Here is a 576,716-nt window from a genome sequence, read left to right on the forward strand (position 1 = left end):
GACAGTGACACGTGATATACCCTAACCTTACAGGGAGAAAAGGAATCCAACTGGTCACCGAGATTAACCCTTACCTTGCTGGGCGAACTGGAAACCTACAGAGACAGAGCGATTAATCCTCCTGTTGCAGGGAGAATGGGAATCCTATAGGGAAACTGTGATTAACACCTACTTACTGGGAAACGGGAACCCGACAGGGCCACAGTGATTAACCGTTAACCTACTGAGAAAACGGGAACCAAAAGGGACACAGTGATTAACCCTTACCTTGCAGAGAGATTGAGAATCCTACAGTGACACAGTGATTAACCCTTACCTTGCAGATAAATGGGAAACCTACAGTGACTCAGTAATTAACCCTTACCTTTGCAGTGAGAATGGGAATCCAACAAGGACACAGTGATTAACTCCTAACTTGCAGTGAGAATGGAAAACCAAAGTGGGCAGAGTGATTAACCCTTACCTGACAGGGCAATTGGAATCCTACAATAAGCAGAGATTAACAGTTAACCTTCAGAGAGAATGGGAATCCTACAGGGACACAGTGATTAAAATTACCTTGCAGGGAGAACTCGAATCTTACAGGGACAAAGTGATTAACCCTTACCTTGCAAGGAGAATGGGAATCCTACAGTGATACATTGATTAACCTGTACCTTGCAGAGAGAACTGGGATGCTACACTGACACAGTAGTTAACCCTTAACTTGGTGGGACAATGGCCCACCGACCGTGACATCGTAATTAACTCTTACCTTGCAGGGACAATGGGAATCCTCCTGGGACAGTAGTTACCTCTTACCTTGCAGGGAGCAGGGGAATATTAGAGTAACACAGTTAATAACCATACGTCACAGGGAGAAAGGAAACCCTGCAGTGACACAATGATTAACCCTTAACTTGCAGGGAGAACAGCAATCCCACAATGATACAGTGATTAACCCTTACCTTGCAGGGAGAACGGGAATCCCACACTAGACACTGTGATTAACTCTTACCTTGCAGGAGAATGGAAATCCCACTGGGACACAGTGATTAATGCTTACCTTGCACAGAGAATGGGAATGCTACAGTGACTCTGGGATTAAACGTTCCTTGCAGCTAGAAGAGAAATCCTACAGTGAGACAATGGTTAAGTTACCTTGCAGGGAGAACTGGAATCCAAGAGGGACTCAGTGATCAGCCCTTACCTTCCAGGGAGAATGGGAGTTCTGCAGGGACACAGTGATTAACCCCTACCTTGCAGTGAGAATGGGATACCTGCAGTCTCACAGTGACTAACCCTTGCAGGGAGAATGAGAATATTAAAGGGACACAGTGGTTAACGGTAACCTTGCAGAGAGAACGGGAATCCCGTAGGGACACAGCGATTAACCCTTATCTTGCAGGAAGAACGGGATTGCTGCCTGGAAACAGATCTTAGCACTTACCTTGCAGGGAGAATGGACATCCAAATGTGATTAACCCTTAACTTATTGGTAGAATGAGAATCCTACAGTGACACAGTGATTAACCCTTACATTGCATGGTGAATGGGAATCCTGGAGGGATATTGGGACTAACACTTACTTGGCAGGGAAAAGGGGGAACTTACAGCGACACAGAGAATAACCCTTCCCTTGAAAGGAAAACGGGAATCCTACAAGGACACCATGATTAACACTTACATTGCAGGGAGAGCGGGAATCCTACAGGGACACAGTAAATCACCCTTAACTTGTTGGAGAATGGGACTTCTACAGTGCCAAAGTGATTAACCCTTATCTTGCAGGGAGAAGGTCAATACTAGAGTGACACAGTGATTAACCGTTACCTTGCTGGGAGAACGGAAATCCAACAGTGGCACATTGATTAAACTTTACCTTGCAAGGAAAATGGGAATCCATCAGTGACACAATTGTTAACTCTTAACTAGCAGGAAGAACAGGAAACCTACAGTGTCACAATAATTAACCCTTATGTTGTGGCGAGAACGGGAATCCGACAGTGATACTGTAATATGCCCTTAATTTGCAGGGAGAACGGGAATCCTACAGTGACATAGAGATTAACTCTTACCTTGCCAGGAGAACAGGAATCCTACAGTGACATAGAGATTAACTCTTACCTTGCCAGGAGAACGGGAATCCTACAGTGACATAGAGATTAACTCTTACCTTGCCAGGAGAACGGGAATCCTACAGTGACATAGAGATTAACCCTTATCTTGCCAGGAGAACGGGAATCCTACAGTGACATAGAGATTAACTCTTACCTTGCCAGGAGAACGGGAATCCTACAGTGACATAGAGATTAACCCTTACCTTGCCAGGAGAACAGGAATCCTACAGTGACATAGAGATTAACCCTTACCTTGCCAGGAGAACAGGAATCCTACAGTGACACAGTGATTAACGTTCCCCTTGCAGGGAGAACGGGAATCCGACACTGTCACAGTGATTAACCCTTACCTTGCAGCAAGAATTGGAATCTTACAGGGGCACAGTGATTAACCCATACCTTGCAGTGAGAATGGAAAATCAATGTGGACACAATCATTAAACACAACCTTAGAGGGAAATTGGAATCCTACAATGACACAGTGGTTAGCAGTTACCTTACAGGGAGAACGGGGGTCCGACAGTGATTCTGTGATAAAACCCAACCTTGCAGTGAGAACGTGATCAGTCCTCAGCAGGGGCCTCACCTTCATTCCCCTACGCCCTCGGATTAATGAGTTCAACACGCGGCGAGATATTGAACAATTCTTCCGCCGCCTTCGCCTCCGTGCCTACTTTCACAACCAAGACTCCCGCCCACCCTCTGACGACCCCTTCTCCCGCCTCCAACACACCCCATCCACCTGGACACCCCGTGCTGGCCTCTTACCCGCCCTCGACCTCTTTATAGCCAACTGCCGCCGTGACATCAACCGACTCAACCTGTCCACCCCTCTCACCCACTCCAACCTCTCACCCTCAGAACGTGCAGCCCTCCACTCCCTCCGCTCCAATCCCAACCTCACCATCAAACCCGCAGACAAGGGAGGCGCGGTGGTAGTTTGGCGCACTGACCTGTACACCGCTGAAGCCAAACGCCAGCTCGCGGACGCCTCCTCTTATCGCTCCCTTGACCACGACCCACCTCCCACCACCAAACCATCATCTCCCAGACCATCCAGGACCTCATCACCTCAGGGGATCTCCCATCCACCGCCTCCAACCTCATAGTCCCACAACCCCGCACCGCCCGTTTCTACCTCCTGCCCAAAATCCACAAACCTGCCTGCCCCGGCCGACCCATTGTCTCAGCCTGCTCCTGCCCCACCGAACTCATCTCCCAATACCTCGACACGGTCCTGTCCCCTTTAGTCCAAGAACTCCCCACCTACGTTCGGGACACCACCCACGCCCTCCACCTCCTCCAGGATTTTCGCTTCCCCGGTCCCCAACGCCTTATTTTCACTATGGACATCCAGTCCCTGTACACCTCCATCCCCCATCACGAAGGACTCAAAGCCCTCCGCTTCTTCCTTTCCCGCCGCTCCAACCAGTACCCTTCCACTGACACCCTCCTTCGACTGACTGAACTGGTCCTCACCCTGAATAACTTCTCTTTTCAATCCTCCCACTTCCTCCAAACTAAAGGAGTTGCCATGGGCACCCGCATGGGCCCCAGCTATGCCTGCCTCTTCGTAGGATATGTGGAACAGTCCATCTTCCGCAACTACACTGGCACCACCCCCCACCTTTTCCTCCGCTACATCGATGACTGTATCGGCGCTGCCTCGTGCTCCCACGAGGAGGTTGAACAGTTCATCAACTTTACTAACACCTTCCATCCCGACCTCAAATTCACCTGGACTGTCTCAGACTCCTCCCTCCCCTTCCTAGACCTTTCCATTTCTATCTCGGGCGACCGACTCAACACAGACATCTATTATAAACCGACTGACTCCCACAGCTACCTGGACTACACCTCCTCCCACCCTGCCCCCTGTAAAAACGCCATCCCATATTCCCAATTCCTTCGTCTCCGCCGCATCTGCTCCCAGGAGGACCAGTTCCAACACCGCACAGCCCAGATGGCCTCCTTCTTCAAGGACCGCAGATTCCCCCCAGACGTGATCGACGATGCCCTCCACCGCATCTCCTCCACTTCCCGCTCCTCCGCCCTTGAGCCCCGCTCCTCCAACCGCCACCAAGACAGAACCCCACTGGTTCTCACCTACCACCCCACCAACCTGCGCATACAACGTATTATCCGCCGCCATTTCCGCCACCTCCAAACGGACCCCACCACCAAGGATATATTTCCCTCCCCTCCCCTATCAGCGTTCCGCAAGGACCACTCCCTTCGTGACTCCCTTGTCAGATCCACACCCCCCACCAACCCAACCTCCACCCCCGGCACCTTCCCCTGCAACCGCAGGAAATGTAAAACTTGCGCCCACACCTCCACACTCACTTCCCTCCAAGGCCCCAAGGGATCCTTCCATATCCGCCACAAGTTCACCTGTACCTCCACACACATCATCTATTGCATCCGCTGCACCCGATGTGGCCTCCTCTATATTGGTGAGACAGGCCGCTTACTTGCGGAACGCTTCAGAGAACACCTCTGGGCCGCCCGAACCAACCAACCCAATCACCCCGTGGCTCAACACTTTAACTCCCCCTCCCACTCCACCGAGGACATGCAGGTCCTTGGACTCCTCCACCGGCAGAACACAACTACACGACGGCTGGAGGAGGAGCGCCTCATCTTCCGCCTGGGAACCCTCCAACCACAAGGTATGAATTCAGATTTCTCCAGTTTCCTCATTTCCCCTCCCCCCACCTTGTCTCAGTCGGTTCCCTCAACTCAGCACCGCCCTCCTAACCTGCAATCCTCTTCCTGACCTCTCCGCCCCCACCCCACTCCGGCCTATCACCCTCACCTTGACCTCCTTCCACCTATCCCACCTCCATCGCCCCTCCCCCTAGTCCCTCCTCCCTACCTTTTATCTCAGCCTGCTTGGCTCTCTCTCTCTTATTCCTGATGAAGGGCTTATGCTCGAAACGTCGAATTCTCTATTCCTGAGATGCTGCCTGGCCTGCTGTGCTTTGACCAGCAACACATTTGCAGCAGTGAGAACGTGATACCTACAATGACACAGTGATTAACCCTTACCGTGCAGGGAGATCTGGAATCCTACAGGGTCACAGTGATTAACCCTTACCCTGCAGATAGAATGGGAATCCTGCAGGGCCACAGCGATTAACCCTTAACTTGCAGAGGGAACGGGAATCCTGCAGGGACACAGCGAGTAACCCTTAATTTGCAGAGGGAACGGGAATTCTGCAGTGACAGTGATTCTCCCTTATCTTGCAGAGAGAACGGGCACCAAAACATGACAGAGTGATTAACTGTTAATTTGCTGGTAGAATGAGAATCCGGCAACCATGCAGTGATTAACCCTTACCTTGCAGGGAGACCAGGAATCCTTCCGGTACACGGTGATTAACGCTTACCTTGCAGGGAGAATGGGCATCCTGTAGCGTCACAGTGTTAAACCCTGACCTTGCAGGGAGAACGAGCAATCCCACAGGGATACAGTGATTACCTTTAATTTGCTTGGAGATTGGGAATCCTCCACGGACACAATGATTAGCCTTTTCATTGCAGGGAGAACGGGAATCCTACAGGGACACAGTAATTAGCCCTTACATTGCAGGGAGAACAGGAATCCTCCAGGGACACAATGATTAATCCTTACCTTGCTGTGAGAACGGGAATCTGACAGTGAGACAGTGATTAACACTTACCTTGCAGGGACAACGGGAATTCTACAGCAAAACAACAATTCACCCTTACCTTGTTCGAGAATGGGAATTCTACTGCGACGCAGTGATTAACCCTTACCTTGCAGGGAGAATGAGAAACCATCGACAGTTTCACAGATGTTAACCCTTACCTAGCAGGGAGAACAGGAGTCCTTCAGTGAAACCGTGATTAACTCTCACCTTGAAGGGGGAATGGGAATCCTAAAGGGTCACAATGATTAACCCTTACCTTGCAGAGAGAACATGAATCGTACAGGGACACAATGATTAATCTGTACTTTGTAGGGAGAAGGGAAATTCTACGGGGACACTGAGATTTCATGGAGAATGGGAATCCTACAGGGACATTGGGATAAACCCTCACTTTGCAGGGAAAAGGGGAATCCTACAGCAACCAAGTGAATTACCCTTCCCTTGCAGGGAAAATGGGATTCCTGCAATGTCACAGTGATTAATCCTTACCTTTCAGTAACACGCTGAATCCAAAAGTGACACAATGATTAACCCTTACCTTGCAGTGAGAACTGGAACCCAACATGGACACAGTGATTAACCCTTACCTTAGAAGGAAATTAGAATCCTACAGTGATTCAGTGATTAATCCTTACCTTCAGGGAGAATGGGAATCCGAAAGGGACACAGCAATTAACCCTTACACTGCAGAGAGAACGGGAATCCTGCAGGGACACAGCGATTAATCCTTACCTTGCAGGGAGAGCGGGAATACTATTGGGACACAGTGATTATCCCTTATCTTGCATGGAGAATGGAAATCCTACAGCGACATAATGATTAACCCTTACCTTGCAGGGAGAATGGGAATCCTACAATGACACTGTGATTAACCTTTACCTTGAAGGGAGGACAAAAATTTTACAGTCACTCACTGATTAACCCTTACCTTCCAGGGAGAACGGGAGTTCTGCAGGGACTCAGTGATTAACCCTTATCTTCCAGGGAGAACGGGAGTTCTGCAGGGACTCAGTGATTAACCCCTACCTTGCAGGGAGAATGGGATACCTACAGTAACACAGTGACTAATCTGGACCTTGCAGGGAGAACGAGAATACTAAAAGGAACAGTGGTTAACGGTAACCTTGCAGGGCAAACGGGAATCCTACAGGGTTAATACTCGGACCAATAAAAGAAAGCATCCCAAACGCGCTCTTCACTATCCTATCTACCTGTGACTCAACTTTCAAGGAGCTATGAACCTGCACTCCAAGGTCTCTTTGTTCAGCAACACTCCCTAGGACCTTTCCATTAAGTGTATAAGTCCTGCTAAGATTTGCTTTCCCAAAGTGCAGCACTTCACATTTATCTGAATTAAACTCCATCTGCCACTTCTCAGCCCATTGGCCCATCTGGTCCAGATCCTGTTGTAATCTGAGGTAACTCTCTTCGCTGTCTACTACACCTCCAATTTTGGTGTCATCTGCAAACTTACTAACTGTACCTCTTATGCTCGCATCCAAATCATTTATATAAATGACAAAAAGTAGAGGACCCAGCACCGATCCTTGTGGCACTCCACAGGTCACAGGCCTTCAGTCTGAAAAACAACCCTCCACCACCACCCTCTGTCTTCTATCTTTGAGGCAGTTCTGTATCCAAATGGCTAATTCTCCCTGTATTCCGTGCTAACCAGTCTCCCATGGGACCCTTGTCGAACGCCTCACTGAGGTCCTTACTGAAGTTTCAGTCACACTGCACACTGTTTCCAGTTCCTCTCACACTGACACCATGTCCAGTTCCTCTCATACTGGGCACTGTGTCCAGGTCGGTCACACTGGGCACTGCGTCCAGTTCTGATTACACTGGGCATCATGCCCAGCTCCTCTAACACTGAGTATAGTGTCCATTTCTGGTCACACTGAGCACTGTGTCCAGTTCCGATTACAGTTGGCACCGCATCGGATTCCAGTCACACTGGGCACCATGTCATGTTCCAGTTACACAGGGCATCATGTAGAGTTCCAGTCACATTGGACACTGTATCCAGTTCCAGTCACACTGGGAACTGGGTCCAGCTTTAGTGACACTGGGCACTATGTCCTTTTCCAGTCACAGTGGGCACCATGTCCATTTCTGGTCACACTGAGTGTTGTGTCCAGTCCCAGTTACAGTGGTCACAGTTACAGTTCCCCTCCAGTTTCAGTCACACTGGGCAGTGAGTCTAGTCCCAATCATTCTTGGCACCATGTCCAGTTCCTGTCACACTGGGCACTGTGTCCAGTTCCAGTCACACTGGGCACCGTGTCCAGTTCCCTTCACACTGGGCACTATGTCCAGTTCTAGTCACACTGGGCAATGTGTCAACTTCCAGTCACCCTGGGTACTGTGTCCAGTTCTCCTCATACTGGAGCACTATGTCTATTTCAAGTCACACTGGGCAGCAAGTCTAGTCCCAATCATGCTGGGCACCATATCCAGTACCCTTACACTGCACACCATGTCCAGTTTTTCTCATACTGGGCACCGTGTCGAGTTCCGGTCACACTGAGCACTGCGTCCAGTTCTTGTCACACTGGGCACTGTGTTCAGTTCTGATTACACTGGGCATCATGCCCAGTTCCTCTAACACTGAGTATTGTGTCCATTTCCTGTGACATTGGACACTGTGTCCAGTTCTGATTATAGTTGACACCGCATAGAATTCCAGTCACATTGGGCACCATGTCATATTCCAGTCACACTGGGCACTGTATCCAGTTCCTCTCACAGTGGGCAATGTGTCCAGTTCCAGTCACACTGGGCACTGTGTCCCGTTCCAGTTACACAGGGCATCATGTAGAGTTCCAGTCCCATTGGACACTGTATCCAGTTCCATTCACACTGGGAACTGGGTCCAGCTTTAGTGACACCGGGCACTATGTCTTTTTCCAGTCACAGTGAGCACCATGTCCATTTCTGGTCACACTGAGTGTTGTGTCTAGTCCCAGTTACAGTGGTCACTGTGTCCAGTTCCCCTCTAGTTTCAGTCACACTGGGCAGCGAGTCTAGTCCCAATCATGCTGGGCACTCTGTCCAGTCCCAGTCACACTGGGCACCATGTCCAGTTTCCCTCACACTGGTCACTGTGTCGATTTCCAGTCACACTGGGCACTGTTTCCAGTTCCCCTCACACTGGGTACTGTGTCAAGTTCCAGTCACACTGGGCACTGTGTCAAGCTCCAGTCACACTGGGCACTGTTTCCAGTTCCCCTCACATTGGGTACTCTGTCCAGTTCCAGTCACACCTGGCACCATGTCCAGTTCCTTTAACACTGAGTATTGTGTCAGTTTGCGGTCACACTGGGCGCTGTGTCCAGTTCTGATCACAGTTGGCACCGCATTGGGTTCTAGTCACATTGGGCACCGTGCCATGTTCCAGTCACACTGGACACTGTGTCCAGTTTCAGTGACACTGGGCACTGCGTCTAATTCCTCTCACACTCTGCACCACGTCCATGTCTGGTCAAACTAGGCACCCTGTCTGGTTTCTCTCATACTGGGCACCATGTCCAGTTGCAGTCACACTGGGAACTGTGTCCAGTTCCAGTCACACTGGGCACCATGTCATGTTCCAGTTACACTGGGCATCATGGAGAGTTCCAGTCCCATTGGACACTGTATCCAGTTCCAGTCAAACTGGGAACTGGGACCAGCTTGAGTGACACCGGGCACTATGTCCTTTTCCAGTCACAGTGGGCACCACGTCCATTTCTGGTCACACTGAGTGTTGTGTCCAGTCCCAGTTACAGTGGACACTGTGTCCAGTTCCCCTCGAGTTTCAGTCACACTGGGCAGCTAGTCTAGTCCCAATCATGCTGGGTACCATGTCCAGTTCCTGTCTCACTGGGCACTGTGTCCAATTCCCCTCACTTTGAGCACTGTGTCGAATTCCAGTCACATTGTGCACCGTGTCCACTTCTGGTTACACTTGGCACCGTGTCCAGTTTCAGTTCCACTGGGCACTGTTTCCAGTTCTGGCCATACTGGGGACTGTGTCCAGTTCCATTCACACTGGGCACAGTGTCCAGTTCCTGTCACACCAAGCACCATGTCCAGTTCCCCTAACACTGAGTATTGTATCAATATCCGGTCACACTGGGCTCGATGTCCAGTTCCGATCACAGTTGGCACCACATCAGGTTCCAGTCACATTGGGCACCATGCCATGTTCCAGTCACACTGGACAATGTGTCCAGTTTCAGTGACACTGGGCACTACATCCAATTCCTCTCAGACTGCACCATGTCCATTCTGGTCAAACCGGGCCCCTTCTCTCATACTGGGCACCGTGTCCAGTTCCAGACACACTGGGCACTGTGTCCCGTTCATCTCACACTGAGCACCGTGTCCAGTTCCATCACACTGTGCACTGGGTCCAGTTCTGGTTACACTGGGCAATGTGTCCAGTTCCTCTCATACTGGGCACCGTGTTGAATTCTAGTCACACTGGGCACTGTGTTCAGTTCAGATTAAACAGGGTACTGTGTCCAGTTCCTCGCACACTGAGTATTGTGTCAATTTCCGGTCACACTGGGCACTGTATCCAGTTCCAATTACAGTTGGCACCACATCAGGTTCCAGCCACATTGGGCACCATGCCATGTTCCAGAGACACTGGGCACTGTGTGCAGTTCCTCTCACAGTGGGCAATGTGCCAGTTCCAAACACGTGGACACCATATCTAGTTCTGGTCGCACTGGGCACTGTGTCCTGTTTCTCTCACACTGGGCACTATGTCCAGGTCGGACACGCTGGGCACAGAGTCCAGTTCCTCTCACTGTGGCACTGTGTCCTGTTCTTGTCACACTGGGCACTGTTTTCAGTTCTGATTATACTGGGCATCATGCCCAGTTCCTCTAACATTGAGTATTTTGTCCATTTCCGGTCACACTGGGCACTGTATCCAGTTCTGCTTACAGTTGGCACTGCATTGGATTCCAGTCACACTGGGCACTGTGTCCAGTTCCTCTCACAGTGGACAATGTGTCCAGTTCCAGTCACACTGGGCACTGTGTCCAGTTCCAAACACACTGGGCAGTATGTCTATTTCTAGTCATACTGGGCACTGTGTCCTGTCCCCCTCACACGGGGCACTCTGTCCAGTTCCGGTCACACTGGGCACTGTGTCCAGTTCCTGTCACACCAGGCACCATGTCCAGTTCCTCTAACACTGAGTATTGTATCAATATCCGGTCAATTTCCGGTCACACTTGGCACTTTAACCAGTTCCGATCACAGTTGGCACCACATCAGGTTCCAGTCACATTGGGCACTGTGTACAGTTTCTCTCACAGTGGGCAATGTATCCAGTTCCAGTCACAGGGACACCATATCCAGTTCTGGTCGCACTGGGCACTGTGTCCTGTTTCTCTCACACTGGGCACTATGTCCAGGTCGGACACACTGGGCACAGAGCACTTTCCTCATTCCTGATGAAGGGCTTATGCCCAAAATGTCAAATCTCCTGTTCCTTGGATGCTGCCTGACCTGCTGCGCTTTTCCAGCAACACATTTTCAGCTCTGCATCCAGTTCCTGTCACACCGGGTATTGTGTCCAGTTCCTCTAACACTGAGTATTCTGTCAATTTCTGGTCAAACTGGGCGCGGTGTCCCGTTCCGATCACAGTTGGCACCACATCGGGTTCCAGACACATTGAAACATGACACATGCCGTGTTCATGTCACACTGGACACTGTATTCAGTTCTGATTACACTGGGCATCATGCCCAGTTCCTCTAACACTGAGTATTGTGTTCATTTCCCGTCACACTGGGCACTGTGTCCAGTTCTGATTACAGTTGGCATCGCATTGGATTCCAGTCACAATGGACACCATGTAGAGTTCCAGTCACACTGGGAACTGGGTCCAGCTTTGTGACACTGGGCACTATGTCGTTTTCCAGTCACAGTGGGCACCATGTCCATTTCTGGTCACACTGAGTGTTGTATCCAGTCCCAGTTACAGTGGTCACTGTGTCCAGTTCCCCTCCAGTTTCAGTCAGACTGTCAGCGAATCTAGTCCAAATCATGCTGGGCATCATGTCTAGTTCCTGTCAGACTGGGCACTGTGCCCAGTTCTAGTCACACTGGGCACCATGTCCAGTTCCCCTCACACTGGGAACTACGTCCAGTTCTAGTCACACTGGCCACTGTGTCCAGTTCCCCTCACATTGGGCACTGTGTCATTTCCAGTCACACTGTGCACTGTGTCCGCTTCTGGCTACACTGGGCACCGTGTCCAGTTCCAGTTACACTGGGCACTGTTTCCAGTTCTGGTCATACTGGGCACTGTGTCCATTCCAACTCCCACTAGGTACTGTGTCCAGATCCGGTCACACTGGCCATGTGTCCAGTTCCTGTCACACCGGGCACCATGTCCAGATCCTCTAACACTTAGTATTGTGTCAATTTCCGGTCACACTGGACGTGTGTCCAGTTCCGATCACAGTTGGCACCACATCAGGTTCCAGTCATATTGGACACCATGCCATGTTCCAGTCACACTGGACACTATCCAGTTTCAGTGACACTGGGTACTGCATTCAATTCCTCTCACACTCTGCACCACATCTATTCCGGTCAAACTGGGCACCCTGTCTGGTTTCTCTCATACTGGGCACCGTGTCCAGTTCCAGACACACTGGGCACTGTGTCCCGTTCGTCTCACACTTAGCACCGTGTCCAGTTCCATCATACTGGGCACTGGATCCAGTTCTGGTTACACTGGGAAATGTGTCCAGTTCCTCTCATACTGGGCAGTGTTGAATTCCGGTCACACTGGGCACTGTGTTCAGTTCAGATTAAACTGGGTACTGTGTGCAGTTCCTATAACACTGAGTTTGTGTGCAGATCTGGTCACACTGGGCACTGCGTCCTGTTCCAATTACAGTTGGCAGAGCATTGGATTCCGGTATCACTGGGCACTGTGTCACGTTTTGTCACACTGGACACTGTGTTCTGTTACGGTCGCACTGGGCACTATGTCCAGTTCCTCTCACAGTGGGCAATGTGTCCAGTTCCAGTCACAGTGGACACCATATCCAGTTCCGGTCACACTGGGCACTGTGCCCTGTTTCTCTCACACTGGGCACTGTATCCAGTTCCAGTCACACTGGACACCATGTCCAGGTCAGACACACTGGGCACTGTGTCCAGTTCCTCTCACTGTGGGCACTGTGGCCTGTTCTTGTCACACTGGGCACTGTATTCAGTTCTGATTACACTGGGCATTGAGTATTGTGTCCATTTCCGGTCACACTGGGCACTGTGACCAGTTCTGATTACAGTTGGCACTGCATTGGATTCCAGTCACACTGGGCACTGTGTCCAGTTCCTCTCACAGTGGATAATGTGTCCAGTTCCAGTCACACTGGGAACTGGGTCCAGTTCCTCTCACAGTGGATAATGTGTCCAGTTCCAGTCACACTGGGAACTGGGTCCAGCTTTAGTGACACCGGGCACTATGTCCTTTTCCAGTCACAGTGGGACCATGTCCATTTCTGGTCACACTGAGTGTTGTGCCTAGTCCCAGTTACAGTGGTCACTGTGTCCAGTTCCCCTCCAGTTTCAGTCACACTGGGCAGCAAGTCTAGTCCCAATCATGCTTGGCACCATGTCCAGTTCCTGTCACACTGGGCACTGTATCCAGTTCCAGTCATTCTGGGTACTGGGTCCAGCTTTAGTGACATCGGGCACTATGTCCTTTTCCAGTCACAGTGGGCACCATGTCCATTTCTGGTCACACTGAATGTGGTGTCCAGTCCCAGTTACAGTGGTCACTGTGTTCAGTTCCCCTCCAGTTTCAGACACACTGGGCAGTGAGTCTAGTCCCAATCATGCTGGGCACCATGTCCAGTTCCAGTTACACTGGGCACTGATTCCAGTTCTGGTCATACTGGGCACTTTGTCCAGTTCCCCTCACACTGGGCACTGCGTCCAGTTCCTGTCACACCGGGTATTGTGTCCAGTTCTAATTACAGTTGGCATCGCATAGGATTCCAGTCACATTGGGCACCATGTAGAGTTCAAGTCACACTGGGAACTGGGTCCAGCTTTAGTGACACTGGGCACTATGTCCTTTTCCAGTCACAGTGGGCACCATGCCCATTTCTGGTCAAACTGAGTGTTGTGTCCAGTCCCAGTTACAGTGGTCACTGTGTCCAGTTCCCCTCCAGTTTCAGACACACTGGGCAGTGAGTCTAGTCCCAATCATGCTGGGCACCATGTCCAGTTCCAGTTACACTGGGCACTGATTCCAGTTCTGGTCATACTGGGCACTTTGTCCAGTTCCCCTCACACTGGGCACTGCGTCCAGTTCCTGTCACACCGGGTATTGTGTCCAGTTCTAATTACAGTTGGCATCGCATAGGATTCCAGTCACATTGGGCACCATGTAGAGTTCAAGTCACACTGGGAACTGGGTCCAGCTTTAGTGACACTGGGCACTATGTCCTTTTCCAGTCACAGTGGGCACCATGCCCATTTCTGGTCAAACTGAGTGTTGTGTCCAGTCCCAGTTACAGTGGTCACTGTGTCCAGTTCCCCTCCAGTTTCAGTCACACTGGCCAACGAGTCTAGTCCCAATCATGCTGGGCACCATGTCCAGTTCCTGCCTCATTGGGCACTGTGTCCAGTTCCCTTCACACTGGGCACTACGTCCAGTTCTAGTCACACTGGGCACTGTGTCCAGTTCCCCTCACACTTGGCACTGTGTCGTGTTCCAGTCATAGTGTGCACTGTGTCCACTTCTGCTTACACTTGACACCATGTCCAGATCCTCTAACACTGAGTATTGTATCAATTTCCGGTCACACTGGGCGCGGAGTCCCGTTCCGATCACAGTTGGCACCACATCAATTTCCAGTCACATTGGGCACCATGCCATGTTCCAGTCACACTGGACACTGTGTCCAGATTCAGTGACACAGGGCACTGCATCCAATTCCTCTCACACTCTGCACCACGTCCATGTCCAGTCAAACTGGGCACCCTACCTGGTTTCTCTCATACTGAGCACCATGTCCAGTTCCAGACACACTGGGCACTGTGTCCCGTTCATCTCACACTGAGCACCATCTCCAGTTCCATCACACTGGGCACTGGGTCCAGATCTGGATACTCTGGACAAGGTGTCCACTTCCTCTCATACTGGGTACCGTGTTGAATTCCGGTCACACTAGGCATTGTGCTCAGTTCAGATTAAACAGAGTACTGCGTGCAGTTCCTCCAACACTGAGTATTGTGTCCAGCTCTGGTCACACTGGGCACTGTGTCCTGTTCCAATTACAGTTGGCAGTGCATTGTATTCCGGAAGCACTGGGCACTGTGTCATGTTTTGTCGCACTGGACACTGTGTCCTGTTACGGTCGCACTGGGTACTATGTCCACTTCCTCTCACAGTGAGCAATGCGTCCAGTTCCAGTCACAGTGGACACCATATCCAGTTCCGGTCACACTGGGCACTGTGTTCTGTTTCTCTCACACTGGGCACTGTATCCAGTTCTGGTCACATTGGTCACCATGTCCTGGTCGGTTACACTGGGCACTGTGTTCAGTTCCTGTCATTAATGGCACTGTGTTCAGTTCTGATTACACTGGGCATCATGCTTGGTTCCTCTAACATTGAGTATTGTGCCCATTTCTGGTCACACTGGGCACTGTGTCCAGTTCTGATTACAGTTGGCACCGCATTGGATTCCAGTCATACTGGGCACTATGTCCAGTTCCTCTCACAGTGGTCCCTGTGTCCAGTTCCAGTCACACTGGGCACTGTGTCTAGTTCCAGTCACACTGGGAACTGGGTCCAGTTTTAGTGACACCAGGCATTATGTCCTTTTCCAGTCACAGTGGGCACCATATCCATTTCTGGTCACACTGAGTGTTATGCCCAGTCCCAGTTATAGTGGTCACTGTGTCCAGTTCCCCTCCAGTTTCAGTCACACTAGGCAGCGAGTAAAGTCCCAATCATGCTTGGCACCATGTCCAGTTCCCCTCACATTGGGCACTGTGTCGAGTTCCAGTCAAACCGGGCACCGTGTCCAGTTCCCCTCACACTGGGCACTGTGTCTAGTTCTTGTCACACTGGCACTGTGTCCAGTTCTCCTCATGGTGGGCACTGTGTCTAGTTGCAGACACACTGCACCGTGTCCAGTTCTGGTCACACTGGGCACTGGGTCCTGTTCTGGTCACACTGGACACTGGGTCCTGTCCTGGTCATACTGGGCACAGTGTCCAGTTTCAATTACAGTTGGCACCGCATCGGATTCCAGTCACATTGGGGACCATGTAGAGTTCCAGTCACACTGGATACTCTGTCCTGTTCCAGTCACACTGGGAACTGGGTCCATTTTCAGTGACACTGGGCACTTTTCCAGTCACAGTGGGCACCATGTCCATTTCTGGTCACACTGAGTGTTGTGTCCAGTTCTAGTCACAGTGGTCACTGTGTCCAGTTCCCCTCCAGTTTCGGCCACACTGGCCAGCGAGTTTCATCCCAATCATGCTGGGCACCATGTCCAGTTCCTGTCACACTGGACATTGTGTCCAGTTCCGGTCACACTGGGCACTGTGTCCATTTTCAGTCACCCTGGGTACTGTGTCCAGTTCCCCTCACACGAGGCACCATGTTGAGTTCTAGTCACAGTGGGCATGTGTCCACTTTGTCGCACACTAAGCACCGTGTCCAGTTCTGGTTACACTTGGCACTGTGTCCAGTTCCTCTCATAATGGTCACCGTGTCCAGTTCCTCTAACACTGAGTATTGTGTCCATTTCCAGTCACAGTGGGCACGGTGTCCCGTTCCGGTCACAGTTGGCACCACATCAGGTTCCAGTCACATTGGGCACCATGTTATGTTCCAGTCACACTGGGAATTGTGCCCAGTTTCAGTGACACTGGGTACTGCGTCCAATTCCTCTCACACTCTGTACTATGTCCATTTCCGGTCTCACTGGGCATTCTCTCTGGTTTCTCTCTCACTGCACATTTCCAGTTCCAGTCACACTGGGCACTGTGTCTAGTTCTGGTCACACTGGGCACTGTGTCCTGTTTCTCAGACTGGGCACTGTGTCTAGTTCTTGTCACACTGGGCACTGTGTCCAGTTCCTTTCACACTGGGCACTGTGTCCACTTTCTCCCACACTATGCACCATGTCCAGTCCCATTCATACTGGATACCAATGTCCAGCGCCACTCACACTGGGCATCATGCCCAGTTCCTCGGACACTGAGGAATTGTGTTCAGTTCCGATCACACTGGAAACTGTGTCTATTTCCAGTCACACTGGGCACCATGTCCAGTTCCCCTCACACTGGGCACACTATCTAGTCCTCTCACCCTGGGTACTGTGTTGAGTTGCAGTAACACTGGTCACTGTGTCCATTTCCCCACACACTGGGCACCATGTCCAGTTCTGGTCACGATGGAAACTGTGTCCAGTTCCAGCAACACTGGACACCGTGTCTAGTTCTGGTCAAACTGCACACTGTGTCTAGTTTCAGTTGTCCTGGTTACCATGTCCAGTTCCTCTAACACTGGGCACTGTGTTCACTTTCAGTGACACTGGGCACTGCATCCAATTCCTCTCACACTCTGCACCATGTCCATTTCTGGTCAAACTGAGCATGGTGTCTGGCTTCTCTCACACTGTGCACCGTTTCCAGTTCCAGTTACACTGGGCACTGCATTCAATTCTGGTCAGACTGGGCACCATGTCCCGTTCCCCTCACACTGGGCACTAGGCCCAATTCCTCTCACACTGGACCACGGTAGCCGGTTCCTCTCATACTGGGCACTATTTCCAATTCCGGTCAGGCTGGGTGCTGTGTCCAGTTCCGGTCATACTGGACCTGTATTCAGTTCTGATTACACTGGGCATCATGCCCAGTTCCTCTAACACTGAGTCTTGTGTCCATTTCTGGTCACACTGGACACTGTGTCCAATTCTGATTACAGTTGGCACCACATAGGATTCCAGTCACACTGGGCACCATGTAGAGTTCCAGTCACACGGGGAACTGGGTCCAGCTTTAGTGACACCGGGCACTATGTCCTTTTCCAGTCACAGTGGGCACCATGTCCATTTCTGGTCACACTGAATGTTGTGTCCAGTCCCAGTTACAGTTTCGGTGACACTGGGCAGCGAGTCTAGTCCCAATCATGCTGGGCACTCTGTCCAGTTCCGGTCACACTTGGCACCGTGTCCAGTTCTGGTCACCCTGGGTACTGTGTACAGTTCCCCTCAAACTGGGCACCATGTCTAGTACCCTCACACTAGGCACTATGTCCAGTTCCCCTCACACTGAGCACTATGTCCAGTTCCCCTCACACTGAAAGCTGTGTCCAGTTCCTCTCACACTGAGCACAGTGTCCAGTTCCAATCACACTGGGCACTGTGTCCAGTTCTGGCCACACTGGGCACTGTATCCTGTTTCTCCCACACTGGGCACTGTGTCCAGTTCCCCTCACACTGAGCACTGTGTCCAGTTCCAATCACACTGAGCACTGTGTCCAGTTCTGGCCACACTGGGCACTGTGTTCTGTTTCTCTCACACTGGGCACTGTGTCTAGTTCTTGTCACACTGGGCACTGTATGCAGTTCCAGTCACACTGGAAACGATGTATGGTTCCTCTCATATTGGGTACCGTGTCGAGTTCCGTTCACACTGGGCACTGTGTCCACTTTCTCGCACACTATGCACCATGTCCAGTCCCAGTCATACTGGAGATTGTGTCCAGTTCCTCTCACAATGGGCACGGTGTCGAGTTCCTCTCACAGTGTGCACCGTGTCCAATTCCTCTCACACTGGGCAGTGTGTCGAGTTCCTCTCACCGTGGGAACCATGACCAGTTCCAGTCACATTGGACACTCTGTCCAGTTCCTCCCACACTGAACGTTGTGTCCATTTCTGGTCACACTGGGCACTGCGTCCTGTTTCGATTACAGTTGGCAGTGCATTGGATTCTGGTTGCACTGGGCACCGTGTTGTATTCCTGTCACACTGGACACTGTGTCCTGTTCTGGTCACACTGGGCACTGTGTCCATTGCCTCTCACATTGGGCACTGTATCCAGTTCCAGTCACCTTGGGCACTGTATCCAATTCCAATCAACCTGGGAACTGGGTCCAGTTTAAGTGACACTGGGCACTATGTCCAGTTCCAGTCACAGTGGGCACCATATCCATTTCTGGTCACACTGAGTGCTGTGTCCAGTTCCCGTCACAGTGTTCACTGTGCCCAGTTCTTCTCCAGTTTCGGTCACAGTCTCCGTCATGCTGGGCACCATGTCCAGATCCCCCCACACTGGGCACTGTGTCCAGTTCTGGTCACATCGGGCATCGTGTCCAGTTCCTCTCACACTGGGCACCGTGTCCAGTTCCAGTCACATTGGGCACTGTGACCAGTTCCTCTCACACTGGGTACTATGTCCAATTCCCCTCACACTGGGCACCGTGTCCAGTTCCGGTCACACTGGGCACTATGCCCAGTTCCAGTCACACTGGGCACTGTGTCCAGTTCCCCTCACACTGGGCACTGTGTCCTGTTCCTCTCACACAGGGCATGATGTCCAGTTCCCCTCACACTGGGCACTGTGTCCAGTTCCGGTCACATCGGGCATCATGTCCAGTTCTGTTCATGCTGGGTGCTGTGTACAGTTCTCCTCACACCGAGCACTATGTCCAGTTCCACTCACACTGGTCACTGTGTCCAGTTCCCCTCACCCCGGGGCACTGTGTGCTGTTCCGGTCACAGTGGGTACCATGCCCAGTTCTTTTCACACTGGGCACCATGTCCAGTTCTAATTACAGTTGGCACCACATAGGATTCCAGTCACATTGGCACCATGTAGAGTTCCAGTCAAACTGGGAACTGGGTCCAGTTCTGGTCACATCGGGCATCGTGTCCAGTTCTTCTCACGCTGGGCACCATGTCCCGTTCCCCTCACACTGCACTACACTGCACGGTGTCCTGTTCCGCTCACACTGAGCACTGTATCGTGTTCTTGGCAAACTGGGCACTGTGTTCAGTTCTGATTATGCTGGGCATCATGCCCAGTTCCTCGAACACTGAGTATTGTGTTTAGTTCCGATCACACTGGGCACTGTGTCTATTTCCAGTCACACTGGGCACCGTGTCCAGATCCGGTCACACTGGGCACCGTGTCCAGTTCCGGTCATACTGGGTACCATGTCCAGTTCTTGTACCACTGAGCATTGTGTCCAGTTCTTGTCACACAGGGCACCATGTCTAGCTCTTGTCCCACTGGGCACCGTGTCCAGTTCCGGTCACAATGGGCACCATGTCTAGTTCTTGTCCCACTGGGCACTCTGTCCAGTTTCTCTCGTAATGGGGACTGTGTCCAGTTCTTGTCCCACTGTGCAAAGTGTCCAGATTCGCTTACTCTAGTCTCCTTGTCTAGTTCTGGCCATGCTGTGCACCATGTCCACTGCCTTTCATACTACACCATGTCCAGTTCTTCTCACACTGGACACCATGTCCTCTTCCCTCACACTGAGCACTATGTCCAGTTCTGATCACATTGGGCACCATGTCCTGTTCCGGTCACACTGAGCACTGCATTCTGTTCTTGGCACACTGGGCACTTTGTTCAGTTCTGATTACACTGGACATCATGCCCAGTTCCTCGAACACTGAGTATTGTGTTCAGTTCCGATCACGCCTGGGCACTGTGTCTATTTCCAGTCACACTGGGCACCATGTTCAGCTCCCCTCACACTGGGCACACTGTCTAGTTCCTCTCACCCTGGATACTATGTCGAGTTCCAGTAACACTGGTCACCGTGTCCATTTCACCGCAAACTGGGCACCATGTCCAGTTTTGCCACGATGGAAACTGTGTCCAGTTCCAGCAACACTGGCCCACTTTCAGTGACACTGGGAACAGCATCCAATTCCTCTCACACTCTGCACCATGTCCATTTCTGGTCACACTGGGGACTCTGCACAGTTTCTCTCACACTGGACACGATGTCTGGTTCCTCTCATACTGGGCACTATTTCAAGTTCCTGTCAGACTGGGCGCTGTGTCCAGTTTTGGTCACACTGGACTCTGTGTCCAGTTTCCCTCACACTGGGCACTGTATTCAGTTCTGATTACACTGGGCATCATGCCCAGTTCCTCTAACACTGAGTATTGTGTCCATATCCGGTGACACTGGGCACTGTGTCCAGTTCTGATTACATTTGGCACCACATAGGATTCTAGTCACATTGGGCACGATGTAGAGTTCCAGTCACACTGAGTACTGTGTCCAGTTCTGATCACATTGGGCACCATGTCCTGTTCCTCTCATACTTGGCACCATGTCCTGTTCCTTTCACACTGGGCACTATGTCCAGTGCCTCTCACACTGAGCACTGTGTCCAGTTCTGATCACATTGGGCGCCAAGTCCAGTTCTGGTCAAACTGGGCATTGTGTCCTGTTCTTCTAACACTGGGCACCATATCCCGTTCCCCTCACACTGCACTGTACTGCACTGTGTCCTGTTCCCCTCACACTGAGCACTGTATCGTATTCTTGTCACACTGGGCACTGTGTTCAGTTCTGATTACAATGGGCATCATGCCCAGTTCCTCGAACACTGAGCACTGTGTCCAGTTCCAATCACACTGGGCACTGTGTCCTGTTTCTCTCACACTGGGCACTGTGTCCAGTTCCAGTCACATTGGAAACGATGTACGGTTCCTCTCATATTGGGTACCGTGTCGAGTTCCGTTCACACTGGGCACTGTGTCCACTTTCTCGCACACTATGCACCATGTCCAGTCCCAGTCATACTGGAGACTGTGTCCAGTTCCTCTCACAATGGGCACGGTGTCGAGTTCCTCTCACAGTGTGCACCGTGTCCAATTCCTCTCACACTGGGCACGGTGTCGAGTTCCTCTCACCGTGGGAACCATGTCCAGTTCCAGTCACATTGGACACTCTGTCCAGTTCCTCCCACACTGAACATTGTGTCCATTTCTGGTCACACTGGGCACTGCGTCCTGTTTCGATTACAGTTGGCAGTGCATTGGATTCTGGTTGCACTGGGCACCGTGTTGTATTCCTGTCACACTGGACACTGTGTCCTGTTCTGGTCACACTGGGCACTGTGTCCATTGCCTCTCACATTGGGCACTGTATCCAGTTCCAGTCACCTTGGGCACTGTATCCAATTCCAATCAACCTGGGAACTGGTCCAGTTTAAGTGACACTGGGCACTATGTCCAGTTCCAGTCACAGTGGGCACCATATCCATTTCTGGTCACACTGAGTGCTGTGTCCAGTTCCCGTCACAGTGTTCACTGTGTCCAGTTCTTCTCCAGTTTCGGTCACAGTCTCCGTCATGCTGGGTACCATGTCCAGGTCCCCCTACACTGGGCACTGTGTCCAGTTCTGGTCACATCGGGCATCGTGTCCAGTTCTTCTCACACTGGGCACCATGTCCCGTTCCCCTCACACTGCACTACACTGCACTGTGTCCTGTTCCGCTCACACTGAGCACTGTATCGTGTTCTTGGCAAACTGGGCACTGTGTTCAGTTCTGATTACGCTGGGTATCATGCCCAGTTCCTCGAACACTGAGTATTGTGTTTAGGTCACAGTCTCCGTCACAGTTTCGGTCACAGTCTCCATCATGCTGGGCACCATGTCCAGTTCCCCCCACACTGGACACTGTGTCCTGTTCCTCTCAAACAGGGCATGATGTCCAGTTCCCCTCACACTGGGCACTGTGTCCAGTTCTGGTCACATCGGGCATCGTGTCCAGTTCCTCTCACACTGGGCACCATGTCCAGTTCCAGTCACATTGGGCACTGTGACCAGTTCCTCTCACACTGGGTACTATGTCCAAGTCCCCTCACACTGGGCACCGTGTCCAGTTCCGGTCACACTGGGCACTATGTACAGTTCCCTTCACACTGGGCACTGTGCCCAGTTCCAGTCACACTGGGCGCTGTGTCCAGTTCCCCTCACACTGGGCACTGTGTCCTGTTCCTCTCAAACAGGGCATGATGTCCAGTTCCCCTCACACTGGGCACTGTGTCCAGTTCCGGTCACATCGGGCATCGTGTCCAGTTCTGGTCATACTGGTTGCTGTGTACAGTTCCCCTCACACCGAGCACTATGCCTAGTTCCACTCACACTGGTCACTGTGTCCAGTTCCCCTCACCGCAGGGCACTGTGTGCAGTTCCGGTCACAGTGGGTACCATGTCCAGTTCTTGTTCTACTGGGCACTGTGTCCAGTTTCTCTCGTAATGTGGACTGTGTCCAGATCCTCTCACTCCAGTCTCCTTGTCTAGTTCTGGCCATGCTGCACACCATGTCCAGCGCATCTCATACTGGGCACTGTGTCCTGTTCCTCTCACACTGGGCACCATGTCCAATGCCTCTCACACTGAGCACTGTGTCCAGTTCTAATCAAATTGGGCACCATGTCCTGTTCTGGTCAAACTGGGCACTGTGTCCTGTTCTTCTAACACTGGGCACCAAGTCCAGTTCCCCTCACACACTGCACTGCACTGCACTGTGCCCTGTTCTGCTCACACTGAGCACTGTATCGTGTTCTTGTCACACTGGGCACTGTGTTCAGTTCTGATTACAATGGGCATCACATGCCCAGTTCCTTGGACACTGAGTATTGTGCTCAGTTCCGATCACACTGGAAACTGTGTTTATATCCAGTCACACTGGGTACCATGTCCAGTTCCCCTCACACTGGACACACTGTCTAGTTTGTCGCACCCTGGCTACTGTGTTGCATTCCATCAACACTGGTCACTGTGTCCACTCCCCCGCACACTAGGCACCATGTCCAGTTCTGGTCACGATGGAAACTATGTCCCGTTCCAGCAACACTGGGCACCGTGTCCAGTTCTGGTCAAACTGCACACTGTGTCCAGTTCCAGTTGTACTGGTCACCGTGTCCAGTTCCTCTAACACTGGGCACTGTGTCCACTTTCAGTGACACTGGGCACTGCATGTAATTCCTCTCACACTTTGCACCATGTCCATTTTTGTTCACACTGGGCACTATGTCCAGTTCCTCTCACACTGGACACGATTTTCAGTTCCTGTCACACTGGGCACCATGTCCAGTTCCCCTCACAGTGGGCACCATGTCCAGTTCCCCTCACACTGCACATCATGTCCTGTTCGGGTCACACTGAGCACTGCATCCTATTCTTGGCACACTGGGCACTGTGTTCAGTTCTGATCACATTGGGCACCAAGTCCTGTTCTGGTCAAACTGGGGACTGTGTCCTGTTCTTCTCACACTGGGCACCATGTCTAGTTCCCCTCAGACTGCACTGCACTGCACTGTGTCTTGTTCCGGTCACACTGAGCACTGCATCCTGTTCTTATGTCACTGGGCACTTTGTTCAGTTCTGATTACGCTGGGTATCATGCCCAGTTCCTCGAACATTGAGTATTGTGTTTAGTTCTGATCACACTGGGCACTGTGTCTATTTCCAGTCACACTGGGCACCGTGTCCGGATCCGGTCACACTGGGCACCGTGTCCAGTTCCGGTCACACTGGGCACCATGTCCAGTTCCGGTCATACTGGGTACCTTGTCCAGTTCTTGTCCCACTGAGCATTGTGTCCAGTTCTGATCACATTGGGCACCATGTCCTGTTCCTCTCATACTGGGCACCATGTCTTGTTCCTCTCACACTGAGCACTGTGTCCAGTTCTGATCACATTGGGCACCAAGTCCTGTTCTGGTCAAACTGGGCACTGTGTCCTGTTCCTCTCACACTGGGCACTATGTCCAGTTCCCCTCACACTGCACACCATGTCCTGTTCCGGTCACACTGAGCACTGCATCCTGTTCTTGGCACTCTGGGCACTTTGTTCAGTTCTGATTACACTGGACATCATGCACAGTTCCTCGAACACTGAGTATTGTGTTCAGTTCCGATCACACTGGGCACACTGTCTAGTTCCTCTCACCCTGGGTACTGTGTCGAGTTCCAGTAACACTGGTCACTGTGTCCATTTCACCGCACACTGGGCACCATGTCCAGTTTTGCCATGATGGAAACTGTGTCCAGTTCCAGCAACACTGGGCACTGTGTCCAGTTCTGGTCAAACTGCACACTGTGTCCAGTTCCAGTTGTACTGGTCACCGTGTCCAGTTCCTCTAACCCTGGGCACTGCGTCCACTTTCAGTGACACTGGGAACAGCATCCAATTTCTCTCACACTCTGCACCATGTCCATTTCTGGTCACACTGGGCACTATGCACAGTTCCTCTCACACTGGACACGATGTCCGGTTCCTCTCATATTGGGCACTATTTCGAGTTCCTGTCAGACTGGGTGCTGTGTCCAGTTCCAGTCACACTGGACACTGTGTCCAGTTTCCCTCACACTGGACACTGTATTCAGTTCTGATTACACTGGGCATCATGCCCAGTTCCTCTAACACTGAGTATTGTGTCCATATCCGGTGACACTGGGCACTGTGTCCAGTTCTGATTACATTTGGCACCACATAGGATTCCAGTCACATTGGGCACGATGTAGAGTTCCAGTCACACTGAGTACTGTGTCCAGTTCTGATCACATTGGGCACCATGTCCTGTTCCTCTCACACTGGGCACCATGTCCAGTGCCTCTCACACTGAGCACTGTGTCCAGTTCTGATCACATTGGGCGCCATGTCCTGTTCTGGTCAAACTGGGGACTGTGTCCTGTTCTTCTAACACTCGGCACTATGTCCCGTTCCCCTCACACTGCACTGCACTGCACTGCACTGTGTCGTGTTCTTGTCACACGGAGCACTGTATCGTGTTCTTGTCACACTGGGCACTGTGTTCAGTTCTGATTACACTGGGCACCAAGTCCAGTTCTGGTCAAACTGCACACTGTGTCCAGTTCCAGTTGTACTGGTCACCGTGTCCAGTTCCCCTCACACTGGTCACTGTGTTCACTTTCAGTGACACTGGGAACAGCATCCAATTCCTCTCACACTCTGCATTATGTCCATTCCTGGTTACACTGGGCACTGTGTCCAGTTCTGATTACATTTGGAACCGCATAGGATTCCAGTCACATTGGGCACGATGTAGAGTTTCAGTCACACTGAGTACTGTGTCCAGTTCTGATCACATTGGGCACCATGTCCTGTTCTGGTTAAAATTAGGCACTGTGTCCTGTTCCTCTCACACTGGGCACCATGTCCAGTTCCCCTCACACTGGTCACTGTGTTCACTTTCAGTGACACTGGGAACAGCATCCAATTCCTCTCACACTCTGCATCATGTCCATTCCTGGTTACACTGGGCACTGTGTCCAGTTCTGATTACATTTGGAACCGCATAGGATTCCAGTCACATTGGGCACGATGTAGAGCTCCAGTCACACTGAGTACTGTGTCCAGTTCTGATCACATTGGGCACCATGTCCTGTTCTGGTTAAAATTAGGCACTGTGTCCTGTTCCTCTCACACTGGGCACCATGTCCAGTTCTCCTCACACTGCACACCATGTCCTCTTCCGATCAAACTGAGCACTGCATCCTGTTCTTGGCACACTGGGCACTTTGTTCAGTTCTGATTACACTGGACATCATGCCCAGTTCCTCGAACACTGAGTATTGTGTTCAGTTCCAATCATGCTGGGCACTGTGTCTATTTCCAGTCACACTGGGCACCATGTTCAGCTCCCCTCACACTGGGCACACTGTCTAGTTCCTCTCACCCTGGATACTGTGTCGAGTTCCAGTAACACTGGTCACCGTGTCCATTTCACCGCACACTGGGCACCATGTCCAGTTTTGCCACGATGGAAACTGTGTCCAGTTCCAGCAACACTGGCCCACTTTCAGTGACACTGGGAACAGCACCCAATTCCTCTCACACTCTGCACCATGTCCATTTCTGGTCACACTGGGCACTATGCACAGTTCCTCTCACACTGGACACAATGTCCGGTTCCTCTCATACTGGGCACTATTTCGAGTTCCTGTCAGACTGGGTGCTGTGTCCAGTTCCGGTCACACTGGACACTGTGTCCAGTTTCCCTCACACTGGGCACTGTATTCAGTTTTGATTACACTGGGCATCATGCCCAGTTCCTCTAACACTGAGTATTGTGTCCATATCCGGTGACACTGGGCACTGTGTCCAGTTCTGATTACATTTGGCACCACATAGGATTCCAGTCACATTGGGCACGATGTAGAGTTCCAGTCACACTGAGCATTGTGTCCAGTTCTGATCACATTGGGCACCATGCCCTGTTCCTCTCACACTGGGCACCATGTCCAGTGCCTCTCACACTGAGCACTGTGTCCAGTTCTGATCACATTGGGCACTACATTCTGTTCCCCTCACACTGCACTGCACTGCACTGCACTGTGTCCTGTTCTGCTCACACTGGGCACTGTGTCATGTTCTTGTCACACTGAGCACTGTATCGTGTTCTTGTCACACTGGGCACTGTGTTCAGTTCTGATTACAATGGGCATCATGCCCAGTTCCTCGAACACTGAGTATTGTGCTCAGTTCTGATTACACTGGGCACTGTTTCTATTTCCAGTCACACTGGGTACCATGTCCAGTTCCCCTCACACTGGGCACACTGTCTAGTTTGTCTCACCCTGGCTACTGTGTTGCATTCCATAAACACTGGTCACTGTGTCCATTTCACCGCACACTAGGCACCATGTCCAGTTCTGGTCACGATGGAAACTATGTCCTGTTCCAGGAACACTGGGCACCGTGTCCAGTTCCGGTCACACTCGACACTGTGTCCAGTTCCCCTCACACTGGGCACTGTATTCAGTTCTGATTACACTGAGCATCATGCCTAGTTCCTCTAACACTGAGTATTGTGTCCATTTCCGGTCACACTGGGCACTGTGTCGAGTTCTGATTACATTTGGAACCGCATAGGATTCCAGTCACATTGGGCACGATGTAGAGTTCCAGTCACACTGAGCATTGTGTCCAGTTCTGATCACACTGGACACCATGTCCTGTTCCTCTCACACTGAGCACTGTGTCCAGTTCTGATCACATTGGGCACCAAGTCCTGTTCTGGTCAAACTGGGCACTGTGTCCTGTTCTTCTCACACTGGGCACCATGTCCAGTTCCCCTCACACTGCACACCATGTCCTGTTTTGGTTACACTGAGCACTGTATCCTGTTCTTGGCACACTGGGCACTTTGTTCAGTTCTGATTACACTGGACATCATGCCCAGTTCCTCGAACACTGAGTATTGTGTTCAGTTCCGATCACACTGGGCACTGTGTCTATTTCCAGTCACACTGGGCACCATGTTCAGCTCCCCTCACACTGCGCACACTGTCTAGTTCCTCTCACCCTGGGTATTGTGTCGAGTTCCAGCAACACTGGTCACTGTGTCCATTTCACCGCACACTGGGCACCATGTCCAGTTTTGCCACGATGGAAACTGTGTCCAGTTCCAGCAACACTGGGCACTATGTCCAGTTCTGGTCAAACTGCACACTGTGTCCAGTTCCAGTTGTACTGGTCACCGTGTCCAGTTCCTCTAACCCTGGGCACTGTGTCCACTTTCAGTGACACTGGGAACAGCATCCAATTCCTCTCACACTCTGCACCATGTCCATTTCTGGTCACACTGGGCACTATGCACAGTTCCTCTCACACTGGGCACGATGTCCGGTTCCTCTCATACTGGGCACTATTTCGAGTTCCTGTCAGACTGGGCGCTGTTTCCAGTTCCGGTCACACTGGACACTGTGTCCAGTTTCCCTCACACTGGACACTGTATTCAGTTCTGATTACACTGGGCATCATGCCCAGTTCCTCTAACACTGAGTATTGTGTCCATATCCGGTGACACTGGGCACTGTGTCCAGTTCTGATTACATTTGGCACCACATAGGATTCCAGTCACATTGGGCACGATGTAGAGTTCCAGTCACACTGAGTACTGTGTCCAGTTCTGATCACCTTGTACACCATGTCCTGTTCCTCTCACACTGGGCACCATGTCCTGTTCCTCTCACACTGGGCACGATGTCCAGTGCCTCTCACACTGAGCACTGTGTGCAGTTCTGATCACATTGGGCGCCATGTCCTGTTCTGGTCAAACTGGGCACTGTGTCCTGTTCTTCTAACACTCGGCACCATGTCCCGTTCCCCTCACACTGCACTGCACTGCACTGTGCCCTGTTCTGCTCACACTGAGCACTGTATCGTGTTCTTGTCACACTGGGCACTGTGTTCAGTTCTGATTACAACGGGCATCACATGCCCAGTTCCTCGAACACTGAGTATTGTGCTCAGTTCCGATTACACTGGGCACTGTTTCTATTTCCAGTCACACTGTACCATGTCCAGTTCCCCTCACACTGGGCACACTGTCTAGTTTGTCTCACCCTGGCTACTGTGTTGCATTCCATAAACACTGGTCACTGTGTCCATTTCACCGCACACTAGGCACCATGTCCAGTTCTGGTCACGATGGAAACTATGTCCTGTTCCAGGAACACTGGGCACCGTGTCCAGTTCTGGTCAAACTGCACGCTGTGTCCAGTTCCAGTTGTACTGGTCACTGTGTCCAGTTCCTCTAACACTGGGCACTGTGTCCACTTTCAGTCTCACTGGGCACTGCATCTAAGTCCTCTCACACTCTGCAACATGTCCATTTCTGGTCACACTGGGCACTATGTCCAATTCCTCTCACACTGGACACGATGTCCAGTTCCTCTCATACTGGGAACTATTTCGAGTTCCTGTCAGACTGGGCGCTGTGTCCAGTTCCAGTCACACTGGGCACTGCATCCAATTCCTCTCACATTCTGCACCATGTCCATTTCTGTTCACACTGGGCACTATGTCCAGTTCCTCTCACACTGGACACGATGTCCGGTTCCTCTCATACTGGGCACTATTTCCAGTTCCTGTCAGACTGGGCACTGTGTCCAGTTCCAGTCACACTGAGCACTGTGTCCAGTTCTGATCACATTGGGCGTCATGTCCTGTTCTGGTCAAACTGGGGACTGTGTACTGTTCTTCTCACACTGCGCACCATGTCCAGTTCACCTCACACTGGGCACACTGTCTAGTCCTCTCACCCTGGGTACAGTGTCGAGTTCCAGTAACACTGTGCACTGCGTCCACTCCCCCGCACACTGGGCACCATGTCCAGTTCTGGTCACAATGGAAACTGTGTCCAGTTCCAGCAACACTGGGCACCGTGTCCAGTTCTGGTCAAAGTGCACACTGTGTCCAGTTCCAGTTGTACTGGTCACCGTGTCCAGTTCCTCTAACACTGATCACTGTGTCCAATTTCAGTGACATTGGGTACTGCATCTAATTCTGCTCACACTCTGCACCATGTCCATTTGATGATTAGACTTACAGTGTGGAAACAGGCCCTTCGGCCCAACAAGTCCACACCGACCCGCCGAAGCGCAACCCACCCATACCCCTACATTTTACCCCTTACCTAACACTACGGGCAATTTTAGCTTGGCCAATTCACCTGACCCGCACATCTTTGTGACTGTGGGAGGAAACCGGAGCACCCGGAGGAAACCCACGCAGACACAGGGAGAACGTGCAAACTCCACACAGTCAGTCGCCTGAGTCGGGAATTGAACCCGGGTCTACAGGCGCTGTGAGGCAGCAGTGCTAACCACTGCGCCACCGTGCCGCCCATTTCTGTGCCCAGTTCCAATTATACTGGGCACTATGCACAGTTCCTCTCACACTGGACACGATGTCCGGTTTCTCTCATACTGGGCACTATTTCCAGTTCCTGTCAGACTGGACGCTGTGTCCAGTTCCGGTCACACTGAACACTGTGTCCAGTTCCCCTCACACTGGGCACTGTATTCAGTTCTGATTACACTGGGCATTACGCCCACTTCCTCTAACACTGAGTATTGCGTCCATTTCCGGTCACACTGGGCACTGTGTCCAGTTCTGATTACATTTGGCACCGCATTGGATTCCAGTCACACTGGGCATGATGTAGAGTTCCAGTCACACTGGGAACTGGATCCAGTTCTGATCACATTGGGCACCATGTCCTGTTCCTCTCATACTGGGCACCATGTCTTGTTCCTCTCACACTGGGCACCATGTCCAGTTCTGATCATATTGGTCACCAAGTCCTGTTCTGGTCAAACTGGGCACTGTGTCCTGTTCCTCTCACACTGGGCACCATGTCCCGTTCCCCTCACACTGCACACCATGTCCTGTTCTGGTCACACTGAGCACTGCATCCTGTTCTTGGCACACTGGGCACTTTGTTCAGTTTTGATTACACTGGACATCATGCCCAGTTCCTCGAACACTGAGTATTGTATTCAGTTCCGATCACACTAGGCACTGTGTCTATTTCCAGTCACACTGGGCACCATGTCCAGTTCCAGTCACGCTGGGCACTGTATCCAGTTTCTCTCACATTGGACACCATGTCCAGTTCTGGTCACACTGGGCACCATGTCCAGTTTCGGTCACACTGGGCACCGTGTCCAGTTCCACTTACACTGGGCACCGTGTCCAGTTCCACTGACACTGGGCACAGTCAGGAGCAAATTACTGCACAAGCTGGAATCTGAACTGGAGACAGACTGTGCCACAATAAGGTTAGCCTCGTGGTGACCATTAAACCACTGTCGATTCAGAGAAAAACCCATCTGGTTCATCAATGTCCTTTAAGGAAAGAAGTCTGCCAGCCTTACCTGGTCTGGCGTGCATGTGCCTTCAGAGCCACAGCAATGTCAGTGAGTTTTAACTGCTCCCTGGATAATTAGAGATACTGGCATAGCCAGGGACGACCACACCACATGAGCAAAGACCAAAAGAAATGGCAGCATTAGGTTCCCAATCCTCTCGGGCTGGCTGGAGGCCCCAGCAATTCAAGATGAATCTGTACGGCCTGAGTAAAAGAAGCAGATTGGAGGGAAGTCCTGGGGAATGGTTAACAAAAACCACCTGCCGTTTTCTCTCTTACTTTCTTCCTGCACTATACATGGGACCATTCCATACCGGAGAGTCAACCTTCACTCGCTGGCCTTACAGAGTGTCTTCCTGCCCCTGGACAGTGAGGCTAGAGAGGGGGCATTAACAAGGGGGAAATGCTCAGACACAGGAGGACATTGTGATGAAAGCTCTCAGGCAGTGTACTGTGCAACTGGTAATCAGTGTGATCTACAGTTCCCCAGAGAGTTACCTTCACGTTTACAAGCACAAAGGCAACTCTTTGGTTTTAATCATTGTAAGAACCTCCAGTGCGGGAGAAGGCCATTCAGGTTGTTGTGAGTGGGCTAGCCCTTTAACAGAGCAGTTACATCCCATCACTGTTTGACCATAAAATCATCAACTACTGATCCTCAGGCAACTCCCTTCTGAAATTATTCATGGAATCAGCTTCATGTTGACTGTACTGAGGGATTTGTTGAAGTGTTCATATCGATGTTATTGAACAGGAAGCTAGGTAACCATACATGGAAGGCAGGCAGGAATGGTTTAAACACACGTACCAACAGATTCCAACAGCTTCTTCCTTGTATAGACCGTTAATGTTGATCTTGCTGTCTGTACACCTTCTCTGCAGTTGGAACATTGTATTGCTCACTCTGTTCTATTGCCTAATGCACTTTGTAATGGTACTGCATGAGAAACAAAATTTTTTACTATACCAGGTATAAATGACAATAATGAATCAAATTCAAACATTGGTAATATTAGCTGGGGAAGGTTGAGAGGAGGCTCAAGTGCATTGTAAATATTAGCATGGACTGGTTGGGCCGAACGACCTCGTTCTGTTTTTGTGTACTCTGTGCAATCTCAACAACTTTCCCCCAGATCTTACATTAACAGTACGAAGTCTGCTTGTTGGTTCACCCACCAGAGGGAATGTGGTCTCTCTATCTACACACTATCACACTTGTCTTGAACACTTCTAACATTGCTGCTGAAGCTCCCCTGTTCCAATTGCGGGGTAGAGTCCTGACGTTCCCAAACATTGCACATGACTGAAGTGCCTCTTCCCTCATAACATTCTGACTAATTGCCAGAAGTGAGCTGGGTAGCCAGGGGTGTTTGTTGAACTATGTATGCATCTTTTCCTAACCATCATGGAGGAAATCCTTCCACTCAAAGACATGTGATTTGATGCCACTTCCTGCAATGTGATGTCACTTCCTGTGACACCCTGCACCACATAAACCATTCTGTTCTTTCACTGAGGGCTTTCTAAACAATGAGGGGTGTGACTAATCTTTCACTGTGTGGTTTGGTACCATGCCAAGTATTTGGGCTCTTTACAGATTGGGCAAGGAAGGCAAGGCCAACAACTGATTTCCAGCTTAAACTTCAATTCAACATTATTGATTGTAAATTATTATTAAATATTGCTTGACATGGTAATCGGAGATCCACCAGGCTCTGAATTTTCACAGGGATTTCCCAACAAAACTTACAAATGACACGTATTTGTCTTGTATACCTCAAAATGGAGCTCCAGTGTAGGTAGTGCGTTCAATTCCAAGCAGTATGGAGAGGTATATTGGATAGGAAAGGGTCAAATGGGACTAGTTTAGATTTAGAAACTTGGTCTCCGTGAATGAGTTGGACCAAAGGGTCTGTTTTCATATTGTATGACTCTATTACTGTTATTTTTTAAGAAGTGATTTTATCCCATTGTGCTATAATGACACTTGGTGAGGACTAAACTATATTCTTCAAGTCCGTGTCTCTCAAGATTTTCCCTCTGGTTCTGTTATGTTCAGTCTTCTTCCAGAGTCCTAACTTCACCCACTGTTTATACTTAAAGATGTGCAACTAAGCGATATCATCGCAAGATGGTTCCAGAGTCCTGAGGCCCTTTGACAAAATCTGTCCCCTAACCTGTGGTTTATACTTTTTCCTTGATTTTTACACCCAGGTTCTTTATTAACCACCTGTAACACTGACATCAGCATGCTATGGAAACTCTGAGTAGAGAGAATGGAACACGTTGTGCTTTGGAGCTTCATTTCGGAGGTCAGTGCTGTGTGTAATAGTGCATGTGCTGGAAGAGTTTTGAGAACTAGGCAACAGTGGTCACTCATCGGTAAGGCATTGGAGATGCAGCAGAGTCTGTGTGCAGAGGCTACAGGCAAAGGGAGCAGTTTCTCAGCACTACATGATGGATCCTCCCAAGACTCAAACCTCATGATAACCTGAATCTTGAATGCTGACCAACAAATGAATGAAGACGGATCAAACCAAGCTTTCAGGGTGTGTGTAAATGGGTCTCAAGGGCTCTCTGCTCACCCCCATCTTTTGAAATCCTGACAATGCCTGCTAAAGCTGTGTCATCTTATTACGGGAACAGGAGTAGGCCATTCAGTCCCTCGAATCTGTCCTGCCTCTTAATGTTGATCAGATTACAACCTCTAATGCCGACTCCCAATAACTTTTGACCCCATTGCCAGAGGAAGTGGTGGATGCTGGTGCAATTACAACATGTAAAATGCAGCTGGATGGGGACATGAATAAGAAGGTTTTAGAGGGATATGGGCCAAATAAGACGAGATGAGGTTAGGATATCTGGTCGGCATAGATGGGTTGGACCAAAGGGTCTGTTTCCATGCTGTACACCTTTATGACTTTAAGTGTACAGATGTTTTCTAAGTATTCTTTACAGAGATCACACAGTTCTGGAGCAGGTGGGATGTGAAGCTGGCTCTCCTAGCTCAAAGGTAATGACATTACTGTTGCACAAGACCTTCTACTACGCCTGGTATATCCAAATTGTCTCTCATCCAGCTATCCGTCTACTTCTGCATTTAGAACATCCAAGGTCTTTGCCTTTGCCACCTTCTTAGGAAGACAGTTCCAAAGACTCTCTAATAATGCTATTGGTTTTCTTAATGACTAGCAGGGAAATCTATCAGCCTCATCACCATTCAGTCAGTGTCGGCCATTTCTCTCCTCACCACTATCTTTGCCATTGTCTGCAGCTTTGCATTGTGGCTCACTTCACCTCAGTCCAAGTTGTTTGTATTAATCCACAATGGCCATAATAAACATACTCCCCATCTGAAAAATATCCATCCACGCACATCCTCAGTCGTTACTTCCTGTTACAGACCCAGTTCCCATACCCGTTTTCATTACTGCCCCATTAATTCCACACATTTCCATCTCATCACTCACAGTGAATATCTTCTGAAAGTCCCAAGGGCGATGAAGAAATCTTTTACAAAACTCCAGTCTTTTGTTTTGTTGCATGTTGGAAATCTTAACCAGTTAACAATGCTATTTACAATCAATACTGTTACCAACATAAATAATTAAATATAGTTAGCACAGCAATGGGACAACCGTGTCTTCCAAGTGTTTCTAGACAACGATGGGTCCAGTTCAGAAAAGGGGCTGCTATGTCTCACAGTTGGGGGCTTCACGTTAGACCCATATTCAGTGGAAATATCCTGCAGGATGTCCATTAGATTGTGTAGTGTTGGACAAGGTGTACCTTTAGCTTCCAGGGTCTTCAGTAATCCTTAGTTATGGGTTACAGTCAGGAATGCTGCTTCCTTTGAAAAGCTATCAACCTTGGTGTAACCAAATTAAATCTTTTTCAGGATTCATTGACCAGCTGACTCGAAGTGTTCAGGTATCAGGGTCCTCACATTAAAAGTTAAGCTAGAAACCTTACAAAAGTGCTTCGTTTTGGACTGAGTTGAGGAGGAACTTCTTCACCCAGAGAGTTGTGAATCTGGGGAATTCCCTGCCTTGTGAAACAGTTCAGGCAGCTGAAACTGTGTTGCTGGTTAAAGCACAGCAGGTTAGGTAGCATTCAAGGAATGGGAAATTCGACGTTTTGGGCATAAGCCCTTCATCCGAAACGTCGAATTTCCCATTCCTTGGATGCTGCCTAACCTGCTGTGCTTTAACCAGCAACACATTTTCAGCTGTGATCTCCAGCATCTGCAGACCTCATTTTTTACCCTTAAGCAGTTCAGGCAACCTCATTGAATGTTTTTAAGGCAAACATTTTTGAACAGTGAAAGAATTAAGGAATATGGTGAGAGGGCGGGTAGGTTGAGCTGAGGGCATGAAAAAATCAGCCATGAGCTTATTGAATGGTGGAGCAGGCTCAATGGGTCAGACAGCCTACTCCTGCTCCTGGTTCTTATGTTGTTATTTTTGGCTTCTTTCTTCCTGGATACATCCGGAGTTAAATGATTTCAGTTATAGAAATTCTGTTTGAGACACAGTGGTGTGTTGGGAACATAGTCCTAGTTATTCTGAGGCATGCAATCTCAGTTGGGTTGCACTCTGCTCATTTCTATCAACATTAATCTTTGTTTGACAGATCGATATTCATTTATTGAACCGAGCAATGAGAGACTTTTCGAATTTGATAGTGGGTTTAATGTAAATTTGTAGTTTAGCACCAACAGCAGTTTCCACCTTGCTCTTCCAACCCAGTCCAGGAGCCAATGGGGAAGAACCCAGCTCTTTTTAACAAAAATAAAACTCACCACTAAACTAAGTAGTCCTCCAATTAACCCCTTACATAGACAGGGCAAAAGTGAGGACTGCAGATGCTGGAGGTCAGAGTCAAGATTGGAGTGGTGCTGGAAAAGCATATTACGAAGACAGCCCACCTGGAGTGGTGTAAATCTAATAAAAATTGGAAAGGGAAGAAATAAGGTGGGGTCTAAATCAGAATAGAGTTGGAGGGGAGATGATGAACCCAGATGTCTAAATGCTTTGAGGATACCAGTGCGGGCACCATCTCTAAGGGAAACTGGGCACAGACATCACTGAAGAACAGGGGGATGCAACAACCCAGTCTCATCTTCTATTTTGGAGGAACTTCTGCCAACTCAACCATTTTGCCAATTGTTATAAATAAAGTTATTGAACACACAGTCCATGAGGAACAGTAAAATAGAGATGTGAAAATCAAGGGGAAGAGGGAGTTAAATCAAGTCAGTGTTGAAGTTGCACACCTTGTCCACCTGTCTTGCCAAAATCTTCAGGAACTCAGCTCTGATTTTTGTTATTGTAAACCATCACCAAATCACCCAATTACATTCCAAAGATGTGCAGGTCAGGTGAATTGGCCTGAGACCTGGGTTCAATTCCTGACTCAGGCGACTGACTGTGTGGAGTTTGCACATTCTCCCAGTGTCTGCGTGGGTTTCCTCCGGGTGCTCCGGTTTCCTCCCACAGTCCAAAGATGTGTAGGTCAGGTGAATTGGCCATGCTAAATTGCCCGTAGTGTTAGGCAAGGGGTAAATGTAGGGGTATGGGTGGGTTGCGCTTCGGCGGGCCGGTATGGACTTGTTGGGCCGAAGGGCCTGTTTCCACACTGTAAGTAATCTAATCTAAATAAACCCACTTCCCAACAGGGTCAGTGTAACAGCAGAAAAGGTGGGACTGTCCCTATCTCTGAGGCAGAAGGCCTAGGTTCACACCCCTTTGTTGCTGTTACACTGACCCTGGTGAGCTACACTTGGTAATTGTTAACTATTTAGGTGTTTAATTGGGTTTATGCTTTTCCACCTATTTCTCCCATCACTGTTCCTTAAAGAAATGCAATGAACATCTCCTGCCCGCAATGAGTTCTGGATCTGTTCCCTTTGACTTGTGAGGAGGGGTTGGATTTATAACACAGACGGGACTGAGCTGTACATTCCAGCTGGGAATTCCAATCCTGGTTCCTGTGGAAAGAACGGCATGAAATCCATGGTGCAGAATAGTTGTGGGAAAACAAGCCACATCCCTCTTTTGTAGCGGTCTGCTGCCATGATCTGAGATATCAATGTCCAGGAACACAGCCAGTCATATTGACATCCACTGTGGGAAGGGTAAGTGCAATAAGGTTATTGAGGGGTTAGCGTGCCAGGTAAATGATGCTAAGGGTGAGTGGGTGTGACTGGGCTGGTGGGTGAGGGGAGTGACTGGCAACATGTGGGTGGGGGGGTGTGTTAATGGAGTCTTGGCTTTCAGTGCATTGGAGGTTGGAGTAGCGGTCCAATGGCCTTAAGCACTGGGTTTACGTGAGATAAATTTGAAAGGGCAGCTTAAAGGTTATGCAGGACTTATCCCAAGTTTTTAACTGTCTAATGTTTACTTTGCAACTGTCAACTTAACAGAAGTAGAGCTCTCTGAATTCTCTACCATGAGGGAGATCTTTCAGAGACTTTCAGACACAGAGGAATTGTCCCTCAGATTCGGAGGTTTCTGGGCAATTCCACAGTGATTCTGCAGCATCCAGTCTCTGTTGTTCCAGGGACTATCTGGTCATCAGAATGTCCGTGTCCCGAGCTGATTCAGCGATTTTCACCAGTGATGGACATACGCAAGATAGAACATTGGGTGGCTCAGTGGTTAGCACTGCTGCCTCACAGCATCAGAGACCCGGGTTCAATTCCTGTCTCAGGCGACTGACTGTGTGGAGTTTGCACATTCTCCCCGTGTCTGCGTGGGTTTCCTCCGGGTGCTTCGGTTTCCTTCCACAGTCCAAAAATGTGCAGGTTAGGTGAATTGGCCATGCTAAATTGTCCATAGTGTTAGGTGTAGGGGAATGGGTCTGGGTGGGTTGCTCTTCAGAGGGTCAGTGTGGACTTGTTGGGCCGAAGGGCCTGTTTCCACACTGTAAGTAATCTAATCTAAATTAAAACAAAGCTGATACATCTCGAGTGTTTCTGGTGTGTTTGATTTAAATAGAAGTCTAAATGTCTAATTTGAGTTTGAGGATAGTTAAAAATTTCTTGTCCCAGAAACAACTTGGATGTTCATCTTAGGCTGTATGTTACAATTGACTAATCATTGGCAAGCTATCAGAGAGAGAGAGAGGGATGGGTCAGAGAATAAGAGGAAAGTAGCATTGCTAGGCTTTATTTAGAATCATCCGTAAATCTCCAGGAGGCTGCTGGGAGCAAATGTAAGAGAAAAAGCACAGAAGTATTTGAAAGAAGTGCTGCCTGACCTGCTGGGCATTCTCAGCACCTTCTGCTTTTTATTTCAAATTTCCAAACATCCACATTACTCTGTTTTAAATATTAAAATAAATAAATGCTTTTTACTTCATTTGAGCGTTTTTTGAAAAGCAAGCAGTTGTGAAACCTATTTGAGAGATGTATTTAAGATTTCAGAATCAAGACGTGGGGAGGATGGGAGGAGAGACTTTGTTTTTACACAGTGAGTGGTAATGACATGAAATCTGCTGTCTGTGAGGGTGAGGAAAGGCAGGAATACTGATGCCTCTGAACAAGGGATTGGATCGGCTCTCACCGAAAGTGAACTTGCAGGTTGATGGGGGTAGAGCAGAGGGAATGGGATTGCTCCACAGTGAGCCAGTATGAACCTGATGAGCCAAATGGCCTGCGTCTGTAATGTAAATAACTCTGTGACTGCTGAAATGACACTCAACCTTTAATAACCACGTGCAAGTTAATATTTTGGGAATGTTTGTTGCTTTAACTCTGAAGTTTAGATTAACATAATTGCAGGGGGGTCTTGTGATGCAGTGTCCTTACCTATGGGTTAGATGTTCTAGGTTCTGTATTATGCTGTGATCAAACAGATTACTTGTCAACCTCTGATGGTACGTCATGGCAGTATATGTTAGGAGGGTTTCCCAGACTGAAACACTTCAGTCTCTACATAATAACAGCCTGACATATTCGATATTACACATGGAAGTCCTTGCCATCAGCATGAGCCATCTTTGTTCCCAGGAAGCATAAAACCAGGGTGGCACAGTGGCTCAGTGGTTCGCACTGCTGCCTCACAGCGCTTCAGACCCTAGTTTGATTCCCGTCCCGAGCAATTGTCTGTGTGGAGTTTGCACATTCTCCCCGTGTCTGTGTGGGTTTCCTCTGGGTGCTCCAGTTTCCTCCCAGAATCTAAAGATGTGCAGGTCAGGGTGAATTGGCCATGCTAAATTACTCATAGTGTTCAGGGATATGTAGGCTAGGTGCATTAGTAGGGGGACGTTTGGAGTAATTGGTGTAGGGGATATGGGTCTGGGTGAGTTACTCTTTGGAGGGTCGGTGTGGACTTGTTGGGCCAAATGGCCTGTCGAACCACTGTAGGGATTCTAATTCTAACCATATTCCTCCCAACTTCCTGTTTCTTCCCTTTGATGACAATTCAGTCTAATACTGTACCAACTGCTACCCGCTGCAACTGCCCTGGGACTAGGGGCTGTTCTGATTTAGGATTTCCCTTCTCACCCCTCAGTCAGCAGAAGAGGCTACTTGTTCCACAGAGCTGTTTAACATTTGAAGGAGTCATTGGTTAGCTCAAGGCTTACACCCCCACCCTCCCCATTTAGAGATTTGCTAACCAATAGGATTGGTCATCTGCTCTGCCCTCCCAGCACTGCCAGGTAAGGCTGGTGGGCGCTGCCAGGACTATAGGCGGTATCTAAAGAGAGGAACTTATGGAACCAGAGTGGGAGGTCAGGGTGAGGTATTGGCAGAGACGAACTGACAGCTGAGAGCATTGGAGGCCCAGGTTTGAGGGACCTGAGGGATTATTAAAAGCAGGGCATAATGTTGCTGAGTGCTGTATACCTGGCCTTTGAGAGAGTCCATGAGTGTACACAATGTTGTGACTCTGCTCGGCAGTTGCCCTGCTGTGGGTCTGCAGGCCACCAACATGGAAATCAGTTGATGGGAGTACACATACCCTCCCCCACCAGGAGAATCCCCATGACATGTCTCATATCCAACTGGGGTCCACATTCATTGCCTCTCGCTCCCAGGACCACCCGACTTTTTCAGTGGGTATCGAGCAGGCCTGCGATAGAGTTAGGGTTACAGTTAAAATTAGGGTTAGGGCTCAACAGTCTGAGAGAGGTTGGCCAAGCTAGGACTTTTTTCATGAGGTCAATTCCTGGAATGGTGGGACTATCTTATGTTGAAAGATTGGAGCGACTGGGATTGTATACACTTGAGTTCAGGAGGATGAGAGGGGATCTGGTTGAGACGTATAAGATTATTAAAGGATTGGACACTCTGGAGGCAGGAAGCATGTTTCCATTGATGGGTGCATCCAGAACCAGATGACACAGTTTAAAAATAAGGGGTAGGCCATTTAGAACAGAGTTGAGGAGAAACTTCTTCACCCAGTGAGTAGTGGATATATAGAAAGCTCTGCCCCAGAAGGCAGTGGAGGCCAAGTCTCTGGATACTTTCAAGAAAGAGATGGATAGAGCTCTTAGAGAGAGTGAAATCAAGGGTTATGGGGATAAGGCAGGAACAGGATACTGATTGTGGGTGATCAGCCATGATCAGAATGAATAGTGGTGCTGGCTCAAAGGGCCAAATGGCCTACTCCTGCATCTATTGTCTATTAAAATAGACACAATTTAATTCCTTGCTCCCTGTTGTGTTTCAGCCTGACCTCTCTCTTCTTTTTACTATTTCTGATTACTATATTTCCTTCCAGCCTTGTACTTGCCCTCCTGCTGCCGAAGATTCCATCCCCCTGCCAATCTAGTTTATACCCTCCCTCGTAGCACTAGCAAACCTGGCCACCAAGATATTGGCACCCCTCCAGTTCAGATGCAACCCATCTCTCTCAAACAGGTCACCTCTGCCCCAAAAAGATCACAATGATCTAAGAATCTCAATCCCTGCCCCCTGCAGCAATTCTTTAGCCACACATTCATCTGCCATCTCCTCCTGTTCCTAACCTCACTAGCACATGGCATTGGAAGTAATCTGGAATTCACCACAAAGGTCCTGGTTTTTAACTATTTTCCTTGCTCTTTATAATCACTCTGTAGGACCTTATCACTGTCCCTACCTATGTCATTTGTGCCAACGTGCACAATGACTTCTGGCTGCTCACTCTTCCCCTTGAGAATGTTCTGAGACATCCTGGGCCCTGGCACCTAGGAGCGAACACACCATCCTGGATTCCCGTTTGCAGCTACAGAATCTCCTGTCTGTCTCTCTAACCACTGAGTCTCCTATCACAAAAATACAGTTTAACTTTACCCTTTCCTGTTGTGCTCCAGGGCCAGTCATAACGCTACTGCTGCTTTCCCCATAATGGTAATCCTCTGCCCAACAGTATGCAAAATGGTATATTTGTTTTTGAGGGGATTGAACACAGGGGATTCCTGCACACTCTGTCTTTCCTGGTGGTCACCCAGCTAATCTTTGCCTGCACCTTAAGTGTGACCACCTCACTAAAACTCATATCTATGAAGTGCTCAGCATCTCCTGGCTCTGTGCTCCAGTCTCACTCTAGGATTAGATTAGACTTACAGTGTGGAAACAGGCCCTTCGGCCCAACAAGTCCACACCGACCCGCCGAAGCGCAACCCACACATACCCCTACATTTACCCCTTACCTAACACTATGGGCAATTTAGCATGGCCAATTCACCTGACCCGCACATCTTTGTGACTGTGGGAGGAAACCGGAGCACCCGGAGGAAACCCACGCAGACACGGGGAGAACGTGCAAACTCCACACAGTCAGTCGCCTGAGTCGGGAATTGAACCCGGGTCTACAGGCGCTGTGAGGCAGCAGTGCTAACCACTGTGCCACCGTACCGCCCCAGGATGTGATGGTCAAGGAAGGTGTGTTCGTAATGTGGCCAACTAGGTTCAGGATTAGCTCGTAAATCCTCTAACACAGGCCAATGGCAGGCAGTAAGAGTGGGAGAGACTTCTGGTCTGCCATGTTGGAGCCTCCAGCATCACTACCCACAGCCCCATAAAGAATAGAAGCAGGATTAGGCCATTCAGTCCCTCAAGCCTGCCCTATCATTCAATACGATCATTGCTGATCTGACTCAGCCCTCTGCTTTCATTGCCAGCTCTCCATATTTAACCGTCCAGGTTACAGCTTCAGGGGAGAGAATGACACGGACATCACAATCTAGGAGACAGGCAGCAGAGTTCGGAATGGAGGGAGAAAGACTGGACACCAGCTGGCAGTACATCGGAATTTTCAGGTCCAGAGGTAATAAGGCAACCGCACAGCCAGAACCCGACTGGTAATGCATCTCAGACCTAGGATCAACTGGTCCATGCTGTTTTTGATGTTTCCCAGGCCCCATCTCTCACACCATCTCAGTAGAACTCTCTGCCCCAACATCCGCCTCTGGCTTCTCTTAGACAATGTCAGGAGACACTGTGAGACCCTGAGAACTTGGCCAGTGATGGGCCAATCGCTCACAGTGAAAGAACGTTCATCACCTTTTGTTGCATTGCCCCTCAGGTCTGTACACCCAGACTGTGTGATCTTTCACGAGAGGCTCATTTATTTTATGTTGGTCGGTTACATTACCTCAACTTCATAACTGCTGTCAAACACGTGGAGGAGAACAGGAAATAATGTACAATGAGCATAACCTTTGATCTTAAACCTCTGAACTTTTCACACCATTTCTTGACATTATCCATCTCCTGTTGTCCTGGAAAGACATGCTGATAAACTCATCACTGCGATTGGGTACATTTCCTTTAGATCTAACCTATAAAGACAGCTTTATTGCCAGCACCTTTTCGGAACCTGCACAATGTAGTGATGTTGCAGCTGTACAGGACTTTGGTAAGGCCACATTTGGAGTACTGTGTGCAGTTCTGGTCGCCTCACTTTAGGAAAGATGTGGAAGCTTTGGAGTGGGTGCAGAGAAGATTTACCAGGATGTTGCCTGGAATGGAGAATAGGTCGTACAAGGATAGGTTGAGAGTTCTCGGCCTTTTCTCGTTGGAACGGCGAAGGATGAGGGGTGACTTGATAGAGGTTTATAAGATGATCAGGGGAATAGATAGAGTAGACAGTCAGAAACTTTTTCCCCAGGTACAACAGAGTGTTACAAGGGGACATAAATTTAAGGTGAAGGGTGGAAGGTATAGGGGAGATGTCAGGGGTGGGTTCTTTATCCAGAGAGTGGTGGGGGCATGGAATGCGCTGCCTGTGGGAGTGGTAGAGTCAGAATCATTGGCGACCTTTAAGCGGCAATTGGATAGGTACATGGATGGGTGCTTAATCTAGGATAGATGTTCGGCACAACATCGTGGGCCGAAGGGCCTGTTCTGTGCTGTATTGTTCTATGTTCTGTGTTCTATGTACCATTGCTCCTTCCCTCTCCTTTTAGAAGGTGTTACACATCAGAAAGCAGAGGGTAGGACTTCATGGCTATGTCAGGGACTAATGACCAGGGCCTGAAGGATGCCCCCCCCCCACCCACCCACCCCAGGCTGAGGGCCTGGAGCAACACTGGGGCCTATGCTTTCTGACCCGGCCCCTGCCAGTCAAGGCCAGTCTTCTTCAGAGAAACTCAACTCGAGGCAGAAGGATCACCATCCATTGGCTGCACACCAACACTTTCCCCTTGACTGAGACCCCAGGCTGTGGAGACTCCTATCTCCACAGCCAATTGTAGGCCAAGTGCTGAGTCTATCAATTCTCCAGCAGTTGAATACTGTATAGCATTCACAAATCTACACATCATACGATCCCTACAGTGTGGAAACAGGCCATTTGAGACCATTGAGTCCCCACCAACGCTCCATAGAGTATCCCACCCAGACCCATCCTATCCCTGCAACTCTGCACTTCCTACAGCTAGTCCACCTAGCCTATACATCCCTGGATACTACAGGTAATTTAGCATGGCCAATTCACCTTTGGACTGTGGGAGGAAACTCACACAGACACAGGGAGAATGCGCAACCTTGACATGCCTGAGGCTAGAATCAAACCCGGGTCCCTGGCACTGAGAGGCAGCAGTGCTAACCACTGAGCCACTGTGCAACCACATCTACATGTAAATTCGAGGGAAGTTTTTAAACTGTGTGCAGTGCTCACATATACACAAGTTGCATTTTGCCTTATGGTATACTTTTCAAACAGTTGTGATTAAAAAAGGATCCAACAACATGATAAATACATTCCAGGTACAGTTGCTAAAAAGTCCTTCTCCACCACAAGTTGATCAGTCGTGTGTTAAATGTTCGTGTATGTGGTGCACAAGTAGTGATTCAGTTGTAGTAGCTACTGTGACTGAGAGAGGTATTTAAATCAATGAAAGAGCACTCTTTCTGTACATTTTTTTCCAGGCTATAAGTGTCAATGCTGCTCCCAGAAGAGAATGGACAGCCCAATTTAAATAAAGAGGCAGAAAAACCGAGGCATTGTCAGAGTGTGAGACTAAAACATAGCTTTTCAATGTGTCCCAAGCCTTGTGTTGTTTGTAGCCAGAATTCTGGTGAGGGGAGACCAATAATTTATTGAATATGGACATCATATGAGTTAACAATACACATTGACCGGATAGAAGCTGTCTTCAAGCCAGCCGTTCTCTTCAGCTTCCTCAAATAAATAAAACAAAATGACCCCAGTTCCCATGGCGACTAATATACTCAAGAGTTGGTCACCCAGGATTTCAGTGGAGGAAGAAGGAGGACTGCAGTTCCACAGCTCAGTCTCTGTGAATTTAGAAGATCTGCAGAACAACACAGGAACATCAAAATCCACACTCTGTGAGATCTGAATTCTGATTGTTTTCAGAAGGTCCTGGTATTCACTGTTGCAGATGACATGGATTGGAAACTGAGGAACATCCAACGTTCCAATGGCCTGGAGTAGGAATCACAGCAGATCCCTCCCAGAAGCGTGGTGTCAAAGTCAGGACATCGTAGGTGTGGGACAGTGAAGCAGCATGGGGAGGATATGAATAAAGTATTATTCCGTAATTGCTGGAAAAACACAGTTGGTCAGTCAGCATCCGAAGAGGAGAAGAGTTAACGTTTCGAGCATAAGCTCTTCATCAGGAGTGAGGCTCAACAGGAATGCCTCATTCCTGAGGAAGAGTTTATGCTTGAAACATTGATTCCCCTGCTCCTTGGATGCTGCCTGACCTGAAGCGTTTTTCCAGTGCCACACTTTTCAACTCTGATCCCCAGCATCTGCAGTCCTCACTTCTTCATTACGTCTGTAATTGCACTGTAGGCTGTGATATTGTGCTCTTGGGAATGGGGAGTGTTGGGGTAAAAATTTCATGGATATCGGTGGGGATGTTGTGGTAGTGCATCTGCCAGGATGAATATCAGAGCGGGCGGGCAATGACTCACCTTCACCACCAATGCCCCCAGTGCTAACTGAGGCTTTTCGTGGGCTTGGCTTAGGGCCATTTAAGGCCCTCCTCCTGCCAGCAGTGGCATTGACCCTTCAGTAGTTGGGCAAGTCACCATGTAGCTTGGCTGGCAGCTGAAACCACATGGGCCAAATTGGCACCCCAGGAAACTTGTGGGCCCATTGATCAGAAGTTGCCGGTGTGAGGGCCTGGGTTTCAGGAACGGGGGATGAAGTGGTGTTGTCCCACAGAGAGTCATTCTTCCAACTGCCCTGCCTTCATTTCCCACTCAGCTCCCACCCAGTGGAGATCCCCACCCATCCCTACCCCAACTAGAGGCATTGAGTGGGTAAGATGCTGAGTGGTGACCTTATAGGGGTTTATAAAATCATGAGGGGCATGGGAAGGGTGAAGAGCCAAAGTCTTGTTCCCAGGGTAGAGAAGTCCCAAAACTAGAGGGCATAGGTTTAAGGTGAGAGAGGAAAGATTTAAAAAGAACCTGAAGGGAAATATTTTCACACAGAGGGTGGTACATGTATGGAATGAGCTGCCAGAGGAAGTGGTGGAGGCTGGTACAATCACAGCATTTAAAAAGCATCTGGATGAGTATATGAATAGGAAGGGTATAGACCAAGTGCTGGCAAACAGGACTGGGTCAGATTGGGATATCTGATTAGCACGGAAGAGTTGGTTCTGTTTCTGTGCTGTATGTCTCTCAGACACTACAACAGCAGCAATGAGTCAATGAGTGGGGCAAGAATGGGCATTGAGTGGATTAGATTGCTTAATTGGTACTATATGTACAGGCATGTCCTCCACCACTGATGCTCAGTAACAACAGTGTGCACCATCTACTAGATGCACGGCAGCAACTCACCAAGGCTGTTTAGAAATTTGGCAGCTTCCAAATCCACAATCTCTACCATCTAGAAGGACAAGGGCAGCAGATACGTGGGAACACCAACCACCTGCAAGTTCCCCTCCAAACCCCTCACCATCCTAACTTGGAAACATAATGCCATTCCTTCACTATCACTGGGTCAAGATCCTGGAACACCCTCACTAAGGGCATTGTGGGTCTACCTACAGCACATGGACTACAGTGGTTCAAGAAGGCAGCTCACCCCCACTTTCTTAAGGGCCACCTAGGGACAGGCAATAATTATTAGGCCCAGCCAGTGACACACACATCCTCTTGGTTTTGAACAGTTGGGGCTGGGAGCAGGAAGTTCCTTTGTCAGGCCCAGATTATCCAGTGAGGTAGTGGATCACTGTTGCTTCCTCATTGATCTGGGAAGGTGACACGCTCTGAGGCAGGATGGAGCAAAGGGGCCAGGATGCTTAGCTACAAGAGTCATGTGTCCAAACCTCCAGGAATACGCCCACCTGCATTAGGTCGCCCCATGTGAGATCCAGGGAATCATCCTGATTTCATCAGATTCTCCGTAACCTGTTTAAGAAGCTCCTCACAGCTTCACGGAGTTATCCCTTTCATCTCTGCCGGACAACATTTCAACTTTTGCTGGTTGCCACGGGGAACAGGATTCAGCATTGCTTTCCTCATGGAATAAAAGTCTAGAAAATGGAAAAGAATGAGATCCGCCTTGTTGTAAATGTATCTCCTCACACTGTGTAAGCAGACAGGAATATTGCAATCTTCCTGGGGCTGTGCTGAGTCCAGGTGACCACTTCCTGCTTCTAACAGCTTCATATCCACAATCACATTGAAACCTAGTTCCACTTCATTACCTTGGAACTCTTCAAATAGCAATTGAATTGATCCATCCTGAAGATCATGACCAATCAATACTGAAGACCATCCAACTCATCAGTAATGAGATATTTAATGTAGAGACCATCTCTATTTAGTTGAAGTCCAATTGCTTGGTATTGGATATTCTTGGCCAGCAGTGATGGCTACTTTATGCCAACCACCACCTAACTAAAACATTGTCAGTGGCAAATTCCCCCATTGGCCGATTGGGAGTTAACTTCAAAATAAACACTCGGCTATTCACCAGTCGTTCATTAAATCCTGCCGTCACGAGTGAATTTTTAAATGAGATTTTCTGACTCTCTTTTAGTGACTCAACTTGCTGCAAAACCTCAATCACAAATACCTTTGCTGGGTTATTGCAGGGAGCCACATGTATGCTGAAGCTTTCTGTCTGCAGCAACTGGGATAACGTACACGAGACAAAATCTGCCTCCTGATGGAAGGGATTTCCAAACTGGCTCACGTTAGCGTTCTGTGGTTCGATCCGCCAGTTGTCGGTCCACTTCAGGTATGAATGTAGGGGCTGGAGGTCAGAAGATTCAAACTGAAGAGTGGCCTGATGGGAGAGGGTGTGGATACTCACAGGGTTCACAGTGCCTGGCTCCTGCCTCAGTCTGGTTACCCCTCAGCTTGGAGGAGAATGAGTCCTGACTGCAACAGTATCGCACTAGGGCAGCCTGACCCCTTTCTTGAAAAGGTCTTCTCCCCAGCACTGGTCATATCTAATTCTATTGTAGCAGCATGTGAAAACCAGGTAAATGTTCAACAGGGCGATGTTGGTGTTCCGACTAGCAATAAGGTTTGAACCATTGCTGCCCATTCATTGTAACATCTCAAACAAAGTGGAGATCTGGATAGACAGATTATTCCTAACCTATGTTTAATCAGGCACATGAGAAACAGATGAGACACTGGGTAAAACCATGACCGAGGAGAGCTAACTTCTAGAGTGGGGAGTTGCTTCTCTCTGAACTCTACACTTGGATATGATCTAGTCAGTGCTGCTGGCAGCATTGCAATGTGCAGATGCTGGAGTTTTTGTTTGCGTATTTCCGACAATACTCAGTCCTAGTGGAAAAATCTGTGTTGGTCAAGCCGAGGAGAACGGTGATGTGCCCCTCATGGCTCAGGGCAAGGTCTAAAGGCCAAAGAGAAGCAACAGCGATGACAGGAAATCTAGTGCTGAGGCCTTGGAATGAAGCCAGATGGGGTTTTTTTTTGCTGTAGATCAGGAGGTGAAGTAGGAATCCTGCATGGAGTACAGCCTGTCGATGGGGTTCCCAACTCGGGCTGGGAGGTGGTTCGACTCTGCTGGACCCAGGAGACAATCTCCCAGGTGACTGAGGGAGCCATCTTGATCCATATTGTGGAACACTCCATCAGAATCTAAGTCACACAAAGAGAATCATATATTTTAGGGTAGAATTTTTCTAATCTCCTTCCTTCTTGATTTATACAAATTATCTTATTAAGCACAACTGACCCAAAGACACAGAATCTCTCTGCTCTTTACAATCAATAAATATAATGCCAAAGAATATGAATCACAGAATCAGCCCAACATGTCATTGCTAATATTGATTCTCCAAACAAACTCTTTCCCCACTCTGCTTCATCTAACTCCATCAATCTCATCCTCCCTCTCGAATGTATTGGTGCTTTCCGGATCTTTCTCTCACCTACTCTCTGCAATCAGAGTTCCACCTGCCACGTTGGACTAACCATCTCTTTTCAATATCTGTTGGATGTGAAATCTGAGCAAGCTTGAGTGAGCCATGGAACTGTGGAAGGTATCGCAGGTTTGCAAAGTCCTGTTTGCTGCTGCAGTCCAGACACTTTCACATGGGTGGGGTGTCGATGAGGGGCCCTGTTAGATTTGTGTTCCCCTTCCCAATATCCCTCCCCCATTTTCAAAACACTATTTCTGACAGACAGAAGGGACTTCAGCACAGAATTGGACTCAGGAGCTTCTTGTTGAAATCGAGGTAAACCGAATCTCTTCAGAAGAAAAGACAGACTTGCATTGTGAGCAGTTCAACTGCCTGATTCCTGGGATGAGGGGTTGGATTGTGGGGCAAATTTGAGAAGACTAGGCCTCTACCTGGTGAGATTTTGAATATTGAGATGTGACGCAGGATTCAGAAGGTTGATGCTGCGAGAATATTTATGGGGGAGACTAGAACAAGTGGTCACTGTCCATAAAATCAGAGGTGTCAGATTTAAATTAGAGTTGAGGAAAATTGCCTTCCCCAAGAGACTCATTAGCCTGTGGAACACTCTTCCTCTGACAACTTGGTCACTGAATACACCTAAGGCTGAGTGAGCGAGATATTTCTTCACCAGGCAGGGAGTCAAAGGTTATGGGAGATGGGCAGGAATGTGGATTTAAGATCCATGATCAGGAGCGGCACGATGGCACAGTGGTTAGCACTGCTGCCTCACTGCACCAGTCTATGTGGAGTTTGCATATTCTCCCTGTGTCTGTGTGGGTTTCCTCCTACAGTACAAAAATGTGCAGGTTAGGTGAATTGGCCATGCTAAATTGCCCATAGTGTTAGATGAAGAGGTAAATGTAGGGGAATGGGTTTGGGTGGGTTACGCTTTGGCGGGTCGGTGTGGACTTGTTGGGCCAAAGGGCCTGTTTCCACACTGTAAGTAATCTAATCTAAGTAATCTAACTAATCTAGTCTAATTAACCATGATCTTATTAACTCCATTAGTCAGGAACAGTCCATTCCTGCTCCAAATTCTTTTGTTTCATATGGATTAGTTTAGTTTAACTTCACAGAATCCCTAGTGTCAAAACAGGCCCTTCGGTCCCACCAGCCCTCCGAAAAGTAACCCACCCAGACCCATCCCCCTACCCTATTACTCTACATTTACCCCCTGACTAATGCACCTAACCTACACATCCCTGAACAATATGGGCAATTTATAACATGGCCAGTTCACCTGACCTGCACATATTTGGACTGTGGGAAGAAACCAGAGTACCCAGAGGAAACCCACCCAGAAATGGAGAGAATGTACAAACTCCACACTGACAGTCACCCGAGGCTGGAATCGAACCCAGGTCCCTGGCACTGTAAGGCAGCAGTGCTAACCACTGAGACACCGTGCTGCCCCCTCGCTGTGGTAAGAAGGGGATAAGAGATGGGTGAAAGGTAGATGAATTGTTTTCCAAGTTTACTTTGCAAGACCTACTGATCTGAAAGGCAGATGCTAATCAGAGCCTGTTGATCATATTCCATCTTCACCCTCTTCCTGATGGATTGGCTATTCTAGTGTTCTGTTGCCCTTTCTCCTTCCAGCACCCACCTCACGAGCCTCCCCCACCCCTTACTCCTCAGGTTTGGTGCTATGGGCTTGGCATCACCCCACTGATCCTGTCTATTATCATTGAGAAAAACCAACTGCTTCTTGAGTTCCTGACCTCAGGGGAAGGTCAAGCTTCAATGGAACTGTCAACACAGGCTAATAGTTCCAACCATCAGTCATAAATCACCGTCAGGCCCTACTCTTAGCCTAATCCTTCACTGCTGGTTTCTGAAGGGGATGTATGGGAATATGGCATTGAGATGAAGGGTCGCCCATGTCCATATTGAACAGCAGAGCAGGATTGATGGGTTGAATGGCCTCTTACCTGCTGTGTTTATACATCCATCCAGGCCTTTCCATCTCCCTCTACCTGTAACCTCCAGCTCAGCTGCCTGCTCCCACCCATACCCCCTGACATTCCCACCCCAGTGCTCCCAGAAACCCCCATACTTCCTCCAGACTGCTCCCACACTCCAAAAATTGCATTCGAGACCTCTTCTTCTCCAATTCCCACCCACAAGCTCCGCGCCCCCTTTCCTACTGTCTCATCCTGATATTGTTGCTCCCCTCCACCTCTTCGAAGAACCAAGAGGCATTACTTCAAGGCAAAGAGTGCTACGTGAGTGCAGGTTGTTGTTGCTGCTGCCCTGCAATGGGTTTCTGCTGAAGCTGCCTGTGTTGGCGATGAGATTCCCATGGCCTGCCCCCTAATCATGCTGTAGACTCACCGTAAGGATGCATGTGATCACCGGGTAGCCGGGGGGGTGTCAGGCCCTGGGCAAACGGCTCCGTGCTGTAACTCCCCGGATCCACCAATGGCTGGCGAGGCACAGGTGGGTAGGCCAGCACCATCGTGTCCATCCCAGGGGCACTTCCTGCATCTATACAACCTCCGGGGATGGGGCGGAACAGAGAGGGAGGGATAAAGGGAAATGGAGGGACAAAGAAGGAGACAGGAGACAGAGGAAGGGGCGTGAGATGGAGGGGGCGAGGGAGGGAGGGAGGGGAAAGGACCAGGAAGGAGAGGGAGTGAGAACAGAAGGAAGGGAGAGAGGGGGAGACAGGGCAAGGAGAGGAGAAGGTGGAGGGAGAGAGTGAGAGGGAGAGAGAGGGAGAGAGAGGGAGAGGCAAGCAATGGGGAAGGAGGGGTGGAGAGGGAAGAAGGGAAGAAGGAGGAAGAGAGGGGTGAGAGATGGGTGTGAAGAGAGAGGAAGGGAGGGGGTAGCACAGCAGGAGGGAGGGATGAGAGTGGGAGGGGTGAAGAGAGAGAGCAAGAAATGGGGAGGAGAGAGGGAGGGAGTGTGAGAGAAGGAGAAGGGGAGAAGGAGAGGAGGAGGGAAAGAGAGGGAGTGAGAGGGAGAAATGGAGAAGGAGAGGATGAGAGGGAGAGGGAGGGAGACAGAGAGAGAGGGGGTGAAAGGGAGGGGATGGGAGGGAGAAAGAGAGGGAGGTAGCAGGAAGGAGAGAGAGAGATGCAGATTGGGAAATAGTTTCAGATATTCAGTCAGTCAGCATCTGGTGATATTAGTATTTGTTACACTCAAGTTAGGCCTGGGGTTAGTATCAGAGACAAACAAAAATTGCAGAGGCTGGAATCCAAAGTAGCCAGGCAGGTGGCTGGAAGAACACGGCAAGCCAGGCAGCGTCAGGAGGTGGAGAAGTCAACGTTTCGGGCGTAACCATTCTTCAGGCCTGGGGGTGAGTGTAAGGAGAGCTGCAGATAAAATGAGGGGAGGTTTGGGTGGGGAGAGGGGCCAAGTGGTGAGGTAGGGCTAGGTGAGTACAGGGAGAGGGTACAATCTGGTTGGTCGATGGGAGGCCAAACGTAAACTCAGGGCACATTTCACCGAACATGTCAGCTGGGCCCCACAGAGGCCACCCTGAGCTCCCAGTCACCGCCCATTTTAATTCCCCATCCCACTCCCTTTCCGACATAACCATCCTTGGCATCCTCCATTACCACAATGAATCAAATTGGAAGAAAAACACCCCATCTTCCACCTGTGCAGCCTGCAGCCCAGAGGACTCAACGCTGAGTTCTCCAACTTCAAATAATGCTCCCACCTATCCTGCAGATCCCTTCCCATCCCCTGCCCATCCCCCTCCCTTCCATTTCAGCTACCAAAGGATTTAGTTCTCCCACTGACCAACCAGATTGAGCCCTCAACCCATGGTCACCTATCCCTACCTCACTATCCCACCCAGCCCCAATACCCCCAATCTTGATCTGTGGCTCCCCTTACTCCCAGCCCCAATCCTGAAGCAAGGTTATACTCTAAACATTGACTTCTCCACCTCCTGCTGCTGCCTGGCTTGCTGTGTTCTTCCAGCCTCCTGTCTGCCTGCCTGGAGTTAGTGACAGCAGCAAGGCCTCCAGCTGGCCAGGCCCTAAACTCTGGCATCCCCCTCTCTCTCCACCATTGAGGAACTTTTCAAAACTTCTCTTCCCGACCCACTGTCTGCGCACTACATCCCATGTCTAATTTTGTGTCTAATTACACTCCTGTGTACTGCCTTAATACACTCCCAGAGAGAAAGTCCAATGTTAAAAGCTTACTGTTGGTAAAATGATATAACAATGAAGGGTATGTAGGCTAGTTTGATCTTAGAGTAGGATAAAAGGTCGACACAACATAAGGGCTGAAGGGCCCGTACTGTGCTGGACTGTTCTATTTCTATATACTTGTAAGCGAACCGAGTGGATGCATTGGAGCTCTGTTTGCAAACAGACAAGATCAGGAAGTGTCATGCACAATTTGACTGTCACTTTTCTGCTGGATAAACTTGTCAAGCCTGCCAGATAAATGCAAGTCGTTGTTGTTGTTCTCTCAATGTCCCACCGTGAAATGGAATGCCTCCAAACAATTGCTTCATTTGCATAGCTGCAACGTTTTGCCAACGGGAAGCGCTCGGTGAATTTGTGGGGAAGTGAGTGTGGCTGACAGGCACAATCTGTTGATTGATTGCCCCCACCCTCTGCAGCCTCCATGCTGTCGGTAGACCCACAGTGCCATGACGGAGGCGATCCCAGGATTATTCATTGCTTGAGGGATGTGGGGAACACTTATCCGATTTTCCACACAGCTTTGGGAAGGCGTGGTGGAGACAGAGCCTCTAAGCTGCATAGCCTCCTGATCGCTCAGAGGGAGTGTTGTGGATGGATGTTTATCCCTCAGCCCTGAGTCAAGTTGCAGAGTCAAACTGAAATACTGGACATGGCTCTGCCAGTCTGATAACCGTGCTGTGAACTGAAATCCTGCTCCTGCTATTGCTCTCATGGAAGGTACCTTGGGAATCTTCTGCATCACCTAGATGACACACACACTGGTGCTACTTAATTCATTTATGGTATATGGGTGTGGCTGGCTAGGTCAGCACTTACTGCCCATCCCTGAATGGCCAGAGGACAGTTAAGAGTGAACCATGATGCCACCTGCCTGTGTCACCACCTCCTTGCTCCTTCAGCCACTGGGAACAGTTCTCTACATCGCGCTCCATCCCTTCCCGATGTTGAATACCTCAATCTGATCTCACTCCAAACCTTCCCTGGAAAAGATCTCACCCCAAACTGGAAACCAGCCCCAGGCCCACCGAACAATTTGCACAACGGGACAGTTTTGGTCTCTGTACAGAGAGGGAGTTCAGTACAGGTCGATTGCTGGGGAGAAGAGGTTGGCTTATGAGGAAAGGACTGAGGAAGCAGGACCCTTTAAAATCGGATTGCTATCCAAGGCTCATCCGTCTTGCAATGTGTGGTCCTTTAAATTTCTTGGTGTGCATGGGTTGCTGTGTTTGCTGGGCCAGCACCACTGCAACAGTGCCCATACCCACCTGTGCAGCACTGCCCCCCACCCCCTGCACTACTGCAGCTATGCCCATACCCACCTGTGCAGCACTGCCCCTCTATCCCTGCACTACTGCAGCTGTGCCCATACCCACCTGTGCAGCACTGCCCCCAACTCCTTGCACTACTGCAGCAGTGCCCATAACCACCTGTGCAGCACTGCACCCCACCCCTGGGACTACTGCAGCTGTGCCCATACCCACCTGTGCAGCACTGCACCCCCAACCCCCTGCACTACTACAGCAGTGCCCATACCCACCTGTGCAGCACTGCCCCCCCACACCCTGCACTACTGCAGCAATGCCCATACCCATATGTGCAGCACTGCCCCCACCCCCTGCACTACTGCAGCTGTGCCCATACTCACCTGTGCAGCACTGCCCCCTACCCCCTGCACTACTGCAGCAGTGACCATACCCACTTGTGCAGCACTGCACCCCACTACATGCGCTTCTGCAGCAGTGCCCATATCCAACTTAGCAGTACTGCACCCCACTCCATGCACAACTGCAGCAGTACCCATACCCACCTGTGCAGCACTGCCACCCACCCCTTGCACTGCCCATACCCACCTGTGCAGCACTGCCCGCCCACCCACTGCACTACTGCAGCATTGCCCATACCCACCTGTGCAGCACTGCCCCCCACCACCTGCACTACTGCAGCAGTGCCCATATCCACCACTGCAGCACTGCACCCTCACCCCTGCACAACTGCAGTAGTGCGCATACCCACCTGTGCAGCACTGTACCCCACCCCCTGCACTACTGCAGCAGTGCCCATGCCCACATGGGCAGCACTGCCCCCCTACCCTTGCACTAGTGCAGCAGTGCCCATACCCACCTGTGCAGCACTGCACTCCACTCCCAGCACCACTGCAACAGTGCCCATACCCACCTGTGCAGCACTGCCCCCCACCCCCTGCACTACTGCAGCTATGCCCATACCCACCTGTGCAGCACTGCCCCCCACCCCCTGCACTACTGCAGCTATGCCCATACCCACCTGTGCAGCACTGCCCCTCTATCCCTGCACTACTGCAGCTGTGTGCATACCCACCTGTGCAGCACTGCCCCTCTATCCCTGCACTACTGCAGCTGTGCCCATACCCACCTGTGCAGCACTGCCCCCCACCACCTGCACTACTGCAGCAGTGCCCATATCCACCACTGCAGCACTGCACCCTCACCCCTGCACAACTGCAGTAGTGCGCATACCCACCTGTGCAGCACTGTACCCCACCCCCTGCACTACTGCAGCAGTGCCCATGCCCACATGGGCAGCACTGCCCCCCTATCCTTGCACTAGTGCAGCAGTGCCCATACCCACCTGTGCAGCACTGCACCCCACTCCCTGCACTATTGCAGCAGTGCCCATACCCACCTTAGCAGTATTGGAACCCACTCCCTGCACAACTGGAGCAGTGGCCATACCCACCTGTGCAGCACTGCCCCAACCCCTGTACTACTACAGCAGTGCCCATACCCACCTGTGCAGCACTGCCCACCCCCATCCTATGCACTACTGCAGCAGTGCCCATACCCACCTGTGCAGCACTGCCCACCTCCATCCTCTGCACTACTGCAGCAGTGTCCAACTGTGCAGCACTGCACCCCCACCCCCTGCACTACTGCAGTTGTGCCCATACCCACCTGTGCAGCACTGCACCCCCAATCCCTGCATTACTGAAGCAGTGCCCATACACAGATGTGCAGCACTGCACCCACCACATGCACACCTGTATCAGTGCCCAGACCTGCCTGTGCAGCACTGCACCCCACCACGTGCACTACTGCAACACTGCCCCCCACGCTTGCACTACTGGAGCAGTGCCTCCCATCCCCTGCACTACTGCAACTGAGCCCCTACCCACCTGTGCAGCACAGCCCCCCACACCCTGCACTATTGCAGCAGTGCTCATACCCACCTGTGCAGCACTCCCCTCCACCGCCTGCACTACTACAGCAGTGCCCATACCCACCTGTGCCGCACTGCCCACCTCCGTCCTCTGCACTACTGCAGCAGTGCCCATACCTAGCTCTACAGCACTGCCCCCCCACCCCCTACACTACTGCAGTTGTGCCAATATCCACCTGTGCGGAACTGCACCCTCATCCCTGCCCTACTGCAGTAGTGCGCATACCCACCTGTGCAGCATGCCCCCCACCCCCTGCACTACTGCAGCAGTGCCCTTGCCCACCTAGGCAGCACTTCCCCCCTACCCTTGCACTACTGCAGCAGTGCCCATACCCACCTGTGCAGCACTGCTCCCCCACCCCGCACTTCTGCAGCAGTGCCCATACCCACCTTAGGAGCACTGCAACCCACTCCCTGCACTACTGCAGCAGTGCCCATACCCACCTGTGCACCACTGCAAACCCACCACCTGAACCAGGGCAGCAGCACCCATACCCACCTGGGCAGCACTGCCCGCCCACCTCCTGCATAACTGCAGCAGTGCCCATACTCACCTGTGTAGCACTCCTCCACACCCCTGCACTACTGCAGCAGTACCCACACCCACCTGTGCAGCACTGCACCCCCAACCCCTGCATTACTGAAGCAGTGCCCATACACAGATGCGCAGCACTCCTCCCACCACATGCACACCTGCATCAGTGCCCAGACCTACCTGTGCAGCACTGCACCCCACCACGTGCACTACTGCAACACTACCCCCCACCCTTGCACTACTGGAGCAGTGCCTCCCATCCCCTGCACTACTGCAGCTGAGCCCCTACCCACCTGTGCAGCACAGCCCCCCACACCCTGCACTATTGCAGCAGTGCTCATACCCACCTGTGCAGCACTCCCCTCCACCGCCTGCACTACTACAGCAGTGCCCATACCCACCTGTGCAGCACTGCCCCCCCTGCACTACTGCAGCAGTGCTCATACCCACCTGTGCAGCACTGCCCCCCTGCACTACTGCAGCAGTGCCCATGCCCACCTGTGCAGCACTGCCCCCCAGCACTACTGCAGCAGTGCCCATACCCACCTGTGCAGCACTGCCCCGTCCCTGCACTTCTGCAGCAGTGCTCATACCCACCTGAGCAGCACTGCCTCCCACCCACAGCACTACAACAGCAGTGCCCATATCCACCTGTGCAGCACTGCCACCCCCATCCTCTGCACTACTGCAGCAGTGCCCATACCCACCTCTACAGCACTGCCCCCCACACCCTGCACTAGTGCAGCAGTGCCCATATCCACCTGTGCAGCACTGCACCCCACCCCTTGCACTACTACAGTTGTGCCCATATCCACCTGTGCGGAACTGCACCCTCACCCCTGCCGTACTGCAGTAGTGCGCATACCCACCTGTGCAGCTCTGGCCCCCACCCCCTGCACTACTGCAGCAGTGCCCTTGCCCACCTAGGCAGCACTTCCTCCCTACCCTTGCACTACTGCAGCAGTGCCCATACCTACCTTAGCAGCACTGCACCCCACTCCCTGCACTACTGCAGCAGTGTCCATACCCACCTTAGCAGCATTGCACCCTGCTCCCTGCATTACTGCAACAGTGCCCATACCCCCCTGTGCAGCACTGCACCCCACCCTATGTACTATTGTAGCAGTGCCCATACCCACCTGTGCAGCACTGCTCCCCAACCCCGCACTTCTGCAGCCGTGCCCATACCCATCTTAGCAGCGCTGCACTGCACTCCCTGCACTACTGCAGCAGTGTCCATATCTATCTGTGCACCACTGCAACCCACCCCCTGAACCACAGCAGCAGTACCCATACCCACCTGTGCACCACTGCAACCCACTCCCTGCACTACTGCAACAGTGCCCATACCCACCTGTGCAGCACTGCACGCCCACCTCCTGCATAACTGCAGCAGTGCCCATACTCACCTGTGCAGCACTGCCCCACACCCCCTGCACTACTGCAGCAGTACCCATACCCACCTGTGCAGCACTGCCCCACACCCCCTGCACTACTGCAGCAGTACCCATACCCACCTGTGCAGCACTGCCCCACACCCCCTGTACTACTGCAGCAGTACCCAAAGCCATCTGTGCAGTACTGCCCTCCTGTCCCTGCACTACTGCAACACTGCCCCCCACTCTTGCACTACTGGAGCAGTGCCTCCCATCCCCTGCACTACTGCAGCTGAGCCCCTACCCACCTATGCTGCACTGCCCCCCACCCCCTGCACTACTGCAGCAGTGCTCATACCCACCTGTGCAGCATTGCCCCCCACCCCCTGCACTATTACATCAGTGCCCATACTCACCTGTGCAGCACTGCCCCCCACCCCCTGCACTATTACATCAGTGCCCATACTCACCTGTGCAGCACTGTCCCCCCCACCCCCGGAACTACTGCAGCAGTGCTCATACCCACCTGTGCAGCACTGCCCAGTCACTGCACTACTGCAGCAATGCCCATACCCACCTGTGCAGCACTGCTCCGTCACTGCACTACTGCAGCAATGCCCATACCCACCTGTGCACCACTGCCTCCCACCCACAGCACTACTGCAGCAGTGGTCATACCCACCTGTGCAGCACTGCCCCCCACCTCATGCACTACTGCAGCAATGCCCATACCCACCTGTGCAGCACTGCCCCCCACCACCTGCACTATTGCAGCAGTGCCCATATCCACCACTGCAGCACTGCACCCTCACTCCTGCACAACTGCAGTAGTGCGCATACCCACCTGTGCAGCACTGTACCCCACCCCCTGCACTACTGCAGCAGTGTCCATGCCCATCTGGGCAGCACTTCCCCCCTACCCTCGCACTAGTGCAGCAGTGCCCATGCCCACCTGTGCAGCACTGCACCCCCACCCCGCACCTCTGCAGTAATGTCCATATCAACCTTAGCAGCACTGCACCCCACTCCCTGCACTACTGGAGCAGTGCCCATACCCACCTGTGCAGCACTGCCCCCAACCGCTGCACCACTGCAACAGTGACCATACGCACCTGTGCAGCACTGCACCTCACCCCCTGCACTACTGCAGCAGTGCCCATAACCACCTGTGCAGCACTGCACCTTGGCCCCCTGGACTACTGCAGCAGTGCCCATACCCACCTGTACAGCACTGCACCCTGGCCACCTGCACTACTGCAGCAGTGCCAATACATCCATGCACCACTACTCTCTGGCACCACCAAACCAGAGCCTATGCACTTACGCAGCACTACCCTCGGGTACTGTTGAAGTGCTGCCCTGCACCCGTGCAACTGAGCAGTGACCTTGCTGGCAAAGCTGTGAAGTTTGGCCCTTTTTCAAAGTCCAATACTTCCTGTCTGTGGTATTTCAGGCTAAAAGGTACCAGTTTCAATCCTTACTTCACATGATGCAAACAGAATCACTCAGCCAATGTAGAACGATTGTTCTGAATGTGTGATTCAGGAGACAGAGCTAAGGACCCTCTCAGGATGAGGTTCGCTGTCCTGTGTAAGCCCCTAAAGCTCAGGCCGTGAATCTTGCTTTAGTGACTTCGCTCCAGCAGGACCTGGCCCTGTTTATCACTGCCCCAACTGGAGCTGCTCTGTTTCCAACTGGGTCGACATTTTCCAGTACAAAGGGTAGATGGTCTGTCAATGGGTGATCCCACGGTGCAGCGAGTAGTGTCCCTGCCTCTAAGCTGGAGGGTCTGACTATATGATGGTCCTGATGGTTAAAGAAGGTGCATTCATAATGCAGCCAAACAGGTACAGAGGCAACTGACAAATCTGTCTAACATACAGCAACAGCAAAGGCAACGGAAGGAGTGGGAGAGACCTCCTGGTCAGCCATGTGATGGGGGGAATATTGGAGTCTGTACCATCACTATCCATAACTCCAGGCTGCAACACTTTGTAAGGTGCTCTGAAAGGAAAACTGCACATGGCTTTCAGTATATGAGAGTAGGCTCACGTTCACGTTTCTGAGAGTGCATACAATGTGTCTGTGTGTGTGTGTGTGTGTGTGTGTGTGTGTGTGTGTGTGTGTGTGTGTGTGTGTGTGTGTCTGTATCTGTGTGTGTGCATGTATGTGTGTGTGTGTGTGTGTCTGTGTCTGTTTGTGTATAATGACTGAGAGTGAGTGTGTGTGTATGGTGAGTGAGTGTATGTGTCTGTGTGTGCATGATGACTGAGAGTGAGAGTACGGTATGTGTGTGTGTGCATGTGCGTGTGTGTGAGAGTGTGAGTGTGTGTGTGTGTGTGTGAGTGTATGAGTGTGTGAGTGTGTGAGTGTGTGTTAGTGTGTGTGAGTGTGTGTGCGGTGAGTGCGTGTGTGTGTGTCTGTGTCTGTGTGTGTAGGATGACTGAGAGTGTGTGTATGTGTGTGTTAGTGTGTGTGTGTGTATGTGTGTGTGTATATATAGGCAGCGGGTTCCTGAGTGAAACAGGTTGGTGCATAACAAACCAAATTATCCCTCTCGCCCCTCAGGTTCACTGGCAAAATCTGTGCCACCTGAATGTTGACCAGTGGCTGATGACACCAGTCCCTCCATATCGAGAATGAGAAGGCACAGATTTCAAAACAATCGGCAAAAGGATGGCAAACCTAAATGTGCAGAGACTTCTCTCTCTCAGCGACAGGTTGGGGTCCAGACTGTGCAGCACGAGAGTGTGGTGGACACTGACCGAGTGTGCTGTCTGAGAGTGGGGTGGATACTGACTGAGTGTGCTGTCTGAGAGTGGGGTGGATAATGAACGAGTGTGCTGTCTGAGAGTGGGGTGAATACTGACCCAGTGTGCTGTCTGAGAGTGGGGTGGACACTGATCCAGTGTGCTGCCTGAGAGTGGGGTAGATACTGATCCAGTGTGCTGTCTGAGAGTGGGGTGGACACTGATCCAGTGTGCTGTCTGAGAGTGGGGTGGACACTGACCGAGTGTGCTGCCTGAGAGTGGGGTGGATACTGATCCAGAGTGCTGTCTGAGAGTGGGGTGAATACTGATCCAGTGTGCTGTCTGAGAGTGGGGTGGACACTGACCGAGTGTGCTATCTGAGAGTGGGGTGGATACTGATCCAGAGTGCTGTCTGAGAGTGGGGTGAATACTGATCCAGTGTGCTGTCTGAGAGTGGAGTGGACACTGACCGAGTGTGCTATCTGAGAGTGGGGTGGATACTGATCCAGAGTGCTGTCTGAGAGTGGGGTGAATACTGATCCCGTGTGTTGTCAGAGATTGGGGTGGACACTGGTCCAATGTGCTACCTGAGAGTGGGCTGTACACTGATACAGTTTGCTGCCTGAGAGTGAGGTGGACACTGATCCAATGTGTTGCCTGAGAGTGGGGTGAACACTGATCCTGTTGCGTGCCTCAGAGTGAGGTGGGCACTGATCCAGTGTGCTGCCCGGGAGTGAGGTGAACATTGATCCAGTGTGCAGCCTGAGAGAGGGCTGGATACTGATCCAATGTGCTGCCTGAGAGTGGGGTGGACGCTGATCCAGTGTGCTATCAGAGCGTGGGGTGGATACTGATCCAGTGTACTATCTAAGCGTGGATTTGGACACGGATCCAGTGTGATGCCTTAGAGAGGGGTGAACACTGATTCTGTTGGCTGCCTCAGAGTGGGGTGGGCACTGATCCAGTGTGCTACCTGAGAGTGGGGTGGGCACTGATCCAGTGTGCTATCAAAGCGTGGGATTGGACAGTGATCCAGTGTGTGGCCTGAGAGTGAGATGGATACTGAGCCAGTTTGCTGCCAGAGAGTGGAGTGGATACTGATCCAGTGTGGTGTCTGAGAATGGAGTGGACACTGATCCAGCGTGCTAACTGGGAGTGGGGTGTACAATGATCCATTTTGCTACCTGAGAGTGAGGTGGACACTGATCCAGTGTGCTACCTGTGAGTGGGAGGATACTGATCCAGGGTGCTCTCTGAGAGTGGGGTGGATACTGATCCAGTGTGCTGTCTGAGAGTGGGGTGGATACTGATCCAGAGAGCTGTCTGAGAGTGGGGTGAATACTGATCCAGAGTGCTGTCTGAGAGTGGGGTGGATACTGATCCAGGGTGCTGTCTGAGATTGGGGTGGATACTGATCCAGAGTGCTGTATGAGAGTTGGGTGGATTCTGATCCAGGGTGCTGTCTGAGATTGGGGTGGATACTGACCCAATGTGCTACCTGAGAGTGGGCTGGACACGATACAGTTTGCTGCCTGAGAGTGAGGTGGACACTGATCCAGTGTGCTGCCTGAGAGTGAGGTTTATACTGATCCAGTGTACTATCTAAGCGTGGGTTTGGACACTGATCCAGTGTGTTGCCTTAGAGTGGGGTGAACACTGATTCTGTTGGCTGCCTCAGAGCGGGGTGGGCACTGATCCAGCGTGCTACCCGCGAGTGGGGTGAACGTTGATCCAGTGCGCTACCTGAGAGTACGGTGGACATTCATCCAGTGTGCTGTCTGAGAGTGGGGTGGACACTGATCCAGTGTGCTACCTGAGTGTGGGGTGGACACCGATCCAGTGTGCTATCAGAGGGTGGGATGGATACTGATCCAGTATGCTGCGTGAGAGAGGCTTCGACACTGATTTTGTGTGCTCTTAGAGCGTGGGGTGCACACTGATCCAGTGTGTTGCCTGAGAGTTGAGTGGAAACTGACCCAGTGTGATGCCTGAGAGTGGGGTGGACACTGATCCAGTGTGCTACCTGAGAGTCGGATGGACACTAATCCAGTGTGCTCCCTGAGATTGGGGTGGATACTGATCCAGTGTGCTGTCTGAGAGTGGGGTGGACATTGATCCAGTGTGCTATCAGAGCGTGGGGTGGATACTGATCCAGTGTGCTGCGTGAGAGAGGCTTCGACACTGATTTTGTGTGCTCTTAGAGCGTGGGGTGCACACTGATCCCGTGTGTTGCCTGAGAGTGGGGTGGACACTGATTCAGTGTGCAACCTGAGAGTGGTGTGGTTACAGATCCAGTGTGCTGCCTGAGACTGGGGAAGATACTGATCCAGTGTGCTGCCTGAGACTGGGGAAGATACTGATCCAGTGTGCTGTCTGAGATTGCAGCTGCAAATGTGTTGCTGGTCAAAGCACAGCAGGTTAGGCAGCATCTCAGGAATAGAGAATTCGACGTTTCGAGCATAAGCCCTTCATCAGGAATAAGAGAGAGAGAGCCAAGCCGGCTGAGATAAAAGGTAGGGAGGAGGGACTAGGGGAGGGGCGATGGAGATTGGGGTGGTTACTGATCTAGAGTTCTACCTGAGAGTAGGGTGGACACTGACAGTTTGCTACCTGAGAGTCGGATGGACACTGATCCAGTGTGATCCCTGAGAGTGTGGTGGATACTGATCTAGTGTGCTACCTGAGAGTGGAGTGGTTACTGATCCAGTGTGCTGTCTGAGAGTTGAGTGGGCACTGATCCAGTGTGCTATCAAAGCGTGGGATTGGACAGTGATCCTGTGTTGACTGGGAGTGAGGTGGATACTGAGCCAGTTTGCTGCCTGAGAGTGGGGTGGACGCTGATCCAGTGTGCTGTCTGAGAGTGGGGTGGACACTGATCCAGTGTGCTAACTGGGAGTGGGGTGGACACTGATCCAGTGTGCTAACTGGGAGTGGGGTGGACACTGATCCAGTGTGCTAACTGGGAGTGGGGTGGATACTGATCCAGTGTGCTGTCTGAGAGTTGGGTGGTTAATGATCCAGTGCGCTGTCTGATAGTGGAGAGGACACTGATCCAGTGTGCTATCAAAGTGTGGGTTTGTACAGTGATCCTGTGTGTTGACTTAGAGTGGGGAGGACACTGATCCAGTGTGCGATCAAAGCATGGAGTGGACAGTGAGCCAATGTGTCGCCTGAAATTGGGGTCGACACTGATCAATGTGTTGCCTGAGAGTTGGGTGGACACTGATCCAGTGTGCTGCCTGAGAGTAGGATGGACACTAATCCAGTGTGCTGTCTGAGAGTGGGGTGGACACTGATCCAGTGGTCCACCTGAGAGTTGGGTGGACACTGATCCAGTGTGCTGCCTGAGAGTGGGGTGGATACTGACCCAATGTACTGCGAGAGAGTGAGGTGGACACTGATCCAATATGTTGCCAGAGGGTGAGATGGATATTGTTGCAGTGTGTTGCCAGAGGGTGAGATGGACACAGATCCAGTGTGCTGCGTGAGAGTGTGGTGGACACTGATCCAGTGTGCTACCTGACAGTGGGATGGACACTGATCCAATGTGCTGCCTGAGAGTTGGGTGGACACTGATCCAGTGTGCTATCAGAGCGTGGAGTGGATACTGTTCCAGTGTGCTGTCTGAGAGTTGTGTGGTTATTGATCCAGTGTGCTATCTGAGAGTGGGATGGTTACTGATCCAGTATACTGTCTGAGAGTGGGGTGGTTACTGATCTAGAGTTCTACCTGAGAGTGGGGTAGACACTGATACAGTGTGCTACCTGAGAGTTGGGTGGACTCTGATCCAGTGTGCTTCCTGAGAGTGAGGTGAAGACTGATCCAGTGTGCTATCAGAGCGTGGGGTGGATACTGTTCCAGTGTGCTGTCTGAGAGTGGGATGGTTACTGATCCAGTTTACTGTCTGAGAGTGGGGTGGTTACTGATCTAGAGTATACTTGAGAGTGGGGTGGACACTGATACAGTGTGCTCCCTGAGAGTCAGATGGACACTGATCCAGTGTGCTCCCTGAGAGTGAGGTGGATACTGATCCAGTGTGCAGCCTGAGAGTGGAGTGGACACTGATCCAGTGTGCTACCTGAGAGTGAGGTGAAGACTGATCGAGTGTGCTGCCTGAGAGTGGGGAGCTGACTGATCCAGTGTGCTGTCTGAGAGTGGGGAGGATACTGATCCAGTGTGCTGCCTGAGAGTGGGGTGGACACTGATCAGTGTTCTGCCTGAGAGTAGGATGGACACTAATCCAGTGTGCTATGTGAGAGTGGGGTGGACACTCATCCAGTTGCCACCTGAGAGTGGGGTGGACACTGATCCAGTGTGCTGCCTGAGAGTGGGGTGGATACTGACCCAATGTGCTGCGAGACAGTGGGATGGACACTGATCCAGCGTGCTACCTGACAGTGGGATGGACACTAATCCATTGTGCTACCCGAGAGTATGGTGGACACAGGTCCAATGTGTTGCCTGAGAGTGGGCTGGACACTGATCCAGGGTGCTGTTTGAGAGTGGGGTGGATCCTGATCCAGTGTGCTGTCTGACAGTAGGGTGGACAATGATCCAGTGTGCTACCTGAGAGTGGGGTGGACACTGATCCAATGTGCTGCCTGAGAGTGACGTTTATACTGATCACGTTTGCTGCCTGAGAGTGGGGTGGACACTGATCCAGTGTGCTGCCTGAGAGTAGGATGGACACTAATCCAGTGTGCTGTCTGAGAGTGGGGTGGTTACTGATCCAGTGTGCTGTCTGATAGTGGCGTGGACACTGATCCAGTGTGCTTTCAAAATGTGGGTTTGTACAGTGATCCTGTGTGTTGCCTTAGAGTGGGGAGGGCACTGATCCAGTGTGCTATCAAAGCATGGAGTGGACAGTGAGCCAATGTGTCGCCTGAATTTGGGGTCGACACTGATCCAGTGTGTTGCCAGAGAGTTGGGTGAACACTGATCCAGTGTGCTGCCTGAGAGTGAGGTGGGCACTGATCCAGTGTGCTGCCTGAGAGTGAGGTTTATGCTGATGCAGTTTGCTTCCTGAGAGTGAGGTAGGCACTGATCCAGTGTGCTGCCTGAGAGTGAGGTTTATACTGATCCAGTTTGCTTCCTGAGAGTGAGGTAGGCACTGATCCAGTGTGCTGCCTGAGAGTGAGGTGGACACTGATCCAGTGTGCTGCCTGAGAGTGGGGTGGACACTGATCCAGTGTGCTGCCTGAGAGTGGGGTGGATACTGATCCAGAGTGCTGTCTGAGAGTGGGGTGGATACTGATCCAGAGTGCTGTATGAGAGTTGGGTGGATTCTGATCCAGGGTGCTGTCTGAGATTGGGGTGGATACTGATCCAATGTGCTACCTGAGATTGGGCTGGACTCTGATACAGTTTGCTGCCTGAAAGTGAGGTGGACACTGATCCAATGTGTTGCCTGAGAATCAGGTGAACACTGATCCTGTTGGCTGCCTCAGAGTGGAGTGGGCACTGATCCAGTGTGCTACCCGCGAGTGAGGTGAACATTGATCCAGTGTGCTGCCTGAGAGAGGGCTGGATACTGATCCAGTGTGCTGCCTGAGAGTGGGGTGGACACTGATCCAGTGTGCTGCCTGAGAGTGGGGTGGATACTGACCCAATGTGCTGCGAGAGAGTGGGGTGGACACTGATTGAATGTGTTGCCTGAGGGTGAGATGGATATTGATCCAGTGTGTTGCCTGAGATTGAGATGGACACAGATCCAGTGTGCTGCCTGAGAGTATGATGGACACTAATCCAGTGTGCTGTCTGCAATTGGGGTGGACACTGATCCATTGTGCTACCCGAGAGTATGGTGGACACAGCTCCAATGTGTTGCCTGTGAGTGGCTTGGGCTCTGATCCAGTGTGTTGCCTGAGAGTGGGCTGGACACCGATCCAGGGTGCTGTCTGAGTGTGGTGTGGATACTGATCCAGAGTGCTGTCTGAGAGTGGGATGGATACTGATGCAGTGTGCTGCCTGAGAGTGGGGTGGATACTGACCCAGTGTGCTGTTGTAGAGTCAGGTGGACACTGATCCAATGTGTTGCCAAAGGGTGAGATGGACACAGATCCAGTGTGCTGCGTGAGAGTGGGGTGGACACTGATCCAGTGTGCTACCTGACAGTGGGATGGACACTGATCCAGTGTGCTGCCTGAGAGTTGGTGGACTCTGATCCCGTGTGCTACCTGAGAGTGGGATGGACACTGATCGAGTGTGCTGCCTGAGAGTGGGGTGGACACTGATCCAGTGTGCTATCAGAGTGTGGGGTGGACACTGATCCAGTGTGCTGTCTGAGAGTGGTGTGGTTACTGATCCAGTGTGCTGTCTGAGAGTGGGATGGTTACTGATGCAGTGTACTGTCTGAGAGTGGGGTGGTTACTGATCTAGAATTCTACCTCAGAGTAGGGTGGACACTGATCCAATGTGCTCCCTGAGAGTGTGGTGGATACTGATCCAGTGTGCTGCCTGAGAGTGAGGTGGAGACTGATCCAGTGTGCTGTCTGAGAGTGGGGTGGATACTGATCCAGAGTGCTGTATGAGAGTTGGGTGGACTCTGATACAGTTTGCTGCCTGAGAGTGAGGTGGACACTGATCCAATGTGTTGCCTGAGAATCAAGTGAACACTGATCCTGTTGGCTGCCTCAGAGTGGAGTGGGCACTGATCCATTGTGCTACCCGCGAGTGAGGTGAACATTGATCCAGAGTGCTACCTGAGAGTGGGGTGGACACTGATCCAGTGTGCTGCCTGAGAGTAGGATGGACACTAATCCAGTGTGCTGTCTGAGAGTGGGGTGGACACTGATCCAGTGTACTGCCTGAGAGTGGGGTGGATACTGACCCAATGTGCTGCGAGAGAGTGGGGTGGACACTGATCGAATGTGTTGTCTGAGGGTGAGATGGATATTGATCCAGTGTGTTGCCTGAGGGTGAGATGGACACTGATCCAGTGTGCTGCCTGAGAGGGGGGTGGACACTGATCCAGTGTGCTGCCTGAGAGTGAGGTTTATACTGATCCAGTTTGCTTCCTGAGAGTGAGGTAGGCACTGATCCAGTGTGCTGCCTGAGAGTGAGGTGGACACTGATCCAGTGTGCTGCCTGAGAGGGGGGTGGACACTGATCCAGTGTGCTGCCTGAGAGTGAGGTTTATACTGATCCAGTTTGCTTCCTGAGAGTGAGGTAGGCACTGATCCAGTGTGCTGCCTGAGAGTGGGATGGACACTGATCCAGTGTGCTACCTGAGAGTTGGGTGGACTCTGATCCAGCGTGCTACCTGACAGTGGGATGGACACTAATCCATTGTGCTACCCGAGAGTATGGTGGACACAGGTCCAATGAGTTGCCTGAGAGTGGGCTGGACACTGATCCAGAGTGCTGTCTGAGAGTGGGGTGGATACTGATACAGAGTGCTGTCTGAGAGTGGGGCGAATAATGATCCCGTGTGCTGCCTGAGGGTGGGGTGGATACTGACCCAGTGTGCTGTTGTAGAGTGGGGTGGACATTGATCCACTGTGTTGACAGAGGGTGAGATGGACACAGATCCAGTGTGCTGCGTGAGAGTGGGGTGGACACTGATCCAGTGTGCTACCTGACAGTGGGATGGACACTGATCCAATGTGCTGCCTGAGAGTTGGGTGGACTCTGATCCAGTGTGTTGCCTGAGAGTTGGGTGTACTCTGATCCAGTGTGCTACCTGAGAGTGGGATGGACACTGATCGAGTGTGCTGCCTGAGAGTTGGGTGGACTCTGATCCAGCGTGCTACCTGAGAGTGGGGTGGACACTGATCCAGTGTGCTATCAGAGCGTGGGGTGGATACTGTTCCAGTGTGCTGTCTGAGAGTGGTGTGGTTACTGATCCAGTGTGCTGTCTGAGAGTGGGATGGTTACTGATGCAGTGTACTGTCTGAGAGTGGGGTGGTTACTGATCTAGAATTCTACCTCAGAGTAGGGTGGACACTGATCCAATGTGCTCCCTGAGAGTGGGGTGGATACTGATCCAGTGTGCTCCCTGAGAGTGGGTTGGATACTGATCCAGTGTGCTGTCTGAGAGTGGGGTGGATACTGATCCAGAGTGCTGTATGAGAGTTGGGTGGATTCTGATCCAGGGTGCTGTCTGAGATTGGGGTGGATACTGATCCAATGTGCTACCTGAGATTGGGCTGGACTCTGATACAGTTTGCTGCCTCAGAATCAGGTGAACACTGATCCTGTTGGCTGCCTCAGAGTTGAGTGGGCACTGATCCATTGTGCTACCCGCGAGTGAGGTGAACATTGATCCAGTGTGCTACCTGAGAGTAGGATGGACACTAATCCAGTGTGCTGTCTGAGAGTGGGGTGGACACTGATCCAGTGTGCTGCCTGAGAGTGGGGTGGACACTGACCCAATGTGCTGCGAGAGAGTGGGGTGGACACTGATCGAATGTGTTGCCTGAGGGTGAGATGGATATTGATCCAGCGTGTTGCCTGAGGGTGAGATGGACGCAGATCCAGTGTGCTGCCTGAGAGTATGATGGACACTAATCCAGTGTGCTGTCTGCAATTGGGGTGGACACTGATCCATTGTGCTACCCGAGAGTATGGTGGACACAGCTCCAATGTGTTGCCTGTGAGTGGCTTGGGCTCTGATCCAGTGTGTTGCCTGAGAGTGGGCTGGACACCGATCCAGGGTGCTGTCTGAGTGTAGTGTGGATACTGATCCAGTGTGCTGTCTGAGAGTGGGGTGGATACTGATCCAGAGTGCTGTCTGAGAGTGGGGTGAATACTGATCCAGTGTGCTGTCTGAGAGTGGGATGGATACTGATGCAGTGTGCTGCCTGAGAGTGGGGTGGATACTGACCCAGTGTGCTGTTGTAGAGTGGGGTGGACACTGATCCAATGTGTTGCCAGAGGGTGAGATGGACACAGATCCAGTGTGCTGCATGAGAGTGGGGTGGACACTCTTCCAGTGTGCTATCTGACAGTGGGATGGACACTGATCCAGTGTGCTGCCTGAGAGTTGGGTGGACTCTGATCCAGCGTGCTACCTGAGAGTGGGGTGGACACCGATCCAGTGTGCTACCTGAGAGTGGGATGGACACTGATCGAGTGTGCTGCCTGAGAGTTGGGTGGACTCTGATCCAGCGTGCTACCTGAGAGTGGGGTGGACACTGATCCAGTGTGCTATCAGAGCGTGGGGTGGATACTGTTCCAGTGTGCTGTCTGAGAGTGGTGTGGTTACTGATCCAGTGTGCTGTCTGAGAGTGGGATGGTTACTGATACAGTGTACTGTCTGAGAGTGGGGTGGTTATTGATCTAGAAATCTACCTCAGAGTAGGGTGGACACTGATCCAATGTGCTCCCTGAGAGTGTGGTGGATACTGATCCAGTGTGCTGCCTGAGAGTGAGGTGGAGACTGATCCAGTGTGCTGTCTGAGAGTGGGGTGGTTACTGATCAAGTGTGCTGTCTGAGAGTGGGGTGGTTACTGATCTAGAGTTCAACCTGAGAGTGGGGTGGATACTGATCCAGTGTGCTGTCTGAGAGTGGAGTGGTTACTGATCCAGTGTGCTGTCTGAGAGTGAGGTGGGCACTGATCCAGTGTGCTATCAAAGCGTGGGATTGGACAGTGATCCAGTGTGTTGCCTTAGAGTGGGGGGGGAACACTGATCCAGTGTGCTATCAAAGCATGGGGTGGACAGTGACCCAATGTGTCGCCTGAAATTGGGGTGGATACTGATCCAGTGTGCTACCTCAGAGTGAGGTGGAGACTGATCCAGTGCGCTGTCTGAGTGTGGGGTGGATACTGATCCAGTGTGCTGTCGGAGAGTGGGGTGGTTACCGATCCAGTGTGCTGTCTGATAGTGGGGTGACACTGATCCAGTGTGCTATCAAAGCATGGAGTGGACAGTGAGAGAATGTGTCGCCTGAAATTGGGGTCGACACTGATCCAGTGTGTTGCCTGAGAGTGGGATGGACACTAATCCATTGTGCTATGGTGGACACAGGTCCAATGTGTTGCCTGAGAGTGGGCTGGACACTGATCCAGGGTGCTGTTTGAGAGTGGGGTGGATCCTGATCCAGTGTGCTGTCTGACAGTGGGGTGGACACTGATCCAGTGTGCTACCTGAGAGTGGGGTGGACACTGATCCAATGTGCTGCCTGACAGTGGGCGTACACTGATCCAATGTGCTGCCTGAGAGTGACGTTTATACTCATCAAGTTTGCTGCCTGAGAGTGGGGTGGACACTGATCCAGTGTGCTGCCTGAGAGTAGGATGGACACTAATCCAGTGTGCTGTCTGAGAGTGGGGTGGACACTGATCCAGTGTGCTGTCTGAGAGTGTGGTGGTTACTGATCCAGTGTGCTGTCTGATAGTGGGGTGGACACTGATCCAGTGTGCTTTCAAAGTGTGGGTTTGTACAGTGATCCTGTGTGTTGCCTGAGAGATGGGTGGACTCTGATCCAGCGTGCTACCTGAGAGTGGGGTGGACACTGATCCAGTGTGCTATCAGAGCGTGGGGTGGATACTGTTCCAGTGTGCTGTCTGAGAGTGGTGTGGTTACTGATGCAGTGTACTGTCTGAGATTGGGGTGGTTACTGATCTAGAATTCTACCTCAGAGTAGGGTGGACACTGATCCAATGTGCTCCCTGAGAGTGTGGTGAATACTGATCCAGTGTGCTCCCTGAGAGTGTGGTGGATACTGATCCAGTGTGCTGCCTGAGAGTGAGGTGGAGATGATCCAGTGTGCTGCCTGAGAGTGAGGTGGAGACTGATCCAGTGTGCTGTCTGAGAGTGTGGTGGATACTGATCCAGTGTGCTGCCTGAGAGTGGGGTGGTTACTGATCCAGTGTGCTGTCTGAGAATGGGGTGGTTACTGATCTAGAGTTCTACCTGAGAGTGGGGTGGACACTGATCCAGTGTGCTACCTGAGAGTTGGATGGACACTGATCCAGTGTGCTCCCTGAGAGTGTGGTGGATACTGATCCAGTGTGCTGTCTGAGAGTGGAGTGGTTACTGATCCAGTGTGCTGTCTGAGAGTGGGGTGGGCACTGATCCAGTGTGCTATCAAAGCGTGGGATTGGACAGTGATCCAGTGTGTTGCCTTAGAGTGGGGGGGACACTGATCCAGTGTGCTATCAAAGCATGGGGTGGACAGTGACCCAATGTGTCGCCTGAAATTGGGGTGGATACTGATCCAGTGAGCTGCCTGAGAGTGGAGTGGACACTGATCCAGTATGCTACCTGAGAGTGAGGTGGAGACTGATCCAGTGTGCTGTCGGAGAGTGAGGTGGGCACTGATCCAGTGTACTATCAAAGCGTGGGATTGGACAGTGATCCAGTGTGTTGCCTGAGAGTGAGGTGGATAATGATCCACTGTGCTGCCTGAGAGTGGGGTGGATACTGCTCCAGTGTGTTGCCTGAGAGTGAGGTGGATACTGAGCCAGTTTGCTGCCTGAGAGTGGGGTGGATACTGATCCAGTGTGTTGTCTGAGAGTGGGGTGGACACTGATTCAGTGTGCAAACTGGGAGGGGGGTGTACAATGATCCATTGTGCTACCTGAGAGTGGGGAGAATACTAATCCAGTATGCTGTCTGAGAGTGGGGTGGATACTGATCCAGTGTGCTGTCCGAGAGTGGGGTGGTTACCGATCCAGTGCGCTGTCTGATAGTGGGGTGGACACTGATCCAGTGTGCTATCAAAGCATGGAGTGGACAGTGAGAGAATGTGTCGCCTGAAATTGGGGTCGACACTGATCCAGTGTGTTGCTTGACAGTTGGGTGGACACTGATCCAGTGTGCTGCCTGAGAGTGAGGTTTATGCCGATCCATTGTGCTACCTGAGAGTGGAGTGGACACTCATCCAGTGTGCTGTCTGAGAGTGGGGTGGTTACTGATCCAGTGTGCTGTCTGATAGTGGCGTGGACACTGATCCAGTGTGCTTTCAAAGTGTGGGTTTGTACAGTGATCCTGTGTGTTGCCTTAGAGTGGGGAGGCCACTGATCCAGTGTGCTATCAAAGCATGGAGTGGACAGTGAGCCAATGTGTCGCCTGAATTTGGGGTTGACACTGATCCAGTGTGTTGCCAGAGAGTTGGGTGAACACTGATCCAGTGTGCTGCCTGAGAGTGAGGTGGGCACTGATCCAGTGTGCTGCCTGAGAGTGAGGTTTATGCTGATGCAGTTTGCTTCCTGAGAGTGAGGTAGGCACTGATCCAGTGTGCTGCCTGAGAGTGGGGTGGACACTGATCCAGTGTGCAGTCTGAGAGTGGTGTGGTTACTGATCCAGTGTGCTGTCTGAGAGTGGGATGGTTACTGATGCAGTGTACTGTCTGAGAGTGGGGTGGTTATTGATCTAGAATTCTACCTCAGAGAAGGATGGACACTGATCCAATGTGCTCCCTGAGAGTGTGGTGGATACTGATCCAGTGTGCTGCCTGAGAGTGAGGTGGAGACTGATCCAGTGTGCTGTCTGAGAGTGGGATGGTTACTGATGCAGTGTGCTGTCTGACAGTGGGATGGTTACTGATCTAGAGTTCTACCTGAGAGTGGGGTGGGCACTGATACAGTGTGCTGTCTGAGAGTGTGGTGGATACTGATCCAGTGTGCTGTCTGAGAGTGGAGTGGTTACTGATCCAGTGTGCTCTCTGAGAGTGGGGTGGGCACTGATCCAGTGTGCTGTCAAAGCGTGGGATTGGACAGTGATCCAGTGTGTTGCCTTAGAGTGGGGGGGACACTGATCCAGTGTGCTATCAAAGCATGGGGTGGACAGTGACCCAATGTGTCGCCTGAAATTGGGATCGACACTGATCCAGTGTGTTGCCTGACAGTTGGGTGGACACTGATCCAGTGTGCTGCCTGAGAGTGAGGTTTATGCCGATCCAGTGTGCTACCTGAGAGTGGGGTGGACACTCATCCAGTGTGCTGCCTGAGAGTGGAGTGGACACTGACCCAATGTGCTGCGAGAGAATGGGATGGACACTGATCCTGTGTGCTACCTGAGAGTTGGGTGGACTCTGATTTAGCGTGCTACCTGACAGTGGGATGGACACTAATCCATTGTGCTACCCGAGAGTGGTGTGGTTACTGATGCAGTGTACTGTCTGAGATTGGGGTGGTTACTGATCTAGAATTCTACCTCAGAGTAGGGTGGACACTGATCCAATGTGCTCCCTGAGAGTGTGGTGAATACTGATCCAGTGTGCTGCCTGAGAGTGAGGTGGAGACTGATCCAGTGTGCTGTCTGAGAGTGGGGTGGTTACTGATCAAGTGTGCTGTCTGAGAATGGGGTGGTTACTGATCTAGAGTTCTACCTGAGAGTGGGGTGGACACTGATACAGTGTGCTGTCTGAGAGTGTGGTGGATACTGATCCAGTGTGCTGTCTGAGAGTGGAGTGGTTACTGATCCAGTGTGCTGTCTGAGAGTGGGGTGGGCACTGATCCAGTGTGCTATCAAAACATGGAGTGGACAGTGACCCAATGTGTCGCCTGAAATTGGGGTGGATACTGATCCAGTGTGCTGCCTGAGAGTGGAGTGGACACTGATCCAGTATGCTACCTGAGAGTGAGGTGGAGACTGATCCAGTGTGCTGTCTGAGAGTGGGGTGGTTACTGATTCAGTGTGCTGTCGGAGAGTGAGGTGGGCACTGATCCAGTGTACTATCAAAGCGTGGGATTGGACAGTGATCCAGTGTGTTGCCTGAGAGTGAGGTGGATAATGATCCACTGTGCTGCCTGAGAGTGGGGTGGATACTGATCCAGTGTGTTGCCTGAGAGTGAGGTGGATACTGAGCCAGTTTGCTGCCTGAGAGTGGGGTGGATACTAATCCAGTATGCTGTCTGAGAGTGGGGTGGATACTGATCCAGTGTGCTGCCTGAGAGTGGGATGGTTACCAATCCAGTGCGCTGTTTGATAGTGGGGTGGACACTGATCCAGTGTGCTGCCTGAGAGTGGGGTGGACACTGACCCAATGTGCTGCGAGAGAATGGGATGGACACTGATCCTGTGTGCTACCTGAGAGTTGGGTGGACTCTGATCCAGCGTGCTACCTGACAGTGGGATGGACACTAATCCATTGTGCTACCCGAGAGTATGGTGGACACAGGTCCAATGTGTTGCCTGAGAGTGGGCTGGACACTGATCCAGGGTGCTGTTTGAGAGTGGGGTGGATCCTGATCCAGTGTGCTGTCTGACAGTGGGGTGGACACTGATCCAGTGTGCTACCTGAGAGTGGGGTGGACACTGATCCAATGTGCTGCCTGAGAGTGACGTTTATACTGATCAAGTTTGCTGCCTGAGAGTGGTGTGGACACTAATCCAGTGTGCTGCCTGAGAGTAGGATGGACACTAATCCAGTGTGCTGTCTGAGAGTGGGGTGGACACTGATCCAGTGTGCTGTCTGAGAGTGGGGTGGTTACCGATCCAGTGTGCTGTCTGATAGTGGGGTGGACACTGATCCAGTGTGCTTTCAAAGTGTGGGTTTGTACAGTGATCCTGTGTGTTGCCTTAGAGTGGGGAGGACACTGATCCAGCGTGCTATCAAAGCATGGAGTGGACAGTGAGCCAATGTGTCACCTGAAATTGGGGTCGACACTGATCAATGTGTTGCCAGAGAGTTGGGTGAACACTGATCCAGTGTGCTGCCTGAGAGTGAGGTGGGCACTGATCCAGTGTGCTGCCTGAGAGTGAGGTTTATACTGATCCAGTTTGCTTCCTGAGAGTGAGGTAGGCACTGATCCAGTGTGCTGCCTGAGAGTGAGGTGGAGACTGATCCAGTGTGCTGCCTGAGAGGGGGGTGGACACAGATCCAGTGTGCTGCCTGAGAGTGAGGTTTATACTGATCCAGTTTGCTTCCTGAGAGTGAGGTAGGCACTGATCCAGTGTGCTGCCTGAGAGTGAGGTGGACACTGATCCAGTGTGTTGCCTAAGAGTGGGTGGATACTGACCCAATGTGCTGCGAGAGAGTGGGATGGACACCGATCCAATGTGTTGCCTGAGGGTGAGATGGACACAGATCCAGTGTGCTGCCTGAGAGTTAGATGGACACTGATCCAGTGTGCTGCCTGCAATTGGGGTGGACACTGATCCATTGTGCTACCCGAGAGTATGGTAGACACAGCTCCAATGTGTTGCCTGTGAGTGGCTTGGGCTCTGATCTAGTGTGTTGCCTGAGAGTGGGCTGGACACCGATCCAGAGTGCTGTCTGAGTGTGGGGTGGATACTGATCCAGAGTGCTGTCTGAGAGTGGGGTGGATACTGATCCAGTGTGCTGTCTGAGAGTGGGGTGGATACTGATCCAATGTGTTGCCTGAAATTGGGGTGGATACTGATCCAGTGTGCTGTCTGAGAGTGGGGTGGACACTGATCCAGTGTGCTGCCTGAGAGTGGGGTGGATACTGACCCAATGTGCCGCGAGAGAGTGGGGTGGACACTGATCGAATGTGTTGCCTGAGGGTGAGATGGATATTGATCCAGTATGTTGCCTGAGGGTGAGATGGACACAGATCCTGTGTGCTGCCTGAGAGTATGATGGACACTAATCCAGTGTGCTGTCTGCAATTGGGGTGGACACTGATCCATTGTGCTACCCGAGAGTATGGTGGACACAGCTCCAATGTGTTGCCTGTGAGTGGCTTGGGCTCTGATCCAGTGTGTTGCCTGAGAGTGGGCTGGACACCGATCCAGGGTGCTGTCTGAGAGTGGGGTGGATACTGATCCAGAGTGCTGTCTGAGAGTGGGATGGATACTGATGCAGTGTGCTGCCTGAGAGTGTTGTGGATACTGACCCAGTGTGCTGTTGTAGAGTGGGGTGGACACTGATCCACTGTGTTGACAGAGGGTGAGATGGACACAGATCCAGTGTGCTGCGTGAGAGTGGGGTGGACACTGATCCAGTGTGCTACCTGACAGTGGGATGGACACTGATCCAGTGTGCTGCCTGAGAGTTGGGTGGACTCTGATCCAGTGTGTTGCCTGAGAGTTGGGTGTACTCTGATCCAGTGTGCTACCTGAGAGTGGGATGGACACTGATCGAGTGTGCTGCCTGAGAGTTGGGTGGACTCTGATCCAGCGTGCTGCCTGAGAGTGGGGTGGACACTGATCCAGTGTGCTATCAGAGCGTGGGGTGGATACTGTTCCAGTGTGCTGTCTGAGAGTGGTGTGGTTACTGATCCAGTGTGCTGTCTGAGAGTGGGATGGTTACTGATGCAGTGTACTGTCTGAGAGTGGGGTGGTTACTGATCTAGAATTCTACCTCAGAGTAGGGTGGACACTGATCCAATGTGCTCCCTGAGAGTGTGGTGGATACTGATCCAGTGTGCTGCCTGAGAGTGAGGTGGAGACTGATCCAGTGTGCTGCCTGAGAGTATGGTGGATACTGATCCAGTGTGCTGTCTGAGAGTGGAGTGGTTACTGATCCAGTGTGCTGTCTGATAGTGAGGTGGGCACTGATCCAGTGTGCTGCCTGAGAGTTAGATGGACACTGATCCAGTGTGCTGCCTGCAATTGGGGTGGACACTGATCCATTGTGCTACCCGAGAGTATGGTGGACACAGCTCCAATGTGTTGCCTGTGAGTGGCTTGGGCTCTGATCTAGTGTGTTGCCTGAGAGTGGGCTGGACACTGATCCAGGGTGCTGTCTGAGTGTGGGGTGGATACTGATCCAGTGTGCTATCTGAGAGTGGGGTGGATACTGATCCAGTGTGCTGTCTGAGAGTGGGGTGGATACTGATCCAGAGTGCTGTATGAGAGTTGGGTGGATTCTGATCCAGGGTGCTGTCTGAGATTGGGGTGGATACTGATCCAATGTGCTACCTGAGATTGGGCTGGACTCTGATACAGTTTGCTGCCTGAGAGTGAGGTGGACACTGATCCAATGTGTTGCCTGAGAGTTGGCTGAACACTGATCCTGTTGGCTGCCTCAGAGTGGAGTGGGCACTGATCCATTGTACTACCCGCGAGTGAGGTGAACATTGATCCAGTGTGCTACCTGAGAGTGGGGTGGACACTGATCCAGTGTGCTGCCTGAGAGTAGGATGGACACTAATCCAGTGTGCTGTCTGAGAGTAGGATGGACACTAATCCAGTGTGCTGCCTGAGAGTGGGGTGGATACTGACCCAATGTGCTGCGAGAGAGTGAGGTGGACACTGATCCAGTGTGCTGCCCGAGAGTGAGGTTTATACTGATCCAGTTTGGTTCCTGAGAGTGAGGTGGGCACTGATCCAGTGTGCTGCCTGAGAGTGAGGTGGACACTGATCCAGTGTGTTGCCTGAGAGTGGGTGGATACTGACCCAATGTGCTGCGAGAGAGTGGGGTGGACACCGATCCAATGTGTTGCCTGAGGGTGAGATGGACACTGATCCAGTGTGCTGCCTGCAATTGGGGTGGACACTGATCCATTGTGCTACCTGAGAGTATGGTGGACACAGCTCCAATGTGTTGCCTGTGGGTGGCTTGGGCTCTGATCTAGTGTGTTGCCTGAGAGTGGGCTGGACACTGATCCAGGGTGCTGTCTGAGTGTGGGGTGGATACTGATCCAGTGTGCTGTCTGAGAGTGGGGTGGATACTGATCCAGTGTGCTGTCTGAGAGTGGGGTGGATACTGATCCAGAGTGCTGTATGAGAGTTGGGTGGATTCTGATCCAGGGTGCTGCCTGAGATTGGGGTGGATACTGATCCAATGTGCTACCTGAGATTGGGCTGGACTCTGATACAGTTTGCTGCCTGAGAGTGAGGTGGACACTGATCCAATGTGTTGCCTGAGAGTTGGCTGAACACTGATCCTGTTGGCTGCCTCAGAGTGGAGTGGGCACTGATCCATTGTGCTACCTGCGAGTGAGGTGAACATTGATCCAGTGTGCTACCTGAGAGTGGGGTGGACACTGATCCAGTGTGCTGCCTGAGAGTAGGATGGACACTAATCCAGTGTGCTGTCTGAGGGTAGGATGGACACTAATCCAGTGTGCTGCCTGAGAGTGGGGTGGATACTGACCCAATGTGCTGCGAGAGAGTGAGGTGGACACTGATCCAGTGTGCTGCCCGAGAGTGAGGTTTATACTGATCCAGTTTGGTTCCTGAGAGTGAGGTGGGCACTGATCCAGTGTGCTGCCTGAGAGTGAGGTGGACACTGATCCAGTGTGTTGCCTGAGAGTGGGTGGATACTGACCCAATGTGCTGCGAGAGAGTGGGGTGGACACCGATCCAATGTGTTGCCTGAGGGTGAGATGGACACTGATCCATTGTGCTACCCGAGAGTATGGTGGACACAGCTCCAATGTGTTGCCTGTGAGTGGCTTGGGCTCTGATCTAGTGTGTTGCCTGAGAGTGGGCTGGACACTGATCCAGGGTGCTGCCTGAGTGTGGGGTGGATACTGATCCAGTGTTCTGTCTGAGAGTGGGGTGGATACTGATCCAGTGTGCTGTCTGAGAGTGGGGTGGATACTGATCCAGAGTGCTGTATGAGAGTTGGGTGGATTCTGATCCAGGGTGCTGTCTGAGATTGGGGTGGATACTGATCCAATGTGCTACCTGAGATTGGGCTGGACTCTGATACAGTTTGCTGCCTGAGAGTGAGGTGGACACTGATCCAATGTGTTTCCTGAGAATCAGGTGAACACTGATCCTGTTGGCTGCCTCAGAGTGGAGTGGGCACTGATCCATTGTGCTACCCGCGAGTGAGGTGAACATTGATCCAGTGTGCTACCTGAGAGTGGGGTGGACACTGATCCAGTGTGCTGCCTGAGAGTAGGATGGACACTCATCCAGTGTGCTGTCTGAGAGTGGGGTGGATACTGACCCAATGTGCTGCGAGAGAGTGAGGTGGACACTGATCGAATGTGTTGCCTGAGGGTGAGATGGATATTGATCCAGTGTGTTGCCTGAGGGTGAGATGGACACAGATCCTGTGTGCTGCCTGAGAGTATGATGGACACTAATCCAGTGTGCTGCCTGAGAGTGAGGTGGATACTGATCCAGTGTGCTGTCTGAGAGTAGGTTGGTTACTGATCCAGTGTGCTGTCTGAGAGTGGGGTGGATACTGATCCAGTGTGCTGTCTGAGAGTGGGGTGGTTACTGATCCAGTGTGCTGTCTGATAGTGGGTGGACACTGATCCAGTGTGTTTTCAAAGTGTGGGTTTGTACAGTGATCCTGTGTGTTGCCTTAGAGTGGGGAGGACACTGATCCAGTGTGCTATCAAAGCATGGAGTGGACAGTGAGCCAATGTGTCACCTGAAATTGGGGTCGACACTGATCCAGTGTGTTGCCAGAGAGTTGGGTGAACACTGATCCAGTGTGCTGCCTGAGAGTGAGGTGGGCACTGATCCAGTGTGCTGCCTGAGAGGGGGGTGGACTCTGATCCAGTGTGCTGCCTGAGAGTGAGGTTTATACTGATCCAGTTTGCTTCCTGAGAGTGAGGTGGGCACTGATCCAGTGTGCTGCCTGAGAGTGAGGTGGACACTGATCCAGTGTGTTGCCTGAGAGTGGGTGGATACTGACCCAATGTGCTGCGAGAGAGTGGGATGGACACCGATCCAATGTGTTGCCTGAGGGTGAGATGGACACAGATCCAGTGTGCTGCCTGAGAGTTAGATGGACACTGATCCAGTGTGCTGCCTGCAATTGGGGTGGACACTGATCCATTGTGCTACCCGAGAGTTTGGTGGACACAGCTCCAATGTGTTGCCTGTGAGTGGCTTGGGCTCTGATCTAGTGTGTTGCCTGAGAGTGGGCTGGACACAGATCCAGGGTGCTGTCTGAGAGTGGGGTGGATACTGATCCAGTATGCTGTCTGAGAGTGGGGTGGATACTGATCCAGAGTGCTGTCTGAGAGTGGGGTGGATACTGATCCAGTGTGCTGTCTGAGAGTGGGGTGGAAACTGATCCAGAGTGCTGTATGAGAGTTGGGTGGATTCTGATCCAGGGTGCTGTCTGAGAGTGGGGTGGATACTGATCCAATGTGCTACCTGAGATTGGGCTGGACTCTGATACAGTTTGCTGTCTGAGAGTGGGGTGGATACTGATCCAGAGTGCTGTCTGAGAGTGGAGTGGACACTGATCCAGTATGCTACCTGAGAGTGGGGTGGATACTGATCCAGAGTGCTGTAAGAGAGTTGGGTGGATTCTGATCCAGTGTGCTGTCTGAGATTGGGGTGGATACTGATCCAATGTGCTACCTGAGATTGGGCTGGACTCTGATACAGTTTGCTGCCTCAGAATCAGGTGAACACTGATCCTGTTGGCTGCCTCAGAGTGGAGTGGGCACTGATCCATTGTGCTACCCGCGAGTGAGGTGAACATTGATCCAGTGTGCTACCTGAGAGTGGGGTGGACACTGATCCAGTGTGCTGCCTGAGAGTAGGATGGACACTAATCCAGTGTGCTGTCTGAGAGTGGGGTGGACACTGATCCAGTGTGCTGCCTGAGAGTGGGGTGGATACTGACCCAATGTGCTGCGAGAGAGTGGGGTGGACACTGATCGAATGTGTTGGCTGAGGGTGAGATGGATATTGATCCAGTGTGTTGCCTTAGGGTGAGATGGACACAGATCCTGTGTGCTGCGTGAGATTATGATGGACACTAATCCAGCGTGCTGTCTGCAATTGGGGTGGACACTGATCCATTGTGCTACCCGAGAGTATGGTGGACACAGCTCCAATGTGTTGCCTGTGAGTGGCTTGGGCTCTGATCCAGTGTGTTGCCTGAGAGTGGGCTGGACACCGATCCAGGGTGCTGTCTGAGTGTGGTGTGGATACTAATCCAGTGTGCTGTCTGAGAGTGGGGTGGATACTGATCCAGGGTGCTGTCTGAGTGTGGGGTGGATACTGATCCAGTGTGCTGTCTGAGAGTGAGGTGGAGACTGATCCAGTATGCTACCTGAGAGTGAGGTGGAGACTGATCCAGTGTGCTGTCTGAGAGTGGGGTGGTTACTGATTCAGTGTGCTGTCGGAGAGTGAGGTGGGCACTGATCCAGTGTACTATCAAAGCGTGGGATTGGACAGTGATCCAGTGTGTTGCCTGAGAGTGAGGTGGATACTGATCCAGTGTGTTGTCTGAGAGTGGCGTGGAAACTGATTCAGTGTGCTAACTGGGAGGGGGGTGTACAATAATCCATTGTGCTACCTGAGAGTGGGGAGGATACTGATCCAGTATGCTGTCTGAGAGTGGGGTGGATACTGATCCAGTGTGCTGTCTGAGTGTGGGGTGGTTACCGATCCAGTGCGCTGTCTGATAGTGGGGTGGACACTGATCCAGTGTGCTATCAAAGCGTGGGATTGGACAGTGATCCTGTGTGTTGCCTTAGAGTGGGGAGGACACTGATCCAGTTTGCTATCAAAGCATGGAGTGGACAGTGAGAGAATGTGTCGCCTGAAATTGGGGTCGACACTGATCCAGTGTGTTGCCTGACAGTTGGGTGGACACTGATCCAGTGTGCTGCCTGAGAGTGAGGTTTATGCCGATCCAGTTTGCTGCCTGAGAGTAGGATGGACACTAATCCAGTGTGTTGCCTGAGAGTGGGGTCGATACGGACCCAATGTGTTGCCTGAGGGTGAGATGGATATTGATCCAGTGTGCTGCCTGAGGGTGAGATGGACACAGATCCAGTGTGCTGCCTGAGAGTGGGGTGGGTACTGATCCAGTGTGCAGTCTGAGAGTGAGGTGGATACTGATCCAGTGCGCTGTCTGTTAGTGGGGTGGACACTGATCCAGTGTGCTATCAAAGCATGGAGTGGACAGTGAGCCAATGTGTCGCCTGAAATTGAGTTCGACACTGATCCAGTGTGTTGCCTGAGATTTGGGTGGACACTAATCCAGTGTGCTGTCTGAGAGTGGGGTGGACACTGGTCCAGTGTGCCACCTGAGAGTGGGGTGGACACTGATCCAGTGTGTTCCCTCAGAGTGAAGTGGATACTGACCCAATGTGCTGCGAGAGAGTGGGGTGGACACTGATCCAGTGTGTTGCCTGTGGGTGAGATGGACACAGATCCAGTGTGCTGCCTGAGGGTGAGATGGACACAGATCCAGTGTGCTGTCTGAAAGTATGATGGACACTAATCCAGTGTGCTGTCTGCAATTGGGGTGGACACTGATCCATTGTGCTACCCGAGAGTATGGTGGACACAGCTCCAATGTGTTGCCTGTGAGTGGCTTGGGCTCTGATCTAGTGTGTTGCCTGAGAGTGGGCTGGACACCGATCCAGGGTGCTGTCTGAGAGTGGGGTGGACACTGATCCAGTGTGCTGTCTGAGTGTGGGTTTGGATACTGATCCAGTGTGCTATCTGAGAGTGGGGTGGACACTGATCCAGTGTGCTACCTGACAGCGGGGTGGACACTGATCCAGTGTGCTGCCTGAGAGTAGGATGGACACTAATCCAGTGTGCTGTTTGAGAGTGGGGTGGACACTGATCCATTCTGCTACCCGAGAGTATGATGGACACAGCTCCAATGTGTTGCCTGTGAGTGGCTTGGGCTCTGATCCAGCGTGTTGCCTGAGAGTGGGCTGGACACTGATCCAGGGTGCTGTCTGAGTGTGGGGTGGACATGGATCCAGTGTGCTGTCTGAGAGTTGGGTGGATACTGTTCCAGAGTGCTGGCTGAGAGTGGGGTGTATACTGATCCCGTGTGCTGTCTGAGTGTGGGGTGGACATGGATCCAGAGTGCTGCCTGAGAGTGGGGTGGACACTGATCCAGTGTGCTGCCTGAGAGTGAGGTGGATACTGACCAGTGTGTTGTTGTAGAGTTGGGTAGACACTGATCCAATGTGCTGCCAGAGGGTGAGATGGATATTGTTGCAGTGTGTTGCCTGAGGGTGAGATGGACACAGATCCAGTGTGCTACCTGAGTGTGGGGTGGACACTGATCCAGTGTGCTACCTGACAGTGGGATGGACACTGATCCAGTGTGCTGCCTGAGAGTGAAGTTTATACTGATCCAGCTTGCTGACTGAGAGTGGGGTGGACACTGATCCAGTGTGCTGCCTGAGAGTAGGATGGACACTAACCCAGTGTGCTGTCTGAACGTGGGGTGGATACTGATCCAGTATGATGCATGAGAGAGACTTCGACACTGATTTTTTTTGTTCTTAGAGCGTGGGGTGCACACTGATCCCGTGTGCTGCCTGAGAGTGGGGTGAACACTGATCCAGTGTGCTACCTGGGAGTCTGGTGGACAATGATCCATTGTGCTACGTGAGACTGGGGAGGATACTGATCCAGTGTGCTACCTGAGAGTCGGATGGACACTGATCCAGTGTGCTCCCTGAGATTGGGGTGGATACTGATCCAGTGTGCTGTCTGAGAGTGGGGTGGACACTGATCCAGTGTGCTACCTGAGAGTCGGATGGACACTGATCCAGTGTGCTCCCTGAGATTGGGGTGGACACTGATCCAGTGTGTGTCCTGAGAGTGTGGTGGACACTGATTCAGTGTGCTACCTGAGAGTGGTGTGAACACTGATTCTGTGTTCTACCTCAGATTGAGGTGGGCACTGATCCACTGTGTTGCCTGAGAGTGAGGAGGATTCTGAGCCAGTATGCTGCTTGAGAGTGGGGTGGTTACTCATCCAGTGTGCTGTCTGAGAGTGAGGTTGATACTGATCTAGTGTGCTGTCTGACAGTGGAGTGGATGCTCATCCAGTGTGCTGTCTGAGAGTGGAGTGGACACTGATCCAGTGTGCTATCTGTGAGGAGGGTGAACACTGATCCAGTGTGCTGTCGGAGAGTGTGGTGGACACTGCTCCAATGTGTTGCCTGAGAGTGGGGTGGACACTGATCCAGTTTGCTGCCTGAGTGTGGGGTGGACGCTGATCCAGTGTGCTGCCTGTGGGTGAGATGGACACAGATCCAGTGTGCTGCCTGAGGGTGAGATGGACACAGATCCAGTGTGCTGTCTGAGAGTATGATGGACACTAATCCAGTGTGCTGTCTGCAATTGGGGTGGACACTGATCCATTGTGCTACCCGAGAGTATGGTGGACACAGCTCCAATGTGTTGCCTGTGAGTGGCTTGGGCTCTGATCTAGTGTGTTGCCTGAGAGTGGGCTGGACACCGATCCAGGGTGCTGTCTGAGAGTGGGGTGGACACTGATCCAGTGTGCTGCCTGAGAGTGAAGTTTATACTGATCCAGCTTGCTGACTGAGAGTGGGGTGGACACTGATCCAGTGTGCTGCCTGAGAGTAGGATGGACACTAACCCAGTGTGCTGTCTGAACGTGGGGTGGATACTGATCCAGTATGATGCATGAGAGAGACTTCGACACTGATTTTTTTTGTTCTTAGAGCGTGGGGTGCACACTGATCCCGTGTGCTGCCTGAGAGTGGGGTGAACACTGATCCAGTGTGCTACCTGGGAGTCTGGTGGACAATGATCCATTGTGCTACGTGAGACTGGGGAGGATACTGATCCAGTGTGCTACCTGAGAGTCGGATGGACACTGATCCAGTGTGCTCCCTGAGATTGGGGTGGATACTGATCCAGTGTGCTGTCTGAGAGTGGGGTGGACACTGATCCAGTGTGCTACCTGAGAGTCGGATGGACACTGATCCAGTGTGCTCCCTGAGATTGGGGTGGACACTGATCCAGTGTGTGTCCTGAGAGTGTGGTGGACACTGATTCAGTGTGCTACCTGAGAGTGGTGTGAACACTGATTCTGTGTTCTACCTCAGATTGAGGTGGGCACTGATCCACTGTGTTGCCTGAGAGTGAGGAGGATTCTGAGCCAGTATGCTGCTTGAGAGTGGGGTGGTTACTCATCCAGTGTGCTGTCTGAGAGTGAGGTTGATACTGATCTAGTGTGCTGTCTGACAGTGGAGTGGATGCTCATCCAGTGTGCTGTCTGAGAGTGGAGTGGACACTGATCCAGTGTGCTATCTGTGAGGAGGGTGAACACTGATCCAGTGTGCTGTCGGAGAGTGTGGTGGACACTGCTCCAATGTGTTGCCTGAGAGTGGGGTGGACACTGATCCAGTTTGCTGCCTGAGTGTGGGGTGGACGCTGATCCAGTGTGCTGCCTGTGGGTGAGATGGACACAGATCCAGTGTGCTGCCTGAGGGTGAGATGGACACAGATCCAGTGTGCTGTCTGAGAGTATGATGGACACTAATCCAGTGTGCTGTCTGCAATTGGGGTGGACACTGATCCATTGTGCTACCCGAGAGTATGGTGGACACAGCTCCAATGTGTTGCCTGTGAGTGGCTTGGGCTCTGATCTAGTGTGTTGCCTGAGAGTGGGCTGGACACCGATCCAGGGTGCTGTCTGAGAGTGGGGTGGACACTGATCCAGTGTGCTGTCTGAGTGTGGGTTTGGATACTGATCCAGTGTGCTATCTGAGAGTGGGGTGGACACTGATCCAGTGTGCTACCTGACAGCGGGGTGGACACTGATCCAGTGTGCTGCCTGAGAGTATGATGGACACTAATCCAGTGTGCTGTTTGAGAGTGGGGTGGACACTGATCCATTCTGCTACCCGAGAGTATGATGGACACAGCTCCAATGTGTTGCCTGTGAGTGGCTTGGGCTCTGATCCAGCGTGTTGCCTGAGAGTGGGCTGGACACTGATCCAGGGTGCTGTCTGAGTGTGGGGTGGACATGGATCCAGGGTGCTGTCTGAGAGTTGGGTGGATACTGTTCCAGAGTGTTGGCTGAGAGTGGGGTGTATACTGATCCCGTGTGCTGTCTGAGAGTGGGGTGGATACTGATCCCGTGTGCTGTCTGAGAGTGGGGTGGATACTGATCCAGAGTGCTGCCTGAGAGTGGGGTGAATACTGATCCAGTGTGCTGCCTGAGAGTGAGGTGGATACTGACCAGTGTGTTGTTGTAGAGTTGGGTAGACACTGATCCAATGTGCTGCCAGAGGGTGAGATGGATATTGTTGCAGTGTGTTGCCTGAGGGTGAGATGGACACAGATCCAGTGTGCTACCTGAGTGTGGGGTGGACACTGATCCAGTGTGCTACCTGACAGTGGGATGGACACTGATCCAGTGTGCTGCCTGAGAGTGAAGTTTATACTGATCCAGCTTGCTGACTGAGAGTGGGGTGGACACTGATCCAGTGTGCTGCCTGAGAGTAGGATGGACACTAACCCAGTGTGCTGTCTGAACGTGGGGTGGATACTGATCCAGTATGATGCATGAGAGAGACTTCGACACTGATTTTTTTTGTTCTTAGAGCGTGGGGTGCACACTGATCCCGTGTGCTGCCTGAGAGTGGGGTGAACACTGATCCAGTGTGCTACCTGGGAGTCTGGTGGACAATGATCCATTGTGCTACGTGAGACTGGGGAGGATACTGATCCAGTGTGCTACCTGAGAGTCGGATGGACACTGATCCAGTGTGCTCCCTGAGATTGGGGTGGATACTGATCCAGTGTGCTGTCTGAGAGTGGGGTGGACACTGATCCAGTGTGCTACCTGAGAGTCGGATGGACACTGATCCAGTGTGCTCCCTGAGATTGGGGTGGACACTGATCCAGTGTGTGTCCTGAGAGTGTGGTGGACACTGATTCAGTGTGCTACCTGAGAGTGGTGTGAACACTGATTCTGTGTTCTACCTCAGATTGAGGTGGGCACTGATCCACTGTGTTGCCTGAGAGTGAGGAGGATTCTGAGCCAGTATGCTGCTTGAGAGTGGGGTGGTTACTCATCCAGTGTGCTGTCTGAGAGTGAGGTTGATACTGATCTAGTGTGCTGTCTGACAGTGGAGTGGATGCTCATCCAGTGTGCTGTCTGAGAGTGGAGTGGACACTGATCCAGTGTGCTATCTGTGAGGAGGGTGAACACTGATCCAGTGTGCTGTCGGAGAGTGTGGTGGACACTGCTCCAATGTGTTGCCTGAGAGTGGGGTGGACACTGATCCAGTTTGCTGCCTGAGTGTGGGGTGGACGCTGATCCAGTGTGCTGCCTGAGTGTGGGGTGGTTACTGATACAGTGTGCTATCAAAGTGTGGGTTTGCACAGTGATCCAGTGTGTGGTGCCTTAGAGTGGGGAGGACACTGATCTAGTATGCTATCAAAGCATGGGGTGGACAGTGAGCCAATGTGTCGCCTGAAATTGGGGATGACACTAATCCAGTGTGCTGCCTGAGAGTGGGGTGGGCACTGATCCAGTGTGTTTCTCGCGAGTTGGGTAAATATTGATCCAGTGTGCTGCCTGAGCGTTGAATGGACACTAATCCAGTGTGCCACCTGAGAGTGGGGTGGACACTGTTCCAGTGTGCTGCCTGAGGGTGAGATGGACACTGATCCAGTGTGCTATCAAAGCATGCGGTGGACAGTGACCCAATGTGTCGCCTGAAATTGGGGTGGACACTGATCCAGTGTGCTATCAAAGCATGCAGTGGACAGTGACCCAATGTGTCGCCTGAAATTGGGGTGGACACTGATCCAGTGTGTGTCCTGAGAGTGTGGTGGACACTGATTCAGTGTGCTACCTGAGAGTGGTGTGAACACTGATTCCGTGTTCTACCTCAGTTTGAGGTGGGCACTGATCCAGTGTGTTGCCTGAGACTGCGGTTTATACTGATCCAGTGTGCTGCCTGAGAGTGAGGTGGACACTGTTCCAGTGTGTTGTCTGAGTGTGGGGAGGACACTGATCCAGTGTGCTGCCTGAGAGTGGGGTGGGCACTGATCCAGTGTGCTATCAAAGTGTGGGTTTGCACAGTGATCCAGTGTGTGGCGCCTTAGAGTGGGGAGGACACTGATCCAGTGTGCTATCAAAGCATGGGGTGGACAGTGAGCCAATGTGTCGCCTGAAATTGGGGAAGACACTGATCCAGTGTGCTGCCTGAGAGTTGGGTGGACACTGATCCAGTGTGCTGTTGGAAAGTGTGGTGGATACTGATCCAATGTGTTGCCTGTGAGTGGGGTGGGCACTGATCCAGTGTGCTGCCTGACAGTGATGTGAATACTGATCCAATGTGTTGCCTGACAGTGGGGTGGACACTGATCCAGTTTGCTGCCCGAGTGTGGGGTGGACACTGATCTAGTGTGGGGTGGACACTGATCTAGTGTGCTGTCTGAGAGTGGGTTGGATACTGATCCAGTGTGTTGCCTGAGAGTGAGGTGGACACTGATCCAGTGTGTTGCCTGAGAGTGAGGTGGACTCTGATCCAGTGTGTTGCCTGAGAGTGGGGTGGACACTGATCCAGTGTGCTGCCCAAGAGTGGGGTGGACACTGATCCAGTGTGCTGCCGAAGAGTAGGGTGGACACTGATCCAGTGTGCTGCCCAAGAGTGGGGTTGACACTGATCCAGTGTGCTATCTGAGAGTAGGGTGGACAATGATCCAGTGTGCTGTCTGAGAGTGGGTTGGACACTGATCCAATGTGCTTTCAAAGCGTAGGTTTGGACAGTGATCCAGTGTGTTGCCTTAGAGTGGGGAGGACACTGATCCAGTGTGCTACCTGCGAGTGGGGTGGACACTGATCCAGTGTGCTATCTGAGAGTGGGGTGGACACTGTTCCAGTGTGCTGTCAGAGTGTGTGGTGGATACTGATCCAATGTGCTGCGAGAGAGAGTGTTGGACACTGATTATATGCGCTCTTAGGGCTTGGGGTGCACACTGATCCCGTGCGTTGCCTGAGAGTGGGGTGGACACTGATCCAGTGTGCTATCAAAGTGTGGGATTGGACAGTGATCTAGTGTATTGCCTTAGAGTGGGGTGGACACTGATCCAGTGTGCTATCAAAGCATGGGGTGGACAGTGAGCCAATGTGTCGCCTGAAATTGGGGAAGACACTGATCCAGTGTGCTGCCTGAGAGTGGGGTGGACACTGATCCAGTGTGCTGTTGGAAAGTGTGGTGGATACTGATCCAATGTGTTGCCTGTGAGTGGGGTGGGCACTGATCCAGTGTGCTGCCTGACAGTGATGTGAATACTGATCCAATGTGTTGCCTGACAGTGGGGTGAACACTGATCGTGTTGGCTGCATCAGAGTGGGGTGGGCACAGATCCAGTGTGCTTTCCGCGAGTTGGGTAAACCTTGATCCAGTGTGCTGCCTGAGCGTTGGATGGACACTAATCCAGTGTGCAACCTGAGAGTGGGGTGGACACTGATCCAGTGTGGTGCCTGAGAGTGGGGTGGATACTGACCCAATGTGTTGCCTGAGGGTGAGATGGATATCGATCCAGTGTGTTGCCTGACGGTGAGATGGACACAGATCCAGCGTGCTGCCCGAGGGTAGGGTGGTTACTGATCCAGAATGCTGTCTGAGAGTGGGGTGGACTCAGATCCAGTGTGCTATCAAAGCATGGCGTGGACAGTGATCCAATGTGTCGCCTGAAATTGGGGTGTACATTGAATCAGTGTGCTACCTGAGAGTGGTGTGAACACTGATCCAGTGTTCTACCTCATATTGAGGTGGGCACTGATCCAGTGTGTGGACTGAGAGTAGGGTGGACACTGATCCAGTGTGCAGCCTGAGAGTGGGGTCAACAATAATCCAGTGTGCGTCTGGGATTGGGGTGTGCAGTGATCCAGTGTGCAATTTGAGAGTATGGTGGACACTGATCCAGTGTGTTGTCTGAGTGTGGGGTGGACACTGACCCAGTGTGGTGCGTGAGGGAGGGGTGGACAATGATCCATTGTGCTACCTGTGAGTGGGGTGGATACTAATCCAGTGCGGTGCCTGAGAGTGGGGTGAACACTGATCCAGTGTGCTGCCTGAGAGTGAGGTTGATACTGATCCAGTGTGCTGTCTGAGAGTGGAGTGGACACTGATCCAGTGTGCTATGTGTGAGGAGGGTGAACACTGATCCAGTGTGCTGTCAGAGCGTGGGGTGGACACTGATCCAGTGCGCTACCCGAGAGAATGGTGGACTCTGATTCAGTGTGCTGCCTGAGAGTCGGGTGGACACTGATCCAGTGTGCTGTTGGAAAGTGTGGTGGACACGGCTCCAATGTGCTGCCCGAGTGTGGGGTGGACACTGATCTAGTGTGGGGTGGACACTGATCTAGTGTGCTGTCTGAGAGTGGGTTGGATACTGATCCAGTGTGTTGCCTGAGAGTGGGGTGGACACTGATCCAGTGTGCTGCCTGAGAGTGGGGTGGACACTGATCCAGTGTGCTATCTGAGAGTGGGGTGGACACTGTTCCAGTGTGCTGTCAGAGTGTGTGGTGGATACTGATCCAATGTGCTGCGAGAGAGAGTGTTGGACACTGATTATATGCGCTCTTAGGGCTTGGGGTGCACACTGATCCCGTGCGTTGCCTGAGAGTGGGGTGGACACTGATCCAGTGTGCTATCAAAGTGTGGGATTGGACAGTGATCTAGTGTATTGCCTTAGAGTGGGGTGGACACTGATCCAGTGTGCTATCAAAGCATGGGGTGGACAGTGAGCCAATGTGTCGCCTGAAATTGGGGAAGACACTGATCCAGTGTGCTGCCTGAGAGTGGGGTGGACACTGATCCAGTGTGCTGTTGGAAAGTGTGGTGGATACTGATCCAATGTGTTGCCTGTGAGTGGGGTGGGCACTGATCCAGTGTGCTGCCTGACAGTGATGTGAATACTGATCCAATGTGTTGCCTGACAGTGGGGTGAACACTGATCGTGTTGGCTGCATCAGAGTGGGGTGGGCACAGATCCAGTGTGCTTTCCGCGAGTTGGGTAAACCTTGATCCAGTGTGCTGCCTGAGCGTTGGATGGACACTAATCCAGTGTGCAACCTGAGAGTGGGGTGGACACTGATCCAGTGTGGTGCCTGAGAGTGGGGTGGATACTGACCCAATGTGTTGCCTGAGGGTGAGATGGATATCGATCCAGTGTGTTGCCTGACGGTGAGATGGACACAGATCCAGCGTGCTGCCCGAGGGTAGGGTGGTTACTGATCCAGAATGCTGTCTGAGAGTGGGGTGGACTCAGATCCAGTGTGCTATCAAAGCATGGCGTGGACAGTGATCCAATGTGTCGCCTGAAATTGGGGTGTACATTGAATCAGTGTGCTACCTGAGAGTGGTGTGAACACTGATCCAGTGTTCTACCTCATATTGAGGTGGGCACTGATCCAGTGTGTGGACTGAGAGTAGGGTGGACACTGATCCAGTGTGCAGCCTGAGAGTGGGGTCAACAATAATCCAGTGTGCGTCTGGGATTGGGGTGTGCAGTGATCCAGTGTGCAATTTGAGAGTATGGTGGACACTGATCCAGTGTGTTGTCTGAGTGTGGGGTGGACACTGACCCAGTGTGGTGCGTGAGGGAGGGGTGGACAATGATCCATTGTGCTACCTGTGAGTGGGGTGGATACTAATCCAGTGCGGTGCCTGAGAGTGGGGTGAACACTGATCCAGTGTGCTGCCTGAGAGTGAGGTTGATACTGATCCAGTGTGCTGTCTGAGAGTGGAGTGGACACTGATCCAGTGTGCTATGTGTGAGGAGGGTGAACACTGATCCAGTGTGCTGTCAGAGCGTGGGGTGGACACTGATCCAGTGCGCTACCCGAGAGAATGGTGGACTCTGATTCAGTGTGCTGCCTGAGAGTCGGGTGGACACTGATCCAGTGTGCTGTTGGAAAGTGTGGTGGACACGGCTCCAATGTGCTGCCCGAGTGTGGGGTGGACACTGATCTAGTGTGGGGTGGACACTGATCTAGTGTGCTGTCTGAGAGTGGGTTGGATACTGATCCAGTGTGTTGCCTGAGAGTGGGGTGGACACTGATCCAGTGTGCTGCCTGAGAGTGGGGTGGACACTGATCCAGTGTGCTGCCGAAGAGTAGGGTGGACACTGATCCAGTGTGCTATCTCAAAGCGTGGGTTTGGACAGTGATCCCGTGTGTTGCCTTAGAGTGGGGAGGACAATGATCCAGTGTGCTATCTGAGAGTGGGGTGGACACTGATCCAGTGTGATATCTGAGAGTGGGGTGGACACTGTTCCAGTGTGCTTTCAGAGCGTGTGGTGGATACTGATCCAATGTGCTGCGTGAGAGAGGCTTGGACACTGATTTTGTGCGCTCTTAGAGCTTGGGGTGCACACTGATACCGTGCGTTGCCTGAGAGTTTGGTAACACTGATCCAGTGTGTTGACTGAGAGTGGGGTGGACACTGATCCAGTGTGCTGCCTGAGAGTGCGGTGGAAACTGACCCAGCATGCTGTTTTAGAGTGGAGTGGACACTGATCCAACGTGTTGCCTGAGGGTGAGGTGGATACTGATCCAGTGTGCTGCCAGAGAGTGAGATGGACCCTGATCCAGTGTGCTCTCTGAGAGTGGGGTAGTTACTGATCCAGTGTGCTGTCTGAGAGTCGGGTGGTTACTGATCCATTGTGCTGTCTGAGAGTGGAGTGGGCACTGATCCAGTGTGCTATCAAAGCGTGGGTTGGACAGTGATCCAGTGTGTTGCCTTAGAGTGGGGTGGACACTGATCCAGTGTGCTGTCTGAGAGTGAGGTGGACACTGATCCAGTGTGCTGTCTGAGAGTGGGGTGAATACTGATCCCGTGTGCTGTCTGAGAGTGGGATGGATACTGATGCAGTGTGCTGCCTGAGAGTGGGGTGGGCACTGATCCAGTGTGCTATCAAAGCGTGGGATTGGACAGTGATCCAGTGTGTTGCCTGAGAGTGTGGTGGATACTGAGCCAGTTTGCTGCCTGAGAGTGGGGTGGTTACTGATCCAGTGTGCTGTCTGAGAGTGGGTGGTTACTGATCCAGTGTGCTATCAAAGCGTGGGTTTGCACAGTGATCCAGTGTGTGGCGCCTTAGAGTGGGGAGGACACTGATCCAGTGTGCTATCAAAGCATGGGGTGGACAGTGAGCCAATGTGTCGCCTCAAATTGGGGAAGACACTGATCCAGTGTGCTGCCTGAGAGAATGGTGGACACTGATCCAGTGTGCTGTTGGAAAGTGTGGTGGATACTGATCCAATGTGTTGCCTGTGAGTGGGGTGGGCACTGATCCAGTGTGCTGCCTGACAGTGATGTGAATACTGATCCAATGTGTTGCCTGACAGTGGGTTGAACACTGATTGTGTTGGCTGCCTGAGAGTGGGGTGGACACTGATCCAATGTGTTGCCTGAGGGTGAGATGGATATCGATCCAGTGTGTTGCCTGATGGTGAGATGGACACAGATCCAGTGTGCTGCCCGAGGGTGGGGTGGTTACTGATCCAGAATGCTGTCTGAGAGTGGGGTGGACTCAGATCCAGTGTGCTATCAAAGCATGGCGTGGACAGTGATCCAATGTGTCGCCTGAAATTGGGGTGTACATTGAATCAGTGTGCTACCTGAGAGTGGTGTGAACACTGATCCAGTGTTCTACCTCATATTGAGGTGGGCACTGATCCAGTGTGTGGACTGAGAGTAGGGTGGACACTGATCCAGTGTGCGGCCTGAGAGTGGGGTCAACAATAATTCAGTGTGCGTCTGGGATTGGGGTGTGCAGTGATCCAGTGTGCAATTTGAGAGTATGGTGGACACTGATCCAGTGTGTTGTCTGAGTGTGGGGTGGACACTGACCCAGTGTGGTGCGTGAGGGAGGGGTGGACAATGATCCATTGTGCTACCTGTGAGTGGGGTGGATACTAATCCAGTGCAGTGCCTGAGAGTGGGGTGAACACTGATCCAGTGTGCTGCTTGAGAGTGAGGTTGATACTGATCCAGTGTGCTGTCTGAGAGTGGAGTGGACACTGATCCAGTGTGCTATGTGTGAGGAGGGTGAACACTGATCCAGTGTGCTGTCAGAGCGTGGGGTGGACACTGATCCAGTGCGCTACCCGAGAGAATGGTGGACTCTGATTCAGTGTGCTGCCTGAGAGTCGGGTGGACACTGATCCAGTGTGCTGTTGGAAAGTGTGGTGGACACGGCTCCAATGTGTTGCCTGTGAGTGGGGTGGACACTGATCCAGTTTGCTGCCCGAGTGTGGGGTGGACACTGATCTAGTGTGGGGTGGACACTGATCTAGTGTGCTGTCTGAGAGTGGGTTGGATACTGATCCAGTGTGTTGCCTGAGAGTGAGGTGGACACTGATCCAGTGTGCTGCCTGAGAGTGGGGTGGACACTGATCCAGTGTGCTGCCTGAGAGTGGGGTGGACACTGATCCAGTGTGCTGCCGAAGAGTAGGGTGGACACTGATCCAGTGTGCTGCCCAAGAGTGGGGTTGACACTGATCCAGTGTGCTATCTGAGAGTAGGGTGGACAATGATCCAGTGTGCTGTCTGAGAGTGGGTTGGACACTGATCCAATGTGCTTTCAAAGCGTAGGTTTGGACAGTGATCCAGTGTGTTGCCTTAGAGTGGGGAGGACACTGATCCAGTGTGCTACCTGCGAGTGGGGTGGACACTGATCCAGTGTGCTATCTGAGAGTGGGGTGGACACTGTTCCAGTGTGCTGTCAGAGTGTGTGGTGGATACTGATCCAATGTGCTGCGAGAGAGAGTGTTGGACACTGATTATATGCGCTCTTAGGGCTTGGGGTGCACACTGATCCCTTGCGTTGCCTGAGAGTGGGGTGGATACTGATCCAGTGTGTTGACTGAGAGTGGGGTGGACACTGATCCAGTGTGCTGTCTGAGAGTGGGGTGGGCACTGATCCAGTGTGCTATCAAAGTGTGGGATTGGACAGTGATCTAGTGTATTGCCTTAGAGTGGGGTGGACACTGATCCAGTGTGCTATCAAAGCATGGGGTGGACAGTGACCCAATGTGTTGCCTGAAATTGGGGTGGACACTGATCCAGTGTGTGTCCTAAGAGTGTGGTGGACACTGATTCAGTGTGCTACCTGAGAGTGGTGTGAACACTGATTCCGTGTTCTACCTCAGATTGAGGTGGGCACTGATCCACTGTGTTGCCTGAGAGTGAGGAGGATACTGAGCCAGTTTACTGCCTGAGAGTGGGGTGGTTACTCATCCAGTGTGCTGTCTGAGAGTAGGGTGTACACTGATCCAGTGTGCAATCTGAGAGTATCGTGGACACTGATCCATTGTGCTGCCTGAGAGTGGGGTGCACACTGATCCAGTGTGCTGCCTGAGTGTGGGGTGGACACTGATCCAGTGTGTTGTCTGAATGTGGGGTGGACACTGACCCAGTGTGCTGTGTGAGAGAGGGGTGGACAATGATCCATTGTGCTGCCTGAGAGTGGGGTGCACACTGATCCAGTGTGCTGCCTGAGTGTGGGGTGGACACTGATCCAGTGTGTTGTCTGAATGTGGGGTGGACACTGACCCAGTGTGCTGTGTGAGAGAGGGGTGGACAATGATCCATTGTGCTGCCTGAGAGTGGGGTGCACACTGATCCAGTGTGTTGCCTGAGTGTGAGATGGACACTGATCCAGTGTGCTACCTGACAGTGGGGTGGACACTGATCCAGTGTGTTGTCTGATCGTGGGGTGGACACTGATCCAGTGTGCTGCGTGAGAGAGGTGTGGGCAATGATCCATTGTGCTGCCTGAGAGTGGGGTGGATACAAATCCAGTGCGGTGCCTGAGAGTGGGGTGGACACTGATCCAACGTGCTGCCAGAGAGTGCGGTGGACTCTGATCCAGTGTGTTACCTGAGAGTAGTGCAGACACTGATTCAGTGTTCTACCTCAGATTTAGGTGGACACTGACCAAGTGTGCTGCCTGAGAGTGGGGTGGACACTGATCTAGTGTGCTATCAGAGAGAATGGTGGACACTGATCCAGTGTGCTGCCTGAGAGTCGGGAGGACACTGATCCAGTGTGCTGTTGGAAAGTGGGGTGGACACTGATCCAGTGTGTTGCCTGTGAGTGGGGTGGACACTGATCCAGTTTGTTGCCCGAGTGTGGGGTGGACACTGATCCATTGTGCTGCCTGAGAGTGAGTTGGACACTGATCCAGTGTGTTGCCTGAGAGTGGGGTGGACACTGATCCAGTGTGCTGCCTGAGAGTGGGGTGGACACTGATCCAGTGTGCTGCCCAAGAGTGGGGTGGACACTGATCCAGTGTGCTATCTCAAAGCGTGGGTTTGGACAGTGATCCCGTGTGTTGCCTTAGAGTGGGGAGGACAATGATCCAGTGTGCTATCTGAGAGTGGGGTGGACACTGATCCAGTGTGATATCTGAGAGTGGGGTGGACACTGTTCCAGTGTGCTTTCAGAGCGTGTGGTGGATACTGATCCAATGTGCTGCGTGAGAGAGGCTTGGACACTGATTTTGTGCGCTCTTAGAGCTTGGGGTGCACACTGATACCGTGCGTTGCCTGAGAGTTTGGTAACACTGATCCAGTGTGTTGACTGAGAGTGGGGTGGACACTGATCCAGTGTGCTGCCTGAGAGTGCGGTGGAAACTGACCCAGCATGCTGTTTTAGAGTGGAGTGGACACTGATCCAACGTGTTGCCTGAGGGTGAGGTGGATACTGATCCAGTGTGCTGCCAGAGAGTGAGATGGACCCTGATCCAGTGTGCTCTCTGAGAGTGGGGTAGTTACTGATCCAGTGTGCTGTCTGAGAGTCGGGTGGTTACTGATCCATTGTGCTGTCTGAGAGTGGAGTGGGCACTGATCCAGTGTGCTATCAAAGCGTGGGTTGGACAGTGATTCAGTGTGTTGCCTTAGAGTGGGGTGGACACTGATCCAGTGTGCTGTCTGAGAGTGGGGTGGTTACTGATCCAGTGTGCTGTCTGAGAGTGGAGTGGACACTGATCCAGTGTGCTATCAAAGCGTGGGTTGGACAGTGATCCAGTGTGTTGCCTTAGAGTGGGGTGGACACTGATCCAGTGTGCTGTCTGAGAGTGGGGTGGTTACTGATCCAGTGTGCTGTCTGAGAGTGGAGTGGGCACTGATCCAGTGTGCTATCAAAGCGTGGGTTGGACAGTGATCCAGTGTGTTGCCTTAGAGTGGGGTGGACACTGATCCAGTGTGCTGTCTGAGAGTGGGGTGGTTACTGATCCAGTGTGCTGTCTGAGAGTGGAGTGGGCACTGATCCAGTGTGCTATCAAAGCGTGGGTTGGACAGTGATCCAGTGTGTTGCCTTAGAGTGGGGTGGACACTGATCCAATGTGCTGTCTGAGAGTGGGGAGGACACTGATCCAGTGTGTTGCCTGAGAGTGAGGTTTATACTGATCCAGTGTGCTGCCTGAGAGTGGGGTGGATATTGATCCAGTGTGCTGCCTGAGAGTGGGGTGGACACTGATCCAGTGTGTTGTCTGAGTGTGGGGAGGACACTGATCCAGTGTGCTGCCTGAGAGTGGGGTGGGCACTGATCCAGTGTGCTACCCGAGAGTGGGGTGGGCACTGATCCAGTGTGCTGTCTGAGAGTACGGTGGAGACTGATCCAGGGTGCTGCCTGAGGGTGGGGTCGATACTGATCCAGTGTGCGGCCTGACAGTGGGGTCGACAATAATCCAGTGTGCGTCTGAGATTGGGGTGGACACTGATCCAGCGTGCTGCCTGAGATGAGGTGGACTCTGATCCAGTATGCTGCCCATTAGTCGGGTGGACACTGATGCAGTGTTCTCCCTGAGAGTGGGGTGGGCACTGATCCAGTCAGGGCATTCCCAGGGATTTAGAGTGTTACTCTTTAAGGAATGATCTACAAGGTTACAAGAAGAATGTACGGGAATGGCACTTCGAGAATTGCTCCTTCATTGAACCAGCAACATCGACACCATGGGCTGAATGACCCCCTTTATATTTTGCTACAAATGTGATTTTTAGTACTCTTTCAAAAGTCCTTTGTTCACCTCCTGTGTGTTGAGAGGGACTCCAGCTGCTCTCGCACCCCAACATCCCCCCAAACACGTGATGGTCGGGTCACTCATTCCTGATCCAGTAAACCTCTCGTGCACAGCCTTAGCAGCGGCTCGCTGCCCCGCGCTGCTTTGCCCACCCGGTGCTCGGTTTGGTTGCTGAGCCCCCCCGTCACAGTTGCTCACCTTCTCTGTTTTGGGGAAGCTGCCTCATTCCTCGATTGGCATTCCGCCGACTGCCCATCCTCTGGCAGCTCAGCTCTTCGTGTTCCTGCTGCTGCTGCCTCCGGGCTAGCTTCTTCATCTGGACAGGGTCAAAACACCAAGCAAAGGTAAACCCAACTGGAACGCTTTACATTTGCCTTGTGAACCTGTTCTGGGATGGTATTTATTCTTCTGGAGCTAGTGGGATTTGAACTTGGGCCTCCTGGCTCCCCACTCTGCAACTGGAACTATTCTGTTTTGCTGGCCTAGCCAATGGATTACTGGTCCAGGAAGACAGGCTGATATTCTAGGGACAGGGGTTTATATCCCATCAAGGGAGCGCCCCACATTTGTGTCCCCAGGCTCCATTTTCTACATTAAAAGGTACATTTGTGCCTTTTTTTAAAACAGGCAGCTGCTCTGGACACCTGGCAGTAGAGGCCCCTATCAAAATTGACATTGATTTTAACAGGGTAGAGGGTCTGCAAACCTCCACTTTGAAATGCTAAATGCCAGGGCCCTGGGGAGTGTTGTTGTACAGAGAGACCTAGAGGTGCGTGTACATAGCTCCTTGGAAGGGCGTTGGCAGGTAGGATGGTGAAGAAGGTATTTGGCACGCTTGCCTTCATTTGTCAGAACGTTGAGTAAAGAGGTCGGGACTTCAAATTACAGCTGTACAAGACATTGGTAACGCCACATTGTGAGTACCTCTCGGTACTTGATATAGACCTCCACTGCCCAGTCGCCTTGCTACAGATTGGATGGTATTAAATTGGAAAGCGGGTGCAGAAAAGATTTACAAGGATATTCCAAGACTGGAGGGTTTCAGTTATCAGGAGAGGCTGGATAGGCCGAGACAGTTGTACCTGGAGCATCGAGGGCTGAGGAGCGACCTTATGGTGGTTTATAAAACCATGAGGGGCATGGATAGAGTAAATAGATAAGGTCTTTCCCTGATGTAGGGGAGTCCAAAACTAAAGGGCACAGGTTCAAGGTGAGAGGGGAAAGATTTGAAAGGGACCTGAAGGGTAACTTTTGGTGTGTGTGTGGAATGAACTGCCAGAGGAAGTGGTAGATGCAGATCTGGTTACAACGTTGGACAGTCACATGGATGGGAAAGGTTTGGAGGGATATGTGCCAAAGCGGGCAAATAGGACTAGATTAATTTGGGAAACCTGGTTGGCATGGACTGGTTGGACCGAAAGGTCTGTTGCTGTGCTGTATGATTGGATGACTAATACCAAGTTTTCATTTATGTGGCTCCATTCAGGAAGACCAAAGTTGCTTGGCAACCAGTGAGGTGACCCTCGGCGGTGTAGTCACTGCTGGGATATCAGAAAACAGCACATGGTGGCTTGGTGGTTAGCACTGCTGCCTCATAACGCCAGGGACCTGGGTTTGATTCTAGCCTCAGGCAACTGCACATTCTCCCCGTGTCTGTGTGGGTTTCCTCCCACATTCCAAAGTTGTGCAGGTTAGATGAATTGACCATGCTAAATTGCCCACAATGTTCAGGGATGTGTAGGTTAGATACGTTTGTATTGGGTAAATAGTAATAGGGTAGGGGAATGGGTCTGGGTGGGTTACTCTTTGGAGGGTTGGTGTGGACTTGTTGGGCTGAATGGCCTGTTTCCACACTGTAGGGATTCTATGAATACATGAATAGCAAGACGCCACAAACAGCAGAGGGATAAATGAGAAGATTATTTTGATTTCTAGTTTTGTTGTTTGGGTAATAACGATGGACTCAGACACCAACGTGCACTGCCCTTTTATCTCCAATAAAACCTTCATGGAATTTCTTTTCTCATTTGCCTGAAGATCTCACATAACCTCCCAACCCAAAGACAGCGCCTCCTGCAGTCCAGCCCTCTCTCTGCCCTAACACGCAATTTGAATTCACAACCTTCTGACCCAAACGGAAGATTAATCAAATCAGAGGATCCCTACAGTGTATAAGCAGGCCCATTTGGCTGTTTCACAGAGACCTTCTGAACAGAATCCCAACCAGACCTTACCCTACCCCTGCAATGCTGCATTTCTCATGGCTAACCAACCTACCCTGCACATCCCTGAACACGATGGGTAATTTCCCATGGTCAATTCACCTGGCCTGCACATCTTTGGACTGGAGCACCTGCGGGAAACCCACGCAGACACAGGGAAAATGTGCAAATTCCACACAGACAGTCGCCCGAGGCTGGAATCGAACCAGCGTCCCTGGCATCGTGCTGCCACAATTGCTACATGATGCCTGTTTTCACCCTCTGTGGGGCAAAAGATTGCTTTGATATTGCTGGCAGGTCGGCCCATCACAGATTCAACAAATCGCAGGATAGTGGGGGTACGGGTGAAAGGAAATTGCGAGAAAAGGGCTCTCACCTTGGCTCTTTGGTTTTGAAACCAAACTTGTACAACTCGAACAGTGAGACCAGTCTCTGCAGCAAGTGTCTCTCTCACCTGGGACAAAACCAAACCATTTACACTCAGGGGTATACAGTTATAATTGTCCACAGAATTTCTCCATCATGTGAACTCTTACATTCCTACTGGCTTAGCTGTTTGAATGCAACAAGATCTGAACAATATCCAGGCTTGGGCTGACAAGTGGCAAGTTACATTCGCACCACAAATGCCAGGCTACGACCATCACCAATAAGAGGCAATCTAACCACTGCACATTTACATTCAATTGCATAAATATCACTGAATCTCCCAATATCAACGCCTAGGGGTTACCAGTGACCAGAAACTCAACTGGATTCGCTACATAAACACAGTGGCTACAACAGCAAGTCAGAGGTTCAGAATACTGCGGTGAGTAACTCACCTCCTGACTCTCCTGAACCCTGCCCACCATTGAAAAGGCACAAGTCCGCAGTGTGATGGAATACTCCCCACTGGCCTGGATGGGTGCAGCTCCAACAACACTCAAAAACCTTGACACCATCCAGGAGAAAGCAGCCCACTTGATTGACACTACATCCACAGACATCCAATCTCTCCACAACAGATGTTCAGTAGCAGCAGTGTGTACTATCTACAAGACGCACTGCAGACAGGGTCTTTAGACAGACCTTTCAAACTGATGACCCCTGTCTTGAAGGATAATGGCAGCAGATACTCAACTGTACAGTGTCAGATTGATCTCTTTCCTCTATCCTCTATCTGCTCTACCCTCCCATTCCTACCCTCACTAGCTCATAGCACCAGGAGTAATCCAGATATAATACCCTCGAGGACCTCCTTTTTAAATTCTTGCCTAACTCTCCACATTCTCCCTACAGAATCTCATCTTTTTCCCTTCTTACAAAACAATACAGCGCAGAACAGGCCCTTCGGCCCTCGATGTTGCGCCGACCTGTGGACTTTTCTCAGTCCCCCTACACTATCCCAAAATCATCCATGAGCTCATCTAAGGATTGTTGAAATCTCCCTAATGTAGCTACGTTGACTACCTTAGCAGGTCAGGCATTTCACGCCCCTACCACTCTCATCATAAAGAACCTGCCTCTGACATCAGTCTTAAATCTATCACCCCTCAATTTGTAGTTATGCCCTCTCGTACAAGCTGACGTCATCATCCTAGGAAAAAGCCTTTCTCTGTCTACCCTATCTAATCGTCTGATCATCTTGTATGTCTCAATCAAATCCCCCCTTAGCCTTCTTCTTTCCAATGAGAAAAGACCCAAGTATCTCAGCCTTTCTTCATAAGACCTTCCCTCCAGAACAGGCAACATGTTGTTGGTTCCAATGTGTACAGTGACCTCCTGCAGAAACATGGCTTTGTGTGTGGGAAATCATGTCTCACAAACTTGATTGAGTTTTTTTGAAAAAGTAACAAAGACGATTGATGAGGGCAGAGCGATGGACATGATCTATATGGACTTCAGTAAGGCTTTCAACATGGGAGACTGGTTAGCAAGGTTAGATCTCATCGAACACAGGGAGAACTAGTCATTTGGATACAGAACTAGCTTTAAGGTAGAAGACAGAGGGTGGTGCTGGAAAGTTGTTTTTCAGACTGGAGGCCTGTGACCAGTGGAGTGCCACAAGGATCAATGCTGGGTCCACTATTTTTTGTCGTTTATATAAATGAGTTGGATGTGAACATAGAAGGTATAGTTAGTAAGTTTGCAGATGACACCAAAATTGGAGGTGTAGTGGACAGCAAAGAAGGTTACCTCAGAAAACAATGGAATCTTGATCACATGAGGGTTGGGAGGTGGCTGTTGGAGTTTAATTCAGATAAATGTGAGGTGCTGCATTTTGGTAAAGCTAATCAGAGCAGGATTTCTACACTTAATGGTAAAGTCCTAGGGAGTGTTGCTGAACAAAGAGACCTTGGAATGCAGATTCATAGTTCCTTGAGAGTAGAGTCACAGGTAAATAGGATAGTGAAGAAGGTGTTTGGTATACTTTCCTTTGTCAGTCAGAGTATTGAGTACAGGAGTTGGGAGGTCATGTTGCAGCTGTACAGGACATTAGTTAGGCCACTGTTGGAATATTGCATGCAATTCTGGTCTCGTTCCTATTGGAAGGATGTTGTGAAACTTGAAAGGGTTCAGAAAAGATTTGCAAGGATGCTGCCAGGGTTGGAGGATTTGAGCTATAGGGAAAGGCTGAACAGGCTGGGGCTGTTTTCTCTGGAGTGTCGGAGGCTGAGGGGTGACCTCATAGAGGTTTATAAAATTATGAGAGGCATGGATAGGGTAAATAGACAAGGTATTTTCTCTGGGGTGGGGCAATCCAGATCTAGAGGGTGGTTTGGAGTGAGGTGGGAAAGATATAAAAGAGACTTAAGGGACAACGTTTTCATGCAGAGAGTGGTACGTGTATGGAATGAGCTACCAGAGGCTGGTACAACTGCAATACTTAAAAAGGCATCTGGATGGATATATGAATAGGGAAGGGTTTGGAGGGATATGGGCCAAGTGCTGGAAAATGGGACTAGTTTAGGTTAGGATATTTGATTGGCATGGACGAGTTGGACTGAAGGGTCTGTTTCCATGCTGTACATCTCAATGACTCTATTACTCTGTAACTTGGAATAACTTAACTCTGTTGGAAAACTTATTTTGAAAACGTATTAAATGCAGTTCCTATTACTAATTAACTATTCCAACACAGTAACATCCCATAAGTGTCCCTTAGTAAAAGACAAATTTAGACACAGATTGTCTCACATGCAATTCCAGCAGCCCAGGAGGGGAAAAAAATCAAGAGAAAATTCAGAGAGAGTGTGGTCGTCGGGAGAGATTTACTGCAGCTTCTAACCCTGCTGAGCTCCTAGCAACAACTGCTATTGAAACCAATAAAACTAAACTGAAAATCCCAGTTTTATGAGAGCTGGATCACACCCATCTAGGCTGCTTCTATTGTTCCAACTTTAAAAAATGAATTCCAAGGCCTTACAAGCTGTTTGTTCTACTGGCTCCAGTAGACTGTTGGTTACTGCTGCCTTAAAACCTCTCCTTAAAAAAAGGGCAAAATACACACATCTTAAAGTATCTTCACAAGTTGCATCACCAATCTCTGTCATAAAGAGTCTATCTTGGGGGAAAGAAGATTCTCCCAGGATGTAAGGGTAGAGCTGCTATAGTCTGCCACTCTGAGAGAGAGAGAGGTACATGATCAAGAGACACTTAGCACTGAGGGCTATGCAATGGCATTGCACCCACCTCAGAGTGACCCAGAGCTCTGCTAATGACTCACTCTTCTCAACAGGACAGGTGACAGGAGACAGGAGGCCTCTCACTTCCATTAACCCTTTGAGAAAAATGGCCTGTTGTATAGTGTGTTCCTGGCTGGACAAAGTGGCTCTTAAAATCGCTGATTTGCTTAATCCGGTCAATTTCCAACTCTTGTCTCCAGAATACACAGAGGTGGGGCAGAGGGGAGAAATCCCAACCTTTCCATATAACATTGCACCTGTTTGACTAAGCTTTTGTCTGATCATGGATCCTTGTACAATGCTTGATTGTTCATAGACAGAAAATTCCCTGGAGGTCGGCTGGACATGCCGTGGTAGTGATCAATACATTACATTGAAAAATTCTGCAAATTTCTCAAATATTTTCAATTCTGTAAATAAACTGCTTGAATTTGAATTATCTCTACATTCCTCTGTGAAAAGCAAGGTATACAACACCATAAAACAAACACCTTAGCTCCTAATAACTCAGGGTATTGTTGTGGGGAAAGACCTTGCCTCTACCAGGAAAGGCTCCAGGCTGCAACTTTATAGGAGGTGGTTTAACAGCTCTGGGCAAATCTGCACCAACAGGCAAAGTGATGCCCTCAATGAGGGCCGTAGTGACCTCATGGAAAGGAAACAGTCAATGCCTTGTCCTCCTCTCACCATCCAAATAGGACCACTTCACTGAAAATGCTCTAATGCAAGCACCCGCATTGGAAAATGAAAATAACATTTAACAATGTTAAGTTACAACAGAAAAAGTAAAGGACAAGTTAATTAGACCAATAGGTATTATGGACCAGAGCAAATCCCCTCAAAATATATTGAGAGGATAGCCTAGACCCTAACACCTTCTTATGTTAAAGATGAGCATCAGGCATTACATTCCAGATGCAATTTGATTGGTCAGATTGCTCAACTTCAAGCAAAACATGCTTTATTTTTACATGACAGCTAAAATGCAGATAAAATAAAAATAAGATAAAAGAACTGGCTTAACTGTAACTGTGTTAAAATGTTTTATAAAATGATATATATGTTAACAACTATTAATTAACTAATCCAATATTGTAAAATCCCATAAAAATACCCTTGGCAGAGGTAAATGCAATAAAATAGATAGCCTCAATTGTAATTTTAACAACAGGAAGAGAACGCCCAGCTTTTATCTGTAACAGAGAGAGGGATAGAGTTTCCACATCCAGCTTCAAGACCCCAGCAGCTGTAGAACGCTAAAACGAAAGGCTTTGTGGGAGCTTGACCACACCCATTCAGGCTGCTTTCATTGTTCCAATGTTAAGTAAAAACCCAAGGCCTCACAAGCTGTTTACTTTACTAGCTTTGTGCAGACCACCCATCACCTCTGTCTCAATCTGTCTCCATTAAATAACAGTTCAAAATACACTTCTTAAAGCCAAAGTAGCATCTCAAAGGTCACACCGATCTGTTTGAGATTCTGGTGTCAGATAGCAATACAGGTTTGCAAAACAGGCCTGCAGCACCACTGCACCCTCTTACCCCCCTCCCGCCAACCCCCCTCCAATCCTCCCGAGTTTGCCGATGTGTTGTTATTCCTTGTCAATCACCACCGTGCCAGTTTTGGAAGGTCCTGGTCTTTGAAAGGTTCTGTGGAGAATCTCTGGTGTCTGTGCCTTGACATAGCACTACACCGGCAGCTTGGGCACTGGACAACTGGTGCTTCCTGCTGTTGAGCACAGACCCAGGGAAATCTAACACCGGCCTCACAAAAGGGTAATGCCACTGGGCTAGTAATCCAGAATAACGAGCCTAAGACCTGAAAAACAAGGTTTGAATCCCACTAGGGTAGATGGTGAAATTTGAATTCAGTTAAAAACAAATGAAAACATTAGTTGTTTGTCATAGAACCATCCTGATTCATTACTTTGCTGTCTTTACCTGGTCTGCCTGACGTGACTCCAGACCCATAGCAATGGGGTTGGCTCTTAACTGCAGTTAGGGATGGGCAATAAATACTGGCCTAGCCAGTGACGCCAATGAACAAATATCTTTAAAAACAACTAAATGTGCCTCAGCACGCTTCACATCTTGGTTCATACCTTCCTGCAAGGTTTGGACGACACCTCAAAGGATGCCTTGAAAGCTCGTCTCTGCTGGGTAGTGAGTATTGTCCGTGGGCGTTTACATCTCTTGTGGTCCTTACCCTCAGACCGTCCCTTGCCCTGGGTCTGCCCGAGTTGTTCAGCTTCTTCACCTTCACTCTTCACTGGAAAGGAACGCACACAGAGACAGAGAGGACAATGAGACAGCACAATCTTCTTGGACATGGGTTGTTAAGAAGGTGTATGGTGTGTTGGCTTTCATTAGCAGCGGACTGAGTTTAAGAGCCGCGAGGTTACGCTGCAGCTCTGTAAAGCTCTGGTTAGACCACACATAGAGTACTGTGTTCAGTTCTGGTCGCCGCATTATAGAAAGGATGTGGAAGCTTTAGAGAAGGTGCAGAGGAGATTTCCAGGACTAGAGGGCATGTCGTATGAAGAAAGGTTGAGGGAGCTTAGGCTTTTCTCACTGGAGTGAAGAAGGATGAGAGGTGACTTGATAGAGATATACAAGATGATGAGAGGCATAGATAGAGTGGATAATCAGAGACGTTTTCCCTGGGCGGATATGGCTATCACGGGGGGACACAATTTTAAGGTGATTGGAGGAAAGTTCTGGGGAGATGTCAGAGGTAGGTGCTTTATACAGAGAGTGGTGGGTGTGTGGAATGCACTGCCAGCAGTGGTAGTAGAGTCAGATACATCAGCGACATTTAAACGACTCTTGGGTAGGCACATCATATGTAGGTTAGTTTGATCTTAGAGTGGGATAAAAGCCAGTATTGTACTCCACAGTTCTATGTTCTGTGTTCTATGTTCTCCATAAAATGTAATTCTATTGATAAAATTGTCACCATTTTCTCAGGATTGGTACCAAAGCACTTTTAGCGAAGACTTGCATCCTTAACACAGGAAAACACTGAAGGTACTTTCCAGGGGGTGCAGCACTGTGGCTCAGTGGTTAGCACTGCTGTCTCACAGCATCAGGGACCCGGGTTCCATTCCTGCCTCGGGTAACTGTCTGTGTGAAGTTTGCACATTCTCCCCGTGTCTGCATGGGTTTCCTCCCACAGTCCAAAGATGTGCGGGTCAGATGGATTGGCCCTGGGAAATGGGTCTGGGTGGGATGCATTTCAGTGGGTTGGTGTGAACTCGATGGGCTGAATAGCCAGCTTATAAGCTGTACGGCTCTGGAGAGAAACATGACTTGTTGCTGTTATTTAGGCAGTACCCTCACAGACTAATAGCGCACAGCAAGATCCCGTAGCCTGAAAGACAATTAGTTACAGAGCTCGGGGCCCTCCCCTTCATTCCACCTCAAGCGTGGGGGCCAGGGAGGAGGCAGGTTCCAAGGAAAATTAAAACCATGTTGCTGACATTATTCTGCACTCCATGCTATCCATCTGGTGGAGTGAACCAACAGGTCTCCTAACGCAGGGCATTGTGTTACAGCCAAGCCTCTCAGTAGCCAGGGCAAAGAGGAACAGATGACAAATGCTAGTCCAGCCAGCAACGCCTGCATTTCAGGAGCTAAGACACAAAATGACACACACTGCTGATCCTAAAGGCTTGGTAATAATGGACAGGTGAAAATGTGTTGCTGGTTAAAGCACAGCAGGTTAGGCAGCATCCAAGGAACAGGAAATTCAACGTTTCGGGCATAAGCCCTTCATCAGCCTTTATGCCTGAAACGTCGGATTTCCTATTCCTTGGATGCTGCCTAACCTGCTGTGCTTTAACCAGCAACACATTTTCAGCTGGGATCTCCAGCATCTGCAGACCTCATTTTTTACCCCAATAATGGACAGGTGGCAACATTTGAGGGGGGGGCGGGGGGGGGGGGGGGGGAGGGGGAGGATGCAGAGAGCTGAGGAACCTGGAAGCTCTGATTTATCTTTAAGACAAGTTCTCCATTTTCCAACATGGTGGCCAGGTCAAAGGAAGTCACAGATGAATCTGACCGCAGCTTGAGACCATGTGGTGATGACAGTTAGTCACAGGCTAGTAGGTGTTGAAGAGATCACGACGGGATTGATAGGTCGGGCTGTGGGACCGAAGAGATAGACTGCTGTTGCCCTTGGCCGTGCTGCAAAAGTATCGATCTGATCGATTTGGTCTTTCACATCTTCAACCATATTGGGGCAGACCTTCCCATGGTCAGTGAAAGCTGGCCTATCACCCGAGAGGCAAGGAGTCTCCTCGTGGGTCTGGTTGGGGAGTGGGTTTCATCCTAGTGGAAATGGCTAACATTGAAGTAGGTTTTGTTTTTTAACTGTTAACCGCTCTATCTCAATAGTAACATTTCCTCAACAGTATTTTGTCACGTTATGGGAAGAAATATAAAGGACAATGTAAAAAGTGGGTACAATTCTGTAGAGGGTATAGAAGCAGAGGGAGCTGGGTGTATGTGTGCATGGATCATTGAAGGTGGCAGGACAGGAGGAGAGGGCACTCAATATAACACACAGTGTTCTCAGCTTTATTAGTAGGAACATAGAGGACAAGAGCAAGGAGATGATGTTGAACTCGTACAAGACACTTGTGATGCCCATAACAGTACAGCATACCCCAACTGAGGTCTAATGTTGCAGGGAAAATGTGAGTTCATTCGAGAGAGCACAGATGTGATTTACAAGAATGGTACCAGGGATGAGAAATTTCAGTGATGAGGGACTTTAATGTAAAAGTTGGGACTGTTCTCCACAGACCGAAGATGGCTGAGAGGAATTTTGATAGAGGTTTCCTAAATCATGTGTGGGCTGGACGGAGGAGATAAGGAGAAACTGTTTCTGCTGATGGAAGCAATGGGAAAAGACAAGAGCCAGCCTACTCACAGTCTACTACACAGCGCCTCCTTCTGCACTGGAATGATGCTGTGATTCTTTCATCTCACGGCTCCAAGAAACCCAGTTCTAAAACATTAGCTTGACACTATTTCTACGAATGTCTGTGTTAGTTGTTTGAAGAATTCAGGTTACAGGTTTGTGTTTGTATGCAGAATCCTCGCCTGAGATCTGAGGGTACTTTTCCTCAATTGAGGGGGCGATCCCATTTGAGTCCTGAAGAAATGCTGTGCTGTCAGAGCAGTCACCTTTCTGATGGGATGAGAAAGGATCCCTCTGCACAGCGACAAATGAAAAACAAGCAAATTCCGCTGGGCTCCTCAGCCAACGTCATGGAAAACAAATCACTTGAGCCTTCAAAAAAGATCGGGGCCAGAAATCATAGTCATCAGGCCTCAGGCCTGGTCCCAGGCCCAGTGCCTGTACCAAGTTCACACTGCACACCCCACAATCATCCCCATCCAATCAGGCACCAGGCCCTGCCTAAACCACATCACTTGTCATGAAATCTTGCTCTGCAGAGGTTGACTGCTGGTCTTTCTACCTAACTGCACTTCCAAAGAGAAAGAAGATTGATGAAGCTTCCTTACACTCCCTCTATGATGAAAGAGCCCTTCCAGAGATGAGGAGACCAAGGCTGTACAGAATCCTCCAGGTGTGGTCTAATCAAGCTCCTGTATAATTCACTTCTGCTCTTGGTGGTTAGTCACTGCAATGTATTCACATGATACTGTCAATGTTCATTAACAGCTCAACATTCGTGTAATAAATTTAAGAAGAAAAAATATCGAGGAGGTATTTGGAAAGATCTTGAAACAAAGCAATTTCAACCTGTTTCCAAAATTCAATCCCAGAGAAATATCACTCCTATCTCATTTTCTTTAGATTTTTCCCTAACAGCCTCCCTTCCTCTTTGACTATCAAGACCATTTTCTTGAGATTCCTTTCCAAATCTGTTATATGAATCTCTGTCAAAAAGCGAAGCACTGGAAAAGCACAGCGGGTCAGGCAGCATCCAAGGAGCAGGAGAGTCGATGTTTTGGGCATAAGCTCTTCATCAGGAATGCGGGGGTGAGGGGTGGGTGGGGCAGAAGGCATGGGGGCTGAGAGATAAATGGGAGGGGTGGGGTTGGGGGGAAGGTAGCTGGGAATGTGATAGGTAGATGAAGGTGGGGGGGTGGTGGGGGGTGATGGTGATGCCGGAGGGTGGAGAGGATAGATGGGAAGGAAGATGGACAGGTAGGACAGGGTCGATTTGGAGAGTTGGAACTGGGATAAGGTGGGGGATGGGGAGATGAGGAAACTGGTGCTGTGTGGCTGGAGGGTCCCAAGGCGGAAGATGAGGCGTTCTTCCTCCAGGCATCGGTGGCTTGGGTTTGTCGGTGGAGGAGGCCCAGGACCTGCATGTCCTTGGTGAAGTGGGAGGGGGAGTTGAAATGGTCGGCCAGGGGGTGGTGGGGTAGTTTAGAGTGTGTGTCCCGGAGATGTTCTCTGAAATGTTCTGCGAGTTGGCGTCCTGTCTCCCTGATGGGGAGGCGACCCCATCGAGAGCAACAGATCCAGCAAAGGATGTGTAAGAAAATCTCTGCCGGATGTGGAAGGATCCTTTGGAGCATTGGATGGAGGTGAGGAGGGTGGAAGGTGCTGGGAGTGAGGTGGGGAAGGTTGGGATGTGGATCTAATGAGGGAGTCATGGAGGGAATGGTCTCTGCAGAACACAGATAGGGGTGGGGAGGGAAATAAGTTTCTGGTAGTGGGGATCTGATGCCTGGGATCTCTCACCAGTCTAATGGCCAAGCCTTCTCTGTTTTAACAAGTTGAATGACTCTATCTGACCTTCCTTTGGGTTCGAAGCTTCGCAGACTAGAAATTACTTCCATGCAATGGTTGGTTTCTCTGAACTGAACTGGTAACAATTCGATTCTCCTGCTGGGGGAGAAGAAATGTTCACTTCTGAACTGAACTCTGAGTTTATAGAACCATAGAATCAAACAATCCAGAAGAGGCCATTCAGCCCATTGAGTCTATACTGCCAAAAATATGCTACTCCCTCCACTGGTTCGAATCTCCTAGTCTCGAGTGCTTCAGAACGGAAGGTGCAAAGTTTGAGTTTGGTAGCTGGAAAGAGACGAGTTTCCTCAATGTGTTGGCTCTGCCTTTCAGAAAGCCAGCAGAGTAAACATTCTGGGTACCTGACTCTGTCGGGGCCGGGCTGATAGCACTCAGCATCTCCCTCTCCTTCTCGTAATCGCTGCGGCACAGGAGCTGACCCTCCTTCAGCACAAACTCGTCACCCGGCTGTAGGGGCCGCTCACACTCACAGCAGCTGAAGCACTCGATGTGGTACACGCTCCCCAACACCCGCATGATTAACTGCGATGGGCTGATGCTCTCACTACACCCATTGCACTTTGTCAGAAAAAGCCTGCAAGACAGAACCAAGGGAACATGGTCAGAGATGAAAGGTGGGGGAAGGGGGGTATGGGAGAGAGGCTGAGGAGGGGCAGAGAGGGGGCAGAAGGGGAGGAGGGTGGAGGGAGAGAGGGGAGTGGTGGGGAGAGGGGAGGAGGAGAGTGGGAGGGGGTGGAGGAGGAGAGGGTGAGGGGAGGGGATGGAGGAGGAGAGGGTGAGGGGATGAGGGGGTGAGGGGGTGGAGAGGAAGAGAGGGCTGGAGGGCATAGAGGGGCTTGGGGGAGAGGGGGAGAGAGGGGGTGGAGGGGGGAGGGGAGAGGGGGTGGAGGGGGTAGGGTTAGGGGGAGAGGGGCTGGAGGGGGAGAGACAGGGCAGGGGAGTGTGAGGGTGACTGGGGAGAGAGGGGAGAGAGGCTAGATGGGGGAAGAGGGGGGGAGAGGGGCTGAAAGGAATGAGAGGGGTTGATGGGAAAAGAGCAGGAGGGGGATGGAAGGGGGGTGAGGGGGTGGATGGAGAGGAAGAGAGAAGGATGGGAGTAGAGGGGGAGGGGGAGAGAGGGGGAAGGGGAGAATAGGGGTGGGGGGGTGAGAGAGGACAGAGAATGAATGGGGGAGAGGGGCTGGATGGGGGGAGAGGGGGTGAGGGTGGAGAGGAAGAGAGAGGGATGGGGGGAGTGGAGGGGAAGAGATGGGAGAGGGGTTGGAGGGGAGGGAGGGAGGGAGGAGGTGGATGGGAAGAGAAGGTCTAGAGGGGGGAGAGAGGAGGAGTGAGGGGCTGGAGTGAGAGTAGGGAGGTTGGAGAGAGGGGGTGGAGGGAGAGGGAGGGAGACGGTGTGGGGGTGGTGAGAGAGGGGCTGATGTGGGACTCTTGGGTAGAGTGGGGTTGGAGGGGGGAGAGAGGCTGGAGGGGGAGGGGTAGGGTGAGAGAGGGAATGGTGGAGGAGAGAGGGACTGGGGGGGAGAGAGGGACTGGGGGGGAGAGAGGGACTGGGGGCGAGAGAAGGCAGAGATGGAGACACTAGAAGGAACTGTAGCTGAAGGACCAACACACAGCTGTCATCATCATCATAGCAATTGCTAACAATGAACAAGATACTAAAACAGGTGAAGTACAGCTCAGACAAGCTAAACAGTGACGTTCACTCCACTCATTAGAAATTCCATTCTCACTCATTTCAATTTGTCAGTCACTGAGTTTTCTACCAACAGACAGACACTAGGAGCAGGAGTAGGCCACTCCATCCTTCCAGCCTGTACTGGCCATTCTGTTATGTCATGACACTTTGTGACCCAGTCCCCACATTCTCACTCTCCCAACTCCTTCCCACCACCATCATGCACCAAACCAAACTTCTTTACCTCCATTGTTAGTCAGAGACATGGAAACACAGAAAATAGGAGCGAGGGTACGCCATTCAGCCATTCAAGCCTATTTCCCCCTTTCAATATGATCGTGGCTGATAATCCAACTCAGTCCCTCGTTCCACCTTTCTCCCCCAGGCCCTATGATACCTTGAGCCTGAAGAACAGTGCCTATCTCACCTCAAAAACATTCCATGTTTTGGCCTCACCCACTTTCTGTGGCAGAGAATCCCACAGACTCCCCACTCTCTGTGTGATGACATTGGTGCAAACTCAATGGGCTGAATGACCTCACAGATGATTCTAAGATGTGTGCCCACACTGGAGTAGATAGAACTGAAAGGGCTGATAGGTGACTTGGGACGTTGTTGACTGTTGAGCAACGTCCATTGTGTCTGGATCATGGAGGTATTCCTGGTTTCCTTTACCTGTCAAAGCAATGATGCAGATTCCTCCTGGTCCAGTGGATGGGATATGCTCAGTGTGAGCACAAACAAAACCCCAGCTGTTACTCAGCCTGAAGGGGGGTTTTGGATTGTTGGGTTGGGTCCATACTTTGTAGCAAACTTTGAGAGCAATTTGCAAATCTCAGGTTCACTCGAAGGTGGATTACTTCTGTCCAACCAGTCCATTCCTACCATAATCCCAAACTAAACTAATCCCACCTGCCTGCACTTGGCCCATATTCCCTCCAAACCTTTCCTATTCATGTATTATCTAAATGTCTTTTAAACATTGTAACCGTACCTGCATCCACCACTTCCTCAGAAAGTTCATTCCACACACAAACTATACTCTGTAAAAAAAAATTGCTCCTCATATCCTTTTAAAATCTCTCTCCTCTCACCTTCTATTATTGAAACACCCCACCCTAGGGAAAACACTCCTGCCATTCAGTTTATCTAAACCCCTCATGATTTTATAAACCTTTATAAGGCCACCTCTCAACCTCCAATACACCAGTGAAAAATGTCCCAGCCTATCCAACCTCTTCTAAACCATCCATTCCCAGCAACATCCTGGTTATCTTTTCCAAACCCTCTCCAGTTTAATAGTATCCTACCTCTAATAGGGAGAGCAGAATTCTGATTGAAGGTTACAGACATTTAATCTGACTCTGAACTGGTCTCGAATGTGATCTATAGATTTGGAGAACTTTCAGCTACTCAGTTGTTGACCCTCGTGAGGTAAGTGCATAAACCTGTGTTCCCAATCGCGAAGAAACTCTGTATCAGACACACACAAATCTAGAAAACATAACGTGAGTGCTGTTTAAGTCTTTTAAATTCTGTTAGGAACTTTAACTGCATCCCAGTTAAACTCTGAAATGTTATGGACATTCTGACAAGATGCTGTGGATGTTCCTTTGCATTTGTTGATCTGGCACATTCATTTACTTTTCTCAAGTGTGTTAAATGTAGATTTATTAACAAACAATATTTTCAACCCTCAGATGCTCTCACAAACATAGATTGTGAGGGTGGTCTTATGCATTTAGCATGATTTAAGACTATTTATGATTTAAGACTGTTTAAGACTATTTATGATTTAAGACTGTTGCCCGTGTGCTTCAGTTGGAGATGAACTTGCTTGCTGAATGTTAGAGCATGGTAGGCAGCATCTACTGCTATTCAGGATGGCATAGTCCCACTAACCTGGATTAGAGTGGTGCTGGAAGAGCACAGCAGTTCAGGCAGCATCCGAGGAGCAGTAAAATCGACGTTTCGGGCAAAAGCCCTTCATCAGGAATACAGGCCTGGTCCCACTAATCACTTCCTCATCATTGATAAACTCCATGGGTTGGTTTATTTTTAAACATGATGAGTTAGGCAACATACAAATGCGGGATGGGTACACCTTGTACACCCACAGCAGAATAGCATGCAGGCAGAGCTGCAACATTGCATGGTGGATGGTCATAAAGGCAAGGTGCTCAGACAACAGCAAGGGAAGCTGAGCGGTCATGGGCTTATGTCAGTGAAACAAAGACCCTGAAAGCTGCTGAACTGAGATGATAACACAGTGAAGAGAAGGGAGTTGGCGACTTGTCAACCCAGACTGGATTACACATGACCCCATCCCCAAATTTACCAGCTTGATTCATTATGCCCCCGAAGGGATCCTGCATCATTCTGAGCATCTGGACATCACTGACCAGGCTGGTCTTGTTCATTCTTAAGGCCAAGGGTGAGTTAACATGAACCACAATAATGAGGGAATGGACTCACATATGGGCCAAGAACAGTTAAAGAAGATTCCCTTCTTTGAAGGGTTAGGAATGAACCAACTGGGTTTTTAATGACTATCTAGCAGCTTGGTGGCAAGTCTTATTAACCCTGGCTTTTTATTTCCAGGACTTTCTTAAGAAACTGCCTTGGGAGGATCACGTTTTCCTGATGGATGGGATGTATCTGAGGATTCTCTGGGAAGCCTGCAGAGCCTTGATCTTTATGTCAGCATTATCTACAGGAATAGAGGCAGAAGACTGGAGGGGCAATGAGCTGGATGCTCACTGATGTAGGAACTTCACTGCAGAATTGGAAATATCCACTCAGTTCCCCAATGGGAACCTTTGCGTGAACCTACATTATCCTGATTCAGAGACAAGAGAGCAAGTGTTGAATATTATAGAGAAAGGGACTGGGCTGTACTGATGGCAGTGATAGAGATAGGGAGGGGTTGGAGCAGGTTACAGAGATAGGGAGGAGGTATGGGTTGGAGGAGGTTACAGAGATAGCGAGGGATGTAAGGGCTGGAGGGGCTTACAGAGATAGGGAGGGGGTGTAGGGGCTGGAGGAGGTTACAGAGATAGGGAGAGATGTAAGGGCTGCAGGAGTCTATTGAACTAGAGAAGGGTGTGGGGGTTGATGAGGTTACAGAGATAAAGAGGGGGTGTTTGGTCTGGAGGAAGTTACAGAGGTAGGAAGGGGTTTAGGAACTGGAGGAGGTTACTGAGATTGGAGGGCTTTAGGGGCTGGAGGAGGTGACAGAGATTGGAGGGGTGTAGAGCATGGAGGAAGATATGGAAATGGGGGTGGAGGGGCTTACAGAGATTACAGAGACAAGGAGGTGGGGTAGTGGCTGGAGGAGGCTACAGACATCGGGAGGGGGAATAGTGGCTGGAGGAAGTTACAGAGATAGGGAAGGGGTATAGGTACTGGAGGAGGTTACAGAGATAGGGAGGGGAGTAGGGGCTGGAGGAGGTTACAGAGATAGGGAAGGGGTGTAGGGGCTGGAGGCGGTTTCAGAGATAGGGAGGGGGTGTAGGGTCTGGAGGAGGTTACAGAGATGGGGAGGGGTGTAGGGGCTGGAGGAGGTTACAGAGATAGGGAGGGGGTGTAGCAGCTGGAGGGGGTTACAGAGATTGGGAGGGGGTATAGGGGTTGGAGGAGGTTACAGAGATAGGGAAGGGGTGTAGGGGCTCGAAGAGGTTACAGAGATAGGGAGGGGTGCAGGGTCTAGAGGAGGTTACAGAGATAGGGAGGGGAGCAGGGGCTGTAGCGGACACAGACACACATACTGCATCTTACTGTCCAGAACATGCAAGACCCAGTGAAGTCAGCAGCAGGCGAATGGAGGTGAAAAGACTTTCTCAGGTTTGGCCACTGACAGCAGACAGCTCAGATCATTGGTGCCTATCACCCATGGGAGCTTGGTATGATCCTCCAAATGCTGTGGGAACCAGAGCCAGCCAACAGCAATGTCCTGTCTGATAGCCACCCGTACAGCATCGAGGTGGGAATCACTCAATCCCAACTCCACACAGACACCCAGCTCACCCGGAACACTGTACCAGGTGGACACTTCCAGGAGAACATTCCTAGGAGAACATTCCCAGGAGGATGTTCCCAGGATCACCCTCCTAATAGGATACTCCCAGGAGGACATTTCAAGTAGGATAATCCCAGGGGGACTTTTCCAGTAGGACATTCCTTGTTGGATAGTCCTAGGGGAACATTCCCATTAGGTCATTCCAAATAGGACATTCCAGGGGGGACAATCCCAGCCGGATACTGTCTGGGTGATTTACCAGTAGGACATTGCCAGTAGGACATTCCCAGGATTGCACTCCCAGTACGGTATTCCCAATGGGACCTTTCTGGGGGACATTTGTGGTAGGACATTCTGAGTAGGACATTCCCAGGGGACACTCCTGTCAGGACTTTCCTAATAGAACATTCCCAGGAGAACCTTCCTGAGTGGACATTACTGGAGGGATCCTCCTGGGGGAATATTCCCAGCAAGACATTCCCAGGAGGACATTCCTGGGGGGATTTTACTGGAGGGGCCCTCCCGACCCTCCAGCTGGACCCTTCCTAAATCACCTTCCCAGGGGGACACTGGAGGGACATTCCCAGTAAGACATTCTCAGTGGAACCCTCTGAGGGGGCATTCCCAGCTGGACATTTCCAGGATCACATTCCCAGTAGGACATTCCCAGGGGACATTCCTGGGGCAGTATTCCCAGTAGGACATTCTCAGGGGGACATTCCCAGAGGGAGACTCCTGAGGGAACTTTCCCAATGGGAGATTCCCAGGGAGACATTGCTGGGGTACATTCTTGGGGGGGGAATATTCCCAATAGGACATTCTCAGTGGGACACTCCTGTGGGAACATTCCCATTGGGACATTCCTGGAGAGGACATTCCTGGTAGGGACCTTTCTGGGGGGGTACATTCCCAGCAGGACATTCTCAGTGGGAACATTCCCCGTGGGACATTCCCATGGAGACATTCCTGGGAGGACATCCCAGTAATACTTTCTCAGTGGGACATTCCTGGGGGGATATTCCCAGGGAAGCACTCATGGGGTGAAATTCCCAGGAGGACATTCCTAGTGGGACATTCTCAGTAGGACATTCCCAGGGGAAATTTCCAGTAGAACACTCACAACAGGATATTCCCAGTCAGATATTCTCAGTCAGATATTTTCAGTCAGATATTCTCAGTAGGATTTTGCCAGGCGAATAACAGTCACACTTTTGGGATGCCCTGAAAATCTCCCCGAAGAGTCAAAGATTCCAATGACTCATGGAGGATCCTGACTTGTGACTGAGGGTTAATTCAAACCCATCGAGAGGGACTTTATTGGGAATGTGTGAGTGAGCTGTTGAGGTGTCAGAGGGAGTATATAGACTTCCACACCTACATAAACCCTACTCAACATGAGGCAGAGTCTGCAGCTTACACACTGGGTTTCTCAGTCACCTCTGACAAACCTCAAGCTACAGAAGAAACAAGTCATCGTCAACCTCCGGTGACTGTCTTACCAGCCTCTCCTGACAGACAGCGGTGTCGAGGGGCCCTGAAGGCAGGAAGACAGTACCATTGACTCTGTGCCTTCCTTCATTTCTCTTGAATTCTGACTTCATAATATTCTTGAATCCAACACAATGTGGAGGGAGTTTAGATTAGAGTGGTGTGGAAAAGCACAGCAGGTCAGGCAGCATGCAAGGAGCAGGAAAATCAACGTTTCGGGCAAAAGCCCTTCATCAGGAATGAGGCAGGGAGGGAGGGAGGCTACAGATTGGAAGACAGAGAGGAGTTCGCAATTTGCAGAGTTAGCTTGGGGCAGATTCCTATAGAGTGTAATAACTAGTCGAGAAAACAACATTATGAATGGAATTGGTTAGCACTGAAGGAGCAGACAGGGAAAGACTGAGAGATGCAGGGTCACAGGTTAACTGTCATTAAGGAGCTGGGTGAAATGATCAAGTCAGAGCAATAGAGAGGAATTGTAGAATCATAGAATCATAGTGTGGAAGCAGGCCGTTCAGCCCATCAATTCCACTTGCCCCTCCAATTAACATCCCACCCAGAGCCCCTCTCCCACCCTATTCCTGTAGTCCCATGGCCAACGCCCCCTAGCCTGGACATTACTGGAAACGATGAGTAATTTAGCATGGCCATACCAGCTAACCTGCACATCTCTGGATTAGTCTGAGATATGTTTAAATATCCTGTGGGCATCAGAGATGAGGCAAAGATCACAAACGGGGATTAGAGTTGAGCCAGATTTAAAGGTATAGCCAACTGCCCTGGGTGACCATTCAGTCCAGATTCGATCTGATCCCTTCCTGCCTAAATTACAAACAGCAACTTGAAATGAGGGAGCATTTTTTAAAGAAAACGATCATCCCAAGTTATTTCACAAAGGAATTCCCAGTTTAAGTGTGACATTGAGCTGCACACAGAGATATTGGGATAGATGGGGAAAAACCTAGCCATAATGGAGGGATATAAAGAGTCTCAGAAAGGAGGATGGAGATGTGGAGAAGGGGAGAGGTTTGTAGGGAATGTAGTCCAGAGCTCGGGACTCAATCTGTTGAAGAGTGGCCCCCAGTGGTGGGGCAATTAAAATCAGATGTCAGGGGATTGTTACAGCATACCATTCAGACCATTGTGTCTGCCTTGGTCCTTGCTGGCCAGCTGACACAGACCCATCCCTCTGCTTTCTCCCTGTTACCTGCTTTCTGTCTCTTCAGATGGAACCTGCTTTTCACCGGCTGCTATGAGAGAAAGTACTGTTTTTGCTTCTTTTGATAATCCCTTCCGACTTGTGCCCTCTTCCTCCTGATTCCTTCATGAGTGCGAACAGTTTCCTCCTACCCAATCTAGCCAGATCCCCTTGTCATTTTGAAAACTCCTATTGAAAAACCTTCCTAGCCATCTCTCTGAAGACACCAGCCCCGACTTCTCCAATCCATCTTCATGAGTGAAGTTGCTCATTCCTTGAGTCACTCTCGTTGGAATGTTGAAGACAGCAAAACTGGAGCAGTGGACATTGTGCAGCTGGAGCAGGTGGTAGAGATATGGAGGGGCAGAGGAGCTGGAAGGAGTAGATCTTTAAGATTACTGGATCGGTGTAGTTTAGGGAGTACGGGGGTGATAGGGGAATGGGCTTTGGCACTAGTTCAGTCTGTGTACAAGGAGCTGTTACAGCTGTAATTATCCCTTCCCGCACAGCTTCAACCCTGGCTTCATGGCTGTCCATTTGCACACACAGGTAGGGTCGAGAGAAAAGGCTCCTGAATTATCGAGTGGAATGCAGGCCATTCAGCCCATCAACTCTACATCACTCCTTCAAAGAGCACCCTACCCAGACCTTACTCCTGTAACCCTGCAGTTCCCAGGCTAACCCATCTATCCTGCACATTCTTGAATATTACACGCAATTTAACACGGCCAATCCACCTGACCTGCACATCTTTGGACTGTGGGAGGAAACCGGAGCACCCGGAGGAAACCCACACAGACACGGGGAGAATGTGCACTCCCCACAGACAGCCTGAGGGTGAGTGAGATCACTCCTCTCTCACCTCGTCCTCAAACCCATTCTTAAGAAACTCTTAGGAAAGAGGAAAATGAAGAAAAAAGGGTAAATTTGGAAACTGAAAATAATTCTCAGCAGTGGTGATTAATCAGAATGTTTGTTATTATTACCAGCTTGTTAGAGACAGAGTAATTAAGTGAGGATTAAGTCGGGATCTGTTTAAATATCGAGCAGGCTGAACTGTCAAGATGAGGGTCTTAAACCTGGATTGGAATCAAAGTCACCACATTACATTGACTCCTACTTCCTTCAAGGGCATCATTGGCAAGAACATATCTTACCCCAACGCTAATTGCCCTTGAATGGAATATCTTACAGAAGCAACCCCATTGGCTGTGGAGTCACATCCTTATAGTATGGAAGCAGGCCATTCAGCCTATCAAGTCCATTCTGACCCTCCAATGAACATCCCACCCAGAGCCACACCTTCTCTAAAGGACATTAGTGAATAACATTGTTTTATGCAATTATTACTGAGACTAGCTTGATATCCCACATTTTTATTAATTAATTGAATTCAATTTGTTGCAGCTCCCATGGTGAGATTTGAACCCATAACTTTTCATCCAAAGCCAAAGTGATAACATTGACCAGTGAGATCAGGTACAGAGACCATCTTGAATTCCCTTTGTTGTCAAAATTATGGTGAAATGTAAAGTTTGCTTCAATAAGGTACCAAATCTTTCCGACTTTATCCTTGTGGTTAGTGTGTGCCTTGGAACGGGATAGTTTTCTGTGGTAAGGTTTAGTTACATGATAATTCACATTCTCACTCTGACTTTTCTCATCACCGACTTGACCCTCATACTCTAGATCCGATCACCTCCCTCAGTTGGCCTCCCTCTCCTATCCTCACATCAACAAAGAAAGGATGGAATCCAGACTCATAACAATTCTGTCACTTTCTATTAGGTGAAATTAAAATTATCCACTGCTCCAGTTTCTGAAGAAACCCCCTTTTCTGATATTTCCTGAATCAGTTTAAAACTCAGTAACGACATTTGTGTTGTCATGGGAATGCAGTGGAGCAAGTTACTGGGTCTTGTGCATTTTAAAGAATAGGAAAAGATTCATAAGTTTTTGATATTGGTTTGATCTGTTTTCCAATGACGCATGGAGAGGAAGCAGTGGAAGGAGGTCAGCCGGCTGCTCTGCCGGCTTTTAAAGTGAGCCGTCAAAAACTTACAACTACACCTAACAGAAATAGGCCATTCATACCATCTGGATAAGGCCTACCTCATTCAAAGTATCTAATTGCAGGATTAAATGAGACACATAGACTTTCTCTATCACTGAGGCTTTAGGCTTGTGTGATTACAAGCAGCTCATTTCAGATTCAACCACAAATAAGAACAATTCTTCCAGATTCCAATAAACCTAGAACTCCATTCACTCTATAATGGCTTTGTTATTATACAGGCCTCGATTCACTCAATAATGGCTTTGACATTATACAGGCCTCAATTCACTCTACAATGGATTTGATATTATACAGGCCTCAATTTACTCGACAATGGCTTTGATATTATACAGGCCTTGATCCACTCTGCAATGGCTTTGATAATATATAGGCCTCAACTTCAGGGAATTCAAGGAGAACCAGCGGTTGGTTGTAAGAGGCCGAGCATTTCAGGAGCTGGTCCTGGAACTTGGAGTGAGTGGGCTGGAGGGAAAGAGAGAGGCTGTTCTAGGAGTGTATGTGGGCCTGCTGAGGGAAACAGAGTGGGAAGAAGCTGCTGTGGATCATTCTTGTGGTTAGTAATCCTCTGAATACTGATGGAAATTCATTGTTTGCCTTCTGTTTCACACTGTTTTTTGTGAATAGACATTGAATTATGGGGAAGTAAAGGGCAGTGTATCTAAATGTGGTAATAGTGCCCATTGTTTTTCTTTTAACAGTTAGTGTTTTGGAGGTGAATATTGAAAGGTGTAATCATTCCATTTATGGAGCTGGCGGCACGGTGGCACAGAGTGATGGCATGGTGACTCAGTGGGGTGGCACGGTGACTCAGTGTGGTGGCACAGTGACTCAGTGGGGTAGCACGGTGACTCAGTGTGGTGGCACAGTGACTCAGTGGGACATCATGGTGACTCAGTGTGGTGGCACGGTGATTCAGTGGGGCATCACGGTGGCTCAGTGTGGTGGCACGGTGATTCAGTGGGGTGGTACGGTGACTCAGTGGGTTAGCACAGTGACTCAGTGGGGTGGCACAGTGACTCAGTGGGGCATCACGGTGGCTCAGTGTGATGGCATGGTGACTAAGCGGGACATCACGATGGCTCAGTGGGATGGCATGGTGACTCAGTGGGGCAGCACAGTAATTCAGTACGGTATCACAGTGACTCAGTGTGGTGGCACAGTGGTTCAGTGGGGTAGCACGGTGACTCAGTGGGGTAGCACAGTGACTCAGTGGGACATCGCAGTGGCTCAGTGTGGTGGCACGGTGGAACAGTGACTCAGTGGAGCATCACGATGGCTCAGTGTGGTGGCACGGTGACTCAGTGGGGCGGCACGGTGACTCAGTGGGGCGGCATGGTGACACAGTGGGGCGGCACGGTGACTCAGTGTGGTGGCATGGTGACTCAGTGTGGTGGCACAGTGACTCAGTGGGGTGGCATGGTGACTCAGTGGGGTGGCACAGTGACTCAGTGTGGTGGCACGGTGACTCCGTGGGGTGGCACGGTGACTCAGTGTGGTGGCATGGTGACTCAGTGGGGCATTACAGTGACTCAGTGAGACACCGCAGTGACTCAGTGTGGTGGCACGGTGACTCAGTGGGGTGGCACGGTGGCACAGTGACTCAGTGGGACATCACGGTGACTCAGTGTGGTGGCACGGTGACTCAGTGGGGCATCACAGTGACTCAGTGTGGTGACACGGTGACTCAGTGTGGTGGCACGGTGACTCAGTGGGTTGGCATGGGGACTCAGTGGGGCATCACAGTGACTCAGTGGGGAGGCACAATAACTCAGTGTGGTGGCATGGTGACTCAGTGGGGCATCACAGTGACTCAGTGGGTTGACACGGTGACTCAGTGGGGTGGCACAGTGACTCAGTGGGGTGGCATGGCAACTCAGTGGGGTGGCACGGTGACTCAGTGGGGCATCACAGTGACTCAGTGGGGCATCACCGTGGCTCAGTGGGATGGCACGGTGGCTCAGTGGGGTCGCTCGGTGACTGAATGGGGTGGCACAGGTACTCAGTGGGGCATCAGGGTGGCTCAGTGGGGCAGCACGGTGGCTCAATGGGATGGCACGTTGATTCATTATGGTGGTATGGTGACTCAGTGGAGCATCACAATGGCTCAGTGGGTTGGCACTATTTCCTCACAGTGCCAGGGACCCAGGTTCAATTCCAGCCTCAGGCAACTGTCTGTATGGGTTTCCTCCGGGTGCTCCAGTTTCCTCCCACAGTCCAAAGAAGTGCGGGTTTAGGTGAATTGGCCATGCTAAATTGCTCATAGTGTTCAGGGATGTGTAGGTTAGGCACATTAGTCAGGGATAAATATAGGGTAGGGGAATGTGTCTAGGTGGTTACTCTTTGGTGGGTCGGTGTGGACTTGTTGGAACAATTGGGCCTATTTCCACACTGGGGATTCTATAAAATTACTCTTCAATGACTTTGATATTACGCAGGTCTCGATCCACTTTACAATGACTTTCTCATTACACAGGCCTCAAATCACTCTATAATTATCTTGACATTAAACAGGCCTCAAATCACTCAACAATGACTTTTACATTACATAGACCTCGACTTACTCTACAATGGCTTTGACATTATACAGGCCTCGATTCACTCTACAATGGATTTGATATTATACAGGGCTCGATTCACTCTATAATGGCTTTGATATTATACAGGCCTTAATTCACTCTACAATGGATTTGATATTATACAGGCCTCAATTTACTCTGCAATGGCTTTGATAATATATAGGTCTCAACTTCAGGGAATTCAAGGAGAACCAGGGGCTGGTTGTAAGAGGCCGAGCATTTCAGGAGCTGGTCCTGGAACTTGGAGTGAGTGGGCTGGAGGGAAAGAGAGAGGCTGTTCTAGGAGTGTATGTGGGCCTGCTGAGGGAAACAGAGTGGGAAGAAGCTGCTGTGGATCATTCTTGTGGTTAGTAATCCTCTGAATACTGATGGAAATTCATTGTTTGCCTTCTGTTTCACACTGTTTTTTGTGAATAGACATTGAATTATGGGGAAGTAAAGGGCAGTGTATCTAAATGTGGTAATAGTGCCCATTGTTTTTCTTTTAACAGTTAGTGTTTTGGAGGTGAATATTGAAAGGTGTAATCATTCCATTTATGGAGCTGGCGGCACGGTGGCACAGAGTGATGGCACAGTGACTCAGTGGGGCGGCATGGTGACTAAGTGGGGTGGCATGGTGACTCAGTGGGGTGGCACAGTGACTCAGTGGGGTGGCACAGTGACTCAGTGGGGTAGCACGGTGACTCAGTGTAGTGGCATGGTGACTCAGTGGAGTGGTATGGTGGCTCAGTGTGGTGGCACAGTGACTCAGTGGGACATCATGGTGACTTAGTGTGGTGGCACGGTGATTCAGTGGGACATCACGGTGGCTCAGTGTGGTGGCACGGTGATTCAGTGGGACATCACGGTGGCTCAGTGGGGTGGCACAGTGACTCAGTGGGACACACAGTGACTCAGTGGGTTGGCATGGGGACTCAGTGGGGCATCACGGTGGCTCAGTGTGGTGGCACGGTGATTCAGTGGGACATCATGGTGACTCAGTGGGGTGGCACAGTGACTCAGTGGGACATCATGGTGACTCAGTGGGGTGGCGCAGTGACTCAGTGGGACACACAGTGACTCAGTGGGGTGGCACAGTGACTCAGTGGGACACACAGTGACTCAATGGGGTGGCACAGTGACTCAGTGGGGCATCACGGTGGCTCAGTGTGGTGGCACGGTGATTCAGTGGGACATCATGGTGACTCAGTGGGGTGGCACAGTGACTCAGTGGGACATCATGGTGACTCAGTGGGGTGGCACGGTGACTCAGTGGGACACACAGTGACTCAGTGGAGTGGCACAGTGACTCAGTGGGACACACAGTGACTCAGTGGGGCATCACGGTGGCTCAGTGTGATGGCATGGTAACTCAGTGGGACATCACGATGGCTCAGTGGGATGGCATGGTGGCTCAGTGGGATGGCACGGTGACTCAGTGGGGTGGCACAGTGACTCAGTGGGGCAGCACAGTAACTCAGTACGGTATCACAGTGGCTCAGTGGGGTGGCACAGTGATTTAGTGGGGTGGCATGCGGCTCAGTGGGGTAGCACGGTGACTCAGTGGGACATCGCAGTGGCTCAGTGTGGTGGCACGGTGACTCAGTGGGGTGGCATGGTGACTCAGTGGGGTGGCATGGTGACTCAGTGGGGCGGCATGGTGACTCAGTGGGGTGGCACGGTGACTCTGTGGTGGCATGGTGACTCAGTGGGGCGGCATGGTGACTCAGTGGGGTGGCACGGTGACTCAGTGGGGCGGCATGGTGACTCAGTGGGTTGGCACGGTGACTCAGTGGGGAGGCACGGTGACTTAGTGTGGTGGCATGGTGACTCAGTGTGGTGGCACAGTGGCTCAGTGGGGTGGCATGGTGACTCAGTGGGGTGGCACGGTGGCACAGTGACTCAGTGGGACATCATGGTGACTCAGTGTGGTGGCACGGTGACTCAGTGGGGTGGCACAGTGACTCAGTGTGGTGGCACAGTGACTCAGTGGGGTGGCACAGTGACTCAGTGGGGCGGCATGGTGACTCAGTAGGACATCACGGTGACTCAGTGTGGTGGCATGGTGGCTCAGTGAGGCATCACAGTGACTCAGTGTGGTGGCATGGTGGCTCAGTGTGGTGGCACGGTGACTCAGTAGGGCGGCACGGTGACTCAGTGTGGTGGCATGGTGGCTCAGTGGGGCATCACAGTGACTCAGTGTGGTGGCATGGTGGCTCAGTGTGGTGGCATGGTGACTCAGTGGGGTGGCACAGTGACTCAGTGGGTTGTCACGGTGACTCAGTGGGTTGGCACGGTGACTCAGTGGGGCGGCATGGTGACTCAGTGGGGCATCACCATGGCTCGGTGGGATGGCACGGTGGCTCAGTGGGCTTGCACGGTGACTGAATGGGGCATCACGGTGACTTAATGTGGTGGCATGGTGACTCAGTGTGGTGGCACAGTGGCTCAGTGGGGTGGCATGGTGACTCAGTGGGGTGGCACGGTGGCACAGTGACTCAGTGGGACATCACGGTGACTCAGTGTGGTGGCACGGTGACTCAGTGGGGTGGCATGGTGGCACAGTGACTCAGTGGGACATCATGGTGACTCAGTGTGGTGGCATGGTGGCTCAGTGGGGCATCACAGTAACTCAGTGTGGTGGCATGGTGGCTCAGTGTGGTGGCATGGTGACTCAGTGGGGTAGCACAATGACTCAGTGGGTTGGCACAGTGACTCAGTGGGGTGGCATGGTGACTCAGTGGGTTGGCACGGTGACTCAGTGGGGCAGCACAGTGGCTCAGTGGGGCATCACCATGGCTCGGTGGGATGGCACGGTGGCTCAGTGGGCTTGCACGGTGACTGAATGGGGCATCACGGTGGCTCAGTGGAGCATCACAGTGGCTCAGTGGGTTGGCACTATTTCCTCACAGTGCCAGGGACCCAGGTTCAATTCCAGCCTCAGGCAACTGTCTGTGTGGGTTTCCTCCGGGTGCTCCAGTTTTCTCCCACAGTCCAAAGATGTGCAGGTTTAGGTGGTTTGGCCATGCTAAATTGCTCATAGTGTTCAGGGATGTGTAGGTTAGGCGCATTAGTCAGGGATAAATATAGGGTAGGGGAATGTGTCTAGGTAGGTTACTCTTTGGTGGGTTGGTGTGGACTTGTTGGAACAATTGGGCCTGTTTCCACACTGTAGGGATTCTATAAAATTATGAAGGGCTTATGCTCGAAACGTCGAATTCCCTATTCCTGAGATGCTGCCTGGCCTGCTGTGCTTTGACCAGCAGCACGTTTTTGGCTATTCTATAAAATTACTCTACAATGACTTTGATATTACACAGGCCTCGATCCACTTTACAATGACTTTCTCATTACACAGGCCTCAAATCACTCTACAATTACCTTGACATTATACAGGCCTCAAATTACTCTACAATGGCTTTGACATCACACAGGCCTCAATTTACTCAATGATGGCTTTGACATTACACAGGCCTCGATTTACTTCTCAATTACTTTGACATTATACAGTCCTTAAATCACTCTACAACGGCTTCGAAATTACAAACGTCTTGAGTTACTCGACAATGGCTTTGAAATTACACACACCTCGATCTAATCTACAATGGGTTTCACATTATACAGGCCTCGATCCACTCTATAATGGGTGATTTTGGGGTAGATTTGAACTTGTTTGTCCGGGGAATTGGAGCCTGAGGGCTACCCTGATTTGGAAAGGGGTTTACCTGGTAAGAGGAAGAGAAAAAGCAGCAAAGGTGACAGGAAGACAAGAGAACCTGAGCGTTGAGTATACCTTGAATGTGGACTGATGTCCAAGAGGCAATATTAGGGATTCGCCACCTTAGTGCAGACCACCATTCACATTCAGTTAGGTCAATGATCTAAATGCATAAATACAGGTAGTTCTCCTATCACACTGTAGTTGCATGCCGGTGAAAGCTTGCTTAATTGTGGGCGGCACGGTGGCACAGTGGTTAGCACTGCTGCCTCACAGCGCCTGTAGACCCGGGTTCAATTCCCGACTCAGGCGACTGACTGTGTGGAGTTTGCACGTTCTCCCCGTGTCTGCGTGGGTTTCCTCCGGGTGCTCCGGTTTCCTCCCACAGTCACAAAGATGTGCGGGTCAGATGAATTGGCCATGCTAAATTGCCCGTAGTGTTAGGTAAGGGGTAAATGTAGGGGTATGGGTGGGTTGCGCTTCGGCGGGTCGGAGTGGACTTGTTGGGCCGAAGGGCTTGTTTCCACACTGTAAGTCTAATCTAAAAGATTGCTTAATAGAAATAACAGAGCCTATGGGAAAAGTGGGGTTGGGGCAAACCTGCAACAAATATGACTCACAATCACTCAAACATCACCCAAACATCTAACACAAAGTACAGCCCAGCCTGAATGAAGGTTGAAATATTATGTATTAACAAAACAAAAACATATTTAACACAGTACATTTAAAAACTATAAGAAAGTTGCTCTCTGTGCAGTACCTCTCACAGAAAACTGCTGTGTCAGCAGGTGACATCGCGCATGAGCAGAACAAAACGCACAATATGATTCCCACTGGAATCACTCCATTGTGAACAGAGGTAAGTCTGGTGTGAAAACTGCCGTTCCCCCTTTCTTCAGCGGCTTCACAGCCAAATCACACTGCAGGAACACGCGTTAGCCAAGACCTACCTATGGAGGGAAGTGTTTGTAATATAACTGCCTTTATAACAATATAGTTGCATGGCGACCTGGACTGGGAACTGAATATTGAACTTTATTCAATGATTAGAAAGGATAGATAAAATGGAAAAGGAGGCCGTGTTGTGTCAATAATGAGGGATGGGAGAAGCAGTTATTAAAGAAAGCCGTGGTTGCTGGAAATCAGAAATTACTAAAACCTCAGCAGATCTGGCAGCAAGTGTGGAACTGAATCATGAACCCTGCTTTCTCTTCGCAGGTGCTGCCAGGCGTAGAGTCCTACAGCCCTTTGGCCCATCCACTCTAACCCCATTTCCCTGCACTTGGCCCATATCCTTCTAATCCTTCCCTATCCATGTATTTGTCCAAATGCCTTTTAAATGTTGTTAACGTACCCACCTCAACCACTTCCACTGGCAGCTCATTCCATACCCGTACCACCCTCTGTGTAAAAACATTGTCCCTCAGGTTCCCTTTTATTCTTTCCCCTTTAACCTTAAACTGATGCCCTCTAGTCATCGATTCCCCAACCCTAGGAATAAGACTGAGTGCATTCACCCTATCCATGCCTCTCATGATCTTTTACACTTTGATAAGATCCCTTGTCAGTCTCCCATGCTCAAAAGAAAAACTCCTAGCTTGTCCAACCTCTCTGTATAACTCAGTCCCTGTGCAAAGGCAGATAAGATATGGTGCAGCATGATCAAAATGAATGGCAGAATAAGCTCAGAGGGCTGAATGGCCTCATCCTATTCCTATACGTCTTGGCAAGTCATTGCTTTCCCTCTCACCCTCTGTTGGACATCCCTAATTGCTCTTGATAAGGGTGAAGATAAAAATGAGGATGAAAATCATCCTAGATTAAACATTAGCTCAATTTTTCAAACATTTCTATCCTCAGTTTGAGACTTGTGAGCATTGACTCTGCCCAAGTTACTTTTAATCATGTGTCCATGGCAACAGACCATACCTCCAGCCAGCTGAGGCAGAAAGAGGTAAAGGCCCAGAGATTTATGGACTGCACCACATGCAAACAAATGCCAGTGAGCAACAAGTAGTGAACTGGTCCAAGTCAATATCCCATGGGTTGTGTTTTACTAGATACACATCATTGGGTATCAGATTAAATTTGTTGTGAAGCTCTCCCACTTCTCTGTATTGAAATGTGAAAGCTCCCGATACACATCGAGGTCTGCGTCTAGCCCTGTCTGTCTTTGGCCCACGTCTGGATTGTTCTGTCACTGGAACCTCAGGTTTAAAATCTCTCAGCATCCTCCAGCAGCTCAGCGCATCCTCTCTCTCCACCCGCTAACCATTCTTTGCTCCTAACTGTGGTCAACAACAATTGGAGCTTACTCCTGGGTCATTGGGGGTGGGGGGCTGGTGGGACGCAAGGGGTGGAGTTTATATTTTTAGCCGTTTAACCTGGAAACTGGGTACAAACCCTAGTTCAGATCGAAGATGGCGACAGAGTGAGACTCATCAGCTGGAGCTCATCCATTCCATCTGTTACTCTTCTTTTTTTCTCTCTTTTGTGGTTTTTTTTGTTCTTTCTTTCTTCTCAGCAATGTCCTGACCTCCCAGCCTCGGTGGGGTCTTGGACTCCCGGCCTCAGCCGAGACCTGGAATGGTGATCTCTTGTCTTGACGTGGTGGCCTCTTGGCCTGGTGTGGCCACATGGACGCTTGGCTTCAAGATCCTCAAGGTGAAGTCTGGTACAGTCTGCAGTCAAGGCCTAGCAGGACTAGAGGACAGGTGCTGAAGTAGACTTGGTTGAAAAGATTATTATCTGAACTTTTTATTTCTTTATTTTTCTGATATTTTTCCCTAAGACTTTGTTCTTAAGAAGCTGTACTTAGGTACCTTTATCATAAGTGGCAATTGATAAAATTTTCATTGCACTCATGAGTACATGTGACAGCGGAGCTAATTTTAATTCTAAAATATAGTCAACCTTACCGAAATGAAGGCGTATATCAAATTTCAAATCAAGATTATAGGCACAATCACAAATGTCACGTTTTCTGTGAGCCAGTATGGATTGTTCCTGCTACTTATTATAGAGAAACAGCTCCTCATTGTTAATAGGCATGGGAGAGCCTTGACACAGTGTTATTAATTTATGGGTGACACTGTGGCTCAGTGGTTAACACTGCTGCCTCACAGTGCCAGGGGTTCAGGTTCAATTCCAGCCTCAGGCAATGCTCTGTGTGGATTTTGCACATTCTCCCTGTGTCTGCGTGGGATTCCTCTGGGTGCTCCGCTTTCCTCCCACAGTCCAAAGATGTGCAGGTTAAGTGAATTGGCCATGCTAAATTGTCCCACAGTGTTCAGGGATGTGTAGGTTAGGGGCAATAGACAGGGGATATGAAGGGTTGTTGGGTAGGGGAATGGGCCTTGGTGGGATACACTTCGGAGTGTCGGTGTGGCCTAGTTGGGCCAAATGGACCTGTTTCCACACCGTAGGGATTCAATGGTAAGGTAATCAAACTGGAAATGGAAAGGGAAGCATTTCCAATCAGTCATCTCATTTTTACTGTTCATCCATAGGATGTAGCTGTCTCTCTTGCCTGTCCTTACTTGCCCTTGAGAAGGTGTTGCTGAGCTGTTGTCTTGAATCACTTTGTCCATGTGTTGTAGATACATCCACAATGTTCACGAGGAAGAGAATTCCAGGATTTTGACCCATTGATACTAATGGAATGGCAATACATTTCTAGGTTAGATTAGATTAGATTAGATTACTTACAGTGTGGAAACAGGCCCTTCGGCCCAACAAGCGCAACCCACCCATACCCCATTACCTAACACTACGGGCAATTTAGCATGGCCAATTCACCTGACCGCACATCTTTGGACTGTGGGAGGAAACCGGAGCACCCGGAGGAAACCCACGCAGACACGGGAAGAACGTGCAAACTCCACACAGTCTGTCGCCTGAGTCGGGAATTGAACCTGGGTCTCAGGCGCTGTGAGGCAGCAGTGCTAATCACTGTGCCACCGTGCCGCCCATAAATAGCTGGTTCTGGTAAATAGCTGGATTTTTGGAACTTCTTGCAATCATTCATAAAATTGAGCATCACTGGCTATACCAAAACTTACTGCTCCCTAATTGCCCAGAATGCATTGAAGAGGCAACCCCATTCAGCTGGCTCTGGATTCAGATGCATGTCAGTCGTTACCTGCCCTAAAGTAAACCAGATTGTTTTCACCCAGTAGTTGAAACAATTCTATTATTCGGATTATTTTCTGAGTTTTCTTGATGAATTTAACCATCTACCATGGCAGGATTTGAACCCTGATCTCTGGAACATTATCTGGTCTCGGGATTGACAGTCCAGTAGTTAGGCCATCTCATTTAATGCAGTTAAATAAAGTCTATAGAACTAAACAAAAGCACCGGGAATTTGATTGTTCCAGATTAGTCCATTTTTATACACTTAAAAGTTTCCATAAGACCATAAGAAATAAGAAGAGGAGTTGGCTGTTCAGCCCCTCAAACTTGGTCTGTCACTCAGTAGGATCATGGGCAGATCTGACATTCCTCATGTCCACTTTCATGCCTTTTCTCCATAACCCTTGATTTTCCGACTGATCAAGAATCTATCTGTCTTAGCCTTTAATATACCCAAGAATTGTATATTACAATGAATGAAGGTGGATAAATCTCCTGTTCTTGAGCAGATGTGTCCAAGACGACTGGAAGATGCTGGAGAAGAAATTGCAGGGGCCCTGGCTGATATTTTTGCCTCATTGTTAGCAACGGGTGAGGTCCCGGAAGAATGTTGTGCCTTTATTCAAGGAGGACTACAAAGAAGAGCCTGGGAACTGTAGACCAGTAAGGTTGACATCTGTGGTAGGTATGCTACTTGAGAAGATTCTGAGAGATAAGATCTACATACATTTGGAAAGACAGGGTTTGATTAGGAGCAATCAGCATGGCTTTGTGGGTGGGAGACCATGTGTCACAAATTTGTCAGAGTTCTTTGATGAAGTGACCAGGAAGTTTGACGAGGGTAGGGCAGTGGACATAGTCTATATGGATTTTAGTAAAGCATTTTATAATGTTCCAGATGGTAAGCTGCTCTGGAAGGTTAGATCACATGGAATTCAGGGGGAACTGGCAAATTGGATACACAATTGGCTTGATCATAGAAAGCAGAGGGTAGTGGAAGGATGCTTGTTGGACTGGAGGCCTGTGACTAATGGAATGCCTCAGGGGGCAGTGCTGGGCCCATTACTGTTTGTTATCGATATCAATGATTTGGATGAGAATGTACAAGGTAGTCAGTTTACAAATGTCACTAAAACTACCAAGATGAGAGTGGTCCTAAAGAAAGAGTGCTAAACTGGGGGAAGGCCACCAATACCAAAATTCGGCAGGAGCTGGGGAATGTAGATTGGGAGCAGCTGTTTGAAGGGAAATCGACATTTGATATGTGGGAGGCTTTTAAAGAGAGGTTGACTAGAGTTCAGGAGAGAGATATAGAAATGTACAGTACAGAACAGGGCCTTCGGCCCACAATGCTGTGCCGAGGATTATTCCTAATCTAAAATAAAATAACCTAACCTATGTATTCCTCAACTCACTGCTATCCATGTGCATGTCCAGCTGTCGCTTAAATGTCCCCAATGACTCTGCTTCCACCACCAGAGCTGGCAATGCATTCCATGCATTCACAACTCTCTGCATAAAGAACCTACCTCTGACGTCCCCTCAATACCTTCCTCCTAATATCTTAAAACAATGAACCTTTTTACCAGTCAATCCTGCCCTGGGGAAAGGTCTTTGGCTATTGACTCTATCTATTCCTGTCATTATTTTGTACATTTCGATCAGGTCTCCTCTCTTCCTCCTTCTCTCCAGAGAGAAAAGCCCAAGCTTAGTCAACCCCTTTTCCTAACACAAGCCCTCCAGTCCAGGCAACATCCTGGTAAATCTTCTTTGCACCCTCTCCAAAGCCTTTGTATCTTTCCTATAGTAGGGCAACCAGAACTGGACACAATATTCCAAGTGTGGTCTCACCAGGACTTGTAGAGCTGTAGCAAAACCTCGCAGCTCTTAAACTCGATCTCCCTGTTAATGAAAGCCAAAACATTATATGCTTTCTTAACAACCCTATTCACTTGGGTGGCAACTTTGAAGGATCTATGTACTTGAACACCAAGATCCCTCTGTTCCTCCACACTGCCAGGAATCCTGTCTTTAATCCTATATTCAGCATTAAAGTCGAACCTTCCAAAATGCATAACTTCGCATTTATCCAGGTTGAATTCCATCTGCCATTTCTCAGCCCAGCTCTGTATCCTGTCTATGTTACACTGCAGCCTGCACTAGCCCTCGATACTATCGACAATGTCTCCAACCTTTGTGTGATCTGCAAATTTACTAGCCCACCCCTCAAACACATCATCCAAGTCATTGACAAAAACTACAAAGGGCAGAGGCCCAAGGACAGAGCCCTGCGGAACCCACTCAACACTGACCTCCAGGCAGAATACTTTCCATCTACAACCACTCTCTGCCTTCTGTCAGTCAGCCAGTTCTGAATCCAGATAGCCAAATCTCCCTGTATCTCATACTTCCTGACTTTATGAATGAGCCTACCATGGGGAACCTTATCAAATGCCTTGCTGAAGTCCATTTACACCATATCCACTGCTCAACTGTCGTCGACCTGTCTTGACACTTGCTCAAAGAACTCAATAAGATTTGTGAGACATGTTCTATAAGGAGCAGCTACTGCGTGTCCTCGATAGGTATGTACCAGTCAGGCATGGTGTAAAGGGCCTTGTGAGGCAGCCGTGGTTTAGTAAGGAATTGGAGTCCCTTGTGAAAGGGAAGAAGGCGGCATATGTAAAGATGAGGCGTGAAGGTTCAGTTGGGGCGATTGAGAGTTATAAGGTAGCCAGGAAGGAGCTAAAGAGGGAGCTAAGAGAAGCGAGAAGGGGACATGAAAAGTCTTTAGCTGGTAGGATTAGGGAAAACCCAAAGGCTTTCTATAGGTATGTCAAGAATAAAAGGATGACTAGGGTAGGTATCGGTCCAGTCAAGGATAGTAGTGGGAAGTTGTGTGTGGAGGCGGAGGAGATTGGAGAGACATTAAATCAGTACTTTTCATCAGTATTCACTCAGGAACAGGACACTGTTGCTGATGTGAATATGGAATCACAAATAATTAGAATGGATGCCCTGGAAATATGCAGGGAGGAGGTTTTGGGAATATTGGAAAGGATGAATATAGATAAGTCTCCTGGGCCTGATGGCATTTACCCCAGGATCCTATGGGAAGCTAGGGAGGAGATAGCAGAGCCATTGGCCTGGATTTTTATGTCGTCATTGTCTACGGGAATAGTACCAGAGGACTGGAGGATAGCGAATGTGGTCCCATTGTTCAAGAAAGGGAGTAGGGATAGCCCTAGTAACTATAGGCCAGTGAGTCTGACTTCAGTGGTGGGCAAAGTCTTAGAGAGAATGGTAAGGGATAAGATTTATGAACATCTGGGTAGGAATAATGTGATCAGGGATAGCCAGCATGGTTTTGTGAAGGGCAGGTCGTGCCTCACAAACCTTATTGAGTTCTTTGAGAAGGTGACTAAGGAAGTGGATGAGGGTAAAGCAGTAGATGTTGTGTATATGGATTTTAGTAAGGCGTTCGATAAGGTTCCCCATGGTAGGCTAATGCTAAAACTTCGGAGGTATGGCATTGAGGATACATTAGAGGTTTGGATTAGGAATTGGCTGGCTGGAAGGAGACAGAGGGTAGTAGTTGATGGATTATGTTCATCTTGGAGCGCAGTTACTAGCGGTGTACCACAAGGATCTGTTTTGGGACCATTGCTTTTTGTTATCTTTATAAATGATCTAGAGGAAGGACTTGAAAGCTGGGTAAGCAAGTTTGCGGATGACACAAAAGTCGGTGGAGTTGTGGATAGTGAGGAAGGAAGTGGTAGGTTACAGCGGGATATAGATAAGTTGCAGAGCTGGGCGGAAATGTGGCAAATGGAATTCAATGTAGCTAAGTGCGAAGTCGTTCACTTTGGTAGGAATAACAAGATGATGGATTACTGGGCTAATGGTAGGCTACTTGGTAGTGTGGATGAGCAGAGGGATCTTGGTGTCTATGTACACAGATCTCTGAAAGTTGCCACCCAGGTAAATAGTGCTGTGAGGAAGGCATATGGTGTACTGGGCTTTATTGGCAGAGGAATTGAGTTCCGGAGTCCTGAGGTCATGTTGCAGTTGTATAAGACTCTGGTGAGGCCTCATCTGGAGTATTGTGTGCAGTTTTGGTCGCCATACTATAGGAAGGATGTGGAAGCCTTAGAACGAGTGCAGAGGAGGTTTACCAGGATGTTGCCTGGAATGGTAGGAAAATCTTATGAGGAAAGGCTGAGGCGCTTGGGGCTGTTCTCATTGGAGAAGAGAAGGTTTAGGGGAGATCTGATAGAAGTGTATAAGATGATTAGGGGTTTAGATAGGGTAGATACTAAGAACCTTTTACCGCTAATGGAGTCAGGTGTTACTAGGGGACATAGCTTTAAATTAAGGGGTGGTAGGTATAGGACAGATGTTAGGGGTAGATTCTTCACACAGCGGGTTGTGAGTTCATGGAATGCCCTGCCCGTATCAGTGGTGAACTCTCCTTCTTTATGGTCATTTAAGCGGGCATTGGATAGGCATTTGGAAGTTATTGGGCTAGTATAGGTTAGGTAGGATTCGGTCGGCGCAACATCGAGGGCCGAAGGGCCTGTACTGCGCTGTATCCTTCTATGTTCTATGTTCTATGACCTGCCCCTCACAAAGCCAGGCTGACTGCCTTTAATCACACTATGTTTTGCCAAATAGTCATAAATCCTATCCCTTAGAATTCTTTCCAAAACTTTGTGATCACAGACATCAGACTGTAATTGCCAGGAATTTCCCTATTACCTTTCTTGAAAAGAGGAACAATATTCACCTCCTTCCAACCCTCTGGTACGATTCCCATAGAGAGTGAGGAGGTAAAGATCCTCGCCAATGGCTTAACAACCTCCTTTCTCGCTTCCTGGAGCAGCCCAGGATAAACCTGGTCTGGCCCTGGGGACATATCAATCTTAATGTTTTCCAAAATTTCCAGTGCATCAACTTCATCAATCTTGACCTGGTCAAGACTGTATCCCAGCTCCTCAAAGTTTTCATTCACAACAAGGTCCCTTTCCTTGGTGAAAACTGAAGCAAAAACCGCAGTTTGGGCTTCCCCTATCTGCTCAGACTCCATGCACAAGTTCCCTCCACTATCCCTGACCGGCCCTACCTTCTCCCTGATCATTCTCTTATTCCTCACGTAGGAGTAAAATGCTTTTGGGCTCTATCTAATCCTTCTTGCCAAGCCTTTTTCATGTCCCCTCCTGGCTCTCCTCAGTCCATTCTGAGCTCCTCTCTAGCAAGCCTGTAATCATCTAAAATTGTGCTAGATCCTTGCTTCCTCCACCTTACGTAAGCTGCCTTCTTCCTTTTGACGAGAAGCTCCTCTGTTCTCATTATCCAAGGCTCCTTAATCTTACTCCTTCTTACCTGTCTCAGAGGAACAGATTCGTGTATTACTTGCAACAACTGCACCTTAACCAGTCCCTCCATGTCTGCTGTGCCCTTTCTGTGGAACAATTTCTCCCAATTTAGGTGAGCACTTCGGGGACAGTGACCACAACTCGGTGACTTTTACTTTAGTGATGGAGAGGGATAAGTGTGCGCCGCAGGGGAAGAGTTATAGCTGGGGGCAGGGAAATTATGATGCAGTGAGGCATGACTTAGGATGTGTGGATTGGAAAAACAGGCTTCAAGAGAAGAACACTAATGAGATGTGGGGATTGTTCAAGGAGCAGCTACTACGTGTCCTCGATAAGTATGTACCAGTCAGGCATGGTGCAAAGGGCCTTGTGAGGCAGCCGTGGTTTAGTAAGGAATTGGAATCCCTTGTGAAAGGGAAGAAGGCGGCATATGTAAAGATGAGGCGTGAAGGTTCAGTTGGGTCGATAGAGAGTTATAAGGTAGCCAGGAAGGATCTAAAGAGAGAGCTAAGAGAAGCGAGAAGGGGACATGAAAAGTCTTTAGCTGGTAGGATTAGGGAAAACCCAAAGGCTTTCTATAGGTATGTCAGGAATAAAAGGATGACTAGGGTAGGTATCGGTCCAGTCAAGGATAGTAGTGGAAAGTTGTGTGTGGAGGCGGAGGAGATTGGAGAGACACTAAATCAATACTTTTCATCAGTATTCACTCAGGAACAGGACACTGTTGCTGATGTGAATATGGAGTCACAAATGATTAGAATGGATGGCCTGGAAATATGCAGGGAAGAGGTTCTGGGAATATTGGAGAGGATGAAAATAGATAAGTCTCCTGGGCCTGATGGCATTTACCCTAGGATCCTATGGGAAGCTAGGGAGGAGATAGCAGAGCCATTGGCCTGGATTTTTATGTCGTCATTGTCAACAGGAATAGTACCAGAGGACTGGAGGATAGCGAATGTGGTCCCCTTGTTCAAGAAAGGGAGTAGGGATAGCCCTAGTAACTATAGGCCAGTGAGTCTGACTTCAGTGGTGGGCAAAATCTTAGAGAGAATGGTAAGGGATAAGATTTATGAACATCTGGATAGGAATAACGTGATCAAGGATAACCAGCATGGTTTTGTGAAGGGCAGGTCGTGCCTCACAAACCTTATTGAGTTCTTTGAGAAGGTGACTAAGGAAGTGGACGAGGGTAAAGCAGTAGATGTTGTGTATATGGATTTTAGTAAGGCGTTCGATAAGGTTCCCCATGGTAGGCTAATGCTAAAACTACGGAGGTATGGCATTGAGGATACATTAGAGGTTTGGATTAGGAATTGGCTGGCTGGAAGGAGACAGAGGGTAGTAGTTGATGGACTATGTTCATCTTGGAGTGCAGTTACTAGCGGTGTACCACAAGGATCTGTTTTGGGACCATTGCTTTTTGTTATCTTTATAAATGATCTAGAGGAAGGGCTTGAAAGCTGGGTAAGCAAGTTTGCGGATGACACAAAAGTCGGTGGAGTTGTGGATAGTGAGGAAGGAAGTGGTAGGTTACAGCGGGATATAGATAAGTTGCAGAGCTGGGCAGAAATGTGGCAAATGGAATTCAATGTATCTAAGTGTGAAGTCATTCACTTTGGTAGGAGTAACAAGAAGATGGATTACTGGGCTAATGGTAGGCTACTTGGTAGTGTGGATGAGCAGAGGGATCTTGGTGTCCATGTACACAGATCTCTGAAAGTTGCCACCCAGGTAAATAGTGCTGTGAGGAAGGCATATGGTGTACTGGGCTTTATTGGTAGAGGAATTGAGTTCCGGAGTCCTGAGGTCATGTTGCAACTATATAAGACTCTGGTGCGGCCTCATCTGGAGTATTGTGTGCAGTTTTGGTCGCCATACTATAGGAAGGTTGTAGAGGCATTGGAACGAGTGCAGAGGAGGTTTACCAGGATGTTGCCTGGAATGGTAGGAAAATCTTATGAGGAAAGGCTGAGGCACTTGGGGCTGTTCTCATTGGAGAAGAGAAGGTTTAGGGGAGATTTGATAGAGGTGTATAAGATGATTAGGGGTTTAGATAGGGTCGACACTGAGAACCTTTTACCGCTAATGGAGTCAGGTGTTACTAGGGGACACAGCTTTAAATTAAGGGGTGGTAGGTATAGGACAGATGTTAGGGGTAGATTCTTTACACAGCGGGTTGTGAGTTCATGGAATGCCCTGCCAGTAGCAGTGGTGAACTCTCCTTCTTTATGGTCATTTAAGCGGGCATTGGATAGGCATTTGGAAGTTATTGGGCTAGTGTAGGTTAGGTAGGATTCGGTCGGCGCAACATCGAGGGCCGAAGGGCCTGTACTGTGCTGTATCTTTCTATGTTCTATGTTCTATGTTCTATGTTCAATCTGTACTTCCCAACTCCTGTCTGATAGCATCATAATTTTCTTTTCCCCAATTAAATATCTTCCTTTGGTAAATACTCCTTTCCCTCTCCAAGGTTATGGTAAATGTGAGGCAGTTGTGGTCACTATCACCAAAGTGTTCTGCCACCACAAAATCTGACTCCTGTCCTGGCTCATTGCTGAGCACCAAATCCAAAAGGGCATCTCCCCTCATTGGCCTGTCTACATACTGAGTAAGGAAACCCTCCTGAACACACCTGACAAAAACGATGCCATCCAAAATGGCTCCACAGGTTCCTGTGAAAGTGAGGGATAGAAATGGCAAGATTAGGGAACTATGGATGACAGATGAAATTGTGTGACTTGTTAAGAGGAAAAAGGTTGCGTACATAAAGTCTAAGTGACTGAAGACAGATGAAACTTTGGAAGAATATCGGGAATATACGACCAATCTGAAACAAGGAATTAAGAGGGCTAAAAACCTTTTATTCATATGCAAGGAGCAAGACTGTAACGAGAGAAAGGATTGACCCATTCAAGGACAAAGGAGGAAAGATATGTGTGGAGTCAGAGAAAATGGGTGAGATTCTTAATGAGTACTTTGCATCAGTATTCACAGAGGAGAGGGACATGACAGATTTTGAGGCTAGGGATAGATGTTTGTTGACTGTAGCTCAAGGCAGCATAAGTAGGGAGGAAGTGTTATGTATTCTAAAAGGCATTAAGGTGGACAAGTCCCCAGATATGGGATCTATCCAGGTTACTGAGGGAAGTGAGAGAGGAAATAGCTGGGGCTTTAACAGATAACTTTGCAGCATCCTCAACATGGGGGAGGTCACAGAGGACTGGAGAATTGCTAATGTTGTTCCCTTGTTTAAGAAGGATAACAGGGATAATCCAGGTAATTACAGGGCTGTGAGCCTGATGTCAGTGGTAGGGAAGCTACTGGAGAAGACACTAGGGGATAGGATATATACCCATTTGGAGGAAAATGGGCTTATCAGTGCTAGGCAGCATGGTTTTTAGCAGAGAAGGTCATGGCTAACAAACATAACAGAATTCTTTGACGAGGTAATAAAGTTGATTGATAAGGTTGTGAGTTCATGGAATGCCCTGCCAGTAGCAGTGGTGGACTCTCCCTCTTTATGGTCATTTAAGCGGGCATTGGATAAGCATATGGAGGTTATTGGGCTAGTGTAGGTTAGGTAGGCTTCGGTCGACGCAACATCGAGGGCCGAAGGGCCTGTACTGCGCTGTATTTTTCTATGTTCTATGTTCTATGTTCTATGTAAGGACTGTAGATATCATATACATGGACTTCAGTAAGGTGTTTGTTAAGGTTTCCCCATGGTAGGGTGATGATGAAGGTGAAGTCGCATGGGGTCCAGGGTGTAACTAGCTAGATGGATAGAGAATTGGCTGGGTAGCAGGAGACAGACAGGAGTAGTGGAAGGGAGCTCCTCAAAATGGATAACTGTGACCAGTGGTGTCCCACAGGGATCCATGTTGGGACCTCTATTATTTGTGATATATATAAATGATTTGGAGGAAGGTATAGGTTGCTTCATTAGCAAATTGCAGATGACACTAAGATTGGTGGAGTAGTAGATAGTGAAGGGGACTGTCAGTGAATACAGCAGAACATAGATAGATTGGAGAGTTGGGTAAAGAAATGGCAAATGGAGTTCAATCCAGATAAATGTGCAGTAATGCATTTTGGAAGATGCAGTTGCAGAGCGAACTGTCCAATAAATGAAAAACAAAAGGGAAAATTGATGTACAGAGAGATCTGGGTGTTCAGGTCCATTGTTCCCTGAAGATCAGTAGAACAGTCAAGAAGGCATACGGCATAGTTGCACCAAGACACTGTTCAAAAGGGCCACAACACACTGCAGTACACCAGAACCGGAAAAAGAGGAAGAAGAACACCTCTACAATGTATTCGCCAAAAACGGATACCCCGCAATTTCATCAACAGATGCCTAAAGGAAAGACAACAGAATGAGGACATGCCACAACCCAAAGGACTAGCCACATTAACATACATCAAGAACATTTCTGAACTGACAACCAGACTACTACGACCACTAGGAATCATAACAGCATACAAACCAACAGCCATTCTCAGACAACAACTCACCAGGACAAAGGACCCGATACCCAGCATGAGCAAAACCAACGTAGTGTACAAAATCTCATGCAAGGACTGCACAAAACACTACATAGGACAAACAGGAAGACAGCTAATGATCCATATGCATGAACACCAACTCGCCACGAAATGACACGACCAGCTATCCTTAGTACCCCCACATGCAGATGACAAGCAACATGAGTTTGACTGGGTCAACACTACTTTTATAGGACAAGAGCTGAAAATGTGTTGCTGAAAAAGCACAGCAGGTCAGGCAACATCCAAGGAGCAGGAGAATCGACGTTCCTGCTCCTTGGATGCTGCCTGACCCGCTGCGCTTTTCCAGCAACACATTTTCAGCTCTGATCTCCAGCATCTGCAGTCCTCACTTTCTCTCCTATTATAGGACAAGCCAAACAGAGATCAGCCAGGGAATTCCTAGAGGCATGGCACTCATCCACAGATTCTATCAACAAGCACACCGACCTGAACCCAATATATCGGCCACTGCAGAAGAAAGCTGGAACTGACAACCGGAAGTGGCAGAAACAAACCACTATAAATGCCGGAGGAAACATCACAGAAGCGCTTCACAGGAGGCTCCCAAGCACTGAGGATGTCACCTAGACAGGGGATGAAATGTCTGCAACACAAATTCCCAGCTCGGCGAACAGAACCACAACAACGAGCACCCGAGCTACAAATCTTCCCCCAAACTTTGGATATGCTTTCCTTCATCAGATGGGGTATGGAGTACAAGAGTTGGCAGGTCATGTTACAGTTGTGTAAGACTTTGGTTCAGCCACATTTGGAATATTACATACAGTTCTGGTCACTCCATTACCTAAATGATGTGGATGCTTAGGAGAGGGTGCAGAGGAGGTTCACCAGGATGTTGCCTGGTACGAAATGTGTTAGCTATGGGGAGAGGTTGAGTAGATTAGGATTATTTCATTGGAAAGAAGAAGGTTGAGAGGGGACCTGATTGAGGCCTACAAGATCATGACAGACAAAGGCAGGGTGGATAGCAAGAAATGTTTTCCCAGAGTGGAGGACTCAATTACTAGGAGTCCTGAGTTCATTGTGAGAGGGAAAAGGTTTAGGGGAGATATATGTGGAAAATTCTTCACACAGAGGGTGGTGGGTGCCTGGAATGTGTTGCCAGCGGAGGTGGTAGGGGTGGGAACGATAGCATCATTTAGGATGTATCTAGACAGATACCTGAATGGGCAGGGAGCACAGGGATACAAATCCTTAGAAAACAGGCGGCAGGTTTAGATAGAGGACCTGGATTAGTGCAGGCTTGGAGGACCGAAAGCCCTGTTCCTGTGCTGCAATTTTCTTCGTTGTTTTTAGATGGTATTGTGGACAGTGAGGAAGGTGATCAGAAATTGCAGTGGGACCTTGATCAGCTGGGGAAGTGGGCCAAGAAATGGCAAATAGAGTTTAAAATAGATAAGTGTGAGGTGTTGCATTTTGGCAAGTCAAATCAAGGTTAAAGTTTCATGGTGGATGCTAAGGCCTTAAGGAGTGTAGTGGAACAGAGGGACCTTGGAGTTCAGGTGTATGTTTTTCTGAAAGTGGAGTCACAGGTAAGACAAGGCAGTGAAGAAGGCTTCTGGCACACTGGCCTTCATCAGTCAGGGCAGTGAGTAGAGAAATTGGGAAATTATGCTACAGTTATACAGGGTATTGGTGAGGCCGCACCTGGAGTGTTGTGTTCAGTTTTGGTCACCTTGCTATAGGAAGGATGTTATTAAACTGGAAAGAGTGCAGAAGATATTTACAAGGATGTTGCCAGGACTTAATGGTCTGAGTTGCAGGGACAAATTGAACAAGGTAGGACTTCTTTCTTTGCAGCATGGTAGACTGAGCGGGATCTTTTGAAGTGTAGAAGATCAGGAGAGGCATGGATAGGGTGAATGCACTCAGTCTTTTTCCCAGGATTGGGGAATTGAGGACTAGATGGCATCAGTTTAAGGTTAGAGGGGAAAGAATAAAAGGGAGCCTGAGGGGCAACTTTTTTACACAGAGGGTGGTACGGGTATGGAATGAGCTGCCAGTGGAAGTGGTTGTTGTGGATTAATTAACAACATTTAAAAGGCATTTGGACAAATACATGGACAGGCAAGGTTAGAAGGATATGGGCCAAGTGCAGGGAAATGGGGTAAGCATAGATGGACAGTTTGGTTGGCGTGGACCAGTATGAGTCAATGACAAGAACTCTGACCCCCACAGGTCTCTGTGGCAGGGAGTTCAAAATTTACACAACTCTCTGAGAGAAGAAATTCCTCTTCATCTGTCTCAGAATTAAAGAGAGCAATTTAAGTCTCTGACTCTTAACTCTCCCATGAAGGGAAATATCCTCCCAGCATTGACCCTGTCAAGCCCCCTAAAAATCCTGTATCTCTCAATGTGATCACCCTTCATTCTTCTAAACTCCAGTGAGTAGAGTCCCAGCCTGTTTAGCCTTTGCTCCTAAGACAGTCCCTCCACATGGGGGATCATCCTAATGAACCTTCCCTGGATTACCTCCAGTGAAATTATATCTTTCCTTCAATAATGGGGTCAAAGCTGCTCACTGTATTCCAGAAGTGGTCCCACCAGCACCTTGTACAGTTTCAGTACGATCTCCCCACTCTGTGACTCCAACCCCTTTGAAATAAGGGCCAATATTCCCTTAGCCTTCCTGATTCTCTGCTGCACCTGGGCGCTAGCTTTCTCTGTTTCACAAAGTCCCTTTGTGTTCAGCTTTCTGCAGTTTTTCTCCATTTAATTAATATTCTGTTCTTTTTTCTTCCTTCCAAAATGAACAGCTTCACATTTTCCCACGTTACACTCCATGTGCCATATTTTTGCCACTTACTCAACCTATCAATATCTCTTCATAAACCGGTTGTATCCCTCTCACAAAGAGCTTTTCCACTCGTTTTTACATCTTCTGCAAATTTGGTTGCTGCTCATTCACTGCCTTCCTCCAAGTTATTAATATATATTGTAAACAGTTGTGGTCCCAGCACTGATCCCAGAGGAAACCCAGTGGTCACCTATCTGAAAAAGAAGCCCTTATCCTTATTCATTCATTGGCCAAATCTCAATCCATGCCATAACTAAAAGTGTAAATGTTTTTAAAAGATGCCTATTAGTGTCTTGGTCTCTAAAACCTAGAAACCTCTTTGTATGTTTGTTAACTATTGGACATTATTCTTATTGATTTAGTGATGAGGTGTGGCTGGGCCCAGTATTTATTGGCCGTCTCTAGTTGCCCCTTGAGGAGGTGGGGGTGAGCTCCCTTCTTGAATCAATGCAATATGTGCTATAGTTAGACTCACAATGCTGTTAGAGGGATAATTTCAGGATGTCTACTCAATGACAGTGAAGGAAAGGAGATATATTTCCAAGTCAGGATGGTGAGTGGCTTGGAGGGGAAATTGCAGGGGGTGGTGTTCCCATGTATCTGCTGCCCTAGTCCTTCCAGAAGGTAAGTGGTCGAAGATTTGGAAGGTGCTGCCTGAAGATCTTTGGTGGAAGTCTGCTGGGCAGATGTTCTCAATCTGGAGGTGGTTCTCATGTCTCAGGCCATGTGCTGAATTTGATGGCCTCCAGACAAGCACTGGAGTGCTGCTGCAGGGAAGGTACATGCCTAGTAGGACCATCATCCAAAAAAGAGGCTAAGTTAGGGGAGGTGGTGACATTATGGTAGTTCACTGTACTAGTCAGCCAGAATTCTCAGGCTAACATACCGGGGAAGTAAATTTGAATCCCATCATGGCTAATGGCTAACATTTGGATTCACTGAAAAGCTAGTCCAATAATGGTCATTGTCAATTGTTCAAAAGTACATCTGGTTCACTAATATCCCAACAGGGAAGGAAATCTGCCATCCTTACCTGATCTGGCCTACATGTGACTCCAGACCCACAGCAATGTAGTTGATTCGTTACTCTCCACTGAAATGGCACTTACAAGCCATTCAGCTCTAGGGCAATTAGGAATGGATAATAAATGCTGGCCTAGTCAGTGTGGTTCACATCCCAGGAACTGAATTAAAAAATAGCCTCCCCTTACATCTCTGTGGAAGCCTTCCTAACAGTGGAATGGGAGCAGTCATGGAGTTACCTTGAGGTACCTGGATTTAGATTTAGATTAGATTACTTACAGTGTGGAAACAGGCCCTTTGGCCCAACAAGTCCACACCAACCCGCCGAAGTGCAACCCACCCATACCCCTACATTTACCCCCTACCTAACACTACGGGCAATTTAGCATGGCCAATTCACCTGACCCGCAGATCTTTGGACTGTGGGAGGAAACCGGAGCATCCGGAGGAAACCCACGCAGCCACGGGGAGAACGTGCAAACTCCACACAGTCAGTCGCCTGAGGAGGGAATTGAACCCGGGTCTCAGGCGCTGTGAGGCAGCAGTGCTAACCACTGTGCCACCGTGCCGCCCATAAATGTCAAGTTGTGTCATTTCTTCAGTTTCCACCTTCCCGCTCTATCAGTTTAAACTCATTCCATTTCAGGACTCCTTCCCCTGAATCTTCACATTCTCCCACTGTCTGCAGAACTTTCAAATGCAAGATTAAGTTTGAAAAATTCCCAATCAATCCACGCCTGGCTCATCCCTCGGTTCTCCCTGCGTGGCGGCATTCTGTTGCTGTTGGCCTTTGATCTTTACCTCAGTGTAAAAAGAACACATCAAACCAGCTGTTTCTCAGCCCCCCCCCACTCCCCAAGCTCGGGCTATTTGACAATCTGACCATAATGTTCAGACGTTATGATGTGGAACGTCAAGTCAGCTGCATCTGTTCCTGATTATGTTTATTCTTGTGTTGGAGAGGATGCAAGAAGCTTTTACTTTCAACTATCCAGCTTATTTCATAGACAGCTAGATAGTGGGAGAGATAAAAGGAGAGAGAGGGAGAGATCAAAGAACAGGAATAGGCCCTTCAGCCCCACCAAGACCATACTGGCACATGACATTTTCCAAAGGTTTTGCCTCAATGTTGTCTACATACCCCTATTGCTAGCACCACACTCTCAAAACTGATCTCCCGCATCTGCAGTCCTTATTTTCTCCTGTTCATGTATCGGACAAGATGCCTCTTCAACACTGCTATTATACCTGCCGCTCCCATCTCCTCTAGCAGTGCATTCCAGGCACTTACCACCCTCTGTGTATAAAAAAAGCCTCCCACGACTTCTTTCAACTTTCCTCCTTCAACCTTAAACCTCTGATCCCCTCGTAAATAATATTTCTACCCTGGGAAAAAGCCTCTGATTATTTATTCCATCGTTCAGTCTCCAACGTTCAAGTGAAAAACCAAGTTTGTCCATTCTCTCCTCATAGTTAATACTCTCCAAAGCAGGCAACATCCTTGATAAACCATTTCTGTACCCTCTCCATAATCTCCACATCCTTCTGGTAGTGTGGTGACCAGAACTGTACGCAATATTTCAAATGCGGCCTAACTAAAGTTCTATACAGCTGTAACATGACTTGCCAGTTCTTATACTCGATGACCCAACTAATGAAGGCAAATAGGCGATGTGCCTTCCTGACCACCTCATCCACTTGTGTTGTCAGGGGCCTGTGGACCTGTACTCCTAGATCCCTCTGCATGTTGATGCTACTAAGGATTCTGCCATTCACTGTATAAAAGAGAGAGGGGAAACAGAAAGGGAGAAAGACAGAGAAATGGACAGACAGATACATAGATAAATAGAACAAAAAACTGCAGGTGATAGAGTCATAGAGATGTACAGCACAGAAACAGATCTTGGTCCAACTCGTCCATGCTGATCAGATATCCTAACCTAATCTAGTGCCATTTGTCAGCACTTGGCCCATATCCCTCTAAACCCTTCCCATTCATACACCCATCCAGATGCCTTTTAAATGTTGTAATTGTACCAGCTTCCACCACATCCTCTGGCAGCTCATTCCATACACGCACCACCCTCTACATGAAAAGGTTGTCCCTTAGGTCCCTTTTAAAGCTTTCCCCTCTCATCCCTAAACCTATGCCCTCAAGTTCTGGACTTGCCCAACCCAGGGAAAAGATTTTGTTCATTTACCCTATGCCCCTCATGATGTTATAAACTTGTCACCCCATAGCCTCGGACACTCCAGGGAAAACAGCCCCAGCCTGTTCAACCTCTCCCTATAGCTCAAATCCTCCAACCCTTGCAACATCAAGTTTCACAACATCTTTCCAGGTGCTGAAGATCTGAAGCAAAAACAAAAATTGCTGGAGAAAATCAACAGGTCTGATTCTCAGAAAAGGATAGCCGTTCTCAAGAATGGCCATTACCCTGGAAACATTCATAGTTTTGCTTTTCTCTCCACAGATGCTGCCAGATTTGTTGAGTTTCTCCAAAAAATTCTGGTTGTGACACAGATAGATAGACAGACACAGCTCTGGACAGACAGACACACACTGATAGATCGGTTGATACAAATAGACAAGAGAGAGATAGTAATAAGTAGATAGATGTTGATATAATTAAACGTCCTAATTGCTCATGCTTGCAAAGTAGTGCACTCAAGCTAACTACAACCTATTGTTAGATTTAATGGTCAAAGCACCTTCACAGATTACAGCTGTTTACTGAGTAATGTCTCAGCCTCTTCTCTAGACGGCACTGCGCAACAACTCAAAATGCAATCCCAGTGTCTTATTGTCTAGTTTTTTTTTTAACCTACTGTTCTAACACACCTCTGGAGCAAGTGGGACTTGAACTTGCATTTCCAGGGGTAGGGACACACCACTGTGTCACGACCCTCCATAAAACTGTTACCAACAGACACTACACTTGATCTGAGCCAAAAAGGCTAATGTATTCATGTACATTCCAGATGCCCACTGGGCTGTCTACACATGCTCTGCAGTTTTACATCCTGTTTCAGGCCCTTTGCCTGGCAGAGAGACTGGTCCCTGATCCCATGCTGAGGTACTCAATGGCAGTTCTTAATATTGGAGTGAGGTGGGGGAAACAGGAGGGTGAGTGCAGTCTGGAGGTGATACTGCCTCCCTGTGGCTGGGAGTGAGGGTTCTTGAGCAGCAGTCAGACTCAAGCATTTGAGTTATCCAAGGCCTGATAGGATCATGGAGGTCTGGAGTCCCCTTATCCTCACACTGGACGTGTCATAGCCATACAGTCATCGAGTTACAGAGTTTTAGGAAGAGGACCTTTATCCTGCTCACACAATAGCTCAGCGGTTAGTGCTGCTGCCTCACTGCACCAGAGACCTAGGTTCAATTCCAGCCTCAGGTGACTGTGTGAAGCTTGCATGTTCTTCCTGTGTTTGTGTGGGTTTCCTCCCACAGTCCAAAGATGTGCAGGTCAGGTAGATTGCCCATGATAAGTTGCTCATAGTGTTCAGGAATGTGCAGGCTGGGTGGGTTAGCCATGGGAAATATGATATGGCAGGGATGGCATCTGGATAGAATATTCTTTGGAGGGTTGGTATGGATTTGATGGGCTGAATAGCCTGCTTTCCACACTGTAAGGATTCCATGATTCTTTGGTCATTAAGCTCCCAACTACTCTAGTCCCACTTCCCTGCACTTGACCTGTTGTGTTGTCTGCTGTGGTGCTTCAAGTGATCATCCATGTCCTTTGTAAATGTTGTGATAATTCTTGCATTTACCACCCTTTCAGCCAGTCAGCTCCAGAAACACCCCACTGTCTGGGTGAATAAATTCATCATTAAAACCCCTCTAAGCTTTCTTTTATATCTGCTGGTGATCAAACGCTCTCTGAAAGGAAAACATTTCTCCCTATCTACTCTTCCCATGTGCCTCATAATTTTGTACACCTTGATCTGGCATCCCCTTCAGTCTTCTCTGCTCTGAGGAAAATAATCCCAGCCTATCTCACCTCTCTTCATCGCTGAATCGGTCCAAGCAACATCCTGGTGAATCTCCTCTGCAGCCCCTCCAGTGCAATTACATCCTTCCTATAATGTGGTGACCAGAACCACACACACATTACTCTATCTGTGGTTGAAGTAATCCTATCTTCAGTACCATCCTAACCTCCTTGGTCTTGCCTTTATTAGTTGAGACATTGAATCCAAGTATCCCATTTGCCTTCTGAACACCTTTGCCACCTATCCTGCTACATTTCAGGAACTATGGTCATGCACACCAAGCTCCCTCTGATCTTCTCTATTTCCTCAGGTCCTATCATTCAATGGGTACTCACTTGCCTCGTTAGACTTCCCAAAATGCAACACTTCACACTTATCAGGATTAAAATTTCTTTGCCACTGTTCAGCTCATTTAGCTAGCCCATCCTCATCGCCCTGTAATCAAACACAGGAAATGAGTCTACTTTATCTGGAATTATCTGGGCGTTGGTCCCCTGCTATAAATGGGTAGCACCTTCAGAGTCTGAGGATTGTGATGTTCAAGTCTGGATGCAGAGGTTCAAAACCAAATCGAGGAGCTGAGGGAGTGCCGCACTGTCAGAGGTGCCAGTCTGTCGGGGAAACATCACACCAAGGCCCTGCCTGCTCTCTCAGTTTGTAAATGGACTGTGTTCTTTCTTGCAAAGAACAAAGCGAAAAGAAACTTACAGCACAGGAACAGGCCCTTCAGCCCTGCAAGCTGGTGCTGATCCAGATTCTCTATGTAAACCCATCGCCTATTTTTTAAGGGTCTCTATCCCTTTGCTCCCTGCCCATTCATGTAAATACAATACACCCGTCTAAATACATCTTAAATGACGCTATCATGCCCACCTCTACCAGGTTCACTGGCAACGTGTTCCAGGCACCTATCACCCTCTGCATAAAGATCTTTCCATGCATATCTCCCTTAAACCTTTCACCTCTCACCTTGAACTCGTGACCTCTGGTCATCAAGTCCCCACTCTGGGAAAAAGCTTCTTGCTATCCACCCTGCCTATACCTTTCATGATTTTGTAGACCTCAATCAGGTCCCTTCTCAACCTCCTTCTTTCCAAAGAAAATAATCCTAATCTACTCAATGTCTCTTCATAGCTAACACCCTCCGTACCAGGCAACATCCTTGTGAACCTCCTCTGCACCCTCTCCAAAACATCCACATCCTTTTGGTAATGTGATGACCAGAACTGTACACTGTATTCTAAATGTGGCCAAATCAAAGTCTTATACAACTGTAATATGACCTGCCAACTCTTGTACTCAATGCCCGTCTGATGACGGGAAGTATGCCGTATGCCTTCTTGACCACTCTATCAACCTGCATTGTCACTTTCAGGGTACAATGGACCTGAACACCCAGTTCTCTCTGGACATCAATTTTCCCCAGGGCTTTTCCATTTACTATATAGTTCGCTCTTGAATTGGATTGTCCAAAATGCATCACCAGACATTTGTCTGGATTGAACTCCATCTACCATTTTGCTGCCCAACTCTCCAATCTATCTATATTCTGCTGTATTGTCTGACAGTCCCCTTCACTATCTGGTACTCCACCAATCTTAATATCGTCTGCAAACTTGCTAATCAGACCACCTATACATTCCTCCAGATCATTTAAATACATCACAAGCAACAGTGTTCCCAACACGGATCCCTGTGGAACACCACTGGTCACAGTTCTCCGTTTCTAGAAACTCCCTTCCACTACCACACTCTGTCTCCTGCTGTCCAACCAGTTCTCAATCCATCTAGCTAGTACACCCTAGACCGCATCTGACTTCACTTTTTCCATTAACCTATCATGGGGAACCTTATTAAATGCTCTCCTGACCCATTTGGCTGGGTGAGGGGACGGTGAAGGAGCCCCTCACTGTTTGGGGTCACATCTAGGTGGACCCGTCTGACTGGCAAAGACAGGAGCCAGGCTATGATGCCCACTGCCAATCTTCATCAAGCACTGTCAATGATGGATCAGTGGGGAGCCGGGTACTGATGGGGATATGGGTCTGCGATCAGTCCGTCTAAGGGAAGAGGACATTGATGAAAAGATAGAGGACCCTACAATGGATTAGCATCAGGCAATGAAGTGCATTGCAGGATTGGTCGCATTTGTGACAAGACAGATGGAGCACTCTGAGTAACGTGGGTGCTGTGTGCATGGAGAATGTGCAATCTCCACATAGACAGACAGTCTGCCGAGGCTTGAATTGAACCCACGTCCCTGGTGCTGTGAAGCAGTAGTGCTAACCACTGAGCCACTGTGCTGCCTCCTCTATAGCAAAGTCACCCTTCCTCAGATAAAGGGACCAAAACTACACTCAAGGTGTGGCCTTACCTATATTCTGGAATTGCAGCAGGATATCCTTGTTCCTGATCTTGAATCGTCTCGCTGTGAGAGCCAAAATACAGTCTGTCTTCTTTCCTGCCTGCATGCTTACTATTCACAAGGACACCCAGGCCTCACTGAACATTTACCCCTCTCAATTTACAGCCATCCAAATAATAACTGATCTTTTCATTTTTGCTATCAAGGTGTAAGTCCACCTGAAATGGCATTTGCCATACATTTGTCCACTCATTCAGCCTGTCTGAATCACACCGTATTGTCTCTACATCATCCTCACTGCTCTCCCATCCACCCAGCTTTGTGCAATCTGCCCAGTTTGACAGATTACATTGTGTTCCCTCATCAAAATCATTGACATTTATGACAAATATCTGGCCTCCGAGCACTGGTCCCTGCTGTGCTTCCAATAATTCCGAAAATGTTCTGAAAAGTTCAGAAAACTGCTGCTGTTCAGAAATCATCTCATTTATTCCCAATCTTTGTTTGCTGCCTACTAACTAATTTTCTCTCCATTTCAATACACTGTCCTCAATCCCATCCACATTCAGCTCTCCTGTGTGATCAGTTCAGGCCTCTGCCACGCTCACTGACTGAGTTACTGGGTACACTGTCAACTGGTCACCCTGACAATGAAGATAAACGAGCTGTTGCCTTGCAAGGGTTAACACAAGCCTCTGTCTCAGCAAGCACTGAGACCCCTCTTCATGTCACCCTAACACCATGCTACCTGTATCTCCCCTGGGTGGGTAAGGACAAAGAAGCTACACTGAACCTGGGATCTAACAGGGAAGGAGCTCCTACAGATGGGAAACAGTCAGTTCTCAATTAGAGAATCCCTACAGTGTGGAAGCAGGCCATTCATCCCATCTAGTTTACACTGCCTTTCTCAAGGGCATCTCACCAGACCCACCCCATTCCCATGGCTGGCCCACCTCTCCCGACAGACAATTTAGCATGACCAATCCACCTCAACATGCACATCTTTGGACTGTGGGAGGAAATCCACCCAGACACGGGGAGAATGTGCAAACTCCATGCAGACAATCGCCCAAGGCTGGAATCGAACCTGGGTTCCTGGCGCTGTGAGGTAGTAGTGCTAACTACTGAGTCACCATGTGACCCTTATACTCTGGGCTCCAAGAACTTATAGAAAAAAAACACATTTGCCATTTTACAGACACCGCCATGATCTTGGAATAGTCCACAGTGCTTTGCAGTGGGTGAAGACTTTTGAGATTGTAGTCCCTGGTATAATGTGACAGACATGCCAGCCCATTTGTACACAGTACAAATAACCATTTTAATGATGCTGCTGGCCAGGCCCCCAGGGAGAGGTACTCTGTCACTTTCCTTCAATATAGTTGTTGAGCAAGTTTGTTGGAGAGACTGTAAGATGCTGGAAGGGATCCTGGAAAGTTAATGCCCGTGACACTACAGCACCCTCTCAGTGTCACAACCAAGCAGTCGTCTCTGGCTGCTGTGACAAATCTCGAGAATGGAACAGGAGCTGATGTCCTTTTGACTGGAAGTGTTGACAGTGCTCCCCTCTGTTTGGGTTCAGTCCTGTTTCTCCTGTGATATGGCTTTACCTGTGTAAGAAGAGGTCACTGTGAGGAGCTGAGCTGTGTTACAATGGCAGATCCCAGCCCTGCAGCAGGGAATATGGAACAAAGGGTTAAACCACCCTTTGCCGGGAAGATATTGTACTGTGGCAACCATGGCAACTAGTCATCCCAGCTTAATCTGCTGATGGGTTTTCTTTATTAAATCCTCAGCATTACACCTTTATTAAAATTCCCAGGATCCTCAGCTCTCCTGCTTCATGTGGCCTAGGATTGACACTGATATAGTCGTCAGTCACAGCAGCAGTTACTGTGAAAATAACAGCATGGTGAATCGTGGTCCTAGGTCACACTGCACACAGCACACACTGTCCTCATCCTGAACTGTGGGAACACATCACAGAGTTTATGCAATAACGCAAAATCACAATTACCCCAGAGTGCTCGACTTACCACAGGCAACATCACTCACACTCGACACACACACACACGATAGAGCTAACCTTCAACTCCACACACACGCAAATACATACACACCCTGACACACACACACACACACACACACACACACACACACACACACACACTCGATAGAGCTCACCTTCAACTCCACACACACAAATGGACACACACACACACACACACACACACAAAACACACCCACAAACACCCCGACACACACACGGACACACACACAGATACATGGACACATACAGCCACACACACACATAGACACATACCCACACAGACAGACAGACACACACACACACTCAATAGAGCTCACACTCAACTCCGCACACACCAAAAATATCATCTCAAGTTCCCTCTAAATCACCTGCATTTCACTTTAAAATTATGTCCCCTCAGCTTAAGGGCAACAGACACTTTCTATACACCCTGTCCATGCCCCTCATAATACTATACACCTCTATCAGGTCCACTCCCTGACTCAGCCCCCTCAACTTTATCTGACCTTGGAGGAACCTGTTTGGGAGAGCTCACAACACAAAGACAGACAAGTGAATAGTTTTAAGTGGGCCTTGGGGCCTTGCTCTAAATCTGCAGTAGTGAATAGAGTGGGTTCTTTCTTGATTATATACTTTGTTGAGATATGTCTCTTGATTAAACTTAAAAATATAAGCCATAAGTATTAAGTTAGCCTGGAGCGGTGCTTTGTAGAGGAATAAGACGGGGCTATTTTCTGAGTCTGTAGATTGAAAGAAGCAAAAATGGCCTGTAGGAGAGTGATATGCTCTTCTTGTCGGAGGTGGGAATTTATATCTGCAATAAACGCCATCAGTTGTGAATCCTATCAGATCAAATGGATCGGTTGGAGAGGCAGTTAGAGGCAATGAGGAATTTACAAGAGCAGGGGGATGTGATGGATGGCAGATGTAGGAAGGGAGGGGGGATGTCTCAGATACAGTCACATAGATGGGTTAACTCCGGGAAAAGTAAGAGAGGTAGGCAGGTAGTTCAGGAGTCTTCTGTGGCTATCCACACTTCAAACAAGTTTTGGAAAGTTGTTTTGGAAAATGTAAGGAGCGATGGACACTTAGAGGAATGTAACCTGAACAGCCAAGTTTCTGGTATTGAGACTGGCTCTAATGCAAAAAGGGTTATATCGGGTTCCGAGAGATTGATTGTGTTAGGGGATTGTGTTAAGGTAATCCATCCCAGGCAATATTCAATTCCATTTGATTTGATTTATTGTTGTCACGTGTGCTTAAATACAGTGAGAAGTTTTGTTTTATGAGCAGTACAGACAGATTGTACTATATAGGGACATACAGATCATAGGGTGATAGAATAGAGTGAGGAATACAAAGTTACAGCTGCATAGGAGGTGCACAGAGAGTGAGATCAGCATGAAATTTGAAATTTGAGAGGTCCATTCATCAGCTTAATAACAGCAGGGAAGAAGCTGCTCTTGAACCTGTTAGTATGTGTGTTTCAGAGAGATAATAACCAGGGTAGGAGGGATCTTTGATGACATTGGCTGCCTTTCCACAGGCTGCACCCCTCCAGTCACGTCTTTCTGATGGCGTTGTGACCAGAACTGCACACAGTACTCCAGCTGTGGCCTGACCAAACTTCTGTACAACTCAACATGATCTCCTGGCTCTTACAAGCTATGCCATGACTAACAAAGCCAAGTGTCCTGAATACCTTCTTAACCATCCTATTAACCTGTCCTACTACCTGAAGGGTATGTCGTGACTCACAAACGTTATTGAGTTCTTTGAGAAGGTGACCAAACAGGTGGATGAAGGTAAAGCAGATGATGTGGTGTATATGGATTTTAGTAAGGGGTTTGATAACATTCCCCACGGTAGGCTATTGCACAAAATAGGGAGGCATAGGATTGAGGGTAGTTTAGCAGTTTGGATCAGAAATTGGCTACCTGAAAGAAGATAGAGGGTGGTGGTTGATGGGAAATATTCATCCTGGAGTTCAGTTACTAGTGGTGTACTGCAAGGATCTGTTTTGGGGCCACTGCTGTTTGTCATTTATATAGATGACCTGAATGAGGGCTTAGAAGGATGGGCTAGTAAATTTGCGGATGACACTAATGTCGGTGGAGTTGTGGATAGTGCTGAAGGATGTTGCAGGTTACAGGCAACATAGATAAGCTGCAGAGCTGGGCTGAGAGGTGGCCAATGGAGTTTAACGTGGAAAAGTATGAGGTGATTCACTTTGGAAGGAGCAACAAAAATGCAGAGTACTGGGCTAATGGTGAGGTTCTTGGTAATGTAGATGAGCAGAGAGATAGTGGTGTTCATGTACACAGATCCCTGAAAGTTGCCACCAGGTTGATAGGGTTGTTAAGAAGGCATACGGTGTGTTAGCTTTTATTATTAGAGAGATTGAGGTTTGGAACCACGAGATCATGCTGCCGCTGTACAAACTCTAGTGCAGCCGCACTTGGAGTATTGTGTACAGTTCTGGTCACTGCATTATAGGAGGGATGTGGAAGTTTTGGAAAGGGATCATAGGCAATTTTGTAGGATGTTGTCTGGTATAGAGGGAAGATCTTATAAGGAAAGGCTGAGGGACTTGAGGCTGTTTTCATTAGAGAGAAGAAAGTTGAGAGGTGACTTATTAGAGACATGCAAGATGATCAGAGGGTTAGATAGGATGGACAGTGAGAGCCTTTTTCCTCAGATGGTGATGGCTAGCATGAGGGGGCATTACTTTAAACTGAGGGGTGTTAGATATAGGACAGATGTGGTTTCTTTACTTAGAGAGCAGTAAGGGTGTTGAATGCACTACCTGCAACACTAGTAGTCTCACCAGTTTTAAGGACACTTAAATGATCATTGGATAAATATATGGATGAAGATGGAATAACGTGGGTTTGATGGACTTCAGATTGGTTTCACGGGTTGTCACAACATCAAGGGCCAAAGGGCCTGTACTGCACTGTAATGCTCTATGATCTACCTTCAGGGATCTGTGGATAAGTGACCCAAGATCCCTCTCTTTTACTGAGCTTTCTGATGTCCTGTTATTCTCCCTTCTTCCAAAATTCATTACCTCACATTTCTCAGTGGTAGCTCAGTGGTGAGCACTGCTGCCTCACAGCACCAGGGACCAGAGTCCAATTCCTGCCTCGGGCAACTGTCTGTGTGGAGTTTGCACATTCTCCCCGTGTCTGCGTGGGTTTTCTCCAGGTTCTCCGGTTTCCTCCCATAAACCAAAGATGTGCAGGTTAGGTGAATTGGCCGTGCTAAATTGCCCACAGTGTTATGTGTATTAGTCAGAGAGAAATATGGGGAATGGGTCTGAGTGGGGTACTCTTCTGAGGGTCAGTGTGGATATTGGGCCGAATGCCCTGTTTCCATACTGTAGGGAATCTAACAGCTCTATTCCTGATGAAGGGCTTTTGCCCAAAACGTCGATTTTCCTGCTCCTCGGATGCTGCCTGAATTGCTGTGCTTTTCCAGCACCACTCTAATCCAGAATCCGGTTTCCAGCATCCGCAGTCATTGTTTTTACCATCTGTCCATCTGACCAAACCATTTATACCGTCTTGTAACCAGCACCAACCTCCACATTACCAACTACTTAGCCAATCATTGCATCACCTGCAAATTTACATATCATTCCCTCCCCCTTTCTTCCTTGTGGAGGAATATAAATAAAGCTTTTCACATTGTTGTTCTTCACTGTATCCAACACCTGCACACACACGTCACGAGTGCTGGGGAAAAATAAGCACTACATTGTTCAGCAGTAGTGTGGGGGAAAATATAAAAAAGAACAAAGAAAGAAAAGAACAGGAATGTCAGACATCCTGTTCACTCTAAAAATAAATCCCTACAACAGCATGCAAACAGCCCATATGGCCCAACAAGTCACACTGACACTCCAAAGAGTATCCCACCCAGACCCATTCCCCTACATTTACCCCTGACTAATGCACCTAACCGACACATCCCTGAACACTATGGGCAATTTAGCATAGCTAACTCACCTAACCTGCACATCTTTGGACTGTGGGAGGAAACCCCACACAGACACGGGGAGAATGTGCAAACTCCACACAGACAGTCACCCACGATTGGAATCAAACCTAGGTCCCTGGCACTGTGAGATAGCAGTGCTAACCACTGAGCCACCATGCTGCTCTACATCATTGACGTACAATGTGGGACCCAGCTCTGATCCCTGTGACACATCACTGCACACTGGGCTGCAGCCACACAAACAGCCTTTGACCACCATCCTGTCTCCTGTCAATAAGCCAATTCTGGTTCTAACTTGCCAGGTTTCCCTGGATCCCATGTGCATTCAGCTTTTTAATCAATTTCCCAAGTGGGACCTTGTCAAATGCCTGACTAAAATCCAAAAAGCTACATCAACTGCACTACTCTCATCCACACTGCTGGTCACCTTCTCGAAAAACTCAATAAAATCTGCTAGGCCTTCCTCTGTCAAAGCCATGCTGACGTTCCCTGATCTAACCTTACCTCTTGAAATGGAGATTAAGTCTCTTTTTCAGAATTTTCTCCAACAGTTTCCCTAGTACTGCCATCCTGAACTAGTGCAGTCCATGTGCAGTAAGTAGACCTTACGTCGGGAGTTTCAGGATTTTGACACAGCGACAGTGAAGGAATGGTGATATATTTCCAAGTCAGGATGGTGAGTGACTTGGAGGGGAACTTGCAGAGAGTGGTATTCTCATGTAGCTGCTGCTCTTGTCCTTGTGGTTGTGGGCTTGGAATCTATTGGGTTCGGAGATGTTTTAAAAGCCGATTATAGAACCTTCGCTATATTGTTTTCTGTGATGGTATGTGTGGTCGAGAAGGAGGAAGCATAACAGCCTTTACTGTGGGAGCTGTTGTCAAGCAGGAGGCAGGTTGCCTTCTTTGGTGAGTTGGGTCATTGGCAACACTCAGAGATACTTTCCCAAGACCGTCACTCTACAGCTTCAAAAACCCACCCTCCTCCCTCTCTTCTCTCCCTAGCTGGTGTCTGCCAGGTAGGCCTTGCCAAAATCACTACTGTTCAGTGTCCGTCAGGCTCCTTCAGCATGACTAGCCTGTGGCCATTACACAGTCCTGGCACTGTCGGGGCCAGATAGCCATCCATCAACCCAGTTCCAGAGGGCAGGACTTCCTCCTGATGTGCAACATGAGGGGTGGGGGTTGCAGAAGTCCCACTGTCATTGAACACTGTGTGGAGAGCCTGATTTGAAATATACTCCCTGCGACAGTGCTGAGACATTCAAGAGGACATTGGATAATTAAATGTGCAAGGGCATGGGGAATATGGAGAACATTTGATGCTAGGTAAATCGAGTCATAGAGATGTACAGCACAGAAACAGACTCTTTGGTTCAACTCGTCCATGCTGATCAGATATTCCAAATTAATTGAATCCCATTTGCCATCACTTGATCCATATTCCTCTAAACCTTCCTATTTATCTACCCACTCAGGTGTTTTTTAAATGTTGTAATTGTACCGGCCTCCACCACTTCCTCTGGCAGCTCATTCCATACATGCACCAACCTCTACGTGAAAATGTTGCCCCTTAGGTCCCTTTTAAATTTTCCCCCTCTCACCCGAAACCTATGCCCTCTAGTTTTGGACTCTCCAAACGAGGAATGAGACTTTGGTTATTCACCTTATCCATGCCCCTCATGATTTGATAAACCTCTATAAGGTCACCCCTCAGCCTCCGACATTCCAGGGAAAACAGCCCCTGTCTATTCAACCTTTCCCTATAGCTCAACCCTCCAACCCTGGCAACATCCTCGTAAATCTATTCTGAAACCTTTCACGTTTCACAACATCCTTCCGATAGGAAGGAGACCAGAGTTGAACACAATATTCCAAAAATGGCCTAACCATCGTCCTGTATAGCTGCAACATGACCTCCCAGCTCCCATACTCAATGCTCATTTGGAGACCCTGATGGGTCAAATGGACTCTTTCTCTGCCATGGATCTTGTGTGGTTTTGGGTGTACACGCAGGCTGACCACGGATATTTCGGTCTGGATGGGGGGAGGGGGAGTGATATTATTGTCCCACCTTAAAATCGACCCCATTGAGACCAGCAGAGAATATCCATAAAACTCTTGAAGTGGGACAAAGAAAATATGAGAGTGAATGATGAAGTGATATGAAAATAGATTCTGAGGGATTGCATCCAAAATGAGAAATATGTGTGGGCCCCTTAGAGGCCACAGCATCAGCAATAATAATGGGGATTCAGGAAATGGGTGAGATGTTGCACCAACATTTTGTCTCTTTCTTCACTGTTAAATGATAAAAAAAAAACCTCAGGGAACATTGCTCTGCCATTTAATGAAGTTATGGCTGATCTGATCATCTTCAACTCCACTTTCCTGCCTTTCCCCCTTGATTCCTTTTCCGATTAAAAATCTATCGAACTCAACCTTGAATATACTAAATGACCCAGCCTCAACAGCCCTCTGTGGTAAAGAATTGCACAGATGTCCAATCCTCTGAGAGAGGAAATTCCTCCTTGTGTCTATGTTAACTGTATGACCCTTTATTCTGAGATGATGCCCTCTCATCCTAGACTCTCCCACACGGGGAAAACGTCCTTTCTGCATCCACCCTGTCAAGTCCTCTCAGAATCTTGTGTGTTTCAATAAGGTCAGCTCTCATTCTTCTATATTCCAATGAGTACAGGCCCAACCTACTCAATGTCTCCTCATAAGAGAATCCCTCCATACCCGGGATCAGCCTGAAGAACCTTCTCTGGACTGCCTCCAGTGCCAGTCTGTCTTCCCTTAGATATGGGGCTTTCACAGTATTCCAGCTGTGATCTGACTATTGCCTTGTGCGGTTTTAACATTATGTCCCTATTTTTATACTCCACTCCCTTTGAAATAAAGGCCAATATTCCATTTGCCTTCCTTATGCCCTTGATGACCTTGTGTGCTAGTGATTTATGCCTGAAGATTCCCAAACCCCTGTGTGCTGCAGCTTTATCTCAATAATAACACTCAGCTCCTCTGTTCTTCCTGTCAAAGTGTGTAACTTCACATTTGCCCACAGTGTGTCATCACATTGCTGTGGGTCTGGAGTTGCATATACACCAGATCGGGTAGGACAGCAGATTTGCCTCCCTATTATGAACTGGATGGGGCTTTATAACAATCAATGATAGGTGTCATTTTCACCCTTACTATGTGTAGTTTCACATTTATCCACATTATTCCCAGCTTACCCTGGGGGAATTCATGCTACTTAGAGACACACTGAGGAGAGGTAAAGTTACCATCAGCTAGCAGCAGCTTTGAGGCCCAGGATTGGTGATTACTGACACAGAGCAAACCTCTGCAGCATCACCTTGTCTCCACATAATTCTTTGAAGTTTATGTCACATATAGGCAGGGTGGTTAAGAGGGCATTTAGCATTCATTCCATCATTGCTCAGACCTTTGAGTATGGGAGTTGGAACGTTATGTTGAGGTTACACAGGACATTGGTGAGGCCTCTTCTGGAGTACTGTGTCCAGTTCTGGTCACCCTGCTATAGGGAGGGTGTTATTAAACTGGAGAGAGTTCAGAAGAGATTTACCAGGGCATTGCTGGGAATGGAGAGTTTGAATTATAAGGAAGCCAGGACATTTTTCACTGGAGTGTAAGAGGTTGAGGGGTGACCTTATAGAATTTAAAAAATCATGGGGGGGGTGTATTGATAAGGCAGGTGCCTTTTTCTGAGGGGGTGATTTCAAGACTAGGGGGCATATTTTTAAGGTGAGGGGAGAAAGATTTAGAACAGACATGAGGGGCAAATCATTTACACAGAGTGGGGTTCATGTGAGGAATGAACTTCCAGAGGAAGTGATGGATGTGGGTACATGTTACAACATTTAAAAGAAATTTGGATAAGTACGTGAATAAGAAATGTTTGGAGGGATTTGGGCCAAACGCAAGTGGGCGGGACTAGTTTGGGATTATGGTCAGCATGGATTAGATGGACCAAAGGATCTGGTTCTGTGCTGTATGACTTGATGACCAAAAATATATATGAATTGCTACAGCACAGGGAGAGTTGATGACGACTCCTTGGAAACATTATCTTTGTTTAACATCCATTCTTGGGGTATGAGCATTTATTGCCCATCCATAATTCCCTTGGGAAGGTGATGGCTGTAACCTAGGGTAATGGTTCTGAAGGAGTTCAATTGAAGCTGTACTAAATCTAACCAATCTAATGATGCCTGTCAGTGTTCAGGCGGAGAATTGGGCAGTCTAACACAGGATCCTGATTGAAACACATGTATTATCTCTGGCTAATCATTACGGCCTTAAGTAGTTATTATGGACAGCTTTTCATTGTAATATGCCCAGAATTTACAAGCATTAATTTAATGCAAGAATACAAACTTTCAAACAGCAGATTACAATTAACATTGAAATGCTGCAGATTCAAAATAACTTTGAAAATAGTAAGAATGTATTAATAATACCTCCAAAAGATTCAATGTCAGGGAAAGGCCAAAGAAACACAGAATTGGACATCTTGGAGAAAACAATTCTTGAGGTACACTTCTGCTTCAAAATTAGCCACAAAATACGAAACATGGACAGATTAACACCTCAGTAAATTTAGTGGATTGGATTGTTGGCCTTTATTTCAATGGGGGTGGAGTATAAAAATAGGAGGGATGATTAAAACTGCACAAGGCATCAGGAGGTCCTGTAATGTTATAAATCACCAAGATATCAAAGAAGATGCAGAAGTTTGCAGAAGGTTTATGACCTTTTGATTGTTACCTCAATGTGAGACTAAATAAAATTCTTGAAACAGCAAAACTTAACAGAAGATTACAGCATCCGTGAAAAACCAAAGTGTAGAAGTTTGGTGAAATTAAGTTTAAATTAAATTGAATGAAATGAGGAGGAATATTGTGAAGCCTAGTGATGACCTAATGATTAGGAAGGTCACTGGTTTCGATGTGTCTCTGTGTTTTGCTGAGGGTGTGTGTACATGTTGAATATTGTATCTCAGCAGTAGCTCTGGAAAAGGTGAAGTTTTGTTTAAAATAGGCACAGTGAATAACATGTGATAACGTTATTATCTAATGGACTAGTTATCAGCTGGTTTTGTGAATGTCATAGAATTCTGATATGCAAATATCACTTGGTTTATCAGTTGATATGAAGTGGGGGTAAGCTAAAGCTGAGGTCAAAGTTCATTAAAGGCAAGAGTTAAGTCTCTTTCTGAGGAAATTCAAGCAAGTCGTAATGAATCGTTTGAGGTGATCTGATCAACAGCTGGCAGTTGGGAGACAGCAGGCTGGCCATATGCTTTGGTTTGATCTTCGAACAAGTCCACATAAATGGGTTCAATTGTGATGGAAGGATTGTACCCGTCAGATTATTTCCTGTATTTTTCGTAGTGTTAATAAAGAACATTAGGTATATTTCATTGTTAGAACTGTCCTGGGTTATTGATATCCAGGATGAACCCAACAAACGAACAAGGGAACCCAACAAACAAACGACTCAGGTGACTGACTGTGTGGAGTTTGCACGTTCTCCCCGTGTCTGCGTGGGTTTCCTCCGGGTGCTCCGGTTTCCTCCCACAGTCCAAAGATGTGCGGGTCAGGTGAATTGGCCATGCTAAATTGCCCGTAGTGTTAGGTAAGGGGTAAATGTAGGGGTATGGGTGGGTTTCGCTTCGGCGGGTCGGTGTGGACTTGTTGGGCCGAAGGGCCTGTTTCCACACTGTAAGTCTAATCTAATCTAATCTAAGGGAAATTGGAAAGAATAGCGACATGCAAGAGGCTTGACACCATCCAGGACAAAGCAGCCTGCTTGGTTGGCTCCACATCCATAGATACCCATACCCTCCAGCTCAGTAGCAGCAGTGTGTATCATCTCCAAGATGCATTGCAGAAATTCACCAAGGCGATTTACACAGCACTTTCCAAACCTACAACCATTTCCATCGAGAGATGCAAGGCCATCAGATACATGGGAATATCAACACCTGCAAGTTTCCCTCTGAGTCACTCAGCATCCTGACTTGGAAACATACCACCTTTCTTCAGTGTCACTGGGTCAAATTCCTGGAACTCCCTCTCTAAGTACATTGTGGGTTTACCTGCACCATGTGGACTGCAGTGGTTCAAGAAGGCAACTCATCACCTCCACCATCAAGGGCAACACAGGATGGGCAATAAATACTGGGCCCAGCCAGTGACACCAACATCCCTCAAGTGAATTTAAAAATAAAAGCTACAGATGAATTTCAACACAGATGTATCTTGAAGATTGAGAGGAAAGGTTAGCGTGATCAAAATGGAGAAGAACTGAGTGGCACCAATGTCCACAGATTCAGGACCTGGTCAAACAGAAGAGTGGTCCTGAAAATCCAGGGTACTATACTCTAGAATGTAATCGTTGCATCTTTCATGTTGGAAGTCCATGAACTTTGAGATTTTCCAACCAAAATTATGAGATAACATGATTCAATAGGGAAGAGTACAAAGGCAACTTGGGAGATTAAGGGTGCTACAGTAAGTCACAGAATTGTTACTATTCTGAAGGAGGCCATTTGGCCATCATGTTTGTTCCAATTCTATTCCCTAGTGTCTTTCCCCAATATCCCTGTGCACCATTACTATCAAAATAACCATCCAAGGCTGCTCTCGAATGTTTCAATTGAACTTGCCTCCACCCTATTTCCAGGCAGTGTATTCCAGACCTAAGTCCACACCCTGCGAAAACATTGTTCCTTACTGCACCTTGGCCTCATTTGCATATCAGTTTAAATATATCCTCTCTCATTCTTTTTTTTTCCCTTTTAAGAGCAGCAACAGCTTCTCCCTAGTCTGTCCAGCCCACTCAAGACTTTGAAAATTTCTGTCAAATCTCCTTCCTGGAGAGAAAGCGGCTGAAAGTATAGACCCAACTCTTTTCAATCTGTCCTCATGACCGAAGTTTCTAATCCCTCGAGCCATTCTTGTGAATCACATCTGTAAACTCCCCAATGCATTAGTACTCCAGCTGAGGTGTAAAAAGGAGTCTTGTGATAGAGCACGCGGATGGAATAAAAGACTATTGTAGGAATTTTAAGTGTACAAGTATTCACCGTGGGGATAAACACTTGTGGTGGGATGGCGTATAAGAAAACGTATTTACAAGAGACAATTTCAAAGTCGCATTGAGTTTGACATAATCTGGTAATGTCACAACAAATCAGGATACCTTGCTGATAATATTAAATAATTATGTCTAACTAGTCCAACAAGGGGCAAAGCCACATTAGATTTGGTACTGGGTAATGAGCCCAGCCAGGTGTTAGACTTGGAAGGAGATGAACACTTTGGTGATAGCGGTCACAATTCTGTTATGTTTACTTTAGTGATAGAAAGGGTGTATACCACTAGGCAACAGATACAGCTGGGGGGAAAGGCAATTACGATGTGATTAGACAAGATTTAGGAAACATAGGAGGGGGAAGGAAACTGCAGGGGATGGGCACGTTTGAAATGTGGAGCTTAATCAAGGAAAAGCTGCTATGTTTCCTAGATAAGTATGTACCTGTCAGGCAGGGAGGAAGCTGTAGAGCGTGGGAGCCGCGGTTTACGAGTGAAGTGGAGTGTCTGGTCAAGAGGAAGAAGAAGGCTAATGTTAAGAAGGGATGTGAAGGCTCAGTTAGGGTGCTTGAGAGTTACAAGGTAGCCAGGAAAGACCTAAAGAGAGAGCTCAGCAGAGCCAGGAGGAGATATGAGAAGTTGTTGGTGGACAGGATCAGGGAAAACCCTAAGGCTTTCTATAGGTATTTAAGGAATAAAAGAATGATGAGAGTAAGATTAGGGCCAATCAAGGATAGTAGTGGGAAGTTGTGTGTGGAGTCAGAAGAGATAGGGGAAGCATTTAATGAATATTTTTCGACAGTATTCACTCTAGAAAATGACAATGTTGTCGAGGAGAATACTGAGATACAGGCTACTAGACAAGGTGTGATTGAGGTTCACAAGGAAGAGGTATTAGAAATCCTGCAGAGTGTGAAAATAGATAAGTACCCTGGGCCGGATGGGATTTATCCTAGGATCCTCTGGGAAGCGAGGGAGGAGATTGCTGAACCTTTGGCATTGATCTTTAAATCGTCATTGCCTACAGGAATAGTGCCAGAAGACTGGAGGATAGCAAATGTGGTTCCCCTGTTCAAGAAGGGGAGTAGAGACAACCCAGGTAATTATAGACCAGTGAGCCTTACTTCAGTTGTTGGTAAAGTGTTGGAAAAGGTTATAAGAGATAGGATTTATAATCATCTAAAAAAGAATAAATCGATTAGGGATAGTCAGCACAGTTTTGTGAAGGGTAGGTCGTGCCTCACAAACCTTATTGAGTTCTTTGAGAAGGTGACCAAACAGGTAGATGAGAGTAAACAGGTTGATGTTGTGTATATGGATTTCAGCAAGGCGTTTGATAAGGTTCCCCACAGTAGGCTATTGTACAAAATGTGGAAGAATGGGATTGTGGGACATACAGCAGTTTGGATCAGTAATTGGCTTACTGAAAGAAGACAGAGGGCGGTGGTTGATGGGAAATGTTCATCCTGGAGTCCAGTTATCAGTGGTGTACTGCAAGGGTCAGTGTTGGGTCCACTGCTGTTTGTCATTTTTATAAACGATCTGGATGAGGGCGTAGAAGGGTGGGTTAGTAAATTTGCAGTTGACACTCAGGTCAGTGGAGTTGTGGATAGTGACGAAGGATGTTGTAGGTTACAGAGAGACATAGATAAGCTGCAGAGCTGGGCTGAGAGGTGGCAAATGGAGTTTTATGTGGACAAGTGTGAGGTGATTCACTTTGGTCAGAGTAACTGGAATGCAAAGTACTGGTTTAATGGTAAGATTCTTGGCAGTGTAGATGAGCAGAGAGATCTCAGTGTCCAGGTACACAGACCCTTGAAAGTTACCACCCAGGTTGACAGGGTTGTTAAGAATGCATACAGTTTTATCTTTTATTAATAGAGGGATCGAGTTCCAGAACCATGAGGTTATGCTATAGCTGTACAAAACTCTGGTGCGGCCGTTGCATTATTAGAAGGATTGGAAGCTTTGGAAAGGGTGCAGAGGAGGAATAGAGGGAAAATCTTACGAGGAAAGGCTGAGGGACTTGAGGCTGTTTTCGTTGGAGAGAAGAAGGTTGAGAGGTGACTTAATAGAGACATATAAAATAATCAAAGGTTAGATAGGGTGGACAGCGAGAGCCTTTTTCCAAGTATGGTGATGGTGAGCAGGAGGGGGCAATGCTTTAAATTGAGAGGTGATAGATATAGGACAGATGTCAGAGGTAGTTTCTTTACTCAGAGAGTAGTAGTTGCTTTGCCTGCAACGGTAGTAGATTCGCCAACTTTAACTGCATTTAAGTCGTCATTGGACAAGCATATGGACGTACATGGCATAGTGTAGGTTAGATGGGCTTCAGATTGGTATGACAGGTCGGCGCAACATCGAGGGCTGAAGGGCTGCGCTGTAATGTTCTACGTTCTATGTAGTCTATGTAATCTGTATCTATTACCACCGTGCAATTAACTATTTCTTGAAATGGAAGAGAAGTGTACCTTCTTGTTAGGACTCACCAGTAATCTATACTGTATCACTGATAATTAGACAGGCCATCACCCAGAGAAAGGCAAATTGGGGGGCTCTTGTGATACAAAGTGTCCCTTCCTCGGAGCCAGGAGACCCGCTGCAACTCCCACCTGCTCCAAAGGTGTGTCGTACATTTCTGAGCAGGTTGATTCAAAAGGTGAATTGGTGACAGCACTGTAACTCAACCACCCAGAGCTCAGAAAACAATGGTGTACTGCTTCCTTTCCCAGCTGCTGCAGTCCATGTGCTATAGAGTGACTCAGAACGCCCCGAGGGATTTTGACCCAGCAATATAGAAGGAACGGTGATACATTTCTAAGGATGGTGAGTGACTGGGAGGGGACCTTGCAGATGGTGGTAATCCTATGTATCTGCTGCCCTTGTCCTCTCAGACGGAAGTGGTCGTGGGTTTGGAAGGTGCCAGGAAGAGTTGGAAGTGACTTACAGCTCACTGCAGCCATACTGGGGATGGCATGTTTCCATCCTTCCAGGTGCATCCTTCCCATATCTCTGGCTCAAAAGTGGTATGGTGGCTCAGTGGTTAGCACTGCTACCTCACAGCACCAGGGACATGGATTCGATTCCAGCCTCGGGCAACTGTCTGTGCAGAGCTTGCACATTCTCCCTGGGTGCTGTGGTTTCCTTCCAAAGATGTGCAGGTTAGGGTGAACTGGTCATTCTAAATTGTCTCATAGTGTCTAGGGCTAGGTGGGTTGGCCACATAGGGTTATGAGAATGAGATGGGTTTGGGTGGGATGATCCTCAGAGGTTTGTTATGGACTTGATGGACTAAATAGCCTGCTTCCACACTGCAGGAATTCTATGAAGTGCTCATAGTTGGAGGGAGGAGCTGACAAGGGGTCATATTTGGTGGGTTTTGCATTTTTGGTCTTTGGAATCCATGTGTTCAATGGGAAGCTCTTGACTGATCTCAAAAGGAACCATGAGAGGAAAAGATCCAAAGCCAGCAAGGCAGACTGAAGTGACCAGACCCGGATGATGGCCAAGTCTTCGGGAACTGAGTGTCCCTGGCCTGTTTAATAACATTGGTGTAATTCCTTATTTTGATCTGATTTGCACCATGAATGGGAACTGGGGGTGAAGGGGAAGAGCAAGGATCTGCTCCAATATTATTCACTGCCAGAAGTCCGTCCCAGACTCGCCTGAATGCAATTTCCTCTTGCTGTGCTTCTAATTTCCTGTTGCTACAGTTGTCACCATGGAAACTGGCGATGGTGTGGGGGAGAAGCAGTATGAACTGTTGTTTTATTGCAAAGCTAATTCGCTGGCAAAGGCAATGAGATTAGAAGCAAAACACGGCATTTCAAAAACTTATTAGATGCTCTAATTGAATTTGGTGGAGACAAAATGGAAAGATTATCGAATAGTATTATGCAAATCAGCAAGATCGTTCTGAGGGTTTAATAACATCTTTAAACAAGGACAGGCAAAGAACAGAGTGGGTGGGGGAGCGAGCCTCAGCTTGAATATTATTGGAAATGGTTCACTATTATTAACTCCTTCAGATTGTCACCCACCAACAAGGAGATATCATTAATCTTCACCTCCCTCATCCTACATCTGTGAACTGTTGCAGAGCTGCTTATAATCCACTGCTGTCTGCAAGATGTTATACAGCCAGTTTTCCCACTTTATGCCTCTTCCCAAATCCCTCATGGCGGGCTAAGATCCCTCTTTTTCTCGACTAATTGGTGAGTGAGAAATACTGAGGGGTTGACTCTCACTCCAGAGTGTAAAGAACAGAATCCTCTCGCAATGATGCTAACCAGGAGCTGCAGCGCTGGGAGATGCCATCTTTCCAACAAGGCGTTAAACCTTGGCTCCATCCGGCCGCTCTGGTCATTGTGGGAGATCCGGGGCATTATTCCCAGAACAAACAACAGAGTTGTAGGTTATTACAGCGCAGAAAGAGGCCCCTCGGCCCATCATCACTGCAGTGGTCATTGACCATTCATGGATTGCATGCTATTCGGCCCATTGAGTCCACACCGACCATCCTACGAACATCCCACCCAGACCCACATGCCCTACTCTATCCCTGTAAACTTGCATTTTCCATGGCTAACTCACCTAGCTTACACATCCCAGAACACTATGGACAATTTAGCATAGCCATTCCACCCTAGCCTGCACATCTTTGGATTGTGGGAGGAAACCAGAGCACCCGGAGGAAACCCACACCGACACAGGGAGAATGTGCAAACTCCACACAGACAGTTTCCCAGGGCTGGAATCGAACCGGGTCCCTGGTGCTGTGAGGCAGCAGTGCTAACCATGGGATAAGCAATGGGCTCATGGCTAAATTTTACTCTGAGGTATGCTCAAACCGACGTGCCCCATTTCCTTTGACTGTTCCCAGCTCACTTGGATGGGTGATTAAATGCCCCAATACATAACAGGATGATCTGGATCAATGGGATTCCTGACTGGAAGATCAATGACTGGGTAAGAGAGGTCATTGTGCAATCAGAATGGTGAGTTCAGGAAGGAACAGACCCTCCAGAATTCCTCAATAGCAAAGTGTTTGTCTACTCTGGAGCTGAACAGGCTGAGTAAAATTTTCACAAATTAGTTTAAAGCCACAAATTTTCAACTGATGCATGATATATTAGAAGGCTAGAAACTAGGAGCAGGAGTAGACCATTCAGTCCTTTGAGCCTGCCCCACCGTTCAGTATGATCATCCAGGCAGCATCCAAGGAGCAGGAGAATCAACGTTTCGGGCATCAGCCCTTTATCCTGAAACATCGATTCTCCTGCTCCTCCGATGCTGCCTGACCTGCTGTGCTTTTCCAGCACCACACTCACGACTCTAATCTCCAGCATCTGCGGTCCTCACTTTCTCCTAGTATGATCAACTAATCCTGTTCCCATTTCGTTTCCATATCCTTTAGCCCAAACTCCTTCTCGAAAATATTCAATCTTTCAGCCACATTCACTTTCTGTGGTAGAGAGTTCCACAAACTCCCCACTCTCGGGGTGAAAAGATTTCACTATCTGCCAAGCGTTCAGGTATTAAATCTTCCTTATACTGATCGCACCCCTGTTTTCTCTCTACCTCCTTTTATAAATAGAGCAGTTACATTAGCTGCTCTCCAATCTGTATGAACTATTCCAGCATCTGTAAAATCCTGAAGGATGACCACCAACACATATTTGTGCAGACATTTCCTTAAGTACTCTTGGATGTAGATTATCAGGCCATGGGAACTTATTGGCCTTCAATCCCATCAATTTCTCCAACTCCATTTTTCTACGAATACTGATTTCTTTAAGCTCCTCGGCCTCATTAAACTCTGTGTTCCTCAGCATTTTTGGGACATTAATTGTGTCATTCTTTGTGAAGACAGAACCAAAATATGTACTGAATTGGTCTGCCATCTGTTTGTTTCCCAATATAACATCACCTGTTTCTGTTCTTCATCTTCACTGATTATTTTCACTTCATGTACCGACTGAAACTTTTACAAACAATGTGTATGTTTCCTGCAAGCTTACTCATGTTTCTCTCCTCTCAATTAATTTGTCCTCCTCTGCTGAAATATAAATAGCTTCCAATCCTTAGTACCGTTACTTTCCTTGGCTAATTTGTATGCCCCCATATTTCTTTGTTGTCCATGGTCAGGCCATTTTAGTTTTGAGTCAGACAGGAATGAACTATTGTTGCTTTTTTTCCATGTGATCTTCAAATGTTTGCCATATCCACCATTGTACCTTAAAGAAACGTTTGTCAATTTATCATTGCCAGCTCATGCCTCATACCACCATAGTTTCCTTTATTTAGATTCAGGAGCCTAGTCTCAGAGTCAACTATGGCACTTTCCATCTTAATGAAGAATCCTATCATGTTATGGTCACTCTTCCCCAAGAGGAATAACTAGATTGCCAATTATTTCTTTCTCATTACACAATATCTAGTCTAGGATGGTCTGTTCTATTAAATGTTTATCGGTAATAGGCATGTTGGTGGGGACCCAGTTCAATTCCAGCCTCAGGCGACTGTCTGTGTAGAGATTGCACATTCTCCCTGTGTCTGCGTGGGTTTCCTCCCACAGTCCAAAGATGTGGAGGTCGGGTGAATTGGTCATGCTAAATTGTCCATAGTGTTAGGCGCATTAGTCAGAGGGAAATAAGTCTGGGTGGGTTACTCTTTGGAGGGTTGGTGTGGACTTGTTGGGCTGAAGGGCCTGTTTCCACACTGTAGGGAATCGAATCAAATAATGTGTAAAAATTAATAAATTTAATGTTGAATATTATTATCTCGCTGCCTTTGTTAATATTTGCCTCACATCAAGTTCTAAGTGTCAAAATTAGGTCACTTTGGAAAAGGTTGGCAAATGTTGTCATTGGATCTTTTCCAACAATCCAAAGGTTTTACTGAGGCCAGTTTTAGGATTTCAGTTCGAGCTCACTATCTAAATTCTCATTTTCAAACACTGATAGTAGAATTTGGACTTGTGTTCTAGAATATGAATGAACAAAGTAACAAACTTGTATTTCTCTAGCACCTTTCTCAACCTCTGCATGTCCCAAAGAGCTTTACAATGAAATGACTTTGATGTAGAGTTACAGGTGTCAGGAATTCAGCTGATAGTAACTGACCTTCTGACTCCCAAAGCCTGTCCATCATTTACAAGGCACAGGTCAGGAGTGGGATGGAGTACTCCCCACTTGCCTGGATGGGTGCAGCTCCAACAACACTCAAGAAGCTCAACACCATCCAGGACAAAGCAGCACAACCCATCCACCACCTTCAATACTCTCCCTCCACCACCAACACAAAGTAACAGCAGTGTGTACCATTTACAACTCACTAAAGCTCCTTAGACAACACCTTCAAAACTTATAACCATTTCCATCTGGAAGGACAATGGCAGCAGATATATAAAGCACCTAACACAAGGAAAAATGATCCAGAATATTTTATAAATTTATATATATCCAACTTATACTCAAAAACCAGAATTAACATGAGATAAATAGGATTACTGGACAAATTATGTTTAAATGCCACAAACAGCACATCAAATTCTAGATGCAATTAAAATCGTGTAGATCTTTCAACAAATTCTGAGATGAGAATTAAAAACTAAATTTCATTATAACTTTGTTTTCTTTACATAGGAGTCTAATTCTTCACTTTCAAAGATCTGGCTTTGAAATTCCCTCAAGTATCTCTCCATCATGGCCTATCAGAATGACTTCTCATGTCCAGGTAGTTCAATCTCTTCCCCCAAGACTGTATGCCACTGTATTTCTGAGACTGCAGTTTACCATCTACTCGAGGGCACAATTCCAGCTCTTTCATGAACTATGGATTCACTAAGCTGACACTATCCCTGCATTTTAAAGAGCTGCAAGATTCCTTATCTACAGCAAGCAAATACAACTTGTGGGCTTCTCTCATAGCTTTGATTTCCGCTCCACTGAACCATCATAATTGACATGGCTTCCTATAAGCACTAAACACTCTCAAGTGGTCTTCAGGTTTTTTTGAACTCTAACCTCAATCTTAGTGGCATCCAAAATCCCCCAGGGTTTTTCCTAAGCTCTAACTCTCTGGAGCTAGCTGCAGCGCACCCATTACAGCATGAAGTCTCTTGCCTTGCTGCTAAATACATAACTGCACCCCTTTCACACTATTCCTGTTCTTATCGTCTTTGTTCACACACTCCACCACCCTGCAAGCACACCCCAGTCTGCAAATGCCTAACAATCCTGGAATACAGAGCTGAGCACACATGACATGTCCCACTTTGTACATGCGCCAAATCCCCCCAGGGCATGCTGGGAATTGTACTCCTTGGCCTCCAGATAAGAAATCCACGCAATTCTGAAGATCTGTTGAGTTAGCTTCACATCAATTTTGAAGGTAATTGCAAGTGACACACAGAGTTAAGAGGAGAAAGTGAGGTCTGCAGATGCTGGAGATCAGAGCTGAAAATGTATTGCTGGAAAAGCGCAGCAGGTCAGGCAGCATCCAAGGAGCAGGAGAATCGACGTTTCGGGCATAAGCCCTTCATCAGGAATCATTCCTGATGAAGGGCTTATGCCCGAAACATCGAATTTCCTGTTCCTTGGATGCTGCCTGACCTGCTGTGCTTTTCCAGCAACACATTTTCAACACAGAGTTAAGAGCCCAACTCATCACAGCTTGTGATCTTAGCAAACCCGCCAAAAAACCAAGGTGCTGGAAAAACTCAACAAGGAAACTGGAGTGGCTACCTGCCAATTTGATCTTGGTGCTTGCTGTGAGCCATCTCCATGTTGGACACCATGCACCAACTTTACAATGCACTGACAACGTACATCTCATACCCAGAGACATTGGTATCCAACATGTGCCAGCCTCTAAGAACCCTCATAGCACATCTCCGATCCACTTGCAGAATACTTCTGCCCTTCAGAGCTGCCCCTCGGGCTGCCCCAGTAACTCACATTGTAACACTGCAGCAAGGTCACAGTGTGCTGAGGGACATGCGCCCTCCCAGCTCAGGGACTGTATCAGGTTGTAACTCCGGGTTCCTGACTCACTGTCAGAGCACTCACTCTCTCACTCCAATCCTTTCTGAGTGTTCATATCATCCCTGCACTGCCTCGCCTCGCCTTTCTGTGCATTGCTCTCTCAGCCAGAGAGTGAGCGGGTTTATATTGCTGCTGTCTTGCCATGTTGTTTACTGCAGTTACAAAGCCAGAAAGCTTGCCATGATTTGCTCAGAGGCTGCTGGAACCGTAAATTGAGGGCAGCCTCTGATACGAGTAGAGGCCTGCTCAGGGAGAGAGAACTGGCTACAGACAGGAAACAAACAGTCGCAATGAATGGGTCTTTTTCCACGTGGCAATGACAAATCAGTGCTTGGACATTCACTAATATCTTAATGATCTGAGTGAGGGAACTAAATGTAATACCTCCAAGTTTTCACATGTGGGAGGGGAAACTGTGAGGAGATACTATAGTGTGATTGGAAGAGGCTGAGTGAGTGGGCAAATGCATGGAATATACAGCATATTGTGCATTAATCTGAGGTTATCCACTTTGGTAGCAAAAACGAGAAGGCAGAGTCCTATCTGGATGGCGATACACTGGGAAAGGGAGAAGAGCCTTGGTCAGACCACACCTGGAGTGCTCTGTGCAGTTTTAGTCTCCTTATCCTAGGAAAGAGGGGGTGCAGTGAAGGTTTACTTGACTGATTCCTGCGATTGCAGGACTGATGGATGAAGGTGCAGCATGGTGGCTCAGTGGTTAGCACTGCTGCCTCACAACACTCATGTTCAATTCCCATCTCAGGCAACTGTCTGTGTGGAGTTTGCACATTCTCCCAGTGTCTATGTGGGTTTCCTCCGGGTGCCCCAGTTTCCGCCTGCAGTCCAAAAATGTGCAGGTGAGGGGAATTGGCCACGCCAAATTGCCTGTAGTATTAGGTGTAGGGGAATGGGTCTGGGTGGTTGCTCTTCGGAGGGTCGGTGTGGACTTGTTGGGCCGAATGGCCTGTTTCCTCATCGTAGGGAATCTAATCTGAGAGAGATTGGATTGGTTAGGACTATATTCACCGGAGGTTAGAAGAATGAGGGGCTAGTCTCAGAAACCTACAAAGTTCTAACAGGGCTGGACAGAGCAAGGAATTTCCTGATGACCAGGGAGTCCAGAACCAGGGCTCACAGTTTAAGGATACTGGATCGGCCATTTAACGATGAGGAGAAATGGCTTCACCCAGAGAGTGGGGAGCCTGTGGAATTGTCTGTCATGGAAAATGGCTGAGGCCAAAACATTAAATGTTTTCAAGAAGGAGTTAGGTACAATTCTTAGGACTGAAGGGAAGCAAAGGCTAATGGGAGGTTGCAGGAACAGGGGACCGAGTTGGATGATCAGCCATGATCATATTAAATGGCAGGGCAGGCTCAAAGGGCTGGATAGTGTCAGAGTCATAGAAGTCTACAACATGGAAATAGACCCTTCAGCTCAACTTGTCCATGCTGCTCAGTTTTCACAATTAAACTGGTCTCATTTGCCTGTGCTTAGTCTATATCCCTCCATACTTATCACATCCATGCAAGTGGCCAAATGTTTCTTCAATGATAAAATTGTATTCACTTCCCACTCCCTCTAACAGCGCAATCTAGACACTCACCACCCTCCGCGTCAAAACTAATTGCCCCTCTGGACCTTTTTGTATCTCTCACCTCTCGCCTCAAACCTCTGTCTTCCAGTTTTAGACTCCCCCACCCTGGGGAAAAGCTGTTCACTATCTACCTTATCCATACCTCTCATGATTTTATAAACATCTATAAAGGTCACCCTTCAGCCTCCTATGCTCCAGTGAAAAACATCCCAGCCCATCCAACCTCTCCTTATAACTCAAACCTCCAGTCCAGGTACCATCCTAGTAAATCTGTTCTGCACTCTCTCTAGATTAATAACATTCCTTCTAGAGTAGGTGACCAGAACTGCATGCAGTACTTCAAATGTGGTCTCACTATAGTTTTGTGCAGCTGCAATAAGACATCCCAACTCCACTACTCAGTGCAGTAACCCTTGAAAGCAAGTATGCCAAAAGCCATCATCACCATGTCTACCTGTGATTCCACTTTCAAGAAACTATGAATACCAATACCCCTAGATCTCTTTGTTCTAACACACTCCCTACCATTGATTGTGTAAATCCTGCCCTGGTTTGACCTATCACACTGCAGCACCTCACATCTATCTAAACAAAATGCCATCTGCTATTGCTCAGCCTACTGCCTCATTGATCAAGATCTCACTGTATTCACAAATAACCACCTTCACTATCCACTATATCCCACCAACCTTGGTGCAATCCATAAACTTACTAATCATACCTCCTAAATTCTCATCCAAATCATTTATATAAATAGCAAGTAACAATGGACCTAGCACCAATCTCTGTGACACTCTGCTGGCCTCAGGTTTCCAGTCTGAAAAACAACCCTTTACCACCACCCTCTGTCTTCTACCATCACAACAGTTTTGTATCCAATTGGCTATCTCTCCCTGGATCTCGTGAGATTTAACCTTACTCAACCTACCACAGGATACCTTGTCAAAGAGCTTGCTAAAATCCATGTAGACATCATCTACCACACAGCCCTCATCTACTTACTTGGTCGCCCCTTTGGAAATCTCAAATTCATGAGACACAATTTCCCACACATGCTGACTATCCCAAATGAATCTTTGTCTCTCCAAATGCCTGGAGACCCTATATCTCAGAATTGCCTCGAACAACTTACCCACCACCGACCTTTAGTGCTCAGACATTTTGCTGCAGCCTTTCTTAAATAATGGCACAACATTAGCCACCCTCCAATCTTTGGGCACTTCACCCATGGATATCGATGATGCAGATATCTCTGCTCGGGGCCCTACAGTTTCCTCCCTAGCCTCCTACAAAGTGCTAGGATACACTTCATCAGCTCCCGGAGATTTATCCAGCCTAAAACGTTTTAAGACTACTAGCATCTCCTCTTCTGTAGTGTGGACTCTCTTTAAGACATTACCATTTATTTCCTCAAGTTCCCCACCATCCATGCCTTTCTTGACAGTAAATACAGTCAGGAAATATTCATTTAGGATCTCACCCATCTCTTGTGGCTCTGCACATAGACAGCTTTATTGATGTTAAAGAGACCCTATTTTCTTCCTAGTTACCTGATGAAGGGCTTTTGCCCGAAGAGTTGATTTTACTGCTCCTCCAATGCTGCCTGAACTGCTGTGCTTTTCCAGCACCACTCTAATCTAGACTCTCCCTAGTTACTCTTGCACTTGAATAATCTCTTTGGACTTTCCTTTATCTTATCTACCAAAGCCATCTCCTGCCCTCCTTTAGTCCTCCTGATCTCTCTTTTAATGTACTCTAACACTCTCTCTAGCTCCTCAAGGAATGCCCTTGATCCCATCTGCATATACATGTTATATGCATCCTTTCTTTTCTTGACTACAACCTTAATAACTCTAGTCATCCAGTGTTCCCTACTCCTGCCAGCCTTACCCTTCACTCTAACAGCAGGATGCTAACCATAAACCCTTCTGAAAGCCTCCCTCTTACCTCCTTTGCCTGCAAACAGACTCCCCTAATCAACTTTTCAAATTCCCTAAGACCAGCGAAATTTGCATTGCCCCATTCTTGAATTTTAACTGAAAACATAAAATGCTGGAAATCACATGCACTGAAGAAGAGTCATTTAGATTTGAAACATTAGCTTGCTTTCTCTCCATGGATGCTGCCTGACCTGCTGTGATTTCTAGCATTTGTTGCTTTTCATACAGATTGCAGCATCAACAGTAGTTTGTTGCAAGACCTTTAACTTATGGATCAGGCCTCAATGGGCCTAATCCTGCTCCTATTTTCTATGTTTCTATGTCAGAGTCATGATCTTCTGCTCAAACATCGAATGATAGGAGTATCTAGACTCTTTCTACTTGATTGTGGGCTAATTTACTCCCTGGAACGTTTGAGGTGCAGGTATTATGGAAGATGGATGAGGAGGCTTTAAAGAGCCAGAGAGGAGGCAGGAGATAGAGCATGGAGAAACAGATGAAGGGAACAGAGAATGAGATAAGAAGACAGGGATAGAGGAAAAAAGAGAGATGGTGAGAAACAAGGGCAGATCGGGATAAAACAAGAGTTAGACTATGAGAGAGGGGGACATCAGCGTCGTAAAGTGAGTCCTGACAATTTTAGACAGTCTCCCACAATGTCAGCTTTAAGTCTTGTGAAATATTAAAAATCTCACAACACCAGGTTATAGTCCAACAGGTTTAATTGGAAGTACATTAGCTTTTGAAGCGCCACTCCATCAGGTGGTTATGAAAACATCCTCCACTATCACCTGATGAAGGGGCAGCGCTCCGAAAGCTAGTGTGCTTCCAATTAAACCTGTTGGACTATAACCTGGCGTTGTGAGATTTTTAACTTTGTACACCCCAGTCCAACACCAACATCTCCAAATCAGGACTATGATTTGTTGAGAGCTTGATTCCAGTTGTCGTTAAAGAACCTGCAACGTCTCACCTTATCACATCCATAGCGTGCACAGAACAATAAGTTTCACTCAGTGCAGTCAATGTCGAAATGTTGGCAAATTGAACACAACAAATCCGATGAATAGTGATATGTTAAACCAAACTTTAAGGAGCTGGGATTCATGGTGAAGTATTTCGGGTGCATCAAACTTGTGAACAATCAGCATGAAGAAAGCTATCTCCCCTATGAAAGACCACAGTCTGGTCAGAGTCCTATACAGATTCAATGCATTATGCAAGTATCCTTGGCATCATTATATTGAGGCTGATTAAAACCATTTACACTCAGAGCTAATAAACGTTATTTGGTTCTAAGTTTTTTATTCACTAAAGATATACAAAGATGGATTATAATTCAACATGTACCAAATAGTTATAGAATCTGCTGACAGTCTGATCACATTCTTATATCCTTCATGCTGTTATATACAGTCTGATTATAATTCTATATATAAAATAGAATCAAAATAGAGATGTACAGCACAGAAACAGATCCTTTTGTCCAACTTCTCCATGCTAACCAGATATCCTAAATTAATCTAGTCCCATTTGCCAGCATTTGGTCCATATTCCTCTCAACCCTTCCGATTCATGTACCCATGCAGATGCCTTTAAAATGGTGTAACTGTACCCACCTCAACCACTTGCTCTGGCAGCTCATTCCATAGACACACCACCCGCTGTGTGAAAAAGTGGTCCCTTTGATCCCTTTTAAATCTTACCCCTTTCACCCTAATCCTTTGCCCAATAGTTTTGAACTTACCGACCCGGGGAAAAGACTTGGTCTACTTACTCTATCCGTGTCCCTCATAATTTTGTAAACCTCTATAAAGGTCACCCCTCAGCCCCCGACGCTTCAGGAAAAATAGCCCCAGCCTACTCAAACCCTGTAGTTCAAATCCTCCAACCCTGGCAACATCCTTGTAGTAAATCTTTTCTGAAACCTGTCAAGTTTCATAACAAGTTTCCAGAATTGCACGCAATATTCCAACAGTGGTCTAACCAATGTCCTGTACAGCCGCAGCATGACCTCCCAACTCCTGTACTCAATACTCTGACCAATTAAGGAAAGGAAAGCATACCAAATGTCTTGTTCATGATCCTATCCACATGAAACTCCACTTTCAAGGAGCTATGAACCTGTACTCCAGGGTCTCTGTTCAGCAACACTCCCTAGGACCTTACCATTAAGTGTATAAGTTCTGCCTTGATTTGCTTTCCCAAAATGAAGCACCTCACATTTATCTGAATTAAACTCCATCTGCCAATTCTCAGCCTATTGGCCCATCTGATCAATATCCTGTTGTAATCTGAGGTAGCCTTCTTTGCTGTCCACTACACCTCCAATTTTGGTGTCATCTGCAAATGTACTAACTGTACCTCTCATGCTCACATCCAAATCCTTTATATAAATGATAAAAAGTAGAGGATCCAGCACTGATTCTTGTGGCACTCCACTGGTCACAGGCCTCCAGTCTGAAAAATAACCCACAACACCACCCTCTGTCTTCTACCTTTGAGCCAGTTCTGTATCCAAATGGCTAGTTCTCCCTTTATTCTATGAGATCTAACCTTGCTAATCAGTCTCCCACGGAGAGGCTTGTCGAACGCCTTACTGAAGTCCATATAGGTCACATCTACCACTCTGCCCTCATCAATCCTCTTTGTTACTTCCTCAAAAAATTCAATCAAGTTTGTGAGACATGAGTTCCCACGCACTAAACCATGTTGACTGTCCCTAATCAGTCCTTGCCTTTCCAAATACTTGTACATCCTGTCCCTCAGGATTCCCTCCAACAACTTGCCGACCACCGACGTCAGGCTCACTGGTCTATAATTCCCTGGCTTGTCCTTGCTATCCTTGAAGATAGCAAATGTGGTTCCCTTGTTCAAGAAGGGGAGTAGGGATAACCCTAGTAACTATAGGCCGGTGAGTCTCACTTCTGTTGTGGGCAAAGCCTTAGAGAGAATTGTAAGGGATAGGATTTATGAACATCTGGATAGGAATAATGTGATCAAGGATAGTCAGCATGGTTTTGTGAAGGGCAGGTCGTGCCTCACAAACCTTATTGAATTCTTTGAGAAGGTGACTAAGGAGGTGGACGAGGGTAAAGCGGTAGATGTGGTGTATATGGATTTTAATAAGGCGTTCGATAAGGTAGGCTACTGCAAAAAATATGGAGGTATGGCATTGAGGGTGCATTAGAGGTTTGGATTAGGAATTGGCTGGCTGGAAGAAGACAGAGGGTAGTAGTTGATGGTAAAGGTTCATCTTGGAGAGCAGATCGTGGAAAAACATCTGGAAATAAAAATCTTCTGATAACCACGAAACCATTATTGATTGTCGGAAAAGCCCATCTGGTTCACTAATGTCCATCAGGGAAGGAATTCTGCCATCCACACCTGGTCTGACCCACATGTGACTCCAGACTCTCAGAAATATGGTTGATTCTTAACTGCCCTCCGAAATGGCCTAGTGTGTCACTCAGTTGTGTCGATCACTACAAAGTGTCAACAAAGAAATGAAATTGGATGGAACATCTGGCATTGACATAGGTTTGGAAAATGACAGCAGAAACAGCTGTGTTGTTCCTGCAAGGTTCTCCTCACTACCATCTGGGGTTAGTGCCAACACTGGGAGAGCTGTCTCACAGACTAGCCAAACAACAGCCTAACTCAGTCATACTCACGGAATCCTCCCGTCCAGACAATGTCCCAGACCCCACCATCACCATCCCTGGATATGCCCTGTCCCACCGACAGGACACACCCAGCAGAGGGGGTGGCACAGTGGGAAGGAGTTGCCCTGGGAGTCCTCAACATTGAATCCAGATTCCATGAAGTTTCATGTTTTCAGGTTCAACATGGTCAAGGAAACCTCCTGCTGATTACCATGCACCATCCTCCTTCGGCTGATGAATCAGTACTCCTCCATGTTGAACAACACTTGGAGGAAGCATTGAGGGTGGCAAGGGCGCAAAATGTACTCTGGGTGAGGAATTTCAACATCAACCACCAAGAGTGGTTCAGCAGCAGCAGCACTGATTGAGCTGGTCGGGGTCCTCAAGGACATTGCTCCTAGACTGGGTCTGTGGCAGGTGGTGAGGGGACCAATAAGAGGGAAAAACATACCTGACCTCATTCTTACCAATCTGCCAGCTGCAAATATATCTGTCCATGACATTATTAGTAAGAGTGACCACCGCACAGTCCTTGGGGAAACAAAGTCCCGCCTTCACATTGAGAACAATCTCCATCGTGTTGTGTAGCACTATCACTGTGCTAAATGGGACAGACTCTGAACTAATCTAGCAGCTCAAGACATGGCATCCATGAGGCACTGTGGGCCATCAACAGCAGCAGAACTGTACTCCACCACTATCTGCAATCTCATGGCCTGGCATATCCCCCACTCAACCATTACCATCACGCCAGAGGTTCAACCCTGGTTCAATGGAGACCGCAGGAGGGCACGCCAGGAGATGCATCAGGCATACCTGAAGGTGAGGTGTCTACCTGGTGAAGCCACCAAACAGGATCAATTTAATGCCAACCAGCATAAGCAGCAAGTGATAGAATCAAGTAATCCCAAAACTATAGAGGAAGTGGTTAATGCAGGTACAGTTACATTTGGATATGTACATGAGCATGACTTGGAGGGATATGGGCCAAACACAGGCCAGTGGGACTAGGTTAGTTTGGGACTATAGTCCGTGTGAACTAGTGGGACCAAAGGCTGAAGGGTCTGTTTCCAAGCTATATGACTCTATGAATCTAACAGGTCAGACTTAAGATTTTACAGTCCTGCCACATCCAGTCGGGAATGGCGTTGGGTAATTAAACAACTCACTAGAGGAACCTCCACACATATCACAGCAATCTTCAGTCAGAAGTGCCAAGTGAATGATCCATCTCGGCCTCCTCCAGTTGATCCCAGCATTACAGATACCAGCCTTCAGCCATTTTGAATCATTCCACATGATATCAAGAAACGGGTTGGAAACATTGGATAGTGCAATGACTACCGGCCCGGATAACATTCCGGCAATAGTACAGAAGACTTGTGTTCCAGAACTTGCTGGTCCCTTAGCTACACTGTTCCAGTACAGTTACAACACTGGCTTCTACCCGACAATGTGGAAAATTGACCAGGTACACAAAATCATCCAGCACAGAAATCCAACCCGGCCAATTACCGCCCCATCAGTCTACTCTCGATCATCAGTAAAGTGATGGAAGGTGTCATGAACAGTGCTATCAAGCAGCACCTGCTCAGCAATAATCTGCTCAATGATGCCCAGCTTGGGTTCTGCCAGGCCCACTCAGCTCCTGACCTCATTATAGCCTTGGTTCAAACATGAACAAAAGAGCCAAATTCCAGAGGGAAGGGGAGAATGATAACACTTGACATCAAGGCCACATGCACTGAGTGTGGCTTTAAGGAGCCCTAGATAGACTGGAATCAATGGGTATTGTAGGCAGACTCTCCGCTGGTTAGAGTCATACCTGGCTCGTAGGAAAATGGTTGTGGTTGTTGAAGGTCAGTGATCTCAGTTCCAGGACATCTCTGCAGGAGTTCCTCAGGATAATGTCCTGGGCCCAACCATCTTCAGCTGCTTCATCAATGACCATCCTCCCCATCATAAGGTTCGACGTGGGGATGTTCACCGATGATTGCACAGTGCTCAGCACTATTTGTGATTACTCAGGTACTGAAACTGTCCATATTCAAATGCAACAAAATCTGGGAAATATCCAGGCTTGGGCTGACAAGTAACATTTGTACCACATAAATGTCAGGCAATAAGATGTCTAACAAGAGATGATTTAACCACTGCCCTTTGACAGTCAACTGTGTTACCATTACTGAATCCCCACTATCAACAACATTAGGATTGTCATTGACCAGAAACTTACCTAGACTCACCACATAAACACAATAGCTCAAAAACTAGCTTGGAGGCTTGGAAACTCACCGCCTGACTCCCCAAAACCTGTCCACCATCTCCAAGGCACAAGTCAGGAGCAGGATGGGATACTCCCCCACTTGCCTGGATGCATGCAACCCCAACAACACTCAAAAAGATCAGCACTATGTAAGGCAAAGCAGCCCGCTTGATGGGCACCACATCCACATCCCTCAACCACCAAAGCGCAGTAGCAGCAACGTGTACTAGATACACTGCAGAAATCCACTAAAGACCCTCATACAGCACCTTCCACACACCAGATACAGGGAACACCACCACCTACAAATTCCTTCCAAGCCACTGACGATCCTGACTAAGAAACATATTGCCATTCCTTCAATGTTACTGGGTCAAAATCCTGGAATTCTCTCCCTCGTGGCATTGAGAGTCTACTGCAACAGTTCAAGAAGACAGCTCACTACCGAAGGCAACTCAGGATGTGCAAGAAATACTGGATCACGAGTGAATGAAAAATAATAATCTTATCACAATCTATATACCCAATGCTGTTATACATAGGCTTTTTACAATCCTACATGATCACTGCAACTTTCTCTTCTACTTATTTTCCTATGTACCCAATGCTGTGAAAAGTTGTATTACATCCTATATTTTAGTGCTACTGCACATAGCCTGAATACAAATTTATATAACCATTACTGTAATACAGTCAGATTACAGACTGATTACAATACATATATTCAGATATGTTCCACAGTCTTATTACAATCATATACCCAGTGCTGTTAAATATAGTCATATTATAAACTCTGCTGGTAGAAACAGTCTGATTACAATCTGAAATCCCCAATGCTGTTTAATATAATCCTAAATACACTCCCTCACACCCAATGCTGTTTAATACTATTCTAATTACACTCCCATTCACCAAATGCTGTTTTATACAATCCTAATTACGCACCTAATGCTGTTTAAACAATCTAATTACACTCCCAAGCACCCAATACTGTTTAACCAATCTAATTACATTCCCACACAATCATTGCTGTTTATATAATCAAATTGCACTCCCACGCACTCAATGCTGTTTAATCAATCTAATTACGCTCCCTCACACCCAGTGTTGTTTTATACAATCTAATTACATTCCCACGGACCTAATACTATTTATACAATCTAATTACACTCCCACAGAGTCAATGTTGTTTATACAATCTAATTATGCTCTCACACACCCAATGCACTTGATACAACCTAATTACAGACCCACAGTCAATGCTGTTTTATACAATCTAATTACGCACCCACACAGTCAATACTGTTTGTACAATCTAATTGTACTCCCACACACCCAATACTGGTTAGACAATCAAATTACACTCCCACACAGTCAATGCAGTTTTATACAATCTAATTACACTCCCCTGCACCCAATGCTCTTTAACCAATCTAATTACATTCCCATGCAACCATTGCTGTTTAACCAATCTAATTACACTCCCTCGCACCCAATGCTGTTTTATACAATCAAATTACACTCTCACACAACCAATGCATGAATTGCAAGGGATAGGATTTATGATCATCTGGATAGGAATAATGTGATCAAGGATAGTCAGCATGGTTTTGTGAAGGGCAGGTCATGCCTCACAAACCTTATTGAGTTCTTTGAAAAGGTGACCAAGGAAGTGGACGAGGGTAAAGCAGTAGATGTAGTGTATATGGATTTTAGCAAGGCGTTTGATAAGGTTCCCCATGGTAGGTACTGCAAAAATTACGGAGATATGGCATTGAGGGTGCATTAGAGGTTTGGATTAGGAATTGGCTGGCTGGAAGGAGACAAAGGGTAGTAGTTGATGGTAAAGGTTCATCTTGGAGTGCAGTTACTAGCGGTGTTCCACAAGGATCTGTTTTGGGACCATTGCTGTTTGTCATTTTTATAAATAACCTGGAGGAGGGGCTTGAAAGCTGGGTGAACAAGTTTGCGGATGATACGAAAGTCTGTGGAGTTGTTGACAGTGAGGAAGAATGTGGCAGGTTACAGCGGGATATAGATAAGTTGCAGAGCTGGGCTGAAAGGTGGCAAATGGAGTTCAATGCAGCTAAGTGTAAAGTCATTCACTTTGGTAGGAGTAACAAGAAGATGGATTACTGGGCTAATGGTAGGCTACTTGGTAGTGTGGAAGAGCAGAGGGATCTTGGTGTCCATGTACACAGATCTCTGAAAGTTGCCACCCAGGTAAATAGTGCTATGACGAAGGCATATGGCATACTGGGCTTTATTGGTAGAGGAATTGAGTTCCGGAGTCCTGAGGTCATGTTGCAGTTGTATAAGACTCTGGTGCGGCCTCATCTGGAGTATTGTGTGCAGTTTTGGTCGACATACTATAGGAAGGATGTGGAGGCACTGGAACGGGTGCAGAGGAGGTTTATCAGGATGTTACCTGGCATGGTAGGAGGATCGTATGAGGAAAGGCTGAGTCACTTGGGGCTGTTCTCATTGGAGAAAAGAAGGTTTGGGGTGACTTGATAGAGGTGTACAAGATGATTAGGGGTTTAAATAGGGTTGACAGTGTATGGAGTCAGCTGTTACTAGGGGACACGGATTTAAATTAAGGGGAGGTTGGTATAGGACAGATGTTAGGGGTAGATTCTTTACTCAGTGGGTTGTGAGTTCATGGAATGCCCTGCCAGTATCAGTGGTGGACTCTCCCTCTTTATGGTCATTCAAGCGGGCATTGGATAAGCATATGGAGGTTATTGGGCTAGTGTAGGTTAGGTAGGCTTCGGTCGGCGCAACATCGAGGGCCGAAGGGCCTGTACTGTGCTGTATTTTTCTATGTTCTATGTTCTATGCTCTTTAACCAATCTAATTACACTCCCACAGAGTCAATGCTGTTTTATACAATCTAATTACACTCCCTCGCACGCAATGCTATTTAAACAATCAAATTACACCCTCACCTACCCAATGCTGTTTATATAATTTAATTACACACCCACGCACCCAATGCTGTTTATACAGTCTAATTACACTCCCACACAGTGAATGGTGTTTAAACAATCAAATTACACTCCCATACACCCAATGTGAGTTCACCAATCTAATTACACTCCCTCACAACCAGTACTGTTTAATACAATCTAATTGCATTCCCACACAACCATTGCTGTTTAACCGATCTAATTACCTTCCCACGCACCCAATACTGTTTAATACAATCTAAGTACACTCCCACACAATCAATGCTGTTTTATACAATCTAATTACACACCCACGCAACCAATACTGTTTAATACAATCTAATTACACTCCCTCACACCCAATACTGTTTAATACAATCTAAGTACACTTCCACACAATCAATGCTGTTTTATACAATCTAATTACACACCCATGCAACCAATACTGTTTAATACAATCTAATTACACTCCCTCACACCCAATGTTGTTTATACAATCTAAGTACACTCCCACACAATCAATGCTGTTTTATACAGTCTAACTGGACCACCCCCTCCCATCCAGTATCCTGCAAGAACTGCATCCCAGTCTCCCAATTCTGCCTCCACTGCATCTGCTTGGACAAGGAGACATTTCACTCGCTAGTACCACAAACGTTCACCTATTTTGAGCAAAGTGCTTTTCCTCCCTCTGTCATCCAGACAGCCCTCTGCCACTCCACCTCCATTCCCCGTTCCACTGCTCTAAACCTCCCCCTACCAACACAATAAGGACAGAGTACCCCTTGTCCTCACATACCACTCCAACAGTCTCCCCATCCAACACATCATCCTTTAACACTTTCACCAACTCCAACTAGACCCCACCATCAAGAACATCTTCCCCTCCCCACCCCTCTGTGCATTCTGCAAGGACCGTTCCCTTCGACAGTCCTTGGTTTGCCCCACTCTCCAACCTGATCCCCCTCGAACCCCCAGGTATGTTTCCCTGCAATTGGGAAAGATGCAAACCCTACCGTCACATCACTCCCCTCACCTCCACCCAGGGCCCCAAACAGTCCTTCCAAGTGGTGACTCAATGGGTAGCAATGCTGCCTCACAGTGGCAGGGACCCGGGTTTGATTCCGCCACACTGTCTGTGTGAAGTTTGCACATTCTCGCTGTCTGTTTGGGTTTTCTTTGGGTGCTCCGGTTTCCTCCCATAATTCGAAGATGTCCAGATTCGGTGAATTGGCCATGCTAAATTGCTCGTAGTGTTCAAGGATGTGTAGGTTGGGTGCATTAGTCAGGGGGAAATGTAGGGGAATAACTTCTAGGTGGGTTACTCTTCAGAGTGTGGATGTGTTGGGCTGAAGGGCTTGTGTCCACACTGCAGGGATTTTTAAAAAATGAGACAGAGGTTCACCTGCCACTTTTCAACCTTGTTTACCACATCAGGTGCTCCCGATGTGGTCTCTACATTGGGAAGGCCAAATGTAAACTTAGGGAACAGTTGACTGAGCATCAAAGCTGTATCCACAGGGGCTGACCGGACCTCCCAGTCACTGCCCATTTCAATACCCCCAATCACCCCCTTTCCAATATGACCATCTTTGGCCTCCTCCGTTGCCAAAACAAACCACAGCTCCTATTGGAGGAACAACACTTTATCTTCTGCCTGGGCACCCGACAGCCCTAAGTTCTCCCATTTCAAATGGCCTCCCTTCTCATCCCCGACTCCCTTCCCAGCCCCTCCCCCTCCCTTCCACTGCTCACTGCCACCAACCAGATTCATTCCTCCCATTGTCCAACCAGGTCATACCCTCTACCTGTCTTCACCTATGCAGAAGTGGGTACTGCAGATGCTGGAGATTAGAGTCAAGACTGGAGTGTGCTGAAAAAGCACAGCAGGTCAGGCAGCATCCGAGGAGCAGGAACATTGACGTTTCAGGCAAAATTCCTGATGAAAGGCTTTTGCCTAAAATGTCGACTTCCCTGCTCCTCAATGCTGCCTGACCTGCTGTGCTTTTCCAGCACCACGCTAATCTTGACTGTCTTCACCTATTCCCACATCACCACCCTCTCCCTGCCATCCCCTTTATCTGCAGCTCTCCCCATACCCACCCCCTTCCTGAAGGTTACACCCAAAACATCGTCTTCTCCACCTCCTGATGCTGCCTGGTTTGCTGTGTTCCTCTCACCTCCTGCTTGTCTTCAATAAATGTGGAGGGAGCATCCAGTGCCTGGGTGGAGTACTGTGGGAGAAAGGGTGTTGGTAGTTCAGTGATCAGAATGTGAGAATGGCAGAACAATGGTGTGTGTCCGGCCAGACCTGAAAGGACAGTAGGTGGGATGTGGGGAGGGGAGGACATGGGAACAAGCTAAAAGAAAGGGAAGCAATGGGAGTTGGTTCACAATGTAAAGGTGCTGAGCTCAATATTAAGTCCAGAAAGCTGTGAAGTGCCTGATCTGAAGATGAGATGTTTTTCTCTAGTTTGTGCTGTGATTCACTGGAACACTGCAGCACACTGAGGGTAGGCATGTGAGCAGGACTCTGTGTTAAAATGGCCGGCCATAGGAAGGTCAGCGTCCTGCTTGTGCACAGACCGGAGATGTTCTGCAAAGTGGTCGCCCAATCTGCTTATGGTTTCTCCAATGTAGAGTAGGCCCTACTGGGTGCAGCGAATACAATAAACAAGATTGGAAGAGGTACAGGGGATATGCTGCTTCACCTGGAAGGACTGTTTAGCCCCTAGGATGGTGAGCAAGGAGGAGGGGAAGGGGCAGGTGTTGTGCCTTCTGTGGTACATGGGGAAGGTCCTGTGGGAAGGGGGGAGTGGCAGTGGTGGTCACCGATGGATGGACTCGGGTGTCCGGAGGGAACGATGCCTGTGAAACGCAGACAGGGGAGTGAGCCGGAAGATGGGTTTGGTTGGGGCATTCTGCTGGAATTGTCCAAGATGGTAGAGGATGATCCTTTGAATGCGAAGGCTGATGGGATGCAAAGAGAGGACCCTATCCCACTGCTGTGAGAGATGGGAATGGGGCAGGGATGGATGTATTGTGAGAGGGTGGGGGTGTGGTCGAAGGCTCTGTCAACTCCAGTGAGAGAGACACCACGGTTATGGAAGAAGGCACCTTCTATCCCCCAGCACTCCATTCTCCGCGCCCCCACCCCCATTATAGCATAAATGCTGTCATTCCACACTTCACTTCAGCTCTGATGAAGAGTCATCTAGATTGGAAACATTAGCTTGCTGTCTCTCCATGGATGCTGCCTGACTTGTTGTGATCTCTAGCATTTGTTGTTTTCAGTACAGATTCCAGTATCTGAGGTAATTTGCTTCTGAAGGTAGTTGGGCCTCGGACACTACATTGAGGAAGTTCCTGCAGATTACAGCCTATATACCCATTGTTGAAATACAGTCTGATTACAATCCTATATACCCAATACTGTTATATACAGTTTGATCACAATCTATATATCCATAACTGCTGTACACATTCTTATTCCATTCAATGTATCTAATGCTGTCATACAGTCTGATTACAGCCTTCTGTGCCCAAACTATTTTATACAATCATATTATAACCTTATAAACTCAATGCTGTCATACACAATCTTATTACAATGCTTATTACAATACATATAGGATGGTAATGTGCAGTCTGTTTGCCATCTTTATCCATAGCGCTGTCATACAGTCTGATTACAATCCCATATACCCAATGCTATACACAGTCCTATTACAATCCCATATACAGAATGGTCTGCAATAGCCACATACCGAATCCATCGCACCTAATGCTGTAACACCCAGTCTGTTTACATTCACATGTATGCATGCTGTTTTACACAGGCTGATTACAATCTATATATCCAATTTTGTAGTATATATTCTGACTACAACCCGATACAATAAATACTGCAATACACTGTTAAATTATAATTTGTAAACCCACTCCTGTTTTGCACAGTCTTATTACATTCCATTATACCTAATATTATTCTGTAGTCTGGTTGCAATCCAGTATACCCAATGCAGTTATATACATTCTTATTACAATCTTGTGCACCCAATGATGCTATACACAGCCTTGTTTCAATCTAAATCCAATGCTGTTATATAGTTTATACTCATTGCTGTTATCAATTCTGATGACAATCTTACGTACACAATGTTATTATACAATTTGATTAAAATGCTGAACAACCAATGCTGTTTTACACAGATTTATTACAATCCTATACACTTAATGCTGTAATGCATAGCCTGATTACAATCACACATACCGAATGATGTGCAATTCTGTATACTGAATCTATTGTACCTATTGCTGCACCACACAGTCTGATTACAATCCTACATATCCAAACCTGTTATACACTGTCTGATTACAATGTAAATACCCAATGTTCTTATAAAGTTTGATTCCAATTCTGTATGCCTAGTGATGTTTTACAATGAAGAGTCACCTAGACTTGAAACATTAACTTGCTCTCTCTCCATGGATGTTGCCTGGCCTGCTGTGATTTCCAGCATTTTTATTTTCAGTACAGATTCCAACAACTGCAGTAATTTGCTCCTGATTATAATCCACATACCACATGCTGTTTTCCACACTCTGATTACAATCTATATACCCAATGCTGCAATACAATCCGAATGCAATCCAATATCCTTATTGTTGATATTCATGGTCTGATCACAATTTTGTATAGAACATAGAACAGTACAGCACAGGTACAGGCCCTTTGGTTCATGATGTGTAACAAGCATTTATCTTAATCTCAGATCAACCTAATCTACACACCCTTCAATCTACCACCGTGCATGTGCTTGTCCAGCAGTCATTTAAATGTCCCTATATTCTCTGACTCTACAACCACCACTGGCAGTGCATTTGACCCACCTACCACTCTCTCTGTGTAAAGAACCTATCTCCGACATCTTCCCTATACCTTCCTCCAATCACCTTAAAATTATTATGATCCCTCGTGACAGGCATTTTTGCCCTGGGGAAAAGTCTCTCGCTATCTTCTCTATCTATGCTTGTACGCCTCTATCAAGTCACCTCTCTTCCATCCATGATCACTCGCTGTCTTCTTGCAGCCAGCCAATTCTGTATCCAGACAGCCAGGTTTGCCTGTATACCATACCTCCTAACTTTCTGAATAAGCCTACCATGGCGAACCTTATCAAATGTTTTACTGAAATCCATATAAACCACATCCACTGCTCGACCTTCCTCAACTTGTTTCGTCACATCCTCAAAGACCTGCCCTTCACAGCCATGCTGACTATCTTTAATCAAACCATGTTTTTCCAAATCGTCATAAATTCTATTTAGTCTGATTATAACCCTCTATATCTGTTGCCATTATGGAGGAGGCCAGGAATGTAATGTGTTACTCAAGGTTACCTCCTATTGATGGATCTTACAGTTTCTCCTCTGTTTTTCTTTCACGCACTGCCCCAGTCAGTGACATTGATCAACGCTCTTGAAATTGGTGAATTGTAAGCCCTGAGGACTCACACAAGTGGCTGGATCTCCTCTGCTTCAGAACGAGACCAAACCAAGCCAGCGGTGGTAATTAGGAACTGGATCTAAAGCACAGTTGCTGAGTCATGTAACCACAGTGGCTCAGTGGTTAACATGGCTGCCTCACAGCACCAGGGACCTGGGTTCGATTCCGGCCTCAGGTGACTGTCTTTGCATAATTTACACATTCTCCCAGTGTCTGCGTGGGTTTCCGCTGGGTGTTCAGGTATCTGTCCCAAAGATGGTGGATTGGCCATGCTCAGTTGCTCACAGTGTCCGGGGGTGTGCAGACTAGATGGGTTAGCCATGCAGTCACTTGAGGTGACTGTGGGTGGGATGAGCTTCAGAGGGTCAGTGTGGACTCAATGGGCTGAATTGCCTGCTCCCACACTGTAGGAATTGTATGAAACTGATATCGGTCCTTTGTCGAGCTGAAAATGTGGTCCTGTCTCCTTTCCCCATTCTTACATCGCACTGTAGCCTTCAGCTTGTTTCTGTTTCCTTTTTTGTTGCAGGGTGTGTTCACCCTGAGGTTAGATCATTCACCTCCTTTGTGTGTGGGCCTTCCAATTCTGGAATACAACCTCACCCTGTGATTGTACAAGCTTCCTCCTTCTGCCCTTACTTCTCTTGCCCCTCCAAGGAACACCCGTCCAGGTAATGAAATCAAATGGTCCCCTTACCATTGGGCTTACAGCATGTACAGCATGGAAACAGGCCCTTCAGCCCACTTGTGCATGCTGTCCAGTTTTCACCTGGTCCCACTTACCTGCATTTGGTCCATATCGAACTAAAAGCAAAGTATTGAGGCGGCTGCAATAAAAAGAGAGAACATTGGAAATCCCAGGAAACGGAGGCAATATCTGACAGTGGTAGAAGCAGGAAGTAAACTGCCCATTAGATTAAAGGCAATGACCAGAGAGTATTGGTCACATTATTGGGTGTATACTGTCCAAGAGGCAGCAGTAAATAAACATGCTAAATGAGTTAAAGACAGAGATCAATAATCATGGGAGATTTTAACCAGAATCGCATAAGAGGTACAGTTAGTAAGTTTGCAGATGACACCAAAATTGGAGGTGTAATGGTCAGCAAAGAGGGCTACCTCAGATTACAACAGGATCTGGACCAGATGGGCCAATGGGCTGAGAAGTGGCAGATGGAGTTTAATTCAGATAAATGCGAGGTGCTACATTTTGGGAAAGCAAATCTTAGCAGGACTTATACACTTAATGGTAAGGTCCGAGGGAGTGTTGCTGAACAAAGAGACCTTGGAGTGCAGGTTCAAAGCTCCTTGAAAGTGGAGTCGCAGGTAGATAGGATAGTGAAGAAGGCGTTTGGTATGCTTTTCCTTTATTGGTCAGAGTATTGAGTACAGGAGTTGGGAGGTCATGTTGCAGCTGTACAGTACATTGGTTAGGCCACTGTTGGAATATTGCGTACAATTCTGGTCTCCTTCCTATCGGAAAGATGTTGTGAAAAGTGAAAGGGTTCAGAAAAGATTTACAAGGATGTTGCCAGGGTTGGAGGATCTGAGCTACAGGGAGAGGCTGAACAGGCTGGGGCTGTTTTCCCTGGAGCGTCGGAGGTTGAGGGCAACCTTATAGAGGTTTACAAAATATTGAGGGGCATGGATAGGATAAATAGACAAAGTCTTTTCTCTGGGTTCGTGGAGTTCAGAACTAGAGGGCATAGATTTAGGGTGAGAGGGGAAAGATATAAAAGAGAACTAAGGGGTAACTTTTTCATGCAGAGGGTGGTACATGTATGGAATGAGCTGCCAGTGGATGTAGTGGAGGCTGGTACAATTGCAACATTTAAGAGGCATTTGGATGGGTATATGAATAGGAAGGGGTTTGGAGGGGTATGGGCCAGGTGCTGGCAGGTGGGACTAGATTGGGTTGGGATATCTGGTCGGCATGGAAGGGTTGGACCGAAGGGCCTGTTTCCATGCTGTACATCGCTATGACTCTATGACTCCTGGAGTGGTTCCAGTGCAACAGGTAATTCAACCTATTTTTCCAAGTGGACCTCTGGAAGAGAAACACATGTAGTCTTACTGTATTAGAAATAGGAACCGAAATAGGCCATTCAGTCTTCGACTGATGAACCTGCTCTGGCAGTCAATAGCATCGTAACTGAACTGACAGTCTTCATGTCCACTTTCAAACCCTTACTCTGTAACCTTTGATACTCTGCCTGATCAACAAATGACCGATCTATTCCTGCGTCTGCCTTTTCCCCATATCCCCGATCACCATTTTTATTTCGGATCATTTGTCTAATCTCTCTCAGCAGCCTCATTTCTATCTTCACTCGATGATCCAAGCAACTCTCACCATGAAGACGTTTCTCCTCATGTTCTGGTTGCTTCCATTGCCAATCGCTATACACCTTTCACCTTTCACCTTTCACCCATAGGGGTGGCCCCTGTTCCTGTTGACTCAGTCTGCACTCCAGGGGATTCTGACTGCCTCGTTCGAATCTCCTCTCCAAGGAGATCAACCCTCCATACGATCCATGTGGAGAAATCCCTTAATCCTGGACCCATCCTCAGGAATCTTTTCTCATGCTTTCACCTCCTTTATAAAGGCTGGAGAACAGAACTGGACAGGATGGTCCAGTTGGGGCTGTAACAATGTTTTGTACAGTGTAGGGGTATGGGTGGGTTGCGCTTCGGTAGGTCAGTGTGGACTTGTTGGGCCGAAGGGCCTGTTTCTCCACTGTAAGTAATCTAATCTAATATCACATACTTGCTTTTGTTCTCTTCACCCTAAAGCTAAAACATTCAGGATTCCCTGTAATTTATCTTCAATCTTCTCAATCTGTTCTGCCACCTCCAATGATTTGTGCATGTAGACCTGCTTCAGAATTGTTTCCATTGATTTTATATCACTTCTCCCCATTCTTCCAAATAAAATGAAACATTTCAGGGTCTTCTGTATTCAGCCTCAGATACCATCCATTCATCCATTCCACCAATCTGTCTTAAATATCTCACGGTCCTCCTTACAGGTCACAGTGTCACACAGCCACTAAAGTTTACGGCATGAAAACAGGCCCTTCAGCCCACTTGTCCATGCCATCCAGTTTTCACAATTCAAACTAGTCCCATGTGCCTGCATTTGGTCTATCTCCCTCTATATCTATCCCATCCATGCACCTGTATAAATGCTTCTTCAATGACAAAATTGTATTCTCTTCCATCACTGCCTCTGGCAGCCCATTCCAGACACTCACCATTTTGTGTGTGAAATGAAACCATCCCTCTGGACCTTTAGTATTTCTCCCGTCTCCCCTTAAGCCTGTACCCTCTTCCAAGTGCTTCCACGTTTGTTATCATCCAACACTTAAATCTGAAGCAGACGCAGAGAATACTGCAGAAACTCTGCAGGTCTGTCAGTATCTGAGGAGATAGAAATGGAGTTAACGTTTGTGTCAGGTATGACTCTTCTTCACAACTGAAGGGCGAGGCCCCTACGGTGCGAGGTAATTATTGCCCAGAAATAATAAAGTCAGGAGAGGGATGGGACCATAAACAGGTGCGTATATTAAACTCTCAGGAAAGTACATCAAAACAACAGGATTACATAAGAACATAAGCACTAGCAGAGGAGGCCGTCTGGCCATCGAGCTTGCTCTGCCATTCAATAAGATCATGGACTCAGCTCCACTTACCCACCCGCTGACCATGATTCTTAATTCCTTTACTGTTCAAAAATCTTTGCCTTAAAAACATTTAATGAGGTTAGCCTGCACTGCTTCACTTGGCTGGGAATTCCACAGATTCTCAACCCTTTGGGTGAAGAATGTTTCTGTTCAACTCAGTCTTAAATCCTTTCATTTTGAGTCTATGCCCGCCAGTGGAAACAACGTCCCTGCTTCTACCTTATCTATTTCCTTCATAATTTTAAATATTTCTATAAGACCTCCCTCACCACCCCCTCCCCCCCACATCGTTCTTTCTGGATTAGAGTGAGTATAGTCCCAGTCTACTCAGCTCTCCTCCTAAGGCAATCCTCTCAACTCTGGATTCAACCAAATATTTTGCATTGATGTTTATCAGAGAGATTAACACGGTGGACGTGTCATAAGGAAAAGGGATTGAATATGTATTAGGACAGAAAGATGTGTAAAATAATTAAAAATCAAAACCAGAAAGGAAGAAACCCTCCTCAGCTCATATTGTTGGGAAGACACAGCTTCTTTTTAGTAAAAATAACAAATTTAAGGAAGTTAGAAAATGGAGCCATTTGAACAATTTCTGAGTTGAAGAGAGTTTACCATTTCATATCATGGCACTGAGAAGCCTAAGGGCCTTAAAGTGTATGGGGGTTCATCCACAATTGACAAAATGTATGGACTGTGTGGAAATCAGAGAGCCAAAGCTTTTCAGAGAGAAAGGAAATTAGTTTTGTGGCTTTATTTGTTTGACCTATGTGATTGGAAGAGCCTGTCAGATGAAAGCTGCCTGGCAACAGCCACTGAGCTGAAGTTGCAATTTCTTCAGTACTGGGGTGTCAGTCGAAAGTACCAATCTCCATGAAACTAGCAGCAAAAAGATGTCTCTCCTGAAAATGAAGAAACCATGCAGCAGATCAACATGTACAAGATCACCTTCAGTGATGTATCTTCTGGGAACCTGAGAACGATTACTTTGCATCAGTGTTCACTGGGGAGAGAGACATGATGAGTGTTGAGATTAGAGATAGAAGTTTCATTACTCTGGATCGTGTTGACATAAGTAGGGAAGATGTGTTGGGTCGGCTAGAAGTTATTCAGGTGGACAAATCCCCAGGACCAGATGGGATCTATCCATGGTTGCTGGGGGAGGTGAGAGAGGAAATAGCTGGGGCCCTGACAGATATCTTTGTGGCCCCCTTAAACACAGGTGAGGTGCTGGAGGACTGGAGGGTTGCTCTTGTTGTCCCCCTGTAGAAGAAGGGTAGTAGCGACATTCCAGGTAACTACAGACCAGTGAGCCTGACATCAGTGGTGGGTAAGTTGCTGGAGAAATACTGAGGGATAAAATCTATTTATATTTGGAAAAGAATGGGCTTATCAGTAATAGGCAACATGGTTTTGTGCAGGGGAGATCGGGCCGTACCAACTTAATAGAGTTCTTTGAGGAAATGACCAAGTTGACAGATGAAGGAAGGGCTGTAGATGACATATACATGGACTTTAGCAAGGGTTTTGACAGGGTTCCCCATGGTAAATTAATGTAGAAAGTGAAGTCACATGGTGTGCAGGGTGTTCTAGCTAGGCGGATAAAGAACTGGTTGAGCAAAAGGAGACAGAGAGTAGTAGTTGAAGAGAGTTTTTCCAAATGGAGAAAGGTGACCAGTGGTGTTCCACAGGGATCAGTGTTAGGGTCACTGTTGTTTGTGATATACACAAATGATCTGGAAGAGGGCACTGTTGGTATGATCAGCAAGTTTGCAGATGACACGAAGATTGGTGGAGTAGCAGAAAGCATAGGGGACTGTCAAAGAATACAGGAGACTATAGATGGACTGGAGAGTTGGGCGGAGAAGTGGCAGATGGAGTTCAATCTGGGCAAATGTGAGGTGATGCATTTTGGGACGTCTAAGTCTAGAGCGAATTATACAGTAAACAGAAGATCCTTGGGAAAAGGTGATGAGCAGAGAGAGCTGGGAGTTCAGGTCCATTGTACCCTGAAGGTTGCTGCACAGGTGGATAGAGTGGTCAAGAAGGCTTGCCTTCATTGGACGGAGTATTGAGTATAAGAGCTGGCAAGTCATGTTAAAATTGTACCAGACTTTGGTTCGGCCGCATTTAGAATACTATGTACAGTTCTGGTCACCACATTACCAAAAGGATGTGGACACTTTGGAGAGGGTACAGAAAAGGTTTACGAGATGTTGCCTGATATTGAAGATGCTAGCTATGAAGAGAGGTTGACTAGGTTAGGATTGTTTTCATTCGAAAAAGGGAGACTGAGAGGAGACCTGATTGAGGTCTATAAAAACATGAAGGGTATAGACAGGATAGATAGAGATAAGCTTTCTCCCAAGGTGAAGGATTCAATAACGAGAGGTGGATGCTTTCAAGGTGAGAAGTGAAAGGTTTAAGTGGGATACACACAGCAAGTACTTTACACAGAGGGTGGTAGGTGCCTGGAACGCGTTGCCAGCAGAGGTAGTAGAGGCAGGCACGTAGATTAATTTAACATGCATCTGGACAGCTGCATGAGTAGGTGGGGAGCAGAGGGATACAGATGCTTAGGAATTGGGCGACAGGTTTAGACAATGGATTTAGATCAGCTCAGGCTTGGAGGGCTGAAGGACTGTTCCTGGGCTGTAAATTTTCCTTGTTCTCTTCTCTTCCCTTCTCTTAGTGAGAAGATCTGCCTTTTTTCAGGCTTTGAATTCAGACCCTTGACCACCAGTGTGGATTTTTTTTAACAAAAATACATCATCTCTACAGAGTTGTGTCATCCTTTCTGTTATGTGATTGCATGTTTGACATTAAGGAGTTAGGGTTTAATTCTGTATATGTTGGGAACCAGTTTTTCCATTTATTGCAAGAATGTTTGTTTATAATAAATGAGTTTTTTTTGAGTTAATTGAAGGAATTTGATGGAAGTTTCTTGTTTTGGTATATAGTAATAAAGAAACAATCTGACCATTGTGGCAATTATGTAAAACATTTACAACTTTGCTGCAGAATGTGATGTAATGGGACTTCATTGCCAGTACACTCTCTCCTTCAGAGTCAGACAAAGGTTAATATTTAAGAATGGCAATAGATCCTGTGTAGAGAAATATTGGGCCAAATAGCTAAATGGTGGAATTCATTCTCAAAGGCTTTAAAGATAAGGGTCTAGATGGGCTGAGCACAGATGGCTTGGTGGCTCAGTGCTGCCTCACACTGCCAGGGACCCGGGTTCAATTCCATCTTTGGGCGACTGTCTGTCTGGAGTTTGCACATTCTCCCCATGTCTGTACAGGTGCTCCACTTTCCTCCCACAATCCAAGGACGTGCAGGTTAGGTGAATTAGCTGTGCTAAATTGTCACTCGGTTAGATGCATTGTCAGGGGTAAATGTTGGGGAATAGGTCTGTGGGTGGGTTACTCTTCAGAGGGTCAGTGTTGGGTTGAAGGGTCAGTTTCCACACATTAGGGATTCTAATTCTAATTCACAGTTGACCAACTTGATTGAGAATTTTGAAGCTGCACATAAAAGAGTAGATGAGGGTGATGGAGTAGATGTAATGTATCTGAATTTCCAAAATGTAAACTTATATAAGGACCCAGATATGAAACCCATGACTGAGGTGAGAGTATATGGAGCCTAAAGAGAATCAGAATGAACAGTTAGGGAGAGCCTTGTGAGCAACACTCACATCCTACAAACAAGGTTAAAAAGAAATAAACAAGCTATACCACAGAGACAGAGAGGAAGAGGTTGATAGTAACTGTTTTAGGATGGCACAAACAGGGGTCAGACAAGTGTGGCAATGCTATAGCTGTATGAGATTATTTTGCCTTTTTCTTTTGAAAGAGGTTTTAAGTCAGAAGTGCTGAGCCATCTAGTTAGAAAACCAGTAAGGTAAACAGCATCGTGAGGTCTTGGATTTGTTTTTGAAAAGTTGGAACAATAGAAGCAGCCTGAATGGGTGTGGCAAGCTCTCCCAGACCAGGATCTCTGTTTTTTTTTACTTTTAAGTTCAGCAGAAGCTGCTGGAGTTTTGAGGAAGTAAAAGTTATCTTTTCCCCTCCTCTCTCAGTTACAGCTAGGAGCTAGGGTTTCTCTCTGCTGCTGGGTTACCTGAGAGACAAATGTATTTTTCTGAATTTGACTTTTTACCAAGGGGTGTGCTGATGGGATGTTGCTATTTTGCAATAGTTAATTAGTAGTAATTACTGAATCTATTTTTCTGTTAAGTTTTCAAAAATTGTTGTTACTCTCAATTCTTTCCTTTGTCACATTTTAACTGGAGTGTTGAAAGAAATTGTATTATTTAACATCAAGTAGTTTGATCAATCAAATTGCATCTGGAACACAGCATATTACATTTACCTTTAAAATAAGAAAAAGTAGGATCTTTGCTCCCTTCTTAAAATATTTTGAGAAGGTTTGATCTGCTCCATAACACAAGAGTCTGTTTTATTGTTGCTAATACAAATTATTTCTATGTTTCTGTGACTCTTTCTCAGTTATGGGGAAAAGGCAGGAAATTGAAGTTGAGGATTATCAGATCAGACATGGTCTCATTGAATGGTGAGGTGGGTTTGAAAGGCTGTATAGCCTACAGTTCATGGACTTGTGTTCGCTATTTACATGAACAGCTCAGTTCTGCAGTGGTCTCTCAGAATGAGGATGCCTCTTACTTACGATAAGAGCCTGTGTGTGGGCTCTGTTAACACAAGTAGGCCGCTGGACTGCAGCTCCTGGAGTAAAACCCCCCAGCCATTGACAGACGGAAGGATTGACTGATCGACAATCAACTCATAGTGACACAATTTCAGATTGCTGTCAAGACCTGAGCATGGAGTTGAAGGTAGAGTTTCTGCTTCTGACTAGCTACTGTGCCTAACTACCTCAAACATTACATTTGGTAAGCACATTTACAAAACGTGTGGATGACAACAAATTGAAAGAGAACACCGTAAGGGGAATATGCAGGTCAACAGGTGACATCAAAATAGATGGGAAGGCAATTGGTAAGAATGACACAAAGAATTGGCAGGGGGTTATGGACAGGTTAAAGGAGGGGGCAAACACTTGGCAGGTGGAACATAACACAGGAAAATGTAAAGCTAACAAAGCTACAGAAAGCAAGCAAAAATGTTTGGATTTATTTGTAGAGGAATTGGATTAAAATACAGAAGCAGTTATGTTAGCCTTATATGTAACTTTGGTTGGATCACCTTTGGAGCTACTGTGTATAGTTCTGGTCTCCATAATGTTATGGAACAGACCAAACTCCCTCAAAATATATGAAGAAGATAACCTAGACCCTAACGTCTTCTTATGTTAAAGGCAAGTGCCAGGTGTTGTGTTCCGGATGCAATTTGATTGGTCAAACTACCAGCCTTAAAGCATAACATACTTTCTTCTTACACTTAGTTAAAATACAGATAAAAGAAAGAAGAAATTGGAATAACAACTTGATTAGAATACTTCAAAGAATAATGGATTATTTAACCACTAAACAGTAACAGGTCAAAGATAGTAACATCCCATAAATACACCCTTGGCAATGGCTCGTTTAGTAAAGAGATTATCTCACAGGCAAGTCTAGGAGGAAAATCATCAAGAAAAAACTTAGAGAGAGAGACAGGGAGAGAAAAAGAGAGAGAGAGCGAGACAGAGACAGAGAGAGATGGAGAGAGAGTATAAGGGACAGATGCACTGCAGCTTCAAGATCACAGCAATTGCTTTGAAAAACTATAGTGAAAAATCTTGATTTTGTGGGAGCTGACCCCACCCATTCAGGCTGCTTCTATTGTTCCAACCTTAGGAAAATAAAAATCCAAGGCCTCACGGGCTATTTACTTACTTTAGCTTTGAGCAGACTGCTTTCCACCTCTCTCTCAACTTTTCTTCACAAAAACAGGACAAAATACATCTTTTAGATTATAATCACAATAATCTAAGAAGGATAGAGGGACAGTGTAATAAAGGTTTCAAAAATGATATATCAGCCCAGAGTTTGTTTTGAGCAGGAAGGATTGCATAGGCTGGAGTTACATATTTAAAAAAAACCTGAGAGGTGAACTGATACAGGAATGAAAGAGTTCAAGGTGTTGGGCACAGAAGAGATGTTTGCAGCAGTCTTGATGTGTGTAAGGGGAAGCTTGATAAAGACAGGTGAAATGAATAGAAGGATTTGATGATGTGTAAGGTAGAGGAGGCAGGTATAGAGCATAAACACCCAGTATAGACAAGTTGGGCTGAATGGCCTGTTTTTGTGGTACAAACGCAATGCATTATTTGAATTCATTTCACTTTAGTCAGGTCTAAAAGCAGAAGGATTTACTCATGTTGTTACAATACATAGATAAAATGATTTAATATCAGCCCATGTTTATTATTCACAAATAAATTAGTCTTATCTTTCCTTATGCTGTTTCTTCTATTGATGTTTCAAAAGATTAGAAATAAACAGACTATAACTGAAGAAAGAGTTGGGTTCTAATCAAACGGAATGGTCATAATATCTGGGCACAGAGGGAGTTAACACTAATCAACATGGACAGCCCATGACATAACCAACTCATCCCAGCAAAACACTCCCAACAGCCTCTTAAAGAGACAGGCCACCAAGCTCCCAGACTGTCACCACTAACTGCAACTCTCCCGAAGCCATTTCAGGTCTGGTTTATACCGATTTACACCCATTCAGGGACTAATCTGTCTTCTTGGTTTTGGTTCCAAAGTGAATAACCTGACATTTATCCAAATGATAGTGCATCTGCCATTGCTTTGCCCACTCACCCAACCTGTCCAGATCATACTGAAGGACCTCTGCATCCCTGTCACCTTCCCACCCAACTTATATCGATTCACAAAATCACACATGAAATCTCTTTGTTTTTCCATCCAAACCTGGATAGTTAATTTCTTCCTGAACCTCATCCTGAGTTCTCACATTCCTGCTGACTTGACTGACGGTGAGAATTCGCAGCCTCTCTGAGCTGGGACTGGACTGTGACTTAGTCCTGCACAATTATACCCACTCTCATTCCTACTGTCACACAGAGAGGGCTGGGGATTCTGTTGGGAAGTTTGGTCCATATTTTGGATGTATTGGCCTCTCTCCCTGTTGGTTCCCTCACTCCCCCATTGCCCTTTATATCATGTTTCCTGTTTCTCCTTCAGTCCATTTCATTGTATGGCTTACCAGCTTTCATTCATTTACAGGGTCTGGGTGTGGCTGGCTGGGCCCAGAATGTATTGCCCGTCCCTAGTTGCCCTTGAGAAGGTCGTGGTGAGCTGCCCTAGTGAGCCGTTGTAGTACGTTTGGTGGAGAGACACCCACAATGCCCCTTAGGGAGGGAATTGACCCAGTTGTATCCAGTCACAGCTATTCACAAGATGTATTCATGATTTGGATGAGGGAACAAGATGCAACATCTCAATGTTTGCAGATGATACCAAGTTTGATGGGAAGGTGACGGGGATGCAGAGGTCCTTCAGCATGATCTAGACAGGCTGGGTGAGTGGGCAAATCAATGGCAGATGCACTATCATTTGGATAAATGTCAGATTATTCACTTTGGAAATAAAACCAAGAAGGCAGATTACTCCCTGAATGGGTGTAAATGGGGAAGAGGGGAGTGTGCAGTGGGACCTGGGTGTCCTTGTACATCAGTCACTGAAGGTAAGCGTGCAGCTGTAGCAGGAGGTAAAGAAGGTAATTAGTATGTTGGCCTTCACTGTGAGTTAGTAGTCATGATTTGGAGATGCCGGTGTTGGGCTGGGATGTACAAAGTTACAAATCACAGGTTATAGTCCAACTGGTTTAATTGGAAGCACTAGCTATCGGAGCGCCGCTCCTTCACAACCGCCTGATGAAGGAGGGCGCTCCGAAAGCTACTGCTTCCAATTAAATCTGTTGGACTATAACCCGGATGTTGTGTGATTTGTAACCTCACTGAGACAGATTTCGAGTACAGGAGCAGGGATGTGTTGCTGCAATTATGCAGGGCCTTGGTGAGGCCACACGTGCAGTATGGTGGCTCAGTAGTTAGCACTGCTGCCTCACAGCACCTGGGTTCGATTCCTGCCTGTCTGTGTGGAGTTTGCACGTTCTCCCTGTGTCTGTGCTGGTTTCCTCCCACAGTCCAAAGATGTGCAGGTTAGGTGAATTGGCCATGCTAAATTGCCCATAGTGTTAGTCAGGGGTAAATATAGGGTAGGGGAATGGGTTTGGGTGAGTTGCTGTTTGTCAGAATCATCGCTTACCTTTAAGCGGCAATTGGATAGGTGCTTAAGTTGGACAAATGTTTGGCACAACATCGTGGGCCGAAGGGCCTGTTCTGTGCTGTATTGTTCTATGTTTTAGAGTATTGTGTCCTTTTCTGAAGAAGGATGCTCTTGCTCTCAAGGGAATACAGAGAGGGTTTACCAGGCTGATTCCCAGGATGGTGGGATTGACATATGAGGAGAGATTGACTAGATTAGGATTGTTTTCACTAGAATTCAGACGAGTGAGGGGGGATCTCGTAGAGACTTATAATAATCTAACAGGACTAGACAGGGTAGGTGCAGGGAGGATGCTCCCGATGGTGGGTGTGTCCAGAACCAGGGGTCACAGTCTGAGGATTCGGGTTGGACCATTTCAGACCGAGATGAGGAGAGATTTCTTCACCCAAAGAGAGGGGAGCCTGTGAGATTCATTATCACAGGAAGGAGTTGATGCCAAAACATCGAATATACTCAAGAGGTGGCTAGATATAGCAGTTGGGGTGAATGGGATCAAAGGTGATGGGGAGAAAGCGGGATGAAGCTGTTGAGTTGGATGATCAGCCATGATTGTGATGAATGGTGGGGCAGGCTTGAAGGCCGAATGGCCTACTCCTGCTCCTATCTTCCATGTTTCTATGGCAATTCATCAGATTCATGGATGACTTCACAGAATCCCTAAAGGTAAGAAGTGTCTGCACCCACCCTCCTTCCAGCCCTCCAGCCAGACCCACACCCCATCTTATCCCTGTAACCCTGCATTTCCCATGGCTTACTCAACTCACCTACACATCCCTAGACACTACGGGCAATTTAGCATGGCCAATCCACCCTAACCTGCACATCTTTGGACTGTGGGAGGAAACCAGAACACCCAGAGGAAACCCACGCAGACACGGGGAGAATGTGCAAACTCCACACAGACAGTCGCCCGAGGCTGGAATCGAACCTGTGTCCCTGGCTGTGAGGCAGCACTGCTGGTCACTGAGCCACCATGCTATCCAGACTTGCTGCTGAACCAGGGTGGAGTGGACTCTGCAGTGCTTGAATAGTCCCATCACTGGAGCTGCTGACACTCCCATTTGCAAGGGTGGTGTGGTGGTGTTTGAGGAGGTGAATGGCAGGGACATGCTGGATTCTGCACACTGTTTCCACTGCTCATGCCTGAGTGCTCCACTTGGTGATGTTTGAAGTGGCTGGTGCGTTCGCAGATGCTCCTCCAGTTTGTGCACTCCAGGACAAACAATTCCCACGTGTGGGTGAGGATATTACATTTGTCCCTCATATTACAGGGATATGCATCGAATACTGGCAAGTGGGACTAGATCAATTTAGGATATCTGGTCAGCATAGACCAGTTGGACCATAGACAACTCTATGTCTCTGTGACTCCATGACATTAGCTTTCGTTCCAGTTTCTGTACAAGGACTTGCCATGACCTTAACACTTAAGCCTTTTGTCACTCTCAATTTCTGTCAGTAAGGATGGTGCGTTTATCTCAACTTAACAATACAACATTCTAGTGTATACAACATCTAAGTGTATGGGAAATATGTGTTCCTATTCACTAATAGTGATTCAAGTCAGCAACAGCCTCCCCACAGTATTCACATCTTCCATCACCTCTTCCCCTAATGGCTGTGCACCCCCCTCTCCCCATAGTATTCACATCTTCCATCACCTCTTCCACCAATGGCTGTGCACTCCCCCTCCCCACATTATTCACATCTTCCATCATTTCTTCCCCTAATGGCTGTGCACTCCCCCTCCCCACATTATTCACATCTTCCATCACCTCTTCCACCAATGGCTGTGCACTCCCCCTCCCCACATTATTCACATCTTCCATCACCTCTTCCACCAATGGCTGTGCACCCCCCTCCCCACATTATTCACATCTTCCATCACCTCTTCCACCAATGGCTGTGCACTCCCCCTCCCCACATTATTCACATCTTCCATCATTTCTTCCCCTAATGGCTGTGCACTCCCCCTCCCCACATTATTCACATCTTCCATCACCTCTTCCACCAATGGCTGTGCACTCCCCCTCCCCACATTATTCACATCTTCCATCACCTCTTCCACCAATGGCTGTGCACTCCCCCTCCCCACAGTATTCACATCTTGAATCACCTCTTCCCCCAATGGCTGTGCACTCCCCCTCCCCACTTTAGGGAGGGGGTGTGCACAGGCAGGTTTAGATCTTTGTTAGGTTGACACTGAAGAGCCAAGAGAGAGAAAAGGTGGCAGGAAAATTCTTGGAAGCATCTGGCAAAGTGGACAGAATGATTAGATTTCAGTGCAAAGGCTGTGCAAAGGCAGTTGCCTCTGCCATTAGCTCAGGTTTGACTTTCAGTTCTGACCCTGTTCTGAACTCTATGTTAGTTATGATCTTTTGCCACGTTTGGGAGCCCACTTCTACTATTGGGTAAGACATAGTGAGCCATTTTCACGTCAATCCTTTTTCTGTCTTTCTCAGTAAATTCACTTCAAAGCCTTAGAATGATCACAGCACAAACTCCAACCAATCGATTGTATCAGCACTTTCCCAGCTCTGTTCAACTGAAGGCTGATCATACTGATTCTTAAAGTCATGACCCTTTCCTAATTGTGGGAACGCTGAATCCATACGTATCCAGAAACCTAATGATTTAAAATCTGATTGAGGCGAAATACTGTGGACACTGGAACTCTGAAGCAAGCACAGCGAATGCTGGAGAAACCTGGCTTGTCGTTAACTAAGAGTTAGCGTTTTGATTTCTAAAGAAGAGTCATGTTGGACCTGAAGAGTTAATTTCATTTCTTTTTCCACAGACCTGCTGAGATTCTCCTGCATTTTCTGCGTATTGGCTATGATTTTGGCTATCATTTAATCACTGCTTTTTGACTTACTTCTTGAGATGCTGTTGCGAAGTTGGGAAGAATAATCGTAGATTGGGAAGCAGGAAGTTAGAAATCGCTGTGTGTAAATTTGTAAAATGCTCAGGGGGGAAGGCATTACATAGTCCCTTTAAAAGATGGTGCTTTTTCTGTGCTTAGAGATTTTAGATGGATGTCTGTGAGCAGCAGCTTGAGTTTGTCAGTGCGCAGAGAGCTGGAACCGAAACATTTATATTGAATTCTTTGAGGAGGTGACCAAGCATGTGGATGAGGGTAGAGCAGTGGATGTAGTGTACGTGGATTTTAGTAAGGCATTTGATAAGGTTCCCCATGGTAGGCTTATGCGGAAAGTCAGGAGGCATGGAATAGTGGGAAGTTTGGCCAGTTGGATAGAAAACTGGCTAACCGGTCGAAGACAGAGAGTGGTGGTAGATGGTAAATATTCAGCCTGGAGCCCAGTTACAAGTGGAGTTCCGCAGGGATCAGTTCTGGGTCCTCTGCTATTTGTAATTTTTATTAATGACTTGGAAGAGGGAGTCGAAGGGTGGGTCAGTAAATTTGCAGACGATATGAATATAGGTGGAGTTGTGGATAGTGAGGAGGGCTGTTGTCGGCTGCAAAGGGACTGAGGTATGATGCAGAGCTGGGCTGAGGAGTGGCAGATGGAATTCAACCCTGTCAAGTGTGAGGTTGTCCATTTTGGAAGGACAAATAAGAATGCGGAATACAGAGTTAACGGTAGGGTTCTTAGTAAGGTGGAGGAGCAGAGGGATCTTGGGGTCTATGTTCATAGCTCTTTGAAAGTTGCCACTCAGGTGGATAGAGCTTGTAAGAAGGCCTACGGTGTATTAGCGTTCATGAGAAGAGGGGTTGAATTCAAGAGCCGTGATAGAGGTTTATAAGATGATCAGGGGAATAGATAGAGTAGACAGTCAGAGACTTTTTCCCAGGTACAACTGAGTGTTAAAAGGGGGTATAAATTTAAAGTGAAGGGTGGAAGGTATAGGGGGGATGTCAGGGGTAGGTTCTTTACCCAGAGAGTGGTGGGGGCATGGAATGCACTGCCTGTGGGAGTGGCAGAGTCAGAATCATTGGTGACCTTTAAGCAGCAATTGGATAGGTACATGGATAGGTGCTTAAACTAGGACAAATGTTCAGCACAACATCGTGGGCCGAAGGGCCTATGTTCTATTGAAAGGTTGTACAGTTAATGGCCAAACAGCAGTTTTTATCAAGACAACAGGTTTTTGAATTTAGCTAATCAATTTGAACTAGGCACTTAGCAAAAATTTACTCAATTTCAATCGGCTGGTTTTGACAACGTGGGACCAATCCTACTGTAAGAAATATTGATATGTTATCATGGGTATAAATGAAAGGGGCAGTTGGACAAAGACCCCAGAGCAAGCTGCCATCCACCAGAGCTAACAGCCCTCGAGAGAGAGTTGCTGGATCCCACAGTCATCTATGCCTTAGAGAAACCACCATCTAAATAACAACAGTACCAACACCGGGGATGGAGTTTCTGGCAGAAGAAAAGATGGAGAAGGCACAGAACATTCTGGAAGACACTTTCCCTGGCTGTAATTTTGAGAGACTAAATTCTGTTTTTCTGTATATGAGTGAGACTTGTATTTATTGAGACAACATACAATTAGAATCTTGTTTTATTCAGGAATTGTTAGTAGTTAGAAGGGATTTTTGATTAGATTAGATTAGATTCCCTACAGTGTGGAAACAATCCCTTTGGCCCAACCAGTCCACATCGATCCTCCGAAGAGTTACCCAACCGGACCCATTTCCCTCTGACTAATGCACCTAACACTATGGGCAATTTAGCATGGCCGATTCACCTGACCTGCACATCTTTGGACTGTGGGAGGAAACCGGAGCACTCAGAGGAAACCCCACTCAGACACGGGGAGAATGTGCAAACTCCACACAGACAGTCACCTGGGTCCCTGGTGCTGTGAGGCTAATCACTGAGCCACCGTGCCTTATTAGGTTTGTTAATAGTTTAGATAACTTGTCAGAGTAAGATAAATAAGTTGTTGTTCATTGATTTGAAGTGAGTACCAGGAGTTTATTTTATTCAACCACCAGACGTTGTTGAGAAGTAGGTTACACCACCTTGCACCCTTCTTTTTACAGATTATAGAGTGAGGCACTCCTCTACAGATATTTCAGTTTTAGTTCTGATGTGGGGTTCAACCCCTGCTTTATAACAATGTCCTTCCAACCTTTATCCTCAAGATGAAGCCTTTCATAATAAATGGATGGAAGACAAATTGACATCTTTAATTGGTGATGTCTCCTGAAGGAGTTGCTGTTGTAGTCAAAGTTCTGATCTTCATGGTACACCAGGGAAGCAGGTTTCCTTTAATACAATTGTCTTTCAGGACCGGCAAGGAATTTGAATCATGGCCATTCTTGATCAGAATAATCTCCAAAATGTCAAATCATTTAACTTTGGGAATCATAGGTATTCAGATTATGAAATATTCTCTGCTTTTGGGAGAAGTCACATTGTCTCATCACACGGCTTGCTTCCCTCCAGTTTGATTAAAGCTGGGCTCTATTTCATTGACTCAGTTGGGATCTTGCTGAGTTTAGTTGGACTGCATTTGATTTGGCTAATGTCTTCCTGACTTGTAGCATGATGTGGAGGAGCTGGTGTTGGACTGGGGTATACAAAGTTAAAAGTCACACAACACTAGGTTACAGTCCAACAGGTTTATTTGGAAGCACGAGCTTTCAGAGCACCGCTCCTTCATTCTAACCTTAACACAACCACCTTATGAAGGAGCAGCCGTCCAAAAGCTAGTGTTTCCAAATAAAGCTGTTGCACTATAACCTGGTGTTGCGTGATTTTTAACTTTGACATGTGGTAACCAGAGTCAAATTAATGATGAGTTTCAACAACTTTTTGAAATACAAGGTGGGAATTCCTGTAACCAAGTAAGCAGCTTGGAGACAAACCTTCAATTCCCTGATGAACTGAGCTGTGTGTCATAGAAACAGAAATTAGCACAGGTGTAGGCCATTCAGCCCTTCCAACCTGCTCCCTCATTCAATATGATCATGGCTGATCATCCAACTGAGTCTCCTGTTCTGGCTTTCTCTTCATATTTTTTGATTCCTTGACTCTTAAGAATTATATCTAATTCCTTCTTGAAAATGTTTTATCTCAACTGTGGCAGAGAATTCCCCATCTGCCCCTCACGGGGGGATGAAATTTATCCTCATCTCAGACCTAAATAGCCGACGTGGTATTATTAGACCATGATCTGTGGTTCTGGACTCCCCAGTAATTAGGAACATCCTTTCTGCCTAGTCTAGTGTGAAGCATGAATTGATGGAGTTAAATATTCCGAGTTCACTGCACCATGAAATAAATTGGCCCAAGATTCCCTATGAGGAGGAGGAACAGGGGTGTGATACAGAATCCAAGGATCTGACAACAGTACACTGAGTGATGTCTGTGGCTTTGCCCCTTTGACATGCTGTTGTAATAGTGACTGAACCATAATGTTCAAATCTGTTCAGAGAAAATAGCAAAGTTCCAATTTCTAGAAAAGAAACAGGCACCATTTGACGACCCCCTCAGTGGAATTCTTGAACTTAAATCACCCAAAGCATTGGGGATGAGATTTCTAATGGCTGGCTCCCACACTAGGCTTCAGGTTGAGCGGAGCTGGGGAGCTGTGGGGGATTTGGAGAATGGAAGGCTGACTTTGGGCTGAAGACTGAGCCATTACGTAGAAGACATAGGAATGCTACATCACAGGAAGAGATCATTCAGCCCGTCGTCTCCTGGCCAGCCAGAAAGTGAAAACAATGAAGCAGCCCATTCCAATCCCATTTCCCCGATCTGCAGGAACGTCAGGAGCAGATTCAGGATCCCGTTAAATGAGACGAGGGATTCTACCTCAACCATCAATAGTGGGCAGTGAATTCTGGATGCCCACCAGTCTTCAGGTGAAAATGCTTGTTTTTCCTTCATGCTGTCTCAAAACCCTTCTCGGAATCACACTTCCCAATGCAGTTGTTTGAAATCTGAGTTGCTGACAGAGCATCTCTGAGGGACGTTGTTGCTAAATGTTATAGCTCAAGTCATGATTTGCCTACGTCTGTTTACCACTGGGGAACGTCCAGGGCGGGTGTTTGGAAATGATCTTGTTTAATGTTTAAACATAGTCAAAGGAGGAGCAAAGGTCAATGCAAAAGGCAAAGGGGTTGTTAATGCAGGGGAAGAGAGAAAGAGATTTGAAATGAGTATAAAGTGAAGTGTGAAAGAGAGAGAATGGGTTCGCTCGACAAACAATACAATGCTGGGTGAGGAAAATTTGAGACAAATGGCGAACAGACAAAATGCAGTCAGTTTCTGAAGTTTAATCATGTAACGAATGCCCATCTGGTCCTTCAGGGAAGTGAGTCTGCCATCCTTATCTGGTCTGGCTTCAGTTTGATTCCAGACTGACTGCAACAGACTTGACTTCAGAAACATTCCCAGCAAGGTACTCAGTTCAAGGACAATTAGGGAGGGTTAGGAAATGCTGGACCGAACAGCAATGCCCAGATACTGCCAACGGTTTATCAGAAAGGAGGACTGGTTCATTTCTGAATTGCACACTGTCCCAAAATATATTGCTGTTACTCCATCTCCACTGGGTAGGAATGTGAACAGCCAACTGAAGCAGGACAAGACAGTACCTTGATTAACCAATAGAGATCCACTGTCCACCTCAATTAACCTGCTTGGAAAGATCAATGAGAAAAAATAAATACCAGAGGAGCACAGGAGGCTGCGGGCGATCTTATGGAGGTATATAAAACCATGAGGGGCATTAACAAGATGATTGACATGGAGAGTGATTCATGTGTGGAATGAACTTCCTGAGGAAGTGGTGGCTGCAGGTACAGTTGCAATGTTTAAAACACATTTAGATAAGTACATGAATAGGAAATGTTTGCAGCGATATGGGTCAAGTGCAGGAAGGTGGGATACGTTTAGAACAGAGAACATAGAACAATACAGCGCAGAACAGGGATTATGGGGAGCATGGACTGGTTGGACTTCAGGGTGTGTTTTCGTGCTCTATGTCAGTACAACTCTGTAAAAACTAGAGAAAGGATGAAGCTGCTGCTCTGCCATTTAATACAATCTTGGCTGACCTCATCTCAGCCTCAACTCCATGTTCCTGCCTGTTCTCCATCACCCTTCATTCCGTTATTGATTAAAAATAGAGTGATCACCTCCTTACTGTTACACATCTGTTACCCCTTATCTCCGTAATGCACCTGTTACCCCCATCTCTGTTACGATACAGTTACCCGCATCTCTGTTACACACCTGTTACCCCCATCTCTGTTACTCGCCTGTTACCCCCAACTCTGTTACACACTTGTTACCCCTTATCTCTGTTCAACACTTGTTACCCCATCTCTGTTACACATCTGTTACCCCATCTCTGTTACACACCCGTTATCCCTTATCTCTGTTACGCACCTGTTACCCCTTATCTCTATTACACACCTGTTTATCCCTTATCTCTGTTGCACACCTGTTATCCTTATGTCTGTTACACATCTGTTACCCCCTATTTCTGTTACACACCTATTATCCCTTATCTCTGTTACTCACCTGTTACCACCATCTCTGTTACACACCTGTGACTACCATCTCTGCTATACACCTATAAACCCCATCTCTGTTACATATCTGTTACCCCTTATCTCTGTTATTCACCTGTTACCCCCATCTCTGTCACACATTTGTTACTCCCATGTCTGTTACACAACTGTTCTCTCTTATCTCTGTTACACACTTGTTATCCACATCTTGTTACACACCTGCTCCTCTATCTCCATTACACACCTGTTACCCCCTATCTCTGTTACACATATGTTGCCTCCATCTCTGTTACACACCTGTGACCACCATCTCTGCTATACACCTGTTACCCCCATCTCAGTTACACATCTGTTACCCCAATCTCTGTTTCACACCGGTTACCCCTTTCTTGGTTACATAACTGTTATCCCTCATCTCTGTTCCTCATCCGTTACCCCCATCTCAGTTACACATCTGTTACCCCTTATCTCTGTTACACACCAGTTACCTCTTATCTCTGTTACACACTTGTTACCCACATCTGCGTTACACATCTGTTACCCCTTATCTCTGTTACACATCTGTTATCCATCATTTCTGTTACACATCTGCTACCCCCATCTCTGTTACACACCTGTTACCCCTATCTCTGTTACACATCTGTTACCCTTTATCTGATTACACACCTGTTATCTCCTATCTCTGCTACACATCTATTATCCCTTATTTCTGTAACACATCTGCTATCCCATATCTCTGTTACACATCTGTTGCCCCTTATCTCTGTTACACACCTGTTACCCCATATCTGTTACACAACTGTAATCTTTTATCTCTGTTACACATCTGTTACCCCCATCTCTGTAATAAATCTGTTATCCCTTATCTCTGTTACACAACTGTTACCACTTTTCTCTATTACACACCTGTTATCTCTATTAACCCCATTTTGTTACACATCTTTTACCCTCTGTTATCTCTTATCTCTGTTACACATCTGTTACCACCACCTCTGTTATAGACCTGTTACCCCTTAACTGTGTTACACACCCGATACCCACTATCTCTGTTACACACCTGTTTTCTCTTATCTCTGATACACATCTGTAATTCCCATCTCTGTTACACACCTGTAGCCCTTAAACTCTTTTACTCACCTGTTAATCCCAATCTCTGTTTCACATCTGTTATCTCCTATCTCTGTTACACACCTGTTATCCCTTATCTCGGTTAGATATCTGTTATCCCCATCTCTTTTACAAACCTATTCCCCCTTAACTCTGTTACACATCTGTTACCCCTTTTCTCTGTTACACACCTGTTACCCCTATCTCTGTTACACATCTGTTACTCTCTATCTCTGTTACACCACTGTTATACCCTATCTCTGTTATGCACCGGAAACCCCTTATCTCAGTTACACATCTGTTACCCCTATGTCTGTTACACACCTGTTATCCATTATCTCTGTTACACATCTGTTACCCAATATCTCTATTACACACCTGTTATCCCAGATCTCTGTTACACATCTGTTACCCCTATTTCTGTTACACACCTGTTATCCCTTATCTCTGTTACACATATGTTGCACCCTATCTCTGTTACACACCTGTTATTCCTTATTTCTGTTACACATCTGTTACCCCCATCTCTGTTACACAGCTGTTACTCCCATCTCTGTTGTACACTTGTTAATCATTATGTGTGTTACACATCGGTCGTGCTCTATCTCCATTACACACCTGTTAACCCATATCTCTGTTACACATCTGTTACCACCATCACTGTTATACATCTGTTATCCCTTATCTCTGTTACACAACTGTTGCCCCCATCTCTGTTAAAAAGCTGCAACCCCCTATCTCCATTACACACCTGTAACCCCTTACCTCTGTTACACACCTGTTACCTTCTTCTCGGTTACATAACTGTTACCCCTTATCTCTGTAACACATCTGTTACCCCTTATCTCTGTTATACAACTGTTGCCCCATATCTCTATTACACACCTGTTATCACTTATCTCTGTTACACACCTGTTATAACTTATCTCTGTTACACAACTGTTTCCCCATCTCTGTTACACACCTGTTACCCCTTATCCCTTACACACCACTTACCCTATAACTGTTACACACCTGTTACCCCTTATCTCTGTTACACACCTGTTACCCTGTCTCGGTTACATAACTGTTACCCCTTATTTCTACTACACATCTGTGACGCGTTATCTCCATTACACACCTGTTAACCCTTATCTCTTTTTCAAATCTGTTACCCCCATCTCTAATACACACCTGTTATACCTTATCTCTGTAACCCTCATTTTTGTAACACATCTGTTACCCCCTAAATCTGTTACACACCTGTTATCTCTGTTACATATCTGTTACACCCATTTCTGTTACACACATGCTACCCCTTAAATCTGTTACACACCTGTTAACCCATCTGTGTTACACATCTGTGTCCCCTACCTCTGTTACACAATTGTTATCCCTTATCTCTGTTACACGTCTGTACCCCCTATCTCTGTTACAAACTTGTTATCCCTTGTCTCTGTTACACACCATGTACCCCTTAACTCTGTTACAAACCTGTTACCCCATCTCTGTTGCAAACCTGTTACTCCATTTCTGCTACGCACCTGTTATCCATTATTTCTGTTACACATCTGTTTCCCCTTATCTCTGTTACACACCTGTTATCACTTACCTCTGTTACACATCTGTTAAATATTATCTCTGTTACACAACTGTTATCTCTTATCTCTGTTCCACATGTGTTACCCCCATTCCTGTTACATACCTGTTACCCCTTATCTCGGTTACACAACTGATACTCCTTATCTCTGTTCCACAACTGTTACCCAATTTTTGTTACACGCCTGTTATCCATTATTTCTGTTACACACCTGTTACCCCATCTCTGATACACATCTGTTACCCCTTATCTCTGTTACACACCAGTTGCACCCCATATCAGTTACACAACTGTTATCCCTTATCTCTGTTACACACCTGTTACCCCCATCTCTGTTATAAATCTGTTACACCTTATCTCTGTTACACAACTCTTACCCCTTGTCTCTATTACACACCTGTTATCCCTTATCTGTGTTAACCCCATTTTGTTATACATCTCTTACCCTCTATATCTGTTGCACATTCGTTATTTCTTAACACTGTTACACATCTGCTACACCCATCTCTGTTACACACCTGTTACCCCTTAACTCTGTTACGCACCTGTTACCCCTATCTCTGTTACACATCTGTCAGCCCCATCTCAGTTGTACACCTGTTACCCCTTAACTCTTTTACTCACCTGTTATTCTGAATTGCTGTTGCACACCTTTTATCCCTTATTCGGTTACACACCTGTTTTTCCTTGTCTCTGTTACACATCTGCTACCCCTTATCTCTATTACACATCTGTTATCCCAGATCTCTATTACACATCTGTTTCCCCATTTCTGCTTCACATCTGTTACTCCTAATCTCTGTACACACCTGTTACCCCCCATATCCGTTACACAACTGTTATCGCTTATCTCTGTTCCACACTTGTTACCCCATCTATGTTACACAGGAGTTATCCCTTATCTCTGTTACATGTCTGTTACCCCATCTCTGTTATAAATCTGTTACACCTTATCTCTGTTACACAACTCTTACCCCTTGTCTCTATTACACACCTGTTATCTCTTATCTGTGTTAACCCCATTTTGTTACACATCACTTACCCTCTATATCTGTTGCACATTCATTATCTCTTAACACTGTTACACATCAGCTATCCCATCTCTGTTACACATCTGCTACCCCATCTCTGTTACACACCTGTTACCCCTTAACTCTGTTACACATCTGTTACCCCCATCTCTGTTACACACCTGTTATCTCTTATCTAAAGGTAAACATGCAGGTTGAGTCCGTGATTAAGAAAGCGAATGCAATGTTGTCATTTATCTCAAGAGGGTTGGAATATAAAAGCACCGTTGTGCTACTGAGACTTTATAAAGGTCTGGTTAGGCCCCATTTGGAGTACTGTGTCCAGTTTTGGAACCCACACCTCAGGAAGGACATACTGGCACTGGAACGTGTCCAGCAGAGATTCACACGGATGATCCCTGGAATAGTAGGTCTAACATATGAGGAACGGCTGAGGATCCTGGGATTGTATTCATTGGAGTTTAGAAGATTAACGGGAGACTTAATAGAGACGTACAAGATAATACATGGCTTGGAAAGGGTGGATGCTAGGAAATTGTCTCCATTAGACGAGGACACTAGGACCCGTGGACACAGCCTTAGAATTAGAGGGGGTCAATTCAGAACAGAAATGCGGAGACATTTCTTCAGCCAGATGGTGGTGGGCCTGTGGAATTCATTGCCACAGGGTGCAGTGGAGGCCGGGACACTAAATGTCTTCAAGGCAGAGATTGATAGATTCTTGTTGTCTCGAAGAATTAAGGGCTACGGGGAGAACGCTGGTAAGTGGAGTTGAAATGCCCATCAGCCATGATTAAATTGTGGAGTGGACTCGATGGACCGAATGGCCTTACTTCCACTCCTATGTTTTATGGTCTTATGGTCTTATGGTGTTATGATCTCTGTTACACATCTGTCAGCCCCATCTCTGTTGCACACCTGTTACCCCTTAACTCTCTCACTCACCTGTTACCCCGTATCGCTGTTGCACACCTGTTATCCCTTATCTCGGTTACACATCTGTTACCCCTTATCTCTATTACAAATCTGTTATCCCAGATCTCTGTTACACATCTGTTACCCCATTTCTGTTTCACATCTGTTACCCCTAATCTCTGTTGCACACCTGTTACACCCTATATCCATTACACAACTATTATCTCTTATCTCTGTTACACATCTGTTTCCCCCATCACTGTTAAACAGCTGTTACCCACTATCTCTGTTACACATCTGTTACACCCTATGTCCAATTACACACCAGTTACCCCCATCTCAGTTGCACATCTGTTACCCCTTACCTCTCTTACTCAACTATTATCCCTTATCTCTATTACACACCTGTTATCCCTCATCTCTGTTACACATCTGTTACCCTATCTCTGTTCCACATCTGTTACCCTGCATCTCGGTTACACATCTGTTATATCTTATCTCTGTTAAACATATGTTACCCCATCTCTGTTACACGCCTGTTACCCCATATCTCCGTTTCACACCTGTTACTCCTTATCTCTGTTACACACCTGTTACCACCTTCTCGGTTACATAACTGTTACCCCTTATCTCTGTTACAAATCTGTTACCACCAACTCTGTTACATAGCTGTTACTCCTTATCCCTGTTATACATCTGTTCCCCCTTAACTCTCTTATACACCTGTTACCCCCATCTCTGTTACACATCTGTTACTCCTTATCTCTATTACACACCTGTTATCATATACCTCTGTTACACCTCTGTTACCTATTATCTTTGTTACACAACTGTTATCTCTTATCTCTGTTCCACATCTGTTAGCCCCATTTCCGTTAAACATCTGTTACCCCTTTTCTCTGTTACACAACTATTACCTCATTTCTGTTACACACCTGTTATCCCTTATCTCTGTTACACATCTGTTACCCCATCTCTGATACACATCTGTTTACCTTTATCTCTGTTACACACCTGTTACTCCCATATCAGTTACACAACTGTTATCCCTTATCTCTGTTACACACCTGTTACCCCCATCTCTGTTATAAATCTGTTACAACTTATCTCTGTTACACAACTCTTACCCCTTGTCTTTATTACACACCTGTTATCCCTTATCTTTGTTACGTCCATTTTGTTATACATCCCTTACTCTCTATACCTTTGCACATTCGTTATCTCTTATCACTGTTACAAATCTGCTACCCCATATCACAGTTGCACCCTGTTTTCCCTTATCTTGATTACACATCTGTTACCTCCATCTCTGTTACACACCTATTTTCCCTTATCTCTGTTACACATCTGTTACCCCTATTTCTGTTACACACCTGTTATCCCTTATCTCTGTTACACATGTGTTTCCCTCATCTCGGTTACACATTTGTTGCACCCTCTCTCTGTTACTCACCTGTTATTCCTTATCTCTGTTACATATCCGTTACCTCCATCTCTGTTACACAGCTGTTACTCCCATCTCTGTTGTACACTTGTTATTCATTATGTCTGTTACACATCGGTCGTGCTCTATCTCCATTACACACCTGTTAACCCTTATCTCTGTTACATACCTGTTACCCCCTTCTTGGTTTCATAACTGTTACCCCTTATCTCTATTACACATCTGTTACCCCTTATCTCTGTTACACACCTGTTACCCTGTCTCGGTTACATAACTGTTACCCTTTATTTCTGCTACACATCTGTGACACTTTATCTCCATTACACACCTGTTAACCCTCATCTCTTTTTCAAATCTGTTACCCCTTATCTCTGTTACACACCTGATATCCCTTAACTCTGTTACACATCTGTTACCCCCATCTCTATTACACACCTGTTATACCTTATCTCTGTAACCCTCATTTTTGTAACACATCTGTTACCCCCTAAATCTGTTACACACCTGTTATCTCTGTTGCATATCTGTTACACCCATTTCTGTTACACACATGCTACCCCTTAAATCTGTTACACACCTGTTAACCCATCTGTGTTACACATCTGTGTCCCCTACCTCTGTTACACAATTGTTATGCCTTATCTCTGTTACACATCTGTTACCCCATCTCTGTTACACATCTGTTACCCCATCACTGTTACACACCTGATATTCCTGATCTCTGTTACACATCTGTACCCCCTACCTCTGTTACAAACCTGTTATCCCTTGTCTCTGTTATACACCATGTACCCCATAACTCTGTTACAAACCTGTTACCACATTTCTGCTACGCATCTGTAATCCATTATTTCTGTTACACATCTGTTACCCCTTATCTCTGATGCACATCTAATAAACCTTATCTCTGTTACACAACTGCTATCCCTTATCTCTGTTACACATCTGTGACCCCCATATCTGTTACACAGCTGTTACCCCTTATCTCTGTTACACATCTGTTCCCCCTTAGCTCTGTTAAACACCTGTTACCCCCATCTCTGTTACACATCTGTTACACCTTATCTCTGTTACACAACTGTTACCCCTTATCTCTGTTGCACACCTGTTATCACTTACCTCTGTTACACCTCTGTTAAATATTATCTCTGTTTCACAACTGTTATCTCTTATCTCTGTTCCACATGTGTTACCCCCATTTCTGTTACATACCTGTTACCCCTTATCTCGGTTACACAACTGATACTCCTTATCTCTGTTACACAACAGTTACCCCATCACTGTTAAACAGCTGTTACCCCCATCTCTGTTACACATCTGTTACACCCTATGTCCAATTACACACCTGCTATCCCTCATCTCTGTTCCACATCTGTTACCCCGTATCTCGGTTACACATCTGTTGCATCTTATGTCTGTTAAACAACTGTTACCCCATCTCTGTTACACATCTGTTACCCCCATCTCTATTACACACCTGTTATACCTTATCTCTGTAACCCTCATTTTTGTAACACATCTGTTACCCACTAAATCTGTTACACACCTGTTACCTCTGTTACATATCTGTTACACCCATTTCTGTTACACACATGCTACCCCTTAAATCTGTTACACACCTGTTACCCCATCTGTGTTACATATCTGTTACTCCATCACTGTTACACACCTGATATTCCTGATCTCTGTTACACATCTGTATCCCCTACCTCTGTTACAAACCTGTTATCCCTTGTCTCTGTTATACACCATGTACCCCTTAACTCTGTTACAAACCTGTTACCACATTTCTGCTACGCATCTGTAATCCATTATTTCTGTTACACATCTGTTACCCCTTATCTTTGAAGCACATCTGATAAACCTTATCTCTGTTACACAACTGTTATCCCTTATCTGTGTTACACATCTGTGACCCCCATATCTGTTACACAGCTGTTACCCCTTATCTCTGTTACACATCTGTTCCCCCTTAACTCTGTTAAACACCTGTTACCCCCATCTCTGTTACACATCTGTTACACCTTATCTCTGTTACACAACTGTTACCCCTTATCTCTATTACACACCTGTTATCACTTACCTCTGTTACACCTCTGTTAAATATTATCTCTGTTACACAACTGTTGTCTCTTATCTCTGTTCCACATGTGTTACCCCCATTTCTGTTACATACTTGTTACCCCTTATCTCTGTTACACAACTGTTACCCCATTTCTGTTACACACCTGTTCTCCATTATTTCTGTTACACATCTGTTACCTCATCTCTGATACATATCTGTTACCCCTTATCTCTGTTACACACCACTTGCCCCCATATCAGTTACACAACTGTTATCTCTTATCTATGTTACCCATCTGTTACCCACTGACTCTGTGACATATCTGTTATCCCTTATCTCTGTTACACACCTGTTACCTCCGTCTGTTATAAATCTGTTACACCTTATCTCTGTTACACAACTCTTACCCCTTGTCTCTATTGCACACCTGTTATCTCTTATATGTGTTAACCCCATTTTGTTACACATCTCTTACCCTCTATACCTGTTGCACATACATTATCTCTTAACACTGTTACACGTCTGCTACCCCATCTTTGTTACACATCTGTGACCCCTTAATTCTGTTACGCACCTGTTACCCCGTATCGCTGTTGCACACCTGTTATCCCTTATCTCGGTTACACATCTGTTACCCAATTCTCTGTTACACACCTGTTTCCCTTATCTCTGTTACACATCTACTACCCCTTATCTCTGTTGCAGAACTGTTACCCCTTATCTCTATTACACATCTGTTATCCCAGATCTCTGTTACACATCTGTTACCCCAATCTCTGTTGCACACCTGTTACCCCCATATCCATTACACAACTGTTATCTCTTATCTCTGTTACACATCTGTTCCCTCCATCTCTGTTACACAAAAGTTATCCCTTATCTCTGTTACACATCTGTTAACCCCTAACTCTGTGACATACCTGTTATCCCTTATCTCTGTTACACACCTGTTACCCCCATCTCTGTTATAAATCTGTTACACCTTATCTCTGTTACACAACTCTTACCCCTTGTCTCTATTACACACCTGTTATCCCTTATCTGTGTTAACTCCATTTTGTTACACATCCCTTACCCTCTATACCTGTTGCACATTCGTTATCTCTTATCAGTGTTACACATCTGCTACCCCATCTCTGTTACACACTAGTTACCCCTATCTCTGTTACACATCTGTTACTCCATATCGCTGTTGCACAACAGTTTTCCCTTATCTTGGTTACACATCTGTTACCTCCATCTCTGTTACACACCTGTTTTCCCTTATCTCTGTTACACATCTATTACCCCCATCTCTGTTACACATCTGTCATCCCTTATCTCTATTACACGTCTGTTACCCCCATCTCTGTTACACATCTGTTACCCCTTCACTGTTACAAACCTGTTATCCCATGTCTCCGTTACACACCTGTTACCCCAGCTCTGTTACACATCTGTTATCCCATTTCTGTTACATATTTGTTACCCCTTATCTCTGATGCACATCTATGAAACCTTATCTCTGTTACAAAACTGTTACCCCTTATCTCTGTTACACACCTATTACCACTTATCTATGTTAAACAACTGTTACTCCTTATCTCTGTTATACATCTGTTATGCCCTATCTCTGTTATATACCTGTTATTCCTTATCTCTGTTCCACATCTGTTCCCCCATCACTGTTAAACAGCTGTTACCCCCATCTCTGTTACACATCTGTTACACCCTATGTCCAATTACACACCTGTTACCCCGATCTCAGTTACACATATGTTGCCCCTTATCCCACTTACACAACTATTACCCCTTATCTCTATTAAACACCTGTTATCCCTCATCTCTGTTCCCCATCTGTTACCCCATATCTCCGTTTCACACCTGTTACCCCCTTCTCGGTTACATAACTGTTACCCCTTATCTCTGTTACACACCTGTTACCTCCATTTCTGTTACATACCTGTTACCCCTTATCTCTGTTACACAAATGATACTCCTTATCTCTGTTCCACAACTGTTACCCCTTTTCTGTTACACACCTGTTATCCATTATTTCTGATACACATCTGTTACCCCTTATCTCTGTTACACACCAGTTGCACCCCATATCAGTTACACAACTGTTATCCCTTATCTCTGTTACACACCTGTTACCCCCATCTCTGTTATAAATCTGTTACACCTTATCTCTGTTACACAACTCTTACCCCTTGTCTCTATTACACACCTGTTATCTCTTATCCCATTTTGTTACACATCTCTTACCCTCTATACCTGTTGCACATTCGTTATCTCTTAACACTGTTACACATCTGCTACCCCATCTCTGTTACACACCTGTTACCCTTATCTCTGTTACACATCTGTCAGCCCCATCCCAGTTGTACACCTGTTACCCCCCATCTCTGTTACACACCTGTTACCCCTATCTCTGTTACACATCCGTTATCCCAGATCTCTGTTACACATCTGTTTCCCCATTTCTGCTTCACATCTGTTACCCCTAATCTCTGTACACACCTGTTACCCCCAATATCCGTTACACAACGGTTATCGCTTATCTCTATTCCACATTTTGTTACCCCATCTATGTTACACAGGAGTTATCCCTTATCTCTGTTACACATCTGTTACCCCCATCTCTGTGACATACCTGTTATCCCTTATCTCTGTTACATGTCTGTTACCCCATCTCTGTTATAAATCTATTACACCTTATCTCTGTTACACAACCCTTACCCCTTGTCTCTATTACACACCTGTTATCTCTTATCTGTGTTAACCCCATTTTGTTACACATCACTTACCCTCTATATCTGTTGCACATACGTTATCTCTTAACAGTGTTACACATCTGCTACACCCATCTCTGTTACATACCTGTTATCCCTTAATTCTGTTACGCACCTGTTACCCCTACCTCTATTACACATGTGTTATCCCCATCTCTGTTACACACCTGTTATCTCTTACCTGCGTTACACATCTGTCAGCCCCATCTCTGTTGCACACCTGTTACCCCTTAACTCTTTCACTCACCTGTTACCCCGTATCGCTGTTGCACACCTGAAATCCCTTATCTCGGTTAAACATCTGTTACCCAATTCTCTGTTACACACCTGTTTTCCCTTATCTCTGTTACACGTCTGCTACCCCTTATCTCTGTTATACATCTCTTTTCCTCATTCCTGTTACATATCTGTTACAGTCTCTCTCTGTTACACACCTGTTATCCCTTACCTCTGTTACACATCTGTTACCCCCATCTCTGTTACCCACAACTCTGTTGTACACCTGTTAACCATTATGTCTGTTACACATCTGTTACCCCATTTCTGTTCAGCACTTGCAATCCATTATCTCTGTTACACACCTGTTACCCCCATCACTGTTACACACCTATTATCCCTTATCTCTGTTACACACCTGTTACCCCCATCACTGTTACACACCTATTATCCCTTATCTCTGTTACACACCTGTTACCCCCATCACTGTTACACACCTATTATCCCTTATCTCTGTTACACACCTGTTACCCCCATCACTGTTACACACCTATTATCCCTTATCTCTGTTACACACCTGTTAACCACATCTCGATTATAAATCTGATACCCCTTATCTTTGTCACATAACTGTTACACCTTAACTCTGCTACACATCTATTATCTCTTATCTCTGTTACACATCTGTTACCCCTTATCTCTGTTACAAACCTGTTCCCCCTTAACTCTGTTACACACCCTGTTATCCCATATCTCTGTTACACACCTGTTATCTCTCATCTCTGTTACTCATCTGTTATCCTTTATCTCTGTTACGTATCTGTTCCCCCCCATCTTTGTTACACACCTGTTACCCCTTATCTCTGTTAGATATCTGTTTTCCCCATCTCTGTTACACAACAGATATCCCTTACCTCTGTTACACACCTGTTACCCCCATCTCTGTTATAAATCTATTACTCCTTATCTCTATTACACACCTGTTATCCCTTACCTCTGATACCCCTTATCTTTGTCACATAATTGTTACACCTTATCTCTGTTCCACACCTGTTACCCCTTATCTCTGATACACACCCGTTATCCCTTATCTCTGTTACACACCTGTTACCCCTTATCTCTGATACACACCCGTTATCCCTTATCTCTTTTACACACCTGTTACCCCGTTCTTGGTTACATAACTGTTTCCCCTTATCTATGTTATACAACTGTTATAACTTGCATCTATTATACACCTGTTATCTCTTATCTCTGTTACACATCTGTTGCCCCAATTCTGTTACACACCTGCTATCCCTTATCTCTGTTACACATCTGTTACCCCCATCTCTGTTACCCACAACTCTGTTGTACGCCTGTTAACCATTATGTCTGTTACACATCAGTCACGCTCTATCTCCATTACACACCTGTTAACCCTTATCTCTGTTACACATCTGTTACCCCTTATCTCTGTTACACATCTGTTAGCCCATATCTCTATTACACACCTGTTACCCCTTACCTGTATCACACACCTGTTATCTCTTATCTCTGTTTCACACCTGTTATCCCTTATCTGTGTTACACCTCTGTTATTCCCATCTCTGTTACTCACCTGTTATCCCCCATCTCAGTCACACATGTGTTACCCCCATTTCTGTTACACACCTGTTATCCCTTATTTCTGGTACACATGTGTTTCCCTCATCTCTGTTACACATCAGTTGCACCCTCTCTCTGTTACACACCTGTTATCCCTTATCTCTGTTACACAGCTGTTAGCCCCATCTCTGTTGTACACCTGTTACACATTATGTCTGTTACACATTGGTCACGCCCTATCATCATTACACACCCGTTAACCCTTATCTCTGTTACACATCTGTTACCCCCATCTCTGTTACACACCTTTTACCCCCATCTCTGTTACACACCTTTTACCCCTCATCTCGGTTACACATCTGTTCCCCCATCACTGTTAAACATCTCTTTACTCAGCGCGTTGTGAGTTCATGGAATGCCCTGCCAGTATCAGTGGTGGACTCTCCCTCTTTATGGTCATTCAAGTGGGCATTGGATAAGCATATGGAGGTTATTGGGCTAGTGTAGGTTAGGTAGGCTTCGGTCGGCGCAACATCGAGGGCCGAAGGGCCTGTACTGCGCTGTATTTTTCTATGTTCTATATTCTATCTGTTACCCCATCTCAGTTACACATCGGTTACCCTTACCTCTCTTACACAACTATTACCCCTTATCTCTATTACACACCTGTTCCCCCTTATCTCTGTTACACACCTGTTACACGCTTCTCTGTTGCACATCTGTTACCCCCATCACTGTTACACACCTATTATCCCTTATCTCTGTTACACATCTGTTAACCACATCTCGATTATAAATCTGATACCCCTTATCTTTGTCACATAACTGTTACCCCTTGACTCTGCTACACATCTATTATCTCTTATCTCTGTTACAAACCTGTACCCCTTAACTCTGTTACACACCTGTTATCCCATATCTCTGTTACACACCTGTTATCTCTCATCTCTGTTACTCATCTGTTACCCCTTACCTCTGTTACGTATCTGTTCCCCCCCATCTTTGTTACACACCTGTTACCCCTTATCTCTGTTAGATATCTGTTTTCCCCATCTCTGGTACACAACAGATATCCCTTATCTCTGTTACAAACCTGTTACCCCCATCTCTGTTATAAATCTATTACTCCTTATCTCTATTACACACCTGTTATCCCTTACCTCGGTTAAATATCTGTTACCCCCTATCTCTGTTCCACACCTGTTACCCCTTATCTCTATTACACACCTGTAATCCCTTATCTCTGTTCCACACCTGTTACCCCGTTCCTGGTTACATAACTGTTTCCCCTTATGTATGTTATACAACTGTTATAACTTGCATCTATTATACACCTGTTATCTCTTATCTCTGTTACACATCTCTTTCCCTCATTCCTGTTACATATCTGTTACAGTCTCTCTCTGTTACACACCTGTTATCCCTTATCTCTGTTACACATCTGTTACCCCCATCTCTGTTACCCACAACTCTGTTGTACGCCTGTTAACCATTATGTCTGTTACACATCAGTCACGCTCTATCTCCATTACACACCTGTTAACCCTTATCTCTGTTACACATCTGTTACCCCTTATCTCTGTTACACAACTGTTAGCCCATATCTCTATTACACACCTGTTACCCCTTACCTGTATCACACACCTGTTATCTCTTATCTCTGTTTCACACCTGTTATCCCTTATCTGTGTTACACCTCTGTTATTCCCATCTCTGTTACTCACCTGTTATCCCCCATCTCAGTCACACATCTGTTACCCCCATTTCTGTTACACACCTGTTATCCCTTATCTCTGGTACACATGTGTTTCCCTCATCTCCGTTGCACATCAGTTGCACCCTCTCTCTGTTACACACCTGTTATCCCTTATCTCTGTTACACAGCTGTTACCCCCATCTCTGTTGTACCCCTGTTACACATTATGTCTGTTACACATTGGTCACGCCCTATCATCATTACACACCCATTAACCCTTATCTCTGTTACACACCTGTTACCTCCATTGTGGTTACATAACTGTTACCCATTATCTCTGTTACACATCTGTTACCCCCATCTCTGTTACACACCTTTTACCCCCATCTCTGTTACACACCTTTTACCCCTCATCTCGGTTACACATCTGTTCCCCCATCACTGTTAAACATCTCTTTACTCAGCGCGTTGTGAGTTCATGGAATGCCCTGCCAGTATCAGTGGTGGACTCTCCCTCTTTATGGTCATTCAAGTGGGCATTGGATAAGCATATGGAGGTTATTGGGCTAGTGTAGGTTAGGTAGGCTTCGGTCGGCGCAACATCGAGGGCCGAAGGGCCTGTACTGCGCTGTATTTTTCTATGTTCTATATTCTATCTGTTACCCCAGCTCAGTTACATATCTGTTACCCTTACCTCTCTTACACAACTATTACCCCTTATCTCTATTACCCACCTGTTACCCCTTATCTCTGTTACACACCTGTTACCCCCATCACTGTTACACACCTATTATCCCTTATCTCTGTTACACATCTGTTAACCACATCTCGATTATAAATCTGATACCCCTTATCTTTGTCACATAACTGTTACCCCTTATCTCTGTTACACATCTGTTATCCCTTATCTCTGTTAGATATCTGTTACCCCCATCTTTGTTACACACCTGTTACCCCTTATCTCTGTTAGATATCTGTTTTCCCCATCTCTGGTACACAACAGATATCCCTTATCTCCGTTACATACCTGTTACCCCCATCTCTGTTATAAATCTATTACTCCTTATCTCTATTACACACCTGTTATCCCTTACCTCGGTTATATATCTGTTACCCCCTATCTCTGTTACACACCTGTAATCCCCTATCTCTATTATACACCTGTTATCCCGCATCACTGTTACACATCCGTTAATCCCATCTCGGCTATAAATCTGATCCCCCTTATCTCTGTTACATAACTGTTACCCCTTAGCTCTGCTACACACCTGTTATCTCTTATCTCTGTTACACATCTGTTACCCCTTATCTCTGTTACAAACCTGTTCCCCCTTAACCCTGTTACACAGCTGTTATGCCATATCTCTGTTACACACCCGTTATCCCTCATCTCTGTTACACAACAGATATCCCTTATCTCTGTTACACATCTGTTACCCCCATCTCTGTTATAAATCTGTTACTCCTTATTTCTATTACAGACCTGTTATCCCTTACCTCGGGTACATATCTGTTACCCCCTATCTGTGTTACACACCTATTATCTCTTATTCCTGGTACACAACTGTTACCCCCTTCTTGATTACATAACTGTTACCCCTTATCTCTGTTAAACACCTGTTATCCCTTATCTCTGTTACACATTGGTTACTCCCGTTTCTGTTACAGACCTGTTATCCCTTATCTTACACATGTGTTTTCTCATCTCTGTTACACATCTGTTACCCCTTATCTCTTACACACCTGTTACCCCTATTTCGGTTACACAACTGTTACCCCTTATCTCTGTTACACACCTGTTACCCCCTTCTCAGTTACATACCTATTACCCCTTATCTCTATTGCACGCCTGTTATCCCTCATCTCTGTTACACATCTGATAACCGGTATCTCGGTTACACAACTGTTACATCTTCTATCTGTTACACACCTGTTATCACTTATCTCTGTTACACATCTGTTTCCCCATCTCTGTTACACATCAGTTACCCCTTATCTCCGTTTCACACCTGTTATCCCTTATCTCTGTTACACACCTGTTACCCGCTTCTCGGTTACATAATTGTTACCCCCTATCTCTGTTAAACAGCTGCAACCCCCTCTCTCCATTACACACCTGTAACCCCTTACTCCGTTACACGCCTGTTTCCCCATCTCTGTTACACATCAGTTACCCCTTATCTCTTACACACCTGTTACCCCTATATCTGTTACACAACTGTTACTCCTTATCTCTGTTACACACCTGTTACCCCCTTCTCGGTTCCATAACTGTTACTCCTTATCTCTGTTACACATGTGTGATACCCTATCTCCATTACACCTGTTAACCCTTATCTCTTTTTCAAATCTGTTACCCCCATCTCTGTTACACAGATGTTACCCCTTATCTCTGTTACACATCTATTACCCCTTATCTGTGTTAGACAACTGTTATCCCTTATCTCTGTTACACATCTTTTACCCCCATCTCTGTTACACATTTGTTACTCCCATCTCTGTTACAAACCTGTTACCCCTTATCTCTGTTACAGATCTGTTATCCCCATCTCAGTTGCACACCTTTTACCCCTTATCTCGGTTACACATCTGTTACACCCTATCTCTGTTATATACCTGTTATTCCTTATCTCTGTTACACATCTGTTCCCCCATCACTGTTAAACAGCTGTTACCCCCTATCTCTGGTACACATCTGTTACACCCTGTGTCCAATTATACACTGGTTACCCCCATCTCAGTTACACAACTGTTACCCCTTACCTCTCTTACATACCTATTACCCCTTATCTCTATTACACACCTGTTATCCCTCATCTCTGTTACACATGTGTTTCCCTCATCTCGGTTACACATCTATTACTCCCATCTCTGTTACAAACCTGTTCCCCATTATCTCTGTTACAGATCTGTTATCCCCATCTCTGTTACACACTTGTTCCCCCTTATCTCTGTTACACATCTGTTCCCCCATCACTGTTAAACAGCTGTTACCCCCATCTCTGTTACACATCTGTTACACCCTATGTCCAATTACACACCTGTTACCTCGATGTCAGTTACACATATGTTACCCCTTACCCCACTTACACAACTATTACCCCTTATCTCTATTACACACCTGTTATCCATCATCTCTGCTCCACATCTGTTACACCCTATCCCTGTTATATACCTGTTATTCCCTATCTCTGTTACACATCTGTTCCCCATCACTGTTAAACAGCTGTTACCCCCATCTCAGTTACACATCAGTTACCCCTTACCTCTCTTACATACCTATTACCCCTTATCTCTATTACACACCTGTTATCCCTCATCTCTGTTACCCATCTCTTACCCCATATCTCCGTTTCACACCCGTTACCCCTTATCTCTGTTACACACCTGTTAGTCCCTTCTCGGTTACATAACTGTTACCCCTTAACTCTGTTACAAATATGTTAACCTCTATCTCTGTTACACAACTGTTACCCCTTATCTCTGTTACACAACTGTTACCCCTTATCTCTGTTACACATCTGCTTCCCCTTGACTCTATTATACACCTGTTACCCCCATCTCTATTACACATCTTTTACCCATTATCTCTGTTACACATCTATTAAACCTTATCCCTGTAACACAACTGTTATCCCTTCTCTCTGTTAAACATCTTTTACCCCCATCTCCATTACACATCTGTTACCCCTTATCTCTGTTACACATGCATTTCCCCTTATCCCTGTTACACACCTATTATCACTTATCTCTGTTATACAACTGCTATCCTTTATCTCTGTTACACATCTGTTACCCCGTATCTCTGTTACACATCTCTTACCCCTTATCTCTGTTACACAGCTGGTATCCCTTATTTCTGTTACACATCTGTTACCCCATCTCTGTTACACACCTGTTACTCCCATCACTGTTAAACACCTGCTACCCCCTATCTCTGTTACACACTATTATTCCCTATCTCTGTTACATAGCTGTCACCCCATCTCCATTGCACACCTGTTACCCCTTATCTCTGTTACACACCTGTTACCCCATTCTCAGTTACATAACTGTCACCCTCTATCTCTGTTACATATCTGATACCCCCATCTCTGTTAAACATCTGTTACCCCTTATCTCTGTTACACATCTGTTTCCCTCTATCTCTGTTATACATCTGTTACCCCCATCTCTGTTACGCACCTGTTACCCCTATCCCTGTTACACATCTGTTACCCCATCTCTGTTACACATCTGTTATCTCTTATCTCTGTTACACATCTGTTATCTCTTATCTCTGTTACACATCTGTTTCCCTCTATATCTGTTATACATCTGTTACCCCCATCTCTGTTACGCACCTGTTACCCCTATCCCTGTTACACATCTGTTACCCCATCTCTGTTACACATCTGTTATCTCTTATCTCTGTTATACATCTGTTAGCCCCATCTCTGTTGCACACCTGTTACCCCTTATCTTTGCTATAAATCTGTTACCCCTTATCTCTGTTATACATCTGTTACCCCCTTCTCAGTTATACATCTGTTACCCCTGATCTCTGTTACACAACTGTTACCCCATCTGTGTAACATTTCTGTGACACATCTGTTATCCCTTATCTCTGTTACACATCTGTTATCCCTTATCACTGTTAACCCCCTTTTGTTACACACCTGTTATCTCATATCTCTGTTACACATTTGTTATCCCCAAATCTGTTCCACATCTGTTACCCCCAATCTCTGTTACACATCTGTTACCCCTTATCTCTGTCCCACATCTGTTACCTCCATCTCTGTTACACATCTGTTACCTCCATCTCTGTTACACATGTGTTACCCCTTATCCCTGTTACAGATCAGTTATCCCTTATGTCTGTTACACATCTGTTATCCCTTATCTTTGTTACATATCTGTTACCCCTTATCTCGGTTACACATCGGTTACCCCCATCTCTGTTACATATCTGTTACACTCTCTCTCTCTGTTACACATCCATTATCCCTTATCTCTGTTACACATCTATTACCCCTTATCTGTTTTACACAACTGTTACCTTTATCTCTGTTACACATTGTTTCCCCCTATCTCTGTGGCACAACTGTTACCCCTTATCTCTGTTACACATCTATTATCCCTTATCTGTGTTACAAAACTGTTACCTTTATCTCTGTTACACACCTATTAACCCTTATCTCTGTTAAACATCTGTTACCACCATGTCTGTTACACATCTGTTACCCCTTATCTCTGTTACACATCTGTTACCCCCTTCTCTGTTACACATCTGTTACCCCCTTCTCTGTTACACATCTGTTACCCCTTATCTCTGTTACACATCTGTTCCCCCATCACTGTTAGATACCTGTTAATCCCTATCTCCATTACACATCTGTTACCCCCTTCTCGGATACATAACTGTTACCCCTTATCTCTGTTACTCAAATATTAACCCCCATCACTGTTACGCACCTGTTAACCCTTATCTCTGTTACACAACTGTTATGCACATCTCTGTGCCACACCTGCTACCCCCTAACTCTGTTACACGCCTGTTACCCCCATCACTGTTACACACTTGTTACCCCATCAGTGTTACACATCTGTTACAACATCTCTGTTAAATACCTGTTACCCCCAACTCTGTTACACACCTGTTACCCCCATCACTGTTACACACCTGTTACCCCCTAACTCTGTTACACACCTGTTACCCCCATCACTGTTACACACCCGTTACTCCTTATCCTAAATCTACAGCCTCATGTTCCAGATTGCCCAATGTGGACAAACATCCTCCCTACCTCTGTCTTGCTGCATGCTGGTCTGTGGTTAGCACTGCTGCTTCACAGCGCCAGGGACCTGGGTACGATTCCAGCCTCGGGTAACTATCTGTGTGGTGTTTGTACATTCTCCCCGTGTCTGCGTGGGTTTCCTCCAGGTGCTCCGGTTTCCTCCCACAGTCCAAAGATGTACAGGTTAGGTAAATTGGCCATGCTAAATTGTCCCGTAGTAATCAGGGATATGTGAATTAGCCAAGCTAAATTGCCCATAGTGTTTAGGGATGTGCAGGTTCGGTGATTTGGCTATGCCAACTTCCCCATAGTGTTCAGGGAATGTGCACATTGGGGTGAATTGGCCAAGCTAAATTACACATAGTGTTCAGGGATGTGCAGGTCAGGGTGAATTGCCCATGGTAAATTGCTTACAGTGTTCAGAGATGTATAGGTTAAGTAAATTGGCCAGAGTAAATTACCCATCGTGGTTAGCGACATGTAGATTAGGGTGGATTGGTTAAATTACCCATAGTATTCATGGATGTGCAGGTCAGGGTGAATTGGCCAAGCTAAATTACCCATAGTGTTCAGAGATGTACATATTAGGTGAATTGTCCATGCTAAATTGCACATCGTGTTTAGGGATGTGCAGATTAGGTGATTTGGCTATGATAACTTCCCCATAGTGTTCAGGGATGTGCAAGTTAGGGTGTATTGGCCAAACTAAGTTATGCATAGTGTTCAGGGATGTGCAGGTCAGGATGGATTGGCCATGGTAAATTACCCATAGTGTTCAGGGATGTGTAGGCTAGGGTGGATTGGCCATGGTAAATTACCCATAGTATTCTGGGATGTGTAGGCTAGGGGAGTTGGCCATGGTAAATTACCCATAGTGTTCAGGGATGTGTAGGCTCGGGTGGATTGACAATGGTAAATTATCCATAGTATTCAGGGTTGTGTAGGCTAGGGTGGGTTGGCCATGGTAAATTACCCATAGTGTTCAGGGACGTGTAGGCTAGGGTGGATTGACAATGGTAAATTATCCATAGTGTTCAGGGTTGTGTAGGCTAGGGTGGATTGACAATGGTAAATTATCCATAGTGTTCAGGGTTGTGTAGGCTAGGGTGGGTTGGCCATGGTAAATTACCCATCGTGTTCAGGGATGTGTAGGCTAGGGTGGGTTGGCCATGGTAAATTATCCATAGTATTCAGGGTTGTGTAGGCTAGGGTGGGTTGGCCATACTAGATTACTTATGGTTTGCAGGCCAGATGGGTGAGCCATGGGAAATTTGGGGTGATAGGGCTGAATGGGATGCTCTTCAGAAAGTTGGCGTACACTTGATGGGCTGAATGGCCTACTTCCACACTGTTGGGATTCGATGCCCTCTACCTTCCCAAATCCCTTTAACATCTTGTACAGCTGGATAGGAGCTGATAGAAGATTTTGACTCCTGTCCTGAACTCTCATTGGTTACCAGAGATGGGCTATGGCCTGAACTAGGGGCCTGAGCAGGCAATTCGGCCCCTTGAGCCTGTTCCACCATTTGATAAGAACGTGGCTGATCTAATCGTGGCCTCCTGTCTGTCCCCTTCAAGTCCTTTCACAACTCGGTCCACGGCGCTTTGTTAATATTGAGCGATCCCTTCCCTGCTGCTGTCCAGGTTATCCCGGGAATCGATACAAGGATTATGCTCCTCACGGTGTAGAACTGGAAGCATATTTCTGGCAGCTCGTTTCACAGGCTCTAACAATGTTTGCCAGAGGCAATGGACCCAGCCAACAGCCTGAGAGCCATGTGACCGCTGAGGCAAGCTCAGGGAAAGTTCATCATTCTACATGGCCATTTGGATTACACATTGATGGAAAAGGAACCATCAATAAAACTCCACAACAATAAGATTGAGGCCACAGGGAGGTGCACAGCCACAACGCGATCCAAGAGGGTGAGGTCACATCATAAACTCTGATAATACAAGAATGATTCAGAAGCATGCTGGAACCTCCCCAAACAGGCACATTTCGTACACGGTCAGCAACACCAATTCAAACCGGGGGGTCCCCCAGTCAAGGGCCGTGAGGGTGTCACATCATGGAGCGACTGAGAGACGGAGGGAGGTGGGCGGAGAGAGAGGACAGAGGAGAAAGAGAGAGAGATGGGATGGGGGTGTGTGTAGGGGGGAGAGAGAGTGGGAGAGGGGGAGTGAAGAGAGAGAAAGGGAGAAGTAGAGAGGGAGAGAGATGGGGTGAGAAAAAGAGAGTAAGAGAGAGCAGGGGGCAGAACATAAGAGGGAGGGAGAGAGAGGGAGACAGAGGGAGGATGATAAAAAGAGAAGTGGGAAGAGGGAATTGGGGTGATAGGTGATAGCGGGAGAGCATGACGGAGATAAAGAGGTAGAGTGAAAAGGGAAGATAAAGAGAGAGAAAGAAAAAGAGAGAAAGGGTAAGAGAGAGAGAGAGAGAGAGAAAGGGGAGAGGCAGACTTTGTCACACAGAGCCCATCAGAATTCTGGGAAGAGAATGGAAGGGTGACACAAACACAGAGAGATTAATATTTTACTGAGCAGATGGGATGCTGGTGGAGGAGGAGGGGATGTGACCAGGAGAAATGAGGAAGTAGGACTGTTGGTATTAAAGTGACAGGTACAAAACAGTGTCTCAATCCACACACCCTCACTGATACAGAACATAGAACATAGAACAGCACAGCATAGTACAGGCCCTCGACATTGTGTTGACCTTTTATCCTACTTTAAGATCAGAATAACCTACATACCCTTCATTGTACTACCATCCATGTGCCTATCCAAGAGTCGTTTAAATGTCTCTAATGCATCTGACTCTACCACCACCGCTGGCAGTGCATTCCACACACCCACCACTCTCTGTGTAAAGAAACAACTTCTGACATCTCTCTGAAACCTTCCTCCAATCACCATAAAATTATGCACCTTCATTGATAACCATTTCCACCCTGGGAAAAAATCTCTGGCTATCCACCCTATCTATGCCTCTCAACACCTTGTACACCTTTATCAAGTCACCCCTCATCCTTCTTCACTCCAATGAGAAAAGCCCTAGCATCCTCAACCTTTCTTCATAAGACATGCCCTCCAGTCCAGGCAGCATTATGGTAAATCTCCTCTGCACCCTCTCTAAAGCTTCCGCGTCCTTCCTATAATGAGGCGACCAGAACTGAATGTGATCTATGTGGACTTCAGTAAGGTGTTCGACAAGGTTCCCTATGGGAGACTGATTAGCAAGGTTAGATCTCATGGAATACAGGGAGAACTAGCCATTTGGATACAGAACTGGCTCAAAGGTAGAAGACAGAGGGTGGTGGTGGAGGGTTGTTTTTCAGACTGGAGGCCTGTGACCAGTGGAGTGCCACAAGTATCGGTGCTGGGTCAGTTACTTTTTGTCATTTACATAAATGATTTGGATGCGAGCATAAGAGGTAAAATTAGTAAGTTTGCAGATGATACCAAAATTGGAGGTGTAGTGGACAGCGAAGAGGGTGACCTCAGATTACAACAGGATCTAGATCAGATGGGCCAATGGGCTGAAAAGTGGCAGATGGAGTTCAATTCAGATAAATGCGAGGTGCTGCATTTTGGGAAAGCAAATCTTAGCAGGATGTATACACGTAATGGTAAGGTCCTCGGGAGTGTTGCTAAACAAAGAGACCTTGGATTGCAGGTTCATAGCTCCTTGAAAGTAGAGTCACAGGTAGATAGGATAGTGAAAGAGGAGTTTGGTATGCTTTCCTTTATTGGTCAGAGTATTGAGTACAGGAGTTGGAAGGTCATGTTGCGGCTGTATAGAACATTGGTTAGGCCACTGTTGGAATATTGCATGCAATTCTGGTCTCCTTCCTATCGGAAAGATGTTGTGAAACTTGAAAGGGTTCAGAAAAGATTTACAAGGAAGTTGCCAGGGTTGGAGGATTTGAGCTACAGGAAGAGGCTGAACAGGCTGGAGCTGTTTTCTCTGGAGCATCGGAGGCTGAGGGGTGACCTTATAAAGGTTTACAAAATTAGGAGGGGCATGGATAGGATAAATAGACAAAGTCTTTTCCCTGGGGTCGGGGAGTCCAGAACTAAAGGGCATAGTTCAGAGTGAGAGGGGAAAGATATAAAAGAGACCTAAGGGACAATTTTTTCACACAGAGGGTGATACATGCATGGAATGAGCTGCCTGAGGATGTGGTGGAGGCTGGTACAATTGCAACATTTAAGAGGCATTTGGATGGATATATGAATAGGAAGGGTTTGGAGGGATATGAGCTGGGTGCTGGAAGGTGGAACTAGATTGGGTAGGGATATCTGGTCGAAGGGTTGGACCGAAGGGTCTGTTTCTATGCTGTCCATCTCTGTGACTCTATGACTCTATGTGTGGTCTAACCAGAGCTTTCTAGAGCTGCCGCATATCCTCACAGCTCTTAAACTCAATCTTCCGATTAATGAAAACTAACACACTATATACCTTCTTAACAACCCTATCAATTTGGGTGGCAATTTTGATGGATCTATGGACGTGGACTCCGAGATCCCTCTGTTCGTTCACACTACTAAGAATCCTGCCTTTAACCCTGTAATCGCTGTTCAAATTTGAACTTCTGAAATGAATCACTTCACCTGTTTCCAGGTTGAACTCCCTCCGCCACTTCTCAGTCCAGCTCTGCATCCTGTCAATGTCCCATTGCAACTTATAACAGCCCTCCACACTATCCACAATTGCACCAACATACGTATCATCTGCAGACTTACTAATCCACCCTTCCAATTCATCATCCAAGTCATTTACAAAAATCACAAAGAACAGGGGTCCAGAACAGATCCCTGTGCAACACCTCTGGTCACCAAGCTCCAGGCTGAATACTTTCCCATCTACCACCACTCTCTGGCTTCTGTGTGCCAGTCAATTCTGTATCCAGACAGCCAAGTTTCCCTGTATACCATGCCTCCTTATTTTCTGGTTGAGCCTACCATTGGGAACCTTATCAAACACCTTGTTAAAATCCACATACACCAAATCCACTGCTCTACCTTTATAAGTATGTTTGTCACATCCTCAATGAATTCAGTAAGGCTTGTGAGGCATGACATAACCTTCACAAAGCCATGCTGACTATCTCTCAGCAAACTATGGTTATCCAAATAATCATAAATCCTGTCTCTCAGAATCCTCTCCAGTACTTTGCCCATGATTAACGTAAGACTGACAGGTCTGTAATTCCCAGGATTATCCCTATTCCCTTTCTTAAACAGGGGAATAACTTTTGCCACCCCCTAATCGTCTGGCACTACTACAGTGGACAGTGAGGTTGCAAAGATCATTGCCAAAGGTGCAGCAATCTTTTCTCTCCCTTCCCATAGGAACCTTGGGTATATCCCGTCTGGCCCAGGGGACTTACCTATTCTCATGTTCCTCAAAATTTCCAGCACACTCTCTTTCCTAACATCAACCTGTTCAAGCATATCAGCCTGTTTCACACTGTCATCACAAACACCAAGATCCCTCTTGCTAGTGAATACTGAAGCAAAGTATTCATTCAGAATCTCCCCTACCTCCTTTGACTCCAGGCACAAGTTCCCTCCATTATCCCTGATTGGCCCTACCCTGACTCTGACCATCTTCTTGTTCCTCACATCTGTGTAGAACACCTTGGGGTTTTCCTTAATCCTACCTGCCAAGGCTTTTTCATGCCCCCTTCTAGTTCTCCTAAGTCCATTCTTCAGTTCCTTCCTGGCTACCTTGTAACCCTCTAGAGCCCTGTCTGATCCTTACTCCCTCAACCTTCAGTAAGTTTCCTTCTTCCTCTTGACTAGATGTTCCACACCCTCATCACCCAAGGTTCCTTCACCCTGCCATCCCTTCTTTGCCTCAGTGGGACAAACTTATCCAGCCCTATCAGCAAGTGCTCACTAAACAATCTCCACATTTCTGTTCTGCATTTCCCTAAGAATATCTGCTCCCAATGTATGCTCCACAGTTCCTGGCTAATTGCATTGTAATTCCCCTCTCCGCCATGTAATACTTTCCCATACCATCTGCTCCTATCCCTCTCCATGACTATAGTAAAGGTCAGGCATTTGTGATCACTATCACTTAAATGTTCTCTCACCAAGAGATCTGACACTTGACCTGGTTCATTGCCAAGCACCAAATCCAATATCGTCTCCCATACAGTCGGCCTATCTACATATTGAATCAGGAATCTTTCCTGGACACACCTGATAAAATCTGCTCCATCCAAACTATGTGCACTAAGGAGGTTCCAATCAACATTAGGGAAGTTGAAGTCACCCATGACAAAAACCCTGTTAGAACAAAGAAAAAGGAACAAAGAAAATTTACAGCCTAAGAACAAGCCCTTCGGCCCTCCGAGCCTGAGCTGATCCAAATCTATTGTCTAAACCTGTCGCCCAATTCCTAATCACCTGTATCCCTCTGCTCCCCATCTACTCATGTATCTGCCCAGACTCATCTTAAATGAATACTTCTGCGCCCTTCCAAAACCTACCTCCCAATTTGCTCCTCCCTGTCTCTGTTGCACTGGAGGGGGGGGGGGGGGGGGGGAGAGGGGGTGTTCTGTAGAAAACTCCCAATAAAGTGACTGCTCCTTTCCTGTTTTTGACTTCCATCCATTACTAACTCTGTAGACAAGCCCTCCTCAATGATCTCCCTTTCTGTAGCTGTGATTTTATCGCTGATTAGCAATGCCACTCCCCCACCTCTTTTACCTCACTCCCTATTCTTTTTGAAAATCTGAATCCCACAACATTCAACAACCATTCCTGCCCCTGTGATATCCAAGTCTCCATAATGGCCATAACATCATAGTTCCAAGTACTAATCTATCACCTTTATTCCTGAGACTTCTTGCATTAAAATAAGCACACCGATCCATCACACTGACTGCACCTTTGTCTATCCCTCCTTACAGGCTCTCTGAACACTGGATCTGCCTGTTCACCAGCTACTCCACCCTCTGATCCAGAGCTCCAGTTCCCATTCCCCTACCAAACTCATTTAAACCCTCTCGCAGTAATTAGACAGATATACAATATATCCAAGAATGAGCAAATACAACTTAACACATCGTCACAGATGCCAAAATAGTGAGATACAGAAAATATTTTCTCTCAGGTGAAAGATGTTTTGGGGATTACCAAACAATACAGTTTCATTCTAGGCCCAAGTCAGTTGTACAGAGAGAAACATCTGGTGTCCCATGTCCCGAATCTCTGACAGCATCCCAATGTCTCTCTCTGGGCATTGAAGACAGGAATATTTATCACCCAATGTTTGCAGTGAAAGGGGTATTTATCCCTCAGTTTTTTAGTTAGGGGTGTATTCATCCCAAAGTTATTAAAGTGAGTGGGTATTTGTCCATCAGTGTTTACACTGAGTGGAGGACTTATCCCTCAGGGTTTAAACTTCAGGAACATTTATCCCTCAGTGTTTACAGACTGAGGGGTATTTATCCTTCAGTATTTACAGACTGAGGGGTATTTATCCTTCAGTATTTACAGTTTGAGGGGTATTTATCCTTCAGTGTTTACAGACTGAGGGGTATTTATCCTTCAGTGTTTACAGACTGAGGGGTATTTATCCCCCTGTGTTTATAGACTGAGGGGTATTTATCCTTCAGTGTTTACAGACTGAGGGGTATTTATCACCCTGTGTTTACAGACTGAGGGGTATTTATCCTTCGGTGTTTACAGACTGAGGGGTATTTATCCCTCTGTGTTTACAGAGTGAGGGGTATTTATCCTTCAGTATTTACAGAGTGAGGGATATTTATCCCTCTGTGTTTACAGAGTGAGGGGTATTTATCCTTCAGTTTTTACAGACTGAGGGGTATTTATCTTTCAGTATTTACAGTGAGGGATATTTATCCCTCTGTGTTTACAGAGTGAGGGGTATTTATCCTTCAGTGTTTACAGACTGAGGGGTATTTATCCCTCTGTGTTTACAGAGTGAGGGGTATTTATCCCTCTGTGTTTACAGCCTGTGGGGTATGTATCCCTCTGTGTTTACAGAGTGAGGGGTATTTATCCCTCTGTGTTTACAGCGTGAGGGGTATTTATCCTTCAGTTTTTACAGACTGAGGAGCACTTAAGCCACGGAGTGAGAGGTATATTTATACATTAATTCTTACAGCAAGAGGAATATTTATCCTCAGTGTGAGAGCAGCATTCTCCCCTCAGTGCAAGGTGAGTATTTATCCCCCATTATTTACAGCGAGTGATTGATTTATCCCTCAGTGTAACAGGAGTATTTATCCTTCATTGTAAGTGAAATATTTATACCCGTGTATACAGTGAGAGGAGTCTTTAACACTCAGTGTGGGACGAGTATTTATTCCTCAGTGTTTATAGTGAGAGGAGTATTTCTGTCCTCATTGGGAGACGATTATTTATCCCTAAGTGCAAGGGGTCCACATATTTGTCAGCGTGGGAGGAGTATTTATCTCTCAGAGTTTACAACAAGAGGAGTATCTATCCCTCAGTTTGGGAGCAGTATTTGTCCCTCAGTATTTATCACAAGAGGAGTACTTATCCTTCAGTGTAAGAGGAGTATTTATTCCGCAGTGTGAGCAGAGCACTTACCTCTCATTGTTTATAACAAGAGGAGTATAAGGATTGGTTGGTGCAGGTTCCTGGGTTTAGATGCTGCAGTAAGAACAGAGAAGATGGTAAAAGAGGGGGAGGTGTAGTATTGTTAATCAAGGACAGAATTATGGAGGCAGAAAGGATGTTTGAGGACTTGTCTACTGAGGTAGTATGGAAAGGTTAGAAACAGGAAAGGAGATGTCACCCTGTTTTGCAGATGATACCAAAATTGGAGGTGTAGTGGACAGTGAAGAGGGTTACCTCAGATTACAACAGGATCTGGACCAGATGGGCCAATGGGCTGAGAAGTGGCAGATGGAGTTTAATTCAGATAAATGCGAGGTGCTTCATTTTGGGAAAACAAATCTTAGCAGGACTTATACACTCAATGGTAAGGTCGTAGGGCGTGTTGCTGAACAAAGAGACCTTGGAGTGCAGATTCATAGCTCCTTGCAAGTGGAGTTGCAGGTAGATAGGATTGTGAAGAAGACGTTTGGTATGCATTTCCTTTATTGGTCAGAGTATTGAGTACAGGAGTTGGGAGGTCATGTTGCGGCTGTACAGGACATTGGTTAGGCCACTATTGGAATATTGTGTACAATTCTAGTCTCCTTCCTATCGGAAAGATGTTGTGAAACTTGAAAGGGTTCAGAAAAGATTTACAAGGATGTTGCCAGGGTTGGAGGATTTGAGCTACAGGGAGAGGCTGAACAGGCTGGGGCCGTTTTCCCTGGAGGGTCGGAGGCTGAGGGGTGAACTTATAGAGGTTTACAAAATTATGAGGGGCATGGATAGGATAAATAGACAAAGTATTTTCCCCAGAAGCAGAGGGCATAGGTTTAGGGCGAGAGGGGAAAGATATGAAAGAGACCTAAGGGGCATCTTTTTCACACAGAGGGTGGTACATGTATGGAATGAGCTGCCAGAGGATGTTGTGGAGGCTGTTACAATTGCAACATTTAAGAGGCATTTGGATGGGTATATGAATAGGAAGGGTTTGGAGGGATATGGGCCGGGTGCTGGCATGAGAGATTAGATTGGGTTGGTATATCTGGTCAGCATAGATGGGTTGGACTGAAGGGTCTGTTTCCATGCTGTACATCTCTATGACTCTATGACTCTGTTGGGAGTTTTCTATAAGCCTCCAAATAGTTCCAGTGATGTAGAGGAAAGGATAGCAACAATAATTCTGGATAGGAGTGAGAGTGACAGGGTAGTTGTTATGTGGTCTTTAACTTTTCAAATATTGACTGAAAATACTATAGTTCAAATAATTTAGATGGATCAGTTTTTGTCCAATGTGTGCAGGAGGGTTTCCTGATACAGTTATGACAGGCCAACAAGGGGCGAGGCCACATTGGATTTGGTACTGTGTAATGAACCCGACCAGGTGTTAGATTTGGAGGTAGGTGAGCACTTTGGTGATAGTGACCACAATTTGGTTATGTTTACTTCAGCAATGGAAAGGGATAGATATATAACTGCAGGACAAGTTTTATTGCTGGGGGAATGGCAATTGTGATGTGATTAGGCAAGATTTAGGATGCATTGGATGGGGAAGGAAACTGCAGGGGATGGGCACAATTGAAATGTGGAGCTTATTCAAGAAACAGCTGCTCCATGTCCTTGTCAGGCAGGGAGGAAGTGTTCCAGCGAGGGAGCCATGGTTTACTAAGGAAGTTGAATCTCTTGTCAAGAGGAAGAAGGCGGCTTATGTTAGGATGAGATGTGATGGCTCAGTTAAGGCGCTTGAGAGTTACAAGTTAGCCAGGAAAGAATTAAAGAGAGATCTAAGAAGAGCCAGGAGGGGACATGAGATGTCATTGGCAGATAGAATCAAGGAAAACCCGAAGGCTTTCTATACATATATCAGGAATAGAGGAATGACAAGAGTAAGTTTAGTGGCAATCAAGGATAGTAGTGGGAAGTTGTGCATGGAGTCCGAGGAGATAGGGGAAGTGCTAAATGAATATTTTTCATCAGTGTTCATACTGGAAAAAGACAATGTTGTTGAGGAGAATACTGAGATACAGGCTACTAGACTAGACGGGATTGAGGTTCACAAGGAGGAGATGTTAGCAATTCTGGAAAGTGTGAAGATAGATATTTCCCCTGGGCTGGATGAAATTTATCTTGGGATTCTCTGGGAAGCCAGGGAGGAGACTGCAGAGCCTTTTGCTTTGATCTTTATGTCGTCATTGTCTACAGGAATAGTGCCAGAAGACTGGAGGATAACAAATGAGGTTCCCTTGTTCAAGAAGGGGAGTAGAGACAACCCAGGTAATTATAGACCAGTGAGCCTTACTTTGGTTGTGGGTAAAGTGTTGGAAAGGGTTATAACAGATAGGATTAATAATCATCTAGAAAGGAATAAGTTGATTAGGGATAGTCAACACGGTTTTGTGAAAGGTAGGTTGTGTCTCACAACCTTTTGAGTTCTTTGAGAAGGTGACAAACAGGTGAATGAGGATAAAGCAGTTGATGTGGTGTATATGAATTTCAGTAAGGCGTTTGATAACGTTCCCCATGGTAGGCTGTTGCACAAAATACAGAGGCAAGGGATTGAGGGTGATTTACTGGTTTGGGTCAGTAATTGGCTAGCTGAAAGAAGACAGAGGGTGGTGGTTGATTGGAAATATTCATCCTGGAGTTCAGTTACTAGTCGGGTACTGCAAGGATCTGTTTTGGGTCCTCTGCTGTTTGTCATTTTTATGAATGACCTGGATGTGGGTGTAGAAGGATGGATTAGTAAACTTGCAGATGACACTGTCAGTAGAGTTGTGGATAGTACCGAAGGATGTTGCAGGTTACAGAGAGACATAGGTAAGCTGCAGAGCTGGGCTGAGAGGTGGCAAATGGCGTTTAATGTGAAAAGTGTGAGGTGATTCACTTTGGAAGGAGTAACAGGAATGCAGAGTACTGGACTGACAGTAAGATTCTTGGTAGCATAGATGAGCAGAGAGATCCCGGTGTCCATATACATAGATCCTTGAAAGTTGCCACCCAGGTTGATAGAGTTGTTAAGAAGGCATACAGTGTGTTAGCTTTCATTATTAGAGGGATTGAGTTTCAGAGCCATGAGGTCATACTGCAGCTATACAAACCTCTGGTGCAGCCACACTTGGAGTATTGCGTATAATTCTGGTCACCGCATTATAGGAAGGATGTGAAAGCTTTTGAAAATGTTCATAGGCAATTTTGTAGGATGTTGCCTGGAATGGAGGGAACATCTAATGAGGAAAGGCTGAGGGACTTGGGGCTGTTTTCATTAGAGAGAAAAAGTTTGAGAGGTGACTTAATTGAGACACATAAGATAATCAGTGGGCTTGATAGAGTGGGCAGTGAGAGCCTTTTTCCTCGGATGGTGATGGCTAGCATGAGGGGACATAGCTTCAAATTGAGGGGTGATAGATATAGGACAGATGTCAGAGGTAGTTTATTTACTCTGAGAGTAGTAGAGGCATGGGATGCACTGCCTGCAGCAGTAGTGGACTCACCAATTTTAAGGATATTTAAGTTGTTATTGGATAAACATATCGATGAAAATGGAGTAGTGTAGGTGAGATGGGCTTCAGAATGGTTCCACAGATCGGCACAACATCGGGGGTTGAAGAGCCTGCACTGTAATGTTCGATGTGCTATGTTCAAGTTTACAGTGGGAGGAGTATTCATCCCTCAGTGTTTACAATCAGAGGAGTATTTATCCCTCCATGTGAGAGGAATATTTATCCCTTTGTGTTTACCCTGAGAGGAGTATTACTTCTGCCATGTGACAGGACTATTAACACCTCAATGTTTACAGCGAGATGAATAATTAAACCTTAGTGTTTACATTTAGAGGAGAATTTATCCCTCAGTGCTTACACTGAGAGGAGTAGTTGTCCCTTTTTGAGACATGATTATTAATCCTTCGGTGCAAGTGTATTCATCAGTGTAGGAGTATTTATCTCTCAGCATTTACAGCAAAAGAACTATATACCCCCCAGTGTTTGCAGTGAGGGAATGATTTATCCTTTAGTACGAGAGGAGTATTTATCCCTCAATGTGAGAGGAATATTTATCCCTTAGTCTTTACAGTGAGAGGAGTACTTATTGCTCAGAGCAAGAGGAGTATTTATTCCTCAGTGTTCACAGTGAGAGGACTATTGATCCCTCACAGTGAGAAAAGTATTTATCCCTCAGTGTTTACAGAAGCAGGAGTATCCATCCCTCAGTGTTTATACTGAGAGGGGTATTTAACCCTTGGCATGAGGAAGGTTATTTCTCCCTCAATGCAAGAAGTGTATTTATCTCTCAGTGTGAGAGGAGTATTTAACCCTCATGGTGTTTTCAATGACAGCTGTATGTATTCATCAGTGTGAGAGGAATATTTATCCCTCAGTGTGAGAGGTGAATTTATCCTTCAGTGTTTACAGCAAAGTAGTATTTATGCATTAGTTTGAGAGCAATATTTAACCCTTTGTGCGAGAGGAGTATTTATCCCTCAGTGTTTTTAGCGAGAGAGGAATAGTTATCCCTTAGTGTTCACTGCGGAAGACATATTTCTCCTTCAGTGTGAGAGGAAAATTAATCCCTCAGTGTTTACAGCGAAAGGAGTATTTGTCCCTCCGTGTGAGAGGAGTATTTCTCTCTGTGTTTACAACAAGAGGAACATGTGTCTGTCAGTCAGAGGTGTATTTATTTCTTGCTGTTTACAGTGAAAGAATTATTTACCTCGCAGAGTAAAAGAAGTATTTATCCATCAGAATTTAACACGAGGATTAGTTATGCCTCAGTGTGAGAGAGTATTTATCCCTCAGTGTTTACAGCGAGAGCAGTATTTCTCCCTTAATGTTTGAGAGATGTATTTATCCCTCAGACGAGAGGTGGATTTACCCCTCTGAGTGTATGGCGAGAGGTGTATGTACCGATCAGAGGAGAATTTATCTGTCAGTGTGCAAATGTGTATCCCTCAGTGCTTACAGTGAGAGAAGTATTTCTCCCTCAGTGGGAGAAGAGTATTTATCCCTCAGTGATTGCAGTGAGAGGAGTATCTATCCCTCAGTGTGGGAGGAGTACTTCTCCCTCAGTGATTACAGTGAGAGGAGTATTTATCCCTCAGGGTGAGAGGAGTATTTATCCCTCAGTGATTACAGTGAGAGGAGTATCTATCCCTCAGTGGGGGAGGAGTATTTATCCCTCACTGCTTACAGTGAGTGGAGTATCTATCCCTCAGTGTGAGAGGATTATTCAATATGAGAGTATTTATCCCTCAGTGCTTACAGTGAGAGCAGTATTCATCCCTCAGAGTTTACAGCAAGAAAAGTACTTATCCCTCAGTGCTAGAAGAGTGATTATCCCTCAATGTGAGATGGTTATTTACCCCTCAGTAGTTACAGTGAGTGGAGCAATTATCCTTCAGTGTTTACAGCAAGAAAAGTACTTTTCCCTCAATGGTTGCCTTGAGGACTAATTATCCCTCAGTGTGAGAGGAGTATTTATCCCTCGGTGTTTACAGCAAGAAAAGTATTTATCCCTCAGTGGGAGAAGAGTATTTATCCCTCAGTGATTGCAGTGAGAGGAGTATCTATCCCTCAGTGTGGGAGGAGTACTTCTCCCTCAGTGATTACAGTGAGAGGAGTATTTATCCCTCAGTGTGAGAGGAGTATTTATCCCTCAGTGATTACAGTGAGAGGAGTATCTATCCCTCAGTGTGAGGGGAGTATTTATCCCTCTGTGATTACAGTGAGAGGAGTATCTATCCCTCAGTGGGGGATATTCAGTGTAAGAGGAGTATTTATCCTCAGTCTGAGACTATTATTTATCCCTCAACAAAAGGAATACATATCCCTTAGTGCTCACAGTGAAAGGTGTGTTTATCCCTCAGTGTTTACTGTGACAGAATTATTTGTCCCTCAGTGGGTGAGAGGAATATCTATCCCTCAGTGTTTAGAGTGAGAGGAGTATTGATCCCACAGTTTGAGAAGAGTATTTATGCCCTCAGCCTGAGACAAGTATTATCCTCCAGTAAGAGGATTAATTATCCCTCAATGTGAAAGGAGTACCTATCACTCTATGTTTACAGCGAGAGAAGTATTTATTCCTCAGTGAGAGAGGTATATTTATCCCACAGTGATTGCACCAAGTAGAGTATTTATCCCTCAGAGCTTAAGGTGAGAGGAGTATTTATCCTTCAATGTTTACAGTAAATGGAGTATTTATCACTCACTGCTAGAGGAGTGTTTGCACCCCAGCATGAGAGAGTTATTTATCCCTCAGTGTTTACAGCAAGTAGACCATTTATCCCTCAATGTTTACAGGGAGCGGAGAATTATCCCTCAGTGTGAGAGGAGTATTTGTCCATCAGTGATTACACTGAGAGGGGTATTAATCCCTCGGGGCTTACAGTGAGAGGAGTATTTATCCTAAAGTGTTGAGTGGAGTACTTCTCCCTCAGTGTTTACAGAAAGAGGAGTATTTATACCTCAGTGCTAACACTAAGAGGAATATTTATCCTTCAGTGTTTACAGTGAGAAGAGTATGATATCTCAGGATACGCTGTAAGAGGTATCTTTATCCCTTAATCTGTGAGGAGCATTTATTCCTCAGTGTTGACACTCACAGCGGTATTTATACCTTTGTGTGAGAGCATTTATTAGTCAGTAATTACAGCCAGAGGAGTATTTCTGCCTGATTGTTTACAGTAAGATGAGCATTTGTCCTTCAATGTTTACAGGGAGGGGAGTATTTATTCCTCAGTGTTCGCAGTGAGAGCATATGCATCCATCAGTGTGAGATGTGAATTTATCCCGCAGTGTGAGAACATTCATCCCTCAGTGTTTACACTGAGAGGAGAATTTCTCCCTCGGTGAGACAGGGTTATTCATCCCTCAGTGTAACAGGAGTACCTATTCCTCAATGTGGGTGGAGTATTTACCCCTCAGCATTTACAGCCAGAGGAGTAGTTCTCCATCAGTGAGAGACGTTTATTCATCCCTCAGTATTGCAGGAGTACCTATTTCTCTGTGTGAGAGGTTTATTAATCCCTTAGTGTTTACAGCCAGAGAAGTATATCTCCCTCAGTGAGAGAGGTTTATTTAGTCCTCAGTGTAGCAGGAGTACATATTTCTCAGTGTGAGAGGAGTATTTATCCCTCAGCGTTTAAGGCCAGAGGAGTATTTCTCCCTCAGTGAGAGAGGCTAATTAATCCCTCAGTGTAACAGGAGTACCTATTCTTCAATGTGGGTGGAGTATTTATCCCACAGCATTTACAGCCAGAGGAGTATTTCTCCCTCAGCGAGAGAGGTTTATTTATTCCTCAGTGGAACAGGAGTATCTATTTCTCAGTGTGGGAGAGAGTATTTCTCCCTCGGCGAGAGAGGTTTATTTATTCCGCAGTGGAACAGGAGTACCTATTTCTCAGTGTGGGAGAGAGTATTTATCCCTCAGCGTTTACAGCCAGAGGAGTTTTACGCCACCAGTAAGAGAGTTTTATTTATCCTTCAGCATTTAGAGTGAGAGGAGTATTTTTCTCTCAGTGAGAGAGTTTTATTTATTGCTCAGTGTAACAGGAGTACCCATTTTTTAGTATGAGAGGAGTATTTATTCCTCAGCATTTACAGTCAGAAGAGTATTTCTCGCTCAGGAGGAGAGGTTTATTTATCCCTCAGTGTAACAGAAGTACCTATTTCTCAGTGTGGGAGGAGCATTTATCCCTCAGAGTTTACAGTCAGGGAAGTATTTCACTCTCAGTGACAGAGGTTTATTTATCCCTCAGTGTAACGGGAGTACCTATTTCTCTGTGTGAGATTAGTATTTATCCCTCAGAGTTTACAGCCAGGGAAGTATTTCTCTCTCAGTGAGAGGTTTATTTAGTCCTCAGTGTAACAGGCATACCTATTTCTCAGTGTGGGAGGAGTATTTATCCCACAGCGTTTACAGCCAGTGTAGTATTTGTCTCTTAGTGAGAGAGGTTATTTATCCCTCAGTGTATCAGGAGTACCTATTTCTCAGTTTGGGAGGAGTATTTATCGCGCAGTGTTTACAACCAAAGGGATTTTACTCCCTCAGTAAGAGAGGTTTATTTCTCCCTCAGTGTAATAGGAGTACGTGTTTCTCAATGTGGGAGGAGTACTTATCCCTCAGTATTTACAGCCAGGTGAGTATTTCTCCCTCAGTGACAGAGGTTTATTTATTCCTCAGTATAAAGGAGTACCTATTCCCCAGTGTGGGAGGAGTATTTATCCCTCAGAGTTTACAGCCAGGGAAGTATTTCACTCTCAGTGAGAGAGGTTTATTCATCCCTCAGTGTAGCAGGAGTACCTATTTCTCAGTGTGAGAGGAGTATTTATCCCTCAGCGTTTACAGCCAGAGGAGTATTTCTCCCTCAGTGAGAGAGATTTATTTATCCCTCAGTATAGAAGAAAGTGAGGACTGCAGATGCTGGAGATCAGAGCTGAAAATATGTTGCTGGAAAAGCGCAGCAGGTCAGGCAGCATCCAAGGAGCAGGAGAATTGACGTTTTGGGCATAAGCCCTTCTTCAGGAATGAGGAAAGTGTGCCAAGCAGGCTGAGATAAAAGGTAGGGAGGAGGGACTTGGGAGAGCGTTGAAAATGTGATAGGTGGAAGGAGGTTAAGGTGAGGGTGATAGGCTGGAGTGTGGGTGGGGGCGGAGAGGTCAGGAAGAAGATTGCAGGTTAGGGAGGTGGTGCTGAGTTTGAGGGTTGGGACTGAGACAAGGTGGGGAGAGGGAAAATGAGGTAACTGGAGAAATCTGAGTTCATCCCTTGTGGTTGGAGGGTTCCCAGGCGAAAGATGAGGCGCTCTTCCTCCAGCCGTCGTGTTGCTATGGTCTGGCGATGGAGGAGTCCAAGGACCTGCATTTCTTTGATGGAGTGGGAGGGGGAGTTGAAGTGTTGAGCCACGGGGTAGTTGGGTTGGGTAGTTGGGTGTCCCAGAGGTGTTCTCTAAAATGTTCCGCACGTAGGCAGCCTGTCTCCCCAATATAGAGGAGGCCACATCGGGTGCAACGGATGCAGTAAATGATGTGTGTAGAAGTGCAGGTGAGTTTGTGGCAGATATGGAAGGATCCCTTGGGGTCTTGGAGGGAATCAAGGGGGGAGGTGTGAGTGCAAGTTTTGCATTTCTTGCGGCTGCAGGGGAAGGTACCGGGAGTGAAGGTTGGGTTCGTGGGGGGTGTGGACCTGACGAGGGAGTCACAGAGGGAGTGGTCTTTTCAGAACGCTGATAGGGGAGGGGAGGGAAATATATCTCTGGTGGTGGGGTCTGTTTGGAGGTGGTGGAAATGACGACGGATGTTACAATGTATATGGAGGTTGGTGGGGTGGTAGGTGAGGACCAGTGGGGTTCTGTCCTGGTGTTGATTGGAGGGGCGGGGCTCAAGGGCGGAGGAGCAGGAAGTGGAGGTGATACGGTGGAGAGCATCATCAACCACGTCTGGGGGGAATTTGCTGTCTTTCAAGAAGGAGGCCATCTGGGTTGTTTGGTTTTGGAACTGGTCCTCCTAGGAGCAGATGCGGCGAAGGTGAAGGAATTGGGAATATGGGATGGCGTTTTTACAGGGGGCAGGGTGGGAGGAGGTGTAGTCTAGGTAGCTGTGGGAATCGGTCGGTTTATAGTAAATGTCCGTGTTGATTCGGTCGCCTGAGATAGAAATGGAGAGGTCTAGGAAGGAGAGGGAGGAGTCTGAGACAGTCCAGGTAAGTTTGAGGTCGGGGTGGAAGGTGTTGGTAAAGTGGATGAACTGTTCAACCTCCTCGTGGGAGCACGAGGCAACACCGATACAGTCATCGATGTAGCGGAGGAAAAGGTGGGGGTGGTGCCAGTGTAGAATCTTCAACCAGGATTCTCGCCCACCCTCTGACGACCTCGTCTCCCACCTCCAACAAACCCCATCCACCTGGACATCCTGTGCTGGCCTCTTACCTGCCCTCGATCTCTTCATAGCCAACTGCCGCTGCGACATTAACCACCTCAAACTCTCCACCCCTCTCATCCACTCTAACCTCTCACCCTCGGAACATGCAGCCCTCCACTCCCTCCGTTCCAACCCCAGCCTCACTATCAAACCGGCAGACAAGGGAGGCGGTAGTAGATTAGATTAGATTAGATTACTTACAGTGTGGAAACAGGCCCTTCGGCCCAACAAGTCCACACCGACCCGCCGAAGCGCAACCCACCCGTTACCCCTACATTTACCCCTTACCTAACAGTACGGACAATTTAGCATGGCCAATTCACCTGACCCGCACATCTTTGTGACTGTGGGAGGAAACTGGAGCACCCGGAGGAAACCCATGCAGACACGGGGAGAACGTGCAAACTCCACACAGTTAGTCACCTGAGTAGTTTGGATGTCCATGGTGACTATAAGGTGTTGGGGACCGGGGAAGCGAAAATCAGGGAGGAGGTGGAGGGCGTGGGTGGTGTCCCGAATGTAGGTGGGGAGTTCTTGGACTAAGGGGGACAGGACCGTGTCGAGGTATGCGGAGATGAGTTCGGTGGGGCAGGAGCAGGCTGAGACAATGGGTCGGCCGGGGCATTCAGGTTTGTGAATTTTGGCCAGGAGGTAGAAACAGGCGGTGTGGGGTTGTGGGACTATGAGGTTGGAGGCGGTGGATGGGAGATTCCTTGAGGTGATAAGGTTAAAGATGGTCTGGGAGATGATGGTTTGGTGGTGGGAGGTGAGGCCATGGTCAAGGGGGCAGTAGGAGGAGGTGTCCACGAGCTGGCGTTTAGCCTCAGTGGTGTAAAGGTCAGTGCGCCAAACTACTCAGGTGACTAACTGTGTGGAGTTTGCACGTTCTCCCCGTGTCTGCATGGGTTTCCTCTGGGTGCTCCAGTTTCCTCCCACAGTCACAAAGATGTGCGGGTCAGGTGAATTGGTCATGCTAAATTGTCCGTACTGTTAGGTAAGGGGTAAATGTAGGGGTAATGGGTGGGTTGCGCTTCGGCGGGTCGGTGTGGACTTGTTGGGCCGAAGGGCCTGTTTCCACACTGTAAGTAATCTAATCTAATCTAAGTCCAAGAACTCCCCACCTACATTCGGGACACCACCCACGCCCTCCACCTCCTCCCTGATTTTCGCTTCCCCGGTCCCCAACGCCTTATAGTCACCATGGACATCCAGTCCCTGTACACCTCCATCCCCCATCACGAAGGACTCAAAGCCCTCCGCTTCTTCCTTTCCCACCGTACCAACCAGTACCCTTCCACTGACACCCTCCTTCGACTGACTGAACTGGTCCTCATTCTGAATAGCTTCTCTTTCCAATCCTCCCACTTCCTCCAAGCCAAAGGAGTTGCCATGGGCACCCGCATGGGCCCCAGCTATGCCTGTCTCTTCATAGGATATGTGGAACAGTCCATCTTCCGCAGCTACACTGGCACCACCCCCCACCTTTTCCTCCGCTACATCGATGACTGTATCGGCGCTGCCTCGTGCTCCCACGAGGAGGTTGAACAGTTCATCCACTTTACCAACACCTTCCACCCCGACCTCAAATTCACCTGGACTGTCTCAGACTCCTCCCTCCCCTTCCTAGACCTTTCCATTTCTATCTCAGGCGACCGAATCAACACGGACATTTACTATAAATCGACCAACTTCCACAGCTACCTAGATGACACCTCCTCCCACCCTGCCCCTGTAAAAACAGCATCCCATATTCCCAATTTCTTCGTCTCCGCCGCATCTGCTCCCAGGAGGACCAATTACAATATTGAACAACCCAGATGGCCTCCTTCTTCAAAGACCGCAATTTCCCCTCAGACGTGGTTGACAATGCCCTCCACCACATCTCGTCCACTTCCCACTCCTCCGCCCTTGAGCCCCGCCCCTCCAATCGCCACCAAGACAGAACCCACTGGTCCTCACATACCACCCCACCAACCTCCAGATACATTGTAACATCCGTTGTCATTTCCACCACCTCCAAACGGACCCCACCACCAGGGATATATTTCCCTCCCCTCCCCTATCAGCGTTCCACAAAGACCACTCCCTCCATGACTCCCTCGTCAGGTCCACACCCCCCACCAACCCAACCTCCACTCCCGGCACCTTCCCCTGCAACCGCAAGAAATGCAAAACTTGCGCTCACACCTCCCCCCTCACTTCCCTCCAAGGCCCCAAGGGATCCTTCCATATCCACCACAAATTCACCTGCACCTCCACACAAATCATTTACTGCATCCGCTGCACCCGATGTTACCTCTTCTATATCGGGGAGACAGACCGCCTACTTGCGGAACGTTTCAGAGAACACCTCTGGGACACCCGGACCAACCAACCCAACCACCCCGTGGCTCAACACTTCAACTCCCCCTCCCACTCCTTCAAGGACATGCAGGTCCTTGGACTCCTCCATCACCAGACCATAGTAACACGACGGTTGAAGGAAGAGCGCCTCATCTTCCGCCTAGGAACCCTCCAACCACAAGGGATGAGCTCAGATTTCTCCAGTTTCTTCATTTTCCCTCTCCCCACCTTGTCTCAGTCCCAACCCTCGAACTCAGCACCACCTTCCTAACCTGCAATCTCCTTCCTGACCTCTCCTCCTCCACCCCACTCCAGCCTATCACCCTCACCTTGACCTCCTTCCAACTATCGCATTTCCAACACCCCTCCTCCAAGTCCCTCCTCCCTACCTTTTATCTTAGCCTGCTTGGCATACTCTCCTCATTCCTGAAAAATGGCTCATGCCCGAAATGGCGATTCTCCTGCTCCTTGGATTATCCCTCAGTGTAACAGGAGTACCTATTACACAGAATGGGAGGATAATTTATCCCACAGCGTTTACAGCCAGAGTAGTATTTCTCCATCAGTGAGAGAGGCTAATTAATCCCTCAGTGTAACAGGAGTACCTATTCCTCAGTGTGGGAAGAGTATTTATCTCTCAGCATTTACAGGTAGAGGTGTATTTCTCCCTCAGTGAGACAGATTTATTTATTCCTCAGTGTGAGAGGAGTATTTATTCCTCAGTGTAATGGGAATACCTATTCCTCAGTGTGAGAGGAATATTTACCATCAGTGTTTCCAGGCAGAAGAGTATTTCTCCCTCAGTGAGAAAAGTTTAATTATTCCTCAGTGTAACAGGAGTACCTATTTCTCAGTTTAGGAGGAGTATTTATCCCTCAGCAGTTACAGCCAGGTGAATATTTCTCCCTCACTAAGAGAGGTTTATTTATCCCTCAGTGTAACAGGAGTGCCTATTCCTCTGTGTGAGAGGAGCATTTATCCTTCAGCATTTACCGCCAGAGGAGCATTTCTCCCTCAGTGAGAAAGGTTTATTTATTCGTCAGTGTAGCAGGAGTACTTATTTCTCAGTGTGGGAGGAGTATTTATTCCTCAGCATTTACAGTGATGGATTATTTTTCTCTCAGTGAGAGAGGTTTATTTATCTCCCAGTGTTACAGGAGTACCTATTCCTCAGTGTGGGAGGAGCATTTATCCCTCAGCATTTACAGCCAGAGGAGTATTTCTCTCTCAGTCACAGAGGTTTATTTATCCCTCAGTGTAACAGGAGCACTTATTTTTCAGTGTGAGATGAGTATTTATCACTCAGTGTTGACACTGAGATAATTGATTATCCCACAGTGTGAGAGGAACATTTACCCCTTGGTCTTTCCAATGAGAGGACTATTTCTACCTCACTGCGAGAGAAGTATTCACCCCTCAGTATTCACAAGATGAGGAGTATTTATCTCTTAGTGTTTACAATTAAAGGAATATTTATCCCTCTGTCTTTACAGTGAGGGGAGTATTTATTCTTCAGTGTGAGAGCAGTATTCACCCCTCAGTGTGAAAAGGAATATTAATCCCTCAGTGTTTACAGTGACAGGAGTATTATCCCTCAGACTGTTGGGATTATTTATTCATCAGTATTTAGTATTATTTATCCCTCAGTGTGATTGTACTGTTTTGCACTCAGTGTTTACAGCAAAAGGAGTATTTATTTCTCAGTGTTTGCAATGAGAGAAATATGAATCCCTCGGCATTACTATCAAAATAGTGTTTATCCCTCAGTGTTTACTATCAGATTAGTATTTATTCCTGAGTGTGAGAGAAGTATTCATCCCTATGTCCTTGTACTGTCAGTATTTATCCCCCATTGTTTATAATTATGTCTCAGTTCGAGAGCAATATTTATTTCTCAGTGTTTACAGTGAAAGGAGTATTTATTCCTTAGTATTTACATTGAAATGTGTATTTATGCCTCAGCATGTGAGCAGTAACTGCCACCCAATGAGAGAGGAGTATTTATCACTTCGTGCTTACAGCATTTGATGCTGTGGCTCCTTTAACAAGGCTATGCAGGTCCTTGGTTTCTTTCAAAAGGGGTTGTAAAAGGCAGAGGTCCTGATTTGCCTGGGTTTATTCAGGTTGATTCAGTTTTTGGGTGGGGACAGAGAAGCAGGCTGTTGTGAAGCTGCTAATCAAAGAAACAGAGAGAGAGTGAAAAGAGGTTTCCATGCTGAAGCTAGAACATAGAACATAGAACATAGAACAATACAGCACAGAACAGGCCCTTCGGCCCACGATGTTGTGCCGAACATTTGTCCTAGCTTAAGCACCTATCTGCGTACCTATCCAATTGCCACTTAAAGGCCACCAATGATTCTGACTCTGCCACTCCCACAGGCAGTGCATTCTATGCCCCCACCACTCTCTGGGTAAAGAACCTACCCCTGACATCCCCCCTATACCTTCCACCCTTCACCTTAAATTTATGTCGCCTTGAAACACTCTGTTGTACCTGGGGAAAATGTCTCTGACTGTCTACTCTATCTATTCCCCTGATCATCTTATAAACCTCTATCAAGTCACCCCTCATCCTTCGCCGTTCCAATGAGAAAAGGCCTAACACTCTCAACCTACCCTCATATGACCTATTCTCCATTCCAGGCAACATCCTGGTAAATCTCCTCTGCACCATCTCCAAAGCTTCCACATCTTTCCTAAAGTGAGGTGACCAGAACTGCACACAGTACTCCAAATGTGGCCTTACCAAGGTCCTGTACAGCTGCAATATCACCTCACGACTCTTGAATTCAATCCCTCTGCTAATGAACGCTAATACGCCATAGGCCTTCTTACAAGCTCTATCCACCTGAGTGGCAACTTTCAAAGAGCTATGAACATAGACCCCAAGATCCCTCTGCTCCTCCACCTTACTAAGAACCCTACCGTTAACCCTGTATTCCGTATTCTTATTTGTCCTTCCAAAATGGACAACCTCACACTTGACAGGGTTGAACTCCATCTGCCACTCCTCAGCCCAGCTCTGCATCATATCTAAGTCCCTTTGCAGCTGACAACAGCCCTCCTCACTATCCATAACTCATCTATCTTCATATCGTCTGCAAATTTACTGACCCATCTTTCGACTCCCTCTTCCAAGTCATTAATAAAAATTACAAGCAGCAGAGGACCCAGAACTGATCCCTGCGGAACTCCACTTGTAACTGGGCTCCAGGCTGAATATCTCTCTCTCTCTCTCTCTCTCTGTCTACTCCCTCTCTCACCTCCACTTCCCCTCCCCCTCCCCCTCTGACATTTCTCCTGTGAGAGCCCATGTTTGAATTGACCTTTTGCCAAGGGGGGAGGTGGGGAGGGGCGGGGGTGGGGTGGGGTGTGTGGAGGGGTGGTTATGAGATGTTGCAGGGATTGGAACAGCTCCTTGTTAGGTTATGGGGGACATAGTGTTGGTCGGGTTTTCAAATCATTGCTATTCTAAATTCTGTTCTCTTTTGTTTATGTTTCATTCTGTAGTCTGTAAATAAATTCTGTTTTATTCAAATTACTTTTATTCTGGTTTGACAAGCTGCATCGCCTCTGGATACCTACTTTACACCTGCTCAAAACAACTAGAAACATTAGGGTCTGGGCTACTTTCTGAGAATGTTTGAGGGAATCTGGCCTGGTCCACAACAGATTGGGGAGACTCTTTGCAGGATTTGTTCTATTGGAGATATTGGAGATTTAGGTAGTTGGGCTCAAAGGCAGTGAGTGGTAGGATTTAGTGTCTTTTGTTCCAGGTGTTGAACTCAGTTGGTTTAGTCAGTGCTTGGGATAGCAATGGCTGTTTCAGTCACCAATAGTTTTCTGGGGGTGGAAGAAGTGACCTTGGGGGGTTTTACAGAAGGTGGTTAAGGCCAAGCTGCTGGAATTAGCAGACAAGCTGGGGTTGGAGCTGCCTCCTTCCCTGAGGAAAGGACAGATAATTACAGCAATAACCCAGCACTTACATTTGCTGGGAACTCCAACAGAACCTTTAGAGATGAAAAGGGAGCAGCTTTAGTTAGAGGAACAAGACAAGGAAAGGGTAACAGTTTAAATTATGATTAAAAGCAGAGGAGATACAAAAAGAAAGGGAGAGAAGAAAGCGAAAAAGTGAGAGAAAACAAAAAGACAAAGAGAGAGGAAGAGAAAAAGGAAGGGAGGGAGTTTGAACTTCGGAAATTAGCACTTATACAGGAAAGTCAGCTTAAAAGGCTGGAGCTGAAGGTTGATGGGAAGCTGAGTGAGGAAGAGAGTGAGCAAACCCATAAGCCTGATGAGCGACCACTTAAATATATTCAAGCATTGCCTCAATTTGATGAGAAGGGTCTGGAAGCCTTTTTCATCTCATTTGATAAGGCGGCTAAACAAATGCAATGGCTAGTGACCATGTGGGTTTTGGTTGATCCAAACAAAGCTGGTAGGTAGGGCGAGTGAGGTATTCGCATCACTATCAGAGGAGGTCTCTGGGGAGTATGAGGAGGTGAAGAAAGCCATTGTAAGTGTATTTGAGCTTGTACCAGAAACCTACAGACAGTTTTTCTGGAATCTGAGGAGGGACCCTGGTTAAACCTATATTTGTTAGGTCGATAAGGGCATTAAAAATAGAGCAAACCTCTGACACTCTCAGAGAGACGATAATTTTAAAGGAGTTCAAAAATTCACTCTCTGAAGTAATGAGAACTCATGTAGCAGAGCAGAGAGCTAAACAGCAAGGTTAGCAGCTGGAATGGCTGATGGGTATAAGTTGGTCTACAAATCAAAGTTTAGCTTCCAACATCAATTTCAATCTATGAGGGATAGAAACTGGGCAAAAGAGAAATCCTCACATGGAAAGGGAAAGGTAGATCTCGGTGAAGATCAGAACAATAATTTACCACAGGGTAAAAAGGAAACCCTTGAAGGGGAAGAAGTTAAAAAGCTCTGGTGTTGTCACTGCAATAAAGTAGGCCGCATGAAATCACAGTGTTGGTGGGTTAGGAAAAGCACTGGGAAGCCAGATGTGGGAAAACAGGATAAGCCAGTGAGTTTTGTTGGAATGGTAATGGAAAGCACCGTGGAGGGCTGGAAAGCTGCAGCAGAGTGTACAAGCTGATCAGAGGTTGGTTAAGGAGGAGGTGTCAGATCTTATTAAAACATTTACCTGTGAAGGTAAGGTTTACTCACATAGGCCAGGAGCAGCAAGTAAAGAGATTACAATATTCAGAGACACAGGATCCTCTCAGTCTGCAATGCTGAAAGATGAGGAGATATGTACCCCTGAATATGTATTGCCAGAAAAGATACTAGTAACAGGAATTCATGGTGAGACAAGAAGTGCTCCATTATGCAGAGTGAGGTTAGAGTGTCCAGTGAAGAGTGGAGAAGTGGTGGTACAGGATAAATTCTCAGCTCCAGGAATACAATTTGTCCTTGCTAATGGTATAGGTGGTTCACAGGTTGGAGTACTGCCTACTGGGGTTGAAAAGCCAGTGGAAACTCAGGCAACTGTGCCATTATAAGACACATATCCTGGGATTTTTCCCAAATGTGTGTTAACAAGATCACAAAGTCAGGAAAGATCAAAGAGTACAGATAAGGGAGTTGAAGTGGAATTAGCCGAGACCCTGTTTGATCAGGTGGTTGACACATAACAGGAGCAGATAGATGACAAAGTACACATTTTTAGCTCAGACAAATTAACCGAGGTACAGCAGAAAGGAGAGAAACTAAAGCAATTGTATCAAAAAGCATTGACAGAAGGAAAAATCTAGATGTATCTCTGAGGGATACTATCTTAAAAATGACGTCTTAACGAGGAAATGGAGACTATCACAGATTCAGGCAGGTGAAAATGGGCAGAGATTCATCAAATCGTATTGCCAGAGAGTTTTGGAAAGAGGCTTTGTGGGTAACACACAAACTTAGAGTAAGAAAAATCCAGGCTAAAATATAATAACATTTTTCCTGGCCTGAGCTGCACAAGGATGTAGTTGAATTTTGCTGAGACATGTCATACATGTCAGGTAATTGGAAAACCACAGGCAGTAATAAAATCTGCACCTTTAGTGCCGACTCCAGCATTTGAGGAACCTTCTACAAACGTCTTCATTGATTGCGTAGGACCCCTACCTAAAACAAAAATTGGGAATCATTTTTGTTAACAATAATGGATGGGTCGACTGGATTTCCAGAGGCCATTCCATTACACAATATCACAGCAAAAAGGAATTATAGAGGAATTACTCAATTTTTTCATGGGATATGGACTACCCACAGACATACAACCAAGTGTCAAAATGTACATGAAAATTATTCAAGGAAGTTATGGACAGCTTAGGAATATAACAAATCAAATCGACTGCATACCATCCAGAATATCAGGGAATGATAGAGAGGTGGCATCAAACATTAAAGACCATATTGAGGGCTTATGGTCAAGACTATCCAGATGATTGGGATGAGGGAATTATTATACCTTTTATGAACAAAGAGGCATCAAATGTATTAATCAAATTCAATCTATTTGAATTAGTTTTTGGACATGAAGTAAGAGGCCACTAAAATTGATTAAAGAGAATTTAGTGAGTCATAATTTAGATACCACATGTTTAGACAATGTGTCAACTTTTCAGGAACCATTAAATAGAGCTGGGGAGTTGGTTGGACGGCGTTTAAACATATTACAGCATACCATGAAACAGGAAACAGTCAAGAAATCAAACAAATTGCAATTTTGCTATCAGGGATAAGGTGTTAGTGTTACTTTCTTTAAAAGCATGATTTAGTGGACCTGATCAAGTTGAAAGAAGATTGAGTGAGGTGAACTATTTGAGAAGGACTCCAGACGGAAAGAAATCTCACAGAGTGTGTCATGTGAATATGTTCAAGATGCACTTTGACAGGGAAGGAAAGCCAAAGGCAGACAGTGTTACTGTTTGCAACACAGAGGAAAGATCCAAATTCAGAGGATTCTGAATTGGACACCCCTCAAATTAAATTTGATCATGAGGAAATTGGCAAAAATTGGGCAAAAATATTGAGTTATTTTCCGGATGAAAATCGAGATTACTTGAAAGCGTCATAGCTATCGCATGGGGAGACATAAAGTGGGAAAAACGAACCTAGTTACGCATGATGTAGATATAGGAGATGCTGTTCCAATTAAGCAACATCTTTATTGACATAACCTTCTAAAGTTGGCACAGATTCAAAAGAGATTAAACACATCCTCCAAGATGGCAAAATCAAAGTGAGTTACAGTGACTGGAGCTCACCCATAATAATAATAGTGCCAAAACCAGATGGTTATGTGGGGACTATTGCAAAGTCTGTTACAAAGACTGATGCATATATAATTCCACATTTAGATGACAGTATTGAAAAGGTGGGACAAGTAACTTATATTTTGAAATTGGACTTACTCACAGGATACTGGCAGGTACCTTTATCCACAAGAACAAAGATGATTTCAGCTTTTGTAACTCCGAATCGATTGTAGTTTAAAGTCATGCCATTTGGATGAAAATGCACCGCATTTCAGAGACTAACCAATAAGGTCATTGCCAGATTACCCAACTGTGTGGTATATATTGAGGACCTGATGATTTTTAGTCACTCATGGAAGGAACATTTGCAACATTTATCATACCTATTTGATCAACTTCAGAAGGAAGGCTTGGTGATGAACCATGGCTAAAAGTGAATTTGCCAAGGCCCAAGTCACCTTCCTGGGCCATGTTATTGGACACAAACAAATGGCCCCATGGGACACAATAACAAATGTAATTGGGCAGTTTCCCATGGCATCGATAAAAAGTGCAGTACTACGGTTCCTGGAATTGATATGGACATTAACATGGACTTAACCTGCAAGTCAACCTTCAGAGACCCATGGACTAGCATTCCCAGATCCCTTTGTACTCTGGCTTTATAAATTTTCTCACCGTTTAGAAAATAGTCCATGCCTGTATTTTTTTTTCCCAAAGTGCATGACCTCATGTTTTCTCAAATTGAATTTCATCAGCCATTTCCTAGATCATCTCCTAAACTGCCTACATCTTTCTGCAGCCTCCACACCTCCTCAGTACTACCTGCCTGTCCACGTTAACTTCGTGTTATTGGTGAACTTCACCAGAATGTCCCCAGTCCCTTCATCCAGATCATTTATATAGAAAGTGAACAGCTGCGGCCCCAAAACTGAACCCTACGGGAAACCACTTGTCACCAGGTGCCATTCTGAAACAGAACCTTTTATTCCAACTCTCTGCCTTCTGTCAGACAGCCAATCCTCAATCCATGCCAGTAGCTCACTTCAAACTCCATGAGCCTTCACCTTACTCAGCAGCCTCCTGTGAGGCACCTTATCAAAGGCCTTTTGGAAGTCTAACTAGGTAACATCCACAGGGTTTCCCTGGTCTAAACTACTTGTTACTTCTTCAAAGCATTCTAATAGGTTTGTCAGGCATAATCTCCCCTGACTAAAGCCATGTTGACTTGTTCTAATCTGACACTACACTTCCAAGAATTTAGAAATCTCATCCTTAATAATGGATTCTAGAATTTTCCCTACAACCATTGTTAGGCTAATCAGCCTATAAGTTTCCATCTTTGTCTTAATCCTTTCTTGAACAAGGGGGTTACAACAGCGATTTCCAATCATCTGGAATTTTCCCTGACTCCAGTGAATTTTGGAAAATTACAACCAATGCCTCTGCTATGTCCTCAGCCAATGCCCTCAGAACTCGAGGATGTAGCCCGTGTAGACATTTTAGCTTTTCTAACACTTTCTCTTTTGTGATGGCTACCATATTCAACTCTGCCCCCTGATTCTCCTTAATTGGGGTATTACTCATGTCTTCCACTGTCAAGACTAACACAAAGTATGTATTAAGTTCTTCAGCTATTTCTTTATTTCCCATCACTCACCTTCCTGCATCAATTTGGAGTGGCCCAATTTCTACTTCTTGCCTTTTGTATGTATTGAAAGAAACTTTTACTATCATTTCTAATATTACTGGCTAGATTATCTTCATATTTAGTTCTCTCCTTCCTTATTTCTCTCTTTGTCATCCTCTGTTTATTTTTGTAGTCTTCCCAGTCTTCTGATTTCCCAGTGCTCTTGGCCACTTTATAGTCTCGCTCTCTTTCTTTGATACATTTCCTGACTTCCTTTGACAGCCATGGATCTTTGACATCCCTCAGTGTGAGGAGTATTAATGATGATGAACATGTATCCTGGTGGCTAGTTTTCTGCCTGTTTGTCCAAGATAGTGTTTGTTACAATTCTTGCAAAGTATTTTGTCTATCAACAAACACATTGACTTAGATCCCATTTACCACCCATTGAGAAAAAGAACAGGAAAAGACATCACTATAGGAAATGATGTCACCATGGGAAATGACATCACCAACCCAAGGAAACTCAAACATATAAATCGAAAACGGGCTCTACCACCAGTGCTTCATTCGGAGGCTCACTGAAGATGTTCCCTAGTGTGGTGACGAAACATCTGAAAATGAGCCTTCCAGCTCAGTGAGCAAACCTACATCCAGAACCTCAACCTGAGTTATAAATCTTCTCAAAACTCAATAGCATTGTTTGTCCTTCAGTGTATCAGAGGACTATTTGTCCCTCAGTGTGTCAGAGGAGTATTTATCCCTCAGTGTTCACAGCCAGAGGAGAATTTATCCCTCAGTGTTTACAATCAATTGAGTCCTTATCCCTCAGTGTGAAAGGTGTATTTATCCCTCTGTGTTTACACTGACATGATATTAATCCCTCAATGTGAGAGGGGCCTTTATACCTCAGTGTTTAAGCAAGAGGAGTTGTATCCCTCAGTGCAAGAGTATATTTACCCCTCAGTGCTATGGTAATATTTATCCCTCAGTGTTTACAGTGAGAGGACTATTTATCCCTCAGATTTTACAGTGAGAGATATACTTATCCCTCAGTGTGAGAGGAAATTTAATCTCTCAGTGTTTACTGAAAGAGGTGTATTTATCCCTCAGTGTGAGCACACTATTTATCCCTCAGTGTGAGAGGAGTATTTATCCCTCAGTGTTCACAGCCAGAGGAGAATTTATCCCTCAGTGTTTACAATCAATTGAGTCCTTATCCCTCAGTGTGAAAGGTGTATTTATCCCTCTGTGTTTACACTGACATGATATTAATCCCTCAATGTGAGAGGGGCCTTTATACCTCAGTGTTTAAGCAAGAGGAGTTGTATCCCTCAGTGCAAGAGTATATTTACCCCTCAGTGCTATGGTAATATTTATCCCTCAGTGTTTACAGTGAGAGGACTATTTATCCCTCAGATTTTACAGTGAGAGATATACTTATCCCTCAGTGTGAGAGGAAATTTAATCTCTCAGTGTTTACTGAAAGAGGTGTATTTATCCCTCAGTGTGAGCACACTATTTATCCCTCAGTGTGAGAGGAGTATTTATCCCTCAGTGTGAGAGGAGTATTTATCCCTCAGTGTAAACAGTGAAAGGAGCATTTATCTCTCAGTCTTTACAGTGGGAGGAGTATTTGTCCTTCCGGGATAACTCTGAGAGGAGCATTTATCGCTCACTATTAACAGTAAGAGCAGTATTTATCCCTCAGGGAGAGGTGACTTTATCACTCAGTGTTTTTCATCAGAGGAGTATTTGTCCCTCAGTGCTTACAGCAGGAGGGGTATTTATTGTTCAGTGTTCACAATGAGAGGAGTATTTATCTCTCAGGATTTGCAGTGAGAGGATATGTATCCCTCATTGTTTACACTGAGTGGAGTCGATATCCCTCAGTCTTTACCATCAGAGGAGTAACTATTCCCTCAGTGTTTACAGTGAGAGGGGTATTTATCATTCAGTGTGAGGAGTAATAATCCCTCAGTGTTTACAGTGCGAGGAGTATTTATCCCTCAGTGTGAGAAGGTTATTTATCACTCAGTGTGTGAGGAGTATTTATCACACAGTGTGAGAGTAGTATTTATTCCTTAGTGTTGACAATGAGAAGAGTATTTATCGTCAGTGTTTACAGAATTATTTGTCCCTCAGTGTGAGGGAATATTTATCCCTTGGTATTTAGAGTGAGAGGAATATTTATCCCTCAGTGTTTACAGTGAGAGAAGCATTTATCCCACAGTGTGAAATACGTATTTATCTCTCAGTGTTTATGGTGAGAGAATTATTTATCCCTCAGTGTGACAGCAGTATTCATCCCTCAGTGTTTACAGCAAATAGAGTATTTATCCCTCATTGCTTACAGTGAGAAGAGTATTTATTCCTTAGTCTGAGAGGATTATCTGTCCCTCAGTGTGAGAGGAGTATTAATCCCTTTGTGCTTACACTGAGAGGAGTATTAATCCCTCAATGTGAGAGGAGTATTTATCTCTCTGTGTTTACACTGAGAGGAATATTTATCCCTCATTGTGAGAGATGTATTTATCGCTCAGTCTGACAGCAGCATATATTCTTCAGGAGTATTTGTTATGGACCAGGCCAGACCCCCTCAAAACATTTCAAGAAGGTAGCTGAGACCCTAACCTTTCTAGTTGCTTTAAGCAGGTGTAAGGTGGATATCCTAGGAGTGACACAGCTGCTCAAACCATTCAGTTTTAAACAAAACAGAATTTATTTGCAGAATGAAACATGAACAAAAGAGAACCAAATGTAGAATAACTGAACTTATCCGAAAAACCATCGACTCTGTCACAAGGAGTAACAAGAAGATGGATTACTGGGCTAATGGTAGGCTACTTGGTAGTGTGGATGAGCAGAGGGATCTTGGTGTCCATGTACACAGATCTCTGAAAGTTGCCACCCAGGTAAATAGTGCTGTGAGGAAGGCATATGGTGCACTGGGCTTTATTGGTAGAGGAATTGAGTTCCGGGGTCCTGAGGTCATGTTGTAGTTGTATAAGACTCTGGTGCGGCCTTATCTGGAGTATTGTGTGCAGTTTTGGTCGCCATACTATAGGAAGGATGTGGAGGCATTGGAACGAGTGCAGAGGAGGTTTACCAGGATGTTGCCTGGCATGGTAGGAAGATCGTATGAGGAAAGGCTGAGGCACTTGGGGCTGTTCTCATTGGAGAAAAGAAGGTTTAGGGGAGATTTGATAGAGGTGTACAAGATGATTAGGGGTTTAGATAGGGTTGACAGTGTGAACCTTTTTCCGCTAATGGAGTCAGCTGTTACTAGGGGACACAGCTTTAAATTAAGGGGTGGTAGGTATAGGACAGATGTTAGGGGTAGATTCTTTACTCAGCGGGTTGTGAGTTCATGGAATGCCCTGCCAGTAACAGTGGTGGACTCTCCCTCTTTATGGTCATTTAAGCGGGCATTGGATAAGCATATGGAGGTTATTGGGCTAGTGTAGGTTAGGTAGGCTTCGGTCGGCGCAACATTGAGGGCCGAAGGGCCTGTACTGCGCTGTATTTTTCTATGTTCTATGTTAACTTAATGATGCTGTTCCAATTACCTGCAACATCCCTATAAATATCCCCTTGGCAAAAAAAGTCATCAAACCCAGTTTCTTACAGGAGAGATGTCAGAGAGAGAGAGAGAGAGAGAGAGGAGGGAGAGGATCAGGATGGAGCTGTTTCCCAGCAGCTTGTCTGAGTTCCCAGACCATCAATATAAATACACAACTGCGTAATCCTGCAATTACCTTATTGGTTAGTCTTTGAAATATGGCTGGGGCATTTTTTCGTACCAAGTGGCATGACTTTAAACTGATACAGTCCATTCAGTGTTATGAAAGCTAAAATTGCCTTCACTCTTTCTGGCAAAGGTATCTGCCAGTATCCTCTGAGCAAGTCCAACTTAGAAAGATAAGCTGCTTGTTACACCTGTTCAAAGCAGAATCAGTCTTTCTAACTACATTGACTTTGCGATAGTCCACACATAACCGTTGGGTACCATTTGTCTTTGACACCATGACTATGGGTGAGCTCCAGTCACTGTAACTCACTTCGATTTTGTCATCTTGGAGCATGCGTTCAATCTCCTTTTGAACCTGTGCCAACTTTAGAGGGTTGTGCCTATAAGGATGTATAATGAGGTTAGTACTTCCCAGCTTATTTCTACATATCTTCCCATGCGATACCAATGACTCTTTCAGGTAATCTCGATTTTTAATCATTTATCCCAATTTTTGACAATTTCTCATTGTCCAATTTAATTTGAGGAATGTCCAATTCAGAATCCTCTGAAGTTGGTTCTTCCCTCTGTATTGTAACCAATGACATATTCCCCTCTTGCTTTCTTTCCTGTCAAAATACATGTACATGACATACTCCGTGAGATTGCTTTCTCTGGAGTCCTTATCAAATAGTTCATCTCACTCAATTTCCTTTCGATTTGATAAGGCCCACTAAACATTGCTTTCAAAGGTTCATTTTTCACTAGAAGTAACATTAACACCTTACTTCTGATAGAAAATTGTGAGTTTTTCATTTCTTGTCTGCTTCCCATTTCATTGTCTGCTGTGACACTTCTAAATGCTGTCTAGCCAACTCCCTCACACTATATAATCGTTCCCTAAAATTTGACACGCAGTCCAAAAATGTGGTCTCTGAATTCTGACTTACAATTTCTCCTTAATTAATTTTAACGGTCCTCTCACTTTATGCCCCAAAACTAGTTCAAATGGACTGAATTTGGTCGATTCATTTGGTGCATCTCTGATCGCAAAAAGCACAAATAGAATGCCTTTATCCCGATCAGCTGGATAACCTTGACTATTAGCCCTCAACATGGTCTTCAATGTCTGATGCCACCTCTCTAACGTTCTGCGATTTTGGATAGTACACAGTAGAGTTGGACTGTTTTATTCCTAAGCTGTCTATATCTTCCTTGAATAATTTTGATGTGACATTTGACCCTTGATCTGATTGTATCTCTGTGGGTAGTATGCATCTAGTGAAATATTTGAGCATTTTCTCTACAATCCTTTTTGCTGTGATATTGTATAATTGAGTGGCCTCTGGAAATCTAGTTGACACATCCATTATTGTTAACAAATACTGATTCCCACTTTTTGTTTGAGGTAAGGGTCCTACACAATCAGTTAAGACTCTTATAAAGGTTCCTAAAATGCAGGAATAGGTATTAAAGGTGGAGGTGTTATTACTGCCTGTGGTTTTCCAATAACCTGAAATCAAAGAATCCTGATAGTATAGAAACAGGTCATTTGGCCCAACAAGTCCACACCAACCCTCTGAAAAGTAAACCACCCAGACCCATTCCCACCTGACAAATGCACCTAATCTACACATCCCTAAACACTATAGGCAATTTAGCTTGGCCAATTCACCTAGCCTGCACAACCTTTGGATTGTGGGAGGAAACCCACACAGACAGTCACCAGAGACAGGAATTGAACTTAGGTCCCTGGCACTGTGAGGCAGCAGTGCTGACCACTGAGCCACCATGCTGCACCATGTATGATGTGCCTGACAAAATTCAACTAAATCTTGTGCAGTCCAGGCCAAAAAAAATGTCTTTTTTACTTCAGCTTGAGTTTTTCTTACTCCTAAATGACCTCCTACTGGTTTTTCATGTGCTGCCCACAACATTTCCTTTCTATAACCCACTTGATGAACATCTGCCCAGTTCTTATCTGCATGAATATGTGATGGTCTCCATTACCTCATTAAAGTCTCATTTTTAAGATTACTGCATTCAGGGATACATTCAGATTCTTTCTCTGTGTATGCCTTTTGATACAATAGCTCTAATTTCTCATCTTTCTGCTCAAACACAGTTAATTTATCTGAGCGAAAGATGTCTGCTGTGTCATCTATCTGCTCCTGGCTTGTGATCAAACAGGGTTTCTGCTAATTCCACTTCAACTCCATGACCTGTACTCTTTGGTCTCTCCTGTTTCAACTGGTGACTTTGTGACCTTGTTACCTCACAATCAGTAAAAATCCCAGGATATGTTTCCTGCAATTGTTCAGATGCCTGAGTTTTCACTTGGATAAATTGTATTCCTGGAGCTGAGAGTTTATTCTGTACTCTCACCACCACTTCCCTACTCTTCACTGGACACTGTAACTTCACTTTACATAGCTGAGGGCTTCTTGTCTCACCATGAATTCCTGCTACTAACACCTTTTTCTGACAATAGTCCTTCTGAGGTACATATCTCCTCATCTTTCAGCATCACAGACTGAGAGGATCATGTGTCTCTGAATATTGTAATCTCCATACCTGCTGCTCCAGGCCTATGCAAGTAAACCTTACCATCGCACATATACAGTTTAATAAGATCTGACACCTCCTCCTTAACCAACCTCTGATCAGCTTGTACACTCTGCTGCAGCTTTCCAGCCCTCCACAGTGCTTTCCATTACCATTCCAACAAAACTCACTGGCTTATCCTGTTTTCCCACATCTGGCTTCCCAGTGCTTTTCCTAACCCACCAACACTATGATTTCATGCGGCCTACTTTATTGCAGTGACAACACCAGAGCTTTTTTTAACTTCTCCTTTCCCTTCAAGGGTTTCCTTTTTACCCTGTGGTAAATTATCGTTATGATCTTCACCGAGACCAACCTTTCCCTTTCCATGTGAGGATTTCTCTTTTCCCCAGTTTCTATCCCTCATGGATTGAAACTGATGTTGGAAGCAAAACTTTGATTTATGGACCAACTTATACCCATCAGCCACTCCAGCTGCTAACCTTGCTGTTTAACTCTGCTCTTCCACATGAGTTCTCATTACTTCAGAAAAATGAATTTTTGAACTCCTCCAAAATAACCTCCTCCTTCACTGTGTCATAGGCTTGCTCTATTTTAATGCCTTTATCATAGAATCCCCACAGTGTGAAACCAGGCCCGTCAGCCCAACAAGTCCACCCCACCCAGACCAATTCCCCTACTACCTTAACTAATGCACCTTACCTACACATCCCTGAAGACTACGAGCAAGTTAGCACGGCCAACTCACCTAAACTGCATATCACTGGATTGTGGGAGGAAACCAACACAGACACAGGGAGAACGTGCAAACTCCACACAGACAGTTGCCCAAAGCTAGAATTGAAACAGGGTCCCTGACGCTGTGAGGCAGCAGTGCTAACCACTGAGCCACTATGCCACCTTATCCACCTAACAAAAATTACTTTGTTTGATCCTTTCAAACTCAGTGTAGGTTTGATCCCTCCTTCGATTCCTGAAACACCATAGCTTCTGGTACAAGCTCATCTACACTTAAGATGGTTTTCTTCACCTCCTCATACTCCCCAGATACTTCCTCTGATGGTGATGTGAATACCTCGCTAGCTCTACCTACAGGTTTGGTTTGGATCAACAAAACTCACATGGTCACTGGCCACTTCATTCATTTAGCCACCTTTTCAAATTAAGTGAAAAAGACTTCCACATCCTTCTCATCAAATTGAGGCAATGCTTGAATATATTTAAACAGTCTCTCACCAGGCCTTTGGCCTTTAGTTACTATGGGTTTGCTCACTCTCACTCTCTTCCTCAATCAGCTTACCCTCAGCCTTCAGCTCCAACCTGTTAAGCTGACTTTCCCATCTGAGTGCCAATTTCTGAAGTTCAAACTCTCTCTCATTTTTCCTTTCCTCTCTCTCCTTTTCTCTCTTCTCTCTCTCTTCCTCTTTATGCTGCTAAAACTATTCTGTTCTTATTCTTTTTGTTCTGCTAAGGTCTTTCATTCTTTTTCCCTTTCCTCTGTTTTTAATCATGATTCAAACTGTTTCATTTCTGTTGCCCTTTCCTTGTCTTGTTCCTCTAACTCAAGCCGCTCCCTTTTCATCTCTAAAGGTTCTGTTGGAGTTTCCAGCAAATGTAAGTGCTGGGTTATTGCTGTAATTATCTGTCCTTTCCTCAGGGAAGGAGGCAGCCCCAACCCCAGCTTGTCTGCTAATTCCAGCAGCTTGGCCTTAATCACCTTTTGTAAAACCCCCCAAGGTCACTTCTTCCACCCCCAGAAAACTCTTAGTGACTGAAAGAGCCATTCCTATCCCAAGCACTGTTTACCCAAGCAAATTCAACACCCTGAACAAAATATACGTACACCTACCATTCATTGCCTTCCAGTCCAACAACCCTAATGCCAATGCCAATTTGGAACTATGGAACAAATCCCACAAAGAGCCCCCAATTGATTATGGACCAGAAGGTGTGAAGTGGATGTTCCAGGAGGGATGCAGCTGATCCAACCATTTAGATTTCAACAAAACAGAATTTATTTTCAAGCTCACTGAATGAAACACAAACGAAAGAGAACAGAATACAGAATAAGTTAACCTATCCAAAAACCCAATAGACTCTATCACAATTTAATGCTGCTGTTCCAAATAACTGCAATATCCTCATTAACACCCCCTTAGCAAAAAATGTAAATCAAACCTAGGTTCTTCCAGAGAGATGTCAGGGAGCGAGAGAGAGGATCAGCATGGAGCTGTTTCCTTGGGTCCCCAGCAGCTTCTCATTCCTGAAGAAGGGCTCATGCCCGAAATGTTGATTCTCCTGCTCCCTGGATGCTGCCTGACCTGCTGCGCTTTTCCAGCAACACATTTTCACTCCCCAGCAGCTTCTCAGGGTTCCCAGCTCAAACCTGACCAGCAGCTGCTGCAAACAAAAGCAGCCAGACTGGTAAAACCAAACCAAACCAAACCCTGAGCTGGGAGAACTGGCCACTCACCTTTCATTGGACAATGGTTTAAAAAAAAACTTAAAAACCTTTGAAGTCGATAAACCCAGACATATCAGAATGTCTGCCTTTGCAACCCCTCTGAAAAAAACCAAGGACAACATCACCTTGTTAAAGGAGCAGCATCAGTGTGAGAGGAATATTCATCCCTCAGTGTTTTCAGTGAGAGGACTGTTTATCCCTCAGTGCAAGAGGAGTAATTATCTCTCAGACGAGAGGAGTATTTATCCCTCTGTCTTTACACTGAGAGCTGTACTATTTCCTCAGTGTGACAGCTGCATTTATCATTCAGTGTTTACAAGAGTATTTACCCCTCAGTATTTACAGTGAGAGGAGTATTTATACCCAGTGTGAGAGGAGTATTTATCCCTCCATGTTAGCACTGAGAGGCGTATTTATCCCTCAGTGTGAGAGGTGCATTTGTCCCTCAGTGTTTACAGTAAGAGGAGTCTTTATCTCTAAATGTGAGAGGAAAATTAATCTCTTAGCATTTACAGCAAGAGGACTCCTTATCCCCCAGTGCGAGAGGATTATTTATCCCTCAGTGTTTAAATCCAGAGGAGACCTTATCCCTCAGTATTTACAATCAGATGAGCACATATCCCTCAGTGGGAGAGGAGTATTTGTCCCTCAGCATTTACACTGACGGGAGTATTAATCCCTCAGTGTTAGACATGTACTTATACCTCAGTGTTTATAGTGGGTGGTGTGCTAGTCTCTCATGCAAGAGGAGTACTTACCCCTCAGTACAAGAGCAGTATTTATCCATCAGTCTTTACAGCAACAGGAGTATTTATCCCTCAGTGTGAGGGATTTATCTCTCAGTGGGAGAGCAGCATTTATCCCTCAGTGCTAACAGTGAGTGGAGTATTAATCCCTTCGGGTGATAGGAATATTTATCCCTCAGTGTTTACAAAGAAGGGGGTATTTATTTTTCAGAGTTGACAATGAGAGAACTGTCCCTCAGTGTTTACAGTGAGAGGAGTATTAATACCTCGGTGTTTACAGCGAGAGAAGTGTTTATCCCTCAGTGTTTACAGCAATAGGAGTATTAGTACCTCAGTGTTTACAGTGAGAGAAGTGTTTATCCCTCAGTGTTTACAGCAATAGGAATATTACAGCAATAGGAGTATTAATACCTCAGTGTTTACAGCGAGAGAAATGTTTATCCCTCAGTATTTACAGCAACAGGAGTATTAATACCTCAGTGTTTACAGCGAGAGAAGTGTTTATCCCTCAGTGTTTACAGTGAGAGGTGTATTTATCCCATTATGAAGGATAAATCCCTCATACCTCACAGCATACGTTGGCCAAGACAATATTTACTGTAATTCGAAGGTTTGATGGGAGAGTGGTGCGGTTGCAAATATATAAGTTCCCAGCAGGTATAGGTATTTGACCCTTTGAACATGCTGAGTCATTCAATACAATCATGGCTATGTTTTGAGTTTGCCTCCAACAGTTTATCCTGAAATTGCAATGCTCATACTAACTCCCATGACATTGGAAACCGGATGTCGAGGTGGTGGGTAATGAAGAATTCATCAGACATTTTATTATACTTAGCCAATGTGTGCAAACATTGCATTGTTTGGGCACACAGATTTCTGGGCTGATACAAAGCGATTAATGTTCAACAATAGGTGCATGTGTCCTGTAGTGTACCATGTTCCAACTGATCTGAGGTAAGATGAAGTACAAGATCCCGTTGCACTCAGGACCCAGGATGTGATACATTGATGATATCATGAGCTGGTCTCTTAAAGGAAAATTGACTGTGAGGTATAACACAATAAGGTGATCTGTTTGTTACAATTCCCCATATCCCTGCTGGACCTCCACAGCTTTCCAAAGTCTGCATTAAAATATTCACGGAACCTGCCTCCACTGCTCTGTCTGGGGGAAGAGAGCTTCAAAAACTCAGGATTCTTTGAGAGGAGCAATACGCACCTCATCGCCTTCTTCCACAGCTTATTTTTGAATTGCAAAAGAATTTCCCAGAATTCAATATACAACACTGGTGGAAATACTTTAACATTCACGCTAGAGGAACAGCCAGAGCTTTGATTGAACAGTTTTCCTGAGAGACAGTACCTCCAACTGTGTCACTTCCTCAGCGCCACATTCTTTACTCCATTTCTCGGTTGAACCCATACCCTTTGGCACTCAGAGGGGAGAGATGTACCTGCTAGGGCCTATTCTCAGGCAGGATTGGTGGCATGGCAGCTCAGTGGTTAGCACTGCTACCTCATAGCGCCAGGGACCCAGGTTCGATTCCAGCCATGGGTGATTGTGTGGGGTTTGTACATACTCTAGCGTATCTCTCCACGCTTCATGCTCACTGCCTTTATTCCTGATGAAGGGCTTTTGTCTGAAACATCGATTTCGCTGCACTTTGGATGCTACCTGAACTGCTGTGCTCTTTCAGCACCACTAATCCAGAATTTGTACATACTCCCTTGTGCCTGTGTAGGTTTCCTCCAGGTGCTCCGGTTTCCTCCCATAATCCAAATATGTGCAGGCTAGGGTGGATTGGCCATGCTAGATTGTCCATAGTGTCCAGGGATGTGTAGGTAAGGTGCATTAGTCAGGGGTAAATGTACAGTAAAAGGATAGGGGAGTGGGTTACTTTTCAGAGGGTCGGTGTAGACTTGTTGGGCCAAATGGCTTGCTTCCCCACTGTAGGGATTCTGTGTACTAGAATTAAAATGCCACCTCCTTTATCACTAGCAAGTGGATTCCAATTGCCATTATCGACCCAGCAAAAATGAAAGCAATGGCAGCACTGTGTGAAAATTAAAGGGAACTGTTCTGTAACATTGTCTACAAAATCAGTATCATTACTGTTTGTCTGATCCCTCGGCTTGTCAATGCCAATGCCTTGTGTTTTGATGTACTTATGTAAGGTATGATTTTCTTGGTTAACACACAAAACAATAGTTTTCACTGTATCTCAGTGCTCCCTACTGCCGAGAGTACGGAGCCTGTGGAACTCACTGCCATAGGCAGTGGTTAAGGCCAAAACATTGAATATTTTCAAGAGAGAGTAAGATATGGAAGTAGGTTTACTCGCTGAGCTGGGAGGTTCATTTCCAGACATTTTGTCACCCCACTGGGTAACATCTTCAGTGGGCCTCAGGCGAAGCAGTGTACATGATTCCTCCTTTCTAGTTCTATGTTTGGGTTTCTTTGGGTTGGTGATGTCATTTCCAGCATATCTATGCTGACTAATAAACACAAAACCATACTGGTCCCATTTATCTGCAGGACTCTTGCCCGAAACATCAATTCTCCTGCTCCTCGAATACTGCCTGATCTGCTGTGCTTTTCCAGCTCCACTCTCCCGACTGATCTCCAGCATCTGCTGTCCTCACTTTCTCCATAATCCACAGCCCTGGTATTTTAAATGCTCGTCCAGGCGATTCTGAAATGTGAGAGTAGTTGCCTCCACCACCCTCTCAGGCAGCACATTCTGCATTTCTAACAGTCTTTGGGTGAAAAATCATTCTCTCAGATCCTCTTTAAGCCACCTACTCCTCAACTTAAACTAACGCCCTCTGGCCTACTCCTGTTCTGATGTTGTGTGTGTTCTAAAAGGGGTGGGAACTGTTTAGGTAAGCACTGCAAACAGAGTCATAGAGCACAGAAACAGACCCTTCGGTCCAACCAGTCCATGCTAACCATCATCCCAAACTAAACTAGTTCCACCTGCCTGGTCCTGGCCCATATCTCTCCAAACCCCTTTCCCATTCATGGACTTTTCCAATGTCTTTGAAATGTTGTAGCTGTACCTGCATCCACCACTTCCTCAGGATGCACACACAAACCACTCTCTGTGTAAAACATTTGCACCTCTTGTCTTTTAAAAATCACCCTCCTTTCACCTGAAAAACATTCCTGATGAAGGGTCTATGCCCAAAATGTCGTCCCCCTGCTCCTCTGATGCTGCCTGACCTGCTGGGCTTTTCCAGCACCACACTCTCGACCCCGACTCTCCAGCATCTGCAGACCTCACTCTCTCCTGTTTGCTGAAAACCACACCCTCCCAGTTTTGAAATTTCCCCCCCACCCTAGGGGAAAGATACCTATCATTAACCTTATGATTTTATAAACCTCTATGAGGTCACCCCGCAACCTCCAGTGAAAAAAATGTCCTGTCCTACCCAGCCTCTCGTTATAATTCAAACCTGCCATTAGATTAGATTACTTACAGTGTGGAAACAGGCCCTTCGGCCCAACAAGTCCATACCGACCCGCCGAAGTGCAACCCACCCATACCCCCACACTTACCCGTTACCTAACACTACGGCCAATTTAGCATGGCCAATTCACCTGACCCGCAGATCTTTGGACTGTGGGAGGAAACCGGAGCACCCGGAGGAAACCCACGCAGACACGGGGAGAACGTGCAAACTCCACACAGTCAGTCGCCTGAGGTGGGAATTGAACCCAGGTCTCTGGTGCTGTGAGGCAGCAGTGCTAACCATTGTGCCACCGTGCCGCCATTCTCTGCAACATCCTGGTAAATCTCTTTAGAACCATCTTCTGCTTAATATAATTTTGGGCGGCACGGTGGCACAGTGGTTAGCACTGCTGCTTCACAGCGCCTGAAGACCCGGGTTCAATTCCCGACTCAGGCGACTGACTGTGTGGAGTTTGCACGTTCTCCCCGTGTCTGCGTGGGTTTCCTCCGGGTGCTCCGGTTTCCTCCCACAGTCCAAAGATGTGCGGGTCAGGTAAATTGGCCATGCTAAATTGCCCGTAGTGTTAGGTAAGGGGTAATGTAGGGGTATGGGTGGGTTTCGCTTCGGCGGGTCGGTGTGGACTTGTTGGGCCGAAGGGCCTGTTTCCACACTGTAAGTCTAATCTAATCTAATATCCTTCCTGTAACAGGGCGACTAGAATACAAGGCTATTGGCCAAGTGCTGTAAAGTGGAATGAGGTGGTATGGTGGTTAGCACTGCAGCGTCACAGCATCAGGGACCCGGGTTCGATTCCAGCCTCAGACGACTGTCTGTGTGGAGTTTGCACATTCTCCCCGTGTCTATGTGGGTTTCCTCCGGGTGCTCCGGTTTCCTCCCACAGTCCAAAGATGTGCAGGTTCGGTGAATTGGCCATGCTAAATTGCCCACAGTGTTAGGTGCATTCGTCAGAGGGAAATGAATCTGAGTGGGTTACTTTTTAGAGGGTCAGTGTGGACTGGTTGGGCCGAAGGGCCTGTTTCCACATTGTAGAGAATCTAATCTAATCTGAATGGGTGGTTGTTTGATGATCAGGATGGGCCGAGAGGCCTTTTTCCTTGCTGTAAAATTCCCTGTCACTGGAAAACCATGAGCTGTGTGACTGAAAGTGAGCAGCATGGGAGGGTGCCACACTCCACTCTGCAGCTGCTCCTCATCCTTGTGTTCATCCACCCAGACCCAGGTGGAGAGGGAGGTTAGCACATCGTGCTGACCTGCAAATTGCCCTCCGCTCCCTGGGAACTTAATGGGAGATGGCTTTGTGTTTGGAAACGGTTGACCAGAGGCAGCCTTGGGGGCCTGGGAACGGGCACTGTGTGATGTCACATCTCTGGGTGAGTGACAGTGGAGGGGGCGGGGGGGGAGTCCCAAATAAAGATGTGAACCCTCACTGGCAGTTCCAGAAACATCAAAGAGAATTGTTGAAGGGGTGGCCGCAAGGTGTGCCAAGTGGAGAGGCCACCCAGTGGAAACCTGAAGTGCTTGCAGCTTCCCCTTTAAGAAGGGTCATGGGTGAAAGGAATGAGCTCATGTATTGTCAACAAAACATAAACTCCTCTCCCATGCTCCTCCGCCCAACTCTCAGAGTGAATAGGAACTAGAGCATTGCTCCCACTTGTACCAATGAAATGCCAGGGGGTGGGGGGGAGAGAGAGAGAGAGACCGCCAGACAGACTAAGCACCAGATGAGTGAGGGAGAATGTGGAGGAGCCTCCAGCATCTGCCAAAGGCAGGTTGAAGGATTCAGAGAGTTCCCCTACTCCCCCCCAGCCCCATCCTCCAGCTCCTGTTACTCAGCAAACTGAACTTCAAAGGATTTGAGCTCCCCCAGCCCTGCACCACCTTATCCTCCCCGTGTGCATCTGGGCGAGAGCGCTGCAGCTTGGAATCGGCGCCGTTTCGGGTGAGCTCGGAGCGGAGCTCCTTCGTAAATTGTGACGGGAGTTAAGGCACCGACGCCCTGTCCAGCCAGTCCCCTCCCAAAGGCGAGGATGAGGATTTCACAGGAGGGAGGGAGAGAGTTGAGGGAGGGAGAGAGTTGAGGGAAAGTTCAGGAGGCAGTGTTCGAGGGTGATTTTGGGTTTTGTGTTGGGAGGAGGGAGGTTGGGGTGCTGGGGAAAGGCAGAGTTTGAGAAACAGATGGGCTACATTTCAGTGGGAGTGAACCCCCGCTATGTCCCACTCATGCAGCTTCGGATTAAAAGAAGAAATGTAAGCAGGGACTGTGTCTCAACGCTTCTGGAAGGTTCGAGCTGAGCCCTGACTTCAATCCACACCACCCCCTTTCTCAAAAACCCTGAAAACCTTCGACCTCCGCCTCCCCCTGACCCCCGCAGTGCCGATGGGCTGGTTAAACAGGGCACCAGTCTGAAAGGGCAATTGTTAGGTAAACAGCCCCCTCACTTTCCCCAAGTGGTCTGTCAGGACAATCCAGCTGAAGAAATGTTTTTGAAGCACGGTTACCGTGGTGATGCCAATTCGCAGCCAGTTGTTCCTCACCACCCCCCACCCCCCAACAATAACAGTGTGAGTCTGAAAGGGGTTCATACTGAGGGATGTCATCACCTTCACCCACTATCAGGGTGTGCTGAACACCTGTGGGCAGAAAGGGTGGGGTCTGGAAGGAGCCAGACCTACCTGCCCCACTGTCAGGGTTCGGTGAGGCTGGCTGCCTTTTTATCTGACACCTGACCACCCCCAAAGACCCTGCACCTATTCAAAAAAAGTTAACCTTTTTTCTAATCAATCTGTTCAGACATCTCTGGAGCCAGTGGGACTTGAACCCAAGTCTCTTGATTGGTGCAGGGGGTGGGGTGGGGGGAGGAGGTGATTGGGGACATTATCTCTGCACCACGAGAGGGTCCAAAGGCATGGCCTGAACAGGTACGAGAACCCTGGGCATTCAGTTTCAAAGTTAAATGTTCTACCCACTGGGGCGGAACGGTGGCACAGTGGTTAGCACTGCTGCCTCACAGCGCCAGAGACCTGGGTTCAATTCCCGCCTCAGGCGACTGACTGTGTGGAGTTTGCACGTTCTCCCCGTGTCTGCGTGGGTTTCCTCCGGGTGCTCCGGTTTCCTCTCACAGTCCAAAGATGTGCGGGTCAGGTGAATTGGCCATGCTAAATTGCCTGTAGTGTTAGGTAACGGGTAAATGTAGGGGTATGGGTGGGTTGCGCTTCGGCGGGTCGGTGTGGGGCCGAAGGGCCTGTTTCCACACTGTAAGTCTAATCATAATCATTGGCTCACCCAAGGTCCCAGTAACAGTGTCGATTATACCAATGCAAGCTGTAGCTAGTTACTAAGAGCTACTGACACTAATCTGACCATGTTATGTAGAATGGACTCCTCTAGTTGGACTGGGGAGGTGGGGGAATGGGGCTGGTCTCCCACACTACACCAGCAGGGGCTGAGTCCTCAGGTCTTCCCTACTGTTTAAGAGCATGTTGGCAGTAACCCTCATCAGCGATCAATGCCCCTCAAACAATAATGATCCAGATAACCCACTTCTACATTTCTTGACTAAGGGATAAAAACTGGTCAGGACAGAAGAAGACAAAAAGTAGACCACTCAAGCCTACCCTGCTTTTCAATGTGATGGCAATGTCACCTTCTGCCTCAGCATCACATTCCCATCTGATCTCCAAATCTCTCGATTCCCTTAAAGATAAAAAAGAGTCAGTTGATCCCAGTCTGGAAGAAATTTAATCCACAGCTCTCTGAGGGAAGACATCCCTCCTCCTCCTCTCAGTCTGAAATGATTGGCTCACTATCCGGACATCCCCAGCCCCTACCCTGTATCCCAGACTCCCCAGTCAGGGGAAACAACCTTTCAATGTCAAACCTCTTCAGGATCTTCAGTAAGAAACAGACACTGCTGGAAAATAAATCTCCGCTGGTTAGACAGCTTTGCTATAATTTATGAGATTAGATTACTTACAGTGTGGAAACAGGCCCTGCGGCCCAACAAGTCCACACTGACCCTCTGAACAAGAACCCATTCCCCTACACCTAACACTACGGGCAATTTAGCGTGGCCAATTCACCTAACCAGCACATCTTTGCACTGTGGGAGGAAAGCGGAGCACCTAGAGGAAACCCACACCAACATGGGGAGAATGTGCAAACTCCACACAGACAGTCGCCCTAGGGAATTGAACCTAGGTCTCTGGTGCTGTGAAAACCACTATGCCACCGTGCCACCCAAAGGAGAGAGAATGAACATTTCAGGTGCATGGCTTATCATCAGAACTTGGACAAGTGAGAAATGTCATAGGGTTTGGGTGGGATACGTTCAAAAGGGCAGTCTCTAATGGATTGAAATGACAGAATATTTGTCCTCAGGACCCAAAGTGAATGGGGCAAGGAAAGGAAAAGCTCATGTGGCCAGAAGCTCTTCCAATTTGGGATATCCAAATGAATTTCACGCAGCACCTTATCAAAGCTCAGCTCCCCTTTCTCCAGGACCAGTCTTCACTGTGTCTCCTCACTTAAAGATGGAAACCAAAACCCTGCACACTACTCTGGGTGTGGTCTCAGCAGATCCCAGTGCAATGCTGACAAGACTTCCCTTGCCCTATGGAGAAAACAAGGACTCCAGATGCTGGACATCAGAGTCAGGAGTGTGGTGCTGGAAAAGCACGGCAGGTCAGGCAGCATCTGAGGGGTAGGAGAGTCAACATTTCAGGCTTCTGAGCCAAGGCTGCTGAGAGATAAATGGGAGGGAGGGAAGGTAGCTGAGAGTGCAATAGATGGGTGGAGGTGGGGCAGTGGAGGCATGTCGGAGAGGAGATCCTTTCCCCATACTCTCTTTGCAATAAAGGTCACTTGCCTTGCTAAAGTCTTGTTACACCTACATACTATGTTTTTTTTTGTATTCCTTGTTCAGATATAGCCAAATTCTCTAAAAATCAAGTTTCAATTCTCTATTCTTAATATCGAAGTGAATATCCCCACATTTCCCTCAATTAACTCAGCTGACCTGTCCATATCACTTTGCAGCATTGTTGTGTCCTCCCTGGTACAATAAGAGGATGGATAATATGAATAAATAGAACACGGACAATGAGAGGGGACATCTACAAGATAGAAGTCAGGAGTGATGTCCTGGGGCGTGTTGCTGAACAAAGAGACCTTGGAGTGCAGGTTCATCATTCCTTGGAAGTGGAGTCTCAGGTAGATAGGATAGTGAAGGCAGCACTTGGTACACTTGCCTTGATTGGTCATTGCATTGAGTGCAAGAGTGGGGAGGTCATTTTGTGGCTGTACACAACATTGGTTGGGCCACGTTTGGAATATTATGTGCAATTCTGGTCTGCCTCCGATAGGAAGTATGTTATGAAACTCGAAAGGGCTCATAAAAGATTTACAAGGATGTTGCTAGGATTAGAAGGCTTGAGCTGTAGCAAGAGGCTGAATAGGCTGGGGCTGTTTTCCCTGGAGCTTCGGAAGATGAAGGGTAACCTTGCAGATGTTTATAAAATCAGGAAGGGCATGGAGAGGGTGATTAGTAAAGGTCTTTTCTCCAGGTTAGGTGAGTCCAAAACCAGACAGTGTAGGTTTCGTGAGAAGGGATTAGATTAGATTGCTTACAGTGCAGAAACAGGCCCTTCGGCCCAACAAGTCCACACCGACCCGCAAACCACCCAGACCCATTCCCCTACATTTACCCCTTACCTAACACTATGGGCAATTTAGCATCGCCAATTCACCTGACCTGTACATCTTTGGACTGTGGGAGGAAACCGGAGCACCCGGAGGAAACCCACGCAGACATGTGGAGAATGTGCAAACTCCACACAGTCAGTCGCCTGAGTCAGGAATTGAACCCAGGTCTCTGGCGCTGTGAGGCAGCAGTGCTAACCACTGTGCCACCGTGCTGCCTACGGGACCCAAGGGGCAACATTTTCACACAGAGGCTGGTGCGTATATGAAATGAGCTGCCAGAGGAAGTAGTGGACTGAAAATGTGTTGCTGGAAAAGTGCAGCAGGTCAGGCAGCATCCAAGGAGCAGGAGAGTCGACGTTTCGGGCATGAGCCCTTCTTCAGGATGCTGCCTGACCTGCTGCGCTTTTCCAGCAACACACTCTCAGCCCTGATCTCCAGCATCTGCAGTCCTCACTTTCTACTAGAGGAAATAGTGAAGGCTGGTACAATTACAACATTTAATAGGCATCTGGATGGGTACATGAATAGGAAGGGATTATAGGGACATGGTCCAAGTGCTGGCAAATGGAACTAGATTAATGAAAAATACCTGTTCATTACAGAAGATTTGTCCGAAGGGTCTGTTTCCATTCAGTACAACTCTCTGATTCTATGAATATTCCCCATTTACTTAGATGGGTGCAGGTCCCTAATACTCAAGAAACTTAACACCATTCAGATTGGTACCACCTCCACCCCCTTCAACATTCCCTCCCTTTGTCATTGACACACAGTGATAGCTGTGTGTACCACCTACAAGATTCACTGTAGTTATTCATCAAGACCCTTCAGAGAACACCTCCCACACCTACAACGTTCTTCCACCTGGAAGGCAATGGGGAGCAGGTACATGGAGTCACCACCCCCTGCACGTTCTCCACCAAGCTGCTCACTATTCTGAGAAATATATTGTCACTGGGTCAAAATCCTGGAATTCCCTCCCTAAGAGCACTGTGAGTGTCCCTCAAAACCCACCTCTTCACTCCCAACGATTGCAGTGGTTGAAGAAGGTGTTTCATCACCATCTTCTCAAGGGCAAGGAGGAATGGACAATAAATGCCCAGCCAGTGATGCCCCTGCCCCCTGAATGAGTATTAAAGAAAAGGTATAACATGTGGGGGACATGTACAGTGAGAGGACAATTATGCAATGAGAGGTTGGTGCACATAATGACACAGGGAGTAGGTATAAGGCAACAAGGGATAAGAGGTAAGAAAGGCACAGAGCTGACTTTGTGATGTATAGGAACCACAAGCTGTGCAGGACAGGGCTGTCAGTAAACACAACTCATGGAGTAGTCTTCCAGGTATTGAGCTCCCCCTTGCTAATCCAACACTGGGTTGTGAGTGTGTGAAAAAACAGAGCATTGATCAAAGGAAGTACAAAGGAGATATAGAGTAACTGGCAGTGTTAAGTGGGAAAGAGAATTTGTTTCATTTTGTAGCCATGCAAAAATGCCTCATAGTTTAATTTTTGCAATAGCCAATAAGGAGAGTTTCTTGGTACCATAATACCAAGCATTGTGTGTAGGTTTATCTAAATTCCAAGAATTGCCAAAACAGACTACACGTAGACATGAAACTAATGGCACAAATAGACATAATTGTGTAGGAACATTATGAACAAGTTTCACAGCACTGGATGAGGCCATTTGGCCCTTTCTGATTGTGCTATTCCTTTGAAAGGGTTACCCAATTCTTTCCATTGCCCCACTCCTTCTCTGGAACCCTGCCACTCTCTCTGTTTCAAACACTTCCCTGTTCTCCCTGGGGAGTTACCATCAAATACTTCCCCATTTTCCTTGGGAGCTACAATGAAATACTTCCCCATTCTCCTGGGGAGTTACCATAACATACTTCCCTATTTTCCTGGGGAGTTACCATTAAATACTTGCCCATTTTCCTCAGGAGGTACCATTAAATAATTCCCCATTTTCCTTGGGAGTTACCATGAAATACTTCCCTATTTTCCTGGAGCATTACCATTAAATTTGTTTCACCATCTCTTAGGCCAGTGCAATCAAGAACATAACAGTAACTCAGTTAAAAAACAATGCAGTCTTCCCATCTCCCTCCTGGATTTTTGTGATTTTCTTAAAATGTGTGCCGTCTCATCACCACTCTCCCTGGAGAGTTTCTCACTGTCCATTCCAGTGAGAGTGAAGCAATGATGATGTCGGGATGGTGTGTAGCTTTGATGGGGAACATATAGCTGCCCTTATCCTTCAAGCAGGTTTGGGAACTGTTGCTGCTGAGATAGGCCAAGACAGGAGGACTGTAAAGGAGAAGGAAGGGGATGATTTGGGACTGACAGCATTTGTCATTGTTCTATATGAAAACATTCAATAAATGGCCAGCAAGGTCAATAGTTAAGGCGTCATGTTGCAGTTGTACAGGACCTCTGGGACACCCGGACCGACCAACCCAACCACCCTGTGGCTCAACACTTCAACTCCCCCTCCCACTTCACCAAGGACATGCAGGTCCTTGGACTCCTCCAACGCCAGACCATAGCAACATGACGGCTGGAGGAAGAGTGCCTCATCTTCCACCTAGGAACCCTCCAACCACAAGGGATGAACTCAGATTTCTCCAGTTTCCTCACTTCCCCTCCCTCCACCTTGTCTCAGTCCCAACCCTCAAACTCAGCACCGTCTTCCTAACCTGCAATCTTCTTCTTGACCTCTCCGCCCCCACCCCCACTCCAGCCTATCACCTTCTTGACCTCCTTCCACCTATCGCATTTCCAACACCCCTCCCCCAAGTCCCTCCTCCCTACCTTTTATCTTAGCCTGCTGGACACACTTTCCTTATTCCTGAAGAGGGGCTCATGCCCGAAACGTCGATTCTCCTGCTCCTTGGATGCTGCGCTTTTCCAGTGACACATTTCCAACTCTGATCTCCAGCATCTGCAGTCCTCACTTTCTCCAGGACCTTGGTTAGGCCACAACATTCAATTCTAGTCTCCCTGCTGCAGGTATTAAACTTGAAAGGATGTAGAACATATTTACAAGGGCATTGCTGGAGTTGGAGGGTTTGAGCTACAGGGAGAGGCTGAATAGGCTGGGGCTATTTTACCTGGAAAGTCGGAGGCTGAGGGGATGACCTTAAAGAGGTTTATAAAATCATGAGGAACATGGATAGGGTGAATAGTCAAGATCCAAAACTAGAGGGCATAAATTTAAGGTGATGGGGAAAGATTTAAAAGGGACCTGAGGAGCAATATTTTCATGCAGAGGGTGGTGCATGTGTTGGAATGAACTGCCAGAGGAAGTGGTGGAGGCTGGTACAATTAGAACATCTGGATGTGTATATGATTGGAAGGGTTTAGAGGGATATGGGCCAAACGCTGGAAAATGGGACTAGATTAATCTAGGATATCTGCTCAGCATGGAAAAGTTGGACCGAAGGGTCTGTTTCCGTGCTTTATGAATCTATGACTCTACCAATAGCTTATGGAGTCTCTGTGCCCACATTTGCTCTCATTTGGATCTTTCTACGTGTTCCCTCACAGTCTGCTTGGAGGCTTGACACCTCAGAGCCCATTGCCCTCTGCCTAGGTATTGTGCACAATCTAGTTCTAAAGAAATCAAAAGCAAGCCCTAGCAAAAGGTTGAGCTCCGTTGGCTGGATGGTTGGTTTGGGGTGTGAAGTGAGGTCAGAATGCACGGTGAGGTACAGCGACCCTCAGGTTAAACCGACACCAGTTGTCCCTCTCTCTCCCTCACATGAGGGAGCAGCCCAGTTGTCTAACAGGACAATAACCTTATTCCCAGCAGTCGCTCGAGCTTCCACCTTCTATCCATTGCAGGTATGTTGGAGGGGTGGGAGGTGGAATTCTATACTCTGAAGTTCCCAGACTTTGGGAGGGTTTCTGGGTTTGCCGGGGAAATCTGTCACTGGGATAGCCTACGTGCCTGACCTTCAAGAAGGATGCCAGGGTCTGCCTCTCTGACACCTACCATGGTGGTCAGGCTGTTTTGCCTGAACCTGACCGATTCTGAGGAGGAGAAAGTATCCCAAATACATATCTTACCATCACATCTCTCAGTAATTGCATCAGAGTTCACTGTCCAGAGGAAGATGGATGAGGCACTCTGTATTTGGTCAACTATTTAGTGCATTTTTGATCTCAGAACTATGCAGAGGTGACACGAAGTGTCTAGGAACTTCCTTTCCAAGTGTAACCTTTTACATGTTTACACATTGCCTAATAACCTCGCACCTTGCACCTTCTCTGCTATCTGTTTACTATGCCAAAGCCAACACGTGGACTTAATCAGGTCAATTACAGTGAGCAGAGTTACACTTAAACAATTAATCATTTTCCCTGTTCACCCACTGAGGTAACCACCATGAGAGTTGTACTCAGTGAGCTGACAGACAGGCACAGGCCTACCAGAACCTTGGCAAAAAGTGGGGAGGTTGTTTAGGTGGTGCTCCTTCTCAATACGACTGTGGGGCTGTATCTCTCACTGTGGGCTGTGTCTCTCACTGTGGCTGTATCTCTCAATGTGGGACTGTATCTCTCACTGTGGGACTATATCTCTCACTGTGGGACTATATCTCTCACTGTGGGCTCTATCTGTCACTGTGGGTTTGTATCTCACACTGTCGGACTGTGTCTCTCACTGTGGGGCTGTATCTCTCACTGTGGGACTGTATCTCTCACTGTGGGCTCTATCTGTCACTGTGGGTTTGTATCTCACACTGTCGGGCTGTGTCTCTCACTGTGGGGCTGTATCTCTTACTGTGGGACTGTATCTCTCACTGTGGGCTCTATCTGTCACTGTGGGTTTGTATCTCACACTGTCGGACTGTGTCTCTCACTGTGGGGCTGTATCTCTCACTGTGGGACTGTATCTCTCACTGTGGGCTCTATCTGTCACTGTGGGTTTGTATCTCACACTGGCGGGCTGTGTCTCTCACTGTGGGGCTGTATCTCTTACTGTGGGAATGTATCTCTCGCTGTGAGGCTATATCTCACTGTGGGGCTGTATCTCTCATGGTGGGCCGATATCTCTCGTGGTGGGGCTATGGCTGTCACCGTGGACCTGTATCTCCCACTGTAGGGCTATGTCCCTCACTCTGGAGCTGTATGTCTCACTGTGGACTGGTATCTCTCACTGTGGGGCTCTGGCTGTCTCTGTGGGGCTGTGTCTCTCACTGTGGGGCTATATCTCTCACTGTTGGGCTATATCTCCCACTGTGGGGCAGTGTCTCTCACTGTGGGCCTTTATCACTCACTGTGGGGTTGTATCTCTCGCTGTGGCACTGTATCACTCACTTTAGACCTGTATCTCTCACTGTGGGGCTCTGTCACACATTGTGGGGCTATGCCTCTCACTGGGGGCCAGTGCGTCTCACTGTGGGGCTGTATCTCTCGCTGTGGGGCTGTATCATTCACTGTAGACCTGTATCTATATCTGTATCTGTCACTGTGGGACTATATCTCTCACACTGTGGCTATGTCTCTCACTGGGGGTCTGTGTGTGTCACTGTGTAGCTGTATCTCTCACAGTAAGGCTGTATCTGTCACTGTGGGTGGTGTCTCTCACTGTGGGGATGTATTTGTCACTGTGAGCCTGTATCTGTCACTGTGGGGCTGTGTCTCTCACTTTGGGGCTGTATCTCTCACTGTGGCTGTATCTGTCACTGTGGGTGGTGTCTCTCACTGTGGGGATGTATTTGTCACTGTGAGCCTGTATCTGTCACTGTGGGGCTGTGTCTCTCACTTTGGGGCTGTATCTCTCACTGTGGCTGTATCTGTCACTGTGGGGCTGTGTCTCTCACTTTGGGGCTGTATCTCTCACTGCGGGCTGTGTCTCTCTGCACAGTGGGGCTGTATCTCTCACTGTGGGATTGTATCTCTCATTGTGGGGCTATGTCTCTCATTGTGGGGCAGTACTTCTCACTTTGGGGTTGTGTCTCTCACTGTGGGTTGTGTCTCTGTATGTGTGGCTGTATGTCTGACTGTGGGGTTGTGTCTCTCACTGTGGGTATGTCTCTCACTGTGGGTTGAATCTCTCACTGTGGGCTGTGTCTCTCACTGTGGGGGTATATCTCATTGTGGGGCTGTGTGTCTCACTGTGGGGATGTGTCTCTCACTGTAGGTTGTGTCTCTCACTGTGGGGATGTGTCTCTCACTGTGGGGCTGTGTATCTCATTGTGGGATTGTGTCTCTCACTGTGGGGTTGTGTCTCTCAGTGTGGGGTTGTGTCTCTCAGTGTGGGTTGTCTCTCCCCCGTGAGGCTGTATCTCTCACTGTGGGTTTATATCTCCCACTGTGGTTCTGTATCTGTCACTGTGGGTCTGTGTCTCTGACTACGGGCCAGGGTCTCTCATTGTGGGTCTGTACCTGTCATTGGGGCTGTGTCTCTCACTGTGGGGCTGTACCTCTCACTGTGGGGCTATGTCTCTCATTGTGGGAGTGTATCTCTCACAGTGGTGTTGTATCATTCACTGTGGGGCGGTATCTCACTGTGGTGCCAGTATCTCTGACTGTGGAGCTGTATCTCTTACTTTGGGGCTGTATCTCTCACTGTGGTTTGTATCTCTCACTATGGGGCTGTATCTCTCACTATGGGCTGTGTTTCTCACTGTGTGGCTACATCACTCACTGTGGGGCTGTATCTCTCACTGTGGGTTGTGTCTCTCACTGTGGGGCTGTATCCCTCACTGTTTGGTTGTATCTCTCACTGTGTGTCTGTATCTGTCACTGTGGAGCTGTGTCTCTCACTGTGGGACTGTATATCTCACTGTGGGCTGTATCTGTCACTGTGGGGCTGTACATCTCACTGTGGGTTGTGTCTCTCACTCTGGAGCTGTATCGCTCATTGTGGGTTGAATCTCTCACTGTAGGGCTGTATCTCACACTGTGGGGCTGTATCACTCACAGTAGACCTGTATCTCTCACTGTGGGCAGCTATCTCTCACTGAGGGGCTGTGTCTGTCACTGTGGGCCTATGCCTCTCACTGTGGGTTGTATCTCTCACTGTGGGGCTGTAGCTCTCACTGTGTGCTTGTATCTCTCACTGTGGTTTGTATCTCTCACTGTGCAGCTGTATGTCTCATTGAGTGTTGAATCTTGCAGTGTGGGCCTTGTCTCTCACTTTGGGTCTGTGTCTCACACTGAGGGTTGTGTCTCCCACTGTGGGGCTGTATCTCTCACTGTGAGCTGTATCTCTCAATGTGGGGCTGTGTATCTCCCAGTTGGGCTCTATCTCTCACTTTGGGGTTGTATCCTTCACTTTGGTGTTGTATCTCTCATTTTGGTATTGTATCTCTCATTGTGGGGTTGTATCTCTCAGTATCAGGCTGTGTCTCTCACTGTGGGAATGTATCTCTCATTGTGGGCTGTATCTGTCACTGCGGGCATGTCTCTCTCAATGTGGGCTGTGTCTGTCACTGCGGGCATGTCTCTCTCAATGTGGGCTGTGTCTGTCACTGTGGGGCTGTATCTCTCACTTTGGGGCTGTGTTTCTCACTGAGAGTCTGTATCTCTCACTGTGTGGCTGTATCTGTCACTGTGGTGCTGTATCTCTCACTGTGTAGCTGTATCTGTCACTGTGGGGCTATATCTCTCACTGTGTAGTTGTACCACACACTGTGGGTCTGTATCTATCACTGTGAGTTGTACCTGTCACTGTGGGGGTTTGCCTCTCATTATGAGCCTGTGTCTCACACTGTGGGGATGTAGATCTCACTGTGGGGCTGTGACTCCCACTGTGGGGATGCCTCTCACTGGGAGCTGTATCTGTCACTTTGGGGCTATGTTTCCCACTGAGGGTCTGTATCTCTGACTGTGTGGCTGTATCTGTCACTGTGGGGCTGTATATGTCACTGTGGATTATATCTCTCACTGTGGGGTTGTATCTCTCACTGTGTATCTGTATCTGTCACTGTGGGGCTGTGTCGATAACTGTGGGGTTGTATCTCTCACTGTGTGGCTGTATCTCTCAATGTGGGGTTGTGTCTCTCACTGTGGGGCTGTATCTCTCACTGTGGGGCTATGTCTCTCATTTTGGGGCTGTATCTCTCGCTGTGGGACTGTATATGTCACTGTGGGGCTGTTTCTCTCACTGTGGGGCTGTATCTCTCACTGTGGGGCTGTTTCTCTCACTGTGGGGCTGTTTCTCTCACTGTGGGCCTGTATCTGTCACTGTGGGCCTGTAACTCTCACTGTGGGTCTGTATCTGTCACTGTGGAGCTGTGTATTTCACAGTGTGGCTTTATCTCTCACGAAGGGCTGTATCACTCACTGTAGACCTGAATCTCTCGCTGTGGGGCTATGTCTGTAACTTTGTGGCTTTATCGCTCGCTGTGGGACTGTATCTGTCACTGTGAGACTGTATCTCTCACTGTATGGCTGTATCTATCACAGTGGGGTTGTATCTCTCACTGTGGGGCTGTATCTCTCACTGTGGGGCTGTACCTGTCACTGTGGAGCTGTGTATTTCACAGTGTGGCTTTATCTCTCACGAAGGGCTGTATCACTCACTGTAGACCTGAATCTCTCGCTGTGGGGCTATGTCTGTAACTTTGTGGCTTTATCGCTCGCTGTGGGACTGTATCTGTCACTGTGAGACTGTATCTCTCACTGTATGGCTGTATCTATCACAGTGGGGTTGTATCTCTCACTGTGGGGCTGTATCTCTCACTGTGGGGCTGTACCTGTCACTGTGGGGCTGTACCTGTCACTGTGGGGCTGTGTATTTCACAGTGGGGCATTATCTCTCACGGTGGGGCTGTATCACACACTGTAGACCTGTATCTCTCGCTGTGGGCCGCTATCTCTCATTGTGGGGATGTATCTCTCACTGTGGGGCTATGTCTCTCACTTTGGGGCTGTATTTCTCGCTGTGGGACTGTATCTGTCACTGTGGGACTGTATCTCTCACTGTGGGCCTGTATCTCTCACTGTGGGGCTGTATCTCTCACTGTGGGGCTGTATCTCTCACTGTGGGGCTGTATCTCTCACTGTGGTGGCTGTATCTCTCATGGTGGGCCGATATCTCTCGTGGTGGGGCTATGGCTGTCACTGTGGGCCTGTATCTCCCACTGTAGGGCTGTGTCCCTCACTCTGGAGCTGTATGTCTCACTGTGGGGCTCTGGCTGTCTCTGTTGGGCTATATCTCCCACTGTGGGGCTGTATCACTCACTGTGGGGTTGTATCTCTCGCTGTGGCGCTTTATCACTGACTTTAGACCTGTATCTCTCACTGTGGGGCTCTGTCACACATTGTGGGGCTATGCCTCTCACTGTGGGCCTGTGCCTCTCACTGTGGGGCTGTATCTCTCGCTGTGGGGCTGTATCATTCACTGTAGACCTGTATCTATATCTGTATCTGTCACTGTGGGACTATATCTCTCACACTGTGGTTATGTCTCTCACTGGGGGTCTGTGTGTGTCACTGTGTAGCTGTATCTCTCACAGTAAGGCTGTATCTGTCACTGTGGGTGGTGTCTCTCACTGTGGGGATGTATTTGTCACTGTGAGCCTGTATCTGTCACTGTGGGGCTGTGTCTCTCACTTTGGGGCTGTATCTCTCACTGTGGGCTGTATCTGTCACTGTGGGGCTGTATCTCTCACTTTGGGGCTGTATCTCTCACTGTGGGCTGTATCTGTCACTGTGGACGTGTCTCTCTGCACAGTGGGGCTGTATCTCTCACTGTGGGATTGTATCTCTCATTGTGGGGCTGTATTTCTCACTTTGGGGTTGTGTCTCTCACTGTGGGTTGTGTCTCTGTATGTGCGGCTGTATCTCTCACTGTGTGGCTGTGTCTCTCACTGTGGGGCTGTATCTATCACTGTAGTGCCAGTATCTCTGACTGTGGGGCTGTGTCTCTCACTGTGGGTCTGTATCTCTCACTGTGGGGCTGTATCTCTCACTGTGGGTATGTCTCTCACTGTGGGGCTGTACCTCTCACTGTGGGCTATGTCTCTCATTGTGGGTTGTGTCTGTCACTGTGGGGCTGTGTGTCTCACTGTGGGGATGTGTCTCTCACTGTAGGTTGTGTCTCTCACTGTGGGACTGTATATCTCACTGTGGGTTGTGTCTCTCACTCTGGAGCTGTATCACTCATTGTGGGTTGAATCTCTCACTGTAGGGCTGCATCTCACACTGTGGGGCTGTATCACTCACAGTAGACCTGTATCTCTCACTGTGGGTTGTATCTCTCACTGTGGGGTTGTACCTCTCACTGTGGGGCTGTAGCTCTCACTGTGTGCTTGTATCTCTCACAGTGGTTTGTATCTCTCACTGTGCAGCTGTATGTCTCATTGAAGGTTGAATCTCGCAGTGTGGGCCTTGTCTCTCACTTTGGGTCTGTGTCTCACACTGTGGGTTGTGTCTCCCACTGTGGGGCTGTATCTCTCACTGTGAGCGGTATCTTTCAATGTGGGTCTGTGTATTTCTCACTGTGAGCTGTATCCCTCACTATGCGTTTGTATATCTCACTGTGGGGTTATATCATTCACTGTGGGGCAGTGTCTCTCACTGTGGGTTTGTATCTCTCACAGTGGGGAGTGTTTCTCACTGTGTGGCTATATCTCTCACTGTGGGGCTCTGTCTCTCACTGTGGAGCTGTATATCTCACTGTCGGCTGTATCTGTCACTGTGGGCCTGTGTCTCTCACTGTGGGTCTGTATCTGTCACTGTGGGGCTGTGTCTCACTGTGGGGTTGTGTCTCTCACTGTGGAGCTGTATCTCTCACTCTGGGCTGTGTCTCTCACTATGTGGTTGTATCTATCACTTTCGGTTGTGTCTCTCACTCTGGAGCGTATCTCTCATTGTGGGTTGAAACTCTCACTGTGGGACTGTACCTCTCATTGTGGGGCTGTACCTCTCACTGTGGGGCTGTACCTCTCACTGTGGGGTTGTATCTCTCACTGTGGGGTTGTATCTCTCACTGTGGAGCTCTATGTCTCATTGAGGGTTGAATCTCTCACTGTGGAGCTGTATCTCCAACTATGGGCCTGTGTCTCACACTGTGGATTGTGTCTCACACTGTGGATTATGTCTCCCACTGTGAGGCTGTGTCTCTCACTGTGGGTATCTCTCTCACTGTGGGGCTGTATCTCTCACTGTGGGCTATGTCTCTCACTGTGGGTTGTGTCTGTCACTGTGGGGCAGTGTGTCTCACTGTGGGGATGTGTCTGTCACTGTGGGGCTGTATCTCTCACTATGGGTTGTGTCTCCCACTGTTGGACTGTATCCCTCACTCTGGTGTTAAATCTCTCAATTTTGTGTTGTGTGTCTCACTGTGGGGTTGTATCTATCACTGTCGGTTGTGTCTCTCACTCTGGAGCTGTATCTGTCATTGTGGGTTGAATCTCTCACTGTGGGCTATATCTCTCACTGTGGCGCTCTGTCTCTCACTGTGGAGCTGTATATCTCACTGTCGGCTGTATCTGTCACTGTGGGCCTGTGTCTCTCACTGTGGGTCTGTATCTAACACTGTGGGGCTGTGTCTCACTGTGGGGTTGTGTCTCTCACTGTGGAGCTGTATCTCTCACTCTGGGCTGTGTCTCTCACTATGTGGTTGTATCTATCACTTTCGGTTGTGTCTCTCACTCTGGAGCTGTATCTCTCATTGTGGGTTGAATCTCTCACTGTGGGACTGTACCTCTCACTGTGGGGTTGTATCTCTCACTGTGGAGCTCTATGTCTCATTGAGGGTTGACTCTCTCACTGTGGGGCTGTATCTCCAACTATGGGCTTATGTCTCACACTGTGGATTATGTCTCCCACTGTGGAGCTGTGTCTGTCACTGTGGGGCTGTATCTCTCACTATGGGTTGTGTCTCTCACTGTTGGACTGTATCCCTCATTCTGGGGTTAAATCTCTCAATTTTGTGATGTGTGTCTCACTGTGGGGTTGTATCTATCACTGTCGGTTGTGTCTCTCACTCTGGAGCTGTATCTGTCATTGTGGGTTGAATCTCTCACTGTGGGCTGTTTCTCTCACTGTGGGCCTATCTCTCTCTCACTTTGGGGCTGTGTTTCTCACTGAGGGTCTGTATCTCTCACTGTGTGGCTGTATCTGTCACTGTGGGTTGTACCCGTCACTGTGGGGGTTTGTCTCTCACTATGAGCCTGTGTCTCACACTGTGGGGATGTAGATCTCACTGTGGGGCTGTGACTCCCACTGTGGGGATGCCTCTCACTGGGAGCTGTATCTGTCACTTTGGGGCTATGTTTCCCACTGAAGGTCTGTATCTCTGACTGTGTGGCTATATCTGTCACTGTGGGGCTGTATATGTCACTGTGGATTGTATCTCTCACTGTGGGGTTGTATCTTTCACTGTGTATCTGTATCGGTCACTGTGGGGCTGTGTCTCTAACTGTGGGGTTGTATCTCTCACTGTGTGGCTGTATCTCACTGTGTGGCTGTATCACTCAATGTGGGGCTGTATCTCTCAATGTTGGGCTGTCTATTTCACACTGTGGGGCTGTATCTCTCACTGTGGGATTGTGTCTCTCACCGTGGGGCTGTATCTCTCACTGTGGGGTTGTGTCTCTCACTGTGGGGCTGTATCTCTCACTGTGGGGCTATGTCTCTCATTTTAGGGCTGTATCTCTCGCTGTGGGACTGTATCTGTCACTGTAGGGCTGTTTCTCTCACTGTGGGGCTGTTTCTCTCACTGTGGGCCTGTATCTGTCACTGTGGGCCTGTAACTCTCACTGTGAGTCTGTATCTGTCACTATGGAGCTGTGTATTTCACAGTGGGGCTTTATCTCTCACGAAGGGCTGTATCACTCACTGTAGACCTGAATCTCTCGCTGTGGGGCTATGTCTGTCACTTTGTGGCTTTATCGCTCGCTGTGGGACTGTATCTGTCACTGTGAGACTGTATCTCTCACTGTATGGCTGTATCTATCACAGTGGGGTTGTATCTCTCACTGTGGGGCTGTACCTGTCACTGTGGGGCTGTGTATTTCACAGTGGGGCATTATCTCTCACGGTGGGGCTGTATCACACACTGTAGACCTGTATCTCTCGCTGTGGGCTGCTATCTCTCATTGTGGGGATGTATCTCTCACTGTGGGGCTATGTCTCTCAGTTTGAGGCTGTAACTCTCGCTGTGGGACTGTATCTGTCACTGTAGGCCTGTACCTCTCACTGTGTGCCTGTATCTCTCACTGTGGGGCTGTGTCTCTCACTGTGGGACTGTATCTCTCACTGTGTGCCTGTATCTCTCACTGTAGGCCTGTACCTCTCACTGTGGAGCTGTATCTCTTACTGTGGGGCTGTATCTCTCACTGTGGGCTGTATCTGTCACTGTGGACGTGTCTCTCTGCACAGTGGGGCTGTATCTCTCACTGTGGGATTGTATCTCTCATTGTGGGGCTGTATTTCTCACTTTGGGGTTGTGTCTCTCACTGTGGGTTGTGTCTCTGTATGTGCGGCTGTATCTCTCACTGTGTGGCTGTGTCTCTCACTGTGGGGCTGTATCTATCACTGTAGTGCCAGTATCTCTGACTGTGGGGCTGTGTCTCTCACTGTGGGTCTGTATCTCTCACTGTGGGGCTGTATCTCTCACTGTGGGTATGTCTCTCACTGTGGGGCTGTACCTCTCACTGTGGGCTATGTCTCTCACTGTGGGTTGTGTCTGTCACTGTGGGGCTGTGTGTCTCACTGTGGGGATGTGTCTCTCACTGTAGGTTGTGTCTCTCACTGTGGGACTGTATATCTCACTGTGGGTTGTGTCTCTCACTCTGGAGCTGTATCACTCATTGTGGGTTGAATCTCTCACTGTAGGGCTGCATCTCACACTGTGGGGCTGTATCACTCACAGTAGACCTGTATCTCTCACTGTGGGTTGTATCTCTCACTGTGGGGTTGTACCTCTCACTGTGGGGTTGTACCTCTCACTGTGGGGCTGTAGCTCTCACTGTGTGCTTGTATCTCTCACAGTGGTTTGTATCTCTCACTGTGCAGCTGTATGTCTCATTGAAGGTTGAATCTCGCAGTGTGGGCCTTGTCTCTCACTTTGGGTCTGTGTCTCACACTGTGGGTTGTGTCTCCCACTGTGGGGCTGTATCTCTCACTGTGAGCGGTATCTTTCAATGTGGGTCTGTGTATCTCTCACTGTGAGCTGTATCCCTCACTATGCGTTTGTATATCTCACTGTGGGGTTATATCATTCACTGTGGGGCAGTGTCTCTCACTGTGGGTTTGTATCTCTCACAGTGGGGAGTGTTTCTCACTGTGTGGCTATATCTCTCACTGTGGGGCTCTGTCTCTCACTGTGGAGCTGTATATCTCACTGTCGGCTGTATCTGTCACTGTGGGCCTGTGTCTCTCACTGTGGGTCTGTATCTGTCACTGTGGGGCTGTGTCTCACTGTGGGGTTGTGTCTCTCACTGTGGAGCTGTATCTCTCACTCTGGGCTGTGTCTCTCACTATGTGGTTGTATCTATCACTTTCGGTTGTGTCTCTCACTCTGGAGCGTATCTCTCATTGTGGGTTGAAACTCTCACTGTGGGACTGTACCTCTCACTGTGGGGCTGTACCTCTCACTGTGGGGTTGTATCTCTCACTGTGGGCTATGTCTCTCACTGTGGGTTGTGTCTGTCACTGTGGGGCAGTGTGTCTCACTGTGGGGATGTGTGTCTCATTGTGGGATTGTGTCTCTCACAGCGGGGCTGCAGCTCACACTGTGGGGTTGTGTCTCTCAGTGTGGGTTGTCACTCCCCTGTGAGGCTGTATCTCTCACTGTGGGTTTATATCTCCCACTGTGGTTCTGTATCTGTCACTGTGGGTCTGTGTCTCTCACTATGGGCCAGGGTCTCTCATTGTGGGTCTGTACCTGTCATTGTGGGGCTGTGTCTCTCACTGTGGGGCTGTATCTCTCACTGTGGGGTTGTGTCTCTCACTGTGAGGTCATTTCACTCACTGTGGGGTATATCTCAATGTGGGGCTATCTCTCTCACTTTTGGGCTATATTTCTCACTGTGGGCCTGTATCTCCCACTGTGGGTCTTTTTCTCTCACTGTGGGGCTGTGTCTCTCACTGTGGGACTGTATCTCTCGCTGTGGGGCTGTATCACTCACTGTAGACCTGTATCTCTCACTGTGGGCAGCTATCTCTCACTGAGGGGCTGTGTCTGTCACTGTGGGCCTATGCCTCTCACTGTGGGTTGTATCTCTCACTGTGGGGCTGTATGTCTCACTGTGGGGCTTTATCTCCCACCTGTGGCACTATATCTCTCACTGCGGGGCTGTTTCTGTCACTGTGCGGCTGTGTCTCTCACTGTGTGTCTGTATCTATCACTATGGGGTTGTATCTCTCACTGTGGGACTGTATATCTCACTGTGGGCTGTGTCTCTCACTGTGGGGCTGTATATCTCACTGTGGGTTGTGTCTCTCACTCTGGAGCTGTATCGCTCATTGTGGGTTGAATCTCTCACTGTAGGGCTGCATCTCACACTGTGGGGCTGTATCACTCACAGTAGACCTGTATCTCTCACTGAGGGGCTGTGTCTCGCTGTGGGCCTATGCCTCTCACTGTGGGTTGTATCTCTCACTGTGGGGTTGTACCTCTCACTGTGGGGCTGTAGCTCTCACTGTGTGCTTGTATCTCTCACTGTGGTTTGTATCTCTCACTGTGCAGCTGTATGTCTCATTGAGGGTTGAATCTCGCAGTGTGGGCCTTGTCTCTCACTTTGGGTCTGTGTCTCACACTGTGGGTTGTGTCTCCCACTGTGGGTCTGTGTATCTCTCACTGTGAGCTGTATCCCTCACTATGGGTTTGTATATCTCACTGTGGGGTTATATCATTCACTGTGGGGCTGTGTCTCTCACTGTGGGTTTGTATCTCTCACAGTGGGGAGTGTCTCTCACTGTGGGGCTATATCTCTCACTGTGGGGTTGTATCTCTCACTGTGGAGCTCTATGTCTCATTGAGGGTTGTATCTCTCACTGTGGAGCTATATCTCCAACTATGGGCCTGTGTCTCACACTGTGGATTGTGTCTCACACTGTGGATTATGTCTGCCACTGTGAGGCTGTGTCTCTCACTGTGGGGCTGTATCTCTCACTATGGGCCTATGTCTCACATTGTGGATTGTGTCTCACACTGTGGATTATGTCTCCCACTGTGGAGCTGTGTCTGTCACTGTGGGGCTGTATCTCTCACTATGGGTTGTGTCTCCCACTGTTGGACTGTATCCCTCACTCTGGTGTTAAATCTCTCAATTTTGTGTTGTGTGTCTCACTGTGGGGTTGTATCTATCACTGTCGGTTGTGTCTCTCACTCTGGAGCTGTATCTGTCATTGTGGGTTGAATCTCTCACTGTGGGCTATATCTCTCACTGTGGGGCTCTGTCTCTCACTGTGGAGCTGTATATCTCACTGTCGGCTGTATCTGTCACTGTGGGCCTGTGTCTCTCACTGTGGGTTTGTATCTAACACTGTGGGGCTGTGTCTCACTGTGGGGTTGTGTCTCTCACTGTGGAGCTGTATCTCTCACTCTGGGCTGTGTCTCTCACTATGTGGTTGTATCTATCACTTTCGGTTGTGTCTCTCACTCTGGAGCGTATCTCTCATTGTGGGTTGAAACTCTCACTGTGGGACTGTACCTCTCATTGTGGGGCTGTACCTCTCACTGTGGGGCTGTACCTCTCACTGTGGGGTTGTATCTCTCACTGTGGGGTTGTATCTCTCACTGTGGAGCTCTATGTCTCATTGAGGGTTGAATCTCTCACTGTGGAGCTGTATCTCCAACTATGGGCCTGTGTCTCACACTGTGGATTGTGTCTCACACTGTGGATTATGTCTCCCACTGTGAGGCTGTGTCTCTCACTGTGGGTATCTCTCTCACTGTGGGGCTGTATCTCTCACTGTGGGCTATGTCTCTCACTGTGGGGATGTGTCTCTCACTGTAGGTTGTGTCTCTCACTGTGGGGCTGTGTCTCTCACTGTGGGGCTGTGTGTCTCATTGTGGGATTGTGTCTCTCACAGCGGGGCTGCAGCTCACACTGTGGGGTTGTGTCTCTCTGTGTGGGTTGTCACTCCCCTGTGAGGCTGTATCTCTCACTGTGGGTTTATATCTCCCACTGTGGTTCTGTATCTGTCACTGTGGGTCTGTGTCTCTCACTATGGGCCAGGGTCTCTCATTGTGGGTCTGTACCTGTCATTGTGGGGCTGTGTCTCTCACTGTGGGGCTGTATCTCTCACTGTGGGGTTGTGTCTCTCACTGTGAGGTCATTTCACTCACTGTGGGGTATATCTCAATGTGGGGCTATCTCTCTCACTTTTGGGCTATATTTCTCACTGTGGGCCTGTATCTCCCACTGTGGGTCTTTTTCTCTCACTGTGGGGCTGTGTCTCTCACTGTGGGACTGTATCTCTCGCTGTGGGGCTGTATCACTCACTGTAGACCTGTATCTCTCACTGTGGGCAGCTATCTCTCACTGAGGGGCTGTGTCTGTCACTGTGGGCCTATGCCTCTCACTGTGGGTTGTATCTCTCACTGTGGGGCTGTATGTCTCACTGTGGGGCTTTATCTCCCACCTGTGGCACTATATCTCTCACTGCGGGGCTGTTTCTGTCACTGTGCGGCTGTGTCTCTCACTGTGTGTCTGTATCTATCACTATGGGGTTGTATCTCTCACTGTGGGACTGTATATCTCACTGTGGGCTGTGTCTCTCACTGTGGGGCTGTATATCTCACTGTGGGTTGTGTCTCTCACTCTGGAGCTGTATCGCTCATTGTGGGTTGAATCTCTCACTGTAGGGCTGCATCTCACACTGTGGGGCTGTATCACTCACAGTAGACCTGTATCTCTCACTGAGGGGCTGTGTCTCGCTGTGGGCCTATGCCTCTCACTGTGGGTTGTATCTCTCACTGTGGGGTTGTACCTCTCACTGTGGGGCTGTAGCTCTCACTGTGGGGTTGTATCTCTCACTGTGGGCTATGTCTCTCACTGTGGGTTGTGTCTGTCACTGTGGGGCAGTGTGTCTCACTGTGGGGATGTGTCTCTCACTGTAGGTTGTGTCTCTCACTGTGGGGCTGTGTCTCTCACTGTGGGGCTGTGTGTCTCATTGTGGGATTGTGTCTCTCACAGCGGGGCTGCAGCTCACACTGTGGGGTTGTGTCTCTCAGTGTGGGTTGTCACTCCCCTGTGAGGCTGTATCTCTCACTGTGGGTTTATATCTCCCACTGTGGTTCTGTATCTGTCACTGTGGGTCTGTGTCTCTCACTATGGGCCAGGGTCTCTCATTGTGGGTCTGTACCTGTCATTGTGGGGCTGTGTCTCTCACTGTGGGGCTGTATCTCTCACTGTGGGGTTGTGTCTCTCACTGTGAGGTCATTTCACTCACTGTGGGGTATATCTCAATGTGGGGCTATCTCTCTCACTTTTGGGCTATATTTCTCACTGTGGGCCTGTATCTCCCACTGTGGGTCTTTTTCTCTCACTGTGGGGCTGTGTCTCTCACTGTGGGACTGTATCTCTCGCTGTGGGGCTGTATCACTCACTGTAGACCTGTATCTCTCACTGTGGGCAGCTATCTCTCACTGAGGGGCTGTGTCTGTCACTGTGGGCCTATGCCTCTCACTGTGGGTTGTATCTCTCACTGTGGGGCTGTATGTCTCACTGTGGGGCTTTATCTCCCACCTGTGGCACTATATCTCTCACTGCGGGGCTGTTTCTGTCACTGTGCGGCTGTGTCTCTCACTGTGTGTCTGTATCTATCACTATGGGGTTGTATCTCTCACTGTGGGACTGTATATCTCACTGTGGGCTGTGTCTCTCACTGTGGGGCTGTATATCTCACTGTGGGTTGTGTCTCTCACTCTGGAGCTGTATCGCTCATTGTGGGTTGAATCTCTCACTGTAGGGCTGCATCTCACACTGTGGGGCTGTATCACTCACAGTAGACCTGTATCTCTCACTGAGGGGCTGTGTCTCGCTGTGGGCCTATGCCTCTCACTGTGGGTTGTATCTCTCACTGTGGGGTTGTACCTCTCACTGTGGGGCTGTAGCTCTCACTGTGTGCTTGTATCTCTCACTGTGGTTTGTATCTCTCACTGTGCAGCTGTATGTCTCATTGAGGGTTGAATCTCGCAGTGTGGGCCTTGTCTCTCACTTTGGGTCTGTGTCTCACACTGTGGGTTGTGTCTCCCACTGTGGGTCTGTGTATCTCTCACTGTGAGCTGTATCCCTCACTATGGGTTTGTATATCTCACTGTGGGGTTATATCATTCACTGTGGGGCTGTGTCTCTCACTGTGGGTTTGTATCTCTCACAGTGGGGAGTGTCTCTCACTGTGGGGCTATATCTCTCACTGTGGGGTTGTATCTCTCACTGTGGAGCTCTATGTCTCATTGAGGGTTGTATCTCTCACTGTGGAGCTATATCTCCAACTATGGGCCTGTGTCTCACACTGTGGATTGTGTCTCACACTGTGGATTATGTCTCCCACTGTGAGGCTGTGTCTCTCACTGTGGGGCTGTATCTCTCACTATGGGCCTATGTCTTACACTGTGGATTGTGTCTCACACTGTGGATTATGTCTCCCACTGTGGAGCTGTGTCTGTCACTGTGGGGCTGTATCTCTCACTATGGGTTGTGTCTCCCACTGTTGGACTGTATCCCTCACTCTGGTGTTAAATCTCTCAATTTTGTGTTGTGTGTCTCACTGTGGGGTTGTATCTATCACTGTCGGTTGTGTCTCTCACTCTGGAGCTGTATCTGTCATTGTGGGTTGAATCTCTCACTGTGGGCTATATCTCTCACTGTGGCGCTCTGTCTCTCACTGTGGAGCTGTATATCTCACTGTCGGCTGTATCTGTCACTGTGGGCCTGTGTCTCTCACTGTGGGTCTGTATCTAACACTGTGGGGCTGTGTCTCACTGTGGGGTTGTGTCTCTCACTGTGGAGCTGTATCTCTCACTCTGGGCTGTGTCTCTCACTATGTGGTTGTATCTATCACTTTCGGTTGTGTCTCTCACTCTGGAGCTGTATCTCTCATTGTGGGTTGAATCTCTCACTGTGGGACTGTACCTCTCACTGTGGGGTTGTATCTCTCACTGTGGAGCTCTATGTCTCATTGAGGGTTGACTCTCTCACTGTGGGGCTGTATCTCCAACTATGGGCTTATGTCTCACACTGTGGATTATGTCTCCCACTGTGGAGCTGTGTCTGTCACTGTGGGGCTGTATCTCTCACTATGGGTTGTGTCTCTCACTGTTGGACTGTATCCCTCATTCTGGGGTTAAATCTCTCAATTTTGTGATGTGTGTCTCACTGTGGGGTTGTATCTATCACTGTCGGTTGTGTCTCTCACTCTGGAGCTGTATCTGTCATTGTGGGTTGAATCTCTCACTGTGGGCTGTTTCTCTCACTGTGGGCCTATCTCTCTCTCACTTTGGGGCTGTGTTTCTCACTGAGGGTCTGTATCTCTCACTGTGTGGCTGTATCTGTCACTGTGGGTTGTACCCGTCACTGTGGGGGTTTGTCTCTCACTATGAGCCTGTGTCTCACACTGTGGGGATGTAGATCTCACTGTGGGGCTGTGACTCCCACTGTGGGGATGCCTCTCACTGGGAGCTGTATCTGTCACTTTGGGGCTATGTTTCCCACTGAAGGTCTGTATCTCTGACTGTGTGGCTATATCTGTCACTGTGGGGCTGTATATGTCACTGTGGATTGTATCTCTCACTGTGGGGTTGTATCTTTCACTGTGTATCTGTATCGGTCACTGTGGGGCTGTGTCTCTAACTGTGGGGTTGTATCTCTCACTGTGTGGCTGTATCTCACTGTGTGGCTGTATCACTCAATGTGGGGCTGTATCTCTCAATGTTGGGCTGTCTATTTCACACTGTGGGGCTGTATCTCTCACTGTGGGATTGTGTCTCTCACCGTGGGGCTGTATCTCTCACTGTGGGGTTGTGTCTCTCACTGTGGGGCTGTATCTCTCACTGTGGGGCTATGTCTCTCATTTTAGGGCTGTATCTCTCGCTGTGGGACTGTATCTGTCACTGTAGGGCTGTTTCTCTCACTGTGGGGCTGTTTCTCTCACTGTGGGCCTGTATCTGTCACTGTGGGCCTGTAACTCTCACTGTGAGTCTGTATCTGTCACTATGGAGCTGTGTATTTCACAGTGGGGCTTTATCTCTCACGAAGGGCTGTATCACTCACTGTAGACCTGAATCTCTCACTGTGGGGCTATGTCTGTCACTTTGTGGCTTTATCGCTCGCTGTGGGACTGTATCTGTCACTGTGAGACTGTATCTCTCACTGTATGGCTGTATCTATCACAGTGGGGTTGTATCTCTCACTGTGGGGCTGTACCTGTCACTGTGGGGCTGTGTATTTCACAGTGGGGCATTATCTCTCACGGTGGGGCTGTATCACACACTGTAGACCTGTATCTCTCGCTGTGGGCTGCTATCTCTCATTGTGGGGATGTATCTCTCACTGTGGGGCTATGTCTCTCAGTTTGAGGCTGTAACTCTCGCTGTGGGACTGTATCTGTCACTGTAGGCCTGTACCTCTCACTGTGTGCCTGTATCTCTCACTGTGGGGCTGTGTCTCTCACTGTGGGACTGTATCTCTCACTGTGTGCCTGTATCTCTCACTGTAGGCCTGTACCTCTCACTGTGGAGCTGTATCTCTTACTGTGGGGCTGTATCTCTCACTGTGGGGCTATATCTCACTGTGGGGCTGTATCTCTCACTGTGGGCTGTATCTGTCACTGTGGACGTGTCTCTCTGCACAGTGGGGCTGTATCTCTCACTGTGGGATTGTATCTCTCATTGTGGGGCTGTATTTCTCACTTTGGGGTTGTGTCTCTCACTGTGGGTTGTGTCTCTGTATGTGCGGCTGTATCTCTCACTGTGTGGCTGTGTCTCTCACTGTGGGGCTGTATCTATCACTGTAGTGCCAGTATCTCTGACTGTGGGGCTGTGTCTCTCACTGTGGGTCTGTATCTCTCACTGTGGGGCTGTATCTCTCACTGTGGGTATGTCTCTCACTGTGGGGCTGTACCTCTCACTGTGGGCTATGTCTCTCACTGTGGGTTGTGTCTGTCACTGTGGGGCTGTGTGTCTCACTGTGGGGATGTGTCTCTCACTGTAGGTTGTGTCTCTCACTGTGGGACTGTATATCTCACTGTGGGTTGTGTCTCTCACTCTGGAGCTGTATCACTCATTGTGGGTTGAATCTCTCACTGTAGGGCTGCATCTCACACTGTGGGGCTGTATCACTCACAGTAGACCTGTATCTCTCACTGTGGGTTGTATCTCTCACTGTGGGGTTGTACCTCTCACTGTGGGGCTGTAGCTCTCACTGTGTGCTTGTATCTCTCACAGTGGTTTGTATCTCTCACTGTGCAGCTGTATGTCTCATTGAAGGTTGAATCTCGCAGTGTGGGCCTTGTCTCTCACTTTGGGTCTGTGTCTCACACTGTGGGTTGTGTCTCCCACTGTGGGGCTGTATCTCTCACTGTGAGCGGTATCTTTCAATGTGGGTCTGTGTATCTCTCACTGTGAGCTGTATCCCTCACTATGCGTTTGTATATCTCACTGTGGGGTTATATCATTCACTGTGGGGCAGTGTCTCTCACTGTGGGTTTGTATCTCTCACAGTGGGGAGTGTTTCTCACTGTGTGGCTATATCTCTCACTGTGGGGCTCTGTCTCTCACTGTGGAGCTGTATATCTCACTGTCGGCTGTATCTGTCACTGTGGGGCTGTGTCTCACTGTGGGGTTGTGTCTCTCACTGTGGAGCTGTATCTCTCACTCTGGGCTGTGTCTCTCACTATGTGGTTGTATCTATCACTTTCGGTTGTGTCTCTCACTCTGGAGCGTATCTCTCATTGTGGGTTGAAACTCTCACTGTGGGACTGTACCTCTCACTGTGGGGCTGTACCTCTCACTGTGGGGCTGTACCTCTCACTGTGGGGTTGTATCTCTCACTGTGGGCTATGTCTCTCACTGTGGGTTGTGTCTGTCACTGTGGGGCAGTGTGTCTCACTGTGGGGATGTGTCTCTCACTGTAGGTTGTGTCTCTCACTGTGGGGCTGTGTCTCTCACTGTGGGGCTGTGTGTCTCATTGTGGGATTGTGTCTCTCACAGCGGGGCTGCAGCTCACACTGTGGGGTTGTGTCTCTCAGTGTGGGTTGTCACTCCCCTGTGAGGCTGTATCTCTCACTGTGGGTTTATATCTCCCACTGTGGTTCTGTATCTGTCACTGTGGGTCTGTGTCTCTCACTATGGGCCAGGGTCTCTCATTGTGGGTCTGTACCTGTCATTGTGGGGCTGTGTCTCTCACTGTGGGGCTGTATCTCTCACTGTGGGGTTGTGTCTCTCACTGTGAGGTCATTTCACTCACTGTGGGGTATATCTCAATGTGGGGCTATCTCTCTCACTTTTGGGCTATATTTCTCACTGTGGGCCTGTATCTCCCACTGTGGGTCTTTTTCTCTCACTGTGGGGCTGTGTCTCTCACTGTGGGACTGTATCTCTCGCTGTGGGGCTGTATCACTCACTGTAGACCTGTATCTCTCACTGTGGGCAGCTATCTCTCACTGAGGGGCTGTGTCTGTCACTGTGGGCCTATGCCTCTCACTGTGGGTTGTATCTCTCACTGTGGGGCTGTATGTCTCACTGTGGGGCTTTATCTCCCACCTGTGGCACTATATCTCTCACTGCGGGGCTGTTTCTGTCACTGTGCGGCTGTGTCTCTCACTGTGTGTCTGTATCTATCACTATGGGGTTGTATCTCTCACTGTGGGACTGTATATCTCACTGTGGGCTGTGTCTCTCACTGTGGGGCTGTATATCTCACTGTGGGTTGTGTCTCTCACTCTGGAGCTGTATCGCTCATTGTGGGTTGAATCTCTCACTGTAGGGCTGCATCTCACACTGTGGGGCTGTATCACTCACAGTAGACCTGTATCTCTCACTGAGGGGCTGTGTCTCGCTGTGGGCCTATGCCTCTCACTGTGGGTTGTATCTCTCACTGTGGGGTTGTACCTCTCACTGTGGGGCTGTAGCTCTCACTGTGTGCTTGTATCTCTCACTGTGGTTTGTATCTCTCACTGTGCAGCTGTATGTCTCATTGAGGGTTGAATCTCGCAGTGTGGGCCTTGTCTCTCACTTTGGGTCTGTGTCTCACACTGTGGGTTGTGTCTCCCACTGTGGGTCTGTGTATCTCTCACTGTGAGCTGTATCCCTCACTATGGGTTTGTATATCTCACTGTGGGGTTATATCATTCACTGTGGGGCTGTGTCTCTCACTGTGGGTTTGTATCTCTCACAGTGGGGAGTGTCTCTCACTGTGGGGCTATATCTCTCACTGTGGGGTTGTATCTCTCACTGTGGAGCTCTATGTCTCATTGAGGGTTGTATCTCTCACTGTGGAGCTATATCTCCAACTATGGGCCTGTGTCTCACACTGTGGATTGTGTCTCACACTGTGGATTATGTCTGCCACTGTGAGGCTGTGTCTCTCACTGTGGGGCTGTATCTCTCACTATGGGCCTATGTCTCACATTGTGGATTGTGTCTCACACTGTGGATTATGTCTCCCACTGTGGAGCTGTGTCTGTCACTGTGGGGCTGTATCTCTCACTATGGGTTGTGTCTCCCACTGTTGGACTGTATCCCTCACTCTGGTGTTAAATCTCTCAATTTTGTGTTGTGTGTCTCACTGTGGGGTTGTATCTATCACTGTCGGTTGTGTCTCTCACTCTGGAGCTGTATCTGTCATTGTGGGTTGAATCTCTCACTGTGGGCTATATCTCTCACTGTGGCGCTCTGTCTCTCACTGTGGAGCTGTATATCTCACTGTCGGCTGTATCTGTCACTGTGGGCCTGTGTCTCTCACTGTGGGTTTGTATCTAACACTGTGGGGCTGTGTCTCACTGTGGGGTTGTGTCTCTCACTGTGGAGCTGTATCTCTCACTCTGGGCTGTGTCTCTCACTATGTGGTTGTATCTATCACTTTCGGTTGTGTCTCTCACTCTGGAGCTGTATCTCTCATTGTGGGTTGAATCTCTCACTGTGGGACTGTACCTCTCACTGTGGGGTTGTATCTCTCACTGTGGAGCTCTATGTCTCATTGAGGGTTGACTCTCTCACTGTGGGGCTGTATCTCCAACTATGGGCTTATGTCTCACACTGTGGATTATGTCTCCCACTGTGGAGCTGTGTCTGTCACTGTGGGGCTGTATCTCTCACTATGGGTTGTGTCTCTCACTGTTGGACTGTATCCCTCATTCTGGGGTTAAATCTCTCAATTTTGTGATGTGTGTCTCACTGTGGGGTTGTATCTATCACTGTCGGTTGTGTCTCTCACTCTGGAGCTGTATCTGTCATTGTGGGTTGAATCTCTCACTGTGGGCTGTTTCTCTCACTGTGGGCCTATCTCTCTCTCACTTTGGGGCTGTGTTTCTCACTGAGGGTCTGTATCTCTCACTGTGTGGCTGTATCTGTCACTGTGGGTTGTACCCGTCACTGTGGGGGTTTGTCTCTCACTATGAGCCTGTGTCTCACACTGTGGGGATGTAGATCTCACTGTGGGGCTGTGACTCCCACTGTGGGGATGCCTCTCACTGGGAGCTGTATCTGTCACTTTGGGGCTATGTTTCCCACTGAAGGTCTGTATCTCTGACTGTGTGGCTATATCTGTCACTGTGGGGCTGTATATGTCACTGTGGATTGTATCTCTCACTGTGGGGTTGTATCTTTCACTGTGTATCTGTATCGGTCACTGTGGGGCTGTGTCTCTAACTGTGGGGTTGTATCTCTCACTGTGTGGCTGTATCTCACTGTGTGGCTGTATCACTCAATGTGGGGCTGTATCTCTCAATGTTGGGCTGTCTATTTCACACTGTGGGGCTGTATCTCTCACTGTGGGATTGTGTCTCTCACCGTGGGGCTGTATCTCTCACTGTGGGGTTGTGTCTCTCACTGTGGGGCTGTATCTCTCACTGTGGGGCTATGTCTCTCATTTTAGGGCTGTATCTCTCGCTGTGGGACTGTATCTGTCACTGTAGGGCTGTTTCTCTCACTGTGGGGCTGTTTCTCTCACTGTGGGCCTGTATCTGTCACTGTGGGCCTGTATCTGTCACTGTGGGCCTGTAACTCTCACTGTGAGTCTGTATCTGTCACTATGGAGCTATGTATTTCACAGTGGGGCTTTATCTCTCACGAAGGGCTGTATCACTCACTGTAGACCTGAATCTCTCACTGTGGGGCTATGTCTGTCACTTTGTGGCTTTATCGCTTGCTGTGGGACTGTATCTGTCACTGTGAGACTGTATCTCTCACTGTATGGCTGTATCTATCACAGTGGGGTTGTATCTCTCACTGTGGGGCTGTACCTGTCACTGTGGGGCTGTGTATTTCACAGTGGGGCATTATCTCTCACGGTGGGGCTGTATCACACACTGTAGACCTGTATCTCTTGCTGTGGGCTGCTATCTCTCATTGTGGGGATGTATCTCTCACTGTGGGGCTATGTCTCTCAGTTTGAGGCTGTAACTCTCGCTGTGGGACTGTATCTGTCACTGTAGGCCTGTACCTCTCACTGTGTGCCTGTATCTCTCACTGTGGGGCTGTGTCTCTCACTGTGGGACTGTATCTCTCACTGTGTGCCTGTATCTCTCACTGTAGGCCTGTACCTCTCACTGTGGAGCTGTATCTCTTACTGTGGGGCTGTATCTCTCACTGTGGGGCTATATCTCACTGTGGGGCTGTATCTCTCACTGTGGTGGCTGTATCTCTCATGGTGGGCCGATATCTCTCGTGGTGGGGCTATGGCTGTCACTGTGGGCCTGTATCTCCCACTGTAGGGCTGTGTCCCTCACTCTGGAGCTGTATGTCTCACTGTGGACTGGTATCTCTCACTGTGGGTCTCTGGCTGTCTCTGTTGGGCTATATCTCCTACTGTGGGGCTGTATCACTCACTGTGGGGTTGTATCTCTCGCTGTGGCGCTTTATCACTGACTTTAGACCTGTATCTCTAACTGTGGGGCTCTGTCACTCATTGTGGGGCTATGCCTCTCACTGTGGGGCTGTATCTCTCGCTGTGGGGCTGTATCATTCACTGTAGACCTGTATCTGTATCTGTATCTGTCACTGTGGGACTATATCTCTCACACTGTGGCTATGTCTCTCACTGGGGGTCTGTGTGTGTCACTGTGTAGCTGTATCTCTCACAGTAAGGCTGTATCTGTCACTGTGGGTGGTGTCTCTCACTGTGGGGATGTATTTGTCACTGTGAGCCTGTATCTGTCACTGTGGGGCTGTGTCTCTCACTTTGGGGCTGTATCTCTCACTGTGGGCTGTATCTGTCACTGTGGGGCTGTGTCTCTCACTTTGGGGCTGTATCTCTCACTGTGGGCTATATCTGTCACTGTGGACTTGTCTCTCTGCACAGTGGGGCTGTATCTCTCACTGTGGGATTGTATCTCTCATTGTGGGGCTGTATTTCTCACTTTGGGGTTGTGTCTCTCACTGTGGGTTGTGTCTCTGTATGTGCAGCTGTATCTCTCACTGTGTGGCTGTGTCTCTCACTGTGGGGTTGTATCTATCACTGTAGTGCCAGTATCTCTGACTGTGGGGCTGTGTCTCTCACTTTGGGGCTGTATCTCTCACTGTGGGCTGTATCTGTCACTGTGGGGCTGTGTCTCTCACTGTAGGGCTGTATCTCTCACTGTGGGCTATGTCTCTCACTGTGGGTTGTGTCTGTCACTGTGGGGCAGTGTGTCTCACTGTGGGGATGTGTCTCTCACTGTAGGTTGTGTCTCTCACTGTGGGGCTGTGTCTCTCTCACTGTAGGTTGTGTCTCTCACTGTGGGGCTGTGTCTCTCACTGTGGGGCTGTGTGTCTCATTGTGGGGTTGCGTCTCTCACAGCGGGGCTGCAGCTCACACTGCGGGGCTGTGTCTCTCACTGTGGGGCTGTGTGTCTCATTGTGGGGTTGTGTCTTTCACTGCGGGGCTGCAGCTCACACTGTGGGGCTGTATGTCTCACTGTGGGGCTTTATCTCCCACCTGTGGCACTATATCTCTCACCGCGGGGCTGTATCTGTCACTGTGCGGCTGTGTCTCTCACTGTGTGTCTGTATCTATCACTATGGGGTTGTATCTCTCACTGTGGGACTGTATATCTCACTGTGGGCTTTGTCTCTCACTGTGGGGCTGTATATCTCACTGTGGGTTGTGTCTCTCACTCTGGAGCTGTATCGCTCATTGTGGGTTGAATCTCTCATTGTAGGGCTGCATCTCACACTGTGGGGCTGTATCACTCACAGTAGACCTGTATCTCTCACTGTGTGCTTGTATCTCTCACTGAGGGGCTGTGTCTGTCACTGTGGGCCTATGCTTCTCACTGTGGGTTGTATCTCTCACTGTGGGGTTGTACCTCTCACTGTGGGGCTGTAGCTCTCACTGTGGGGCTGTATCATTCACTGTAGACCTGTATCTGTATCTGTATCTGTCACTGTGGGACTATATCTCTCACACTGTGGCTATGTCTCTCACTGGGGGTCTGTGTGTGTCACTGTGTAGCTGTATCTCTCACAGTAAGGCTGTATCTGTCACTGTGGGTGGTGTCTCTCACTTTGGGGATGTATTTGTCACTGTGAGCCTGTATCTGTCACTGTGGGGCTGTGTCTCTCACTTTGGGGCTGTATCTCTCACTGTGGGCTGTATCTGTCACTGTGGGGCTGTATCTCTCACTTTGGGGCTGTATCTCTCACTGTGGGCTATATCTGTCACTGTGGACTTGTCTCTCTGCACAGTGGGGCTGTATCTCCCACTGTGGGATTGTATCTCTCATTGTGGGGCTGTATTTCTCACTTTGGGGTTGTGTCTCTCACTGTGGGTTGTGTCTCTGTATGTGCGGCTGTATCTCTCACTGTGTGGCTGTGTCTCTCACTGTGGGGTTGTATCTATCACTGTAGTGCCAGTATCTCTGACTGTGGGGCTGTGTCTCTCACTGTGGGTCTGTATCTCTTACTGTGGGGCTGTATCTCTCACTGTGGGTATGTCTCTCACTGTGGGTATGTCTCTCACTGTGGGGCTGTATCTCTCACTGTGGGCTATGTCTCTCACTGTGGGTTCTGTCTGTCACTGTGGGGCTGTGTGTCTCACTGTGGGGATGTGTCTCTCACTGTAGGTTGTGTCTCTCACTGCGGGGCTGCAGCTCACACTGTGGGTTGTGTCTCTCAGTGTGGGTTGTCTCTCCCCCGTGAGGCTGTATCTCTCACTATGGGTTTATATCTCCCACTGTGGTTCTGTATCTGTCACTGTGGGTCTGTGTCTCTCACTATGGGCCAGGGTCTCTCATTGTGGGTCTGTACCTGTCATTGTGGGTTGAATCTCTCACTGTGGGGTTGTGTCTCTCACTGTGAGGTCATTTCACTCACTGTGGGGTATATCTCAATGTGGGGCTATCTCTCTCACTTTTGGGCTATATTTCTCACTGTGGGCCTGTATCTCCCACTGTGGGTCTTTTTCTCTCACTGTGGGGCTGTGTCTCTCACTGTGGGGCTGTATCTCTCGCTATGGGGCTGTATCACTCACTGTAGACCTGTATCTCTCACTGTGGGCAGCTATCTCTCACTGAGGGGTTGTGTCTGTCACTGTGGGCCTATGCCTCTCACTGTGGGTTGTATCTCGCACTGTGGGGCTGTATGTCTCACTGTGGGGCTTTATCTCCCACCTGTGGGGCTGTATCTCTCACTGCAGTGCTGTATCTGTCACTGTGCGGCTGTGTCTCTCACTGTGTGTCTGTATCTATCACTATGGGGTTGTATCTCTCACTGTGGGACTGTATATCTCACTGTGGGCTGTATCTGTCACTGTGGGGCTGTATATCTCACCGTGGGTTATGTCTCTCACTCTGGAGCTGTATCGCTCATTGTGGGTTGAATCTCTCACTGTAGGGCTGCATCTCACACTGTGGGGCTGTATCACTCACAGTAGACCTGTATCTCTCACTGTGTGCTTGTATCTCTCACTGAGGGGCTGTGTCTGTCGCTGTGGGCCTATGCCTCTCACTGTGAGTTGTATCTCTCACTGTGGGGTTGTACCTCTCACTGTGGGGCTGTAGCTCTCACTGTGTGCTTGTATCTCTCACTGTGGTTTGTATCTCTCACTGTGCAGCTGTATGTCTCATTGAGGGTTGAATCTCGCAGTGTGGGCCTTGTCTCTCACTTTGGGTCTGTGTCTCACACTGTGGGTTGTGTCTCCCACTGTGGGGCTGTATCTCTCACTGTGAGCTGCATCTCTCAATGTGTGGCTGTGTATCTCCCAGTTGGGTTCTATCTCTCACTTTGGGGTTGTATCCTTCACTTTGGTGTTGTATCTCTCATTTTGGTATTGTATCTCTCATTGTGGGGTTGTATCTCTCAGTGTCCGGCTGTGTCTCTCACTGTGGGAATGTATCTCTCATTGTGGGCTGTATCTGTCACTGCGGGCATGTCTCTCTCAATGTGGGCTGTGTCTGTCACTGTGGGGCTGTATCTCTCACTTTGGGGCTGTGTTTCTCACTGAGGGTCTGTATCTATCACTGTGTGGCTGTATCTGTCACTGTGGTGCAGTATCTCTCACTGTGTAGCTGTATCTGTCACTGTGGGGCTATATCTCTCACTGTGTAGTTGTACCTCACACTGTGGGTCTGTATCATCACTGTGGGTTGTACCTGTCACTGTGGGGGTTTGTCTCTCACTATGAGCCTGTGTCTCACACTGTGGGGATGTAGATCTCACTGTGGGGCTGTGACTCCCACTGTGGGGATGCCTCTCACTGAGAGCTGTATCTGTCACTTTGGGGCTATGTTTCCCACTGAGGGTCTGTATCTCTGACTGTGTGGCTGTATCTGTCACTGTGGGGCTGTATATGTCACTGTGGATTATATCTCTCACTGTGGGGTTGTATCTCTCACTGTGTATCTGTATCTGTCACTGTTGCGCTGTGTCTCTAACTGTGGGGTTGTATCTCACTGTGGGGCTGTATCACTCAATGTGGGGCTGTATCTCTCAATGTTGAGCTGTCTATCTCACACTGTGGGGCTGTATCTCTCACTGTGGGTTTGTGTCTCTCACTGTGGGGCTATATCTCCAACTATGGGCCTGTGTCTCACACTGTGGATTGTGTCTCATAGTGTGGATTATGTCTGCCACTGTGAGGCTGTGTCTGTCACTGTGGGGCTGTATCTCTCACTATGGGCCTGTGTCTCACACTGTGGATTGTGTCTCATACTGTGGATTATGTCTGCCACTGTGAGGCTGTGTCTGTCACTGTGGGGCTGTATCTCTCATTATGGGCCTATGTCTCACACTGTGGATTGTGTCTCACACTGTGGATTGTGTCTCCCACTGTGGAGCTGTGTCTGTCACTGTGGGGCTGTATCTCTCACTATGGGTTGTGTCTCCCACTGTTGGACTGTATCCCTCACTCTGGGGTTAAATCTCTCAATTTTGTGTTGTGTGTCTCACTGTGGGGTTGTATCTATCACTGTCGGTTGTGTCTCTCACTCTGGAGCTGTATCTGTCATTGTGGGTTGAATCTCTCACTGTGGGCTATATCTCTCACTGTGGCGCTCTGTCTCTCACTGTGGAGCTGTATATCTCGCTGTGGGCCTGTCTCTCTCTCACTGTGGGCCTGTGTTTCTCACTGAGGGTCTGTATCTCTCACTGTGGAGCTGTATCTGTCACTGTGGGTTGTACCCGTCACTGTGGGGGTTTGTCTCTCACTATGAGCCTGTGTCTCCCACTGTGGGGATGCCTCTCACTGGGGGCTGTATCTGTCACTTTGGGGCTATGTTTCCCACTGAGGGTCTGTATCTCTGACTCTGTGGCTATATCTGTCACTGTGGGGCTGTATATGTCACTGTGGATTGTATCTCTCTCTTTGGGGTTGTATCTCTCACTGTGTATCTGTATCTGTCACTGTGGGGTTGTATCTCTCACTGTGGGCCTTTGTCTCTCACTATTGGCCTGTGTCTCTCATTGTGGGCCTGTGTCTCTCACTGTGTGGCTGTATTTCACTGTGGGGCTGTATCTCTCAATGTGGGGCTGCATCTCTTAATGTGGGGCTGTATCTCTCACAGTGGGGAGTGTCTCTCACTGTGGGGCTCTGTCTCTCACTGTGGAGCTGTATATCTCAGTGTGGGCTGTATCTGTCACTGTCGGTCTGTATCTGCACTGTGGGCCTGTGTCTCTCACTGTGGGTCTGTATCTCTCATTGTGGGGCTGTGCCTCTCACTGTGGTGTTGTATCTATCACTGTCGGTTGTGTCTCTCACTCTGGAGCTGTATCTCTCATTGAGGGTTGAATGTCTCACTGTGGGGCTGTACCTCTCACTGTGGGTTTGTATCTCTCACTGTGGAGCTCTATGTCTCATTGAGGGTTGAATCTCTCACTGTGGGCCTGTGTCTCACACTGTGGATTGTGTCTCCCACTTTGAGGCTGTGTCTCCCACTGTGGGGCTGTATCTCTCACTGTGAGCTGTATCTCTCAATGTGGGGCTGTATCTCTCACTGTGAGCTGTATCTCTCAATGTGGGGGGGTGTACCTCTCACTGTTGGGCTGTATCTCTCACTGTGTGGCTGTATCTCTCACTGTGTGGCTGTATCTGTCACGGTGGATTGTACCCGTCACTGTGGGATGTGTCTCTCACTATGGGCCAGTGTCTCACACTGTGGGTTATGTCTCCCACTGTGGGGCAGTGTTTTCCACTGTGTGGCTGTGTCTCTCACTGTTGGGCTCTATCTCTCACTTTGGGGTTGTAACTCTCACTGTGGATTGTATCTCACACTGTCAGGCTGTGACTCTCACTGTGGGGATGTATCTGTCACGTCGGGGCCATGTTTCTCACTGATGGTCTGTATCTCTCACTGTGGAGCTGTATCTCTCAATGTGTGGTTGTATCTCTCACTGTGTGGCTGTATCTGTCACTGCGGGGCTGTATCTCTCACCGTGGGTTATACCCGTCACTGAGGGATGTGTCTCTCACTATGGGCCTGTGTCTCTCACTATGGGCCTGTGTCTCACACTGTGGGTTGTGTCTCCCACTGTGGGGCAGTGTTTCCCACTTTCGGGTTGTATCTCTCACTTTGGGGTTATATCTCTCACTGTGGATTGTATCTCACACTGTCGGGCTGTGACTCTCACTGTGGAGATGTATCTATCACTGTGGGCCTGTCTCTCTCACTGTGGGGCTGTATCTCTCACTGTGGGGCTGTATCTCTCACTTTGGGGCTATGTTTCTCACTTAAGGTCTGTATGTCTCACTGTGTGGCTGTATCTGTCACTGTGGGGTTGTGTATCTTTCACTGTTGGGTTCTATCTCTCACATTGGAGTTGATACAACACTGTGTATCTGTATCTCTCACTGTGGGGTTGTATCTCTCACTGTCAGGCTGTGTCTCTCACTGTGGGGTTGTATCTTTCACTGTGAGCTATACCTCTCGCTGTGGGCCTATCTCTCTCTCACTTTGGGGCTGTGTTTCTCACTGAGGGTCTGTATCTCTCACTGTGTGGCTGTATCTGTCACTGTGGTGCTGTAGCTCTCACTGTGGAGCTGTGTCTGTCACTGTGGAGCTGTATCTGTCACTGTGGTGCTGTATCTCTCACTGTGGTGCTGTATCTGTCACTGTGGTGCTGTATCTCTCACTGTGGTGCTGTATCTCTCACTGTGGAGCTGTATCTCTCACTGTGGGTTGTACCTGTCACTGTGGGGGTTTGTATATCACTATGGGCCTGTGTCTCCCACTGTGGGGATGCCTCTCACTAGGGGCCTTTGTCTCTCACTATTTTTGGGGCTGTGTTTCCCACTGAGGGTCTGTATCTCTGACTGTGTGGCTGTATCTGTCACTGTGGGGCTGTATATATCATTGTGGATTGTATCTCTCACTGTGGGGTTGTATCCCTCACTGTGTATCTGTATCTGTCACCTAGGGGCTGTGTCTCTAACTGTGGGGTTGTATCTCTCACTGTGTGGCTGTATCTCACTGTGGGGCTGTATCACTCAATGTGGGGCTGTATCTCTCAATGTGGGGCTGTCTATCTCACACTGTGGGGCTGTATCTCACACTGTGGGGATGTGTCTCTCACTGTGGGGCTGTATCTCTCACTCTGGGATTGTGTCTCTCACTGTGGAGCTGTATCTCTCACTCTGGGTTTGTATATCTCACTGTGGGGTTATATCATTCACTGTGGGGCAGTGTCTCTCACTGTGGGTTTGTATCTCTCACAGTGGGGACTGTCTCTCACTGTGGGGCTCTGTCTCTCACTATGTGGTTGTATCTATCACTTTCGGTCGTGTCTCTCACTCTGGAGCTGTATCTCTCATTGTGGGTTGAATCTCTCACTGTGGGGCTGTACCTCTCACTGTGGGGCTGTATCTTTCACTGTGGAGCTCTATGTCTCATTGAGGGTTGAATCTCTCACTGTGGGGCTGTATCTCCAACTATGGGCCTGTGTCTCACACTGTGGATTGTGTCTCACACTGGATTGTGTCTCCAGCTGTGGAGCTGTGTCTGTCACTGTGGGGCTGTATCTCTCACTATGGGTTGTGTATCCCACTTTTGGGCTGTATCTCTCACTTTGGGGTTATATCTCTCAATTTTGTGTTGTGTCTTTCACTGTGGTGTTGTATCTATCACTGTCGGTTGTGTCTCTCACTCTGCAGCTGTATCTCTCATTGTGGGTTGAAACTCTCACTGTGGGAGTGTACCTCTCACTGTGGGGTTGTGTCTCTCACTGCGGGGCAGTGTCTCTCACTTTGGGGTGGTGTTTCTCACTGTGGGTCTGTATATCTCACTGTGGGGTTGTGTCTCTCACTGTGTGGCTGTATCTCTCACTGTGGAGCTGTATCTGTCACTGTGGTTTTATATCCTGCACTGTGGGACTGTGTCTCTCACTATGGGCCTGGATCTCTCACTATGGGCCTGATCTCTCACTGTGGGGCTATATCTTTCTCAGTGGGGGCATATCTCTCACACTGGTGGGCTGTCTCTCTCAATGGGGTCTGTATTTCTCACAGTGAGGCTGTATCTGTCACTGTGGTGCAGTGTCTCTCACTGTCGGGCTGTATCTGTCACTGTGGGGCGGTATCTCTCAATGTAGAGCTGTATCTCACTGTGGGGCTATGCATCTCTCACTGTGGGACTGTATCTCTCATTCTGGGGCTGTGTCTGTCACTGTGGGGCTGTGTCTTCACTGTGTGCCTGTGCGTCTCACTGTGGGGCTGTATCTCAGACTGTGGGGGAGTATCTCAGACTGTGGGGGAGTATCTCCCACAATGAGTCGTGTCTGTCACTGTGGGGCTGTGTCTCCTACTGTGGAGCTGTATCTCTCATTGTGGTATGTCTCTATTACTGTTGGGCTGTATCTCTTACTGTGGGCCTGTATCTCTCACTGTGGGGCTGTATCTCTTACTGTGGGCCTGTGTCTCTCACTGTGGGCCTGTATTTCTCACTGTGGGCCTATATCTCTCACTGTGGGGCTGTATCTCTCACTGTGGGGGAGTATCTCTCACTGTGGGGCTGTATCTCAGACTGTGGGGGAGTACCTCTCACATTGAGTCTGTATTTGTCACTTTGGGGCTGTAGAGCTGTATCTCCCATTGTGGTATGTCTCTGTTACTGTGGGACTATATCTCACACTGTGGGGCTGTATTTCTCACTGTGGGGCTCTATGTTTCACTGTGGGGCTTTATCTCACACTATGGGGCTGTACCTCACACTGTGCAGCTGAGGCTGTCACAGTGGGACTGTATCTGTCACAGTCGGGCTGTATCTCTCACTATGAGGTGTTTGCTAATCCCGCCGTTGTTTTTCCCTACCCTCAGCTCTGTTAGATAACGTGCAAATCTTGTACTACCCGTGTCATTGCACAGTCTAATCCTCTCTCCCAGATTGTCCCTCAGGCCACCACACATGGCCTGCAGCTTTGAATATTGGACATGCCGCATATCCATTTGGGAACAAAATGTCACACTGTGCTCCAGGCTGACCAGAATTATGAGTGTTTTCTGAAACATCTGGAGTAACCGTCGTGTTGTGTCAATGTGGGAGGAAGGATCTCTCAGCCTGATTTACAGTTTACAGATAAAATCTGCATCATTGCACAAGGCTCATGTGTCATTAATGACGTTAAAACAAACCACTGGCAGATAGGACACAGTGAACAGATGGAAAGCCAAGAAATTCTGCAGCGCTGCCACTGTGACCTGAACTTGTGGGCTCAGGGCAGCCATTCCAAGGTTTCGAAAGATCTGTTTATTCATTGGCATCAGGCAAACTGGTAACAATTCACTCACTCTTGGCATCACATGTGCCGACATAAAACAACTAGATTGAACCTACTTTAATGACCACTCTGCGAACCGTTCCTATCCTTTCCCCTCTCAACTGGAGATCCTCCCTTTTACATGGCTGTTTTCCTCATCTTCCAGTTCTGAAGAACGGTCACTGAGCACAAAATGTTAACGTGGTTTCTTTCTTCACACCTGCTGAGTTTCTCAGCAAATCCTGGCTTTGTTTCCAATTTCCAGCAGTTCTTTTTGTTTTAGTTTTGTCTGTTTGGTGTTACGTTTTTCACTGCTATACTGTGAGCTGCAGCAACCTGACTATAATTGTGATCGAGAGCCCTGTAACACTAGGATTAGTGATAGCACTGTGCAAGGAAAGGGTTAATCAGGGGCTGGCAGTGTGCCAATGTCATACACCATGAATGATGATTTTAATCTGCAGTATTGTCTTTTTGCCTTTGTTTGTTAATGGAAAGTATGATTCTTAGTTGCATTAGATTTAAATAGTTATAATGGCAAAAGACAATTCACACGTTTAAAATTCTCATCTTGACTTCTAATCTTTCCGCTTCCCTGAGTCGGTAACCTCATCTGGTCCTACACCCACTGTACACCTTCAATTCCTGATTTTTCTTCAGTTCTCACTCTTAATCCTTGATTTCCTTTTCAACTGTTTTCCCAAGAATTTACTTGATTCCTAAGAAGTATCTAAAAGTACATTTCAAATTGGACATTACAGCAAGTGTGATAATATTCAACCCACATGGGCCCCAGCTGTGCCTACCTCTTTGTCAGGTATGTGGAACAGTCCATCTTCCATAGTTAAACTGTCACCGTCCTTTCCTCCATCGATGACTGCATCAGCATTACCTTGTGCTCCCACAAGCAGGTTGAACAGTTCATCAATTTCACCAACACCTTCCACCCTGACCTCAAATTTACCTGGACCATCTCGGACACCTCCCTCCCCTTCCTGGACCTCTCCATCTCCATTTCCAGCAACCAACTCGACACAGTCATCTTCTTCAAACCCACCAACTCCGACAGCTACCTGGACTACACCTCCTCCCACGCCCCCACCCCTTATAAAAATGCTATCCCTTGCTCCCAATTCCTCTGCCTCTGCTGTATTTGCTCCCAGGAGGAGCAATTCCATTCCAGAATATCCCAGATGGTTTCCTACTTCAAGGACCACAATATCCACTCCCATGTGGTCAACAATGTCCTCCATCGCACCTCCTCCACTTCCCACATCTCTGCCCATGAACCCCACCCCTCCAACCACAACAAGGATAGCACCCCCCCCCAGTCCTCACCTTCGACCCCACCAATCTTCCGATACAATACATCATCCTCCACCATTTCCACCACCTACAAACAGACCCCCACCACCAGAGATATATTTCCCTCTCCACCCCTACCTGCGTTCCACAAACACCATTCCCTCCGTGACTCCTTCGTTAGGTCCACGCCCCCCATCAACCACGCTCCCCCCCCCGACTCCTAGCACCGTCCCCTGCCACCGCAAAAGGTGTAAAACCTGCACCCACACCTCCATCCAAGGCCCCAAAGGATCCTTCCACACCCAGGAGACATTTTCCTGCACCTCCAAACATCTCATCTCCTGCGTCCGTTGCTCTCAATGTGGTCTCCCCCACATTGGGGAGACAGGATGCCAGCTCTCGGGACATTTCAGAGAACATCTCTGGGATGCATGTACTAAATAACCCCACCACCCTGTGGCCGAACATTTCAACCACCCCTCCTATTCTGCCAAGGACATGCAAGTCCTGGGCCTTCTTCACCACCAAACCCTAACCAGCCGATGGCTGGAGGAACAATGCTTCATCTTCACCTTGGGACCCTCCAGCCACAGGGGATCAATGTCAGTTTCACCAGTTTCCTCATCTCCACTCTCTCCACCTAATCCCAGATCCAACCCTCAACTCAGCACCACCCTCTCGAACTGTCCTACTCATCCAGCATCCTTCCCACCCTCCACTCTGACCTATCACCATTACCCCGCACCTTCATCTACCTATTGCATTTGCAGCTACTTCCACCCTAGCCTCACCCCCTCCCATTTATCTCAGCCCCCTTGGACACCCCGCCCCCATACCCACCCCACCTCCCCCCGCTCAAAACATCGACTCTCCAGCTCCTTGGATGCTGTCTGAGCACCTGTGCTTTTCCAACACCACAGGTTTTAACTCTAATATTCAATGTTTGTCCAGGGATCATCTTAAGAGTTTCAATCTAGTTTTACTGTATGTTGTGCTCCAGTATGCATTAAGCTGACGCAGCCAAACAGGACTCAATGTGGTGTCTTTCTCCACAGGTGGATTGGCCAAGCTAAATTGCCCCATAATGTCCAGAGTTGTACAGCCCAAATGGGTTAGCAATGGTAAATACGGTTTCATGGAAGCCAAACCTGGGTGTGATGCTCTTTGGAGGGTCGCCACAGACTCAATGGGCCAAATGGCCTCTTTCCGCACTGTAGGGATTCTATGATAGCAATGATCACCTCCAATAAGAGACAATCTTATCAATGCTCCTTGACATCCAATGTTGTTACCATCAGTGAATCCCCAACTATCAAATCCTTGGGGTTATCATTGACAATAAACTCAGCTGGACTCACCAGTCAAACACAGTGGCTACAAGAACAGGTCTGAAACCTGGAATACTGCACTGACCTCCTGACTGTTCAATCTGAGAGCTGGCTCTCATGGAGCTGGTCAGTGTCAGGAACTCTCCATGTGTAAATAAAGGGCAACTTGGTGGTGGGATATCGGCCTTTGTGGAGTTATTTCAAGGAGGTGACTAGTCAAATCAACAAGGCGCCAATACTCTTCCATTCAAATCCTGGGAGTAAGAAATTCATTGAGCAGGCGACAGAGATATCATGTTTTTGTAAGGTTTACCCTATGGCCCCGTGTTCCCTCATCTCAATCTACAACCACAACCTTCAAGCACTTACATTCGACACTGCCATGGTAATGTATCGGAAAACCAGGTCTTTTGTTTGAGGGAAGAAAGCAGCCCCTTATTCACTCAGAGCATGTCCACAATAAGGGTAGGGAGTCAGTGCAATGTATAAGAAGTATGCGAGATGGTAAAGAGTGGATGATGATAGATTACTTACAGTGTGGAAACAGGCCCTTCGGCCCAACAAGTCCACACCGACCCGCCGAAGCGCAACCCACCCATACCCCCACACTTACCCCTTACCTAACACTACGGGCAATCCAGCATGGCCAATTCACCTGACCCGCACATCTTTGTGACTGTGGGAGGAAACCGGAGCACCCGGAGGAAACCCACGCAGACACGGGGAGAACGTGCAAACTCCACACAGTCAGTCGCCTGAGTCGGGAATTGAACCTGGGTCTCAGGCGCTGTGAGGCAGCAGTGCTAACCACTGTGGGCAGAACGGTGGCACAGTGGTAGGGGTAAGTGTGGGGGTATGGGTGGGTTGCGCTTCGGCGGGTCGGTGTGGACTTGTTGGGCCGAAGGGCCTGTTTCCACACTGTAAGTCTAATCTAATAAGTAAGAGAAGGGAAAAAGGCGAATTCACAATAAAAACAACTGCAAACCAGAAAAACAGAGACGGAGCAAAAATTGTCTCGTCACTTTCATGGCCGGATGCATTCAATGGAAGACGTGTATTCCATGCATCTTCAAACTAACTCCTTGGCACAGCAGCTAGGCAAGACCTACTTACAAATATAGGGCATGGGCTCCAGATCTAAATTGTAAACATGTTCTAATTGTGTAGATATCCATTAAACCCCACAGTACTAATCCCTACCTCAATAATTTCGTTTGTTGATGGTGGAGCAGGTACCAAGTTGCACATTCAAACAAGGCCACTCAGCCCTTCAAACCTGCTCCATCATTCAATAAGGTCATGGCTGACCTCAATACTATATTTCTTCATATTCCTGATAATCTTTCACCCCCTCGGTCATCAAGATTCTGTCAACCTCCTGCATTTTTCTTCATATCCAGAGGTATTCTCATTCATATCCAAATGGCTATTTTCCCACAAACGCACCACCCCTGATTTACTGTCTCCTTCAAATTTTTTGCAGACGGACTCTATCTGTAACCCCTCATATACCCCTCATTGGGTGGCATGGTGTCTCACAGTGCCAGGGTCACAGGTTTGATTCCAGCCTTTGGGCAACTGTCTGTGTGGATTTTGCACATTCCCCGTGTCTGCATGGGTTCCTCTGGGTGCTCCATTTTCCTGCCACAGTCCAAAGTTGTGCAGGTCAGGTGAATTGGCCATGCTAACATTCCCATGTATTAGGTGCATCATTCAGAGGGAAATGGGTCACAGGGTCAGTGTGGACCTGTTGGGCCGAAGGGCCTGCTTCCACACTGTAGGGAATCTAATCTAATACGCATGATGTATCTTATATTTTCTTTTCTAAGTTGTCACTTTAAAGATCTTATCATCATTTCCCTCACGTTCTGGTAAATCCCACGAATGGCCCATCAAAATATACTTGTGCCTTCGTTAATGGACAACACTACCTGGGAGACAAAATGGCTACTGCCCTCATGGATGGCACCATCCCAGATTAGAACTCTGTTGTCATTGGTGACCGGAAACACACCATCAGCAATAAATCAATGATTGGATCTCTGGCTATAAGGATCATGAACATCCACAAATCAAACCTTAAGTAAAAAGAATGACAGGTAGAATCTTTGCCAGGAGAATGATACGCTTGGACGAGGGACATTTCACACACAATGGAAATGACTGAATGATGCATTGTACCTCTTTGCTTGGCTGATTTTTTTGTACCTGATCCAAGGTTTAACTAATCCACAGATTCAAGCTTCCCAACACCCCCACCTCTCCCACCTCCTCCCCACCCCCTGTTCCATCATACTGACTCAACAACCACCTTCACTACAGATACTTCACAGGTTGAACTTTAACCAGGAGGCATGTGGCTGAGGGAGAGCTATACCAAGGTCAGGCAGCCTCAGGATAAATTAGAGCACCACTATTCCTGGCTGTGAGCAATTGGAAAGCTGAGGTTAGGGGATGTGCTGGGAGGTGAGGGGGCAGAATCAACTTCAAGAGATTTATTTGCATCTGTCATAGTCATAGAGCATGGAAACAGACCCTTCAGCCCAGCATGTCCATGCTGACCTGGCTTCCCAAACTAAATTATTCCCATTTGTCTGCATTTGGCTTATCTCCCTCTAAACATTTCCTATCTATATAACTGTCAAAACATCTTTTAAATGTAACTGGACCTGCATTTACTACTTCCTCTGGCAGTTCATTCCACATACAAACCACCCTATGTGTGAAAAGATGTCCTTCAAGTCCCTGTTAAATATTTCCTCCCTCACTTTAAACCTGTACTATCTAGTTTTGAACTCCCCCACCCCAGGGAATAGACCTTGGCAATTCATCTTATCCATGCCCCTCATGATTTTATAAACCTCTATAAGGTCACCCCTCTGCTTCCGACACTCCAGGGACAAAAGGTCCCAGCCTATCCAGTGTCTTCCTATGATTCAAACCTTCCAGTCTTTGTAAAATTTTTCTGCAGCCTTTCCAATTTAATTAAAAATCACACAACACCAGGTTATAGTCCAACAGGTTTATTTGGAGGCACTAACTTTCGGAGCGCCGCTCCTTCATCAGGTGGTTGTGGAGCAGAGCCATATGACACAGACTTTAAAGCAATAGGACTTCAGTGTCATGAATTGTAATATTAAAGACAATTAGTAATATGACATTTCAATGTGGAGACAATAGTAACTCATGCGGACATCTGCCTTCCTTTAAAGGAATGGAGCATATAGCTTTTTCCAAAATTCATACATTTGTGGGATGACGATGATGCTAGCTAGGCCAACATTCGTTGCCCAGCCCTAATTGCCCAGACAGCACTTAAGAGTCAACCACATTGCTGTGGGGCAGGAGTCACATGGAGGCCAGACTGGGTACCAATGGTTGTTTCTTCCCTAAAAGGAGGTTAGTGAACCAGTTTTCCGACTATCAATAATGGCTACTTGGTCATCAATGGATTCTTAATTGATATGTTCAACAATATGATGTGACTTCATTGCAAGGGGATTTGGAATACACAAGTCTTTGCTGAATTGGGAACAGGAGTATTGTGGGTAGTACTGGCCCCAACCTAAGGAAGGAGAGACCTGTCTTAGAGAGGGTGAAAGTAACTTCCACCAAGACTCGTTGCTGGACTGAGAAGCTATCGTGTGAAGACAGACTATGTAGACAGGCCCAATACTCTCTGGGGAATTCAACAAACATTAGGTGATTAGCTGAAAGATGTAAATTTCATTGATGACTTGATTGAGAAGAAGATTCCCATGGCAGCACAGTCAATATGCTTTCCCTTTGTTTTGGTATTCTTGTGGATTGTCCTGATGAATACTTCAGAAACCTTTGACAAAGTTTCTCAGCAATATTCAAATTCAGTGCTACCAAGTGAATTCTAAGATTTATCACAATCTGAAAATCATCAAGGGCTCATTACTCATCTCAGAGTAATTCACGATTCAATACAGAATCCCAGAATGAAGAATACTTCTTCACAATATCAGTATAATTAACGTTTGATTGCAACCCTGAACTATCCACAATTCATCATTATTCCAGAAACTTCAGTTATTCATCAAAATCCCAGAATTACCTACAATTGATTACAATTGGAAAATTAATTGCACTTCCATATTATTCTTGAAACATCCACTATTCATCACAACTGAGAGTAAATCATAATTTTTCACAATCCCACAAGAATTCATCATTTTCTCAGAATAATGTACAAGTCATTGCAAATCTCAAATCACCCCAATTCATCACAATCCCTGAATCATATTTAAGTCATCAAATTCTCAGAACAATCAGCAATTCATCACAATATCCAAATCACTTACAATTCATCACGATCTCTGAATCATATTTAAGTCATCAAATTTTCAAAACTATCAGCAATTCATCAGAATCTTCAAATCGCCCACAATTCATCACAATCTCCAAATCACCCACAATTCACCACAATCTCCAATCACCCACAATTCATCACAAGTCCCAAATCATCCACAATTTACCATGAACCCATAAAAGTCTACAACTTATCATAGTCTCAGGATAATCCATAGTACATCATCATTCCCAAACAGTCCAAGTGTCATCATGACCACAGATCCATCATGAATTCACCTCAATCCAAGAATACTCTACATTCCAACACAAAAGCAGAATATTTCAGAATGCACTACAACCCCTGAATCATCGGGAATCCATCACCATCTCAGAACATTCCCACCATTGTAACCCCTGAATCATCGGGAATCCATCACCATCTCAGAACTTCCCACCATTGTAACCCCTGAATCATCGGTAATTCATCACGATCTCAGAACGTTCCCACCATTTTTCAAACACTTGCTAAAAACACAGAATCAGCAGCAACTCATGGCAATTCCAGACTTATCAGCAATTCATCATAATCAAAGAACACTAGCTAATTCACCATAACCCCAGAATTATCAACAATTTTTCCCAATATCAGAATAAATCACAATTCAGTTAAACCTCATAACATTCCACAATTCATCATCATAAAAGATACTTCTTAAAATTTGGATGATAAACCACTAACCTTGGTTATGTGTTAACAATTCATGTATTGGCTGAAATCCCATGGTTAATTCTTTGTTATTCTTTCATTAAACCATTTCTCACTTTTCAGAGCCTTCGCCATTGTCTTAAGGTTGAAAATGTCTGTCTGCCTGACTCTTTCTCCTTTGTCTCTCTTAGCTATTCCAGAAATTTAACTCAGAGCCACGACATTCCTTCAGCTGACAAAAGTTTTAAGCCTTTATGCCAATACTCAGGGTTTCAAGCAAGTTTTACTGAAAGAGATGCTTACTTCACTCCAACTTATTCTAAACGCTCCAAACTAAACCACATTAATGGACAGTCGCCACTAGGAACCTAACCACCCTGACAATGAACTCATCCATCATAGAGTTATGGAGTCAGAGAATCCTACAACAGGGACACAGGCCCTTCAGCCCAAAATGGTCAGTGTCGACCAAAATGTCCATCCACTCTAACCCCATTTCCTTACACATGGCCCATATCTTCCTAATCCTTTTGTATTCATGTATTTATCTAAACGCCTTTTAAATCTTGTAAATGTACCCACTTCTACCACTTCTGCTGGCAGCTCATTCCATATTTGTATCATCCTCTGCATAAAAAAGTTGCCCCTCAGGTTCCCTTTTATTCTTTCCCCTCTAACCTTAAACTGATGCCCTCTAGTCCTCGATTCCCCAATCCTGGGAAAGACACTGAGTGCATCCATACTATCCGTACCTCTCATGATCTTCTACACTTCTATAAAATTCTCCCTCAGTCAACTATGCTCTAAAGAAGTAAGTCCTAGTTTGTCCAGCCTATCCATGTAAATCAGTCTCTTCAGTCCTGGCAACATCCTTGTAAATATCTTCTGCACCCTTTCCAGTTTAATACCATCCTTCCTATAGCAAGGTGACCGAAGCTAAACACAATACCCAAGGTTCAGCCTCACCAACATCCTGTATAACTGCTACATAACTTCCCAGCTTTGATACTCACTGCCCTGACCGATGAAGGCCAGTGTGCCAAAAGCCTTCTTCACTGCCCTGTCTTGCCTGGGACTCCACTTTCAGAGAACTGTGCACCTCAAATCCAAGGTTTCTCTGTTCCACAACACAAATTTAAGACTCTATCATTCTCCATGAAACCCCTACCTTGATTTGACTTTCCAAAATGCAAGACCTCACACTTATCTATATTTAACTCCCTTCACCATTTCTCAGCCCACTTCTCCAGCTGATGCAATTTGTGATAACCCTTCTCACTGTCCACGATGCTGCCCATTATAGCGTCATCTGCAAACTTACTAATCCTGCCTTGTACATTCTCATCCAAATCATTGATATAGATAACAAACAATAATGGGCCCAGGCACTCCACTAGTCACAGGTCTCAAGTCCAACAAACATTACCCTCTGCTTTCTACCATCAAGCCAATTGTGTATCCAATTTGCCAGTTCCCCCTGGATTCCATGTGATCAAACCTTGCAGAGCAGCCTACCATTTGGAACCTTCTCAAAGGCCTTACTAAAATCCATATGGACTGCATCTACTGCCCTGCCCTCGTCAACCTTCCTGATAACTTCAGCAAAGAACAAATTTGTGACGCATGGTCTCCCACTCACAAAGCCATGCTGACTGCTCCTAATCAAACCTTACCTTGCCAAATGCATGTATATCTTATCTCAGAACCTTCTCAAGTAATTTACCTACCATAGATGTTACACTTCCTGGTCAATAGTTCCCATATCATTTATTTTCAATTAGACGTCTCCACGGCAATTTGGTCTCATGATCATATATTGAAATCCAGCATTTTTAAAATCAAGTTCAAATTCTAGTTCTTAAAGGATAACTGATCTGTAGAAAATATGGGGTTTCTTTCCCCAAAAGCATATATGCTTTTCTTTACTCAGAAAGTAGTAAGGGTATGGAATGCGTTGCCTGCAATGGTAGTAGATTTGCCAACTTTAAGTACATTTAAGTCGTCATTGGACAAGCGTATGGACGTACATGGCATAGTGTAGGTTAGATGGGCTTCAGATTGGTATGACAGGTCGGCGCAACATCAAGGGCCGAAGGGCCTGTACTGCGCTGTAATGTAATGTTCTATGTTCTATCCCATCAGATGCCTCCTTTTAAGAGGAAAAAGTAAGTTTTTTTTCACAATCTTTTATAATACTACATAGATTGCTCTAAACATGCTTTAGTGATTATCTCATTTGCTACATGGACAATGTAATTCCTTCCCCATCGTTCAATGAAAATTCAAACGTTTAACATCTTGCGATGGAGGGATTATATCCAAAACATTGACATGTCTTTATAAAGGTCTTTATGCAATTATTAAATGATTAGTCAAACTCTGGAAAAAGTGTTGGCAACCAATCCGTTCCTTTCTGCAAGATGAACATGTCTTAAAATAAATGTTTGCTGCATTAGCCTCTAGTGAAAAAAAAGAGTCTAACTATAACATTTCTACAAAAATGCTTGTGGATATGATCCATGTAGATCACAATCTCTTCAGAATTTAATGAAAATGTATATTCAAAAAACATTAACCAGACACTCCATATTACCACCACCATCTTGTAACAATATAATCTCTACGCTCTTATCACGAATACCAATTTCTTGTTTGAATGGTTTGTTGAAATTTAGAGTAGTTATAACAGACTTGTTTATTAAGACAACATTTGATCTCTTGTAGACAGCCTTCCAAGATGTTGTACTGTTACATTTGGCTTCGATCTCTGATAAACTTGAAAATGAAGGTGTTACTATGCTGAAAATTGGAACGAATCTCCTGTAAATGACAGTACATGAATAAAACTGTGTAGTGCCTGGTTTATGCCTATTGGAAAGAATAAATTGTTGAGGTTGATCAAAAATGATAGCTTTAAGTTGATCCATGAATATTGAGAGCCTATCTATCAATCTCTGTGACTGGTCACATTTGTAAATATATGCATGCATCTTGGAATAGCTACTGGAACCTTACACTGTCCTTCAGAATTCCACCCCTCTTATGGAGCTGCATCTTTCAGCATTTGTAGTGGCTCAGTTAAAAGTAGAACTATATCTGGGTGGTTCGTGTGTGAGGAATGAACTGCTAGAGGAAGCGGTAGACGCAGGTACAGCTAGAACATTTAAAAGATATTTGGACAGGTACATGAATAGAAAGGTTTAGAGGGATATGGTCCAAATGCTGGCAAATGGGACTAAGTTAGTTTGAGAAACCTGGTTGCCCAACCTGATAAGTTGGTCTGAAGAGTCTGTTTCCATGCTGTATGTGACAAGGTTTAGCTTTAAAGGTTATTTTGTCCTGGTCTTTTTATGAAGAGAGGTCTATGGCAGAGGTGTGGAGCAGCCTGGGGTTATGTAAATAACTTGGGAGGCCTGTTTTATTTAATGCAGCCTGAATGGCAGCTCTGACAGATCCAGATATGGATTTGGGTTTTCCTTTCAGTAGTATGAGAAGCTATTGGGGTCTCAACTGAGTTGGAAGCTTCAGTGAATGTCTCCTGGCTCCTACTCTCTCTGAATTTTCTCTTGACATTTTTCTCCTTCTGGGATTGGAGAACTGCATGTGGAAATCTGTGTCTGAATTTTTTTTTGCCAAGGGGTGTGTTTATGGGATGTGACTGTATTGGAACAGTTAATTCGTAATAGTTACTGTATCTATTATTCTGTTAAGTTTCTAGTAGAGTTACATTATTCTAACATCCCTTTAAATACAATGTTTAAATAAATTGTGTTTTACTTAACCTCAAGTAGTTTGACCAATCTCACTGCATCTTCTACACAATGCTTCACGTTTGCCTTTAGAAATAAGGAAATGTTGGAGTCTGGGCTATCTTAAAATATTCTGAGGGGGTCCATATCATGTGTGACACTATAACTCTATGCATCTGAGAAATTACAACACCTTCCATTTGGTTTTGGGAACAGTGAAGGCCATACAGGCTTGGTTACCCCCATGACATGTCATGAATAAGTGACCCTGGCTTTGCCAAATTAAATTCTTGGCAAATTTCTCATGTAGCATTTCTCACTTTCTGTAGCCTCTCAATTAATTTACTGATGTGATCCATGTATTTCTTCCAAGGGTCACGAGAGGCCAACTAATCGCCAATACAGCACAGTTCCATAGTCCATGAATCGTTTGATTGGTTTGTCTTTGAAAAGTAGCTGGTGAACTTTCGATTCCAACTTTGATGAAGGTCATCTGGTGTTATATCAACAGTAATTTCCATGGCTTATTCTGTTAATGGCATTTCCAAAGCCTCCTAGTGAGTTGGTCTTACTGATACAAAATTAGTTTCCAACCTTTTTGATACAATCTTCAGTTTAAAGTAATGCTTCAGAACCAATTCTTATTTTGACATTTACTTTACAATAACTGATGCAATAGTTTTGAGTTTTGTTCGGCTTTTGTATCACTACAACTGGTGAATGCCAACAGATTTTACTCATTCTAATGATCTTATTATCCAACATGAAAGTTGTAAGTTTTTTTTGGTCTCGAAGAGTTTTGTTTAATGAGTGGAGGATTTCCCACATCGAAAACATGCATAGTTTGAGAAGTTCATTCTGATCCACCTCTACAGAGTGACTCACCCTTCTCATGGTCTGACTATGGCACCGCTAGACTCTGCTGGAAAAAATGCAAGATTTTATCTAATTTTTTAACACCTCTGTGTTGACTAAGCATATTACTGGGGACTTAATTTGATAAACTTTTCATTATATTGCTCTCTTTATTTTTAGCTGGCTATTCTCCCTGTTATAACTCCTGGCATAAATGCTGTCCCTACACACTTCACGTCAGTTCTGATGAAGAGTTATCCAGATTGGAAACGTTAGCTTGCTCTCTCTCCATGGACGTTGCCTGACCCGCTGTGAGCACCAGCATTTGTGGTTTCCAGTATAGATTCCAGCATCAGTGGCCCAGAGATTAGCACTGCTGCTTCATAGCACCAGGGACCCAGGTTTGATTCCAGCCTCGGATGACTGTCTGTGTGGAGTTTGCACATTCTCCCTGTGTCTGCATGGGTTTCCTCCCACGGTCCAAAAATGTGCTGTTTAGGGTGGATTGGCCATGCTAAAATGCCTACAGTGTTCAGGGATGTTCAGGGTAGGTGGGTTAGCCATGAGAAATGCAAGGATAGGGTTAGGGTCTTGGGTCTTGGTGGGATGCTTTTCGGGGGTTGGCCTGGACTTGATGGGCTGAATGGCCTGCTCCCACACTGTAGGGATTCTATCATCTGCAGAATTTGTTCCTCCTTGATATAATAGTGTTTCAGTATACTCATAGCACACTCCATGTTGAATTCTCCTTCTATCTGGTGTATGATTAACATAGTCTATCTCATTAAACTGATTGAGATTCACTAGGTGGTGCTAAGAGATGTTACAGAATTCAGTATTGCATAGACCAGGCCGGTAAACCCATTAATAGAAGTCGGCATTCCTAATTCCTTGCCATGTACAGCTTTCTCTTCATCCATCCATCCATCCATCATTTCTAACTGCCGCCCTGACATCGACCACCTCAACCTGTCCACCCCTCTCACCCATTCCAAACTCCCTCCATCACAATGCACACCCCTCCGTTCCCTCTGCCTCAACCATAACCTCACCATCAAACCCGCAGACAAATGGGGAACAGTGGCAGTTTGCTGCACCGACCTCTACACCGCTGAAGCCAGGCGCCACCTCACAAACACCTCCCACTACTGCTCCCTCGACCACGACCTCATCTCCCAACACCAAACATCTCCCAGACCACCAGCTACCTCATTAGCTCAGGAGATCTCCCATCCACAGCCTCCAACCTCATTGTCTGTGAACCTCTCACCGCCCAATTCTACCTCCTTCCTAACATTCATAAACCTGACTGCCCTAGTCGACCCATTGTCTCAGCCTGCTCCTGTCCCACTGAACTCACTCCTTCCTACCTCGACACCGTCCTGTCCCCCTTTGTCCAGGAACTCCCCAGCTACGTTCGTGACATCGTCTAAGACCTTCTCCAAGATCTTCGTTACCCTGGTCCCCAATGCCATGGACATCCAGTCACTGTTCACATCAATCCGCCATGACGAAGGTCTCCAAGCCCTCCGTTTCTTCCTCTCACACCATCCCAACCAGTACCCTTCCACCGACACCCTCATCTGTCTGTTGAACTGGTCCTCGCCCTCAACAACTTCTCCTTCCAATCCTCCCACTTCCTCCAAACCAAAGGGGTAGCCATGGGCACCTGCGTGGGACCCAGCTATGCCTGCCTGTTTGTCGGCTATGTGGAACAGTCCATCTTCCGGAGTTACACCGGCACCATCTCCCACCTGTTCCTCCACTCCATCGATGACGTATTGACACTACCTCGTGCTCCCACAAGGAGGTTGAACAGTTCATCAACTTTACCAACACCTTCCATCCCGACCTCAAATTCACCTGGACCATCTCGGACACCTACATCCCCTTCCTGGACCTCTCCATCTCCTTCTCCGGCAACCAACAAACTACAGGTACCTGGACTCCTACAAACTCACCGACTACACCTCCATCCATTCTACCTCCTGTAAAAACGTCATCATTCCTGATGAAGGGCTTATGCCCGAAACATCGACTCTCCTGCTCACCGGATGCTGCCTGGCCTGCTGTGCTTTTCCAGCATCCCACTCTTGACATCTATCCTGTACCTCCAACTGTATTGCACTATGTTGTCATAACCTTACCAGAACATACAGCAACTCTGACATTAGTGAGAGACTGGAAGTGGTTTAACCTGAAGACCACCATACCTCAGGTGAGGGGAAGGGTTGAGAAGGAGACTCCGTTATGGTAACCTCAGCTGTTGATGGGAATTTGAACCCATGCTGTTAGATTACATTATTTTGCAAACCAACCATCCAGCCAACTGAGCTAACCCAACCCGAACACCTCCAATAAAGGGGGCTGCAGTGCTGGCCTCCAGCCTTACCCCAGCTTCTCTGTTTCCTGGGTTTGAATCCTACCATGGCAGATGGTGGAACCTGAATTTGATAAAAATCTGAAATTCTGAGTCTAATGATAACCATGAATCCATTGTTGATTGTCAGAAAAAAACCTATCTGGTTCACCAATGTCCCTTTGAGAAGGACACTGTATATTGTGCCTCTATGTGACCCCAGACCCAATGTGACTGACTCTCAGTTGCCCTCTGGGCAATAATTGCTGGCCTAGACACAGCTGCCCACAGTCGGTCTGGTCTTCAGTGCTTGTTTAGGAAATAAACTCAATGCTAACTCCATCTGGTTCTGACCTGTATTCTTCAGCTACCTTCTCTGTTTGTCCTCTTGCTCCCTGTTGAGAAACTGTAAAGTGTTCTTCAGCAATCGCACATGATTTTGAAAGTCTGTCTCAGAATTTGGACACACTTTCTCCAAAAGTAACTTCTTCCTCTTGATCTACCCTTGGGCCCACACCCCCACATTCCTGATGAAGGGAATTCTCCTGCTCCTCGGGTGCTGCTTTTCCAGCACCACACTCTGACTTCCCTAACTGGAAGTTCTTTTGTTTTCTGTCCTCGCACTTACTCAAGGGGTTGGAAACCTGCTCATTTATGAGGTGCACCCGAATTGTAAATAATAACATTGGTATCCCCTATTCCAAACCTCTGGATATTTTAAACCTCCAGAAGGGCTCATGCCCGAAACGTCGATTCTCCTGCTCCTTGGATGCTGCCTGACCTGCTGCGCTTTTCCAGCAACACATTTTCAGCTCTGGATATTTTAGCCAATAAGCTTTGATCATACTCTCTTTGAGGTTGGAGGGGGCCTTTCCAGTCCTCTCCCTGCAAGTATGGGTAATACAGTTTGTTCTGCTATAATGTGTTTCTTCAACATGAGTTGGCTTGAACTGAATTGAAGAATTTAGCCCGTTATCTGTAGGACGGGTACGTTCCTTACCCATACTGGCTATAACGTGATTCCAGCCCCAGTGTTTGAAATGGCGGCTATTATGCAATTTGCTTAGAATGTGGGATCACACGAGAACAGATCTATAATGTTATATCAGAGCTGACTGTATGCAGTTGGTTTAAATTACATTATCTCTGAGCTGCCATGGTTTCCTAGGATACTGGTGAAATTTGACTGTTGGTAGTATGTGGTTAAAAAACAAAATTACCATGTATACTCGAGTAATAGTCAGAATAGTGGGCTGCACGGCGGCACGGTGGTTAGCACTGCTGCCTCACAGCGCCTGAGACCAGGGTTCAATTCCCGACTCAGGTGACTGACTGTGTGGAGTTTGCACGTTCTCCCCGTGTCTGCGTGGGTTTCCTCCGGGTGCTCCGGTTTCCTCCCACAGTCCAAAGATGTGCGGGTCAGGTGAATTGGTCATGCTAAATTGCCCGTAGTGTTAGGTAAGGGGTAAATGTAGGGTTATGGGTGGGTTGCGCTTCGGCGGGTCGGTGTGGACTTGTTGGGCCGAAGGGCCTGTTTCCACACTGTAAGTAATCTAATCTTTGACTACTTTTTCAGGTTAAATTCATGAGGTTGACTATGACTTGGATACTACTTTTGAGGGGATGAAATTCATGCCCGTCAAAATTTGTACCTTATTAGCAGAAGCCCAATTGATCTCTAAATGAATGAAGAAAAATAAGCAACGAATTACGGTAATTCTGAAAATCCAGAGCAGAATTTAACAACCACTGGGACTGGAAGATTGGGCACAGACGGAATAACCAGCAGACTGGAGAACTGGAGCAGGACATGACGGCCAGCACACTGTCTCATAAACATTAACATGTTATCTGTGAAGAATTAGGGTTGGCTTTTACACACGATATGTGGAAAATTCCAGGTTATTTGGACAAAAATAGGGGGTTGAGTATACGGTAGCCCTTCAATTAACAGCTTTGCTGTAATCTTTGTTAAGGGAATAGGCTCTTGAAGCTTGTAGCTCAGCACACGATTGTTAGAATGTATTGGTATCCCATTTTAGCTATTAAGTCTGTAGAATCCACCAGAAAAAAAAATCTAATAGCTCATCAAGAGTGGTTATAGGGACAGATGGAGCTGGACGATTGGGAATTTCCCAACCATTTGGCATGCATGAAATGTTTGCAGATTAGAATTTCATCCCTGTGCAATCTCAAGCAGGAAACACTTTTAGGAACTGGTCTCATTGCCTCAGTCAATGAGGAGATACTTTTCTTGACGATCCTGAACAGTGATTCCACTTACTAGGTTTGGAGACAACTCTTGGCAATGGTACTGCTATGGTGTTGTAGAACATAGAACATAGAACAATACAGCACAGAACAGGCTCTTCGGCCCACGATGTTGTGCCGAACATTTGTCCTAGCTTAAGCACCTATCCATGTACCTATCCAATTGCCGCTTAAAGTTCACCAATGATTCTGACTCTGCCACTCCCACAGGCAGCGCATTCCATGCCCCCACCACTCTCTGGGTAAAGAACCTACCCCTGACATCCCCCCTATACCTTCCACCCTTCACCTTAAATTTATGTCCCCTTGTAACACTCTGATGTACCCGGGAAAAAAGTCTCTGACTGTCTACTCTATCTATTCCCCTGATCATCTTATAAACCTCTATCAAGTCACCCCTCATCCTTCGCCGTTCCAATGAGAAAAGGCCTAACACTCTCAACCTATCCTCATACGACCTATTCTCCATTCCAGGCAACATCCTGGTAAATCTCCTCTGCACCATCTCCAAAGCTTCCATATCTTTCCTAAAATGAGGCGACCAGAACTGCGTACAGTACCCCAAATGTGGCCTAACCAAAGTCCTGTACAGCTGCAACATCACTTCACGGCTCTTGAATTCAATCCCTCTGCTAATGAACGCTAATACACCATAGGCCTTCTTACAACCTCCATCCAACTGAGTGGCAACTTTCAAAGAGCTATGAACATAGACCCCAAGATCCCTCTGTTCCTCCACCTGACTAAGAACCCTACCATTAACTCTGTATTCCACATTCTTATTTGTGCTTCCAAAAAGGACAACCTCACATTTGACAGGGTTGAACTCCATCTGCCATTCCTCAGCCCAGCTCTGCAACATATCTAAGTCCCTTTGCAGCCGACAACAGCCCTCCTCACTGTCCACAACTCCACCAATCTTTGTATCGTCTGCAAATCTTGTGATTCATTTCTTTAACTAATACAGTCCTTTCCGAAGATTCTTCAGGCATTCCAACAACCACAACTTGTTTTCATGTAATCCCAGAATCATTCAGAAATGATCATTATCCCAGGATCAACGATAGTTCATTGTAATCTCAAAAGAATTCCCAAATTCCCTTCTCTAAAACGCATCAGCAGTTTATCACAGACCAGAATATTGAACAATTCATCATCATCCCAAAATTTTACGCAATTCGTTGCCATTTCAGATCGTTCCATAATTTACCACAATCCCAGAATATTCCATAATTCACTACAGACCCAGAGAATTCCATATTTATCACGATCTGTTTGTTCCACAATTCACCGCCATCCCAGAATGCCCCACAATTTGTCATCCCAAATTATTCCACAATTAAACGCAATCCCAGAATGATGCACAAGTGTTTGCCATCATAAAGTATACCACAATCCATCACCGCTCCTGAATATGCCACATTTAATAGCCATCCCAGAATATTCCACAGCTCATCACCATCCCAGAATGTGACACAATTCATTGTATTTGCAAAGTATTTCATCACAATCCCAGATTATTCCATAATTCACTATTATCCCAGAAAATTCCACAATTCACATAATCCCAGATTATTCCACAAATCACCATCATTCCAGAATATTGCAAAATTCATTTCTATCCAAGAATATTCCACAGTTCACCACCATCTTAGAAAATTTCATAATTCATCGCATTCACAGACTATTTCATAATTCAGGACAATCCCAGAACATTCCAAACTTCGAATTACTTCACCACAATGCCAAAATAAAACGTTAAAGCGAGTTAATAAAGCCAGGGTCTTACTTTTTGTAGTCATGTTTGCAGTACAGCTGCTTGTCCCGGCAGTAGCAGGTCCCAGAGAGTGGCTGCAGGCATGTTGTACATTTTAAACAAGATTCATGCCAGGATCGTTCGTTGACACGGAGGATGTAGCGATCAGTGATGGTGAGTTTGCAGCCTGCACACATCTGACCTGGTTCCTGCTCTGACCCTAGACCACAACATTCTGCACTGAGTTTACAGAAAAGGATTTCCTTCCCTCACCTCCCCCTTCTCACACACACAGAGCCCTCATCCTCACCATCTTGCACATCCCCTCCCTCCCTCTGGTGCCCCCTATCTATGGCAGGTGCCATCTAGGGGATTGGGGCAACTTGTCAAAACTTTCTCACTAACAAATCTCAAATCTACAACCCTTGCAAACGAGAAGGAGTAGCCCAGGAACCTGGGAACAATGGCCCATGCCTCACGCACTTCACTGTACCCACATCTGATGTCCTCTTCCCATTTTCCCATGGTGGATGTGGCAAGACAGCAGATACTCATTAGTGACTTATTAGGAAACAGGTCAATTAAGAACCAATACTTACTGTGATTGAGGGTGGGAGAGGTTTGTTTCAAACATGTTGGTGTATCTTCTGTTTTCATGTTGCCTGGCACATTCAGAAATACAAACCTATCAAATAGAATGGATAAACATCAAATCAATGACAATCAAAACATGGCTGCTCTGTTCAACCAACCTTTGGTTTGTGACATTAGAATAGAGAATGCTAGAGAAACTCAGCAGGTCTGGCAGTGAGTGCGGAGAGAGAAACAGAGGTAACATCATGACATAGCACCATTACACCACATTCAGCTGCTTGGGACTATTCCATCATTAAAATAGATCATGGTTGGTTCAACATTCCTCACATCCACTTTCCTGCCATTTCCCTGTAACCCTTCATTCCCTGACTGATCAAGACATCTCAGAAATAACTGCCAGACTACTCAGACCCCTTGGCATCATGGTAGCCCACAAACCCACCAAAACACTAGAACAGCAGCTAATGAACTTGAAAGACCCTATACAGACAACAAGCAAGACTGATGTCATTTACAAAATACTGTGCAAGGACTGTAACAAACACTACATTGGACAAACAGGCAGAAAACTAGCCACCAGAAAACATGAACACCAATTAGCCATAAAACGACATGAGCCTCTCTCACTAGTATCCTCACATACAGATAAGGAAGGACACCACTTCGACTGGGACAATACATCCATCCTAGGACAAGCCAAACAGAGACATGCATGAGAATTCCTAGAAGCATGGCATTCCAGCTGGAATTCTATCAACAAACACATTGAGTTAGACCCCATTTGCCAGCCCCTGTGGAAAAGAACAGGAAATGACATCACCACAGGAAATGACATCACCACAAGAAATGACACCGCCAACCCAAAGAAACCCAAACTTACAAATAGAAAGCAGGAATTATCAGCAGTGCTTTGACCAGAGGCCCACTGAAGATGTTACCTAGTAGGATGATGAAACGTCTGGAGATGAACCTTCCAACTCAATGAATAAACCTACAACCATGATCAAGAATCTCTCTATCTGGGCCTTAAATATACACAAGGGCTCTGCTCCCACAGCACTCTGTGGCCAGGTGTTCCAAAGACTCACAACACTCTGAGAAAGGAAATTCCTCCCCAACTCAGTTTTATGTGGGGACCCCTTTATACTGGGACTACACCCTCTGTCCTAAGACTCCCATGAGAGAAAACATCCTCTCAACATGTACCCTGTTGAGCCCCTTAAGAATCCGATCTGTTTCAATGAGATCAACGCTCATTTTCCTAAACTCGTGGAGGTGTCGGTGTTGGACTGGTTTGGACAATGTCTGGGGAGCTAGTAGATGCTGTACTCAGGGAAGACCAGAGTTCTGACAGCTTGTGTTTTCAAATAAACCTGTTGGACTATAACCTCATGTTTAAACTCCAGTGAGTAGAGTCCCAGCCTGTTTAGCCTTTGCTCATAAGACAATCTCTCCACATGGGGGATCATCCTAATGAACCTTCCCTTAACAACCTCCAGTGAAATGATATCTTTCCTACAATCATGGGGCCAAAGTTGCTCACAGTATTCCAGATGTGGTCCCACCAACACCTTGTACAGGTGCAGTAAGACTTCCCCACTCTGTGACTCCAACCCCTTTGAAATATGGGCCAATATTCCATTCGCCTTCCTGATTCTCTGCTGCACCTGGGGGTTAGCTTTCTGTGTTTCATGTACAAACACCCCAAGTCCCTTTGTGTTCAGCTTTCTGCAGTTTTTAAAAATCTTTTTAAATAATAGTCTGCTCTTTTGTTCTCCCTTCCAAAATGACCAACTTCACATTATTTCCACGTTGTACTCCATTCACCATCATTTTGGCCCCTTATTTCATCAATCACTATCTCTCCATAAACTGACATTCTCACAACTTGCCATTCCATGTACTTTTGTGTCAACTGCAAATTTGGTGACAAGACATTCACTTCCTCTCTGCACATCATTAATAAATATTGTAAACAGTTGTGGTCCCAGCACTGGCCCCTGTTGAAACCCACTGGCTATAGGTCACCAACCTGAAAAGGAACCCCTTATCCTCACTTGCTGTTTCCCACCCATCAGCCAATTCTAACCAAACTAAGCTTGAGATCTAGACCAACCACTCAGACACCTATCATTTATGACTTGGCTTATGTGACATAACAGGTTACAAAGCAAAGTCAAATAGGATCATGGACAATAATGCATCTCTACCCCATCAGCTCAATGCATTCTATGCTCACGGTCAACAGAACGTCAGTGGATCCCAACAGCCTAGAATGGATCTGTACCCACCATCACTGCCGCAGACGTTACAGCTGTCTCCTTGGAATGAACTCACGGAAGGCGATTGGCCTGGATGGATTGCCCAACCATGCACCCGGATCCTGCATGGTCCAGCTGGCGGGAGTATTCACAGACACTTTTAACCTCTCCTTATTACAACCTAAATAAGTGGCAACACCTCCTCCACCATAATCCTCAATGCCAGTGTCCCACAATGCTGCCTGCTCATCTCCCTACTCAACCCCTTATATACTCACGACTCTGTGGCCAAATTCCACTCCAATTCCATTTACAGGTTTGCTGACAACATCACCATTGCAGGTCAGATCTCAAACAACAATAAGATGGAGTACAGGAAACAGACTGAATGCTTAACAGCCTGGTATAAAGGCAACAATCTCTCCATCAACATCAGCAAAATGAAGGAGCTGGTCATTGACTTCAGGAAGCAGAGTAGAAGGCACACCCCAGTCTGCATCAACGGGGCTGGGGTGGATGTGGTCCACAGCATCATATTCCTGGGAGTGACGATCACCAACAGTCTGTCCTGGTCCATCCCACATCGATGCGACAGACATAAAGCACAACAATGCCTCTACATCCTCGGGAGGTTAAGGAAGTTTGGCAAGTCCACAAAGACTCTTACCAATTTTTATAAATGTACCATAGAAAGCATCCTGTCTGGATGCACCACAGTGTGATATGGCAACTACTCTTTACTAGACAGCAAGAAACTGGGCTGTGTTCAAAGAGTTTTGAACACAGCCCAGTCCATCTCAACCAGCCTTCCATCCATTGACTCCATCTACACTTCCTGCTGCCAAGGAGAGCAACCAACTGAATCACCCTGGTTATGACCTAGTCCACCCTCTTCCATCGGGCAGAATATAAAAAATTTTGAACACATAAACCAACAGATTCAAGAAGAGATTTCTTCCCTGCTGTTATCAGGATTTGCAAAAGACATCTCAAATGTTAATGTTGATCTCTCTCTGTACCTTTCGTGTCGCTGTAACACTCTGTCCTGCTACCCTGATACACTTTGTATGGTACAGTCTGTTTGCGGAGCTCGCAAAACGGCAAATTTCACTGGATCTCGGGACATGTGACAACAATAAATCAATCAGTGATTTTTTCTATCTATGTTAATATACTACCTCCAACACCGTGGACTCTCATGTCAAAACCTTTTGCGAGCTCCCTTGTAAAACACCTTCTAGAAGTCTTAATAGAACATTCGACTGATTCCCCTCTATCCATTCCGGTTGAAACTTCCTCGGAAGACCAAGTCGAAGTGTTGGATGTACTGTATTATAATGATGAAGTGACCAGGAAGGCTGATGAGGGCAGGGAGGTAGACGTAGTCTATGTGGATTTCAGTAAAGCCTTTGATAAGGTTCCACATGGTAGGCTGCTCTGGAAGATAGATCACATGGAATCCAGGGGGAGCTGGCAAATTGGATACACAATTGGCTTGATGGTAGGAAGCAGAGGGTAACAGTGGAAGGATACTTGTCAGACAGGAAGCCTGAGATTAGTGGAGTGCCTCAGGGGGCGGTGCTGGGCCCATTGCTGTTTGTTATCGATATCAATGATTTGGGTGAGAATGTACAAGGTATGGTTAGTCAGTTTGCAGATGACACTAAAATAGGCGATATCATGAACAGTGAGGAAGGTTATCAGAAATTGCAGCAGGACCTTGATCAGCTGGGGAAGTGAGAAATGGCAAAAGGAGTTTCCTATAGATAAGTATGAGGTCTTGCATTTTGGAAACTCAAACCAAGGTAGGAGTTTCATGGTGAATGGTAGGGCCTATGGAGAGTAGTGAAACAGAGTTCACTTGAACTTGGAGTTCAGGTGCACGGTTCTCTGAAAGTGAAGTCACAGGTAAGACAGGGCAGTGAAGAAGGCTTCTGGCACACTGGCGTTCATCAGTCAGGGCAGTGAGTATAGACGTTGGGAAGTTATGTTGCAGTTGTACAGGACATTGGTGAGGCTGCACTTGGAGCATTGTGTTCAGTTTTGGTCACCTTGCTATAGGAAGGATATTATTAAACTGGAAAGAGTTCTGAAGAAACTTACAAGGATGTTGCCAGGGACTGAGTTATAGACAGAGGTTGGACAAGCCATGACATCTTTTCTTTAGAGTGTAGGAGACTGAGGGAGGGGAGGGGAGGGGGGGGTGATCCTATGAGAGGCATGGATAGGGTGAATGCACTCAGTCTTTTCCCTATGGTTGGGGAATTGAGGACTGGAGGGCATCAGTTTAAGGTTGGAGGGGAAAGACTAAAAGGGAACCTGAGGGGCAATTTTTTACACAGAGGGTGGTACACATGTGGAATGAGCTGCCAGTGGAAGTGGTTGAGGTGAGTACAGTAACATCTTTTAAAAGGCATTTGGATAAATACATGGATAGGAAAGGATTAGAAGGATAAGGGCCAAGTGCAGGGAAATGGGGTTAGAGTGGATGGACAATCTGGTTGACATGGACCAGTTTGGGCCAAAAGGCCAGTTTCTGCTATAGGACTCATTGACTGTATGAGGTCAGGGAGGAGATTGCTGGGGCCTGGACAGAGATCTTTGTATCCTTGCTAGTCACGGGAAACGTACAAGCAGGCTGGAAAATAGCCAATGTTGTTCCTTTGCTTGAGAAAGGGAACAGGCATAATCCAGAAAACTATAGTTCAGTGAGTTTTACATCATTGGTAGGGAAATTATTGAAGAAAATTCTTAGGGACAGGATTTACTCACATTTGGAAAATAATGGATTTATTCGGACGGTCAGCATGGCTTTATACAATGGTGGGGGAGTGGGTCTTGTCTCATAAACTTGATTGAGTTTTTTTTAAGTATTTGATAAGGATAATTAATGAGGGTAGGACAGTGGATGTTGTGTACCTGGACTTTACAAAAGCATTCGACAAGGTTCCTCATGCTAGGCTGGTCCAAAAGATTAAGTCACATGGGATCCATGGTAAGTTGGCAAATTGGATGCAAGATTGGCTTGGTCATGGAAGTCAGAAGATAGATGTGGAGGGGAATTTATTTTCTGAATGGAAGTCTGCAACCAGTGGTCAAGGATCAAGGTTTAAGGTGAGACAGTTTCAAGGAGATGCACGAGGAATTTGTCTTTTACATGAAGGGTGATTGGTTCCTGGAGAGCTGGTAGAATCAGATTACAATAACCAAGTTTAAGGAACATTTAGACAGACATGTGGACAGGCAGGGAATAGAGTGAGATGGACCATATGCAGGCAGATAGGATTAGTTTGGAATGGCATCGTGGTCAGCATAGTCATGAACAAAGAACAAAGAAACTTACAGCACAGGAACAGGCCCTTTGGCCCTCCAAGCCTGTGCTCATCCAGATCCTTCATATAAACCTGTCGCCTATTTTCTAAGGATCTGTATCCCTCTCCTCCCTGCCCATTCATATATCTGTCTAGAAAAGAAGATAATGGGCCTTTGTTCCTGTGCTGAATTGTTCTACGTTCTATCTCTGTAGCTACATTTCTTTAGGATCCAAGGATGCAAGCCATCGGGGCCAGGGGACTTATCTGCCTTTTGTTCCATTAATTTATCATACCACATCACTTATGATGGTGATGGTACTTAATTCCTCCCCCATATTCTTGAGTATCAATGGGACACTTGAAATATTTTCCATTGTAAAGTCTGATGTGAAATAATTATTTAATTCCTCTACCATTTCCTTGTTTCCATAACCATCTCCCAGATTTATTTTCTAAGGGACCTCTATTCACTTTGACCTCCCTCTTCCCTTTTCTATATTTAAAGAGGTTCTTACTGTAATCCTCACTTGCTTGCCTTTGCTGATTTTCGCTCTCTCTCTCTTTATTTTAGTCCTCCTTTTCTTCACTTCCTTACAAGCTTTTCCTTTCAACTTTATACCCACCTTAACTTCCTTGGTTAGCCATGGTTATTATCATTCCTGCTAACCTATCTGCCCAGTTCACCTTAGTCAACGCTTTCCTCATTTCATTGTAATTCCCTTTATTTAACACAATTGTTTCCAATGCTAGTTTCTCACTCTCAAATTGAATACTAAATTTGATTATGTTACAGCTATACCTTCCTCGGGGATCTTTTAGTCTAAGGTCACTTATTAAACTTGCCTCATTACCAAGATAGCATTGTTGGTACTCAGCTCTATGACATATTGACCTAGGAAACTATCCTTAATGCATTCCAACAATTCATTATCATAGCTATCCTTTCTAATTTGGTTAATCCAATCAACATGAAGATTAAAATCACCCATAATTATTGCTCTATTCTTTTATACATGCTCCTATTATTTGTTGCTCTATAGCCTTCAACACTGAGTGACTATCGTTTAGGGGTCTATACTACTCCTCGCAATGGCTTCTTTCTCTTGTTGTTTATTTGCTTCTGTCAAAATACGTCACCATCATCATAGACTGGCCATCTCTCACAGAAATCCTCATTTCATTTCCTACAAACAGGGCTAGCCCTCACATTTCCCATCCCTCCTGTTCCTCTGAAAGGTCTAATATCCCTTAATGTTAAGTTTTTAGTTTTGATCTCATTACAGGCATGTTGCTGTAATGGTGATACCGTCATTTTCATTTACCTCAATTTGCTGTGTCAGTAGACACCTTATTCTGAATGCTTTGTGCATTAAGGTACAAAGCCTTTATGTTTGTTCTATTATTAAGTTAACCCACACATTTATCATTCCTTGATACAATATGACATTCACACGCAATTTGTATCTTCCTTTATTTTCTGATAATGTACAGCCCCACCTACAAACCTACCTCTCCTTTATCTTTGATTTTATAATCTTCCATGCAACAGAACCACACCTCCCGTCTCACCCCCACTATTTAGTTTAAAGCCCTACCTACAGCCCCAGTTAAGCAACTTGCCCGGACTCTGGTCTCAGCATTACTCAGCTTCCTCTCTCCTTCCCTAGTATTGAACCAATGTCTCACAAATTCAAGTCCATTTCTCCCATACCAATCTTTGAGCCACACTCTTTAATATTATTTAATCCTGTGCCAATTAGTCCATGGTTCAGGTCTTAATCTGGAGATTTTTACCTTTCTGCTTTTTAAAAATTAGCCTCAAACTGCTCAGATTCCGTCCACAAAACCCCTTTCCACTTTTGACTGATATCATTGTTACTTAAGGAGTGGCTGTAGTATAATCAAATTTAATACTTAATTTGAGAGTGAGAAACTAGGATTGGAAACAATTGTGTTTAGCTTAAATAAAGGGAATTACAATGAAATGAGGATAGAGGTGACTAAGGTGAACTGGGCAGATAGATTAGGAGGAATGACAGGAAGAAAGCAGTGGCAGACATTTAAAAAGGTAATTTATAACTGTCAGCAAAAATACATCTCAATAAGGACATAAGATTTAACATGGAATAAAGCAACCATGGCTAACCAAGGAAGTTAAGGTGGGTATAAAGTTGAAAGGAAAGGCTTGTAAGGATGCAAACATCAGTGACGGATCTTTCTCCTCCCACTTCAAGTTCCCCTGCAGCCTCAATGAGATATTCCGAACCCTAGCACCAGGCAGGCAACACAATCTTCAGTACTCTTGTCCCTGGTCACAAACTACAATGTCTGTGCCTCTAACTATACTATCCCCAATTACGACTCCATTTCTCTTTTCTTCTCCTCTTGAATAGCTCCCCATGCCACAATGCTTTGGTCAGTTTGCTCATTCTTCCTGTATCCTCCAGTCTCAGCCACAGAGGGAGCAGGAATCTCAAACCTGTTCAATAAACTGAAGACCAGCATTATCTCCTGAATCCCTCTACCCGCCTCACTGTCAGTCACGCTCTGCTGTCTCTGACCAGTGATCGAATACGTGGTTGTTAGTCTAAGTGGTGTGACTACTTCCTGAAACACTGTTGCTGGGTCACTGTCCACCCCCCACTCCCTGCACTGATGTGTCACAATGTTGGAAGCTCAGATTCCAGCTCATCAACTCTGAGCTAGAGTTCCTCAAGTATCCAAATCTTGCAACAGAAGTGGCCCCAATGAACCACAATGGTGTCCACCAGTTACCACAACATGCAGTTCCAGCACATCCCCTGAGATCTCTATTTTCTTTTCTTGAGTATGACTCTCCAATTTTCCAGTACACTCTGGGTCTGCTAGTTAGTCATTACTCAGATGCTTGTAAGCTCCCAGTTCAACAGCATTCACTCGCTCTTGAAGGTACAGTACTCACCTTCAACATCATAACAGCTCTTTGTGACTGAAACAGCCATTGCTATCCCAAGCACCTTTAAACAAACTGAATTCAACATCCGGAACAAAAGACACCAACACCTACCACTCACTGCCTTCGAGTCCAGTTACACTCACCTCAAATTGGAACTATCAAACAAATCCCGCACAAAGCCCCCAATCGGTTATGGACCAGGCCAGACCCCCTCAAAACATTTCAAGAACATAACCCAGGCCCTAACTTTGCCAGTTGTTTGAAGAAGGTGTGAAGTGGATATTCCAGGAGGGATGAAGCTGGATAAACCACTTACTTTTAAACAAAACAGAATTTATTTGCAAGGTTACTGAATAAAACATGTTTCATAGAAGCCATTCACAAGTGATAATCTGTTGGGTTTTCAGATAGGTTAAGTTATTCTATATTCTGTTCTCCATTGTTTGTGTTTCATTCAGTAACCTTTGCAAATAAATTCTGTTTTGTTTAAAACTAAATGGTTGGGCCAGCTTCATCCCTCCTGGAATATCCACTTCACACCTTCTTCATACAACTGGCAAAGTTAGGGCCTGGGCTACATTCTTGAAATGTTTTGAGGGGGTCTGGCCTGGTCCATAACAGATTGGGGGCTTTGTGTGGGATTTGTTCGATAGATTCAATTTGAGGTGAGTATTATTGGACTCGAAAGCAGTGAGTGGTAGGTGTTAGTGTCTTTTGTTCCAGGTGTTGAATTCAGTTGGTTTAAACGATGCTTGGGATAGCAATGGCTGTTTCAGTCACAAAGAGTTGTTAGGAAAGTTGAAGATGAGTACTGTACCTTCAAGAGCAAGTGAATGCTGTTTGAACTGGGAGCTTACAAACACCTGTCATATGACTAATTAACAGACCCTGAATGTATTGGAAAATTGAAAATATGTAATATTTGGCTGTGAAATAAATACTGAGTTGGTTGCTGCTTTGACAACAATTCAAATTTAACAAATCTGTTTAAATTATGCCCCAGGATACTAAAACCTAATCGAATTTGAATATATTATTTTTGCCAATATTGAACCAATGAGATGATCCACTGTTGGGGCTATAAAAAAAAAGGTAGTTTGAAGGTCAGACAGAGTAACAGCCATCAAGAGAGTAACTGCCATTGACAGAGTAACAGCCATCAAGAGAGTAACTGCCATTGACAGAGTAACTGCCATTGACAGAGTAACTGCCATCGAGAGAGTAACAGCCATTGACAGGGTAACTGCCATCGAGAGAGTAACTACCATTGACAGAGTAACTGCCATTGACAGAGTAACAGCCATTGACAGGGTAACTGCCATCGAGAGAGTAACAGCCATTGACAGAGTAACTGCCATCGAGAGAGTAACTACCATTGACAGAGTAACTGCCATTGACAGAGTAACTACCATTGACAGAGTAACAGCCATTGACAGAGTAACTGCCATCGAGAGAGTAACAGCCATTGACAGAGTAACTGCCATTGACAGAGTAACTACCATTGACAGAGTAACTGTCATTGACAGAGTAACTGCCATCGAGAGAGTAACTACCATTGACAGAGTAACTGCCATCGACAGAGTAACTGCCATCGAGAGAGTAACAGCCATTGACAGAGTAACTGCCATCGAGAGAGTAACTACCATTGACAGAGTAACTGCCATTGACAGAGTAACTACCATTGACAGAGTAACAGCCATTGACAGAGTAACTGCCATCGAGAGAGTAACAGCCATTGACAGAGTAACTGCCATCGAGAGAGTAACTACCATTGACAGAGTAACTGTCATTGACAGAGTAACTGCCATCGAGAGAGTAACTACCATTGACAGAGTAACTGCCATCGACAGAGTAACTGCCATCGAGAGAGTAACAGCCATTGACAGAGTAACTGCCATTGAGAGAGTAACTACCATTGACAGAGTAACTGCCATTGACAGAGTAACTACCATTGACAGAGTAACTGTCATTGACAGAGTAACTGCCATCGAGAGAGTAACTACCATTGACAGAGTAACTGCCATTGAGACAGTAACAGCCATTGAGAGAGTAGCAGTCATCAAGAGAGTAACGGCCATTGAAAGAGCAATGGCCATTTGAAACATTCTCTCAAAGGGATCTTTTCACCAGAAACATTCTTGCAGTAAAGAAGAGATGGTGATCCAGGGAGATCTTTAGCTGAAAGAAGGAAGACATGGACAATGACAGCCACTGTGGGGTTTTGAAATTAAGTTGATATAATTTTAATATGAGTTTTATTGGAACAGCATATTGTGATAGAGTTGCAGGCAAGTAGTAAGCAATTGAGAGAAAGGAGGGCTTAGAGTTGTGAATAGTTGTTGGTTAATGTTCATTCTTTAAATAGTGGAATTTGGGAGTTCTCTGTCACTCGCATTTTAACAGATTATGAGGTGCAGTGAGCATTTCTGAGTGTTTGGTTTAATTAACAGAAGGATTCACCATGTCATAATAAAGTTTTCTGGGGGTGTAAGAAGTGACCTTAGGAGTTTTACAAAAGGTGGTTAAGGCCAAGCTGCTGGAATTAGCAGACAAGCTGGGGTTGGAGCTGCCTCCTTCCATGAGGAAAGGAGAGATAATTACAGCAATACCCCAGCACTTACATTTCCTGGGAACTCCAACAGAACCTTTAGAGATGGCTAAAATTCAATTGAAAAGGAAGTAGCTTGAGTTAGAGGCAAAAGATAAGGAACGGGCAACAGAACTGAAACAGTTTGAATCATGATTAAAAACAGTGGAAAGAGAAAGGGAAAAAGAGAGAGAAGGAGAAATAGGAAGAAAGGAAAAGAGGGAGTTTGAACTTCGGAAATTAGCACTTATACAGGAAAGTCAGCTTAAAAGGCTGGAGCTGAAGGCTGAGGGGAAGCTGAGTGAGGAAGAGAGTGAGCAAACCCATAAGCCTGATGAACGACCACTTAAATATATTCAAGCATTGCGTCAATTTGGTGAGAAGGGTCTGGAAGTCTTTTTCACCTCATTTTGATAAGGCGGCTAAACAAATGCAGTGGCCAGTGACCATGTGGGTTTTGTTGATCCAAACAAAGCTGGTAGGTAGGGCGAGTGAGGTATTCGCATCACTATCAGAGGAGGTCTCTGGGGAGTATGAGGAGGTGAAGAAAGCCATTGTAAGTGTATTTGAGCTTGTACCAGAAACCTACAGACAATGTTTCAAGAATCTAAGGAGGCACCTGGTCAAACAAACATTGAGCTTGAAAAGATCAAACAGAGTAGTTTTGTTAGGTGGATAAGGGCATTAAAAATAGAGCAAACTTAGAGAGACAATTATTTTGTAGGAGTTCAAAAATTCAATTTTTGAAATAGTAAGAACTCGTGGAAGAGCAGAGATTTAAAGTGGTAAGATTAGCAACAGAAGTGGCTGATGATCATGCCTTGGTTCATAAATGAAAGTTTAGCTTCCAACATCAATTTCAATCCATGAGGGATAGAAACTGGGGAAAAGAGAAATCCTCACATGGAAAGGGAAAGGTTGGTCTCGGTGAAGATCAGAACGATAATTTACCACAGGGTTAAAAGGAAACCCTTGAAGGGGAAGAAGTTAAAAAGCTCTGGTGTTGTCACTGCAATAAAGTAGGCCTCATGAAATCACAGTGTTGGGTGGGTTAGGAAAAGCACTGGGAAGCCAGATGGAGGAAAACAGGATTAGCCAGTGAGTTTTGTTGGAATGGTAATGGAAAGCACTGTGGAGGGCTGGAAAGCTGCAGCAGAGTGTACAAGCTGATCAGAGGTTGGTTAAGGAGGAGGTGTCAGATCTTATTAAACCATATACCTGCGACGGTAAGGTTTATTCGCATAGGCCGGGAGCAGCAGTACAATATTAAGAGACACGGGATCATCTCAGTCTGTGATGCGGAAAGATGAGGAGATATGTACCTCAGAAGAACTATTGCCCAGTAACAGGAATTCTTGATGAGGTGCAAAAATTAAGGTAATTGGGGTGTTTCCCATAGCTCAGTTACGAAAAGTGTGGTTTAGAGTGTCCACTGAAGAGTGGGGAAGTCATGGTGGGAGTACTGGATAAACTCTCAGCTCCAGGAATACAATTTGTCCTTGCTAATGATATGGCTGGTTCACAGTTAGGAGTGCTGCCTACTGTGGTTGAAAAGCCAATACAAACTCAGGCAACTGAAATATTGCAGGACACGTATCCTGGGATTTTTCCCAACTGTGTGGTAACGTGGTCACAAAGTCACCAGTTGAAACAGGAAAGATCAAAGAGTACAGTTAAGGGAGTTGAAGTGGAATTAGCAGAGATGCTGTTTGGTCACAAACCAGAAGCAGATAAATGACATAGCAGACAGTTTTAGCTGTGATAAATTGACTGAGTTACAGCAGGAGGATGAAAATTTAAAGCAATTGTATCAAAAGACATATACAGAAAAAGAATCTGAATGTATCCCTGAATGGTACTGTCTTAAAAATGAGACCTTACTGAGGAAATGGAGGCCATCACTCATTATCATTGAAGCAGAAGAGAAATAGGCAGAGGTTCATCAAACTGTATTTCCAGTAGGTTATAGAAAGGAGGTGTTATGAGTGGTGCATGAACTACAAGTAGGGGGTCATTTAGGAGTGGGAAAAGTTCAAGCTAAATTCAAAAACACTTTTAGTGGCCTGGAATACACAAGGATGTAGTTGAATTTTGCCAGAAATGTCATACATGTCAGGTTATTGGAAAACCACAGACGGTAATAAAACCCACACCGTTAGTACATTTTCCTGCATTTGAGGAACCTTTTACAAGAGTCTTAACTGTCCTCAAACAAAAAGTGGTAATCAGTTTTGTTAGCAATAATGGATGGGACAACTAGATTTCCAGAGACCGTTCCATTACGCAATATCACAGTTTTCACCAGATATGGACTACCCACAGATATACAATCAGCCCAAGGGTCAAACATCACATCCAAATTATTCAAGGAAGTTATGGACAGTTTTGGAATAAAATAATTCAAATTTACTGCGTATCATCCAGAATCACAGGGAACATTAGAAAAGTGGCATCAGACATTAAAGACCATGTTGTGGGCTTATAGTCAAGACTATCCAGATGTTTGGGATAAGAGAATTCTGTTTGTGCTTTTTGCAGTCAGAGATGCATCAAATTAATCAACCAAATTCATTTTGTTTGCATTTGTTTTTGGGGCATGAAGTGAGAGGACCATTAAGATTAATTAAGGAGAAATGGGTAAGTCAGAATTCAGAGACCACATATTTGGACTGTGTCAAATCTTAGGGAACAATTAAATAGAGAAGGGGAGATGACTGGACAGCATTTAAAATGATCACAGCATACAATAAAACAGGAAGCGGACAATAAATCAAAAACTTGCAATTTTATTATAGAGGATAATATGTTAGTGTTACATCCAATGATAGGTGAACCTTTAAAAGTAAGGTTTAGTGGACCTTGTCAAGTCAAAAAGGAGATTGAGTGAGGTAAACTACATGATAAGAAATTTCACAGTGTGTATTGTGAATATGCTCAAAAGGTATTTTGACAGGGAAGGAAAGCTAAAGAGTGAAGAACCAAGTTCAGAGTATTCTGAATTGGGCATTCCTCAAATTACTTGTCAAAAATCAGTATAAATTATTGAGTTACTTTCCAGGGGAAAACTGAAATGACCTGAACTATCACATGGCGAGCTATGTGGAAATAAGATGGGAAGTACTAACCTAATTATACATGATGTAGATGTAGGAGATGCTGTTCTAATTAAGCAACATCCTTATAGGCATAATCCTCTAAAGTTGGCACAGGTTCAAAAGGAGATTGAATCCATGCTCCTAAAAATCATAATCGGAGTGAGTGACAGTGACTGGGACTCACCCATGTAATGGTGCCAAAACTAGATTGTACCCATTGGTTATGTGTAGACTATTGCAGAATCAATGCAGTTACAAAAACTGATGCATATCCAATTCTGTGTTTTGTAGACTATGTTGAATAGATGGGACAAGCAACTTACATTTCTAAGTTGAACTTGCTCACAGGGTATTGGGAGGTAATTTTGTCAGAAAAAGAGAAGGTAATTTTGGCTTTAATAACACCATATGGACTATATCAGTTCAAAGTCATGCAATTTGGTGTGAAAAACATGTCAGTCACATTTCAGAGACTAACCAATAAGGCCATTGTTGGATTACCCAATTGTGTGTTGTATATTGAAGACCTGGTGATTTTTAGTCACACATGGAAGGAACATTTGCAACATTTATCGGACATGTTTGATCGACTTCAGAAGGAAGGATTGATGATAAACATGGCTAAAAGTGCACTTGCCAAAGCTCATCCTGGGTCATGTTATTGGACATGGACAAATGGTGCCAGGAGATGCAAACATTAAGGTAATTGGGGTGTTTCCCATAGCATCGACAAGAAGAGCAGTACTATGGTTCCTGAGATTAAGTAGATTTTATTGAAAATTAATAGTAAATTTGAGCAGGGTCGCTGCTCCACTCACTGAGTTGCTAAAGAAAGGCGAGAAGTTTCAGTGGACAGCAGACTGTCAGAAGGCATTTGACAGCCTGAAAGCTGGGTGGCATGGTGGCTCAGTGGTCAGCACTGCTGCGTTACAGCGCCAGGGACCCAGGTTCAATTCCAGCCTCGGGCGACTGTCTGTGAGGAGTTTGTACATTCTCCCCAAGTCTGTGTGGGTTTCCTCCGGATGCTCCGGTTTCCTCCCACAGTCCAAATCCAAAGATGTGCAGGTTAGGTGAATTGGCCGTGTTAAATTACCCATAGTGCTCAGGGATGTGTTGGTTAGGTGCATTAGTCGGGGGGTAAACGTAGAATAATAGGGTTGGGGAATAGGTCTGAGTGGGTTACTGTTTGGAGATTCAGTGTGGACTTGTTGGGCTGAATGGCCTGTTACCACATTGTAGGGATACTATGATTCTAACCTCTGCCCGGTATTAGCCACACCTCATTCCACAAAGCCATTCAAGTTGGCTAACGATGTATGTGATGTGGGGGGGTGTTGGTGCGGTGCTCTGGCAGGAAGACAGAAAGACCTTTCAGTTATTTCTTCAGGAAGTTGAACATTCGTCAGCAGAAGTATTCGAAGGTTGAGAAAGAGACTTTGAGCTTTGTGTAGGCATTACAAAATTTCAATGTTTAACTGAGACAATATAACTGAGACAATCATACATACTGATCATATCCCATTGAATTTTGTGGAGAAATTTAAAGACAAAAATGCCAGAGAGTTTACATGGAACTTGTTATTACAGCCATTCAATTTGAAAATTGAATGCAGCCCGATGAGAAAACATGATTGCCGACGTATTGTCAAGATTCAAGTGAGAAACAGAGGTGTTTGGTGGCAGGAGTACAACAGACTGAAACACAATGTAGTCGTATGCTTGCTCATTTATAGTCAATATAATGTATATAGTGCTATAGTGTACTAACAGTGTAAGATTTGGGCATTTTAAGATGAAGCCATCGTTAGATATTGATGGTTGATTTTTGCATAAGGGGGGAGGGTTGACAATGCTGCTGCTCCTTTAACAAGGTTACGTTGTCCCTGGGATTTTTCCCCACACGTGCTTTACGGCACAGGTTCTGAAATGCCTGGTTTGATCAACTTGAAGAGCTCTTAAGTTTAAAAACAAACTTTTACAATGAAAAGGGAGTGGCTAGTTCACCCAGCTCAGCTTTTCTCTGGCTTGGTGTGGCTTGGTTTTAGCAGACTGGCTGTTCAGAGAAATGCGCCCGTCAGTGTTGCGGCTTCTGGTCAAAGAACCAGCTCCCTGGAAGAAGGTATTCCATGTTGAATCCCTCTGACATCTCTCTCTCTCCTGTTAGACCCTGTGTTTGATTTTTCCTTTTTTGCCAAGGGGTGTTTATGGGGATTGTTGCAAGTATTTAGGACAGTTGGGATAATCTGTTGGGTATTTGGATAGGTTAAGTTATTCAGTATTCTGTTCCTTTTTGTGTGTTTCATTCGGTAATCCTGTAAATAAATTGTTTTATTTAAAAGTAAGTGGGTTAGCCAGCTGAATCCCTCCTGGAATATCCATGTTACACCTGCTAAAAACAACTAGCAGAGTTAGGGTCTGGGTTACTTAGTTGAAATGTCTTGAGGGGGTCTGGCCTGCTCCATAACATCAGTGATCAATAGATTACAGTCTCCAAAGACTCCAGTGCACTCACTTGTTATGGTCAAGACTAAACCCCCCTCAAAATATTCAGAAGATAGTCTATATCCTAACTTTTTCTTATTTCAAAGGTATGTACAAGGTGTTGCATTCCAGATGCAACTCAATTGGTCAAACTACTGGATTTAAAGCAAAAAAAAACACTTTATTCATCCACTATAGTTAAAATACAACAAAAGAAAGACGGAACTGGAATAACTTAACTCTGTTGGAACACAGTATTACTATTTAACTGTTCTAATAAAGTAAAATCCCACATATACACCCCATGACAAAATGCAAGTTCAGAAAACAGACTGTCTCATACACAAGTCAAGTTGCAGGATGGAAACCCCAGCTTATGGCTGCAACTGAGAGGGGGGAAATCTAGCTTCCACTTCTTCAAGTCCCCAACAGCAACAACTGAAAACTAAAACTAAAACTCCTGGCTCTGTGGGAGCTTGATCACACCCATTCAGGCTGCTTCTATTGTGCCAACTTAAAGAAAACCCCAAGGCCTCACAAGCTGCTTACTGTAATGGTTCTGGTAGACTGCTCAGTGCCTCTGCCTTAAAACCGCTCTTGAAAACACAAACTAGGCAAAATAGCCTCGTAAAATATTCAATGCCCAGTTAGTTTTGTGCTTCCCAAATGGAGCAAATTCAATTACCTTACCTTCCTAACATTGGCCCTGGTGAGAACACAGGTCAGGGATAGAATGCTTACAAACTCAGCCATGCTGTGGTTAAGATTTTGAATTCAGTTGCTGTCTTCCCATGAGAGGCTTTTGCCCTCTTATACACTGAAGGTGACTGACACTGTCCAATATCTACTCATACCAAAGCATGGCCCATAGATACAACATTGTAGTCACTCATATGACACTAAGATATGGAAGACTCCCAGAAGGATGGTCATGAAATATTTCAACAAATACCTATTACACAAGTAGATATATGCAGCATAAGTCAGATTTGATGCAAGATGTGTGATTTATACATATTAATGTAAGTTATTTTACAGTTGGATTTTGAACTAGTGGCATGTGGGTTTTGGTTTATGTGCATGAGGGGGTTAAATGGTTAACTTATCAGTATTACTAGAGCCATGAGCTGTATGAAAAAGAGACAGTCCCTGAAGTGATTGTGCAAATTTGTTTATATTTTCAGAGATTTACGATCAGTCAGAGTGAACATTGAAAAGCATTGGCTTGCTTTCTGTTCAGGAAAATCAGGAATTGTTTTTTGCTTGGGAGAAATCTATACGTTGGAAAGATTTTTGGATCAGTATTCAAAAGTCCTGGTTGTTGCAAAAACAGTTTCTCCTTGGAGAAAAGATGTTGTTCAGAATAGTTTGGAAGTAGATTACCTCAGATTAAGGGTTTTAGTTTGAAATTCCAGACTAGAAGTGATTGTTTAAAACCCTGAAGAGATTTCTTTGAAGCTGAGAAATCAGTTGTGTGAATAATCATGGGACAGGCTATCAAATTATTAAAGAGGTTATTAAAGATAACCATTCTTTAATCATTGAATCAAATTATTCAATGGTTACTTTCCCCAATAACCTTTTAAAGGCCTTCATTGCTCAGTCATTTGAGTATAGGAATTGGGACGTCATCTTGAGGTTGCTCAGAACATTAGTGAGACCTCTTCTGGAGTACTGTGTCCAGTTCTGGTTACCCTGTTATAGAAAGGATATTATTAAGTTAGAGAGAGCTCAGAAGAGATTTACCAGGATGTGGCTGGGTATGGAAGGTTTGAGTTAGAAAGAAACACTAAGGTAGGTTGGGACCTAGTGTAGGATATTGACAGGCAACCTTGTAGATGTTTATAAAATCATGAGAGGTATAGATAGCTTTTCCATAGGATGGGGAATTTCAAGACTAGAGGGTGAAGAGGTTGGAGGAGAGAGATTTAAAACAGAAATGAAGGGCAATTTTTTTACGCATAGGCAGTACATGTGTGGAATGAACTTCCAGAGGAAGAAGTGGTGGATGCAGGTACAGTTACAATGTTTCAAAGATATTTAAATAAATACATGAATAGGAAAGGTTTAGAGGGATATGGACCAGGAGCAGATAGGTGGGACAAGTTTAGTTGGGGATTATCTTCAGCAATGGACTGGTTGGAGTGAAAGGTCTGTTTCCGTGCTGTATGATTCTATGAGAGAACATACCAGGTAAATGTGCCATGGTTTATGAAATTCAGACAGCCCCATATAGCCATTCTAAAAATTAATATAAAGACATCGCCCACAAAATAGCCTTCACAGAGCATTCAAAGAGAGTTTGCCCTCTAAACTCTCCACAGATTCCAAATAAGATTTTCACAGATTATTAAAGAGAGAAAAGCAATGAAACATCTTCTGAAAGAGGGATGCTCCCAATAAAATCTCCAGATTATTAAACACATGCTGTTGCCAATAAACTCTTCACTGTTTAATAAAGACAGAGGGTCCCTGATGAATATGCAACAGATTGTCAAACAGTGTACACTACTGACTTCCTTATTTAAGGAAGGGGGTACATGCATTGGAAACAGCTCAGAGAATTCTGTTAGACCAATCTGCAGATTGTCTTAAAAGGAAAGGATGGACAAGCTGAGCTTCTATTAGCAGGGGTTTCCAAGTGTAAGAGGTGAATGCATGGAAACAAATGATAGATCTTGCTATGATAGATGTGGTTGTTTTTGACTAGCATGAATCCAATGGGCCAAAAGGACTTTTTCTGTGCTGTAGATCTCGATGACTCCTGGGAGAATCTAGAACATGGGGTCACAGATTAATAATAAGCTGTCGCCTATTTAAAACAGAGATGAGGGGTTTTTTTCCTCTTAGAGAGTCATGAGGACTTTCTTTCAGGAAAAATGTCAGAGGTTGAAAGTTTTTCAGGATTAGGCAAGAATTTGGATTAGAGGTTGCAATGATCTTATTGATTTGTGTAATAGGCCAACGGGACTAAATGGAATAATCTTGCTCTGAATTTATCTGTTTATATAGCTGTCCACGGATCATTAAATAGAGACTATTCCTGATTAAAATCAGATTACTGTCCCCGATAATTTTCCCATTTGATTGTCAGAGAATTTCCACAATTAGTTTATAATGGATCATTTCACCAAAACTGTTCCTAGTGAATTCAACACAGATTATGAATGCAACATTCTCCCCAATAAATATGCCACAGGTCATTAAAGGGGGACTTGGCCAATAAACTGTCCACAGACTATTAAACAGAGACTGCACCCAATTATCTCTTGACAGAATATTGACTGGAGGCTGTCCCCAGATAAACCATTCAGAGAATATTGTTTGAAGACTGTCCTGAAATAAACTCTTCACAATCATTAAGGAGGGACTATCCCCAAATAACAGCCTAGAGCTTATTCAGCAGGAACTCTCCCATTAAACTCTCCACAGAATATTAAAAAGAGACTGCCCCAATAAACTAAACACAAATTATTAAAAAGGGTGGCTCCCCAAAATTCCTTCACAGATCATGAAAGAGAGATTCTCCCGATGAAACATCAACAGATTATTGAAGAGGGATCACTCCCATTCTATTCTCCACTGCCTCTTAAAGAGAGACTATGTCCCATTAACCTGCCACATAATTTTAAAATTGAGACAGTCCCCAAGTGATGCTCAGTAGATTATTGGAGAGAGAGATAGAGAGACTGTTTCCAAAAGACTCTCCTCTGATCATTAAAGGAAGACTGTTCCCAACAGATTTTAACAGGTCCCTTATACACAGTTCACCGATTATTAGAGAGAGGCCGTAACACATAAACACACCACAGGTTTGTCAGGAGAGACTGTCCCCAGTAAGCAATTTTTTTTTATGGAAACTGTCTCCAATGAACTCCCATGGTTTATTAAAGGGAGGCTTTTTACAGATTACTGAAGGGAGATGGATCCAACAGAGTTTCCACAGATTATTAAAGACAGACAGTCCACAATAAACATGCCACAGATTATTCAAGGCATAACTTAACCAATAAATCCTCCACAGATTAGTAAACACAGACTGCCCACGATAATGTTGCCAAGGAGTATGAAAGTTGTTCTCAGTATTTTCTCCACAGACTTTAACAGGGCTGTCCCTAAATGTTTCCCTGCTGATTATTAAAAAGAAGCTGTCCCTCAATTTACTGTCCAGAGATGATTAAACACGGACCATCCCCGATAAACACTCCACAGAGTTGATCATCTACAACAGATTATCAAAGAATTCAGTCCACAATAAACTCTCCGCAGATTAAATGAAGAGAAAATGTAGCTGATAAATCTGCCACAGATTTTTTTTAAAAAAAACAGCCCCCAATTAGTGTTCAATAAATTATAAAGCGAGATTGTCCCCAGTAAAATCTCCACAGATTATTAAAGGGAGCTAGTCTCCAAAACATCTCTCCATAGCTCATTAAAAACACATCAGTAGAATTGCCGCTGATCATTAGAGGGAGATTGCCTCTAAAGAATGGTCTATTGATGTTTACATGTAGACTGGCCCCAATAAACACTCGCAAGCTGTTTATTTAATAGAGAATATCCCCAGTAAATGTGTCGCATTAAAGGGAGACTTTCTCCATTAAATCTTAGTAAATTATTAAAGAGACTGTTTTGAATACGAACCGCACAGTTATTAAAGAGGGGAAATAGTTCAAAAACCTGCCACAGGATAATAAAGAGAGACTGTCCACAATTTTTCTTAAATGGAGCCTATCCCCAATAAACTCCCCACAGATTATTATCATTTAATAAGATTGAAGATATTCTTGAGACACAATGGAGCAAGAGAAGAGATGTCCCAGCTAAGGGTTAATTGATTGTAAAATGTGGGGATTGAGTCATCAGTGAGGGTGAGCTTTATGGAGTGTGGCTTCAGTAAAATGAAGCTCCCACATAAAAATGTGAACTTGGTCTTTGTTCAAAAACAGAGATCTTCTGGTGCATAACACAGATTATTAAAAAGACTGTCCCCGAGACTGTGGATCTTGGTTATTTCTTTACTAAAGGGGAAACAAGCAATGAGCTTGACCCTGTCATTATCAGTAGGAGGCAAGGTTTTTCTGTGAGGAACTGGACCCTGATGATTTAAACATAGATGAAGGTTTGGGCAAATCATTAACTTGCTTCCATATTCAAGTTGATCCAAAAGATGATTTATTGACAGCCTATGAGGCATGGCCAGAATTTGACAAATTCAGAAAAAACTGAGAATAGAACCATGCAAGAGTACAAAACAGAATTCAGTGGATTGTATGCAAGACCACTCCATTCAGAGATTGACCAATCTGTGCTTGGCATTTCAGTTACTGGACTCTGGGAAAGTAATAAGTATGCATCGTCTTGTTACAAATGAATCTTACAGGATTTTGTTTACTTCCTTGTGGGAAGTAGCTGCCGCTGGCTGAGCCAGAGATTATTGCATGTCCTTAGTTGCCCCTTGAGAAGGTGGTGGTGAACTGCCTTCTTGATCCGCTGCAGTTCACCTGCTGTAGCTTGCCTCAGAATGCCCTTAGGGAGGAAATTCCAGGATTTTGACCAGCAACAGAGATATATTTCCAAGTGAGGATGGTGAGTGGCTTGGAGGGGAACTTGCAGGGGGTGGTGTTCCCATGTATCTGCTGCCTTTCTTGTCCTTCTAGATGGAAGCGTTCATCAATTTGGAAGGTGCTGTCTAAGGATGTTTGGTGAAATTCTGCAGTCATTGTGTAGATCGTACTGACTACTGCTACTGAGCGTCAGTGGTGAAGGAAACGGATGTTTGTGGGTGTGGTGCTAATCAAGTGGGTTGCTTTGTCCTAGACAATGTCAAGCTTCTGAGTATTGTTAGAGCTGCACCCATCCAGGCAAGTGGACAGTATTCCATCACACTCCTGACTTGTGCCTTATAGATGGTGGACAGGCTCTGGGGAGACAGGAGGTGAGTTATTCGCCACATTATCCCTAGTCTCTGCCCTGCTCTTAAAGTCACTGCGTTTATTTGGTGACCCCAGTTCAGTTTCTGGTCAATGATAGCTCCCAGGATGTTGGTAGTGGGGTATTCAGCGATGGCAACACCAGTGAATGCCAAAGGGTATTGGTTAAATTGTTCTGTAATGGAGATGGTCATAGCCTGGCATTTGTAAGGTGTAAATGTTACTTGTCACTTGTCAGCCAAAGCCTGGACATTGTCCAGATTTTGATGCATTTGAACATGATCTGCTTCAGGATCTGAGGAGTCATGGACGATGTTGAATACTATGCAATCATCAGTGAACATCCCCACTTCAGACCTTTTGATAGAGGGAAGGTTATTGATGAAGCAGCTGAAGATGGGCCTAGAACACTACCCTGAGGAACTCCTGCGAAGATGTCCTGGAGCTGAGACGACTGACCTCCAACAATCACAACCATCTTCCTATGTGCCAGGAATGACTCTAACCAGTGGAGAGTTTGCCCCCTGATACCCATTGATGCCAGCTTTGCGAGGGTTCCTTGATGCCACACTCGGTCAAATGCAGCCTTGATGTCAAAGGATGTCCCTCTCCCCTCCCCTGTAGGATTCAGCACTTTTGTCCTTGATTGACCCAAGACTGTAATGAGGTCAGGAGCTGAGTGACCCTGGGGGACCCCAAACTGGGCATCACTGAGCAGGTTATTGCTGAGCGGGTGCTGCTTGATATCCCTGTTAATGACCCTTTCCATCACTTTACTGACGATTTGTCCTGCTTTGTATGTACAGGACATATCAGGACAATTTTCCACATTGTCGGGTAGATGCCAGTGTTGTAACTGTACTGGAACAGCTTGGCTAGGGGAGCCTCAAGTCTGGAGCACAAGTCTTCAGTACGATTGCTGGAATGTAGTCAGGGCCCGTAGCCTTTGCAATATCCAGTGTCTCCCTTTGTTTCTTGATATCACATAGAGTGCATCAGATTAGCTGGAAACTGGTATCTGTGATGCTAGGGACCACTGGTGGAGGCCCAGATGGATCATCCACTCGGTACTTCTGGCTGAAGATTGCTGTGAGAGCCACATCCTTATCTGATGTGTTGGACTCTTCCATCATTGATGATGGGATTTGGTTGTGGCATCATTTAGCGTTAGCTATCACTTGCTGCTTATGCTGGTTGATGTGCAAGGAGGCCTGTTTGGTGGCTTCAACAGGTAGACACCTCACCTTCAGGTATGCTTGATGCTGCTCCTGGCATGCCCTCCTGCACTCTCCATTGAACCAGGGTTGATCCCCTGGTGTGATGGTAATGGTTGCGTGGGGAATATGCCAGGCCATGAGATTGCAGATTGTGCTGGAGTACAGTTCTGCTGCTGCTCATGAATGCCCAGTCTTGAGCTGCTAGATTTGTTGGAAGTCTGTCCCATTTGGCATGGTGATAGTGCCACACAACACAATGGAGGGCATTCTCAGTGTGAAGGTGGGACTTTGTCTCCACAAGGACTGTGCGGTGATCACCCTTACCGATTCTGTCATGGACAGATATATCTGCAGCTGGCAGATTGGTAAGGATGATGTCAGGTATGTTTTTCCCTCTTGTTGGTTCCCTCACCAGGCTAGAAGCGAAGTCCTTTAGGACCCGACCACTCATCAATCATTGGCTCAGTTTTATTTTTGCAAGTTTATCTCCATGAGATCTAGTGGATTTGTTTGCATGATCATCCCAAGCTCATGTCATTAACTAGTTTCCATGTTCCTCATGAACCCCGCCCCCTGCCCCTGCCCCTGCCCACAGATGCATAATTTGCTGTCATTTGCCCTGGTATTGCAGACAGGGGCGATTGGTACCCACGCTGTGGCAGGGACCCTGAGGTCCCACTGGTTGGGATGATGCACAGGCAGGACTTGCTATCTCACAGGACTGGCACAAGAGGTCACGACACCTGGTCATGAGGGGTCAACCATCTGGAGGAATGCCCCATCTGTAGGGAGAAGGTCAATGTCCTGCCCCACTCTGCCAGAGTAAGCACTACCACATTCTGTGACCGTGGGAGGAAACCGGAGTACCCGGAGGAAACCCTCGCAGATACGGGGAAAATGTGCAAACTCCACACAGACAGTCGCCTGGGATCGATTCTAGCAGGGCAACTGTATGCTATCTTAGAATCCTTACGCGTGGAAACAGGCCATTTGGCCCAACAAATCCACACCGAGCCTCCAAAGAGTAACCCACCCAGAGCCATTCCCATATTATTCTATATTTGCAGCAACTAATGCACCTAACCTACACAAACCTGAACACTATGGACAGTTCAGTGAGGCCAACTCACCTCACCTGTACATCTTTGGACTGTGGGAGGAAACTGGAGCACCCAGAGAAAACCCACGCAGACACGGTGAGAATGTACAAACTCCACACAGACAGTTACCTGAGGCAGGAATCGAACCTGGGACCCTGGTGCTGTGAGGCAACAGTGCTAATGACTAAGCCACTGTGCTGTCAAGTGCTGTATATGTTTGGAGTTTGCACATTCTCCCCGTGCCTGTATGGGGGGATACTCCCCCACCCCCCACCCCCGCCCAGGTGCTCTGGTCTCCTCCCACAGTCCTTGAGCTGATCCTCTAATGCAGACCAGATCCTGTGTATCATCGTCAGAAGGACTAATGCATTCTTTCAGTCCATCCCACCTTCTCAATAGAAAAGACATATTTAAGAGATCTCCTCTCAGGATCAGTGATAGCTCAATCTACATTAAAGTTATATATGTTGCCTAAGTAGTTATAATCTGGTGAAGATGTCACTTGCTGTCCACCCCATGGTCACATACTCATTGGGCTGAAGGGTGTTTGTCCATGCTATAGATTTCTCTGGATCAATGACATGCCCACCTTCCATTTCTTGTGAAGGATCTCTGTCTATCTCTTTTATTGCCATAGTGTGCAGGGCTTGTTTGTTCTTTTCTTTTACTTGGTTCACTATTCTATCTTTCTATTTTCCTTCCTTTGCTTTTTCTTTATTTTTTACAGCTTTAGTTTCCATAAGGTGTCTTGCTGAGTGTGGGTGTCTCCCCGTTTGAGGTAAATGCCTGCTGTAGCAGATTATAGCCACAAGAGGGAGTTCACATCATATGATGAATGATGATATCATGTCACCTCTGGCACTGAACTGAAGGTTGGTCGAACCAACCACCACACACAGGTAAGCTGCTGTAGTTTAAAAAAAGTGACTTCTTAATTCTTAAAATGCCAGGTTCCCCAACAGGAAGGCATTGTAGTAAAATTACCTGTATCCTATGACTTCACTGTCCATTTCAAGTCTGCATGAGGCCTTTTGACTGCTGTATCATCATTGTTATGTTGGGAAGCAGGCTATAACTTCATTTCTGTAAATTTGTAATGAATATAAACGTTTCTAGCTTGATAGATCTTGAACTTTAATGCAAAGAAAACACACGACAAACCTGTTGGACTACATCCTGGTGTCATGTGACTTCTGACTTTGTCCTAGTTATTTTAGTTGGAGGTCTGTATTCACAAACTTATTGCAGTTGGCTGTCCCAATGTTTAATAGTCCAGGGCAACTTAATCTTCAGTAAGGATTCTTTTCTAAGACGTTACTGGATCTTACTGCCATCATGACGTGAATATCAATGATTTACAATTATCACATCATTATTTTTGTATTAGCTCCATACTTTATTAAGGAAGGATGGTCCCCAATATACTTTCCACAGATATTGTCCCAAGTCAATTCTGCACAGATTATGAAAGAAAGATTGTCCCCAATAAACTGTCTGCTGTGTTACAGTCAAACTGAGAGGAGTGCACCAATAATCCTTCCCAACTGTTCTATGAGCCTTCGCTAGATGTATAAATGTGTAACAGCCCATTGAGGCCTCTACAATCATCAGTTTGTCAGACCAACTGCTCTTCAGGACAAAAGCAAATCTCACCTGGTCCTGTCAGGAAAAACAGAAAAATCTGTTTATTGTAACACACTTAGGTTTGACAAGAACTGTGAAAAGAAAGGATATCTACTTTATGTAACTTAAACTATACCACTTAAAGACCAGAAACACACGTGCACGTTTGCACACATACATACACACACACACACATGCACACACACGCGCACGCGTACACACAGGCACGCACTCTTACACAGGTACAAACACACACACACGTACACACAGGCATGCACTCTTACACAGGTACAAACACACACGTACACATGCACACACACACACACACACACAGGCACGCACTCTTACACAGATACAAACACACACATGCACACACACACGCACACAGACAGGCACGTACTCTTACACAGGTACAAATACACACACGCACAGACGCACACACACATACACACAGGCATGCACTCTTACACAGGTACAAACACACACATACACATGCACACACGCACACACACGCACACACACACATACACACAGGCACGCACTCTTACACAGGTACAAACACACACATACACACACGCACACACGCACTCCCACGCACACACGCACACACACGCACACACACATACACACAGGCACGCACTCTTACACAGGTACAAACACACACACACACATATACACAGGCACGCACTCTTACACAGCTACAAACACACACACACACACAGATAAAAGACAAATAGCATAATGAAAATACTATAGGTATTAAAAAGAATGTACTCTAAGTAAAATTCAGAAGATCAAAACTGAAGACCACAAAGTGGAAAATTACTTTTCTCTCAGTCCATCTTTTGAAATTATGATACAGTGCTGTCTGTAAGGTGATAGTTGTGCTTTGAATCAATAGTTGATCAGATGAACTTAGATAAGTGTGGTGCTGGAAAAGTACAGCAGGTCAGGCAGCATCTGAGGAGCAGGAAGGGCTTTTGCCTGAAACGTCAATTCTCCTGCTCCTCGGATGCTGCCTGACCTGCTATGCTTTTCCAGCACCACACTGATCTAAACTCTGGTTTCCAGCATATGCAGTCCTCACTTTTGCCCAGATGAACTTAGATGTCTTCTTGTGTAGATTCTCTTGTTTCAGCTTTCATGGTTTTTGCCTTTCCCCACATGGGGGAAGAGAGAAAGTGAGTCTCTCTGCAGGATATGGATGTTTTCCCTCTCTACTGGTCTTGGCTTTGTAACACACTGCAGCTCAACCAATTAGAGTGCTGTTGTCAGGCAGAATTTCCTTTAATGTGAAAGATTCTAAATTCTCCCCCAAACTGTTCCCTTAAGCAACATTACATTGCACAGCTCAACATTGTGCAGCACTTAACTTGCAAGTTCCAAGATAAACTTCCTGATACACCAATGACAGAGGTCAAACTTATGTGAAATCTTACAAGTCTCCACCCTCAAAGATAATGATGAAACATTTTTAATTGCATTTTCTCAACAATTAATCATGAAACGTAGAATTATACCAGCACAAAGTTTAATACAACATGAAAAAGGTATACATTCAGTTACCCTCACTTATTCTTTATTCATTATGGAAACGTTTCCTTATCATCCAACCCTCAATATTTAATTATTTAGTTAAAGTGGTAACATTTTAAATGTATCAGTAATCAATTGAACAGTTGAATCAATAAACGCCATCAGAACACTCTTTTATTTTGAGTCTTAAATTTTCATCAATACAAGTATCAGAATATGGTCAGTGTATACTAAACTAGTAGATTATGGACAGTATATATTAATATATACTAATTAAAATCTGCCAGTTTAACATATACTGGCCAGAATCTCCTACCTTAATTTGTAGGCGGCACAGTGGCACAGTGGTTAGCCCTGCTGCCTCACAGCGCCAGAGACCTGGGTTCATTTCCCGACTCAGGCGACTGACTGTGTGGAGTTTGCACGTTCTCCCCGTGTCTGCGTGGGTGTGCTCCGGTTTCCTCCCACAATCCAAAGATGTGCAGGTCAGGTGGATTGGCCATGCACCTTAGGTAAAGGGGTAAATGTAGGGGTATGAGTGGGTTGCGCTTCGGTGGGTCGGTGTGGACTTGTTGGGCCGAAGGGCCTGTTTCTACACTGTAATCTAATTTGCAATCTGCTGTTTTAATATATATAGACTTTAATCTGTTGGTTTAATATATACTGACCATAATCTAATGTCTTAATAAATACTAACTATAATCTGTCAGTTTAAGACACCACATTATGGTCAGTATATATTAAGGATTACTGACCATAATGTGCTATTTTAATATATTCTATATTTTAATATATCTTCTGTCTTAATATATACTGACCATAATGTGGTGTCTTAAACTGACAGATTATAGTTAGTATTAAGGATTACTGACCATAATGTGCTATTTTAATATATTCTATATTTTAATATATCTTCTGTCTTAATATATACTGACCATAATCTGCTGGTTTAATATATACTAACTATAGTCTTCCGTTTTAATATACACTGACAATAATAAACCATCTTAATATATACAGCTAGTTTAATGTATACTAACCATAATCTGCTGGTTTAATATATACTGATCATAATCTGCTGGTTTAATATATACTAACCACAATTTGCTTGTTTAATATATACTGACCATAGTCTTCCGTCTTAATATATACTGACCATAATATGCTGTTTTAATACATACTGACTATAATCTGCCAGTTTAAGACATCAGATTATAGTCAGTATATATTAAAACAGCAGATTATGATCAGTATATATTAAACCAGCAGATTATGGTTAGTATACATTAAACTAGCTGTATATATTAAGATGGTTTATTATTGTCAGTGTATATTAAAACGGAAGACTATAGTTAGTATATATTAAACCAGCAGATTATGGTCAGTATATATTAAGGATTACTGACCATAATGTGCTATTTTAATATATTCTATATTTTAATATATCTTCTGTCTTAATATATACTGACCATAATGTGGTTCTTAAACTGACAGATTATAGTTAGTATTTATTAAGATGGTTTATTATTGTCAGTATATATTAAACCAGCAGATTATGATCAGTATATATTAAGGCAGCAGACTATGGTCAGTATGTATTAAGATAGCAGATTATGGTCAGTATATACTAAGATATTGGATTCTGGTCAGTATATATTAAATCTGCAGATTATGGTTAGTATGTGTTAAGATAAAACAGCAGATTATGATCAGTATATATTAAACCAGCAGATTATGATTAGTATATATTAAACTAGCAGTATATATTCAGATGGTTTATTATGGTCAGTATATATTAAACTAGCAGATTATGGTCAGTATATATTAAACAAGCACATTATGGTCAGTATAGGATGGTTATGGTAGGGGATTTTAACTTTCAAAATATAGATTGAGACTGCCATAGTGTAAAGGGTTTAGATGGAGAGCAATTTGTTCAGTGTGTACAAGACAATTCTCTGATTCATGTGGATGTGGATGTACCTACTCGAGAAGGTGCAAAGCTTGACCTACTCTTGGGAAATAAGGCAGGGCAAGTGACTGAAGTGTCAGTGGGGGGAGCACTTTGGAGCCAGCGACCATAATTCTATTAGTTTTAAAATAGTGATGGAAAAGGATAGACTGGATCTAAAAGTTGAAGTTCTACATTGGAGGAAGGCTGATTTTGATGGCATTAGGCAAGTACTTTCAAAAGCGGACTGGGAGCAGATGTTCTCAAGTAAAGGGACAGCTGGAAAATGGGAAGCCTTCAGAAATGAGGCCATGAGAATCCAGAGAAAGTATATTCTGTCAGGGTGAAAGGGAAGGCTGAAAATGTGTTGCTGGAAAAGCGCAGCAGGTCAGGCAGCATCCAAGGAACAAGAGATTCGACGTTTCGGGCATAAGCCCTTCTTCAGGCTTATGCCCGAAACGTTGATTCTCCTGCTCCTTGGATGCTGCCTGACCTGTTGCGCTTTTCCAGCAACACATTTTCAGCTCTGATCTCCAGCATCTGCAGACCTCACTTTCTCCTGAAAGGGAAGGCTGGTAGGTATAGGGAATGCTGGATGACTAAAGAAATTGAGGGCTTGGTTCAGCTAAAGAAGGAAGCATATATCAGGTATAGACAGGATAGATCAAATGAATCCTTAGAAGAGTATAAAGGAAGTAGGAGTATATTTAAGAGGGAAATCAGGAGGGCAAAAAGGGGACATGAGATAGCTTTGGCAAATAGAATTACAGAGAACCCAAAGGGTTTTTACAAATACATTAAGGACAAAAGGGTAACTAGGGAGAGAATAGGCCCCTCAAAGATCAGTAAAGCGGCCTTTGTGTGGAGCCACAGACAATGGGGGAGGTACTAAATGAATATTTTGCATCAGTATTTACTGTGAAAAAAGATATGGAAGATATAGAAAGTAGCAAAATAGATGGTGACACCTTGCAAAATGATCATATTACAGAGGAGGAAGTGCTGGATGTCTTGAAACGCATAAAGGTGGATAACTCCCCAGGACCTGATCAGGTGTATCCGAGAACTCTGTGGGAAGCTAGAGAAGTGATTGCTGGGCCTCTTGCTGAGATATTTGTATCATCAATTGTTACAGGTGAGGTGCCGGAAGACTGGAGGTTGGCTAATGTGGTGCCACTATTTAAGAAAATTGGTAAGGACAAGCCGGGGAACTATAGACCAATGATCCTGATGACGATGGTGGGCAACTTATTGGAGGGAGTCGTGAGGGACAGGATGTACATGTATTTGGAAAGGCAAGGACTGATTAGGGATAGTCAACATGGCTTTGTGCGTGGGAAATCATGTCTCACAAACTTGTTTGAGTTTTTTGAGGAAGTAACAAAGAGGATTAATGAAGGCAGAGCAGTAGATGTGACCTCTCTGGACTTCAGTAAGGTGTTTGACAAGGTTCCCCATGGGAGACTGATTAGCAAGGTTAGATCTCACGGAATATAGAGAGAACTAGCCATTTGGATACAGAACTGGCTCAAAGGTAGAAGACAGAGGATGGTGGTGGAGGGTTGTTTTTCAGATTGGAGGCCTGTGACCAGTGGAGTGCCACAAGGATCGGTGCTGGGTCCACTATGTTTTGTCATTTACATAAATGATTTGGATGTGAGAATAAGAGGTACAGTTAGCAAGTTTGCAGATGACACCAAAATTGGAGGTGTAGTGGACAGCGAAGAAGGTTACCTCAGATTACAACAGTATCTTGATCAGATGGGCCAATGGTCTGAGAAGTGGCAGACGGAGTTTAATTCGGATAAATGCGAGGTGCTGCATTTTGGGAAAGCAAATCTTAGCAGGACTTATACACTTCATGGTCAGGTCCTAGGAAGTGTTGCTGAACAAAGAGACCTTGGAGAGCAGGTTCATAGCTCCTTGAAAGTAGAGTCACAGGTAGATAGGATAGTGAAGAAGGCGTTTGGTATGCTTTAGAACATAGAACATAGAACAATACAGCACAGAACAGGCCCTTCGGCCCACGATGTTGTGCCGAACATCTATCCTAGATTAAGCACCCATCCATGTACCTATCCAATTGCCGCTTAAAGGTTGCCAATGATTCTGACTCTACCACTCCCACGGGCAGCGCATTCCATGCCCCCACCACTCTGGGTAAAGAACCCACCCCTGACATCTCCCCTATACCTTCCACCCTTCACCTTAAATTTATGTCCCCTTGTAACACTCTGATGTACCCGGGGAAAAAGTTTCTGACTGTCTACTCTATCTATTCCTCTGATCATCTTATAAACCTCTATCAAGTCACCCCTCATCCTTCGCCGTTCCAACGAAAAAAGGCCGAGAACACTCAACCTATCCTCGTACGACCTATTCTCCATTCCAGGCAACATCCTGGTAAATCTTCTCTGCACCCTCTCCAAAGCTTCCACATCTTTCCTAAAGTGAGGTGACCAGAACTGCACACAGTACTCCAAATGTGGCCTAACCAAAGTCCTGTACAGCAGCAACATCACTTCACGACTCTTGAATTCAATCCCTCTGCTAATGAACGCTAATACACCATAGGCCTTCTTACAAGCTCTATCCACCTGAGTGGCAACTTTCAAAGATCTATGTACATAGACCCCAAGATCCCTCTGTTCCTCCACCTGACTAAGAACCCTACCGTTAACCCTGTATTCCGCATTCTTATTTGTTCTTCCAAAATGGACAACCTCACACTTGGCAGGGTTGAACTCCATCTGCCACTCCTCAGCCCAGCTCTGCATCATATCTAAGTCCCTTTGCAGCCGACAACAGCCCTCCTCAGTGTTCACAACTCCACCAATCTTCGTATCATCTGCTTTCTTTTATTGGTCAGAGTATTGAGTACAGGAGTTGGGAGGCATGTTGTGGCTGTACAGGACATTTGAATATTGCGTGCAATTCTGGTCTCCTTCCTATCGGAAAGATGTTGTGACACCTGAAAGGGTTCAGAAAAGATTTACAAGGATGTTGTCAGGGTTGGAGGATTTGAGTTATAGGGAGAGGTTGAACAGGCTGGGGATGTTTTCCCTGGAACGTCGAAGGCTGAGGGATGACCTTATGGGGGTTTATAAAATCATGAAGGACATGGATAGGATAAATAGACAAAGTCTTTTCCCTGGGGTTGGGGAGTCCAAAACTAGAGGGCATAGGTTTTGAGTGAGAGGGGAAAGATATAAAAGAGACCTAAGGGGCAACATTTTCACACAGAGAGTGGTACATGTATGGAATGAGCTGCCAGAGGAAGTGGTGGAGGCTGGTACAATTGCAACATTCAAAAAGCATTTGGATGGGTATCTGAATAGGAAGGGTTTGGAGGGATAAGGGCCGGTGCTGGCAGGCGGGACAAGATTGGGTTGGGATATCTGGTCGGCATGGACAGGTTGGACTGAAGGGTCTGTTTCCACGCTGCACATCTCTATGACTCTATTACTCTATATATTAAAACAGCAGATTATGGTCAGTATGTGTTAAACCATCAGATTATGGTCGGTATATATTAAGATAGCAGATTACGGTCATTATATATTAAAATATCTGATTATGGTCAGTATGTATTAAACCAGCATATTATGGTCTGTACATATTACGATGGCGGATTATAGGCAGTATATAATAAAACAGCAGATTATGGTCAGTATATACTAAACTAGCAGACTCTGGTCAGTATATATTAAGACAGCAGGTTATGGTCAGTACATATTAAGATAGCTGATTATGGTCAGTATATAATAAGGCAGCAGAGTATGGTCAGTATATATTAAGAAAGTAGAGTATGGTCAGTATATACTAAACTAGCAAATTATTGTCAGTATATATTAAACAAGGAGATTGCAGTCAGTATATACTAAGAAAGTAGATTATAGTCAGTATACATTAAGGCTGCAGATTATAATCAGTCTATATTAAGATAGAAGATTATGGTCAGTATATACTAAACCAGCAGATTATGGTCAGTTTATATTAAACAAGCAAATTATGGCCAGTATATATTAAAATAGGAGATTATGGTCAGTATATATTAAGACAGAGGACTATGGTCAGTATATATTAAAATAGCAGATTAAGGTCAGTTTATATTAAACAAGCAAATTATGGTCAGTATATATTAAGACAGCAGATTATGGTCAGTGCATATTAGGATAACAGATTATGGTCAGTATATATTAAACCAGGGGATTATAGTGAGTACATATTGATATAGCTGATTATAGTCAGTATATATTAAGACAGCAGATTATGATTAGTATATATTAAACCTGCAGATTATGGTCAGTATACATTAAGCTTTCTTTGAATCCTTAAGATTCCCCAATAGAGTCTCCCCAGATTATTGAAGAGAGACCATCCCCAATAAACACCACACAATTTTTTAAAAGGAGACTGTCCTGAATAAAGTCTCTATTCTTTATTAAATAGACACTGTTCCCAGTGAATCCTCCACAGAATATTAATCACACCCCTCTTTCTGAATAAATCCTTCACCGAATATTAAAGATGGACTGTCCCCAGTAATAATACCACATCTTGTTAAATGTACAAAGTTAAAAATCACACAACACCAGGTTATAGTCCAACAGGTTTAATTGGAAACACACTAGCTTTCGGAGCGACGCTCCTTCATCAGATAATAGTCCTCTGAAAGCTAGTATGCTTTCAATTAAACCTGTTGGACTATAACCTGGTGTTGTGTGATTTTTAACTTTGTATACCCCAGTCCAACACCGGCGTCTCCAAATCATTGTTAAATGTAGACTTCTTCATTAAACACGCCACAGATTGCTGAATATTCACTTTTCCCAGTTGACTGCGCATTGTTCACTGCAGAGAATCTGTCCCCAGGAAACTCTCCCACAAGCAACACAGAGACCATGACTGAGAGCGTGAGAAAGTGGGGACTGCAGATGCTGGAGGTCAGAGTCGAAAAGTGAGGTGCTGGAAAAGCACAACAGGTCAGGCAGCATCCGAGGAGCAGGAGTCAGTTATGAGGATTGTGGGTCTGATTCTCCCACCCATGTAGATGGAAATACTTGTCATTGCTCAGACATCCTGCAGTTTCTGGTGCTGGTGCTGCAATTTAAAGGCCATTGTTCACCCAAACAAGTGTTGCCAGCCCAGAGCTGCCCTCCAATGGGTTGATTAACCCCAGATATGACAGCCAAGAGGAATTTGATTTCCCATTCTGTAGACATTGGCCTGAAAGTTGTGATGTTCTCTTTCCCAGGACTGGCAGGAGGGGTCATACCACCAGATCACGCCAGCTTGGTTCAATGCAGTCTCGGCCATCTTGGAAGAAGGCCAATGCTCTTCCAGGGTCAGTGCCATCACCATCACCATCACCACCTCTATGCCTGTGAAATCACACTCTGTCTATCCCTGCAAATTCACCCACTTCCCACCAAGGTTCAAGATCTACTCACTTGCTCTTGTCCAGCCCAACCCGTTACCAGCCCTGCCTCGGTTCTGTGATACCTATTCACACACTCAGAGCATCTCAGCATGTTTCACCCAGCACTGACAACAGTGACACCCACTTTCACCTCACCCGTTCCCTGTCTTTCTTCTGTTCCTTGGGACAACAGGCCCAACAGGTGGGCTACCCAAGATATTGCCCCCTCACCCCAAAACATCTATGACCTGGTTCCAAGCAATGAACTTTATACGTCAAGTGCCAGTGTCCATGGCTGGGCCAAGGTCTATTGCCTATCTCTAGTTGGCCCTTGAGAAGGATGCAGTGAGCCGCCATATTGAACAGTTGCAGTCCATGTGGTGTTGGTACACTCACAATGTCTTCAGGTGGAAATTCCAGGATTTTGACGCAGCAACGGTGAGTGTTGCGCTCCTTATAGGATCATCCCTACAGTGTAGAATCAGGCTATTCAGCCCATCGAGTACACTGATCCTCCAAAAAGGATCCCAGCCAGACCCCCGCCAACCCTATCCCCATGATCTTGCATTTCCCATGGCAAATCCACCCGAACCTGCACATCCCTGAACACAATGGGCAATTTTGCATGGCCAATCCACCCTAACCTGAACATCTTTGGATTGTGGGAGGAAACCGGCGCACCCAGAGGAAACCCACGCAGACACAGGGAGATTGTGCATACCCCACACAGAGAGTGGGCCAAGGCTGAAATCGAGCCCAGGTCCCTGGCTCTGTGAGGCAGCAGTGTTAACCACTATCCTTGTGCTCCCCTCCCAATACACACACTGTAAATACATTCTTAACAACCCCTGGTTCACGACACATTCTCCTGTTGGTCTTCTGCATGCCCAGGTGGCATGAGCTCAGTCTCAGTGGTCAAAAATGTGGCACTGTGAGACACCCTGTCATCCACATCATGGAGGCATCGCAGCAGTCACCAGCAAGGCTGCCTGCAGCACCCCTAGCAGCTCAGGCACTCAGCTGCTACCCCAGTTAGATTAGGGTCAGGAGTTACTGCAGGTGAGCACTTCACTGTCAAAGCTCCGTACCTGACTGAGGGAGGAGTGTCCAGGACCAAAGACCTGCTCAGCCCCAGGCAAGAGGGAGCCCTGAGGATGTTGGCCATTCTGACCTCATCCAAATGAGCAGCAGACGCAGGGCACTGGGTAAACCTGGCACACAGGACTGCACCAAGACGATGCCACCTCAGGGGTGTGAGGGTCTCTGGGCACAGGCTGGTGGCAGCCATGGAATGCAAGGTCCATCAGCCTCAGTGGGGGGACATCTGCTGGGTAGGGAAAGAGGGCTTCAGTGGTGGAGTGCAGCCATTTGGACCTCAGCACTAACTGCAAGGTGATGGCGTGAGGGGGGAGGGGGAGAGAGTGAGGGACATTGAGCTGACGCTGGGCAAGGACTCATGAGGAGACAGGGCAGTGCCAGGAGTCACACAGCCAGAGGAGGAACCACTCACAGTGTGCTCCTCGCGGGACATTCTACCTGCCTGCCCCCCTCAGTCTTATGGCAGGCTGAGGGGGGGTACACATGCCCCTGGGCAGGATTCACTCCAAACACCCAGGCCCTGTAGACACTTACTCCCCCTGGGTCACCTGACCAAACCTCCAAGGGCGATGGGGTCTAATATAGGGCAGGCTTTCTTTACACCTTCCCTTGGAACTGCACCAAGAGGTGGGGGTCAGGGACAGAAAGAAAGAAGGCTTTCTGAGGGCACAGCAGTGGCCCATTTTTGTAGATACATTCTCATAGCTGTGAATAAGTGTTCATTTTTTAACATCAGCTATGTCAAGTATCTGTCCGGCTGCAACTGCCCTCAATCAATATTCCCCGCTCTATTAAACAGAGATTGTCACCTGTTAACTCTCCGAAGAGAGGGACTAGTCTTGGTACCTATTCTGTTTGGACCATTCCTGACTCAAATCTGCCCTGAGCCCTGTCCTTTCCAAGAACTGTTCCAACTGCTCCAATCTGCCCTCATCATCGAACTGTCTCATCCCTTAATCCACGCCTGTAAACCTCCCCCATACTCTATCCAATATATTCTCACCATTCATCCAGGGTGAATCCCAGAACTCTCAACAATATTCCAGCTGGGACATGACCAGTTTCCATAAGAAACAGGAACAGCAGTAGGCCATTCAGTCCCTCATGCCGGCTCCACCATTCAATAGGATTGTGGCTGATCAAACATTCCTCACGTCCACTTTCCTGTCCTTTCCACATAATCCCTGATTCCCTGACTGATCAAGAGTCTATCTACCTCAGCCTTAAATATTAACAAGGATTCTACCCCCACAGCTCTTTGTGGCACCGAATTCCAAAGACTCTCAACCATCCGAAGAAATTCTCATCCAAGTCTTAAATTGGGGTCCGTTTACTCTGAGACTACTTCCTCTGGCCTTAGACTCTCTTATGAGAGGAAACATACTCTCAGCTCCTTAAGAATCCTATATGTTTCAGTGAGATCACCTCTCATTTTTCTAAACTCTAGAGAGTACCCTTATTTTTTTTCAAAAATATTAAGGAGTTATGGTCAATATATACAAATGTCTCAGACACGTTACTAGCAAATTGAATGTTGAAATGTTACAACGCCAACACTAAACTCAAAATCTCTTGCTCAATTATTTTGATGAATATCCAATTTTCAGGAAAAATATCCAATAAGTCTTTCTATCCTCTCTTCATCTTCAGAACAATGCCAACACCCACATCACTTTCATCGATGGCCACCTTGGAAGGATTTGCATAATTAGGTATGACTAACACTGGGGCAGTGGCTAACACAGCTTTCAAGCTGTCAAATGCTTTCTGATGATCTGCCATCCACCGAAATCTTCTGCACTTCATCAGCAAGTCAGTCAGTAGAGTATCCACACTGCTAAGATTCGGTGCAAATTTTCGACCAACACTCCTCAGTGTCAGGAATCATAGTATTTGCCTCTTTATCAATAGTATGGGAAACTCCCCAATAACCTTTCTTTTCACACTCCATGTGGCCATTTGTCCATGTTCAATGGTATGGCCTAGGAACGTGACTTTGGCTTTTGTGAACTCATTCTTAGCAAGATTTATTACCCAGTCTGCCTCCAGAAGTGGATCGAACAGTTCCCTTAGATGTTCCAAATATTCCTTCCATGTTTGATGAACTCACCAGATTGTCTATATACACTGCACAACTGGGTAATCCCAAAACAATCTTATTGGGTAATCTTTCAAATATAGCTGATACATTTTTCATACCAAATGGCACAACTTTAAACAGGTAAAGTTCACTTGGTGTCACAAAAGCCAAAATTTCCTTTGCTGTTTTGGATAAAGGTACTGGCCAGAACTCCTGGAGTAAGTCCAATTTAGAAATATAAGTCCCACCATCTCAACACAGTCTTCCAAATGTGAAATAAGATATGAATTAGTCTTTTTAAATGCATTGACTTTGCGATAGTCCACACATTGCCATTGGGTACCATCTGGTTTTGGCACCATTATTACGGGTGAGCTCCAGTCACTGTCACTCACTTTGATTATGTCATCTAGGAGCATGCATTCCATCTCCTTTTGAACTTGTGTCAATTTTAAGGGATCAAGTCTACAGGATGTTGCTTTGTGAACAGCATTTCCTATGTCTACATCATGCATAATTAAATTAGTATTTCCCAGTTTATTCCCACATATCTCCCTGAAATTACTTTCAGGTCATTTCAATTTTCCTGTGGAAGGTAATGCTATAATGCATCCCAACTTTTGAGAACTTTTTCATTGTCCAATTTAATTTGAGGAGTGTCCAATTCAGAATCCTCTGAGCCTGGTTCTTTCCCCTGTGTTGTGAACAGCAACACAGTCTCCGTTGGCTTCCCTTCACTTTCAAAATGCTCTTTGAACATATTCACATGACACACTGTGATATTTTTCTATCTGGTGTTCCTATCAATAATTCACCTCACTCAATCTCATCTGGACATGATAATGTCCACTAAACATTGCTTTTAAAGGTTCACCTATCACTGGAAGTAACACTAACATTGTACTTCCATTAGCAAAATTACAAATTTTTGACTTCTTGCTTGCTTCTATTTTCATCTCCTGCTGTGCTACTTTTAACTTGGTGTCTAGCCAACTCACCCGTTCTATTTAAACTCTCAGAAAATTTGACACATAGTCCAAATACATGGTTGCTGAACTCTGACTCACCAACTTCTCCTTAATTCATTTCAGTGGCCCTCCCTCCTTATGCCCAAAAACTAATTCAAATGGACTGAATATAGTTGATTCATTAGGTGCATCCCTAATTGCAAAAAGTACAAATGAAATTCCTTTATCCCAATTCTCTCACTAGTCTTGACCGTAAGCCCTCAACACAGTTTGAGTTTGATGCTACTATTCTAATGCTCCCTGCGATCCAGGATGGTACACAGTGATCTGAATTGTTTTATTCCTAAGCTGTCCATAACTTGCCTGAATGATTTTGATGTAAAATTTGACCGTGATCTGATTGTACTCTGTGGGTAGTCTTTATCTAGTGAAAAAACTGAGTAACTTCTCTACAACCCTTTTAGCTGTGGTACTGCATCATGGAATGGTCTCTGGAAATCTACTTTATTGTTAACAAATACTGATCCCCACTAAACAACAAAAAACAAAAGAACTGCAGATGCTGGCAATCAGAAACAAAAACAAAAATAGTAATTGCTGGAAAAGTTCAGCAGGTCTGACAGCACCTATAGACAGAAGTCAGAGTCACTGGACCCAACAGGTAAACTCTAATTTCTCTCCATAGATACTGCCAGACATTGCTGAGCTTTTCCAGCAATTTCTGTTTTTGTTTTTGTTACTGATTCATCCTTTTTCTTTAAGGGAGGGGTCCTAAATGAACAAAGAGAAGTACAAAACAGCAACAGGCCCTCTGACCCTCCAAGCCTGAGCCGGTCATCATGCCCTAACTAAACTCAAAAACAAACCTTCTACCCTTATTCAGTCCGTATCTGTCAATTCCCTCCCTATTCATGGAACTATCCAGATGCTGCTTAGATGTCGCCAGTGTGCCTGCTCCCACCATCTCTTCTGACAGTGTGTTCCTGGCTCCTACCACACACAGCGTGAAACTCCTCCCTCGCTCATCTGCCTTAAACTTTTCCCCTGCACCTTGAATCTGTGCCCCCTTGCAACTGAAACTTCAACCCTGGGGAAAAAAAATCCTCTGACTATTGACCCTATCTATGTCTCTCATAATTTTGTAAACCTCTATCAGGTCTCCTCTCAGCCACCATCTTTCCAGTGAAAACAATCCTTGTCTTTTTAACTTTTCCTCATAGCCAATGCTCTCAAGACCAGGCAACATCCTGGTGAACCTTCTCTGCCCTCTCTCCAAAGCTTTGATGTCTTCTGGTAACGTGGCAACCAAAGCTGCACACAATGCTACAAATGCGACCTAACAAGGGTTTAATATAGCCAGAACATGGCTCGCCAACTCTTGTATTCCACGCTCTGGCTGATGAAGGCAAGCATGCCATATGCCTTCTTAATCAATTAAGACTCTTGTAAAAGGTTCCTCAAATACATGGAATTAAAGGTATTGATTTTATCACTGTTTGAGGTTCTCCAATTATCTGACATGCATGACTTGTCCAGCAAACTTCAACCATCTCTTTATTCAGTTCAGGCTAATAAAAATGTTTTTATATTTTGGCTTGAGTTTTCTTATTCCCAAATGATTGGTAATTCATGTGTTACCCACAACATCTTTCTATGAGGAGGTATTCCACTGGTAATACAGTTTGATGAACTTCTGCCCAATTTTCACACAAATGAGTATGTGATGGTCTATATTTCTTCATAAAGATGTCACTTTTAAGATACTAATATTCTGGGATACACTCAGATCATTCTTTCGTGCATGGTTTTTAATACAACTGCTTTGTTTTTCCACCTTTCTGTTGTAATTCAGTTAATTTCTCTGAACTGAAAATATCTACATTGTCATCCACCTGCCCTTGATTTTTCTCAAACATTTGATCAAACATTAATTTTTGATAATTGGACTTCAACTTCCTTTTCTTTAATCCTTGATTTCTTTTCCTGTTTTCACTTAGAGTCATAGAGATGTACAGCACGGAAATAGACCCTTCGGTCCAACCCGTCCACGCCGACCAGATATCCCAACCCAATCTAGTCCCACCTGCCAGCATCCGGCCCATATCCCTTCAAACCCTTCCTATTCATATACCCATCCAAATGCCTACCACACAGTCAGACAAAATCTCAGGATGTATTTCCTGTAACACTTCAGTTCCTTGATTTTCCACTGGTTTTACAAATACAGAAGGCCTCACTCCCACCTGTGACCCAGCTATATCGTTAACAAGGATAAACCCAATTTCTGGAGCAGAGAATTTCTTTATTACTCCTATCACCATTTTACTGCTTTTCACTGGACTCTCCAACCTCACTTTACATAATAACACACTGCTCTTCTCATCATGACCTCCACATGTTACCACCTTTCCTGGCAATGTTCCTTCTGAATTATATATCTCCTAATCTCTCACAGTCAAAGATTGACTTGCTCCTGTATCTCTTAAAATAGTAATTTCTTTACTTGTTCATCCTGGTACACATGAGTAAACCTTACCCATACAGTGGCTCAGTGGTGGGATAGCACGGTGGCTCAGTGGTTATCACTGCTGCTTCATAGCGCCAGGGACCCAGGTTCAATTCCAACCTTGGGTAGAGTGTGGAGTTTGCACATTCTCCCCATGTCTGTGTGGGCTTCCTTTGAGTGCTCCTGTTTCCTCCTACAGTCCAAAGATACACAGGTCAGATGAATCGGCCACACTAAATTGCCCATAGTGTTAGGTGCATTAGTCAGGGGTAAATATAGGATAGAGGAATGGTTCTGGGAGGGCTACTCTTTGGAGGGTTGGTATGGACTTGTTGGGCCACATGGCATGTTTCCACATTGTAGGGAATCTAATCATGTAGGATGCATAGGATTGGGAAGAAAACTGCAGGGGTTGGGCAGTTGGAGATTGCTGAGTCTTTGGCTTTGATCTTTATGTTGTCATTGTCTACAGGAATAGTGTCAGAAGACTGGAGGATAACAAATGTTGTCCCCTTGCTCAAGAAGGGGAGTAGAGACAACCCTGGCAGTTATAGGTCATTGAGCCTTACTCCGGTTGTAGGTAAAGTACTAGAAAAGGTTATAAGAGATAGGATTTATAATCATTTAGAAAGGAATAAATTGATTTAGGAACAGTCAACACGGCTTTGTGAAGGGTAGGTTGTGCCTCATAAATCTTATGAATTATTTGAGAAGGTGACCAAACAGGTGGATGAAAGTAAAGCAATTGATGTGGTGCATATGGATTTCAGTAAGGCGTTTGATGAGATTCCCCATGAGATTGTACAAAATACAGATGCATGGGATCGAGAGAGATTTAACGGTTTGGATCGGAAATTAGCTTTCTGAAAGAAGACAGAGAGTAGTGGTTGATCAGAATTGTTCATCCTGGGATTCACTTACTAGTGGTGTACTGCAAGGATATATTTTGGGTCCACTGCTGTTTGTCATTTTTATAAATGGCCTGGATGAGGGCATAGAAGGGTGGGCTAGTAAACTTGCGGATAACACTCAGGTTGGTGAGTTGTGGACAGTGCCGAAAGATGTTGTGGGTTACAGAGTGACATAGATAAGTTGCAGAGCTGGGCTGAGAGATGGCAAATGTATGGAAACCTGTGAGGTGATTCACTTTGGAAGGAGTAACAGGAATAGAGAGTACTGGGCTAATGGTAAGATTCTTGGCAGTGTAGATGAGCAGAGAGATCTCAGTGTCCATGTACATAGATCCTGAAAGTTGCCACACGGGTTAAGAAGGCATACAGTATGTTAGTTTTTATTATTAGAGGGATTGAATTTTGGAACTATGATGTCATGCTGCAGTGTACCAAACTCTGGTGCAGCCGCATTTGGATTATTGTGTACAGTTCTGGTCACCGCATTATTGGAAGGATGTGCAAGCTTTGGAAAGGGTGCAGAGGACACTTACACTCATAGGTGGGCAGATTCTGGAAAAATGCAAATGTAGCAGTGTCGTTATGGGTGATTTCAACTTTCCCAATATCAACTGGAACCTCCTAAGTGCAGATGGTTTGGATGGAGCCGTTTTTGTCAGGTGTGTTCAGGAGGGTTTCCTTACTCAGTATGTTATCAGGCCGACAAGGGGAGAGGCTATTTTGGATTTGGTGCTCAGCAATGAGCCAGGATAGGTGTCAGATGTCGCGTTGGGAGAACACGTTGGTGACTGCCTCACATTTACCATGTTCTTGGAGAGGGAAAGGAGCAGTTACCGAGGGAAGATATTTAATCGGGGAAAAGGAAATTATGACACTATCAGACAGGAGTTGGGAAGTACAGACTGGGAGCAATTGTTCCACAGAAAGGGCACAGCAGACATGTGGGGACTATTTAAGGAGCAGTGGTTGTGAGTGATGCACAAATTTGTTCCTCTGAGACAGGTAAGAAGGGGTAAGAGTAAGGAACCTTGGATGGTGAGAACAGAGGAGCTTCTCGTCAAAAGGAAGAAGACAGCTTACATAAGGTGGAGGAAGTATGGATCTAACACAGCTTTAGATGATTACAGGTTTGCTGGAAAGGAGCTCAGAAATGGACTGAGGAGAGCCAGGAGGGGGAACAAAACAGGCTTAGCAAGAAGGATTAGGGAGAACCCAAAGGCATTTTACTCCTACATGAGGAATAAGAGAATGATCAGGGAAAAGGTAGGGCTGATCAGGGATAGTGGAGGGAACTTGTGCGTGGAGTCTGAGCAGATAGGGGAAGCCCTAAATGAGTTTCTTGCTTTGGTTTTCACCAAGGAAAGGGACCTTGTTGTGAATGAGAACTTTGAGGAGCTGGGATACAGACTTGACCAAGTCAAAATTGATGAAGTTGATGTGCTGGAAATTTTGGAAAACATTAAGATTGATAAGTCCCCAGGGCAGACCAGATTTATCCTTGGCTGCTCCGGGAAGCGAGAAAGGAAGTTGCTAAGCCGCTGGCAAGGATCTTTGCCTCCTCACTCTCTACGGGAGTCGTACCAGAGGATTGGAAGGAGGCGAATGTTGTTCCTCTTTTCAAGAAGGGTAATAGGGAAATCCCTGGCAATTACGACCAGTCAGTCTTACATCTGTGGTCAGCAAAGTTTTGAAAAAAATTCTGAGGGATAGGATTTATGACTATTTGGCAAAGCATAGCGTGATTAAAGGCAGTCAGCATGGCTTTGTGAGGGGCAGGTCATGTCTCATAAATCTTATTGAGTTCTTTGAGGAGCTGTCAAGACAGGTTCATGATAGTCGAGCAGTGGATGTGGTGTATATGGACTTCAGCAAGGCATTTGATAGGGTTCCCCAAGGTAGGCTCATTCGTAAAGTCAGGAAGTATGGAATGCAGGAAGATTTGGCTGGCTGACAGAAGGCAGAGAGTGGTTGTAGATGGAAAGTATTCTGCCTGGAGGTCAGTGTTGAGTGGGATCCCGCAGGGCTCTGTTCTTGGGCCTCTGCTCTTTATAGTTTTTAGCAATGACTTGGATGAGGAGTTTGAGGGGTGGGCTAGTAAATTTGCAGATCACACAAAGGTTGGAGGTGTCAGCGATAGTATCGAGGGCTATTGCAGGCTGCAGTGTAACAGAGACAGGATGCAGAGCTGGGCTGAGAAATGGCAGATGGAGTTCAACCTGGATAAATGCAAAATGATGCATTTTGGAAGGTCGAACTCAAATGTTGAATATAGGATTAAAGACAGGATTCTTGGCAGAGTGGAGGTACAGAGGGATCTGGGTGTGCAATTACATAGATCCTTCAAAATTGCCACCAAAGTAGATAGGGTTGTTAAGAAAGCATATGGTGTTTTGGCTTTCATTAACAGGGGGATCGAGTTTAGAGCCACGAGGTTTTGCTACAGCTCTATCTTTCCTGGTGAGACCACATTTGGAATATTGTGTCCAGTTCTGGTTGCCCTACTATAGGAAAGACACAGAGGCTTTGGAGAGGCTGCAAAGAAGGTTTAGCAGGATGCTGCCTGGACTGGAGGGCTTGCCTTATGAGGAAAGGTTGAATAAGCTTGGACATTTCTCTCTGGTGAGAAGGAGGAAGAGAGGAGACATGTTCAAAGTGTACAAGATAATGAGAGGAAAGATAGAGCCAATAGCCAGAGACTTTTCCCCAGGGCAGGATTGACTGGTATAAGGGGTCATAGTTTGAAGATATTAGGAGGAAGGTATAAAGGAGACATCAGAGGTAGGTTCTTTAATCAGAGAGTTGTGAATACATGGAGTGTGTTACCAGCGGTGGTGGTGGAAGCAGAGTCATTAGGGATTTTTAAGCGACTGTTGGACATGCACATGGACAGCAGTGAGTTGAGGCGTGTGTAGGTTAAGTTATAACACCTTGGCACAACATCATGGGCCAAAGGGCCTATTCTGTGCTGTACTTTTCTATCTTCTATGTTCTATGTTCTTTGGAGGGAAGGTCTTACGAAGAAAGGCTGAGGGAATTGAGGCTGTTTTCATTAGAGAGAAGAAGGTTGAGACATGCAAGATAATTAGAGAGTTAGATAGAGTGGACAGTGAGAGTTTTTTTCCTTGGATGGTGGTGGCCAGCATTGGGGACATAACATTAAATTGAGGGGTGATTGATATAGGAATGATGTCAGAGGTAGTTTCTTTACTCAGAGAGTAATAGGGGTGTGGAACGCATTGCCTACAACAGTAGTAGACTCGCTAATTTTAAGGGCATTTAAATGGTCATTGGATAAGCACATGGAAGAGAATGGAATAGTTTTGGTTAAATGGGCTTCAGACTGGTTCCACAGGTCGGCACAACATCGAGGGCCAAAGGGCTTGTATTGTGCTGTAATGTTCGATGTTCTATATTGAAGTTATATAGATTTTGAACAATTTCACTTGCAATCTCCTTTCTGCTTGACTATTGAAGCTTAGGCTAATGTATGTTTAATAACTACTCTCTGTCTTTCCTGCATCTCTAATGACTTATGCAGTTATACACCAAGGTCTCTGTGCCCCGAGACACACTTTATGTCATATTGTCTCTCCATCATCTTTGTTCCAAAACACATCATATGACACACTCCTCTGCATGGAACTTCCCCAACATCCAGCTTCCCACTCAACCAACCTGGCAATGATTTCGTGAGGTTTTACACTGTCTTTTCACAGTTAACAGTTCTCCCAACAATTGCTCGAACTAAAGAATCCCCTGTCAGAACTGCCCTCACATAGAAACATAGAAAATATGTTTAGGAGTAGGCCATTCGGCCCTTCAAGCCTGCACTGCCATTCAATATGATCATGGCTGATCGCGCAATATCAGTGTCCCATTCCCACTTTCTCTCCATAGCCCTTGAACCCTTTAAACACAAGGGTCATGTTCAGTTCCCTCTTGAATATATCTAATGGACTTGCCCCAGCAGCTTTCTGTGGGAGAGAATTCCACAGATTCCCAACTCTCTGGATGAAGAAATTCTTCCTCATCTCAGTCTTGAATGGCTTACCCGTTATTCTTAGACTGTGACCCTTAGTTCTGGACTTTTCCAATATTGGGGACATGCTGCCCGCATCCATCCTGTCAATCCCATCAGGATCCATCCTATCAATCCCATCAGGATCGATCCTGTCAATCCCATCAGTATCCATCCTGCCAATCCCATCAGGATTTTATATGTTTCTATGCAATGTGCCTCATCATTCTAATTTCTAACAAATACAAACACAGTCGATATAGTCTTTCCTTATATGTTAGCCCTGCCATCGCTGGAATCAGTCTGGTGAACTGTTGGAATCCATAACAGCAACAATGCCCTTCCTCAGACTAGGAGACCAAACACAGCACACAGTTTTCAAGGTGTGGCCTCACCACGGCCCTGTATAACTGCAGCAAGACACCCCTATTCTAATACCCCAACCCTCTCACTATGAAGACCAGCATGCCATTAGCTTTCCTCACTGCCTGCTGTACCTGCGTGTTAACATTCAGAGACTCTCCCCCCATGACACCCAGGTCACCTCACCTCACCTTCTCCTAAACTGCCACCATTCAGATCATAATCTGCCTTCCTGTTTTTGTGACCCAAGTGGATAACCTCATATTTATCCATGTTATTTTGCATTTGCCAAGTATTCACCCACTCAGCCAGTCTGTCCAAGTCACCCTGAAGCTTCTCAGCATCCTCCTCACTGCCACCCAGCTCAGTGTTATCTGCACATTTGGAGATATTGCATTCAATTCCTTCATCCAAATAGTTAATGTATATTGTGAACAGCTGGCCTTCCTCTAGCCTTCTTCCTCCCTCCAGTACAGAGGAATCACCCAAATCTTATTGCACTCCTCCAAGGATCCGTTACTTTCAGTAATATGCAGAACAGAAATCTGTTTAGGGATAGAGGGCACTGGAGAATCCTGCATTACCTACTGGCTCCCTTAGACTGCCTGGTATTCACCCATTCCCTAGCTGCCTGTTTGATCCAGATTTTGAAATGTGATCACTTCTTTGAACACCCATGCAGCTCTCTGCCTTACGAATGCTCCTCAGTGACTCTACCTGCAGCTGGAACTCTGAAACCCAGTGATACTTGTTGTATTTGGACTTGTCTGGGTCAGAGGAAATCTACAACATCCATCGACAACAAGATTTTCCACTTATCCGAGCTGACATGCCATACCTTAACTTACAGTGTTTACCTACAGTAACTTTAACCTTATTTAACCTTACCCTTTTGCTGTAGAATGTGGTGATGAGTGAAAAATAGAAATCCTTCTCCCTGACTCACAAAGCAGCTCCCCTTGCCTGTCCATACATTTTCACTTTCTTTATACGAGTTTAGAAACAATTTCAAAAACTGCTCAACAACCAACTCATCTTTTTTGCAAAAATATACTTTATTCATAAATTATCTACAGATATAAAACAGAGCGGTTAAATTCAGACATTGCAGAATTAATATTAACCAATTAACCCATACCTTCCCCATGATGGCACTCAGACATTTTCTCCTCTTCTGCTGCTTTACCTGGAGACTAAATTCCCCTTTCCTGCTCCTTTAGCTGCTGACTGACTGACTCAGGGGCGTACTCTCTGCCTCTGCCTCTGTCACTCGCTCTCTCTCTCTCTCTCTCTCTCTCTTTCTTTCTCTGACTGTCTGTCTGTCTCTCTCTCTCTCTCACTCCTTCAGAAGTTGCTACCTGACTCTGGGACCTACTCTCTGCCTCTGCCTCTGCCTCTCTCTCTGTCTCTGCCTCTCTCTCTAGCCCTTCTCTCTCTCTCACACACACACACACACACACACATATTCTCTCTCTCTCACTCCTTTTGTTGCCAGCAGAGATGGTAGAGGCAGGCACGGTAAATTCATTTATAATGCGTCTGGACAGATGCATGAGTAAATGGGGAACAGAGGGATGCAGCTGCTTAGGAATTGGGTGGCAGGATTAGACAGTAGATTTGGATCAGCTCAGGTTTGAAGGGCCGAAGGGCCTGTTCCTGGGCTGTAAATTTACTTTGTTCTTCTTTTTTGTTCTTTAGAAGTTGCTGACTGCCTCTGTGACCTAGTCTCTGCCTCTCCCTCTCTCTCACTCTCTCTCTCTCCTTTAGAAGCTGCTCACTGACTCTGGGACTACTCTCTGCCTCTCTCTCCTTTAGAAGCTGGTGACTATCTCTGGGACCTATTCTCTGCCTGTCTGTCTCTCTCTCTCTCTCTCTCTCTCACTCCTTAAGCTGCTGCTGACTGAACCTGGGCCCTACGCTCTGCCTCTGCCTCTCCCTCTTTCTCTCTTTCCCTCATTTAGAAGCTGCTGACTGTCTCTGGGACCTACTCTCTTCCTCTGTCTCTGTCTCTGTCTCTCTCTCTCTCTCTCTCTGCTGACTGTCCCTGGGACTACTCAGAAACCCCCATGTATTCTGCCACAACCCAGGCCTGAACCAACAACCTTTTGATCTTCAGTGGAAAGCTCCCCTCAGTGAGCTATTTCAGCTGATAAAGGGACATATTCATTCTAGATTTTCCTTTGGATGAAATGAATTCACATTCGCTCAGTTGCTGTCACAGGTTTTGAATGCACATGAGCGCAGTATTACTAATCCAGTGATTGTCTTCCTGCTGCAGCTTACTACAGAGAGACCTAACACCAGTAACCTCACCACAGGTTATTACAGGGAGACTGCTCCCAATAAAGACTCCACAGATCTTTTGAGCAGAGACTGTCCTTACTAAACAGTCCACAAATTACTAAAGAGAGATGGCCCCAATAAATGCTGCAAAGATTATGAAAGGTGAATTGTCTCCTGTTAGCCTTCCACAGATTATTAAAGTATGACTGTCCCCAATAAACAGGTTTTAAGGGAAAGGAGCTCCCAATAAATTGTGCACTGATCTTTAAATGATGTAGAGGATGCAGGTGTTGGACTGGAGTGGGCAAAGTTAAAAATCACACAACACCAGGTTATTTGGAAGTGCTAGCTTTCAGAGTGCTGCTCCTTCATCAGGTAATTAGTGGTGCAGGATCATAAGACACAAAATTTATAGCAAACGATCACGCAATTAAAATGATATGTTGAACAAACCTAAATCGCTGTGACGTCTCAGCTCAGACAATGTGTTAAAGTTGTGAGGTTCATGTGTCATACTATCCTGCCTACTCGCTACCTGCTGCAAGAGCAGCGTTATGAAAGCTAGTGCTTCCAAATAAACCTGTTGGACTATCACCTGGTGTTGTGTGACTTTTAACTCTGATTTTTAAAGTGAGACTGTCCGCATTAAACTCTCCACTGATTACGAAAGAGAAATTGTCTCCAATAAATTCTCCACACTTTCTGGGGATGGTCCTCAGTAAACTCTGCACACACCATTAGACAGACATTGCCCCCTCTAATTCTCAAAAGATCATTTTAAAACTACTTTTTTCTCCAATATCTGCAGAGAATTTTAAATGCAGAATGTTCCCAATAATTATTCAACACATTATTAAAGAGAAACTTGCCCATAAAATTGCAACAGGTTATTAAAGAGAGACTATCCTCAATAAATTATCCTGGGATCATTAATGAAAGATTGCTCCAAATAACCTCTCCTCAACTTTTTAATGAGACTGTTCCCAGTGAAATCTCCAGAGATTATTAAATAGACATTGACTCCAATAAATTATCTCTGCATTAATGACAGACCATTCCCAATAAACAAGGAACCAATTATGAAAGAGCCTGTCCCCAATAAAATCTTCACAGATTATAAGGACACTGTCCCCAATAAACACTGCACAGATTATTGAAGACATGCTGTCCAAAATAAACTTTGCACAGATTATTAAAGGTATACTATCCCCAATAAATGTACAGATTATTAAAAGGAAACTATCCCCAGTAAACACTGCACAGATTATTAAAGAGATTCTATCCCCAATAAACCTTGTACAGATTATTAAAGAGATTCTATCTCCAATAAACACTGCACAGATTATTAAAGAGACTGTCTCCAATAAACACTGCACAGATTATTAAAGAGATTCTATCCCCAATAAACCGTGTACAGATTATTAAAGGGGAAACTGTCCACAATAGACACTGCACAGATTATTAAAGAGATTTTGTCTCCAATAAACCTTGTACAGATTATTAAAGAGACTGTCCCCAATAAACACTGCACAGATTATTAAAGTGATTCTATCCCAAATAGACACTACACAGATTATTAAAGAGATTTTGTCTCCAATAAACACTACACAGATTATTAAAGAGACTGTTTCCAATAAATCTTGTACAGATTATTAAAGAGACTGTCTCCAATAAACACTGCACAGATTATTAAAGATACTGTCCCCAATGAACACAGCACAGATTATTAAAGAGACTGTATACAATACTCACTGCACAGATTATTAAAGAGATTCTATCCCCAATAAACACTGTACAGATTATTAAAGAGACTGTCTCCAATAAACCTTCTACAGATTATAAAAGAGACTGTCTCCATTAAACACTGCACAGATTATTAAAGAGACTGTCTCCAATGAACCTTGTACAGATTATTAAAGAGATTCTATCTCCAATAAACCTTGTGCAGATTATTAAAGGGGAAACTGTCCCAAATAAACACTGCACAGATTATTAAAGAGATTCTATCCCAATAAACACTACACATATTATTAAAGAGATTTTATCTCCAATAATCTTTGTACAGATTATTAAAGGGGAAACGGTCCACAATAAACAGTGTACAGATTATTAAAGAGATTTTATCCCCAATAAACACTGCACAGATTATTAAAGAAATTGTCCCCAATGAACACTACACGTATTATTAAAGAGATTTTATCTCCAGTAAACCTTGTACAGATTATTAAAGATACTGTCTCCATTAAACACTGCACAGATTATTAAAGAGACTGTGTCCAATAGACACTGCACAGGTTATTAAAGAGATTTTATCCCCAATAAACACTGCACAGATTATTAAAGAGACTGTCCCCAATAAACACTGCACAGATTAAGAAAGAGATTCTATCTCCAATAAACACTGCACAGATTAGTAAAGAAAATGTCTCCAATAAACACTGCACAGACTATTGAAGAGATTCTATCCCCAATAAACACTGCACAGATTATTAAAGAGATTCTATCCCCAATAAACACTGCACAGATTATTAAAGAGATTGTCCCCAATAAACACTGCACAGATTATTAAAGAGATTCTATTCCCAATAAACACTGCACAGATTATTAAAGAGACTGTCTCCAATAAACCTTCTACAGATCATTAAAGAGACTGCCTCCATTAAACACTGCACAGATTATTAAAGAGACTGTCTCTAATGAACCTTGTACAGATTATTAAAGAGATTCTATCTCCAATAAACCTTGTGCAGATTATTAAAGGGGAAACTGTCCCCAATAAACACTGCACAGATTATTAAAGAGATTCTATCTCCAATAAACCTTGTGCAGATTATTAAAGAGACTGTCTCCAATAAACACTGCACAGATTATTAAAGAGATTCTATCCCCAATAAACACTGCACAGTTTATTAAAGAAATTGTCCCCAATAAACACTACACATATTATTAAAGAGATTTTATCTCCAATAAACCTTGTACAGATTATTAAAGGGGAAACGGTCCCCAATAAACACTACACAGATTATTAAAGAAATTGTCCCCAATAAACACTACACGTTTATTAGAGAGATTTTATCTCCAATAAACCTTGTACAGATTATTAAAGATACTGACCCCATTAAACACTGAACAGATTATTAAATAGACTGTCCCCAATAAACACTGCACAGATTATTAGAGAGAATCTATCCCCAATAAACCTTGAACAGATTATTAAAGTTACTGACCCCATTAAACACTGAACAAATTATTAAATAGACTCTCCTCAATAAACACTGCGCAGATTATTAAAGAGATTCTATCCCCAATAAGCCTTGTACAGATTATTAAAAATACTGTCCCCAATAGACACTGCATAGATTATTAAAGAGACCGTCCCCAATAAACACTGCACAGATTACTAAAGAGATTCTATCCCCAATAAACACTGCACAGATTATTAAAGAGATTCTATCCCAATAAACACTACACATATTATTAAAGAGATTTTATCTCCAATAATCTTTGTACAGATTATTAAAGGGGAAACGGTCCACAATAAACAGTGTACAGATTATTAAAGAGTTTTTATCCCCAATAAACACTGCACAGATTATTAAAGAAATTGTCCCCAATAAACACGACACATATTATTAAAGAGATTTTATCTCCAGTAAACCTTGTACAGATTATTAAAGATACTGTCTCCATTAAACACTGCACAGATTATTAAAGAGACTGTGTCCAATAGACACTGGACAGGTTATTAAAGAGATTTTATCCCCAATAAACACTGCACAGATTATTAAAGAGACTGTCCCCAATAAACACTGCACAGATTAAGAAAGAGATTCTATCTCCAATAAACACTGCACAGATTAGTAAAGAAAATGTCTCCAATAAACACTGCACAGACTATTGAAGAGATTCTATCCCCAATAAACACTGCACAGATTATTAAAGAGATTCTATCCCCAATAAACACTGCACAGATTATTAAAGAGATTGTCCCCAATAAACACTGCACAGATTATTAAAGAGATTCTATTCCCAATAAACACTGCACAGATTATTAAAGAGACTGTCTCCAATAAACCTTGTACAGATTATTAAAGAGACTCTATCTCCAATAAACACTGCACAGATTATTAAAGAGACTGTCTCCAATAAACCTTCTACAGATCATTAAAGAGACTGCCTCCATTAAACACAGCACAGATTATTAAAGAGACTGTCTCTAATGAACCTTGTACAGATTATTAAAGTGATTCTATCTCCAATAAACCTTGTGCAGATTATTAAAGGGGAAACTGTCCCCAATAAACACTGCACAGATTATTAAAGAGATTTTATCCCCAATAAACACTGCACAGTTTATTAAAGAAATTGTCCCCAATAAACACTGCACACATTATTAAAGAGATTCTATTCCCAATAAACACTGCACAGATTATTAAAGAGATTCTATCCCCAATAAACACTACAAATATTATTAAAGAGATTTTATCTCCAATAAACACTGCACAGATTATTAAAGAGATTCTATCCCCAATAAACCGTGTACAGATTATTAAAGGGGAAACTGTCCACAATAGACACTGCACAGATTATTAAAGAGATTTTGTCTCCAATAAACCTTGTACAGATTATTAAAGAAATTGTCCCCAATAAACACTACACGTATTATTAGAGAGATTTTATCTCCAATAAACCTTGTACAGATTATTAAAGATACTGACCATATTAAACACTGAACAGATTATTAAATAGACTGTCCCCAATGAACACTGCACAGATTATTAAAGAGATTCTATCCCCAATAAACACTGCACTGATTATTAAAGAAATTGTCCCCAATAAACACTGCACAGATTATTAAAGAGATTCTATCCCCAATAAACACTACACATATTATTAAAGAGATTTTATCTCCAATAAACTTTGTACAGATTATTAAAGGGGAAACCGTGCCCAATAAACACTGTACAGATTATTAAAGAAATTGTCCCCAATAAACACTACACATATTATTAAAGAGATTTTATCTCCAATAAACCTTGTACAGATTATTAAAGGGGAAACGGTCCCCAATAAACACTACACAGATTATTAAAGAAATTGTCCCCAATAAACACTACACGTATTATTAGAGAGATTTTATCTCCAATAAACCTTGTACAGATTATTAAAGATACTGACCCCATTAAACACTGAACAGATTATTAAATAGACTGTCCCCAATAAACACTGCACAGATTATTAGAGAGAATCTATCCCCAATAAACCTTGAACAGATTATTAAAGTTACTGACCCCATTAAAGACTGAACAAATTATTAAATAGACTGTCCTCAATAAACACTGCGCAGATTATTAAAGAGATTCTATCCCCAATAAGCCTTGTACAGATTATTAAAAATACTGTCCCCAATAGACACTGCATAGATTATTAAAGAGACTGTCCCCAATAAACACTGCACAGATTATTAAAGCGATTCTATTCCCAATAAACACTGCACAGATTAGTAAAGAAACTGTCTCCAATAAACACTGCACAGATTATTAAAGAGGTTGTTTCCCCAATAAACACTGCACAGATTATTGAAGAGATTCTATTCCCAATAAACACTGCACAGATTATTAAAGAGGTTGTTTCCCCAATAAACACTGCACAGATTATTGAAGAGATTCTATTCCCAATAAACACTGCACAGATTATTAAAGAGGTTGTTTCCCCAATAAACACTGTACAGATTATTAAAGAGATTGTCCCCAATAGACACTGCACAGATTATTAAAGAGATTCTATCCCCAATAAGCCTTGTACAGATTATTCAAGATACTGTCCCCAATAAACACTGCACAGATTATTAAAGAGATTCTATCCCCAATAAGCCTTGTACAGATTATTAGAGAGACTGTCCCCAATAAACACTGCACAGATTATTAAAGAGACTGTCTCCAATACACACTGCACAGATTATTAAAGAGATTATATCCCCAATAAACACTGCACAGATTATTAAAAAGATACTTTCCCCAATAAACCTTGTACAGATTATGAAAGGGGAAACTGTCCCCAATAAACACTACATAGATTATTAAAGAGACTGTGTCCAATAAACACTGCACAGATTATTAAAGAGACTGTCTCCAATAAACCTTCTACAGATTATTAAAGAGACTATCTCCATTAAACACTGCACAGATTATTAAAGAGACTGTCTCCAATGAACCTTGTACAGATTATTAAAGAGATTCTATCTCCAATAAACCTTGTGCAGATTATTAAAGGGGAAACTGTCCCCAATAAACACTGCACAGATTATTAAAGAGACTGTCTCCAATAAACACTGCACAGATTATTCAAGAGATTTTATCCCCAATAAACATTGCACAGATCATTAAAGAGATTGTCCCCAATAAACACTGCACAGATGATTAAAGAGATTCTATTCCCAATAAACACTGCACAGATTATTAAAGAGACTGTCTCCAATAAACCTTCTACAGATTATTAAAGAGACTGTCTCCATTAAACACTGCACAGATTATTAAAGAGACTGTCTCCAATGAACCTTGTACAGATTATTAAAGAGATTCTATCTCCAATAAACCTTGTGCAGATTATTAAAGGGGAAACTGTCCCCAATAAACACTGCACAGATTATTCAAGAGATTTTATCCCCAATAAACACTGCACAGATTTTTAAAGAGATTCTATCCCCAATAAACACTGCACAGATTACTAAAGAGATTCTATCCCCAATAAACACTGCACAGATCATTAAAGAGATTGTCCCCAATAAACACTGCACAGATTACTAAAGAGATTCTATCCCCAATAAACACTGCACAGATTATTAAAGAAATTGTCCCCAATAAACACTGCACACATTATTAAAAAGATTCTATTCCCAATAAACACTGCACAGATTATTAAAGAGATTCTATCCCCAATAAACACTACACATATTATTAAAGAGATTCTATCTCCAATAAACCTTGTACAGATTATTAAAGAGGAAACGGTCCCCAATAAACACTGTACAGATTATTAAAGAAATTGTCCCCAATAAACACTACACGTATTATTAGAGAGATTTTATCTCCAATAAACGTTGTACAGAATATTAAAGATACTGACCCCATTAAACACTGCACAGATTATTAAAGAGACTGTCCCCAATAAATGCTGCACAGATTATTAAAGAGATTCTATCCCCAATAAACACTGCACAGATTATTAAAGAATTTATCTCCAATAAACACTACACATATTATTAAAGAGATTCTATCCCCAAGAAAGCTTGTACAGATTATTAAAGAAATTGTCCCCAATAAACACTGCACAGATTATTAAAGAGATTTTATCTCCAACAAACCTTGTACAGATTATTAAAGATACTGTCTCCATTAAACACTGAACAGATTATTAAATAGACTATCCACAATAAACACTGCACAGATTATTAAAGAGATTCTATTCCCAATAAACACTGCACAGATTATTAAAGAGTTTCTATTCCCAATAAACCTGGTACAGATTATTAAAGAGACTGTTCCCAATAAACACTGCACAGATTATTAAAAAGATACTTTACCCAATAAACTTTGTACAGATTATGAAAGGGGAAACTGTCCCCAATAAACACTACACAGATTATTAAAGAGACTGTGTCCAATAAACACTGCAAGATTCTTCAAGAGATTCTATCCCCAATAAACACTGTACAGATTTTTAAAGAGTCTGTCTCCAATAAACACTGTACAGATTATTAAAGAGACTGTCTCCAATAAACACTGTACAGATTTTTAAAGAGTCTGTCTCCAATAAACACTGTACAGATTATTAAAGAGATTGTCCCCAATAAACACTGCACAGATTCTTAAAGAGATTCTATCCCCAATAAATCTTGTACAGATTATTAAAGAGACTGTCTCCAATAAACACTGTACAGATTTTTAAAGAGTCTGTGTCCAATAAACACTGTACAGATTATTAAAGATGTTTGTCCCCAATAGACACTGCACAGATTATTAAAGAGATTCTATTCCCAATAAACCTTGTACAGATTATTAAAGAGACTGTCCCCAATAAACACTGCACAGATTATTAAAGAGGTTGTCTCCAATAAACACTGCACACATTATTATAAAAAGATACTTTCCCCAATAAACCGTGTACAGATTATTAAAGGGGAAACTGTCCCCAATAAACACTGCACAGATTATTCAAGAGATTCTATCCCCAATAAACACTGCACAGATTATTAAAGAATTTATCCCCAATAAACACTACACATATTATTAAAGAGATTCTATCCCCAAGAAAGCTTGTACAGATTATTAAAGAAATTGTCCCCAATAAACACTGCACAGATTATTAAAGAGATTTTATCTCCAACAAACCTTGTACAGATTATTAAAGATACTGTCTCCATTAAACACTGAACAGATTATTAAATAGACTATCCACAATAAACACTGCACAGATTATTAAAGAGATTCTATTCCCAATAAACACTGCACAGATTATTAAAGAGTTTCTATTCCCAATAAACCTGGTACAGATTATTAAAGAGACTGTTCCCAATAAACACTGCACAGATTATTAAAAAGATACTTTACCCAATAAACCTTGTACAGATTATGAAAGGGGAAACTGTCCCCAAAAAACACGACACAGATTATTAAAGAGACTGTGTCCAATAAACACTGCAAGATTCTTCAAGAGATTCTATCCCCAATAAACACTGTACAGATTTTTAAAGAGTCTGTCTCCAATAAACACTGTACAGATTATTAAAGAGACTGTCTCCAATAAACACTGTACAGATTATTAAAGAGATTGTCCCCAATAAACACTGCACAGATTCTTAAAGAGATTCTATCCCCAATAAATCTTGTACAGATTATTAAAGAGACTGTCTCCAATAAACACTGTACAGATTTTTAAAGAGTCTGTCTCCAATAAACACTGTACAGATTATTAAAGAGATTGTCCCCAATAGACACTGCACAGATTATTAAAGAGATTCTATTCCCAATAAACCTTGTACAGATTATTAAAGAGACTGTCCCCAATAAACACTGCACAGATTATTAAAGAGGTTGTCTCCAATAAACACTGCACAGATTATTATAAAAAGATACTTTCCCCAATAAACCGTGTACAGATTATTAAAGGGGAAACTGTCCCCAATAAACACTGCACAGATTATTCAAGAGATTTTATCCCCAATAAACACTGCACAGATTTTTAAAGAGATTCTATCCCCAATAAACACTGCACAGATTACTAAAGAGATTCTATCCCCAATAAACACTGCACAGATCATTAAAGAGATTGTCCCCAATAAACACTGCACAGATTACTAAAGAGATTCTATCCCCAATAAACACTGCACAGATTATTAAAGAAATTGTCCCCAATAAACACTGCACACATTATTAAAGAGATTCTATTCCCAATAAACACTGCACAGATGATTAATGAGATTCTATCCCCAAAAAACACTACACACATTATTAAAGAGATTTTATCTCCAATAAACCTTGTACAGATTATTAAAGGGGAAACGGTCCCCAATAAACACTGTACAGATTATTAAAGAAATTGTCCCCAATAAACACTACATGTATTATTAGAGAGATTTTATCTCCAATAAACCTTGTACAGAATATTAAAGATACTGACCCCATTAAACACTGCACACATTATTAAAGAGACTGTCCCCAATAAACACTGCACAGATTATTAAAGAGACTGTCCCCAATAAATGCTGCACAGATTATTAAAGAGATTCTATCCCCAATAAACACTGCACAGATTATTAAAGAATTTATCCCCAATAAACACTACACATATTATTAAAGAGATTCTATCCCCAAGAAAGCTTGTACAGATTATTAAAGAAATTGTCCCCAATAAACACTGCACAGATTATTAAAGAGATTTTATCTCCAACAAACCTTGTACAGATTATTAAAGATACTGTCTCCATTAAACACTGAACAGATTATTAAATAGACTATCCACAATAAACACTGCACAGATTATTAAAGAGATTCTATTCCCAATAAACACTGCACAGATTATTAAAGAGTTTCTATTCCCAATAAACCTGGTACAGATTATTAAAGAGACTGTTCCCAATAAACACTGCACAGATTATTAAAAAGATACTTTACCCAATAAACCTTGTACAGATTATGAAAGGGGAAACTGTCCCCAATAAACACTACACAGATTATTAGAGACTGTGTCCAATAAACACTGCAAGATTATTAAAGAGATTCTATCCCCAATAAACACTGTACAGATTTTTAAAGAGTCTGTCTCCAATAAACACTGTACAGATTATTAAAGAGACTGTCTCCAATAAACACTGTACAGATTTTTAAAGAGTCTGTCTCCAATAAACACTGTACAGATTATTAAAGAGATTGTCCCCAATAAACACTGCACAGATTCTTAAAGAGATTCTATCCCCAATAAATCTTGTACAGATTATTAAAGAGACTGTCTCCAATAAACACTGTACAGATTTTTAAAGAGTCTGTCTCCAATAAACACTGTACAGATTATTAAAGAGATTGTCCCCAATAAACACTGCACAGATTATTAAAGAGATTCTATTCCCAATAAACCTTGTACAGATTATTAAAGAGACTGTCCCCAATAAACACTGCACAGATTATTAAAGAGGTTGTCTCCAATAAACACTGCACAGATTATTATAAAAAGATACTTTCCCCAATAAACCGTGTACAGATTATTAAAGGGGAAACTGTCCCCAATAAACACTGCACAGATTATTGAAGAGATATTGTGCTCAATAAACATTACACTAGTTATTGAAGAGATAGTGTTCCATTAAACAATGCAGAGATTATTAACAACACTGTCCCCAATAAACACTGCAGAGTTTATTAAAGAGGCTGTCCTGAATAAATACTGCACAGATTATTAAAGGCACTGTCCCCAATAAACATTGTACTGGTTAGTAAAGAGATAGTATCCCTGTTAAACACTGCACGGACTATTAAAGAGATTCTATCCCCAATAAACCTTGTACAGATTGTTAAAGACATCGTCCCCAATAAACACTGCGCAGATTATTAAAGAGATACTGTTCCCAATAAACATTGAACTGGTTGTGTCCCATTAAACAAGGCATGGGTTATTAAAGACACTGTCCCCAGTAACCACTGCATAGATTATTAGAGACTATCCCCGATAAACCCTACAGAGGTTATTAAAGAGAGACTGTCCCCATTAAACACTGCACTGATTATCAAAGAAATACCGACTACATTACAACAGTTTCAGAGCATGTCCCCATTAATCTGTATGGGTCACTAAACAGAGAAGCGCGCTTCACTTAACTATTTATTGAATTATGGAACAGATTATTCCAGTGATTGAAGAGTTTCTGTATCTGGCATTATAAAATTTTTGAATTGTATAAATAATTACTGATAAATCCAGTGTAGAATTCAAGGGAAAAGTCCCTCACCCTGAAGCAGAGTGTGGTTACCAGAGAGTGTTGAAAGACTTTCCCCATGTGTTGCTGTCCGTACGGATTACACTGAGGAAGTGACATTTACTGAGCAGATCAGTGTAATTACAAAACATTGTGAATTATTTCCCCAACTCAAAACTATTTTGCTGACAAGGTCAGACATTGAAAACACAAAATGCCTTGAGAGCGTTGTATACACCGGGAATGGTACATCGGTTTGGAATTTCCTGGAATGGGTGCTGAGATTTTTAAAACGCAGTTTTTCAAAGTGTATTTCTAAAATATGTACACTATTTGTGTGCTTAGAATATAGAATTAATAGAATGTATCAGTGCTGAGAATCATACATATGCAACCAATACACATACGCAATATGTGTAGATCATTATATGCATACATTATATATTCATATAATATTATAGATACTGCGCTGGCTCAGTCATATCTCTGACAGCGTGACAGTTCAGATTAGAACTCATTCCGGTGCCTGACCGCCAAACGGAATTGTAAGCATATAGAACTTATATAGATAATGGTGTGTGTGTGTATATATATATATATATATATATGATTGTGTGTGTATAGCTGCAAATATATATATTTATATATTTGCAGCTATACACACACAATCATATATATATATATAATATATATACGCACTATTATCTATATAAGTTCTATATGCTTACAATTCCGTTTGGCGGTCAGGCACCGAAATGAGTTCTAATCTGAACTGTCACGCTGTCAGAGATATGACTGAGCCAGCGCAGTATCTATCAGGGATGATATCTACTCCTGAACGATTAGTCTGTACCGTCAGACTGACCCCTCCGCCTCTGCCTGGCGTTCAGGAGGTGGGTGCTGTCAGCAGTGAGAGAGGAGAGAGGGCTCCTGACAGAGGCTGAGAGGGGAGACCCTCTGTCGGGGGAAGGGTGGCAGATCGTTCACCAGAGGAGGTCAAAGGTGCTCTCCGAAATCGCACAGAGAAAAGTCCGGTCTGAGGTGCACTCTACGTTAAAACCTCACACACAAACCGGGAACGTCCCTAGGAATGAATTCCCTGAATTACGAAAGCGGTTAACGAAATCTCAACAAAAGTATAATCCAGTGACTAAATAAACCGGGCTCGCCGTTCACATAATCAAAACGGGTCCGGGTACATGTACACTTCAAACAGAAACGGGGGAGTTATTCCAAGTCTCATCTTACTCTCACATTTCACACCGGGAGTTTCAAAACCCAGACAATTGATTCCCGTTACAGATTCAGTTCTTCTGTTCATCGGCGACTGTTCTAACACTTAGAACATCAGACATTTTCGTTTCAAACTCAGCCCTGGATTTTCCCTGCAGTATGCCAGATTTTCGGGGGATGGTGTGTGTGTGTGGAGTGGGGATGGGGGTGGGAAGGGGGTCGGAGCTGAGGGTTTGTGTGGGTGTGTGTGTGGGGGGGAGGTGAGAGGTCAGAGTTTGTGTGTATGTGTGTGTGTATGTGCGCGGGGGCTGTGAGAGGTGAGGGTTTGTGTGGGTGTGTGTGTCTGTGTGAGTGTGTGTTGGGGGGAGATTTGTTGCATATGTGTGTGTGTGCGGGGGCTGTGAGAGGTGAGGGTTTGTGTGGGTGGATGTATGAGTTTGTGTGTGTGTGTTGGGGGGGAGAGATTTGTGTGTACATGTGTGTGTGAGTGTGTGTGTGGGTGTGTGTGGGTGTCTGTGTTTGAGTATGTGTGTTCCATTCCGCCGCTGCCTCTGGGGTGGGGGTTGCTGTAGACTGGGGGATCCGAGCGGATCAATGCGTCAGAGGCGAGAGAGGAAACTCAGGAAACGATTGGAAGCGGGAGGGTGAGAAATTAAATAGATACCAACAATAAAGACAGAGTACGGAAAAGACGATAAATAAAGCTGAACTAAATGTCAAAATATTTTCAATTATAAACGAATTTAATAATTATCTCGAAACCATAAGTAAACTAATTTGAAATATATCGAGTTAAAAATCGATTGATCTAATTTAAATAATATCCGATTTAAATAAGTGTGCAAATCTTTACAAAAATATGCATATTTAAATATATATTTATTGCAATAATAAATCCAATTTGATGGACGGGTCTTAACCTAAATAAATCTCTCTCTAATTATCTGTCTATAAAAAACACCATTTATACCAATCTCATGAATCTCCATGTAGAGAACCATCTGATATATTTGGGTGAATTGTGCTGTTGCTCTAATTGCATCTCTCCAGATGGTTTCATCTCTCCAACTCCGGCCAGGCAGATGTGTCCCGATATATTTAATATAGATCAGATTAGGGAGATTTAACACAAATCGGTACAGGCAGTATCACCGGCCCAGACCGGGAATCGGTCCCAGACCCCCTTGTGAGATGGTTTGTCAAGTTCAAACAGATCTGTTTCACCGGGCCACAGACGGGATTTGCAGAAAGAATTCCTTCAGCAACAAAGATGTGGAGATGCCGGTTTGGATTGGGGTGTGGACAAAGTTAAACATCACACTACACAGTTTGGAGTCCAACTTACCTGATGGAGTAGAACCTGGTGTTGTGTGATTTTTAACCTCAACAATAAAGAAAGAGTTTCCTAAAGCATGTGGTGTGTGTGTGTGTGAGAGAGAGAGAGAGAGAGATTTTGTGTTTCAATGTGTGTGAGAGAGTGAGTTTGTGTCTCAATGTGTGGGTGTGTGTCCAAGTGTGTGTGTGTGTGTGTGTGGTGTGTGAATGACGGAGAGTCCGTGCGTGTTGGAAGGGTTATTTATAGTCTGGGGTGAGGTAATGGGTGGGAGGGAGAGTCTGGGAATCAGAGAGAGACCCCCCATCCCCGATACAGAAATTCATATCCAGTAAAACTGACCAGGCCGGAATGAAACTGACCAGACCGGAGTGGAAACTGACCAGCCCAGAGTGAAACTGACCAGCCCGGAATAAAACTGACCAGCCCAGAATAAAACGGACCTGCCCGGAGTGAAACTGACCATCCCAGAGTGAAACTGACCAGGCATGAGTGGGAACTGACCAGCCCAGAGTGAAGAGCTGAAAATGTGTTGCTGGAAAAGCGCAGCAGGTCAGGCAGCATCCAAGGAGCAGGAGAATCAACGTTTCGGGCATAAGCCCTTCATCAGGCTCATGCCTGAAACATCGATTCTCCTGCTCCTTGGATGCTGCCTGACCTGCTGCGCTTTTCCAGCAACACATTTTCAGCTCTGATCTCCAGCATCTGCAGACCTCACTTTCTCCTCCAGCCCAGAGTAAAACTGACCCGGCCGGAGTGGAAACTGACCCGGCCGGAGTGGAAACTGACCAGGCCGGAGTGGAAACTGTCAGAGTAGCTGTTGTCGATCTGAATTTTAACACGAGACACAATCGGTGACACCCCCCCCCCCTCCCCCAGTGTTTTGCTCGGCCGGCGAATCGGGTTTGGGTGGGGTTGTGAGATGGTGCTGCTGTTTTTGGAAATGAATGAATCGGCTGGAGTTTGGGAATTGGAGAAATGTTGTGTCGGAGTCTGGGAAGGATCCTTTTTTCTCTCTAGCACTGCACCTGATGCTCACACAACTTCCTCCAAATCTCCGTCTGCCTTGTCCTCCAGAAATCATCCCATCTCCCTCTCTGCTTGTCCCAATGCAGACTAGACCCCCTGCGCGCACACACACAGACAGTCACACACTCACTCTCTCTCACACACACATACAGGCACATACTTTCTCTCACACACACACGGAGAGAGATACACGCGCACACAGTGAGAGAGAGAGATACACAGAGAGATACACACAATGAGAGAGAGAGATACACACAGAGAGTGAGAGAGATACACACACAAAGTGAGAGATGCACATACACACACAAACAGTGAGAGAGATACACACAGTGAGAGATATAGACAGTGAGAAAGAGATACACACACACACAAACACAGTGAGAGAGATACACACAGAGTGAGAGAGATACACACAGAGTAAGAAAGAGAGATACACACAAAGAGTGAGAGATACACATACACAGTGAGAGAGATACACAGAGTGAGAGATACATATCACACACAAACACAGTGAGAGAGATACACAGTGAGAGAGATACACAGAGTGAGAGAGAGATACATATCACACACAAACACAGTGAGAGAGAGATACACAGTGAGAGAGATACACAGAGTGAGAGAGAGATACATATCACACACAAACACAGTGAGAGAGAGATACACAGTGAGAGAGATACACAGAGTGAGAGAGATACGCATACACACACAAACACAGTGAGAGAGAGATACACAGAGTGAGGGAAATACAACACAGTGAGAGATACACACAGAGTGAGAGAGAGATAGACAGAGTGAGAGAGATACACACACAGAGTGAGAGATACACACACACAGAGTGAGAGGTACACAGAGTGAGAGAGATCCACAGTGTGAGAGAGAGATACACACACAGAGTGTGAGAGAGAGATACACACACAGAGATACGCACAGACAGACAATGCACACTCTGGGATCTTGGCCGGAGTTTACCTGGCCTCCAGGGAGCTGGCTCGTTGCTTGTAGTTGTGTTTGCCCGGAGCTGGGGCGGACTCCAACTACAATGGGATCTCTCCCGTCACAGACAGCACTGCCGCCGACGAAGTGGCGGCACTTTGCTCCGATTCCCGGTCCGGGCGGTTAGTGTTTGGGTCGGGTGTGGGTAGGGAGGGTCAGCGAGCTGCCCCAGGCTGAGGGGTGGGAAGGGGTGGTGAGGACGGGAGGGGCTGATGAAGCCTCCTACACAGTTGCTGACTGCTCCACTCCCCAGCTCCGCTCGCTCAGAATTCCTTTCCCAACGCCGGCGGAAAACATACTCCGGGCTGGGTGGGAGGGACGGACTGACAGAGGGAGGGAGGGAGTCGGGGATTGTCTAGGACTAGACCACCCCCCCAGGCGATTCCATTGCTGCACATTCCCTCCTTAGACTGTCCTGAACACTCAGGTGTCTTGGCTCAGTCTTTAGGTCTTTGAGTTTTGATGTCTGTATCCGATTGGAATCCCATTGGATCTGTACAGTGTTAACGTGCAGTTGCTGGATCTATAGCATGTTGATCTAGGGCTCGAATCTGGGGAATTTGGATCTTTGGGAGTTGTAGCTATGGAGTTTGTATTGATTGTAGTCATGATTTGGAGGTGCTGGTGTTGGACTGGGGTGTACAAAGTTAAAAATCACACAACCCCAGGTTATAGTCCAACAGGTTTAATTGGAAGCACACTAGCTTTCGGAGTGACCCTCTTTCATCAGGTGGTAGTGGAGGCTCGATCGTAACACAGAATTTATCGCAAAAATTTGCAGTTGGATGTAACTGAAATAATACATTGAAAAATTAATTGTCTGTTAAGCCTTTCATCTGTTAGAATGCAGTGATAGTTTCACTTCTTTCATGTGTAAATCACAAAACCCTTCTTTTTAAAAGTTGCATTCTCGGGTTAGCTGCTAACTATTGTCTAACTATCATCATTGTTAGCAGCTAACCCGAGAATGCAACTTTTAAAAAGAAGGGCTTTGTGATTTACACATGAAAGAAGTGAAACTATCACTGCATTCTAACAGATGAAAGGCTTAACAGACAATTAATTTTTCAATGTATAATTTCAGTTACATCACACTGCAAATATTTGCGATAAATTCTGTGTTACGATCGAGCCTCCACTACCACCTGATGAAGGAGTGTCGCTCCGAAAGCTAGTGTGCTTCCAATTAAACCTGTTGGACTATAACCTGCGGTTGTGTGATTTTTAACTTGGATTGATCAAATCCACTTTGGAACCGAAGACTTTGAATCTGTCAAATTTGGATTGACAGGGAGTTGGGTCTAGGTAATTAAAGTGACAGCAGATGCTGGAAACCAGATTCTGGATCAGTGGCGCTGGAAGAGCACAGCAGTTCAGGCAGCATCCGAGGAGCAGTAAAATCGACGTTTCGGGCAAAAGGCTTTCATCAGGAATAAAGGCAGAGAGCCTGAAGTGTGGAGAGATAAGGTAGAGGAGGGTGGGGGTGTGGAGAAAGTAGCATAGAGTACAATAGGTGAGTGGGGGAGGGGATGAAGGTGATAGGTCAGGGAGGAGGGTGGAGTGGATAGGTGGAAAAGAAGATAGGCAGGTAGGACAAGTCATGGGGACAGTGCTGAGCTGGAAGTTTGGAACTAGGGTGAGGTGGGGGGAGGGGAAATGAGGAAACTGTTGAAGTCCACATTGATGCCCTGGGGTTGAAGTGTTCCGAGGCGGAAGATGAGGCGTTCTTCCTCCAAGCGTCTGGTGGTGAGGGAGTGGTGATGAAGGAGGCCCAGGACCTCCATGTCCTCGGCAGAGTGGGAGGGGGAGTTGAAGTGTTGGGCCATGGGGTGGTGTGGTTGATTGGTGCGGGTGTCCCTGAGATGTTGGGTCTATCGATTTTGGAGAAAGTGAGGACTGCAGATGATGGAGATTAGAGTCGAGAGTGTGTTTTTGGAAAAGCACAGCAGGTCAGGCAGCATCCAAGGAGCAGGAGAGTAGATGTTTTGGACAAAAGCCCTTCATCAGGGATGCTGTAAGGTTTTAATACACCTGAATCTAATCCATACAGTTGAAACAATTGAAATATGTGTCCTTTGTGTCTTCAATTGAACATTAGTGAGTTGGATCCTTTGGATTTTGTGAATTTGGAATGTGGGTTTGGATTGAAGGAACCAGATCATTTTCATCTACACAGTTTGATATTTGGCTTTGAGATTATTGCAGTTGGACATGTTTGAAGATCTTGGGGGAATCTTTTAGGATTGGAACTTTGGGCTTGAATTATGGGCATTGGGAAGATGAGGATTTGGATCAATGGAATTTGGCAGTTTTGGAGGTTGAGATTGGTGGGATTAGGATCTTTGGGGTGGTTGGTTCATTTGGGATTTGAATAGGTGCAGCTTACATCTTTCAGTCTTCCATCTTTTGGGTTTTGAACTTGCACATTTTGGAAATCTGTTGCTTGGGATATTTAGGGTCAGTGTCTTTTGGATTTGCACTTTCAGTGTTTAAATCTTTAGGAGTATATCTTTAGTTTTGGGATATGGAGATGAGATTTATAAATTTGGGACTTGGGTCTATTGAATTGTACTTTGAATTTTTAGAGTCCCGGTTTATTGGGCTTGACTTTTGTCCTTTACATTTTGAATCTTTGGAAGTTTCCTCCTTGATATTGGGTTCTATTGGGTTTAGACCCTTTTGGATTTGTGCCTATGGGTTTTTGACTTTAGGAGTCTGGATCTTGGGATGGTGAATCTTTGGAGTTTGGATCTACAGCACCTGGAATCATAGGGTCTGGATTTGTAGGATCTGGATGTGTAGGATTTGGACTTATAGGGTTTGGATAATAAGGGTTTGGATCTAAAGGGTTAAATCTATTGGGTTTAGATCTGTCAGATTTGGATCTATAGGGTTTGGATGTGTAAAGTTAGATCTCTGTGCTTTGGATGCCCAGAGTTTGGATGTCTTGAATGTAGACCTATTGGGTTTGGAAATGTAGGGTGTGGCACTGCTGCCCTTTGAACAAGGTTCTTTTGTCCTTGGGTTCTATTTTAAAGGGAGGTAGTAAAGGCAGAGGTGCTGAAATGTCTGGGATGGAGCAGGGGCAGGGGAGTGGCCAGTTCTCCCAGTTCAGTTTTTTTCTGGTTTCTTTTAGTGTAGCAGTGAGGAGCTGTTTGCAGTGGATTAAATTAGATTATGTTACATTCCCCACAGTGTGGAAACAGGCCCTTCAGCCCAACAAGACCACACCGACCCTCCGAAGAGTAACCAACCCAGATCCATTCCCCTACATTGACCCCTGACTAACGCACCTAACACTACGGGCAATTTAGCATGGCCAATTCACTTAACCTGCACGTCATTGGACAGTGGTAGGAATCCGGAGCACTCAGAGGAAACCCACGCAGACACAACGAGAACGTGCAAACTCCACACAGGCAGTTGCACAAGGCTGGAATTGAACCTGGGACCCTGTGCTGTGAGGCAGCAGTGCTAACCATTGAGCCATCGTGCCACCCGCTCCAAGCTTCAAGATTCCTTGGAAGCTCCAAGGTTCCTAGCTTCAGCAGATGGTTCCTGACTGGTTTCCTCTCTGAAATCTCTCCTACCTATTGGAACCTGAGTTTGAATTGACCTTTTGCCAAGGGGTGTGTTTATAGGATGTTGCAGGGATTGGAACAACTTCTTAATTAAGTTCCGGTATTGAGTTGGTTAAGTTTACAAATAGTTAAGTCATTCTAATTTCTGCTTCTTTTGCGTTTCAACTGTACGATTTAAATAAATTCTGATTGGCTTAAAGCCGAGTGGTTTGACCGGCTGCATCACACCTGGAATATCCACTTCACATCCACCTTAAAATGTTTTGAGGGGATCTGGCCTGGTCCATAACAGATTGGGGGCTCATCTAGGATTTGTCCTGTAGTTCCAATGTGAGGTGAGGGTTGCTGGATTCGAAGGCAGTGAGTGGTAGGTGTCAGTGTCTTTTGTTCCGGGTGTTGAATTTGGTTGGTTTAAACGATGCTTGGGATAGCAATGGCTGTTTCAGTCGCCAAAAGTTTTCTGGGGGTGGAAGAAATGACTTTGGGGGTTTTACAAAAGGTGATTAAAGCCAGGCTGCTGGAATTAGCAGACAAGGTGGGGTTGGAGCTGCCTCCTTCCATGAGGAAAGGAGAGATAATTACAGCAATAACCCATCACATACATTTGCTGGAAATTCCATCAGAATCTTTAGAGATGGCTAAAATTCAATTAAAAATGAAACAGCTTGCGTTAGAGGCAAAAGGCAAGGAAAGGGCAACAGAAATGATACAGTTTGAAAAGAGGCAAGACAAAAAGAACAAATCACCCTGGCAGAACAAAAAGAAAAGGGGAGGGATGTCCTAGCAGAAGAAAGGGAGAAAGAGAGAGAATTGGAACTTCATAAATTGGCACTCAGACAACAAAGTCAGCTTAAAAACTTGGAGGTTGTTATGGATCAGGCCAGACTCCCTCAAAACATTACAAGAAAGTAGTCCAGACCCTAACTTTGCTGCTGTTTTAATCAGGTTTAACACAGATATTCCAGGAGAGATGCTGTTGGTCAAACCACTTAGTTTTAAACAAAACAGAATTTATTTACAAGATCATTGAATGAAACACAAACGAAAGAGAACAGAATACAGAATAGCTTAACCTATCCAAAAATCTAACAGATGATACCAACTTACTGATGCTGTTCCAAATACTTGCAACAATCCCCATAAACACCCCTTGGCACAAAAGGTAAAATCATACACAGGGTCTTACAGGAGAGCTGTCAGAGAGAGAGGGAAGATCAGCATGGACCTGCTTCTTTGGGTCCATCAGCTTCAAAATTACCTGACTGCTTTCAGTGAATAGATAGACTGCCAAAACTCAAACTAAACCAGAGAAAAGCTGAGCTGGGAGAACTGGCCACTCCCCTTTCATTATACAAGTGTTTCTTTTTTAAACTTGAAAGCCTTTTTACTGAGGCAGTACCTGTTAACTATAATTAAATTGGCCCTAAAACCCATCCAAGCCTGCACTTTTCAGAGCCTGTGTTTGTGTGAACTCCCGAAACAAAAAAAAACCAAGGATAACGTAATCTTGTTAAAGGAGCAGCATTGTCACACCTCCCCCTCTTAAAAAAATGAACCATCAGTAGCCAAAGATAGCTTCATTTTAAAACTCCTTAATCTTAAACTGTTAGTATACTACAACACACACACATTACATAGACTATAAACATGCAAATATACACAACTACATTCCATTTCAGTCTGTTGTAGTTCTGCCACTGAACACCTCTATTTCTCATTTGAGTCTCAACAATGCGTCTGCAATAATATTTTCTTGTCCTGCCACATGCACAATGTTCAAATTGAATGGCTGTAACAACAAGCTCCACCTAAACAGTCTGGAACCTTTGTCCTTAAATTTCTCCACAAATCTCAGTGGCTTATAATCAGTGAATATGATTGTCTCAGGTACGTTACTGGTAACAGAAACATTGAAATGCTGTAATGCCAACACCAAGCTCAAAGCCTCCTTCTCAACTGTCGAATATTTCTGCTGATGAATGTTCAACTTCCAGGAGAAATACCTGATGGGTCTTTCTGTCTTCTTGTCATCGTCCTGTAAGAGCACTGACACACACATCATTTACATCGATAGCCACCTTGAATGGCTTTGCATAATTAGGTGTGGCTAATACCAGGGGCTTTCAGGCTGACAAATGCCATCTGACAGTCTACTGTTCACTGAAACCTCTTGACTTTCTTTAGCAATTCAGTGAGTGAGTAGCCACACTGCTCAAATTTTGCACAAAATTTTGAAAAGAATCCACTCAAACCTAGGAATCATAGCACTGCTCTATTTGTCAATGCTATGGGAAATTACCTTTGTCTTTACATCCGGTGGGGCCATTTGTCCATGTCCAATAACATGGCCCAGGAAGGTGACTTGGGCCTTGGCAAATTCACTTTTAGCCAGGTTTATCACCAAGCCTTCCTTCTGAAGTTGATCAAGTAAGTTTGATAAATGTTGCAAATGTTCCCTCCATGTGTAAAAATCACCAGGTCATCGCTATATACCACACAATTGGGTAATCTGGCAATGGCCTTATTGGTTTGTCTCTGAAATGTGACTTGCACGTTTTTCACACCAAATAGCATGATTTTAAATTGATACAGTCCAATTGGCAATATGAAAGGCAAAATTGCCTTTGCTCTTTCTGAAAGGCCAGTATCCTCTGAGTAAGTCCAATGTAGAAATACGTGCCACCTTCTCAACATAGTCTTCCAACCATGCAATCGGATATGCAACAGTTTTTGTAACTGCTTTGACTTTGTGACAGCCCACACAAAACTATGGGGTACAGTTTGGTTTTGGCACCATGACTATGAGTGAGTTCCAGTCACTGGAACTCACTTTGATCATGTTGTCTAGGAGCATGCGTTCAATCTCCTTTTGAACTTGTACCGACTTTAGAGGGTTATGTCTATAAGGATGTTGCTTAATCAGAACAGCATCTTTTATATCTACATCATGCATAATCAGCTGAAAAATGTATTGCTGAAAAAGCGCAGCAGGTCAGGCAGAATCAAAGGACCAAGGAGCCCTTAGAAGGACTTATGCCCGAAATGTCGATTCTCCTGTTCCTTGGATGCTGCCTGATCTGCTGCACTTTTCCAGCAACACATTTTTCAGTTCTGATCTGCACCTGCAGTCCTCACTTTCTCCATCATGAATGATTAGTCTAGTACTTCTCAAATTATTTCCGATGTGATAGTAATAACTCTTTCAGGTCATTTCAGTGTTCCTCTGGAAGGTAACTCCAATATTTTATCCCAATTTTTGACAACTTCCTCATTGTCCAACCTAATTTGAGGAATGTCTGATTCCTCTGAATTTGTTTTTTTCCTCTTTGTTGTAACCAATAACACATTGTCCTTTGGCTTTCTTTCCCTGTCAAAATACTTTTTGAGCATACTCAATGATGCACTGTGAGATTTCTTTCTGTCAGGAGTCCTTATGAAATAGTTCACCTCACTCAATTTCCTTTTGACTTGATAAGGTCTACTAATCCTTGCTTTTAAAAGTTCACCTATCATTGGATGTAACACTAACACCTTATCCCCAATAGCAAAATTGCCAGTTTTTGATTTCTTGTCTGCTTCCTGTTTCATTGTATGCTGTGATACTGTCTAGTCAACTCCCCCGCTCTATTTAATCGTTCCCTAAGATTTGACACACAGTCCAAATATGTGGTGTCTGAATTCTGACTTACCAATTTCTCCTTAATCAATTTTAGTGGTCCAATCACTTCATGCTCCAAAAACTAGTTCAAATGGACTGAATTTGGTCAATTCATTTGGTGCATCTCTGATCGCAAGAAGTACAAATGGAATTCACTTATCTCAAATATCTACATGGTCCTGATTATAAGCCCACAACATGGTCTTTAATGTCTGATGCCATCTCTCTGGCGCTCCCTGTGATTCTGGATGGTACACAGTAGATTTGAATTGTTTTATTCTTAAGCTGTCCATAACTTCATTGAATAATTTTGATGTGAAATTTGACCCTTGATCTGATCGTATATCTGTGGATAGTCCGTATCCAGTGAAATATTTGAGTAATTCCTTGCAATCCTTTAAGCTGTGATATTGTATAAGGGGATGGTCTGTGGAAATATAGTTGACACATTCATTATCGTTAGCAAATACTGATTCCCACTTTTTGTTTGAGGTAAGGGTCCCACACAGTCAGTTACCACTCTTGTAAAAGGTTCCTCAAATGCAGGAATAGGCATTAAAAGTGTGGGTTTTATTACTGTCTGTGGTTTTCCAATAACCTGACATGTATGACATTTCTGGCAAAATTCAATAAAATCCTTGTGTAGTTCAGGACAGTAAAAATGTTTTTGCATTTTAACCTGTGTTTTTCTTACTCCTAAGTGACCCCTAGTGGTAGCTCATGCACCACTCACAACACCTCCTTTCTATAACTCACTGCAATATGATTTGATGAAATTCTACCCATTTCTCACCTGCTTGAATGATAATGAGTGATAGTCTCCATTTCCTCATTAAGGTCTCATTTTTTAAGACAGCAGCATTCACGGATACATTCAGATTCTTTTTCTGTATATGCCTTTTGATACAATTGCTGTAATTTCTCATCTTGCTACAGTAACTCAGTTAATTTATCTGAGCTAAAGATGTCTGCTGGGTCATCTATCTGCTTCTGGTTTGTGATCAAACAGGGTCTGTGTTAATTCCACTTCAATTCCATTACCTGGACTCTTTGGTCCCTCCTTTTTCAGCTGTTACATTTTGACCTCGTTACCACACAGTTGGGAAAAATCACAGGATATGTGTCCTGCAATAATTCAGTTGCCTGAGTTTTCACTGGCTTTTCAGACAGCAGCACTCTGACCTGTGAACCAGCCATATCATTAGCAAGGACAAATTGTATACAGCTGAGAGCTTATTCTGTACCCCCACCATGATTTCCCCACTCTACTCTGGACACTGTAACTTCACTTTACGTAGCTGAGGGCTTCTTGTCTCACCATGAATTCATGTTACTTAACACCTTTTTCTGACAATAGTCCTCCTAAGGTACATATCTCCTCATCTTTCAGTATCACAGACTGAGAGGATCCTGTGTCTCTGAATATTGTAATCACTTTACCTGCTGCTCCTGGCCGATGCAAGTAAACCTTACCGTCGCACATATATGGTTTAATAAGATCTGACACCTCCTTCTTAACCAACCTCCGACCAGCTTGTACACCCTGCTGCAGCTTTCCAGCCCTCCACAGTGCTTTCCATTACCATTCCAACAAAACTCACTGGCTTATCCTGTTTTCCCACATCTGGCTTCCCAGCGCTTTTCCTAACCCACCAACACTGTGATTTCATGCGGCCTACTTTATTTCAGTGACAACACCAGAGCTTTTTAATTCTCTTTCCCCTTCAAGGGTTTCCTTTTTACCCTGTGGTAAATTATCGTTATGATCTTCACCGAGATCTACCTTTCCCTTTCCATGTGAGGATTTCTCTTTTCCCCAGTTTCTATCCCTCATGGATTGAAACTGATGTTGGAAGCCAAACTTTGATTTATGGACCAGCTTATACCCATCAGCCATTCCAGCTGCTAACCTTACTGTTTAACTCTGCTCTGCCACATGAGTTATCATTACTTCAGAGAGTGAATTTTTGAACTCCTGTCTAAGTGCCAATTTCTGAGGTTCAAACTCCCTCGCTGTCTTACTTTCATCTCTCTCCTTTTCTTTTTGTTCTGCTAAGGTCTTTTGTTCTTTTTCCCTTTCCTCTGTTTTTAATCATGATTCAAACTGTTTCATTTCTGCTGTCCTTTCCTTGTCTTTTTCCTCTAACTAAAGCTGCTCCCTTTTCATCTCTAAAGGTTCTGTTGGAGTTCCCAGCAAATGTAAGTGCTGGGTTATTGCTGTAATTATCTGTCCTTTCCTCAGGGAAGGAGGCAGCTCCAACCCCAGCTTGTCTGCTAATTCCAGCAGCTTGGCCTTAACCACCTTTTGTAAAACCCCCCAAGGTCACTTCTTCCACCCCCAGAAAACTATTGGTGACTGAAACAGCCATTGCTATCCCAAGCACTGACTAAACCAACTGAGTTCAACACCTGGAATACAATGTACTCCCACCTACCACTCACTGCCTTCAAATCCAACAACCCTCATCCCAAGTCAGAACTATAGAGCAAATCCCACAAAGAGCTCCCAATCTGTTATGGACCAGGCCAGACCCCATCAAAACAATTGAAGAAAGTAGCCCAGACCTTAACTTTGCTAGTTGCTTTAAGGGTCAGCAAGGTGGCTCAGTGGTTAGCACCGCTGCCTCATAGCACTAGGGTCCCTGGTTCAATTCCAGCCTTGGGCAACTAGCTGTTTGCATATTCTCCCTGTGTCTGCATGGGTTTGTCCCACAATTCAAAGATGTGCAGGTCAGGTGGATTGGCTATGCTAAATTATCCATAAAGTTAGATGCATTAGTCCAAGGGAAATGGGCCTGTGTGGGTAACTCTTCAGAGGGTTGGTGTGGACTGGTTGGACCAAAGGGCCTGTTTCCACACTGTAGTGAATGTATTTTAATCTAAGCAGGTGTAACATTGATATTCCAGGAGTGATACAGTTGGCCCAACCACTCAGTTTTAAACAAAACAGAATTTATTTCTATGATGACGGAATGAAACACCAACAAAAGAGAACAGAATGTAGAATAACAACCTATCTGAAAACCCAAGAGATCATCCCAACTTAATGATGCTGTTCCAAATATTTGCAACAATCCCCATAAAGATCCCTTGGCACAAAAGGTAAAATCAAACACAGGGTCTTACAGGAGAGATGTAGAGAGAGCGGGTCACCTTCTCTTGGGGTCCAGCAGCTTCACAGCTATCTGACTGCTTTCTGTGAATAAGCGAACTGCTAAAAAAAGCCAAAACTAAACCAAACCAGAGCAAAGCTGAGCTGGGAGAACTGGCCACTCCCTTCTCAAAGTGTTTTTTTAAAACTTTAAAGCCTTTTGTCTGAGGCAGTACCTGTTAGCTATAATGAAATTAGCCCTAAGACCGATCTAAGCCCAGACTTTTTGGAACCTGTGTTTTTATGAACTCTCGGAACAAAAAACCATGGACAACATATCTGAGTGAGGAAGAGAGTGAGGGTGAGCAAACCCATGATGGCCGTAGGCCTGATGAGAGACTGTTTAAATATGTTCAAGCATTGCCTCAATTTGGTAAGAAGGATGTGGAAACCATTTTCATCTCACCTGAGAAGTTGGCGAAACAAATAAAGTGGCCAATGACCATGTGGGTTTTGTTGATCCAAACAAAGCTAGTACATAGAGCTAGTGAGGTATTCACAGGTGGTGTATGGGGGATATGAGGAGGTGACGAAAGCCATCTGAAATGCATATCAGCTCGTGCTAGAAGCCTACAGGCAGTGCTTCAAGAATCTAAGGAGGTACCCTGGTCAAACCTACACTGAGTTTGAAAGGAGCAAATAATGTAATTTTGGTAGATGGATAAGGGCATTAAAAATAGAGCAAAGATATGAAGCTCTAAGGGTGACAGTTACTTTAGAGGAGTTCAAAAATTCACTTTCTGAAGTAATGAGAACTCGTGGAAGAGCAGAGTTAAACAGTAAGGTTAGCAGCTGAAATGGCTGATGGGTATAAGTTGGTCCATAAATCAAAGTTTGGCTTCCAACATCAATTTCAATCCAAAAGGGATAGAACTTGGGGAAAAGAGAAATCCTCACTTGGAAAGGGAAAGGTTGATCTCGGTGAAGATCATAACGATAATTTACCACAGGGTAAAAAGGAAACCCTTGAAGGGGAAAGAGAATTAAAAAGCTCTGGTGTTTTCACTGCTGTAAAGTAGGCCGCATGAAATCACAGTGTTGGTGGGTTAGGAAAAACACTGGGAAGCCAGATGTGGGAAAACAGGATAAGCCAGTGAGTTTTGTTGGAATGGTAATGGAAAGCACAGTGGAGGGCTGGAAAGCTGCAGCAAAGTGTACAAGCTGGTCGGAGGTTGGTTAAGGAGGAGGTGTCAGATCTTACTAAACCATATACCTGCGACGGTAAGGTTTACTCACATAGGCCGGGAGCAGCAGGTAAAGAGGTAACAATTTACAGGATCCTCACAAACTGAAAGATGAGGATCTATTGCCAGAAAAAGCGCTGGTACATGGCATTCACGGTGAGACGAGAAGTTCTTTATTATGCAGAGTGAGGTTAGAGTGTCCAGTCATGAGTGGTGAAGTCGAGGTGGGAGTATAAACAAACTCTCAGCTCCGGGAATAAAATTTGCCCTTGCTGATGATATTGCTGGTTCACAGGTAGGAGTACTGCCTACTGTGGCTGAGAAAAACAATAGAAAATTAGGCAATTGAGGTATTACAGGAAGCATATCCTGGGATTTTTCCTGACTGTGTGGTAATGAGGTCACAAAGTCACCAGTTGAAACAGGAGGAGAAATCAAAGTGTACAGATAAGGGAGTTGAAGTAAGCTTTCAGAGACCATGTTTGATCAAATGATCGAGACAAAGCAGAAACAGGAAGCAGAGGAGAAATCAAAATCTCGCAACTTTGCTAACGGAAATAAAGTGTTTGTGTTATTTCCAGTGATAAGTGTTCCATTAAAAGCAAGATTTAGTGGACCTTATTGAGTCAAAAGGAGATTGAGTGCGGTGAACTATTTGATAAGGACTCCAGACAGAAAGAAATCTCACAGAGTGCGTCAAGTGAATATGCTCAAAAGATATTTTGACAGGGAAGGAAAGCCGAAGGAGACTGTGTTATTGGTTATAAAACAGGGAAAATCCAAATTCAGAGGATTCTGAATTGGATATTCCTCAAAATAAAGTGGTCAATGAGGAGGTTGTCAAAAACTGGGATAAATTATTCAGTTACTTTCCAGAGGAACACCAGAATGACCAGAATTTCTAACTGTGTGGGATACATTGATGACGTGGTGATTTTTAGACATACATGGAAGGAACTTTTGTAACATTTATCAAAATTGTTTGATCGACTTTGGGACACAGGTTTGGTGATAAACCTGGCTCAGAGTGAATTCACCAAAGCCCAAGTCACCTTCCTGGGCTGTGTTTTCAGACATGGACAGATGGACACATGGAACATGAAAACAAAGCTAACTCCGGGAGTCTTCCATAACATCAACGAAAAAAGTATTACAGTTTGGTGCTAAAAAAGCACAGCAGCTCTGGCAGCATCTAAGCAGCAGGAAAATCGACATTTCGGGCAAAAGCCCTTCATCAGGAATGTATTCAGGTTCTTACAGGCAGGTGAGATTTCAGAGAGAAAGCCAGCCAGGAACCATCTCATGAAGCTTGGAATCTTTCTTCAATACCAACCGTTCTCACAGCTACAACTAAAAGAAATTAGTAAAACCTGGGAGAACTGGCCACTCCCCTGCCATTGTTAAACTAGGCTTTTTCCAAGACATTTCAACATCGCTGCCTTTATGACCTCTTTAAACAAAAACCCAAGTGCAAAATAACCTTGTTAAAGGGGCAGCATTGTCACACCTCCCTCCTTAAAAAAAATCATAAATATCCAAAGCTGGCTTCATTTTAAGCCCCTTAGTCTTACTCTGTGAGTACATTACATCACATATACATTACATTGACTATAACCATGCATGACTGTATTCAGTCTGTTAACTTCTGACACTGAACACCTTGTATATTCATCCAAGCTGTGACACTGCATCAGCAATCACATTTTCTCATCCTGCCAGGTATACAACTGTCAACTTGAATGGCTGCAATAATAAACTCCAGCGAAACAGAGTGGAATTTTTGTCATTACATTTCTTCAAAGGTTTTAATGGGTTATTGAATATACAGAAGAATCACGATTATCCGAATGAGATGGGTGGGCACTATTTTGTTTGGATAATTGATCATTCGGTTAATCGATTCAATGCCACTCCTCTGGGGCTCGGAGTTTTCCGTTAAGTCTGCTCCTCGTTCAGGAGACTGTAGCACACCAGGTGTGAACCCTACCCCCAACCCCGTCCTACACTGGTCCCCCAATACCCCCACCCCCAAACCCATCCAACACCGGTCCCACAACACCCCCATACCCCCAACCCCGTCCTACACTGGTCCCCCAATACCCCCACCCCAAAACCCATCCAACACCTATCCCCAACAGCCCCCCCGACCCACCCCCAACCCCATCCAACACCGGTCCACCAACACCACCCACCCACCCCAACCCTATCCATCACCGATCCCCAACACCCCCCACCCACCCCCAACCCCCATCCATCACCGATCCCCAACACCCCCCACCCACCCCCAACCCCATCCAACACCGGTCCACCGACACCACCCACCCACCCCAACCCTATCCATCACCGATCCCCACCCACCCCCAACCCCCATCCATCACCGATCCCCAACACCCCCCACCCACCCCCAACCCCATCCAACACCGGTCCACCAACACCACCCACCCACCCCAACCCTATCCATCACCGATCCCCAACACCCCCCACCCACCCCCAACCCCCATCCAACACCGGTCCCCAACCCCCCCATCCACCCTCAACCCTGTCCAATACTGATCCTCAACTCCCCCCACCCGCCGCCAATCCTGTCCAACACCAGCCCCCGCCTGTCCACACCCATCCCTGTCCAAAACAAATCCTCAACTCCCCCATCTGCCCCCAACAATCCTCTGTACCCAATCCTGTCCAATACTGGACCCCCACAACCCCGCCACCTCAAACCCCAACCAACTCCGTCCCTCCCAAACCCCCGCCTCGAACCCGATGCAACAGCGTCCTCCCAACACCCCGCCCACCAACCCCATCAACATTGCTACCCCAACCCCTGCCCCCAACCCATCCAACACTGCCCTTGCCAACACCCCGCCCGAACCCCATCCAGCACCACCCCCAAGCCCCCGCCAGCCCCCAATCACATCCAACACTGCCCCCAACACCCTATCCCAACCCCATCCAACACTGCCCCCCAACCCCTCCGCTGCTCGCAACTCCATCCAACCCTGACTCCCCCAACCCCCTGCCCCAACCCCAGACAACACCATCCCCACAAACCCCACCACCCCCACCCCATGCAACACCGCCCTCCCAACCCCCAGCGCCTCCACCCCATCCAACATTGACCCCAACCCTATCCAACACCATCCCCAAACCCCTGCCCCAACCCCATCCAACAGCGCCCCCCCACCCCCCTGCCCACCCCCAACCCCATCCAACACCGACTCCCCAACCTCCCACCCGTAACACCATCCAACACCGCCCCCAACCTCCTGCCCCTAAACCCATCCAACCCCACCCAGCACCGGTCCCTCAATACCCCTCCACCGTCAACCCCATCCAACACTGCTCCCCAACCCCCCCGGCCCTCAACCCCATCCAACACTGCCCCCCCAACATCCCTGCCCCCAACCCCATCCAACACTGCCCCAACCCCTGCCCAAACCCCATCCAACACCGACACCCCCAACCCCCATGCCCCAACCCCTTCAAACACCAAACTCCCAACACCACCGCCTGCCTCCAACCCCAATCAACACCACCCCCCCAAACCCTGTCACCAATCCCATCCAGCACCCTCAACCCTCCCCGCCCCTAACCCCATCCAACACCACCCCCCAACATCCTGCCACCAACCTCATCCAGCACCCCCAACCCTCTCCGCCCAACCCCCTCCAACACCACTGTCTGCCTCCAACCCCATCCAACACCATCCCCCCAACACCCCGCCCCAACCCCATCCAACACGGTCCCCGCAAACCCCCGCCCCAACCCCATCCAACCCCGCCCCTCCAATCCTCTCCCCATCCAACACTGACTCTCCCAACCTCCCTGCCCCCAACCCCATCCAACACCACCCCCAAACTCCCCACCCCAAACCCATCCAACACCGATCCCCAAAACCCCGACCCCACCCCATCCAACACGGCCCCCCAACCCCATCCTCTCTGCCCCAACACCCTGCCACAACCCCATCCAGCACTGTCTGCCCCAACTCTCCCGTCCCCAACCCATCCAACTCCGCCCCCACAAACCCCACCCAACCCCATCCAAAACCGTCCTCCCCAACCCACCGCCCCAACCAAATCCAACCCCGCACCCCACAACACTCCCACCCACAACCACATCCAACACCCCCCTCCCAACTCCCCCATCTGCAATCCCATCCAACACCAGCCCTCCAATCACCCCACCCCAACCCCATACAAAACCACCCCCTAAACCCCCGCCCAATCCCCATCCAACACTGACTCTCCCAAACTCCCCACCCCAACCTTATCCAACACAACCTCCCCCAACACCTCCGCCCCAACCCCATCCAACACCACACCGAAACCCCCTGCCCCCTTCCAACAACAGCCATCCAAACACCCCGCCCCAACTCCATCCAACACCGCCCCCAACCCCCATCCCAACCCTATCCACTACTGACCCCCGCAACAACCTGCCCCAACCCCATCCAACACTACCTCCAACCCCCAACCCCATCCAACACCGCCCCACCAACCCCCTGCCTCAACCCCATCCAACACTGAACCCCCAACACCACCGCCCGCCCCAACCCCATCCAACACCATCCCCCAAGACCCTGCCACCAACACCTTCCCCCAATACCTGTCACCAACACCATCCAACCTCCCAACCTCCTGCCCCGAACCCCATCCAACACTGCCCCCAACCCTCTGCCCCATCCCCAACCCCATCCAACACCACCATTCCAATCCCCCCAGCACCAACTCCATCCAACACTAACCCTCCAAACCCACGTCTCCAAACTCATCCAACCCTGATCCTCCCAAACCCCACCCGCAATCCAGTCCAACACCACCCTCAACCCCCCGGCAGCAACCCCATGCAACACCGCCACCCCAAACCTCTCGCCCCAACACCATCCAACCCTGACCCCCCAACCCCACCCCCCAACCCCATCCAACACTGTCATGAACCCCCGCCCCAACCCCATTCAACATCACCTCTAAACCCCCGCCCAACCCCATCCAACACCAACCTCCCTAACCCCACCATCCCAACCCCATCCAACCCTGACCCCCAAACCCCCACCCCAACCCCATCCAACACCACTCCCCAACCCCCCCACCCCAACCCCATCCAACACCCGTCCTCCCCAACCCACTGTCCCAAACCCATCCAACATCACCCTCCCAAATTCTGCTACCCCCACCCCCTTCCAACACCATCCTCCCCAACCCCCCACCCCAACCCCATCCAACATCGCCCCCAACACCGCCCCCCAACCTTCCCCACCCCACCCCCATCCAACCCCGCAACACAACCCAGCCGCCCCCAACCCCATCCATCACCGTCCTTCCTAACCCCACCCCCCGTCCCAACGCCATCCACCACGACCCCTCCAACACCATTCCTCCAACTCCCCCGCCCCAACCCCGTCCATCTGCCCCCCAACCCCCACTCCCAACCCCATCCAACACCACCCTCTCAATGCCCCCGTCCGCAACCCCATCCAACACCCCCCTCCCAACCCCATCCAACACCAGCCCTTCAAACACCCTGCCCAAAACCCCATCCAAAACCACCCCCAAACCCCCACCCAAACCCCATCCAAAACTGACTCTCCCAACCTCCCTGCCCCCAACCCCAACATGGCCCCCCCCAACCCCCTCGCCCCAAATCCATCCAACACAGCCCCCAACCCCAACCAACACCACCCCAATCCCCCACCCCAAACCCATCCAATACTGATCCTCAAAACTCCGCCCCAACCTCATCCAACACAGCCCCAACCCCCAGCCCCAACCCCCGTCCCCAACCCCATCCAACACAGCCCCTAACCCCCGTCCCCATCCCCATCCAACTCCGCCCCCACAAACCCTGCCCCTAACCCCAGCCAAACCCGTCTTCCCCAACCCCCCCATCCCCAACCCCATCCTCTCCACCCCAACCCATCCAACTCCGCCCCCACAAACCCCACCCCAACCCCGCTCCTCAACACCCCCGCATGCAACCCATCCAACACCACCCTCCCAAGTTCCCCGCCTGCAACCCCATCCAACACTGGCCCTCCAAACACCCCCCCAACCCCGTCCAAAACCACCCCCTAAATCCCCACCCAAACCCTGACTCTCCAAACTTTCCCGCCCCCAACCCCATCCAATCCCCCCAACCTCCCGCCCCTAACCCCATCCAACACTGCCCCCAATCCACCGCCCCTTCCCAACCCCATCTAACACCACCCCTGAACCCTCACCCCAACTCCATCCAACCCTATCCCTAAATCCCCACCCACAACCCCATCCAACACTGCCCCCAAACCCCCTGCCCCACCCCATCCAACACCGCCCTTCCAAACCCCACCACCCCCAACCCCATCCAACCCTGACCCCCAAACCCCTGACCCCACCCTCATCAACACCGCCCTCCCCAAATCGCCTGCCTAAACCCATCCAACACTGACCCCAAAAACCCAGCCCCCCACCCCCATCCAACACTGCCTCCAACCCCATCCAACATCATTCCCCCAACTCCCTGCCCCAACCCCATCCAACATCACCCCCAATCTCCCATCCCCAACCATCCTGCAAACCATCTGCCCCAACCCCATACAACCCCGCCCCCCTAACCCCCGTCACCAACCACATCCAACATCACCACCTCAACCACCCCGCCCCTAACTCCATCCAACCCTGATCCTCCCAATCACACCGCCCCAAACCCATCCAACACCGCCCCCACCACCCCCACCCCTACCCCATCTAATACTGCCCCCCCAACCACCCCACCCCCAACCTCATCCAACACCGTCATCCCCAAAGCCCCGCCCAAACCACCATCCTACATGGCCTCCCAAACCCTGCCCCCAACCCCATCCAAAACTGTCCCCCCAAACCTCCTGCCCAAACCCATTCAACACTGACTCCCAAAACCCAGCCCCACCCCCATCCAACACCACCCCCCAATCCGCATCTCCAACCCCCCGCCCCCAACCCCATCATACCCTGACCCCCCCAACACCCCGCCCCAACCCCATCCAACACCGTCCTCTCCGACCCTCCAGCCCCAACCTCATCCAACATGGTACCCCAAAACCTCGCCCCCAACCGCATCCAACACCATCCTCACAAACACCCCAGCCCCCAACCTCATCCAACATCACCCCCCCAAGCCCCTTGCCCCATCCCCATTGAACATCACCCCCCAATATCCCCGTCACCAACCCCATCCAACACCGTCCCCCCAAACCACCTGCCCCAAACCCCATCCAACATTGCCCCCAACCCCCGTTCTGAACCACATCCAACATCACCCTCTCAACCCCCCTGCCCCAACCCCATCCAACCCTGACCCCCCAAAACCCCACTGCCCCAACCCCATCCAACATTGCCTCCCTAACGTCCCCACCCCAACCCCATCCAACACCACCCACAAACCACCTGCCCCAAACCCCAATCAACATCACCCCCTCAACCTCCCGCCCCAACCCCATCCAACACCACCTCCCCAACTCCCGCACCCCAACACCACACCCCAAACCCCCTCCCCACCCACATCCAACATCGCCCTCCCAACCCCACCTCTCCCACTCCCATCCAACACCATCCACCCCAACACCCACACCCCACACCCATTCAATACTGACCCCCAACCCCATCCAACACCACCCTCCCCAAACGCCCTGCCCAAATCCATCCAATACCAATCCCCAAAACTCAGCCCCAACCCCATCCAACATCACTCCCCAACACCCCCACCCCAAACCCATCCAACATTGCCTCCCACAACCCCCCGGCCCCAACCCGATCCAACACCACACCCCAAAACCCTCGGTCCAATCACATCCAACTTCGCGCTCCCAACCCCCACCGCTCTCCCCCAATCAAACACCATCCTCACCAACACCCCAACCCCACCCCCATCCAACACCGTCCTCCCCAACCCCTCCACCCCATCCCGATCCAACACCGTCCTCCCCAACCCCCCGCCCCATCCCCATCCAACACCGTCCTCCCCAACCCCCCGCCCCCATCCCCATCCAACACCGTCCTCCCCAACCCCCCGCCCCCATCCCCATCCAACACCATCCTCCCCAACCCCTGCCCCCATCCCCATCCAACACCGTCCTCCCCAACCCCCCCGCCCCCACCCCCATCCAACACCATCCTCCCCAACCCCCCCACCCCCATCCCCATCCAACATCGTCCTCCCCAACCCCCCCGCCCCCATCCCCATCCAACACCATCCTCCCCAACCCCCCGCCCCCCATCCCATCCAACACCGTCATCACTATCCCCCTGCCCCCACCCCATCCAACACCGTCCTCCCCAACCCCCCTGCCCCCATCCCCATCCAACACCGTCCTCCCCAACCCCCCCACCCCATCCCCATCCAACACTGTCCTCCCCAACCCCCCGCCCCCCATCCCCATCCAACAGCGTCCTCCCCAACCCCCCGCCCTCCACTCTAATCACAACACCGCCATCCCCAAACCCCTGCCCTCACCCCATCCAACACCGTCCTCCCCAAACCCCCCCACCCCATCCAACACCACCATCCCCAACCCGCTGCCCCCACATCATCCAACACCATCCTTCCCAACCACCCCCGCCCCCCACCCTCATCCAACACCACCATCCCTAACCCCCATCCAACACCGTACTCCCCAAACCCCCAGCCCTCAACCCCATCCAACACTGCCTACCCAACCCCCGCCCCAACCCCATCCTACACCATCCTCCCCAACACCCCCGCCCAACCCCCTTCAACACCGTCCTCCCCAACCCTGCCACCCCCAACTCAATCAAACACCGCACCCCAACCCCGTCCAACACCACCCAAACCCTCCTGCCCCAACTCCATCCAACACCACATCCAACCCCCCCACCCCAAACCAAACCAACACTAACCCCCCACCCCCCGCCCCAATCCCAACTAACATTGCCCCAACCCCATCCAACACCGAACCCGCAACTCCCCTACCCCCAACCCCAACCAACATCGCCCCCAACCTCCCCACCACAACCCCATCCAACACCACCCCCAACCCCCTGCCTCAACCCCATCCAACACCACTCCCCAATCCCCGCCCCAACCCATCCAACCCGATCCCCCAACCCCCCGTGCCGCCAACCCCAACCAACATTGTCCCCAACCTTCCTGCCCCAACCCCATTCAACACTGTCCCCAACACTCCCACCCCAAACCCAAGCAACAATGCCCCCAACTCCCCACCCCAGCCCCATCCAACCCCATCCTCCCCTACGCCCCACCCCAACCCCATCCAACACCATCCTCCCCAAACCACTGTCCCCAACCCCATCCAACAATGCCCCCCCAATCCCCGCCCAACCCCATCCAACCCTGACCCCTCCAAATACCCCGCCCCAACCCCATCCAACACCATACTCCCCAACTCCATCCAAAACTGCCCCCAAACACCCGCCCCCAACTCCATCCTACACCATCCTCCCGAAATCCGCGCCCCCAACCCCATCCAACACCGTCCTCCCATACCCCACCGCCCCCAACCCCATCCTATACTGTCCACCCCAACCCCCCATCTCCGACCCCATCAAACACCGCCCCCAGTCCCCTCGCCCACCCCACCCCCACCCAACACCGTCTCCATAAACCTCCCACCCCAAATCCATCCAACACCACACCCAACTCACCCGCCCCCAACCCCAACCAACATGATCCCCCAACCCCCCTGCCCCCACCCCAACCAACATCATCCCCAACCTCCCTGCCTCAATCCCATCCAATACCACCCCCCAACCTCCCACCCCAACCCCATCCAACACCGAACCCACAACTCCCCTACCCCCAACCCCAACCAACATCGCCCCCAACCTCCCCACCACAACCCCATCCAACACCACTCCCAACCCCCTGCCTCAACCCCATCCAACACCACTCCCAATCCCCGCCCCAACCCATCCAACACTCTCCCCAACCCCCAACCCCCCCACCCCAAACCCATTCAACAATTTCCCCCAACCCACCCGCCCCCAACCCCATCTGCCCCCCAACCAACAACCTACCCGCCCCAATCCTGGTCGACACTGGCCCGCGCCCATCTGTCCCCAACCCTGTCCAATGCCATCCCCCACAACACCTCTACCCAGCTCCAATCCCATCCAACACAACCCTCCCAACCCCCACCGCCAGCCCCAACTCTGTCCAAGACCACCCCATATCACCCCTGCCCACCTCAACCCGTGCCACCACCACCACCACCAACACCGCCCCCCCCCCCGGACCCGTGTTCACCCCCACTCACCATCCAACCCCCATCTGTGTTTCTTCCCATACCTGTCTAAAGATGATAAGTTCGGTAGGCCTATAAGGAGTGATATCGGGTATACTTTGACTTCAGTCCTCAATTCCCTCCCTATCTCTCCTGCCGCAGTGTTCCAATAAACACGGAGCCTGTGGCATATCCAGAAGCAATGGATAAGAGTACCTTACACTTATTTTACTTTAGGGTCACACTGAAGATTCCCCTTTTTTAAACTGTGCCAGACAGTTTGGTGCCAGATGAGCCCTGTGCAGAACTTAACTGCGTAGCACATGTCCTATTACAGATTGAGACCTTTCGCACATTCTTCCATATGACCTCCCATGTTTCTGAAGCGATCTCCACTCCTAGCTCTTGCTCCCAGACCTCACATAACCGGTTAATATCTTGCTAGGCCCTGCCACCCAGCAGGCGCTAACCGAATGGATGCTTGTGGAATGTAGCAGCATCCTCTCTGTATCGGACTGATAGGGCTCAGTGAGAAGTGTAATCTTCTTCTGGATGAAATCCTGAACCTGAAAAAAATGGAAAAGATCTCTGCTGAGCAACCCGTATTTGCAGTTGCTCAACCTCCCCCCTCAAACAAGTCTCCCAAACAAGAAACTCCTCTCGCTGCCCACAGTTTGAACCCTGAGTCAATCATCCCTGGTTGGAACCCTGGCATACCAACTATAGGTGTAAGTGGCGAAGTCTGGGATAAACAACCCTCACTCTGACACATCGCCCTCCATGCCTTGACTGTACTAATGACAATGGGGTTCCGGCAATGGTTCATCTTATCCATGAACAATAGGTTACAAAGAAGGCTTTGAATGAAAGGTCTTAATATTCAGCCATCTTGAGCCCTGCTCAATCACACACAAAGGACAGCAGGGATCTCAATTGGTACCTCCTGATGTCTGGGAAATCAACTCCTCCCCCTCCTTGAGGCAACTGCAATTTAGTAAGTTTGATGAGGGGCCGCCCACAATGCCAGACAAAGGAACCAAACCACCCCATAAGCTTCTGCAGCGTTGACCTGGGAAACATTATAGGGAGCATACGCATGGGATAAAGCAAACGAGGAAGAACATTCATCTTAATGAGAGATATTCGGCCCAGCCACGAAATTGAAAGAGCATCCCAATATTAGATCCTGCCTAATATTCTCGAGCAGGTGAACAAAGTTAGTCCGAAATAACCGATCAAACTGAGGGTAATGAAGATATCTAGGTATCAGAACCCCACCCGTGACCACTTACAGAGGAACCTAGGGCCACCTTCAACCTCTGGCACTTCCTTAAGGTCCCCAAAAGGCATAGCCTTCGAGTTTGCAAACTCAATCTTATATCCTGAAATAGCCCCAAATAAACTGATACATTGTATCAGATGGGGTATGGGGTGATCGGGTTCGATAAAAACAGAAGCACATCATCCGCGTACAGTGTAATCTTGTGTGCCCTCGATCCCACTTCTGGAGCAGTTATGTGGACTTTCTGATGAATGGCCTCTGCCAGCAGCTCTATCACCAACGTAAACAATAACGGTGAGAGGGGGCTGCCTTGTTAACTACCCCTACCAATCCTAAGATTCCCAGACTTCACCCTGTTGGTGATGACCACGGCCAGAGGGTGGTGATATAAATCCTCCACCCACCTAGCAAAGACTCCACCCAACCTGAACTATTCTAAGACATAAAAAAGGACATTCCACCCTGCCAAATGTTTTCTCTGCATCTCAGGATGAAATCACCAATCCCTGAATCAATAATTACTGACAAAATTGGACCATATTCAGCAACCTTCTAAGATGATTGTAGGACCCACGGCCCCTTATAAAATCTGTTTGGTCCTCTTTGACAATATGGGGCAACACCTTCTCCAATCTCAGCACCAAGAACTTAAACAGAATCTTGAAATCTGAATTTAATAGAGAGATGGGCCTGTATGAGGTACAATCCTCAGGAAACTTCCCCATCTTAAGAATGAGGGAAATATTAGCTTCTCTCAAAGGTGGTTTTAGCCATTCATGCATATAGGAGTGATTGTACATCTCCAACATCAGCCCTGACAGAATCCCTACAAACTCCTTATAAAACTCACCTGGAAGACCATCAGGGCCAGGTACTTTCCCACTCTGAAGTGTCTAGCTGCCTCCTGTATTTCCTGAACTGTCAGGGGGGGCATTAAGGAGACAGGCTTGTTTCAAGTTACCCCGGGAGATCCAGGCTCTTAAAAAACGTTTTCACCTTGGCCCACCCATTCTCGCAACCTTCAGACTGATACAATTCAGAGTAAAAACTCTGAAAAGCTTCATTAATCCTTTTGGCATCATATGTAAGGGCCCCGGTGCTGTCTCTGATTGCAGTAATGGATTGGGGAGCGCGCTTTTTCCTAGTTGGATATGTTAAATACTTCCCTGGTCTATCCCCATATTCAAACAGCCTTTATCTTGCAAAAGCAAGTTCTTTCTTAGCAATTTGTGTAAGTATTCAGCCAGAAGTGCCATGATCCGCTGTCGCTTAGTCACAAAGGCCACACAAAATGTGTCATCTCAGCAGCTTTCAGGAAGACGCTGCTGTTTCCCCTTCTGTCATTTCCGGCTTCCGAATAGGAAATAGATAAAATCCTAGCAAAGGCCCTAGTGGTCTCCCACAGCATAGACAGACTACTAGCCATGCCTGAGTTGATAGTCAAGAACTCCTGAAACACCCTCAAAAGGTATTCCACAAATTTGGAATCCTTGAGGAGAGAAGGATCCAGGCATCAATGCCATGAACCTAACCCCTCACTCTTGGCCTTAACTTCCAAATATACCGCTGCGTGATCAGAAATAGCTATGTTCCCAACTTTATAGCTCATAATTGAATCCAGGAGGATCAAGGGAGCCAGAACAAGATCAATCCTCGTGTTTATGTGGGTTTGACCAAAAGGTGAAGTCCCTGCTGGTAGGGTAAAGATATCTCCAAATGTTCACCAGTCCCACCTTCTCACATAAGTCAGCCACCTGCCTGGCCTGTGAAGAATAGTTGAGGACCCACTAGGTATCCTGTCCACTGTCGGATTCAAAAGGCAATTTGAATTCCCCTCCTATAATAATGTGTTGTGTTCCAAACGTACTCAACTTAGAAATGGCACTAATCAAAAATTTGAGGAGATGCGCCAGGGGATAGTAGACATTTAAGATGCCATATTCCTCCTTAAGTATCACAAACTGCCCTTGCTCATCTTTCACCTGCTCTAATGATGTGAACAGATCTTTCTCAAAAGTATAGCTACTCATCTACTTCTAGTAGTAAAGGATGAAAGGAATACCTTATCATAACCCCCCCACCCTTATTGTAACTTCACGTGTTCTCCATGATGATGGGTTTCCTGCAACAGAGCAATTGCAACCCTTTCCCTCTTAAGGCTAAAAAGCACTTTTTTCCTTTTAACAGGCGAATGACTTCCCTTGATGTTCCAGGTGCACCATTTAACTGGGGTTAGACTCTTGAGATCATGTGGATTTTGTCTCTGAAGTTTGGAACTGTAGGTATTTGCACTTTGAAACCATTGTATTTCATCTTTGGCTTTTATAATGTTTAGGAATTTGGGATTTGGCATCTTTGGAGTTCTGGATCATTGAGGTTTTTGTTTTTGGATCTTTGAAGATTGAAGTTTGGAATCGTTGAGGCTTGGGATCTTTTGTAATTTTCTTTTTGGTGTTTTGGGATCTTTAGGGCTTAGAAAGTTTGGGATTTTGCATCTTTTGTGTTCCAAATATTTAGGTTTTGGATCATTAGGACTTTAGATTCTTGGGGACTTGGATCTTTGGAGTTTTGATTACTTGAGATTTTGGGATCTTTAGGGTTTTGGTTCTTTGGAGTTTGACATGTTTGGGGTTTAGAACGATTCCAGTGTAGAATGTTTGACGTGTTTGATCTCTGGAGGGTAGAGTCTTTCAGGCTTTGAATCTTTGGGGTTTGCAATCTTTGTCATTTGGAATTTTAGATCTAAGTGTCTTTCAGATATTTGGAATTTGAGATATTTGGGGTTTGGCTCTTGGACATGTTGTTGATCTTTGGTGTTTTGCATCTTTTGAGTTTAAACTTATTGGGGTTCTGGATCTTTAAGGTTTAGAATTTTCGGGGGCGTGAAACATTTGGTGTTGGTCAATCTTGTGGTTTTGGATTCCGAGATTTTTGGATCCTTAGGACTTTGTGATCTTTATGGCATTAGAATATTTGGTCCCAGGAATATTTGAGATTTAGAATATAGGGTTTGGGATCTTTGTGAATAAGAATCCCAGTTGGTTTGGATCCTTGGCACATGAGGATCTTATGGTTAAATATTTTGGGGGGCTTTTGAATCTTTGGCATTTTGGGATCTTTGGTGTTTTGTAAATGTGAGGTTTTGAAACTGATTTTGGAACTCTGGAGTTTGGCATTTTCAAATGTTTGAATCTTTATGGTTTAGCATTTCACACTTCTGGGATTTTTGGGGTTTAAAATCTTTGGAGTTTTGGATCCTTGGGATTTTGGAATCTTTAAGTTTTGTTTTACCTATTGCAATCTTACAAGATTCTCCTCATTGTTCATACTCTCAATCCAAGAACACAATGTAAAACTATACACACCCACCCATATACACACCCATCCATACACATACCCATACACACACACACCCACGCACCCACACACACACACTCTCTCTCTCTCACACACACACACACACACACACACACACACACACAGAGTCATAGATGCCCATTGGGTTAGGTGCATTAGTCAGAGGGGAATGGTTCTGGGTGGGTTACTCATCTGAGTGTCGGTGTGGACTTGTTGGGCTAAATGTCCTGTTTCCACACTGTAAGGAATCTAATCGAATCTAATCTAATCTAATCTAATCAGTCCACACTGACCATAATCACAAACTAAGTCAGTCCCATCTGCCAGCTCTTGGTTTATTTATAATAATATAAAAATAATAATACTCAGCCCATTGACCCAATTGATCAAGATCTCTTGTATCTTACATTGCCTTCTTCACCGTACACCATACCACCACACTTGGTGGGTCATCCACAAACCTACTAACCGTGCCTTCTATATTCTCATTTAAATCATTCATATAAATGACAACCGAAAGTGGACACAGCACCGATTAAGGAATACTAATACCCTTCCAAAAACAAACTGACCACAACTGGATACAGCATTCGAGAAGTGGTCCCAGCTCCTACACTGAATGGTCTGAGCAATGAAGGCAAGATTACCTTCTTAACCACCCTGTCTATAGGTGATGCAAACTTCAATGAATTCTGTAGCTGAACAATTCTGCACCTGAACAATTATGTACTTGAACAATTATGTCCCTGAACAATTCTGTACCTGAACAATTATGTCCCTGAACAATTTTGTACCTGAACAATTATGTACTTGAACAATTCTGTACCTGAACAATGAATTGAATTGAATTGAATTGAATTTATTGTCATTGTACCGAGGCACATTGAAAAGCTTTGTCTTGAGAGCAATACAGACAGATCACAGAGTTAAGTAGCATAAATAAGTAAATAATGGGTAAGCACTGGCAAAAACAAAACCACAGATACAAGCAAATGTTAAGAGTTTGTGAGTCCATTCAGTATTCTAAAAACAGTAGGTGTACAGGCTTCTGTACCTTCTCCCCGATGGTAGAGGTTGTAGAAAAACATAGCCAGGGTGGGATGGATCTTTGAGAATGCTAGTGGCCTTTCCTTGACAGCCGGCCTGGTAGATGGATTCTGTAGATGGGAGGTTGCCCTGTGTGATTGTCCGGGCTGAGTTCACCACTCTCTGTAACTGTCTCCGATCTTGAATGGTACAGTTGCCATACCAGGTAGTGATACATCCAGACAGAATGCTCTCCATGGTGCACCTATAAACGTTGGCAAGGGTATTCACCATTATGCCAAATCTTCTCAGCTGCCTGAGGAAGAAGAGATGTTGTTGGGCCTTTGTAACCAGTGCATCCACATGAAGAGTCCAAGAAAGCTTGTTGTTGATGACCACTCCCAGGAGCTTGACACTCTCCACTCGTTCCACCTCTGTGCTGTTAATGTGTAGGGGTGGCATGAGTAACATCCCGACGAAAGTCAATAATGAGTTCCTTGATTTTCCCAGCATTGAGAGCTAGATTGTTCTCAGTGCACTATTTTCCCAGGTCTTCCACCTCCCGTCCACCATTTTTCCAGGTCTTCCATCTCCCGCCTGTAGTCTGTTTCATCTGAGATTCAACTGACTATGGTGGTGTCATCAGTGAACTTGCAAATGGCATTAGTCTGGTATTTGGAAACACAGTCATGGGTATACAGTGAGTACAGTGGGGGGCTGAATATGCACCATGGGGGGCTCCAGTGTTGAGTGTTAGTGAGGATCAAATATTGTCCCAATCTTCACAGTGGTCTGTGGGTCAGAAGAGGATCCAGTGGCAGAGAGTGAGGCTTAGTCTGAGATCACTAAGTTTTGTAATCAGTCTTGAGGGGAAAGTAGTGTTCAAGGCTGAACTGTAATCAAGGAGTAGGATTCTTACATAGCTGTTCTTGGTGTCAAAATATTCTAGGGAGGCATGAAGGGCAAGTGATATGGCATGGATCTGTAGGTCCAATAGGCAAATTGGAGTGGGTCAAGAGTCGTGGGGAGACTGGAGTTGATTAACGCCATGACCAGCCTTTCAAAGCACTTCATGACCACTGAAGTTAGGGCTTTTTAATTAACAACTTGTGGTGCACAGACATTGCAACCCTGAGCAGCCATTGCTCCCCACCATCAAATGCCACTCCTTCTATCTACCATGGGAATTTACTGCTGCTATACTTACTACTGTGTACATACCGCTACTAGCAAAGATCGAGGAAGCTCTAGATGTGCTGTACTCCCCCACTACACCCTGGAGATGGAACACCCTGAGGCCCTGTTTATTGTAATTGGCGACTTCGATCAAGCCAATCTAAGGAAGGTGTTGCCCAAGTAGCACCAGGACATTAACTGCCCCACCAGGGCCCGAACTTTTTATGTCAGTGCTACACCACTGTAAAAGATACCTACTACTCCATTCTCCGCCCTCATTTCGGGCACTCCGACCACAATGCTGTGTTTCTTCTCCTGGGCTTATAGGCAAAAGCTCAAGCAGGAGACCCCTTCGTGGATACAGGGCCCGTGCTGGTTGAAGGAGGCAGAGGATTAACTCTGGTGCTGTCTGGAATCGGCTTATTGGGCCATGTTCCTTGGATGAGTACGCCACCACCGTCACAGACTTTATCAGCAAATATGTGGAGGACTGCATACTGAGGAAGTCAGTCCACGTGTTCTCCAGTAGGAAACCCTGGATGAATCAGAACATTAGTGGGCGGTAATGGTGGCACAGTGGTTAGCACTGCTGCCTCACAGCGCCTGAGACCCGGGTTCAATTCCCGACTCAGGTGACTGACTGTGTGGAGTTTGCACGTTCTCCCGTCTGCGTGGGTTTCCTCCAGGTGCTCCGGTTTCCTCCCACAGTCCAAAGATGTGCGGGCCAGGTGAATTGGCCATGCTAAATTGCCCGTAGGGTAAGGGGTAAATGTAGGGGTATGGGTGGGTTGCGATTCGGTGGGTCGGTGTGGACTTGTTGGGCCGAAGGGCCTGTTTCCACACTGTAAGTAATCTAATCTAATCTAATACAGAACCTGCTAAAAACCAGGCGTGAGACCTGCAGATCAGGAGACCCACTCAGATATAAGGAATCCAAGTATGACCTTTGCAGAGCCATTAAGACAGCCAAGGACCGATAGCAATCCAAATATGTAGTTGAATAATTCTGTACCTGAATAATTCTGTAACTGAACAATTATGTACCTAAACAATTCTGTACTTGAACAATTCTGTAGCTGTACCAATCTCTCTGTTCTACAACACGACCGAAGGCCTTTCTTTTACTTATATAAGTCCGGCCTTGTTTGTTTTACTGTAATACAATACTTTACATTTATCCAAATTTATCTCCATCTGCCATTCCTCAGTCCATTGACCCAATTGATCAAGATTTTCACCGTACACCATACCACCACTCTTGGTGGGTCATCCACAAATCTACTAACCGTGCCTTCTATATTCTCATTTAAATCATTTATATAAATGACAAACAAAAGTGGACTCAGCACCGATCCCTGTGAGACATCTGTTATCTACTTAATTATTTATCTGCTACTTCCAGTGGAAGTCAATGCTTGTATTAAGGGGAAGGGGCTTTGATTCCCCATTCTCCTCCTCAACAAAAGGGAGCTAAGATCAAACATACTCCCATTGCCCTTCGAGGAGAAATTTTTGAACGTAAACGTGATGTTGAATTGGATTCAGGTTTTGCAGATGTTAATGATGGCCTCACTTCAGTAAGTGGCATCCAAATACTTTATATCTGTGGGCGCCTGGTGATGAAGGACAAACCCCACACTGTCTGCTTGACAAAATTGCAAATTCAGTGGAACTTAAGGTAAAACAAAGATTGAGTCTTTATTATATGACAGGAATTTGAGATCTTCAGAAGGACTGTAGGTGTCTCCCTTGTTCATAAATACTCCCAGAAACAACTGCAGTGTTTAAGGTAAGAATGAGGAAAATTTGTTTTTTCTCAGACAGTCATAGGTGTTTGGAATTAATTTCCTCAAAAGGAGCTGGGAGCAGAGTCCTTGAGTATTTTTAATAATGTGGAGGAGCTGGTGTTAGACTGAGGTGGATGAAGTTAAAAATCACACAACACCAAGTTATAGTCCAACAGGTTTATTTGGACGCACTAGCTTTTGGAGCGCGGCTCCTGCACTAGGTAGCTAGTTACCTGATAAAGGAGCAGTGCTCAGAAAGCTAGTGTTTCCAAATAAACCTGTTGGACTATAACTTGGTGTTGTGGAACATTTTTTAGGCAGAGGTTGTCAGATTCTTGATAATTAACAGGCTGAAAGGTTACACAATCATCGAATCCTACAGTATAGTCCTTTGGCCCATGAGTTTGTGCTATCTAAACTATGTTAAATTTACACTAGTCCCACTTGCTAATACTTGGCCCAAAGCCTTCAAGGTTATAACACTTCAAGAGCTCATTCAAGTCCTTTGTAAAGGTTATGAGGTCTCCCGTCTCCAAATCCCCTCCCAGGTAGTGCATCACAGACCCCAACCACCCTCTGAGGGGAGAAAGCTTTTCCTCAAATCCCCTCTAAACCTCCAACCTTTCACATTAAAATTATGTCCCTTGTTAATAACTGTGCTTACTATGCACCCTATCCATGCCCCTCATCAACTTATAGACCTGTACCACGCCCCCGCTCAGCATTCTCTGCTCTGAGAAAACAACCAGAGTGTATCCAGCTTCTGTCTGTAGCTGCAATGTTCCAGCCCAGACAAGATTCAGGTGAATCTCCTCTGCACCCTCTCCAGTACACTCACATCCTCCCTGTAGTGTGGTGACCAGAACTGTACACTGTACCCCAGCTGTGTACCTAAGCAAAGTAATGTACAGATAGACATGATCTCCTTGATCTTATGATCTATGCCATGATTGAGAAAGGCAAACCTCCCATATACCTTTTGAACAATCCTATTAACTTATCCACCCACCTTCAAGGATCTGTGAACAGGCATTGCAAGCACTCTCTGTTTCTGAGCATTCTCGTGTCCTGCCATTCTTTGAGTACTCCCTTGTCTTGTTCCTTCTTCCAAAGGGTATCCCCTCGGTTTATCACAGTTAATTTCCATGTGTCACTAATCTGTCCATCTGGGAACATGGAGTCATCAGATCAGCAATGACCTTACTGATGCACACTCATTTCATTACACTCAGATTTTCAGATGCACACACTAATTACATTACGCTCACATTTACAGACATACACACTCATTACATTATACTCGGATTTAGATTCAAACACACTCACTACATTACACTTGGATTTACACACACTCACACACAAACTCAATACATTACATACAGATTCACACACACACACGCTCATTACATTACACTCACATTTACACATGCACACTCATTACATTTTACTCAGATTGATACACACACATTACATTACACTCAGATTGATGCATATACACTCATTATATTACACTCAGATTTAGTAACACACTCATTACATTACATTCAGATTAACACACACACACTCATTACAGTACACTCATATTTACACACACAAATACTCATTACATTACACTCAGATTTACACACACACTCATTATATTACACTCAGGTTACACTCACATACTCATGACATGACACTCTGATTTACACACACCCACACATCCATTTCATTACACTCAGATTTATACATGCACACACTCTACATTACACGCAGATTGACACATACACCCTCAGTATATTACACTCAGATTTACACACACACACACACTACTTACATTAAATTCATATTTAGACACACACACACACACACACACACACACTCATTACATTACATGCAGGCTTACATACACACAGACACACTCATTACAGTACACTCAGATTTACACACACAATTATTACATTACATGTAGATTTACACATGTGCACACTCATTACATTGTACTCAGATTGACACACACACACTCATTGCATTACACACAGATTGACGCACATACACTCAGATTTACACACACACTCGTTACATTACATTCAGATTTACACACACACACTACTTACATTAGACTCATATTTAGACACACACACACTACATTCGCATCTACACACATTCATTAATTATATTACCCTCAGATTTACACATGCACAATACACTACACTCAGATTTATGCACTCATTACACTATACTCAGATTGACACACGCACACTCATTACATTACGTTCAGATTTACACATGCACACACTCATTACATTACACTCACATTTACAGATGCACACACTCATTACATTCTCTCAGATTTAGACACAAACACACTCATTACCTTACATTCAGATTTACGCACACACACTCATTACATTACACTCAGATTGACACACGCACTCATCACATTACACTCAGATTTACACTCACACAATCATTAAATTACACTCAGATTTACACCACACACACTCATTACATTACACTCAGATTGACACACGCACTCATCACATTACACTCAGATTTACACTCACACAATCATTACATTAAACTCAGATTTACACCACACACACTCATTACATTACAATCAGATTTACAGATGCACACACTAATTACAAAATACTCATATTTACAAATGCATACACTCATTACATTACTCTCGGATTTAGACACAAACACACTCATTTCATTACACTTGGATTTACACACACACAAACTCAATACATTACACTCATATTTACACACACGTATACTCATTACCTTACACTCAGATTTACACACAAACACTCATTACGTTACACACAGACTGATGCACATACACTCATTATTGAGTGTACACTCAAATTCTACAAGAGAGACGTTTGCACCTTAATAGGTTAGGGACCAGCATTCTAGCAGGCAGGTTTTCTACTGCAACACCGCTACATTTAAACTAAGTAGCGGAGGTGGGGGGGGGAGGGGACAAACTGGATGTATAAAAAGGAAATTGAAGGGAAAGTTAGAACAAGAGAAGTCAAGAAAGACAACTGTATCAATGAGGCAGAAAACTCTGAAAGGGATCATGCTGTAAGGTTGAGTGAAATAGGGGTTGATGGGAAGGGTGAGGGTAGTAACAAATTAAAAATACTGTATATGAACGCACGAAGCATTAGACAAAAGATGGATGAGCTTGAGGCTCTTTTGGAAATTGGCAGATACGATATTGTGGGGATAACTGAGACGTGGCTTCATGTGGACAGGGCCTGGAAAATGAATATTCAAGGCTACACGTGCTGTCGTAAGGACAGACTGATGGGCAGAGGGGGTGGAGTGGCCTTGTTGGTAAGGGATGATCTTCAGTCCCTTGCGCGGGGGGACCTAGAGTCAGGGGATGTAGAGTCAGTGTGGATAGAGCTGCGAAATACTAAGGGTAAAAAGACCCTGTTGGGAGTCATCTACAGGCCCCTAAACAGTAGTCTGGATGTCAGATGTAAGTTGAATCAGGAGCTGAAATTGGCATTTGGTAAAGATGTTACTCCAGTTGTTATGGGGGATTTTAACATGCAGGTAGACTGGGAGAATCAGGATGGTATTGGACCTCAAGAAAGAGACTTTGTGGAGTGCCTCAGAGATGGATTCTTAGAACAGCTGGTGCTGGAGCCAACCAGGGAGAAGGCAATTCTGGATCTAGTATTGTGTAACGAACCAGAATTGGTCAGAGACCTCGAAGTGAAGGAGCCATTGGGAAGTAGTGACCATAATACATTAAGCTTCAATCTGCAATTTGAGAGGGAGAGGGTACAGTCAGAAGTGACAGTACTTCTGTTGAATAAAGGGAACTATGGAGCTATGAGGGAGGAGCTGGCCAAAGTTCAATGGTGCAATACCTTAGCAGGGATGACCGTGGTGGAACAATGGCGGATATTTCTGTGTATAATGCAGAAGTTGCAGGATCAGTTCATTCCTAAAAGGAAGAAAGATCCCAGGAGGAGGCATGGGTGGCCGTGGCTGACGAGGGAAGTTAAGAAACATATAAAGTTAAAAGAGAAAAAGTATAACATAGCAAAGATAAGTGGGAAAAGAGAGGACTGGGAAGCTTTTAAAGAACAACAGAGGATTACTAAGAAGGAAATACGCAGAGGAAAAATGAGGTACGAAGGTAAACTGGCCAATAATATAAAGGAGGATAGTAAAAGCTTTTTAAAGTATGTGAAAGGCAAAAAAATGGTTAGGACTAAAATTGGGCCCTTGAAGACAGAAACAGGGGAATATATTACAGGGAACAAAGAAATGGCAGAAGAATTAAATGGGTACTTCAGATCTGTGTTCACTGGGGAAGACACAAGCAATCTCCCTGAGGTAACAGTGGCTGAAGGACCTGAACTTAAGGGAATCTATATTTACCAGGATTTGGTGTTGGAGAGACTGTAAGGTCTGAAAGTTGATAAGTCTCCGGGGCCTGATGGTCTACATCCCAGGGTACTGAAGGAGGTGGCTCTGGAAATCGTGGATGCATTGGTGATTATTTTCCAGAGTTCGATAGATTCGGGGTCGGTTCCTGAGGATTGGAGGGTGGCTAATGTTATACCACTTTTTAAGAAAGGTGTGAGAGAGAAAGCAGGAAATTATGGACCAGTTAGTCTGACCTCAGTGGTGGGAAAGATGCTGGAGTCTATTATAAAGGATGAAATTACGGCACATCTGGATAGTAGTAACAGGATAGGACAGAGTCAGCATGGATTTATGAAGAGGAAATCATGCTTGACTAATCTTCTTGAATTTTTTGACGATGTAACTCTGAAGATGGACGAGGGAGATCCAGTAGATGTAGTGTACCTGGACTTTCAGAAAGCTTTTGATAAAGTCCCACACAGGAAGTTAGTGAGTAAACTTAGGGCGCATGGTATTGGGGGCAAAGTACTAGATTGGATTGAAAATTAGTTGGCTGAAAGAAAACAAAGGGTAGTGATAAACGGCTCCATTTCGGAATGGCAGGCAGTGACCAGTGGGGTACCGCAGGGATCCGTGCTAGGACCGCAGCTTTTTACAATATATGTTAATGATATAGCAGATGGTATTAGCAATAATATTAGCAAATTAGCTGATGATACAAAGCTGGGTGGCAGGGTGAAATGTGATGAGGATGTTAGGAGATTACAGGGTGACCTGGACAAGTTAGGTGAGTGGGCAGATGCATGGCAGATGCAGTTTAATGTGGATAAACATATGGTTATCCACTTTGGTGGCAAGAACAGGAAGGCAGATTACTATCTCAATGGAATTAATTTAGGTAAAGGGGCAGTACAGAGAGATCTGGGTGTTCTTGTACACCAGTCAATGAAGGCAAGCATGCAGACACAGCAGGTAGTGAAGAAGGCTAATAGCATGCTGACCTTCACAACAAGAGGAATTGAGTATAGAAGCAAAGAGGTGCTTCTGCAGCTGTACAAGGCCCTGATGAGACCACACCTGGAGTACTGTGTGCAGTTCTGGTCTCCAAATTTGAAGAAAGACATTCTGGCTATTGAGGGAGTGCAGCGTAGGTTCACGAGGTCAATTCCTGGAATGGAGGGATTACCTTACACTGAAAGTCTGAAGTGACTGGGCTTGTATACCCTTGAGTTTAGAAGACTGAGGGGATCTGATTGAGACGTATAAGATTATGAAAGGATTGGACACTCTGGCAGCAGGAAACATGTTTCCGCTGATGGGTGAGTGCCGAACCAGAGGACACAGCTTAAAAATACGGGGTAGACCATTTAGGACAGAGATGAGGAGAAACTTCTTCACCCAGAGAGTGGTGGCTGTGTGGAATGCTCTGTCCCAGAGGGCAGTGGAGGCCCAGTCTCTGGATTCATTTAAGGAAGTGTTGGATAGAGCTCTCAAAGATTGTGGAATCAAGGGTTATGGAGATAAGGCAGGAACAGGATACTGATTAGGAATGATCAGCCATGATCATATTGAATGGCGGTGCAGGCTCGAAGAGCTGAATGGCCTACTCCTGCACCTATCGTCTATTGTCTATTGACAATTATATTACACTCAGATTTACACACACACTCATTACACTACATTACGTTCAGTTTAACACATACCCACTCATAATTACACACACAAATACTCATTACATTACACTTGAATTTACACACACTCATTATATTACACTCACATTTACACACACTACTTACATTAGACTCAGATTGACATACACACACTCATTACATTTCATTCAAATTGACACACATTCATTACTTACACTCAGATTTACACACACACACACTCATTACATTACACACAGATTGGCGCACATACACTCAGATTTACACTCTATTTGGATTAACTCACACACACTCATTACAGTAGTCATATTTACACACGCAAATACTCATTACATTACACTAGGATTTACACGCACACTCATTACATTACATCAGATTTACACACGTGCACACACATTACATTACACTCGGATTAACACACACTCTCATTATAGTACACTCATATTTACATACACAAATACTCATTACATTACTCGTGGATTTACACACACACTCATTACATTACGCTCAAATTTACACACACACACACTCATTACATTACACTCGGATGTACAGATGCACACTCATTACATTACACTCAGATTTTCACACACACACTCATTGCATTAGACTCAAATTTACACAGGTGCACACTCATTACATTGTACTCAGATGGACACACACTCTCATCACATTACACACAGATTGACACACATACACTCATTATATTACACTCAGATTTACACACACACTCATTACATTAAACTCAGATTTATACACACACACTCATTACAGTACACTGAGATTTACACACACACACTCATTACATTACACACAGATTTATAGATGCACACTCATTACATCACACTCAGATTTACACACACACTCACTCATGACAATACACTCAGATTTACAGATGCACACACTCATTACATTTCACTGACTATTACAGACGCACACACTCATTACATTACACTCAAATTTAAACACATACATACTCATTACATTACACTTGGATTTACACACACTCACACACAAACTCAATACATTACACACAGATTCACACGAACACGCTCATTACATTACACTCAGATTGACACACACACTCATTATATTACCCTCAGATTTACACACACACACTACTTACATTAGACTCATATTCATACACATCACACTTCACTCAGATTGACACACACACACACATTACTTTACACTCGGATTTACATACACACTCTTTACATTGCAATCAGATTAACACTCACACAATCATTACATTACACTCAGATTTACAGATGCACACACTAATTATGAAACACTCATATTTACAAATGCACACACTCATTACATTACACTCGGATTTAGACACAAACACACTCATTTTATTACACTTGGATTTACTCACACAAAAACTCAATACATTACATTCATATTTATGCACACGCATACTCATTACCTTACACTCAGATTTACACACTCGCACACTCATTACATTTGACTCAGATTGACACACACACTCATTTTGTTACACACAGACTGATACACATACACTCATTATATTACACTCAGATTTACACACAGACTCATTACATTACATTACATTCAGTTTAACACATACCCACTCATAATTACACACGCAAATACTCATTACAATACACTTGGATTTACACACACTCATTACATTACACTTACGTTTATACACACACACTATTTACATTAGACTCAGATTGACATACACACACTCATTACATTTTACTCAGATTGATACACACACATTCATTACTTTACACTCGGATTTACACACACACACACACTCATTACATTCTATTCGGATTAACATACGCACACTCATTACAGTACACTCATACTTACACACACAAATACTCATTACATTACTCTTGGATTTACACACACATTACATTACACTCACATTTATACACACACACTACTTACATTAGACTCAGATTGACATACACACACTCATTACATTTCACTCAGATTGACACATACTCATTCATTACTTTACGTTCGGATTTACACACACACACACTCATTACATTACGTATAGTTTGATGCACATACACTCATTATATTACACTCAGATTTACACACACACTCATTACATTCTATTCGGATTAACACACGCACACTCATTACAGTACACTCATATTTACACACGCAAATACTCATTACATTAAACTTGGATTTACGCACACACTCATTACATTACACTCAGATTTACACACACACACATTACATTACACTCGGATTAACACACACACACACTCATTACAGTACACTCATACTTACACACAAATATTCATTACATTACTCTTGGATTTACACACACACTCATTACATTGCACTCAAATGTATATACACACACACACACACACTCATTACATTACACTCGGATGTACAGATGCACAATCATTACATTACACTCAGATTTTCACACATACACTCATTACATTAGACTCAAATTTACACACATGCACACTCATTATATTGTACTCAGATGGACCCACACTCTCATCACATTTCACACAGATTGACACATATACACTCATTATATTACACTCAGATTTACACACACACTCATTACATTACACTCAGAGTTACACGCACACACACTCATGACAATACACTCAGATTTACAGATGCACACGCTCATTACATTTCACTGACTATTACAGACGCACACACTCGTTACATTACATTCAGATTTAGACTCAAACACTCATTTCATTACCCTCGGATTTACAGATGCGCCCACTAATTACATTACGCTCACATTTAAAGACGTACATACTCATTACATTACACTCGGATTTAGACACAAACATATTCCACTCAGATTTACACATGTGCACATTCATTTCATTACACTCAGATTGACACACACACTCACTACATTACACTCAGATGTACAGATGCACACTCATTACATTACACACAGATTTTCACACACACACTCATTACATCAGACTCAAATTTACAGGGGAGCACACTCATTACATTGTACTCAGACGGACCCACACTCTCATCACATTACACACAAATTGACGCACGTACACTCATTATATTACACTCAGATTTACACACACTCATTACATTACACTCGGATTTAGACACAAACATACTAATTACATTACACTTGGATATACACACACTCACACACAAACTCAATACATTACACTAAGATTCACACACACACACTCATTTCATTACACTCAGATTTAGACTCAAACACTCTTTTCATTGCACTCGGATTTACAGATGCGCACACTAATTACATTACGCTCACATTTAAAGATGTACACACTCATTACATTACACTCGGATTTAGACACGAACATACTCATTACATAACACTTGGATTTACACACACTCACACACAAACTCAATACATTACACACAGATTCACACACACACGCTCATTACATTACATTCATATTTACACATGTGCACATTCATTTCATTACACTCAGATTGACACACACACTCACTACATTACACTCGGATGTACAGATGCACACTCATTACATTACACACAGATTTTCACACACACACTCATTACATCAGACTCAAATTTACACGGGAGCACACTCATTACATTGTACTCAGACGGACCCACACTCTCATCACATTACACACAAATTGACGCACGTACACTCATTATATTACACTCAGATTTACACACACTCATTACATTACACTCGGATTTAGACACAAACATACTAATTACATTACACTTGGATTTACACACACTCACAGACAAACTCAATACATTACACACAGATTCACACATACAAACAAGCTCATTACGTTACACACAGATTGACGCACATACACTCATTATATTACCCTCAGATTTACACACACACACACTCACACACACACACACTATGTACATTAGACTTAGATGCACACCCACACACATAAACATTACATTTCGCTCAGATTGACACACATTCATTACTTTACACTCGGATTTACACACACACACTCATTACATTACACACAGATTGACGCACATACACTCGTTATATCAAACTCAGATTTACACACACACACTCATTACATGACAATCAGATTTACAGATGCACACACTAATTACAAAACACTCACATTTACAAATGCACATTACACTCAGATTTAGACTCAAACACACTCATTACATTACACTCAGATTTACAGATGCACACTCATTACATTACGCTCAGATTTTCACACACACTCATTACATTACACTCAGATTTATAAACACACACACTCATTCCGGTATACTCATATTTACACACACAAATACTCATCACAGTATTCTTGGATTTACACACACACTCATTACATTACACTCAAATGTACACACACACACACACACACACACACACACACACACACACACACACATCCATTACATCACACTCGGATTTACAGATGCATATTCATTACATTACACTCAGATTTTCACATGTGCACATTCATTACATTGTACTCAGATGGACACACACACTCATCACGTTACACACTGATAGACGCACATACACTCATTATATTACACTCAGATTTACACACACATTCATTACATTATACTCAGATTTACAGACACACTCACTACGGTACACTCATATTTACACACACAAATACTCATTACAGTACTTTTGGATTTAAAGACCTACACACTCACATTTAAAGACCTACACACTCATTACATTATACTCAGATTTACAGACACACTCATTACAGTACACTCATACTTACACACACAAATACTCATTACAGTACTCTTGGATTTAAAGACCTACACACTCACATTTAAAGACCTACACACTCATTACATTACACTCGGATTTAGACAAACACACTCATTTCATTACACTTGGATTTCCACACACACACAAACTCAATACATTACATTCATATTTACGCACACGCACACTCATTACCTTACACTCAGATTTACACATGTGCATACTCATTACATTGTATTCAGATTGACACACAAACACTCATTACGTTACACACAGACTGATGCACATACATTCATTATATTACACTCGGATTTACAAATGCACACTCATTACATTACACTCGGATTTACAGATGCACACTCATTACATTACACTCAGAATTTCACACACACTCATTACATTACACTCAGATGTAGACTCAAATGCACTCATTTCATTACACTCAGATTTACAGATGCACATTCATTACATTATGCTCAGATTTTCACACACACTCATTACATTACACTCAGATTTATAAACACACACACACTCATTACAGTACACTCATATTTACACACAAAAATACCCATCACAGTACTCTTGGATTTACACACACACTCATTACATTACACTCAAATGTACACACACACATCCATTACATCACACTCGGATTTACAGATGCATATTCATTACATTACACTCAGATTTTCACATGTGCACACTCATTACATTGTACTCAGATGGACACACACACTCATCACGTTACACACTGATAGACGCACATACACTCATTATATTACACTCAGATTTACACACACACTCATTACATTATACTCAGATTTACAGACACACTCACTACAGTACACTCATATTTACACACACAAATACGCATTACAGTACTCTTGGATTTAAAGACCTACACACTCACATTTAAAGACCTACACACTCATTACATTATACTCAGATTTACAGACACACTCATTACAGTACACTCATATTTACACACACAAATACTCATTACAGTACTCTTGGATTTAAAGACCTACACACTCACATTTAAAGACCTACACACTCATTACATTACACTCGGATTTAGACACAAACACACTCATTTCATTACACTTGGATTTCCACACACACACAAACTCAATACATTACATTCATATTTATGCACACACACACTCATTACCTTACACTCAGATTTACACATGTGCACACTCATTACATTGTACTCAGATTGACACTCAAACACTCATTACGTTACACACAGACTGATGCACATACAGTCATTATATTACACTTGGATTTACAGATGCACACTCATTACATTACACTCAGATTTTCACACACACTCATTACATTACACTCGGATTTACAGATGCACAGTCATTACATTACACTCAGAATTTCACACACACTCATTACATTATACTCAGATTTATACGCACACACCATTACATTACACTCAGATTTAGACTCAAACGCACTCATTTCATTACACTCAGATTTACAGATGCACACTCATTACATTACGCTCAGATTTTCACACACACTCATTACATTACACTCAGATTTATAAACACACAGTACACTCATATTTACACACAAAAATACCCATCACAGTACTCTTGGATTTACACACACACTCATTACATTACACTCAAATGTACACACACACCCCCGTTACATCACACTCGGATTTACAGATGCATATTCATTACATTACTCTCAGATTTTCACACACACACTCTTTACATTAGACTCAGATTTACACATGTGCACACTCATTACATTGTACTCAGATGGACACACACACTCATCACGTTACACACTGATTGACGCATATACACTCATTATATTACACTCAGATTTACACACACACTCATTACATTAAACTCAGATTTGCAGACACACTCATTACAGTACACTCATATTTACACACACAAATACTCATTACAGTACTCTTGGATTTACAAACACACTCATTACATTACACTCAGATTTACACAAACACACACTCATGACAATACACTCAGATTTACAGATGCACACACGTTACATTACACTCTGATTTACACATACACACACTCATGACTATACACTCTGATTTACAGATGCAGATGCTCATTACATTACACTGACTATTACAGACGCACACGCTCATTACATTACATTCAGATTTAGACTCAAACACACATATTTCATTGCACTCGGATTTACAGATGCGCACACTAATTACATTACGCTCACATTTCAAGACGTACATACTCATTACATTACACTCGGATTTAGACACAAACATACTCATTACATTACAATTGGATTTGCACACACTCAAACACAAACTCAATACATTACACACAGATTCACACACACACACACTCATTACATTACACTCAGATTTGCACACGCACTCATTATATTGCCCTCAGATTTACACACACACGCTACTTACGTTAGACTCAGATACAAACACACACATACACATTACATTTCACTCAGATTGACACACACACATTCATTACATTACACTCAGATTTACATACACACTCACTCATGACAATACACTCAGATTTACAGATGCACACACTCATTACATTTCACTGACTATTACAGACGCACACACTCATTACATTACACTCAAATTTAAACACATACATACTCATTACATTACACTTGGATTTACACACACACACACAAACTCAATACATTACACACAGATTCACACGAACACGCTCATTACATTACACTCAGATTGACACACACACTCATTATATTACCCTCAGATTTACACACACACTACTTACATTAGACTCATATTCATACACATTACACTTCACTCAGATTGACACACACACACACATTACTTTACACTCGGATTTACATACACACTCTTTACATTGCAATCAGATTAACACTCACACCATCATTACATTACACTCAGATTTACAGATGCACACACTAATTATGAAACACTCATATTTACAAATGCACACACTCATTACATTACACTCGGATTTAGACACAAACACACTCATTTTATTACACTTGGATTTACTCACACAAAAACTCAATACATTACATTCATATTTATGCACACGCATACTCATTACCTTACAGTCAGATTTACACACTCGCACACTCATTACATTTGACTCAGATTGACACACAAACACTCATTATGTTACATACAGACTGATACACATACACTCATTATATTACACTCAGATTTACACACAGACTCATTACATTACATTACATTCAGTTTAACACATACCCACTCATAGTTACACACGCAAATACTCATTACAATACACTTGGATTTACACACACTCATTACATTACACTCACATTTATACACACACACACTACTTACATTAGACTCAGATTGACATACACACACTCATTACATTTTACTCAGATTGATACACACACATTCATTACTTTACACTCGGATTTACACACACACACATTCATTACATTCTATTCGGATTAACATACGCACACTCATTACAGTACACTCATACTTATACACACAAATACTCATTACATTACTCTTGGATTTACACACACACATTACATTACACTCACATTTACACACACACTACTTACATTAGACTCAGATTGACATACACACACTCATTACATTTCACTCAGATTGACACACACACATTCATTACTTTACGTTCGGATTTACAAACACACACACACTCATTACATTACGTATAGTTTGACGCACATACACTCATTATATTACACTCAGATTTACACACACACACATTACATTACACTCGGATTAACACACACACACATTACATTACACTCGGATTAACACACACACACTCATTACAGTACACTCATACTTACACACAAATATTCATTACATTACTCTTGGATTTACATGCACACTCATTACAGTACGCTCATATTTACACACGCAAATACTCATTACATTAAACTTGGATTCACGCACACACTCATTACATTACACTCAGATTTACACACACACACACATTACATTACACTCGGATTAACACACACACACTCATTGCAGTACACTCATACTTACACACAAATATTCATTACATTACTCTTGGATTTACACACACTCATTACATTACACTCAAATGTATACACACACACACACTCATTACATTACACTCGGATGTACAGATGCACACTCATTACATTACACACAGATTTTCACGCACACACTCATTACATCAGACTCAAATTTACACAGGAGCACACTCATTACATTGTACTCAGACGGACCCACACTCTCATCACATTACACACAAATTGACGCACGTACACTCATTATATTACACGCAGATTTACACACACTCATTACATTACACTCGGATTTAAACACAAACATACTAATTACAGTACACTTGGATTTACACACACTCACAGACAAACTCAATACATTACACACAGATTCACACACACACGCTCATTACGTTACACTCAGATTTACACATGTGCATATTCATTACATTACACACAGATTGACACATACACTCATTATATTACCCTCAGATTTACACACACACACAATGTACATTAGACTTAGATGCACACACACACACATAAACATTACATTTCGCTCAGATTGACACACATTCATTACTTTACACTCGGATTTACACACACATACACACTCATTACGTTACACACAGATTGACGCACATACACTCATTATATCAAACTCAGATTTACACACACACACTCATTACATGACAATCAGATTTACAGATGCACACACTAATTACAAAACACTCACATTTACAAATGCACATTACACTCAGATTTAGACTCAAACACACTAATTACATTACACTCAGATTTACAGATGCACACTCATTCCATTACGCTCAGATTTTCACACACACTCATTACATTACACTCAAATGTACACACACACACACACACACACACACACACACACACACACACACACACACACATCCATTACATCACACTCGGACTTACAGATGCATATTCATTACATTACACTCAGATTTTCACATGTGCACACTCATTACATTGTACTCAGATTTACACACACACTCATTACATTATACTCAGATTTACAGACACACTCACTATAGTACACTCATATTTACACACACAAATACTCATTACAGTACTCTTGGATTTAAAGACCTACACACTCACATTTAAAGACCTACACACTCATTACATCACACTCGGATTTAGACACAAACACACTCATTTCATTACACTTGGATTTCCACATACACACACAAACTCAATACATTACACTCATATTTACGCACACGCACACTCATTACCTTACACTCAGATTTACACATGTGCACATTCATTACATTGTACTCAGATTGACACACAAACACTCATTACGTTACACACAGACTGATGCATATACAGTCATTATATTACACTCGGATTTACAGATGCACGCTCATTACATTACACTCAGATTTTCACACACACTCATTACATTACACTCAGATTTATACACACACACTCATTACATTACACTCAGATTTAGACTCAAATGCACTCATTTCATTACACTCAGATTTACAGATGCACACTCATTACATTACACTCAGATTTTCACACACACTCATTACATTACACTCAGATTTACAGATGCACACTCATTACATTACGCTCAGATTTTCACACACACTCATTACATTACACTCAGATTTATAAACACACACACACTCATTACAGTACACTCATATTTACACTCAAAAATACTCATCACAGTACTCTTGGATTTACGCACACACCCGTTACATTACACTCTGATTTACACATACACACACTCATAACTATACACTCTGATTTACAGATGCAGATGCTCATTACATTACACTGACTATTACAGATGCACACGCTCATTACATTACATTCAGATTTAGACTCAAACACACATATTTCATTGCACTCGGATTTACAGATGCGCACACTAATTACATTACGCTCACATTTCAAGACGTACATACTCATTACATTACACTCGGATTTAGACACAAACATACTCATTACATTACAATTGGATTTGCACACACTCAAACACAAACTCAATACATTACACACAGACTCACACACACACACTCATTACATTACACTCAGATTTACACATGCACTCATTGTATTGCCCTCAGATTTACACACACACGCTACTTACATTAGACTCAGATACACACACACACACACATACACATTACATTTCACTCAGATTGACACACACACATTCATTACTTTACACTCAGATTTACACACACACACACTCATTACATGACAATCAGATTTGCAGATGCACACACTAATTACAAAACACTCATATTTACAAATGCACATACTCATTACATTGCGCTCGGATTTAGACACAAACACACTCATTTCATTACACTTGGATTTCCATACACACGAACTCAATACATTACACTCATATTTACGCACACGCACACTCATTGCCTTACACTCAGATTTACACAGGTGCACACTCATTACATTGTACTCAGATGGACACACACAATCATTACATTACACCCATATTGACACACATACACTAATTATATTACACTCAGATTAACACACACACTCATTACATTACACTCAGATATATACACACAAACACTCATTAAAGTACATTCATATTTACGCACACGCATACTCATTACCTTACAGTCAGATTTACACACGCGCACACTCATTACATTTGACTCAGATTGACACACACACTCATTTTGTTACACACAGACTGATACACATACACTCATTATATTACACTCAAATTCACACACAGACTCATTACATTACATTACATTCAGTTTAACACATACCCACTCATAATTACACACGCAAATTCTCATTACAGTACACTTGGATTTACACACACTCATTACATTACACTCACATTTATACACACACACTACTTACATTAGACTCAGATTGACATACACACACTCATTACATTTTACTCAGATTGATACACACACATTCATTACTTTACACTCGGATTTACACACACACACACTCATTACATTACATATAGATTGACGCACATACACTCATTATATTACACTCAGATTTACACACACTCATTACATTCTATTCGGATTAACATACGCACACTCATTACAGTACACTCATACTTACACACACAAATACTCATTACATTACTCTTGGATTTACACACACATTACATTACACTCACATTTACACACACACTACTTACATTAGACTCAGATTGACATACACACACTCATTACATTTCACTCAGATTGACACATACTCATTCATTACTTTACGTTCGGATTTACACACACACACACTCATTACATTACGTATAGTTTGATGCACATACACTCATTATATTACACTCAGATTTACACACACACTCATTACGTTCTATTCGGATTAACACACGCACACTCATTACAGTACACTCATATTTACACACGCAAATACTCATTACATTAAACTTGGATTTACGCACACACTCATTACATTACACTCAGATTTACACACACACACATTACTTTACACTCGGATTAACACACACACATTCATTACAGTACACTCATACTTACACACAAATATTCATTACATTACTCTTGGATTTACACACACACTCATTACATTACACTCAAATGTATACACACACACACACACTCATTACATTACACTCGGATGTACAGATGCACAATCATTACATTACACTCAGATTTTCACACATACACTCATTACATTAGACTCAAATTTACACACATGCACACTCATTATATTGTACTCAGATGGACGCACACTCTGATCACATTTCACACAGATTGACACATATACACTCATTATATTACACTCAGATTTACACACACACTCATTACATTACACTCAGAGTTACACGCACACACACTCATGACAATACACTCAGATTTACAGATGCACACGCTCATTACATTTCACTGACTATTACAGACGCACACACTCGTTACATTACATTCAGATTTAGACTCAAACACTCATTTCATTACCCTCGGATTTACAGATGCGCCCACTAATTACATTACGCTCACATTTAAAGACGTACATACTCATTACATTACACTCGGATTTAGACACAAACATACTCATTACATTACAATTGGATATACACACACTCACACACAAACTCAATACATTACACACAGATTCACACACACACACTCATTACACTCCACTCAGATTTACACATGTGCACATTCATTTCATTACACTCAGATTGACACACACACTCACTACATTACACTCGGATGTACAGATGCACACTCATTACATTACACACAGATTTTCACACACACACTCATTACATCAGACTCAAATTTACACAGGAGCACACTCATTACATTGTACTCAGACGGACCCACACTCTCATCACATTACACACAAATTGACGCACATACACTCATTATATTACACGCAGATTTACACACACTCATTACATTACACTCGGATTTAAACACAAACATACTAATTACAGTACACTTGGATTTACACACACTCACAGACAAACTCAATACATTACACTAAGATTCACACACACACGCTCATTACGTTACACTCAGATTTACACATGTGCATAATCATTACATTACACACAGATTGACACATACACTCATTATATTGCCCTCAGATTTACACACACATGCTACTTACATTAGACTCAGATACAAACACACACATACACATTACATTTCACTCAGATTGACACACACACATTCATTACATTACACTCAGATTTACATACACACTCACTCATGACAATACACTCAGATTTACAGATGCACACACTCATTACATTTCACTGACTATTACAGACGCACACACTCATTACATTACCCTCAAATTTAAACACATACATACTCATTACATTACACTTGGATTTACACACACACACACAAACTCAATACATTACACACAGATTCACACGAACACGCTCATTACATTACACTCAGATTGACACACACACTCATTATATTACCCTCAGATTTACACACACACTACTTACATTAGACTCATATTCATACACATTACACTTCACTCAGATTGACACACACACACACATTACTTTACACTCGGATTTACATACACACTCTTTACATTGCAATCAGATTAACAATCACACCATCATTACATTACACTCAGATTTACAGATGCACACACTAATTATGAAACACTCATATTTACAAATGCACACACTCATTACATTACACTCAGATTTAGACACAAACACACTCATTTTATTACACTTGGATTTACTCACACAAAAACTCAATACATTACATTCATATTTATGCACACGCATACTTATTACCTTACAGTCAGATTTACACACTCGCACACTCATTACATTTGACTCAGATTGACACACAAACACTCATTATGTTACATACAGACTGATACACATACACTCATTATATTACACTCAGATTTACACACAGACTCATTACATTACATTACATTCAGTTTAACACATACCCACTCATAGTTACACACGCAAATACTCATTACAATACACTTGGATTTACACACACTCATTACATTACACTCACATTTATACACACACACACTACTTACATTAGACTCAGATTGACATACACACACTCATTACATTTTACTCAGATTGATACACACACATTCATTACTTTACACTCGGATTTACACACACACACACTCATTACATTCTATTCGGATTAACATACGCACACTCATTACAGTACACTCATACTTATACACACAAATACTCATTACATTACACTTGGATTTACACACACACATTACATTACACTCACATTTACACACACACTACTTACATTAGACTCAGATTGACATACACACACTCATTACATTTCACTCAGATTGACACACACACATTCATTACTTTACGTTCGGATTTACAAACACACACACACTCATTACATTACGTATAGTTTGACGCACATACACTCATTATATTACACTCAGATTTACACACACACACACATTACATTACACTCGGATTAACACACACACATTACATTACACTTGGATTAACACACACACACTCATTACAGTACACTCATACTTACACACAAATATTCATTACATTACTCTTGGATTTACATGCACACTCATTACAGTACGCTCATATTTACACACGCAAATACTCATTACATTAAACTTGGATTCACGCACACACTCATTACATTACACTCAGATTTACACACACACACATTACATTACACTCGGATTAACACACACACACTCATTGCAGTACACTCATACTTACACACAAATATTCATTACATTACTCTTGGATTTACACACACTCATTACATTACACTCAAATGTATACACACACACACACACTCATTACATTACACTCGGATGTACAGATGCACACTCATTACATTACACACAGATTTTCACGCACACACTCATTACATCAGACTCAAATTTACACAGGAGCACACTCATTACATTGTACTCAGACGGACCCACACTCTCATCACATTACACACAAATTGACGCACGTACACTCATTATATTACACGCAGATTTACACACACTCATTACATTACACTCGGATTTAAACACAAACATACTAATTACAGTACACTTGGATTTACACACACTCACAGACAAACTCAATACATTACACACAGATTCACACACACACGCTCATTACGTTACACTCAGATTTACACATGTGCATATTCATTACATTACACACAGATTGACACATACACTCATTATATTACCCTCAGATTTACACACACACACAATGTACATTAGACTTAGATGCACACACACACACACATAAACATTACATTTCGCTCAGATTGACACACATTCATTACTTTACACTCGGATTTACACACACATACACACTCATTACGTTACACACAGATTGACGCACATACACTCATTATATCAAACTCAGATTTACACACACACACTCATTACATGACAATCAGATTTACAGATGCACACACTAATTACAAAACACTCACATTTACAAATGCACATTACACTCAGATTTAGACTCAAACACACTAATTAAATTACACTCAGATTTACAGATGCACACTCATTCCATTACGCTCAGATTTTCACACACACTCATTACATTACACTCAAATGTACACACACACACACACACACACACACACACACATCCATTACATCACACTCGGACTTACAGATGCATATTCATTACATTACACTCAGATTTTCACATGTGCACACTCATTACATTGTACTCAGATTTACACACACACTCATTACATTATACTCAGATTTACAGACACACTCACTATAGTACACTCATATTTACACACACAAATACTCATTACAGTACTCTTGGATTTAAAGACCTACACACTCACATTTAAAGACCTACACACTCATTACATCACACTCGGATTTAGACACAAACACACTCATTTCATTACACTTGGATTTCCACATACACACACAAACTCAATACATTACACTCATATTTACGCACACGCACACTCATTACCTTACACTCAGATTTACACATGTGCACATTCATTACATTGTACTCAGATTGACACACAAACACTCATTACGTTACACACAGACTGATGCATATACAGTCATTATATTACACTCGGATTTACAGATGCACGCTCATTACATTACACTCAGATTTTCACACACACTCATTACATTACACTCAGATTTATACACACACACTCATTACATTACACTCAGATTTAGACTCAAATGCACTCATTTCATTACACTCAGATTTACAGATGCACACTCATTACATTACACTCAGATTTTCACACACACTCATTACATTACACTCAGATTTACAGATGCACACTCATTACATTACGCTCAGATTTTCACACACACTCATTACATTACACTCAGATTTATAAACACACACACACTCATTACAGTACACTCATATTTACACTCAAAAATACTCATCACAGTACTCTTGGATTTACGCACACACCCGTTACATTACACTCTGATTTACACATACACACACTCATAACTATACACTCTGATTTACAGATGCAGATGCTCATTACATTACACTGACTATTACAGATGCACACGCTCATTACATTACATTCAGATTTAGACTCAAACACACATATTTCATTGCACTCGGATTTACAGATGCGCACACTAATTACATTACGCTCACATTTCAAGACGTACATACTCATTACATTACACTCGGATTTAGACACAAACATACTCATTACATTACAATTGGATTTGCACACACTCAAACACAAACTCAATACATTACACACAGACTCACACACACACACTCATTACATTACACTCAGATTTACACATGCACTCATTGTATTGCCCTCAGATTTACACACACACGCTACTTACATTAGACTCAGATACACACACACACACATACACATTACATTTCACTCAGATTGACACACACACATTCATTACTTTACACTCAGATTTACACACACACACACTCATTACATGACAATCAGATTTGCAGATGCACACACTAATTACAAAACACTCATATTTACAAATGCACATACTCATTACATTGCGCTCGGATTTAGACACAAACACACTCATTTCATTACACTTGGATTTCCATACACACGAACTCAATACATTACACTCATATTTACGCACACGCACACTCATTGCCTTACACTCAGATTTACACAGGTGCACACTCATTACATTGTACTCAGATGGACACACACAATCATTTCATTACACCCATATTGACACACATACACTAATTATATTACACTCAGATTAACACACACACTCATTACATTACACTCAGATATATACACACAAACACTCATTAAAGTACATTCATATTTACGCACACGCATACTCATTACCTTACAGTCAGATTTACACACGCGCACACTCATTACATTTGACTCAGATTGACACACACACTCATTTTGTTACACACAGACTGATACACATACACTCATTATATTACACTCAAATTTACACACAGACTCATTACATTACATTACATTCAGTTTAACACATACCCACTCATAATTACACACGCAAATTCTCATTACAGTACACTTGGATTTACACACACTCATTACATTACACTCACATTTATACACACACACTACTTACATTAGACTCAGATTGACATACACACACTCATTACATTTTACTCAGATTGATACACACACATTCATTACTTTACACTCGGATTTACACACACACACACTCATTACATTACATATAGATTGACGCACATACACTCATTATATTACACTCAGATTTACACACACTCATTACATTCTATTCGGATTAACATACGCACACTCATTACAGTACACTCATACTTACACACACAAATACTCCTTACATTACTCTTGGATTTACACACACATTACATTACACTCACATTTACACACACACTACTTACATTAGACTCAGATTGACATACACACACTCATTACATTTCACTCAGATTGACACATACTCATTCATTACTTTACGTTCGGATTTACACACACACACACTCGTTACATTACGTATAGTTTGATGCACATACACTCATTATATTACACTCAGATTTACACACACACTCATTACATTCTATTCGGATTAACACACGCACACTCATTACAGTACACTCATATTTACACACGCAAATACTCATTACATTAAACTTGGATTTACGCACACACTCATTACATTACACTCAGATTTACACACACACACACACACATTACTTTACACTCGGATTAACACACACACACTCATTACAGTACACTCATACTTACACACAAATATTCATTACATTACTCTTGGATTTACACACACACTCATTACATTACACTCAAATGTATACACACACACACACACTCATTACATTACACTCGGATGTACAGATGCACAATCATTACATTACACTCAGATTTTCACACATACACTCATTACATTAGACTCAAATTTACACACATGCACACTCATTATATTGTACTCAGATGGACGCACACTCTGATCACATTTCACACAGATTGACACATATACACTCATTATATTACACTCAGATTTACACACACACTCATTACATTACACTCAGAGTTACACGCACACACACTCATGACAATACACTCAGATTTACAGATGCACACGCTCATTACATTTCACTGACTATTACAGACGCACACACTCGTTACATTACATTCAGATTTAGACTCAAACACTCATTTCATTACCCTCGGATTTACAGATGCGCCCACTAATTACATTACGCTCACATTTAAAGACGTACATACTCATTACATTACACTCGGATTTAGACACAAACATACTCATTACATTACAATTGGATATACACACACTCACACACAAACTCAATACATTACACACAGATTCACACACACACACTCATTACATTCCACTCAGATTTACACATGTGCACATTCATTTCATTACACTCAGATTGACACACACACTCACTACATTACACTCGGATGTACAGATGCACACTCATTACATTACACACAGATTTTCACACACACACTCATTACATCAGACTCAAATTTACACAGGAGCACACTCATTACATTGTACTCAGACGGACCCACACTCTCATCACATTACACACAAATTGACGCACATACACTCATTATATTACACGCAGATTTACACACACTCATTACATTACACTCGGATTTAAACACAAACATACTAATTACAGTACACTTGGATTTACACACACTCACAGACAAACTCAATACATTACACTAAGATTCACACACACACGCTCATTACGTTACACTCAGATTTACACATGTGCATATTCATTACATTACACACAGATTGACACATACACTCATTATATTACCCTCAGATTTACACACACACACACACACACACACACTATGTACATTAGACTTAGATGCACACACACACATAAACATTACATTTCGCTCAGATTGACACACACATTCATTACTTTACACTCGGATTTACACACACACACACACTCATTACATTACACACAGATTGACGCACATACACTCATTATATCAAACTCAGATTTACACACACACACTCATTACATGACAATCAGATTTACAGATGCACACACTAATTACAAAACACTCACATTTACAAATGCACATTTGGGGGCGGCACGGTGGCACAGTGGTTAGCACTGCTGCCTCACAGCACCAGGGACCTGGGTTCAATTCCCGCCTCAGGCGACTGACTGTGTGGAGTTTGCATGTTCTCCCAGTGTCTGCGTGGGTTTCCTCCGGGTGCTCCGGTTTCCTCCCACAGTCCAAAGATGTGCGGGTCAGGTGAATTGGCCATGCTAAATTGCCCGTAGTGTTAGGTAAGGGGTATATGTAGGGGTATGGGTGGGTTGCGCTTCGGCGGGTCGGTGTGGACTTGTTGGGCCGAAGGGCCTGTTTCCACACTGTAAGTAATCTAAAAAAAAATTACACTCAGATTTAGACTCAAACACACTCATTACATTACACTCAGATTTACAGATGCACACTCATTACATTACGCTCAGATTTTCACACACACTCATTACATTACACTCAGATTTATAAACACACACACTCATTCCGGTACACTCATATTTACACACACAAATACTCATCACAGTACTCTTGGATTTACACACACACTCATTACATTACACTCAAATGTACACACATACACACAAACACACACACACACACACACACACACACACACACACACACATCCATTACATCACACTCGGATTTACAGATGCCTATTCGTTACATTACACTCAGATTTTCACATGTGCACACTCATTACATTGTACTCAGATTTACACACACACTCATTACATTATACTCAGATTTACAGACACACTCACTACAGTACACTCATATTTACACACACAAATACTCATTACAGTACTCTTGGATTTAAAGACCTACACACTCACATTTAAAGACCTACACACTCATTACATTATACTCAGATTTACAGACACACTCATTACAGTACACTCATATTTACACACACAAATACTCATTACAGTACTCTTGGATTTAAAGACCTACACACTCACATTTAAAGACCTACACACTCATTACATTACACTCGGATTTAGACACAAACACACTCATTTCATTACACTTGGATTTCCACACACACACACAAACTCAATACATTACACTCATATTTACGCACACGCACACTCATTACCTTACACTCAGATTTACACATGTGCACATTCATTACATTGTACTCAGATTGACACACAAACACTCATTACGTTACACACAGACTGATGCATATACAGTCATTATATTACACTCGGATTTACAGATGCACGCTCATTACATTACACTCAGATTTTCACACACACTCATTACATTACACTCAGATTTATACACACACACTCATTACATTACACTCAGATTTAGACTCAAATGCACTCATTTCATTACACTCAGATTTACAGATGCACACTCATTACATTACACTCAGATTTTCACACACACTCATTACATTACACTCAGATTTACAGATGCACACTCATTACATTACGCTCAGATTTTCACACACACTCATTACATTACACTCAGATTTATAAACACACACACACTCATTACAGTACACTCATATTTACACTCAAAAATACTCATCACAGTACTCTTGGATTTACACACACACCCGTTACATTACACTCGGATTTACAGATGCTTATTCATTACATTACACTCAGATTTTCACACACACACTCTTTACATTAGACTCAGATTTACACATGTGCACACTCATTACATTGTACTCAGATGGACACACACACTCATCACGTTTCACACTGATTGACGCATATACACTCATTATATTACACTCAGATTTACACACACACTCATTACATTATACTCAGATTTGCAGACACACTCATTACAGTACACTCATATTTACACACACAAATACTCATTACAGTACTCTTGGATTTACACACACACTCATTACATTACACTCAGATTTACTCAAACACACACTCAGTACATTACACTCAGATTTACAGATGCACACTCATTACATTACACTCTGATTTACACATACACACACTCATAACTATACACTCTGATTTACAGATGCAGATGCTCATTACATTACACTGACTATTACAGACGCACACGCTCATTACATTACATTCAGATTTAGGCTCAAATACACATATTTCATTGCACTCGGATTTACAGATGCGCACACTAATTACATTACACTCACATTTCAAGACGTACATACTCATTACGTTACACTCGGATTTAGACACAAACATACTCATTACATTACAATTGGATTTGCACACACTCAAACACAAACTCAATACATTACACACAGACTCACACACACACACTCATTACACTCAGATTTACACATGCACTCATTGTATTGCCCTCAGATTTACACACACACGCTACTTACATTAGACTCAGATACACACACACACACATACACATTACATTTCACTCAGATTGACGCACATACACTCATTATATTACACTCAGATTTACACACACACACTCATTACACGACAATCAGATTTGCAGATGCATACACTAATTACAAAATACTCATATTTACAAATGCACATACTCATTACATTGCGCTCGGATTTAGACACAAACACACTCATTTCATTACACTTGGATTTCCATACACACGAACTCAATACATTACACTCATATTTACGCACACGCACACTCATTGCCTTACACTCAGATTTACACAGGTGCACACTCATTACATTGTACTCAGATTAACACACACACTCATTACATTACACTCAGATTTATACACACAAACACTCATTAAAGTACATTCATATTTACACACACAAATACTCATTACAGTTCTCTTGGATTTAAACACGTACTCATCACATTATACACAGATTGATGCACATATACTCATTATATTACACTCAGATTTACACACACACTCATTACATTACACTCAGATTTATATACACACACACACTCATTCCAGTACACTCATATTTACACACACAAATACTCATCACAGTACTCCTGGATTTACAGACACACTCATTACATCACACTCAAATGCACACACACACACACTCATTACTTTACACTCAGATTTACAGATGCACACTCATTACATTGCACTCAGATTTTCACACATTCACTCATTACATTAGACTCAGATTTACACATTTGCACACTCATTACATTGTACTCAGATGGACACACACACTCATCACATTACACACAGCCTGACGCACATACACTCATTATATTACACTCAGATTTACACTCACACTCATTACATTATACTCAGATTTACACACAGACACACTCATTACAGTACACTCAAATTTATACACACACACTCACACTCATTACAGTACACTCATATTTACACACACAAGTCCTCATTACAGTACTCTTGAATTTACACACACACTTATTACATTACACTCAGATTTACACACACACACATACTCATTACATTACACTCGGATGTACAGATGCACACTCATTATATTACACTCAGATTTTCACACACACACTCATTACATTAGGCTCCAATTTCCAATGTACGCACTCATTACATTGTACTCAAATGGACATACACACTCATCACATTACACACAAATTAACGCACATACACTCATTATATTACACTTAGATTTGCACACATACTCATTACATTACACTCAGATTTATACACACACAAATACTCATTACAGTACTCTTGGATTTACACACACACTCATTACATTACACACAGATTGATACACATACACTCATTATATTACACTCAGATTTACACTCACAGTACATTACATTCAGATTTACGAACTCATTACATAACATTCAGATTGACACACACTCACATTACATTCCACTCAGATTGACACGCATGCTCTCATTGCATTACACACAGATTGATGCACATACAGTCCTTATATTACACTCAGATTTACACACACTTATTACATTACATTCAGATTTACACACACACACACACTACATTACACTCAGATTAACACATACACACTGATTACAGTACACTCATATTTTACACACACAAATACTCATTACAGTACTCTTGGATTTACACACACACTCATCACATTACACACAGATTGACGCACATACACTCATTATATTACACTCAGATTTACACACACACTCATTACATTACATTTAGATTTACACACACACATTCATTACAGTGCACTCAGACTTACACACACAAATGCTCATTACAATACTCTTGGATTTACACACACATCATTACATTACACACAGATTGATACACATACACTCATTATATTACACTCAGATTTACACACACAGTACATTACATTCAGATTTACGCACTCATTACATAACACTCAGATTGACACACACTCACATTACATTCCACTCAGATTGACACACATGCTCTCATTGCATTACATACAGATTGATGCACATACAGTCCTTATATTACACTCAGATTTACACACACTTATTATATTACATTCAGATTTACACACACGCACACAATACATTACACTCAGATTAACACACACACTCATTACAGTACACTCATATTTTACACACACAAATACTCATTATAGTACTCTTGGATTTACACACACACTCATTACATTACACTCAGATTTACATATGCACACTCATTACATTGCACTCAGATTTTCACACATACACTCATTACTTTAGACTCAGATTTGCACATGTTCACACTCATAACATTGTACTCAGGTGGACACACACACTCATCACATTACACACAGATTGACGCACATACACTCATTATATTACTCTCAGATTTACACACACGCTCATTACATTACATTTGGATTTACACACACACATTCATTACAGTGCACTCAGACTTACACACACATACTCATTACATTACACTCAGATTGACACATGCACTCATTATAGTATACCCAGATTTACACACACACACATTAGACTCAGATTGACCCACACACACTCATTACATTACATGCAGATTTACATACACACAGACACACTACTACATTATACTCAGATTTACACACACTCATTGCATTACACTCCAATTTACACACACACATTCATTACAGTGCACTCAGATTTACACACACAAATGCTCATTATAATACTCTTGGATTTACACACACTCATTACATAACTCTCAGATTTACACACACATACTCATTACATTACACTTGGATTTACAATCACACACTCATTAAATTACACCAGATTTACACACTCACACACACTTTACATTACACTCAGATTTACAGATGCACACACTAATTACATTACACTCACAGTTTCAGATGCACACTCATTACATTACACTGGGATTTTCACACACACACACAAACTCAATACATTACACTCAGATTTACACACACACACACTCATTATAGTACACTGATATTTACATATGCAAATACTCATTGCATTACACTTGGTTTTGCACACACACTGCTTACATTACACTCAGATTTACACTCACACACTAATTACACTACACTCAGATTGACACACACACACACTCATTATATTACACTCAGATTTACACACGCACAACTTATATTACACTCAGATTTAGACACAAACACACTCATTACATTACACTTGGATTGACACACACTCACACAAATAAAACTTAATACATTACACACAGATTCACACACACACACACACACACGCTCATTACACTACACTCAGATTGACACACACACACACTCATCATATTACCCTCAGATTTACACACACACACACTACTTACATTAGACTCAGATTCACACACACACACACACACATTACATTTCACTCAGATTGACACACACACATTCATTACTTTACACTCAGATTTACACACACACACACTCATTACATGACAATCAGATTTGCAGATGCACACACTAATTACAAAACACTCATATTTACAAATGCACATACTCATTACATTGCGCTCGGATTTAGACACAAACACACTCATTTCATTACACTTGGATTTCCATACACACGAACTCAATACATTACACTCATATTTACGCACACGCACACTCATTGCCTTACACTCAGATTTACACAGGTGCACACTCATTACATTGTACTCAGATGGACACACACAATCATTTCATTACACCCATATTGACACACATACACTAATTATATTACACTCAGATTAACACACACACTCATTACATTACACTCAGATATATACACACAAACACTCATTAAAGTACATTCATATTTACGCACACGCATACTCATTACCTTACAGTCAGATTTACACACGCGCACACTCATTACATTTGACTCAGATTGACACACACACTCATTTTGTTACACACAGACTGATACACATACACTCATTATATTACACTCAAATTTACACACAGACTCATTACATTACATTACATTCAGTTTAACACATACCCACTCATAATTACACACGCAAATTCTCATTACAGTACACTTGGATTTACACACACTCATTACATTACACTCACATTTATACACACACACTACTTACATTAGACTCAGATTGACATACACACACTCATTACATTTTACTCAGATTGATACACACACATTCATTACTTTACACTCGGATTTACACACACACACACTCATTACATTACATATAGATTGACGCACATACACTCATTATATTACACTCAGATTTACACACACTCATTACATTCTATTCGGATTAACATACGCACACTCATTACAGTACACTCATACTTACACACACAAATACTCCTTACATTACTCTTGGATTTACACACACATTACATTACACTCACATTTACACACACACTACTTACATTAGACTCAGATTGACATACACACACTCATTACATTTCACTCAGATTGACACATACTCATTCATTACTTTACGTTCGGATTTACACACACACACACTCGTTACATTACGTATAGTTTGATGCACATACACTCATTATATTACACTCAGATTTACACACACACTCATTACATTCTATTCGGATTAACACACGCACACTCATTACAGTACACTCATATTTACACACGCAAATACTCATTACATTAAACTTGGATTTACGCACACACTCATTACATTACACTCAGATTTACACACACACACACACATTACTTTACACTCGGATTAACACACACACACTCATTACAGTACACTCATACTTACACACAAATATTCATTACATTACTCTTGGATTTACACACACACTCATTACATTACACTCAAATGTATACACACACACACACACTCATTACATTACACTCGGATGTACAGATGCACAATCATTACATTACACTCAGATTTTCACACATACACTCATTACATTAGACTCAAATTTACACACATGCACACTCATTATATTGTACTCAGATGGACGCACACTCTGATCACATTTCACACAGATTGACACATATACACTCATTATATTACACTCAGATTTACACACACACTCATTACATTACACTCAGAGTTACACGCACACACACTCATGACAATACACTCAGATTTACAGATGCACACGCTCATTACATTTCACTGACTATTACAGACGCACACACTCGTTACATTACATTCAGATTTAGACTCAAACACTCATTTCATTACCCTCGGATTTACAGATGCGCCCACTAATTACATTACGCTCACATTTAAAGACGTACATACTCATTACATTACACTCGGATTTAGACACAAACATACTCATTACATTACAATTGGATATACACACACTCACACACAAACTCAATACATTACACACAGATTCACACACACACACTCATTACATTCCACTCAGATTTACACATGTGCACATTCATTTCATTACACTCAGATTGACACACACACTCACTACATTACACTCGGATGTACAGATGCACACTCATTACATTACACACAGATTTTCACACACACACTCATTACATCAGACTCAAATTTACACAGGAGCACACTCATTACATTGTACTCAGACGGACCCACACTCTCATCACATTACACACAAATTGACGCACATACACTCATTATATTACACGCAGATTTACACACACTCATTACATTACACTCGGATTTAAACACAAACATACTAATTACAGTACACTTGGATTTACACACACTCACAGACAAACTCAATACATTACACTAAGATTCACACACACACGCTCATTACGTTACACTCAGATTTACACATGTGCATATTCATTACATTACACACAGATTGACACATACACTCATTATATTACCCTCAGATTTACACACACACACACACACACACACACTATGTACATTAGACTTAGATGCACACACACACATAAACATTACATTTCGCTCAGATTGACACACACATTCATTACTTTACACTCGGATTTACACACACACACACACTCATTACATTACACACAGATTGACGCACATACACTCATTATATCAAACTCAGATTTACACACACACACTCATTACATGACAATCAGATTTACAGATGCACACACTAATTACAAAACACTCACATTTACAAATGCACATTTGGGGGCGGCACGGTGGCACAGTGGTTAGCACTGCTGCCTCACAGCACCAGGGACCTGGGTTCAATTCCCGCCTCAGGCGACTGACTGTGTGGAGTTTGCATGTTCTCCCAGTGTCTGCGTGGGTTTCCTCCGGGTGCTCCGGTTTCCTCCCACAGTCCAAAGATGTGCGGGTCAGGTGAATTGGCCATGCTAAATTGCCCGTAGTGTTAGGTAAGGGGTATATGTAGGGGTATGGGTGGGTTGCGCTTCGGCGGGTCGGTGTGGACTTGTTGGGCCGAAGGGCCTGTTTCCACACTGTAAGTAATCTAAAAAAAAATTACACTCAGATTTAGACTCAAACACACTCATTACATTACACTCAGATTTACAGATGCACACTCATTACATTACGCTCAGATTTTCATACACACTCATTACATTACACTCAGATTTATAAACACACACACTCATTCCGGTACACTCATATTTACACACACAAATACTCATCACAGTACTCTTGGATTTACACACACACTCATTACATTACACTCAAATGTACACACATACACACAAACACACACACACACACACACACACACACACACACACACATCCATTACATCACACTCGGATTTACAGATGCCTATTCGTTACATTACACTCAGATTTTCACATGTGCACACTCATTACATTGTACTCAGATTTACACACACACTCATTACATTATACTCAGATTTACAGACACACTCACTACAGTACACTCATATTTACACACACAAATACTCATTACAGTACTCTTGGATTTAAAGACCTACACACACATTTAAAGACCTACACACTCATTACATTATACTCAGATTTACAGACACACTCATTACAGTACACTCATATTTACACACACAAATACTCATTACAGTACTCTTGGATTTAAAGACCTACACACTCACATTTAAAGACCTACACACTCATTACATTACACTCGGATTTAGACACAAACACACTCATTTCATTACACTTGGATTTCCACACACACACACAAACTCAATACATTACACTCATATTTACGCACACGCACACTCATTACCTTACACTCAGATTTACACATGTGCACATTCATTACATTGTACTCAGATTGACACACAAACACTCATTACGTTACACACAGACTGATGCATATACAGTCATTATATTACACTCGGATTTACAGATGCACGCTCATTACATTACACTCAGATTTTCACACACACTCATTACATTACACTCAGATTTATACACACACACTCATTACATTACACTCAGATTTAGACTCAAATGCACTCATTTCATTACACTCAGATTTACAGATGCACACTCATTACATTACACTCAGATTTTCACACACACTCATTACATTACACTCAGATTTACAGATGCACACTCATTACATTACGCTCAGATTTTCACACACACTCATTACATTACACTCAGATTTATAAACACACACACACTCATTACAGTACACTCATATTTACACTCAAAAATACTCATCACAGTACTCTTGGATTTACACACACACCCGTTACATTACACTCGGATTTACAGATGCTTATTCATTACATTACACTCAGATTTTCACACACACACTCTTTACATTAGACTCAGATTTACACATGTGCACACTCATTACATTGTACTCAGATGGACACACACACTCATCACGTTTCACACTGATTGACGCATATACACTCATTATATTACACTCAGATTTACACACACACTCATTACATTATACTCAGATTTGCAGACACACTCATTACAGTACACTCATATTTACACACACAAATACTCATTACAGTACTCTTGGATTTACACACACACTCATTACATTACACTCAGATTTACTCAAACACACACTCAGTACATTACACTCAGATTTACAGATGCACACTCATTACATTACACTCTGATTTACACATACACACACTCATAACTATACACTCTGATTTACAGATGCAGATGCTCATTACATTACACTGACTATTACAGACGCACACGCTCATTACATTACATTCAGATTTAGGCTCAAATACACATATTTCATTGCACTCGGATTTACAGATGCGCACACTAATTACATTACACTCACATTTCAAGACGTACATACTCATTACGTTACACTCGGATTTAGACACAAACATACTCATTACATTACAATTGGATTTGCACACACTCAAACACAAACTCAATACATTACACACAGACTCACACACACACACTCATTACACTCAGATTTACACATGCACTCATTGTATTGCCCTCAGATTTACACACACACGCTACTTACATTAGACTCAGATACACACACACACACATACACATTACATTTCACTCAGATTGACGCACATACACTCATTATATTACACTCAGATTTACACACACACACTCATTACACGACAATCAGATTTGCAGATGCATACACTAATTACAAAATACTCATATTTACAAATGCACATACTCATTACATTGCGCTCGGATTTAGACACAAACACACTCATTTCATTACACTTGGATTTCCATACACACGAACTCAATACATTACACTCATATTTACGCACACGCACACTCATTGCCTTACACTCAGATTTACACAGGTGCACACTCATTACATTGTACTCAGATTAACACACACACTCATTACATTACACTCAGATTTATACACACAAACACTCATTAAAGTACATTCATATTTACACACACAAATACTCATTACAGTTCTCTTGGATTTAAACACGTACTCATCACATTATACACAGATTGATGCACATATACTCATTATATTACACTCAGATTTACACACACACTCATTACATTACACTCAGATTTATATACACACACACACTCATTCCAGTACACTCATATTTACACACACAAATACTCATCACAGTACTCCTGGATTTACAGACACACTCATTACATCACACTCAAATGCACACACACACACACTCATTACTTTACACTCAGATTTACAGATGCACACTCATTACATTGCACTCAGATTTTCACACATTCACTCATTACATTAGACTCAGATTTACACATTTGCACACTCATTACATTGTACTCAGGTGGACACACACACTCATCACATTACACACAGCCTGACGCACATACACTCATTATATTACACTCAGATTTACACTCACACTCATTACATTATACTCAGATTTACACACAGACACACTCATTACAGTACACTCAAATTTATACACACACACTCACACTCATTACAGTACACTCATATTTACACACACAAGTCCTCATTACAGTACTCTTGAATTTACACACACACTTATTACATTACACTCAGATTTACACACACACACATACTCATTACATTACACTCGGATGTACAGATGCACACTCATTATATTACACTCAGATTTTCACACACACACTCATTACATTAGGCTCCAATTTCCAATGTACGCACTCATTACATTGTACTCAAATGGACATACACACTCATCACATTACACACAAATTAACGCACATACACTCATTATATTACACTTAGATTTGCACACATACTCATTACATTACACTCAGATTTATACACACACAAATACTCATTACAGTACTCTTGGATTTACACACACACTCATTACATTACACACAGATTGATACACATACACTCATTATATTACACTCAGATTTACACTCACAGTACATTACATTCAGATTTACGAACTCATTACATAACATTCAGATTGACACACACTCACATTACATTCCACTCAGATTGACACGCATGCTCTCATTGCATTACACACAGATTGATGCACATACAGTCCTTATATTACACTCAGATTTACACACACTTATTACATTACATTCAGATTTACACACACACACACACTACATTACACTCAGATTAACACATACACACTGATTACAGTACACTCATATTTTACACACACAAATACTCATTACAGTACTCTTGGATTTACACACACACTCATCACATTACACACAGATTGACGCACATACACTCATTATATTACACTCAGATTTACACACACACTCATTACATTACATTTAGATTTACACACACACATTCATTACAGTGCACTCAGACTTACACACACAAATGCTCATTACAATACTCTTGGATTTACACACACATCATTACATTACACACAGATTGATACACATACACTCATTATATTACACTCAGATTTACACACACAGTACATTACATTCAGATTTACGCACTCATTACATAACACTCAGATTGACACACACTCACATTACATTCCACTCAGATTGACACACATGCTCTCATTGCATTACATACAGATTGATGCACATACAGTCCTTATATTACACTCAGATTTACACACACTTATTATATGACATTCAGATTTACACACACGCACACAATACATTACACTCAGATTAACACACACACTCATTACAGTACACTCATATTTTACACACACAAATACTCATTATAGTACTCTTGGATTTACACACACACTCATTACATTACACTCAGATTTACATATGCACACTCATTACATTGCACTCAGATTTTCACACATACACTCATTACTTTAGACTCAGATTTGCACATGTTCACACTCATAACATTGTACTCAGGTGGACACACACACTCATCACATTACACACAGATTGACGCACATACACTCATTATATTACTCTCAGATTTACACACACGCTCATTACATTACATTTGGATTTACACACACACATTCATTACAGTGCACTCAGACTTACACACACATACTCATTACATTACACTCAGATTGACACATGCACTCATTATAGTATACCCAGATTTACACACACACACATTAGACTCAGATTGACCCACACACACTCATTACATTACATGCAGATTTACATACACACAGACACACTACTACATTATACTCAGATTTACACACACTCATTGCATTACACTCCAATTTACACACACACATTCATTACAGTGCACTCAGATTTACACACACAAATGCTCATTATAATACTCTTGGATTTACACACACTCATTACATAACTCTCAGATTTACACACACATACTCATTACATTACACTTGGATTTACAATCACACACTCATTAAATTACACCAGATTTACACACTCACACACACTTTACATTACACTCAGATTTACAGATGCACACACTAATTACATTACACTCACAGTTTCAGATGCACACTCATTACATTACACTGGGATTTTCACACACACACACAAACTCAATACATTACACTCAGATTTACACACACACACACTCATTATAGTACACTGATATTTACATATGCAAATACTCATTGCATTACACTTGGTTTTGCACACACACTGCTTACATTACACTCAGATTTACACTCACACACTAATTACACTACACTCAGATTGACACACACACACACTCATTATATTACACTCAGATTTACACACGCACAACTTATATTACACTCAGATTTAGACACAAACACACTCATTACATTACACTTGGATTGACACACACTCACACAAATAAAACTTAATACATTACACACAGATTCACACACACACACACACACGCTCATTACACTACACTCAGATTGACACACACACACACTCATCATATTACCCTCAGATTTACACACACACACACTACTTACATTAGACTCAGATTCACACACACACACACACACACATTACATTTCACTCAGATTGACACACACACATTCTTTACTTTACACTCGGATTTACACATACACACACACTCGTTACAATACACACAGATTGACACACATACACTCATTATATTACACCCAGATTTACACACACACTCATTACATTATATTCAGATTAACACACACACATATATTACAGTACACTCATATTTACACACGCAACTACTCATTACAGTACTCTTGGATTTTCACACAGCACTTACATTAGACTCAGATTGACATACACACACAAACTCATTAAATTACACTCAGACTTACACACACACACACACACTCAAGACAATACACTCAGATTTACAGATGAACACGCACATTACATTACACTCAGATTTAGATTCAAACACACTCATTTCATTACACTCGGATTTACAGATGCACACTAATTACATTACGCTCACATTTACAGATGTACACACTCATTACATTACTCTCAGATTTAGACACAAACATACTCATTACACTACACTTGGATTTACACACACTCACATACAAACTCAATACATTACACACAGATTCACACACTCACGCGCTCATTACATTTCACTCAGATTCACGCACACACATTCATTACTTTACACTCGGATTTACACACACACACTCATTACATTGTACTCAGATTGATCCACTCACACTCTTTACATTACACACAAATTGACGCTCATAAACATATTATATTACACTCCAATTTACACACACATCCATTACATTACATTCAGATTAACACACACACACACACACACACTCATTTCAGTACACTGATATTTACATACGCAAATTCTCATTTCAATTACATTGGTTTTACACAAACAGCCCTTACATTACACTCAGATTTACACTCACACAATCATTACATTACACTCAGATTGACACACACACTCATTATATTACACTCAGATTTACACACACACACTACTTACATTACACTCAGATTTAGACTCAAATGCACTCATTTCATTACATTCAGATTTACAGATGCGCACACTAATTACATTATGCTCACATTTACAGACCTACACACTCATTACAATACACTCGGATTTAGACGTAAACATACTCATTACATTACACTTGGATTTAAACAAACTCACACACAAACTCAATACATTACACACAGATTCACACACACTCACGCTCATTACATTACACTCAAATTTACACACACACACTACTTACATTAGACTCAGATTCACACACATACACACTCATTACATTACACTTGGATTTACACACACACATTACATTACACTCAGATTTACACACACACATTACATTACACTCGAATTTACACTCACACGCTTATTACATTACACTCAGACTGAGACATACACTCATTACATTACACTCAGATTTTCACGCACCCACACATTCATTTCATTACACTCATATAGACAACACACTACATACATTAGACTCAGATTTACACACACGTACACACTCATTACATTACACTCAGATTGACACACACACATATTTATTACTTTACACTCAGATTTACGCGCACACACTCATTACATTACATGCAGATTTACATACACACAGACACACTCATTACAGTACATTCAGATTTACACACTCATTACATTACACACAGATTGACATGCACACACATTACACTACACTCAGATTTTCACATGCACACATCCATTATATTACACGCAGATTGGCACACACACATTCATTACTTTACACTCGGATTTACACACACACACACTCGTTACATTACACACAGATTGACGCACATACACTCATTATATTACACACAGATTTACACACACATTCATTACATTATATTTGGATTAACACACACACACATTGCACTACACTCATATTTACACACGCAAATACTCATTACATTATACTTGCATTTACACACACACACACACTACTTACATTAGACTCAAATTGACACACACACACTCAAGACAATACACTCAGTTTTACAGATGAACACGCACATTACATTACACTCAGATTTAGATTCAAACACACTCATTTCATTACACTCGGATTTACAGATGCACACTAATTACATTACGCTCACATTTACAGATGTACACACTCATTACATTACTCTCCGATTTAGACACAAACATACTCATTACACTACACTTGGATTTACACACACTCACATACAAACTCAATACATTTGAATGCGGAGGCTGGTGGGATGGAAAGAGAGGACAAGGTGGACCCTATCCCACTGCTGTGAGAGATGGGATTGGGGCAAGGACGGATGCATGATGATAGGGTGGGTATGGTTGAGGGCCCTGTCAACTCCAGTGGGAGGGAAACCACGTTTATGAAAGCAGGAAACCATGTCAGCAGCGCTGGTTTGGAAGGTGGCATCATCTGAACAGATACAACGTAGCTGAAGGGACTGAGAGAATGGGATGGGGTCCTTGCAGGACATGGGGATGTGAGGAGCTGTAGTGAAGGTAGCTATGGGAGTCAGTGGTTTTGTACTGGATGGCAGTGAACAGTTATTCCCTGAAATGGAGACAGCAAGGTCAAGGAAAGAGAAGTGTTGGAAATGGACAATGTGAAAGTTATAGGGTGTGGAAATTGGAGGATATCCTGATCTCTCTCTGCACCTTCTTTGTGCTGGCAAGACTGTGTTCTGCACTCAGTCCTGCTCTCCTGATGCACTTTGTATGGAACTGTCTGCTTGTAGAGCACGCAAAACAACAATTTGGGCGGCACGGTGGCTCAGTGGTTAGCACTGCTGCCTCACAACATGAGGGTCCCAGGTTTGATTCCCACCTCAGGTGACTGCCTGTGTGGAGTTTGCACGTTCTCCCTGTGTCTGTGTGGGTTTCCTCCGGGTGCTCCGGTTTCCTCCCACATTGGCCATGCTAAATTGCCCTGTAGTGTTAGGTGCATTAGTCAGAGGGAAATGGGTCTGGGTGGGTTACTCTTCAGAGGGTCGGTGTGGACTGGTTGGTCCGAAGGGCCTGTTTCCACACTGTAGGGAATCTAATCTAATTTTCACTTTATCTCAGTACATGTGACAATAATAAATCAAATTCAAACTCTATTCAGTTTTACACACAGTCATAATGTTCTTCTATTCATTCTCAAGATGTGGGTGTCACTGGCTAAGCTAACATTAATTGCGCATCCCTATTTGCACAGAGGATCGTGAAGAGTAAACCACGTTGATATGGGTCTTGAGTCACACATAGTCTGGCCTAGGTAAGGACTGTGGGTTTATCTCCCTAAGAGGAAGAGGGGAGTTATTGAACAAGATGGGCTTTTCCCCCTAACAAGTTATTTCACAGTCATAATTAGATCTTTAATTGCTGATTTCTATTGAAATCACATTCCAACCATCTACTGTGGTAGGATTTGAGCCCCACAACATAAACTGAGTTTCTGGATTAATAAGTCTATGATAATACCATTAGGCCATCACTAACTTGCACTTACACACTTGGATTTACACACACACTCACTATAATGCACTGATGTTTATACAGACTTTCACTTACACATGAATTATATATACATTCAGTATAATGCACTCACATTTACACAAAGAATTATAGTTCCGCACTTTGATTTTCCCGCACAAGTTAGTAAGATATAGGAGCAGAATTAGGCCATTCGGCCCACTGAGTCTGCTCCACCATTTGATCATGGCTGGTATGGTTCCTCACCCCCATTTTCCCATTTTCCTGCCTTCTCCCCATATCCCTACAACCCATCACCAATCAATAACCTGTCTCACTTCTCCCTGAAGTTACTCTCTGTCCCAGCATCCACCTCACTCTAGGGTAGGAAACTCTTCAGATTCATAACCCTTTGGGTGAAGTAGTTTCTCCTCAACTCTGTTTTAAATTTGCTGTCCCTTATCCTAAGACTATGATCCCTCATCCTAGAATGCCCCATAAGAGGAAGCATCCATTTACTGTCTACTTCATCCATCCCTTTCATCATCTTGAATACCTCCACTAGATCTCCCCTCATTGTTCTAAATTACACGCTCACTGTAACACACTCCACTTGGCACACTGGCTAAAATGCATTCAGAATTCCGTACACAATCATGGTAACGCATTCGCACTTACCTACACTACTTCAGATTAGGGTAGCATGGTGGCTCAGTGGTTAGCAGTACTGCCTCATAGTATCAGGGACCTGGGCTCGATTCCAGCCTCAGGTGACTGTGCGGAGTTTGCACATTCTCCCCGTGTCTGCGTGGGTTTCCTCCGGGTGCTCTGGTTTCCCCCCAAAGTCCAAGGATGTGCAGGTCAGATGTATTGGCCATGTTATAAATTGTCCATAGCCTTTAGGGGTGTGTAGGTTCAGTACATTAGTCAGGAGTAATGTGGGATGATTTTGAAACAGTATATAACCCGTCCAACTAGGGAAGGAGCCATACCATGCACCTGGGATTGGGGAATGAACTCAGCTAGGCGATTGAAGTTTCAGTGAGGGAGCATTTTGGCAGCACTGACCATAATTCTGTAAGCTTTAAGTTACTTATAGATAAGGATAAGAATAGTTCTCGGGTGAAAGTATTAAACAAGGGGAAAACTAACTCCCACAGCATGGAGCAGGAACTAGGGGGTAGCTGATGGAGGAATCTTTTAAAAGCCAGTTGATGAGTTCAGTTAGTTCAGTTTAGTTGATTAGCCAGTTCAGGACCAGCATCATCATACAATCCCTCCAGTGAGGAAACAGGTCCTTCGGCTTAACAAGTCCATGCTGACCCTTTGTAGAGTATCTCACCCAAACCCATTCTGCATTACTCTACATTTACCGTAGCAATATATACCTGTACACACAATCTCACGTAAGTACATTTCTCGGATAAACTACGCTTCAGAACGCAGCATTGTATACCTGTACACGCAACGACATATAAATACATTCCTCTGAACATCTTTACACTAAACAACATAGCCATGTATACCTGTGCACACAACCATGTGTACATATGTTCCTCTGAACATGTGAACACTTCATCACACAGCAATGTATACCTCTATTAACAACCACATTTAAATACATTCCACTGAACATGTGAACACTTCAACACGCAGCATTGTGTAAATGTACACACAACGACATGTAATTAAAAATCTCTGAGCATCTGTACACTTCAGCACACAGCAATGTATACCAGAAAGACAACTTCATGGAAATATGTTCCTCTGAAGATCTACGCACCACAGCACACAGCAATGTATACCTGTATACACAACCACATGTAAATACTCTCCTCTGAAGATCTGCACGCTGCAGCATACACCAACGCCTTGCTATATACAACCACATGTAAATACAATCCTCTGAGCATCTGTACACTTCAGCACACGGCAATGTACACCTCTATATACAACCATATGTAAATACATAACTCGGAACATCTGTAGACTTCAGCACACAACAATGTATACCTGAACAGAGAACCACAGGTAAATACGTTCCTCAAGATCTGCACACTGCAGCACACAACAATGTATACCTGTATTAACAACCACGTGAAAATACGTCCCTCTGAATACCTGAACACTTCAGCATGTTGCAATGTATAAGTGCACACATGGCCACATGTAAATGTATTCCTCTGAATATATGTACACTTCGACACAAACAATGTATACACAACCACATGTAAATTCGATTCTCTGAAGATCTCTACAGGTCAGCACACTGCAATGTATACCTGTATACGCAACCACATGTACATGTATTCTTCAGAAAATCTGTACACTTCAGAACACAGCAATGTATACCTGTACATGCAACGACATGTAAACATGTTCCTCTGAATATGTGTACACTTCACCACACTGCAATGTACACCTGAGTACACAACCACATGCAAATAAATGTCCTCTGAACATCTGTATAATTCAGCACATAGCACTGTATACCTGTATACACAACCATGTATAAGTGCTCTCCTCTGAAAATCTGCACACTTCAGCACACAGCACTGTATACCTGAATTCACAACAACATCTAAATACATTCCTCTAAACATGTACACTTCTGCAAGCAGCAATGTGTTCCTGTGTACACAACCAAATGTAAATAAATGTCTTTGAACATCTGTACATCTCAGCATACAGGAATGCATACCTGTATAAACTACCACATGTAAATATGTTCATCTGAACATCTGTACATGTCAGCACACAGCAATGTATACCTGAACACAGAACCACATGTAAATGTGTTCCTCTGAGCATCTGTCCCTTCAGCACACAGCAATGCAAACTGCACACACAAACACAGGTAAACACATGCCTCTGAAAATCAGTACACTGCAGCATACAGCAAAGTGTACCTGTACAAGCAACCACATGTAAATACGTTCCTCTGAACAACTGTAAGTTTCAGCACACAGCAATGTATACCTGTATACACAAACACATGTAAATACATTCCTCCAAACATCTGTCCCTCCAGAACACAGCAATGCATACCTGTACACACAAACACATGTAAATATATACCCCTGAAATTCTGTACACTGCAATATACAGCAATGTACACCTGTATACACAGTTACTTGTAAATATGTTCCTCTGATCATCTGTACATTTATAACACAGCATTGTATCCCTGTTGACATAACCACAAGTAAATATGATCTCAGAAGGGAATATGTTCAAATGCTCCTAACACTTGGCTGTTTCTCTTCCATGGTTCATCACTTTAACGGAAGTGCTCTCTATATTCACTCGATGATAAGTTGCAGGATTTCTGTCCACAGTCTTTTCATGTTCAGCTTTGCTTTGGTCTCTGAGCCTGCTCTCAGTCACTGCTCTCAGGGCAGCCAGCAGAGGGAGATGGGGAGCAGTACCTCAAACCCTGGGCCAGCTCAAACCTGCCTCCTGCTGGTCACACACACACACACACAGCAGCAATAATCCAGGGTCAGACACTGCCTCTGCACCAGAGATTCTGACCTGTGTCCTGAGGAGGTACAGCAGAAATGAACCATCAAGTGACACAGAGGAACACCCATGGTGCGGGGCACATCATTTAATCTCATCTCAGGAGCTAAATGGGAATTTGTTTTTGTAAAAATAGAAGAATCACCAAAATAAATATTCCGAACAGCAGCACGGGCAGTGGGAGCAGATTGACACAAAAAATTCACAGCTGCAAATGTGTTGCTGGTCAAAGCACAGCAGGTTAGGCAGCATCTCAGGAATAGAGAATTCGACGTTTCGAGCATAAGCCCTTCATCAAGGGCTTAGAACATAGAACATAGAAGGATACAGCGCAGTACAGGCCCTTCGGCCCTCGATGTTGCGCCGACCGAATCCTACCTAACCTATACTAGCCCAATAACTTCCAAATGCCTATCCAGTGCCCGCTTAAATGACCATAAAGAAGGAGAGTTCACCACTGATACGGGCAGGGCGTTCCATGAACTCACAACCCGCTGTGTGAAGAATCTACCCCTAACATCTGTCCTATACCTACCACCCCTTAATTTAAAGCTATGTCCCCTAGTAACAGCTGACTCCATTAGCGGTAAAAGGTTCTTAGTATCTACCCTATCTAAACCCCTAATCATCTTATACACTTCTATCAGATCTCCCCTAAACCTTCTCTTCTCCAATGAGAACAGCCCCAAGTGCCTCAGCCTTTCCTCATAAGATTTTCCTACCATTCCAGGCAACATCCTGGTAAACCTCCTCTGCACTCGTTCTAAAGCTTCCACATCCTTCCTATAGTATGGCGACCAAAACTGCACACAATACTCCAGATGAGGCCGCACCAGAGTCTTATACAACTGCAACATGACCTCAGGACTCCGGAACTCAATTCCTCTGCCAATAAAGCCCAGTACACCATATGCCTTCCTCACAGCACTATTTACCTGGGTGGCAACTTTCAGAGATCTGTGTACATGGACACCAAGATCCCACTGCTCATCCACACTACCAAGTAGCCTACCATTAGCCCAGTAATCCATCATCTTGTTATTCCTACCAAAGTGAACGACTTCGCACTTAGCTACATTGAATTCCATTTGCCACATTTCCGCCCAGCTCTGCAACTTATCTATATCCCGCTGTAACCTACCACTTCCTTCCTCACTATCCACAACTCCACCGACTTTTGTGTCATCCGCAAACTTGCTTACCCAGCTTTCAAGTCCTTCCTCTAGATCATTTATAAAGATAACAAGCTTATGCTCGAAACGTCGAATTCTCTATTCCTGAGATGCTGCCTAACCTGCTGTGCTTTGACCAGCAACACATTTGCAGCTGTGATCTCCAGCATCTGCAGACCTCATTTTTTACACAAAAAATTCACAGCACTGATTGAGATGTCAAATATGAGAGGCAGGAAGTGAGCTGTTGAGTGTGAGAGAATGAGCTGTTGAGTGTGAGGCAAAGTGAGACGTTGAGGATGTGAGGGAGTGTGAGTTGTTGAGTGTTAGAGAGACTGAGTTGTTGAGTGAGAGAGTGAGTTGTTGAGTGTGAAAGAGAGTGAACTGTTGAGTGTGAGAGAAAGTGAGATGTTGAGTGTGAGAATGAGTTGTTGAGCATGACAGTGAACTGTTGAGTGTGAGAGAAACTGAGTTGTTGAGTGAGTGAGCTGATGAGTGTGAGTGAGCTTTGAGTCTGAGTGAGTTGTTGTGTTTAAGAGGGAGTGAGCTGCTGAGTGTGAGAGAGTGACTTGTTGAGTGTGAGTTGTTGAGTGAGAGCTGGTGAGTGTGAGTGTTGTGTTGAGTGTGAGAGATTTGAATGTGAGAGAGAGAGAGCTGTTGACTGTGAGTTGTTGTGTGAGAGAGTGAGCTGTTGAGTGTGAGTGAGTTGAGTGTGAGCTGGTGAGTGTGAGTGTTGTGTTGAGTGTGAGAGATGTTGAGTGTGAGAGCGAGCTGGTGAGTGTGAGTTGTTGAGTGTGAGAGAGTGAGCTGTTGAGTGTGAGTTGAGTGAGAGAGTGAGTTGTTGAGTGTGAGTGAGTTGTTGAGTGTGATTGAGCGTGAGCTGTTGAGTGTGACCAGTAACCCACTTACATTCCAGTACACACAGAAAACAGCACTATGGCAGAGAGATGGGGTGCAGGTGATCTTATAGAGGTTTATAAAACCATGAGGTGTAATCATTGGATTAATGGTCGATGTCTTTTCCCTAGGATGAGGGATTTAAGACCGGGGATATATGTTTGAGGTGAGAGGACAGAAATTTTAAAAAGACATGGGGGCACTTTTTTTACGCAGAGGGTGGTTCGTGTGTGGTGTGACCCTCCTGAGGAAGTTGTGGATGCAGGAACAGTACTAACATCTAAAAGAGGTGTAAATAAGTACATAGATGGTTTGGAGGGATATGGGCCAAGTGCAGGCAGGTGGGACTAGTTTAGATGGGACTATGGTCAGCATGGACTGGTTTGACCAAACGGTCTGTTTCTGCGCTCAGTGACTTAATGATTCTCTGAAAGGTGGGAAATGAGCAAAACATATTCCAGGAGCATAGAACTGCTCCAGTGCCAACAGAGGGAACTTGGCCTATTGTGTCCCCACTGGCTTGGTCGACAAACGTTCTGTCATGGTCCTTTTCCAGAGAATGATTTAAATCCCTTTGAAGAAAGTTCACTGGATCCAAAACATTCAAACAGCTTTTCTCTCCACAGATGCTTCCTGGTCTGCTGTTTCAGTAGCAGTCGCTCTGTTTCGTATTTCCAGTGTCTGCAGTATTTTCCTTTTATATAAATTCCTTCTGAATGTTTCAGCTGAAGTTGCCCACACCGCAGTCTCGGGCAATGCATTGCCTACTCAAACTCCTCCCTCCGTGAAAAAAAATTTCAGATCACTTTTGCTTGAAGAAGGTTACCTCAGATTACAACAGGATCTGGACCAGATGGGCCAATGGGCTGAGGAGTGGCAGGTGGAGTTTAATTCAGATAAATATGAGGTGCTGCATTTTGGGAAAGCAAATCTTAGCAGGACTTATACACTTAATGGTAAGGTCCTGGGGAGTGTGGCTGAACAAAGAGACCTTGGAGCGCAGGTTCATAGCTCCTTGAAAGTGGAGCCGCACGTAGATAGAATAGTGAAGAAGGCTTCACTATTGGGTTGGTCTCTTTTATTGATCAGAGCATTGAAAACAAGAGTGAGATGTAATGCTGCAGGATATTGGTTAGGCCACTTTTGGAATACTGCCTTCCCTTCTGGTCTCTCTGTTTAGCAAAGATATTGTGAAACTTGAAAGGGTGCAGGAAGGATTTACAACAGGGTGGGAGGGTTTGAGCTATAGGGCGAGGCTGATTAGGCTGGAGCTGTTCTCCCTGGAGCGTTGGAGGCTGAATGGTGACCTTACAGAGGTTTATAAAATCATGAGGGGCATGGATCGGGTAAATAGACATGATTTGGAGATGCCAGTGTACAAAGTTAAAAATCACACAACACCAGGTTATAGTCCAACAGGTTTATTTGGAAGCACTAGCTTTTAGAGTGCTGCTCCTTCATCAGGTGGTTATGGAGTATAAGATCATAGGAACATAGAATTTAGAACATAGAACATAGAACATAGAAAAATACAACGCAGTACAGGCCCTTTGGCCCTCGATGTTGTGCCGACCCAAGCCCACCTAACCTACACTAGCCCACTATCCTCCATATGCCTATCCAATGCCCGTTTAAATGCCTATAAAGAGGGAGAGTTTACAGTGTGATGGAACTGAAATTATACATCACAAAAGACCTGGATTGTTTGTTAAGTCTCTTATCTTTTAGAATGACCATGTTGGTTTCAGTCCTTTCACATGTAAATCCCAGAACTTCTTTAATAATTACATTCTCAAGTGAACTTTAACAATTGTTGTCATGTCGGCCCAGATAATGTATTGAAGGTGTGAGCTGCCCTGTGTGAGGCTGTCTGTGCCACAATGGTCAGACTGATTCTAATCTATAAATAGATTTACAAAATCTTACATGGATTCAAGCAGTTTTTGAGCAAAATAAAATGTAATTCTGCGTGTACAAATTCACCCCACAGACTTCTATGTATGCATGTGGGTATGTGTGTCTGGGGGGTAGGGTCTGAGAGAATGTATGTATGCGTGTGCGTGTGAGTGTAAAGAGGTATAAGTCTGTGAGAGAGTGCATGTATGAGCATATGAGAGAGGGTCTGCGTGAGCATATGGATCTGTAGACGTGTGTGTGTGTGCGTGTGTGTGGAGTCACCTGTACTATGACATGAACCCAAGGTCCCAGTTAAGACCATCCCCATGGGTACTGAACTTAGCTATCAGCCTCTGCTCGGTTACATTGTGATGCTGCCTGTCCCGCAGTCTGCTTTGGAGGATGGTCACGTGAAGGTCTGAGGTTGAATGTCCCTGACCACTGGAGTTTTCCCTGACTGGTGTCCATTCATCCGTTGTCATAGTCTCTACTTGGTCTTGCCAATGTACAATGCCTCAGGGCATCCTTGCCTGCAGCGTATGAGATAGACAATGTTGGCTAAGCTGCATGAGTACCTGCCACGTACATCGTGGGAGGTATCCCCATGTGTAATGGTGGTATCTGTGTCCACACTCTTACATGTCTTGCAGTGTTGCCATGACAGGGTTGTATGGTGTTGTACTGAAAGCCGGGCAGTTTGCTACGAACAATGGTCTGTTTGGAGTTTGGTGGTTGTTTAAAAGTGAGAAGTGGAGGTGTGGGGAAGGTCTTGGTGAGGTGCTCATCCTCATTGACAATGTGTTGCAGGCCGCGAAGAACATGGTGTAGTTTTTCCCAGTATTTCCTGGGAAATACTGCACAACGAAGGGTACCCTGTCGGGACAGGCAACAACGCCAAGTGGCCAAGCAGAGGCTGATGGCCAAGTTTGGTACCCATGGGGATGGCCTCAACTGGGACCTTGGATTCATGTCACACTATAGGTGAGCCCACTGCACCACACACACACACACACACACACACACACACACACACACACACACACACACACACACACACACACACACACACACACACACAAACACACACACACACCACCTTGGACTGTTTGTGTGGAGTTTGCACATTCTCCCCATGGCTGTCATTGGGTTTCCTCCCACAATCCAAAGATGTGCAGGTTAGGTGAATTGGCCATGCTAAATTGTCCTTTGTGTTCAGGGATGTGTAGGTTAGGTGCATTATTCAGGGGAAATATAGAGTAACAGGGTAGGGGAATGGATATGGGTGGGTTACTCTTTGGAGGGTCTGTGTGGAATTGTTGAGCCGAATGTCCTGTTTCTGCACTGTCGGGATTCTATAATTCCTATGATTTCTACTCTGTTTAAATCCCTAAGGATTGTGAACATCTCAAATAGATCCCCTCTCAATGTTCCTTTCTCCAAACAGAACAGTCCCAATCTTCCCAATCAACCTTCATCACTGAAATTCCTCACTCCCGGCAGCATTCCATGAATCCTAACACATCCAGTATGTGAGAGAAAATTGCAGTTAATTATACTTGTGCCAGAGAAGCTGATGTACAAACAGACCTGAGTGAGCTGTGTAAGAGCAAGTGGGTGGTTTGCTATGTTACTTACTGAGGGCAATACTGAAGGGTTACTGACTCAGCTACCTCTCAGAGCAGACAGTTTCTTCACTCTGATCAAATACAGAACACATAACTCGGGAACAAATGTCAAACCAGCTGGGTGTTGAATGTTCTCATTTAGATTCCTAGTCATACTCCTTGGTGATGTGTAAGACATTTCATACAGTCATAGAGTCCTACAGCACAGAGACAGGCCCTTGGACCCACACTGGTCCATGCTGACCAAACTGTCCATCCACTCTAACACCATTTCCCTGCACTTGGCCCATATCCTTCTAATCCTTGCCTATCCCTGTATTTGTCCAAATGCCTTTTAAATGTTGTTAACGTACCAGCGTCAACCATTTCCACTGGCAGCTCATTCCATATCCATATCACCCTCTGTGTAAAAACGTTGTCCCTTAGGTTCCCTTTTATTCTTTCCCCTCTAACCTTAAACTGATGCCCTCCATTCCTCAATTCCCCAACCCTGGAGAAAAGACTGAGTGCATTCACCGTATCCATGCCTCTCATGATTTTATACATTTGTATAAGGTCTCCTACGCTCTAAAGAAAAAAGTCCTAGCTTGTCCAACCCTGTAACTCAGACCATTGGGTCCCGGCAACATCCTTGTAAAATTCTTCTGCGCTCTTTCCAGTTTAATAACATCCTTCCTGTAGCAAGGTGACCAAAACTCCAGGTGCGGCCTCACCAATATTCTGTATAACTGCAACAGAACATCTCAATTTCTATACTCACTGCCCTGACTGATGAAGGCCAGTGTGCCAGAAGCCTTCTTCACTGCCCTGTCTTACCTGGGGCTCCACTTTCAGAGAACCATGCACCTGAACTCCAAGGTCCCTCTGTTCCACTACACTCCTTAATGCCCTACCATTCACCATGAAACTCCAACTGATTTGACTTTCCAAAATGCAAGACCTCACACTCATTTATACAAAACTCCATTTGCCATTTCTCAGCCCACTTCCCCAGCTGATCAAGGTCCTGCTGCAATTTCTAATAACCTTCCTCATTGTCTACCATACCGCCTATTTTAGTGTCATCTTCAAACTTACTAATCCTGCATTGTACACCCTCATCAAAATCACTGATATAGATAACAAACAGTATTGGGCCCAGCACTGCCACCTGAGGCATTCCACTAGTCTCAGGCCTCCAGTCCAACAAGCATCCTCCCATTATTACCCTCTGCTTCCTACTATCAAGCCAATTGTGTATCCAATTCGCCAGCTCATCCTCTATTCCAGAGAAGCCTACCATGTGGAACCTTATCAAAGGCCTTACTAAAATCCATATCAACTACAACTCCCTGCTCTCAACCACCTTCCTGGTCACTTCATCAAATAACTCTAACAAAGTTGTGAGGCATGATCTCCCACTCACAAAACCATGCTGACTGCTCCTAATCATACCCTGTCTTTCCAAATGCATGTATATTCCATCCATCAGAATCTTCTCAAGTAATTTACCCACCACAGATGTTATGCTTACTGGCCTAAAGTTCCCAGGATTTCCTTTGCAGCCCTTCTTGAATAAGGGCACAACATTCCCGACCCTCCAGACTTCCGGGTCCTCACCGGTGGTTAACAGTGATATGGCTCCACACATACACGTCCACTTTGGTCCTTGAGGGGTCCTATTCTCTCTTTAGATATTCTTTTTCCTTTAAGATACTTAAAGAATCTCTTTTGATTCACCCTAATCTTCTCAGCCAAGGCTATCTCATGTCCTATTTTGCCCTCCTGATTTCCATCTTCAGTAAACGCCTGTATCCCCTGTATACCCCCTTGATCCCAGCTGCCTGTACCTGAGCCACACCTCCCTCCTTTTCCTGGTCAAAACCTCAATATCTCTTGACATCCACGGTTCCCCATTCCTGCCAACTTTGCCCTTCACCCTCCCAGGAACATATAAACCTTGAACTTGAGCTATCTCACCTTTAAAGGCCTCCCACTTGCTGGTGGTCCCTTTGCCTACAATCAACCCTTTGAAGCTCCAGTATAATTCCGTCAAAACTCACCTTGCTCCAGTTTAGAACTTGAACCTGGGGACCAGTTTTGTCCCTCTCCATATCTGTTTTAGAATTAATGGAACTATGATGACTGGTTCCAAAGTGCTCCCCCTGTCACCTGTCCTGCCCTATGTCCCAAGAGTAGGTCGAGTTTTCCCCTTTCCGAGTCGGAGCTTGAGGAAACTTTCCTCAGTGCACTTAACACATTCCACCCCAGCTCAGCCCTTAACACTCCAGCAATCCCAGTCTACGTTTGGAAAATTAAAATCCCCGACTAGGACAATTCTATTGCTCCTGGAAATCTCCCCAGTCTCCCTGCATACTTGTTCCTCTAATTCCTGTTGACTATTTGGGGGCTGATAGTACAATCCCAACAACGTCATCATCCCCTTTTTATTTCTTAGTTCCACCCACAAAGCCTGACTGGATGATACTTCATTATTTCATCTCTGATTACTGCTGTGACACTCACCTTAATCAGAAATACAACTTCCTCGTCCTCTCTTTCCACCACCTCTGTTCTGCCTAAAGCACCTGAACCCTGGCACATTAAGCTGCCAGTCCTGACCCTCCCTTAGCCATGTTTCTATAATATCTCAGTCCCACATACCTATCCACACCGAGTTCATCAGCCTTACCTGTCAGACCTCTCGCATTGAAATAGATGCAGTTTAATCCAACAGGCACTCCTTGCTCCCTGTCACGTTCCAGCCTGTTCATCTCAACCAGTATTACATGGGAAGTGGATGTGAGGGATGGTGCTGAGCTTAAACTGCTCCAATCCCTGTGTTGGAGGTAGAACTTAGGGAGTGATTTCTAGGATTTTGCCCAAGTGTCAGTTTAGGAATGACAGATGATACATTTCCAAGTCAGGATGGGGAGTGGCTTGGAGGTGAACTTGCAGGGGGTGGTGTTCCCATATATCTGCTGCCCGAGATGGAAGTAGTCATGGGTTTGGAAGGTGCTATCTGAGGATCTTTGGCGAATTTCTGCAGCGCATCTTGTAGATGGTACACATGCTGGTAATTCATAACATGGATGAGCAGGAGTAGGCCATTCAGTCCATTGACTGCTCCACCATTCAATGGATGATCTGATAATCCTCAACTCCACCTTCCTGCCTTGCCCCCACAACCAATTCTCTTCCCAATGAAAAATCTGTGCTTCAGCCCTAAATATACATATCATAGAATCTCTATGGTACAGAAGCAGGCCATTCAGCCCAACATGTCCACACTGACTCTCTGAAAAACATCTCACCCAGACCCACCTTCTCAGCCATTCCCTACATTTCCCATGGCTAATCCACCTAGCCTATGCACAGTTAACACAGACAGCAATTTCCCATGGCCAATCATCCCAACCGACACACCTTTGGATTGTGGGAGGAAACTGGAGCATCCAGAGGAAACCCACGCAGACACGGGGAGAATGTGCAAATTCCACACAGTTGCCTGAGGGTGGAATCAAACCCGTGTCCCTGGCACTGTGAGGCAGCAGTGCTAACCACTGAGCCACCCTAACTGACCCAGCCTTGGCTGCCCTCTGTGGTAAAGAATTCCACATTACCATCTGAGAGAAGACACCTCCCCACATCTCCATCAGAAGTGGGTGACCCCTTTGTTCTGTTGTAGATTGCTTGCCTGAAAACGTCCTTGTTATCCTAGTTTTCTATCTCTGATAGTCAGTCAGTATCCTATCTATGCTGACCTATTCTGGCAAATACCATGGACAGTCACCTTACTGAGCAGCTCTTTGTGTGGTCCCTCATTAAAAACCATGTCTATTGGGTCCCCCTTATCTCATTGACTTTACACCTCTTCAAAGAATTGTAAAAATAGCCAGGGCAAATGGTACCGTCATGGACAAATGAATGCAAGATATAGGACCAGAAGTAGGCCATTCAGCCCATCGAGCCTGATCTCCTACTCACTGAGACCATGGCTGATCCCCTACTCAATGAGACCATGGCTGATCCCCTACTAAATAAGATCATGGCTGATCTCCTACATCCTGAGATCATGGCAGATCTTGTACTAAATGAGTCCATGGCTGATCCCCTACTCACTGATATCATGACTGGCCTCTGACTCACTGAGACCATGGCTGACCTCCTAATCACTGAGATTGTGGCGGATCCCGTACTCACTGAGATCATTGCTGACCTTCTACTCACTGAGATCATGGCTAACCTCCTACTCACTGAGATCACGGTGGATCCCGTACTCACTGAGATCATGGCTGACCTCCTACTCACTGAGATCATGGCGGATCCCGTACTCACTGAGATCATGGCTGACCTGCTACTCACTGAGATCATGGCGGATCCCATACTCACTGAGATCATGGCTGACCTCCTACTCACTGAGATCATGGCGGATCCCGTACTCACTGAGATCATGGCTGACCTCCTACTCACTGAGATCATGGCTAACCTCCTACTCACTGAGATCATGGCGGATCCCGTACTCACTGAGATCATGGCGGATCCCGTACTCACTGAGATCATGGCTGACCTCCTACTCACTGAGATCACAGCTGATGCCCTACTCACTAAGATCATGGTTCATCTCCTAATTAAAGTCTGGTTGAAGATTTGTAGCTCGGGTGTCCGTTGTTGTGGTTCTGTTCGCCGAGCTGGAAGTTTTTGCTGCAAACGTTTCGTTCCCTGGCTAGGGAACATCATCAGTGCTATTGGAGCCTCCTGTGAAGCGCTGCTTTGATGTTTCTTCCGGTATTTATAGTGGTTTGTTCTTGCCGCTTCCGGGTGTCAGTTTCAGCTGTAGTAGTTTGTATGTGGGGTCCAGGTCGATGTGTCTGTTGATGGATGTTCTTGCCGCTAACATCCATCAACAGACACATCGACCTGGACCCCACATACAAACTACTACAGCTGAAACTGACACCCAGAAGCGGCAAGAACAAACCACTATAAATACCGGAAGAAACATCAAAGCAGCGCTTCACAGGAGGCTCCAATAGCACTGATGATGTTCCCTAGCCAGGGAATGAAACGTTTGCAGCAAAAACTTCCAGCTCGGCGAACAGAACCACATCATCTCCTAATCACTGAGATCATGGCTGATCCCCTACTCCCTGAGATCCCCGACACACTGGTATCATGGCAGATCCCCTACTCACTGAGATCATGGCTGATCCCCGAGTCACTGAGATTGGGGCTGACTTCCTACTCACTGAGATCAAAGCTGATGCCCGACTCACTGAGATCATGGCTGACCTCCTACTCACTGAAATCATGGCTGGTCCCCTACTCACTGAGACCAAGGCTGATCCACTACTCATTGAGGCCATTGCTGATCTCTGACTCACAGAGATCATGGCTGATCTCGCAGTCAGTGAGACCATGGCTGATCTACAACTCACTGAGACCGTTGATGATCTCCCACTCACTGTGACCATGGCTGATCTTCTACTCACTGAGATCATGGTTCATCTCCTAATCACTGAGATCATGGCTGACCTCCGACTCACTGAAACCATGGCAGGTCTCCAACTCACTGAGATCAAAGCTGATCCACTACTCACTGTGATCGTGGCTGATCTGATACTCACTGAGACCATGGCTGATCTCCTACTCACTGAGATCATGGCTGATCCCTTACTCACTGAGATCATGACTGTTCCTCTACTCACTGACACCATGGCTGGTTCACTACTCACTGAGATCATGGCTGATCCCCTACTCACTGAGATCATGGCTGATCTCCTACTCACTGCGATCATGGCTGATCCCCTACTCACTGAGATCATGACTGTTCCCCTACTCACTGCGATCATGGCTGATCCCCTACTCACTGAAATCATGGCTGATCCCTTACTCACTGAGATCATGACTGTTCCTCTACTCACTGACACCATGGCTGTTCCCCTACTCACTGAGACCATGGCTGATCCCCTTCTCACTGAGATCATGGCTGTTCCCCTACTCACTGAGATCATGGCTGTTCCCCTACTCACTGGGATCATGGCCAATCTCATACTAACTAAGATCTTGGCTGATCTCCTACTCACTGAGACCACGGCTGATCCCCTACTCACTGAGATCATGGCAGATCCCCTATTCAATAAGATTATGGTTGATCCCCTAATCACTGAGATCATGTCTGATCCCCTACTCACTGAGATCGCGTCTAAACCCCAACGCACTGAGATCATGGCTGGTCCCCTATTCACCGAGATCATGGCTGTTCCCATATTCACTGAGATCAAAGCTGATATCCTACTCACTGAGAGCATGGCGGAAACCAAACTCACTGAAATCTTGGCTGATCTCCTCATCACTGAGACAATCGCTAATTCCCTACTCACTGAAATTAAAGCTGATACCCTAATCACTGAGAACATGGCAGATCACCTATTCACTGAGGTCATGGCTGATCGCCTCATCACTGAGATCGTGGCTGATCTCCTACTCACTGAGATCATGGCTAATCTCCTCATCACTGAGATCATGGCTGATCCACTACTCACTGAGATCATGGCTGACCCCCTATTCACTGAGATAATGGCACGTTCTCCCCGTGTCTGCGTGGGTTTCCTCCGGGTGCTCCGGTTTCCTCCCACAGTCCAAAGATGTGCGGGTCAGGTGAATTGGCCATGCTAAATTGCCCGTAGTGTTAGGTAAGGGGTAATGTAGGGGTATGGGTGGGTTTCGCTTCGGCGGGTCGGTGTGGACTTGTTGGGCCGAAGGGCCTGTTTCCACACTGTAAGTCTAATCTAATCTAAATGGCTGGTCCCCGACTCACTGAGATCATGGCTGATCTCCTACTCACTGCGATCATGGCTGATCCCCTACTCACTGAGATCATGACTGTTCCTCTACTCACTGACACCATGGCTGGTTCACTACTCACTGAGATCATGGCTGATCTCCTACTCACTGAGACCATGACTGTTCCCCTACTCACAGAGATCATGACTGTTCCCCTACTCACTGAGATCATGATTGTTCCCCTACTCACTGAGATCATGGCTGTTCCCCTACTCACTGAGATCATGGCTGTTCCCCTACTCACTGGGATCATGGCCAATCTCATACTAACTAAGATCTTGGCTGATCTCCTACTCACTGAGACCATGGCTGATCCCCTACTCACTGAGATCATGGCAGATCCCCTACTCACTGAGACATGGCTGATCGCCTCATCACTGAGATCGTGGCTGATCTCCTATTCACTGAGATCATGGCTGATCTCCTACTCACTGAGATCATGGCTGATCTCCTACTCACTGAGATCATGGCTCGTCCCTACTCACTGAGATCATGGCTGATCTCCTACTCACTGAGGTCATCGCTGATCTCCTACACACTGAGATCATGGCTGATCCACTACTCACTGAGATCATGGCTGATCTCCTACTCACTGAGATCATGGCTGATCTCCAACTCACTGATATCATTGCTGGTCCCCTACTCACTGAGACCATGGCTGATCCCCTACTCACTGAGATCATGTTCTGGATTAATGGTGCTGGAGTAGAACAGCAGCTGAGGCAGCATCCAAAATGCAGCAAAATCGACGTTTCGGGCAAAAGCCCTTCATTAGGAATAAAGACAGTGAGCCTGAAGCGTGGAGAGAATAGCTTGAGAAAGGTGGTGGTGGGGAGAAGGTAGCTGATCCCCTACTCACTGAAAACATGGCTGGTCCCTTACTCACTGAGATCATGGCTGATCCACTACTCACTGAGATCATGTCTGATCCACTACTCACTGAGATCATGGCTGATCTCCTACTCATTGAAAGCATGGCTGATTCCTTACTCACTGAGATCATGGTGCATCTCGTACTCACTGACACCATGCCTGGTCCCCTACTCACTGAGATCATGGCTGGTCCCCGACTCACTGAGATCATGACTGTTATCCTTCTCACTGAGATCATGGCCAGTTCCCTACTCACTGAGATCATGGCTAATCCCCGACTCACTGAGATCATGGCTGATCTCCTACTCATTGAGATCATGGCTGGTCCCCTACTCACTGAGATCATACCTGTTCCCCTACTCACTGAGATCATGACTGTTCCCCTACTCACTGAGATCATGGCTGTTCCCCTACTCACTGAGATCATGACTGTTCCCCTACTCACTGAAATCATAGCTGTTCCCATACTCACTGAGATCATGGCTGATCTCCTACTCACTGAGATCATGGCTGATCCCCTACTCACTGAGATCATGGCCAATCTCATACTAACTAAGATCTTGGCTGATCTCCTACTCACTGACACCATGGCTGATTCCCTGCTCACTGAGATCGTGGCTGATCCCCTATTCAATAAGATTATGGTTGATCTCCTAATCACTGAGATCATGGCTGATCTACTCACTGAGATCATGGCTGGTCCCCTACTCACTAAGATAATGACTGATCTCCAACTCACTGAGACAATGGTTGATCCCCTACTCCCTGAGACCATGGCTGATCTCCTACGCACTGTGATTATGGCTGATCCCATAAGCACTGAGATCATGGCTGATCCCCTACTCACTGACATCATGGCTGATCCCCTACTCACTGAGATCATGGCGGATCCCGTACTCACTGAGATCATGGCTGATCTCCTACTCACTGAGATCATAGCTGATCTCCACATCACTGAGATCATGGCTGATCCCATACTCACTGAGATCATGGCTGATCTCCTACTCACTGAGATCATGGCTGATCCCCTACTCACTGAGATCATGTTTGATCTCCTCATCACTGAGATCATGGCTGATCTCCAACTCAATGAGATCATGGCTGGTCCCCTACTCACTGAGATCATGGCAGATCCCCTACTCACTGAGACCATGGCAGATCCCCTACTCACTGAGATCATGGCCGATCCCCTACTCACTGAGACATGGCTGATCGCCTCATCACTGAGATCGTGGCTGAACTCCTATTCACTGAGATCATGGCTAATCTCCTCATCACTGAGATCATGGCTGATCTCCTACTCACTGAGATCATGGCTGATCTCCTACTCACTGAGATCATGGCTGATCTCCTACTCACTGAGATCATGGCATATCTCCAACTCACTGAGATCATGGCTGGTCCCCTTCTCACTGAGATCATGGCTGATCTCCTACTCACTGAGATCATGGCTGGTCCCCTACTCACTGAGATCATGGCTGATCCACTACTCACTGAGATCGTGGCTGATCTCCTACTCACTGAGATCATGGCTGGTCCCCTACTCGCTGAGATCATGGCTGGTCCCCAACTCACTGAGACCATGGCTGATCCCCTACTCACTGAGATTATGACTGTTCCCCTACTCACTGAGATCATGGCTGATCTCCTACTCACTGAGATCATGGCCAGTTCCCTACTCACTGAGATCATGGCTAATCCCCGACTCACTGAGATCATGGCTGTTCCCCTACTCACTGAGATCATGACTGTTCCCCTACTCACTGAAATCATAGCTGTTCCCCTACTCACTGAGATCATGGCTGATCTCCTATTCACTGAGACCATGGCTGATCCCCAACTCCCTGAGACCATGGCTGATCCCATACTCACTGAGATCATGACTGTTCCCCTACTCACTGAGATCATGGCTGATCTCCTACTCACTGAGATCATGGCTGATCCGCTACGCACTGAGATCATGGCTGATCTCCTCATCACTGAGATCATTGCTGATCTCCTACTCACGGAGATCATGGCTGATCTACTCATCACTGAGATCATGGCAGATCTCCTACTCACTGAGATCATGGCTGATCCCCTACTCACTGAGATCATGGCTGATCCCCTACGCACTGAGATCATGGCTGATCTCCTCATCACTGAGATCACGGCTGATCTCCAACTCACTACGATCATGCTTGGAGCCCTACTCACTGAGATCATGGCGATCTCCAACTCACTGAGATCATGGCAGATCCCCTACTCACTGAGATCATGGCTGATCCCCTACTCACTGAGATCATGGTTGATCTCCTCATCACTGAGATCATGGCTGATCCCCTACATACTGAGATCATGGTTGATCAACTCATCACTGAGACCATGGCTGATCTCCAACACACTGAGATCATGGCTGGTCCCCAACACACTAAGATGATGGCTGATCCCCTACTCACTGAGATCATGGCTGATCTCCTACTCACTGAGATCATGGCTGATCCCCTACTCACTGAGATCATGGCTGATCCCCTACTCACTGAGATCATGGCTGATCTCCTCATCACTGAGATCGTGGTTGATCAACTCATCACTGAGACCATGGCTGATCTCCAACACACTGAGATCATGGCTGGTCCCCTACACACTAAGATGATGGCTGATCCCCTACTCACTGAGATCGTGGTTGATCTCCTCATCACTGAGATCATGGCTGATCTCCAACTCAATGAGATCATAGCTGGTCCCCTACTCACTGAGATCATGACTGTTCCCCTACTCACTGAGATCATACCTGTTCCCCTATTCACTGAGATCATGACTGTTATCCTACTCACTGAGATCATGGCCATTTCCCTACTCACTGAGATCATGGCTAATCCCCGACTCACTGAGATCATGGCTGATCTCCTATTCATTGAGATCATGGCTGGTCGCCTACTCACTGAGATCATGACTGTTCCCCTACTCACCGAGATCATACCTGTTCCCCTACTCACTGAGACCATGGCTGATCTCCAACACACTGAGATCATGGCTGGTCCCCTACACACTAAGATGATGGCTGATACCCTACTCACTGAGATCATGGCTGATCCCCTACTCACTGAGATCATGGTTGATCTCCTCATCACTGAGATCATGGCTGGTCCCCTACTCACAGAGATCATGGCTGATCTCCTACTCATTGAGACCATGACTGTTCCCCTACTCACTGAGATCATGGCTGTTCCCCAACTCACTGAGATCATGACTGTTCCCCTACTCACTGAAATCATAGCTGTTCCCCTACTCACTGAGATCATGGCTGATCCCCTACTCACTGAGATCCTGTTTGATCTCCTCATCACTGAGATCATGGCTGATCTCCAACTCAATGAGATCATGGCTGGTCCCCTACTCACGGAGATCTGGCAGATCCCCTACACACTGAGACCATGGCAGATCCCCTACTCACTGAGATCATGGCAGATCTCCTACTCATTGAGACATGGCTGATCGCCTCATCACTGAGATCGTGGCTGATCTCCTATTCACTGAGATCATGGCTAATCTCCTCATCACTGAGATCATGGCTGATCTCCTACTCACTGAGATCATGGCTGATCTCCTACTCACTGAGATCATGGCTGATCTCCTACTCACTGAGATCATGGCTCGTCCCTACTCACTGAGATCATGGCTGATCTCCTACTCACTGAGGTCATGGCTGATCTCCTACACATTGAGATCATGGCTGATCCACTACTCACTGAGATCATGGCTGATCTCCTACTCACTGAGATCATGGCTGATTCCCAACTCCCTGAGACCATGGCTGATCCCCTACTCACTGAGACCATGGCTGGTCCCCTACTCACTGAGATCATGGCATATCTCCAACTCACTGAGATTATGGCTGGTCCCCTTCTCACTGAGATCATGGCTGATCTCCTACTCACTGAGATCATGGCTGGTCCCCTACTCTCTGAGATCATGGCTGGTCCCCTACTCACTGAGATCATGGCTGGTCCCCAACTCACTGAGACCATGGCTGATCCCCTACTCACTGAGATTATGACTGTACCCCTACTCACTGAGATCATGGCTGGTCCCCAACTCACTGAGACCATGGCTGATCCCCAACTCCCTGAGACCATGGCTGATCCCCTACTCACTGAGATCATGACTGTTCCCCTACTCACTGAGATCATGGCTGATCTCCTACTCACTGAGATCATGGCTGATCCGCTACGCACTGAGATCATGGCTGATCTCCTCATCACTGAGATCATTGCTGATCTCCTACTCACGGAGATCATGGCTGATCTATTCATCACTGAGATCATGGCGGATCTCCTACTCACTGAGATCATGGCTGATCCCCTACTCACTGAGATCATGGCTGATCTCCTACTCACTGAGATCATGGCTGATCTCCTACTCACTGAGATCATGGCTCGTCCATACTCACTGAGATCATGGCTGATCTCCTACTCACTGAGGTCATGGCTGATCTCCTACACATTGAGATCATGGCTGATCCACTACTCACTGAGATCATGGCTGATCTCCTACTCACTGAGATCATGGCTGATTCCCAACTCCCTGAGACCATGGCTGATCCCCTACTCACTGAGACCATGGCTGGTCCCCTACTCACTGAGATCATGGCATATCTCCAACTCACTGAGATTATGGCTGGTCCCCTTCTCACTGAGATCATGGCTGATCTCCTGCTCACTGAGATCATGGCTGGTCCCCTACTCTCTGAGATCATGGCTGGTCCCCTATTCACTGAGATCATGGCTGGTCCCCAACTCACTGAGACCATGGCTGATCCCCTACTCACTGAGATTATGACTGTACCCCTACTCACTGAGATCATGGCTGGTCCCCAACTCACTGAGACCATGGCTGATCCCCAACTCCCTGAGACCATGGCTGATCCCCTACTCACTGAGATCATGACTGTTCCCCTACTCACTGAGATCATGGCTGATCTCCTACTCACTGAGATCATGGCTGATCCGCTACGCACTGAGATCATGGCTGATCTCCTCATCACTGAGATCATTGCTGATCTCCTACTCACGGAGATCATGGCTGATCTATTCATCACTGAGATCATGGCGGATCTCCTACTCACTGAGATCATGGCTGATCCCCTACTCACTGAGATCATGGCTGATCTCCTACTCACTGAGATCATGGCTGATCTCCTACTCACTGAGATCATGGCTCGTCCATACTCACTGAGATCATGGCTGATCTCCTACTCACTGAGGTCATGGCTGATCTCCTACACATTGAGATCATGGCTGATCCACTACTCACTGAGATCATGGCTGATCTCCTACTCACTGAGATCATGGCTGATTCCCAACTCCCTGAGACCATGGCTGATCCCCTATTCACTGAGACCATGGCTGGTCCCCTACTCACTGAGATCATGGCATATCTCCAACTCACTGAGATCATGGCTGGTCCCCTTCTCACTGAGATCATGGCTGATCTCCTACTCACTGAGATCATGGCTGGTCCCCTACTCACTGAGATCATGGCTGATCCCCTACTCACTGAGATCGTGGCTGATCTCCTACTCACTGAGTTCATGGCTGGTCCCCTACTCACTGAGATCATGGCTGGTCCCCAACTCACTGAGACCATGGCTGATCCTCTACTCACTGAGATTATGACTGTTCCCCTACTCACTGAGATCATGGCTGGTCCCCAACTCACTGAGACCATGGCTGATCCCCAACTCCCTGAGACCATGGCTGATCCCCTACTCACTGAGATCATGACTGTTCCCCTACTCACTGAGATCATGGCTGATCTCCTACTCACTGAGATCATGGCTGATCCGCTACGCACTGAGATCATGGCTGATCTCCTCATCACTGAGATCATTGCTGATCTCCTACTCACGGAGATCATGGCTGATCTATTCATCACTGAGATCATGGCGGATCTCCTACTCACTGAGATCATGGCTGATCCCCTACTCACTGAGATCATGGCTGATCTCCTCATCACTGAGATCATGGCTGATCTCCAACTCACTACGATCATGCTTGGAGCCCTACTCACTGAGATCATGGCGATCTCCAACTCACTGAGATCATGGCTGGTCCCCTACTCACTGAGATCATGGCTGAACCCCTACTCACTGAGATCATGGTTGATCTCCTCATCACTGAGATCATGGCTGATTCCCTACATACTGAGATCATGGTTGATCAACTCATCACTGAGACCATGGCTGATCTCCAACACACTGAGATCATGGCTGGTCCCCTACACACTAAGATGATGGCTGATCCCCTACTCACTGAGATCATGGCTGATCCCCTAGTCACTGAGATCATGGTTGATCTCCTCATCACTGAGATCATGGCTGATCTCCAACTCAATGAGATCATGGCTGGTCCCCTACTCACTGAGATCATGACTGTTCCCCTACTCACTGAGATCATACCTGTTCCCCTACTCACTGAGATCATGACTGTTATCCTACTCACTGAGATCATGGCCATTTCCCTACTCATTGGGATCATGGCCAATCTCATACTAACTAAGATCTTGGCTGATCTCCTACTCACTGACACCATGGCTGATTCCCTGCTCACTGAGATCGTGGCTGATCCCCTATTCAATAAGATTATGGTTGATCTCCTAATCACTGAGATCATGGCTGATCTACTCACTGAGATCATGGCTGATCTCCTACTCACTGAGATCATGGCTGGTCCCCTACTCACTAAGATAATGACTGATCTCCAACTCACTGAGACAATGGCCGATCCCCTACTCCCTGAGACCATGGCTGATCTCCTACGCACTGTGATCATGGCTGATCCCCTAAGCACTGAGATCATGGCTGATCCCCTACTCACTGACATCATGGCTGATCCCCTACTCACTGAGATCATGGCGGATCCCGTACTCACTGAGATCATGGCTGATTTCCTACTCACTGAGATCATAGCTGATCTCCACATCACTGAGATCATGGCTGATCCCATACTCACTGAGATCATGGCTGATCTCCTACTCACTGAGATCATGGCTGATCCCCTACTCACTGAGATCATGGCTGATTCCCAACTCCCTGAGACCATGGCTGATTCCCTACTCACTGAGACCATGGCTGGTCCCCTACTCACTGAGATCATGGCATATCTCCAACTCACTGAGATCATGGCTGGTCCCCTTCTCACTGAGATCATGGCTGATCTCCTACTCACTGAGATCATGGCTGGTGCCCTACTCACTGAGATCATGGCTGATCCCCTACTCACTGAGATCATGACGGATCCCGTACTCACTGAGATCATGGCTGATCTCCTACTCACTGAGATCATAGCTGATCTCCACATCACTGAGATCATGGTTGATCCCATACTCACTGAGATCATGGCTGATCTCCTACCCACTGAGATCATGGCTGATCCCCTACTCACTGAGATCATGTTTGATCTCCTCATCACTGAGATCATGGCTGATCTCCAACTCAATGAGATCATGGCTGGTCCCCTACTCACTGAGATCATAGCAGATCCCCTACTCACTGAGACCATGGCAGATCCCCAACACACTGAGATCATGGCAGATCCCCTACTCACTGAGACATGGCTGATCGCCTCATCACTGAGATCGTGGCTGATCTCCTATTCACTGAGATCATGGCTAAACTCCTCATCACTGAGATCATGGCTGATCTCCTACTCACTGAGATCATGGCTGATCTCCTACTCACTGAGATCATGGCTGATCTCCTACTCACTGAGATCATGGCTCGTCCCTACTCACTGAGATCATGGCTGATCTCCTACTCACTGAGGTCATCGCTGATCTCCTACACACTGAGATCATGGCTGATCCACTACTCACTGAGACCATGGCTGATTCCCTACTCACTGAGACCATGGCTGGTCCCCTACTCACTGAGATCATGGCATATCTCCAACTCACTGAGATCATGGCTGGTCCCGTTCTCACTGAGATCATGGCTGATCTCCTACTCACTGAGATCATGGCTGGTGCCCTACTCACTGACATCATGACTGATCCCCTACTCACTGAGATCATGACGGATCCCGTACTCACTGAGATCATGGCTGATCTCCTACTCACTGAGATCATAGCTGATCTCCACATCACTGAGATCATGGCTGATCCCATACTCACTGAGATCATGGCTGATCTCCTACTCCCTGAGATCATGGCTGATCCCCTACTCACTGAGATCATGTTTGATCTCCTCATCAATGAGATCATGGCTGATCTCCAACTCAATGAGATCATGGCTGGTCCCCTACTCACTGAGATCATGGCAGATCCCCTACACACTGAGACATGGCTGATCGCCTCATCACTGAGATCGTGGCGGATCTCCTATTCACTGAGATCATGGCTAATCTCCTCATCACTGAGATCATGGCTGATCTCCTACTCACTGAGATCATGGCTGATCTCCTACTCACTGAGATCATGGCTGATCTCCTAATCACTGAGATCATGGCTCGTCCCTACTCACTGAGATCATGGCTGATCTCCTACTCACTGAGGTCATGGCTGATCTCCTACACACTGAGATCATGGCTGATCCACTACTCACTGAGATCATGGCTGATCTCCTACTCACTGAGATCATGGCTGATTCCCAACTCCCTGAGACCATGGCTGATCCCCTACTCACTGAGACCATGGCTGGTCCCCTACTCACTGACATCATGGCATATCTTCAACTCACTGAGATCATGGTTGGTCCCCTTCTCACTGAGATCATGGCTGATCCCCTACTCACTGAGATCGTGGCTGATCTCCTACTCACTGAGATCATGGCTGGTCCCCTACTCACTGAGATCATGGCTGATCTACACATCACTGAGATCATGGCTGATCCCATACTCACTGAGATCATGGCTGATCTCCTTCTCACTGAGATCATGGCTGATCCCCTACTCACTGAGATCTTGTTTGATCTCCTCATCACTGAGATCATGGCTGATCTCCAACTCAATGAGATCATGGCTGGTCCCCTACTCACTGAGATCATGGCAGATCCCCTACTCACTGAGACCATGGCAGATCCCCTACTCACTGAGATCATGGCAGATCCCCTACTCACTGAGACATGGCTGATCGCCTCATCACTGAGATCGTGGCTGATCTCCTATTCACTGAGATCATGGCTAATCTCCTCATCACTGAGATCATGGCTGATCTCCTACTCACTGAGATCATGGCTGATCTCCTACTCACTGAGATCATGGCTGATCTCCTACTCACTGAGATCATGGCTCGTCCATACTCACTGAGATCATGGCTGATCTCCTACTCACTGAGGTCATGGCTGATCTCCTACACATTGAGCTCATGGCTGATCCAGTACTCACTGAGATCATGGCTGATCTCCTACTCACTGAGATCATGGCTGATTCCCAACTCCCTGAGACCATGGCTGATCCCCTACTCACTGAGACCATGGGTGGTCCCCTACTCACTGAGATCATGGCATATCTCCAACTCACTGAGATCATGGCTGGTCCCCTTCTCACTGAGATCATGGCTGATCTCCTACTCACTGAGATCATGGCTGGTCCCCTACTCACTGAGATCATGGCTGATCCCCTACTCACTCAGATCGTGGCTGATCTCCTACACACTGAGATCATGGCTGGTCCCCTACTCACTGAGATCATGGCTGGTCCCCAAAACACTGAGACCATGGCTGATCCCCTACTCACTGAGATTTGACTGTTCCCCTACTCACTGAGATCATGGCTGGTCCCCAACTCACTGAGACCATGGCTGATCCCCTACTCCCTGAGACCATGGCTGATCCCCTACTCACTGAGATCATGACTGTTCCCCTACTCACTGAGATCATGGCTGATCTCCTATTCACTGAGATCATGGCTGATCTGCTACGCACTGAGATCATGGCTGATCTCCGCATCACTGAGATCATTGCTGATCTCCTACACACGGAGATCATGGCTGATCTACTCATCACTGAGATCATGGCGGATCTCCTACTCACTGAGATCATGACTGATCCCCTACTCACTGAGATCATGGCTGATCCCCTACTCACTGAGATCATGGCTGATCTCCTCATCACTGAGATCATGGCTGATCTCCAACTCACTACGATCATGCTTGGAGCCCTACTCACTGAGATCATGGCGATCTCCAACTCACTGAGATCATGGCTGGTCCCCTACTCACTGAGATCATGGCAGATCCCCTACTCACTGAGATCATGGTTGATCTCCTCATCACTGAGATCATGGCTGATTCCCTACATACTGAGATCATGGTTGATCAACTCATCACTGAGACCATGGCTGATCTCCAACACACTGAGATCATGGCTGGTCCCCTACACACTAAGATGATGGCTGATCTCCAACTCAATGAGATCATGGCTGGTCCCCTACTCACTGAGATCATGACTGTTCCCCTACTCACTGAGATCATACCTGTTCCCCTACTCACTGAGATCATGACTGTTATCCTACTCACTGAGATCATGGCCATTTCCCTACTCACTGAGATCATGGCTAATCCCCGACTCACTGAGATCATGGCTGATCTCCTACTCATTGAGATCATGGCTGGTCCCCTACTCACTGAGATCATGACTGTTCCCCTACTCACTGAGATCATACCTATTCCCCTACTCACTGAGATCATGGCAGATCCCCTAGTCACTGAGATCATGGCAGATCCCCTACACACTGAGATCATGGTTGATCAACTCATCACTGAGACCATGGCTGATCCCCTACTCACTGAGATCATGGTTGATCTCCTACTCACTGAGATCATGGCTGATCCCATACTCACTGAGATCATGGCTGATCTCCTACTCACTGAGATCATGGCTGATCCCCTACTCACTGGGATCATGGCCAATCTCATACTAACTAAGATCTTCGCTGATCTCCTCCTCACTGACACCATGGCTGATTCCCTGCTCACTGAGATCGTGGCTGATCCCCTATTCAATAAGATTATGGTTGATCTTCTAATCACTGAGATCATGGATGATCTACTCACTGAGATCATGGCTGATCCCCTACTCTCTGAGACCATGGCTGATCTCCTACGCACTATGATCATGGCTGATCGCCTACGCACTGAGATCATGGCTGATCCCCTACTCACTGAGATCATGGCTGATCAGATACTCACTGAGAACATGGCTGATCTCCTACTCACTGAGATCATAGCTGATTTCCACATCACTGAGATCATGGCTGATCCCATACTCACTGAGATCATGGCTGATCTCCTACTCACTGAGATCATGGCTGATCCCATACTCACTGAGATCATGGCTGATCTACTCATCACTGAGATCATGGCTGATCTCCAACTCAATAAGATTATGGCTGGTCCCCTACTCACTGAGATCATGGCAGATCCCCTACTCACTGAGACCATGGCAGATCCCCTACTCACTGAGATCATGGCATATCTCCAACTCACTGAGATCATGGCTGGTCCCCTTCTCACTGAGATCATGGCTGATCTCCACATCACTGAGATCATGGCTGATCCCATACTCACTGAGATCATGGCTGATCTCCTACTCACTGAGATCATGGCTGATCCCCTACTCACTGAGATCATGTTTGATCTCCTCATCACTGAGATCATGGCTGATCTCCAACTCAATGAGATCATGGCTGGTCCCCTACTCACTGAGACCATGGCAGATCCCCTACTCACTGAGACCATGGCAGATCCCCTACTCACTGAGACATGGCTGATCGCCTCATCACTGAGATCGTGGCTGATCTATTCACTGAGATCATGGCTAATCTCCTCATCACTGAGATCATGGCTGATCTCCTACTCACTGAGATCATGGCTGATCTCCTACTCACTGAGATCATGGCTGATCTCCTACTCACTGAGATCATGGCTCGTCCCTACTCACTGAGATCATGGCTGATCTCCTACTCACTGAGGTCATGGCTGATCTCCTACACATTGAGATCATGGCTGATCCACTACTCACTGAGATCATGGCTGATCTCCTACTCATTGAGATCATGGCTGGTCCCCTACTCACTGAGATCATGACTGTTCCCCTACTCACTGAGATCATACCTGTTCCCCTACTCACTGAGATCATGACTGTTATCCTACTCACTGAGATCATGGCCATTTCCCTACTCACTGAGATCATGGCTAATCCCCTACTCACTGAGATCATGGCTGATCTCCTACTCATTGAGATCATGGCTGGTCCCCTACTCACTGAGATCATGACTGTTACCCTACTCACTGAGATCATACCTGTTCCCCTACTCACTGAGATCATGGCAGATCCCCTACTCACTGAGATCGTGGCAGATCCCCTACACACTGAGATCATGGTTGATCAACTCATCACTGAGACCATGGCTGATCCCCTACTCACTGAGATCATGGCTGATCTCCTACTCACTGAGATCATGGCTGATCCCATACTCACTGAGATCATGGCTGATCTCCTACTCACTGAGATCATGGCTGATCCCCTACTCACTGGGATCATGGCCAATCTCATACTAACTAAGATCTTGGCTGATCTCCTACTCACTGACACCATGGCTGATTCCCTGCTTACTGAGATCGTGGCTGATCCCCTATTCAATAAGATTAAGGTTGATCTCCGAATCACTGAGATCATGGCTGATCTACTCACTGAGATCATGGCTGATCCCCTACTCCCTGAGACCATGGCTGATCTCCTACGCACTATCATCATGGCTGATCCCCTACGCACTGAGATCATGGCTGATCCCCTACTCACTGAGATCATGGCTGATCTCCTACTCACTGTGATCATGCCTGATCCTCTACTCACTGAGATCATGGCAGAGCCCATACTCACTGAGATCGTGGCTGATCTCCTACTCACTGAGATCATAGCTGATCTCCACATCACTGAGATCATGGCTGATCCCATACTCACTGAGATCATGGCTGATCTACTCATCACTGAGATCATGGCTGATCCCCTACTCACTGAGATCATGTTTGATCTCCTCATCACTGAGATCATGGCTGATCTCCAACTCAATGAGATCATGGCTGGTCCCCTACTCACTGAGATCATGGCAGATCCCCTACTAACTGAGACCATGGCTGGTTCCCTATTCACTGAGATCATGGCATATCTCCAACTCAATGAGATCATGGCTGGTCCCCTTCTCACTGAGATCATGGCTGGTCCCCTACTCACTGAGATCATGGCTGATCTCCTCATCACTGAGATCATGGCTGATTCCCTACTCACTGAGATCATGGCTGATCTCCTACTCACTGAGATCATGGCTGATCCCATACTCACTGAGATCATGGCTGATCTCCTACTCACTGAGATCATGGCTGATCCCCTACTCACTGGGATCATGGCCAATCTCATACTAACTAAGATGTTGGCTGATCTCCTACTCACTGACACCATGGCTGATTCCCTGCTCACTGAGATCGTGGCTGATCCCCTGTTCAATAAGATTAAGGTTGATCTCCTAATCACTGAGATCATGGCTGATCTACTCACTGAGATCATGGCTGATCCCCTACTCCCTGAGACCATGGCTGATCTCCTACGCACTATGATCATGGCTGATCCCCTACGAACTGAGATCATGGCTGATCCCCTACTCACTGAGATCATGGCTGATCTCCTACTCACTGTGATCATGCCTGATCCCCTACTCACTGAGATCATGGCAGATCCCATACTCACTGAGATCATGGCTGATCTCCTACTCACTGAGATCATAGCTGATCTCATACTCACTGAGATCATGGCTGATCTACTCATCACTGAGATCATGGCTGATCCCCTACTCACTGAGATCATGTTTGATCTCCTCATCACTGAGATCATGGCTGATGTCCAACTCAATGAGATCATGGCTGGTCCCCTACTCACTGAGATCATGTCAGATCCCCTACTCACTGAGACCATGGCTGGTTCCCTACTCACTGAGATCATGGCATATCTCCAACTCAATGAGATCATGGCTGGTCCCCTTCTCACTGAGATCATGGCTGGTCCCCTACTCACTGAGATCGTGGCTGATCTTCTCATCACTGAGATCATGGCTGATCCCCTACTCACTGAGATCATGGCTGGTCCCCAACTCACTGAGATCATGACTGATCTCCTCATCACTGAGATCATGGCTGATCTGCAACTCACTGAGATCATGTTCTGGATTAGTGGTGCTGGAGGAGCCCAGCAGCTGAGGCAGCATCCAAAATGGAGCAAAATCGACGTTTCGGGCAAAAGCCCTTCATTAGGAATAAAGGCAGTGAGCCTGAAGCGTGGAGAGAATAGCTTGAGAAAGGTGGTGGTGGGGAAAAGGTAGCTGATCCCCTACTCACTGAAAACATGGCTGGTCCCTTACTCACTGAGATCATGTCTGATCCACTACTCACTGAGATCATGTCTGATCCACTACTCACTGAGATCATGGCTGATCTCCAACTCATTGAAAGCATGGCTGATTCCTTACTCACTGAAATCATGGCGCATCTTGTACTCACTGACACCATGGCTGGTCCCCTACTCACTGAGATCATGGCTGGTCCCCGACTCACTGAGATCATGGCTGATCTCCTACTCACTGGGATCATGGCCAATCTCATATTAACTAAGATCTTGGCTGATCACCTACTCACTGAGACCATGGCTGATCCCCTACTCACTGAGATCATGACTGTTCCCCTACTCACTGAGATCATGGCTGATCTCCTACTCACTGAGATCATGGCTGATTCCCTGCTCACTGAGATCGTGGCTGATCCCCTATTCAATAAGATTAAGGTTGATCTCCTAATCACTGAGATCATGGCTGATCTACTCACTGAGATCATGGCTGATCTCCTACTAACTGAGATCATGGCTGGTCCCCTACTCACTAAGATCATGACTGATCTCCAACTCACTGAGACAATGGCTGATCCCCTACTCCCTCAGACCATGGCTGATCTCCTACGCACTGTGATCATGGCTGATCCCCTACGCACTGAGATCATGGCTGATACCCTACTCACTGAGATCATGGCTGATCCCCTACTCACTGTGATCATGCCTGATCCCCTACTCACTGAGATCATGGCAGATCCCATACTCACTGAGATCATAGCTGATCTCCACATCACTGAGATCATGGCTGATCCCCTACTCACTGAGATCATGTTTGATCTCCTCATCACTGAGATCATGGCTGATCTCCAACTCAATGAGATCATGGCTGGTCCCCTACTCACTGAGATCATGGCAGATCCCCTACTCACTGAGACCATGGCTGGTTCCCTACTCACTGAGATCATGGCATATCTCCAACTCACTGAGATCATGGCTGGTCCCCTTCTCACTGAGATCATGGCTGATCTCCTACTCACTGAGATCATGGCTGGTCCCCTACTCACTGAGATCATGGCTGATCCCCTACTCACTGAGATCGTGGCTGATCTCCTGCTCACTGAGATTATGACTGTTCCGCTACTCACTGAGATCATGGCTGGTCCCCAACTCACTGAGACCATGGCTGATCCCCTACTCATTGACATCATGACTGTTCCCCTACTAACTGAGATCATGGCTGATCTCCTACTCACTGAGATCATGGCTGATTCCCAACTCCCTGAGACCATGGCTGATCCCCTACTCACTGAGATCATGACTGTTCCCCTACTCACTGAGATCATGGCTGGTCCCCAACTCACTGAGACCATGGCTGATCCCCTACTCACTGAGATCATGACTGTTCCCCTACTAACTGAGATCATGGCTGATCTCCTACTCACTGAGATCATGGCTGATTCCCAACTCCTGAGACCATGGCTGATCCCCTACTCACTGAGATCATGACTGTTCCCCTACTCACTGAGATCATGGCTGATCTCCTACTCACTGAGATCATGGCTGATCCGCTACGCACTGAGATCATGGCTGATCTCCTCATCACTGAGATCATTGCTGATCTCCTACTCACGGAGGTCATGGCTGATCTACTCATCACTGAGATCATGGCTGATCTCCTACTCACTGAGATCATGGCTGATCCCCTACTCACTGAGATCATGGCTGATCCCCTACTCACTGAGATCATGGCTGATCTCCTCATCACTGAGATCATGGCTGATCTCCAACTCACTACGATCATGCTTGGAGCCCTACTCACTAAGATCATGGCTGATCTCCTACTCACTGAGATCATGGCTGGTCCCCTACTCACTGAGATCATGGCTGATCCCCTACTCACTGAGATCATGGATGATCTCCTCATCACTGATATCATGGCTGATCCCCTCCATACTGAGATCATGGTTGATCAACTCATCACTGAGACCATGGCTGATCTCCAACACACTGAGATCATGGCTGGTCCCCTAGACACTAAGATGATGGCTGATCCCCTACTCACTGAGATCATGGCAGATCCCCTACTCACTCAGATCATGGCAGATCCCCTACTCACTGAAACCATGGCTGATCGGCTCATCACTGAGATCGTGGCTGATCTCCTACTCACTGAGATCATGGCTGATCTCCTACTCACTGAGATCATGGTTGATCTCCTACTCACTGAGATCATGGCTGATCTCCTACTCACTGAGATCATGGCTGGTCCCCTACTCACTGAGATCATGGCTGATCTCCGACTCACTGAGATCATGTCTGATCCACTACTCATTGAGATCATGGCTGGTCCCCTACTCACTGAGATCATGACTGTTATCCTACTCACTGAGATCATGGCCATTTCCCTACTCACTGAGATCATGGCTAATCCACGACTCACTGAGATCATGGCTGATCTCCTACTCATTTAGATCATAGCTGGCCCCCTACTCACTGAGATCATGACTGTTCCCCTCCTCACTGTGATCATACCTGTTCCCCTACTCACTGAGATCATGGCAGATCCCCTACTCACTGAGATCATGGCAGATCCCCTACACACTGAGATCATGGTTGATCTACTCATCACATAGACCATGGCTGATCCCCTACTCACTGAGATCATGGCTGATCTCCTACTCACTGAGATCATGGCTGATCCCATACTCACTGAGATCATGGCTGATCTCCTACTCACTGAGATCATGGCTGATCCCCTACTCACTGGGATCATGGCCAATCTCATACTAACTAAGATCTTGGCTGATCTCCTACTCACTGACACCATGGCTGATTCCCAGCTAACTGAGATCGTGGCTGATCCACTGATCAATAAGATTAAGGTTGATCTCCTAATCACTGAGATCATGGCTGATCTACTCACTGAGATCATGGCTGATCTCCTACTCACTGAGATCATGGCTGGTCCCCTACTCACTGAGATCGTGGCTGATCTCCTACTAACTGAGATCATGACTGATCCCCTACTCACTGAGATCGTGGCTCATCTCCTGCTCACTGAGATTATGACTGTTCCCCTACTCACTGAGATCATGGCTGATCCCCTACTCACTGAGACCATGGCTGATCCCCTACTCATTGACATCATGACTGTTCCCCTACTAACTGAGATCATGGCTGATCTCCTACTCACTGAGATCATGGCTGATTCCCAACTCCTGAGACCATGGCTGATCCCCTACTCACTTAGATCATGACTGTTCCCCTACTCACTGAGATCATGGCTGGTCCCCAACTCACTGAGACCATGGCTGATCCCCTACTCACTGAGATCATGACTGTTCCCCTACTAACTGAGATCATGGCTGATCTCCTACTCACTGAGATCATGGCTGATTCCCAACTCCTGAGACCATGGCTGATCCCCTACTCACTGAGATCATGACTGTTCCCCTACTCACTGAGATCATGGCTGATCTCCTACTCACTGAGATCATGGCTGATCCGCTACGCACTGAGATCATGGCTGATCTCCTCATCACTGAGATCATTGCTGATCTCCTACTCACGGAGGTCATGGCTGATCTACTCATCACTGAGATCATGGCTGATCTCCTACTCACTGAGATCATGGCTGATCCCCTACTCACTGAGATCATGGCTGATCCCCTACTCACTGAGATCATGGCTGATCTCCTCATCACTGAGATCATGGCTGATCTCCAACTCACTACGATCATGCTTGGAGCCCTACTCACTGAGATCATGGCGATCTCCTACTCACTGAGATCATGGCTGGTCCCCTACTCACTGAGATCATGGCTGATCCCCTACTCACTGAGATCATGGTTGATCTCCTCATCACTGATATCATGGCTGATCCCCTCCATACTGAGATCATGGTTGATCAACTCATCACTGAGACCATGGCTGATCTCCAACACACTGAGATCATGGCTGGTCCCCTAGACACTAAGATGATGGCTGATCCCCTACTCACTGAGATCATGGCAGATCCCCTACTCACTCAGATCATGGCAGATCCCCTACTCACTGAAACCATGGCTGATCGCCTCATCACTGAGATCGTGGCTGATCTCCTACTCACTGAGATCATGGCTGATCTCCTACTCACTGAGATCATGGTTGATCTCCTACTCACTGAGATCATGGCTGATCTCCTACTCACTGAGATCATGGCTGGTCCCCTACTCACTGAGATCATGGCTGATCTCCTACTCACTGAGATCATGTCTGATCCACTACTCATTGAGATCATGGCTGGTCCCCTACTCACTGAGATCATGACTGTTCCCCTACTCACTGAGATCATACCTGTTCCCCTACTCACTGAGATCATGACTGTTATCCTACTCACTGAGATCATGGCCATTTCCCTACTCACTGAGATCATGGCTAATCCCCGACTCACTGACATCATGGCTGATCTCCTACTCATTTAGATCATGGCTGGCCCCCTACTCACTGAGATCATGACTGTTCCCCTCCTCACTGAGATCATACCTATTCCCCTACTCACTGAGATCATGGCAGATCCCCTACTCACTGAGATCATAGCAGATCCCCTACACACTGAGATCATGGTTGATCTACTCATCACTGAGACCATGGCTGATCCCCTACTCACTGAGATCATGGCTGATCTCCTACTCACTGAGATCATGGCTGATCCCATACTCACTGAGATCATGGCTGATCACCTACTCACTGAGATCATGGCTGATCCCCTACTCACTGGGATCATGGCCAATCTCATACTAACTAAGATCTTGGCTGATCTCCTACTAACTGACACCATGGCTGATTCCCTGCTCACTGAGATCGTGGCTGATCCCCTGATCAATAAGATTAAGGTTGATCTCCTAATCACTGAGATCATGGCTGATCTACTCACTGAGATCATGGCTGATCCCCTACTCACTGAGATCATGGCTGATCTCCTACTCACTGAGATCATGGCTGATCTCCTACTCATTGAGATCATGGCTGATCCCATACTCACTGAGATCATGGCTGATCTCCTACTCACTGAGATCAATGCTGATGCCCTACTCACTGGGATCATGGCCAATCTCATACTAACTAAGATCTTGGCTGATCTCCTACTCACTGACACCATGGCTGATTCCCTGCTCACTGAGATCGTGGCTGATCCCCAATTCAATAAGATTAAGGTTGATCTCCTAATCACTGAGATCATGGCTGATCTACTCACTGAGATCATGGCTGATCTCCTACGCACTATGATCATGGCTGATCCCCTACGCACTGAGATCATGGCAGATCCCCAACTCACTGAGATCATGGCTGATCTCCTACTCACTGAGATCATGGCTGATCTCCTACTCACTGAGATCATGGCTGATCTCCTACTCACTGAGATCATGGCCATTTCCCTACTCACTGAGATCATGGCTAATCCCCGACTCACTGAGATCATGGCTGATCTCCTACTCATTGAGATCATGGCTGGCCCCCTACTCACTGAGATCATGACTGTTCCCCTACTCACTGAGATCATACCTGTTCCCCTACTCACTGAGATCATGGCAGATCCCCTACTCACTGAGATCATGGCAGATCCCCTACACACTGAGATCATGGTTGATCAACTCATCACTGAGATCATGGCTGATCTCCTACTCACTGAGATCATGGCTGATCCCATACTCACTGAGATCATGGCTGATCTCCTACTCACTGAGATCATGGCTGATCCCCTACTCACTGGGATCATGGCCAATCTCATACTAACTAAGATCTTGGCTGATCTCCTACTCACTGACACCATGGCTGATTCCCTGCTCACTGAGATCGTGGCTGATCCCCTATTCAATAAGATTATGTTTGATCTCCTAATCACTGAGATCATGGCTGATCTACTCACTGAGAACATGGCTGATCTCCTACACACTGAGATCACGGCTGGTCCCCTACTCACTAAGATCATGACTGATCTCCAACTCACTGAGACAATGGCTGATCCCCTACTCCATGAGACCATGGCTGATCTCCTACGCACTATGATCATGGCTGATCCCCTACGCACTGAGATCATGGCTGATCCCCTACTCACTGTGATCATGCCTGATCCCCTACTCACTGAGATCATGGCTGATCCCATACTCACTGAGATCATGGCTGATCTACTCATCACTGAGATCATGGCTGATCCCCTATTCACTGAGATCATGTTTGATCTCCTCATCACTGAGATCATAGCATATCTCCTACTCACTGAGATCATGGCTGATCCCATACTCACTGAGATCATGGCTGATCTACTCATCACTGAGATCATGGCTGATCCCCTACTCACTGAGATCATGTTTGATCTCCTCATTACTGAGATCATAGCATATCTCCTACTCACTGAGAGCATGGCTGGTCCCCGACTCACTGAGATCGTGGCTGATCTCCTCATCACTGAGATCATGGCTGATCCCCTACTCACTGAGGTCGTGGCTGATCTCCTACTCAATGAGATTATGACTGTTCCCCTACTCACTGAGATCATGGCTGGTCCCCAACTCACTGAGATCATGGCTGATCCCCTACTCATTGAGATCATGACTGTTCCCCTACTAACTGAGATTATGGCTGATCTCCTACTCACTGAGATCATGGCTGATTCCCAACTCCCTGAGACCATGGCTGATCCCCTACTCACTGAGATCATGACTGTTCCCCTACTCACTGAGATCATGGCTGATCTCCTACTCACTGAGATCATGGCTGATCCGCTATGCACTGAGATCATGGCTGATCTCCTCATCACTGAGATCATGGCTGATCTACTCATCACTGAGATCATGGCTGATCTCCTACTCACTGAGATCATGGCTGATCCCCTACTCACTGAGATCATGGCTGATCCCCTACTCCATGAGACCATGGCTGATCTCCTACGCACTATGATCATGGCTGATCCCCTACGCACTGAGATCATGGCTGATCCCCTACTCACTGAGATCATGGCTGATCTCCTACTCACTGTGATCATGCCTGATCCCCTACTCACTGAGATCATGGCAGATCCCATACTCACTGAGATCATGGCTGATCTCCTACTCACTGTGATCATGCCTGATCCCCTACTCACTGAGATCATGGCTGATCCCATACTCACTGAGATCATGGCTGATCTACTCATCACTGAGATCATGGCTGATCCCCTACTCACTGAGATCATGTTTGATCTCCTCATCACTGAGATCATGGCATATCTCCAACTCACTGAGATCATGGCTGATCCCATACTCACTGAGATCATGGCTGATCTACTCATCACTGAGATCATGGCTGATCCCCTACTCACTGAGATCATGTTTGATCTCCTCATTACTGAGATCATGGCATATCTCCTACTCACTGAGATCATGGCTGGTCCCCTACTCACTGAGATCATGGCTGATCCCCTACTCACTGAGATCATGGTTGATCTCCACATCACTGAGATCATGGCTGGTCTCCTACTCACTGAGATCATGGCTGATTCCCTACTCACTGAGATCGTGGCTGATCTCCTACTCAATGAGATTATGACTGTTCCCCTACTCACTGAGATCATGGCTGGTCCCCAACTCACTGAGACCATGGCTGATCCCCTACTCACTGAGATCATGACTGTTCCCCTACTCACTGAGATCATGGCTGATCTCCTACTCACTGAGATCATGGCTGATCCGCTACGCACTGAGATCATGGCTGATCTCCTCATCACTGAGATCATGGCTGATCTCCTACTCACGGAGATCATGGCTGAACTACTCATCACTGAGATCATGGCTGATCCCCTACTCACTGAGATCATGGCTGATCCCCTACTCACTGAGATCATGGCTGATCTCCTCATCACTGAGATCATGGCTGATCTCCAACTCACTACGATCATGCTTGGAGCCCTACTCACTGAGATCATGGCGATCTCCTACTCACTGAGATCATGGCTAGTCCCCTACTCACTGAGATCATGGCTGATCCCCTACTCACAGAGATCATGGTTGATCTCCTCATCACTGAGATCATGGCTGATCCCCTACACACTGAGATCATGTTTGATCAACTCATCACTGAGACCATGGCTGATCTTCTACTCACTGAGATCTTGGCTGATCTCCTACTCACTGACATCATGGCTGATCCCCTACTCACTGAGATCATGGTTGATCTCCTCATCACTGATATCATGGCTGATCCCCTCCATACTGAGATCATGGTTGATCAACTCATCACTGAGACCATGGCTGATCTCCAACACACTGAGATCATGGCTGGTCCCCGACACACTAAGATGATGGCTGATCCCCTACTCACTGAGACCATGACTGATCCCCTACTCCCTGAGACCATGGCTGATCTTCTACTCACTGAGATCATGGCTGATACTCTACTCACTGAGATCATGGCTGATCTCCGCATCACTGAGATCATGGCTGATCCCCTACTCACTGAGATCATGGCTGGTCTCCTACTCACTGAGATCATGGCTGATCTCCGCATCACTGAGATCATGGCTGATCCCCTACTCACTGAGATCATGGCAGATCCCCTACTTACTGAGATCATGGCTGATCCCCTACTCACTGAGATCATGGCTGATCTCCTCACCACTGAGATCATGGCTGGTCTCCAACTCACTACAATCATGCTTGGAGCACTACTCACTGAGATCATGGCGATCTCCTACTCATTGAGATCATGGCTGGTCCCCTACTCACTGAGATCATGGCTGATCCCCTACTCACTGAGATCATGGTTGATCTCCACATCACTGAGATCATGGCTGGTCTCCTACTCACTGAGATCATGGCTGATCCCCTACTCACTGAGACCATGGCAGATCCCCTACTCACTGAGATCATTGCAGATCCCCTACTCACTGAGACCATGGCTGATTCCCTACTCCCTGAGACCATGGCTGATCTCCTACTCACTGTGATCATGGCTGATCCCCTACTCATTGAGATCATGGCGGATCCCATACTCACTGAGATCATGGCTGATCTCCTACTCACTGAGATCATGGCTGATCTCCACATCACTGAGATCATGGCTGATCTCCAACTCACTGAGATCATGACTGGTCCCCTACTCACTGAGATCATGGCAGACCCCCTGCTCACTGAGATCATGGCAGATCCCCTACTCACTGAGACCATGGCTGATCCGCTACTCACTGAGATCGATGGCTGATCTCCGCATCACTGAGATCATGGCTGATCTCCTACTCACGGAGATCATGGCTGATCTACTCATCACTGAGATCATGGCTGATCCCCTACTCACTGAGATCATGGCTGATCCCCGACTCACTGAGATCACGGCTGATCTCCAACTCACTAAGATCATGCTTGGAGCCCTACTCACTGAGATCATGGCGATCTCCTACTCACTGAGATCAGGCTGGTCCCCTACTCACTGAGATCATGGCTGATCCCCTACTCACTGAGATCATGGCTGATCCCCTACTCACTGAGATCATGGCAGATCCCCTATTCACTGAGACCATGACTGATCCCCTACTCCCTGAGACCATGGCTGATCTTCTACTCACTGAGATCATGGCTGATCCTCTACTCACTGAGATCATGGCTGATCTCCGCACCACTGAGATCATGGCTGATCTCCTACTCACAGAGATCATGGCTGATCTACTCATCACTGAGATCATGCTTGGAGCCCTCCTGACTGAGATCATGGCGATCTCCTACTCACTGAGATCATGGCTGGTCCCCTACTCACTGAGATCATGGCTGATCCCCTACTCACTCAGATCGTGGCAGATCCCCTACTCACTGAGACCATGGCTGATCCCCTACTCACTGAGACCATGGCTGATCACCTACTCACTGAGATCATGGCTGGTCCCCTACTCACTGAGATCATGGCTGATCTCCTCCTCACTGAGATCATGGCTGATCCCCTACTCACTGAGATCATGGCTGATCTCCTCATCACTGAGATCATGGCTGATCTCCAACTCACTAAGATCATGCTTGGAGCCCTACTCAGTGAGATCATGGCGATCCCCTACTCACTGAGATCATGGCTGGTCCCCTACTCACTGAGATCATGGCTGATCCCCTACTCACTGAGATCATGGCTGATCCCCTACTCACTGAGATCATGGCAGATCCCCTATTCACTGAGACCATGACTGATCCCCTACTCCCTGAGACCATGGCTGGTCTTCTACTCACTGAGATCATGGCTGATCCTCTACTCACTGAGATCATGGCTGATCTCCGCATCACTGAGATCATGGCTGATCTCCTACTCACTGAGATCATGGCGATCCCCTACTGACTGAGATCATGGTTGATCTCCTCATCACTGAGATCATGGCTGATCCCCGACACACTGAGATCATGGTTGATCAACTCATCACTGAGATCATGGCTGATCTCCAACTCACTGAGATCATGGCAGATCCCCTACTCACTAAGATCATGGAGGATCCCCTACTCCCTGAGACCATGGCTGATTCCCTACTCCCTGAGACCATGGCTGATCTCCTACTCACTGTGATCATGGCTGATCCCCTACTCATTGAGATCATGGCGGCTCCCATTATCACTGAGATCATGGCTGGTCCCCTACTCACTGAGATCATGGCAGATCTCCTACTCACTGAGATCATGTCTGCTCCCCTACTCACTGAGATCGTGGCTGATCTCCTCATCACTGAGATCATTGCTGATCCCCTACACACTGAGATCATGGCTGCTCCCCTACTCACTGAGATCGTGGCTGATCTCCTACTCACTGAGATCATGGCTGATCCCCTACTCACTGAGATCATGGCTGGTCTCCTACTCACTGAGAACATGGCTGGTCCTCTACTCACTGAGATCATGTCATATCTCCAACTCACTGAGATCATGGCTGGTCCCCTTCTCACTGAGATCATGGCAGATCTCCTACTCACTGAGATCATGGCAGATCTCCAACTCAATGAGATCATGGCTGGTCCCCTACTCACTGAAATCATGGCAGATCCCCTACTCACTGAGACCATGGCTGGTTCCCTACTCACTGAGATCATGGCATATCTCCAACTCACTGAGATCATGGCTGGTCCCCTTCTCACTGAGATCATGGCTGATCTCCTACTCACTGAGATCATGGCTGGTCCCCTACTCACTGAGATCGTGGCTGATCTCCTACTAACTGAGATCATGGCTGATCCCCTACTCACTGAGATCATGGCTGATCCCCTACTCACTGAGATCGTGGCTGATCTCCTGCTCACTGAGATTATGATTGTTCCCCTATTCACTGAGATCATGGCTGATCCCCAACTCACTGAGACCATGGCTGATCCCCTACTCATTGACATCATGACTGTTCCCCTACTAACTGAGATCATGGCTGGTCCCCAACTCACTGAGACCATGGCTGATCCCCTACTCACTGAGATCATGACTGTTCCCCTACTAACTGAGATCATGGCTGATCTCCTACTCACTGAGATCATGGCTGATTCCCAACTCCTGAGACCATGGCTGATCCCCTACTCACTGAGATCATGACTGTTCCCCTACTCACTGAGATCATGGCTGATCTCCTACTCACTGAGATCATGGCTGATCCGCTACGCACTGAGATCATGGCTGATCTCCTCATCACTGAGATCATTGCTGATCTCCTACTCACGGAGGTCATGGCTGATCTACTCATCACTGAGATCATGGCTGATCTCCTACTCACTGAGATCATGGCTGATCCCCTATTCACTGAGATCATGGCTGATCCCCTACTCACTGAGATCATGGCTGATCTCCTCATCACTGAGATCATGGCTGATCTCCAACTCACTACGATCATGCTTGGAGCCCTACTCACTGAGATCATGGCGATCTCCTACTCACTGAGATCATGGCTGGTCCCCTACTCACTGAGATCATGGCTGATCCCCTACTCACTGAGATCATGGTTGATCTCCTCATCACTGATATCATGGCTGATCCCCTACATACTGAGATCATGGTTGATCAACTCATCACTGAGACCATGGCTGATCTCCAACACACTGAGATCATGGCTGGTCCCCTAGACACTAAGATGATGGCTGATCCCCTACTCACTGAGATCATGGCAGATCCCCTACTCACTCAGATCATGGCTGATCTCCTACTCACTGAGATCATGGCTGATCTCCTACTCACTGAGATCATGGCTGATCTCCTACTCACTGAGATCATGGCTGATCTCCTACTCACTGAGATCATGGCTGATCTCCTACTCACTGAGATCATGGCTGGTCCCCTACTCACTGAGATCATGGCTGATCTCCTACTCACTGAGATCATGTCTGATCCACTACTCATTGAGATCATGGCTGGTCCCCTACTCACTGAGATCATGACTGTTCCCCTACTCACTGAGATCATACCTGTTCCCCTACTCACTGAGATCATGACTGTTATCCTACTCACTGAGATCATGGCCATTTCCCTACTCACTGAGATCATGGCTAATCCCCGACTCACTGAGATCATGGCTGATCTCCTACTCATTGAGATCATGGCTGGCCCCCTACTCACTGAGATCATGACTGTTCCCCTACTCACTGAGATCATACCTGTTCCCCTACTCACTGAGATCATGGCAGATCCCCTACTCACTGAGATCATGGCAGATCCCCTACACACTGAGATCATGGTTGATCAACTCATCACTGAGACCATGGCTGATCCCCTACTCACTGAGATCATGGCTGATCTCCTACTCACTGAGATCATGGCTGATCCCATACTCACTGAGATCATGGCTGATCTCCTACTCACTGAGATCATGGCTGATCCCCTACTCACTGGGATCATGGCCAATCTCATACTAACTAAGATCTTGGCTGATCTCCTACTCACTGACACCATGGCTGATTCCCTGCTCACTGAGATCGTGGCTGATCCCCTGATCAATAAGATTATGTTTGATCTCCTAATCACTGAGATCATGGCTGATCTACTCACTGAGATCATGGCTGATCTCCTACTCACTGAGATCACGGCTGGTCCCCTACTCACTAAGATCATGACTGATCTCCAACTCACTGAGACAATGGCTGATCCCCTTCTCCATGAGACCATGGCTGATCTCCTACGCACTATGATCATGGCTGATCCCCTACGCACTGAGATCATGGCTGATCCCCTACTCACTGAGATCATGGCTGATCTCCTACTCACTGTGATCATGCCTGATCCCCTACTCACTGAGATCATGGCAGATCCCATACTCACTGAGATCATGGCTGATCTCCTACTCACTGTGATCATGCCTGATCCCCTACTCACTGAGATCATGGCTGATCCCATACTCACTGAGATCATGGCTGATCTACTCATCACTGAGATCATGGCTGATCCCCTACTCACTGAGATCATGTTTGATCTCCTCATCACTGAGATCATGGCATATCTCCAACTCACTGAGATCATGGCTGATCCCATACTCACTGAGATCATGGCTGATCTACTCATCACTGAGATCATGGCTGATCCCCTACTCACTGAGATCATGTTTGATCTCCTCATTACTGAGATCATGGCATATCTCCTACTCACTGAGATCATGGCTGATCCCCTACTCACTGAGATCGTGGCTGATCTCCTCATCACTGAGATCATGGCTGATCCCCTACTCACTGAGATCGTGGCTGATCTCCTACTCAATGAGATTATGACTGTTCCCCTACTCACTGAGATCATGGCTGGTCCCCAACTCACTGAGACCATGGCTGATCCCCTACTCATCGAGATCATGACTGTTCCCCTACTAACTGAGATCATGGCTGATCTCCTACTCACTGAGATCATGGCTGATTCCCAACTCCCTGAGACCATGGCTGATCCCCTACTCACTGAGATCATGACTGTTCCCCTACTCACTGAGATCATGGCTGATCTCCTCATCACTGAGATCATGGCTGATCTACTCATCACTGAGATCATGGCTGATCTCCTACTCACTGAGATCATGGCTGATCTCCAACTCACTACGATCATGCTTGGAGCCCTACACACTGAGATCATGGCGATCTCCTACTCACTGAGATCATGGCTAGTCCCCTACTCACTGAGATCATGGCTGATCCCCTACTCACTGAGATCATGGTTGATCTCCTCATCACTGAGATCATGGCTGATCTCCTACACACTGAGATCATGGTTGATCAACTCATCACTGAGACCATGGCTGATCTCCAACACACTGTGATCATGGCTGGTCCCCTACACCTAAGATGATGGCTGATCCCCTACTCACTGAGATCATGGCTGATCCCCTACTCACTGATATCATGGCAGATCCCCTTCTCACTGAGACCATGACTGATCCCCTACTCCCTGAGACCATGGCTGATCTTCTACTCACTGAGATCATGGCTGATCCTCTACTCACTGAGATCATGGCTGATCTCCGCATCACTGAGATCATGGCTGATCTCCTCATCACTGAGATCATGGCTGGTCTCCTACTCACTGAGATCATGGCTGATCTCCTACTCACTGAGATCATGGCTGATCCCCTACTCACTGAGATCATGGCAGATCCCCTACTCACTGAGATCATGGCTGATCTCCGCATCACTGAGATCATGGCTGATCTCCTCATCACTGAGATCATGGCTGGTCTCCAACTCACTACAATCATGCTTGGAGCACTACTCACTGAGATCATGGCGATCTCCTACTCACTGAGATCATGGCTGGTCCCCTACTCACTGAGATCATGGCTGATCCCCTACTCACTGAGACCATGGCAGATCCCCTACTCACTGAGATCATTGCAGATCCCCTACTCACTGAGACCATGGCTGATTCCCTACGCCCTGAGACCATGGCTGATCTCCTACTCACTGTGATCATGGCTGATCCCCTACTCATTGAGATCATGGCGGATCCCATACTCACTGAGATCATGGCTGATCTCCTACTCACTGAGATCATGGCTGATCTCCACATCACTGAGATCATGGCTGATCTCCAACTCACTGAGATCATGGCTGATCCCCTACACACTGAGATCATGGTTGATCAACTCATCACTGAGACCATGGCTGATCTCCAACACACTCAGATCATGGCTGGTCTCCTACTCACTGAGATCATGGCTGATCCCCTACTCACTGAGACCATAGCAGATCCCCTACTCAATGAGATCATTGCAGATCCCCTACTCACTGAGACCATGGCTGATTCCCTACTCCCTGAGACCATGGCTGATCTCCTACTCACTGTGATCATGGCTGATCCCCTACTCATTGAGATCATGGCGGATCCCATACTCACTGAGATCATGGCTGATCTCCTACTCACTGAGATCATGGCTGATCTCCACATCACTGAGATCATGGCTGATCTCCAACTCACTGAGATCATGGCAGATCTCCTACTCACTGAGATCATGGCTGATCCCCTACTCACTGAGACCATGGCTGATCACCTACTCACTGAGATCATGGCTGATCCGCTACTCACTGAGATCGATGGCTGATCTCCGCATCACTGAGATCATGGCTGATCTCCTACTCACGGAGATCATGGCTGATCTACTCATCACTGACATCATGGCTAATCCCCTACTCACTGAGATCATGGCTGATCCCCTACTCACTGAGATCATGGCTGATCTCCAACTCACTAAGATCATGCTTGGAGCCCTACTCACTGAGATCATGGCGATCTCCTACTCACTGAGATCAGGCTGGTCCCCTACTCACTGAGATCATGGCTGATCCCCTACTCACTGAGATCATGGCTGATCCCCTACTCACTCAGATCATGGCAGATCCCCTATTCACTGAGACCATGACTGATCCCCTACTCCCTGAGACCATGGCTGATCTTCTACTCACTGAGATCATGGCTGATCCTCTACTCACTGAGATCATGGCTGATCTCCGCATCACTGAGATCATGGCTGATCTCCTACTCACGGAGATCATGGCTGATCTACTCATCACTGAGATCATGCTTGGAGCCCTCCTGACTGAGATCATGGCGATCTCCTACTCACTGAGATCATGGCTGGACCCCTACTCACTGAGATCATGGCTGAACCCCGACTCACTGAGATCATGGTTGATATCCTCATCACTGAGATCATGGCAGATCCCTACTCACTGAGATCGTGGCAGATCCCCTACTCCCTCAGACCATGGCTGATCACCTACTCACTGAGATCATGGCTGATCCGCTACTCACTGAGATCGATGGCTGATCTCCGCATCACTGAGATCATGGCTGATCTCCTACTCACGGAGATAATGACTGATCTACTCATCACTGAGATCATGGCTGATCTCCTACTCACTGAGATCATGGCTGATCCCCTACTCACTGAGATCATGGCTGATCTCCTCCTCACTGAGATCATGGCTGATCCCCTACTCACTGAGATCATGGCTGATCTCCTCATCACTGAGATCATGGCTGATCTCCAACTCACTAAGATCATGCTTGGAGCCCTACTCACTGAGATCATGGCGATCTCCTACTCACTGAGATCATGGCTGGTCCCCTACTCACTGAGATCATGGCTGATCCCCAACTCACTGAGATCATGGCTGATCCCCTACTAACTGAGATCATGGCAGATCCCCTATTCACTGAGACCATGACTGATCCCCTACTCCCTGAGACCATGGCTGATCTTCTACTCACTGAGATCATGGCTGATCCTCTACTCACTGAGATCATGGCTGATCTCCGCATCACTGAGATCATGGCTGATCTCCTACTCACGGAGATCATGGCTGATCTACTCATCACTGAGATCATGGCTGATCTCCTACTCACTGAGATCATGGCGATCCCCTACTGACTGAGATCATGGTTGATCTCCTCATCACTGAGATCATGGCTGATCCCCGACACACTGAGATCATGGTTGATCAACTCATCACTGAGATCATGGCAGATCCCCTACTCACTGAGATCATGGCAGATCCCCTACTCACTGAGACCATGGCTGATCTCCTACTCACTGTGATCATGGCTGATCCCCTACTCATTGAGATCATGGCGGATCCCATTCTCACTGAGATCATGGCTGGTCCCCTACTCACTGAGATCATGGCAGATCTCCTACTCACTGAGATCATGGCTGCTCCCCTACTCACTGAGATCGTGGCTGATCTCCTCATCACTGAGATCGTGGCTGATCCCCTACACACTGAGATCATGGCTGCTACCCTACTCACTGAGATCGTGGCTGATCTCCTACTCACTGAGATCATGGCTGCTCCCCTACTCACTGAGATCGTGGCTGATCTCCTCATCACTGAGATCGTGGCTGATCCCCTACACACTGAGATCATGGCTGCTACCCTACTCACTGAGATCGTGGCTGATCTCCTACTCACTGAGATCATGGCTGATCCCCTACTCACTGAGATCATGGCTGGTCTCCTACTCACTGAGACCATGGCTGGTCCTCTACTCACTGAGATCATGTCATATCTCCAACTCACTGAGATCATGGCTGGTCCCCTTCTCGCTGAGATCATGGCAGATCTCCTACTCACTGAGATCATGGCAGATCTCCTACTCACTGAGATCATGGCTGGTCCCCTACTCACTGAGATCGTGGCTGATCTCCTCATCACTGAGATCATGGCTGATCCCCTACACACTGAGAACATGGCTGCTCCCCTACTCACTGAGATCGTGGCTGATCTCCTACTCACTGAGATCATGGCTGATCCCCTACTCACTGAGATCATGGCTGGTCTCCTACTCACTGAGACCATGGCTGGTCCTCTACTCACTGAGATCATGGCATGTCTCCAACTCACTGAGATCATGGCTGGTCCCCTTCTGAGATCATGGCTGATCTCCTACTCACTGAGATCATGGCTGGTCCCCTACTCACTGAGATCGTGGCTGATCTCCTACTCACTGAGATCATGGCTGGTCTCCTACTCACTGAGATCATGGCTGATCCCCTACTCACTGAGATCGTGGCTGATCTCCAACTCACTGAGATCATGGCTGGTCCCCTTCTCACTGAGATCATGGCAGATCTCCTACTCACTGAGATCATGGCAGATCTCCTACTCACTGAGATCATGGCTGCTCCCCTACTCACTGAGATCGTGGCTGATCTCCTACTCACTGAGATCATGGCTGATCCCCTACTCACTGAGGTCATGGCTGGTCTCCTACTCACTGAGACCATGGCTGGTCCTCTACTCACTGAGATCATGGCATGTCTCCAACTCACTGAGATCATGGCTGGTCCCATTCTGAGATCATGGCTGATCTCCTACTCACTGAGATCATGGCTGGTCCCCTACTCACTGAGATCGTGGCTGATCTCCTACTCACTGAGATCATGGCTGGTCTCCTACTCACTGAGATCATGGCTGATCCCCTACTCACTGAGATCGTGGCTGATCTCCTACTCACTGAGATCATGGCTGATCCCCTACTCACTGAGATTATGGCTGTTCCCCAACTCACTGAGACCATGGCTGATCCCCTACTCACTGAGATTATGACTGTTCCCCTACTCACTGTGATCATGGCTGGTCCCCAACTCACTTAGATCATGGCTGATCTCCTACTCACTGAGATCATGGCTGATTCCCAACTCCCTGAGACCATGGCTGATCCCCTACTCACTGAGATCATGACTGTTCCCCTACTCACTGAGATCATGGCTGATCTCCTACTCACTGAGATCATGGCTGATCCGCTACGCACTGAGATCATGGCTGATCTCCTCATCACTGAGATCATGGCTGATCTCCTACTCACTGAGATCATGGCAGATCCCCTACTCACTGAGATCATGGCAGATCCCCTACTCACTGAGATCATGGCTGATCTCCTCATCACTGAGATCATGGCTGATCTACTCATCACTGAGATCATGGCTGATCTCCAACTCACTACGATCATGCTTGGAACCCTACTCACTGAGATCATGGCGATCTCCTACTCACTGAGATCATGGCTGGTCCCCTATTCACTGAGATCATGGCTGATCCCCTACTCACTGAGATCATGGTTGATCCCCTACACACTGAGATCATGGCTGATCCCCTACACACTGAGATCATGGTTGATCAACTCATCACTGAGACCATGGCTGATCTCCAACACACTGAGATCATGGCTGGTCCCCTACACACTAAGATGATGGCTGATCCCCTACTCACTCAGATCATGGCAGATCCCCTACTCACTGAGACCATGACTGATCCCCTACTCCCTGAGACCATGGCTGATCTTCTACTCACTAAGATCATGGCTGATCCTCTACTCACTGAGATCTTGGCTGATCTCATACTTACGGAGATCATGGCTGATCTACTCATCACTGAGATCATGGCTGATCTCCTACTCACTGAGATCATGGCTGATCCCCTACTCACTGAGATCATGGTTGATCTCCTCATCACTGAGATCATGGCTGATCCCCTATACACTGAGATCATGGTTGATCAACTCATCACTGAGATCATGGCTGATCTCCAACTCACTGAGATCATGGCTGGTCTCCTACTCACTGAGATCATGGCTGATCCCCTACTCACTGAGACCATGGCAGATCCCCTACTCACTGAGATCATTGCAGATCCCCTACTCACTGATACCATGGCTGATCTCCTACTCACTGTGATCATGGCTGATCCCCTACTCATTGAGATCATTGCGGATCCCATACTCACTGAGATCATGGCTGATCTCCTACTCACTGAGATCACGGCTGATCTCCACATCACTGAGATCATGGCTGATCCCCTACTCACTGAGATCATGGTTGATCTCCTCATCACTGAGATCATGGCTGATCTCCAACCCTCTGAGATCATGACTGGTCCCCTACTCACTGAGATCATGGCAGATCCCCTACTCACTGAGATCATGGCAGATCCCCTACTCACTGAGACCATGGCTGATCCCCTACTCCCTGAGACCATGGCTGATCACCTATTCACTGAGATCATGGCTGATCCGCTACTCACTGAGATCGATGGCTGATCTCCGCATCACTGAGATCATGGCTGATCTCCTACTCACGGAGATCATGGCTGATCTACTCATCACTGAGATCATGGCTGATCTCCTACTCACGGAGATCATGGCTGATCCCCTACTCACTGAGATCATGGCTGATCTCCTCCTCACTGAGATCATGGCTGATCCCCTACTCACTGAGATCATGCTTGGAGCCCTACTCACTGAGATAGTGGCGATCTCCTACTCACTGATATCATGGCTGGTCCCCTACTCACTGAGATCATGACTGTTCCCCTACTCACTGAGATCATGGCTGATCCACTACTCACGGAAATCATGGCTGATCTCCTCATCACTGAGATCATGGCTGGTCCCCTACTCACTGAGATCATGGCAGATCCCCTACTCACTGAGACCATGGCTGGTCCTCTACTCACTGAGATCATGGCATATCTCTAACTCACTGAGATCATGGCTGGTCCCCTTCTCACTGAGATCATGGCTGATCTCCTACTCACTGAGATCATGGCTGGTCCCCTACTCACTGAGATCGTGGCTGATCTCCTCATCACTGAGATCATGGCTGATCCCCTACACACTGAGATCATGGCTGCTCCCCTACTCACTGAGATCGTGGCTGATCTCCTACTCACTGAGATCATGGCTGGTCCCCTACTCACTGAGATCGTGGCTGATCTCCTACTCACTGAGATCATGGCTGGTCTCCTACTCACTGAGATCATGGCTGATCCCCTACTCACTGAGATCGTGGCTGATCTCCAACTCACTGAGATCATGGCTGGTCACCTTCTCACTGAGATCATGGCAGATCTCCTACTCACTGAGATCATGGCAGATCTCCTACTCACTGAGATCATGGCTGCTCCCCTACTCACTGAGATCGTGGCTGATCTCCTACTCACTGAGATCATGGCTGATCCCCTACTCACTGAGGTCATGGCTGGTCTCCTACTCACTGAGACCATGGCTGGTCCTCTACTCACTGAGATCATGGCATGTCTCCAACTCACTGAGATCATGGCTGGTCCCCTTCTGAGATCATGGCTGATCTCCTACTCACTGAGATCATGGCTGGTCCCCTACTCACTGAGATCGTGGCTGATCTCCTACTCACTGAGATCATGGCTGGTCTCCTACTCACTGAGATCATGGCTGATCCCCTACTCACTGAGATCGTGGCTGATCTCCTACTCACTGAGATCATGGCTGATCCCCTACTCACTGAGATTATGGCTGTTCCCCAACTCACTGAGACCATGGCTGATCTCCTCATCACTGAGATCATGGCTGATCCCCTACTCACTGAGATCATGCTTGGAGCCCTACTCACTGAGATCATGGCGATCTCCTACTCACTGATATCATGGCTGGTCCCCTACTCACTGAGATCATGACTGTTCCCCTACTCACTGAGATCATGCTTGGAGCCCTACTCACTGAGATCATGGCGATCTCCTACTCACTGATATCATGGCTGGTCCCCTACTCACTGAGATCATGACTGTTCCCCTACTCACTGAGATCATGGCTGATCCACTACTCACGGAAATCATGGCTGATCTCCTCATCACTGAGATCATGGCTGGTCCCCTACTCACTGAGATCATGGCAGATCCCCTACTCACTGAGACCATGGCTGGTCCTCTACTCACTGAGATCATGGCATATCTCTAACTCACTGAGATCATGGCTGGTCCCCTTCTCACTGAGATCATGGCTGATCTCCTACTCACTGAGATCATGGCTGGTCCCCTACTCACTGAGATCGTGGCTGATCTCCTCATCACTGAGAACATGGCTGATCCCCTACACACTGAGATCATGGCTGCTCCCCTACTCACTGAGATCGTGGCTGATCTCCTACTCACTGAGATCATGGCGGATCCCCTACTCACTGAGATCATGGCTGGTCTCCTACTCACTGCGATCATGGCTGATCCCCTACTCACTGAGATCATGGCTGATCTTCTACTCACTGAGATCATGGCTGATCCCCTACTCACTGAGATTATGGCTGTTCCCCAACTCACTGAGACCATGGCTGATCCCCTACTCACTGAGATTATGACTGTTCCCCTACTCACTGTGATCATGGCTGGTCCCCAACTCACTGAGATCATGGCTGATCTCCTACTCACTGAGATCATGGCTGATTCCCAACTCCCTGAGACCATGGCTGATCCCCTACTCACTGAGATCATGACTGTTCCCCTCCTCACTGAGATCATGGCTGATCTCCTACTCACTGAGATCATGGCTGATCCGCTACGCACTGAGATCATGGCTGATCTCCTCATCACTGAGATCATGGCTGATCTCCTACTCACTGAGATCATGGCTGATCCCCTACTCACTGAGATCATGGCAGATCCCCTACTCACTGAGATCATGGCTGATCCCCTACTCACTGAGATCATGGCTGATCTCCTCATCACTGAGGTCATGGCTGATCTCCAACTCACTACGATCATGCTTGGAGCCCTACTCACTGAGATCATGGCGATCTCCTACTCACTGAGATCATGGCTGATCCCCTACTCACTGAGATCATGGCTGGTCCCCTACTCACTGAGATCATGGTTGATCCCCTACTCACTGAGATCATGGCTGATCCCCTACACACTGAGATCATGGTTGATCAACTCATCACTGAGACCATGGCTGATCTCCAACACACTGAGATCATGGCTGGTCCCCTACACACTAAGATGATGGCTGATCCCCTACTCACTGAGATCATGGCTGATCCCCTACTCACTGAGATCATGGCAGATCCCCTACTCACTGAGACCATGACTGATCCCCTACTCCCTGAGACCATGGCTGATCTTCTACTCACTGAGATCATGGCTGATCCTCTACTCACTGAGATCTTGGCTGATCTCATACTTACGGAGATCATGGCTGATCTACTCATCACTGAGATCATGGCTGATCTCCTACTCACTGAGATCATGGCTGATCCCCTACTCACTGAGAGCATGGTTGATCTCCTCATCACTGAGATCATGGCTGATCCCCTACACACTGAGATCATGGTTGATCAACTCATCACTGAGATCATGGCTGATCTCCAACTCACTGAGATCATGGCTGGTCTCCTACTCACTGAGATCATGGCTGATCCCCTACTCACTGAGACCATGGCAGATCCCCTACTCACTGAGATCATTGCAGATCCCCTACTCACTGAGACCATGGCTGATTCCCTACTCACTGAGACCATGGCTGATCTCCTACTCACTGTGATCATGGCTGATCCCCTACTCATTGAGATCATTGCGGATCCCATACTCACTGATATCATGGCTGATCTCCTACTCACTGAGATCATGGCTGATCTCCACATCACTGAGATCATGGCAGATCCCCTACTCACTGAGATCATGGTTGATCTCCTCATCACTGAGATCATGGCTGATCTCCAACCCTCTGAGATCATGACTGGTCCCCTACTCACTGAGATCATGGCAGATCCCCTACTCACTGAGACCATGGCTGATCCCCTACTCCCTGAGACCATGGCTGATCACCTACTCACTGAGATCATGGCTGATCCGCTACTCACTGAGATCGATGGCTGATCTCCGCATCACTGAGACCATGACTGATCCCCTACTCCCTGAGACCATGGCTGATCTTCTACTCACTGAGATCTTGGCTGATCTCCTACTCACTGACATCATGGCTGATCCCCTACTCACTGAGATCATGGTTGATCTCCTCATCACTGAGATCATGGCTGATCCCCTACACACTGAGATCATGGTTGATCAACTCATCACTGAGATCATGGCTGATCTCCAACTCACTGAGATCATGGCTGGTCTCCTACTCACTGAGATCATGGCTGATCCCCTACTCACTGAGACCATGGCAGATCCCCTACTCACTGAGATCATTGCAGATCCCCTACTCACTGTGACCATGGCTGATTCCCTACTCCCTGAGACCATGGCTGATCTCCTACTCACTGTTATCATGGCTGATCCCCTACTCATTGAGATCATGGCGGATCCCATACTCACTGAGATCATGGCTGATCTCCAACTCACTGAGATCATGGCTGATCTCCACATCACTGAGATCATGGCTGATCCCCTACTCACTGAGATCATGGTTGATCTCCTCATCACTGAGATCATGGCTGATCTCCAACCCTCTGAGATCATGACTGGTCCCCTACTCACTGAGATCATGGCAGATCCCCTACTCACTGAGATCATGGCAGATCCCCTACTCACTGAGACCATGGCTGATCCCCTACTCCCTGAGACCATGGCTGATCACCTACTCACTGAGATCATGGCTGATCTCCTACTCACTGAGATCGATGGCTGATCTCCGCATCACTGAGATCATGGCTGATCTCCTACTCACGGAGATCATGGCTGATCTACTCATCACTGAGATCATGGCTGATCTCCTACTCACGGAGATCATGGCTGATCCCCAACTCACTGAGATCATGGCTGATCTCCTCCTCACTGAGATCATGGATGATCCCCTACTCACTGAGATCATGGCTGATCTCCTCATCACTGAGATCATGGCTGATCTCCAAATCACTAAGATCATGCTTGGAGCCCTACTCACTGAGATCATGGTGATCTCCTACTCACTGAGATCATGGCTGGTCCCCTACTCACTGAGATCATGGCTGATCCCCTACTCACTGAGATCATGGTTGATCTCCTCATCACTGAGATCATGGCTGATCCCCTACACACTGAGATCATGGTTGATCAACTCATCACTGAGATCATGGCTGATCTCCAACTCACTGAGATCATGGCTGGTCTCCTACTCACTGAGATCATGGCTGGTCCCCTACTCACTGAGATCATGGCTGATCCCCTACTCACTGAGATCATGTTCTGGATTAGTGGTGCTGGAGGAGCACAGCAGCTGAGGCAGCATCCAAAATGCAGCGACATTGACATTTTTGGCAAAAGCCCTTCATCAGGAATAAAGGCAGTGAGCCTGAAGCGTGGAGAGAATAGCTTGAGAAAGGTGGGGGTGTGGAGAATGTAGCTGATCCCCTGCTCACTGAGTAGTGGATCATGGCTGGTCCCTTACTCACTGAGATCATGTCTGATCCACTACTCACTGAGATCATGGCTGATCCCCTACTCATTGAGAGCATGGCTGGTCCTCTACTCATTGAGAGCATGGCTGATTCCTTACTCACTGAAATCATGGCGCATCTCGTACTCACTGACACCATGGCTGGTCCCCTACTCACTGATATCATGGCTGATCCCCTACTCACTGAGACCACGACTGTTCCCCTACTCACAGAGATCATGGCCGTTTCCCTACTCACTGAGGTCATGGCTGATCCCCTACTCACTGAGATCATGACTGTTCCCCTACTCACTGACACCATGGCTGATCTCCTACTCACTGAGATCATGGCTGATCCCCTACTCACTGAGATCATGACTGTTCCCCTACTCACTGAGATCATGGCTGATCCACTACTCACGGAAATCATGGCTGATCTCCTCATCACTGAGATCATGGCTGATCCCCTACACACTGAGATCATGGCTGATCTCCTCCTCACTGAGATCATGGCTGATCCCCTACTCACTGAGATCATGGCTGATCTGCTCATCACTGAGATCATGGCTGATCTCCAACTCACTAAGATCATGCTTGGAGCCCTACTGACTGAGATCATGGCGATCTCCTACTCACTGAGATCATGGCTGGTCCCCTACTCACTGAGATCATGGCTGATCCCCTGCTCACTGAGATCATGGTTGATCTCCTCATCACTGAGATCATGGCTGATCCCCTACTCACTAAAATCATGGCTGATCCCCTACTCACTGAGATCATGACTGTTCCCCTACTCACTGACACCATGGCTGATCTCCTACTCACTGAGATCATGGCTGATCCACTACTCACGGAGATCATGGCTGATCTACTCATCACTGAGATCATGGCTGATCTCCTACTCACTGAGATCATGGCTGATCCGCTACTCAGTGAGATCGATGGCTGATCTCCGCATCACTGAGATCATGGCTGATCCCCTACTCACTAAGATCATGCTTGGAGCCCTACTCACTGAGATCATGGCGATCTCCTACTCACTGAGATCATGGCTGATCCCCTACTCACTGAGATCATGGCTGATCCCCTACTCACTGAGATCATGGTTGATCTCCTCATCACTGAGATCATGGCTGATCCCCTATACACTGAGATCATGGTTGATCAACTCATCACTGAGATCATGGCTGATCTCCAACTCACTGAGATCATGGCTGGTCTCCTATTCACTGAGATCATGGCTGGTCCCCTACTCACTGAGATCATGTTCTGGATTAGTGGTGCTGGACGAGCACAGCAGGTGAGGCAGCATCCAAAATGCAGTGACATTGACATTTTGGGCAAAAGCCCTTCATCAGGAATAAAGGCAGTGAGCCTGAAGCGTGGAGAGAATAGCTTGAGAAAGGTGGGGGCGTGGAGAATGGAGCTGATCCCCTGCTCACTGAAAACATGGCTGGTCCCTTACTCACTGAGATCATGTCTGATCCACTACTCACTGAGATCATGGCTGATTCCCTACTCATTGAGAGCATGGCTGATTCCTTACTCACTGAAATCATGGCGCATCTCGTACTCACTGACACCATGGCTGGTCCCCTACTCACTGATATCATGGCTGATCCCCTACTCACTGAGATCATGACTGTTCCCCTACTCACAGAGATCATGGATGATCCCCTACTCACTGAAATCATGGCTGATCCCCTACTCACTGAGATCATGACTGTTCCCCTACTCACTGACACCATGGCTGATCTCCTACTCACTGAGATCATGGCTGATCCGCTACTCACTGAAATCATGGCTGATCTCCTACTCACTGAGATCATGACTGTTCCACTACTCACTGAGATCATGGCTGATCCACTACTCATGGAAATCATGGCTGATCCCCTACTCACTGAGATCATGACTGTTCCCCGACTCACTGACACCATGGCTGGTCCCCTACTCCCTGAGACCATGGCTGGTTCCCTACTGACTGAGGTCATGGCTGATCTCCTACTCACTGAGATCATTGCTGATCCCCTACTCATTGAGATCATGGTTGATCTCCTAATCACTGAGATCATGTCTGATCCCCTACTCACTGAGATCTTGGCTAATCCCCTACTCACTGAGAGCATGGCGGAAGCCAAACTCACTGAGATCATGGCTGTTCCCCTACTCACTGAGATCATGGCTGTTCCCCTACTCACTGAGATCATGGCTGTTCCCATATTCACTGAGATCAAAGCTGATATCCTACTCACTGAAAGAATGGCGGAAGCCAAACTCACTGAAATCATGGCTGATCTCGTACTCACTGAGATAATGGCTAATTCCCTACTCACTGAAATCAAAGCTGATACCCTAATCACTGAGAACATGGCAGATCCCCTACTCACTGAGATCATGCTTGGAGCCCTACTCACTGAGATCATGGCGATCTCCTACTCACTGATATCATGGCTGGTCCCCTACTCACTGAGATCATGACTGTTCCCCTACTCACTGAGATCATGCTTGGAGCCCTACTCACTGAGATCATGGCGATCTCCTACTCACTGATATCATGGCTGGTCCCCTACTCACTGAGATCATGACTGTTCCCCTACTCACTGAGATCATGGCTGATCCACTACTCACGGAAATCATGGCTGATCTCCTCATCACTGAGATCATGGCTGGTCCCCTACTCACTGAGATCATGGCAGATCCCCTACTCACTGAGACCATGGCTGGTCCTCTACTCACTGAGATCATGGCATATCTCTAACTCACTGAGATCATGGCTGGTCCCCTTCTCACTGAGATCATGGCTGATCTCCAACTCACTGAGATCATGGCTGGTCCCCTACTCACTGAGATCGTGGCTGATCTCCTCATCACTGAGATCATGGCTGATCCCCTACACACTGAGATCATGGCTGCTCCCCTACTCACTGAGATCGTGGCTGATCTCCTACTCACTGAGATCATGGCTGGTCCCCTACTCACTGAGATCGTGGCTGATCTCCTACTCACTGAGATCATGGCTGGTCTCCTACTCACTGAGATCATGGCTGATCCCCTACTCACTGAGATCGTGGCTGATCTCCAACTCACTGAGATCATGGCTGGTCACCTTCTCACTGAGATCATGGCAGATCTCCTACTCACTGAGATCATGGCAGATCTCCTACTCACTGAGATCATGGCTGCTCCCCTACTCACTGAGATCGTGGCTGATCTCCTACTCACTGAGATCATGGCTGATCCCCTACTCACTGAGGTCATGGCTGGTCTCCTACTCACTGAGACCATGGCTGGTCCTCTACTCACTGAGATCATGGCATGTCTCCAACTCACTGAGATCATGGCTGGTCCCCTTCTGAGATCATGGCTGATCTCCTACTCACTGAGATCATGGCTGGTCCCCTACTCACTGAGATCGTGGCTGATCTCCTACTCACTGAGATCATGGCTGGTCTCCTACTCACTGAGATCATGGCTGATCCCCTACTCACTGAGATCGTGGCTGATCTCCTACTCACTGAGATCTTGGCTGATCCCCTACTCACTGAGATTATGGCTGTTCCCCAACTCACTGAGACCATGGCTGATCTCCTCATCACTGAGATCATGGCTGATCCCCTACTCACTGAGATCATGCTTGGAGCCCTACTCACTGAGATCATGGCGATCTCCTACTCACTGATATCATGGCTGGTCCCCTACTCACTGAGATCATGACTGTTCCCCTACTCACTGAGATCATGCTTGGAGCCCTACTCACTGAGATCATGGCGATCTCCTACTCACTGATATCATGGCTGGTCCCCTACTCACTGAGATCATGACTGTTCCCCTACTCACTGAGATCATGGCTGATCCACTACTCACGGAAATCATGGCTGATCTCCTCATCACTGAGATCATGGCTGGTCCCCTACTCACTGAGATCATGGCAGATCCCCTACTCACTGAGACCATGGCTGGTCCTCTACTCACTGAGATCATGGCATATCTCTAACTCACTGAGATCATGGCTGGTCCCCTTCTCACTGAGATCATGGCTGATCTCCTACTCACTGAGATCATGGCTGGTCCCCTACTCACTGAGATCGTGGCTGATCTCCTCATCACTGAGATCATGGCTGATCCCCTACACACTGAGATCATGGCTGCTCCCCTACTCACTGAGATCGTGGCTGATCTCCTACTCACTGAGATCATGGCGGATCCCCTACTCACTGAGATCATGGCTGATCTTCTACTCACTGAGATCATGGCTGATCCCCTACTCACTGAGATTATGGCTGTTCCCCAACTCACTGAGACCATGGCTGATCCCCTACTCACTGAGATTATGACTGTTCCCCTACTCACTGTGATCATGGCTGGTCCCCAACTCACTGAGATCATGGCTGATCTCCTACTCACTGAGATCATGGCTGATCTCCTACTCACTGAGATCATGGCTGATCCGCTACGCACTGAGATCATGGCTGATCTCCTCATCACTGAGATCATGGCTGATCTCCTACTCACTGAGATCATGGCTGATCCCCTACTCACTGAGATCATGGCAGATCCCCTACTCACTGAGATCATGGCTGATCCCCTACTCACTGAGATCATGGCTGATCTCCTCATCACTGAGGTCATGGCTGATCTCCAACTCACTACGATCATGCTTGGAGCCCTACTCACTGAGATCATGGCGATCTCCTACTCACTGAGATCATGGCTGATCCCCTACTCACTGAGATCATGGCTGGTCCCCTACTCACTGAGATCATGGTTGATCCCCTACTCACTGAGATCATGGCTGATCCCCTACACACTGAGATCATGGTTGATCAACTCATCACTGAGACCATGGCTGATCTCCAACACACTGAGATCATGGCTGGTCCCCTACACACTAAGATGATGGCTGATCCCCTACTCACTGAGATCATGGCTGATCCCCTACTCACTGAGATCATGGCAGATCCCCTACTCACTGAGACCATGACTGATCCCCTACTCCCTGAGACCATGGCTGATCTTCTACTCACTGAGATCATGGCTGATCCTCTACTCACTGAGATCTTGGCTGATCTCATACTTACGGAGATCATGGCTGATCTACTCATCACTGAGATCATGGCTGATCTCCTACTCACTGAGATCATGGCTGATCCCCTACTCACTGAGAGCATGGTTGATCTCCTCATCACTGAGATCATGGCTGATCCCCTACACACTGAGATCATGGTTGATCAACTCATCACTGAGATCATGGCTGATCTCCAACTCACTGAGATCATGGCTGGTCTCCTACTCACTGAGATCATGGCTGATCCCCTACTCACTGAGACCATGGCAGATCCCCTACTCACTGAGATCTTGCAGATCCCCTACTCACTGAGACCATGGCTGATTCCCTACTCCCTGAGACCATGGCTGATCTCCTACTCACTGTGATCATGGCTGATCCCCTACTCATTGAGATCATTGCGGATCCCATACTCACTGATATCATGGCTGATCTCCACATCACTGAGATCATGGCAGATCCCCTACTCACTGAGATCATGGTTGATCTCCTCATCACTGAGATCATGGCTGATCTCCAACCCTCTGAGATCATGACTGGTCCCCTACTCACTGAGATCATGGCAGATCCCCTACTCACTGAGACCATGGCTGATCCCCTACTCCCTGAGACCATGGCTGATCACCTACTCACTGAGATCATGGCTGATCCGCTACTCACTGAGATCGATGGCTGATCTCCGCATCACTGAGACCATGACTGATCCCCTACTCCCTGAGACCATGGCTGATCTTCTACTCACTGAGATCTTGGCTGATCTCCTACTCACTGACATCATGGCTGATCCCCTACTCACTGAGATCATGGTTGATCTCCTCATCACTGAGATCATGGCTGATCCCCTACACACTGAGATCATGGTTGATCAACTCATCACTGAGATCATGGCTGATCTCCAACTCACTGAGATCATGGCTGGTCTCCTACTCACTGAGATCATGGCTGATCCCCTACTCACTGAGACCATGGCAGATCCCCTACTCACTGAGATCATTGCAGATCCCCTACTCACTGTGACCATGGCTGATTCCCTACTCCCTGAGACCATGGCTGATCTCCTACTCACTGTTATCATGGCTGATCCCCTACTCATTGAGATCATGGCGGATCCCATACTCACTGAGATCATGGCTGATCTCCAACTCACTGAGATCATGGCTGATCTCCACATCACTGAGATCATGGCTGATCCCCTACTCACTGAGATCATGGTTGATCTCCTCATCACTGAGATCATGGCTGATCTCCAACCCTCTGAGATCATGACTGGTCCCCTACTCACTGAGATCATGGCAGATCCCCTACTCACTGAGATCATGGCAGATCCCCTACTCACTGAGACCATGGCTGATCCCCTACTCCCTGAGACCATGGCTGATCACCTACTCACTGAGATCATGGCTGATCTCCTACTCACTGAGATCGATGGCTGATCTCCGCATCACTGAGATCATGGCTGATCTCCTACTCACGGAGATCATGGCTGATCTACTCATCACTGAGATCATGGCTGATCTCCTACTCACGGAGATCATGGCTGATCCCCAACTCACTGAGATCATGGCTGATCTCCTCCTCACTGAGATCATGGATGATCCCCTACTCACTGAGATCATGGCTGATCTCCTCATCACTGAGATCATGGCTGATCTCCAAGTCACTAAGATCATGCTTGGAGCCCTACTCACTGAGATCATGGCGATCTCCTACTCACTGAGATCATGGCTGGTCCCCTACTCACTGAGATCATGGCTGATCCCCTACTCACTGAGATCATGGTTGATCTCCTCATCACTGAGATCATGGCTGATCCCCTACACACTGAGATCATGGTTGATCAACTCATCACTGAGATCATGGCTGATCTCCAACTCACTGAGATCATGGCTGGTCTCCTACTCACTGAGATCATGGCTGGTCCCCTACTCACTGAGACCATGGCTGATCCCCTACTCACTGAGATCATGTTCTGGATTAGTGGTGCTGGAGGAGCACAGCAGCTGAGGCAGCATCCAAAATGCAGCGACATTGACATTTTTGGCAAAAGCCCTTCATCAGGAATAAAGGCAGTGAGCCTGAAGCGTGGAGAGAATAGCTTGAGAAAGGTGGGGGTGTGGAGAATGTAGCTGATCCCCTGCTCACTGAGTAGTGGATCATGGCTGGTCCCTTACTCACTGAGATCATGTCTGATCCACTACTCACTGAGATCATGGCTGATCCCCTACTCATTGAGAGCATGGCTGGTCCTCTACTCATTGAGAGCATGGCTGATTCCTTACTCACTGAAATCATGGCGCATCTCGTACTCACTGACACCATGGCTGGTCCCCTACTCACTGATATCATGGCTGATCCCCTACTCACTGAGACCACGACTGTTCCCCTACTCACAGAGATCATGGCCGTTTCCCTACTCACTGAGGTCATGGCTGATCCCCTACTCACTGAGATCATGACTGTTCCCCTACTCACTGACACCATGGCTGATCTCCTACTCACTGAGATCATGGCTGATCCCCTACTCACTGAGATCATGACTGTTCCCCTACTCACTGAGATCATGGCTGATCCACTACTCACGGAAATCATGGCTGATCTCCTCATCACTGAGATCATGGCTGATCCCCTACACACTGAGATCATGGCTGATCTCCTCCTCACTGAGATCATGGCTGATCTCCTACTCATTGAGATCATGGCTGGCCCCCTACTCACTGAGATCATGACTGTTCCCCTACTCACTGAGATCATACCTGTTCCCCTACTCACTGAGATCATGGCAGATCCCCTACTCACTGAGATCATGGCAGATCCCCTACACACTGAGATCATGGTTGATCAACTCATCACTGAGATCATGGCTGATCTCCTACTCACTGAGATCATGGCTGATCCCATACTCACTGAGATCATGGCTGATCTCCTACTCACTGAGATCATGGCTGATCCCCTACTCACTGGGATCATGGCCAATCTCATACTAACTAAGATCTTGGCTGATCTCCTACTCACTGACACCATGGCTGATTCCCTGCTCACTGAGATCGTGGCTGATCCCCTATTCAATAAGATTATGTTTGATCTCCTAATCACTGAGATCATGGCTGATCTACTCACTGAGATCATGGCTGATCTCCTACACACTGAGATCACGGCTGGTCCCCTACTCACTAAGATCATGACTGATCTCCAACTCACTGAGACAATGGCTGATCCCCTACTCCATGAGACCATGGCTGATCTCCTACGCACTATGATCATGGCTGATCCCCTACGCACTGAGATCATGGCTGATCCCCTACTCACTGAGATCATGGCTGATCTCCTACTCACTGTGATCATGCCTGATCCCCTACTCACTGAGATCATGGCAGATCCCATACTCACTGAGATCATGGCTGATCTCCTACTCACTGTGATCATGCCTGATCCCCTACTCACTGAGATCATGGCTGATCCCATACTCACTGAGATCATGGCTGATCTACTCATCACTGAGATCATGGCTGATCCCCTATTCACTGAGATCATGTTTGATCTCCTCATCACTGAGATCATAGCATATCTCCTACTCACTGAGATCATGGCTGATCCCATACTCACTGAGATCATGGCTGATCTACTCATCACTGAGATCATGGCTGATCCCCTACTCACTGAGATCATGTTTGATCTCCTCATTACTGAGATCATAGCATATCTCCTACTCACTGAGAGCATGGCTGGTCCCCGACTCACTGAGATCGTGGCTGATCTCCTCATCACTGAGATCATGGCTGATCCCCTACTCACTGAGGTCGTGGCTGATCTCCTACTCAATGAGATTATGACTGTTCCCCTACTCACTGAGATCATGGCTGGTCCCCAACTCACTGAGACCATGGCTGATCCCCTACTCATTGAGATCATGACTGTTCCCCTACTAACTGAGATTATGGCTGATCTCCTACTCACTGAGATCATGGCTGATTCCCAACTCCCTGAGACCATGGCTGATCCCCTACTCACTGAGATCATGACTGTTCCCCTACTCACTGAGATCATGGCTGATCTCCTACTCACTGAGATCATGGCTGATCCGCTATGCACTGAGATCATGGCTGATCTCCTCATCACTGAGATCATGGCTGATCTACTCATCACTGAGATCATGGCTGATCTCCTACTCACTGAGATCATGGCTGATCCCCTACTCACTGAGATCATGGCTGATCCCCTACTCCATGAGACCATGGCTGATCTCCTACGCACTATGATCATGGCTGATCCCCTACGCACTGAGATCATGGCTGATCCCCTACTCACTGAGATCATGGCTGATCTCCTACTCACTGTGATCATGCCTGATCCCCTACTCACTGAGATCATGGCAGATCCCATACTCACTGAGATCATGGCTGATCTCCTACTCACTGTGATCATGCCTGATCCCCTACTCACTGAGATCATGGCTGATCCCATACTCACTGAGATCATGGCTGATCTACTCATCACTGAGATCATGGCTGATCCCCTACTCACTGAGATCATGTTTGATCTCCTCATCACTGAGATCATGGCATATCTCCAACTCACTGAGATCATGGCTGATCCCATACTCACTGAGATCATGGCTGATCTACTCATCACTGAGATCATGGCTGATCCCCTACTCACTGAGATCATGTTTGATCTCCTCATTACTGAGATCATGGCATATCTCCTACTCACTGAGATCATGGCTGGTCCCCGACTCACTGAGATCATGGCTGATCTCCTCATCACTGAGATCATGGCTGATTCCCTACTCACTGAGATCGTGGCTGATCTCCTACTCAATGAGATTATGACTGTTCCCCTACTCACTGAGATCATGGCTGGTCCCCAACTCACTGAGACCATGGCTGATCCCCTACTCACTGAGATCATGACTGTTCCCCTACTCACTGAGATCATGGCTGATCTCCTACTCACTGAGATCATGGCTGATCCGCTACGCACTGAGATCATGGCTGATCTCCTCATCACTGAGATCATGGCTGATCTCCTACTCACGGAGATCATGGCTGAACTACTCATCACTGAGATCATGGCTGATCCCCTACTCACTGAGATCATGGCTGATCCCCTACTCACTGAGATCATGGCTGATCTCCTCATCACTGAGATCATGGCTGATCTCCAACTCACTACGATCATGCTTGGAGCCCTACTCACTGAGATCATGGCGATCTCCTACTCACTGAGATCATGGCTAGTCCCCTACTCACTGAGATCATGGCTGATCCCCTACTCACTGAGATCATGGTTGATCTCCTCATCACTGAGATCATGGCTGATCCCCTACACACTGAGATCATGTTTGATCAACTCATCACTGAGACCATGGCTGATCTTCTACTCACTGAGATCTTGGCTGATCTCCTACTCACTGACATCATGGCTGATCCCCTACTCACTGAGATCATGGTTGATCTCCTCATCACTGATATCATGGCTGATCCCCTCCATACTGAGATCATGGTTGATCAACTCATCACTGAGACCATGGCTGATCTCCAACACACTGAGATCATGGCTGGTCCCCGACACACTAAGATGATGGCTGATCCCCTACTCACTGAGACCATGACTGATCCCCTACTCCCTGAGACCATGGCTGATCTTCTACTCACTGAGATCATGGCTGATACTCTACTCACTGAGATCATGGCTGATCTCCGCATCACTGAGATCATGGCTGATCCCCTACTCACTGAGATCATGGCTGGTCTCCTACTCACTGAGATCATGGCTGATCTCCGCATCACTGAGATCATGGCTGATCCCCTACTCACTGAGATCATGGCAGATCCCCTACTTACTGAGATCATGGCTGATCCCCTACTCACTGAGATCATGGCTGATCTCCTCACCACTGAGATCATGGCTGGTCTCCAACTCACTACAATCATGCTTGGAGCACTACTCACTGAGATCATGGCGATCTCCTACTCATTGAGATCATGGCTGGTCCCCTACTCACTGAGATCATGGCTGATCCCCTACTCACTGAGATCATGGTTGATCTCCACATCACTGAGATCATGGCTGGTCTCCTACTCACTGAGATCATGGCTGATCCCCTACTCACTGAGACCATGGCAGATCCCCTACTCACTGAGATCATTGCAGATCCCCTACTCACTGAGACCATGGCTGATTCCCTACTCCCTGAGACCATGGCTGATCTCCTACTCACTGTGATCATGGCTGATCCCCTACTCATTGAGATCATGGCGGATCCCATACTCACTGAGATCATGGCTGATCTCCTACTCACTGAGATCATGGCTGATCTCCACATCACTGAGATCATGGCTGATCTCCAACTCACTGAGATCATGACTGGTCCCCTACTCACTGAGATCATGGCAGACCCCCTGCTCACTGAGATCATGGCAGATCCCCTACTCACTGAGACCATGGCTGATCCGCTACTCACTGAGATCGATGGCTGATCTCCGCATCACTGAGATCATGGCTGATCTCCTACTCACGGAGATCATGGCTGATCTACTCATCACTGAGATCATGGCTGATCCCCTACTCACTGAGATCATGGCTGATCCCCGACTCACTGAGATCACGGCTGATCTCCAACTCACTAAGATCATGCTTGGAGCCCTACTCACTGAGATCATGGCGATCTCCTACTCACTGAGATCAGGCTGGTCCCCTACTCACTGAGATCATGGCTGATCCCCTACTCACTGAGATCATGGCTGATCCCCTACTCACTGAGATCATGGCAGATCCCCTATTCACTGAGACCATGACTGATCCCCTACTCCCTGAGACCATGGCTGATCTTCTACTCACTGAGATCATGGCTGATCCTCTACTCACTGAGATCATGGCTGATCTCCGCACCACTGAGATCATGGCTGATCTCCTACTCACAGAGATCATGGCTGATCTACTCATCACTGAGATCATGCTTGGAGCCCTCCTGACTGAGATCATGGCGATCTCCTACTCACTGAGATCATGGCTGGTCCCCTACTCACTGAGATCATGGCTGATCCCCTACTCACTCAGATCGTGGCAGATCCCCTACTCACTGAGACCATGGCTGATCCCCTACTCACTGAGACCATGGCTGATCACCTACTCACTGAGATCATGGCTGGTCCCCTACTCACTGAGATCATGGCTGATCTCCTCCTCACTGAGATCATGGCTGATCCCCTACTCACTGAGATCATGGCTGATCTCCTCATCACTGAGATCATGGCTGATCTCCAACTCACTAAGATCATGCTTGGAGCCCTACTCAGTGAGATCATGGCGATCCCCTACTCACTGAGATCATGGCTGGTCCCCTACTCACTGAGATCATGGCTGATCCCCTACTCACTGAGATCATGGCTGATCCCCTACTCACTGAGATCATGGCAGATCCCCTATTCACTGAGACCATGACTGATCCCCTACTCCCTGAGACCATGGCTGGTCTTCTACTCACTGAGATCATGGCTGATCCTCTACTCACTGAGATCATGGCTGATCTCCGCATCACTGAGATCATGGCTGATCTCCTACTCACGGAGATCATGGCTGATCTACTCATCACTGAGATCATGGCTGATCTCCTACTCACTGAGATCATGGCGATCCCCTACTGACTGAGATCATGGTTGATCTCCTCATCACTGAGATCATGGCTGATCCCCGACACACTGAGATCATGGTTGATCAACTCATCACTGAGATCATGGCTGATCTCCAACTCACTGAGATCATGGCAGATCCCCTACTCACTAAGATCATGGAGGATCCCCTACTCCCTGAGACCATGGCTGATTCCCTACTCCCTGAGACCATGGCTGATCTCCTACTCACTGTGATCATGGCTGATCCCCTACTCATTGAGATCATGGCGGCTCCCATTATCACTGAGATCATGGCTGGTCCCCTACTCACTGAGATCATGGCAGATCTCCTACTCACTGAGATCATGTCTGCTCCCCTACTCACTGAGATCGTGGCTGATCTCCTCATCACTGAGATCATGGCTGATCCCCTACACACTGAGATCATGGCTGCTCCCCTACTCACTGAGATCGTGGCTGATCTCCTACTCACTGAGATCATGGCTGATCCCCTACTCACTGAGATCATGGCTGGTCTCCTACTCACTGAGAACATGGCTGGTCCTCTACTCACTGAGATCATGTCATATCTCCAACTCACTGAGATCATGGCTGGTCCCCTTCTCACTGAGATCATGGCAGATCTCCTACTCACTGAGATCATGGCAGATCTCCAACTCAATGAGATCATGGCTGGTCCCCTACTCACTGAAATCATGGCAGATCCCCTACTCACTGAGACCATGGCTGGTTCCCTACTCACTGAGATCATGGCATATCTCCAACTCACTGAGATCATGGCTGGTCCCCTTCTCACTGAGATCATGGCTGATCTCCTACTCACTGAGATCATGGCTGGTCCCCTACTCACTGAGATCGTGGCTGATCTCCTACTAACTGAGATCATGGCTGATCCCCTACTCACTGAGATCATGGCTGATCCCCTACTCACTGAGATCGTGGCTGATCTCCTGCTCACTGAGATTATGATTGTTCCCCTATTCACTGAGATCATGGCTGATCCCCAACTCACTGAGACCATGGCTGATCCCCTACTCATTGACATCATGACTGTTCCCCTACTAACTGAGATCATGGCTGGTCCCCAACTCACTGAGACCATGGCTGATCCCCTACTCACTGAGATCATGACTGTTCCCCTACTAACTGAGATCATGGCTGATCTCCTACTCACTGAGATCATGGCTGATTCCCAACTCCTGAGACCATGGCTGATCCCCTACTCACTGAGATCATGACTGTTCCCCTACTCACTGAGATCATGGCTGATCTCCTACTCACTGAGATCATGGCTGATCCGCTACGCACTGAGATCATGGCTGATCTCCTCATCACTGAGATCATTGCTGATCTCCTACTCACGGAGGTCATGGCTGATCTACTCATCACTGAGATCATGGCTGATCTCCTACTCACTGAGATCATGGCTGATCCCCTATTCACTGAGATCATGGCTGATCCCCTACTCACTGAGATCATGGCTGATCTCCTCATCACTGAGATCATGGCTGATCTCCAACTCACTACGATCATGCTTGGAGCCCTACTCACTGAGATCATGGCGATCTCCTACTCACTGAGATCATGGCTGGTCCCCTACTCACTGAGATCATGGCTGATCCCCTACTCACTGAGATCATGGTTGATCTCCTCATCACTGATATCATGGCTGATCCCCTACATACTGAGATCATGGTTGATCAACTCATCACTGAGACCATGGCTGATCTCCAACACACTGAGATCATGGCTGGTCCCCTAGACACTAAGATGATGGCTGATCCCCTACTCACTGAGATCATGGCAGATCCCCTACTCACTCAGATCATGGCTGATCTCCTACTCACTGAGATCATGGCTGATCTCCTACTCACTGAGATCATGGCTGATCTCCTACTCACTGAGATCATGGCTGATCTCCTACTCACTGAGATCATGGCTGGTCCCCTACTCACTGAGATCATGGCTGATCTCCTACTCACTGAGATCATGTCTGATCCACTACTCATTGAGATCATGGCTGGTCCCCTACTCACTGAGATCATGACTGTTCCCCTACTCACTGAGATCATACCTGTTCCCCTACTCACTGAGATCATGACTGTTATCCTACTCACTGAGATCATGGCCATTTCCCTACTCACTGAGATCATGGCTAATCCCCGACTCACTGAGATCATGGCTGATCTCCTACTCATTGAGATCATGGCTGGCCCCCTACTCACTGAGATCATGACTGTTCCCCTACTCACTGAGATCATACCTGTTCCCCTACTCACTGAGATCATGGCAGATCCCCTACTCACTGAGATCATGGCAGATCCCCTACACACTGAGATCATGGTTGATCAACTCATCACTGAGACCATGGCTGATCCCCTACTCACTGAGATCATGGCTGATCTCCTACTCACTGAGATCATGGCTGATCCCATACTCACTGAGATCATGGCTGATCTCCTACTCACTGAGATCATGGCTGATCCCCTACTCACTGGGATCATGGCCAATCTCATACTAACTAAGATCTTGGCTGATCTCCTACTCACTGACACCATGGCTGATTCCCTGCTCACTGAGATCGTGGCTGATCCCCTGATCAATAAGATTATGTTTGATCTCCTAATCACTGAGATCATGGCTGATCTACTCACTGAGATCATGGCTGATCTCCTACTCACTGAGATCACGGCTGGTCCCCTACTCACTAAGATCATGACTGATCTCCAACTCACTGAGACAATGGCTGATCCCCTTCTCCATGAGACCATGGCTGATCTCCTACGCACTATGATCATGGCTGATCCCCTACGCACTGAGATCATGGCTGATCCCCTACTCACTGAGATCATGGCTGATCTCCTACTCACTATGATCATGGCTGATCCCCTACTCACTGTGATCATGCCTGATCCCCTACTCACTGAGATCATGGCAGATCCCATACTCACTGAGATCATGGCTGATCTCCTACTCACTGTGATCATGCCTGATCCCCTACTCACTGAGATCATGGCTGATCCCATACTCACTGAGATCATGGCTGATCTACTCATCACTGAGATCATGGCTGATCCCCTACTCACTGAGATCATGTTTGATCTCCTCATCACTGAGATCATGGCATATCTCCAACTCACTGAGATCATGGCTGATCCCATACTCACTGAGATCATGGCTGATCTACTCATCACTGAGATCATGGCTGATCCCCTACTCACTGAGATCATGTTTGATCTCCTCATTACTGAGATCATGGCATATCTCCTACTCACTGAGATCATGGCTGATCCCCTACTCACTGAGATCGTGGCTGATCTCCTCATCACTGAGATCATGGCTGATCCCCTACTCACTGAGATCGTGGCTGATCTCCTACTCAATGAGATTATGACTGTTCCCCTACTCACTGAGATCATGGCTGGTCCCCAACTCACTGAGACCATGGCTGATCCCCTACTCATCGAGATCATGACTGTTCCCCTACTAACTGAGATCATGGCTGATCTCCTACTCACTGAGATCATGGCTGATTCCCAACTCCCTGAGACCATGGCTGATCCCCTACTCACTGAGATCATGACTGTTCCCCTACTCACTGAGATCATGGCTGATCTCCTCATCACTGAGATCATGGCTGATCTACTCATCACTGAGATCATGGCTGATCTCCTACTCACTGAGATCATGGCTGATCTCCAACTCACTACGATCATGCTTGGAGCCCTACACACTGAGATCATGGCGATCTCCTACTCACTGAGATCATGGCTAGTCCCCTACTCACTGAGATCATGGCTGATCCCCTACTCACTGAGATCATGGTTGATCTCCTCATCACTGAGATCATGGCTGATCTCCTACACACTGAGATCATGGTTGATCAACTCATCACTGAGACCATGGCTGATCTCCAACACACTGTGATCATGGCTGGTCCCCTACACCTAAGATGATGGCTGATCCCCTACTCACTGAGATCATGGCTGATCCCCTACTCACTGATATCATGGCAGATCCCCTTCTCACTGAGACCATGACTGATCCCCTACTCCCTGAGACCATGGCTGATCTTCTACTCACTGAGATCATGGCTGATCCTCTACTCACTGAGATCATGGCTGATCTCCGCATCACTGAGATCATGGCTGATCTCCTCATCACTGAGATCATGGCTGGTCTCCTACTCACTGAGATCATGGCTGATCTCCGCATCACTGAGATCATGGCTGATCCCCTACTCACTGAGATCATGGCAGATCCCCTACTCACTGAGATCATGGCTGATCTCCGCATCACTGAGATCATGGCTGATCTCCTCATCACTGAGATCATGGCTGGTCTCCAACTCACTACAATCATGCTTGGAGCACTACTCACTGAGATCATGGCGATCTCCTACTCACTGAGATCATGGCTGGTCCCCTACTCACTGAGATCATGGCTGATCCCCTACTCACTGAGACCATGGCAGATCCCCTACTCACTGAGATCATTGCAGATCCCCTACTCACTGAGACCATGGCTGATTCCCTACTCCCTGAGACCATGGCTGATCTCCTACTCACTGTGATCATGGCTGATCCCCTACTCATTGAGATCATGGCGGATCCCATACTCACTGAGATCATGGCTGATCTCCTACTCACTGAGATCATGGCTGATCTCCACATCACTGAGATCATGGCTGATCTCCAACTCACTGAGATCATGGCTGATCCCCTACACACTGAGATCATGGTTGATCAACTCATCACTGAGACCATGGCTGATCTCCAACACACTCAGATCATGGCTGGTCTCCTACTCACTGAGATCATGGCTGATCCCCTACTCACTGAGACCATAGCAGATCCCCTACTCAATGAGATCATTGCAGATCCCCTACTCACTGAGACCATGGCTGATTCCCTACTCCCTGAGACCATGGCTGATCTCCTACTCACTGTGATCATGGCTGATCCCCTACTCATTGAGATCATGGCGGATCCCATACTCACTGAGATCATGGCTGATCTCCTACTCACTGAGATCATGGCTGATCTCCACATCACTGAGATCATGGCTGATCTCCAACTCACTGAGATCATGGCAGATCTCCTACTCACTGAGATCATGGCTGATCCCCTACTCACTGAGACCATGGCTGATCACCTACTCACTGAGATCATGGCTGATCCGCTACTCACTGAGATCGATGGCTGATCTCCGCATCACTGAGATCATGGCTGATCTCCTACTCACGGAGATCATGGCTGATCTACTCATCACTGACATCATGGCTAATCCCCTACTCACTGAGATCATGGCTGATCCCCTACTCACTGAGATCATGGCTGATCTCCAACTCACTAAGATCATGCTTGGAGCCCTACTCACTGAGATCATGGCGATCTCCTACTCACTGAGATCAGGCTGGTCCCCTACTCACTGAGATCATGGCTGATCCCCTACTCACTGAGATCATGGCTGATCCCCTACTCACTCAGATCATGGCAGATCCCCTATTCACTGAGACCATGACTGATCCCCTACTCCCTGAGACCATGGCTGATCTTCTACTCACTGAGATCATGGCTGATCCTCTACTCACTGAGATCATGGCTGATCTCCGCATCACTGAGATCATGGCTGATCTCCTACTCACGGAGATCATGGCTGATCTACTCATCACTGAGATCATGCTTGGAGCCCTCCTGACTGAGATCATGGCGATCTCCTACTCACTGAGATCATGGCTGGACCCCTACTCACTGAGATCATGGCTGAACCCCGACTCACTGAGATCATGGTTGATATCCTCATCACTGAGATCATGGCAGATCCCTACTCACTGAGATCGTGGCAGATCCCCTACTCCCTCAGACCATGGCTGATCACCTACTCACTGAGATCATGGCTGATCCGCTACTCACTGAGATCGATGGCTGATCTCCGCATCACTGAGATCATGGCTGATCTCCTACTCACGGAGATAATGACTGATCTACTCATCACTGAGATCATGGCTGATCTCCTACTCACTGAGATCATGGCTGATCCCCTACTCACTGAGATCATGGCTGATCTCCTCCTCACTGAGATCATGGCTGATCCCCTACTCACTGAGATCATGGCTGATCTCCTCATCACTGAGATCATGGCTGATCTCCAACTCACTAAGATCATGCTTGGAGCCCTACTCACTGAGATCATGGCGATCTCCTACTCACTGAGATCATGGCTGGTCCCCTACTCACTGAGATCATGGCTGATCCCCAACTCACTGAGATCATGGCTGATCCCCTACTAACTGAGATCATGGCAGATCCCCTATTCACTGAGACCATGACTGATCCCCTACTCCCTGAGACCATGGCTGATCTTCTACTCACTGAGATCATGGCTGATCCTCTACTCACTGAGATCATGGCTGATCTCCGCATCACTGAGATCATGGCTGATCTCCTACTCACGGAGATCATGGCTGATCTACTCATCACTGAGATCATGGCTGATCTCCTACTCACTGAGATCATGGCGATCCCCTACTGACTGAGATCATGGTTGATCTCCTCATCACTGAGATCATGGCTGATCCCCGACACACTGAGATCATGGTTGATCAACTCATCACTGAGATCATGGCAGATCCCCTACTCACTGAGATCATGGCAGATCCCCTACTCACTGAGACCATGGCTGATCTCCTACTCACTGTGATCATGGCTGATCCCCTACTCATTGAGATCATGGCGGATCCCATTCTCACTGAGATCATGGCTGGTCCCCTACTCACTGAGATCATGGCAGATCTCCTACTCACTGAGATCATGGCTGCTCCCCTACTCACTGAGATCGTGGCTGATCTCCTCATCACTGAGATCGTGGCTGATCCCCTACACACTGAGATCATGGCTGCTACCCTACTCACTGAGATCGTGGCTGATCTCCTACTCACTGAGATCATGGCTGCTCCCCTACTCACTGAGATCGTGGCTGATCTCCTCATCACTGAGATCGTGGCTGATCCCCTACACACTGAGATCATGGCTGCTACCCTACTCACTGAGATCGTGGCTGATCTCCTACTCACTGAGATCATGGCTGATCCCCTACTCACTGAGATCATGGCTGGTCTCCTACTCACTGAGACCATGGCTGGTCCTCTACTCACTGAGATCATGTCATATCTCCAACTCACTGAGATCATGGCTGGTCCCCTTCTCGCTGAGATCATGGCAGATCTCCTACTCACTGAGATCATGGCAGATCTCCTACTCACTGAGATCATGGCTGGTCCCCTACTCACTGAGATCGTGGCTGATCTCCTCATCACTGAGATCATGGCTGATCCCCTACACACTGAGAACATGGCTGCTCCCCTACTCACTGAGATCGTGGCTGATCTCCTACTCACTGAGATCATGGCTGATCCCCTACTCACTGAGATCATGGCTGGTCTCCTACTCACTGAGACCATGGCTGGTCCTCTACTCACTGAGATCATGGCATGTCTCCAACTCACTGAGATCATGGCTGGTCCCCTTCTGAGATCATGGCTGATCTCCTACTCACTGAGATCATGGCTGGTCCCCTACTCACTGAGATCGTGGCTGATCTCCTACTCACTGAGATCATGGCTGGTCTCCTACTCACTGAGATCATGGCTGATCCCCTACTCACTGAGATCGTGGCTGATCTCCAACTCACTGAGATCATGGCTGGTCCCCTTCTCACTGAGATCATGGCAGATCTCCTACTCACTGAGATCATGGCAGATCTCCTACTCACTGAGATCATGGCTGCTCCCCTACTCACTGAGATCGTGGCTGATCTCCTACTCACTGAGATCATGGCTGATCCCCTACTCACTGAGGTCATGGCTGGTCTCCTACTCACTGAGACCATGGCTGGTCCTCTACTCACTGAGATCATGGCATGTCTCCAACTCACTGAGATCATGGCTGGTCCCATTCTGAGATCATGGCTGATCTCCTACTCACTGAGATCATGGCTGGTCCCCTACTCACTGAGATCGTGGCTGATCTCCTACTCACTGAGATCATGGCTGGTCTCCTACTCACTGAGATCATGGCTGATCCCCTACTCACTGAGATCGTGGCTGATCTCCTACTCACTGAGATCATGGCTGATCCCCTACTCACTGAGATTATGGCTGTTCCCCAACTCACTGAGACCATGGCTGATCCCCTACTCACTGAGATTATGACTGTTCCCCTACTCACTGTGATCATGGCTGGTCCCCAACTCACTTAGATCATGGCTGATCTCCTACTCACTGAGATCATGGCTGATTCCCAACTCCCTGAGACCATGGCTGATCCCCTACTCACTGAGATCATGACTGTTCCCCTACTCACTGAGATCATGGCTGATCTCCTACTCACTGAGATCATGGCTGATCCGCTACGCACTGAGATCATGGCTGATCTCCTCATCACTGAGATCATGGCTGATCTCCTACTCACTGAGATCATGGCAGATCCCCTACTCACTGAGATCATGGCAGATCCCCTACTCACTGAGATCATGGCTGATCTCCTCATCACTGAGATCATGGCTGATCTACTCATCACTGAGATCATGGCTGATCTCCAACTCACTACGATCATGCTTGGAACCCTACTCACTGAGATCATGGCGATCTCCTACTCACTGAGATCATGGCTGGTCCCCTATTCACTGAGATCATGGCTGATCCCCTACTCACTGAGATCATGGTTGATCCCCTACACACTGAGATCATGGCTGATCCCCTACACACTGAGATCATGGTTGATCAACTCATCACTGAGACCATGGCTGATCTCCAACACACTGAGATCATGGCTGGTCCCCTACACACTAAGATGATGGCTGATCCCCTACTCACTCAGATCATGGCAGATCCCCTACTCACTGAGACCATGACTGATCCCCTACTCCCTGAGACCATGGCTGATCTTCTACTCACTAAGATCATGGCTGATCCTCTACTCACTGAGATCTTGGCTGATCTCATACTTACGGAGATCATGGCTGATCTACTCATCACTGAGATCATGGCTGATCTCCTACTCACTGAGATCATGGCTGATCCCCTACTCACTGAGATCATGGTTGATCTCCTCATCACTGAGATCATGGCTGATCCCCTATACACTGAGATCATGGTTGATCAACTCATCACTGAGATCATGGCTGATCTCCAACTCACTGAGATCATGGCTGGTCTCCTACTCACTGAGATCATGGCTGATCCCCTACTCACTGAGACCATGGCAGATCCCCTACTCACTGAGATCATTGCAGATCCCCTACTCACTGATACCATGGCTGATCTCCTACTCACTGTGATCATGGCTGATCCCCTACTCATTGAGATCATTGCGGATCCCATACTCACTGAGATCATGGCTGATCTCCTACTCACTGAGATCACGGCTGATCTCCACATCACTGAGATCATGGCTGATCCCCTACTCACTGAGATCATGGTTGATCTCCTCATCACTGAGATCATGGCTGATCTCCAACCCTCTGAGATCATGACTGGTCCCCTACTCACTGAGATCATGGCAGATCCCCTACTCACTGAGATCATGGCAGATCCCCTACTCACTGAGACCATGGCTGATCCCCTACTCCCTGAGACCATGGCTGATCACCTATTCACTGAGATCATGGCTGATCCGCTACTCACTGAGATCGATGGCTGATCTCCGCATCACTGAGATCATGGCTGATCTCCTACTCACGGAGATCATGGCTGATCTACTCATCACTGAGATCATGGCTGATCTCCTACTCACGGAGATCATGGCTGATCCCCTACTCACTGAGATCATGGCTGATCTCCTCCTCACTGAGATCATGGCTGATCCCCTACTCACTGAGATCATGCTTGGAGCCCTACTCACTGAGATAGTGGCGATCTCCTACTCACTGATATCATGGCTGGTCCCCTACTCACTGAGATCATGACTGTTCCCCTACTCACTGAGATCATGGCTGATCCACTACTCACGGAAATCATGGCTGATCTCCTCATCACTGAGATCATGGCTGGTCCCCTACTCACTGAGATCATGGCAGATCCCCTACTCACTGAGACCATGGCTGGTCCTCTACTCACTGAGATCATGGCATATCTCTAACTCACTGAGATCATGGCTGGTCCCCTTCTCACTGAGATCATGGCTGATCTCCTACTCACTGAGATCATGGCTGGTCCCCTACTCACTGAGATCGTGGCTGATCTCCTCATCACTGAGATCATGGCTGATCCCCTACACACTGAGATCATGGCTGCTCCCCTACTCACTGAGATCGTGGCTGATCTCCTACTCACTGAGATCATGGCTGGTCCCCTACTCACTGAGATCGTGGCTGATCTCCTACTCACTGAGATCATGGCTGGTCTCCTACTCACTGAGATCATGGCTGATCCCCTACTCACTGAGATCGTGGCTGATCTCCAACTCACTGAGATCATGGCTGGTCACCTTCTCACTGAGATCATGGCAGATCTCCTACTCACTGAGATCATGGCAGATCTCCTACTCACTGAGATCATGGCTGCTCCCCTACTCACTGAGATCGTGGCTGATCTCCTACTCACTGAGATCATGGCTGATCCCCTACTCACTGAGGTCATGGCTGGTCTCCTACTCACTGAGACCATGGCTGGTCCTCTACTCACTGAGATCATGGCATGTCTCCAACTCACTGAGATCATGGCTGGTCCCCTTCTGAGATCATGGCTGATCTCCTACTCACTGAGATCATGGCTGGTCCCCTACTCACTGAGATCGTGGCTGATCTCCTACTCACTGAGATCATGGCTGGTCTCCTACTCACTGAGATCATGGCTGAGCCCCTACTCACTGAGATCGTGGCTGATCTCCTACTCACTGAGATCATGGCTGATCCCCTACTCACTGAGATTATGGCTGTTCCCCAACTCACTGAGACCATGGCTGATCTCCTCATCACTGAGATCATGGCTGATCCCCTACTCACTGAGATCATGCTTGGAGCCCTACTCACTGAGATCATGGCGATCTCCTACTCACTGATATCATGGCTGGTCCCCTACTCACTGAGATCATGACTGTTCCCCTACTCACTGAGATCATGCTTGGAGCCCTACTCACTGAGATCATGGCGATCTCCTACTCACTGATATCATGGCTGGTCCCCTACTCACTGAGATCATGACTGTTCCCCTACTCACTGAGATCATGGCTGATCCACTACTCACGGAAATCATGGCTGATCTCCTCATCACTGACATCATGGCTGGTCCCCTACTCACTGAGATCATGGCAGATCCCCTACTCACTGAGACCATGGCTGGTCCTCTACTCACTGAGATCATGGCATATCTCTAACTCACTGAGATCATGGCTGGTCCCCTTCTCACTGAGATCATGGCTGATCTCCTACTCACTGAGATCATGGCTGGTCCCCCACTCACTGAGATCGTGGCTGATCTCCTCATCACTGAGATCATGGCTGATCCCCTACACACTGAGATCATGGCTGCTCCCCTACTCACTGAGATCGTGGCTGATCTCCTACTCACTGAGATCATGGCGGATCCCCTACTCACTGAGATCATGGCTGGTCTCCTACTCACTGCGATCATGGCTGATCCCCTACTCACTGAGATCATGGCTGATCTTCTACTCACTGAGATCATGGCTGATCCCCTACTCACTGAGATTATGGCTGTTCCCCAACTCACTGAGACCATGGCTGATCCCCTACTCACTGAGATTATGACTGTTCCCCTACTCACTGTGATCATGGCTGGTCCCCAACTCACTGAGATCATGGCTGATCTCCTACTCACTGAGATCATGGCTGATTCCCAACTCCCTGAGACCATGGCTGATCCCCTACTCACTGAGATCATGACTGTTCCCCTCCTCACTGAGATCATGGCTGATCTCCTACTCACTGAGATCATGGCTGATCCGCTACGCACTGAGATCATGGCTGATCTCCTCATCACTGAGATCATGGCTGATCTCCTACTCACTGAGATCATGGCTGATCCCCTACTCACTGAGATCATGGCAGATCCCCTACTCACTGAGATCATGGCTGATCCCCTACTCACTGAGATCATGGCTGATCTCCTCATCACTGAGGTCATGGCTGATCTCCAACTCACTACGATCATGCTTGGAGCCCTACTCACTGAGATCATGGCGATCTCCTACTCACTGAGATCATGGCTGATCCCCTACTCACTGAGATCATGGCTGGTCCCCTACTCACTGAGATCATGGTTGATCCCCTACTCACTGAGATCATGGCTGATCCCCTACACACTGAGATCATGGTTGATCAACTCATCACTGAGACCATGGCTGATCTCCAACACACTGAGATCATGGCTGGTCCCCTACACACTAAGATGATGGCTGATCCCCTACTCACTGAGATCATGGCTGATCCCCTACTCACTGAGATCATGGCAGATCCCCTACTCACTGAGACCATGACTGATCCCCTACTCCCTGAGACCATGGCTGATCTTCTACTCACTGAGATCATGGCTGATCCTCTACTCACTGAGATCTTGGCTGATCTCATACTTACGGAGATCATGGCTGATCTACTCATCACTGAGATCATGGCTGATCTCCTACTCACTGAGATCATGGCTGATCCCCTACTCACTGAGAGCATGGTTGATCTCCTCATCACTGAGATCATGGCTGATCCCCTACACACTGAGATCATGGTTGATCAACTCATCACTGAGATCATGGCTGATCTCCAACTCACTGAGATCATGGCTGGTCTCCTACTCACTGAGATCATGGCTGATCCCCTACTCACTGAGACCATGGCAGATCCCCTACTCACTGAGATCATTGCAGATCCCCTACTCACTGAGACCATGGCTGATTCCCTACTCACTGAGACCATGGCTGATCTCCTACTCACTGTGATCATGGCTGATCCCCTACTCATTGAGATCATTGCGGATCCCATACTCACTGATATCATGGCTGATCTCCTACTCACTGAGATCATGGCTGATCTCCACATCACTGAGATCATGGCAGATCCCCTACTCACTGAGATCATGGTTGATCTCCTCATCACTGAGATCATGGCTGATCTCCAACCCTCTGAGATCATGACTGGTCCCCTACTCACTGAGATCATGGCAGATCCCCTACTCACTGAGACCATGGCTGATCCCCTACTCCCTGAGACCATGGCTGATCACCTCCTCACTGAGATCATGGCTGATCCGCTACTCACTGAGATCGATGGCTGATCTCCGCATCACTGAGACCATGACTGATCCCCTACTCCCTGAGACCATGGCTGATCTTCTACTCACTGAGATCTTGGCTGATCTCCTACTCACTGACATCATGGCTGATCCCCTACTCACTGAGATCATGGTTGATCTCCTCATCACTGAGATCATGGCTGATCCCCTACACACTGAGATCATGGTTGATCAACTCATCACTGAGATCATGGCTGATCTCCAACTCACTGAGATCATGGCTGGTCTCCTACTCACTGAGATCATGGCTGATCCCCTACTCACTGAGACCATGGCAGATCCCCTACTCACTGAGATCATTGCAGATCCCCTACTCACTGTGACCATGGCTGATTCCCTACTCCCTGAGACCATGGCTGATCTCCTACTCACTGTTATCATGGCTGATCCCCTACTCATTGAGATCATGGCGGATCCCATACTCACTGAGATCATGGCTGATCTCCAACTCACTGAGATCATGGCTGATCTCCACATCACTGAGATCATGGCTGATCCCCTACTCACTGAGATCATGGTTGATCTCCTCATCACTGAGATCATGGCTGATCTCCAACCCTCTGAGATCATGACTGGTCCCCTACTCACTGAGATCATGGCAGATCCCCTACTCACTGAGATCATGGCAGATCCCCTACTCACTGAGACCATGGCTGATCCCCTACTCCCTGAGACCATGGCTGATCACCTACTCACTGAGATCATGGCTGATCTCCTACTCACTGAGATCGATGGCTGATCTCCGCATCACTGAGATCATGGCTGATCTCCTACTCACGGAGATCATGGCTGATCTACTCATCACTGAGATCATGGCTGATCTCCTACTCACGGAGATCATGGCTGATCCCCAACTCACTGAGATCATGGCTGATCTCCTCCTCACTGAGATCATGGATGATCCCCTACTCACTGAGATCATGGCTGATCTCCTCATCACTGAGATCATGGCTGATCTCCAAATCACTAAGATCATGCTTGGAGCCCTACTCACTGAGATCATGGTGATCTCCTACTCACTGAGATCATGGCTGGTCCCCTACTCACTGAGATCATGGCTGATCCCCTACTCACTGAGATCATGGTTGATCTCCTCATCACTGAGATCATGGCTGATCCCCTACACACTGAGATCATGGTTGATCAACTTATCACTGAGATCATGGCTGATCTCCAACTCACTGAGATCATGGCTGGTCTCCTACTCACTGAGATCATGGCTGGTCCCCTACTCACTGAGATCATGGCTGATCCCCTACTCACTGAGATCATGTTCTGGATTAGTGGTGCTGGAGGAGCACAGCAGCTGAGGCAGCATCCAAAATGCAGCGACATTGACATTTTTGGCAAAAGCCCTTCATCAGGAATAAAGGCAGTGAGCCTGAAGCGTGGAGAGAATAGCTTGAGAAAGGTGGGGGTGTGGAGAATGTAGCTGATCCCCTGCTCACTGAGTAGTGGATCATGGCTGGTCCCTTACTCACTGAGATCATGTCTGATCCACTACTCACTGAGATCATGGCTGATCCCCTACTCATTGAGAGCATGGCTGGTCCTCTACTCATTGAGAGCATGGCTGATTCCTTACTCACTGAAATCATGGCGCATCTCGTACTCACTGACACCATGGCTGGTCCCCTACTCACTGATATCATGGCTGATCCCCTACTCACTGAGACCACGACTGTTCCCCTACTCACAGAGATCATGGCCGTTTCCCTACTCACTGAGGTCATGGCTGATCCCCTACTCACTGAGATCATGACTGTTCCCCTACTCACTGACACCATGGCTGATCTCCTACTCACTGAGATCATGGCTGATCCCCTACTCACTGAGATCATGACTGTTCCCCTACTCACTGAGATCATGGCTGATCCACTACTCACGGAAATCATGGCTGATCTCCTCATCACTGAGATCATGGCTGATCCCCTACACACTGAGATCATGGCTGATCTCCTCCTCACTGAGATCATGGCTGATCCCCTACTCACTGAGATCATGGCTGATCTGCTCATCACTGAGATCATGGCTGATCTCCAACTCACTAAGATCATGCTTGGAGCCCTACTGACTGAGATCATGGCGATCTCCTACTCACTGAGATCATGGCTGGTCCCCTACTCACTGAGATCATGGCTGATCCCCTGCTCACTGAGATCATGGTTGATCTCCTCATCACTGAGATCATGGCTGATCCCCTACTCACTAAAATCATGGCTGATCCCCTACTCACTGAGATCATGACTGTTCCCCTACTCACTGACACCATGGCTGATCTCCTACTCACTGAGATCATGGCTGATCCACTACTCACGGAGATCATGGCTGATCTACTCATCACTGAGATCATGGCTGATCTCCTACTCACTGAGATCATGGCTGATCCGCTACTCAGTGAGATCGATGGCTGATCTCCGCATCACTGAGATCATGGCTGATCCCCTACTCACTAAGATCATGCTTGGAGCCCTACTCACTGAGATCATGGCGATCTCCTACTCACTGAGATCATGGCTGGTCCCCTACTCACTGAGATCATGGCTGATCCCCTACTCACTGAGATCATGGTTGATCTCCTCATCACTGAGATCATGGCTGATCCCCTATACACTGAGATCATGGTTGATCAACTCATCACTGAGATCATGGCTGATCTCCAACTCACTGAGATCATGGCTGGTCTCCTATTCACTGAGATCATGGCTGGTCCCCTACTCACTGAGATCATGTTCTGGATTAGTGGTGCTGGACGAGCACAGCAGGTGAGGCAGCATCCAAAATGCAGTGACATTGACATTTTGGGCAAAAGCCCTTCATCAGGAATAAAGGCAGTGAGCCTGAAGCGTGGAGAGAATAGCTTGAGAAAGGTGGGGGCGTGGAGAATGGAGCTGATCCCCTGCTCACTGAAAACATGGCTGGTCCCTTACTCACTGAGATCATGTCTGATCCACTACTCACTGAGATCATGGCTGATTCCCTACTCATTGAGAGCATGGCTGATTCCTTACTCACTGAAATCATGGCGCATCTCGTACTCACTGACACCATGGCTGGTCCCCTACTCACTGATATCATGGCTGATCCCCTACTCACTGAGATCATGACTGTTCCCCTACTCACAGAGATCATGGATGATCCCCTACTCACTGAAATCATGGCTGATCCCCTACTCACTGAGATCATGACTGTTCCCCTACTCACTGACACCATGGCTGATCTCCTACTCACTGAGATCATGGCTGATCCGCTACTCACTGAAATCATGGCTGATCTCCTACTCACTGAGATCATGACTGTTCCACTACTCACTGAGATCATGGCTGATCCACTACTCATGGAAATCATGGCTGATCCCCTACTCACTGAGATCATGACTGTTCCCCGACTCACTGACACCATGGCTGGTCCCCTACTCCCTGAGACCATGGCTGGTTCCCTACTGACTGAGGTCATGGCTGATCTCCTACTCACTGAGATCATTGCTGATCCCCTACTCATTGAGATCATGGTTGATCTCCTAATCACTGAGATCATGTCTGATCCCCTACTCACTGAGATCTTGGCTAATCCCCTACTCACTGAGAGCATGGCGGAAGCCAAACTCACTGAGATCATGGCTGTTCCCCTACTCACTGAGATCATGGCTGTTCCCCTACTCACTGAGATCATGGCTGTTCCCATATTCACTGAGATCAAAGCTGATATCCTACTCACTGAAAGAATGGCGGAAGCCAAACTCACTGAAATCATGGCTGATCTCGTACTCACTGAGATAATGGCTAATTCCCTACTCACTGAAATCAAAGCTGATACCCTAATCACTGAGAACATGGCAGATCCCCTACTCACTGAGATCATGCTTGGAGCCCTACTCACTGAGATCATGGCGATCTCCTACTCACTGATATCATGGCTGGTCCCCTACTCACTGAGATCATGACTGTTCCCCTACTCACTGAGATCATGCTTGGAGCCCTACTCACTGAGATCATGGCGATCTCCTACTCACTGATATCATGGCTGGTCCCCTACTCACTGAGATCATGACTGTTCCCCTACTCACTGAGATCATGGCTGATCCACTACTCACGGAAATCATGGCTGATCTCCTCATCACTGAGATCATGGCTGGTCCCCTACTCACTGAGATCATGGCAGATCCCCTACTCACTGAGACCATGGCTGGTCCTCTACTCACTGAGATCATGGCATATCTCTAACTCACTGAGATCATGGCTGGTCCCCTTCTCACTGAGATCATGGCTGATCTCCAACTCACTGAGATCATGGCTGGTCCCCTACTCACTGAGATCGTGGCTGATCTCCTCATCACTGAGATCATGGCTGATCCCCTACACACTGAGATCATGGCTGCTCCCCTACTCACTGAGATCGTGGCTGATCTCCTACTCACTGAGATCATGGCTGGTCCCCTACTCACTGAGATCGTGGCTGATCTCCTACTCACTGAGATCATGGCTGGTCTCCTACTCACTGAGATCATGGCTGATCTCCAACTCACTGAGATCATGGCTGGTCACCTTCTCACTGAGATCATGGCAGATCTCCTACTCACTGAGATCATGGCAGATCTCCTACTCACTGAGATCATGGCTGCTCCCCTACTCACTGAGATCGTGGCTGATCTCCTACTCACTGAGATCATGGCTGATCCCCTACTCACTGAGGTCATGGCTGGTCTCCTACTCACTGAGACCATGGCTGGTCCTCTACTCACTGAGATCATGGCATGTCTCCAACTCACTGAGATCATGGCTGGTCCCCTTCTGAGATCATGGCTGATCTCCTACTCACTGAGATCATGGCTGGTCCCCTACTCACTGAGATCGTGGCTGATCTCCTACTCACTGAGATCATGGCTGGTCTCCTACTCACTGAGATCATGGCTGATCCCCTACTCACTGAGATCGTGGCTGATCTCCTACTCACTGAGATCATGGCTGATCCCCTACTCACTGAGATTATGGCTGTTCCCCAACTCACTGAGACCATGGCTGATCTCCTCATCACTGAGATCATGGCTGATCCCCTACTCACTGAGATCATGCTTGGAGCCCTACTCACTGAGATCATGGCGATCTCCTACTCACTGATATCATGGCTGGTCCCCTACTCACTGAGATCATGACTGTTCCCCTACACACTGAGATCATGCTTGGAGCCCTACTCACTGAGATCATGGCGATCTCCTACTCACTGATATCATGGCTGGTCCCCTACTCACTGAGATCATGACTGTTCCCCTACTCACTGAGATCATGGCTGATCCACTACTCACGGAAATCATGGCTGATCTCCTCATCACTGAGATCATGGCTGGTCCCCTACTCACTGAGATCATGGCAGATCCCCTACTCACTGAGACCATGGCTGGTCCTCTACTCACTGAGATCATGGCATATCTCTAACTCACTGAGATCATGGCTGGTCCCCTTCTCACTGAGATCATGGCTGATCTCCTACTCACTGAGATCATGGCTGGTCCCCTACTCACTGAGATCGTGGCTGATCTCCTCATCACTGAGATCATGGCTGATCCCCTACACACTGAGATCATGGCTGCTCCCCTACTCACTGAGATCGTGGCTGATCTCCTACTCACTGAGATCATGGCGGATCCCCTACTCACTGAGATCATGGCTGATCTTCTACTCACTGAGATCATGGCTGATCCCCTACTCACTGAGATTATGGCTGTTCCCCAACTCACTGAGACCATGGCTGATCCCCTACTCACTGAGATTATGACTGTTCCCCTACTCACTGTGATCATGGCTGGTCCCCAACTCACTGAGATCATGGCTGATCTCCTACTCACTGAGATCATGGCTGATTCCCAACTCCCTGAGACCATGGCTGATCCCCTACTCACTGAGATCATGACTGTTCCCCTACTCACTGAGATCATGGCTGATCTCCTACTCACTGAGATCATGGCTGATCCGCTACGCACTGAGATCATGGCTGATCTCCTCATCACTGAGATCATGGCTGATCTCCTACTCACTGAGATCATGGCTGATCCCCTACTCACTGAGATCATGGCAGATCCCCTACTCACTGAGATCATGGCTGATCCCCTACTCACTGAGATCATGGCTGATCTCCTCATCACTGAGGTCATGGCTGATCTCCAACTCACTACGATCATGCTTGGAGCCCTACTCACTGAGATCATGGCGATCTCCTACTCACTGAGATCATGGCTGATCCCCTACTCACTGAGATCATGGCTGGTCCCCTACTCACTGAGATCATGGTTGATCCCCTACTCACTGAGATCATGGCTGATCCCCTACACACTGAGATCATGGTTGATCAACTCATCACTGAGACCATGGCTGATCTCCAACACACTGAGATCATGGCTGGTCCCCTACACACTAAGATGATGGCTGATCCCCTACTCACTGAGATCATGGCTGATCCCCTACTCACTGAGATCATGGCAGATCCCCTACTCACTGAGACCATGACTGATCCCCTACTCCCTGAGACCATGGCTGATCTTCTACTCACTGAGATCATGGCTGATCCTCTACTCACTGAGATCTTGGCTGATCTCATACTTACGGAGATCATGGCTGATCTACTCATCACTGAGATCATGGCTGATCTCCTACTCACTGAGATCATGGCTGATCCCCTACTCACTGAGAGCATGGTTGATCTCCTCATCACTGAGATCATGGCTGATCCCCTACACACTGAGATCATGGTTGATCAACTCATCACTGAGATCATGGCTGATCTCCAACTCACTGAGATCATGGCTGGTCTCCTACTCACTGAGATCATGGCTGATCCCCTACTCACTGAGACCATGGCAGATCCCCTACTCACTGAGATCTTGCAGATCCCCTACTCACTGAGACCATGGCTGATTCCCTACTCCCTGAGACCATGGCTGATCTCCTACTCACTGTGATCATGGCTGATCCCCTACTCATTGAGATCATTGCGGATCCCATACTCACTGATATCATGGCTGATCTCCACATCACTGAGATCATGGCAGATCCCCTACTCACTGAGATCATGGTTGATCTCCTCATCACTGAGATCATGGCTGATCTCCAACCCTCTGAGATCATGACTGGTCCCCTACTCACTGAGATCATGGCAGATCCCCTACTCACTGAGACCATGGCTGATCCCCTACTCCCTGAGACCATGGCTGATCACCTACTCACTGAGATCATGGCTGATCCGCTACTCACTGAGATCGATGGCTGATCTCCGCATCACTGAGACCATGACTGATCCCCTACTCCCTGAGACCATGGCTGATCTTCTACTCACTGAGATCTTGGCTGATCTCCTACTCACTGACATCATGGCTGATCCCCTACTCACTGAGATCATGGTTGATCTCCTCATCACTGAGATCATGGCTGATCCCCTACACACTGAGATCATGGTTGATCAACTCATCACTGAGATCATGGCTGATCTCCAACTCACTGAGATCATGGCTGGTCTCCTACTCACTGAGATCATGGCTGATCCCCTACTCACTGAGACCATGGCAGATCCCCTACTCACTGAGATCATTGCAGATCCCCTACTCACTGTGACCATGGCTGATTCCCTACTCCCTGAGACCATGGCTGATCTCCTACTCACTGTTATCATGGCTGATCCCCTACTCATTGAGATCATGGCGGATCCCATACTCACTGAGATCATGGCTGATCTCCAACTCACTGAGATCATGGCTGATCTCCACATCACTGAGATCATGGCTGATCCCCTACTCACTGAGATCATGGTTGATCTCCTCATCACTGAGATCATGGCTGATCTCCAACCCTCTGAGATCATGACTGGTCCCCTACTCACTGAGATCATGGCAGATCCCCTACTCACTGAGATCATGGCAGATCCCCTACTCACTGAGACCATGGCTGATCCCCTACTCCCTGAGACCATGGCTGATCACCTACTCACTGAGATCATGGCTGATCTCCTACTCACTGAGATCGATGGCTGATCTCCGCATCACTGAGATCATGGCTGATCTCCTACTCACGGAGATCATGGCTGATCTACTCATCACTGAGATCATGGCTGATCTCCTACTCACGGAGATCATGGCTGATCCCCAACTCACTGAGATCATGGCTGATCTCCTCCTCACTGAGATCATGGATGATCCCCTACTCACTGAGATCATGGCTGATCTCCTCATCACTGAGATCATGGCTGATCTCCAAGTCACTAAGATCATGCTTGGAGCCCTACTCACTGAGATCATGGCGATCTCCTACTCACTGAGATCATGGCTGGTCCCCTACTCACTGAGATCATGGCTGATCCCCTACTCACTGAGATCATGGTTGATCTCCTCATCACTGAGATCATGGCTGATCCCCTACACACTGAGATCATGGTTGATCAACTCATCACTGAGATCATGGCTGATCTCCAACTCACTGAGATCATGGCTGGTCTCCTACTCACTGAGATCATGGCTGGTCCCCTACTCACTGAGACCATGGCTGATCCCCTACTCACTGAGATCATGTTCTGGATTAGTGGTGCTGGAGGAGCACAGCAGCTGAGGCAGCATCCAAAATGCAGCGACATTGACATTTTTGGCAAAAGCCCTTCATCAGGAATAAAGGCAGTGAGCCTGAAGCGTGGAGAGAATAGCTTGAGAAAGGTGGGGGTGTGGAGAATGTAGCTGATCCCCTGCTCACTGAGTAGTGGATCATGGCTGGTCCCTTACTCACTGAGATCATGTCTGATCCACTACTCACTGAGATCATGGCTGATCCCCTACTCATTGAGAGCATGGCTGGTCCTCTACTCATTGAGAGCATGGCTGATTCCTTACTCACTGAAATCATGGCGCATCTCGTACTCACTGACACCATGGCTGGTCCCCTACTCACTGATATCATGGCTGATCCCCTACTCACTGAGACCACGACTGTTCCCCTACTCACAGAGATCATGGCCGTTTCCCTACTCACTGAGGTCATGGCTGATCCCCTACTCACTGAGATCATGACTGTTCCCCTACTCACTGACACCATGGCTGATCTCCTACTCACTGAGATCATGGCTGATCCCCTACTCACTGAGATCATGACTGTTCCCCTACTCACTGAGATCATGGCTGATCCACTACTCACGGAAATCATGGCTGATCTCCTCATCACTGAGATCATGGCTGATCCCCTACACACTGAGATCATGGCTGATCTCCTCCTCACTGAGATCATGGCTGATCCCCTACTCACTGAGATCATGGCTGATCTGCTCATCACTGAGATCATGGCTGATCTCCAACTCACTAAGATCATGCTTGGAGCCCTACTGACTGAGATCATGGCGATCTCCTACTCACTGAGATCATGGCTGGTCCCCTACTCACTGAGATCATGGCTGATCCCCTGCTCACTGAGATCATGATTGATCTCCTCATCACTGAGATCATGGCTGATCCCCTACTCACTAAAATCATGGCTGATCCCCTACTCACTGAGATCATGACTGTTCCCCTACTCACTGACACCATGGCTGATCTCCTACTCACTGAGATCATGGCTGATCCACTACTCACGGAGATCATGGCTGATCTACTCATCACTGAGATCATGGCTGATCTCCTACTCACTGAGATCATGGCTGATCCGCTACTCAGTGAGATCGATGGCTGATCTCCGCATCACTGAGATCATGGCTGATCCCCTACTCACTAAGATCATGCTTGGAGCCCTACTCACTGAGATCATGGCGATCTCCTACTCACTGAGATCATGGCTGGTCCCCTACTCACTGAGATCATGGCTGATCCCCTACTCACTGAGATCATGGTTGATCTCCTCATCACTGAGATCATGGCTGATCCCCTATACACTGAGATCATGGTTGATCAACTCATCACTGAGATCATGGCTGATCTCCAACTCACTGAGATCATGGCTGGTCTCCTATTCACTGAGATCATGGCTGGTCCCCTACTCACTGAGATCATGTTCTGGATTAGTGGTGCTGGACGAGCACAGCAGGTGAGGCAGCATCCAAAATGCAGTGACATTGACATTTTGGGCAAAAGCCCTTCATCAGGAATAAAGGCAGTGAGCCTGAAGCGTGGAGAGAATAGCTTGAGAAAGGTGGGGGCGTGGAGAATGGAGCTGATCCCCTGCTCACTGAAAACATGGCTGGTCCCTTACTCACTGAGATCATGTCTGATCCACTACTCACTGAGATCATGGCTGATTCCCTACTCATTGAGAGCATGGCTGATTCCTTACTCACTGAAATCATGGCGCATCTCGTACTCACTGACACCATGGCTGGTCCCCTACTCACTGATATCATGGCTGATCCCCTACTCACTGAGATCATGACTGTTCCCCTACTCACAGAGATCATGGATGATCCCCTACTCACTGAAATCATGGCTGATCCCCTACTCACTGAGATCATGACTGTTCCCCTACTCACTGACACCATGGCTGATCTCCTACTCACTGAGATCATGGCTGATCCGCTACTCACTGAAATCATGGCTGATCCCCTACTCACTGAGATCATGACTGTTCCACTACTCACTGAGATCATGGCTGATCCACTACTCATGGAAATCATGGCTGATCCCCTACTCACTGAGATCATGACTGTTCCCCGACTCACTGACACCATGGCTGGTCCCCTACTCCCTGAGACCATGGCTGGTTCCCTACTGACTGAGGTCATGGCTGATCTCCTACTCACTGAGATCATTGCTGATCCCCTACTCATTGAGATCATGGTTGATCTCCTAATCACTGAGATCATGTCTGATCCCCTACTCACTGAGATCTTGGCTAATCCCCTACTCACTGAGAGCATGGCGGAAGCCAAACTCACTGAGATCATGGCTGTTCCCCTACTCACTGAGATCATGGCTGTTCCCCTACTCACTGAGATCATGGCTGTTCCCATATTCACTGAGATCAAAGCTGATATCCTACTCACTGAAAGAATGGCGGAAGCCAAACTCACTGAAATCATGGCTGATCTCGTACTCACTGAGATAATGGCTAATTCCCTACTCACTGAAATCAAAGCTGATACCCTAATCACTGAGAACATGGCAGATCCCCTACTCACTGCGATCATGGCTGATCTCCTATTCACTGAGATCATGGCTGATCCCCTACTAATTGAGATCATGGCTGATCTCCTACTCACTGAGATCATGGCAGATCCAGTACTCACTGAGATCATGTTCTGGATTAGTGGTGCTGGAGGAGCACAGCAGCTGAGGCAGCATCCAAAATGCAGCGAAATCGACGTTTCGGGCAAAAGCCCTTAATCAGGAATAAAGGCAGTGAGCCTGAAGCGTGGAGAGAATAGCTTGAGAAAGGTGGGGGTGTGGAGAATGTAGCTGATCCCCTACTCACTGAAAGCATGGCTGGTCCCTTACTCACTGAGATCATGGCACACCTCATACTCATTGAGACCATGGCTGATCCCCTACTCACTGAGATCATGGCTGGTCCCCTACTCACTGAGATCATGGCTGATCCCCTACTCACTGAGATCATGGCTGATTCCCTACTCACTGAGATCATGACTGTTCCCCTACTCACTGAGATCATGGCTGATCCCCTCCTCAGTGAGATCATGGCTGATCCCCTACTCACTGAGATCATGGCTGATCCCCTCCTCAGTGAGATCATGGCTGATCCCCTACTCACTGAGATCATGGCTGATCTCCTCATCACTGAGATCATGGCTGATCTCCTACTCACTGAGATCATGTCTGATCCCCTACTCACTGAGATCATGGCTAATCTCCTACTCACTGAGATCATGGCTGGTCCCCTCTTTACTGAGATCATGGCTGGTTCCCTACTCACTGAGAGCATGGCTGGTCCCCTACTCACTGAGATCATGGCTGATCTCCTACTCACTGAGATCATGGCTGGTCCCCTACTCACTGAGATCATGTTCTGGATCAGGGATGCTGGAAGAGCACAGCAGTTCAGGCAGCATCCAATGTGCAGCGACATCAACATTTCGGGCAAAAAGCCCTTCATCAGGAATACAGGCAGTGAGCCTGAAGTGTGGAGAGATAAGCTAGAGGAGGGTGGGGGTGGGGAGAAAGTAGCATAGAGTACAATGGGTGAGTGGGGGAGGGGATGAAGGTGATAGGTCAGGGAGGAGAGGGTGGAGTGGATAGGTGGAAAAGGAAATCGGCAGGTAAAACAAGTCCAGACAAGTCATGGGGACAGTGCTGAGCTGGAAGTTTGGAACTAGGGTGAGGTGGGGGATGGGGAAATGAGGGAATTGTTGAAGTCCACATTGATGCCCTGGGGTTGAATTCTTCCAAGGCGGAAGATGAGGCGTTCTTCCTCCAGGCGTCGGGTGGTGAGGGAGCGGTGATGAAGAAGGCCCAGGACCTCCATGTCCTCGGCAGAGTGGGAGGGAGAGTTGAAATGTTGGGCCACGGGACGGTGTGGTTGATTGGTGCGGGTGTCCCGGAGATGTTCCCTAAAGAGCTCTGTTAGGAGGTGTCTAGCCTCCCCAATGTAGAGGAGACTGCATCGGGAGCAACGGATACAATAAATGATATTGGTGGATGTGCAGATAAAACTTTGATGGATGTGGAAGGCTCCTTTAGGACCTTGGATGGAGGTGAGGGAGGAGGTGTGGGCGCAGGTTTTACAGTTCCTGCGGTGGCAGGGGAAAGTGCCAGGATGGGAGGGTGAGTTGTCGGGGGACATGGACCTGACCAGGTAGGCACGGATGGAATGGTCTTTGCAGAAGGTGGAAAGGGGTGCGGAGGGAAATACATCCCTGGTGGTGGGGACTTTTTGGAGGTGGCGGAAATGTCGGCGGATGATTTGGTTTATGCGAAGGTTTGTAGGGTGGAAGGTGAGCACCAGGGGCGTTCTGTCCTTGTTACGGTTGGAGAGGTGGGGTCTGAGGGCGGAGGTGCGGGATGTGGACGAGATGTATTGGAGGGCATCTTTAACCACGTGGGAAGGGAAATTGCGGTCTCTAAAGAAGGAGGCCATCTGGTGTGTTCTATGGTGGAACTGGTCCTCCTGGGAGCAGATACAGCAGAGGCGGAGGAATTGGGAATATGGGACAGCATTTTTGTAAGAGATAGGGTGGGAAGAGGTGTAATCCAAGTAGCTGTGGGAGTTCGGTGGGTTTGTAAAAAATGTCAGTGTCAAGTCGGTTATCATTAATGGAGTCCAGGAAGGGGAGGGAAGTGTCAGAGATGGTCCAGGTAAATTGAAGGTCAGGGTGGAATGTGTTGGTGAAGTTGATGAATTGCTCAACCTCCTCGCGGGAGCATGAGGTGTCGCCAATGCAGTCATCAATGTAACGGAGGAAGAGGTGGGGAGTGGTGCCGGTGTAATTACGGAAGATGAACTGCTCTACGTTGCCAGCAAAGAGACAGGCATAGCTGGGGCCCTTACGTGTGCCCATGGCTACCCCTTTGGTCTATAGGAAGTGGGAGGATTCGAAGGAGAAATTGTTAAGGGTGAGGACCAGTTCGGCCAAACAAATGAGAGTGTCGGTGGAAGGGTACTGTTGGGGACATCTGGAGAGGAAAAAACGGAGGGCTTGGAGGCCCTGGTCATGGCGGATGGAGGTGTAGAGGGATTGGATATCCATGGTGAAGATGAGGCGTTGGGGGCCGGGGAAACGGAAGTCTTGGAGGAGATGGAGGGCGTGGGTGGTGTCTTGAACGTATGTGGGGAGTTCCTGGACTAGGGGGGATAGGACAGTGTCGAGGTAGGTAGAGATAAGTTCAGTGGGGCAGGAGCATGCTGTGACAATGGGTCGGCCAGGGTGGTCAGGCTTGTGGATTTTGGGAAGGAGGTAGAACTGAGCAGTGCGGGGTTCCCGGACTATGAGGTTGGAAGCTGTGGGTGGGAGATCTCCTGACGTGATGAGGTTCTGTATGGTCTGGGAGATGATGGCTGATCCCCTATTCACTGAGATCGTGGCTGATCCACTACTCACTGAAAACATGGTTGATCCCCTCATCACTGAGATCATGGCTGGTCCCTTACTCATTGAGATGTTGGCTGATCTCCTACTCAGTGAGATCGTGGCTGATCCACTATTCACTGAAATCATGGCTGGTCCCTTACTCTTTGAGATCGTGGCTGATCTCCTACTCATTGAGACCATGGCTGATTCCCTACTCATTGAGACCATGGCTGATTCCCTACTCACTGAGACCATGGCTGATTCCCTACTCACTGAGACCATGGCTGATTCCCTACTCATTGAGACCATGGCTGATCTCCTACTCATTGAGACCATGGCTGATCTCCTACTCATTGAGACCATGGCTGATCTCCTACTCATTGAGACCATGGCTGATCTCCTACTCATTGAGACCATGGCTGATCTGACAATCTTCAGCTACACTTTCCTGCCTTTGCCTCATAACCCTTGATTCCCTTCCTGATTAAAAATCTGATTAATAAGTTCGGCACAGTGGCTCGGTGGTTAGCACTGCTGCCTCACTACACCAGGGACCTGGGTCTGATTTCTGCCTTGGGTGACTCTCTGTGTGGAGTTTGCACATTCTCCCTGTGTCTGCGTGGGTTTCCTCCGGGTGCTCTGGTTTCCTCCCACAGTCCAAAGATGTGCAGGTTAGGCGAATTGGCCATGCTAAAGTGCCCATTGGGTAGCTGCATCATTCAGAGGGCAATGGGTCTGGGTGGGTTACTCTTCAGAGGGTCGGTGTGGACTGGTTGGGCCATAGGGCCTGTTTCCACACTGTAGGGAATCTGATCTCACTATCTCATCCTTGAACATATTCTGTGTCAGTCGTCATTGGGCCATACAGGACAGAAACAAACCCTTCAACCCAACCAATCTGTACTGACCAAAATCCCAAACTAAACTAGTCCCACCTGCCTGGCCTACAGCCCTTCAAAAACTTATCCAAATGCCTTTTCGATGTGATAACTGTACTTTCATCCACCATTTCATCAGGATGTTTATTCCACACACAAACCACATGCTATGTAAAAAAAGTTGCCCTTAATGTCTTTAAAAAATCTTTCTCCTTTCATCTTGATATCCCCCTAGTTGTGAAATCCCCCACCCTGTCATGCACCTTATCTGTCCATCTCCTCCCTCAAAAAGAGTGGAGTTGGAAAAGCGCAGCAGGTCAGGCAGCATCCGAGGAGCAGGAGAATCGATGTTCCGGGCTTAAGCTCAATATCAGGAAGGACTTTATTCTGGGATATAATATCGAACAGGGATAGGTGCTCCAGAATGTTCCTAGCTCTGACCTGCTCTTGTCGTGATGACATGGGGTGATGGCAATGTCGGTTCTGATCAGTGGCCACTCCTCGAAGACTGATGGGGGAGGATTCAGAGATGGCAAGGCAGCTAAACATCAAGGGTTAATCTGTCGCAGTTTGGTGGTCTGGCATTTGTGCAGTTAATACAGTAGAGTGAGGTTCACAGACTCGAACAGAGAAATGATTCCATTATTGGAACAATGCCATTTATTAGGTAGCAAAGTATTGGTTAATGTTGGGTCCATTATTTCTGACAGTAACAAGCTCTCTGCTGTGTGATTGTGCTCTCATTTGGTTTTGTAGCAAGTCTGTGAATAAGAAGGCAGTATAAATACGTCATCAAACGATAGCATAGAAAAGGCACTCAAATTAGCTCAGAGATCACAAATATACATCCAGAACTCGCCAACTTTGTTGATGTAATACTTAAATAAACTTCTTTCTTGTAAAAAATAGTCAACCTGTAAAAGGTTGTTTTGAATTGACCTTAAACCATGTGTGTGAATTTCAAACAGGGACACTCTGTGTGGACTCACACCCATGTATTTTAATACTGATATCTCACAACATCATCTCCGAAACTGGAGTCAAATGGAGGCATAAACCTTTATAACCCGCAGAGATAGATAATGCTTTCTCTGTAGTTATCAACTCACATCAGATTTCATCTCAAAAGACATGTCAACATTTTTTTTTGAAAAAGCATTGTAATTGCACACTGAATTAAATGGATAGGATCGTCTCTGACGCCAACCCGAAAACACTGATTTAGAATTCCCAAAACCCGGGGAGTAACACGGTTTGGGATCTTCAGTAATGATTGACCCACAGGTGGCCTCCTGACCTGGTGCCAACAGCAAGATGCCAGCAAGGCCTTCGGCTCTGCTCATTGGGACTATCCCGGGCCAACTTCCCCCACACCTCGGGCACTTCTACAACCCAACTCCCTCCCCACCCCGGGCACCCCCACACCCCAGACACTCCCCGGACACTCCCCCACATCCCGAACACCCCCCGGACACTCCCCCCACCCCGGGCACACCCCCACCCCGGACACTTTCCCCCCACCCCGGACACCCCCACACCCCGGACACTCCCCCCACCCCGGACACCCCCATACCCCAGACACTCCCCCACACCCCAGACACTCCCCGGACACTCCCACATCCCGGACACTCCTCGGACACTCCCAAACCCCGGACACTCCCCCACACCCCGGACACTCCCCCCACACCCCGGACACTCCCCCCACACCCCGGACACTCCCACACCCCGGACACTCCTGGGACACTCCCAAACCCCGGACACTCCCCCACACCCCGGACACTCCCCCCACACCCCGGACACTCCCCCACACCCCGGACACTCCCCCCACACCCCGGACACTCCCCCCACACCCCGGACACTCCCCCCACACCCCGGACACGCCCCCACACCCCAGACACTCCCCCACACCCCGGACACTCCCCCACACCCCGGACACTCCCCCACCCCGGACACCCCCCGGACACTCCCCACACCCCGGACACTCCCCCACACCCCGGACACTCCCCCACCCCGGACACCCCCCGGACACTCCCCACACCCCGGACACTCCCCCCACACCCCGGACACTCCCACACCCCGGACACTCCCCCCACACCCCGGACACTCCCCCCACACCCCGGACACTCCCCCCACACCCCGGACACTCCCCCACCCCGGACACCCCCCGGACACTCCCCACACCCCGGACACTCCCCCACACCCCCCGGACACTCCCCCACAACCCCCGGACACTCCCCACACCCCGGACACTCCCCACACCCCGGACACTCCCCACACCCCGGACACTCCCCGGACACTCCCACACCCCGGACACTCCCCACACCCCGGACACTCCCCCCACACCCCGGACACTCCCCCCACACCCCGGACACTCCCCCCACACCCCGGACACTCCCCCACACCCCCCGGACACTCCCACCCCCCGGACACTCCCCACACCCCGGACACTCCCCACACCCCGGACACTCCCCACACCCCGGACACTCCGCGGACACTCCCACACCCCGGACACTCCCCACACCCCGGACACTCCCCCCACACCCCGGACACTCCCCACACCCCGGAC

At 46.3% G+C, this 576,716-nt stretch overlaps 1 protein-coding gene across 1 annotated transcript; it reads right to left on the reverse strand.

Annotated features, from left to right (window-relative positions):
- Positions 1-48,872: 48,872 nt before the first annotated feature.
- Positions 48,873-337,025, reverse strand: lmx1al (LIM homeobox transcription factor 1, alpha-like). The gene is made up of 7 exons (XM_060855002.1): positions 336,862-337,025; positions 111,981-112,213; positions 106,946-107,112; positions 101,552-101,629; positions 99,152-99,269; positions 51,691-51,843; positions 48,873-49,030 (listed from the first exon to the last, which is right to left on the reverse strand). The coding sequence occupies exons 1-7, from the start codon at positions 337,023-337,025 to the stop codon at positions 48,873-48,875; spliced, it is 1,071 nt and encodes a 356-aa protein (XP_060710985.1).
- Positions 337,026-576,716: the final 239,691 nt, after the last annotated feature.

The sequence above is a fragment of the Hemiscyllium ocellatum genome, chromosome 45 (assembly GCF_020745735.1).
Source record: "Hemiscyllium ocellatum isolate sHemOce1 chromosome 45, sHemOce1.pat.X.cur, whole genome shotgun sequence".
NCBI classification, from domain to species: domain Eukaryota; kingdom Metazoa; phylum Chordata; class Chondrichthyes; order Orectolobiformes; family Hemiscylliidae; genus Hemiscyllium; species Hemiscyllium ocellatum.

Excerpts from the sequence above, each read along its gene's own strand:
- lmx1al (XM_060855002.1), bottom strand. The coding sequence starts at position 337,025 with ATGTGTGCAGGCTGCAAACTCACCATCACTGATCGCTACATCCTCCGT. Across the intron at positions 112,214-336,861 it reads TGCAAACATGACTACAAAAA|GCTTTTTCTGACAAAGTGCA; the intron begins GTAAGACCCTGG and ends TCTGTCTTGCAG. Across the intron at positions 51,844-99,151 it reads GCTTCCCCAAAACAGAGAAG|ATGCAGGAAGTGCCCCTGGG; the intron begins GTGAGCAACTGT and ends GAGGTTGTATAG.